General features: G+C 37.5%; 22 protein-coding genes and 2 long non-coding RNA genes across 38 annotated transcripts; 10 read left to right on the forward strand and 14 right to left on the reverse strand.

Annotated features, from left to right (window-relative positions):
• Window positions 1-4,885: 4,885 nt before the first annotated feature.
• Window positions 4,886-12,714, forward strand: LOC139117455 (uncharacterized). Its single transcript, XM_070680580.1, has 8 exons — window positions 4,886-5,239; window positions 6,126-6,424; window positions 7,425-7,591; window positions 8,546-8,660; window positions 9,112-9,275; window positions 9,912-10,002; window positions 11,357-11,524; window positions 12,401-12,714. The coding sequence occupies exons 1-8, from the start codon at window positions 5,017-5,019 to the stop codon at window positions 12,512-12,514; spliced, it is 1,341 nt and encodes a 446-aa protein (XP_070536681.1). The 5' UTR covers window positions 4,886-5,016; the 3' UTR covers window positions 12,515-12,714.
• LOC139117488 (uncharacterized) lies at window positions 12,559-21,685 on the reverse strand. Of its 2 annotated transcripts, XM_070680647.1 has the most exons (7): window positions 21,632-21,685; window positions 18,073-18,409; window positions 17,006-17,062; window positions 16,509-16,607; window positions 14,644-14,769; window positions 13,659-13,785; window positions 12,559-13,241 (listed from the first exon to the last, which is right to left on the reverse strand). In XM_070680647.1, exons 2-7 carry the CDS (start codon window positions 18,301-18,303, stop codon window positions 13,099-13,101), a joined length of 783 nt encoding a protein of 260 aa, XP_070536748.1. In that variant the 5' UTR covers window positions 18,304-18,409; window positions 21,632-21,685; the 3' UTR covers window positions 12,559-13,098. The 2 variants fall into 2 exon arrangements, with proteins under 2 accessions (XP_070536748.1, XP_070536740.1); XM_070680639.1 differs by lacking the exon at window positions 21,632-21,685 and having other exon boundaries at window positions 18,073-18,622.
• A 372-nt stretch (window positions 21,686-22,057) lies between these two features.
• Window positions 22,058-339,042, reverse strand: LOC139117472 (uncharacterized). The gene is made up of 7 exons (XM_070680604.1): window positions 339,020-339,042; window positions 68,871-69,123; window positions 67,954-68,010; window positions 67,462-67,560; window positions 66,086-66,211; window positions 64,897-65,023; window positions 22,058-22,543 (listed from the first exon to the last, which is right to left on the reverse strand). Exons 2-7 carry the CDS (start codon window positions 69,114-69,116, stop codon window positions 22,389-22,391), a joined length of 810 nt encoding a protein of 269 aa, XP_070536705.1. The 5' UTR covers window positions 69,117-69,123; window positions 339,020-339,042; the 3' UTR covers window positions 22,058-22,388.
• On the reverse strand, window positions 26,701-29,415 carry LOC139117498 (indolethylamine N-methyltransferase-like). Of its 2 annotated transcripts, none has more exons than XM_070680661.1 (3): window positions 29,122-29,415; window positions 27,886-28,093; window positions 26,701-27,387 (listed from the first exon to the last, which is right to left on the reverse strand). In XM_070680661.1, the coding sequence occupies exons 1-3, from the start codon at window positions 29,264-29,266 to the stop codon at window positions 26,970-26,972; spliced, it is 771 nt and encodes a 256-aa protein (XP_070536762.1). In that variant the 5' UTR covers window positions 29,267-29,415; the 3' UTR covers window positions 26,701-26,969. The 2 variants fall into 2 exon arrangements, with proteins under 2 accessions (XP_070536762.1, XP_070536772.1); XM_070680671.1 differs by having other exon boundaries at window positions 26,701-27,384; window positions 29,122-29,410.
• On the reverse strand, window positions 43,758-48,415 carry LOC139117508 (indolethylamine N-methyltransferase-like). 2 transcript variants are annotated; one of them, XM_070680685.1, is made up of 3 exons: window positions 48,200-48,415; window positions 44,916-45,123; window positions 43,758-44,496 (listed from the first exon to the last, which is right to left on the reverse strand). In XM_070680685.1, the coding sequence occupies exons 1-3, from the start codon at window positions 48,342-48,344 to the stop codon at window positions 44,154-44,156; spliced, it is 696 nt and encodes a 231-aa protein (XP_070536786.1). In that variant the 5' UTR covers window positions 48,345-48,415; the 3' UTR covers window positions 43,758-44,153. The 2 variants fall into 2 exon arrangements, with proteins under 2 accessions (XP_070536786.1, XP_070536796.1); XM_070680695.1 differs by having other exon boundaries at window positions 43,766-44,493.
• On the reverse strand, window positions 53,252-59,836 carry LOC139117464 (uncharacterized). The gene is made up of 7 exons (XM_070680589.1): window positions 59,791-59,836; window positions 58,441-58,701; window positions 57,634-57,690; window positions 56,666-56,764; window positions 55,346-55,471; window positions 53,950-54,076; window positions 53,252-53,754 (listed from the first exon to the last, which is right to left on the reverse strand). The coding sequence occupies exons 2-7, from the start codon at window positions 58,684-58,686 to the stop codon at window positions 53,600-53,602; spliced, it is 810 nt and encodes a 269-aa protein (XP_070536690.1). The 5' UTR covers window positions 58,687-58,701; window positions 59,791-59,836; the 3' UTR covers window positions 53,252-53,599.
• LOC139149500 (uncharacterized) lies at window positions 179,681-180,388 on the forward strand. The gene has a single exon (XM_070721287.1). It carries the CDS (start codon window positions 179,681-179,683, stop codon window positions 180,386-180,388), a length of 708 nt encoding a protein of 235 aa, XP_070577388.1.
• On the forward strand, window positions 222,666-237,255 carry LOC139117419 (B-cell CLL/lymphoma 7 protein family member A-like). Its single transcript, XM_070680524.1, has 6 exons — window positions 222,666-223,911; window positions 225,005-225,082; window positions 225,377-225,448; window positions 230,571-230,639; window positions 232,367-232,438; window positions 235,844-237,255. Exons 1-6 carry the CDS (start codon window positions 223,717-223,719, stop codon window positions 235,916-235,918), a joined length of 561 nt encoding a protein of 186 aa, XP_070536625.1. The 5' UTR covers window positions 222,666-223,716; the 3' UTR covers window positions 235,919-237,255.
• LOC139123552 (uncharacterized) lies at window positions 249,218-256,787 on the reverse strand. The gene is made up of 8 exons (XM_070689727.1): window positions 256,331-256,787; window positions 255,553-255,722; window positions 254,526-254,698; window positions 253,702-253,908; window positions 252,212-252,304; window positions 250,642-251,271; window positions 249,846-250,041; window positions 249,218-249,426 (listed from the first exon to the last, which is right to left on the reverse strand). Exons 1-8 carry the CDS (start codon window positions 256,348-256,350, stop codon window positions 249,218-249,220), a joined length of 1,698 nt encoding a protein of 565 aa, XP_070545828.1. The 5' UTR covers window positions 256,351-256,787.
• On the reverse strand, window positions 324,689-338,052 carry LOC139117479 (uncharacterized). Of its 2 annotated transcripts, none has more exons than XM_070680615.1 (7): window positions 337,911-338,052; window positions 331,096-331,354; window positions 329,889-329,945; window positions 329,348-329,446; window positions 327,766-327,891; window positions 326,800-326,923; window positions 324,689-326,116 (listed from the first exon to the last, which is right to left on the reverse strand). In XM_070680615.1, exons 2-7 carry the CDS (start codon window positions 331,345-331,347, stop codon window positions 325,974-325,976), a joined length of 801 nt encoding a protein of 266 aa, XP_070536716.1. In that variant the 5' UTR covers window positions 331,348-331,354; window positions 337,911-338,052; the 3' UTR covers window positions 324,689-325,973. The 2 variants fall into 2 exon arrangements, with proteins under 2 accessions (XP_070536716.1, XP_070536726.1); XM_070680625.1 differs by lacking the exon at window positions 337,911-338,052 and adding an exon at window positions 331,464-331,560.
• A 3,509-nt stretch (window positions 339,043-342,551) lies between the features above and the next one.
• Window positions 342,552-351,182, reverse strand: LOC139117514 (membrane-spanning 4-domains subfamily A member 18-like). The gene is made up of 7 exons (XM_070680708.1): window positions 351,162-351,182; window positions 350,793-351,073; window positions 348,084-348,140; window positions 347,637-347,735; window positions 346,931-347,056; window positions 343,496-343,622; window positions 342,552-343,298 (listed from the first exon to the last, which is right to left on the reverse strand). Exons 2-7 carry the CDS (start codon window positions 351,036-351,038, stop codon window positions 343,153-343,155), a joined length of 801 nt encoding a protein of 266 aa, XP_070536809.1. The 5' UTR covers window positions 351,039-351,073; window positions 351,162-351,182; the 3' UTR covers window positions 342,552-343,152.
• A 3,631-nt stretch (window positions 351,183-354,813) lies between these two features.
• LOC139117521 (uncharacterized) lies at window positions 354,814-369,193 on the reverse strand. 2 transcript variants are annotated; one of them, XM_070680721.1, is made up of 7 exons: window positions 369,103-369,193; window positions 362,272-362,552; window positions 360,539-360,595; window positions 359,849-359,947; window positions 359,045-359,170; window positions 356,543-356,669; window positions 354,814-356,353 (listed from the first exon to the last, which is right to left on the reverse strand). In XM_070680721.1, the coding sequence occupies exons 2-7, from the start codon at window positions 362,515-362,517 to the stop codon at window positions 356,199-356,201; spliced, it is 810 nt and encodes a 269-aa protein (XP_070536822.1). In that variant the 5' UTR covers window positions 362,518-362,552; window positions 369,103-369,193; the 3' UTR covers window positions 354,814-356,198. The 2 variants fall into 2 exon arrangements, with proteins under 2 accessions (XP_070536822.1, XP_070536831.1); XM_070680730.1 differs by having other exon boundaries at window positions 362,272-362,524; window positions 369,103-369,173.
• A 4,674-nt stretch (window positions 369,194-373,867) lies between these two features.
• On the reverse strand, window positions 373,868-393,100 carry LOC139117534 (uncharacterized). Of its 8 annotated transcripts, none has more exons than XM_070680766.1 (10): window positions 392,932-393,100; window positions 382,241-382,556; window positions 381,217-381,420; window positions 379,858-379,953; window positions 379,395-379,488; window positions 378,419-378,771; window positions 377,110-377,313; window positions 376,502-376,597; window positions 376,191-376,284; window positions 373,868-374,760 (listed from the first exon to the last, which is right to left on the reverse strand). In XM_070680766.1, the coding sequence occupies exons 2-10, from the start codon at window positions 382,505-382,507 to the stop codon at window positions 374,525-374,527; spliced, it is 1,644 nt and encodes a 547-aa protein (XP_070536867.1). In that variant the 5' UTR covers window positions 382,508-382,556; window positions 392,932-393,100; the 3' UTR covers window positions 373,868-374,524. The 8 variants fall into 8 exon arrangements, with proteins under 8 accessions (XP_070536867.1, XP_070536852.1, XP_070536860.1 ...); XM_070680751.1 differs by having other exon boundaries at window positions 382,241-382,561; XM_070680759.1 differs by lacking the exon at window positions 392,932-393,100 and adding an exon at window positions 389,278-389,562.
• Window positions 393,101-405,387: 12,287 nt separating this feature from the next.
• On the forward strand, window positions 405,388-412,450 carry LOC139147575 (perlucin-like protein). The gene is made up of 6 exons (XM_070718704.1): window positions 405,388-405,427; window positions 406,653-406,722; window positions 407,424-407,445; window positions 407,993-408,392; window positions 410,742-410,821; window positions 412,225-412,450. Exons 2-6 carry the CDS (start codon window positions 406,669-406,671, stop codon window positions 412,242-412,244), a joined length of 576 nt encoding a protein of 191 aa, XP_070574805.1. The 5' UTR covers window positions 405,388-405,427; window positions 406,653-406,668; the 3' UTR covers window positions 412,245-412,450.
• A 6,005-nt stretch (window positions 412,451-418,455) lies between these two features.
• LOC139149510 (uncharacterized protein DDB_G0290301-like) lies at window positions 418,456-423,816 on the forward strand. Its single transcript, XM_070721298.1, has 2 exons — window positions 418,456-418,534; window positions 421,760-423,816. The coding sequence occupies exons 1-2, from the start codon at window positions 418,456-418,458 to the stop codon at window positions 423,814-423,816; spliced, it is 2,136 nt and encodes a 711-aa protein (XP_070577399.1).
• LOC139117574 (uncharacterized) lies at window positions 421,782-463,059 on the forward strand. 2 transcript variants are annotated; one of them, XM_070680821.1, is made up of 37 exons: window positions 421,782-424,664; window positions 428,332-428,511; window positions 429,079-429,165; window positions 429,687-429,797; window positions 430,783-430,917; window positions 431,420-431,503; window positions 431,790-431,915; window positions 432,472-432,552; window positions 433,564-433,965; window positions 434,366-434,470; window positions 435,151-435,327; window positions 436,319-436,423; window positions 437,005-437,154; window positions 438,545-438,667; window positions 440,111-440,239; window positions 440,760-440,855; window positions 441,618-441,740; window positions 442,455-442,538; window positions 443,346-443,816; window positions 444,370-444,480; window positions 444,780-444,908; window positions 445,300-445,386; window positions 446,114-446,236; window positions 446,898-446,984; window positions 447,750-448,016; window positions 449,888-450,010; window positions 450,564-450,644; window positions 452,753-452,878; window positions 453,693-453,779; window positions 454,932-455,099; window positions 455,874-455,981; window positions 456,542-456,667; window positions 457,315-457,389; window positions 458,318-458,443; window positions 458,864-458,959; window positions 459,516-461,261; window positions 461,292-463,059. In XM_070680821.1, exons 1-37 carry the CDS (start codon window positions 424,203-424,205, stop codon window positions 462,861-462,863), a joined length of 8,469 nt encoding a protein of 2,822 aa, XP_070536922.1. In that variant the 5' UTR covers window positions 421,782-424,202; the 3' UTR covers window positions 462,864-463,059. The 2 variants fall into 2 exon arrangements, with proteins under 2 accessions (XP_070536922.1, XP_070536912.1); XM_070680811.1 differs by having other exon boundaries at window positions 459,516-463,059.
• Window positions 463,060-472,113: 9,054 nt separating this feature from the next.
• LOC139117587 (filaggrin-like) lies at window positions 472,114-495,280 on the reverse strand. The gene is made up of 13 exons (XM_070680833.1): window positions 495,167-495,280; window positions 484,916-487,658; window positions 481,285-481,341; window positions 480,556-480,624; window positions 480,164-480,274; window positions 479,843-479,950; window positions 478,994-479,122; window positions 478,422-478,520; window positions 477,068-477,190; window positions 475,852-475,938; window positions 473,964-474,564; window positions 473,632-473,753; window positions 472,114-472,603 (listed from the first exon to the last, which is right to left on the reverse strand). Exons 2-13 carry the CDS (start codon window positions 487,271-487,273, stop codon window positions 472,562-472,564), a joined length of 3,906 nt encoding a protein of 1,301 aa, XP_070536934.1. The 5' UTR covers window positions 487,274-487,658; window positions 495,167-495,280; the 3' UTR covers window positions 472,114-472,561.
• Window positions 495,281-499,939: 4,659 nt separating this feature from the next.
• Window positions 499,940-512,186, reverse strand: LOC139117598 (uncharacterized). The gene is made up of 5 exons (XM_070680843.1): window positions 512,053-512,186; window positions 507,410-507,760; window positions 506,908-507,258; window positions 500,537-500,676; window positions 499,940-500,170 (listed from the first exon to the last, which is right to left on the reverse strand). Exons 1-4 carry the CDS (start codon window positions 512,105-512,107, stop codon window positions 500,567-500,569), a joined length of 867 nt encoding a protein of 288 aa, XP_070536944.1. The 5' UTR covers window positions 512,108-512,186; the 3' UTR covers window positions 499,940-500,170; window positions 500,537-500,566.
• Window positions 504,351-513,750, forward strand: LOC139117609 (uncharacterized). The gene is made up of 5 exons (XR_011548556.1): window positions 504,351-504,403; window positions 508,104-508,221; window positions 509,153-509,296; window positions 511,539-511,727; window positions 513,686-513,750. It is a non-coding gene; the product is annotated as an uncharacterized lncRNA (long non-coding RNA).
• A 2,114-nt stretch (window positions 513,751-515,864) lies between these two features.
• On the forward strand, window positions 515,865-520,189 carry LOC139149517 (fibroblast growth factor receptor 1-like). The gene is made up of 10 exons (XM_070721311.1): window positions 515,865-515,870; window positions 516,055-516,211; window positions 516,927-517,031; window positions 517,450-517,514; window positions 517,782-517,938; window positions 518,200-518,277; window positions 518,774-518,958; window positions 519,172-519,258; window positions 519,650-519,896; window positions 520,068-520,189. Exons 1-10 carry the CDS (start codon window positions 515,865-515,867, stop codon window positions 520,187-520,189), a joined length of 1,209 nt encoding a protein of 402 aa, XP_070577412.1.
• Window positions 520,190-520,817: 628 nt separating this feature from the next.
• On the forward strand, window positions 520,818-524,022 carry LOC139147583 (tyrosine-protein kinase receptor Tie-1-like). The gene is made up of 6 exons (XM_070718716.1): window positions 520,818-521,021; window positions 521,198-521,320; window positions 521,503-521,614; window positions 521,983-522,079; window positions 522,299-522,401; window positions 522,762-524,022. Exons 1-6 carry the CDS (start codon window positions 520,896-520,898, stop codon window positions 522,849-522,851), a joined length of 651 nt encoding a protein of 216 aa, XP_070574817.1. The 5' UTR covers window positions 520,818-520,895; the 3' UTR covers window positions 522,852-524,022.
• A 5,430-nt stretch (window positions 524,023-529,452) lies between these two features.
• LOC139117617 (fibroblast growth factor receptor 4-like) lies at window positions 529,453-549,143 on the forward strand. Its single transcript, XM_070680862.1, has 20 exons — window positions 529,453-529,533; window positions 529,921-530,057; window positions 531,745-531,845; window positions 534,448-534,567; window positions 541,065-541,205; window positions 541,789-541,977; window positions 543,607-543,939; window positions 544,115-544,237; window positions 544,699-544,806; window positions 545,255-545,344; window positions 545,676-545,863; window positions 546,054-546,140; window positions 546,257-546,494; window positions 546,697-546,810; window positions 547,000-547,181; window positions 547,354-547,476; window positions 547,640-547,751; window positions 548,406-548,502; window positions 548,666-548,768; window positions 548,962-549,143. Exons 4-20 carry the CDS (start codon window positions 534,480-534,482, stop codon window positions 549,043-549,045), a joined length of 2,400 nt encoding a protein of 799 aa, XP_070536963.1. The 5' UTR covers window positions 529,453-529,533; window positions 529,921-530,057; window positions 531,745-531,845; window positions 534,448-534,479; the 3' UTR covers window positions 549,046-549,143.
• An 11,237-nt stretch (window positions 549,144-560,380) lies between these two features.
• LOC139147592 (uncharacterized) lies at window positions 560,381-562,570 on the reverse strand. The gene is made up of 3 exons (XR_011555761.1): window positions 562,421-562,570; window positions 561,403-561,524; window positions 560,381-561,182 (listed from the first exon to the last, which is right to left on the reverse strand). It is a non-coding gene; the product is annotated as an uncharacterized lncRNA (long non-coding RNA).
• Window positions 562,571-571,436: 8,866 nt separating this feature from the next.
• On the reverse strand, window positions 571,437-573,532 carry LOC139147593 (tyrosine-protein kinase receptor Tie-1-like). Of its 2 annotated transcripts, none has more exons than XR_011555762.1 (6): window positions 573,353-573,532; window positions 572,773-572,895; window positions 572,409-572,520; window positions 572,102-572,230; window positions 571,895-571,997; window positions 571,437-571,588 (listed from the first exon to the last, which is right to left on the reverse strand). XR_011555762.1 is itself a non-coding variant. In XM_070718739.1 (6 exons), the coding sequence occupies exons 1-6, from the start codon at window positions 573,455-573,457 to the stop codon at window positions 571,505-571,507; spliced, it is 624 nt and encodes a 207-aa protein (XP_070574840.1). In that variant the 5' UTR covers window positions 573,458-573,532; the 3' UTR covers window positions 571,437-571,504. The 2 variants fall into 2 exon arrangements, 1 of the variants encoding a protein (XP_070574840.1); XM_070718739.1 differs by having other exon boundaries at window positions 572,102-572,198.
• Between the last annotated feature and the right edge of the window lie 3,184 nt (window positions 573,533-576,716).

Below are 576,716 nucleotides of genomic sequence, written 5' to 3' on the forward strand. Positions count from 1 at the left end.
GATGAATGTTGAGCAGCAAAGGAAGCATGCTGTCAGTAGAAGTTTTGATGTCAACGTGGTTATCAAAATAAATCAATGAAATTCACGTCAGAAAAATGATCCATGGTTATAATTGTGCGTGTAGTTAAATTCTGTAAATTGCAATTTTCCTAGAAATATGAGATTATAGTGCAGCTTTGACCATCAATTTCCAGCAAGTTTGAAAACTCTGCATTCTTTGGATGCCTGGCCTTTTGGGTTTCACCTTGTTTACTCCACTTCACTGCTATGCTAAACGGTTGTTTTACTAATTTGACCGAAATCTAAAGGTAAACTAGAATGTTTCACACTACTTCATTGCTTCACAGTCATTCACTTTATGCCTCACTGGCAGGTTGTTGCTAGTTGTCGTGCGTCCTCAATCTACAAAGGAGAGAAATCTTTTGTTTTTGTTTTCACTGCAGAACAGCGATATAATCTGTTTGTTGGTGTTATCATCTTTTTATGTGTCTTCTATGGTCGTTAATTACATACGATCTCATAGTTCAAATCCTAATGCCCTTGTCCTGACGAGATCAGCCGTTGTCATGGTGTTCATCACAGGCGCTCCTTAGCTGGGTAGTCTGCTAAGGAGATCAATTTTGGGATCGATCTATTGATCCCGTAGTCGATATGCCCGCCACTGCAACCTAAATACTCACAGTTGCAGTGCAGTTGCAGTGGCGGGCATATCGACTACGGGATCAATAGATCGATCCGAAAATCGATCTCTTTAGCAGACTACCCAGCTAAGGAGCGCCTGTGGTGTTCGCTCTGTGAAAGACAACAGATGTTTGCTGGACTCTGTCCAATAGTTTCATTTTATTACGGCGTAAGCTCATGGATGAAGGTGCTGTAGAGGATTTGATCATGTTTGCGAGGTAACTTGAAATAAGTCAGCAAGTACGGGATAAATAATAATAACAAAAAATAAATAAATAATAAAAATAAATAAATAAATAACTATCTAGATGCACCTCATCATCATAGCTGCAACATTTAAATTATATGATGTAGATTATGACAGACACGTTTTAACTTTCATCAATCACCATCGTACCTGGATACAGTGTTTACATTGGTCGTATGGTCCCATGCGACCTTTGAGCGCAGTTCCGACGACTGTATCCCTTTAATGGAAAGAGAAACGAAGTAATTTTCAATATGACATAGCAGAATATTGACAAATAACTGACAATAACTGTACCTCACTAAAAGTCGAGACAGGCAAGATGATGTGCAAATTTAAAATTATGGGTCTCAGCATACATTGTAATGCCTTTTTATGACATTTTAAGTTTGACCCATTTGCTTTGGCAAAAAAAGTGTCCGAGGGAGGGGGTCGTCTTTAAGTACTTTTCCATGTCCGAGGCCACTCCACTTCAAAACTAGCAAAACATTAACCTACTAATTAAAATGTGACTCTTTACCGGCGTCAATGTTCGACCCGACTTTGTTTTATCATTGCCATATAGACCCACAGTTTTTACTAAAAAATATTTACCATCTGTGCGAAGGCACTGGTTGATGATCAGAATTACAAAGGCAAGAAAGGATGGCAGAAAGATGGGATAGGTCAAAGTACTGTTTACTCGCACTCGCTCCTGTTAATAATCTGTGTAAATTTACGTATTTCAAATCTCACTCCAGGTTATCCTAAACTAACACGTGACATGTTTTTATCTTTCGCGCCAAAACACATCCGACACATTTTGTCGTTTGCTGACTTTCTGACCAGTCATGGCGTCAAATTCCGAGCCACTATACACCCGTGACCAACGAAGCGTCCGTTTTCAAGCGATGGCTGCCATGACTGTGGTGGGAACGTGCCTAGCGATGTCCAACCTGTTTCCAGTGCCGAGACTAAAACCGCCAAGCAGTTTGCGAGATCGTCTGGTGTTCACCGTCCGGTGGGAGGCTTTAGAATTGTTGACCTTGTTCGCTGGTGTTATCTTTGTCGCGTTCAAACGTTTCGACAGTGCACAGATAAACCCGTTGGCTACCAAAGATCGGGGACTCATCGATGTACACCTACGTTACCTGCAGAACACTCTGGAACAAGTGGTCCTAAGTTTCCTGGGAAAGATAGCTCTGGTCACATTCCTGGACGACAATGGAATGCGTTTTATTCCTGTTTTGGCTGTCCTCTTCGTTGTTTCCAGGATTGCGTTCTGGATAGGCTATTGCCGAAATCCACTGCACAGATACTTTGGGATGACCATGACCTTAATGTTGAACGCGTTTGCCGTCGTCTATCCTGTTTTCTGCCTCATAACAATTGGTTCTACATATAAAATTGACAAGAGAACCTAGTGCTGTGCCAGTTTACCAATAATCATCTGCTGAAAATCGTGAATATCCTGGAATATTGTGAACTACAATGCATTTGGTTTTATCATTGAATTGTGAAACAAGACTAGTAATCATGTATTTTGATTCAGATTTTTGACATGCGACTTTGAACATATGTTGACTACAACGCTTTGTAAAAGAGAACAAAGTAATGTAATGTTATTATCATAAATTTCATCATATCGATGTTTTTTCAATGTCAAACTTGCCTAAACACAATTCGATAAATACTTCAAGGCATGTTTTTTCGATCCCAGTGTATTATGATCTTAAACTTTATGTATACACAGTTTGTCATTGTATATCACACGTTGAAAAGATATATTAAACATACACCTTTAGGATTCACAGTGTCTTTGCTTGTTTTGCCAGATCACTGATAAAGGGTTTTAATACATACCGCATTTAGGTAATATCGTGAGCTGCTATCTTTGTGTAGTGTATACCAACCAACGTTAAAGCCCCATTAGCTTTGTCTTTTGCATTTTACGTACCGAAATGTACCATACAATCTTCGGAGAGATGTTTTGGAAAATTGACCCATAATGCCTTTAAAATATCACGGTTTAATTCCTTAATTGGTAAGGGATTTGGTCGATGGCCATATTTGAGTTGCAACTCCAACATTATTTGGCCGTTTAAATCTAAGTTTTGCGTTCGTCGCCAATATTTGGAAAACTTTCTGTGGTTACATGGTAAAGCATTTGCATCTGGTTTCAAACCATGTTATCGAAAAAGTGGAAAAAGGTACAGCTCTTTTGGTTTAAAGATTCCCGTGACGTCACCAGCATTTTCACAAAGAGGCACTTGTTCGCTCAGTTGTAGGCTGAAAGATCCGTCGCTCGAGGGCGCTCTCCACCCCATCCCCACTCCCACCCCCAATAGGAGGGGAGCGAGGAGAGCGTCCTCGATCCCGGGCCTCGATCTTCGGATCTTTCATTCTTAGTTGTTGACTGATCAAAGAGATATTGCCTCGAGGTTCATACACATTGATGTATATTAAACGAATACGGATGTATATTAAACGAATGCGGACTTTGTGCAATCTTAAATTTGAAATTTCCTTGAGTTAATTGCATGAATGAATGAACGAATGAATGAATGGATGGATGGATGGATGGATGGATGGATGAATATTTCAAATTGTGAAGTTGAGGGGAATCAGAGTGGTTTGATTCTTAGACTCTGAAGGAGGGTCTATGCTGGAAGAGGTGAAGTCGCCATGTTCAGTTATTATTTCTGTCATATTGAAATGTAAAGCACTCTCTCTCTCTCTCTCTCTCTCTCTCTCTCTCTCTCTCTCTCTCTCTCTCTCTCTCTCTCTCTCTCTCTCTCTCTCTCTCTCTCTCTCTCTCTCTCTCTCTCTCTCTCTAAACTTGAGTTGTACAGATAGCTCCCAGTGTTGTTCGTAGCGTGGTTTGGTAGTAGCGGATGAATAAATTTGCACATGTCGCATGTAAATAACCATTTAACCCCATCTGCGCCACACATAAACGGTAAGAATTGTCATACCCTATATCTTTTGTAACTTTCTAATTTACTCAGCCTATAAAGTACGTTCAGCATACGGCAGTACCACTTCTCCTATACTTTGGAAAGTATAGGAGTAGTGGTACTGCCGTCGCATGTTGAATATGCATGTTTTAATACATGAGTTACCGGTAGGCCTAATCAGAGAGTGAAAAAAAAATTGAACAGTGGATCAGGTACGAAAAAAATGCAACCTCTTCAATCTTCCAGACCCCCGGGATATCAAATGGTCCACCCCTAACAGGTACCCATCACTCTTTGGTTGGCTACCTTAAAATTAGCTGTGATAATGCAGCGGTACTTGTGGGTATATCGAATGCGCGCGGGTCATTGGGGTCATCGCCACAATTCCTGGCGATGACCCCAATGACCCGAGCGCGTTCGATATACGCCACAAGTACCGCTGCGACATCACAGCTGCCTTGAGGTAATATGCACCTCGAAAGTGAAAGACTTAAACGTTTGCTCAAACTTTCCTCAGTGAAACTTTCAACCATTCTCTTACCAAAGCAAGAATAAAAATCAGGGGTCATCATGCAAACTTTGGTACTAGAGAGACAAATAACTTGCGATTTCTCGATATTTGAAATCCAAAATGGCCGCCATCCCTGTGTTAACTCTATTATATGGGAAAAAATAAAATTTTCGATTTCCGAAAAACTAAGACCATGAAAACTGTTCTTTGGCCGAGAGCTTTAAAATGAGCCCCCACAAGTGGTAGGTCAGAAGAAAATTGATAAAATTTGAAAGCTCGAATTTCTGTCCCCGAGGTGCGTTCTACCTTAGGCCTACTATAGGAGATGTGCGGTTTCTAAATCATAGACTTTTAGTCAGGAAAGTTCATCATTTAATTTAGGAGAAGCAATGGTGAATAAAGCAATGGTGAATAAAGTGCTTTGCTCAAGGCATCGTCCGCTCGCACGGGTCCGTTACTTCCCACTAACTAGCAACCGTAACCGAGAGGAGGTCATACACAATGTAGGCCTAAACCAGGTCAAGAGTTATAAAATGGCGTAGGCCTAGTCCTTCTCGGAACAATTAATCATCACTGAATATGACGTTTGCTGTTTCTACTGTTGCACCACGGGTCTCACTTGCGTGTCTCACTTGTGAAAAATGGACACTCAACGTCCTCCGACAAGAGACTCAGACCAGTTTCGCTGCAAGGAGGATGGGTTTCTGTACTGTGAAGAGTTGAAAGTGAAGGCCATCTGCGAGGAATTAGCCAAAACAACAGACTACTCAAGCCCATTTTACTTGTACAGCAAAGCGCAGATCGAGCACAACGTCAGGTCGTACACGGACGCCCTCCGACGCCATGGCATACCGTACCTGTTAGGTAGGTTACAATACACAGAATACATTTCACATATGCACGTCAATAATTTCCTTGTTCCTTCGACAACTAAGTTCAAGGACAGATATCTGTACAACGATAATCTGAGACTATGCACCATACTTCCTGGATTGAGAACATTTCACATTTAAGTTCCTGCTGCATGAAGCCTGCAGACTGAGTAGATTTAAGCTGCGAACTAACCTCCGTGAACGGGTGGTGTTTAACAAGAAAGAGGTCATTTAAAGGCCATACAGTATTCGAAACTAGGAAACGAAAACATGGGACGTTTTGCTCGTCCTTTACTCAAGGAAAGGAATAATCACAGATACTAAATCAGTGGTCACCATGCCAATTATTGGATATGAGAAATAAATATAAACAGCTATACGTATACTGATATTTGATATTACAAAGTGCCGCTATCTTATGTGTATATTCCATGGAGTTGAAATACATTTTCGATTTTCACAAAAACAAGACAATGAATAATTCATGTTCTCTACAGGCTCCAGAATGGGTTAACACACTTTGCCGAGTAACAAGTATCGATAAACTTCGGATCAATAATGAAAGTTACTTTCAATTTAGGCCAGATAAACAAGTTTGTTTCTCGAATTTTTGTGGCAGAGCAACATAAATGGCGAGCGATTTTTGATAAGGAATCACATTCCAATAACAGCTGCTGGTGAAGTGTTTCATTCAAAGAGATAAGGATATGTAAATTTTGAAGTTTTATATCATAATTTCATGTTTTAACCTGGTCACAGGCACTCGAAACACTGTACGCTCGGTGATAGTAAGAGTTTTTTAGTATTACCGAGCTAGCTTTATCATTAGGTTTTAAAACCCTGCTTTTACAAAAAATACATATCATTGTTTTCCACAGGATTTTCCATGAAGGCAAACAACAACCTAGAAATCCTACGACTTCTCAAAAGTCACGGCTGCACAGCAGTACTTGTCAGTGGTAACGAACTGAAGTGCGCCCTCAAGGTGGGCTTTACCGCTGACAAACTCATCTACAACGGAAACGGTAAAGACAGGTGGGAAATCGAACTTGCTGTGGAGCATGACGTCATGATTAATGCGGACTCACTATTCGACCTCAACCATATCAATGAAGTCTGTGAGAAGCTGAGAAAGAGAGCAAGAATTCTTCTGAGGATAAACCCAGACATTGATCCGGTCAGTAAGGGAACCGACTCCCAAAATAATTCTATAGGCCGAAAAACTATTCACTTAAAGGGAAACAGTCGTCGGAACTGCGCCTGTGCGAGTTCCTTATTTACAAACAATGAACATCGTACACGATATCTTGAAGCACCTCCTCATCATAGCTGCAACATTTAAATTATACGATGCAGATTATGACAGACATATTTTAACTTTCATCAATCACCATCTTACCTTGGATACAGTGTTTACATTGGTCGTATGGGTCCCATACGACCTTTTAGTGCAGTTCTGACGACTGTATCATTTTAAGGTAGTTCAAAAGTGAAAGACTAAAACTTTTGCTTGAATGTTCCTCAATGAAATTTTTGATGATTTCTGTACCAAATCAATAATAAGTTCAGAGGTCATCGTGCATACTTTGGTACCAGTGCAACAAATTACCCGATATTTACAGATATTTTTAGTGAATGAATTTTTTTGTCTTCAGGCCATTTACATAAATTTGACACATGGGCGCCATCCCTGTGTTATCTCCAGGCCCAATAGAAGTTTTGATTTTCAGAAAACTAACAGGGTAAAGATTTTTCTTACTCTAAGAGCTTTAAAATTGGCAAGGAAAAGTAGTAGATCAGAAAAGAATTGTAAAAAAATTTTGGGGTCCGAATATGTCCCGAGGCACATTCGACCTTTAGCCAGTTCCTTAGACAAGTAAAACGTTACAAGGTATGGAAATGGTCGTAACAATAAAAATATCACTTCTTATTCCCAGCAATTACAAAAACTCACTGAGACAGCTGTTTTTTAAGTCTTCTCGTACTATATTCACCTGTTCAACGAACGTACATCTATATTTGTTCCTTCATTACATATCAATGATGGCAGGGTACCTTTACTGTCAGACGAGTTTGCTTTGCAAGGAAGAAACAAACAAACAAACAAACAAACAAACACATTCAAATCAAAATAACAAAAAATCTGGAGGTTCACAAACTTTTCTCCTTCCTTCCAGGACGTACATCCATATATTTCGACGGGGCTTGCAGAGACGAAATTTGGTATTCAAATGAAAGATTTCGATAAAGCCTTGGATGTTGTCAAACTACACGCCACATGGCTCGATCTGATTGGTCTACATTGCCACTTGGGTTCAACCATCAGCAAGATTGACGTATTTCAGTAAGTTTTAATTTCAGAGTGAACCTTAACAGAATTCAGTGCCTGTTTCTATGCTAGCCAATCACTGCCATTTCGAAGCCACGTACAAGCAAGTGCGCCCCACTGGTATAGCGCCAGACGTTCTTATGCAGATTTCACGCCTCGTTCACCATTTATGGATAAATGCAAATTTGTTACGACCCAGTTACCCCGACTCTTTATGGCTCAGATCATCGTGGTAACTTTTCGTAAAAAACAGCCCTGATGAGACAAAAGTAGAAGAGAGTTATCATGTATCACATAGTAAATTATGTGTAGCTTTTTTATGTTGTCACTTAATGGGAAACAGTCGTCGGAACTGCGCCTGTGCGAGTTTCTAGTTTTAATAAAAACAATGTATTTCGTGCACGATATTTAGATGTATCTCCTCATCATCATAGCTACAAAATTTAAATTATACGATGCAGATTATGACAGACATGTTTTAACTTTCATCAATCACCATCGTACCTTGGATACAGTGTTGCCATTGGTCGTATGGGTCCCATACGATCTTTGAGAGCATTTTCGACGACTGTATCCTATAGATCATAATCATTTTCGGTTATTCGCAGTGTGTCGATAAACTTTGTTCATGTAAGCAAATATGAGATTTATTTTCAACGTCGAGCATTCATAAAGCGCTCATAGTGTACTCGATATTACAAACTTTTGCAACTTGTGCCAAACATCTCAGAACTGTGGGTATAGGTACGATTAATTTCTGCAAATTTTCAGCGCAGCCGTTTGAAGCTAAAAGCCTAACATTCCGAGTCTTTGTAATGTTTGATTATCGACAATGAAATAGCAACTGGCAACGATTCACACATATGACTAAGAAATTCGAAATTCGAGCAGTTACAGGGTGTGAGAGAAATTATGAATATTTGTGACTAATAATATTAACTTGTGATTTTGTGTTTTACTTTTTTACAGGTCCTTGGTTGATATTATGCTCAGTTTGATAAACAGAGTGAAAGAGTGGGGTTTTGACCCGAAGTATCTAAACATAGGAGGCGGTCTCGGGATTAACTATGAAAAATATGTACAGGTGATGCTCACTCTGCATATGCTATAATTCATAGAAATTGTACGCATGTCAAATGTACTGTGCTCCTGACATCATAGTAGGTACACATATCCACCGATATTGTTACAGTACCAATAGAATGTAAACAGAAAAAATAACATTAATGACGTTAAAGGTATACTGTCACGTGTTCCAATTTTGCCACAGTTACCATGGAAAGAAAATCTAACCAATCACAGATTTTAAGCGGGTGGCCGCTTTTTAAAAACAGCGCCCTCACATGGGCGTTTTGAATACCAAGGAACGCCCCTTTGACCATATATGGGCATATTTAGGTTACAGGTGAGTATATACGTTTAAAAACGTAACATGTACACAATCTCTGTCTGTCTGTCTGTCTGTCTGTCTCTCTCTCTCTCTCTATCTCTCTCTCTCTCTCTCTCTCTCTCTCTCTCTCTCTCTCTCTCTCCAGAAAGAGGACAAAATGCCGAGTACATCAGATTTCATAGAATCAATCGCTGAAAAACTGAAGGGATGCAATCTATGTACAGTCCTGGAACCTGGAAGATCCATCGTCGGGAATGCCGCCATCTTGGTTACCAAGGTGATCGGTTTAAAAAACAACGAAAAGAAAAGGTACCCGAACCATTGATCACTCGAACTTTTGTATTAAGCACAGTCTAAATTGTTGCTGTGGAATAGTTTGGAAGTACGTTTGAGCAAAATCACATTTATCACAGAAAAAAAAAGAATATAACGTAAGGAGGAAAGTGTATTAGGACCTGAGAATTGAGGTTTCTCTAAAGCTCAATAATTGTAAAATGATTCACATATTAATTATTTTAACTTCTTTTCACAAATTTTGAATTTGATGTACTCATTTACTGAAAGATTCATATTGAAATTGCGAAACACCCTTCCTTAAACATGATGGTATTGTATTAATATAATTTGCGTACCACCATATTTCTGAAATCTCAGATCACCTTGAGCCCCAAAATAGCGTCCTTCTTTGACCTCTGGTCCGAGAACGGGGAAAATAAAAAACAAGATCAAAATGGTACAAGTCGAAAACTTTTTAATAGGCCTATATAGTAGTAATAACAAGCTTTAGAATTGTACTTATCCGAGTCTGTGCACTTTGTTAGAAATAATGAACAACGGGTCTGCATTTCTTATGCGGGTTGGCGATCTAAATTATTAAGATGAGAATTCACGTGATTGCTTCCTATAAAGGGTCGATATAACTCATTCAGAAAAATTTCAATTTAGTTTTATAGTCGTGGACGCATCGATGACTGAAGTATTGAGACCGAGTATATATGGAGCCTATCATCATATACAACTCATAGAACCAACCCAGGTGGGTTATTCCGAAGGGTATTACATCATTGTCAGAGAATTGTATATCGTGAAAGAGCGGACTAAACTTTTCACTGATTCCAAAGGCAAGGGAGAGACAGTGAACACAAATGTAATATCTGTATTTTTCATTCAGCGCGGATTCATCCCGCATGGCGTCAAGTAGAAAGGGCATGCTTATCCTGAAGATTCAGTTACGTAGATCTGCCGACCTAACAGAACAAAAAAAAAACAACAACAACTACAAAACACAAAAACAACGAAAACGAAACAAAAAAAACCAAAACAAACCACCAAACCACTCAACGACATGTAAAGTTGGTATGCTCAAGTACACAAAGTTTAACGTATAAAAAGCCCTCAGGTATGTTAATGCACGGGCAAAGGCTTACTTACATGTAAAATGAGTTTGAACATACTTTTTAATCAGACCTGGTCAGAAAATTGTGAAAATTGCCAAAAATATGTTTCGCATTTGATTAAGTTGAAATTTATCATAATAAATTACCTAAGTCAGGTCACGTGACCAAAATCTGTTATTTTCCCGCCAAAATTGTATATTGCAAATACTGAACATTCCAACAGCTAAACATCAAAATATTTAAAATATTATTACCAATTATGTAAAATGGGATAGAAACTTGTGTTAAAACTACTGGCAGATGCAAAATTATTGAATTTTGAATAACATTTCTTCACAAAAAGCAACAAATACAATATTTTTGACGTTTTACATGAATGTTTTGAATGTCAGAAAGAAGCATAGATAAGAGTTTCATGAGTGCCATGTATTTTTGAAAGAATATGATAGATGTTGTTTCAAAAGTGCAGAGAAAATCAAGGAATTTAACGGGTTACGGTTGGAATATTAAAATTAATAAAGACGTAAATTTTGGCGGGAAAATATCAGATTTGGTCACGTGACACAACTCGTCAAGATTTAGGCAGACATTTTTTTAAAGGATTTAATAATTTCAATAATTAGGCCAAATATCAAATCTGGTGGTTTTTAAAGATAATTGATCATTTTCTTACTTTTTGGCTTGATGGGTACAAACACCCATGCATTAACTTACTTGAGCCATAGAATGTTGTGCGACAGTGTAGTAGCAACGGGCTGGCACTATCGAGCCAACACGACAGAAGCCAGCGAAGGACCAAAGGGCTACAATTGCTTTTGAAATTGCGAACGTCCTTTCTGTTGTGGGCATTATGGACAATACGCCGTACTATTATTAGCGGCATTTAGTTCGTATTTGAGATTCATCGTCACCGAAGGCATAGACGCGTCGAATAAAATTCAATCCAAACAATTATCCAACGATGAATTTTATCATTTTGCGATTCTCTTCCAGAGCGGCGCAGCCGCAGATCAGGTATTTGATGTGGTTGGACCAGTTTGCGAAAGTGCAGATTTTATCGGTAAAGAGCGCCATCTACGCCCGCCACACGAAGGTTGCGGTATTGCTGTCAGAGATGTTGGTGCATATTGCTATTCACTCTCTTCAAATTACAATATGAGGGTATGTATGTAATACATGTACAAAATAAACCAATATTATATAGTTAATACAAACTCTAACAGAAGTGAAATTAACTTTTAACAACAATAAAGTCGATTTCCTGTGAATTCGATACAATTATTGTTTGCTTTGGAGGCTATGGTATCACCATTTATATTTTTTTTATGATAATAATGCATGCAGAAATAAAACAAATCTGTGTATTGCATTGATTGTAATTCTATTAAGCGTAAGGGACAACGATCGCCGATGAAAAAAAATCAGCTAAATTAAGTCCGTCAACTCTCGTCGTTACAGCATGTACAGTAGTAAAATTTTTATCATCTTTTTATGAAAATCGAAATTTTAACTTTATCCCATGTAATTAACTCGGCCAAAGCGGCCATTTTGAATACGAATATTGGTACAAAATTTCAGTAATGTTTTCCTCGAATCTCAAACATTTCACGGTAATCCCTGATGCTTACTCTTTATCATAAAGGATAATATTCTTTTTAAAGCATAAGCGGAAGTGTAAAACTTTCAGTTTTAAAGTGCCTTAAAGGGAGGGGGTCGTCGTATGCGCGAGTGCAACTTCCTCGTTTACAAACAATGTATTTCAGACAGATCTAGATGCATCAAGTCAACATAGCTGCAACATTTAACTTCTACGATATTCATTGTGAACAAACATGTTTTAACTTTCATCAATCGCCAAACGTACCCTAGATACACTGTTTACATCGGTCGTAGGGTCCCTGGCAGACTGTAGCCGAGTTCCGACGACCCCCCTTTCCGAACTCCCTTTAATAATATAACGGTGATAGTATTTGCAGTTTGCAATGTAAAACCATGCACTTTATTTATTGGAACCATTTTGTCTGTCTTCTTTGGCAGTTGAGACCCGCAGAAATAATGGTGGATGGCAAGCGGTGGCGCGTGATTCGCCGAGCAGAGACGATAGATGACGTCATGAGGACTTGTCTTGAAGTTCCAAATGACGGAGAATGACTGATAAGGGTACCACATGTCCATGCAAGGAAAATTGTCAATAATGAGCTTTGGTATGATTTATTATCGATGACCTGAGGAAAAGTTTGTTCAACTTTATTGATTAAACTTGTCCTCGCTTTACTCACATGTAAATGACTTGTTACTGTCATTTTTGCTTTTGATTAATCTAATAAATGTCGTATTACATAAAAATATAACATGAATTTATACAGAAAGTATCTTTTATTGTCCAATAAAAAGTTTGATCAAAATTTAGCCATGAAACTTGCGATTGTAAATGACGTCAATAATCACGCAATATCTGATTCTGTGCTTCTGATTTCCATGAATATCATAATGAGTCCATGGTTGTTCTGTAAATGATCATGACATCATCAAGTCCTAGTTTTCAATTAAAAACGGAACTACATTATTCATTTTATAATTTCGCCACTTGATGTATCACTTTGTTTTACTTAAACGGTTTGATAAATGTTTGAAAACCTAGAATATCGATGATAATGTTCATACATCTCTAAACGTTGCTATATTCGTAACTTTGTATCCTTCGAAGCGTTGGTTGCACCTTGACTCCACGCCCGTTAAGTCTTTACTGTTTGACCGTATGGTGGCGCTGCAGGGTAAGACGGGACCGCTTGGACAGTCTGCTCCATAGTGAAGCCACCTTTCATTTGATAGGCTGGAGGGCTTTGTGCTGTTAGAAGTTGTTGAGAGGTCGGGAAGCCTGTGAACATATTTTATAAAGTAGTAAAATTTTACTACTGCAGCTAAATTAAATTCGTACAGAAAAACCTTATTCTATTACACAATCCAAATTCGGTAGCTTTACTCCTGATGTTAATGTTTATAGAATTTACAACTATGTTTGTAGTGTGGGTCAAATGGTGGTAAATATAATTTGATTGAGCTGCAGTGTGGTTTGTTGTCAACGTCGATAGATAATCAACATACATTAGGCCCAGTCGCGATTTTAAACGTTTCAACGTGAACTCTCACTTGGGAAAGATACGAGTTAACGTACCCACTGCACTGGTCATTTGTTGGTCATAACCGTTTAAGGGCCATGTGGCTACAGGTGATGGGATGGACAATGTGATATTTAGACGCTAAAACGGCTTCAGTCTGGTGGATATATACTCACTGTTTGTATACATATTCTGTGCCGTAGCTGGAGTCCTGTATACTGTTCCCGAAGGTTGAACTCCTTGTACTGAGTAAATCATATTCGTGGCTCCCATTGCTCCTTCTTGTGTAGTGACGTATATTATCTGTGTGCAATGAACGATGTAATTGTGTCAACATTATTGGTTAACCATAGAAGAAACGTAACTCGCTTGAGATATACCTTGATATGTGAATGGAATGGTCCTCTTTCAAAATAACCACGCTCGTTCAGGCTTGCGAGCTACCTGTCTCCCTCTCACTCATGAGTAACATTAGATAAAATACGCCAATCAATTATCATATTGAAACCGCTTAAACATATGAAAGTCGATGACGTTCTTAAACAATTACAAAAAAATTAATCTAAATTACATGTTCCCTCGACACATATCGAGGGTGTAGTGTTGCAGCTTTGGATGTCAGACCACACAAAATTTCCATCCGTATACTTGTACGTATCTTATTGCTGGTAGCGAGACTCATACCGTTATTTATCTGTTGATTATATTGGGTGTCATTGACCCTATCGTGTCACTCATGTACTTCCGCGCTTTACCCTTTAAGCAAAATAGTTCATTTAACCTGTGCCTTAACTAGGAGCCGATTTAATTGGATAAGTGAATCGCTTACATGACTATTATTTTTTTTAGGTCTATCACCATCCTCACTAGCACTGCATTACTCTGTACTCATTGCATTTATCGAACGAATGATTCCTCAAGCTATCTGATGAGAGTGTGAACAGAAATTTTGGTGGAATTTTGGTTCAAATAATGAAGCGTTCATCGATAAACTTGAATCAAGTTAACGTCTTGGAATGCGTACTGTGTTGATAAATTTAATTCTACGATATAGGTAGCAAAGGCATTCCACACATTGCCTTTTTATTGTTTCGGAGAAGGAGGATACAATAAATAGAGCAAGTGGTTGTAAATGAAGACAAAGTAAAGTGGCATTCTAACCTGTGGGGCCGCTCTTCTCATACCACAGCACCCAATACAGCAGAAAACTGCATTGATGATGGCCAACGTAGCTGAGAGAAAAGCTGCGATCACCATAATTAACACTACTGCGTTGCATGGCTCACCCTGTGAATCATGAAATAAAATGAAATCAAGCAATATATTTTCAGTAGATCAAATTGAATTAAATCGTACATTTCTGACGGTGTTACATGGTGTGTCAAAGGTCATTGAACCGTAACTTTCGACTTTCTTCTCGTATTATAGTTTCATTAACCGTCATCGTTTTCCTTTAATTTTGCTCCTCTTTTAGCTGCGTCCATAGCTGTGGTGTTTTCAGACGGGATTCCTGCCTTTTATGGGCTGGTTTTGACTTTTACGATTTTAACCCTGCCACCACAGCTAAGGGATATTTCATAGACTAACGTCCAAATCCGCCGCAAGCACCCTTTGCGCAAGTTTGTTCGACGATATTTCGAAAAAGTTTCCATCCAAATTACAAATTGCCAACACTCGTCGACAACTTTGTTATTAGGGACTCACCACGACCAGAAATCCGCTCAAAATTCACTGAAATATCACCTTTTTTCTAGCCTTACCCGACATGACTACCCGGAGACCGCCATTTTGCTAGCGTAAAACTGTTGGTCGAGGCTCCATGCAGCACGTCACTACAGTCACAGTTACGGGTGTTCAGATACATAGCGGCCGCCGCGTAATATGCATAGAATAATTATTCTATGCATATTACGCGGCGGCCGCTATGTATCTAACCACAGGCGCTCCTTAGCTGGGTAGTCTGCTAAGTAGATCGATTTTCGGATCGATCTATAGATCCCGTAGTGGATATGCCCGCGGTCATATCCACTATGGATCAATAGATCGATCCGAAAATAGATCTCAGCTAAGGAGCGCCTGTGGTGACTAGCTGTGATATCGCAGCGGTACTTTTGGCGTATATCGAACGCGCTCGGGTCATTGGGTCATCGCCTGATTCCCTGTGGCGATGACCCCAATGACCCGAGCGCGTTCGATATACGCCACAAGTACCGCTGCGATATCACAGCTATGTAGTCACTAGCTGTGGAAACGCAGCTATCTGTTGGCGGGGTAGCGTGCGTCGCTATGCGGGTCAAAGGTCAACCCCGCCATGGTAGCTGCGGGCCAACTGCGAGCGAAAGTGGGTCTATTACGACGACATTGGTAGTATGGGTCCCATACGACCTTTGAGCGCAGTTCCAACAATCCATCCATATAATTCAATATTCAACGTACCGACAAATTATTCAACGCACCAAACGGGTCAGTCGTGGTGACCTGATTCGCGAAACTGGTGACTAAAATGTTTGCTAACATTACCCAAACAATGGTTTTATTATACGATAACTTAAAATTCGAAGGAAACTTTAAAAACAAACTATATTATTTATGGAAGGCTATCGTTGAAATCACTTTTACTCAGTCGTCAAGCTATTGCGAGACAAAGTAATACCTAACGTACAGTTCATTTGCCTGTACGGGGCTTTAAAGGTATACTGTCACCTGTTCCAATTTTGCCACAGTTACCATGGAAAGAGAAAATCTAACCAATCACAGATTTTAAGCGGGTGGCCGCTTTTTAAAAACAGCGCCCTCACATTGACATTTTGAATACCAATGAACGCCCCTTTGACCATATATGGGCATATTTAGATTACAGGTGACTGTATACCTTTAATATCAATAAGTACACAAACAAGCCAACAAACAAATGCAAATGAGTTTAACTCGCAACTAAGGATATGTACACACAAACAAACAAACAAACAAACAAACATACATGGATAGATACGTATACACACAATGGTACATAGATAAATACATACATCGTAATAGTAGATTGTTATAGCTAGAACATTTAAAGACAGCATTATTGGGCAGAACACAGAAGCGTTGATAATCGACATGACCATTGATGCTACAATCTGAGAAAAGAAGAAGAAGAAGAAGAATACAGTGGTTATAAAGCTGATGTAAAGTTTACACTACAAATGCATAACACATGTTACAATCCGCCTATGACTCTGTACAAGGTTGTCTTGTGTACGCAAAAGATGAAGGATTAACGTTAAATAATTAAAGTGCAATCTGGTGGCAATTGGTTAAAAAAATCACACACTTATTCGTCATCCAATAAACAGGGACTATAATATCAGTCTTGCTTGAGGGTATTTCACAAAGAATCATGCCTTCGCGGCGTCGACCATGAGTTCCGTCGGCATCTAAACCATGATACCTCCTTGTGAAATAAGAAGATCGACACCAGGATAATCACATATTTCAAGATACACATGACATGATCACACATAGATTTAGTACTTACCGGTCCGATGCTCTTCTTCCGTGCAGATAAACATCCCAAGGCGCCTGTCACTATGGTCTGAAAAAGGACAGAAATTAAAAACAAACGCGATCGCTTTGTTCAGGTTGCCATTCAAACCATATTCTTAAGCTTCTTTCTAGTTTTAGGCTGGCAACGCTGTTACATGATACACGTTATTGTGAGCTGATGACAATGCAACCCAAACTGACAGGCGTACGCACGTCATAGTACACTGTCCTTGTACCAGGATAAATTACTTTAGATCTACTAATAAATAATGCCTGCCCAATGGCTCAAGACACAAAACCGCATAATAGAATGGCCACCTAATGGGCCATGTTGGATCATATCACAAAATAATTTGATGTGCATATATATATATATATATATATATATATATATATATATATATATATATATTATATATATATATATATATATATATATATATATATATATATGTAATCATAAAAATATTTTGTTTTGTATGAAATCAGTTTTAATTGCGTCCATATAATGCATGTACGTCAGCGAGGAATCGCTTAAAACATAGCACAAACAGTGACGGAATGATTGTAGTGACGTAATTTTAAAACATCGTCAAAGCCTCATGATTATCGTATCAAAGTTTTAATGAAATGGGGATCAGATTTGTCCGATTAGTGGATCTTGGCATTAAATGTTGCATTGAAACGTCTATACAGTGGCCGTATAACATCGTATCAATGCAGAAATTGATATGTATACGTATGTATACAAAAATGTTCCTCACATCAAAATCGTGAAGAAATCACCGTCAGTGGGCCATATTGGATCGTATCACCGAAACAAATTGACATGCATATGTACTTATCATAAGTACATATGCATGTACTTATCATAAGTACATTATGTACTTATCATAAGTCAATTAATGATAATATCATTAATTGTTCGAGCGAATCAGCCAATGCATGTGTGCGTAATTGTGAGGAAAGCAAGGTGTGGTATTAAAATTGCTATCAGATGTTGAGATACAAGCCATCAAAACTTAACATGCAAGACTTATACTGACAGTGGCTACTTACAAAAAGTCCACACCAGATCCCAGTGCCGGCCACGTTCATTGCACACTCCTCACAGACGGCGACTGTGCCGGCTACTATCGAGGCTACACCGAGGATTATTTGGGTAATGCCGATACCAGCGGCTGCCTTGTGAGAAAAACGGGATCCTTGTTCTTGTCTTGGGGTTTGTAGAAGTGGCTGTTGGTACTGTCCTACTTGGTATGTAGGTACTGCTGGCTGTGACTGCTGCATGTCTACACTGAATTGATGATGCTGGGATGAGAATGTGCAATTGAACTTTCGGACAATTAGTTGCAAAAATCCGAGTCCAAATATTTGTCCCAGAGGCGCGGATTACCTGAAACAGACGTCGTTTGTGATGATGGGACACAATTTATGTATTTTCTATGTAAGTTCAAAAAGTATTCCCCATTCAAATCGCAATTTTGTGTCATAGGGTGTACAAACTATCACGTGAGAATGTATTGTTAGGTTACTGTAACCATGATAAGCACGATAAGACGGCGCCTCACTGTGTCAGGGAGCGTTCAGTTATTATTCCCGGCAAATTTTTCTTATATCTAATATATATATATATATATATATATATATATATATATATATATATATATATATATATATATATATATATATATATATATATATACATATATACATATACATATATATATATATTATATATATATATAGGTGTATAGTAATAGCTCAGTGAGTGACGTATTGGACTCGCCTTCGGCTCGTCCAATACGTCACTCACTGAGCCCTCGTCCATACAGGGCCGTATTTTGTGAATAACCCTATAATATATATATATATATATATATATATATATATAATATATATATATATATTCTATATATATATATATATATATATATATATATAATATATAATGCCCCTCTAAACGACCTAAACGACCACAATTTATGGAAAGATAAGCCTTTTATGCGCTTGCCATGGCAATATATACAGATATTTGCATTGAGATTGCAGTGAAAGGACTTGAGAATTATTTTTGTTACCAAGAATGTATTTGTACGTTGAAATGTCTTTTGACAAGGTGGACACTTATGAGAGTCGAATGACTCCCCGTGCTGTTTGAAAACCAACCGAAACATTATTTCTTTGCAGTTTTCGAAATTAGATGACCCCTGGCCATAGTGACTGAGCGCTCCCTTGAAATCGACAGCTCGATTGAACGTGCATACTATAGCGTGACGTTGTGCAAACATATATGCCACTGTTAGCGTCGTATGATATATTGCACGTCGTATAGGACTTGAGATAAAAGACTAAACAGATATTCTAGGCGTAGCTATCAATCGTACCAAACATGACATGTAGTTGACTCAGCTAAAATTGCTTGCGACGGACTTTTTGTTTTTCTAACTGGAGTATCAGTTTTACTGATGAAAATAACGTAACGGAGAAAGACTGACCAGGTGACCATACTTATGTTTTCGGTGTTCACAAATAGGTAAATATAAACAAATGACATCGATACAGTATATCATTCGACAAATGCTATGCTAAATTGTCAATTTCGGAAACAAAAGTAGAGAATGATGTTCCTTCACAATGTAAAGCGCAATTTTTTGATATATAAGGTGCCCATAGTAATGCTATGTAATAGCACAAATTAAAACCATCAACAAAAGCCAGGTTTTTACTTGACTTATTTAACTTGCACCTACAGCAACCAACGGTTCCCAGAAGTTGTTCATTTGTGCACTAAACGACCACAATTTATGGAAAAATAAGCCTTTTATACGCTTGCCGTGTAAGTATGTTTATATGACAGATAATACAGATATTTGTATTGAGATTGCAGTGAAAGGACTTGCGAGAATGAGAATTATTTTCGGTTCCCAGAATATTATATATTTGTACGTTGAAATGGCTTTTGACAGGGTGGATACTTATAGAGTCGAGAGACCCCTTGTGGTGTTTGAAAAAAAACCAACATTATTCCTTTGCGGTTTTCAAAGTTAAGATGACCTCTTGCCATAAGCGCTCCTTGAAATCGACAGCTTGATTAAACGTGCAGGCTAAAGCCTGACGTTGTGCAAATATATATGCCACTGTTTGCGTCATATTATATATTGCACGTCGTAAAGGACTCGAGATAAAAAGATTTATAGCAAATAAAGCAACTAAACCTCAGCTAAAGTTGCTTGCGGCGGACATTTTGTTTTTCTAACTGAACTGTCAGTTTTACTGATGAAAATAACGTACCGGAGATGGACTGATCAGGTGACCATACTTATGTTTTCGGTGTTCACAAATAGGTAAATATAAACAAATGACATCGATACAGTATATCATTCGACAAATGCTATGCTAAATTGTCAATTTCGGAAACAAAAGTAAAGAATGATGTTCCTTCGCAATGTAAAGCGCAACTTTTGATACATAAGGTGCCCACAGTAATGCCATGTAATAGCACAAATTGAAACCCTCAACAAAAGCCAGGTTTTTATTTGACTTATTTAACTTGCACCTACAGCAACCAAAGGCTCCCAGAAGTTGTTCTTTTGTGCACTAAACGGTCATAATTTATGGAAAGATAAGCCTTTTAAACGCTTGCCACGGCAAAATGTCTATATGACAGATAATACATATATTTGCATTCAGATTGCAGTGAAAGGACTCACGAGAATGAGTATTATTTTTGTTTCCCAGAATATTATATATTTGTACGTTGAAATGGCTTTTGACAGGGTGGATACTTATAGAGTCGAATAACCCCCTGTGCTGTTTGAAAAAAAAACCCAAAACATTATTCCTTTGCGGTTTTCAAGTTAAGATGACCTCTGGCCATAAGGGCTCCTTGAAATCGACAGCTTGATTAAACGTGCAGGCTAAAACCTGACGTTGTGCAAATATATATGCCACTGTTTGCGTCATATTGTATATTGCACGTCATAAAGGACTCGAGATAAAAAGATTTATAGAAAATAAAGCAACTAAACTAAGCTAAAATTGCTTGCGGCGGACATTTTGTTTTTCTTACTGAAGTACCAGTATTACTAATGAAATAACGTAACGAAGATAGACTGATCAGGTGACCATACTTATGTTTTCGGTGTTCACAAATAGGTAAATATAAACAAATGACATCGATACAGTATATCATTCGACAAATGCTATGCTAAATTGTCAATTTCGGAAACAAAAGTTAAGAATGATGTTCCCTCACAATTTATGGCGCAATTTTTTGATATACATTCATGTATATGTTCTGTTTGTAGACAACGAACAATTACTTTTCCTATTCCAACCGTCCTGTTCAAATACAATACGAAATATTCAAACCCTTTGAACGCGCTGTGTAACTGCACTATATCATAAACCCTCGGCTTTTCTTGAGGGTCAGTGACTATATCAAACAGAGTGTTGACGACTAGCCCGTACCAGAATTCATTTGACACTAGAACAGTGCATGTCAACCATATGCCTTGATCCACAACGAGTTCTTGAAAACGAAAACGGCGCCAAAAGATATGTCTCCAGTCAGAGAGGTTCACAAATTCGATAAAAAATCACTTGAACAACCTACCTGTTCAGCTGGAAATGGCTTTGTTATAGCGTCGTCTTACTGTGTCAATATTGTTATCACTGCAAGACCCGATAAATGGGCGTCAACGTGTTAACGCGCAGGCGCTGTGGCTAAGTGCATTGTCTGACTGTATTGTCCGAGTAAATAATATAGAGATAAATAGATAGATAGATAGATAGATAGATAGATAGATAGATAGATAGATAGATAGATAGATAGATAGATAGATAGATAGATAGATATGATAGATTACATACATACATACATACATACATACATACATACATACATACATACATACATTCACCAGAACAAATAGAGAATAATATATATATATATATATAATATATATATATATATATATATATATTTGTTATCTGAGAAAAATTCAAGTTTTATAAATGAAACTCGCTCTTGTAAATGTCGATATTATTTACACTTGAATACTTGATTGCCGCTTTTCAGTTTCGATCATTTGAAGTTATATCATGCTGTAGCAATGGATGCTCTGTAAATGTTCATGACAACCACACTTCTCAGTAACGTTTAGTAGGAAGTAGAGTAACTTCATGATTTCACCGCTTTATGAATCACTTTGTTGTACTTTAGAATTTCAAAATTTTCACAGATTTGAAAAAAAATATTGAAATTCTAGAATATTGATGGTACTTGTTGACACAATGCTCCAAACGCTGCTATTTCGCAATTTTGTATTGTAAGAAGCGTCGGTTGAACTTTGATTGAATGTCTGATATCGTTAATTTTTCACTGGTTGTCCTTGTGGTGGCGCTGCCGGGAGAGATTGGACCGCTGGGACTGTCCCTGGGATGGTGTGCGCCGTACCGTACCCGCTATGCGTCTGATAGGGCGGTGGGCCTCCTTCTGTCGGAACTTGTCGAGAGGTCGGAAGGTCTGTGGACAGAAAATATCACAAAAGTAGTTGAATTTAACAAATGTAGCTATAAATATAATCAGTTCAGAAAGACAGTACGATCCTATTGCACAATATAACTTTGATAACTACTGATGTTGCTTTCGCGTAATCGTCGATCATTTCTATAATATTAGGCTGTGAAGACAACGCTTCTATCTCCGTGCGCGAACACTCACTGTTCGGATACGTATTCTGTTTGCTAGCTGGAATCATGAACACTGTTCCCGAAGGCTGAACTCCTTGTACTGCGTACATCATATTCGTGGCTCCCATTGCTCCTTCTTGTGTAGTAACGTATACAACCTGTGTGCAATTAACAATGTAATTGTATATGTTAAAATTTCTTGTTGATCATAGACGAAATTAACGTAACTTGTTAGAGACACATTGATCAGGCTGGAATGGTTACTTGGAAAGATTACCATGTTTACACATCAATCAACAGCCCTAAATCTGCATTAGTCTAGTCAATCAATTTTTGGACACAAAGTGGTCAATTTACAACTGCAAAATGTTCATAAGCGTCCAATAACACCAGGTAAAATAAATTAGAACGAACTATATAAAATAATATATAAATATAAAATGTGAATATAAAGCAATAAAATGAAAATGCAAAAAATATCATATCCAGCATTGGACAATCAAAAAAGTTGTTAATTTGCTATAAAAGAAAAGTTTTTAATTTGGATTTGATGTTCAAAGTCACTTCGGCACATTTCAATTGATTGACGATGTGAGTCTATGTAGTTCAACGCCTTTGGACCACACACTACCCGAAAGTTCGAGCCGCATACGTATTTACGATCCTTTTGTTGGTAGAAAGATTCATACTGCAACTTATCTGTTGATTTTTCTTGTCGTTGACCCTGCCGTGTCACACATGTGCTTCTGCGTCACACCTTTTAACCAAATACGTGAATTTGACCCTTACCTTAACTGAAAGTCACTTTAATTGGCTCAGTGTATATTGTAACCGTATTATATATATCCTATGTATGTGTAATAGCGAACATATCCTGTGTATGTGTAATAGTGAACATAGCCTATGTATGTGTAATAGTGAACATATCCTATGTATGTGAAATAGTGAACATATCCTATGTATGTGTAATAGTGAACATATCCTGTGTATGTGTAATAGTGAACATATCCTATGTATGTGTAATAGTGAACATATCCTATGTGTGTGTTATAGTGAACATAGCCTGAGTGTGTAATAGTGAACATAGCCTGTGTATGTGTAATAGTGAACATATCCTATGTATGTTTAATAGTGAACTTACCCTATGTATGTGTAGGCCTAATAGTGAACGTATCCTATGTATGTGTAATAGTGAACATAGCCTGTGTGCGTCTAATAGTGAACATAGCCTATGTATGTGTAATAGTGAACATATCCTATGTATGTGTAATAGTGAACATATCCTATGTATGTGTAATAATCATATCCTATGTATGTGTAATAGTGAACATATCCTATGTATGTGTAATAGTGAACTTAGCCTGTGTGCGTCTCATAGTGAACATAGCCTATGTGTGTGTAATAGTGAACATATCCTATGTATGTGTAATAGTGAACATATCCTATGTATGTGTAATAGTAAACACAGCCTGTATGTGTCTAATAGTGAACATAGCCTATGTATGTGTTGTAGTGAACATATCCTATGTATATGTAATAGTGAACATAGCGTGTGTATGTCTAGTAGTGAACATAGTCTTGTATGTGAAATAACGAAGATAGCCTGTGTATGTGTGATTGTATTACTGTTGTTACGAAATCTGGAACTTAAACGCAAAATCACGACAATAAAATAATAGCTACTTTACCGGTTTATTTACTTGTATGAGACATTAAGGGCCAGTACTTCTAACTTTTTAAGATTTTTCATTGTTTTTATTTTGTATGTCAATTGCAAGTTCTTACTGTACTCCGAAAAGAACGTTCAAACGCCCATTTAGCTTGTCAACATAGCATATATATATGTAAAATGCACTGTTATCGTTGGCATTTGAATTCTAGTCTTGACATACATACATCGTCATAAACGACTCCCAGAGCGATAGAACTCAAAATGAGCAGCGTTGGACAGAACACAGTCGCGTTGATTATCGACAAGACCATTGATGCTACAATCTGAAAGAAGGAGAATGTGAGAAAGAAGATGATGCAAAGCATAACACCAATAGTGACAGTGTAGTTTATCCCGTTACGTGACTGAACATTGTCACTGAGCGGCCATACTATTGTTCAATAAGACTAAAATTACATGTTATTTTTAGATCAGTAGGACTAAACGATTTTGCCACTTTTTTGGATAGCACTAATGAAAATATATATGATTTGCTACTAAAAGTCTAGTACCGCCACTGACCTCCAGTGAAGAAGTAGGTCGTTTGTCGGCCATTAACAAATATAGAAACGAGGCAAAACAAGGGATTAACACCGTGCGAATTGTCAATGTCAACAAGAACTGAAGGAATAACCAGGGATGGAGAAATGCGGCTTTGAGATTTCAAATGATTCAAAAGGTAACACATTTGTAATATCGCAATCACGTCGACGACATTTGAAAATTGGACGTTTGAATTAAAGGCATGCGTTGGCACCAGATTGTCTCATCAGAAAATTTACCCACCTGATTACAATTTCAATGGAAAACAAAAGGCTATCACACCTCTAAATCCTCTTACAGACTAGAACAAAGGCGATTCAGGGATCGCGAGCAGTGCCTTTAACATTTAAATTTTAGGGTATCACTCTGAAGCAGAAATGTATTACTCCGCCTATGACCCTACACAAGGTAATCTTCTGTACGGAAAAAGTGAAGGATTAACGTAAGATACTTACAATTAAATCTGATGGTAATTTGTTGAAAAAAAAATTAAGCTTATTAAACATGAGCCCTATAAAGTATAATAATAAAATGTCTTGTGTAAGGATACGACACAACGAATCATGCCTGGTCTCTAACTCAATGTCGCATCGATCATGAGTCCCGTTGACATCTGATCCGTGATATCTCAACAATTGGGTGACATAAAAATGGTATCTACTTTTCATTGATTTACCTACAAAAACTTGGAATAGAAAAATGTAAAACGTAAAACGGAACCAAAATTTTTAAGTCCCCCCTAAGGCAGAGCAAAATTTTCAATTCCCCCCTCTACTACCCCAAAAATGTTCGAATCCTCCTGAACTCCTCCAGCCCCCAACCATTTTGTGATGAACGCAGCCTAAATTTATACTTATATTTGCTGAATGTCTGTTTAAACATGTCAGAACGAAATACGTTGGCCTTGCGTACGGCTTCGAGATCGGAGAATACCCAAGAGGTATGTCGTGATTTCAAAGTCTGTATTACAAGCATTTTCCTGTATACCGTCACCATACCTTTGGGTTGTACAGACACGTAGGGTATTTTGTCTAGTCAATTCATTAGGGGACAGGACGTGCACAGGTCAGTTGGCGCCTTGGAAAACACCAAAAATCAGGCCCAGTCGAGAATAGCCGAGCATTGTGTTATGTAGGTCATTTCCCCCCAAAAAACTCATGACCTGAATTCAATTAATCTAGAAAATTCTCAAGGCCACTGTTCTTTGCGACCTTACGACCTTGAATTCAATTAGTTATGTTTGGAACCTTCTAGATATTCAATTAGTCGTGTAAGTTGAGATATTTTAGGGCAGTAATTAGCATATCGATAGAAGTTCTAGATTGTTCTTATATTCTCTTATATAACCACATGAGTAGAAATAGGGGACGGCACACATTTCAAGTCAGACATTTGGGATATTGCCTTTGACATGTTACTTACACTTCAAGACTTTTCAAGACCTTCACAGCAACGCTGGATTTATTCTGTGGACTTTGTGCAACCTCAAGCCTGCAAGCAAGCCAAAAGACTGTTCACTTTGTCTTGGTGTCTGATTCTGGAGCTTTGAACCAATCTTTTTGAGATAGGGGAATTGGCCGAGCGGTTTTGTCTGTGGCTTCTCCGCTTGGTGACTGGGTACCGTACGTTGTGAGTTCGAACCCGATTGAAACCACAGTACTTTGCCGTCCCAGCTGAGATGATTAGCATGTACCGTTGTAGGAGTCCATTATTTCAAATCTACCAACACTCGAAACGACAGTCTGTTAATTTTATTGTTAAAATTAAAATGTTTGTTTTTATAAATAATTTGAAAGTGGCTAAAGGCATAATTGCCCTTCTTTGTTACAGCAGCACGCAAATTACGAATGTACTCCGTTATAAACAGTTTTCCCCTGTATTATCAAATTTGTTGTTTCGGGCAAATTCAGTTATTAAATGCATAAGTATGCTTTATATAAGGTAATTGTACGACTAGAATGACAAGTGAATTTTTTTTCATGTTCCACTGAGTTGTATGATTTGTTCACTGTTTTATGGCAGACAGAAATGATAGGGTACTAGCATCTGAATACACTGTGTCTATGCTTTGAACTTCTGCTGACACGATATGAAAACCCCCCTCGATGATGGCTGTTTTCACTAACGTTTGGTCGACGTTCAGAGTGTAGAACTGTCTTTCTCCTACAAGGTAAGCGGTCTCATTAAATACAGTGAACATGAAGAGGTTGCCACCAGGCTTTAGAAGGTTAGTGATGTTCTTTATGGCTTCTTTGAATGAATCCTTGTCGGGACTGGCAGTTTCCACACAATATGACGTCATGATGGCATCAAATGGCTCATACACTTTTGGTTCCAGTGGATTTGATTTATGGATATCGCAGTGTACGATCTCTTTGATGGATTGGCGTACCATGGCCTGTCTGTCCTCCCATTTATTTCTGCTGGTCAATAACGCAAAAGGTTGTATTATCTACTGCCTCAGGGTAGCAAACACATGGTTTTGGGAGCGGTGTGAATGAGCTATGTGAAATCATACGCTAACCATCTAGGCTAAATATTCATGAAAGTATAATCACAAGTAAATTATGGTGTAAATTATTTTATGAAAATTGCCATATTAATCTTCTAATTTGTTAACATTAACAACGGCACCTTTTTTAGCTAAAATATCAAGGCTAAATATTCATGCTATTATAATCACAAGTAAATTATGGTATTTTATGAAAATTGCCATATTCATCTTCTAATTTGTGCAACAATCGAGCCAAGGGTCAAGATTTGTGCACCATGATCGAAGTACTATAAAACCCCTACGCACCATGAATTTATTTTATAATGTGCCAGATTCAATACTATCATGCTAAAGGAACACGCCAAACTCTAACCGATACATCTCCCAATAGTATTGCTAGCGATTTACTGTTTCTTTGGAAACTTACCCGTTGCCTTCCTTTTCACACACGGACTTGATGAAATGACTCCAGTCACATGCGTCTGGGGTATTTTTGACCCATTTCTCAACAGCTTGTCTGCAGTTTTCAGAATAATCGGAGAAAATGATTTCTGGAAATCTTGTGCAGGCGTGTATAACGTTGGTGATGTTGGGACCTCCACCAATTTCTAACAAACGAGGTCCTGTGAAGTCGCCTGTGAAATAAACAAATAAGTAAAATCAGGTAAACTGGAACGAACGGCAATAGCAGAGTATTACATACTTTTTACAAAGGAAACAAAATTCAAACAAAACAGCAAAAACACCCTTGAAAAGAGGAATTTAGAGATATATGCACACGCAAACACAGAAAGACACCTTGATAAATGGACAGGTAGAGATAGGTAGACGGGCAGATAGCCATGTATCTGCCTTCCTACCTACCTACGCAACTACTAAATAGCATTTGCATACTTGCTTGCATTACATTACTTAATAATACCAACCGACCGACCCAACGCCCGAAATACAGACAGACAGACCGATCAAAAGACAAGATTACATACACATACATGCACACACACACACACATACATACATACATACATACATACATACATACATACATACATACATACATACATACATACATACATACATACATACATACATACATACATACATACATACATACATACATACATACATACATACATACATACATACATACATACTACACACATACACACATACACACATACACACATACATACATACATACATACATACATACATACATACATACATACATACATACATACATACATACATACATACATACATACATACATACATACATACATACATACATACATACGTTACCCTTCAATTTCACAGGCCACAATTCATTTAAAAACGCTATAAAATGTCTGGAAAATGGTCGGATATCGAGCCCTGAAACAGTTGTTAACAGTCAGCCAGTCTGAAAAGATTATCGCCATTCCCTGGCATGCAATTCTGTGGTAATGGTGTTTATCACGTTTGTTTGTTGTTATCTTGTCAAGGCCGTGTCATATTGTGATTTTACGCCATTGAACTCAAAAAACTATAAAATTGACGTGATCACATCACAATAACTAGAGATCAAAATCACTGATAGCCAGGAAACTATATGCAAAGATAGAAGTACGTCTTTCCAAAACATAGACCAGACATTACTTAGGTCATGTAAGTGTATACTTACCTTTGCTTAATGTCTCTTTAAACATGTCGGAACGAAATGCATTAGCTTTGTGTACGCCTTCGAGATCGGAGAGTACGAAAGTTTTGACGTATGTCGTGCTATCAAAGTCTGTATTATAAGCATCTCCTCTGTATACCGTCGCCATACCTTTGGGTTGTACCGCCACGTAGGGTTTAGTTTGTCTAGTCAATTCGTTAGGTGATGGGACGTGCACGGCTCAGCTGGCGCCTTGGCAAACTCCTAAACTCAGGCCCAGTCGAGCATAGCCGAGCATAGCCGAACCGTTTAGGTCAGCAATAAAAACAAACACATTATCGCTCTCACGTGCCGTTCCTGTCATGAAAACCTCTGCTCCTTATGACAATGGGCAAAAACGGACGCATATAATAGTTTTGATAGTTGCACTCTGATTGCCACAGGCTTACTCTTTGACGTCACTGATCCAATAGAAGAATTAGTGTTCAGGTTAAAGGTTTCGACATCTAATATTTCTAACTGAAAAAAGTGTCAGAATATCGCGTTTTGCTTCACTGCTTAAAGTTGTTTTCCCTGGCTTTAACATTTGTGAAATGGGTTCATCTACAAAGAGGTAGTATTTGTGTCTTGGACTTTTGAACCGACGTACTACGAAACAAAAATTAAAGCTATATAGCTCGTACGGACGTTTTCGATCGCTAACCCAGAGGGTAGGCTAACCGAGGTCCGGCCAGGCTCGACTGGGCCTGGGTTTTGGAGTTTGCACCGACGACTGTTATCTCAAGGTGGCATCAAGGGGAGGTTGTAAACGCAGTAACTCGGCATAGCAACCAGTAATAACGAGCAATAACGAGCTAGAACTAGAACTGATGTTACTAGTAAAGGGGGTGGTCGTCGGAACTGAGTATGTGCGACTTTCTTGCTTATAAACAATGTATTTCAAGCATGATATCTATATGCATCACTTCAACATAGCTGCAACATAGAAAGTTTACGATATTTATTGTTAACAAGCTTATTTCATCTTTCATCAATCGCCAACGTACCCTAGATACAGTATTTACATCGGTCGTAGGGATCCCTGGCAACCTTTGAGCAGAGTTCCGACGACCCCCCTTTAAATTTAAATAGGAGAATAGCTTTATCTTTTCTTTTGTGTCTTGGTGTAAACATTATTAAAAATGAAAATAAATGACAGTGTGGCGATGCGTCATTTTCATCCATAACCGAACAAAGTCAAGTATATTACTAATAGTCTATCTTTAGCCTGTAAATTAATATCAACTGAATAACCCTCTCGTAATGTCAAATAGGTACGCGCCTTTGCAGATCTTTCTAGAATTGTTACTCAATTCTTTTTAATGGTTATGTCTGTTAGAAATTTCTGGAAAGGGCATTTTGGCTATGAATACAACAGGGCAAAGCATGATAGTTTGAATTGGAAATTTCGACGAGGTCCTGTGAAGTTGCCTGTGATATAAACAAACAAGTAAAATCATTACTTTTTGCATGGGAAACAAAATTCAAACAAAACAGCAAAAATACCCTTGAAAAGAGGAATTAAGAGATATATGCAAAAGCAAAAACACAGAAAGATACCTTGATAAATGGACAAGTAGAGATAGGTAGACGGGCAGATAGCCATGTATATGCCTTCCTACCTACCAACCTACTAAATAGCATGTGCATACTTGCCTGCATTACATTACATTACAATACCAACCGGCCGACCCACCGACCGACATACAGGCAGACCGACCGATCAACAGACAGGATTACATACATACATACATACATACATACATACATACATACATACATACATACATACATACATACATACATACATACATACATGCATGCATGCATGCATGCATGCATGCATGCATGCATGCATGCATGCATGCATGCATGCATGCATACATACATACATACATACATACATACATACATACATACATACATACATACATACATACATACATACATACTACATACATACATACATACATACATACATACATACATACATACATACATACATACATACATACATACATACACCAGAATAAACTGAGAGAATAGCTTTGTTATCTGAGAAAAATTCAAACTTTATCAATAAAATTTGCTCTTGTAAATGTTGTTATTATTCACACTTGAATACGTGATTGTCGCTTTTCAGTTTCTGACAATCGATGCTTTGTAAATGTTAATGATATCTACACGTCTTAGTACATTTTAGTACGAAACAGAACTACAGTAAGTTCATTATTTCGCCACTTTCGTATCACTGTGTTGTACTTTAGAACTGAAAAGTATCACAGATTTGAAAAAAAAATATTGAAATTCTCGAATACTATGGTACTTGTTGATACAATGCTCCAACCGCTGCTATAATCGTAACTGTATTATAAGAAGCATTGGTTGAACTTTGATTGAATGTCTGATATCGTTAATTTTTCACTGGTTGTCCTTGTGGTGGCGCTGCCGGGAGAGATTGGACCGCTGGGACTGTCCCTGGGACGGTCTGCGCCGTGGCGTACCCGCTATGCATCTGATAGGGCGGTGGGCTTCCTTCTGTCGGCAGTTGTTGAGAGGTAGGGAAGTCTGTGGACAGAAAATATCACAAAATTAGTATAATTTAACAGCTGTAGCTATAAATATAATCAGTTCAGAAAGACAGTACGATCCCATTGCACAATATTACTTTAATAACTACTGATGTTGCTGTCGCGTAATTATCGAGCATTTTCATATTATGCTCTCAAAGTGTAGCTTCTATCTCCTTGCGCGAACACTTACTGTTCGGATACATATTCTGTGTCGTAGCTGGAATCATGTATACTGTTCCCGAAGGCTGAGCTCCTTGTACTGAGTACATCATATTCGTGGCTCCCATTGCTCCTTCTCGTGTAGTCACGTATATTACCTGTGTGCAATTATCAATGTAATTGTATATGTTAAAATTTCTGGCTAATCATAGACGAAGTTAAGGTAACTTTTTCGAGACACATTGATCAGGCTGTGGAATGGTTATTTCGAAAGATTACCACGTTAACACAATCAACAGCCCTAAATCTGCATTAGCTTAGTCATTCACTTTTTGGACACAAAGTGGTCAATTTACAACTGCAAAATGTTCAAAAGCGTCCAATAACACCAGGTAAAATAAATTAGAACGAAATATAAAAAAATATGAATAACAAGCAATAAAAAGCAAACACCAAAAATATCATATTGAGCGTGGGACAATCAAAGAAGTTGTTAAATTGCTATAAAAGAAAAGTTGTTAATTTGAATTGATGTCCAAAGTCACTTCGGTACATTTCAATTGATTGACGATGTGAGTCTATGTAGTTCAACGCCTTTGGACCACACACTACCCGAAAGTTCGAGCCGCATACGTATTTACGATCCTTTTGTTGGTAGAAAGATTCATACTGCAACTTATCTGTTGATTTTTCTTGTCGTTGACCCTGCCGTGTCACACATGTGCTTCTGCGTCACACCTTTTAACCAAATACGTGAATTTGACCCTTACCTTAACTGAAAGTCACTTTAATTGGCTCAGTGTATATTGTAACCGTATTATATATATCCTATGTATGTGTAATAGTGAACATATCCTATGTATGTGTAATAGTGAACATATCCTATGTATGTGATTTTTAGAGGTATTACCCAATATCGCCTGTTCCTGTGTCGTATCAGCATGAGTGTCATTTGTGCTACGTCAGACACGAGACGAAGTTTCGAGGACGCCATTTTGTTAGTTTACCTTTAGAGTTGCCATGTCAACAGTCGTCGCGCGCGCGACATTGCTGTCACGCCACGCGCTCACTACCTGTTCGGTGGAGACCGTGCACAGTGCCGGCGCCGTGCAAACGACAGAATGTTTGCTAGAACTTGACCCAAAAAATACCATGGGAAAACATTTCAAGACTCAACGTGATATTTCCGTATTTTGCAACCAGAAATACCCGTGTTCCTCGAAGCCCTTCAAGTTTTTACGTCGGCGACATTGCTTCGCAGGCGGGGAGCGGCAGCCATTTGTTGTTTACGTTGTTTACCAACAAACTGCTAATGTAGTTCGGGAAAACTCTAAAACTGATGACGTTCATCGTGCATATCTCGACGTTTACCGTGAAATATCACGGCTGATATTTTACGGTGAACGTCACTAGGATGTAGCAATATGGGCATGGGTATATGATAAAGTGAACATATCCTATGTATGTGTAAAAGTGAACATATCCTATGTATGTGTAATAGTAACGTATCCTATGTAGGTTTAATAGTGAACATATCCTACGTATGTGATTTAGTGAACATATCCTATGTATGTGATTTAGTGAACATATCCTATGTATGTGTAATAGTGAACATATCCTATGTATGTGTAATAGTGAACATATCCTATGTATGTGTAATAGTGAACATATCCTATGTATGTGTAATAGTGAACATATCCTATGTATGTGTAATAGTGAACATATCCTATGTATGTGTAATAGTGAACATATCCTATGTATGTGTAATAGTGAACATATCCTATGTATGTGTAATAGTGAACATATCCTATGTATGTGTAATAGTGAACATATCCTATGTATGTGTAATAGTGAACATATCCTATGTATGTGTAATAGTGAACATATCCTATGTATGTGTAATAGTTAACATATCCTATGTATGTGTAATAGTTAAAATATCCTATGTATCTACAGGCAGAGCAAAATTTTCAATTCCCCCTCTACTACCCCAAAATTTTCGAATCCCCCTGAATTCCTCCAGCCCCCAACCATTTGTTGATGAATGCAGCCTAAGTTTATACTTAGGTCGTGTCAGTGTATACTTACATTTGCTGAATGTCTGTTTAAACATGTCGGAACGAAAGCGTTAGCTTTGTGTACGGCTTCGAGATCGGAGAATACCCAAGTTTTGATGTATGTCGTGATTTCAAAGTCTGTATTATAAGCATCTTCTCTGTATACCGTCATTATACCTTTGGGTCTACCGACACGTAGGGTATTTTGTCTAGTCAATTCATTAGGGGATGGGACGTGCACAGGTGAGTGGCGCCTTGGCAAACTCCAAAACCCAGGCCAGTCGAGCATAGCCGAGCATAGTGTTATGTAGGTCATTTTCCCCCACGCTCATGACCTGAGTTCAATTAATCTCTAAATTCTCAAGGTCACTGTCCTTTACGACCTCATGACCTGAATTCAATTAATTATGTGTGAAAACGTATAGAAACGCAATTAGTCGTGTAAGTGGACATATTTTTAGAACGGCAATTAGCATATTAATAGTTCTAGATTGTTTTAACTTTCTCTTATATAACCACATGAGTATACATTTCCAGTCGACATTTGGGATCGTGTCTCTGGCGTGTCACTTCAAGACTTAGGAAACTCAAGCAGTATTAATTTCAAGACTTTTCAAGACCTTCACAGCAATGCTGAATTTATTCTGTGGACTTTGTGCAACCTCAAGCCTGCAAGCAAGCCAAAGGACTGTTCACTTGGTCTCGGTGTCTGATTCTTGAGCTTTGCCGTCCTAGCTGAGATAAGTAGCCTGTACATTTTAACATTTTGTGTTCTATCTCTTGACTTAGCGATTAGTCGTTTTTCCTAATACATTTCGTGTTTAAAGAAAACTGCTGAGTTCACCTTTTGTTCGTTTTCTTTCACGTAACAAAATTGGGGGCTCGTCTTGGATCAAACACTTTGACAACATCTTGCCAGCCTTTTCCAAACTTCTGTATATTGTGAACTCAGCGAAATTTAATCATGGCGGAATTCAAACCAGACGAATTTATGGAGGACCTTGATCAGGACACATTTGATTCCCTCAGAAAAGACAACCTAATTGCACTGGCCAATTTCCTTAAAGTTGAAGTTAAAAGATCTATGCGCAAGAAGGAAATTCAGTACAATATTGTCAAACATTTAGTTAGTGTCGGCAAATTTGAGGAATCAGCATTGCATGATTATATGCCTGAATCCACCATACAGTCCACCATAGAACTCAAAAAATTAGAAATGCAGACAGATTTGGAGCTTAAGAAATTGGGAATTGGCATTAGAAAAAGAAAAATTACAAGTGGAATTAGAAATGGAAGAAAGACAGAAAAGCTAGGCAGGGAAAATTAGGAATGGAAGACAGACAGAGAGAAAGAGTTACAAATGAAAGAAAAGGAATTACAAATGAAAGAGAGACAAAGAGAGAAAGAGAGAAGAAAAAGAAAGGTAAAGACAATTAGAAGAACATCGACTACATTAAGAAATGAAACGTTTAGAGCTTGGACATACCGGAAATCCCCCCTTCCGACTATTTTGACATCACTAAGCATTTCAGGTGAGTTCCCCCTTTCAAGAAAAGGATGTTGACAAATATTTTCTCCATTTTTAGGAAATGCTCAGAGTCTGAATTGGCCTAAGAAGTCTGGTCTATGCTTTTGCAGAGTGCTTTGGTAGGTAAAGCTAGAGAAATTAACATTCAGTTGTCAGTATAGCAGGCTTCAGATTATGATTGTGTGAAGGAATTAATACTTAAGGGCTATGAGTTGATGCCTGAAGCTTACCGTCAGAAATTTGGGACCTTGAAAACGTGAAAGATCAAACTTATGTGAAGTTGCTAGAATAAAGAAAAAACTGTTTGATCGTTGGTGTTCCTCTAGAAAGATTTGTCAAAATCACGAAAAGCTGAGGTAGCTTATTTTGATTGAGGAAGACATTTATCAATGAACAAAAACAGACACATTGGAGCTCGAGGTTGCTGCACAACTGGCCGATGACTATTCATTAAACCATAAAACTTCATTTATCAGCAAAACAATCCCAGTCCTTTTCATGCCGAAACATGCAGGCAAATTTACTCCTCCTTTTCATCAAAGAATTTCTCAAAGGAGGGTAGAAAATCAAATGATAACAGTTCACAGAGTTCAAGTAACACTACTACGTCATCAGATCCCAAGTCTCATTCTCCTTCTTTCAATAACTTTGGTAAACTCTCTTGTAATTATTGTAAGAAAGACGGTCATTTAATGTCAGATTGTTTAAAATTAAAAAGAAAACGTGAAGGTCAGAGTGGTCAAAGTGGATCTAAGCCCACCGGCTTTATTTCTTCATCATAACAATTAGAGCCCAAAAATATGTGCAACAAATTTTCTGAGGTTAACCCCTCTTTCCCAATCAATGAGGTGAAGGTCAATTCTTCTCAAGATAGCATTGTGGGTATTTTCGAACCATTTATTCACGATGGTTTCATATCACTTTCTAGTGGTTTGTCTTCCACTACCCCTGTCAAAATTTTAAGAGATACTGGGGCTTCCCAGTCTCTTTTGTTTGCAGATACCCTGCAGTTTTCTGAAAAGTCATTTTCAGGTTCTAAAATCCGTATTACGGGGGTAGATTGTAGTGACTACATTACTGTTCCTCTCCATAATGTCTATTTGTCTCCGAGCTTTATTTTTGGACCTGTGACTTTAGGTAGTAGACCTTTTTGCCTTTTGAAGGGATTCACCTTCTCCTTGGAAACGACCTTGCTGGGGACAAGGTCATTACAAATCCACTTGTGACCAATAAACCTAGTTTAGATCAAGATCCAGAGCCAATTGAACAGGAAATTCCTGATTGTATCCTGCATGTGCTGTTACTCGAGCCATGTCAAAGAAAACTTCTGAGAATCAAATATTCTCAAAAATGATGTCACAAATGTTGACTTAAATGACACCTTTCTCTGTCAGGTGTTTGATACGGATCATTCCATTATCCCTAGTTAATTCGAAACTTCCAGTAAAACTTCTGCTGACCAAGATCAGACATTTCTAGATCAACTCTTATTGAAGAACAACACAAGGACCCAGATATTTTGTGTTTGTTTGACAGGGTTAATAATGAAGGTGAAACTTTAGTCCTGTTTGTTATTATACCACGTCTTCTAATCTCATGCGTAAATGGAGACCTCCAGATGTCTTGGTTGATGGCGATTGGGCTATAAAACATCCAACTGTGGTTCCAAAGTTCTATCGTGCTATGCCTGGCCCATTAAATCCCCAGGTCTGGTCATTTAGGAGTCAGGAAGACGTATCATAATCTTCTCAGTCATTTTATTGGCCTAATCTCAGGCAGGGTGTAGCACATTTCTGTAAAACTTGCCACCCATGTCAAATGGTAGGAAAACTAAATCAGCTCATTCCCAAGGCCCCTTTGCAGCAAATTCATGCATTTCAAGAACCATTTAGTAGGATACTTATAGAAAGGTTGGGCCCTACCAAAAACAAGATCAGGAAATGAGTACATGTTGAAAATAATATGTACATCTACTAGATTCCCAGAAGTCATACCACTGAGAAATATAAAGGCGAAGACTATAGTAAGAGCTTAAGTCAAATTTTCAATTCATTTAGCCTCCCTAAATGTGTGCAGTCTGATCAAGGCTCCAACTTTATGTCTTGGAATTTTCAACAGGTCATGGATCAGTTAGGCATTACACAGTATAGGTAATCTGCCTACTACCCAGAAAGTCAGGGTGCTCTCAAGCGATTGCATCAAACTTTAAAAAATATGATTAGGACCTACTGTTTTGACACAGAGAAGCAGCGGGATGAAGGAATTCATTTCTGCTCTTTGCTATTAGAAACCATTCAAGAGTCTCTTAGTTTTAGCCCATTTGAGCTTGTATTCGGACATACAGTCCGTGGCCCAAATTAAGCTCTTTAAAGAGAAATTCTTATGAGACGACGATGATTGTCTGAATATTTCACAATATGTATCAGAATTTCGTACAAAACTTACAAAGGCATGTGTATTAGCCAGGGAAAACCTTGAGTCATCTCAGCAGTTCATGAAAATCAAATACGATAAAAACACTTCAAAAGGGAAGTTTGAACTGGTATCAGAATTTCGTACAAAACTTACAAAGGCATGTGAATTAGCAAGAGAAAACCTTGAATCATCTCAGCAGTCCATGAAAGTAAAATATGATAAAAACACCTCAAAACGGAAGTTTGAACCTGGTCAAAAAGTTCTTGTTCTTCTTCTGGTTCCTGGCAAACCACTCCATGCTCGTTACTTTAGGCCATATCTAATTGATAAGAAATTAAGCGATTTAAATACATCATAATAACACCTGACAGGCGAAAACAAAAACAGTTATGCCACATAAATATGCTTAAGCCATATTTAGATAGGATAATCCTACTGTAACACAATCTGTCACTGCAGTCAGTTCAAACCATTATCAAGGTAGCGATAGTGAAACTGACTTGAGTGAAAATACTCTAAATTCAAAGCTGGGCTCGGTCAAACTCCAGAATTCAGAAATCCTGGAGAATCTTGAGTCTACAAAGTTGGCACACCTCCAGCCTTCACAACAACAACAGGTGAAAGAACTGATCCACGAATATAAACACCTGTTCCAAGATGTTCTAACAAAGACAAACATCATTTATCACGATGTTGATGTCGGCGACAGTAAGCCTGTGAAACAACATCCATACAGACTGAATCAAACGAAAGCGAAATATCTCCAGGAAGAAGTCAAATACATGCTGGATAATGACTTAAGGGGGAGCCCACATTCGCAGACACTTTTCTTTAACCTGATTTTTCACCATTAAAATGAATCTTTAACCCGACATGTAGTATATGTTTGGGTAGCTCGACAGTTGAAGATTATAAAAAGTGTAAGAATATTTCAAAACCTGTTTGCGTGTGTTTGTTTTGCTCAAAAATGTGTGTTTTGAGTTTTTTCACTTAAAAAAGTGTAAGTACGAGAGGGTGATGGCCATTGGTAAGTCGTTAACTGCAATCGATAGCAGGGTAAGGTGTGTGAAAAACCGTGTCTCGGATTTTTGATACTCCGCTTTGTTTTTGCACAATTAGCCTTGAAAGTGAGAAGTCGTGGATTCTGAATAATTTAACGGCTTTTGTCCACGTTTGTCACGATATCTTTTGTTTTTGGAACATTATCAGAATTCTGAGACATGGTTTTGTAGAAACAGTCACTAACTACAACCTGTGCAAAGATAAGGCTAATCCGTCAACGCGGCGCCAAGTTACACTCTCCAGAAGTTGCGATACATTGCCAAAAACGGAACGGAGTAAATCGCAGAAATGTGTATGCGACCCTTGGAGTCGCACAAAGTCAGCTAAAATTCCGGTTCGCTCACATTTTCGGTGGAAATTCCAGCCCATAATGAAGTACAGGACTTTTTACACAATTGTATGAATTTGTGGTATGAATGAAATGATACATGACGTGAAAATTGGAAGAAAATGAACACTGAAACGGCCAGTTCGCGGCGTAAGCGTTATGCTTTATTTACACAACTGTCATTCCGAGCTAAATCGGGGGATAATCTTCTTGCTAAATACAAACTAGCGTATTAACTGTGCACTGTAGTGTACCAGTTAAAATTTGATTATCAAGCGAAGAAATGGCTGGCTGCATATATACTTCGTAAAATTATATGAGTTTGCATGCCAAGTCCGATGACATTGTGTTTTCCTGAGCTCTCTTTTGGTTGCGCAATCGTCACCGCGTTTTCAGCTTCCTGCCCGGAGAGAGACACGTGACAATGAATTTACAATGTGGTACATACCGACAAAGACAAAGTTCATTCAGACGCCGTGTTGCGTACGTTAGCTCATGGTTAGCTTTTACGTTCCGTACTGCATGTTGAAGTAAGACCACAGTCCGCCTTGAAAATGGCATGGAGCTAAAAACGGACAGCTACATGAACGCGGTTTCCGACCTCAGAAGCACCAGTGCCGGGCTAACTTTGTGTTGTGCCAGGTTAGAACCCATCGTTGGGCTAAACTAAATATAACACCTGACGATATCTGGTATCTAAAACGATTTCCTAATAGAAAGATAAAAACTGAAATAATCGATTCTGACACGAAACTTGAACAATTCTAAAGCGACTTGTTTTGGCTTCGCGAGTACCATGGAGGCGAGTACCTAAAACAGATGTGAATCTGTGACCATGCTGATATAAACTGGATGCGTCATTCTAAAATCGCGACGGTCGAATTTGTACAAGTAATGAAATGCGTGAAATTCAGTCAAACCGTTGAAAATTGCGTTGGCTGATATGTGGAAACGAGCATTCGTCGTTCTTCGGTGGTGACTGTCCGTTGAACTACTAATCTATAATAACGACGATAGACAGACCAGCAGCACGCTGTTTTTCAGCGTGATTGAGTTTATCCACAGGAAAAAGTAGTTGCTGATTCGAAAAAAGCACGTTCATGGTTGTTTAATTTTTTTCAAGTTCATGGAAATTATTCTATCATTTTCAATTTTGGTTTCTTTAAATTTATTGCATAAGTTTATAATTACCTAATAACAATTCAATCGCAATGATTTTAAAGCTATACTGACATGAATTTGTGCTGTGAAATATCGCATACTTTTCAATCGAGATTGATTTCGACCCTGGACTTCGACTCACTTCATGAGCAGTCCGCCAATAAAAGTTCAGTTGATCGAGACAAATTATATATGCTCTATGATTAGCTCCGGTACAGATTGAAAAACAAATGCTAGGTCAACATTGTGTTTACATTGTAAATCACGGCATCATTCTAATGTAATATAGCAAAACTGTACGTGCGTTACCCGCATCACGTTCCCTCTGTGTCCGCATAGAATTTACAAAACAATAAGCTCACAGTAACCGGGCAGAGCAGACACCGGCGCGATTTTCTCGTTATAAAATTTCGAACTATTGGCATATTTCTAATTTCTACTGAGAGGAATGTTGCTCGCCCAACTGTCGAAACAAAAAGACGTCGCAACCATTTTCACAAAAAAAGATAGAAAACTGTGGTGACGTACAGGAACGTAATCTTCATTGCATGCTTTACGTGTAAACCGTAACTATGCGGTAACAGTTTGGTTGCCGGACTTCACTGGGCATTTGCAGACGTTAAAAAATCATCTGACATTTATATCATCAGTCGCAATTAGTTTGGAGCGGGATTAATTTGAATGTCGGACTTATAAGGTGCAGACAAACATGTAAACTGTTATCAGAAAAAGACGTAATTTTTGCATTTTCAGAGTAGCCTAGTTTGATTGGGCGGGGTCAGTTTTGAATGTCAGACTATACTTTTCATTGAGTCCACGTCATTTGTTAGCGGACACAAATGTACGTTTTGGTTTTCAGCGGCGATTAATTTGAATGCTGGACTTTATTTAGCATGTAGGCCTAAAGACAAAGAACTACTATTTGGATTTTCGGCCATTATTTGTTTTGTACGGGAACAGTTTTATTAAATACGTGTTATAGGAAAACGAGGTAAAAATAACGTAAACTACAATGAGCAGCCTCTCTGTTGTGCGCAAGATGTATCACCAGTTTTGTTCGAAGCTCAGTTTAGTGTTAATGAGAAAGCGTTCTGCGTTACATTCCTCGCTTGCGACCATTTCCAGTTTACACCTTTTCAACGCATCGGAAACTGGAGTTTTAAGCCTGACTGTAACTCTGACAATTTTAACTGTTCTCTCATTCCCGGCCATATGCTTGATATTTCGCTTTTGTGGACCATGCTTTTGCAATCGACGGCTACCTTCAGCATGTTCAGTAGCCACGACATACTTCCTGCCGGCAGCTGGGAAGAAGACTTACGCATGCGCACTCCTCCGGACGGAATTAACGTAATCTACTTACGCTCTTGAGATAGCCTTGATTAATCTGGACACGGCACGCGAACTGGTCTACAATGTTCATTTTTGTTAAAATCTAACTCATTTCCGAGTATGTTATGGTTTCAAACTTATCGTCCACTCAAAGGCCATATTAGACAGATTCAAAATTTACCATAAAACAAAAATGACCAAAATCACTCAAGGAAGGTGGGTCTACCTCTTAATTGAACCCAGTAAAGGTAACTGAAGTTCGCCGTGCATACTTGTGCCAAAAAAGATCAAAGTTACTGTATGTGCACCGACTACAGGAAAGTGAAAACGCTAACAAAGACAGACATTTTCCCAAACCAAGGATTGATGATTTGCATCGATCGAGTGGGAAAAGCCAAGTGTGTGACCAAATTTGATCTTCTAAAGGGATTGTAGCAAGTCCCTCTGACGGATCGTGCTCGTGAAAATCCGCCTTTGTTACACCAGACGAATTGTTCGAGTACAAGGTGATGAAGAACTCTCCGGCCGCATTCCTACGGATGATTAACTACGTCATGTCCGGACTAGAAGGATGCGAAGATAACGTCAACGATGTTGTCCTGTACAGTGACACCTGGGAGTAACACATTAAACTCATGCGGAAGTTCTTTGAGAGACTGAGCAAAGCAATGTTGACTGTAAACCTCGCCAAATCTGAGTTTGGTTGGGCAAAGGTGACTTACCTTGGACATACTGAAGGACAGGGTGAGGTAGAACCTGTTAATGCCAAAATCAGTGCCATTTCAAGTTTTCCCATACCAAATTGTAAGAGACAACTGATGTGTTTTCTCGGTATGGCTGGTTACTACAGAAAATTCTGTCCACAATTTATCTACAATTACTTAGCCTTTGACCAACTTACTTAAACAAAAAGTAAAGTTTTCTTGGTCAGAACAATGCCAACAGGCATTTGATACACTTAAAGCCATACTGCAAATCGTTCCAGTCTTGTCTGCACCAGATTTCAGTTTGCCATTCAAGTTAGCTGTAAATCCTAGTGATATGGCTGCTGGTGCTGTTTTATTGCAAGAGGATACTCATGGAATAGATCATCCTGTCTGCTACTTTTCAGGCAAATTAACAAATCCCAAAGAAACTATTCTACTATTGAAAAAGAGTTTATATTTGATATTAGCTTTACAGCATCTCGAAGTTTTTGTTACTTCTTCAAATCAGCAAATAGTGGTTATATTGATCACAACCCTCTTGTTTTTCTAGAAAAATTGAAAGGAAAAAATTAGAGATTGTAAGGATGGAGTTAAATGTTATAGGAGTTTAACATTTACATATCAGGGGCAGAGACATTTCAATTGCAAACTGTCTCTCTCTTACTTAGAGTTATTGTTGTATTCATTTCTAATATCACATTTGTAAAGGAAAGATTTTTCTTTGAAAAATTTTCTTTTTTGAAGAGGGATGTGTAATAGAGGTCATTTTCCCCCACACTTATGACTTGAGTTCAATTAATCTAGAAAGTTCTCAAGGTCACTGTCCTTCACGACCTCACGACCCTGAATTCAATTAGTCATATTTGGAACATTCTAGAAATTAATTTAGTCGTGTAAGTGAAGATATTTTAGAGCAGTAATTAGCATATCAATAGAAGTTCTACAATGTTCTTATGTTCTCTTATATAACCACATGGGTATAAATAGGGGACAGCACACATTTCCAGTCAGACATTTGGGATATCGTCTTTGACGTGTTACTTTACACTTCAAGATTTTTCAAGACCTTCACAGCAACGCTGGATTTATTCTGTGGACTTTGTGCAACCTCAAGCCTGCAAGGAAGCCAAAGGACTGTTCACGTTTCTTAGTGTCTGATTCTGGAACTTTGAACCAATGTTTTTGAGATTGGGGAATTGGCCGAGCAGTTTTGTCTGTGGCCTCTCCGTTTTGTGACTGGGTACCGTACGTTGTGAGTTCGAACCCTGTTGAAACCACAGTACTTTGCCGCCCCAGCTGAGATAAGAAACCTGTAACATTGTAGTCCATTATCTCAAATCTACCAACAGTCGAAACAACAGTCTATTAATTTTAGGGTTAAAATTAAAATATTTATTTTTATAAACAATTTGAAAGTGGCTAAAAGCATAATTGCCCTTCATTGTTACAGCAGCGGCAAGTTACGAATGTACACCGTTATAAACAGTTTCCCCTGTATTATCTAATTTTTTGTTTCAGGCAAATTCAGTTATTAAATGTATAAGTATACTTTATATCAGGCGATTGTATGACGTGAATGACAAGAGATTTTTTTCATGTTCACCTTAGTTGTATGAGTTGTTCACTGTTTTATGGCAGACATAAATGATAAGCCACTAGCATCTGACAAAGCTGTGTCTATGCTTTGAACCTCTGCTAACACGATATGACACCCGCCTCGATGATGGCTGTTTTCACGAACGTTTGGTCGACCTTCAGTGTGTAGAACTGTCTTTCTCCTACAAGGTAAGAGGTCTCATTCAATACAGTGAACATGAAGAGGTTGCCACCAGGCTTTAGAAGGTTAGTGATGTTCTTTATGGCTTCTTTGAATGAGTCCTTGTCGGGACTGGCAGTTTCCACACAATATGACGTCATGATGGCATCAAATGGCTCGTACACTTTTGGTTCCAGTGGATTTGATTTATGGATATCGCAGTGTACGATCTCTTTGATGGATTGGCGTACCATGGCCTGTCTGTCCTCCCATTTATTTCTGCTGGTCAATAACGCAAAAGGTTGTATTATCTACTGCCTCAGGGTAGCAAACAAATGGTTTTGGGAGCGGGTGAATGAAATTTTGAAATTATATGCAGTCTGTTAACATTAACAACGGCACCTGTTTTAGCTAAACCATCGAGGCTAAATATTCATGCTATTATAATCACAAGTAAATTATGGTGTAAATTATTTTATGAAAATTGCGATATTCATCTTCTAATTTGCGCAACAATCGAGCCAAGGGTCAAGATTTGTGCACCATGATCGAAGTACTATAAAACCCCTACGCACCATGAATTTCTTTTATAATGTGCCAGATTCAATACTATCATGCTAAAGGAACACGCCAAACTCGAATCGATACATCTTTTCTCCCAATAGTATTGCTAGCGATTTATTGTTTCTTTGGAAACTTACCCGTTGCCTTCCTTTTCACACACGGACTTGATGAAATGACTCCAGTCACATGCGTCTGGGGTATTTTTGACCCATTTCTCGACAGCTTGTCTGCAGTTTTCAGAATAATCGGAGAAAATGATTTCTGGAAATCTTGTGCAGGCGTGTATAACGTTGGTGATGTTGGGACCTCCACCAATTTCTAACAAACGAGGTCCTGTGAAGTCGCCTGTGAAACAAATAAACAAGTAAAATCAGGTAAATTGGAATGAACGGCAATAGCAGAGTATTACATAAATAAAAGACTTACTGTATTTTTAGATAATAATAACGGGCAGAATGGATTTCGTAAAAATAGGTCTTGTCAAGATCATGTTTTTGTTCTTACATCCATCATTAGAAACAGAATGAACAACAATCTTCCTACTTTTGTAACCTTTATTGATTTACAGAAAGCATTTGATTTTGTAGATAGAAATATCCTTTTGTATAAAGTTTTACTTAATAACATTGATGGAAAAATGTACAATATATTATTGCCTGAATACATGGGTTTAGGTGCCCGAGAGCAGGTGACACTTTGCCCGACGCCAGGAGGGCAAATTGTCTCCTGCTGCGAGGGCACATAAACCCATGTATTCAGGCAATAATATTTTTATTACATGCCTCTTCACAGTTAATGCGATATGACATTTAGTTACATGCAGGGAATTTTCAAACAATTTTACCATTATCGACCAGCATCAAACAGATTTTAACGAAAGTCAAAATAGCAGTGCGCGCATGGATATTTTACATCTAGCGTTAAGCGTCTACTTTGACGTCGAAAATATCGAAAGGCTTCACTGGCCCGGGTAACCATGGAAACCGGTCAGTACATCGTTCACCGGCCCGCTAACATCCCGGATGATTTGCATTCACCTTGAGGCATGTAATAAAATTCAATAGCATCATTATATTCAAATACGTCAGCTTGTGTCAAAGTAAATGACAATTACACTGACTGGTTCAATACATTTCATGGTGTAAGGCAGGGTGATAATCTTTCACCAACTTTATTTTCTGTATTTATCAATGACTTGGTTGTAGATTTAAAAGAATTAATTGTGGCATTCAAATAGGCGATGATAATGTATCAGCTCTGTTATATGCAGACGATATTGCTGTAATTTCGCACAACGAAGAGAACATACAAAAGGTGTTAGACTACATTACTTCATGGTGTAGAAAATGGCGTCTTTTGATAAATAAAAGTAAATCACATATTGTTCATTTCAGACGTAGAGGTATAGAGAGAAGTAACTTCACGTTTCGATTAGCAGGTGCTGAATTAGAGTATGTTACAAAATGTAAATACCTTGTTAGAAGAATCTTTAAATTTCAAATATATGTCTGAGATGCTTGCAGAATCTGCAAGCAGAGCTCTTGGTAAAATTTGTTCAAAGTTTAAAACTATTAAAAATATGGGTTTTGTACATTTACAAAATTGTATGACAACTGTGTAGTACCTATTATGGACTATTGTTCTGCTATCTGGGGATTTGCATCTCATGTAAAGTGTGACAATATCCAAAATAGAGCTCTTAGATTTTTTTCTAGGAGTTTACAAATTTGCTCCTACTTCAGCCATTGAAGGTGATACTTGTTGGATTTCATCAAAACTAGACACTGGACCAACATGGTCAGATACTGGAATAGACTGGTGAATATGGATCATAACAGATTGTGTAAACGAATTTCTTACGGGATAACTCTTTATGTATTAATAATTTTAGTTATGAATTGCATGAAATTTTTGACTATTTAGATATTGATGTTTTGGAAAATGGAGGTTGTTGTGATCTGGTAAAAGTTAAAGAAAAAGTTGAGCAGACAAAGTAATTCAATGGTCTGACAAAGTAAACAACCAACCCAAACTACGTACCTATAAGATTTTTAAAAGGGCCTATCAAAGGGAAAACTATTTATTATATAATTTAGAGAGAAGTACCCGCTCACTTTTGCTCAGTTTAGATTTGGTATATTACCACTTTGTGTAGAAACCGGCAGATATAGAGGAGAAATTATACAAGATAGCAAATGTATTTATTGTAACGACAACGCCCTTGGGGATGAAATGCATTTTTTATTACATTGTTCTTTGTACAATGATTACCGGACAACTTTATTGGTGCTGTTTATAATATTTGTAGAAACTTTGAAGATTACTCAGATGTTCAGAAATTCGATTTTTTATTAATAACGCCAGTGGGCGTACAATCAAATTTATTTGTAAAGCTTACAAAGACGACAATCGCTAACATATACAACACGTTAATTTTCAGCCGTTGATCTTGGTTTTCAAATGACTTGCCTGATTTGTACTGTGAAACTGTAACTGTTTGTTTTTGGATGTTCTAGGAGCAGCTTTCCTCACATGTATTTAACTTTATCTTAAAATGACTAATAAGACCGTTGTGGCTTGGTGTTTATCACTAGTCACTATAATAAATACTACTATACTACTACTACTACTACTACTACTACTACTACTACTACTACTACTACTACTACTACTACTACTACTACTACTACTCTTACATACTTTTTACATAGGAAAAAATATGTGAAGAGTATTACATACTTTTTACGTAAGAAACAAAAATCAAACAAAACAGCGATATACCCTTGAAAAGAGGAATTAAGAGATATATGCACACGCATATATGCCACTTGGGCTCGCTGCTCGCGGCACGTAGCACGCGGCATGTGAATTAGGCTTACCCACCGTCAACAGGCAAGATTACATACATACATACATACATACATACATACATACATACATACATACATACATACATACATACATACATACATACATACATACATACATACATACATACATACATACACACACACACACACACACACGCACCACCACATACACACATACACACATACATACATTACCCTTCAATTTCACAGGCCAAAATTCATTTAAATGCTGTAAAATTAAATGGTCGGATATCGATACCTGAAGCAGGCACCGTGTTAACAGTCAGCCAGTCTGAAACGATTATCGGCAGTTCCTGGCATGCAATTCTGTGGTAATGGTGTCTATCACGTCTGTTTGTCGTTATCTTGTCAAGGCCGTGCCATATTTTGATTTTACGCCATTGAACTCAAACAACTATAAAATTGACGAGAATATATCACAATGACTAGAGATCAAATCACTGATAGACAGGAACTACATGCAAAGATAGAAGAATGTCTTTTGAAAACATAGACCAGACATTACTTAGGTCATTTAAGTGTATACTTACATTTGCTTAATGTCTCTTTAAACATGTCGGAACGAAATGCATTAGCTGTCTGTATGGCTTCGAGATCTGAGAATACCAAAGTTTTGAGGTATGTCGTGATTTCAAAGTCTGTATTACAAGCATCTCCTCTGTATACCGTCGCCATACCTTTAGGCTGTACCGCCACGTAGGGTAGTTTGTCTAGTCAATTCGTTAGGTCCTGTGACCTGCACGCGTCAGCTGGCGCCTTGGCCTTGGCCCAGTCGAGCGTAGCCGAGCATAGCCGAACCGCTTAGGTCAGCAATCAAAAACAAACACATTTCCTCTCTCACGCACCGTTCCTGCCATAAAAACATCTGATCCTTATCACAATGGGCAAAAACGGACGCATATACTAGTTTTGATAGTTGCACTCTGATTGCCACAGGCTTGCTGTTTGACGTCACTGCCCAAATAGAAGAGTTAGTGTTCAGGTTAAAGGTTTCGACATCTAATTCTTCTACCTGAGAAAGTGTCAGAATATCGCGTTTTGCTTCGCTGCTGCAAGTTGTTTTTGATTTGATTTGAGTTGATTTATTTAGCACTTAAAGAAATAACCGTACAATACAAACAAGAAATGACAAAGACAGAAGTGCTGGAATAACACAGAAAAGTTAAAAACTTATTTCCACTGTGGTCCCACGAAAAATAAAATTACAAGCAAATCGGCACGACGACAATTAATAAAATCATTTTGCTCACGTTGATTCATTGCTTCATAAAAATACTCCTTTAACTTTCTTTTAAACAGAGACTTTGAAGTAATACTGTGTATATTTCTTGGAACTTTGTTCCATTCAACACTGGCTGTATATGCAAAACTATTCTGATAAAACCGAGCCCAACCTTGAATAAAAACAGAATAGGGTCCGGATCTCGTTCTATGGACATGACTGTTAAAACAAAATTATCAGACAAATATTTCGGCGCTAATGTAACTCTATGAACATGGTTGAGTTTTATATATGCGACTCTGTGGCTAACAGGTAGCCATAACATTTGTTTGAAGTGAACCGATTCAAGGTGTGCTCTTGCTGACATACCAAGGACAAACCGTATAACTTTATTTTGGGAAGGTTGAAGTTTTTGTTTGTTTTTTAGAGTCAAGAAGCTAATCACAATTCAGTAAGAGCTTGCATAATCAAAATGGCATTGTATCACTAATATGTTAGTTTATTCGGTCAGGAAAAATAAACAGAGACAAACTTGGGCTTACACATAGACTTGTTTGACAACAAAACAACATATTTCTGGAAAGGTATATTTAAAGTGAATTCTCTCTTCGTCTGAAACTGTAAAAAATATACTTTGATAGTTCCAAAATTGTACGATGATACGGAGAATTCATCAACTTTATAAATTTCCTACGAGTTGTTATTTCATAATAATATGGTGACAGAAAACGTTTTCTCAAATCAGAGTAAACAGGACACACCAAACAGAAGTGAAACTCATTTGCAGTCTGATGCATATCACATAATTGGCATAGCCTGTCTTCCCTTAGCATATTCTCGAATCGACCACTTTCAATGCAAAGATTATGGTTTGAAACTCTAAGTTTACAAAGTGCCCTTCTAAAATTAAAATCTATCAATATTCACAACACTTAAATATTTCTCGAAAACAAGGTTACTTTTATACAATCGATAAGTATCCAGCTTGGAGACAGTATCAAGATTTATTTTATATTGCTGGGAACCATTATCAGAGTTTCTTTGTTTGAATTCAGAAAGAAAAGTAACCTCATTTTCTACGGTTTGCATTACCCATACAATACCTAAACCAAAGCTGAATAAAAGGTCTTTAACAGTTTAAGCCCAGCAACAGTACCCCTTTCCTGCCATATCAAATTGATAATTATAACATTGTTTAATATATGTATCATTGCCACTACGTAACAATTTCAGCCAGTATTTAATAATACGAAGCAATCTCACTGATTGTAATGGCAATCGACCAAGTTCTCCCAAAACAGCAGAGTTACATGTTCTTGTACTAACGTTAAGGACAGACTCACAGAATAAATCATGAACTTTTTCAATAGCAAAACCTTTATGAAATCCCCACACTTCACATCCATGCATGAGAATTGGCATTCAGAAAATGGCATTGTATCAAACAGTTAGCCAACAGTTTTCTCGTATGAAAATCTAAAAACTTCTTATTCCGATATAAAAATTTGAGACGAGAGCATGTCTTTTTAATAACCTTAGATGATACTGTTTCACCAGACAAGGATTGATCCAAGTCAGTACCAAGATATTGCACACACTGTTTGCAGCGATGTTGACATCCCTACACAGAACATGCATTTCCGAACAGTTTTAATTTCGACTTGAACCAAACAGAATAGATTCTGTTTTACCGACATGAAGAGACAATTTATTATCAATTAGCCATTCATTGAGATAACCCAATTCCTTACTAAGTTTTGCTGGAATATGTTCAACATATCTGCCAGACACAAGAAGAGCTGAACCATCGGCATATAAGAGCAGTTTGCATGACACTGCTGATTGCATATCGTTTACATATATTAGAAAAAGTAAAGGCCCCAGTATAGAGCTTTGCGGTACTCCACAATCAATTGAGTAATTATCGGAAAGAGTACCTTTCATGTTCACGGCCTGAGTTCTACCAGACAGATATGACTTGAACCACCGTACTGACTCTTTATTCATGCCACATGCATCAAGCTTTTCCAAGAGTACTGCATGGTCAACCGTATCAAAGGCTTTTGGAAGACCTATCACAACCATGCCTGTTAGCTCCCCTTTCTCCATATTTGACCTAATATAGTTAGTAAGGTGGATCAGCCATGTATCCGTAGAAAAACCCAGGCCGAAAACCAGATTTAAAATTCATACAAAATGTCAAACTTCTGAAGATATTGTTCAAATATATTTTAAACTACTCTTCCTTAAACTTTGGAGACCACGCTCAACATTGAGACTGGACTATAATTTCCTTCAAAGGTCTTACCTCCTTTTTTGTAAAGAGGTATCACTCTAGCACGTTTAAGTTCAGATGGCACTTCTCCATGATGAATAGACAAGTTTATAATGTTTGTAAGTGGAGCACTGATTTGTTGAGCTCCATCGATTACAAATCTAGCGGGATGGCCGTCTAAACCAGCTGCTTTATCTGACCAATTTTACCGATAATATCAATTATAACAGTCTCATCAACTACAGATAACCCAAAAGAATTCTGAGAAACATTTTGTTTAGAGTAAAAATCTTGAACATGTTTGCGACCAAAACGGCCTTTGCTTACAGGTAATTTATGAAGTAATGAAGATGCAACTGATGTAAAGAAGTCATTAAACTTTTGTGTCACCTTTGAACTATCAAAACTGATGTCATCCCCAAAGGCCAAACCAATATCGGAATTCGATGTACCTGTCTTTTTTGATGGAGTACCTAAGCTTCGTAGAGTTTTCCAGAGTTGTTTAGGGGAGTTAATGTATTTTTTTATCCTAGATTTATAAAAGTCTGATTTAGCTCTAGTTGTCATTTCACATATCATTTCCCCTGGCTTTAACATTTGTGAATGGGTTCATCTACAAAGAGGTAGTATTTGTGTCTTGGACTTTTGAACCGACGTACTACGAAACAAAAATTAAAGCTATATAGCTCGTACGGACGTTTTCGATCGCTAACCCAGAGGGTAGGCTAACCGAGGTCCGGCCAGGCTCGACTGGGCCTGGGTTTTGGAGTTTGCACCGACGACTGTTATCTCAAGGTGGCATCAAGGGGAGGTTGTAAACGCAGTAACTCGGCATAGCAACCAGTAATAACGAGCAATAACGAGCTAGAACTAGATAGAACTGATGTTAAAGGGGGTGGTCGTCGGAACTGCGTGTGTGCGACTTTCTTGTTTATAAACAATGTATTTCAAGCATGATATCTATATGCATCACTTCAACATAGCTGCAACATATCAAGTTTACGATATTTATTGTTAACAAGCTTATTTCAACTTTCATCAATCGCCAACGTACCCTAGATACAGTATTTACATCGGTCGTAGGGATCCCTGGCAACCTTTGAGCAGAGTTCCGACGACCGCCCCCTTTAAATTTAAATAGGAGAATAGCTTTATCTTTTCTTTTGTGTCTTGGTGTAAACATTATTAAAAATGAAAATAAATGACAGTCTGGCGATGCGTCATTTTCATCCATAACCGACCAAAGTCAAGTATATGAGTAATAGTCTATCTTTAGCCTGTAAATTAAATATCAACTGAATAACCCTCTCGTAATGTCAAATAGGTACACGCCTATGCAGATCTTTCTAGAATTGTTACTCAATTCTTTTTAATGGTTATGTCTGTTAGAAATTTCTGGAAAGGGCATTTTGGCTATGAATACAACAGGGCAAAGCATGATAGTTTGAATTGGAAATTTCGACGAGGTCCTGTGAAGTTGCCTGTGATATAAACAAACAAGTAAAATCATTACTTTTTGCATGGGAAACAAAATTCAAACAAAACAGCAAAAATACCCTTGAAAAGAGGAATTAAGAGATATATGCAAAAGCAAAAACACAGAAAGATACCTTGATAAATGGACAAGTAGAGATAGGTAGACGGGCAGATAGCCATGTATATGCCTTCCTACCTACCAACCTACTAAATAGCATGTGCATACTTGCCTGCATTACATTACATTACAATACCAACCGGCCGACCCACCGACCGACATACAAGCAGACCGACCGATCAACAGACAGGATTACATAGATCAACAGACAGGATTACATAAATACATACATGCATGCATGCATGCATGCATGCATGCATGCATACATACATACATACATACATACATACATACATACATACATACATACATACATACATACATACATACTACATACATACATACATACATACATACATACATACATACATACATACATACATACATACATACATACATACATACATACATACATACATACATACATACATACATACATACATACATACATACACCAGAATAAACTGAGAGAATAGCTTGTTATCTGAGAATAATTCAAACTTTATCAATAAAATTTGCTCTTGTAAATGTTGTTATTATTCACACTTGAGTACGTGATTGTCTCTTTTCAGTTTCTGACAATCGATGTTTTGTAAATGTTAATGATATCTACACGTCTTAGTACATTTTAGTACGAAACAGAACTACAGTAAGTTCATTATTTCGCCACTTTCGTATCACTTTGTTGTACTTTAGAACTGAAAAGTATCACAGATTTGAAAAAAAAATGAAATTCTCGAATACTATGGTACTTGTTGATACAATGCTCCAACCGCTGCTATAATCGTAACTGTATTATAAGAAGCATTGGTTGAACTTTGATTGAATGTCTGATATCGTTAATTTTTCACTGGTTGTCCTTGTGGTGGCGCTGCCGGGAGAGATTGGACCGCTGGGACTGTCCCTGGGACGGTCTGCGCCGTAGCGTACCCGCTGTGCATCTGATAGGGTGGTGGGCTTCCTTCTGTTGGAAGTTGTTGAGAGGTAGGGAAGTCTGTGGACAGAAAATATCACAAAATTAGTATAATTTAACAGCTGTAGCTATAAATATAATCAGTTCAGAAAGACAGTACGATCCCATTGCACAATATTACTTTAATAACTACTGATGTTGCTGTCGCGTAATTATCGAGCATTTTCATATTATGCTCTCAAAGTGTAGCTTCTATCTCCTTGCGCGAACACTTACTGTTCGGATACATATTCTGTGCCGTAGCCGGAATCATGAACACTGTTCCCGAAGGCTGAACTCCTTGTACTGCGTACATCATATTCGTGGCTCCCATTGCTCCTTCTTGTGTAGTGACGTATATTACCTGTGTGCAATTATCAATGTAATTGTATATGTTAAAATTTCTGGCTAATCATAGACGAAGTTAAGGTAACTTTTTCGAGACACATTGATCAGGCTGTGGAATGGTTATTTCGAAAGATTACCACGTTTACACAATCAACAGCCCTAAATCTGCATTAGTTTAGTCATTCACTTTTTGGACACAAAGTGGTCAATTTACAACTGCAAAATGTTCAAAAGCGTCCAATAACACCAGGTAAAATAAATTAGAACGAAATATAAAAAATATGAATAACAAGCAATAAAAAGCAAACACCAAAAATATCATATTGAGCGTGGGACAATCAAAGAAGTTGTTAAATTGCTATAAAAGAAAAGTTTTTAATTTGGATTTGATGTCCAAAGTCACTTCGGCACATTTCAATTGATTGAGGATGTGAGTCTATGTAGTTCAACGGCTTTGGACCACAGACTACCCGAAAGTTCCACCCGCATACGTATTTACGATCCTATTGTTGGTAGTAAGATTCATACTGAAACTTATCTGTTGATTATCTTTCGTGTCGTTGACCCTGCCGTGTCACACATGTGCTTCCGCGTCACACCTTTTAACCAAAAATGTGAATTTGACCCTTGCCTTTAGTTATCTGAAAGCCAGTTTAATTGGCTCAGTGTACATTGCGACCGTATTATTGCTTCAGACCAATCACCATGGTCCCTCACTGCATCAATTTTATTTACCAATCGAATGATTGATTCCTCAGTTTACAGCCTGAGGGCGTGGACGTAAATTTTACTGGAATTTTGTTCAAAAAATGAAGAATTCATCGGTGATTACACGGTTTAAGACGAGCTTTATTGCATATAACCCGATTGGAACTAATTTGAGAGAATTGGATCTTTATATTTTTTCAATTTCTCAAAGTGTTGGGTGCCCTATAGCTGAATGTTGCAATACTAGAAATTACTCATAAAAACAATTGCATTGCTTAAAGAAAAGCAGATGAGCCTACATTTGCAGGTTAAACCGACATTCATTCACTATTCAATTATCCCAAATTAGTTCCAATCGTGTTATATATGATAGGTATGGTGTTCACCACTAAAGCAGAACTAACAATACTCAAGAGATTACGTTCTGTACAGATTAAGTTGATGCTACGAGATAAAGATTATGGTACTACAAAACTGGCCTGTGTAGAATTGTCTCGGAGAAGTAAAATCAGAGAAAAAGATCAAGTACATTGATGGATGGCTGCAAATTAAAATAGAATTGATCTTGCAATCTTACCTGTTGTGTTTCTCTATTCCTACAACAGCACCCTATACAGCAGTAAACGGAATTGATGATGGACAATATCGCTGAAAGAACTGCCACGATTATCATGATTGACCCTGCTGCGATACATGCATCACTCTGTGAGTCATAAAATCAAAAAATCAACAATATATTCAATAAAATCAAACTGAATCAAATCATACATTTCTGACAGTATTGTTGTGTCGCGTGGTGCGTCCAAGGTCAAATAACTGTCACTTTCCACTTTCCTGCGTTACAATCAGCCAGTTTCCTTTTCCATTTTCTATACCGTGCATATTTAATATAAGAATATAGCCTGTGTATATGTGAACATACCTCTGTACGAATAATAGTGAACATAACCTGTGTATGTGTAATGGTGAACATAGCCTGTGTATGTATAATGGTGAACATAGCTTGTTTATGTGTGATGGTGAACATAGCCTGTGTATGTGTAACGGAGAACATAGCCTGTGTATGTCTAATAGCGAACATAGCCTTATATGTGTAATGGTGAACATAGCCTGTGTATGTGTAATGGCGAACATAGCCTGTGTATGTGTAATATTGAACATAGCCTGTGTATGTGTAATGGTGAACATAGCCTGTGTATATGTAATGGTGAACATAGCCTGTGTATGTGTAATAGTGAACATAGCCTGTGTATGTATAATGGTGAACATAGCCTGTGTATGTGTAATAGTTAACATAGCCTGTGTATGTGTAATGTGAACATAGCCTGTGTATATGTAATGGTGAACATAGCCTGTGTATGTGTAATAGTGAATATAGACTGTTTATGTGTAATAGTGAACATAGCCTGTGTCTGTGTAATGGTGAACATAGCCTGTGTATGTATAATGGTGAACATAGCCTGTGTATGTATAATGATGAACATAGCCTGTGTATGTGTAATATTGAACATAGCCTGTTTAACATAGCCTGTGTATGTGTAATATTGAACATAGTCTTGTATGTGAAATAACGAAGAAGCCTGTGTATGTGTAATTGTCATTATTACTGCCGACAAACTAATTGTAATTTAGGACGAAATTTGGACTTGAACGCAAATTCACAAGAATAAAATAATAGCTACTGTACCGGTTTATTTACTTGTATGAGACATTAAGGGCCAGTACTGCTAACTTTTTAGGGTTTTTTATTGTTTTTATTTTGTATGTCAATTACAAGTTCTTACTCTATTCCGAAAAGAACGTTCAAACGCCCATTTAGCTTGTCAACATAGCATATATATATATGTAAAATGCACTGTTATTGTTGGCATTTGAATTCTAGTCCTGACATACATACATCGTCATAAACGACTCCCAGAGCGATAGAACTCAAAATGAGCAGCGTTGGACAGAACACAGTCGCGTTGATTATCGACAAGACCATTGATGCTACAATCTGAAAGAAGAAGAATGTGAGAACGAAGTTGATGCAAAGCATAACACCAATAGTGACAGTGTAGTTTATTTCATTAGGCGACTGAACATTGTCACTGGGAGGCCATCCGATTGTCCAATAAGACTTGACATGTCATTTCAGTTAAAATTACATGGTATTTTTAGGTCAGTAGCACTAAACAATTTCGCCACTTTTTTTGAATGCCCTAATGAAAATATGTATGACTTGCTTCTAAATGTCTAGTACACGCCACTGACCTCCAGTGAAGAAGTAGGTTGTTTGTCGGCCATTAACAAATATAGAAGCGAGGCAAATGGATTGCCGTGGAAATTGTCAATGTCAACAAGAACTGAAGGATAACTAGGGAAAGGGAAATGCGGCTTTGATATTTCAAATAACTCAAACGGTAACACCTCTGTAATATCGTAATCACGTCGACAACATTTGAAGCAGGCTTTACAAATATAATAGGTGCGACATTGAACGTTTGAATTAGCATTGAAATTTTAGCCTTATCACTCTGAAACAAAAATGTATTACTCCGCCTATGACTCTACACACGGTAATCTTCTGTACGGAAAAGGTGAAGGATTAACGTAAGATACTTAAAAAATTAATCTGGTAATTTGTTGAAAATAGAATTATTAATCATATTAACATTCAATAAACAGGAGCCTGATAAACTATAATTATAAATGTCTTGTTTAAGGATACGACACAACGAATCACCCTGGTTTCTAACTCAATGTCGCATCGATCACGAGTCCCGTTGACATCTGAACCGTGATATCTCCTTGTGAAATATAACGATCGACACCAGGATTATCACACGTTTCAAGATGTACATAACGTAGAGATTCAGTACTCACGGGTCCGGTGCTCTTTTTCGATGCGGATAAACATCCCAAGGCCCCTGTCACTAGGATCTTCAAAATGGAAGAAATGTAATATATGGATCAACACACAAGATCAATATTGTTAACGTTACAATTCAGACTAGGCTATCATCAAATAAAACAGTTATTTCATAGCTGTAGGCCTATAAGGCTGTAACATTACTTGTATCGTGAATTGATCATTTTGCAGTTAGACTGACACGCACATGCACGTCGTGGTAGATTGTCCTCGTACCAGGATTGAGTTAAATAGACCTGCAGTGAAATATATGCCGAATGGACTGCACATGCAAAAAATTATAAAAGAACGGCGGCCTTAAGGGCCACGTTGGATCATATCACGTCATAGGTTGACATACATATCAACATTTTAGTACATTGTCCTTGTATAGAGTTTCAATGACAATGACTTGCGTCCAAGTAATGGCACAGAACATAGGGTAAATTGTGACGGAATGGTCGTCCTGCGGCCATATAAGGTCGATGTTTACATAGATTGCAAATAAGTGACCCCGGTAACTGACCTGCCTTGTAAAAATCGATATTACAATGTCCATGTGTAAAATTTGAATCCTTGTATGCTCCTACTCAGCAGTTGAAAGGTATTAGGCGAATGAAATAGGTCCAAGATTACGCAGAATTGGAACAGTCTGAAGATTGCAAAATTAGTATTGCGTACTAGCGGTAATGCCATATCATAAGAGATAAGAGATATTTGTCAATAGGTGTCCAGAATATACAGGTAAAGTTGTAAGGCATTTAATGAGAGCGGATACTTACAAAAACTCCACACCATATCCCTACGCCACCCTCATGGAACAAACAGTACCCGGCGATGGCGACTATGCCAGCTGCTATTGAGGCAAGACCGAAGATTATTTGGATGATGCCAATACAAGCGACTGTCTTGTGAGGAAAACCGGATCTCTCTCCTTGGTTTTGTTGATTCGAGGTTTGAAGAATTATTGGTGAATGTTGGTACTGTCCTACTGGGTATGTAGGTACTGCTGGCTGTGGCTGCTGCATGTCTACACTGGGTTGATGCAACAATGAAATAGGATCTGTGTCATGAATCAGACAATTTGAAAAAAACAGAATTGCTTTAGACAGTCGGATAAAAAATGATGCATCCAATAAATTAATCCATAACTTCCACGTCAGATGAACACATCTCTTTTTTTTGTACAACGCACGTCATTGTTTTTACTGAACTTTCAGTACTTCTTCAAAATGACTTACTGAAGTCACATGTCACGAACCCGGATGCTGTGCCTATCTGTACTCCACCCTGTTAAGTTCTGCGGAACGGACGCGCCTACTTACCCATAGCATAATAAATGGACAAACCCTAATGTATGAGGTTAGGCTGGGTAAAATCATAATGTCTGTCGACGTTCTGATATAAATAAACATGACGTCAACATTTTACTGTACCATCGATTTTTAATGAAATCGCACAATAGCAAAAAGTAGCTTGTAACCGTAATTTGAACCGGACAATCTACTTAATATCTGATTTTTTCAAAGGTTGTAATACTGTCCAGCGTAACTACGTAAAGTAGAAATGTTGACAATGTGTAAACATGACACAAATGATACAATGTTTGCTTTGCATGATATATGAAACATCGCTTCTACCTCTAGATAAAGATTTGTGGCAAATATCCTGGGTCTGGCCTTGAAATCGTGCCAAACATACCATACAGTCGAGTAAGCTAAACGTATTGCAAATGTGTTGATTTATAAACTGAAATCTCTGGTTTATCGGGAGAAAATAACGTAAAATGGGAAGACTAAGGTGACCTCGATAATTTTGTCAGTGTTAGAAGCCTGTATCATATACGGAGATATAACCAAACGACACCGCGTCGCATATCGGTCAACGATCTTGTGTGTAGCTGTCAGGCTAGAGTTGTTCCCACTGATTATTAGCTATAAATTATGACGTCGTTTGCCGTATAAATGCGATGTTGGCAAATTACAGTTTCTTGTTCTATCCCTATCTTCACACCGAAATACGAAGAGTTCAAACCTGTCAACTCAGCATGTTGTGTAAATGTCCAGTGTTATTACGACAACTGAAAAAACCTTAAGCTTGGAAATTCGAAAAATGATCGGTCGCGAACTTACCTGTTCAGGTGGAAATAGCTTTGTCTTGGTTTGCAGGTCGAAGGTCAGTGCGCAAGCGCTATATATCAGTAGCACTGACTGGATAGTCGGAGCAAATAATATTGCTTATTGCCCTTTTAAAGCTCTAAAGTGCTATCACACAATGGTGTAAAATATACGGATGTGTAAAAGCCCAGTTTACCAGAACGTATCATCTCAGACGAGAAACAGAACAAGTCTTTAGATTTTTTCCAATTATAAGGGCTATCAATTGCCGCAGGAAGGCTCCGTAAGATCGCACATAAAAGTCACCTGAGATACATACAAATTTTGTTTCTCAAACCCTAACTACAATTTATTTTCAATACGTAAACAACGTTAACTTAGAATATAATTCCGGTTTCAGCAGTGTTCCGCAGATACTTGAGTGAATAAAAAAGTGTCCCTATGCCCTGCCTCTACTCATGGCCTGGAGAAGACGAACATTCTTTTGCACTTTTAACAACTATACTCTAATCAAGTATATTGATGTCAATTGTCCAACATTGTAAATGCACAAATGTTACCAGTTTTATATTGGAAAAAAAATGTTTATAATTTTCTCATAGACTTCCATGTATAGTGGATCAACCGTGTGTGAACTTTGGTGAAATTCCAAAATTAAATTTCTTTTACACTTGTAACCACCCTATTCTAATCAATTACATTCATGCCAATTATCCACCGTTTAGACATTAGGGATTTCAAAACTTTCAATTTTTTTATAATGGGATCCCAACGTTCCAATCTAAACTATTCGCATTGCGTGTCATACAGTATACAGAACTATTGAGTGAGAACGCGTTGTTGGGTTATTATGTCTCGCTCCCCTTTTATTGACATCGACTGCCCGATTTAAAGGACAAGCAATAACTTGGCATTGAACAAACACAACACGAACGGTACACTGTGTGCATTGCATGATATATCATGCATCGTGTACGACTTGAGATAAAGAAACTTGACCGATATCCTTGCTCTGGCTCTGAAATCGTTGCAAATATGCAACAAAGCTAGATATTGCTTGTCGACTTTGTGTGTGGTTTTGCAGACGACAATACGCAGTGAAGGTGAACCAAAGCCCCATTATATTACTGATCGGTCGCGAACTTACCTGTTCAGGTGGAAATAGCTTTGTCTTGGTTTGCAGGTCGAAAGTCAGTGCGCAAGCGCTATATATCAGTAGCACTGACTGGATAGTCGGAGCAAATAATATTGCTTATTGCCCTTTTAAAGCTCTAAAGTGCTATCACACAATGGTGTAAAATATACGGATGTGTAAAAGCCCAGTTTACCAGAACGTATCATCTCAGACGAGAAACAGAACAAGTCTTTAGATTTTTTCCAATTATAAGGGCTATCAATTGCCGCAGGAAGGCTCCGTAAGATCGCACATAAAAGTCACCTGAGATACATACAAATTTTGTTTCTCAAACCCTAACTACAATTTATTTTCAATACGTAAACAACGTTAACTTAGAATATAATTCCGGTTTCAGCAGTAATCCGCAGATACCTGAGTGAATAAAAAAGTGTCCCTATGCCCTGCCTCTACTCATGGCCTGGAGAAGACGAACATTCTTTTGCACTTTTAACAACTATACTCTAATCAAGTATATTGATGTCAATTGTCCAACATTGTAAATGCACAAATGTTACCAGTTTTATATTGGAAAAAAATTGTTCATAATTTTCTCATAGTCTTCCATATATAGTGGATCAACCGTGTATGACTTTTGGTGAAATTCCATTACTTTTACACTTGTAACCACCCTATTCTAATCAATTACATTCATGCCAATTATCCATCGTTTATGCATTATGGATTTCAAAACTTTCAATTTTTATAATGGGATCCCAACGTTCCAATCTAAACTATTCGCATTGCGTGTCATACAGTATACAAAACTATTGAGTGAGAATGCGTTGTTGTGTTATTATGTCTCGCTGCCCTTTTATTGAAATCGACTGCCCGATTTAAAGGACAGCGATAATTTGACATTGAGTAAACATAACACGAACGACACACTGTGTGCATTGCATGATATATCATACATCGTGTACGACATGAGATAAACATAGATTTTTCCAAAATAAAAGTCATATAAAATGCTATAAAATCACTCCAGGTTATCTTTTTTCCGGAAGTCCATACGTTTTTCTTCTATAGATTTGACTTTGTTGTGTGTACCAGTAAATGTTTGTTGTCTATCTGTGACGTGTTTTTTGTGTTTGTCATATTGAGTTTGTCATTATCGAACTTATGATAATGATGTAGATTATGGTTACGAAATATTGTTCAGATTGTTTATTTACATTAACAGTACAGCCATTGAATGACATGAAATGTCTTTTTCATTCATTTTTTTATTGAATTACTTACTGTGGATTTAAAAATGTTGAAAATTGGAGAACCAAGATATTTTCAAAGCCCTGTTTTTTAAAATCTCATATTTCCAAAATGTATTACATAAAAATATAACAGGAATTTATACAGAAAGTATCTATTATTATTATCAGAGAAAAACAGTTTGACCAAAATTTCGCATTAAAGTTGCATTTGTAAATGACAGCATTACTCAGATTGTACGCCTCTGATTTCCATGAATATCAAACCTGCCAACTCAGCATCTTGTGCAAATGTCCAGTGTTATTACGACAACTGAAGCAACCTTGGAAATTCGAAAAGTGATCGGTCGAGAACTTACCTGTTCAGGTGGAAATAGCTTTGTCTTGGTTTGCAGGTCGAAGGTCAGTGCGCAAGCGCTATATATCAGTAGCACTGACTGGATAGTCGGAGCAAATAATATTGCTTATTGCCCTTTTAAAGCTCTAAAGTGATATCACACAATGGTGTAAAATATACGGATGTGTAAAAGCCCTGTGTAGTTTACCATGTACCAGAACGTATCATCTACGAGCGAGAAACAGAACAAGTCTTTAGATTTTTTCCAATATAAGGGCTATCAATTACCACAGGAAGGCTCCGTAAGATCGCACATAAGGTCACCTGAGATACATTCAAATTTTGTTTCTCAAACCCTAACTACAATTTATTTTCAATACGTAAACAACGTTAACTTAGAATATAGTTCCGGTTTCAGCAGTGTCCCGCAGATACTTTAGTGACTAAAAAAGTGTCCCTATGCCATGCCTCTACTCATGGCCTGGAGAAGACGAACATTCTTTTGCACTTTTAACAACTATACTCTAATCAAGTATATTGATGTCAATTGTCCAACATTGTAAATGCACAGATGTTACCAGTTTTATATTGGAAAAAAATTGTTCATAATTTTCTCATAGTCTTACATATATAGTGGATCAACCGTGTATGACTTTTGGTGAAATTCCAAAATTAAATTTCTTTTACACTTGTAACCACCCTATTCTAATCAATTACATTCATGCCAATTATCCATCGTTTATGCATTATGGATTTCAAAACTTTCAATTCTTATAATGGGATCCCAACGTTCCAATCTAAGCTATTCGCATTGCGTGTCATACAGTTTACAAAACTATTGAGTGAGAATGCGTTGTTGTGTTATTATGTCTCGCTGCCTTTTCATTGAAATCGACTGCCTGATTTAAAGGACAGTGATAATTGGACATTGAATAAACATAACACGAACGACACACTGTGAGCATTGCATGATATATCATACATCGTGTAAGACATGAGATAAACATAGATTTTTCCAAAATAAAAGTCATAAAATGCTATAAAATTACTTCAGGTTATCTTTTTTCCAGAGGTCCATACGTTTTTCTTCTATAGATTTGACTTTGTTGTGTGTACCAGTAAATGTTTGTTGTCTATCTGTGACGTGTTTTTTTGTGTTTGTCACATTGAGTTTGTCATTATGGAACTTATGACAATTATGTAGATTATGGCAAGGAAATATTGTTCTGATTGTTTATTTACATTAACAGTACAGCCATTGCATGACATGAAATGTCTTATTCATTCATTTTTTTATTGAATCACTTACTGTGAAATTTAAAAATGTTAAAAATTGGAGAACCAAAATATTTTCAAATCCCAGTTTTTTAAAATCCCATATTTTCAAAAATGTATTACATAAACATATAACATGAATTTATACAGAAAGTATCTATTATTATTATCAGAGAAAAACAGTTTGACCAAAATTTCGCATCAAAGTTGCACTTGTAAATGACAGCATTACTCAGATTCTACGCCTCTGATTTCCATGAATATCATAATGAGTTAATGGTTGTTCTGCAAATGATCATGACACAATCAAGTCTCCGTTTTCAACAGAAAACGGAACTACATTATTCATTCATTATTTCGCAACTTCATGCATCATTTTGTTGTACTTAACGGTTTGATAAATTTTTGAAAACTTTACAATATCGATGATAAATGTTCATAATCTCTGAACGTCGCTATATTCGTAACTGTGTACCCTTCGAAGCGTTGGTTGCAGTTCGACACAATGCCTGATCTGGTTAAGTCTTTACTGGTTGACCGTATGGAGGCGCTGCAGGGTAAGACGGGACCCCTGGGATAGTCTGCTCCATGGTGTAGCCGCTTTGCATCGGATAGGCTGGAGAGCTTTGTGCTGTTGGAAGTTGTTGAGAGGTCGGGAAGTCTGTGAACAGGATATTTCATACAGTGACAAATTTAACTACTGAAGCCAAATTCAAAAACTTTATTATATTACACAAGCAAACTGTGGTAACTATACTACTGATGTTAATGTTTATAAAATTAGCAAATATGTTTGTAGTGTGGGTTTATGATCATCTTCAGTTTAATCGGGTAAATATAATTTAACGGAACTGCAGTGAAGTTTGTTGTCAACGATGATGGATATGCAATACAATTTAGGTCCAGTCTCGATTTTTTTCACTGAAACGCTTCGATGCGTCTCCATGTGATCTCTCACTTGGGAAAACCGTACAAAGCCGTACATTTTCGAAAAGGTATGGGTAAACATACCCACTTGTCATTTGTTAGATGTAACCGTTTATGGCTTACGTGACCACATGTGAGGGGATTGATAGTGTGATATTTAGACGCTAAAAACAGCTTCAGTCTGATGGATGTATACTCACTGTTTGTATACATATTCTGTGAGGTAGCTGGAGTCATGAAAACTGTTCCCGAAGGCTGAACTCCTTGTACTGAGTACATCATGTTCCTGGCTCCCATTGGTCCTTCTTGTGTAGTAAAATATATTACCTGTATGCAATGAACGATGTAATTGTGTCAAAATTTATGGTTAGCCATAGAAGAAACGTGTCTCGTTCGAGATATCTTGATATAATTGTCCTTTTGCAAAATAATCACGAATTGTAGCACACTTATGCCCTTCCGGTCTTCCTCTCACTCATGAATAACATTAGATAAAAAACGCTAAACAATTATCACATTACACCGCTTAAACATGTGAAAGTCGATGAGGTTGGTAAACTTTGTAGTAAAGGTGTTAATTTAAATTTCACGTTTCCTTGATAAATTTTAAAGTAATTCAAGATCGAGTTTCACAGCTTGGACGACAGATCTGTATACTTGCTTAACGATCTTATTGCTGGTAGCTAGAGTCATATTTTAACGTATCTGTTGATTATGTTGAGTATCATGGCCCCTACCATGTCACCCATGTACTTCCACGCTTTACCTTCTACGCAAAATAGTTAACTTGACCTTTGCATTATCTGGGAGCTGATGGAATTGGATCAGTGAATCGCTCACAAAATTGTATTTTTTGTTCAGAGATATCGCCATCCTCACCGCATTACTCTGTACACATTGTATTTATCAAACGAAGCTATCAAGCTATCTGATGAGAGCGTGAACAGAGATTTTTCTGGAATTTGGTTCAAAAAATAATTGGTCTGTGTTCATTGATAAACTTGAATCAAGATAACTCCTTGAAATACGTCCGCACTGTGTTTATAAATTTAATTCTAGGAGATAGGGAGCAAAGAACACGATTGGAACTAATTTGGGATACTTGGATGGTGAAGTAATACCGATTTAATGTACAATGTAATCTCATCTTTATTTTGTTTTGCATTACACACTTATTTTTATGAGTAATTTGTATTATTGCAACATTCAACTATTTTACACCTAACACTTTCGAGAAATTTAAAAAATATAAAAATTCAATTATCCCAAATTAGTTCCAATTGTGTTGAAGGTACTCCAAAACTTGCTGTCTTAGGATTGTCTACTAACTAGAAGTAGACTATTGCTTAAAATGTCGCATATGAAGACACAATAAAGTTGCATTCTAACCTGTTGTGTTTTTTTATTCTTACAACAGCACCCCATACAGCAGAAAACAGAATTGATGATGGCCAATATCGCTGAGACAAAAGCCACGATCGCCATGATTGACCCTGCTGCGATGCAAGCATCACCCTGTGAATCATAAAATGAAATGAAATCAAGCGATATATTAAGCACATTAAATGAATTAAATCATACATTTCTGACGGTGTTACATTGTGTGTCAAAGGTCGTTGAACAGTAAGTTTCAGTTTACTACCAGTATTTTCATTTCATTAATCGTCATCATTTTCCTTTTTCTTCTCTCTATGCTAAAATAATTTACTTTTCAATATAGCTGCGTATAAATTTGCAATGGCGATGGTGTAAATAGCAAGTGTATATGCCATTTCTTCTGTCGACAAACGAATTTTTAGGCAAAACTAGCCCGGACTTGAATTCAAATTCACAACAATGACAAAGTCAGCTGTGCATAAAAATGTCTGTGCTACGAAGAAAAGAAAAAGTGACCACATAACTGAAAGTTAAAGCTTTGGAAATATGTGACTTGAGTACCGACAGGCACATTTTCTCAGTCTCGTTTTCAAAAATTTAACATTTGTTTTTTAGGCTTTGAATGACCTGCAATGCCAAAGTACAAGGTATTCTTCTGAAATTCCGCAATGAGAATGATTTATTTCAATAAAGTGGTACGGCTTCCAAATCATTTGAAGCAATTTCTGCCTCTGCCAATCACGTTCAATACTGATATCTAGACATGAATCAAGTCAACATAGCTGTAGCTCTACGTGGCAGGGCTGTGTGTTACCGGCGTTACACAGCCCTGCCACGCAAACCTAACATAGCTTCAACTTTTAAATTTTACTATGTACATTATGACCAACATGATTGAACTTCTATCATCGCCAAGTACCCTAGATACAGTGTTCGCATTGGTCGTACGGGTCCCATACGACACCTGAGAGCACTTCCAAGAAAACCTCCATTTAATGACCTTTAAATTTTATATTGCATGCATCAAAGGGGTCAGTCGTAATGACCTGATTCGCGCAATTGGTGACTAAAATATTTGCCAACGTTACCCAAACAATCATGGTTTTGTTATACGATAACCGAAAATTCGAAGAAAACTTGTGCTATCGTTCAAATCACTTTTGCCCAGTCATTAATCTATTGCGAGACAAAGTAATGCCGAACGTAACGGTTCATTTGCGTGTGTGGGGCATTAAATTCAATAAGTAGACCAACAAATCAACAAACAAATGCATGGATTCAGTAATTTTCTACCTGAGTTTAACTTGCAACTAAGTGAATATGTACATACAAACAAACACATACACAGATACATACGTATACACATACGTACATAGATAAATACATACATCTTGATAGTAGACTGCTGCAGCTATAATACTGAAAGATAGCATCGTTGAGCAGAACGCAGATGCGTTGATGATCGACATGACCATCGATGCGACAATCTGAAAGAAGAAGAAGAAGACAATTAAAATAAAGCCGATGTGAAGCTTACACAGTGACTGCAAATGCATAACACATGTTATCAACCCCCATTTGACTCTGTGTTGTCTTGTGTAAGGTAAGATAATTAAAGCTCAATCTGGTGGCAATTTGTTGACAAATTATACACCTTATCCGTCATCCAATAGACAGGAGCCTTGTAAATTTAATATTTGTCTTGTTTAGGGATACGACACAACGAGTCTAGCGTGGTCTCGAACCCAATGTCGCATCGATCATAGCTCCCGTTGTCATCTGAACCATGATACCCCCATGCGGAATAAGACGATCGACACCAGGATAATCACATGTTTCAAGATGCACATGACATGATCACAGATATATTTAGTACTTACCGGTCCAGTGCTCTTCTTCCATGCAGATACACATCCCAAGGCACCTGTTACTATGATCTGGACAACGACAGAAATTCAAATCAAACAGGATATTTTAGTTCAGTTGCCTTTTAGACTAGCCAATTTAAAGTTTCTTCCTAGGTTTAGTCTGGCAACACTGTTACATAACACATGTCATCATAAATTGATCACGTTGCAACCCTAATTGACAAACACATGCACGTCATAGTCACGTAATAGTGCACTGTCCTCGTACCAAGATAAGATCTACCATATGTCTTCAGACATAGAAAAATCATAATTAGAACGGCCACCAAACGGGCGATGTTGGATCATATGACAAAATAAGTTGATTTGTAGATAATCATTACAATGTTACATTGTCTTTGCATAACTTTCAAGTTTTAATTGCGTCGAATGACGCATGATCTGTAGCGAGCAATCGCTTGAAACGGAACAAATTGTGCCGAAATGGTCGTCTTGCATAATTTAAAAAAATATTCAAAAACCTCTTATCACGATGTCTTTGTGCAAAGTTTTGATCGAATGGAGATAAGACTTGTGCGGTAAACGGATCTAGACATGAAACGTTGCAACAAAACGGCCATCCAGTGGCCACATTACATTGTATCCCAGCAGAAATCGATATGTATGCGTCATGATATATGATAAGTTGTGAGCTCTGTTGACATCAAAAATCGTGAAGAAATGATCACCCTTGGGCCACATTGGGTCGTACCAACAAAACAAATTTACATCCATATGTACATTATCATTCGTTGTTCGTGGCAAGATTCAATGAAATCAACAAGTGCACAATTACGCTATGACGCAGAAAGCAAGGCGTAATACTAAAAGTTGCTATCCGATATTGGGATACAAACAATGCAAGACTTATACTGACAGTAGATACTTACAAAAACTCCACACCAAATTCCAGTGCCGAGCTCACTCACTGTACACTCCTCACAGATGGCGACTATGCCGGCTGCTATCGAGGCTACACCGAGGATTATTTGGGTAATGCCAATACCAGCGGCTGCCTTGTGAGAAAAACTGGATCCCTCTTCCTGGTTTTGTTGATTCGGGGTTTGTAGAATTACTGATGGCTGTTGATACTGTCCTTCACTGTATATAGGTACTGCTGGCTGTGACTGCTCCATGTCTACACTGGGTTAACGTAACGATAAAGTAGGATCTGTGTCACGAATCTTGCAATTTGAGAAAAACAATAGCTTTTAGACAGTCGAATAAAAAAATGATGCATCCAATAGAATTGATAAATACCTTCCACGTCAGAAAAATCTTTTTGTACAAAACACGTCGTTGTTTTTACTTAAATTGTCAGTAATTCTTGGAAAATGACCCACTAAAGTGACATGTCACGGAGCCGGATGTCCTTTTACCTGTATACTGAGTGAGACAATCCCGTTGACTGGTAATTTTTCCAATTTTTCCAAGGAATGAATGGAGGGATTGGCATTGTTTGGACGTGCTACCCTCTATCATGCCATTTAAAGAGGCCATTGATGGTGACAATGAAGATCCATGACTGGTACCAAGGCCCAATAACACATCTGTTTGGAGTTCTGGGTACAGTGGCTGCTGTAAAGAATTCATTGTCTTAGGAGTTTACCCTTTTGATGAAAGCAAATCAATTACGCTAATATCAATTGGAAAATAAATGACTTTGTCGTCCACATACCCTCGTGACTGAGGTGTTTTGTAGTTCTGTACAGATTTGCTCATTTGTTGGTGTGTTTTTTTTGCAATTTCATTTGTTGCCTTTTGCGTGCTAATATATTTAGTAATGTAAACAGTTAGGTTTGTCACACACACACACACACACACACACACACACTATCCCAATCAATATTTGAGTGCATGACACAAAACACTTAAGTGACTCTAAATAAATGCATTTATTGATTCCATAGGTAAACTCTTCAAACGTCCAACCCCCCCCCCCTCATTATGCTCATTCAAAGGTGACATAATTGTACCACTCATAGGGTTAAAATCCTGATATTGGCCTCATGGGTATATTTGCCCCTTCTCGATCATTGTCAACATCAAGGAAAGGTTTCTTCTCATATTCGTCCCGAGCGTAAAAATGGTTGTCTTGAATATTTTTCACATTGACTTCTCGGGTGAGTTTCTTGTGGTGGTACAAATGTGTGGCAAGGTGTACAAAAGCAAATACAGCAACGAGGATCAATCCGCCTTTTACGACTTCGACATTGAATGTTTTGCAAAATCCAGTGTCTCTGTAATGCGTTGTCAAAAAGCACATAGGTATACTCTGAACAGTAAGAACCACAATTGTAATGACAAAGACTGGAAACGCATGTATTGCTATTCTCTCTCTCATTCTTGGTTCTTTAAGAACTTCAAGAACCTGTTCCTCTCCCCTGAAAGTTTTATACACTAGGTAGGCCACATTTAACGTTACTATTGCAGCGTCAACATATGCAGGATATACGAAGAATCTGAGGATTCCATACAGATCTGTAATTTTGCACGGATCTCCATCTGCCTTGTCGCCTTGCACAACCAACATGATTGCTGCGATGGTAAAAAACATGGCATATACAAACTTTTGTAAGTGGAGCAAGAGATGGTCATGGAAAGCTCTCAACCCTTTCTTACGGTAAACATCCCCAATACCATCGTCTATTCGTCTGAATTCGTTTAAAGTGGCCTCAAAGGCCTTCTTTGCGGGATCATAGGCGGCCTCTAATCTGTCATGAAAAGAATGGGAGGACTTGCCCAACCGGCTCGGAATTTTACTTCCATGACCCCTGGAGCCGTATCGATTGCTTCTCTTCCCCGAAGACATTTGCCTGACACAATGTGTGTTTAGGTTAACGTTAATAACAATGATCAGAATGTCGACAATGTCTCGCACAATACAGTTTAATTGTACCTCAACTATCAGAAGGTTTCGGTTAGCTGGTCTGCGTGACAAACATGAAGTGCCAATCCGTCAGACATCACATAGGTACACTTTCACCGATCCGACCACGAAAAAAACCTGCGTCCTCTCAAGTCTGACAAAGCAGATTAACAAGTTTCATTACGTAAATACTGTTCTCAGACCATATTCTCGGAAGCGTTATGTCTCTCGTAGGTGTCCAAAGGAGGCTAGGAGATTAGGACAACAAATTGATAAAGGTGTAAAGTGTATTTTAGCAAGGAAAGAACCACCCTACTTACCAGCAGTAGTTCGTTCTATAATGCATTTATTGAAACAATCAGGCTATGTACCACTCGTAGCCCAACTTCCGGTCACCAATGTTCGGCCCGGTCATGGCAGTGGCCGAGGTAGCATTGCAATAGTCGACATTGTAGCATATGGTGTGGCGAGTCACAGATACGCTGTTGTTGAACTGAAAACGACCTCCAAACGATACTGTGACATTTCAGACGAACATGCTGGAGCCACTGTAAATCGTGCAACTGGATACAAGAGATCTTTCTATAGCCGAGCAAAGTTACAGGCGCAACTAGGTGCACTAATGCTAGCCAACACATATGGGTTGTCGGCGGTTGAGGGTGTACTGATTGTGCATTCCTTTGCAGATAGAAGCACTAATATCCACCGAGTTGGAGTGTTTCAAAACAGGACACTTGGGGTTGGCAATGCTTTTTCTTGGATTGAAGGTTATTGAATGAAGGAATAAAAAATGCTTACTCTATTCTTAATGGATGACTTGTAACGTTTTATTAATTACTGTAAAATCCCTAATAATTCATCACCTTTATTAATTCATCCACACTATTCATCCACCCCATTCTTATGCAAAAAAAATGTATTTGTATTCCCCCCCTTTTAACGTCAACCATATGAGGAACTGGTTGGTGTCTTTGTTTCAATTCGATTGATCACTTTATCATTAGGGTTTCAAGATTACTGCCGTGAAACCCTCTTGAAATCGCTTTGCTTTTTAATAGAGCTTCAAGATTACTGCCTCGAAACCCTCTTGTAATCGCTTTGTTTTTTAAGATAATTTTCTATTATTCTTCTCTCCCCTAAATGTGCGTGCCAAACGCACCCCCCATCCAATCAAGGGTAATTGTTGATAATTTAACTATTTCAATTTTTTTTTTGTTCTGGTCGAGTTAACAAGATTTTTTTTATGGTAATATCCGTACCAAGAGAATACACAAATGCAATGAACATGTACTTCAAATGTAATGTTTATTACGATGATTACCATATTTTTTTTTCTCTTTCTGCCTACTATCTCATCCCCTCCCTGAGAATAATGTCCAATTTCATATATAGCTATATAAAACTCTGTGAGGGGGACCCCTCTCTACTCTACCCCTTTTAGTCCTCCCCTTTATCCTCGACGATCCCTTTCGGGTATGCCGAAGCATCTGCATCTTTTCTCTCGTGATTACTAAACAGGTATATTTTGCGTGGATTTGTAGAATCATCCGGTTTAAACTTCTTGCGGATGCCTGTCTCAACATAGTATTGATCAGTTCTTTTGTTGGTCAATTGACATGTGTCTGGATCCATGATTAACAGGCCTTCATCATCCCGGGCTCTGGATATGTTGAGGGCATGTTGAAAATGGTTGCTACTGTTTTCATTCATACCATAGAAACCCTTGTTGAGTGTTTTGAATGCGTATGAACACTTGACGTTGCTATGGTATTGGCGACCCTGTATGGCTATATTTGTTTCTTTTTGCATGCCATTTGAGTCAATTGGTCTGTAAAACTCATCGATGCCAATTTGGAATTGCGGTGACGGTGTTTTGGCTTGTAGAAAAGACCTGTAGGCACCGTGCACAAGAGGTTCGTGAGTCCACAGCGGATGTCGCATGTTTCCGTGTATGATCTGTGCTTCTGACAGACCCAGCGTTGCCCAAGGATTATTTGTGTAAACGTCTTGGACTACATCGATGTCAGTTGCTTGTTGATTACAATTCCCATCCGCAAATGACACCCGACCATTGATGGGTTGTATGTGACTCCAGTGTTTGACATCAATTATGGGACACATTGGCACAACAACAAAATCTCCGTTGTCACCACTGTTCTCACTCTTAAATGGGTCGTGAATTCTACTTCCCATGCCATTAACATAACCTAGACCAGCTACATGATGACACACCCTGGAATTGTTAATCGGATCCTTGTCAACCACATTTGTTTCAAATCGACAGTTTGTCGTATAGTGCGTTGCACTGCTGTGATAGCTATTTGTTGTAGCATTGCCACAAAACAGGTATCTGTTTTTTCGACCAGACCGTGCCATGACAATGCCGCATGTCTTTTGGGTGACTCTCCTGAACAAGAAGAATGCCGTGTTTAAGTAAATGCCTTCTTTTGCCAGCGCCCGTGTAGTTGATGGATTCTGTAGCATACTGATGAAGATCATTGTGTAGCATTTCACTCGAATGTCATACGGTGAGCTGCATATCCAGGCCACACGATGTGAATAATTGTGGTTAAGGAAATGGCCAGGATCATCAGGTGCTGCTGCTGGTTCACAATTGTATGAATACAACGGACAGAGGTCTGATATGAGGAACTTGTTTTCGGGTCGTATGAATGAATTGTCAGCTATGGTGTTAAATGTATATCGGGCGGAGTAAGATGAGAAAATTACAGTTGTAATGGTAGACTTCTTCGTTGAGATTTATGTCATTATCACATGAACTGGCCCGAATTCCCACCTGTGTGACGTAGAACAGGACGGATAAGAAATCCGAATTACCCCTGTTGTACGTCATCAACCGAACTTTTTTCTTTCATGGTACCGTTGTCATACGTCGCGATACGACAGATTTGTTGTGATCGATGCCGTGCTAGCTCGCACGTTATTTTACAAAAAGGTGACCCGATAAATCCAGACATGGAAACATAGAAGGCATATTTGTCCAACGAAATTTCAAGTCGCTAAAACAATAGCTTTTCCCGAGAATCGAATGGAGATACCGACGATCGTTATTTTAATAGGTCAGTATTATAACGTCTCGGCTCCAGTCGAGTCGTGTGGACGTCGTACCTGGCGATCCCGGTTGGCGATAAAACCGAAACCTACACCTCAAACTGAATAAATGAGTATAGTATAATCTACGGGAAAGCGACATAGGAGGCACAAGCCTAAAGTCATTCGACTAACAACGATCAATTTCCTTAATCACACAAAACTCCGTAAAGTCTCGCTCGAATCAAACTTGCAGCGCGGTATAATGCTGTGACGACATAAGCTGTCGAGCTGTGTGCAGCGCTGTGAATCCCATGTACTTCCTGTACTTCGAAAGTTGACTCAGACAACACTCAAACAGAGTTTCCGTCAACAAAATTAGGATGTATCCATGGACGAGATATGTGTCAATGCAAACATCAAAGTTCGTAAGACGAAAACATTGATGACCGAGATAGGGATTGACGAGTTGACACCGGCACGGCAGAGACCGGTGACGGCAACGCTGTGGGCACCTACATGCAATGAGTGTGTCATCGAACGGAATCTTTCGCGCTCGCAAAGGTCGTAAACTTGTGTGATATTTTGAAAGCCACGGCATCTCTGGAATGAGAATTTACTGTTTCGATCGTGTCGTCTCATTTACTTCATAAATATAATTGTAAATATAAGTAACTCTGAATACTATGGTTATCCGTCGCTAGCACGGCACGGTGAAAGCTATGTCCGCCGCTGGCCAACTTGTCTTGGCATCGATACAGCGCGAGACAATGATTGACACGTTCACGTGACCGAATCCGTACGTCTGGTTGGTGGAGATAACCTGTAATGTAGCAAATTTCAGCTTGATGGGATTTATGAATGAAAGTATCTCCTGGGTGACGGGCCGCTTTACTCTTTAAATGAAAGTAATCCGCGTAAGTAAAACACAAATCGCGACGAAATTCATGCAATTTGTTACGATAATTTTGATCCATCTACGTCAAAAGAAAAATAAGAAGACTGTTCATGTGATAAATATATAATCCCATGGTATTTTTCTCTGTTTGACGTCATCGTATACTCGTGTTTTTCGCGGAGCCGCACAACTTCTCGCCTTCGGCTCGAAGTTGTACGGCTCCGCGAAAAAACACTCGTATACGATGACGTCAAACAGAGAAAAATACCATGGGATTATATATAAGTATGCACCACTCTTCTAACTTTCTCTGAATCTAATGCTTCATCTAAAGATTTACAATTGGCAACATACACTCTTGGGGAGAATGCCCGAAGGAAAAGGTTGTGATAGAGGGATGCTCGATTGTACAACATTGGCATGTCAAGCCATCGGTGGCATCAGTTTGGTCTCTCATTTCTCTGAGGAAAACATGTTGCAGGGTATTGTGGCCCAATTGTGTAAACAACCAACTGTGAGTCATGTCTGGTCTGGTTTTAGTCACTGTTTTGTAACAATTCCATAGTTGGTCAATCAGGTCGACCACGATTGAAATGTTGAGTATGGCACTATTGAGAGGATCCAATTTGAAATATTCACCCGCTTCATCTTCACCGCGTCTTGCTTGTTGGGCACTCTTTTCTTGTTGGCATATGTGGCGAACTATTAACAGTTGATCATAGTTCGTGAAATGAGTTGCCCCTTTGTTAGCTTTCACGTCTTTGATAACACGCTCGCCCAATGGTGATTCATCCAATGCATACCTGTCTTTCATTAAACGTTGAAATGGGATCTCATTGAAAAGGGAAAGGGTTTCAAAATCATCAGCATTCCACTCCAAAGACAGACAGTCCCTCATGTAATTGCACAATAGTTGCAAGTCCTCCATATCTTCTTGCCCATTGAACATTGTCTTTGCCATGAGTGTCATCCCCGCAACGATGTCGCCCCTGTTGACAGGGCATGTACTGACATTGCTGTGACCATAAGTAAATGCTGGTAGGAACTCCTTCAACTCTGGTTGGTAGTAAACCTTTCGACTGGGATCCAACAGACAGTGTTGTTCTTTGCCTGTAAATGGCATCATGCACATCTGATAGTATTCGTTGGGAGTTATGTCAGTCAGCGATAAGAAATCTGCGCTCCTCAGTAAGTTATTGTACGACGTCGGGTTGTATGTGTCAGACAGAAAGTAACCACCCTGCTCCATCACCTCATCGAGAGTTACTCTAGAGTCATTTCTTTTTTCGAAATCGGTCACATAAATTACGTTCCAATTCACAGAGTTAATCTTTTGGTAGTCAATCAGACCGCCTTCCTCGTCTGGCAGTGGGCAGTACCCGATGACATTGAAAGAGTTGAAGTTGGCTTCGAGTTCGCTTAAGTTGTATTTGACGTCCTTTACGCGGACATTCGGGCATGGAATGATGTATTTCACTTTGGAATTCACCAGGGTACGAAGCGGTGGAGGGGACTCTTTGTATGATACATGTGGTTCCTCTTTAATGCTGCTGTCATGTACGACATAGCTATCCGATGTTACAGTTAAATATACTTCACGCACATCCTCTGGCTCATATGCATTTGATATAAAATCTGTAATTGCACTGGCTGCAACTGGGTGGCAAATTATTGTGTCTGCGTCCCCATCGTTGTTTGAATGGTAGTTTAGACTGTTGTCAAGATCTACGAGCACTGCTTTTTTGTGGGTGCGATGAAGATTCCACAACATAAAATTATCAATTCTTTTCTGGTAGGTGCCATAAAAAAGAGATCTCCTTGACAAATCCCCCTCGATTTCCATTCCTCTGTATTCCATGTAGTCTAGCGTTGGCGCTCGAAACAGATTACTGTAAACTATCATTTGTAATGTCATCGCGATGCTGTTAATGACCTGCTTGACTTTAAATTTGTATGCATTCATGATTTGGTCCTGAGTTGCTCTCTGGATTAATTCTGGTGCTAGGGTTATACCCACACCCATCTGTTCAAGGGTGTATTCTCTTGACTGCTTTTCGGCCCCAAGTGTTGGTAGGGCAGACGATGCAGTACATCTGTCTATGACAGAAGGTGGGGCGATGACTTCTTGAATTGAAAATTTATTGATGCCATTTATAATTACAACTGGACAGAACCATCCCAGCTTATCACGGTTCATACCAATAACGCCATAATCGGGCGAGATGGCCTCAAAGAGAATTCTCTGACTCAGTAAAACATCCCTCGGGGAAACCCAGTCTTTGTCTGTGGCCGTGTGACCCTGATTTCGGTAGCCAAAATAATCAGGTTCTGTAGCAAAGGATCCACCCATCACCTCTTTTGATCGCATTTTTGAACCGTCATCACCGAAGATGTTATCGAAATCGATAACTTCTGAAAAATTCATGGGTTTGCTCATATTGTAAGGAGCACGCAGGAAATTAGATATCATTGTAAATAAAGTTAAAGTTCCTTGACTGACCAAGTACATTTCACACGACACATTATTAATAAAAGACATGCTTATGGAATTGACAGACAAATCTTCCATCGTGGTAATGTCACATCGAATTGACTTTATTTCGTTGTCTCGCAGCACATTGCATTACCTTTCATGCTTGTGTCTGCCTTGCACTGTCTGTCTTGTTTTGTATAGTAATGTGCCAAGGGTTAATTTTCCATAACATGAAATGTTCTTTTTTTTTCTTCTTTTCTTTGACTGACACAGAAATCATTTATTATTAACGGATGAAAATAACGCTGATATAAATTTAGAGGTCGTCACAAGACTGCTAAAAATATAATATACATTTATAACATCATCATGAATTTCTCTCCGGTATCATTTGGTCTTCTCCTTATTCTTGCTACATATGTATATTCATACGGTTGTTCAGATCCGTACAACTATTGCATCCGCTTTAATGAAAAGCAATCAAAATGTCCGACTGAATTCAGCCTTGCTTTATCATCTGCCTTATACAGAGCGTCTCCGGATGTGGTATTCGAACACAATTGTTCTTCACCAAACCCTATTACAATTCATATGAGAAACACAAAATATGATATTTCAGATGGAAAAGTCAAAGGAAATTTTCAACCAGGGAAATCGCACATGCATGGGTGAGAGAGCGAGCCATAGTTCTTAACAGGAAGTTTAAGTTTGGGGTATCTTCTCAACTCGAAGTCGTAGAAGACATACCACTGAATGCAACAACTCTAACACTTCAGCCTCGGCAAAGTGACTGGTGTTTTGCTGAATACTCGGAGTCATTAACGATACCTGTCGGAAATGTATTTATCGACTGGGATTTGATAGGGCTCTGTGTCATTTGAAATCCTTGAGTATTGCTGATGTAATGACGCAGCAGATTGGTTTCATCTTACAATTCAATCAGACTGAAGGACTAGCCGGCCAGGATACTTCAACAGAGAAACCATACATTTCAAGTACAGACACATTAATGATGATGCCAGTGAGGTTGTAATACACCCACTGTAATGCGTGTATGTGTGTGTGATATTATGTCTGTCTCATTATTATTTTCACAATAAAAAGCAGTTGCATCTAAGGCAATTCCTGTGAAGTCTGTAGATCATATATAGAGCTGTTTAATTCTGGAGTGAATTTTGGTTTTGTGTTGTTCAGTATGACGAGCGACTCGACTTGACGCTAGTCGTATTGTTATTGACTTGTATTACATTACATTACATTACATTACATTACATTACATTACATTACATTACATTACATTACATTACATTACATATTTATCTTCAATGTAAGTGCATATGTGCGTGTAAAAATGACATGACAGACAGATGGTAGTTCATGTTCAAATTTGTTTGGCATTTATTGACAACCTGTTGTATCGACACTGGCTTATTTTCCTTCCACATGTTGTAACTTACAAGGTCCAAAAATGTCCCAATCTCACCAGAGCTGAACGTGTTTTCATACAAGGGATACGATGCTAGCAAGATAAGGATGATAATGCCATCCACAAGTGACAAACTTTACCTTCTCGCATGGATATTTCTGATCGGGAAAAAAAATGAAATGCATGCCGGGTCATTAAATATCTCTCGCCAAATCACCATCGGTACAAAAGGTGCATTTCTAGACAAAACATTGACAATTAATTCTTTTTGTTGTGTTCCTGTTTTCCAACAGTCTTGCAATATGATTGGCAAAAGTTCAGCCGTACATTTTTCAATATATAAATCCAACGAAGATGTAATCTCGCAGTTATGAATGTAGGAGCAGGAAGGTTCTGTAGCGGTGGCCAATTGGTGCAATTCCTAAATTATAAAAGAAATGGACGGCAAAGTTATAAAATACACATGTTGGCTGCCCCTTTCAAGATCAACCTCTACCCTTTGCATCTTTGCAACCTCTACCCTTTGCGTCTTTGGTGGCACTTTCAGTCTAGTGTGCGTAGGTCCTCCACCATACACCAATGCCTTCATTTTTTTCTTTGGTAGCATTTTAGATGCGCACACATTCAAGTGTCCAATCTGCTTAGGTCGACATCCTGCCTTTGTCAGTGGTGGTGGAAACTCGTTTTCATATTCCTCTGCAGTCATTTCGTTGATATGGGGTGTGCTTGATGCCCACATTTTTGATTGTCTGGTCTGCTGAGGTCGACATCCTGCCTTCGCTAGTGGTGGGAACTCCTCGTCGTATTCATCTGCGGTCATTTCTTTCATGCAGGGCATGTTTGATGCACACACTTTCAATTGTCCAATCTTCTTTGGTCGACATTGTGCCCTTACCTGCAAAGAAAACTTATTTTCGTGTTCCATTCCTTTCTTGACTTGCAACTTAGATTGGAGGTCTTGCTGTGCAGTCACCACTGGAACAATTATGAAGTGGAGAACGTTCAATCTTGCTTATAAACGAACCAAAGTTAATGTCGCACACCATATGCATTGCAACACACAAGCTACATGACTTCACGATTGACATTTGTTTGTTTATTTTAATATTTTTAAAGGCAAAAGCACTCGTACAAGTGAGCATCAAGTGAATCATAGTATAGCAAAACAAAACCACAACAATTCTTCACTTCTATCTATCTATCTATCTATCTATCTATCTATCAAACAAACATTTCAATCCTGCCATATTGAAATGGCTTTACGTCCTGTCGGGCTAGCCCCAAAATTATGTTCTCGTCCCTCATCTTCAGGGTCTCTGACAGCATTATAACATTATTGAGGAAATGTTCCAAGGCTATTCGTTGTGTATCGTCGGTGAACAAGGGAAGTGGATTGTTGATCACATAGCCGGTCTGTTTCCACACTTCAAACTCAGTGGATTGTCTGATGTCTGGGACGAGATGTTTCTGAACAGCTTGTCCACAGAAAGCCAGTATATTAGTAACGGCCTTGAGAGCTTGCTGTTTTCCTTGGCTATTTGCTGCCAAAGCTACATTTCTACTCATTTGGAGATACGTAATAAAATCATAGATCTTGGAATATGTGTCTGCATCATTTCGAGGATAAGTGACGAATTTTATAGAGCCGTAACGATTGATGTGCTGTTGTACCTCTTCTTGGCTTGGAAGTCTAATGCACACTATGTCACCGTCTTTAATCCAATGGCTTCCCGTGTTCAGGAATCCTGAATCGGGTGATTTGGATACAACAGACATTAAACTGTACTTTTCCCAATTAGTGGATTCTGTGGACGCAATACCCAATACCTTATAAACTCCCGGTTTGGGTTTCCACTCTTTCCGTCTTTCCTGGATCTCGACATTGCTCAAATTAAACTTGTCTATTGTAAGACCGGCCGGTGAGGGTACAACACCCCACCTGCCGCTCGACACATCCCTGTGACCTAATAGAACCTGACCAGGGACAATTTTTGTATTGTCATCCCTGGGATAAAGTACATCTCGAGTTTCTGTTAATTTTTTTTGGTCGTAATTTTGAACCATAAATGTGCGGTCAACCTCGAGTGCCACAACTGGGCCTTCCACTGGAGGGGCTTTCACTTGAAAATGAGATGACATCCTTTTTTTTTCCCCTGTGTCTGTATGTGCGTATATACTATCAGTAGGCAAACTGAGTGATGGATACAGTGTTGAATGACTGATTTAGGATGGTACGCTAATGCTTAAGTCTGTCCACAGCTGGTAAGCCTTCATCGAAAAAACCTTCAGGTAATTCATGAGTTGTGGTCATTGGCTTTCTAGATGCCCAGAAATTGTCACACTTTGTATTCTGGGGTTGCTCAAGGCCACTGCTAAAACTTGCGTCGATCCTACTCGATGTCCCAGAAAAATTGGTATTTGCTGACACGGCAGGTGGCGTTTGCTCAGTGCTTTGGTGGTTATGATGTAATGAATAGGGTTCACGTTCTTCATGGCATGGTTGTTGATGATGCTGATGTTTGTGTACCTTGCCGTTTCCTTGCATTTCATTACATGTATCTTTGTGTTTTGTCGGTTGGTTCTGAACCTGTCCTGGCATCATTTCATCAGCTTGTGCACACGTTTGTTCCTGCTCTCCTTGCTGCCGCAGGGATCTGGTTGTTTCACCTCCCCGTCTGCGAGTTTGTTGGTGGTTGTGTTTCAATGGAGGGGCCCTGTATGGTTGACGACTTGAATGATGCGAATAGGCAGTAACACACTCATCACATTCACACTGGCCCATTGCTATCTGTGTTGTTGACTCTGGACATGTGGATGGTACGACATGTCATGTTGGCCTGATGTGTGATAGCCGTACATGGGGTCTGGATAGGGTTTGTGATAGTGATTCCATTGTCTTGAGTCTCTTGGGAGGTAAGTTTGATGGTGGATTGGATGCCATGGTCTTGTTGGTGGAGATGCAATTCTCGTTTGATTCAACGAATTGTCTGCTATTTTTTCCAAAAACTCTATATACTCGTTCATTGCCGGCCCCTCTGATATGTGCTGTTTGATTTTGTCCATACGTTCACGTTGACTGGCATTCAATGCAGCACTCATAGCTTCTTTGTTAGCAGTGTCTGTCTTCGATTGCTTTCTCATAATATTCGTCACACGTTTATAATAGTCATCCAGTTTTTTACTTACAGTTTCATCTATTTGTGGTTTCCGACTTCCAAAGCCGTTGGCAGACATGTCACGATATGTTTCACCAAGTTTAGAAAATGAGGCATTGATGTAATCGAAATTCAAAGGCTGACAGCTCAATTTGTGTTTTAACTCGAGACAATCTTCCCGACGTTTCTTGGCTTCTGCTGTCTCCTGTTTGTCCAGGACATCACTGATTATTTGTAAGACATTCTGCAACTGTAATGTCATTGTTTCAACTGTTTTGTTAGTTGCATTAATTCGTGTGTCGCTCTTCTCACACAATTCGATTAATTTCACAGCATCCTCTTTGGGTAGGGTTTGAGCAAGTTTGCTCACTAGACTCAGTTCCTGTACCATCAAATCATCATCACCAGATTCACCATCAATGCTGTTGCCTCCACCGACACCATCATCGACACTATCACCACATCTTTGGGCCATGTCCTCATGATTCACAGCTTTACCGTCTTCTCTGCCCATCATAATATTAATACAATTGTTTTGACAACTATCGCTACGTTTATACCATGATCCATAGCCAAAACTTTTACACCCTACTCGTTGGGCATCTTTGATGTCATCAAACAAAATGGCCCGGGTACCCTTTCTGGCACCAGTTCTCACCATGGACACGTCAAAACACTTCCCGCGGTTGTTTGCATCCTGACTCAACGAAACACTATTGTACAGGCATGAAAGTGGACTGCGTAGGTAGTCAGGAGCATTCAATTCCAATAAGACTGCAACGGCAAATGGTGAGTCTGGATAAGTAAAATCAATCCACCAGTTCTTTACGGTGCCAATGCCTTCTTTTGACAGTATACTCGGACGGTCGTGTGCAGAATATTGGTCACAACTCAACATGTGCTCCCACCTAACTGGGAGACCAGTCAACCACCACTGCTTAACGTGAGATGGTAGCACATCGTAAACGGGGTCTGGAATTTCAGATGGGTCATTTTTTATATCAGTTACTATACGAGCCAAACAAAAACGTTTACAACATTGCTTTTTCATTCTGAAGCACTAGCATACTTTGTACATTGACACAAAAAACGTTAGTACACATCGTGTATTTATCTTTTAGCATTTATTATTTTTACCAGAAGGGAGTGACAAGTATTGTCGTCTGTGTAGTCGTTTTCTGCACCTCCCTTTTGTAATGACGGATTCCCGTACCAGCCGACTGATTTTTGCCAGGAGTTCAGAATCTTCGTGCAAATTGTCAAATTTCAACTTTGAATTTAGGGCTGAGCCTTTTAAGACAGTCAAAGTTTTCTTACGGATGTTGCAGATTCCCCTGATTTCTGGTGTGTTGGTCAACAATGAGATGACATCTGGTCCCACGTGAATAAAGTCCTTGAAAACAAACCTGTTTTCCTGAATATCAACACTTTTAGAAAAGAATGACATCAAATGGGCTATCATGCGGATTGTTGGATGTTCTGTGATGCGTTTGTCTGTGAAAGATGTATCTTTACTCGGCAGTTTCAACTCGGATACGATGCAAGGGCAACCGAACTCAGAATATATAATTTTACCAACAATGTCCACACAGTTAATGCAACAGGTGACTTGAGGATGTGTTTGATCCATCACCATGGCAATGTCCAATGTTGATACATTGTCCCACACATTAGCATATTCACTGGAGCATATCAGGGAGCTTGAACTGCCCTCCATTTTGCAAATGTTTATATTGCAGGTTTAAGCATGCACAAGAGTGCTTCAGGCAATGTCCTTAACTTGATGAATGCAGTCGATAACCACCTTATCCTCTCGTCCACTCTTTCAAATGTTTTCTTTCCGGTGGAGTAGATCAAAGTGCAATCGTTCCAATGATACGGCCAACTGTTTCCTGGCACGTGCACGTTTATGGTAGTGTTCAAAAGGGCTACCTTGCGGTCGTAGATGCCATGACCTTTACGTATCTGTAGGATAAGATTGTCCTCTCCGATGCTTTTCAAAGAGATGGGTGCCAGCATAGATCTCACCACCATATTTTGTTGTTTATACGACCCACACACATACTGCAGCTTCTTGGCAAAGGCGTAGACATTGTTACGCATAACAGCGTTGTCTAAACAGTCCAATACGGAAAAAAAAATGCAATGCATACTTGGATAATGATCAATAAACAACTGGGTTAAAAGTTGCTTCTCCAAGTTGGAGTTGGAAGTTGCCGATTTTGACCAGCATGCACTGACAACTGATGCTCTACACGAAGGGTCTTCAATCCGATGTGCAATTACTGTACTTATTATCTTGTAAGGTTCGTAACCACATGCAACATCATTTGTCAAAGTCGTGTGTAGTGTTGCTATATCGGATGATGTGACGAAATTTATTCTTTCCCATTCTAAAAGTACGACATTGCCCACCTTTGCTGCTCTGGGTGGTTGCAGGAATATGTCAAAAGCCAGGAACGCATACGCCTTTTGACACTGGACGTACGTCTCACATTCTGTATAATAGGTGTGAAATTCCCGTTCGAGGAGCTCGTAATTAATAGAACAGAGGCTCAAACTCAGAGCCTCGTATTCTGCCAAAGATCGGGATGCAAAGTTCATGCCCTACCCAGTGTTACAAATGAGTGCGGTCCTCCTCGTCCTCAGCTCTTATTTTAGCTGTGAACAGCAATGTTGCTCCGCATCCAGCAAAGATCAGTTCACCTCTGTAACCCAGATCAACCCCCTTTGTCAATATTATTTCATGTACTTGCGTCAACAACTTATTGCAAACAAGGAATTACCATTATGGACCTGGTAGAACTTGATGATTACATACAGTTGAGAGATGCTTATCTGCACGACCCTTCATTTCAGTCTGCTTGCAACAAAGGTGAAATCAGTGATGCCAATGTGGTGAGGTACCTGAGGGTTAAAGATGCTTTCGACCGTGCATGGGCACTGCAAGCACAAGATGTTCAAATGAGATGGTTTTCCAATGCATTATTGCATCATGATTTACTTGAGTTGATGGAGACACACATTTTTGTGCCTGCAAACACTAACGGTGCATTGTCAGGGCCACCAACCAAGCGAAAGAGGTCGGCATCTTGTTATTGGGATGACAATGTTTGCATGTGGTCAGGTCGGCCAACAAATGACCTCCTATGTTTGTGGGCCTATTCAGACATGGTTGCTGTATGACAAGTTGGTAGAAGAGAAAGTACAAAACTGTCTACCGTGTCAAGCAGCGACGCACAGTACAAGTCGTGAACCATTACGGATGACAGAAACACTGGACAATCCCTGGGAAGAATTAAGCATTGACTTCTATTGACCATTTCCATCAGGTGACTATTTACTCGTTATTAATAGACCAATACTCCAGATATCCAGTGGTAGAAATTATACAATCAACATCAGCAAGAGCAGTAATACCAAAGCTCGACAAGATATTTTCCGAATATGGCATACCGAAAAGGCTAACATCCGACAACGGACCTCCATTCAACAGTCAAGAATTCAAGCAAAATTGCAAATTATATAGGATTTAAACACTGCAAGATCACACCATATTGGCCAGAAGCAAATTGAGAAGTTGAACGCTTCATGCGAACAGTTGAGAAGGCAATACGTACAGCACAAGCAGAAAATAAATCATGGAAACAAGAATTGTACACATTTCTACGAAATTACCGATCAACACCACACAGTACAACAGGTTTACCACCAGCGACAGAAATATTCCAGCGACAACTCAATATCAAAATTTCAACCTTCATCAGACGAAAACCTCAAAGGAAATTACAACAACAAGACAAGAAAAGCAAGGACAAAATAAAGAAATATGCTGATAAACGCCGAAACACACAAACCATGTGACATCAAACAAGGCGACACTGTTCTCATTAAAAACAGCGAGAAAGGAAAACTTGAAACTCCGTACAAAATACACCCGTACGAAGTCATTCAGAAGAAAGGAAGTATGGTTACAGCTAACAGAGGCTAACACACCATCACTAGCAACTCATCACAAGTAAAGAAAATCCCCAAGAGAAACATCAAACAAGAAAATGCTGACAATGAAGAGGAAGAGGAAAGAGAAATAAATATGACACCGCTGAACGAGGACGAGCTAACTGAAGAAACACATGTGCCAACATCAGAACTGGCACCGACCCAGGACAAAGGAAAGAGATATCCGGAACGGGAAAGACGTGCAGCAAAATACCTCGAGGATTACGTGACTAAGTGAGAAAAGATTTAGTCAGCCAGAACATACACTATAGTCTGGTGCCGAAACCCTGATTTTTGGTCGAACCAAAAATTTCGGCCCCACAATGGTTCTCGGTGGTTTCTGTATCTTCAAAGCCTACTGAATCAGGATCTGCATGATGCCACCCTGGCACCCTTGGCATTTTAATATATTCAAGATGGCCGCCAAGATGGCCGCCAAATATGTAAATTGTGATATCTCAGCTCTGTGAAATGTTATCAAAGTGATTTTAGTATCATATGCCAGGTAATCAGGGCCAAGGAATTCATTTCTTTCATTGCCAAACATGTGCAACCCTTAATTTGCATAATGGCTGCCAAAATGACCTCGAAAACAGGTAAAATGCCATGTCTCAGCTCCATGAGAAGCTGTTGGAGTCACTGTGGTCTCCTTTGCCAGGCAATTGGGCTAAGGAACTCATATCTTTCATTGCCTGATATGTACAACCCTTAATTGCATAAAAATAATCCAAGATGGCTGCCAAGACGACCTCAAAAACAGTTAAAATGTCATATCTGAGCTCAATAACTAGCTGTTGGAGTCATTTTGCTCTCCTTTGCAAGGTATATTGGATCAAGCAATTCATATATTTCATTAGCTGACATGTGCAACCCTTAATTTGCATAAAAATCCAACATGTCAGTATGTAACAAGTCATATCTCAATACACTATGCCACTGATTTTGGTGTCTTTCGGCATGTTTTACGGTCAAAGAATTTGTATCTTTTGTTATATTTGCTGTAAATCAAACATGAAAATCTGAAATAGATAATTACAATCCAAAATGGCTGCAAAGCTGCTTTCCACAACAAATATCAAGGTAGATCTTAGCCGAAATTGCATCCTGGAGACTAATACATTAAGGTTCAAGGCAGAAGGATAAGTTTCTTTCGTTATATAAAATGTAAAATATTTCATTGAAAGCCAAAATGACCACCCAATATCAACTATGGCCACAAAGATGGATGCCACAAAAACATTGAGTCGCATCTTAACCCAAGTATTCTTTGAGACCTATTTCGTTTTGTTCCACAACAAATATCAAGGTATATCCTAGCTGAAACTGCATCCTAGAGACTAATACATTTCAATATTGGTCGCAGAGTTTTCATTTCTTGTTTTCATGTTATCCCTCTAAAGTTGTACCCTTAGCTTTGCAATCATCATGCTGCAAACAATTTTATAGTTTCTGCCATAGGGGCATCAAGAATATGAATGTTTTGCGCTTGACACCCATCCATGGCACTTTTAACAGTTTAATTGCAGTCAAATTATCCAATCTTTAATTGAATTGTTGTTGTTTTTATAATTAACATATAGACACCTCGCTCCTCCGAAAGCAATCTTCATCACTAGTTCAAATCCCCTACCTGACATATAAAGGTCTATACTGATAAATAAGCATGTGCAATTTTCCTGTGTCTCGGAATGAAACCGAAAGTACATAACAGTGCTGACGTGTTTCTTATCACATCACTTCTCCAATAGATTGATTGCAGACTAACCTGCACTATTTTGATGGCTTGTGCCAGCTTTATTGGACTGATATGATAAGAAACATACCAACGACCAAAATGTATGCATACAACGAGCCACAACTGCTAGGTGCCCATGCTTTGTCTTGTTATGGTGCAGTGGCCTACATGCTAGCCATGGGAGCCGCAACACACTAAAACTGCAAAAATGACGGGCATAACAACTTGCACACTCATAAATATAAACGTAGACTAGAAAAAATGAAAAAAGTAAAATATTGATGAACATGTTATATCCGCATAATATATATATTCATATTTATCTCTTATCTAATACTCTTTTGCTATTGATTTTGCAAAATCTTTATTCTACTTTGTGATCAAGATCCAAATTGGTATACCCTTCATATTCCACAGGAGTTACAGATGCTCTTTAACTCAACTGGCTGTGACATCTGTATTTTCTACGAGTATAGGATAAAAAGCAACTGTCAATAATAATGGCCCTGCTAACAAAAGCGATGAAGGATGATTTTGTGCAAGAATCATACCGAATTTTACAGTTCTGGTCGAAAAATTGTAATAAGTATTTGGGTACATTGTTACAGATAAGTATTATAAACGTGCCACCAAATGCCACCAAAATCAATTTCATTAAATACTCAGTCAGCTGAAGTATTACATATTATTTGATATGGCAGCTATTCCGGAGATCATATTTTCATTGAATTGATAAATGGTAGGTAAACAGTTCATGTAATGGAAAAGTGAGTTCCTCGATACCTAGCATGCCGCCAAATATTAAGAATCAATCTCAAAGATGAGCAATGATAATATACGCTAAGGCTATATGCCTGTTTTGCAACTCTTTTTAGGGCATCGATGATGTTTTGACTTCACTTTTGATATGTAAGTTGCATTGAACAGTATTATATACAATTGGCCCTTAAAATGTATCCAAAGACGCAAAACTTGGTCTCGCAAGCTACTTAGTAAATAGAGACATGATGTATATTTTTGACACCATTATAAGCATTAAAAGATAAACTACCTGTTTGCAATGTTCTTGAAAGTGTTTTTCAGGTCAGATAACAAGAGATTTAAATTCTGCGACTAATAAAACATGATCATACTCATCAAAATAGGTCTTAAAGAATGTTTGATTGGCAAAAATGCAACTCACACCTCACTAAATCTAACATTGGTGTTTGTAATGCAATTAAACCGCTCAAAGTGCTCTGAATTGGTGCCAATGCAAGAGGTTGGTATTCCTGCTGCCTATGAATGACACTTTAGCAGAAACTAGACACTTGTTTGCAGCATGACAGTTGCAAAGCTTAGGGTACAACTTCTGATGGATGACATGAAACCTGGTCGTCATTGTCAAATCAGAAAACCATACCAGCAATGATAAAGGTATTCATAGAATGACTCTGCCACACCCACTTGCGGTCATATATTTAAAGGGCAGCAATATTAAAGATCCTGCTGAAATTGACCTGAGTGACTAAATTGGTGCAAAGATGAACAAGAAAGATTAGTCAGGATGGCTCAAAGATGACCAAACAAGTCACTTCTCTGCAAGTGCACAAGCATGCTCAGCAAATTCGCCTCGATAACTGAAGCTCATTTATTATGGTCGATTGACAAATGATAAATGACCCTTCACGTTGTATGCACAGGTACAGTTCATTATAATTTAATTTAAATGGATGGTTTGACAATTTATATGAATGAAAATGTGAATTCAATGACCTCTCAAACGGATCCAAACACCGAAGTGTCGAAGATGCTAGATAAATCTTGTTGTAATGTTTTATGAAACCATTATAGCGGCAATAAGGGATAAATCCTTCCATTAGAAGTAAGATTTTTCCAGCTCAGAAAACAAGTAATGAAAAACCTGCGACCAATAAAACCTGACTAAACACAACAAAATAGGTCTCAAGATTGCTTGGTTGGTTAAGATATGACTCAATGTTTTTGTGGCATCCATTTGTGTGCCCATAATTGATACTGGGTGGTCATTTTTGCTTTTCATTTGTGCATTTTTGCTGAAATATTTTACATTTTATATAACGAAAGAAACTTATCCTTCTGCCTTGAACCCTAAATGTATTAGTCTCTAGGAGCTCAGATATAAATTGATATTTGTTGTGGAAACCAGCTGGGAAGCCATCTTGGATTGCAAATATCAATTTTAGATTATCATGTTTGATTTTACAGCAAAGATAACAAAAGATACCAATTCTTTGACCCGTAAACATGCCGAAAGACACCAAAATCATTTGCATAGTGTATTGAGATATGACTTGTTACACACTTAAACAAATATTTGGATTTTTATGCAAATTTTATGCAAATTAAGGGTTGCACATGTCAGCTAATGAAAGATATGAATTGCTTGACCAATATACCTTGCAAAGGAGAGCAAAATGACTCCAACAGCTAGTCATTGAGCTCAGATATGACATTTTAACTGTTTTTGAGGTCGTCTTGGCAGCCATCTTGGATTATTTTTATGCAATTAAGGGTTGTACATATCAGGCAATGAAAGATATGAGTTCCTTGGCCCCATTTGCCTGGCAAAGGAGACCACAGTGACTCCAACAGCTTCTCATGGAGCTGAGATATGGCATTTTACCTGTTTTCGAGGTCATTTTGGCAGCCATCTTGCATTTTTATGCAAATTAAGGGTTGCACATGTTTGGCAATGAAAGAAATGAATTCCTTGGCCCTGTTTACCTGGCATACGACACTAAAATCACTTTGATAACATTTCACAGAGCTGAGATATCACAATTTACATATTTGGTGGCCATCTTGGCGGCCATCTTGAATATATTAAAATGCCCAAGGGTGCCAGGGTGGCATCGTGCAGATCCTGATTCAGTAGGCTTTGAAAATACAGAAACCACCGAGAACCATTGTGGGGCCAAAATTTTTGGGTTTTGTGCTTCGGCACCAGACTACTAGTCATGTTGGGGAGCAGAATAATCTCCTGAATAGATGTATACAGAGACCGGATAGTCCACCCCGATCTCTTAGCTAAATTAGAAAGAGAATTAGAACGCATGCAATAGAATAGCAATATATTTCCTTTCATTTATTACTTTTAGAATTTCAATTAGAAACTTTGACTCATTTATCAACGGACAATATGAACTCTATTATGAACTCTATCAAACAGTCAATACATCAACATCCAATCATTCAACATTTTGGAACTATCACAAATAATCCAATTTTAATTAAAGGAGGGATGTAGTGTTTCAACACTATCTTACATCTGCTCACTTCCATCAAGTAAACATCCTTAAGTCAATATACTGACTTGACAATCACATTCACAGATTAAGCATCCATGAGTGATATGTTACAGTCTTTACTCTAAAACAATAAAGTAATCAGTTCTAGTTAAGACATCAAGCCTACAACAGTGTCTGTCCCTGTATTCACACACACACACACCTGCACAAACAGACATATCACACCTATGGTCCACGACTCAATGTTTTAGGTATTTGGCAAATCACAAACTTTAAGCAGACATGAACTTAGTAACTAGTTGTACAATTATGCAAAGAACAAAATTGCCATTCAGCCAACGATAGAGTACATCAGGTCACTCAATGACTATGTGCACACTTGCAGATGCACTGGTACATGACATACTGAATGCATTGGGGTTTTGTGTGCTCATTTAAAATATTATCACATCACTGAATGTCAAACTTACTACAAACATTCGTGCACATGTTTTAATCAGTTTATGCCATTGAGTTTAGGTAAATCAGTACGGGCTACGAGCCATATCAATACAAGCATTCAACTACCGGTATTAGCAATTTAGAGTCACTTTACATTGGTTCTTAAATTATTCATCTTCAAAGTCTGAATTCAAACTTTCATTCAAATCAATTAAACAAGGACTAGAAACAAGTAATTAATTTGAACAAGGTCAAATCCTGATGTGTATGTTGTTACCTTCACGGAGTTCTTGGACACTCTGTCATAAATTCTTGTTTGCCTTCAGCTCGATACGTTTTTTGGCACACCGGTCTGGCTCTTCATCCGTCTCTTTCCTTCTTGATTATTTAGATAGGAAGCATGTGACACACAATACTTCCATGGAGACATGCCAATCCGTTCGTTTACCTATGGCAAAAACAATGACAAATTTATAGTGACATCAGTATAAATTTTTGAAATATTTTTTGTTGTGTTGTTAACTGAAGTGAGCTGACTCAATTCCAGTTTGAAATTATTTATGATCATAAGATACAGTTTCTCTGACAGAATAGAAGTAATTATACTTAATGTCTAGGGAAATTGTGAGAATACAACTCCAAAAGCTAACACTGCAGGGTGTATTTGTGATGAGCAGAACCACATAAATAGCTTCCTAAACAGATCAAAATTGATGATACTATGAAAGGAGATAGCATAGTGCCTGAAAAATTTTTCAGCACAAAATCCGTTCGCTTTGAGGTAAACGCGAGACTTGACATCGCGCGCGTGCATGAAACAAAAAAAAAAACGTACTTGCCGATTATTTGGTCCGTGTCTCAGGCCAAAGGAATAACGTTGACAAAATTACAAATGGGGTTGCAACACGTACCTGACAAGCAGCCAGCCAACCAGGCCATGTCGAGTCTCGCCGATAGTATACTAGTGTCGGTCATCTGTAATGGCATGCTGCATTGCTTGCAGCCAGATAAACCATCTGCAAGGCTACAAGATCAACAATTCACCTACCATCTCTCCAGGTGGCACTGTAGGTTGTTGGCCGCAAGGGATCGTAGTATTCATCATATTCGCATATGACTATTTCATTGCTGGGTTCCGGAACCGCCGGTCGAGTGGTACGAGCCAACATACGATGGTCGTCAGGCGTTGTGATGCTGATGGCCACAGCCGACTCGACAAGAGTATTAGATTTACACTTTCATGACTGCAGGATTGCCATTTCAATGTGTTTTGATATTTTGCACCACAACAATCCATTGTAACAAGTTTACTGGGCGATGTTTCCACGGCGGTTTCAGTTGTACGTGGTAGTGCCATTTTCTTTCAAAAAATATTCTAAGCATACCTGGCGACATCCTAAGTTGCACTTTAATCTTTTCCGTCGATGAGCTGTTCAAGTTCCTACGTTGTTGGAATGTTGGAAAATGTTGGAAAATCTGTTTTAGAGAATGTGTCGTCACGTATCCCGGACGCACATCACGTTCCAGTCACCCGCCATTGTTGCAAAGCTGCAGACGACACTACGGTCACGTGACCAGCCACTTTTCCAAATTTGGTCAGGACGCTTTTCAAAAAATACCCTCTGACGTCACTTTTGTCGATCCGATGGGGACTAGACGTATCTATTTTCTCGTCACGTGACGTATTCTAGCGAATCGCGACAGGGAATGAGCACGTGGCGTGTTATAAAGAGCGCTACACTTCTTGCTGCTGAATTTTTAGTTACAACCTGTTCATGCATGTGATGACGCACAGCATATCCACTCTTCGTCAATTTGACTCAAAAAAAAAAATTCTACACATTGCAACATTGATAAAATTTGTCCGCATTTCAATCTGCGTGTCCGAAGTCGCGCGCGTACAGCTGATATTTAGTAACAAACCTGTAACCGTAAACATCGCTATTGCGGTATGATACGCAGTGTTCAACCCATTTACGGTATCTTCTTGAATCGATCACATGAAAATTTACAATACTTTATCGTCACATAATTTTTTTATCATTCATAATAAACTATCATCAATTTAATATGTTTACCTTGGTTTATTTGTGGCACAAACTTAATTTAAGATGTCGCAAATAATCTCATTTTGCGCTATTTAGCTCACTCCGTTACGATAGAAATTTTGTGCAAGTCCTGCGCAGACGTCGATTTTCGTACGTAGTCCCCGTCCTTAATTGGATAGTGTTCGATCGTGCAGTAAAGTACATGACACCTGACAAGGTCAATTTAAATTTCGAATGCATAAAATTAACAATTTTACATTTGACCTCCAAGTACATGTAGTAGTAGTGACAAGCAACAGCTGTAACTAAGAAAGCAAGTCAGCAACCAAACTGCCAAATAATTGTTACGTCAAGATGGTGACCCTTTTTCTTCTGGAACAAGTCGATTTTGATGCACTGTTCAATTATATCGTCACAATTGAAAACAGCCTCCCAGTGAAAACATCACTGAAATTGTTTCTTTTGTTTGTTTCATACGATATTTCTTCATGGCCACGCCAAAGACATTGCAGAAAGCAAAATTAGTAGGTGAAGAACTATTGGATATGACCGTTATTGTATCTCAAGCAGGGGTATTAAAGAATCCTCGACAGTGGACCGGCAGCAGATTATTACCACTTGTTAGTTGCAATGACCAGTATATTGTTGGTACTTCAAGTGGTTGCGGCCATTCTTTTTTTGATTGGGGTAGGTTCACAGAGACAATTTGTTCATTTCTCGGACTAGGGTAATTTTTCACGAGACCCTCGATAATGCCCCTCTTATTAACACGATATTAGCATATGGGACGGTAACACTGACGAAACAGCGTGGTTACACTTGCTCAGCAAAAGTGACAGTGACAGTGCGAGCAACGGAGAGATAGTGCAAAATCTGCATCAGTATGTCTGTTAACTTACATTTGTCTTCGTAAAGCTAGGACACAGCCTGACTGCCACTTTTGAATTTCGCACCCTAATGTCCACTTTAAACTTTGTAAATACAAAAAGAATATGGGAAACAAGAGTTCATAAAAAAGTACAGTTTTCCGTAGCTGTATGCGAGCACGTGTGTCAAGGTCCGGGGTCAAGGTATGATGGTAGAAATGAATACAGGCATTGTGTGCACATAAAAAACATTGACGCTGTTACAGGTCTGTATTCACATTGCTGTGTATAGTCCTGTAAATACAGTGATAGGACAGGTAGAAATTTCAGGCCCTGTCATATCACTGTGTCATAGCACTGTATATTGCCATGTCATCAGAGCATTGGCCCCAGACCTGTTTAGCAGCCTATACCACAGGACATCTTTGCTGACACAGATCTGTACCACGTGTTGTGTCGACATGTCAGGGTCTGTACAGGATCTATCACAGGGTTAAATGTGTTTTTGCTGTGTATGATAGAGATTCTTAAGAAGCCACCACATAATGAAATTAATGCATACTGATTCTAAGTATGGTACCTTTAAGCCAAAGACGATTTAAAAGAATTTTTTGTTTTTAAACTTTCATTTCGATTTTCAGACATGTCCTACTTAATTGTATTCTTTTAATTTGTGTGAACTAGATCAAACTCCGTCACTAATCAAAGAAGTAATAGATTTGTAGTTTTAGTTGCAGTAAATCAATTTTTGTTCTTTCAGGGCTACTATCATTATAAATATGACGATAAAAACGAAGAAAAGTATGATAACAGAGCTGGGATATGTGACATCAGTGCCACAGTGTTTACCTTTGTTGGGATTATTGTCTCTGTCATCATCGTGTCTTTCTCTTGAGAAGGCTTTTAATGATATTTGAAGCCAATAACCATGTACATCGACACAGCGTTATGACAATATCCCTAGAGCTGTACCACTGATAGATGCTGATTTTTTACGCCTGTCGATTATTTATTGTTCTTGTTAATGATTTATTTAGGATGATTGATCACACAAATGTCTTAATCCAATGAGATCATCATGTCTGACAGCTTAAATTTTACAGAAGACAAGCTACGAATAACATTAATCTATATTCGCATTCTTTAAGAACACTTTTGTGGTCTGCAGATGATATATAACATTATTATCTTCTCGATTTTGATGTTTTAACCTCATAAATTATTTCGCTTTGTACGCAATGAAAGGTTTGTCACTCAGATTTAGTTGTTGGCTTTAAATTGTTTTTCGGACAGCCCGGGCCGTAGCCAAATCGTTGTTCAATGTCGCCAACATTTCCGTATGTATACATTCGTGAGTAAATCCGTCCTTCCGTGCATGAACTCTCTTCCAGTCGTTACTCAAAGGTATACTGTCACCTGTTCCAATTTTGTCACAGATACCATAGAAAGAGAAAATCCAACAAATCACAGATTTTAAGCGGGTGGCCGCTTTTTAAAAACAACGCCCTCAATGGGCATTTTGAATACCAGGGAACGACCCTTTGACCATATATGGGCATATTTAGATTACAGGTGACTGTATACCTTTAAAAAGGGTGGTCAAAGTGTCTTATGATTAGGTTCATAATACAATCATTAGATGATCTAGATCATTCTTATTATATTTTGGTGTGTTCGGCCTACACAATTGACGGAATTTGTATTATAAAGGGGTTGCTGTAATGAACTGTATCCGAAGAATTACGGAGTTTTTTAACTTTGCTCAAACTGTGGTATGGTCTTATTTATGCAAAAAAGTTTGATTGCCGTGGCTTACAGATAACAAGCTCATGATGAGAGTGACATATCATAATTAGCTTATTTGGATGTTCATTGAAATGACGTAATTAGGTTCAAAATAGAAGCCGAAGCTGAATTGGGACTGGTATAGCCGTCATAAAATGACATGTGTTCGTCACAAAAATGATGAAGTATGAGCATAAAAAGAACTATCAAATTTGAGTAGGGTATATGAACATCTGTATTTCGGTTATCTGTGCTTCTACAATACGTTTATGATATATTATCTATTGTAGATGGTGTCCTTATCTTTCTAGATTGGTTTAATTTTGGCTATTTGATTTACTTTGAGGTTAACCTCTGTTACGTTTTCTTTTCTTTTTTTTGAATAAAAATGGTCGATAACGTTAAGAACTGTCTTCAAGTGATATCTTCATATAATTTTCTTTCTGTCTTTGATGATCTCTTAATTACTAGTATGATTCTTACATTTCAGTTTTCTACCTGTCCAGGCAATATAGTTAACATGACATTGTCAGACATGGCATATCCTCCTCTGATGCGAACCTGGCCGTGTTTCCACCAACCATGAATCGATCGATATTTCAGTGTCGATCTACTTAAACCAATCTTTTCAAAAAGTTCACAATACAAGTGAATTCATGTCGGTCCACTTGAACAGACTGTGTAATGTCTTAAAATATGCCGTTATAGGTAGGCTTAGATGGGTACTTTCTGCAGCGGTTAAAAAAGAGTACAGTCCGAATTCGCGTACATTTTAAGTCCTATTTGAATGTGTATTACCCACTCGGTTAATATCAATCAGACATAGTCAAACCCGCCCTCTATATCTCCGGGAAGAATATAATTCAATTCACTTTAAAGAGCCTTGGTAAAGTGCCGCATAAATTCGAAGTCAATTTTGCTTAAGCATGCGATATAATTTTGCCATCCTATTTTATCGAATAAACTCATCATCTAAATGAAACGACGCGGTTTAATATTATTAAAACGCATTATTTTGTGCGATTTTGAATTTGGTTGCCATTCTCGGCCCGTTTCGGAATTCGCGGCCTTGCCACAGGAAATGACGTACAACTAATTGAACATACGAGTGAGCGTGTCTATATAGCCATAGGGAAGCTGACCATACCGCTGTATCTTCACTATGGTGAGAAGTTGCTGAAGTAATGGCAGCGATTGCCGTTTTAACATATATTTCAGCATGCTGTTTTAGCATTTGTAAAGAGGGCAAGAAAAGGTCGAAAGGGGCATTCAGACTTCTGCGATGCCCATTTTCGTGTGCCTCTCCTGCCTTGGTCTGGTGACTCCAGTCAAGAACATAATAGAAAGCCAGGTGTACGGGTATGGCTGGATTTAGTTCCTGGAGCTATCCATCGATTCCATGATCAAAATGCCGTTGTAGTGCGACCAATGTAAAAGGAGGCGTTCGCCTGTACCACCATCAACTGTCGACAAAAGCAAGAAGAGCGGCAAGGCCGCGACATGACTAAACACGGACACCGCCGCTTTATAAAGTAACTGTTAATAAAAATAAAAAAAAATACAAGTACTACATCTATGTATTGTGACTCTACTATTACTAACGTCAAGAGATGTAGAACTTATTCCTAAATAGTTAACGATTTGATTTCGGCTGGCTTTCTGCAAGACTGAACGATAGGTCTCTGCTGGATATGTTGCTGGGTATGATGACAGTGATAGTGACACAACGTGTAGCAAAGAACCTTTCATACTGTCGACAAAGCAATGGTGCTATGCCATCGGTTCCCATTCCGTCCGACTAACCCTCTCCCCATCAAATGTTTTAACTAGCTTGAGAATTTCGTAGTTAACAGTTCAATCAAGAAAACCTTTGCGGAAGCGAAGCTGCATTGCATTGATCACTTCGGTACTGAGCCGCTTAGCCGGTGGCCCGGATAGATGCAGTCATCGTCCGCACACACGGGTCCGTAACCTCGACTATAGTCTCTCAATGTGTAGTTAACCGTTTCAAAGAAAGTCAAAGGCAATTTGTCTGTGGTTCTATTCGACTTGAAATGCAGCGGTCATCCTCTAAAGTCATGAGCAGTCACGATAAGGAGATCACCTGCTTACCAGGCTGCTAATAATTTGAGGCTGTCTACTCCAAAGGCGCGTGAAGTACACGCTGTAGAGGAACGTAAAAGAAAGAAAAGCGTGGCTCGATTTTGGTATTCGGAACCATATAGGCAATAGAAATTGATGTATATCGGGGCATTTGGTGAGCAAACTACAACTCATCGATAGAAAAAAACAAACTTTATATACGTTTTCAAGTTTGATTCATATCAATCACAATCTTGCTCCACTTTTGGCTAAACTTTGAAATACCCCTGCTGCACCTTTTGAGTACGTCAGATATTTTTAGAGGACAAATTACCCAGACTTTAGCGCGAACTGATGAACTTTTGACGATCTCAGTTTCTAGAGATCACACTGTCACTCAATGTAAACATTCATTGATGAAGAATGTTTTACCAACTAACAATGATCATGATAAACTTACAAGTAGACTGGTGTTGTTTATAAAGCGTGGTTAGACGTAATACATCCATCCCATTTGAGGGCTGATTTTAAATTTAGCGATTGCCCAGCCTTTAAAAGGAAAGATTTCTAGTATTCCGGATCTTAGGGCAATTTATAAATTTCCATCACTATTTTCCAGTTTTCTGTAGTTGGGTGACTGTTTCCAAACCAAGCCCCCAAGATTTGAAAAACATTGTCTGAAAAATCGGTTTTTAAGGCTCCGTGCTCATGACCTTTAGATTTCTTCTTGCTCTGTTTTGCATCTGTTCCTTTATCATATGTGTTGAACATTTTCAAAGACTGTGTAATGCTTTCTACATTTATCAAGTATAAAGTTGTATCATCCGCATAAATCTTAATTGTTTTTCTTTTTGTTTGTCTGGTAGAATGAAACCTGCTTTGCTGTTATCTATACGAATATTTTCGTCTAGCACTTCTGCTACCATAATAATAGTGATAAATGCAACCCTGTCTCGCACGCTTATGAAGTTCAATGCTGCGAGAATAAAGCCATTACACTTTATTTTACATGACGTACTGTTATACAGAACTTTTTATCCACTTGAAGTCACGGCCAAAGTTCAATTTGTCAAGGACTTGAAAAAATGAAAATCTCTGTTAACCCCTTCAAAGCGTCCGTTTGTCCCCTCGCTATGTCCTATCGGTTTCACATGTTGATATCGTTTGTTTTTACCCTAATTGAAAACAATATATATATCGAATGGAACTCTCTAACCACGGATGGATTAATTCAATAAGCACCCCAGTAACATATTTCGCTTAGCATTTGAAGATATTTTGCTGGCGTCATCATTTTTTAAAGTAGCCACAATAACTCAAGTAAATTTATACATCCCAATGATGGCAAATCTTACACTGTTAAGTTAAGTCTTAAAGGATAGAACACCAATTAAACGCCTTTTTGTAACACTTTTTGAACGCGTCTAGAAGTTCAGAAATTTAACACTACGTGTTCAACCAACGTTCGATTTTTGAACACACGTGTGCAGATTTTGAACGCTACGTTTTCATCAGACATTATATTGAACACCATGGTGTTCCATATCAGAACACTCGTTGCACATGAAATTTATTCAAAAATTGAACGCATTTACGCGTTCAAAGGGCTGTAACACTTTTTGAACGCATTGACGCCGTTCAACGATTAGTGTGTTAAAGGCTAGAACACATGATGCGCGCTTGTTGAACACCTTTAATTTTGGTCGTTCAGGGGGTGTTTAGGCCTTGAAATAACATTGCAGACCACTGATATTCAGTAAAATTATTTTATTTTAAAAATGCACAAAACATTTATACGGTAAAATACAATAATTTACTGTAAAATGGCAAATAAACATTGCTACTTTGTATGTAAAGTTAGTCAGAGGAAACTACGAACGGTGTTAACACCCTCCTGTCAAAACATAAGCAATAAAAATCCCCTTAAACACTGTAGATCGTTTTAAAAAATATGAACAAAGTAATGACAAAACTGTTTTACTTAAATATTGTGGATTACGTTTTATGTTCATATACATACTTGTTTAAAACGTACAAAACTCATCTGAAAAAGCTCACAATTTGGTTTACTTATTGTGTTGAAAACACGTATATGTATGAAATGCATACTCCATTTTTGTAACATGGCTTCTTAAAGACATTTCCTCTTGTATGGACAATTGTACATTTTGAAGAAAAAAAAGTTAGTCGAGCTTCTCTAGTGCACATGGTATACAGTTGTCCACACTAAAGCAGGGTTTTACATCACTTTTTATTTTTCAGAGTCCCTGGGACTCCTAGCTGGTGTTAGAAAATGGGAGTCCTACATCAAAATATGGGGTCCCAATTTATTTCACAAGAATATTGAATTGTTTATCCATGCCATGGTCTTCACTGTGTTCAATTAGTATTAAAACACACGGCAAATGGTTGCACATTTCTTAAAATAATTCTTACATGAATATTCTAGTTCATGCTGAAGACCCTTATTGATCAATTTAAAGAACACTATTCATGATTGAAATTATCTCATAAGTTTAATGACAAGTTCACAACGTTGTGAAATTTGAACAAGTATTCAAATTTGTCAAATTGACAAGAAGGTAAGTAATTTCATACTCTGAAATGGCATTCACCTAGCAAGTCCAGTAGGTTTGAGTTCACACTCTGCCAACAGCTCCTTCAGCAAATAACCTAGCAGTGTTCATGAAGTCAAAATCATCTATGATGGGGCCAACCAGTTTGATGAACATTAGTCTATTAAGCCTTTGAGGATTGAGTCTACGGTATTTTTTGCCCTCTGTTTGATGGCATTTTGTACTGAAAAGCCCCTCTCACATGGGGCAGAGGACACTGGTATGACAAGAGCAATTTTAGCAAGAATGGCAAAATCAGGATACTCCTCTGTAAAATCAGTTGGCGACAGCTTGATATACATATCAAAATTCAGTGCATCCCTATTAGATCTTGTGAAGTGTTTGTAAAACAGAAAGTGTGCCCTAGCTCTATCAGCATCAATACCTGGTGTATTGTATAATGATTCAACAGTTGATCAAGCTGGTTGACCCCATAGTCAGGTAGGTTGGCCAAATTTTCAGGATATCTGTGTGGGTTGAGAATCACATCAAAACATTCCAGAATATTCATCTCATCATTTTGAAATCTGCTATCTAAATACTGCAGCAGTTTGTTGATATAATTTCTCTCACAGTACAGGACCTCTGTCTGAGTGGCTGATTGTAAGTGATTTGAATGTTTTTGTATGTGTTTTTCTGACCATTGCCAGGAACATCACCCAAATCATTAAAGACTTCTCTGACAGTGTGTGAATCATTAGTCATTGTATTCAATGTGCCCTTAGTAGACTGAACACTTTATGGGATAGGTTGACAGAATCTTTGTGAAATGTAAAAGGCTCAAAATTCCAATCACAGTAAGGACATCAATCAATAAGGCGGTGAATAGCAGAAACAATGAATTGGAGACAAATTTCAACAGCCGATCAGCCTTTCCCCCTTTTTTGTCACTTTCAAGTGCCAAGGCAATTGGCTCAAAACTGATGAAAATCATCTTGACAGCTGATTCAACCGACAACCAGTGAACAGATGTAGGCTGAGTAATTTGTTTTGCCTTCCCATTCAACAGAGTTTGAATTTCTCTAAGTTTGTCATATCTCACACTAGAGTCATTAAAGTATTTATACAATGAATGGATTATATTATGATATTCTTTGCAATATTCAATATCTCTGCCTGCTTGAGAAGCAGCAAGATTCAATCGATGTGCAACACAATGCACTTGAACAAGGTTGGGATTTCTGGCTTTTAATTTTGCACCCAACCCGTACCCGTTCAAAAACGGCCGCCCGGTCTGTTCCTAGTCCATATATTTTTGTCTACGGCCGCGTCACAGATTTCTTTCCAAGTCAAAAATTCAATCAAGGCGTTTTCGATCCCTGCAGTAGTGGCATCTGTAATTTACTGGTTACCGAGGAAAGAAACATTCGCCTCGCATTCTGAATATATCGAACATATATGGCAAGTTTCTTATGAACGGTTATGTTCACAGTCTCATCCAACATTATAGGCCGATGAAATCACTAAGACTTGCATGTATGCTATCAATCAGGGACTTCGATCACACGTTGAATACACTCTTCAAACTCCATAACTATCGGAGGACGTTTATAATATTCAATGTCTAAGCCGTTCAGATTCTGTAGATGCATGATGTCAGTGAATACATTGCATGGAAGGTCACGTTTAGCGATCGATCAGATAAACAGTACGTAATTGTGCAGCGTACGCCTCGAGATTTGCGAGCAGTAGTAAATTGTGACCTCACGCTTAGGATTTTAACACTTGTGAGATGACTTTTCGAGTCCTGATGACGAGTGAGAGTTGAATGTTGAAATTAGAATAACCTTCCGTGAACGGGCATGTAACATTCGCTTTCAAACATACATCGCATTCCATGACGTTTCGCTCTTCAGAATATCGAAGCCATTTAAATCTATCGAGCCAACTTCTGTTGAATGTTCGTAATTTTGCTGACTTGGCCGGGGGACCTGATGTATCAGTATCGCATGCCGTAGCTGCTGTTTCGCCTCGACCCAACCTGGCATCGTGCTTGTTGCCGCAGCCGCCGAAAACTTTCGCAGATCGGCTTGTTTTGGGTGTTTGACACGACCCGCATGATGCATAAAAGTGTATTGATCGCCGCAAACAAGAAATCGACCTATTAAGAGTCATTTTACATTCTGAAAGTCACTTTTTACGGTAGTAAAATTTGTTTCCGCGGGTACCATTGGTCATCAAACAGTGGAGGCTAATGCACTACGGAGCATTCCATTAAAGTATGGGGTCGGTAAGGTTTACTGGGATGTGTTTTGCGTGTTCAGCAGCTCACAAAATATACACCAGCAACAGATATTTCTGCGTCCGAAGGGACGCGTAGTTCAGTTTTTGAGGGGTCCTGCGTCCGGTTTTATGCGTAAAGGACGCAGAAATGCGCGTCATGTAAAACCCTGCTAAAGTAAACAAACATGTCAAGTTGTCGAAGTGTCACAGTAAGGCACAACATGCAGAAAGTGGGGAAAGTGGGTCCTTGGCAGGATAAAAACTATTTCCTTGTCCAACGAAGTCCTTCATAAACAAAAAGGTTTGTTTCTTTGTAATATCTTTAAATAAACCCTGAAATAAATCGGTGACATTTCAAAAATCTACTTCTCAGAAATTAAAAACATATTCGTAAAGACCTTTCAAATTCTGGTGTACCCTGCTATTAATTTTTATACAATTTTTTTTACAAAAATGGAAAAATCGCCCTTAAAATAAAAGAAAACGTAGATTTCATCAGAACTTGAATATATCACATTCTGGTAATCCCTAATATCTTAAAAATGTCTGAAATGTCTTTAATGTCTTAAAAATACAAAGTTGCAAATTTCTCCATAATTTGAACAAAGTGGAAAAGGCTATCAGTAGAGATCTATGTCCTAAATATCAAAGCTGTTAAATTAGCAGTTTGAAGAAGATTTTTTAAAGATTTTGACCAAAAATGACAAAAATTGCCATGAAATATAAAAATTTGAATATTTCATCACAATTAGCACAAATTTGACTAAGGTCATTATTAGGGACATGTTTACCAAATATTGAAGACGTCAGTAAAAGAGAAGAAGATTTTTACCAAAAAAATAGCAAAATCAGCCTCAAAAACATAAATTTGCATATTTCATCATAATTTAAACATATCTGATTAGGGTAATCCCTGGGAACCTGTAATCCAAATATTAAAGGATTCGTACAGAAGAAAAACCTTGTTATGTACAAATTTGAGTACAATGCTTGGATTAACATATGAATAGCAAGTGTCTGCATGTACTGCGGGCTGCTGAGTCGATTTTTGATATTTTCCGTTTATATGGAAGAGTATCTTTGCAGTGAAGAGATATGCCTGGAGGTAAAACCCAATCTAATAAGTCTGGTGAAGCTGGTGTCTCAACTCGGTCAGGAAAAGGTTCAGTGAGTAACCCAAATGTTGACGAGGCCGACAACCTTGATATCATGGCTGCCATTGGCAGACTCAATGGCAGGCTTGACCGCATTGATAGTACCCAAGAAAAATTGTTGGCAGAGATAAAACACTCCAGTAAAGAAATTCGGGAAGAATTAATGTTGGAAATTGCCGGTCTCCGTGCTCGAATTGATCATGTGGAACGTCGACTGTCTGGTGTTTCTGATGACATGTCAGTATTTGATTGTGACCGGTCTATAATCGTCAGTAATTTTCCAGCAGACGACCATGCTTTATCGGTGAAAGTGTCTGAGCTGATTAGCAGCGGTCTAGAGGTACAAGATGTTCAGGTAACCAAGTCCTGCCGGATGAAGAGTCGAGATGACCGCCCCGGTCTTATCAAAGTACAGCTCGATAGCGTGGACTCAAAAGTCAAGGTATTGCGAGCTAAAACTGCTTTGAGATCTAAGAGTCCTTACTCTCGAGTGTACATTCGCTCTTTGAAATCTCACGCTGAACGTTTAATCGAGTTAAACTTTAAAGCTATACTAAAAGATATTCCAGGAGGTGATCAGTATAGATTTACCGGTAGTGGGTGTTTACTTAAAAAGAAGAACCCGAACAACGACGCGAGCGCGAAACCAACGGCGACCAAGACGGATGAGGAGTGAACCAGCCCCCGGGGTCACTGATTTCAATTTCTCAGTGGAACATTAATGGTTGGACTGTAAAGAATAAAGAACTACTGGAAAACATTATTTTATGCCAGAAATCGGATATCTTTTGTCTGAACGAGACTCACTTGAAAAGAGATGAAACCATTGAAATCGATGGGCACACCTGGTTTGGTTTCAATAGACCAGCTGTGCATAAGAATGCCATTCGCGCATCTGGTGGTGTCGGTATCCTTGTAAAGAACTCGTTGTTCAATTCATTTTCTGTGTCCATCATTGACAAAGGTCGTGATGGTATACTCGGTCTCAAATTTGTCAACAAGTTTACAGATTATAGTTTTTTGGTGTTTACTTGTTATTTGTCACCCGAGAATTCTACTTGGGGTAGAGATTCAACTTCTTTCTTTAGTCATTTAATTTGTCAGCTCTATATAAATTCCGATGTTGATAATGTTATTATTTGTGGTGATCTAAATGGCAGAGTTGGTTCATTGCTAGATTATGTACCAGATATTGATAATATAGGTGAAAGATGTTGTATAGACCATACTATCAACAAACATGGAGAAAGCCTTATTGAGTTTTGAAAGACATCAAAATGTGTATTGTGAATGGTAGGATTACTCCTGCCAATGATAATTTTACTTCAATTTCTCATAGAGGTAAAGCGGTAGTTGACTATTTTATTCTACCGCACAACAATATTGAGTATTGTAAGGAATTCAAAGTGTTACCAGTATCTCAGTTGATTGATTGTTTTAATTTGCATGGACTTTTAAGTGATCGTGCTGCTCCAGATCATTCTATTCTTTCTATTGTGTTTCCAACATGCGAGGCTTGCATGTATAAAGCGTCTTCAAATATGTCTGATTCCACTAGTGAAGCAACACAAAGAAAGTACAATATTTCAAGTATCCCACCTAATTTCCTTGATTCTGATATGTGTAGGCATGCCATAATTCAAATCGTAGATACTATACAAGCTAGCCAACAAAATCAATATGTCATTGATAATTTGTATGATTCTCTCTGTCAGTGTATTTTTCATGAAATGGACTCGAAACTTGATTATCGAGATTTTCCTACTTGTTCTAGAAAACGTAAAACATCCTAAACCATTCTGGTCGAGTGAACTTTCCAGTGTTGGAAAGATTTAGGGAAAAAGAACGTAAATTTCTGAATAGTCATTGTTCTAAAAGAGTTGGTTTAATTTTGAAACACGAGTTTTGACAGCACGAAAAAAGTTTGATAAAACTTTTCGAACTGCCAAGAGAGAATATCATCGTAAGTTGATGTCTAATATAGAATATTTAAATGCGTCAAATCCAACAGAATTTTGAACCAAATAATAAGTTAGAACCTAAATGTAAGAAGGACATTCCTTCTGAAGTTTATGGTGACAATGGTATGATAATTAATGATATTAATTTTGTTTTACATAAATGGAAAGTGATTTTGAGGGATTGTATAATTTATCTGATATCGAGAATGAATCGACTTTCGATGATTCTTTTTATACAAAAATCATCGGTGCTAAAGCTCAGTGTGAACAAATGTATCTAGCAAACAATGCAAGTCTTAATGTGTATCTGAATAGTGATATTTCTTTACAAGAAGTTGTCTATGTTGTTAATCGCTCTAAATGCAACAAGGCAGTTGGTCCAGATAAAATCCCATACGAGATCTTAAACAATGATCATGCGATTAAGATTCTTCATAACCTTTTCCAACTTTGTTTTACTTCTGGTAGAGTGCCCTCACAGTGGGGAAAGGCAGTAATCAAACCCATCCCAAAAAGTTCTGTCTGACCCACGTGTCCCGTTAAATTACAGGGGGATTAGTTTATTGTCTAATATTAGTAAGCTTTACTCTGGTATTTTAAATAATAGATTAACGAAATACCTGGATTTAGAAAAAATAAAAGTTGACGAACAGAATGGTTTCAGAAAAACAGGAACTTGTCTTGACCACATTTATGTACTTGCATTTATTATACGAAATAGAAAAGCTCAAAATTTACCAACTTTTTCTGTTTTTGTTGACATGAAAAAGGCTTTCGATTGGGTTGACAGGGACTTACTGTTCTACAAATTGTTGCAAAATAATATTAATGGGAGGTTCTATGAGTCTATTAAAAGTATGTATTGTAACTCTTTATCATGTATTAATGTAAACGGAAACCTTACGTCTTGGTTTGCAACAACTTATGGAGTCAGACAAGGTGATGTACTTTCCCCAACACTTTTTTCTATTTTTATCAATGATTTAGCAATTGAGATTAATGATTTAGCTTTAGGTATCCCAGTTGGTAACTCATTAATTAATATTATGTTGTATGCCGATGATATTGTTTTGCTTGCTGAAAATGAGACAAATTTACAAAAGATGATTGACCATCTACAAGATTGGTGCAAAAGGTGGCGTATGATGATGAACAAGTCCAAAACACAAATTGTTCATTTTCGAAATATGGGACAAATGAAAACAGACTTTATTTTCAATTGGTGTACAAATCTTGACGTAGTTTCTCAGTATACATATTTGGGTTTAGTTTTGGATCAGTTCTTAAATTTGAAGTGACTGCTGAAACCCTAGCAAGTGCTGCAGGTAGAGCTTTGAGATCAGTTATTTCTAAGATACACATGTTTAAGGATTTTAGATATAACACTTTTAAAACTCTATTTCATTCTTGTATTACTCCAATTTTAGACTACTGTTCTGCAATTTGGGGCTTCCGTTTCTCTTCAAAATGTGAGTCAATTCAAAACAGAGCGATTAGATATTTCTTGACGTCCACAAATTTGCCCCTATACTTGCTATAAATGGAGATATGGGTTGGGATCCTTGTCTATTGAGGAATAAATTGAACATGGTAAGACTCTGGAATAGATTAGCAGTTTGCCTGATAACAGAATGATTAAGCAAGTTTTTACTTGGGATATCAGTTTAAAATATAAAAACTGGGCTAAAGATATGTTTGATTTATTTTCAGAAATTGGTTTGCAGGAGAAATTTGGTAATTTAGAGGTTTGTAGTATTCCTGTCATGAAATATGCATTAAAAACGTTGTATATTAGTAACTGGACATCCCAACTGAGTGAAAAGCCCAAATTGCGTACATATTTGATGTTTAAGACGGAATATGGAATGGAGAAATATTTACAATTTCCCATTTCTAGATTAAAAAGATCACTTTTAGCACAATTGAGAGTTGGTATCTTACCTCTGAAAATGAAACTGGGCGTTACACGAATGTGCCTAAAGAGGAAAGACTATGTGATTTTTGTCCAAATGTAGTAGAAGATGAGCTCCATTTTATTTTTGATTGTATTTGATTTATTTGATGTACAACAGAAACTCAAATTTCTAATGAGCGACATGCCATCCCAATTGGCATCCTATGTCTATCATGCATTTTCAATGAGACAAGAAGCTTCTTATACTTAAATTACATTTCGAGCTATTCATATCTATGTACTTTATTTACTGTTTTAGTGTCTTGTAAGCCCTTGGGGCTGGGTGTGGCAACCAAGCTGTTTAAGACCACACATGACACTTTAATAAATAAATAAATATAACATAACATAGCTACACATCCACTCATTTAGCTGACAGCAAAGCTAAAAACCAGTTGCTAAGAACAAGAAACGCGTTGAGCTACAATACAAAATAATCTTAGGTTTGATAGCAGGCTACGATCAACTAAATGTTACAGGGGCATAAGCTTTCAAAAACGTGAAGTCTCCTTCATCAGATGCAAGGGGAATGAAAATTGAAGCAGAAAGTGACAGAAAATTCAGAGTGAAAATTTCAGAAAATTCAGTAATTCAGAGTGGACATTTTTACTCTGAATTTTCTGTCGCTTTCAGCTTTAATTTTTCATTCCACCCTTGCATCTGATGAGGGAGACTACACGTCTGTGAAAGCTTATTCTCCGGCAACATATAGTTGATCATAGCATGCTACCAAAGCTTAGATTAATTAAGAACACAAATACAGAAACTTATCAAAATTCAGTTACTGACCCTTGAAAGTTTAAATCTACATTAGAGATGAATTGGGGTTCTCAAGCTTGGTTCCAGACAGCTACCTCTTCTGTAACAACTCTTCGATTTTCAGTTAAGTCCATTTTTTTACATCCTGAAAATAATGCAACAATAGGTAATATGGCGAGATGAGACTTTCTATGAAAGACAAGGGCTGATTAGGTTAAGGTAAAGGGGAGCCTCTTTTCAATACTGTTACAAAATATTTGCTTATTCTTGTCATCAACTGATTAAAATAAAAAAGCCAAACTCTCATATGCTGAAACAATACATTGTATACTCTACGATGTTTAATTGATGTTTTACATGCGATTGTGTCTACTAAAAGACATGTGTTAGCTGTGATTACGCAGCGGTACTATGCAAGGCGTATCGATCGCGCTCGGGTCAAGGGTTATCGCTACAGTTGTGTTGCGATGACCCTTGACCCGAGTGAGATCGATCGATAGGCCATGGCCAAAAGTACCACTGCGTATTCACAGCTAGTTGTTGGTATATCAGCCACTGAAAGAAAAAAGGTTTCTTCACGTAGTTAAGCTATTTCAAAGTACAATACAATTAATTTCAAAGGATAATAATACAGATGCTTCAAAATCTAATACCTTTTACTATTTTGGAGAGAAAACTTACCCTTTCTGGTCTTGTTTCCGCACAATCACGACTTCAGCGTGCGCCTACAAGAAAATGTCGCAACTTCCGTTTTGATGCATCATGGGATAAGAAAAGGCACCAAAATTGAACACCAAGTGTATAGAAGTAGAACGCCTCTTGCACGCCGATGTTAAAATTAAAACGTTCATGGTGGTTTTCTGATTGTCTTTTCAAATTTCAAAATTTCAACCCGTAATAAACGTGTAAAATTATATTTTATACTTCCTTTTTTAGAAAAAAATTGCTTTCATCAATTGAAAAGCGGAAATATTTTTCACTTTGTGTGAAATTTGTCACACCAAAATCCATGTACGTATGCCGGACAGCGAGACAGTAGTAAAGTTAATATAGCCATTGTAAAGTAAAAAACACAAAAGATTGTTAACTGTTTCAGAGTATTGTAAAATTTCTGTGATGCTGAGTTTTTGAACACTTGAAGGAGATGGTTGTTAACACATCGTGTTCAGGCTTAGAACATCATCGTTAATAATATAAACACTTGTGTTAACAATGTGAACACTAGCCGTTTAAATTTGAACACCGACATGTACATTTTTAACGCGTAAAGACGCGTTTAGCGTCCGCTATTTTACAGTGTACATGTTATAATTGTCCGAATGTACCTGTCAGTGTTCGCTAGTCAAATGCCCGATATATAGTTCACTTCATCCATACTGTCTTTAAAAACTAATCATGCCATCACGTAATTGCAGTGATTCAAAGATCTCTTCTGTCTTTGGTAATTAGTGTCCCTATTTTATGTCAGTGTGAGAATATTTTGAATCCTTTTTGACAAATTACGATGCTGCATTCAAATTATTCGCTCTCGGCTAGTACCGATTTTCGTTAAACAGATGAAGGACGTGCTGGCGGTTTAGGAGGGGATACAGGCAGGTTATGTCCAGACTCATAGCAAGCTACTGATACAGGGCCTAGGTGAACTGTTCAGCGCGAAAGTTGTGTTCGGAAATTAAAGTATGAAACGATTTAGGCCGCCACAGCCGTTCTATACACAAATACTAAGTAATATCACTTTAGGTGTTGTACAAAATAATATTTAGTCTCATGTTTTTGTCAACTAAATGCAATTTATGGTAAAGATAACACTGCAATTTATAACAACGTTTTACGTGAGAAAGAGACTGAAAATTGGTTGTCATGGGCACTAATCGACTTCAGCCTTATACTCAGAATTACATCAATCTTCACTCTGTACTTGAAACGGCGACTATTCCATGAAAAAAACTTGAATTACAAAAAATTATGGAGTAGGAAGACAAGGCACCAAAGAACAAGAACACGCCAACAAAAGTACGAAATATATTATAATGACAACTAACACTGAAAGTTATGTTTAGAAATGACAAAATTACAAACAGACAATTTTCAATTCTTGTTTAAATCTATATCGTGGAAATATTTTGATATCTTCTGGAATATCGCAGTCAATGTACGAGTGACTGATCGTCAAGATACCATTCAGTTGTACCAATCAGATCTTTGCACCCTAGTCACCTTCAGTACAAGTTTTTATGATATAGCAGATGACTTTTTCCTTATTCTTCAATTTCCATATCCTACATGGCACGGTTAAGCTGTCTCGCTTTTAGATGCATCGTATTAATAATCAAGTCGATCTCTCCAGGACGATTGACTATCTATTAAATCACTCGACTTTTCGTCGATGACGAACTTATTGCTCTTCATCAATGCATCCATTGATGGGTTTCATTCTCTTCATCAATGTATTCATTGATGGGTTCCATTCACCAATGCATCCATTGATGGGTTTCATTCATTTAATAAAAATACGTAAAGATACAGTGAAATAAAGGAAACGATAGCGGTGAAATAAATTAATCTAAAAGGTACCAAACCATTTCAAACGAATAAAGGTATCACCAACAAAATGAAATAAAAATGAATCTTATTTTAAAAATGGCTGGGTGTTTATAAATACAAATGTTTCAAACCACTATTTTACAGGATTGGCTGTGACTGTGTTATCTGATTAATGGAGGTTTCTTTGTAACGAGATCAGTGATGATAAATAGAGCGGTACTTCATACTAATGCGATAGTTGATGTTGATGGTGTGCAGTGTCGCTCTATTTGCAATACTGCAAACGATAATACTTGTATACTTATGCTCTTCGTAGGAAAGCTTATCCATTCTTGGTGATAAATCTCACCCATTGAATGACAAGTTTCAATATCTGCCTTCGGGACGCCGTCTACTTGTGCCCAGGGCTAGGAAGAATCTTTTTAAGAAGTCATTTATACCGTCAGCAGTTGCTGTTTTAAATATGAATATGTCTGATTCCATCCGGAGAACCAGAGCAAACACCATTTTAAGTAGGAACTTTTAATATAGTGTTGTGTTTGTCTGTAACTATTGTATTGTTTTGTATGGTGTTGTCCGTATTTGGTGTTTTTATAGCGGTCCTGTTGTTTAAAGACAACTTTCCATGTTTTTATGGACAATAAAGTATATCTATCTATCTATCTATCTATCTATCTGTCCTTCAAGAGTTCAAGCAGAGGTGGTATTCTTTGCAAGGAGAAGGGTCTTCAGTAAAATTCGGCTGTTTATTTTTAAGTATAAGTTTGTTGTGACCGGGTAAATAATAGTGCAGCAGACATCACTAAGGTGAACGCCAACCTTTATTCGGTGAACATGACGTTACAAAAAAAACCCTGAAAATACAATTGAAATAAATAAATCTCTCGTACATAGAACAAATATTTACCACTATCGGAAAGCTTACAAAAAGAAAATACAGTTTCTTGAAAAGTTTCTTGAAAGTACGAACAATGTATTGCAAATATAATTTGGGGCTGTGAACAAATACGGACGCCACAATGTCAAAATACGGACGCCACGATGTCAAGTCCAAGTGACACGTCACCTTCGTCTTCACAAATTTACCGACCGTGGAAAATTATACAGGTGGAAATATTTCATGACAAAATTAGCGTCTTACCCCAACTAATAATTCATGCTGTACACCATGACAGTGTCGACAACAGTAGAGTAATAGACGTATTCCAGTCTGTCATACCAACTCAACAAATCCAGGCCCGCAAAGACCAGGGATAGGTGATGCGACTCCACGACGGCAGCAAAGGTGTACTGCCGTAACGCTGACGTGGCAAGGTATTTATAGTGAAAGCTGTTGCATTGTGGGCGGAGCATCAAACGAGACATAACACGTGAAAAGACGTGATGATATCAAAAATAACAAGGCAGTATTGCTGAAGGCAATGAGTACTTGGGCCGTGATAGAGTAATTTTGAGGACAATATATACTACTATTCAAATATGGTCTCGAATTTCCTCCTGTCAATTAGGCATTTGATTAACTGGTTATTAAACGAAGCAATGGCATGACAACGGCAAAATATGTCTAGCAACTTTTGTGGAGTTTGAGGCAGGGGTTCTTTATTTATAGTGGAAATTGCTTTAACTCCTTAAATATTCAAATTACAGCAGATTTATTTTGTTCTCGATGGTAGATGTCTAATATTTAGATGGGCATATTTAGATTTCTACCCTATAGTTATCCCTATATACCAAAAATCGGACATCCAGCTCTATTGGCTTGCTCAGAATTAGATATGCGCATAATTAATGAGGTACAATATATGGTGTCATAAGTGTCCCATCATACCAAATATGAAGGGTGTAGCACTTGTGGTTACTGAGTTGTGGACAAATATATATATTTGAGGTCAAAGGTCATTGAGGTCACGTGACATTTTGTCAAAATAATTGTATTGCTAAGTTATTCCTATATACCAAAAATCAGACCTCTAGCTCTATTGGCTCGCTCAAAATAAGATATGTGCATAATTAATGAGGTACAATATATGGTGTCATAAGGTGTCCTATCATACCAAGTATGAAGGGTGTAGCACTTGTGGTTACTGAGTTGTGGACAAATATGTATATTTGAGGTCAAAGGTCATGTGACGTTTTGTTTAACAAATTATATTGTTAACTTATCCATATATACCAAAAATCAGACCTCTAGCTCTATTGGCCCGCTCAAAATTAGATATGCGTATAATTAATGGATTACAATATGTGGCGTTATAAGGTGTCCCATCATACCAAATATGAAAGGTTTAGCACTTGTGGTTACTGAGTTATGGACAATAATGTATATTTGAGGTCAAAGGTCACCAAGGTCACATGATATTTTGTCAAAATGTCTGAGATATCTGCGTGAACTGATGGACTCACGGACGGATATGACCCAATCTATAAGCCCCTGGACTTTATCCGTGGGGACAAAAAACTGTGTCACTGCATCCTTGAGGCAATATGAATACGATGAGAAACTAAATTTTTATTTTTCTTGGCCTTATACATGGGAGTCTATGGAGAACTGCCTTGGAGGTGTAAACTAAAAAGTCCTCTAACACGGCCAAATTCGATCGCATTGTGAAACAAATCGACGTGCATCTGTATCGGGTTGGGTACTATTCTTGTGCAAAGTTTGAAAGAATTGACCAGGGCATGTCTGAGATATCTGCGTGAACGGACGGACGGACGGACTGACATGACCAAACCTATAACTCCCTCAGGACTTCGTCCGTGGGCACTAAAAACAACGCAACAGTTATTACAGCTACACCGGCGGTAGCCCTGCGTACAGGTCTGTGTGTTCCCGGCGTTATATGTGGTGGAGGCCGTTTTAACGCCGGGAACACACAGACCTGTACGCAGGGCTACACCGGCGGTAGGTTCATATCCAGAGCCACGTACGGTCGACTGCCGCCGTCGCTTGAAAACAATCTCATAAACCTGGCCATATGGGCAACTGTGTATGGGCAGCTGGATGCGTGACTTCCCGGAGAAGGAAGGCGAGCTGTCAAGTTCAAGCTCAGGATTATTTGTCGATCAAATTTCAGTAAATTTACCTTACCTGGATGAAATTTTGTCTATAGGCTGAAATTTCGCCGAAGTTTGACAAAATTGCATCGATTTTTCAGGTTCATATCCGACATTTTTGAGTTTTGAGTGCAGACAGAAATAAGTTTTGAGGCAACATGGCATGGCTGGCTGCGACCCCATGTGTGACCCCTAGCCCCGCGTACATCGTACGCAGGGCTAGCGATAGAGTTGCCGACATCGACGGTTATTTACGAGAAGTGAATAAAAGACTGTCATTTTTGGAAGCGATCGAGTAGCTGAGGTGGGCTGGGATACGACTTGGGCCCAAGAACGCTGAATTTCGGCAGTAATTTGGCTTTTTACGTCAAGTCCCAAAATGGATTTGAAGTCACCGACCCTACGTACGGGTCTTTGCAGGGCTGTGGTGAGCGGGGCGATTAGCTGTAGCGGAACACACAGCATCGTACGCAGGGCTAGTTGACCCCAAGACATCCTCCAAATTATCCAACCATTCGCGTTAGAGTTCAGCTCGCTTAGAGTATCATAACATTCTTCGGCCTTCGTTTAGATCGACCCTAATCTCTCCCATTTAGGAAATAAATACACAAGCTACCTTGACAAAACTTCGTGCACCATCCAGGACCAAACGCACTACAAATCTGTCTTGACGTCATCATCTCCTTGTAAACATGGTAATCGGCATACCGTATTTTTAGCAAAGGAGACACAGAATACGTCGGAGTATTCAGTTTCAAAACGTATTACATTGTGTGATGTTGTCAAAAAAGGTAATGTTACTGCTGTGGTATAAATTACAAAACACAAAAGTTCAAATCAGTTTATTTTGGACTGGCTTTACCCAACATTTCATATTGTTTCTTGTGCCAGATTTGACCACGTGCTTACTGGCGACCCCTTTACATGCAAATTTTGTGTCAAATGGTGTGTTCTCCTGGAAAAACAAACGTACGATTTCTATATGAAGGAGGCGAAATTTGCCCTCAAAACTCGAAACCACCCCTTTATGGGGTGTACCTAGCTATTTTGAGCGAGTTTCTCGAATCTGCAGCTCTATTTCGAAATGATGGTCTGGTTTTCTCAGCTCAAGGATAAGTGTTCTCCATCGCTGTGGGCATTACTATTCTCAACTGGGGGTACAGTTTCCAGTCGTAATGGTTTTCATTGTGTCCGGGATATAAAACATTTCCTTTTCACAATTTTACTTTGATTAACACTAGTCCACATCTTGTCAGCGATTAAACATGTTTCAAGTTTAAATGTTAAATTCTGGTCTCGAGCCCTCTTGTTCGACCAAACTGAAATTACCCCTCCCACTTTGGCTCGTCCAGTGGGTGTAGCAAGGGTCGTGCCATCGACTAGGAAACGGAGGGTGCATTAATTGTTGCATTTCGATGCACATTTGATTATATTCAGAAGATTTTGTGGCAAAAACTCAGATAGAGAAGCATTAATATTCACATCTCACTTATTCAAGACTGGCTGAGAGCAGCACTTCCATTCAGTTAACATCATTACGCCATTTATTATGCCAAGAAAGATGAAGCCAAGACATTTGCCCTCCCTGGTCTCAGCCAGGAATGGTTATACCTTACAGAGTTTTTCCCACGGAATGAAAACAAATGTACTTGGGCTGAGGCCCAAGTACAATAACAATATCAGAAAGTTACAACTAGAAGTTATCTAAGTAATTTCTCTGGAATTATAATGGTATTTTTGAGCATTAAATTAATGTGTAATAGCATTTTGCAATCACGACACGTTTCACCAAAAGAGCGCCCTCCAGAGGTAAGTATAGGGCATGAAAGTTTTTTTTTCTCACATTGTAGCAAATTATTACATGTAAAATACGGCCAAGCTGTCTGAACGACAAGCTGCCAAAGTCACTGTGAAATAGTATTAATACACACAACAATAACATCGGAATTACCTTACAAGTTGATGCTGCTATTTCGTTAGCGAAAGATTTTGGATTTATGGTTGGAACTTCGAGATTTTTCGGTAATGCAGATGGATTATATGACATAAATGTTTGGGATTGATGTAGAAACGCTTACAATAAGATTGCCATGGCCTTTCCTTCAGACACACACTACCATTATTGTAAACGCAACATCACATCCTGATAGCACTGACTCTGCTAGGGGTATGTTACCCTAAAGTAGCTGTGCTACCTATATACAGCAAGTCTACTGTCTATAGTATATATAGTTATGCTATTGTCTATAATATATACGGTAACGCTACTTTCTATTGTATATACAGTAATAATAGAGTCTAAGTATATAGAGTAAATCTACTGTCTATAGTATACAATTATTCTACTGTATACAATGTACAGTAGCTGCACTGTCTATAGTATATATAGTAACTCTACTGTCTATAGTATATAGGATATATCTACTGTCTGTAGAGTATACAGTAACTCTTCAGTCTTCAGTATATACAGTGATTTTAATGTCTATGGTATATACAATAGCTCTACCGTCTATAAAATATACATTAATGCTACTGTCTCTGATATAGATACAGATTGATATATGGCGGGTGCCACATGTGGGGCAGGATGCGCTTACTATTTTCGAAACACCTGACATCACTTCTTGGTCTTTGGCCAGAGGTCCATATATCTTTCTTTCATGAATTTGACTTTGTTTGTACCGTCTATTTACTGTCTGTTCTGTGCTGTTTTGTGTCTATGTTTACAACTATTGTCTTACAAATTTTGACCTAGTGTTATTGGATTATGGATTGGTATGATTGCGATTATTTTATTATACACTTTAACTCTACTGTCTTTAAAATGTAAAGTAACTCTACTATTTTAGTATATACAGCAATTCTACTTTCTATTGAATATGCAGTAACTCTACTTTCTACAGTATATATAGTAACTCAACTGTCTATAATATATACAGTTACTCTACAGTCCATAGGGGAAAAAACCTTTGAAAAGAAGCACGCTGACACTGGTTATGTAGTCTAGACTTAGAAATATGTCTTGCGTATTTACATATAGATATACAGTAATGCCAATGTCTATAGTACATGCAGTAATGGTACTGTCTATTATATTATAGTAACTCTACTGTCTGTATTTTATACAGCAGCTCTACTGTCTAGAGTATATACAGTAACTCTACAGTCTATAGTATATACACTAATGCTTTTTTATCTTGTATATACAGTAGCTCTACTGTCTATAGTGTCTAGAGGATATTTATTGTCTATAGTATATAAAGTAACTACTCTCTTTAGTGCATGCATTAGCAATACCGTGTATTGTATATGCAGTAGCTTTACTATCTATTTATATACAGTAATGCTACTGTCTGTATTATATACAGTAACTCTATGGTCTATAGTACATAGAGTACATCTACTGTCTGTAGTGTATACATACAGTAACTCTACCGTCTATAGTATACAAAGTAACTGTATTGTCTGTGGTATATATAGCAAGTATACTATCTGTATTTGCTCGCTTGCTGAGAGGTCCGTAATCCTACAATTTCTTCTGTTTTGTTGTGTTACCTCCTCAAGACAACATAATTTTGGGGATACGGATGGAAGCAAGTTTCCAATGGGATGCTTTGAGTCTGAAAGCGTGTTATATGATGCAGTAATGATCAAATTGCTCTACGTTTAAGTTTGTGTGAAACGAGTGTCATGTACAGCATTGCGCCTTAGATGTTCTTTCTCCGTCAAAATCTTGTTTGCTGTACTTGGCCATGGATTCATGATATCCTGTCATTAACCCTTCTAGTCCGGCAGCCAAATCCACTTTTTGTCCTAAACCTTGTTTTAGGGTCTGTACTGCGTCATTTTGTAATATGACGCATTTGTAACAACTTACGCAAAATTTATTAAGGGTATCAGCGTTTTGTAATAAAATGCGTTTTGTAACATTAGTTAACGCATTTTGTAATAATTATAAACATCCGCTGATATTGTAGGTATTTCAAAATGCTTTGTGGTTTCTGAATACGTAAAAATGTAATAGCATACAATGATGTCGAGATTATATCTCACTACCAGTGCTAGGTTATCATAATAACGCCATATAAGGGGGTCTGAGTTGACAGTCAAAATGCAATTGAAGACAGAATGAGATTTATTGTATGCGATTTATAATTGAGAAAACAAACTGAGAAAGTTTTAGTAGGTTTTACATACAGTACTGTACTTTGAAAAGACAATATACTGCAGACCTTTCTGCATTTTTTTCTCTTCAATGTTACTGTTGGTGGATGGAAAGAGGAAGGCTTGGAGATGACATGCAGAGCTCAGAATATGATAAAAGACAGCGACATCATCAACATTGACAGTGTAGTGTTCTAAGACCTAATTTTATTAGCTCACGTGTTCACACGTGGGCTAATGTCATAGCGATGTCTGTCTGTCTCTCCGTGTGTGTGTGTGTGTGTGTGTGTGTGTGTCTGTCTGTCTGTCTGTTTACACGATAACTCAAAAACGCCTGAACAGATTCAAGTCAGATTTGGTACACAGGTACCATATGCTACTTGCAAGAACTGATTAGATTTTGGTTAGTGTGGCTTGCATATTAATGAAGTTATGCAATATCATTTTTTTCCGTACAGTGGTTTCCCTATGGAGACGGTAATGACAATGTAGACATATATCAAGAAATACTGCACAAAATTCCATGAAACTTTTCACAGATGACAATCTCAGAACATTATAATGATACTGTGAGTGTCATGTCAATTATCTGCTCATTTGCATATTTAATGAACTTTTGTTATTAGTGACATAACTCTGAAATTCCTGCACCAAACTTGCTGATACGTGCAACAAATATTGATCTGATATATATCTAATTATACTAAGAAGCATTTGGCAGTGTCAAGTTAATAAATAGCTCATTTGCATATTTTATGAAGTTTTATAATTAGTCATATAACTCTGATATAACTGCACCAAATTTGATGAATTCTGCTGCAGATACTGATCTGACTGATATTTAACTATGGTGTAAAGCACTTAGTAGTGTCAACTGAATGAAGGGTTCATTTGCATATTCAATGAACTTTGTAATTAGGTATATAACTCTGAAATTACGGCACCAAAGTCAGTGAAATCTGGTACAGATATTGATCTGATATATATCTAATTGTACTGACAAGCATTTGGCAGTGTCAAGTTAACAAGTAGCTCATTTGAATATTTTATGAAGTTTTGTAATTAGTCATACAATTCCGAAATAACTGCACCAAATGTGATGAAATCTGCTGCAGATACTGATCTGACAGATATCTAATTGTGGTGTAAAGCATTTAGTTATGTGGAGTTAATTAAGGGTTTATTAGCATATTTAATGAACTTTGAAATTGGTGATATTACTCAAAATTTACAGCATTACATTTGATGAAACTTGCCACAGATATTGATCTGATAAATATTTAATTGTACTGAGAAGCATTGGGCGTGTCAAGTTAATTACTAGCTCATTTACATATTCAATAAAGTTTTGTAATTAGTGATTTAACTCTGAGAGTATTGTGCGAAAGTTGATGAAACCTGCTACATATAATGTTATAACAGATATCTGATTTCTCTTATTACCGCCTTACACGAATGTCGATTTTATTGGTATGAATTTGGTTTATTGACAGGAATATTGAAAATCATAATACAATAAATCCTCGTCAGAGATGCTTACTCTGGCAGTAGACCGTATACACGTCTAGTCTTATCAGAAGTCTGTCTTCTACTACGCGTCGTGTGCTCAATTGAACTGCTATCAGAATGTCTGTCTTTGCTGTGTCTTATCAGAAGTCTGTCTTCTACTCCGCGTCGTGCTCAATTGAACTGCTATCAGAATGTCTGTCTTTATTTTTGTGTTTTGGTTAGTAATTATCCTGAGGTGTGCAAATGTTGCTGTGACGTAGTGTCATGTGATTATTATTCATGAGCTGTCATTACTATTCATGAGGGCATGTATATCTCTCTTGGCCCACGTGTACTCAAGCCAGTCTTCAGCTTACCATCACTCTATGTACGTAGCTTAGAGCTTAGTGTAATAAAGTAGCATCTTAGATTATATAGTACTCGCTGTTTCCAGTCGTCTTTACATCCCTTCATCATTGGAATACCAGCCTTGCCGGCCCCGACACGCTACCACATAACCGACAATACCAACGTAACCTCGGTTATATCACAGTTGCGTAACATCTCCTTGCTCGTTGTTTGTCAGTCACTTTAACATGAGACAGGTCAAAGGTACAATTGTTTTACACAACTTCATAACACTCAAAAGGTATGCAGTAATTCATGTCATACTGTATTATTTCATGCGTCCAGTAGTGTCTGATAAATGTCAGTACATGTCCAGTCATCAGCAGTCAATTTCAATGCTTGATAACTAAGTTTGTAATTTTGTCAAACTCAAAGTCATTTCTTCCATTCAGGGGTCACATTAGTAGGTCAAGTTGTTCTGTTGAGTACTGTTGAGTCTGTTTACTGGATATCCAACATTCTGTGAAGCGAACTACTATTAATGAACCTGTTGTAAAACACGTGAGCACCTTCAGTTCATATCTGGTTATACTAATGATGTACATGCCACAAAACCCACCTTATCCAGAAATGGTTCCCTTGTGACATTTTGAGGGTTTTGGTCTGATTTTTAGGGCGTTGCTACATTATTTTTACTTTTTTTACTAAAGAAAAACAATAAATATTGTTTTCGGTTACAATAAAATTGTGTATTCTTATGTTTTTGCATGTATATTGGATGAAGTTTGCAAAACTCCAATGATCAAATTCTGAGTTTTGCAAAATGATTGTAATGTTAGTGTACACTGTGATTTGAACGAAGCTTTTATTGGGTTCATAAAAATGATGTTACAAACATTTTCCTGGAACCATCAGTTGTAGACAACAGAATCTAATATACATTTAGACATAATTGAGAAATGGGAAGTGATAAATTCTTTAGAATGTCGTCAGAAAGAGAAGCAATATGTGAAAATCATTGTAAATTTAGAATACTGGTGGCCATTTTGAATATTTAATGAGGTCATGTGACCAGTATTTGCATATTTTTGGGGCAATTGAAATACTACAATTCCAAAAATATCTTGTAATTGTGGACAAAGTTTGATAAATTCAATAGTCAGATGTTATAAAATAGGATACCTTGACCTGTCTGACCCCTATTCAATGGCGCTGTGTGTAATTCTTCACTTATGAGTGAAGACAAGAAAATCTGTGTAAGTTTTATCAAATCTACGTAAGGTTTATCATAATATATAAAGTTTACATCAAGGTCCATAATCATGGGACTATAAAATTTGATTTACCATTTAGATATGATACAATATCGATTATCTTATACTGGAAAATTGGAAAACATGTAAAAATAATGATAAATTTATATTGTTGGCGGCCATTTTGAATACCTAATCGGGTCACATGACCAGATTAGCATAATTTTTTGACAAGTGTGTCATTGTCATTCAAAACGTACATACTTACTGCGGGAAATATTTCATAATATTAGGTGCTGGATGTTATGTTACATTATGCTTTGACCGACCTAACACTTATACAGAGCCTTTGTTTACATTACACTTAGCAGGTTTTTTGTATCTCCTGTTACACCAAGTGATGTTGAAATGTTATCTCACATATTAATGTTCGTAAACTTTAATGCACGAGGGCAAGGCTGAAATTTCACTCCCACTTGCACATTTAATTAATTTGTCTTTTTCAACAGGTCAGTTTCCAGATAACCTAAAATTGCGAGAGTAATGCCCATTTATAAAAAGGTAGTATAGAAGAATTAAGTAATTACAGACCAATTTCGATTCTCCCTGTCATCAGTAAAATTTTTGAAAAAATCATGAATAGTTTTTTATTGCGCTTTCTTGAAAAACATATTTTATACGAGCACCAGTATGGATTTAGAGAAAAACACAGCTGTAAACTTTCTATTGTCAGTTTGGCACAGTCTTTACTGGACGCAATGGACAAGGGAAACTCAATACTTGGCTTGTTCATAGATTTTTAAAGGCGTTTGACACTGTCAATCATGATATTTTACTTGCTAAACTGGAACATTATGGAATCAGGGGCCTGCCTCTTAAATGGTTCAGTAGTTATTTACATCACAGACAGCAGTTGTCAGGATCAAGGATACAGACTCACATCTTGTGGTGTTCCATAAGGTTCCATTCTAGGACCAATATGATTTTGTTGTACATTAATTATATTCCCAAGTCTTCCAGTTATTTCAATTTCAGACTCTATGCAGACGACTCGAATCTGTTTCGTACAATTCAGTCAAACCAAGGAAATGTTTCCCTCCGTCAAGCGAATATAGAGTTTGAAAATGTGACTGAATGGTGTTATGTTAACAAGCTGACGATCCATATTGACAAAACAAATTACATGGTGATCAGCAGTAGACACAATCGTAAAATGGTCCAAGATCATATTAGTGTGAATAACCTCCCCTGATAGCAGTCTTTTATGGAAGCAACACATTCTTAAAATCAGAAAAAAGATATGTCAATGTTGGAATTTTGTGCAGGTTACATGCTATTTTACAATGTTCAATACTTATCATGCTATATAATACTTTAGTCATACCTCATATCTCATATGGGCTTGACGTTTGGGATAGTGCGTACAGAACTTACTTAGTGGATATCTTCTTGGTGCAAAAAAAAATTGTTCGTGCCATGACAGGTAGTAAGTTTGATGCGCACACCGCACCACAGTTCAAGAAATTAGGCATCCTTGATATCTTCAAAAGTACGATTATCAATTTGGCATTTTTGCACATGACACACTTTGTAACAGCCTACCATCTCATTTCAGGAACTATTTCACTTATGTAAATCACGGCTATCAAACAAGATGTAAAACTAAAGGAGATCTTCATGTACCGAAATATGATATAGCATTTGTCAGTCTTCAATCATGTTTGCTGGGGCGAAACTTTGGAATAATTTACCCAACACTTTACGTGATATTCAGGGAGAAATGAATTTAAAAAAGAATACAGAAAATTCCTTTTACAGAAAGACTCTAACCTGTAAGACGAATATATTATTATTTATTCTTGTAGCTTTTGTTTTAGTTAGACACGGACTGACTCGTTTAGACTTTCCTGAGTTGTGGCCTTACTTGAGAACGGCTTTTGTTATGCAAATATTTGAATTTTCTCTTCACACTTCATTGGATGTATTTGTTTATTGTTAACCGCAGCTGTCAAATTCTTCTATGTTATTAAACTAGTGTTCTGATTGGCTAGACTAGATTAGTCCGTTTTGGACTATTTTCTAGCCTTTCACCTAGTTATGAAAACACTGTTTATTGTATACAATGAACACACACATTTTTTAGATTTGTGATCATACCTTTTCTAGGTGAAATAAATGATATTAAATCATATAAAAATGATACAAAATATCAGGTTTTTTCAAAATTTTTGTCACAATTTCGTTTCAGCCCATGCTGACGTGATAGAAAACAGGTTTGGTGATGAAAAATGATGAATTAATGAGTAATACCTATGAAAAGAAATATGTTGAAAAAAATACAATATTTTATATATTGGTGGCCATTCTGAATACTTAATGAGATCACGGACCATAATTTGCATAGTTTCGGACAAGCATTTTATTGTGATTCCAAAAAGATAATGGTATGGGGACAGTCTTTGTTAATTTAAGAAGTCAGACGTCATGCTAGATGGTACTTCCAAATGTCAACTACACCCAAGGGCCTCGGGATGCAAAGGGCTAAAGTGGAAAATAAACGTACGAAAGGTTGCAGTATTCTAAGCAACTTCTATACGTATGATATGTGTTTCTCCTAAGTTGATTGTCGATAATTTACGGTAATAAGATGGGAGGGGCACGTTAATATATTATCAAAATATACTGAAATAAACACTGACGTGAAGCAGTCAATTAAAATACTGAATGATAATTTATTTTAATCATCCCATAGACAAGGACAAAATAAAGCTCTATGGGCAGACAAGCCACTTTTCCTTGTATGTAAAAGGTGAAAATTCATATCTACTGAGCCATGGCTTTGTTTTCTCAGATCTATTTCTTTCCCGTTGTGTTCCTCCTTTGAATCTACGCTATCGCCCAATGGTAAAATTTGTCTAGCCAACGAGCTAGGATAAGCTGCCCTGCAATACTATGATTAAGCTAAATTTGATTCGCTATCCTACTGGTTATACCTGCCAAATATCTGCCATTATCATTAAATGATAACAGCCATAGAAAGATAGATAGACAGACAGACAGACAGACAGACAGATAGATAGATAGATAGATAGATAGATAGATAGATAGATAGACAGGCATACTCAGACACTCTTTCCTCCCTCCCTCCCTTCCTTCCTCCCTCCCTACCCACATAGATGCATACATACATACATACATACATACATACATACATACATACATACATACATACATACATACATACATACATACATACATACATACATACATACATACATACATACATACATACATACATACATACATACATACTCAACAGGTCAGATATACTTCCGCTTTAGTAGCTAAACAAGTCAAATCACTAAAACATCAGATTATTCCGACTATGTTAGTTTAGTTTAGTTTAGTTTTGTTTACTTTAGTTTACTTCAGTATAGTTAAGGTTATTACGAAAATAACGCAAAGAATGTAAGCTTATAAAGACACATACATGTACATGTAGTCATTAGCGCGCGTTTAGCGCGTCGGGCGATGCGTTGCACTAATGTCTAAGTGCTTACTTTGCGGTATTTTCGTAATAATTATTATCATACATCTCCTTTTTTATCAAGAATATATGCACTCGTCGTTTCCGATGCATTATTCCATACACTTTAGAGGCATATTCTGCATCGCTTTCTTAACTGCGAGCAGGTTAAGGGTAAGCGCCATCTTTGTTTACATCGCGCGCTCATCCAACATTCGATGTACGAGCCGAGCAGCAATGTCGTGCCATATTTGTTCAGTGCCGTCTTGGTAACTATCGTTATTAGCTCATAATATTTTTCACCTTCAAACAGTCGTAATACATTTACTTCTGTTAGTTTTATCAGAAGTTATTTTCAAAGTACAGTATGGAGTTTCAGTATGGAGCCATTCAATGACGCAATGTTTATCATCAAATATGAAAGTAAAGGGGTTATTGCATGCCCGTTACGTGCCCGTTTTTACGGAAGCTCGATTCTATTGTTTGCGAAGGCAGATGTATAATAATTTATTTTATGTTATTATATTTTATTTTATCTGAGTATCTACCTGTTGATTGCTGGTTGTCTGCAATACATCAGAAAGAATGTCGCTATCCTCTATTTAATGAATCAACTGACTGTGTATACCAATGATTCTCTCAAATATATGATAATAAACTAGTCAAAATCTAGTAGTTACCTGCCTCAGATGATCAGTTGGTAAAAATACTGATTGACAGCTATCGAAAATTAAGTCTTTCTAATTTGAAATTGAAGTCAGGGAGCGATCAATTTTTGTACTTACTTAACGAGTAAACACACACTTTGTAATACCATTGCAAAGTCAATAAAATATCTGTTAATGCTTTAAAACTGGGAAAAGTTTTTAAAATTATTACAAAATGCGTTAACATTATTACAAAGTGCTAATTATTACAAAATGCTGATACCCTTGTTACATTTTGCGTAGACAATTTTTTATTACAAAATGCTGATACCCTTGTTACAAAACGCGTAGACAGGATTATTACTAAATACTGCAGACGTTATTACAAAATGCGTCAGTTATTACAAAATGCTGATACCCCTTATTACATTTTGCGTAAGTTATTACAAAACACGTCAGTTTTCCAAAAATGCCGCAACACAGGGTCTTAAGTTTTTTCAAAACCGGATTTTGCTAGTCAAAATAACTAAAGTGAAAAAAAATAGTTACTGGATCTCTGCCAGTATAATGCAATTTTATATAATTAGCATTAACAAAATGGCCGCCAAATCATCACAAATTACCAATGGAAGCAGTAGAAGTAGGTTTTATATTGTTAAAATCTGCTAGTAAAAGCTTCAACTAGAAAAAGGTTAGTAATCTTAGATGAATAAATTTAAATACTATTTGCATAAATTAACACATAAACCATATTTTGTAGGAAAGATTGAACTGTACCAATGTAGATTATAAACAATTCTACAATGAATGCTAAATGAGTTGGTGCGGCAGTAAAAAGGGGAAAGCAGCTCCACACACATACTATTTTGCGGATATTCAGTGCTTTCCTGCAATAATTCTGCAACATAACACGGTTGAATTAACAGAAACTTCTACCAACAGATTGTTGCTGTAGCATGGTTCACCAGTTTCGCCGGAAATCGCTGATATATCATTCTAAAACCTTGAAACCGAGGTTATTAAACTACACAGAAGCAGACTTCCTTTTGGAAACGATTCAGAGATGGTGTTTTCATGATCTATACGGAACAGAAACTGAGCTGAATGTGAGGCTAACATCAATAAGTGACACTGAACTTTCAAATTTACGAACGAGTATTCTCCTCAAAGCATAATTAATGATTTACAAAGGTCAACGATACAATAAAAGGACATCTTGACACAAAACTCACACCAAAACAACGGACCATTTCAATATCAAGCCAGACACTCGTGCAACCCGAAAAAGTATTTTTACTGGTTTAATTAAAGGTAAATTGCTGAGATACGGCCGTGTAACAACATATAATTATAACCAAAACTTTGACAAGAAAGTTGAATTTGTAACACAAAAATACAAAGCAAGGTTATAAGACCACAGAAATTGCAAAATCAGAGAAAGGAAGTTGGACACACAAAGCGCGAAGCGTACCTCAAACTAGAGAAAATCAATAATAACAAAAACTAATAAACATATACAACCAAATACAGTCCACAAATTAGAACAAACAATATAAAAGGAGCGCTAACAATGAAATGGAAAATAATTGAAAGCAATCAACGTCTTCACTTCTTGTTCCCTGAAAAACAATAATTAGCATACAAGAGAAACAAAACTTAAAAGATGAATTACTCGTAGTAAGAGCCAAAATCAATGCAAAACATCAATGAAAAAGAGAAAAAACAAACAAATAAACACATAAGTAAAGAACAAAAGAGTTCAACAACATCCAAAGGAAAACAGGCCATACACAGACAATACAAATAAATATACAATCTCAAACTGGATTGGATTCAGATCCAAATATATCATTACTAGTTTCGTTACTAAATGAACAAATGTAATTCTAGAGGTCATACACGAACAAAATTAGGATAACAATATTAAGAGACTGATTAAGAACTCACATTGAAGAGTTTCGATATGTACGTTAAAATGGATCACAAATGATTTTTGACACTAAAGACCGAACAATGAATCGTCGTAGTACATCCAAAATAAATTAATCCCCCAAAAATACAATATTAAGAGTAACATATGAATAAAGTGAACATCCTCTAAAATAGTATGGTGTGCGGAGCCGCCTTCGCCTTTTTACCTTAAGAGAACCTGAGTAACTTTGGAAATATCTTCTATAAATCATTGCACTTGAAACCCATAGTCTTTTTCTGATACACAAAGTGTGACAAATCGTTGATTAAATGTGACTTCAGCAGATTCCATATCAACCTCGAAAGTAATTTGTGAATCACAACGTTTTTGTTCATGAAATGCATTGATAGTCGAGGGAAAAAGCTCCCATCTTACTTAACCATTGTTTTTGTTAGAAAATCACAACTAAGGTTGGTTTTAGCAAAGGCATATAGATCATTGACTTACTTAGAAACATATTAGAGGCTCTGGTCTTGGCAGAGTGAAACACAATTACCAGACCACTTTCGGCATCAGTTTTTACATAGACCCTTTCTCGAGGGTCTATGGTTTATATCATTTTACAAGTAAACTGACAAGTACTCGACAATTGGCGAAGGCCAAAACTGGTCGGCTGCTTACATGTCAACATTAAGTTTTTGTATGTGCGACTATGCAAACAGTGATGTAAAATCTACAGTCAATGATAATAATGTAGAGTTACGTTTAAACAAAGAAATGTTTACAGTTTGCTGCCATCTTGGAATTATACAAATAAGCATGTCATTCAAATAATATATGCCAACATTTATGTTCCAGTTTGCCGTTAGCAACAGCTTGGTGATTAAACGAGAAAAACAAAGTTACAGTATGTATAAAGCCATTTGAGTCTTCTCTCTCATACAAATTGCAATAAGTTTGCCATTTTGATTAAGCTAATTTTCTCAAATTGCTCAATGCTGACAGAGGGCCAGTAGTTATATTTCTTTTTGTGGTGGTCTTGACAAACGAAATCCACCAAGAAAAAAACTTAAGTTAAAAAAGCATCGATTATGTCACAGGCTGTCGGACAATTGGTCTTCCAGCAATAATAAAGCAGTAATATAACAATGACGACGACACCCGCGGTCCCACCAACACCCCTACGGTGATCTCATTGTTAAGGAGTGATGTGTTGGAGTTGCTCTCTGAAATACAAAAGAAAATGGTGTTACAGAAAGGGTACAAAAGAGAGGCGTCCACGCAGCTTGTTTTCACAGAAGGTCAACGTAATGATGCTTGACAAGTACTTCACTCATCGTTTTTTGTACATGTAGATTTCTGAGGATAAGTTCGATTCTTCGCAATCCCGAAGACACGCTACCAAAATAATGTGACCAGCACAGTAGGCACTTTGTGCTAAATTTAAGGTAGTGTTCGCCTAAAAACTAAAACTTAAAATTTTCCTCAAACTGTCCTGAAGAAAACTTTCAACCATTCTCTTACTAAATCCAGATTAAAATCAGTGGTTTAAATTTTGATACTAGAGCAACAAAATATCAAATATTTACGTACCGAATATTGGAAATCTAAACTGATCGTCATCTATGTATTACCTCTATTGGCAAAAGCTACTTAAAATTTGGATTTTCAAAAAAGTTTGCTTGTACAGGAGCTTTAAAATGAGTCCCTACGATGACTAGACAAGAAAAGTATTGGGAAATATTTGGAGTCAGGATTTCTGTCTCTTGAGTCGCATTCTTCCCTTAGGTAGTATGTGCCACGAAAGTTAAAGACTTAAACTTTTCATCAATCTGAAACTTTCCTAAAGCAAACTTTCAACCATTCTCTTTCAAAGATTTATCAATATTTGAAATTCAAAATGGCCGCCATCCCTACGTTATATGTATTGGAAAAAATGAAATGTTCGATTTTCGGAAAACTACAATCATAAAATATTTTCTCACACCAAGAGCTTTAAGGTAGTATGATCCTCAAAAGTGACAGAGTTAAACTTATGCTCAATTTTCCTCAATTCATCTCTTATTACGTTCTCTTTCAAAATCAAGAATAAAATTGGGGATCACTGTGCAAATTTTGGTAGGCCTACTAGAGGAACAAATACCCCAGATTTACCAATATTTGAAATTCAAATGGCCATCCCTGTGTTAATCTATGGAGAAAAATAACATTTCGATTTTATAAAACTAAGATGGTGAAAGTTTCTCTATACAAAGGGCTTCAAAATGAGCCCCTACAAGGGTTAAATCAGAAAAGAATTATAATGTTTGAGAGTCAAAATATCTCTCCACGAGGGTAATTCGACCTTAACTTGGTATAAGAAGAATTCTATTTATTCTATTGAATCATGTAACTTACTGCTATCATGCCCACTCGTGCAGTTAGTATTGCATGATTTTCTTTCAGTTTTGTAGAAATCACAAGTTCCACCACATGTTTCAGACAGCACGACGTGTCTATTGCGATTGTGTTGCCCATCACATGACTTTGAACATTCTGTCCAAGATGACCATTGGGAAAGTCTGCAGTCAATTGGAAAACACGGTGTTGGTGGTTGACTTCGTCGTCTGAGCTGCAACCAACAGTTGACATTGCAAAATGTTGCCAGGAACACATCAAAAAAGCAATTGTCACCATAGATTCTTTACCTTCATGCCTGAGAAAGGAATTGAAGTGGCAATATTATAAAAAACAGATGTCGGGAAAAGTCAGTACGTCCCTCTGATATGGACGTCAGAAATTTAAATATGAGAGAAAAAATAAGTATAAAGTCCTTATGGACCTTTTCAAGAATGCTGCCACAGAAGTACTAATGGACTGTACCATTATTTTTAGGGATGGCCGAGGTCAATGAGTTTTTTCGGTAGCTGAAAAATGAAACTGGAGAGAGATTATCAACAACTTTTTCGGTAGCCGACAGACGCCACGATTTCCCTGCACCTCCTGTCTCATGGCAACAAGTTAAACTACATATTAGTTCAATAAATCCTATATTTTGTCTCTCAACTTTCTCAACTAAGTTCAACTACATACTAGTTCAGTAAATCCTACATGGGAACGGGTAATTTTCAGTCGTTGGAACGTTCTTGTGTCTATGCACGTTGTACAGACGCATTCGCCTAAGTTTAAGAACGTACAAGCTCAACTTTCTCAACTTGGTTCAGCTACACCATAGACAGTTTGTTGCTGTAATAGAATGTGCGAATAGAGGTGCCAAAACGAATAGATATATTCCTGGCAAAAAGGGTCTGCTCGACTGAAAAGGTTGTTGAATGTGTGAAGTGGGGGGGGGGGGGTGGGGTGCAAAACTGCATATTTGTCACAGTATCTGTAATATGCCGACAGTTTTTTATAAATATTCTCAATAAAGATGAGACGACAAACTTTGCATTGCACTAATATGTCTTTTACCATGGAACCCCGTGAGGAGATGTTTGAAAGCAAAAAAAAAAATCATCTTGTGCGCACGAGAAACTATCTCGTGATCACAAGATCCTTTCTTGTGCGCACGAGATCTTTTCTTGTGATTACGAGATAGTTTCTCGTGCTCACAGAGATCTTTTCTCGTGCGCACGAGATCTCGTGAGCACAAGATATTTTCTCGTGATCACGAGAAACTTATCTTGTGAGCACAAGATATTTCTTGTGAGCACAAGATAATTTATCGTGCTTTTGTGGTTGGCAAGGGAGTAAAATTCCAGGCCTTGCATTGTGCGGCCATACAGTTTAAAATTTATGTATCTAAAGCACAGAGGCAGTATATGTCACTACAATTTCAAATCTCATGCCAATTATATAATAAACGGAATCAGGGATGTTTTAATGATCTGATTTATACTCTCACTTGTCCAAAATTGGGTTTGAATGGCTTCTAAATTCAACTGCCGAGATCAATAATAATGGTTTTCAATCACACAGTCAAGTACATTTATTGTTATTAGTTGACAGTACTCTACTCAGTAATATAATGTGCTACCAGTAATTGTATATTCTTTAACTTCGATCAATGTCAACTTTAAATGGTATAAGTTCATTTTACACAATGTTACCTAATCTTATCGTATAGTGAACATTGAAAGTGTGATCAAATTTAGCATTTATTTGTAATCCATAACTTTCAACCAATTAATTATTCAATATTCAATTGTATAAGTGTCAAAATTTTCATAGCCTAAGTTTTAACTTTATCCCTTATCCATCAACTGTATGAGTAATTTTGAGGGTAGGAACACACGCGACGACTTTAGTTTTCAGAATTTGTTTAAAAATGAACAATATTAAGTCTGTAACACCCAATAGTGTGCGTCGATATCTTCCATATTTTCGAGAGTTTTTTTACGACACAGGGAACATAGGTAGACAGACACAAAGCAAACAATCTCCGTGGTTTCAAATGCAGAATGTGGCGATATAAATTAGATTTTTTTCGTTCCATTCTCCCGCGTAGAGCAGTTCATTTAGGTGCGTTCAGATTATGTGTGTCGCCACTGTGCTATGTTGAGAGACCACGAAATTATCTCGTGCGCACAAGAAAAGATCTTGTGATCACGAGAAACTATTCCGTGAGCACAAGATATTTTCTTGTACGCACGAGAAACTATCTCGTGAGCAAAAGATCTTTTCTTGTGTTCACAAGATCTTTTCTTGTGCGCACGAGATAGTATCTCGTGATCACAAGATCTTTTCTTGTGCTCTCAAGATCTTTTCTGGTGCGCACGAGATAGTATCTCGTGAGCACGAGATCTTTTCTCATGTTCTCAAGATATTTTCTTGTGCTGTCAAGATCTTTTCTTGTGCGCACAAGATAGTATCTCGTGATAACAAGATCTATTCTCGTGCTCTCAAGATCTTTCCTTGTGCTCACGAGAATTTATTTTGTGAGCACAAGATCTTTTCTTGTGCTCTAAAATTTGTCATTTTACACAAAAATGATTTACTTGTGACAGTGTTTGCTAGTCTTGTTTGCTTATTTGTTATGCTATCCAAAGAAGTTTGTTCGATAACTCCAACAATGAATCCAATAATGTCTCTTTGTTTACCTTCGATTGTACCAGATTTACAATATTCAATGACAATGTTCTGGTTGTTGGACTTTGCGATATGATGTTATTGTCCTTAGTACAACATTTGAGTATTGTTGCACTTTTCAAAAAACAAGAAATTAACGCATTTGCTAGAGTGAACTTTTTTACTGTTTCATATCTTACCAATGTGAACAATGTCCAGTGGTTCCCCATGTGATAGGTTCCAACTTTGACAATGTAATATTACGTTCAACACGTGTTTCTTTAAAATAAAGAACGAGTTTTATGTGTTTACGTAATGGCACAGAACTAATTCAAATGCAATAATTATTTAGAGGATACAGTCTATCAATTGATCGGAAAGAAACCCATGCATTTATTTTTGGTTTGCTATAATTTGAGGCGACCATAGTAGAAACCTTGGTAGTGAAATTATTATTATTGTCACGGTATGCTGTAGATTAAAATGGCGGAAGACTTGAACTAGAAATCTTGGAAAGTTTGGTGATTATTGTAAATGCACGAAAACGAAAATTAAACTGACATCTGCAACAAAACCGGAACTCTAACTTTGTACACGTTTCGTATGTTCGTTTGTCAGTACAGTGCAACGCAAGGTGTGAAACAAAGCAATAACTGACCAAAATCCCAACAGACATCGCACACTGGAAGCTGTCACTTCTTTTGGTGTTTGCCGCAGTGCTCCGGCCCTCTTGCTCCACTCAATGGCATAATCAACTCAGTCTTATTTTCTCGTGAGCACAAGAAAAGATCTCGTGAGCACAAGAAAAGATCTTGTGATCACGAGAAAAGATCTTGTAATCATAAGATAAGATCTCGTGCGCACAAGAAAAGATCTTGAGAGCACAAGAAATGATCTTGTGATCACAAGATACTATCTCGTGAGCACATGAAAAGTTCTTGAGAGCACAAGAACAGATCTTGAGAGCACAAGAAAAGATATTGTGCGCACAAGAAAAGATCTTGTGATCACAAGAAAAGATCTCGTGCGCACAAGAAAAGATCTTGAGAGCACAAGAAAAGATCTTGAGAGCACAAGAAAAGATCTTGTGATCACAAGAAAAGATCTCGTGAGCACAGGATAATTTTTTTATTTTTTGCTTTCAAACATGCTCCTTATGGGCTTTCATACTTTTACATCTTCAGAAATCAGTATTGCATAGTTTTCAATAGGTCGTCACTGGTCTCCTGACTTACCGCGATAGCGGTATCCTTGTAATAATAGAAAGAAAACAAGGGTCAAATGACAATTTTTAAATCCTCCAAAACCTGATATATTGTTAAAGCAACATGTTTAATAGTGTCATCCAATCACAGCCGTGCATAGAATACCTGACCCTTTTCGTTAGCACAGCGCAGCCAGCGGTAGAAAGGGGGCAGGGAACCTGATTAAGGCGACATAGCCCTGTCGATTGCGTTAGTATTATCCTCTCACGTACACTGATATAGCCCGCTACTACGTTCAGGAATATAGCGTGCCGTTACTGCGCGTACCACATGATCACGTACTTTTGCTTGGTATTTATTCGGAGCAATGGCTTTTGAAAGGGTGCAAGAAGTTAGCTCGACTTGAATTAGAAGACATTTCTACTCATTATTTACGATAAAAGCTTTAACAACACTTTCTTCGTTAACTTTTAGACGTTAACTTGATTCGACCTTCAAATTCATCTAGCATTGCGATCGAGTGACAAATGGAACGTTTCAATGTGGCAAGTCTCGACAATCGACTGCAGTCTACGTGGTTTTGGAAACAAAAATGTTATTGTTTCGGTGCAATAAATTAAGATTACGATTTGTTGCCCTCCCTCAGGCTTATGCCTATGACGGTAATATTGATGATATCCTAGCCTTCGGCTCAGGCATCATCAATAATTAATTAAAAGTATCACACTATCTCCTATCTCCTTCTCGTACGATCCTGAAGCAACCTTCACACTTCTTGGCCACGTGAGTGACGTTTCGAGATAAAAATTGCTACAAGGAAGGGCGTTACAGTAGTTTACTATGAGTTGATTTGAAATATACGATCCAGATCAGATGTGTTTTTGAGGTAAAAACTTGTAATTTGAACAAATTACAATTACCATGGGTCGGGCAATCGAATATTTTGAGTGATTGGTATCCTTCTAATATTTCCTATCAATTTGAGCATTGAAATAGAAGGGAACTTTTTAAAAGCCTTTTTTTAACCTTTTAGTTGTCGTCTGGAATTATTAGTATATTGTTAAAATCTCTGAATGTTTCCATATTTGGACAGATGAAAGTCATCGTTTGCTGTCAAAAACCAACATGATATGAAACAACACACAATAATAAAGATGGCGCCCATGTATCTTCTTTTTGACGTGTGTTTTTACGATGCATTTAGTGTATGAAATTAATGAAGTTATATTGAACACACCCCTTTCTCGATCTTTCCCTGGAAAGGGAATAAACTGTAAGTTTGCTGTGTGTTTTGTTTATGTAGCATTGCAATGTCTTGTCAGTGTTTAGTTCAACAAAATATCATTTAATACACTTTAAATCACACGTTTCCGAACGAATGAGGATCTATTTGCAGAGATTTTCAGACCACCAATGCTTGTTCTCTATTTTCATTTTACGCTAAGCCAGCGTGAGTTTCTTGTTAGTAAGATTTACGAACATCTTTATTTATTATAATGCTGACGGCAAACCAAGAGATGGTCACAAGAAGACGCTCAAAGTCCGCCATCCGAATGCCTACACGCTAATTACTATTATTCTTCGAGGCCAACAAGCCCAATTGTTACCCGCCAAAGACGCGAGGATTATTTTTAAGGTTAATAGCGATCATGCATTTTATGATTTTAAATCACACGTGTTTTAGACTTTCTTTTAAAGCAATGTACTTTGTTATATCCTCAACATAGAGGGAACGGACGTATTAGTTTGAAAATGAGGTCATATACTTTTTCAAAATTGGCCCATGTCATAATCTCCCAAATTTGCGCACAGAATATGAATATCCCTCGCTCACAATACATTAGCGTCCTTGGACGCGAGTGATCAAACTGACGTTTCTTTGTTTGGACTCTAAAAATGCTGGCGCCACAAAATACCAAGCACAGTATCGGCAACCTGATCTCGCTCATTTTCAAATTGTAAAGAATTACCCCAGTAACTTATTATTCTCATGTAGGTATTCTGCGTACTACCTCCATGTTCTCTTGTGTTTCAACCAATCGTAATATTGAGCCGTTGTTATCATTTTAATTTATTCATGGCGTAGGTATGGCGCGTAATCCATGCCAAAATTAACACCTTACATTTTGAGCCAAACTTCATTCGGCTCTCGCCCAATGCGACCCAACTCTGGCCGACTTCATTCGGCTCTCGCTTAATGCGACCCAACTCTGGCCGACTTCATTCGGCTCTCGCCCAATGCGACCCAACTCTGGCCGACTTCATTCGGCTCTCGCCCAATGCGACCCAACTCTGGCCGACTTCATTCGGCTCTCGCTTAATGCGACTCAACTCTTGCCGACTTCATTCGGCTCTGGCCAATGCGACCCAACTCTGGCCGACTTCATTCAGCTCTCGCCAAATTCCATCCAATATTGTCGCCAACCTATCCAACTTTCATGAAACTCAATGCGACTCGTGAAATGCATTCGCTTTGCGCCGCGACTCGTTTGAATCATGCTCCCTAGATTACCTTTGAAGTTCAACTCATTTGATGACTCTGCATTCGTCTTGCTTTTTGAGCTGAACGCATTCGTGTCGGGGGATATTCCGTGTTTTGGGGGGCTTGGTTGGGGCGAACCATTTTTGAAATGGGCCCACAGCATGCAGCATCCAATTCAAATGAAGACACTTTTGAGTTGAAACATACCTGACGTGATTTAGAGTCCATTGCATTTACTTTACTTATGTGAAGCTGATTCTATGTTATGTTATCGACTCTGATTTTACTTCCAATTGACCGTGCCAGAATGTGGTTCATGGCAGCCAAACCATCATTAAGTGACCAACTTTGCCATACAACACGAGACGTCACAGCGCGTCATAGCGACGTCACATGACGTCATTAATATATTCAGGTGTTTTCTGTCATTGTCCTGGGGGATCCAAAAATTTAACCCGAAAGTCTGTTGCGGAAGTCCAGATTTACAATTCCAACAATTTCTCTCTACCTCCATGGTTGTTGTCACAGTTAAATGCATTTTGTTTGTGTGATGAACACGTCACTCAACTTGTCATGTAATGAGAAAAGGATATCCGCGACACCTACGTCGCTAATCAAAGTCACAAACAAGTGCTAAAGTGAAGTATCAAACCTCAAAACAAGGACACAATTGTTTGGTGTTGGAACATGTCAATCGGGAACGGTCTATTGTTCCTGGCGATACAATTCCACTTGGATTTCGCTACGTAAATGAACATTAAAAGAGTTGGATTTTTGAGCGTCTCGATTGTAGTACATTGTAGTCTTTTCGTTACTGTCATTTTGCTAACGTCAAAATATGCAGATTTTTGAACATCTTGATCAAGTACGAATCGAATATTTCGATGCCATTTGGCTACCATAACATGAACATTACGATAGTCGGGTTTTTGAACGTGTCGATCAAGTACGATTCGCTCATTTCAAAATCGTTCCTTTCCACGGGTATCGCGAATGCGCTCGACGGAACTGAAGACAACATGATTTCCGAGGAGATTCCGGTACTCGATGACGACTTATCAAATGAAGCCCTGGGACTCGTGTTGATGACGAGGGGGAAGATGACGATATAGACTTCGATGGAGAGGGCAATTGTATCGACAAACGCGACATCCGAAGTTTCTTCCGCGCATGAACTGAAAATACTTTGAATTTCTTTCTTTATGTTTTATCAATTTTGTACATTTTTTCTCATGTTATAAATGTATTTATTGTTTGAACGGCATGTCTTGCTTGAGTGTGTCCTTTTCCTGAACTAGTCCCGGCAATGAGTGGGCGATAGTGTCACAAATTTTCAAGATTAGCATGCTTTCGAAATTCTTGCGAGGGAAAAATACCCAACTTCAAAAACGTGCATGTTCGTACCATTCCGAACAGATGATCATAGATGACTTAATTCCACATCAAGAGACATTTCGTTCATCGATACAAATAAAAAAAACTTCAAAGTTTTATTGCCAAAAATTCAATTCATCAAATTGTAAGCATATTGGCGTAGCAATCTTTCGTCTCGGCCAGCCCGCCGATGCTTCAACACTTTATCAGTTCGAGCCACAGTTGCGAGTGTAGTGATACGTACGCTGCGGCCGGTACGTATCACTACACTCGCAACTGTGGTGCACCACACTGTATGCATATTCTGAACAGAATTTTACTGTGACCTCATGCACTGACATCTTTGACCTATTGCGTGAATTGACCAATCACAGCCAGCGGAACTTTAGGGACTTTCCCTTTACTCCTTGTCTGACCTTTGCGGCCATGCTATGCATTGCTATGGGGAGCTAGCTACTGCAGCTGGAGCGTACTTGTTGCAACGAAGCATCGTGGTGATTATCTATACACAAATACGAAGATTTATTGCTATCGTATTTTTTAGCAAAAGAGGGTATGGCAAATACGCTAAATTCAAAACTTGTCGATCTCCATTAATTTCATACGGTACAGATTCGACTGTCAGTACGACACAGCATGGCCATGACACAGTAAGTGAGGATACCCCCGGGGGTAACTCCATGGCTAATAGTACGGGGGGGGGGGGCTCCGCACGAACATGGAAACCCAAACTGTTGTGATACCAGTTTTGAGCAAAAAAACCTACCCTTTCTGATACCTAGTTGTGGAAACGCAGCTATCTCTTGGCGGGGTAGCGTGAGTTGCTATGTGAGTGGCGGGGTTGACCTTTGACCCGCATAGCAACTCACGCCACCCCGCCAACAGATAGCTGCGTTTCCACAGCTATCTGATACGGTGGACGAAAACGACAATCGCCGCGCTGTGTTAAAAAAATGACCGCGCTGTGTTAAAAGCGCTGCGCTGTGTTAAAAAAATGTCCGCGCTGTGTAAAAATCGCCGCGCTGTGTTAGAAAAATCTCTGTAAATATATGTATTGTACTTCAGAGGTAAAAGGGGGAGGAACTTTTTCCATTCAAAAACTTCTACTGAAAGCGGCAGTCTTAAATCCCTGGTTGTTGCATTGGTGGTTGTTGACATTGTCTGATTATGTGAATGTCGTGCATTCTCCTTTGCATTCATCAATTTGCTCAGAGATAAAGTTGATAAAAAACCTGCACCTTTAACAAGTTCATATAAAACAGCAAATTTCTTGAGACGCGAGGAAACCAAAGTGCTAACTGCAAGCAATCCGAAGTGATTTTTCTGCAAATTGTTAAGGCTGAGCTATTCTCAAATCAACACACTGTGTGACATTGACCTGCATGTTGAAGCATCTACACATGAACATCTCACTTGTGAAACTCGCGCAAAATCTCCACTGGCCAAGCATGCCAGCAATTTTAAAAAATCACTGGCCCTAAACCGCTCTCAGGGGGCCTAGAACATTTTATTAAAAAAATAAAAACACACCACTTCAACATCCTAACATCAAACTTTTTGTGCCTTTTAAGTTATTGAAAGGAAAGCAAATGATGATGACTATCAAAACCAAAAGTTTGGGCAACTGATCTCAGTGCCAAAAACATATGAAATCAGTGAAAGGTTAAACACAAACACATAAACGTTTGTATTTCTTAAAACAGCTTTCACAACAAATATTTCTAACATTGAGAAAATGAGCACAAGCTCGGCTTGAATTTGAAATATGTCCCAATATGAAAAGGTAAGCGTCCAGAACTCCGATCAGGGATGGATAATGTTTGGCACTAAACACAGGATCACACGCAAATCCAGTCACAATAGTTGACTCTTTCAAAAATGATTCTGGCTTCTCTCCTCTTTGAGGAAGATGACTATCATCAAATCCAAGAAAGGGAATACAAAAAATTTGGGCAAGTGATAAAGAAAAAATTACCGAAGTGTCGAAACCCGCGTTAAAAGACGAATCACAAAAATTTAATCTTTACAGGCGACCAAGGCAAATGGCCATCAAGTTCAAATTACAATGAAGGCGCAATTTGCACATTGTTTAAATATCGGACATTTACTTTCTAGTTTCGAAGTTTAGCGGTTTAAACACTATCGATTCACCGGTGTCTCGCCATGTATTCCACACAAAATAAATGCAATGATCCTTTTATTCACCATGTCGTAATATTAAACAAACTTGGTAGAGCCGATGTGTGGAGTTGCCCTCAATTTTCCTTATATCCGACTCTTATTTCTATATTACGATACCATACTTGTCAGATTGCGGGTAAATATTAGATGTATATCTGGGATTTCACTATACCTTACAGATCTGGCCCCGCTGTCTGGCCAAGCCCGATTTCCGTAGTCCGACTCTGGGGAACTTAAATTATACGAGCCTGTACGATTGTCTAAAACTGTGGGTAAATATCCTATATTGAGATTTCACCAACTTACATATAATATATGACCAAGCAATTCTAATTTCGATATTGTGTTGTTTAGTAGCTAAATGTCCGATGTCATAAAACAGTGCAATGTTGCGGTGTCCTGAAATCCATTTTACCTCGACATACGCTAAACAACTCTTTTATGGCCACAAGGAGGTCACGAACCGAAAGCAAATGGGGAGCGTATTGAATAGCCACTACTCTCGCGAGAAAAGGTGGGGTAAGGTCTTTCGCCTGGATGCAGTACCGATCAGTCTGTTCACTTTTTATTTGCGAATTTCACGTTTTGCAAACCTCTTGAAAGAATAAATTTCGTATCGCTGAATAATTAGGACACCCTGGTCTGTTACAGCCCAAACTTTGGTAAAGAATATCTGACATACCGTTACTATGAGGAAGTGTCAATTTATTTGAGTATGAACGAATACCATCTTCATTTTAAAGAGAGGTAGAATATATCGCGTCTCAAGAAATTTGCTGTTTTATATGAACTTGTTAAAGGTGCAGATTTTTTATCAACTTTATCTCTGAGCAAATTGAAGAATGCAAAGGAGAATGCACGACATTCACATAATTAGACAATGTCAACTACCACCAATGCAACAACCATGGATTTAAAACTGCCCCTTTTAGTGGAAGTTTTAAATGGAAAAAGTCCCCCTTTTACCTCTTCCTGAAGTACAATACATATGTTTATAGAGATTTTTCTAACACAGCGCGGCGATTTTTACACAGCGCGGACATTTTTTTAACACAGCGCGGCGATTTTAACACAGCGCGGACATTTTTTTAACACAGCGCGGCGATTTTAACACAGCGCGGCGCTGATTTTTAACACAGCGCGGACATTTTTTTAACAGAGCGCGGCGCTTTTAACACAGCGCGGCGCTTTTTTAACACAGCGCGGCGATTGTCGTTTTCGTCCACCGTAATCTGATACCATACAATACCATACGTATACAGATACGACTCACTCGCCTTGCGTACCAGGGGTACCAACAGTCAAACCGACAGATCGGAAATATTGATGGTAGATCTGGGATGTAGATACATGGGTTTCCAGTGTTGACAGCATGATTTTTTAACAAATGTCAGTTTGTGTTTAAAACCGGACCCTTTCTCATACAACACCTCGTGAAAAGTATACCCTTTCTCATACCAAACAGTACAAAAAAACGACCCCTTTCGCGCGGACCCTCCCCGTATAGCCATCTATGGGAGTTACCCCCCGGGGCTACCCACTGAACTGAAGCAAATTTCTTCTGTATACAGAACAACTCGGTCCATATTTCAAAATTCTGGCAACATAGTTCTGATAATCATAATTTCTGATTTCTCATTGTGAACAATGAGAAGATCAACCCCTTTTCCGCGGAGGAGATAGCAATTTTGTAATTTTGTCGACATAGATTTTTGACAGCCATACACAATATTTCCAAGGAAACTACAGGTAATTTGCATCTGTGTTGGCAAAAGAAAGGGTATTGATTTTTTTTAATGTTCGTCACAAAGGAAATTAGCATGTCTAACAGGTGGCATCTAAGTTACTGATAACTTTATCTTGAAAAGTGTGCAATTTTTAGCACCTCCAAACATCGACTTCTCATTCAATTTACTCTTGAATTTTAAACATAATTACTAATTTTGGAACACAGTTTTAACAAATAATCCTGAACTTCAATTGTAAGTCAAAAATTGTTAAGAAACTGATAAAATTGAAAAAGCCTTTAGCAAAAAATGTTGAGTGTACAAATCAAGAGGATTGTGGGTAGCCTTACTGTGCATGAGTCGATATCACAAAGTATGAGTTGTCTGCAGCGCTCACGTGAATCAAAAACTTTGCCATAAAATTGGCATAACATTGCACAATTAGAATAAATTAAGTTTGACGTTCGATTTCGCGGTGACATCCGTTTATACAACCCCCACATGTTTTCCGTCACCTTTCGTTCTGAAAAGGGGGTTTTAGAATCGGAGGAATACGGTATAGCTAGACGACGTGATAACAAGAACTATGTTGGAACTGTAAATCTGGACTTCCGCAACAGACTTTTGGGTTGAATATTTGGATCCCCCAGGACAATGACAGAAAACACCTGAATATATTAATGACGTCATGTGACGTCGCTATGACGCGCTGTGACGTCTCGTGTTGTATGGCAAAGTTGGTCACTTTAATGATGGGTTGGCTGCCATGAACCACATTCTGGCACGGTCAATTGGAAGTAAAATCAGAGTCGATAACATAACATAGAATCAGCTTCACATAAGTAAAGTAAATGCAATGGACTCTAAATCACGCTCAGTTTGTTTCAACTCAAAGTGTCTTCATTTGAATCGGATGCTGCATGCTGTGGGCCCATTTCAAAAATGGTTCGCCCCAACCAAGCCCCCCCAAAACACGGAATATCCCCCGACACGAATGCGTTCAGCTCAAAAAGCAAGACGAATGCAGAGTCATCAAATGAGTTGAGCTTCAAAGGTAATCTAGGGAGCATGATTCAAACGAGTCGCCGCGCAAAGCGAATGCATTTCACAAGTCTCATTGAGTTTCATGAAAGTTGGATAGGTTGGCGACAATATTGGATGGTATTTGGCGAGAGCCGAATGAAGTCGGCAGAGTTGGGTCGCATTGGGCGAGAGCCGAATGAAGTCGGCCAGAGTCGAATCGCATTGAGCGAGAGCCGAATGAAGTCGGCCAGAGTTGAGTCGCATTGAGGCGAGAGCCGAATGAAGTCAGCCAGAGTTGGGTCGCATTGGGCGAGAGCCGAATGAAGTTTGGCTCAAAATGTAAGGTGTTAATTTTGGCATGGATTACGCGCCATAGCGTAGGTTTGAAACAAAAGAATTGTAGAAAGCCACGCACGGGCAAGTGATAATTTCTACTTTGTGATATTTTCTAATGTCGGTAAATCAAAGTATTGTCTTATTATATTCTTTATGGCGTCGGAATCCGACATGCGTCCGTCACGCAATAAAATAACATAGCAGCCACATAACTTAACGTTATTTTGATAATCTCCCACTTGCGTGCGACTCTTGAGAGTGCACAATATCAGTGAAAACGCTGCATTGGACAGTTGCCAAATATGGTAATGCATGACGTGTCTGATAGTTAAGAGATGGGCAGTGAGGATAGAATTACTGCCTCATAAGTAAATTTCTCTACACAAATAATGCAATACAAATGTCTCTCGAAGGCTGGAAACTTTAAATTTTTCAATGCTGAAAACTTCAACAAAGAGGACAAATGTGACAAATATTTTGGTGCTAAAAATTCCCCTGCGTTTTCATTCCAGTTTAAACGGGATGTTTTAATGACAACTGTCTTCCTCATGAAAATTACATAAAAGAATCTTTTTTGCGACTGTACACCATAAGCCTTCTTTCTCGTAAACATATTCGTCTCATCGTTATCCTTAAGCTTCTGGAATTGCAATTAATCCAAGTCAAGGAATGGCTCTGACACCTATCGGCTAGACATGCCATAGTAATCATCTGTAACATTCTGATTTCGAGATATGGGTAATTGCATGACGTGTCTGATAGTTAAGAGATGGGCAGTGAGGATAGAATTACTGCCTCATAAGTAATTTCTCTACACAAATAATGCAATACAAATGTCTCTCGAAGGCTGGAAACTTTAAATTTTTCAATGCTGAAAACTTCAACAATGAGGACAAATGTGACAAATATTTTGGTGCTAAAAATTCCCCTGCGTTTTCATTCCAGTTTAAATGGGATGTTTTAATGACAACTGTCTTCCTCATGAAAATTACACTAAATGAATCTTTTTTGCGGACTGTACACCATAAGCCTTCTTTCTCGTAAACATATTCGTCTCATCGTATCCTTAGCTTCTGGAATTGCAATTAATCCAAGTCAAGGAATGGCTCTGACACCTATCGGCTAGACATGCCATAGTAATCATCTGTATACATTCTGATTTCGCAGGAAATGGAAACTGTAATTTGGCACGCAGTAATGATCGATAGAAATTCTACCATCAAGAAGTTGAAATAAAGTTGGCCAGGCAATTGTGAAACAAACTCGTCATTCTGATTTGAATCTACACATCCCTGATTTGTGTGGTTCTCTTGGTGAAAAAGACCGACCTTTGGAGTGCCCAGGCGGTATGCACGACCTATACCAACGACACATTTAGGGTTAAAAACATTTAAGTCCTCTACAATGTGTACTTCTCTGATGAGGCTCTTTAAATAAAATTCTGAGTGCAGGTTGATTGTCAGCGAAAAGCATGAAAACAAATACAATGTTAACACATAAATATTATTTTTCCAAATAAAAAAGTGAGCAGATTTTATTAGTAATACACTTGTGTTTTTGTCTGTATTTGATTATTTTCCTTCGCTGGCTCAATACTAGTAGGTTTTTAAAAAATCCAAGGACGGCAAGCGAAGAGTTTTCTCTAAATGGCCTGACATGAATGCAACACTACCCTCGAAATTTTTGCTGTAGCTTATATTTTTCAAAGTAGATATGGCCGATCAGTATCACATCTGTCTTGACTAATCTTGTATCTTACATTAGTATACAAACGAAGGCCTGAAGCTACAGCTAAAACGTTAAGGTGTTTTCTATTTTCTATTTTTCTTGCTCGTTTTTATTACCTTTTTGGAACAGAAAATTATGGTAACATTCATTATAAAGGAATGATCGGCAAGATTTCACCTTGAACATATCTGAAAATAGGCATTGCTTCCCCACAGAAGAATAGGCGAAGTCTAAGCTTATAAATTTTTTGATTTTTCACTATCTTGTTCCACCATTACTAATTCAGTTCTGTTGCAACTACTTGACCAATCGGTCGTCATGGTCCGATGGGCTAATTCTGACCCTGGTATTGTAGTAGCTAAGGGCGTTGTATCGTTAAAGCTACACATCAAAGGCCCGTAGGAACTTTAGTAGTCTCTTTCCCAAGAGGAGGCTAACCAATAAGTCAGTTTATTGCTGTGACCGACTTCAGAAAGACTTCATTCAGTGAATAACCGTCTTCAGCAGTTCCTATGGCGACACATATGAACCTTTTTTAATTTCGTGTACTCATGTCAGTTGCTTCAAATATCGCTTTCAAATAAAAGAACTACTCCAGCATTCGTCCATATTCAAAGACTGGTTCAATTTGATCTGATTTAACATAATGCAATTAAATACAGTACGGGATCTTTTTTAACGGACAAAGTTCATTGTACTAATAATTCTTTCAGCTTCTGAAGCTAAAATACAAGCTGAAATTTTTTTTCTCGATTTGCTTTGCAAGCCTTCATTTTCTGTATTTTAGTGTTGCTTTATCATATAAGATTCTTTCTCTTTTCAGTTTATATCAATGTTTTCTCAATATTTATATCAATGTTTTTGGGTACAAATTGGGCACGCTTTCTTGCAGACTTATTTCGGTATTCATATGTAGCAGAGTTCCTACAATCTCTCTACAAAGAAGTGTCTAAAAAACTTGCAAGGCGTTTTAACAACTGGCACAGACATATTGATGATTTGATTAGTCTAGACAATCCAGACATATCAATTACTTACATCATATTTACCCTGATGAGTTGGGAATGAAAGAAAACACAGAGGGTAGGAACTCTGCTTCATATCTTGATCTGTTCCTACACGTGGGGACTAATGAGCTACACACTTAGCTGTATGACAAAAGGGATGATTTCAATTTTGAAATCATAAATTATCACCCACTTGTCATGTAATATTCCATCTGCACCTGCTTATGGTGTGTACGTGTCTCAACTTCTCAGGTATTGTAGGGGTTGTGATTCCTACGCTGATTTTCAACTGAGACACAGCTCATTGGCTACAAAATTACTGAGACAAGGATACACAACAACAAGTCATCGTTGATGACACAGTCCCCACTTGTTAATGGGTACTTTGATTACAGGTCCTCAGAGAGGATAGAGTCCTCTTCATTAAATCTGTGATAAAAATACTTTTGAAAAAATTCGCTGGATACATGTCTGAGTTTTCGTTCAGGACATAAAAAAAATCGTAATAAAATGGCCACACGGCGACCATATTGGATTGTATCACAAAACAAATTAACGTGCATATGTATGACATTAATCAATCTCCTAGCTTGTACCAACTTTAATAAATTTGCTTGATACATGTCTGAGTTATGGTTCCCGACATGAAAAAAACATCAAAATGGCCACACCGCAGCCATATTGGATCGTATCACAAAACAAATCAATGTGCATGTGTATGACATAGGTCAATGTCCTTGTACCAACTTTGAATAAAGTCGGTTGAGATATGCCAGAGTTATGGCCCTGTACATGAAAAAATCATGACAAAATGGACGCACGGCGGACATATTGGATCGTATAATAAAACAAATTGATGTGCATAGCTATGATATTGGTCAATGTCCTTGTACCAAATTTGAATAAAATCGGTTGAAACATGCCTGAGTAATGGCTCTGTACATGAAAAAATCGTAATGAAATGGCCGCTGGCGGCCATATTGGATCATATCACAAAACAAATTGATGTGCATATGTATGACATAGGTCAATGTCCTTGTACCAACTTTGAATAAAATCAGTTGAGATATGCCTGAGTTATGGCTCTGTACATGAAAAAAATCATAACAAAATGGCCGCACGGCGGCTATATTGGATTGTATCACAAAACAAATTGACGTGCATATCTATGACATTGGTCAATGTCCTTGTACCAACTTTGAATAAAATCGGTTGAAACATGCCTGAGTAATGGCTCTGTACATGAAAAAAATCGTAATAAAATGGCCGCCTGGCGGCCATATTGGATCGTATCACAAAACAAATTGCCATGCATATGTATGACATAGGTCAATGTCCTTGTACCAAGTTTGAATAAAATCAGTTGAGATATGCCTGAGTTATGGCTCTGTACATGAAAAAAATTGTAACAAAATGGCCTCACGGCAGCCATATTGGATCGTATCACAAAACAAATTGACGTGCATATCTATGACATGGGTCAATGTCCTTGTACCAACTTGAATAAAATCGGTTGAAACATGCCTGAGTTACGGCTCTGTACATGAAAAAATCATAATAAAATGGCCGCCTGGCAGCCATATTGGATCGTATCACAAAACAAATTGACGTGCATCTGTATGACATATGAAGTAATCCTTGTACCAAGTTTGAATGAAATCGCTCCAGGCATCTCTGAGATATCTGCGTGAACGGACGGACGGACGCACGCACGGACGCACACACGGACGCACGGACACACGCACGGACATGACCAAACCTATAAGTCCCCCCGGACGGTGTCCGTGGGGACTAAAAAGACTCGTTAGGACTTTCAAAAAGATCTACGGCCGATATGACAACATTGTTGCCAAATATGACACCTCGGTCACTCAAATGATTAACGACGACATTCCGGTTTTGACTTATTACAGTGATTCATATAATGTATCTTTTCATACAATATTTCGACAATTTTGGGACAAATCCTGACGGATGTAGCATGCTAGCAGGGTTCGTTTACCATTCCGGACATCTGGTACCACCACTAACTATCAGTGGTTCAGGATGGTCCTACTTAAATTTGTAAATCACAAATGTCCCATGGACCTGGTAATGAATTACCTTGAATGAAAATGATTATTGGACCAGTTTAATGTCATATTCTTCCTGTTCTTTACTACTGTTTTCGAAGTTTCTGTTACAAAACAATTATCCTGTGGTCCAATGGTTTCTTTTGACTTCAGTTATTTCAAGAGGGTTGGGAACGCTGCAAACATGTCGGTCACTACTAAGTTGTGATTACAGAGGAGACACCCTAACAACATGGTATATTGACCTTTGTCAGATAAGTTCATTCACAGCATACCTACGCCTTTGTCGTTGAGTGTATGAACAGTTTTTACCAGTTGTCATGGGTACATATGCCATTACTTTAAGATGTTTATTTTGAATGATATGTTTTATTTCTTGGCGATAAACAATCGAATTGAATTGTATTCATTGTGCGACTAATTGTAATGGTATATTGTGTACAAGGATATTAGAAACAGGGCTTTCCAAAACTTTATTGATTTGCGTTATTGCAGCACCTATAGCAACACAGTTGGACAAAATAAGATCTTATTATTACTTGCCAAAACTTTTCTTTGGCGGCCGCTCCCATCATCCCTGACTCAGAAGTTGTTTATTTTTTTATTTACTTAAATGTAACCGTCCGCTTTTGATTTCGAAAGTAACCCGCTATGATTATAAAATACATATCAGTTACAGTTATTTTCAACAATTAAGTAACCTATGATACAAAATGTGGTAAAAGAGTCTTCGTATTTAGTATTTAAATTAATTACCGATCGACAGCTGTTGACGTCTAGGTTAAGGTGGGCTGAGTGTATCAGCAGATCTAACGATAACGAGTGTGAAAGAATGCTGAATACCCATAGCTATCAGTAACTATGCAAAGACTAAAGAAAACAGAAGAGCGAGAAAATCGAAAAAAAAAATGTTGCACAGGATATTACGTCAAGGCTGTGGTCTCATCAAATCCTCAATCATTTCGCATTAAGTACGGATAAAATTGACATCATCTTCTAAATAAAAGGCCTACTCCAAAGAGATCATGTAAACCCTTGTTAAGTGGGAGGGACTTTGCAGATACCGTGATTCTATCTAGCACAGTGATGCGGTAAATTTGACATACTGTGGCTTCAAACACTAAGTAACTGAACAGATAGTTCTGTGAGAGGTAAGATGTTTCTACGTCTAGCAGCAAGACACACTTTTATTTTCTCTGTATATTAAATTGGAAGGGTAGTGTCATGCTAGTAGCTAGGGGAATTATGAGTTGAGGTACCAGTCTGGATCGTAATGCTTTCAGTAAGTGATGCTAACACACCAAGATGTAGATTGCAGCTCAACCTTAAACTTTATTCAAGATGGCAACAGTATCGTTCACCGCCTCAGGTCTGATCTGTCACTGTACATCCGCTACAAATTTATACACCTTTACTAAACGTACATAACTTCAAAATTATCACCATCATACAATGTTCATCATGTGAAAATTTAATGGTATGTCCCAAACTTAATAATATTTATTGCTTAAAAAGCGCACTACACTACGTCTCAGTGCTCTGTACATTACAATAAAATTACATATAGACATGAAATCAAATCCATTTCAGCAATAAAAAAATTACAGATAAGTAATATAACACTGCTTAAAAAGAAGAGTTGTAAGACAAAGTTTAAAAGACTCACAAGACCAACCAAGACAGTGAGCATTAAAAGAAAGCTCATTCCACAACAATGGGGCAGCAATTGCAAATGCGTGATGACCATAATTAACTGTAGTGCCCCTAGTGTCACGCCTGGTAAGAAGTATCTTGTTAGATGAACGGAGACCACGCTCAGGGATATTTATAGCTACCAATGATTGCAAATACTGTGGACATTCGCTACGAAGAATTTCAATACAAAAAGCAAAATTTGAACTTGATTCTCTCTTTCACTGGCAACCAATGAAGTTGGAATAGAACAGGTGAGATGTGTTCACATTTCTTAGTGCGTGTTACGAGACGTGCGGCCGCATTCTGAACTGACTGAAGTTTTCTAAGCTGATAGTCAGGAATCCCCTGCATCAGGCTATTACAATAGTCTAGTCGTGAGGTGACAAAAGCATGTACTAATTTCTCTGTGGTCGGCATATCTATCAAAGAACGAATTTTACCGATTTTGTACAGTGCAAAAAAGGCAGATTTATACGTGTTATTTATTTGAAGCTCCATAAGCTGTATCTTTTGGCTATTTTTCATAACTTTTGTTTTGTGGTTTCCCTACACTTTCTGCATTGAATCCCTAAACTGTAATTTAATGCCAAGACTTTACCATATCAACACAACTTCTGTGAGTATAATCTACATTAAATTGTATTCAAGTCCGGACAAGAATTCATTTGTAAACAATAAACAATGATCACTACGCACACACAAGCTCTGTTGACAAAAAGAATACTCGAAATTTCAGCATGACAAACGGATTAGGGTCAGACACGGTAGTTGAGATACAGAAGCAGAATACTGAAAAACTTGCCACAAGTTACAGCTTATGTCCCATTAAGTTGACATAGAACCATTCGAATCGTGCAGAACACTAACATCTTTAACTGTAGTGGACGGGTAACATCGAAAGTACCGATCTTGAGACTGTCAAGTTTAGTCACATCTCACTTAAAACGCGATGAAAAGTGAACTACCTCAGTTTTTTCATTATTTAGGATCAGCATGTTTGACCTCATCCATTGACGCACATTATCAATGCATAATTCAAGATCCAACTTGACATCGTCTGGACTATTACAAACAACATAAATCTGAGAATCGTCAGCGTAAAGCATGTAATCTAGGCCGTGGGAAGAAATAATATCATCAAGAGGAGTTGTGTGTAGTGTAAAAAGTAAAGGTCCTAGGACAGAACCCTGAGGGACACCAAAATGTAGAACAGCATCTTGTGATGTTGTGGAATTAATATTAACACGTTGAACACGGCCTGTTAAGTAGGAACGAAACCACTGTAAGGCTGAACCTGTTATTCCAAAACGACACTGCAATCTATTGAGAAGAATGTCATGGTCCAGAGTATCAAAAGCAGCTGATAAATCCAGCATAACCAAAATGACATCCTTTCGTGAATCTAATGCTGTCATGATATCATTATGAACCCTAAGCAATGCAGTTTCAGTACTGTGATTTGTACAATAAGCTGACTGGCATTTTGCATACAATTTATTTTCTGATAAATAGATTTTCAGTTGATCCGCGACAATACGCTCTAAACATTTGGACAAAAACATAAATTTGAAACTGGCCTATAATTTTAAGAATATTGTTATCAAGACTAGGTGTTTTTATCAAAGGCTTAATAAATGCAGTTTTAAAAACTTGCGGAACAGTACCTGATAAAAGTGAGCTGTTAAAAAGGTGAGTTAAAAAGGAGCGATTTCATAAATACAATCTTTAAAAACTTCAGTTGGTAAAATATCTAAAATGCACGATTTAGAAGATGATTTTAAAACTAACTTTAAAACATCATTTTCACTGACAAGACTAAAAGATGACAACGAACAGTTGAGAAAAGGATAAATAGCATTGTCAATAACTGGAACTAGGCCTTCTCTGTATTTCTCTACTTTCTGCTGGAAGAATTTCAAAAATGTGTCACTAAGCTCATTAGGAGGGACATTTGTCGGCTGAATCTTTGCACTGGTCTTCTTCGATCCAGTCAGCTCATCAACGATCGCGAAAAGTCCTTTAGAGTCTGCAGTGTTTATTCGATCCCGGTAGTAATCAGACTTCACTTCATCAGCTCGTCGATTATACTGTAACCGCGAGGAAACGAATATTTCACGACGAACGATGAGACGAGAACACAACCACTTTCGCTCATGTTGACGAACCTTCCTCCTCATAGTCATCAATTCTTCATTATACCATGGTGCCCTTGGCTTGTCAGTGAATTTTTTAGACGTAATCGGCACAAGATCATCGAGAATTTCAGAAATAGCCGCATTATATCCTGTACAAAGATTGTCAACATATATGTTTGATTGTTACAGTAGGTTGACAACGCCAGAGATATCTTCGACTTCAACTGTTCGCGATTAATAGATCGAAAATTTCGTCTTGACCTAGTCACTTTTACATTTGGTGGTCGAGAAACAGTCATCTTGAAATGAACCAGACTGTGGTCCGACGCAAGTATGTCCGAAACACCAACTTCGTCCAATACTGGATCAGATGAGCGTGTTATCAGCAGATCAAGAATGTGTATAGACACGGGGGTTGGTTGATTTACATGCTGCTGAAGATTTTTGAATTCAGTAGATCAATGAGTTTACCGGTGTCTGATGACTCTGGGTCATTCATATGAAAATTGAAATCTCCGGCAATCAATAAGTGTCCAGGTAATGGAACGACGATTTCCAGTAGAGTTGAAAATTCTGATAGGAAATCATTCTTTGAATTCAAGTTTTTCTTGGATTTCGGTGGACGATAGAGTATGATCAGACGTAAGCATGTACAACCAGATCGTAGACAAATATGAAGCGATTCAAAGGAATTAAAGGCATGTTTTTTTTGTCAGTTACTGTCAAGTTAGACCGTAAAAGAAGTGCAACTCCTCCGCCTCGGCGATTAGATCGTGGCTGTTGATGGACAGAAAAACCAGAAACGGAATATAAAATTTCTGCAATGACAGGGTCGTCCTTGTTCTTGAGCCATGTTTCAGTCACCATGAGAAAATCAAGTTTTTCTTCTATCAGTGTTGTAGTGATGCTACTAATCTTACCAGTCAATGGGCGTGCATTCCATAGAGCACCTGTCAATCTCAGTTTGGTTTCATTTGAAGAATTTCGGAGGATATTCACCAAATTGGAGATTTTTTCTCTGGTCGGCATGATGATTTCTGTCGATTCGATACTATAGTTTCAATGGGCCATTTTGTACGATGACGAACTCCAGCTTTGGTTCCACGGGGATGAATCGCATGTTGAATTTTTCGCGATGCTTCGGCAACCTGTTGCGTCACTGTGGTATTGTTCCATCTCATTGACAGCAAGGCACGACGTGACATCTTCAACACGCTGGAAGACTTGGTCAACACCATGATGACCGACAACGAATACTAGGTCCGGAAACACAGTCAAACAATAAATAACCAGCACCAAGCTCGAGATAGACAGCGCAGATGGAGATGTAACCGATATAGACGTAGAATAAAACAATACAGTAACCAAAACTGCTAAAAAACCCGAAAAATTGAAGAGCGGCAACAAAACACGTCTTGGCGGCCGGATCAGCGCCCTCAACTTGCCTAAACCTTCATTTGTCGAATTCTGAAAATGAAGGTTCATATCGCTGGGGCTATTTTAATTTTATTTTTTCGATATATGACAAGACATGGCAATGCTACATAAACAAAACACTCAGCAAACTTACAGTTAATGCTCTTTCCAGGAAAGATCGAGAGAGAGGTGTGGTCAATTTAACTTCATTAATTTTATAGACTAAATACATCGTATAACGCAGGTCAAATTGAAGATACATCGACGCCATCTTTAATTATTGTGTGTTGGTTTTGGACAGCAAACGAAGACTTTCGTCATTCTGACCAAATGTGGAAACATTCAGAGATTTGAACTACATGATAAATTCCAGACGACAAGTAAAAGGTTAAAATTTTTTTTAAAGTCCTCTTCCATTCTATGCTGAAATTTGTAGGAAAATTTGAAGGATAAAATCACTCAACCATTTGATGACCGACCCATGGTAATTGTAATTTGTTCAAATTACAAGTTGTTACCTCCAAAACACCTATTTTTTGGATCGTATTCTTCAAATCAACTCACAGTAAACTACTGTAACGCCCTTCGTTTTTAGCGATTTTATCTCGAAACGCCACCCTTGTGGCCAAAAGGTGTGAAGGTTGCTTCAGGATCGTACGAGAAAGAGATAGGAGATAGTGCGATACATTTAATTAATTGTTGGTTAAAAATTCAATGACAACAATCGAGAATGGGATATTTCATGGTGTGATCTTGTTCAATCATTAGAAACAATCAGAGACTTGGGCGAAAATCTTAAGACTGGAGAAAAAATTTTCACTTGATGACCTTCGTATGATGATGATAATTTTGAAGTTATTTACGTTTAGTAAAGGTATATAAATTTTTATACTGGTCAAAACATTTCAAGATCATGTTAGTTCTTACAAAACCTTACAAATCTATGTCTGATTGGTTTTGCATGCAGGTCTCTAGGGATGACTCAATTCAGATTGTTGAAAATATGTTCAAACTTGCATACCTACAATTTGGGGGAAGTTTTCTATTATGGTAATACAAAGGTTTTCTCTAGACTGTAGAGCTATATGAATGTTAGTAATCAGACAATGTGCACCACTATCAGTCACAGCCAGCACTGATGTATGTTGTTTATCACAGGTTTGACTTTCACATCCCCACAAATGATATACACCATATCCAGAAATTTGCTTGAGATATTTAAATATTTTCCATCTTCATCGGCATTCCCTAACTTGACAAACCAGAAACACTTATTGTCAGTGGAGCTATATCTAGTCCTAATGTAGTGAAATTGAAAGCAACTCCACACAGGTCACATTTATTACCCTGTCATTTCCTATATAAGGAACTCTCATTTTAAAAGCATCTTCACTTAAGGAGCTAGTGTTACTACCGTTACAGGGCATAATGTCTGTGAATTCAAAGTATAAATTGTTTTGGTCATAAAATTACCAACATGATATAAATGTGTAGTATAAAGGCAGCAGATCTTGATTAGTAAAAATTGAAAAGATAGCTTTCACAAAACCAGAGTAATTGAATTGTTGTTCTTGGAATCAGTTAATATATTTAAAGGTAAACAGTTCAAAAGTACCTGAATATTTAATTCATGCAAGTTTTTATTGTTGCTTTACTGTTTCCTCAAATATCTCAGTACATACTGAAGAATAAAGCAGAGAACTTCTTTTTCTCCATAGTTTACACCATCACTTGACATTCTGCAGGCACGCAGCAGATGTTTTCAGTACGTTATTGTATGTAGACCTAGGATTTCAATGAAATTGTAAATGGTTAAGTATTTTTAAGGATATTACAAACCTTAAAGTTTATATTACAAATGCAAAAATGTCTTTCGGCGATATGAGGAATTAATTCTTAAAATTCTCTTGGTGTCTACATCAAAGATGTTTAATAATCTTTCAAGGGAATGAGAGAATAAAAAATGGCCTACCTTAGTACATTACAGCCTTGAAACCCAAGAGAATGGCAAGATTAAGAATAAGAACATTGCCTTCACATGAAATGTAATAATATGAAAGGTCAAAACAGACATGATTATTCAACATATTGACTTTTCCTTTTTATATTTTCAGAAACTTAAACAGCTTACATCAGCTTTGTTGACGATGGATTGGCCAGCTGAAGACAAAAAGAAAGTCAGCAGTGTTTTGAAGGCAGAATACGTGTCATCAGAGGACAGTGACTTTGAAGATGGAAAACTCGTTGGCTACATTCACCGGCCCCTCTCTTGGGAGAGGAAGAAACTAAAGAAAACAAAGAAACAACTGATGACGGCTTATCTGGGAAGCCTATCTCAGAGACAGAGGCTGTTGAGGCTTCCAAGAAAGGACGGGCCTCCTTCACAACGGGAAATTCCTGAAAATCCAGAAGAATGGGCTGTCAGGCTTCCAAACAACACAACAGAAGTCGCTGGAAGTACAGTCAGCAGTCCTGGGTCATCAGGCAGTCACAAGAATTGATTATCACAAGGAATAGCGCTGGACTCTGACTACCTTTGTTAATTCAGTCAACACTGGACTCTTGCCACTTTATTCAAAAAACTTTTAGATTAACTTATTACTTCTCCTGACTACTTTTTTATTATGTCAGTCACCAACAACAACAACAACAACAACAACAACAACAACAACAACAACACACAACAACAAGTATTATTCAAACTTCTCTGTTGATAACTTGCTTTGAAAGTTTCAATGTAAGTCTCATCGGATAACCGGGTTTACAGTCACAAAAATGTGCAATCAAGCAGTTTGAATTTTTCAAAGAATAATTTAATTTTTGTAACAAAAGATTCATTATGGTACAGTTCCTTCTAAAAAACAATGCACATTCAATGCACATTCACCCCTCGAAATAGGGGTTTCAAGGGGTATGGAGCTAATAAAGTTATTTGCCATCTCGTAAGCTGTTTGCAATATGTGATTAGAGATAGCGAATTGGCGTCGTCTTGAACTTCTTTGAACATTGCACCCTAATTTTCACAGAATATGACCTATAAATATACTGCAAGCCATATGTTAGTTCAATTAATAAAAGTACGAACAAATTCCAATGTCCTGATATGATAATAATGTTGTCAAGGTTTACACGAGACTGAGATTGTGAACCTTCACTGTACAATTACCTTGGCATAAAGTAGTACAGGCCAAGCTATTTGTATCTGAAGTTGTTGACTAAGCATTATTTAATGTCTGATTATATCTGATATAACTACTTTAGATTGCATATTATTAGTGCAGAAAGAGCCCAAGAAAGTGCACTGTTTTTTAGATGCAAGCGTCCACTCATGTATTTTTCAAAACATTTTATCAGTCATTGAGAATGTTTATGCAAGTGACATTATATTTACATCAGAGAGATGCAATTTGTGATGAAATCAACAGTAGTAGGAAAAACTTCCTATCCATGATAAACATTTTACACCATTATTCGAAAATAGCTACAGGGAGGGAAAACCCCCCTCCCTGTAGCTCCTACTACATATCCATAGCAACGGCCATTGACACATAAATGGATTGCACAAGCATAACGCAGTGAGTCATAGACCACTGTTACTGTGTAAGCGGATTGTGCAAGTCCCCTTCAGAGTCTGGGTGACCTATATATGACTCAGTGGGGGAATTCCCTATCGGAACCATTACGGCAGGGGGTATTGCAACATTCACGCGAATAAGTATTGCAACAGAGACCATTGGTCCTCATTTTCCATGCTACCCTGATGGAGACACATTCTAACTCTTCTGGCTGTGATGTAAGTATACGAATTCTGGAAGAATGCTACACCCCTAAGGAACCATCCTTCTAGCCACATATAAGTATACATAATTTTTATTATTATCCTACGAGTCCCTACAGAGTGTCTTCAGAATTCTGTGGACCCTGCTGTGTCTTGTGCAATACTGCTATAGACGTAGGAGACCCTTTTAACATGGCGTTGAATATTTCCTCCATGACAACGATTCAAATTTATCATTGATAACAAGAGTTCGTTTACTCACATGAGTCGACGCACACCAGCCAATATCACATGCTCCGACTAGTAGAAATGTACAGAAGTCAAATACCTTTAGCGAACTGCACCCTTTATTCCGGAACGCTGATCCCAACACTTTAGAACTGGATGTAACATCAACACTGTAAGCTTTTACATATCTCAAAAATTTCGTGAAGTCAGTAACTCCATCAAAACTTGGTAGAGATCTATAAACTCCGTAAAAACTGATAAACTAATAAGGCTGCGACCAAAAGGTCGACGCCATGCTTCTAGCCTCAATGTCAATAAACTAGCCTCATATGGCCGATGGGGGCGCAAACTCAAACGCGAGTAAATTTGGTTGAGGCGTCCTTACACCAGCCCTTAAATTGTCCATAAAACAAATGGCAATTTTCTCCTAACGACAGTCCTTTGATGCCTCACATAAATTTGAACTCTGAAATTACAAAACAAGTTCAAAAAAACCCCACAAAAGTTCAAAAATTTCAAACTCGATCTTTGAAAATCTTCATCTCACTTCATATCAACCATGCCCAGACCTCTTCTTGGTCAAACCATGCTGCCAAGCATGGCATGCATCCCTCTGAAAACTCCATCCATCATCATGGACTGGCTTCAGGCAATCACATATACTGTCCACTAACTGAGATCTCCATATCACATAGGAAAACTCAACTCGTAAGTTCACTCATCCAGGCACTGGTAGAATATAAATAAGTGTTAACACTGTGATAGTTCCAATCTGCTTCCAATAACACGCAAAGTTTGTCACATGGTCTTTCTAAAATACTGTTCTTTGTCTTCACCATTACTCTTCTTACCAAACCTTTCCCATCTGGCATAATTTTGATGACTCTACCTAATTGCCATACATTCTTGCTGTATTCTCATCCTTGACTAAGACTACATCTCCAACTTCCAAGTTCCTCTTCACCTTGAACCACTTCTGTCTTTCCTGCAGGGAAGGTAAATATCCTTTATCCAATGCTTCCAAAACAAGTCGGACAGGTATTGTACCGTACTTGCTTCCATCTGTGAACTGCATAGATGTCATTCCTTTCAAATGGACCAGGTGAAAGTGCTGCTCCTTTCATATTTAACAAAATGCTGGGAGTCAATGCGTCTAGATCCTTACGTCATCTAAGACTTTGTGATTGGATGGCAGTTAATTGTGTGCTCGACTTCAAACAAAAAATGTTCGTAGACTCTCATCTGTTAGTTGCTTCTGTTTCACTTAAGACAGTATAAGTTGCCGTACTGTACAAATCTGCCTTTCCCACACTCCACCACAGTGTGAACAATAAGGCGGATTAGATTTGCACTCCATTTAATCTTGTAACAAGTTGTCTTGGATCTTCTGTTGATTACACTTGTCAATTTCCTCCTTTGAGTATTCGTCTTGCAGCTACTAAATTATTGCCATTGTCAGATCTTATCATCTTCACTGGCCCTCTCCTTGCGATAAATCTTCTCAGAGCATTTATGAAGGAGTCTGTACTCAGAGAATCTGCAACTTCAATGTGAACTGCCCTGACTGCAAGACATGTAAATATGACGCCATATCTCTTCACTGATGATCTCTTCATCTTCACTTCAATTGGACCAAAGTAATCAACTCCAACATTTGTAAATGGTGGTTGATGTGGCTGTACTCGGTCAGCTGGCAAATCAGCCATCTTCTGTTCGCCTAGTTTGGCCACTGGCGTCTGCAGATCACACACTTGCTCACTATACTTCTTGCCGCTGAATTAGCATTCAGAATCCAATAACGTTCACGCAGTTTGGATAAAATGTAGTGCCTTCCAAAATGCTGATTCTTCTCATGAATTTCATGCAATATCAACTCTGATACACGTGACTTCTTTGGCAAAATCACTGGATGTTTTGACTCCTCAGACAACATAGACAGAGTAAGTCGTCTACCAACACGTAACAAACTATCCTTTCCGAAAATTGGATCCAATCTGTAAATGTGGCTTCCTCTGGGAATCCCAACTTTGCTGCCGTAATTTCCTTTTGTGCCTTCAAGATCTCTATTTCTCTGGAAAATGCGCTTTGTTGGACATATCTAATGATGGCATGCTCCGCCTGTTCCAGATCTTTCACTGTCAATCCTGGTGGCTTATCTTGATCGCAGTCTGTTTCACGCTTCGAACATCTTGAAAGCTCCTTGATGAATCTTTGAATCCATGCCACTGATCTTCTCAGTCGATACCAACTGGAGTAATGTTCTATTAGACCTTGAATGAAGTCTTGTGATTCACTTGCCTCTACGGTGAGTGCCTTGGTGTTTTTCTTTAGCTCTGGATCACCTGGGTCAAGTTGACCATGGATGTTACCATCCCTTGACCACTTACTCTGTGCAGTCCATAGAAAGTCTGGACCCTGCAGCCAACGTTTGTTGCCAAGAAATGCATCAATAGTTTGACCTCGTGAACACTCATCTGCTGGGTTGTCTTTGCTGTTTATGTATGCCCAACTTGATGGTTCTGATCCTTCACGAATCACTGCTATTCGATTTGCCACGAAAGTATGAAATCTTGTGGTTTCATTATTTATATACCGCAACACTGTTTTGCTGTCGGTCCAGAAAACGATCACTGACTTCTAGATGCAACTCCTTTCTGAGTAACCTATCCATGCGCACAGCTACCGTAGCTGCCGTCAACTCTATGCGATGAATTGTTATTTGCTTCAATGGCGCCACCCTAGCCTTGGCCATCAGAAAGGCACAGTGAATGTTGTCGTTCTTGTCAATCATCCTAATGTATGACACAGCTCCGTACCCAGACTCGCTTCCATCGGAGAAGTGATGTAACTGTATGGAATCTGTATCACCATATTCCTCAGGCTTGATACACCTACGGACCATAAAGTGCTCTTCTAACAATGGTAGATATCTCATCCAATCTTCCAATCGTTTGCGTTGTTTACTGGGTATCTCATCGTCCCAGTCCAATTTTGCCTTGCAAAGCTCTTGGAGTATTATCTTGCGTGGTAAGAGGGCAGGAGCTTCCATGCCTAAAGGGTCGTAGACTGAACTCACAACTCCCAAAATACCTCGCCTGGTTACCGGTTTATCTTTGACTCTGTTCTTAAAACCAAGGACGTCTGCTTGCACGTTCCACTGCATGCCCAAGGCTTGTTCTGAGGGCAAACTGTCTCTCTGTAAATCCAAACGTTTCACTTCTTTGGCTCGCTCCTCTTCTGGTATTGTCTCCAAAACAGAACAATCATTGCTGATCCTTTTTGTCAGTCTGAATCTGCCTTTGTTGCATGTGTCTATCAGCCTTTTGGCCTAAACCTGTCCTGTCTTGTTTGGAACCGCCTTTAACATGTCATCGACATAAAAGTTGTTATCGATGGTATCCTTATGTTAGGGTCACAAGACTTGTCTGCACATTTTCTCAAGGCATAGTTGGCGCAGCTTGGTGATGACTGGGCCCCAAAAATGTGAACTTTCATCCGATATTCTGCTGGAGGTGCATTCACGTTGCCATTTGGCCACCAAAGGAAATGCTGGTAATCTTGATCTTCATTCGGCACTCTGACCTGTGAAAACGCTTTAATATCCGACATCAGTGCTATTCGATCCTGCCGAAATCTCACCAATACTCCAAACAAGGAGTTCGTCAAATCAGGACCTTGTAACAACTCTTTGTTCAGTGAAGTTCCTCTATACTCAGCACTACAATCAAAGACGACTCTTATTTTATGCTTCTGAGGGTGGTAAACTCCGTGATGAAGAAGATTATATACCACTTCTTTCCATCATGGCCCTGTAACGCAGACTGTGGCATCCTCTCAGCATAGCCCTTTTTCCACTATACCTTCAATAAATGTCCGCATACTCACAAACCGTTTCTTCAACTGGTTCAATCTGTATTCTGCAACCGTTCTGTTGTCTGGCAACATAACATTGTCCTTTCGAAATGCTAGTGGTACCTGGTAATGTCCTCATGGTACTCTGTTTCTGTATCCATCATTTTCATGAATCTTTGGTCTTCTATTGAGTCTTCAGGTTTATCATCGATAGTGAGCTCACTGAACTCGCTGTTGAAATAATCCATCAGCTGCTGGTCAACTGCTGGTCCTACCTGTATTCTGTTCACAACAGCCTGGTTTATATCATCGTCTGCCATGCCAGCCTTCGTAAAGGATCTATTTAGGGAGCCTTCAGTAATTACAAGGGGGGTGGGCCGGGGGAATTTCGCGAACACCTGTACCGTTAAATGTGACCCTCCCCCCAATCCTCCTGTCTAAAACGTGACCCTCCCCCTTGTCCGACATTCTAAAACTTGACCCTCCCCCCACCACTGCGGTATTCTCCCCCGGATATAATTAAAAAGTATCAGCTAATTTACATAACAATTGGTTCAATTGTTATGTTAGGGACAAATTACAGAGGGGAGGGCTGGTGTTTTTGGAGGGACAGTCGCAATTTATCACGCAAGAATTTTTGAAGAGATATGGTATTTCATACAGTTTAGGGAGGGTCACCATATTTTGTGCAACTATAAGAAGGCAAGATGTAGCTGATTTAGTGCTTCATCCAAAAATATCAAATCATAATACATGGAGTCTATCAGGAAAATTATTGACAATTTACCCCCACAAAACATGCTATATCTGTATTTTATATATGTTTGATAATGTATTTAAATGTACTTTGCTTGAATAGGGAAGTAAAATGTGCATTTGTGTACAAGAAATTGATTTCTGAATTTCATCTAAAAAGTTGGTTCACTATCCATGGTGTTTATGATGAAATTATGAATAGTTTTTCCAATACAAAAATAGGTAAATCTTTGCATTTGTGTACTCTTGATTATTGATATTAATTTGCTTGATTAGACTAAAGTGGTTACAAGTCCATGCTTGTGCAAGAAATTTGATTTTGGAATTTCACCAAATGTCATTCAATACACTATGCATTGGGGTATATGATGAAACTATGAATAATTTTTTTTCAGTACAAAATTAGATAAATCTGTGCATTTATGCATGCTTGATTATTTAGATTATTGTTCTTGATTAGACTACAGTGGTTACAGTCTATGGTTGTGCAAGAAATATGATTTCGGAATTTCACCAAAATGTCCATACACTATGCATTGGGGTCTATGATAAGACTATGAATATTTTTTTTTCAGTACAAAATTAGATAAATATGTGCATTTATGCATGCTTGATTATTCACATTATTGTTCTTGATAAGACTAGAGTGGTTACAAGTCCATGCTTGAGCAAGAAATTTGATTTTGGAATTTCACCAAAATGTCAATTCACTATGCATTGGGGTCTATGATGAAACTGTGAATAATTTTTTTTCAGTACAAAATTAGATAAATCTGTGCATTTATGTATGCTTGATTATTTAGATTATTGTTCTTGATTAGACTAGAGTGGTTACAAGTCTATGCTTGTGTAAGAAATTTGATTTTGGAATTTTCACCAAAATGTCAATTCACTATGCATGGCGGTCTATAAGTGTGTGCGTATTTTGTTGGTGATTTCCTATTCAGGAAATATCACATGGACAATCAAAGTTTTAGCCATAATATCAGCTTCTGTCAAAAGTGACCTTCCCCAATTAGGTTTATAAAAGTGACCCTCCCCTTGAACTGTTTTCTAAAAAGTGACCCTCCCCCCAATTCCCCGGCCCAACCCCACCTGTAATTATGAAGGCTCCCTTTACAACCCAGCCTAGGTGAGTGCGAACAGCCAATGGTCCCATGTCCTTGACTATTAATCACTTCCCATGGTTCGAAGGCATCTGGCACGTTGTTCCCTATCAACAGACCAATTTCTGCGTCAATACTTGGCAGATGTACTCTTTCTAGATATGGATAACTCTTAATGTCAGCCTGGGTTAAGATGTCATCCTTGACACAGGAATTTTGCTCTGGGTATATGCTGGCGGAAGCCTAATCAAGCTATTTTCCTCCAGGTCAGTGACCTCAAGGCCTTTGATGATATGGCTATCAACCGTTTTGTTCCCTGTAATGGTATGCAGATTTACTTTAGTCTTCTTTCCACCAACATTCAGCTGTTGTCTGACTTTGTCTGTACAAAATGCAGTGTCACTTCCAATGCCAAAAATGCATATGTCTGAACACTTAGTCCTGTAGCTTTACATCTCAATTAAACTGGTATTACCAATGGTTTATAAGTATGCTGTTTTGGCTTTAGGGTTTGGCATGTAGCATCAACCATCCTTACTGTTGTCGTTACGGCCTGCTCATTTTCAGCACTACTGTAAGGATAATGCAATACAGTGGGATGTTTCCTTCCACATGTCTCACATGTCAACTTGTTTGTGCAATCCTTAACAAGGTGTTTTGAATATCTGAGACAGCCATAGCCACACAGGCCCTTGGATCTCAACAGCTGTTTCTTGTCCTTGTAGGATTTTTCAGCAAAGATCTTGCAATTCTGTATTTTATGATCGGTATCCATGTAGCATGAACATTAACATTATCGCTGGTCTTCGGTTCTGTCAGCAGTTTTGTTTCTGTACTTACAGCCAATGTAGTACGTTTCTTGACATTCTCCTTCTTGGCAGACTTTGCAACCACCTTGTCATTTGTTGAAGTATTGGTCAGGTCACCAAATAGCTCTTGACTTGCTATCTTGGCTTCCCTGTTCACAAATCCACCAAGTCCTTGAAACATACTGCTCTGCTCTGTAGTATATCAAATGTCTTTGTACGCCATCATTACTAAAGCTTTTATGGCAACTTGTAAACCAACATCTGCAGGTTCCTGTTGTGGTCCAGCTTTCTCAGATGTGGCTCTCCTTTCATGGCATTGTCACATTTTGTCAAGAACAAAGCGTACTCCTTTAGAGCAGATTTATCTTCAGATTCACTTCAGGCCAGACTTCAGCTTGTTTAGTTTAAGCTTTTGCCATCACACATGGATTCCCATACTCATCCTCTAACAATTTTCTTGCATGTTCATAGCCTTCCTTTGGGTTTAAGTGTATACAGCTGCTTACAATCTCTTTCGGTCTGCCTTCTGTAAACTGTTCAAGATAATAGAGACGGTCATCTGGTGCCGCAGTGTTCACTTCTATAACATGTCGAAATGCACGGATAAAAGCCTTATACTTTAAAGGATCACCATTGAAAGACTCTATCTTCTGTGGTGGGAGTGCTGCGCGTTTATTGTGCTCTATCAAAAGTTTTGTTACAACATAGATGTTATGATCACTGTTGAAAGCACTTTCATAATAGTTTACTCTCGATGTTGGTTCAGGATTCTGTCCAACTGCCCCACTGTCATTAATCTGTAGATTTGCATCATTTCTGTGCATACCGGTATTTTCATTGTAGCCACTTGCCCCTTGCACGGTATTGTTGACTGGACTTGCACTGGTTTCGTCAACACCAGCCTTACTGTCACAGAAATATTATCTTCAGGTTTCAGAGTTTCTGCCAACATTTTCTCATGAAGACCATTTTCCATGAGCAATGCATTCATTTTCTGCATAAATTCATCATTAGCAGTCATACGAGGCAATAACCAGCTGTTATAATCTGTTTGACTTTCATCCTGATTGAGTACACGACAGTATTGCTGATCAACATGTCCCAAGTTTTCATATGCTGTTCTGAGCTCTTCTTATTTGGTCTGTACTAATACTCCATTTACTTTATCCTTCGATAATTCTGTTATCTGATTAATCAGACCTGTTACTCTGCCATACACACCCGATCTGGTAACCTTTAATCTATTTCGTTCGTCTTCTTTAAATCTTTCAGTCTAAACAGAGACACATTTTTCATTGACTGTGTTTGCCGCAAACAGCTGTTTACTTTCTTGTGCTATCGCTCCTTTGATTTCCGCATTAGTATTCAATGTTGTAGACATTGCCAAGCTCTCATTTGTGAACTGTGACATCAGCAAGTACCCCAGAATACAGAAATACACATCGTGTCTGCCACGCATGAGAACAAAAGCGATAATTCTCAGTAAAATCAAAAACAGAAACTGCCTTATATTCCGGTATGTTCCTCGAAGCAGCCTTCTTGTCAGCAGTGTCGCTGATTTCGTTGATTTTATCATTGGCTGACTTGATCGTGTTGTCGATTCGTTTGTTGTTTTCTGTGACGTGAGGAGACAAGCGTGAGCATCTAGCGACTGATGAAATCTGCTGATGATGTCATGAATATTTTATTATGGTGAAAGTGGCCATCGACGCGTCGCGACTTGCAGTGGCGCTGCACTTGATAATCTTAGTCGGGTGGTTACCGTATAACTGGAACAGCTGATCGTTTGCTGAGACGATCAAAAGGCGTCAAGTGCACCTCCGATTAAAGTAGTAAAGTAAACTATGCATACTAATAGACGGGGCCCACAACGTCGTTTCAGGCCCAAACGACACTCTGAGCCCCATCAAGTTCTGTGTGGGTGCAGGGCTGTCATGATATATGGCAGGATCTTTCATCGGCACAACTTTCCAATAATACAATTTTGAATAATTCTCGGCCCTTTTCTTCATACCCTTTAAAAATTCTGTAACACAGGAGAGGCCCATGATTGTTCTTTTATGGTAATTTTTTTGCTCGTTTCATAAGGGGCTGCCTAGCAGGGATGGCCATCGCTCTATCATTACATATGAAAGACAAATTGGAATGTGCAGGCCGGTGTCCTTCTCAATTACCACCTCAGTATCTGCAAACACGACGTAGGGACAAACCACCTTCTTCCGATGTCCTTCAAATTGACACACTTCCTTAGGAAAAATTGGCTGAGCGATGTCTGTCCCACAGTACACATGGTGTATTTCCAATTCTTCTGTTGATGCATAACCTCACTCACAACCTATACAAATACACTTTTGCCTGTGCTTATTCTTACGATTATTATTAGAATTAAAAAGACGATTTAATTTAGTTATTGGTAGAGAGTGGCCCCTTTGGGATGCGATGTCGCCTTCACCAACTATCGGTAAGATATTGGCTATCTGTGCTGCGTCTCCCAGTTTGGAACGGGTACTGGTCCCACCATATAACACAGTTATGCCGGACGGGTTGGGATCATTTGCGTGAATACACCATACTTGTAACTTCGTGCCCGGATTTTTCTGCTCAAAGCGCTTAAAGGGCCTAAGACATAATTTCAAACGTTTTTATTTTTTCCCTTCAAAAAGTCAGCTAGGGGACCTGTCTATGGATTGTATATTGTGTCAGTTCTGAAAGATGTGCCTGAAGGGCGAAATTTGACTCCTTTTCTTGCCTGGTGATCAGGGGGCCTCTTCACGCCCGAGCCAGGCAGCGGTATTTGCATATTGACCAACAGGTACAATTGACGTCATTTGTACCATCTACTGTCACAAAAGTGTATTTAGCGGTCCTTGCATAAATTAGACGACAAAGAAAGTCAGCTATATAAACAGTGCTCACAGACGCCCAGTAAACACTGGCAAGGAAACCCCACCGGCGGTCCAGCTGCAAGGACTTATCAAGTTGCTTCCAATGAGGACAGTGTTGACCAGAATTCAGAAAGTGATTTTGAGGGGAATTAGCTTGAAGACAAATAGGCAACCCCAGGCATCTGGGACGAGTGCTTACAAATCCGAACTCAGATTCTGACTCTGAAGAACAAAGCGCGAGTGGACAAAGCAATAGAATGCCTGGGACAGATTTGAAAGTACGATGAGGCTACGTTTAATTTCTTTGTATGAAATAAGACTGTATCAGGCTCAGTTTGATTTTTCATGGTTGAATTAATTTTATAAAAAGTGGAGCAATCCCGCCCCTGAGTGTTTCGATTCAATGCATTGCATATTGTAGCCACAGTACAGTACACTCAGTGACAGTTTTCGGACAACCTCAGTTTTTCGGACATTCAATCACTTGTTCGTCGACTCACTTCCTTCCATAATGATAGCGTTTTACAAGTTGTGTGACATCATATTACGTGAAGTGACACTGCTGTCCCGTTTTAGATAGTTTGTTTAGTAGAAGCTGTTTCGGCTATACAAATTTGGCAAAGTTAGCCAGACCATACGATAAAAGATGCCGAAAGTAACACACAGAGACAGCCCATAAGTCTGGTAGGTAAGCCCCAAACAAGTACAAAATATGGTTATGTCCTCGATTAAACATAACTATTTATCACGAATATTTACATTCAGTTTTTTAAACACATTGAAAATGAAAATTGGGGTTCTGAAGTTTAAAATTATCAACATTTAGCCCCTAATCACTTTCCAAATACGACGTCCGATTACTGCGATAGCAGTCCAATTACTACGCACTCAACACAGGTCAAACATTTTGCAACTTGACCCATAAATACCATGTCCTTCGTGTTAACAGTTTGAGGATAAACACAAAAAAGTTTCAAAAGGTAAATAAGAATTTGTAGTGCTCGTCATTTATGAAACGGCATTGGGGGAATTTCACTACCCTTTTCCGAAAACTATCACTCTGAGTGTAGCTGAATTGGACCGTCGACCTTTGACAGAACTATCATTTCCTTGGAGCACTAGACAAATGATGCAATCGACCCATGTTCCCGTGCATTTTCAGAGCAAATGAGCCCTGCAAAAATTGATGTGTTAGGCCTATTTTGTACATGTTTTGATGAAGAAAAACAAGAAAGCTTTCACCGCATTGTCAGGTCGCCATTTTGAATTGCTGTCTTCACCGTTCACTATTCTCGACCGCGGGTCATCCAGGTATTTGCAGTTTTTTACGTCATTTTTGCGTCACAGCACCGTGAAGGGGTTCGGATTTTTCAACCACCAAAACAATATTCTCAGTTTCAATATACATAAATGACATAACATTTAGTTTTGCTTTTTTCCACACAATTTCTGTACATTCGCTCTTCTGTATCGTCTGATCTCTCATTCACCTCGCTCGTATGCGTTTTACCTACTGAAGTCATTCTGCGGTCGAGAATTGTGTAGAGATGGGAAGCTTCCTGCCGCACAAATGTTTCCCGATGAATGAGAATGTGACATCGACTGTCATCCTTCTTGTAATGTTATTTCCATATTTGCACGAAAGCACAGTACACACCTAATCACATAGCCTGACAAGTCATTGTAATTTACTCGATTGGCAGGGCCATTGCCGTATGCGCATGTGCCCATTGGTGATCTCCTGAAAAGACCATGTCACTGTAGCAAACTAAACAATAAACTTACAATGTTCTCCCATGCGTTGCATGCTGGGTGTACGTTCTGAGCAAAGAACGCCCTTCCCTCACACCCTTACGGACATGAGACTGCGAAGGTGTGAAAGACTGTTTGCCATATTAAGATTAGTCGTCGGCTCACCTTCGGAAAGCCGAAAAAAGTCGAAGGAATTGGGCTAGGGTACACGCCCACCTGGAACTTTAACTTTCATTTTATCTGGACAAGGGGGCGATACACAATGCAAGACAGTGACGTAAGCTAACTTCAAGACCCAAAGAGTGATTATATGTTTTGTTATATGGAGCATGTCATACGGCCTTTAAACACGGTCTGATCGGCGGGCCTAGAAATGGTATTCCATCCCAACAGTAATCGGCACTAACAAGGTGTATGTACGCCAGTGCTTTCTTACCTGGCCACATTTCTTTTTACAAAACTCGGTGTCACCTAACTTTATACTTGCCACGACTGCGTATTGGAAGCTCTTCTACCTACCGCCAGGTAGAATCAGATCGCTCACACATTTCTTATTTTTTAACCATTCAGGCAGTTTGACCCTGCTGCCGGCCCCCAGTGGAACTTCTACTAGTTTTACTTCAAAATTAAGTATCTCCTCAAGAACGAGACCAGAACCCTCAACATTTTCAGTTTTATCAAGCATATGGTCGTAGCGTCCTATTAATTGTTGTCTCACATCTGATTCCGATCCTTCTACCTCTTTTGTGTATGTACCATCATAGTTAGCATAGTATGTACGAGTTTGTATACTTTGATCTTTTGGATTTTTTAATTTGACTTCCATTTCTGCTAAAACAGAGTACATCTTTTTTACTTCTGCCATGCCTTCGATGTCGATCGTGGTGATGTCCTCGACCCGCTTGACTTCAGGAAATTCTTTTTGTAAAACTACCCCTCGAATGCTTTTTGTAAGCGACGCCGCTTTTTATGGAAATAGGTCGTAAGTTTGCGTTCCAAAAGGACACCCTCCTCTGCATATTCTTTATTAATACATGTCTAAGATCATTGAAATCTACCCTCCGTTTTTACCAAAGGGGTTTTCTAGAGCCAATCCTTGGCCTGAAGAAATTGTTATATCTGAGTGAGTCATGGTGTATGCGTAGTTATGAGTGTCTAGGTTCCTATTTAAATCAAGGTAGCCCGCTTATCTTATATTCATTCACGACTGGTTCCAGTGTACTGCCCTATATATATCCTAGGAAAATTTTAAAAGAAAATATTCTATGATAGGTTATCAAAAATCAACTATAATATCTTTGTCGGCATTTATTTGTTTATATATCTCACCTAATTTTTCTAAGTCGACTCCTTCTTCCTCGTCCTCATGTTGAATTTCTGTTTCATAAGGTTCAACACAAAATAACCTGTCTATTGCGAAAGAAAGACTAATCATACGGGAACGCTTAAATAGGCGCGGTTTAAATGCCAACAATTCTATCTTACAACCTTTTCTAATATTACGCGGTACAATAGCAGGATTTTCTCTGGCTGGTAATCGGCTCACTGTTTTAAAGCCACAGTAGATTTCTTGAGCTATATCAATGTATGTTGCGAAAATGGAAGTGTGATTTCTCCCTCCTCTTTTAAACCGAAATTAAAAATATTTAACTGTCTGTGTGTCGCTCCCTCGCTTCTGATACACTTTAGAAGGATCGTAAAATAATTCTAGAGCATTTTTGGAGTGAGAGACCAGGCTTGCAGCAAAAGTTTTAGCGGTGCTTGCATAAATACTTTCACAGAAGCTCCGGTATACTATCAGATCAGTAAACTTTTGAAGACTCAGTCGCCAAGATACACATATTTCATTGCATGTGGTGGGAGCTTTGGAACCATATTTAGGTCCGATTGGAAAAACCACTTCTAATTCTAGATTGTGTATCAGATCTACATATTCTCCAAACCTGAATTTGCTGCCTCTATTACTAATTTCACCACTTTCCAGTATTTGTATTACATCTGAAATAGAAAGGATTGCCATTGTCTTACCGTAATTTATCTTTACAAAAATAATTTTAAAAAAATTCTATGATATTGATATCACAAAATGGCATTTATATTCATAAATGGACCAACTGGAAGTGGTAAGAGTTATGATGCAGTAAATTTGGCAGTACAATTCTATGACAGGCCGGAGGCGACTCACGTACCAGAATTCGACGCCACTTTTCTAGCACCATTGCTTACTTTTATCATGGGAAAGTGGAGAGTGCCGATTTTCTTTGGGTCAATCTTGACGGATGTGGCTAGCTGGTAGGGTACACTTACCCATTCCGGACACCTGGTACCACTACTATTTCGTGTTCAAGATGACCCCATTGCCTTTGTCATTTTCAGTATGTTCCTTGGACCTGGTAAATTTCTTAGTTACCTCGAATGATAACCATTATTGGACCTGATTTGATGTCTATCAGAACCAGTTTATAGAACATACTCTTCGTTTCAGTGTGAGGCCCTATTGGAATGAGCTGACGAAAAAATAGATTACATCATTTGTGACTCAAGCATAGTTCAACATCTGACTTTTTCATGAATCCGAGGTGATTCCATGCGGTGGCAAGAAAAAAAGATCGTTTCAAGGGCATTTGACGATTTACACAGTTTCATTATCATATTCAAAGACACATCTTGGGAATATTGCAGGTGAAGTATTCTGACTCGAGCCAGACCATATGAAATAACCGAGTCCGCCTTAAAAGAACTGGAAAACGTACATAAGCAGTTCCTACCCACTTTCTTAGAAATTTGTGATGACTACAGACTTCCATGTTTGATAATTAGTGAGCCACTTACGTCTTCCCTTCTCAAGAATATACTTAATCCAATAATTGATACAGAAACAGTCGGCCCAGTAGATTTTCCACGGGCTTTTGACTTTGGAATTGCCTGGGGCAGCTGCCATAGTGGTAGTGGCAGCCAGGGATTTTTGATAGATGATGGGTGGAAGGAGGAGGAACTTGAAAAAGCTTGCTATCCACCGGACCAAGAACAACTAGAACAACCTAAGGTGTCACTCAAGAACCTACACAAACTTCTTAATGCTTGTGAAACAGTGTGTATTTATAATGCTCCGTTTGACTTACAGGCACTTGGGATGGTGCTGACAGACCAAAACTGTGGAGTTACTTGTATATGGCTCTTGTCAGTTATCTACATTATACTTCAACCAGAACTTATCGATAACGCTGAACAAGGGGGTTCGAAAGAACGGACCATGGCAACAAGAGAAGTCCTTTGAAGATCTTGCAAACTTAATATGTGAAGGATCCGACGTACCACCTAATCCACATTCCGGCCGCATGGATGCAATAAGTGAACACTACTTACGACAATACATGATAAATATTTGGCCAGGTGGATGGGATAAAAAATAATTTTTTTTCAAGAAATTAAGACTTGCTTGGTGGTACTTATTGAATAACTTTCATAATTACTTGCGTAAGTACTAACGTAAGTACTAGTGTAAGCACTAGCGTAAGTACTTCGTAGTTCTAATAACATTTTCCTCTGGCTCCCAACTATTGAAACTTTCTGGATAACCTTTCCATTTTATCAGGTAGTATTTCTTTCCTCTCACTTTTTTCGTCTTCAGAATTCATTCTACTCTGTACAGCTTGGCTTTGCCAGCTCCGCAGTGACACTCTGCAGTTCATCAGAATAGAAAGTGCCGAGTATTTCCTCTCCATTCAGATCTTTTATCTTGTAAATTGGCGGCGTTCCCAGTCCAGCTGCGTAGACAACTTTTGTAACTATAAACACCTCCTCTGTCCAGTTTGGTAAATATCCTTTCCTGAAAGTGGTCTTGTATTTTGTAATTCGGACCCTTTCTCCGGGCTTGAACTAGGGGTAGCGCCCACGGCCTCCAACTCAGGACTGTAAAGTGTATAAAATGCCTGCCAATCATTGTCCTCTGTTACGTCGACTGGTTTCATTTTGATACTTCCATGTACAGTGTTGTTGTAGTTCTCGAGAAGTTGTGGTAGAATAGAGAGCCATTCACGTGTTTGTTTGTATGTGAAGTATTTCCACATCATAGTCTTCAATTACGATTGAATCGTTCCACAACACTAGCTTTTTATCACTAAATGTGTGAAACCAGTGAATGCCTGACTCCTCCAACCATTTCTGCATTTTCCGGTTAGTAAATTCCCGCCCCTCATCTGTCTGGAGTTTGTCAGGCTGCCTCCCACTTTTCTTAATTATGTGTTTCAGCGATTCAGCGTGTCATCGGCCATTTTCGACCGTATTGGCATGGCCCAAGCATATTTACTGAGCACATCGATTACTGTCAGCATGTATCGAATGTTGTTTGTGAATGATGCTGGCATCTCCACAAGATCCACTTCCCACTCGGAGTCTATCGATATACGAAGTGCGCTGGCCCCTTCGGAATGCCCCCGTGCTACTCCGGTTTATGTAGATTATAAGTTAGCTGAGTTTGCAACCAGTCCTGCACCTCTTTCTTGGACACTTTCAGTCCGGCAGCATGCGCTGCCTCATATAATTTTTGTACACCTCCCAAACCAGTTCTCGGGTTGTAATATAGTTTTCTTAGAGTACCTTCGTCGGAGTGTTTGGCAGAGCCTTCAGGTTTATCGATGAAGCCATGATTAGCTATATTATACTGTGACAGGGTTTTGTGGAATGTTAATTTAAGTGCATATTTGATTTGGAATAATTTCTGTTTAAAGATTTCCAGATATACTCATTTACGTAATAAATAAAAAGTGCCAAACATTCCGACGTTGGTGGCGCCACATACTCATTTACGTAATGAATAAAAAGTGCCAAACATTCCGACATTGGTGGCGCCCTATTCGTGTATATATATATAGGGTTTCCACGTGTCAACCCTTAGCCTTGCCCACCATTTTGTGTCTTGTAGGTGAGTCACTTTTGTACTCTTGTAATCCGACTTTGTCAGGTATGTAATCTTTGCCATCCGAAGATTTTGACACTGAGCATTTGTACATTGAACATTCATCTTTAGGACTATGTAGTTTTATTTCATTTTGATAAGTAATTTCTGTGTTTCTGAGTTATTTGAAAATGTGTGGCAATGTCAGCCATGTGCATGTGTATTACTTGGACAGTATACTTTCACCGTGCCACACCTCAGTTACTTTATTAGTTTGTGATAGTTAAACTTAGCCTTGCCCACCATTTTGTGTCTTGTAGTGTTTTGGTGGCCGTCTGTAATAAATATAATGTATCACAGCTGACCACCACAATTACGAACTCTGTGTGTGTTTTTCAAGACGCCCATCTCAACGCAATTCCCAGCTTGCACCCTCAACCTGAATGCTTGTTGGCGACCTTCACAAATGGTGACCTCGACGTGATTGTGGTCATGTGTTTTTTGTCCGAAGCCCTTTTGAGCCTGGAATGTGTTCCTGTTCTTATTGCATATGGTGACTGTTTCCTGAGCTGATGGGAGTGCTTCAAGGACGACTGCAGAAGCTGTCAAGACCTTACTGTTCATCGTTGATGTGTACGTGTGGGTAGAAGTTGGGCAGTGGCTGTTCAAGAACTGTGATGTAAACATTATGATTTGAACTTTGAAATTTTGATGTATTGTCTGTCCTTTTGGAGATGACTTTTGTGGATTGATTTGAACAAAATATTGAAACCTTTTCAAAGTCTTATTAATCGACCATGCTTTACAATTGTTACTTTGAATATCTGAGTAGAAATTTGCATATTAACAATGATGTCATGTGTTGACTGTAACGATGTTGTACGTTGATTATTGACATATACTTGTCATTTTTGTTTATTTGCATCAACAAAAACAAACTTTTGAGTACTTTTGCTTGTGTATAATTTTTTGTAAATATTTATTCATTTCAATTTGTACTGCTACTTTTTGAATGTTGCAGAAGTTACTGTTGCTTTAAATTTTGGTCACTGTCTGTTGGTGTAGACACGTGTATATCCCTACACCTTTAGAGTAAATACACTTGCTTGCTTTGACATGCTCTAGGTCTGGGATCCATGAATATTACCATTTAAATTGACATTTTGATAACACCATTACTTTTGTTTAATTATCAAGTTTAAATGATTAATTTTTGATTGATTGAATATTTTTGAATATATGTATTTAATATTTTCGTATTTACATTTGTTTACATATTTGATATCTGATAAGTATTGATTCAATGTTTGGATATTTTTTGTATTATTTCATATTGGCTGTATCCTGATTTTTGATTGCCTTTATTGATTTTTTGAAACCGAGTCGAGTTTTCTAGATTCTCATTGTCTAGGTTAAAACCATACTGTGTAGTTTTGAATGTATTGAGTTGTATTTATAGAATTCTTTGAAATTATTTCTTTATTTGCACATATTGATTGGGAAGTGCAGGTACTACTGAAAGCTTTGTGTATTTGCTTTCCCAGATTTTTTCCCTTTTGTGAATTTTGATCTGAAGTTATTGTTATTTATCACGTTGCAGATTATATATCCCTGATTACAAAAAAAATATGGCACTGGTGGTAGTCCTAGAACTAACATAAACCAGACCGTATATGAATCTGGGAGTATGCCAACTGCTGTGAGAGTTGAAAGTCTATCGCCATTGCCAACTGAAAGTCAGTTTACTACTATGCAACAACCACTTCAACCCACAAACAATGTCAGCCCCCTCCTGATATTAAACTACCTTCTTTAGGAGCGGTATCAAAGCATAGTAAACAACCACTACAAACTGATGCGATGAGTGGTCCCCAGTTAACCACACCACAGAAACCAGCATCAGTTTTTTTTCTGAAAGCAATGTCCCTGTTGGTATACATAGCACCCAGACCACAATGATCAGCAATATTAAAGGTGGTACACCTCCAGTAGGGAGTCAACCACAAAGCCGTAATTATCCCAAAGGTTCTGTCCAGCAACCTAGTATGCAACAACCAATGGCAAGAACTCTGGTGGCTCACCGACCAACTACTTTATCAGGTGCTGTTCCTCAACCACAGGTTGCTCAATTTGCTACTGTACCTCAAGCCAGCATGACTTCATCACATCAGATTCGAAATGTGCCTTTATTCACTGAGGTCCAGAGTGTAAAATTGTGATTGAAGACTGGATAAGGGACATGCAATATTTACTGAATGCTGGAGCTACACCTGTACATTTACAATTTATGACTGTTGTACGAAATTTGGGAGGAGAGGCTAGGAAACTGATTCTGAACTTGCCAGTCAGTGAACAAACCCCAAAACAGGCTTTTGAAGAATTACGTGCCGAATATGGGGATGTCCAGTCACTAGATCCCATGGCAGATTTTTATTCACGGTTTCAACAACCAAAGGAGTCTCCCTGTTCATATGCAATTTTACTTGAAGCTATACTGCGTTGCATTGACGAAAAGCAGAATGGAGGATACCCATTTCCTGATCGAGACTACTGTCTTACCCAGCAATTCATGAGAAGTCTACAGGATGATATGGTGTATAATCGCCTCTACCCTATGCAGCCATGGCGCCTAGTTTTAGTGAATTGCGAAGACAGCTTCGATGTCTGCAGGTGAAAGCAAAGCCACTCAATCTGTGAAGCCCAAGAAAGCACATAGTCAACCTTTGCTCATCTCAGATAGTAATAAGGACGCAGTGAAGGACAAATGGAGACAAGATGACATGCATACAACCCAGTTTAATGAACTGACTACATTACTGAAAGAACAAGGGAAGAAAATGCTTGATCTTGAACAGAGGTTGGAAGCCATGACAGCTAGGTTGAATGAAAGCTCATCATCTCAAGTCAGAAATGGCCAACCTTCTTATGGAAATCACCCCAGCCGTCAACAAAATAAAGGCCCCATTATCTGCTTTAGATGTGGAAAGGAAGGTCACATCAGTAGAAAGTGTCGTGCTGTCATTGGACAAGAATAATCAAAAACTTCATAAACGAATAGAGCCTGTGACATAGGGGCAGGCCACAGGCGAGAAAAGGAATACTAGCCCTACCACAATCAGTTATGTAACAGCCATTGACCAGACTCAAAAGCCACGCCTGTGCAGCCAAGAACAACTGCCTCCTGCAGCTAATATTTCTTATGACACTCATCAATAGTTGATTGGTCCCGCGAATGAAGATCATGTGGTTGTAAATTGTTTGTCCTGTAGAGCTCTTATTGATACTGGCTCACAAATTACTTCAGAACTGTAACAAAGACGTTTGTTCAGCAGCATCCAGTGTTGTGTAATAAACCTATAAGATCGAGTAATATAATCATCGAGGGAGCTTCAGCCCAAGTGATGCCCTATGAAGGTGTGATTACCCTGGACTTAGAATTTCTTGGTCAGTATTACAGTGGTGTTCCAGCTTTTGTGGTAATAGATACTGAATATAGAATGGAGGTGCCGCTGCTTGTTGGTACAAACGTGATTCGGGTAAGTCACAAACACATGAGAGATACGTTTGGAAATGCTACCTTACAAGAGTGAAGAAAACGTCTTCTGTTTGGTTCAAGGTATATAAAGCTACAGAAGGGCAGAGGTTGGTGGTCAAGATGGACAAATTGGTTCTGCCAAGTACACTGGTCGTCGACCCTACACTATCCCTCCTAGAAGTGAAGCATATGTAAACTGCCGTGCACCAAGAACTCCAGGGGGACAGCCGTACACTGCATTGGCTGAAGGACCAAGAAAAAGTGGAAAACCTTGATAACATTGTGACTGAAGAAGACTAGGGTACAGTAGAACATGGGCGAGTTGTTGTGAGAGTATGCAACTTATCGGCAAAGCCAGTAAAGATATACCGCAATACACCACTTGCTGATTGTATGTTGATACCCAAGTCAAGTCTGTTTTATCAAGTGGTGCTGATGACAAGATGGAGAGGTCAGAAGACGTCCATGACAACCAAAGGAGAGAGCACGGGAACGAGCTGGATACAGCAATGGAAGACACAGTCCAAAGGACAAGCTTGAAAGAAGACGGCACAGGTCCATGTCCCCTCATCGACACATTTCTGCTCAAAACACTATTAAGTCAGTGTCGAAGGACATAGACTTGAGGAAATGCGCAGTCAAGGAACAAGAACAACTGAGACAGTTACAAGAATTACTTGACTGCAACGCTGATATATTCTCCCAGCATCCTTTGGACTATGGTTGTACATCAACTATTGAGCACAAAATACCCCTTATCGATGATAAGCCATTCCGGATACCACATCGAAGAATACCTCAAGCCCAGTATAAAGATGTACTGAAACATCTCAAAGATATGGAAGCTTCAGATGTTATACGTCTAAGTAAATCCCCTTATGCATCACCTATAGTAGTTGTTCGTAAGATGGATGATACACTACGCATATGTATTGACTATCGGCACCTAAATGCCCGCTCTGTGCATTATGCCTATCCATTACCCAGAATGGATGAAGCTTTAGATGCACTGGGAAAAGCTAATTTTTTCTCATCTCTGGACCTGACATCAGGTATTGGCAAGTCAAAGTGGCAGAGAAAGACAAGCATAAGACTGCTTTTACTACTCCCATGGGTTTGTATGAAACTAACAGTATGCCGTTTGGTCTACAGAATGCACCTGCAACTTTTTCTCGTTTGATGATGTGCTGTATGGGAGATCAGAATTTTGCAACTGTTCTCATATACCTAGATGTCATAATCATGTGAAGCGAGAAATATTTGATGAGCATCGCAGTAGACTACAGATGGTGTTTGACAGATTGAGTCAACATGGATTGAAGTTGAAACCATCTATGTGCTCCTTTCTGCATAAAGAAGTCAAGTACATGGGACACATTGTGACAGCTGATGGTATTAGCACAGACCCTGAAAAGATAGACAAAGTGAGGATGTGGAGGAGACCAACAACAAGAAAGGAAGTGCTCCAGTTTCTTGGTTTTGCTGGTATTATTGTCGATTCGTGAAACGGTTATCAAAAATAGCTGCCCCATTGAATTGTTTGGTGCCTGGTGACGCTAGAAAGAAGAAAGTTGGAAATCAGCAAGCAAAGCTTCCACCATTTCAGTGGACCAGTTACTGCGAATCAGCTTTCGTCTTTCTGAAAGAGAGACTTACTGCTGCACCAGTCCTAGGCTGTCCAGACTTCTCCAAGCCTTTCATCCTGCAAGTAGATGCCTGTATCAGTGGACTTGGTGCAGTTCTGGCTCAAAAGCAGGATGGAATGGAAAGAGTAATCGCATATGCAAGTCGTGGACTCACTCCATCAGAAACCAGGTATCTCACAGACAAACTCAGAGACTCTCTATGGTAACAAATTTACAGTATTGACAGACAACAACCTGTAGGTGTATGTAACCACAACAGCTAAACTAGATGCTACCAGTCAGCGATGGATTTCACAGCTAGCCATGTTCGACTTTGATATCAAGTATCGTCCAAGTAAAAGCAATTCCAATGCTGATGGTTTATCTTGGATGCCAAGAGAGGATGTTGCAAGTACTCTGAAGGTGGTGAGCTCAGCACTCAGAAAGGAAGATCAGAAGCCAAGGGAGGAATGCAAGGAGAAAAGCGGAGGTCCAAAGTCCTGATAATGCAAGATGTGAAGAAAATCAGATAGAACATGATGCGAAGTATTTGGTTGGTACGCACACCCTGTCAAGTAAATCAAATGAAGAAATTAGTCAACTCCAGAGAGATGATCTTGTCATTGGAAGAGTGATGACGTATAGAAAAGACAGACCAGACCCAGTAGACATGAAAGGGGAAAGGAGCCTGGAGAGACTCTTTTACTTTTGAAACAGTGGGAGAGGTTATGTGTTCGACATAGTATGTTGTATAGATCTATCCAGGATCAAGATTGAAATACATATTGGCAGTTGGTCTTGCCTGCAGCCTTGAGAGAACAAGTACTGAGTGGTCTTCATGATAATAATGGACATTTTGGCTTTGAGAGAACCATGGATCTTGTGAGGAGATGGTATTATGGCCAAAGATGCAATCATTTGTGAAAGAGTGGTGTAACACTTGTAGACGATGTGCGCTGAGGAAGCTGCCCCCTGTAACAACTCGTGTACCACTGGTAAATATCCGAACAGCTGAAAACCGATGGAGTTAGTCTCTATTGACTTTCTGTCACTAGAAAAATCTAAAGGTGGAGAAGAGAATGTGTTGGTGGTGATTGACCATTTTAGCAAGTATGCCCAAGCGTATGCAACAAAGGATCAGAAAGCAAAAACTGTAGCAAGAGTGTTTATGGAAACAGTTTTTCTGCCACTATGGATTTCCTAAGAGAATTCATGCTGATCAGGGAAGAAATTTCGAAAGCTTATTGGTCCAGGAGTTGTGTAGGATCACCGGTATACAGAAAAGCAGGACTACCCGTATCATTGACAGTGAAACGGTATGAATGAACGCTTTAATCATACCCTACTGAATATGTTGGGAACGTTGGACCCTTCTCAGGAGCTGGATTGGAATGAATATCTGGAGAGTCTGACACATGCGTACAACTGTACCCTGCATGACTCAACAGGGCATTCTCCTTTCTTCCTGATGTTCATGAGACATCCACGCCTATTGATTGATTTGGCTTTTGATGTGTCAGAAGAAAACACTAAGGAAGCTGACTATTCAGAGTATGTTGCAGACTTGCGTTCCAGACTACAGTGGTCATGCCAAGAAGCTGTTCGTCGAAGTGATACAGCAAGAGAAAGACAGAAGAGAAATTATGACAAGAGTGTCAACAATGAGTCTGTACTCCAGCCTGGAGATAGAGTGCTTGTGGCAGATAAAACTCCCGTCATAGGAAAACACAAGCTACGTGACAAATGGGAATCTATGCCGTATGTTGTGATTTCAAAGCGACCTGGTGTTCCAGTGTATGTCATACAGTCTGAAGATGGGGTAACACAGCGCACTCTTCACAGAAATATGCTCAAACTTTGTATGTTCCTGACACCAACTGTAAAGGACCCTTCAAGTGAACACCTTGGTGACCTTCAATGTAACGAGGTTCATGGTGACAGTGAGACTGACAGTGTTGTTAGCAGTGAAGACATGTTAGAAACCCCAATGATGATAAACTATGTTGTGAATGATCAAGGCGCAATTGACAATTCATCTACAAATCTACTTTCAGGATAAGAGATGGAGCCACCGCAGACTGAATCACATGAACGAGTTGGTACAGAACACATGAAGACTACATATTCAAATTTCCCTAAGTACGGACCAGTGAGGAGATTCATTACATACTCCGTGTTGCCAGAATATGTCGGCCCAGTTAAAATCATGTTGAATGGTGGGGTTATGTACATTTGATCTATATACTGTACATAAATGTAATGAATATGGCTAAAGATAAACCAATTTTGCAGAATTCATGAATAGGTCAGCGCTGGCATTGTTTGCAATAGGAGTGACCACATCTGCCATCTTCTGTTCCGATAGGGGAACCATGTCGGCGTGAGGCAGCTCGTCCTGCCACTTCACAGCATCCTCGTCCCCATCCATCTCATGTTTAGCACTTTGTTGGATTTTTTTTACATCTACGTTTACCCGGAAGACCATAGTTTCTGTTGCGTATTGCAATTCATTATTATACCCCGCAATTGCCGGGCCCGAAAGAATAACCATTTTAGACAGTAAGAGAAGTAAATGTGGCGAAACGGCCATATCAAGTTTTACACCTGTTTTCATTATTGTGTCATTGTATCGCCGATAACTAATTACTTTGTTGGTATTGCGAATTTCATCTTCGAGGAGAACAGCAAATTCTTTTCAAACTTGCTCTGCACTGTCAGTATCACCCACTATGGTACTATATTCGCTTGTGCACCAAGGATGCAACATATGTAGGCTTCAAGGCTTTCACTGAGGCGGGAAGACCAGCCTTTGTTAAACCCTATTCTCCCTTCAGAGGGATGAAACTATTGTATTGTCCCTCAGATCCATCATTTCGGAAGAAATAATAGTGTGGCCGATCTTTGTCGTATGTATATAGTAAACATTATTCGAGGAGAGGAAAAAGTCATGACCATTGTATACAGCGGCAGGCTGACGTATGGGACCACGAATAGTGTAATATTCATAACCATAGCCTAGACCTGAGTTTTGAGACTTGCTATCAAAAGTTGGACTTCGTGGGGCTTATATTTCCAAATTTGGTCCAGAGAAGTTCATATTTAACAAGATTGTATAGATTGTCGCTAGCTTTGAAGACCTCTACCCTGTATCGTCCGGGAGTGCAACCTCCATTTCATGAAGGATGCGGCGTACTGTAAAATATACATGAAAACGACAGAATGAACGTATTTGTGGTGGGAATTTGTTGTCCAAAGATGAGCGAATGAAATACCAGTGGTGCTGCAACATACGGCGAAATTTAATTGCTGGTCCCAGTATTTCATGTGCGGGCCGCCCAACCAGACAGTACTTTCTTTTGCTGATCGATGAGTGATAACATTATATTTGAACACATCTCTTATATGGAAAATAAACTTATCTGATGGCATTACATATATTTATAAGTCCATAAGAAGGGGTTTTATGTCGTTCGGTTGAGGAGGAATATCAGCATGCTGTACTGTCGGTATATGTTTTTTATTCAGCTGAAAGGAAACTGGGAATGCGTTAGTGTCTGTACTCTTGAATACAATATGTGTCTCTATATACAGATAGATTTTAATGGAGGAAAATTTTCATATTAATAGTTTACTACTATATTTTACCTTCGTTCTCACATTCCAGACTGTGCTGATACTGTATTTCGGATACAGGTTTAAACGTATTTTTTATTTTTACTTAGAATAGATAACATAATGCAAACAATGGAGAATTTAATAAAGTCATCGGCAGCGGCAAATAGACAGCGACATTCCAAGGCGCACCAGCAGCGTCGACGCTCGATCCATAATAGAGACGAAACTGTGGAAAAATACTCTGTGTCATTGCAAGTGGTCAAAGTTATTTTTTGGTAGGGAGATTTCAGTTGGAGACATGAAAAGGTGGAATGATGATTCCATAACATGAGCCTTTAAAGTTTATGAAGCGAAATACAGTTCTCTTATAAGTGATACAATCACTCAAAGTTTCATAGATCTCGGAGCGCATGCAATAAGTCAGGTAGTTCCAATCAATGACCGAGAAAACTATGCCACTGATCTTAAAAGGATTGTATTCTAAACAGTGAAATAAAGCGAATATCAGGGTAAACATGTAGATTTTTAAAAAATCGGTCTTAATATAATACCCGAAATAAATGGATTCAACTTCTCAAGTACAGACTCAGCAAACTGAAACAGCTCCGCCGGCTCCGATGACTTTGCCGCAGCGCAACATAGAGAGAATTACATTACAGACGAAACATCCAGGGAGAGTTGCTGCAGGGAGGAGATTAGCAGAATGGAACAGACAGAACAAAAGGAGAATCACCAAGCGCATTCCAAAGGGATCATGATGACTAATTACAGTATGACTGAGGCAGACTGTGTCATCCTGCCGAAACAGTGTGACAGATGGTATAATAAAAGTTATCACATTTTAGGTATTATAGAAGGTTCATTGACTGCATTAGGACTATATAGGGGGCGTGCTCGGTATATTTGTCTGCCTACGTGTACCGTGCGTCCCTCTGTGACGCTATCGTGTGAGCCCCTTCGGAAATCAATGCCTATGACTCCTATAGAGCCTCTATCGGAACGGAGCGTCCAACCAGGCCCCTCTACATTGTATTTGATGGAATAATACATAAAACGACTCCGTAGGCTTTTTGGAACAAAATTATTTTTATTTTATTTTCTATTATATACGTGGCAGTAATCATGGATACTAAATCAGTTGTAAATACAATGTGTGATGGTATTGTAATCGCTGGACTTATGAGGGGATATCTAATGATTTCCAGCAAATTTCTGAGAAAGGATATGTGTGATCCAAGCCGACCAAATTTCACTCGGTGGCAGTAATCATGGATACTAAATCAGTTGTAAATACAATGTATGATGGTATTGTAATCGCTGGACTTATGATCGGATATGTAATGATCTCCAGCAAATTTCTGAGAAAGGATATGTGTGATCCAAGCTGACCAAATTTCACTCGGTGCCTAAAATTAGGGGGAGCGACTGCTGCTGCGGTTGCGACGAAAGATATACCTGAACAAAAAAATATTATTCCTGCAGAACCTTATACTTTGTAATGTATAGAGAGACAATTGATCGACAACCATGGCTGCAGCAATAGGAATGACAGTTCTTGGTGCTGTATTAAATGCAACGGCATTCACTGGAGAAAATATTATGGGTCAAACGCCTAGTTGGAATGGTGGGGCACTTATTGAAGAAAACATTAGACATGATAAAGCATTAGAAAAATTTGAACATGACCGTGCCTTCTGGTCAGAAAAAAAGATGACTCCAAGCTGATTGGAAAGACAAAATCAGGACAAAGATAGACATGCTGCGGCCGAATTAAGAGATACAGATGGAAAAATCCTGGAAGAAGCAGCTGTGCAAGCCAACTCTGCGTCGGGGCCCTTTCAGAACGGTTCCAAAATTGAAGCAGTTCAATTCTCTATTACCAGCCCAGTCCAGAACAAAAATTATGAAATGATCTATATTGCTGGGGGATTGGTTCTAGGATGGTTAGTGCTACGCCTATAGGTACAGTAATTCGATACAAAGCTAGTTGGCCCGTTACTGAAGTCAACTTTCTTTCCATTCTGATCTGTTATCCAAATACTCATTCAGCTCATCCATCCCGAGCCCTTTCTCAATGGCATGGTGATAGTAAAGTCACCACTTTAAAGTCATAGATACGCAAGTAGGTTAAGGCATGGGCGTCAAACGTTATCATGAATATGCATTAGGGCTCATGAATATTAATAAAACAACACTGCCCACACATGAGATAACAACAGAAAATCTCTAAAATCATACCACAAACAAAGTTCCTAACTGGAACATCATCGAGCCAACGAAGTGACAAAGGACACACTAGTGTTCACAACAAAAGATAGCCCATAAGCACTGTGTGGAACTTCGAACACATAGAATAGGTCGATCATCGCGTACAAACGAAATCCATACATCAGCCATCCTGAGGCCAAAGTCCACGGCATGAGGAACGAGGTGACAAGGGTTAATGAACAGAGTCAGACACAAAACGATCCAAACATTAGTATTCTTGCTTCCCTGCAAGAAGAATGCAGAGATCAACAACATAGATACAATATAAAATTAAGGAAGAGATGTGCTTATGTCATGGAGATACATTTGGTACCTCCATGTTTATATAAGCCACTAAGGAACGAACTGGTAGGAAACGTGGGGGTCAAAAGGTCATGGTGGTCTGAGACATACTTCCACGTCTCACCATGGCTATAACAACCAATTTGTTAATTTTCTCACTAACAACCTTACCCGATACAGACAGAAAACACATTAAAGCACAAACAAGACAAGAGGGATGATGTGTGCAGCCACTTTCAACTTAAAATTACAAATCGTTTCCGTAACAGGTGATGGGGTCATGACCTTTTGGATTGCTTGCGAGATGGCCCAATCGTGCACAAGCGACCAGATTTCTTTCGAAAATTCCAACTTGTAGATCGCAATTTTTTCCTGAACTTTTGCTCTCCCAAAACTAAGGCTTAAAATATCTTTACAACAATACCTTAAACATGTATGATTTGGTAGCGTTTCTTTAAAAAATCACCAAAACTCAACCAAGAATTGACTTTTCCTACAAATCGTACGTATTTGGCGCAAATTTGAGGCAATTAACTCAGGAATTTGTCTTTGTAAAGGATGTTGATAGATTGTACTGAACCCATTCTCTTATCATATGCCGAAAAACATAGTTTAAATGTGGTTTACAAGTTGGAATATGCCGATAAATAATATACGCGATTTTGGCGCGAAAATGTCAATATAAAAATCACGTGACACCTTTTATGCAAATTTAGGTCACATAAACCGAAATAGCTATCAAAACTACGTAGGTGTACCAAATTTCATGAAAATATGACAAGTAGTTTTTGAGAAATGAAATTCAGCTTGAAATTCGGTCTGGACCCTGCTGGACCCCTGCCTTAACTCACTTGCGTAACCTTTTCACTTGTTTCTTTTGTATCCTGGATAGGAAGTAGGAATGACTGTTAAGAAATCCGCTCGTTTTGGACTTATGATACTTTAAAAAGGATGGTACATTTAATCAGTCTTTAAGATGTGCATAAAGTGATTAATGATGTCATGCCAATAAGGCCATTTATAGAACGCATAAAGAAGAATAAAGGGTCCCAGCCTCCCTGTACCTTTATTCACCTTGAGGCTATGCATAAAGATGGTTATTTCTGGAGTGCCATTCAACCTATTTATGCAAGTGCATAAAGATGCATACAGTTCTACCTTTATGCTGCATAAAGCTGTAAAAAGAATATCTTTATGCACATTTATGTTAGCTTTATGCTGTGCATAAATCTGGCAGTTCATCTTGTGATATTATATTTCGAATCAGATAGGACACAACCCTTCTGATGGTGGCAGGATGTTACAGTCCAGTAGGTACAATTTAGTCCCCAGACAGTTTAGCGCACCCGTCGTTTGAATGTGTAGTTCCATTAGCATGCTAAATTGGGCATTTTGAAAGATTCACTGCTCCGAAGAAGTGCGTATGTCTCACTTATAACATGCCTCCGTTATGCTCATTAAGATTAGTTGATAGAAATAATTGCTCCATGGAGAATGTTCTATTTAAGCAATGCATGGCTCTTAACAATATATATCTGTGGAATGGAACCACTTTCATATTTTGATTTTCAGATTGGTTATGGCAGTCTGTCAATATTGATCCAAGGGTCGTCAGGATTCTCAACAAGACAAATCAATGAAATGCTACCAAAGATTCAGGTTCTGATTGCCATTTGCTACTGACATCAACTCACCAGCTGTTGCTGAATTTTAAGCCAAACAACTGCCCAACGTTTTAATGACAGGTTTTGCGTGTCATATATCCTTGTTTCATTGACAAATACTCTTTCAATTAATCTGCCTCAGCCTGCATTCCCACCACTTATGGCGAGTGCAGTTGTCTCCACTGTCATTTTAAGAGTTTACTGACAATAAACCACAACCTCTATGGTGAAATAGTTCCATAAGCAGGACCTCTATGGTGGCATTTTCCAATAACTTTTCACTCTCAGGCAAAAATCCTTGTAAATTGCACAACCCCCTTCCTCTACAATTACTGCTTAAACACAATCTTTTGATGGTCAATGACAGCCTCCATATGCTTCAATTTGGTTGTACCGGGCAAAAATCCGTTGAGTTTACTTTCAAGCAAAACCTGCTGCAGTATTGAGCCCAGAATTCAGACAATGATTGTGTTTATGCTAGATTTGTACTCGTTGAACAGGCAAGTGTCAAAGTAAATTTACCATTTAAAGCCTTGGGGCAACTCTAAAATGAGCGCAATTACTAAATCTCCCTAAAGATAGAATTTTGTTGAAGAGAAGCATTACCAAGGTACCTATACACAATCACCAAACACGAAGGCGGAATGAGATTTGACAACAACTTTCAACTTTTCAAGTTACCAAGCAAAAAAACTAAATGTTGATGCAGCATAATTTAACAAACAATTATATTACATCTATTTATAGATTTAATGATATTTCAATGCTTTAAAATGTCAGGAAATTGACACCTAGACTGTTATTAGTTTTAGATAATGTTACACAGATCTACGTCAATCAGTCATACTTAACCTTAACACAAATGAACGAACATTTTACATAGCTGCCTTGCAAAGGGGAATCTATGAACGGAAAATATCTGTGTTTCTGACTGAAAAAAATCAATGTATTCTCTCTTGTAAATCGAATGCTTATGTCGAAATAAATTAGATTAGTACTGTTCTCTACGTAGGATTTTAATATTATTAGGTTGGTATATTTTCATCTTGAGGTTATCAAGTAGACCATTTCTCTTTCTAAAAGCAGTAACAAGTGCTCGCCTTGAGCTTACGCGTTAGGGCATCCCATTTAAAAAAAGCCGCAAGAGTGCAAAAACTTAAAAAAAATATTGGGCAAAATTTCCGATTTTCACAGGCTCTGCCTCTGTCTGTCTGTCTGTCTGTCTGTCTGTCTGTCTGTCTTTCTGTCTGTCTGTCTGTCTGTCTGTCTGTCTGTCTGTCTCTCCTCTCTCATTCTCCCCTCTCTCTCTCTTATACATATACTATCCCTTATACACTTTTCAGAGACATTGATAATGATTTGTTCTACTGGAAACATTTTTCATTATATTATTTACACTCAGCTTTTTCGACAAGTATTTGCACAATCGAAGTGTGCTGATAAACCAATTTCTCTTCGCATAATTTGATGGAGAGTTACAACCATATCTGAACGATATATTTTCCGGAATATTCTTTTCTAGTGTCTGTGTGTTCCACGTCGTGAATTAATTCACGATATAGCTCTGGTGGTCTCTTTAAGTTTACGTTTATAATACTATCTTACTAAATATAGCTGATGTATATTAGTATTTGCCAAGAGTTCTTTCCTTAAAGGGTAAGGAATGTGGGCATCGTCGGGTGTGTCGCAGATGACTAAAATCTTTACCTTAAATGGTAAGGAAATGTGGGAATCATCGGACTACATTCAGATGCTTGTGTGCCCTTATTGTCAACATTGTGTTCTCACCCTGGCGAATGCAACAGCCTGCCGGTGGGTAAACATCGTCAGCACAGTTGAAGAGGTTGAACAGGTTCACCAATACTAACGCTAAAGTGTTTTATACCGAGAAAGGACATTATCAGTATGCTTGATTTCCCCATTGACAACATATTTGTTGAATTTGGAGGACACATTTTCCAACAGTGTATAGGAATTCCCATGGGCACAAACTGTGCTCCCTTACTTGCTGACTTTTTTTCTGTTCTCATACGAGGTGAATTTATCCAGAACCTTTATCAAGCAGAAAAAGGTCTCTGTAGCTCGTACTTTCAACCTTACATTTAGATACATAGACGATGTTATTTCATTGAATAACTCTGAATTCAGTAACTATCTCGCTATGATTTATCCTCCAGAATCGGAGATTAAAGAAACTACAGAAACGGCCTCTTCTGCTTCATATCTGGACATTTTACTTGAATTTGACTCTAATGGTCACCTTTCTACTAGGCTATATGACAAGAGAGATGATTTCAACTTTAGTATAATCAATTTTCCACACCTCATCAGTAATATTCCACTCTCACCTGCTTATGGGGTATATATTTCCCAGCTTATTCGATATGCAAGAGCATGCAGTTCATATGATGATTTTGTAGAGAGACATGGCCATCTCTCTTACAAACTGTTAAATCAAGGTTACACCAGAGCAAGACTTGTCTCTACATTCAAATGCTTTTTTGGCAGGTATCGCAAGCTGGTAGATAAATACAATATCTCTCTTCGACAAATGATCACTGATGGCATCGGTGACATGGGGCCTTAGTTAGTGACCACTACCTATCTGACTTACAGATTGATATATGGCGGGTGCCACATATGGGGCAGGATGCGCTTACTATTTTCGAAACACCTGAAATCACTTCTTGGTCTTTTGGCCAGAGGGCCATATATCTTTCTTTCATGAATTTGACTTTGTTTTTATACCGTCTATTTACTGTCTGTTTTGTGCTGTTTTGTGTTTATGTTTACAACTATTTTCTTATTAATTTTGACCTAGTGTTATTGGATTATGGATTGGTATGATTGCGATTATTTAGTAGATTATCCTAAACTTTACACATGTTCAAATTAGAAGAGACCTACTGTTCACACTCTACATTCGACACACTTTTTCAACATTCAACTATTCAGACTGGCGAGGTAGTGTTCTTAGTCTAGAAAACAATAAAGTGGCTCTGTAGAATATGGAATGTAAGGAGTGAATATCAGAGATAATCGAAAGATACGCAATGCACATTAGTCATTTGCAGACAAAGCCCATATAAACGAACGATATTATTCATTATGAAAAGAATACATCGGTGTTGGTGAGTGAAAAATAACCTTATGCAAAAATCAGATGGAAGAACTTAGACCCTGTGCTGGTAAAGAGACTCGATTTGTCACACGCCCAGATAGACAACTGAGCACGTCAATAAATAACATAAACTTACAGTACCGCTCATATATCAAACTAAATACAACTGAATTATCAAGGCTCTTACGTTAGATATGTACCCCCTCTTATCTTTGAGCTGACTAAACTTAAAGTCACTGTTAGGCTACTTATTTAAAAATGGAATTTCCTTTGCCTAGCAAAATAATTTGCATCATGAGCCCTCGTTAAGAGCTACAAAGCATACAGCTTGTCAGCAAACGTTATGACGATCAAGTTTAGCGCTTATGAAACTGAGAGCAATGGTGCAGTGAGAAATCCGAACTTCGCTCTTTTTATTCACCCTTTAACTATCATTGTGATTTTTCCTCCCTGCAGTGCGACTAGAAACTGACGTAAGTAAGCGCAAGCATCAATTTTTCTTGCGTTACTAATGGCCAGTGGTACCACTACACCTAAACTTGGTAAAAGGAAATAAGGGCACGCGGCTCCACATTCATATTAAACATTTTCATGCTGCACACTGTATTACGTGTCGGCTATTTGTGTTAGAATTTTGCCATCGCGAGATCAAGCAAGATCGGTTTTGTCAGAGGGACACAGAACTAAATTATAGGCAACAGGATGTCTAACATTGACACCTGGTCAGTACTTAGGCCTAGAGATCATTACAAATAGGGAGAACAACCATTTTATCCGATCACATACGCGTTTCATGAAAGGTGTCAAAACATTTGTTGCTAAACTTAGAGGACAGTAGTATTTGTGACCAACCGACCAGTTTCTGTGTGGGGGAATGTAAGAATGGACGGGGATGTTACAGTCTGGTAGGCACAACGTCATCCCCTAGGCAGTTTAGTACAATTGTAGATGGAATGCGTCCCTTAGTGACCTGAATTGGCCTTTTTGGAAAGCAAGCTGCTTCAAACCTTTCACCTCCTCATTCATCACAAGCCATGCTATATTTCTTCAATGTTTACTTGATGGTAACAAAAGCTTTGAAAACACGTTCTATGTAAATGTGAACAGCCAGTACATTTAAGTGTGTGTTTGTCATCTTGGTGTATGATGTTTGCGGACATTTTGTTACATCTCATAAAATATTCAGAAATAGCTAAAAAATACACAATTGAATTGCCTGTCCAAATCGATTGAAGTCGACGTTGCTTGCTCCTCGATGCATTCTTAAACACTTGGTTGTTAAGGTGTGATGACTATCGATTCACTATTGATATTTTAAGCAGTTTTGCATTTCCACTTCATAAAAGAATGCTACAGATAAACGTAATATGGTATGTAATAATTATAATGAAATCTGCAATTTTATATTTTGCGGACAACTTCTGCCAATTTGGTCGGTTTTTTCTGAAAAACTATTCGTCTGATAGCTTTGCTAATTGATTTTAGGTTCCAAGGGACAATTTAAATTTGATATATTCAAATTTGGTGAAATCTGGATTTTTTGGCGAATTATTGCCGAGTTTGATCATAAAATTTGACTTCTCAAAAAACTACTCGACTGATAGTTTTGGTTGACATTGTGTGGTTTTTTAGCTATTTTTGCACGCCATCCTTAAATGCGCTATCAAAGATTTCCACATCCTTCATCAACACATGTGTCAAAATATTTATTCTCCACAAAACACAGCAGGGGTATATTGGCCACTAAGTCGCTTGTTTTAAATTATGCCGGGTTCTACATTCAAAATATAATAAAGAAATTGTAGCTCCTTCGGTACCGAAAGAGCTACATTTTTTTATTTCACGTGTTAAAATGCTATTGGTATATTCGTTCTACCATGTGAACACACTGACATGCATGCCTTGCTGTAAGTAGTTGTGGTCACTGTACATATATGATTCATATGTTGACATGTTCAAATACGGATCGACATCAGTACTCTCAAACACAGGTACAGCATAGATGATTACTACTATAAGGATTATTGCGGGAATTCAATTTTGTTAAACTGAAGATAAATCAGCAATGTATTTTCATTTCGTTGACAAAAACAGCTATCTATAGTCACCCTCAACCATTCGCAAAGGCAACAGTAAAAGCGCAGAAATTTCGGGTCTCAATATTATAGAACGCATAAAGAAGAATAAAGGGTCCCAGCCTCCCTGTACCTTTATTCATCTTGAAGGCTATGCATAAAGATGGTTATTTCTGGAGTGCCATTCAACCTATTTATGCAAGTGCATAAAGATGCATACAGTTCTACCTTTATGCTGCATAAAGCTGTACAAAGAATATCTTTATGCACATTTATGTTAGCTCTATGCTGTGCATAAATCTGGCAGTTCATCTTGTGATATTATATTTCGAATCAGATAGGACACAACCCTTCTGATGGTGGCAGGATGTTACAGTCTAGTAGGTACAATTTAGTCCCCAGACAGTTTAGCGCACCCGTCGTTTGAATGTGTAGTTCCATTAGCATGCTAAATTGGGCATTTTGAAAGATTCACTGCTCCGAAGAAAGTGCGTATGTCTCACTTAAACATGCCTCCGTTGTGCTCATTAGGATTAGTTGATATGAATAATTGCTCCATGGAGAATGTTCTATTCAAGCAATGCATGGCTCTTAACAATATATATTTGTGGAATGGAACCACTTTCATATTTTGATTTTCAGATTGGTTTATGGCAGCCTGTCATATATTGATCCAAGGGTCGTCAGGATTCTCAACAAGACAAATCAATGAAATGCTACCAAAGATTCAGGTTCTGATTGCCATTTGCTACTGAGGTCAACTCAACAGCTGCTGCTGAATTTCAAGTCAAACAACTGCCCGACGTTTTAATGACACGCTTTGTCGTGTCATATATCCTTGTTTCATTGACAAATATTTTTTTTTTTCAATTAATCTGCATCTGCCTGCATTCCCATCACATATGGAGAGTACAATTGTCTCCACTGTCATTTTAAGAGTTACTGAGACTAAACAACAACCTTTATGGTGAAATAGTTCAATAAGCAGGACATCTATGGTGGCATTTTTCAATAAGTTTTCACTCTCAGGCAAAAATCCTTGTAAATTGCACAACCCCCTTCCTCTACAATTACTGCTTAAACACAATCTTTTGATGGTCAATGAAAGCCTCCATATGCTTCAATTTGGTTGTACCTGGCAAAATCCGTTGTTTACTTTCAATCAAACCTGCTGTAGTATTGAGCCCAGAATTCAGACAGTGCTTGTGTTTATGCTCGATTTGTCCTCATTGGACAGTGAGTGTCAAAAGTAGATTTACCATTTAAAGCCGTGGGGACCGATACACATCATCAAAACCGAAGGTTAAATTAGATATGACAACAACTTTCAACTTTATAAGTTACTAAGCAAAAAAGCTAAATGCTGATGAGGCATATTTTCACAAACAACTGTATTACATGTATTTATAGATGGAATGATATTTCAATGCATCAAAATGTCAAGAAATTTACACCTAGACTGTTATTTGTTTTAGAAAATGTTACACAGATCTGCGTCAATCAGTCATACTTAACCGTAACACAAATGAACGAACATTTTACATAGCTGCCTTGCAAAGGGGAATCTATGAACGGAAAATATCTGTGTTTCTGACTGAAAAAAATCAATGTATTCTCTCTTGTAAATCGAATGCTTATGTCGAAATAAATTAGATTAGTACTGTTCTCTACGTAGAATTTTAATATTATTAGGTTGGTATATTTTCATCTTGAAGTTATCAAGTAGACCATTTCTCTTTCTAAAAGCAGTTACGAGTGCTGGCCTTGAGCTTACGCGTTAGGGCATCCCATTTAAAAATGCCGCAAGAGTGCAAAAACTTTAAAAAATATTGGCCAAAATTTCTGATTTTCACTGGCTCTGCCTTTATATATCTGTCTGTCTGTCTGTCTGTCTGTCTCTCCCTCTCTCATTCTCCCCTCTCTCTCTCTTATACATATACTATCCCTTATGCACTTTTCAGAGACATTGATAATGATTTGTTCCACTGGAAACACTTTTCATTATATTATTTAAACTCAGCTTTTTCGACAAGTATTTGCACAATCGAAGTGTGTTGATAAACCAATTTCTCTTCACATAATTTGATGGAGAGTTACAACCATATCTGAACGATATATTTTCCGGAATATTCTTTTTCTAGTGTCAGTGTGTTCCACGTCGTGAATTAATTCGCGATATAGCTCTGGTGGTCTCTTTAACTTTACGTTTAAAATACTATCTTACTAAATATAGCTGATGTATATTAGTATTTGCCAAGAGGGTAAGGAATGTGGGCATCGTCGAACTCAATACAAAAGGGTGTGTCGCAGATGACTAAAATCTTTACCTTAAATGGTAAGGAAATGTGGGAATCATCGGACTACATTCAGATGCTTGTGTGCCCTTATTGTCAACATTGTGTTCTCACCCTGGCGAATGCAACAGCCTGCCGGTGGGTAAACATCGTCAGCACAGTTGAAGAGGTTGAACAGGTTCACCAATACTAACGCTAAAGTGTTTTATACCGAGAAGGACATTATCAGTATGCTTGATTTCCCCATTGACAACATATTTGTTGAATTTGGAGTACACATTTTCCAACATTGTATAGGAATTCCCATGGGCACAAACTGTGCTCCCTTACTTGCCGCCTTTTTTCTGTTCTCATACGAGGCAGAATTTATCCAGAACCTTATCAAGCAGAAAAAGGTCTCTGTAGCTCGAACTTTCAACCTTACATTTAGATACATAGACGATGTTATTTCATTGAATAACTCTGAATTCAGTAAATATCTCGCTATGATTTATCCTCCAGAATCGGAGATTAAAGAAACTACAGAAACGGCCTCTTCTGCTTCATATCTGGTCATTTTACTTGAATTTGACTCTAATGGTCACCTACTTTCTACTAGGGTATATGACAAGAGAGATGATTTCAACTTTAGTATAATCAATTTTCCACACTCATCAGTAATATTCCACTCTCACCTGCTTATGGGGTATATATTTCCCAGCTTATTCGATATGCAAGAGCATGCAGTTCATATGATGATTTTGTAGAGAGACATGACCATCTCTCTTACAAACTGTTAAATCAAGGTTACACCAGAGCAAGACTTGTCTCTACATTCAAACGCTTTTTTGGCAGGTATCGCAAGCTGGTAGATAAATACAATATCTCTCTTCGACAAATGATCACTGATGGCATCGGTGACATGGGGCCTTAGTTAGTGACCACTACCTATCTGACTTACAGATTGATATATGGCGGGTGCCACATATGGGGCAGGATGCGCTTACTATTTTCGAAACACCTGAAATCACTTCTTGGTCTTTTGGCCGAGGTCAATATATCTTTCTTTCATAAATTTGACTTTGTTTGTGTACCGTCTATTTACTGTCTGCTGTGTGCTGTTTTGTGTCTATGTTTACAACTATTGTCTTATAAATTTTGACCTAGTGTTATTGGATTATGAATTGGTATGATTGCGACTATTTAGTAGATTATCCTAAACTTTACACCTGTTCAAATTAGAAGAGACCTACTGTTCACACTCTACATTCGACACACTTTTTCAACATTCAACTATTCAGACTGGCGAGGTAGTGTTCTTAGTCTAGAAAACAATAAAGTGGCTCTGTAGAATATGGAATGTAAGGAGTGAATATCAGAGATAATCGAAAGATACGCAATGCACATTAGTCATTTGCAGACAAAGCCCATATAAACGAACGATATATTCATTATGAAAAGAATACATCGGTGTTGGTGAGTGAAAATAACCTTATGCAAAAATCAGATGGAAGAACTTAGACCCTGTGCTGGTAAAGAGACTCGATTTGTCACACGCCCAGATAGACAACTGAGCACGTCAATAAATAAACATAAACTTACAGTACCGCTCATATATCAAACTAAATACAACTGAATTATCAAGGCTCTTACGTTAGATATGTACCCCCTCTTATCTTTGAGCTGACTAAACTTAAAGTCACTGTTAGGCTAATTATTTAAAAATGGGATTTCCTTTGCCTAGCAAAATAATTTGCATCATGAGCCCTCGTTAAGAGCTACAAAGCATACAGCTTGTCAGCAAAGTTATGACGATCAAGTTTATCGCTAATGAAACTGAGAGCAATGGTGCAGTGAGAAATCCGAACTTAGCTCTTGTCATTCACCCTTTAACGAGTATTTTGATTTTTCCTCCCTGCAGTGCGACTAGAAACTGACGTAAGTAAGCGCAAGCATCATTTTTCTTGCGTTACTAATGGCTAGTGGTACCACTACACCTAAACTTGGTAAATAAAATAAGGGCACGCGGCTCCACATTCATATTAAGGATAATGATGCTGTACACTGTATTACGTGTCGACTGTTGGTGTTAGAACTTTGCCATCGCAAGATCAAGCTGGATCGGTTTTATCAGAGGGACACAAAACTCATTTATAGGCAACAGGATCTGTAACATTGACACTTGATCAGTACTTAGGCCTAGAGATCATTACAAATAGGGAGAACAGCCATTTTATCCGATCACATACGCGTTTTTTGAAAGGTGACAAAACATTTGTTGCTAAACTTAGAGGACTGCAGTATTTGTGACCAACCGACCAGTTTCTGTGTGGGGGAATGTAAGAATGGACGGGGATGTTACAGTCTGGTGGGCACAACGTCATCCCCTAGGCAGTTTAGTACAATTGTAGATGGAATGCGTCCCTTAGTGACCTGAATTGGCCTTTTTGAAAAGCAAGCTGCTTCAAATCTTTCACCTCCTCATTCATCACAAGCCATGCTATATTCTTCAATGTTTACTTGATGGTAACAATAGCTTTGAAAACGTTCTATGTAAATGTGAACAGCCAATACATATTTAGTGTGTGTTGGTCATCTTGGTGTATGTTTGCGAATCTTCTGTTACATCTCATAAAATATTCAGAAATAGCTAAAAATACACAATTGAATTGCCTGTCCAAATCGATTGAAGTCGACGTTGCTTGCTTCTCGATGCATTCTTAAACACTTGGTTGTTAAGGTGTGATGACTATCGATTCACTATTGATATTTTAAGCATTTGTACATTTCCACTTCATAAAAGAATGCTACAGATAAACGTAATATGATATGTAATAATTATAATGAAATCTGCAATTTTATATTTTGCGGACAACTTCTGCGAATTTGGTCGGTTTTTCTGAAAAACTACTCGTCTGATAGCTTTGCTAATTGATTTTAGGTTCCAAGGGACAATTTAAATTTGATATATTCAAATTTCGGTGAAATCTGGATTTTTTGGCAAATTTTTGCCCAGTTTGATCATAAAATTTGACTTCTCAAAACCTACCCGACTGATAGTTTTGGTTGACATTGTGTGGTTTTTAGCTATTTTTGCACGCCATCCTTAAATGCGCTATCAAAGATTTCCACATCCTTCATCAACACATGTGTCAAAAATTTTATTCTCCACAAATCACAGCAGGGGTATATTGGCCACTAAGTCGCTTGTTTTAAATTATGCCGGGTTCTACATTCAAAAATATAATAAAGATATTGTAGCTCCTTCGGTACCGAAAGAGCTACATTTTTTTTATTTCACGTGTTAAAATGCTATTTGTATATTCGTTCTACCATGTGAACACACTGACATGCATGCCTTGCTGTAAGTAGTTGTGGTCACTGTTCATATATGATTCATATGTTGACATGTTCAAATACGGATCGACATCAGTACTCTCAAACACAGGTACAGCATAGATGATTACTACTATAAGGATTATTGCGGGAATTCAATTTTGTTAAACTGAAGATAAATCAGCAATGTATTTTCTTTTCGTTGACAAAAACAGCTATCTATAGTCTCCCTCAACCAATTCGCAAAAGCAATGGTAAAAGCGCAGAAATTTCGGGTCTCAATTTAACGCTTTGAAATTTCCAGATTTGGATTCTAGAAATTACGCCTACTAAAACAAACACTGCTATATGTCCTAGTTTTAATGTGGTAAATATGGTATTTGAGAAAAACATTCGCGTCTGAGACCCAGTGCGATACTTTGCCTCAGATAGTCATGGATGTGTTTTTTATCGTTTTACTGATTAAAATTTCTTTAGATGTAAAGGTCCTTTTACCACATTCGATGACAGTAAAAGGCAATTTTAAATTTGAAAATAACTAATATTAGTTCCTTTACAAACAAAATTCGGATTATTTGTGCTCTGACAATTACAAACGTGAGGGACTTTTGTTAATGGTGTATATTTACAAACACAAATCTTTAAACATTTAGGTATAAAAGGATGCCTGAGTGAGAAGTATTCAGTGAAGTATGTTTCGTACCTGATAGCACTTTCACCCGGTCGCTATATTGACCACAGTGAACATTGTATCAATTTATTTTCAATAGGATATCGATCAAAATCTGTATGCGTGCCGCTCGTGTGTTCAGGTCATGTAATGAATATTTCCACTATGACACTTAATATATATAAATTATATATATATATATATATATATATATATATATATATATATATATATATATATATACCATTATATTAACGTTTCCTTTGGTTTCTTGTACTGAAATGAAGTCGACTACACTATTTGCAGTTTTGGTGAAACTTTAATGTTTCAAAATGCTTTGGTGCGCTTTGATAAAGTTTGGCGCAATTGTGAGCTGGGAACGATGTGCGAGTAAGCAATACAGCAATGTATTAATTTCTGATAACAAAATATCGATCAATAACGTTCACTACACGACTACAGTGAAGACTCTGCACCCGTTTGCCTCCGTTTTGTGTTTATTTTTCAATTTACCGCAATTTTCGTATTTTATATTCACCAAACTTTCCTATAAATTACAACGACCTAACAGGTATTTTGTCTGTAGAACTTAAGAGATGCTTACTGATTAAAATGCATCAATTTAAGACCCAGTTCTGCACATGTGAACAGAGTCAATCACCATTTTATTTTCAGTGATCGGAATAAATACAATGCAAATCAACTAAGTTTTGTCAAAAAATTCAAAAATATAAAACCGTAGGAATGTTGTATATCAATCAAAGGATCACCGTGCAAATTTTCACCGAATTGTGTTCAGAATTGAGAAATTTGAACATGCGACAAGTATGCAATCTGTTCTGTACATAGACGCAATTGTTTTCTATGTGAACTCGAGCTTACTCGCAACATCATGAACTGAATTATGCATCTGATTGGGTAAACTTTTTCATTTTTTTTCTCAATATTTGAGATGGCACATGTCAGGAAGGCTAACTAAACTCTACAGTTTTTTTTCTAAGTTTCCCTCTTATTTTTATGAAATGACAAGTTAATTTTCGTTTGTCCTGTTAGCATTGTTTTCACCTATTCTCGCATACGACTAATATCGCCTAGAAATTTTTACAAAGTCCTTTGTGAAATGCTTGCCAAAATATCATAATGAAAGGGAAAAATATAAGGGAAATGATATCTGCGACGCTTTTTTCAGTATTTAGCTGTACAGCGAGGAATTCAGCGAAATTTTCAACATTACGTGGAAAGAGGATTTGACTCTCTGTACTCGTACTCCACTTATGTGTGGCGAAAAGTAAGGACGCTATTATTGCCCGAAATGGGAGCCTTTGGACCGCAGTGAATCAAATAAGTGTTATTTGTTTTCTTCCATACAATGTTCTTCTGCGTGGAGAGGGCACTGATAAGTTTAAACTCCAGTTAGTGGTCCGAGACATCAGTGTCCTGGCCTCACTTTATCAGCATTTTTCACACACAGTTATTAGTCCTGTATTTAAACCACGCTATTTCATCTCGGAAGGTTGAAAACGCCCAGGTAGTCAACCTATCTTTGACGTAATATGGCCGTTTTTTTTCTATTTATGACGAGATCTACCTTGGCATGATATATTGCCATTCATCGTTTTGAATAGAGAAAAGCATCAGCTTGTACAGAATTGGAGGTACATAAAATAAAATGAGTAATAAGCTTCTTTTTTTACTCATTTGTAACGTCAGTAAAGATTCAAATAGTCAAATCATCCTACTGAAAACGTGCAATCTTAATTAAATAGGAGGTCTATTATTGTTCACATTCTCTTGAAGACACCAACAAAGTGATAAATGAAATCAAACTGCAAACGGAAATTTGACTTATCCGGGTTTCCAACTAAGGAAACAGGGTAAATTCTCAAGGACTACAATCTCACGGTACGCTCTCTGTCAAGATGTAGCGTTTGTCAGTTCAGTGACCATAAATGCAGTTCATTAACCTATGTAAGACCTTATAGAAGAAAGATTTACAATGATCTCCCTTAGCTTTGTAAGGAATAGAAACTCTCTACATAAAAGAAAGGACAACCATGAAAATGGGATGGTTTCAAGATCGGGGAAATAACTAAATCCAGGAGAAAATATCACTTGGTATAATGAATACAAACAATTGCCGCGGCTTTTTCTTAGTGGGACTTCTCCACTTGTCTAAATATTGGAATCCGAAGACTTATGCACGTTGTTTCGATTCGGACATGACAGCTTTCCTCTATACAAATCTAGACATGACAAGATGTCGTTATCGCAGCCAAGAGAGACAAAGGGCAACTTCTATTAATATTCATAAACTCACAGAAACTTTGAGCTTTCAACCTAGGTGCACCAGAAAAATCACAATTTTGCTCTTACGTTAGATAGGTAACCCCCTCCCCTACGTTCACTTTCTTCTAAAGACGACTTGCGAAGTGATATAGACTATCAAGTTTTAACTTACCGGGGTTTTCAGCCAAAGAAACATGGTCAGTTCTCGTGGATTACAATTTCATGGGAACACTCTCTGTCAAGATGTGGCGTTTGTCTGACAGAGAATGTCGTTCTTTAGTGTATGTATGGCGCAAGTAGAATCACAGTTTGGCTTTTACGTTAGATAAGTAACCCCAATATCTTTTAGCTGACGATATTTTTTGAATAAAATTATAATAATAGTTTTTTTTACCCTTTTTTCAAGTAAATGTAAATCTACAGAATATATTTTTCATATTCATAAGTTAGAGGAAAAATAAGAAATGTAAAAAAAGCAAAACTGTTAGTCAAAATCCATTTCCTCAATGAATAAATTGTAATTCATCTAATAAACATATATTTGAGGGCGATAGTACATCAATTCTTGTGCAACAGAAAATAATACTCCGTCATGTCTATGGATGCATCTTTTTATGTGTATGTAAACATTATTTTGAGGTATTGTCGGAGAGAGCTGAGAGACGATTTTGATCTAATATCATGTGGTAAGGTATTCCATAAAATGCTTCCTGTGTAGGATATTGCATGTTTGTCTATAGTTGTGTTGATAGTTGGAACAAAAAGGTTTCCTATCTCTTTATGTCGAGTACTATAGCATTATGATGGAATGGAATAGCAATTTGAAAAATGATGAGGCAAGGTATCACTAATTAACTCATACTTAAAAGAACAAACTTGTAATTTATACATTTTGAAAATATCAAGAATGTGTAACTGTCGAAATAAATCGGATAAACGTGCTGTGAAATAATTAAAGGTCATTGCTTTAACAGCAATTTTCTGTGCTAGGTGAATACACGTCAAATGAGAAAGATATGTGGTTCCCAGACCTCTAGTTCATATATTATATGTGGTTGAATGAAAGCTTTGTAAATAAATACACAAATATCAAATGTGTTTGGAAAGGTACTTTCCTAGTTTGAAAATAATGCTAACTTTTTCCTGACTGTAGATTAAACCTGTTCAATATGTTTTGACCATGTCAGATGCCTGTCAATAACAACACCTACAAATGATGTGGCTTCCACATGAAACTTTTCACAGATGACAATCTCAGAACATTATGGTGATACTGTGAGTAGCAGGTCATTTATCTGCTCATTTGCATATTTAATTAACTTTTGTCATTAGTGACAGAACTCTAAATGCCTGCACCAAACTTGATGATACGTGCAACAAATATGATCTGATGTATATCTAATTATACTGAGAAGCATTTGGCAGTGTCAAGTTCATAAATAGGTCATTTGCATATTTTTTGATGTTTTGCAATAAGTAATATAACTCCGATACAACTGCACCAAATATGATGAAATCTCCAGCAGATACTAATCTGACTGATATCTAACTGCAGTGTAAAACATTTAATAGTTTGAAGTTAATTAGGGTCAATTTGCATATTTAAAGAACTTTGTAAATATTTGTATAATTCTGAAATTACGGCAACGCGTGCAGTGAGGTACAGATATTGACCTGTTAAACATCTAACTGTACTGAAAAGCATTTGGCAGTGTCAAGTTAATAAATAGCTCATTCGAAAATTTTATGCAGTTGTGTAATTAGTCATTGACTAATAACTGCACCAAATGTGATGAAATCTACTTCAGATACTTATCCGACTGATATCTAATTGTGGTGTAAAGATGTAGTTGTGTGGAGTCAATTAAGGGTTCATTTGCATAATAAATGAACTTCATAATTAGTGATATTACTCCAAAATTACAGCATTAAATTTGATGAAGCTTGCTACAGATGTTTATCTAATAAATATTTCATTTTGCTATGAAACATTGAACAGTGTCAAGTTAATTAATGGTTTATTTGCACATAAATGAACTTTGTAATTATTGATATAACTCTAAAATTACAGCATTCAATTAAATGAAAGGTGATACAAATGTTGATCTTAGGGAAATATAATTATCCCATAAAGAATTGAGCGGTGTCAAATTAATGAACAGCTTATTTGCATATTAAATAAAGTTTTGTAATTAGTAATACAACTCTGAGAGTACTCTGCGAAGTTTATAAAATCTGCTATATATAGCGATGTAACAGATTTTTGATTGTTCTGTGAAGCGTACTACTATTAATGAACGTATTGTAAAACAGGTGAGGACATTCATTTCACATCTGTTTCAATGTTAAAATTTCTTTTAGGATAATAGTCTTTATACCACAATGGATGATATAAAGAGGCAATTTCAATTTAGGTCATCACACCACTAAAAAGATCTAGTCAAATTATGATTTATGTTAAATGTAATAGTTTCTTTAAGGAACAATTTGAATTATTTCTGTTCTGAAAATTGCAATAGTGTGATACTTAGTTAATGGTGTAAATTTACAAAAAATATTTCATTTTAGAATGTAAATCACTTTTCTCCGACAGAACATGCTTCCATCTGGAGAGGAGACTGATGATTGTTAACTTGAGTTTATGGTCAGAGACATCAGTTTCCTGGCCTCAACACATTTCCAGCCTCATTTTATGAGCATTTGTCGAACACAGTTTTAGACAAATTGAAAATATTTCGAACACACAAGTTTGTGTTGGTCGCTTGCATGCAAATGTGATCATCGTATCTTTGACATAGTCAATGACATTTTTTCGTTCAATGTTGAAATCGACCTGTAATATCCCCTCCCTTTCAGACGAGAAATCTCAGCGATTGTGCTGTTCCTATTATGTAGGAGATAATTGTTATCTTTGTTACGTTCAATGGTGAAATCGACCTGTACTGCCTTCAGCGTTTGGCAAGTCTTCTTTAGAACGGTGTAAAGCTATATACTCATCCTGTAGATTTTAGATTTGAAGCTAACAGTAAGCCAATCTGACTCTCTTAATTTAGACTGATCGTTACAAATCAGTAAATATGCTTGATTTTGGTGTACCTCAAATTTTGTACCACCTGATGTTTTCCTTAATTCAAAAAGATGAAGGCAGTACAGGTCGATTTCACCATCTTGATCTAAACATAAGCGTTATGATGAGGAAAACGCCGTAGATGTTATCTCCCGAAGTGGAAAGCACAGTGGCCTTCATATGTGGCCTTGAAATATGACGGTTCCAAAATGTTTTGTTCATCGTGTCTCAAATACCCCATCATTGCCAAACCACTGGGAAAGCGAAATGCTTTTCTTGACGGATGCGGCATGTTTCGCGTTGAATCGATAAGGTCTCACGCGTAATAGTCAACCGCATTTGGACTGTTTGGTGCATCACAGATGAGATCGTGACGGGGACAATGATTGTGGAAATTTTGTGGGTCCCGCTGACCCTGATACGGTTTCACTTGCCAACACCCTGATCGCATGCACTCGCAATGCGTGAACCGAATGACGACGACCAGCGACAGAAACTGACCAATCTTTTTACGACGGCATTTATGCTTGCCAAACACGGGAAGCCGATGTATGATATGCCCGGATGTATGTACCTTCATTGATGTTTGACCTGCGTACAGCCTACAGGTCTGTGTGTTCCCGGCGTTATACAGCCTCTTGTGATTGGGGGGGGGGGGGGCGTATAACGCCGGGAACACACAGACCGTACGCAGGGCTACTTCAATGTGAACTTTTGAGAAATATCCGCGTCAACATCGGCGAAAATTACTAAATAAGAAAGCCCTGAAAGCGGCTACGGAATTCGCTGCAAGTATTTTGGTCCTGATTATTACAAATGGAGGACAAGTAAAATTTTTTGTGAGGACAAGTGAAATTGAAAATCCACTTGTCCGACGGACGAGTGAAGTGGAAAAAAATTAAGGTGTGATGAGGCTAGCAGATAGACAGTATTGCAAACAAAAAGGTTGAAGCCTTGTTATGAGTTTCTCAATAACTTTTGTACCGCTAATAGAGAGTCCAAGGAGGATGTTTTATTTTTTTATTGCGATCATCATTGTATGATTCTGGAGACAGAGAACGTTCCAATATGGTGGATGATCTTTGGGCAAAATCATATGGCAAAATGACTGCAGAACAGTGTTTGGCATTAAGGGTAGATAATCTTCAAACCAAAAATCGTTACAAAGCCCAGTACGACATATTTAAAGAAAAGTCTGTGAATGTTCTGGTCCCGCCAAGTCAGTTAGATGAACTAGAGAAACATTACATGCCTGGTACAGCAAGATATGTAATTGTTGGTGAAGAATATCATGAGCATATATATCAAACTCCAGTAAAATTGAATAGAAAAGATCATTCTGTATCTACCACTTCAGATTCTGTTGAGCCACTACCATTACTGAGTGAATTTTCCAACCATAGCAAAGAAATTCCGGGTCCAAATTTGGCAGGAGTAAGGTTTAGATACCCTGATGCAGTCGCCAAGACACTGCAGGAAATTGAACCGGAAATACTAAGTGAATTGGAAAGCATAGGTGTGACCAGTAAAAGCACAGACTTTGTGTTACGTACATTTATAAAAGATGGTTCTGATGGCATGGGGGATATTGAAATTCACCGAGGTAAGGGAGAGCGGACACTTCCTGCTAATGCATTTTCGAGCTGCGTTTGCAGTAGTGAAGTCAGAGATACAGTTAGGCGACGATGTGCACACAGTTTTCAACCAAAAGAACCCAAATTCTGTACGGTGTAACAGACCACTAATTGAAGCAGTTGCTGAGGAAAATAATTCTTCCACAGTTTCTTACTGCTTGGAAACAATGGAAGCAGAAAAGTAATTATGAATAGTAAAATCATGAAAGTTGACTGTGGCGGCTATTGGAGATGCCACTACCTTGTATTTTTATCTTCCATGGTTGATGAGAAATTAGATAGAAGTGCGGGGGGCTTGCAGGCTGCTGGATCAAATTATCCATGCACTTTGTGTGACTGCACCCGTGACGAAGCAGTTTCTAAATTGGGATCTTTCTATATAAATAGAAGTAGAGATAAAATGATTGAGTTGGCAGAGATTCGGAAGCAAAATATAGACATGGTTTCAAACAATGACATGAATTTAATATGTAAAGGGGTGAAAAAGACACCACTTTTACGTTCTGACCCGATTGAAAGGGGGATAGATTCAACCCATGCCAACATAAACCTTGTTTCTTTCTTTAAGAAATTGCTAGTAAGGGAAACTGCAGAGGTCTCCCAGTGGGAGAAACTGCAGAATTGAAGTCCACTCTTGATACAGCTGAAAAAAATCTAGATGACTATTTGAAGGCTAAGATAGGAATTAATCCTAGTCTTATGTTGCCTGGAAATTATGCCAGAGTGTTTCTTTGATGAGAATAATGAAGATGCAATCCTTGGCCTAATACCAAAACCCGAAAGGCGTGTTGCCTTTGCTGCTGTGCTTACCAAGTTTCGTACTGTCAGAAAGGTCTATTGTGCCAAATTGCCACTTGTTGATCACAAAGAGGATGTTCAAAATGTAAAAAGGGTTGGAATTGAAATGGGTCAGCTACTTATTGATAACTTTGGATATGCAAAGTGGCCAAATTATCTGCACAAAGTCATAGAACACACAGGAGCTTATTGAAAGGGAAGATGGTCCAGGCACAATAGGAGGGGTCTCTGGGGAAGGTAATGAAGCTGGGAATAAATTATTTCGTCAGTTCCGCAAACTTCATTCCAGGAAGGGCTCTGTATTGGAAGGTCTGCGTGACACTATATGGCTGCATTGGTTATATAGTAGTCCAACAATACAGCGCAATGCTGAGGTAGTACATAGAAAAAACAGGTGTTCTGTTTGTGGACTCCTGGGGCATAATTGTTTAACCTGTCCCACCAAGTCTTGAGAATGCTTCAGCAACTTTCCCATACCCAATGTAATATACCATCACAGCAGGTCCAATAATTAGTATCATTCAAGGTAATGATTTATTTTGGTGAGTCAAACATTGTCTCAGCTACCAAATATACACAGGCACAATAATAGTCTGAGTTTTGCAAAATCCGTGTTTTATTGTCTTTGGCAAATGATGTAAGTTAGTAAAATAAGTAAATAAGTTATAAAATACACAATAAAGTTTCAAAGATATTTTTGTTAAATACTATTAATAAAACAGTTATAAAAATGACTGCTTCGTGGAAAAATGAAGTTTGGGCTTTGTTGCTCTGTGTTGCCAGTCTCTGTCTAAGTCTGTCACAGTTAACTTTGTCATATCTCTGTCTGTGTCTTGTCTTTGTCAAAGTCTATCTTTATGTCTTTCGTTTTCGCTTTCTAGAAGCAGCCCCCTTGCATGAAGTACACACATTTTCCTTTGGGAATAACATCAATTTTGACGCAAAATTGGTGCAGCCACCTTTTACACTTCCCCTCGCATTGGATCCAAGCTATTGGGCTGATTTCTGGGGTTTCCTCTATAGAACAGCTATCACCCAAATCACAAGGAGCAGGGCACATCGCTTTCTTTGTAAAAACAAATATATTTTTCTTTGTTCCCCCCAACCCCATAATTGCATCGTCCAAGCAAACTAGGGATAAACCTGCAGTGGCAAATGCTGGTGGTGCGTCATGTTGAGCAATTGAACGTGCTTCAACATTCAACATGAATGAGGACGAACTGGGCTGGGGTGGTGTATCATTGAAATCAACTAACTGCTCACGTTGAGCGTATCCCCCCAAAACAAAAACATTATTGTGAATCTCTAGGGCCCCGTGCATAGAGACATAGTGCGGAATCAAGTTGGTCAAAGAAACTGACTGTAATGTACACATATTGTTTTCGCCAATATTCAGTAATGTGACGTCATTAATGTGATGTCTCTTGAACGGGCGCCCTTCCTTGAATGTAAGTCCCCCTACATAACAAATAGTTGATGAACTGTTAATATAACTTGCTGAGTGGAATGCCCTTGGCTCTATTTGGGGAACATCTAGTTTTTTCCATTTCAATGTCACTGTATCCACCATATAAAAATGTCCATCACGCGTCTCTTGCTTGTAACTTGGTAACCGTGCGAATCTGTCCGGCATTTCTGCGCCACCAAACAAAATAGCAGAATGTTCCTTAATTGTGTAAGTGTGAAACCACAGCGTCCTGAAGGGATGTCTCCATATTGCACAGCCTCTCCGGAAGGTGATAACTTGAGTCCTGTGGGTCTTTGAAGATCTTACAGGTGGCTGTGTTTCCTTGTATAGCTATCTTGAAAGCCTCACTGCTACAGGAAAGGTTATCCAAATTATAGCCGCCCAATATCAGTAGTTTTTTACTGTCTTCAGCGACATTAATCATTGCTCCAGCATGTAGAGGTGTCATTTGTGCTCCTTTCATGGTCATTTTTTTGATGGATATTAAATCAATGTCTGTATCATCCACAGAGAATACTAAACAGAACATTTGATTTGACAATGACCAAGTAGATTCCTCTTTCCATCGGCCACCTCCTATTAAATATGATCATACTGTACCATCATCTGAAAATAACGTGAGTAAAGAGTTAAAGTAAAAACAAATAACAAACATGATAAAATTATGAACAGTAAATAGTAAAACTTTAAAACAGTTATAACATTTAAACACAAACTTTAAAACAGAAATGAACAGTAAATAGTAAAACTTTAAAACAGTGATAACATGTTAACACAAACTTTAAAAACAGATAAACTTATTGAACTTCCATCGTCTTTGCTCGTCGTCATGTGGTGATTATTTTCCATGCTGCCGGGTCGCTCCCGGTGCTGAGAGCCGGCCCTCCCGACATCCATAGCTTCCCAGATTCAAGGACTACAAACCGCACAATTCGAAATCGCCATTAAATCACTTAATTGCTCCAAAATTGACAGATTTTAGCAAGAAACCCGACACTCCTCTGCACAGTAAATAGTAAAACTTTAAAACAGTGTAACAGGAAAACATGAAAGCAACCGATATATTAGTCTACGTCGATCTACTTGACGCGTTGTTGCTGTTGAACTTATTCACAATGCCAGAGAGGGCTATTCTGCCATAACATTTGTATTGTTAACAAAAGATTGCCATTTCAAGTTCGTTTGTTGTTGCAAAAATATTAGCGTGTACTCACCATTGTTGACGTGCACATGCATGTGTCCCTCAGCAGGATAATACTCGCGCTCGCCCAGCTCAAAGAAACATTTTCTTGTTATTTTTCGTCGATCGCCTGTGCCTTCAAGAAGGGGAATGAAACGAAAAGACGAAAGATCCATTGTTGCTGTAGTAGCGTAGACGCGTAGCGTACGTACAAGCAAGCATGTCGTGACCTTTAAAAATGTACACATTGGTGACGCAATGACGATGACGTCAAATACACGCAAGATCGCCCATGGGATTGTGCGACCCTTACAAAAATGTCCTTTAGGATTCCTAAAGGACATTTTTGTAAGGGATCCTTTAGGACTATCAATAGGATCCTAAAGACAGTTCTTTTAAGATTTTGGCACCTTTCCAAAAGGAATCCTTTAGGAAATTCAATAGGATCTCTTGAAGTACTCTTTAGGATCTGCATATTATTCTTATAAATTAATTCAATATGGTCCTAAAAGAACTCAATAGGAACCATCATTCAATTTGGAAGTAAAATTCCAATAGGAGAACTTAAATATATTAACAATCGGTACAATTAATGGTGCGGTGTATTAAATGATGATATACAGACTAAGATGATTGCCAATAGAATTCACTCACTGCATATGACTATGAAGTTGGAATACCAGTGCTACCTACAGGAATTATTGGTAAAATAAGCAATACTACAGCTTTTTGGTGATACAGTTAACTTTATTACTATTAAACCTGGTCTGAACAAACATCAACAGTATTAAATTGACAAAAACATTAACAAATCGATTAGATTAGATTGACAACTGCATTAACAATTCAACAACTTGGCAAATTTTTAACTTCAAACAGTAACGGTGACACTGTGTCTTTTCCTCAGTTTTTCTTCGTCATTTAATTTGCTTTGAATGACTCTTTTCACTTCTTTTCCTTCCGTTTTAAACGTGTAGTTACATGACCTAAAAAAAAGGTAATGAAAATTTTAACAGTGATATTAATGATAATTTGTGTCTAATTAGAAATATTGGTAAACTGGATTATAAAGATTGAACACACTATAGCAATATATGGAAACACTTTAAAGCCCCAGTGCTGCAAACTTTTGATGGTTTTTCATAATTTTATTTTATAAATCAATTGCAAAAATCTTATTCTACTCCCCAAAGAATGTTGAAACACCCACTATTTAGCTTATCAACTTAGCGTCTATACGTGTAAAATGCACGGTTATTGTTTACATTGAATTCTAGTCCGGACCAGAAGTCAGTTTTCAACAATAACAATGCAGTTTACAACCATAGGGGCTGAGTTGACAAGCTGGATACTGTGTATATCAACATACTTTGTGGAGAAGAACAAGGAATTATATGTTTCACATTCAAAATATAAATGGTGAAATTATCATCAAAAGTTAGCAGCACTCATGGGGCTTTAAGTGAAAGAGAGGGTGCCAATTGCGACAATGCCTTCATTAGAAAGTACACAGTGTTTTAATGTTACCTTCATCATTATACACATTATCCATTGTACATTTATTGAAGTTTTTTATTTCATCTCATGCAAGCTAGTCCATACAACTTTATATTTAGCTGAAATACTATCATGCTTACATGTAATCCATTCCTGAATAATTTATTACACTTTTATCTCTCTCCCAATAAATGCCCGATTCATATTCAATTTGGTGCTTTTAACATGCTACACTAGGTCTTTATGGGATTGGATAAAATGTTAAGTTTGGACAGATTTCTAAGTTAGACAGTTTGTATTTGACCTACCAATGATCGCCTCTACTTTTTCTTCAGGCAGTTTTTGCTTTGCCGTCTTTCCCATGTGAGCATTAGATTTTTTTCCGGTCAGTGACGATGAGGCCATTGTATCCCTGTTGAAAACAACAGACATAAGGTCTCTGGTGTAACTCTTCATGTTTGCCGTGTTGCATTTGCGTAATTTTGCTGCATCGATTTCCAGGTTTTCGCCAAGCTTTACCTTGAAGATTAATTAAAAATAGCACATGATGTTAAACTGGTCCTATAATCATCAATGTAATATATTACCATGTCCATTGGATGTTTGTGATTTACAACCTTTGGTAAATTGCTTAGAAATCAATGATAACATGGACTAAATGGTAATCATGCAGGGCTATTCTGAATGGTGACATATTCTTCGTTTGAACATGTGCTTACACTGTGTGACGATATCAATTTCTGTAATTAGCAAGCAAACAAAGCCTATGGGTCACAGAAGTCTTGTTGTTGATGTTGTTCCTATTGTTTTTTATTTTTACATCAGTCGTGTTGTTGTTGTTGATCAATTTAATTTAAGGAACATAGCTATTTTGTTATTGATGTTGATTGCAAACGTGTGTATTTATAAACACATAACTTCCCTCTGAAGGGAAGAGTAGCGTTACAAAAACAAATGAGGAAGTTACTCAAACGAAACCAAAACAGTGTTTCGAAGTAATAATACGAAAAAAAAGAAAGAAATAAATTCATACAAAAAACCGAATCAAATTATGATTACATTTCTGATAGGCGTTCCATTCTCAATTTCATACATGTACCGGTAGATATATACTTTGCTAGAGGAATTGATATGCTAGTATTTTTCATTATGAATTCAGATTTGTTAAGTACATCATAAAATGCGGTGTTATATTTTGCAGCTGCAGCAAACAAGGGATTTCTTTGACTGGTGTAAAATTTGCAAGAAATGATGAAATGTTGTTCATCTTTTTTATCGCAAAGTTCGCAGATTCTTTCATGTACCGGAATTTTATTGTGGCGTCCTGTTTCAATTTCTAATGAATGGTTACTTAATCTAAATTTGACAGGAGTGTCTCGCAGATCAATATTATTAATAGTAGTGATGTAATTTTAAAGCTCGATACTTTGTTTAAATGTTCTGTATGTTCTCAATTTATTTTTTTGCATCTTTATTCGTTCTTTTATCATCTTGGATTTCTCTTTCCCACAGTTCATCGTATGTGCCTCTAAGTTTGCCATGAATTTTGGTCGATTCAGACCTAGTGATAATTTGATCGGAATTAACAAGTTGCATTTCCCCGATATTAGTACAGATTGACTCAATCTTACAATACCACTTGCTTTTAAGAGTTTTGTTATTAAACTAGGAATGCTTCCTTTAACAGACAGTTTTCACTATTATTAAGTCTATTAAAGTATTTGATCATCTGTTTTTGAATGAAAATTTCGATGGATAATGACCGAGTTCGCTGTATATTGTTGCAAGTTTTGATGTGTTTCTTGAAATTCCCAATATGAACCGGCAAAAGCTGAGGTGAACGTCTTCTATAGCTGATTTGGAGGTACACTTGTGTCGCCATACCTCATAACCATACACAAGAATGGGTCTGATAAGTTTATCAAATAATGATTACAACGCTAATGGGACATTTATTATACCAATGTGATTTATGTAGATGTAATAAGGACAAGAACAATATCATTGTTTGACCCCATGCAACTCTCTCTCAACATATGTATAGGTAGACAGCAACAACAACAACAGTAACAATAAATATACTCCAAAGATTCCTGTGAGCAAAATGCTTCCTATCAAAGATTACACTTACAAAATTCCACACCAATTGTACAAAGGTTAAAGAGAAGAAGACTTTTTGACCAAAAACGCTAAAAATTGTCCGCAAAAGTAAGATATGCACATTTCATCATGAATTCAAAAGATCTTATTAAGTCATACAATTACCAGCATTCTTTATTTTAAAGCAACTTGATACATGGTTTCTGATGATAAAATTGTTTGAGCAAAATAGAAAAATATTCCTAATAAATAGAAAAATCCACATGTCCATTCAAAAAAAAAAAAAACAATATAACCTGTACCTAAATTTCATGTATATCAATTTCCAATGCAATCTGATCAGTAGTCACTGACTTTTATAATTTTTGATCATTTTACATTTTCCAGTTAATTTGCATATTTCTGGTAATGACAACTTCATTTATATAAAATTCCATCTACACTAAAACATGCATCTACCGGGGGTATACCAATGTGATATATGTACCAGTTTGATTCACATACATAGACACATAAAAAATTAATGTATTAATTGCATCCATGCCACATGTTACACTATGAGGTGATTTTTTGCATGTCTCAAATTTAATAATTGCGTTCAAGGTCACAGGACAGAGTGTAATTCTGAGGTCACAATTTGTCGTATACCCCTGAACAAAATGTCAATTTCAAGTAGCTAAAAATATGAAGAGCTTTGAGTTTAACATCAATAAATAGATGTATAGAAGAAGTAAATAAAATTCAGCCAATATAGTAAACAATATTATACCTTTGGTGGTCTGTCATCCCTCTCTTGTGGTCTTACACTGTGTCGATTTGCTTTATCATGATAGACGGCAACACTTCTTTGTTCAGTTTCCTGGCATTGTCCTTTGCATGTAAAAATTTTCTATTTTGTGAGTCACAGCCGGAAGATCTGTGAGACAAATATTTAATTTAATTAAAAGCCAGGGTTCAAAGTGGAGTTTAAAAATGTCACATATCGTCCAACAATGAAGATCATCTTTGTAAGGTGAAACTTCAGACCATGTTGTATTAAAGGCAGTAAGGATTGAAATATTCAGTTTTCAAACGGCCTTAAATTGGCGTGTTTTTGCTGTGTATTTACTTGTATTTTTGTTAACTCCTATAAGTATATTGAAATGCCCAGTACATAGCTAAATATGAATATAGAGTGTATGTGTACAGAGTGCATGTATTACTGCTTATGTTTAAATTTTGGTTCCTGACTAAAATTTATTTGTCAACAAGAGTATTATTTACAAGTTTGCTTGCTGTATTGCTCAATATTGCATACATGATAAAAGCACTAAAATGGGGGATATTTTTCATGTTTTTTTAGGGACATAACCATTTGTCAGTTATTAATCAATTTTTTATTGTTTGTGTAACAATAAATTTCATAAAATTCAAGCTACTTGACCCAGGTTTGCTATGCTTACGTCTTAGGCAATTATTTGTAACAGGCACTTTATCTGCTGCCAATCAGAGCACCAGAGTGCAAGCAAGTTGCAATATCAAGTGCAGCTGTTTTTATTATTTCTAATCACTACTCCAATTTATGTAAATATAAAGCCTCTAAATAATCATAAAAAACAAATACCACTGTCAGTGTTAGTTATTAGTCCCCGCGGACGAAGTCCGGCGGGGACTTATAGATTGGGTCCCGTCTGTGCGTCCGTCCGTCCGTCCGTCCGTCCGTCATCAACAGTTTCTCAGACACTGCTAAACCAATTTCGTTCAAACTTGGCACAAAGGCATAGCACTATGACCTACAGATGCACGTCGATTTATTTTGTGATACGATCCAATATGGCCGCGAGGCGGCCATTTTGTTGCGATTTTTCATGTCTTTGGACCATAACTCAGACATCCTTGAACAGATTCTGTTCAAACTTGGCACAAAGGCATAACACTATGGCCTACATGTGCATGTCAAATTATTTTGCGATACGATCCAATACGGGCGCGAGGCGGCCATTTTGTTGCGATTTTTCATGTCTTTGGACCATAACTCAGACATCCTTGAACAGATTCTGTTCAAACTTGGCACAAAGGCATAACACTATGGCCTACATGTGCATGTCAAATTATTTTGCGATACGATCCAACATGGCCGCGAGGCGGCCATTTTGTTTGCGATTTTTTCATGTCTTTGAACCATAACTCAAACATCCTTGAACCGATTCTGTTCAAACTTGGCACAAAGGCATAACACTATGGCCTACATATGCATGTCAAATTATATTGTTCAAACTTGGCACAAAGGCAAAGCACTATGGCATACATATGCATGTATCAATTAACCTTGTTATAGGATCCAATATGGCTGCAGAACTGCCATTTTGTTGGAATTTTGCATGTCTTTGAAGCTTATTCAAAGGTCATTAACCCATTTTGTCCAAACTTGGCACAAAGATCAAGCACTATGGCATACATATACATGTCAATTTACTTCGTGACATGTTCCAATATTGCTGCCAGATTGTCATTTTTTTCCAATATCGCTGCCAGATGGTCATTTTTGGATTTTTCATGTCTTTGAGGCGTAATCATATGCAAATATTCCTTAACCAATGTTGTTGAGACTTGGTACAAAGATAAAGTACTATGGCATACATATGCATGTCTACTAATTTTATGCTATGATCCATATGGTCAATAGACAGCCATTTGATTTCAATTTCGGTGTGATTTTTTATGTTTTTAAAACATAAACATAGGTCACTGTCCCTCGATGGACTGATTTTGTTCAAACGTGATACAAAGATAAAATACTATGGCTGCATTCTTGTGCACATTAATTTGTTTCATTCTATGATCCGAAATGGCTGATTACAACAACATACCCGATCCCATACCATTTCGAAAATTCCACCAAACCATGTGTATAGTATGTGCCATCATGACACTAGAGGCAGTGAGGGCATCGTCATGTGTGATGTAATCAAAAGTTCCTTCAGTTGTCATAACCGGCAGAGATGAGTCATTTATTGAACGTTCCTCAGATTACTTTATTATGCAAGTCACAGGCCTGATGCACCTGTTGCATCAATGTCATTCCACAGCTACCTAGACCACAGCTACCTAGACACCAAAGATTATAACAAAATGGACAAGCGGGGACTGTGTCATCAACGATGACTTGTTATTACATATGTACCATAGTTTACTTGCATCGAAGCGCGCGCGTACTACCGGTATTTGCACTGCAGTGCAAATACCAAAAACATTATGCCATACCTGCATGCAAATGAATAGAACAGCACGTGATCCTTGTCTTTCAATGTGTTCGCTTGTGTTTTTAGTTCCTTTTTTTCTCGATAAAATAAACAGGGGGAAACATATGTAATAATAAACAGAACCCCATGGCGAGCGAGCAAGCTTGCCGTACCTGGGGTATTTGCACTCGTGTTTGCGTTGAATCCGGCTGTCCTTTCACTCGCTGCGCTCGTGAAAGCACGACCGCCTGATCCCCCGCAAACACTCGTGCAAATACCGCTGGTACGGCGCGCTTGCACTCTCTCGCCATGGGGTTCTGTCATATTATTTGCAGACTTCATGCACCTGACACAGTTGACTCATGAGTAATAACCTGCAGGGTAATGCCGGTATCCTAGCCAGAATCCTTGACAAACAGGTTCCGTTTTGGGAATATTGTCGCAAGGGCACTTCGTCATGGCTGCAACACTGATGTATATATAATCATATGAATTTTGTTTGATTAAAATAAAACATCTCGAGGAGTCAGATTACTTACAATCAAGTGTTGTTATGACCTTCCTCAATGCCTTGTTTTCCATTTCTAACTCTTTAATCTTTTTCTTCAATGAAATTCTGTCATCACTTCTATCATTAGCATCATCATTATCACCATCACTATCACCAACTCCATCCTGTTCATCTTCATCAATTAGCATAGGCTGAAAAAAAATCAATCAATCAATCTTTTATTACTGATCAACACACACTAACAGAGAGACACTGTGGTATGATACATTTGAGAAGAAATAAGAGCATGTTCAAAACTGAACACCAAATGGATATTAAAATCCAAGTAAATTGAATTGAAGTACACATATAAATCTGACTGTAAACAGCTGACTTTTCACCAGAATTCCTTATAAGTATAGCAATTAAGGCTCAGAAAATTCTGTTCCATAATTTTTTTCATGTTTTCTACTTTTTATTCAACACACAAATCTATTCCGCTTTTCTTGCACAAAATTGATCTATCAGAAATATGAGACTTGCATGTGAATAAAAAGTGAAACTCATCATCCATTATATTACTATCACATCTCAAGCAAATTCTTTCATTTAAAGGTAAATGAGTTTTATATTTTCTTCCAATTTCAACACGCAAATTATAATCACTCATAATTTTATAGCAGTGATCAAAATTATGTATAATGGTTTATGCAGGGGACTTTGACCCAGGGACAGCACACTCCTGTTTGCATGTATATAAATGCAAGAAAACATCTTTGACATTTTGTCACTTTCTTGAAACTTTCATAAAAGACTTGATCTGAAAAGTCGTTTTGAAAATTACATTCAAAATATGGTGTCACCGCACTACATTTCAAGATAACATGCCATGAGTCTAAACCGCGTCTCACCAGAGAGGTTGCTAGGGGTCACTATTTCGAATAACCTAGACTGGTGTGAACACATTTCAACCATTGAAAGCAAAATCATTTCCAAATTGTTTCTTTTGGCACGAATCAAAAATTTCTTCCTCTCTCACTCACGTAAGTTATTATATTACTGTTTCATCTCACCACACATCAATTACTGTTCTAATGTTTGGAGCTTTACTTCCAGTAGTAATAAATATGCATTGGAGCGTCTACAGAGACGTGCAATGAGACTTATTCTTGATATTGATCCGCCTCTTTCCACTTTTCAAATGTATACTCAGCTTCATTGGCTGCCGATTAACTTGAAACTCCGTTGTAACCGTATGGCCCAAATTTACAGAGCAACTCACAATCTAACCCCTGACTACATAACCAGTATGTTCAATAATTACATCCCTTCCAGATCACTTCGATCTTCCAATCAAAACCTCCTAAAGTTCCCAAAGCACGTACACTTCTTTATCAGAACACTTTGTCAGTTGCGGGTGTGGATGAATATAACTCCCCAAATCAATGAGGGACTCTGAGTCACTGACTAGTTTTAAGAAATCTGTGTAACAACTTTTTGTATAATACTTACTTGTCAGATGCCTTTCTTTTGTTTTTTTATATTTGTATTTCTGTGTATTTTGTGTTTTCATGTTTGTGCTGCAAAGTGTATTATGACTTTCTTTGTCTATTCGACCTCCACCAAAAGAGGTGTTTCACCTATGGAGTTATCGAGTTTAAATAAAGATTAATAATAATAATAATAATAATAAACCCGTGGTACAACAGAAACTGGTAACATGCTGACTCAGCAGTTTTTCTCAGTACTGAGACAAATGATATCATAGTGTGACTTCATGAAATTGTCAGCATCACTAATTCTCTTCATCAATCTAAGTATCATTTGCATAAGATTTTTTTTGAGCCATACATAATATGAAATAGCCACATTTTAGTCTTAATCATCTCTGTACATGTTAATAGTTGAATTTTGACATAAATCAGTCAAAACTGCATGAATTCAAAGGGTATGGCAAATAACACTAGACTTTATTCACAATTATTTCTTGTCGATACAATAATAATCTTGGAGTTATGGTATTTTCAACTCGTTCAAATGAAAAAACAAAATGCAGATTTAAACTTCTGCAATTTAAAAACCTCACAAAATTTCATCTGTCTTGAAACGTGTTTGAGGTCATAGTTCAGGTCACGATTTGCCCCGGAAGTTTTTACCATGTATTTTATTATGATAACGTTTGGCTATGGTTCAGAATAGACTTCTCCTCTCCTCTCAGAAGGTACGTACCGGTCGTTGACATTTCACTTTTTTGTGAATGATAAGAAAGCAAGAGAGCAATTGACTTAGGTTGAAATGGAGATCAAAGCCCGTAGTATTATCCATGCATGCCAAACACATTTTTTCTCCTCATCACTTACTATATGGGGAGAACCATTTGGTTTATGGGAAAGGTGGGTATGGAGGATTTTGAAAAAAAAAATTGTCACCAGGTGAGATAGAAGAAAAAATTGATCCTCTAATTTACTGCCTGAGAAAAAAAAATGTCATTAACAAACAGAAGTGAAAAAAGGTTGTCACAATGCACCTGAAATGAGCAAATTTGGAAACCTTATTCTCATGTAATTCTTTACCGGCGCGCCGCCATAGGCAACGTAAACATTTTTACCGCAGGGAATTCTTATGTTTTTTTCCCAGCACTTATGATATAAGCATAAGCAAACTACATAGGTCTACTTTACACCTCATTGTCATGCACTCAATGTTTTCCTTCCCTTTTCTGACCCAGGAATTATATTCAGGACTTCTGTTGCAATATCTCAATGGCATACATATAGGCACTATCTAAAGGGGATTTACCGGTTTGTCGCCATGTATTCGGAGGAATGTGAGGGGTGGTCACTCAAAAAATTGAAAACTTCAGGAAGGCATACTCAAAATGTGTAGAGAAAGAAGGGGGGCTTGGGTTACTCAATTTTTTTATGCGAAATAAATTGAAACACCTCTCATATTGCACCATTGCACACATCCATTTCTCAAAATTTTCAGTGCAAGAGAGGGGCACCCCCTCCTTGGGTGCTCTCCCCGCTTTGGGTGTTCTAACAGTTTTACTGGTAAAAGACAAATTGAAAATACCTCTCAGATTGCACTAGACTGCATCATTGCACTTTTTCTCAAAATTTCCCCAGGATCTAGGACAAACTTAACTGTTGTGAATTCATCCTTTATTATCACAGAAACATATGTTTCAAATACCATTTTGACAGTTAAACATATCATATTCAGGTGCTGGAGAAATAACACAAGAAGGTCACAGATTTTCCATTCCTGTATATTCATTTTTCTTTTGTCTCTGGCAAATAGAACTGTTTTTCACCAAATGTATAGTCATTGTTTGGTTGTTGAATATTGTGACTCAAACACTGATCATGCAAAAAATGTAAAAAAAATATCACTGTTAAATGTCATTTTCAAACAGTTTTACCCAGTGCAAAATAAACTGAATCTCTCTTAGATTGCACCATTAAACACATCAATTTCTCAAAATTTCCAATACTAGAGGGGGAACCCCCTCTCGCGCTCTCCTCTTGGGGTGTTCTAACAGTTTCACTTTGTAAAAAGCATTAAAAACACCTCAGATTGCACCAGACTGCACCATTGCACACATCAATATCTTAAAAATTCCATGCACGATAGGGAAAAGCCCCTGTAACACTTTCACCTAAGCCTCTCGCATGTTCTCCCCCCCTACTTGCAAATTCTGACCAGTCAGATATCCTAGTGAAAATCCTGTCATAATACCCATCCAAATTAAACAATATGGTTAGATACTGATTATACCTTGAGTTTTTATATCTTTATTTTGTTGTGACATTGAGTTTCATTTTGATGGGTTCACCTTTTTTGATCCATCATGAGATAACTGATGATAGTCTAGCAGAGTACATCAGGATTTGAAGGTCTTTACTGTTGCTGTAGTTTGTAAATTTTACAATTACATGTATTGGTATGTAACTTTTCTAAAGGAGGGGGGTAGTCAAAATTTCAGAGTTAGGGAGATTACTCGAATTCATCATGGTTGGCGAGGGGGGGTCAATTGGAAATTTTGGAGTTTCCGATGAAATTATTTTGACTCCCCAGGCCATAAATAATGATGGCTCCCTTATATACAATGCATTACAACCTTGATAACCAATTAAAAAAACATTGCACTGCTACTCTATTTGAAAAAAACATCAGTGGAGGTCTGCAGTAGAAAAAAAATTGCTGTCACTCTGACAGGAAAAAAATTTGCTCCCATACCACTTCTCCATACCCCTCCCCATAAATCAAATGGTTCACCCCTATTTACGCTAGACATAACATGATCTATGCGTACTCCCTTCCGTCGTTCATTGCTATCTAATCTACTTGTGTCATACCCTCTAAGTGACACAGTCTCTCACAATGATTAGCAGCTCCACGCCGTGCTCCCACTCATTCAAGCTTCCACCACGATCAAGTGCACATCCTTAAACTTCTACTCACCCTCCACCACAAAATAAGGAAAGATAGAAAGAAAAAACCTTTTAACTAACAAACGCATCATCGCTGCAAGGTAGCAGCTTATAAATAAAGTGAATTCTAACTTTTTACATGTTTTGACAGCTTAAACCCAATAAAGTTCCATGGGGGTAATGTTATAGGCTCAAGAGAGTGTCATGTACCACATTGCCCGATGTGAGGTTGGATCCTGTGAGGAATACCGCCTTCCAGGCCGCTATGACACCTAGACTCCAATGCCATGGCAGCATGTGCATTCCCTAGTACATGACCTCAGGGGACAGGTAGTGGGGGACTACCCTGTGGCAACATGCTGTTACAATATAACACAGGTTGAAATTTGTTATAAACTCGATAAAATGTATACAATTGAGGGTCAAGCATATTTTTGTTATCAAAAACTCAAAATAAATTTCATGGGGACATCCCCTTCTCTATTCACCTTTCTATTTATTGTCTATAAGTCCTCTCAATAAAACAAAAATGTTGAAGATTATCTGAAAATGTGCCTTCATGTGGTTATTGTTTTAAATGTAAACAAGTTTACTATACTAAACTTACTTCATCAGCAGTAGGGATGTTTCCGACAGACTTCAACACATTGTGCCCATTCTGTGTAAAATAGATCATTATAATGAGAAAAAAACTGATACATCATATTAAATGGCAAGTTATTTCAACAAAATAGTCTGTAGCATAATGTATGTCTACATTCTGGAATTAGCACATACCCGGATAGAATTAATTTGTAAATGTTAAAGCCCCACCAGATGTATCTCTTGAAATTTGTTAACGTCAAATTAAAACTCCTATTCTATCTCTGTTTTCTCTGAAGTCTGCCCTCTTGAGGATATGGGCTTTGACTGCATTAGGAAACCATTCCCTTATGAAACATTTGACAAGTGAATTCAAATTTCAACGGTCATTTTGATCAACGGTCCTGCAATTTTAAAAAAATTGTATTGTTATTAAAGAAACATACCATATGTCACATACCATATTTACAGTAAGATGAAGCCAAGCCATAAGAGAACCGTTTTACACATTTTGAAATTGAATGTATATTCCACATGAAAATGTTAGAATTTATTTACTAACCTTTTTTTTGGCTTCTTTGCATTTCTTTCACAAATATTTTGCAAAACCTTTAGGTTTACTTTTGCTTCTGAGGCAGAACGAGCACGCTTTTTAACCTTAAGTAAGATTTATAAAGAAAGATATTTAAGCAATAAAGCACACCCAGCGATGGTATACCACAAGATTTTGACAAATTCACGACCTATATGAACGAGCGATAGCGAATGCATATGTGAAGTGTCAACTGGTCAAAATCGAGTGGTATAACCGTCGCCGTGTGTGATTAATTGCTATTATATCATAACAGTATATTGAAATTCTGGCGTGGAACGTCAAAAAACAGACTTTTACTCAAGCTGAGAGCTCGCCCGCATGCCTGCCATGGTATATCGCCAATATACCTGGTTGTTATTGTGTCTCAACCAATCAGATTGCAGCATTTCCGACATCAATATACTGGTACGATATAATTGCTATTATATCATACCAGTATATTGATGGTGCAAATACACATATCTGATTGGTCAAAATGCGAAAAGAACCGTGGTATATTGGCGATATACCACAGCTGGCATATGGGCAAGCTCTCAGCTTGAGCAAAAAATCAGTTTTTGACGTTCCACACCAGAATTTCAATATACTGTTATAAAAGCAATAAATCACACACACACAGTGACGGTATACCACTTGACTTTGACCAGTTCACTTCATATATGCTCTGTCACTATCGCTTGTGCTATATGTCATGAACTCGACAAAATCTTGTGGTATGCCATCGCTGAGTGTGCTTTATTGCTTTTAAAACTCTGTAACCTTATGGTGTATTGTGGTTATTACAAATAACAGCTCAGAAATGTATCATGAAAGCATATAACACAGGTGAATAATTAGAAAACAATTTCATGAGTATATCTTTGTGGTTCTTGTGTTCATTTTCACAATACCAATCAAAACAAAGATTCCGTGGCAAAACAAGTACAAACACAGGGTGGCATGAATGCTAATATCCTTACCTTTTGCACCAGAATATGCAATATCATGTACTATGTGTCATGCAGTATTATGCTGACAGTGAGATCCTATGTTGGCTTTAATAGATCTAACTAAGATTATCCCAGAATAATAGGATGATGACCAAAGTCCTAGCCAGGTTTAAAACCGACCTTGATATGTTCTGTATGTACCCGGTATGTCAGCTTCAACTATCATTCATCTCCACCTATAATTTTTCAGATGTTGTCAGCTTACCTGAATTCTTGAGATGATGCATCATTTTCATCATCATCACTCGAAATATACATCCTGTTCAGGATCCGCCCACGCTTTCCCTTTCCAGAACTGGGGTTTCTGGTGGATCATGGTCCCCTGTTCTTAAAAAGTGTTCGAGATGCCTTTGCAACTTCAGTTTATCATCTAAAAAAGTTGGTACCAAATAGCATAGCATATCCATTTAATGATCACACTTTTATGTGAGAAATTAGTGTTTCAATAATAGCTACTAGCCTGCAAAAGCAACAAGCAACTTCCTCAAGCCACACATGAAACCTCAGACTGAGATGGTTTTTGCTTTCACATCACAAATATTCAAATGATTGATTTGCAATAACATGTTTGTTGTATTGTACAACATTACTGTGAACAGACAAAGAAGATAGTATTTAAAATAGAACATTGCAGGGCCTTGAGAGCATTGCACTGTATTTAAGTATAGGCCTCTTTAATTGTCGTGAAAATTATGCATGAATACAAGAAGACAAATATGGTGATTCATACTTTAATAAAACGCAACAGAAAAAATTACCAAAGTTATACCTAATATTTAAGATCTATCGTTTGGTATTGGGAAGTCCAGCATTTAAAAGATGATAAATAAAGAGAATATGCTAGACCCCAGCTGTAAAAAATAGATGTTGTCTTGGTTGCTTTAGGAACAAGAATGAAAAAAACTATACATAAAGACCTGTGTTATCCGCTTCACCTGTATACGCAACTAAGTGATGATCTGTGAAAACAACTGAAATATTTTTGCTTTAAGGATGTTCAATATAGAAAAAGTATTTTTAATTAAAATACAACCGTATACTGTTTACAAAGTTGAAAGTATTGCACAAGAAAAAAAAATAACTCACCTCCCACTTCTATAACTCTCGCAACACATCTTGAAAAAAAACCTCGGCTGGGCCATTGAACAATAACTTCAGGCCTGGTCTTATAAAATTTAATGGTATGTTTCTCATTGCCCTCGATCCACTTCACTTCGCCGATGTCAGCGGTTTCTTCCTCAGTAAAATCAAAAATTGCGTATTTCATTGCATAAATTCTTATCTTTACATAAAAGAAAAGTGACCCATGGAAATCTTCAGTACTACGCACAGTGCTCGCTCGAGATATTCAGAATTTGAGCTGGTGCGCGCGACATTAATTTTGTCGTCTGCCGGTTTACTGTAATTAGGATTAAACCATTTGAGACTCTAACATAGGGAATGGTTCAGAAATAAGTAACGGTTGTATTATTTTACCGTTCTATGCCCAAAGAAGCAAGTCACGATTTTTAACATTAACGGAGAAGTGTATCCCCCCCAAAAAATTAAACTCCATAATAAGCAGATACACAGATGTTTGCTTATGAGTGTATTACCAAACAACCCCATGTACAGAATAAACCAATCCGAATTACGTCATCAATCCACTCAAACGCCATAGCCAGATAGCTCGTGCAGTGCGTACTTTGTTTTCCCACGGAGGGAGCGTGGTTTTCCGTAGCTCGGCAAAGTTGAGTCAGAATGGCCTTCAATGGTAGATATAAAAAGTATCTGTTGGACTCTGCATTACCTTTACCAAAGAGAACGAAGATACGTCGAAGCAAGACACAAGCCGATGGTGATGGAGAGGAGTTCGACAGCGAATTTCCCCACAACCACGTCAACCAGTTGACGTTAAACCAAGATGACAGCTCCGTCGCACTGCCAGTGCCACCGGTACGTATTAAAAATGAAGACTAACATTTTTTTTGTAAAGGTTATAATACTCTTTTGATTTTGGACCTTTCGTTAGACACTGATCTACCAAGGCAATATTGTTCGTTTACATTGGCGTGTTATTCGCAATGTTTCCTGTAAACTTCCGCTGGTTCTCCTGTCTCATCATCGTCTGTCCAATCCGTCGTTTTTGCTATGCGAGATTGCGCCTTATCGTTCGTACCCGAACATTATGTAAGCCATCAGAATAACACCTATTTATTTTTATAAACGGTTGAATAATCAGAGTCATTTTGTATCAGAAAGAAAACCGTAGTCGCGAGCTTGTTGCTGTACTCAGTAGGGAATCCCCGACATCATTTTGACCCATGAAATTTACATTTGAATAGGGTGTGTTTTGATCGTGTTGGCATATCTCATGAACTGATTGGGCATCACCTACATTGGAATGAGATGCCACTATATATGCTAATAACTTCCTAATATGGTCTGTAGTCAGGCGCATATCAATTAAGGCTGTATGCGCCTCGATGGCGAAAGACTTAAACTTTTCATCAAACTTTCCACATCGAAACTTTCAACCATTCTCTTACCAAATCAACAATAAAAATCAGGGGTCACTGTGCAAATTTTTGAACTAGCGAAACAAATTACCCAACATTTTGCAATTTTTGAAATTCAAAATGGCCGCCATCCCAATGTTAACTCTATATAGGAGAAAATTAAAATTTGGATTTTCGTAAATCTAAGACGGTGAAAATTTTTCGTTCTCCAAGAGCTTTAAAATGAACCTCCACAAGTGGTAGATCAGAAAAGAATTGTAAAAGTTTTAGAGTCCGAATATCTGTTCCCGAGGCGCGATCTACCTTAAGCTTAAAATAAATTAAAAACATGGTCACTGCTGCAGGTGTTTAATTACATTGGGATCAAACTGAAAGTAACCCATCAGTAAAGAGAGCAAATATAAGTCTTAAAGTTTGAAACCAATTTACATATTGTTTTCACAAATGTAGGCTGTAAAATAATGCAATATGGATTTATATACATGATTTTAAATTATGGCTAGTTTATTTTTTTATTTGTTGTCTTGTAGTCTCAAGAAACTAGTTCAAGTCATGCATCTGAAGTAGATATGGACACAGAAACAGATGATAGTGGAGAAGAGAGAGAGGTGAGGAAAAGATCTCAAACTTGTAATACTGTCTGCCTTAACGTATGTATGTATGTATATATGTATGTATGTATGCGTATTTATGGCTGAGTGTCTATGTTACACAAAGTTGTTATATTTACCATACATACTAAGATTTTACTAGTTTTTTTGAGTGTATTTTTCATGCACGTGTCCTTGTCTCAATTATTGCTAAAAAAAGAAGTATGAAAGCATTGATATTTACTTACATAAATTTAAGGACATTTAACATACGGTGTTCAAATTATAATACACTCGCTTTTTCATTTATAGTCGTCAGAAATCCATGGAGGTTATATGCACACAAGGAACACTAATTCAGAAACTGATGGATACAATAGAGAGGTGAGGTTAACCAAGTGAATTTATGTTCAACATTTATGTTTCTGCAATTATCTTTGTATGCGCATTTAGAGACATACAAATGTAGATCTGTATGTTTCTGTGTGTACTGAATGCAGGCAAGACTGTGAGACTGCTGACTGACTGCATTGTTTTTCGCTATTCATCAATTGCAAATAACTCATACCTGCCAAGCCGTCCAATGCAGAAATACAATCTACCACTACAAGTTAACTCACTCTTTACAATAAGTTAAAGAAAGTGTTTTATATAATTCAATTAGGCTGCACAAATTTGAAACATACAATCAAGACCCAAGGTTCAATTAACCATTTGTGTGAAATTTATGCTTAGAGTTTGAGGATTAGGGCTTCATGAGCATGGATATTTGTTTTCAAGTTTGTATTTTAGTTGATTTTCATATTTTAGAATATATATACTTTGTTTTGTAACCCAACCCAACCCCCCAACCCCCCTTGTAGGTTTTGGTGACCTAGGTGACGTCAAACATAATTCCAAATTTGTGCAGCCTTATCAAATATTGCAATTACATGCGAGATAGTCAAAATTCATGAACTAAAACGCTTTGTTTTGGTTGTTCTCATATTCTGTATAGTAATTAGTGCCTTAGCTTCTTAAATTTGAGCCAACATTCCTATCTTTCTTATAGTGGCGCGGCATAAGCAAAATTTTCATAACAATTGTGCATTTTATGATAAAAGCCTGAAATTTGGTATGAATGTACATTATCATAATATCAATCAATTTGGATACCGAGCCACCACAGATTAAGCCTCGTTCTGGTGTGGCGGCCATTTTTAAATATGGCGACCATCAGTCACTATAAAATCCCCTACTTGCTGCTCTACGGATGATTCTGTGGGGAATAGTGGATGTATTTCCATCATAAGTGCCCATTTAGATTACTATTTGCATATTTTTATAAGCATAGAGCCTCGTTCTGGTGTGGCGGCCATTTTGAAACATAGCAATCTTCAATTACTGTAAAATCCCATAGGTGCTGTTCTACGGATGATTCTGTGGTGAATAGTGGACGTATTGTCGTAAAAAATGTATATTAAGATTACCATTTTCATTGTTTAATGTTTGATTATTTCATTTTCTATGAAAAGCGAGTTCTCTTAATAAAATTATTGACAATATGGCTGCCACAAGGCCAAAGTGGAAGATTCAAAATTGCCAAATTTAATGTTTTTTACGATGAGCAGCTGTTAGCTGTCCTGTGTAAGTAGACTTTCAGAAGGTACCGTTTGGAGTTTTTCATTTCCTTTTTATTTGTAATCGTTGATGCACATGTTTCAACCATTTTTAGGGTTGTAGCTGGTATGTGTGCATCACACGTACGGCACACTCACCAGATTTTGCAAACTATTGGCCTACATCGGCCCACGGGTATGAAGAGTTTGAGTGTAAGAACAGCGTGTCCCATGTTCTGCCAATGGATGGGGGTTCTTGAGTAGAAACGTTGAATATGAGCAATATTTTGACATTCTAATTATCGTTTCTAAACTTTATAATTAGCCATTGACGAGTTTTGCAGGGCGTTCTTGCTCAAAAGGCCTAACATGGAAAATTGTGCGGGGAATTTAACCCAATCCTTCACTCTTGTTCATCTACATTCATACATAGGTCTACATACAAAAAACATAATGATATTTACTGTATAACAATTTTTTTAAGTTTGAACGCTGAAAGCAATAACATTTTGGGGGAAAATCTCTTATATGTCCCCATAATTGTCCTCTTAGAGATTTATCATGTAAACTACAATTAGTGGCGCCATTTAGAATTTGACAGTCGCAGTTTAGATTCTTTTCTTAGTTTACTATTTGTTCTGTGTCGTCACTGTCTACATAGTTGTGTATAAAGCTGAGTGTTGCGTAATTGCCTTTCGTATTCGCGTACGTAATCTTTTGTAACATTTTAATGACGATGCCCCGACCTTAAAGTGTCTGGGTTTTATGGTAATGTGTCTATTGCTTTCAAGCTTGTTTATCGATTCTTTGGGTACGAGAAATGTTTTGTTTCCTTGTTTGAAATGATATCTCTAGAAGTGTAAGTTAAGTAGCTTCCGGTTAACCTTCAAGTTTTATGTTCTCTGTTATTCAGGGAGTCTAGTTTTATTTTTCTTTGAATGGGTGTTGTTGCGATTGTTTGTGTCTCATGATGTAGCGTAGTCTCATTTTACGACTATATTTACTGAAATCCTGAAGTAGTTTTATTATGTTTGGTTTTGTTGGTGTCGGAATGAATTTTAGGCCTTTGCCTACTGCTATTATTTCGGTGTTTGTTAGTTTGAGCGGTTAGTTTGATGAATTTCATGTTGTTTGTGGCTGAGACTTTGTTACTGGCAAAAGAAAGTTTAACACTTCAAAAGTAGGGCCATACAAAATTATTGGAAGAGCCCTTTAGACCAACCAGGTACAAGTTTCCCGAAAAGTGCCAAGTACATCGAACTAACCCAATATTTGAGGAAAAACATTGGGAACAATAAAACTAGTCCATGGGCCATAATCCCAAACTGGTCAATTTTTGTGTGGGCGCGGTGCTGGAATGATCATATTTCGAACATCGTGTATTCTGGTCCTAATCTTGATAGTACACAATTTTTTATTCACATGCAAAAACATGGTACCATAGTCATTAAATTGTATTACTCAATTTTCTTTCATTTTAACAAACATGAAGGATAGGGAAAGCAAAGCTCAAACACAATCCTGCACTTTTGTCAGTGATATCCGTGCTTGGCACTCCCCGGACCTGTGCTTGCTCTTGCATGGCTAGTCAACCGGCGAATATTTTATTCCTCTCCATGGTGTTTACATAGGCTGAGACAACAAGTTTAAACGACAATCCTAGACAATTGCCAATCATGTTTTGGTTATCCACTTGACACGTACACCCAAGACCTGAGGAAGGTAGTGTTGGGTGGCCAATTATCTGATCAAATGTGATGTATTCCTTCTTATATAAATAGTAACACTCTAGTCAAGATTGAAACATAAACCTCAGAGATTTGGCTCAGCAGAAGACTGGTTTAACAAGAGTCTAAAATCATGATTTTACAATACCCTTCAAAACATGACTCTAACAGCTATTGCATTCTAATATGTTTTCTGTTAAAAGTCTATCTCATATCTATGACGCGTCCCGGTAGTAAATAAAAGAGATTTCATACAAGGCAGTGCCTATTATTATATGTCTAGGTAAAAGGGTTGTAGAATTTGAGATAAGCAGTGACATTACTTTTCAATAAAGTTTGGAGTATGGCTAAGTTTTGGTCATATTTATAAAAGCAGTGGAAGATATTGCATATTACAATTTGTCATCTGACGAAGAATAAAATTACTTTCCAATGTTACCCCATAAACCATGTTATGTTAAAATATAAGCTAAGCAGATGACTTACAAGGAGACAAGCCATTGCATCCCAATAGTTTTGCTGTTGAAAGTCTTTCAATTTTTGACGTATGCCTGTAGCAAATAAAACATATTTCATGCAAAGCATTGCCCTTTGTAATATGTCTAGGTACAAATTGGTAGAATTTGAGATAAGCATTGCCAGTAATTTGCAATGTAAAGTTTGGGTATGGGGTAAGTTTTGGACATATTTTATAAAAACTGTGGAAGATATTGCAAATTACAATATGTCATCTGAAAGAAGAATACAATTACTTTCCAATGTTACCCTATAAGCCATGTTATGTTACAAATCGAGCTCAGCAGATGACCTACAAGAAGACAGGTTTAACAATACTATGATTTTGCGGTACTCTTCAAAATATGACCAGTAGAGCTATAACATCCCAATCTTTTTTTCTGTCAAAAGTCTATTTCACATGATAAACATCTCCCTGTAGCAAATAAAACAGATATCATACAAAGCATTGCGTTTTGTATTATGCCGAGGTAAAACATTGGTATAATTAAACATTAGCTATAATTTGCATGGCAAACTTCGGGTATCGGGTAAGTTCTGGTTCTATTTCATAAAAAAATCTATGGAACATTTGCATATTACGTATGTCATTTTAAAGACGAATAAATTTCCATTCTAATGATACCCAAAAAGTCAGGCTATGTTGAAAAAAGCTTAGCAGATGACTGACATGTAGTAGTACAACAAGACAATGCACGTGGGTATGCGCAAATAGTGATTTTGCTGTACTCTTCAAATCACAACCATAAAAATTATTGCATCCCTTTTATCTGTTAAAATTTTATTCTACAGATCCCAAGGCTTCTATAAATACAGTTTGATATCCTAGAGGTGCATGTACCCCTCTAGCCCATGGCCTAATATTTCTTGACTGCTGTAGTGTCGTCCCTTTGATAGGATTTAATATTGTACATTTCATGCATAAGAATTGTGTTTTTGTCTGTATTTACCCGTTTAACAAGTCAGACGATTAAGAAAAGTTGAAAAAAAATTGTAAATTACTCTTCCCATATTTTCTAATTGAAAATATTCAACCCAAAATACTCAACGCGTTGTGCATTTGACATTACTAGGTGAGAAATACCTTGTCTGGCGGCCAATTTGAAAAAATGGCTGCCATGGCAACGCTTCAACAGATTTTCAGTGGCTCGGTATCTGAATTTGTTCAACACATAATAAGACACATCTGAGCCAAATTTGGTGCTTTTATCAAAAAATGCACAATGGATTTGCCATGCCGCACCACTATTATTCCAATGTTTCTCGAATGATGAGTTACAACGGCATACCAAATTTGACTCACAAAAGTAATTTGGTGAATTCACCAAATAAAAATGGATTTGTCGCTTTGGGTCAATCTTGACGGGTGCAGCTAGCTGGCAGGGTACGCTTACCCATTCTGGACACCTGGTACCACCATTATTTCATGGTATAAGATGACCACATTGCCTTTGCCATTTTCGAAATATTTCTTGGACCAGGTAAATTTCTTAGTTACCTTGAATGATAATGATTATTGGACTTAATTTGATGCCTATTAATATATGAGGAGTTTGCAGGCTGCTTGTATCATACAGGTCCATTACAGACCAATTGGCTAATGCCAAGTACAGTTTAATATAGATTTAGAGTAACACATTTTTCACTATCTAAATGTATTTTTAGTCGCCGGGAACCAATGGAGGTCATGCATCAGAAGCCGAAACACATGGAGATGATGAAGTAACAAGAGAGGTGGGTAAATCATGGTAGACTGAGACTCTACAGCTTTACAATTTCTGTTAATTTTAATATGTCTACCATCTCCTAGCCATAAATGATTATAACATTCAGTTTTAACTGATATATCATAACTATGAAGATATTAGCCTCTTTATCTCTGTAATTCCACTTTAATAACCTGATTACATTAAAGATTTTATTTCTGGAAATATCAGTTTTTTCTTCATTCCTTAGCATCTTATTTCACAGTTTTTCACACACACAACTAACATCTATATGTATTAGATTACCATATCAGTGTTCTGCCAAGGCTGTGGCCTTGCGCCATTGCCGCTACCAATATGTAAAAAGTACTTTAAAACCGTTTTGACGAATTCTTCTCAAAATAGTTGTAACACTTTCCTTTCTAAAAATGGACTTGCCAGTAATCCGAAATAACTTATAATCCGAAAACATTACCCTATACCTGCATGCAGTGTCTATGAACCGGACGTTGTGCAGTCGATCGGGTCCAGCTTCATTCCGTCCCTGACTCATTAACACCTCTTAATTATTCAAAGTAGAATCTCAAGCTGCTAATCCCATAGACCCTTTGTTTTCTATCGTTCAGTGTGCAGCATTTTATATTCAGAGAGATACTTACAAACAGAGAATAGTTTCCCTTGAACACCCTGTTCATTTCAATTTGTATATCAATCTCATTTGCATATGGCCTGATAAAAATGCAAGTTTATCACGCATGATTTTAATGCAACATATTACAATTTTGATCGCTTCTGAAGCAAATAATGCAATGATTTGGTATCAAAAGTATCCCTTTAATGTTATCTGCGTGTAATGGGGGATACAAATGGCAGAGATTACCTGTAAGTAAGTAAAGACCCATGTCTTGCATATTGCATATTAGCATCAGTGTGCGAAATTAACCTTGGTCCGACGGTCCGAGACCGAGAGATTTCTTGCCAGGCCGAAAGTTTTTAACAACATGTCGGTTCTTATGACCGACTGAAATTTGGAATAAATGATGAAATTTCTCCATGAAGACCTGTAACATATGCAGATGATGACTGACTTTGAATCATGTGATTCAGACTTGAATGCAATGCACCTATCAATGTTTTCCACCGTGGGAGTGCGGGGCAACAGGGGATATTGATCGCACTTCGTGTCCTGGTAGTGGGAATTTGATCTCTATGGTACGCCAGACGGGGAGAGGGGTGGGGGTTGACAATGTTGCAACATGGTAATTTTTGTCTCACGACTTTTTGTATTTACGAAGAGTCTAATCCCTTTGATCGAGGCGCATAGCATGGTGCAGCTGATTATATACATTCAGATCAGTATGAATTATGTCCTTGCATGCAGATTCTAGCAATGGAATGGATTGATTTTGGTGCAACAATGCGATAAAATATTATGATAAAATATTATAATAATACTCTTACTCAAAAGCATAGTATTAGTGGAGAAGTTGACTTTGATGGTCGTTAACAACTACATTTATTGAGGACTGGCAGTTTTCTGTAAGGACCTGAAGCTTTGGCTTGGTGCAGGCCCTTCCATGACCTGAAGCTATTTTCTCTTAATTTCGCACACTGATTAGCATATTGCATATTTGCATATTAGCTTGTAACGATGTGGATCTTTCTTTTTCACTAGAAACATGAAATACGACAATACAGATGTAATAATAAACTATTTTCAAAGGCATTTGTAACTGTGTATTGATGACATTGTAGGATTGGTCTTACAACAGTGGCTCAGAAGGAAACAATGAACAAGATGATACAGACAGTGACAGAGAAATTAATGTAAGTCGATGATATCTCCATTAGCTGAAACTAGTCTTCTTTTCTGGTATTTTTTTGGGGATATCAAATGTAATTCCGGATCGAAAACCTGGAGCAAATATCCTTGATAAATTGTCAAGGAGTGGACGCAAAATCTGGTCTAAGCATCATAGTCTGGCAAGTTCAGATCATATGTACCTACAGATGGTCTGTAATCCAACATATTTAGACACTAAGTAGAGTTTCATTGTGAGGAAGGGGGAAGCTATTCCCCAAGCAGGTATGTAGGAGTATCTCAAACCATACACTCCGAGTTCCAACACCGAGTCGACTTGCATACTCCAAGAAATACTGCTTATTAGGACTTGTACTCCGAGTACATGACCTACTCGGAATTGAATACGCCGAGTAATACGTGTTCCTATAAATGCATATTTTGCCATGCCGGACAAGAAACGATCTGTCGAAAAAAGGTATTTTATTACTCACAGAGTTCACAGCTGGCGCGGATCGATATGTCGAAAGTCTGCTCTTTTGAAAAAAAATTCATTTTCACGATGCCTTATAATCTGTTGCGCAATGTATATTTAACCATGGTCCCTCCACAAGGAGCGACCGTGATTTCACCCTCAGAAGAAAGCTGCTGCCAAGGCCAGCAGCGAAGTTTTTTGAAAGATGACTTAGACGTATAAGTTAAAGTAAAACAAATAAACTTCAGGCAAGTCCAACCAGTTACTCAGTTCAATATCAGAAATAGTTCCATTAGCAAAATAAGTGCATGACATCACATGTCAAGTCAGGTCATTATTTTCGACTAAGTGGTCACTCGCACTCGGTTCATACCATACCGTCCACAAGTACACTGTGCTCATTTATTTTGAAAAATTATTAGTTTAATTATTTTATCAAGACATAAATATGCCTAAAATGCTTTGGCAAGTCTATCGCCACGCTAGCAAACCAAGGCCAATACGTCACAGGTTGACAGGTCATTGGATAATGGCGTCCTTGTTCTAATTACATTAATTTCATTTTATGTGAAAGAAATGTGAAAGAATGTTAAATCCTAGACTTTGCTTAAAACTTTTTGACACATTGATTGTTCAAATTCTTTCATATGCTTCTGAAATTTGGGCAACAGAAATCACTAGTACTGATAATTGTCTTGAAAGTCTTTGTATGTCGTTTTACAGATTTATTCTAGGAGTCAGTAAACGTACTCCTTTGGAAGTCATAAAAGCTGAGTTGGGTAGACTACCATTGAAGATCTCACTTTATATGTCTGTTATAAGATATTGGTGTAGACTGAACAGTTTGCCTTCAAATCACATTCTTAAAAAGGCACTCACAGAAAACAGAAAAATTCAATCTCCTTGGGTGAAATTTATTAATCGCAATTTGGGGGATTGTAATCATATGCATGTTTTCATTTTATTGGGAGTGATATCATATTGTCAACTAAAGAAGAAAATAAAAGAAAATCTTACAAGTGAATGTTTGGGTTCATGAAGGAGAAATCTGTTTGATGATGTAAGAAAAATGGAAATGGTAACAAATTACGTACATATAGAATTTTCAAAACTCAAGTTTGTCTTCAAAAATTACTTAGAATACTTGTCTGACTTTACACTCCGTAAAAATTTGTCCAAATGCAGATTGAGTGACCATAATGGGTATTGAAATGGGAAGGAAAAGTAAACCTAGATTACCTTTGAGTGAAATAATCTGTCAGAGATGTGATCATAATGAAATTGATGATGAGTTTCATTTATTACTTTCTTGTAAAAATCATACTTCAGAAAGAATTTTATTGGGACATAGTAGTGGTACAGATTTTTGTACATGTTATAGTCTCTTAGAAAAAGAAGAAGTTGTTAAAAAGTTAATGGAACAAAATGTTCTTGATCTAGCTGTATTTCTAAAGAATACAAATGTATGCTGAACCCTCCAGCAGCTCCGGTCTGAAAAATGTCCTGGTAACTTTTGTCATTTGTTGTTCAGACTTTTACTGTTTTCTTAAAGAGCACATGTTTATACTGAGCTCAAGCAGCTCCAATGAATGTAATTATTGCATGTTTTCGTATTACAGAGATGAATGGTTGTTTTTCTTTCTCTGTATTGTTCACTTACATTTGTAACACATCTTGATGTACCATACCATACTCTCTGTTAGTATGTGTCTAGTAAATAAAGATTGATTGATTGATTAATTACTCGCCATGATGCATCATGGTGATCATGAAACGTTGTTGTGCCCAACTCAAGTCATGTATCAAATCAGGATCTGATTCGGTAATGAAACAAAAAGACAAGACAAACTCATAATTTGCGTGACAGTAGCTACACTCGACAACAACAATGACTTGAGCGTGTTGTACAAGATACACAGATCAAAGATCAGACACATCGCGTTAACAACTCTTTTCTCTGAGCGAATGGGAGTACATGTACTGTATATGCTGTTTACAAATTTTTATCACGAAATTGAATATTTCCTGAGTTTTTTTCAGCATTTTTTTTCTATAAGTAAGTGTAACTCGGCTTATTCAACTCCAAGTAGGTCATGAACTCGAAGTATACAAGTCCGAGTAAGCAGTTTTACTTGGATTATGCAAGTCCCAGTACTCGGACTTGTAAGTCCGACATGGTTTTGGAACTCGGAGTATGCTGTTGAAGGCACTCTGACATACCTCCCCCCAAGTGTATATTATGGGAACCTCCACCAAGAATCTGATCCAGGATGTAGCCATGTCCATGTCATGTTAAAATGTATAAAATGTTGTCGTGGAAATGCGGCCGAGGTGCCGAGATTTTTAGGTAATTTTGATAAGTTTCTCATCAACTTGAATTTTCATGTTGCCATTTGATGTTAAGGTTGAATGCGCCTTAGGAACAGATATTGGGACTGTCAAACTTTGATAGTATTAAACTGATGTACCACTTGTCGGGGCTCATTTTTAGCTCATATTTGGTTGCCCAATGTGAGATTAATGTATAAGCTGGAGTAGGTGGCATCTGTATGTATGTGTGTATGTGTATGTATGTATGTAGGTATGTATGTACATGTAGTATGCCCCCCAACATCAAAAACTCACGAACCATTGCACTTTGTGAGAATGAATCCTGGCTATAGATTGAATTTTGTTCAAATGAAGTTTGCATTGCCAAAAAATCATGCAAATGAACTTAAAAAATGTGAAATTGGTCAAAAATTTGATTACTCAAGAACCACTGTTTTGATTGCTCTGAAAACTGACATGCATGTACCTTAGGTGGACCTCATACAGCTATATGTATGTGTATGATTTATTGAATATCATCCAGCTTTCATTGACAGTTAAATAACAGTTAAATAATTTATGTACCAGATGATAGTCAAGAAAAAATTCTAAATAGTAATTTCTTATGTGTTACATATTTCAATAGGAAGAAGATCATTACATGAATGAAGAGATGTTGGAGGATCAAGAGGTGGGCTATCCGAAGAGCAAATACTATTAATTCTTCAAGCATTTGTTTTAAGACACCACTTGACAAAAGAAGCTTTACAAGATTTACTTTCAATAATGCATTTAGTAGCACCAGCCATGATACCAAATTCTGCATAATCTATTTCAGAAACATTTCAAAGACACACTTCTCACATTTGATAGGCATTTTTATTGTGAAATGTGTAACACATACATTGGTAAAAATGATGGAGATTTGCCTAGAGAGTGTCCTGATTGTAATACACCATTTGTCAAAGAAAGGTCTCTCAAAAATGGCAACTTTTTTATGGTATTTCCTATTACAACTCAATTGCAAGACTTATTTGAGAACCATAAAATCTATGAATGTGTAAAAGAACCACCAATCGTCAATGGTTTGCAGTATAGAAAATTATTGAGAGAAGGTAGTATTGAAAGAGAGGATATTACATTGTTGTGGAACTGTGATGGCATCCCAACCTTTCGATCATCAACCTTTGCAATATGGCCCCTACAATGTACCATCAATGAATTGCCACCAAAGCAATCTAAACAACATGTCATACTTTCTGCTTTATGGTTTGGCACAGAAAAACCAAGAATGGATTGCTTTTTGAAACCATTTATTGATGAATGTAGGGAACTGAGTGATGTTGGGTTTGAATGGAAGTTTAACGATAGGGAAATTAAGATAACTAAAGCCCATATGCTAACATGTTCCTCAGATGCAGTTGCTCGCCCAATGCTTCGTAATACAAAGCAGTTTAATGGTAGGTTTGGATGTGACTGGTGTATAAACCCAGGGGAGCGAATTCCAAAAGGCAATGGATTTATAAGGTCATATACTATACAAAATGGTATAGTTCATAGAGAGCGAACACATGCAGAATTTCAAAGATGTGCACAAGAGGCAGTTGAAAACGAAACAACTGTTCTTGGTGTGAAAGGCCCAAGTGTAACACTTTTAATTCCAAATTTTAACATCATATCTGGTTTTGTCCCAGACTACATGCATTGTGTTTTATTAGGTGTGGTTAGACAATTTGTCAATTTATGGGTGGATACAGAAAACCACAGAATGCCATGGTACTTGTCAAATACAAAAAAAAAGAGACTAAATCTTAGAATAGGGAATCTAACCCCACCCTGTGAAGTAAGTCGGCTTCCAAGAAGTATCTCACATAAACGATACTGGAAAGCTTCAGAATGGAGAACATTTCTCTTGTATTATTCATTAATCGTACTTAAAGGGCTGTTACCAACCTTATACCTTAAACATTGGTTTTTACTTGTGTATGGGGTGTATACACTGCTAGCAGATTCAGTAAGTAATGCAAATTTGAACAAAGCACATACAGCTTTGCGGCAGTTTGTGGTTCAAACTCAACAGCTGTATGGTGTTGAAGAGTTATCATTCAATGTACACCAACCATTACATTTATCAAGTTGTGTAAGAAACTGGGGCCCTCTCTGGTCATTTTCAAGTTTTACCTTATATCTTAAGTCTTTATTCAAAGGAACACAATATGTACCCCTTCAAATATGTGAGTCATTTGCTCAGATCAGGGACATTCAAAGGAGGAGCATGAGGGTGTTTGTGCATGATTCTCGAGGGAAAAGGTTGTTCGGGAAAAGAACAAATGGAGTTACTGAGCATACGAGAGCTGTTCGCTACACTGCACATTTTACTACATTAGATGTCGGTGTAACTAAGCAGATGTCTATGCATGAATGACTTGCAATAGAGCACTTGATAGGAGATAGGGTTAGAAATACTAATATGAAAGTTCACAACAGGTTTGTTATTGCTGGGGTATTATACACTTCTGAAAATTACACTGTAAGTAGTAAGAGAGTCAATCATTGTATTCAATGTGCAGATGGCAACATGTATACTATCAGAGCAGCTACAGTGATCAAAAGCCAGTGTGTATGTGCAGCGGCATGTGATTGTTTAGAGATGCCAATTCTTCTTATAAGGCCTCTTCAAAAGATAACAAATAGTTTGTTTTCTCTTCGTGAATTGAACATTTCATCGTATTTCATTTCAGAGCACAGAATGTCACATTTAACTCAGGCATGTCAACCATCATTTATTGTGAAGAAATGCTTTTATTTGAATACTGATGGAAATGTATTTACTGTACCACTAGCTAACTCAGCAGAACATGAGTAGCAGGGTTCGAAATTTATTTATTTTTTTGGTGGTCAAGTTTGACCACCAAATCAAATTTTGGTGGTCAAAAAAATCAGTCATTATCAGAGTGTAATTGTAGTTTTTGTCATGTCCGTGCGTGCGTGTGTGTGTGCGTCCGTTCATGCAGATTTCTGAGAGACGCCTGGAGCGATTTCGTTCAGAATTGGTACACAGATTACTCCTTATTTCAGGCATATGCACATCAAATTGTTTGCAATCCGACCAGATATGGCTGTAAGACGGTCATTTTATTGAAAAAGTGGAGACTATCAAATAGGTTGATTTTCCTCCGTTGTCCTCGTCGTCCGTCCTTGTCGTCCGTCGTGCGTCAACAATTGCATTCTCCTCTGAAACTGCAAGTCTGATTGCTTTGAAATTTTATATGCAGTTCACTTGGGGTGACCTCACTTAAGTTTGTTCAAATCGTGGTGAAATTTGCGTATTTGTATTTTTGGGGCATTTTTTGGTTTTTTTTTGGTAAAAAAATCTTCTCTGAAACCGCTTGTCCAATTTCTTTAAAATTTCATGTGCAGTTTACGTAGGGTGACTTCAGTCAGATTTGTTCAAATCGTGGTGAAATTTGAATATTTGTATTTTAAAGGCAATTTTTGTCATTTTTGATAAAAAAATCTTTAAAAATCTTTTTTTTCAAAACTACCAGTCAGATAGCTTTGATATTTGGTACATAAGTCCCTAGGGGACCAAGAACCTAGGGTTCAAAGTGTGTAGAAATATGCAAAATTGCATTTTTAAGGCAATTTTTGCCATTTTTGGTCAAAAATGTGTTTCTCAAAAAGTACTGGTCTGATAGTTTTGACATTTGGAATACAGGTTTGTATAGATTGACTAAGTAATATATATTGAATTTCTGATGAAATCTGTAATTTTGTATTTTTGGGGCAAGTTTTGCCATTTTTGGTCAAAAAATGTGTATTTGCAAAACTACTTGTCTCATAGCTTTGAAATTTGGTATATGGGCTCCTACAGATGAACTAAATGATATTTATTGAAATTATGATGAAATCTGCAATTTTGTATTTTTAAGGCAATTTTTGCCATTTTGGTCAAAAAATGTGTATTTCCAAAACTACTCATCTTCATACCTAGACGTATTGTTTGAAATTAGACAAAATACACTATATACTAAGCTATATGACAAAAGAGACGATTTCAATTTTGAAATCATAAACTTTCCTCTTTGTCGAGCAATATACCATAATCTCCAGCTTATGGCGTGTATATTTCACAACTCCTTAGATACAGTAGAGCATGCAATTCATATGAAGACTTACGAGTTAGACACAGCCTTTTAGCTCAAAAGTTAATGAGGCAAGGATTCTCAGAAAGTAGATTAGTGAAATCATTTAAGAAGTTCTATGGTAGATACGGAGATGTTGTATCAAAATATGACCTGTCTGTTACTCAAATGATGAGTGACAGCATACCAAATTTTGACTTACAAAAGTAATTTGGTGAATTAAACAAATAACAATGGATTTGTCGCTTTTGGTCAATCTTGACGGGTGCGGCTAGCTGGCAGGGTATGCTAATACCCATTCCGGACACCTGGTACCACCACTATTTTGTGGTTCAAGATGACCCCATTGCCTTTGTCATTTTCAATATGTTCCTTGGACATGGTATATTTATTAGTTACCTTGAATGATAACGATTATTGGACCTGATTTGATGTCTATTGCATATGGAATAATTTTCGTAATTAGGTTGATATGGCGAGAAATGTTCTGTCAACATTCATGACACGTTATACAGATGTTGAGCTCACATTGCTTCAACCTTGAATAAAGACATTATATAGTGTTATGTTAATTAATATTTAATTTACATATGTAATGAATTTTCCTAATTAGAATGATATGTCCAGAAACACTTTATCAAATTGATGAAATTGTAAAGATGTTGATCTCACAGTGATGTAATACAATTCATTGACACTTGGCGGTATAGTTTATGAAATGTGGTACACGTGATAATCAGTCAGTGTTATGATAGGATGCAAAAATGTTTAGCAACATCCTGTTGATTAATTACTAATTGACTTATTTAATGACCCTATGCACTTAGTATGGCAGTCCACATTGGTTTTACGTTTTCACTTCTATGGAACACATCTTTAATCACAGTTCTAATTAATGAACATGACTCTATCCTCTCCAAGGACTTGTAATCAAAGAACCCATTAACATGTGGGACTATATGTCATCAACAATGACTTGTTCTTGTGTAAGTCAGGATCCAAAGGTGAATCAGTGGGCTGCATCTTGTTCTGGAACCATTCCAACATTCTGCTACACATGTTAAGTTGGTTTACATATGACATCATGCCGAGTAAATGCACTAGAAAATTTTCAGTATTTTCACAACAGCTAGATCAACTTGTGCACTGCATGAGTGACTGACAGACTGGTTTTATGTAATGTCTTGTTTTACAGATTTTATCACGAAAGGACAATTACTGCCGATAACATGACAATTATTGCATTTTTGGAGTGTTGTGAAGTTTTATAAGAGTTGTGTATCTTGATCTTTGTCACTTTAATTAATAATTAGACATAATTTTCAAGATTTTATGCACTGTTTGCAGACTTTAATCGAAATAATCATAATAATAAACAGTAAAATAAAGAGAGACATTTGTCTATCCAAAGGAACACCTCACTTGAGTAGAGTGGGGTTGAAGGACTGACATTGAACTAGAGTGCAGGGACAGTGATTGAACAGACGAGACGTGTACCTAGATAACTGCTAAAATATCTATCTCCGAGGACAATATATTGTTTCTGGATACTCCTAACAATAAACTGAGATAGGCATGTAAGGTTTACAACTCTGCAATGTACTTGTTAGTGTGACCTCCGAAAACTTTGTGGTCAAGATTGACCACACAAAATAGAATCTGGTGGTCCGAATGAGATAATTGGTGGTCTTTTGACGCACGACCACCCGGTATTTTGAAAATGAGTAGAGTATGCATATTAGCCTGCATGGATGATAGTTAACTACTGTAAAAAATAAAAATGATTTTACTTAATGGCTTTTGGTATGTCGTCATTTAGTTTAAGTTGTAATGAGTGTAACGGAACATGAAAACAACCAAAAACAATGTCCAACTCAGATACTACACCCTGCTTTTAGATCTCAACAAAACATGCACATAAAACCAATTTATGCACACTGAGCAAAAAGAAATCAAGAAATACATATGATGTGCAAACTAATGAGTTAACAAACCACATTCAAAATATTGTGAATTGCATCAGGATGATTTTTTGACAATGATGCTCAAGATATGTTAACTACAAACAAAAATACACCAATTAAAATAATTTTGTCATCAATTTTATTGTTTCATGGGGAAGTCTGCTAAGAACACAAGGTAGTTTGAAGATTCCATGAGATAGTCCAATTAAACGTTGAAATGGTCTTTTAGGATTGTATAGGACAAACCAATAGGCATCAGTAGTCACATATAATTCCTTTAGGATATCTCTTAAGGAATTGAAGTTCCTATAGGATACCTAAAAGGATTCCAACATGTCAAAAAGGAATCGTAAATTTCCTAAAGGATTCTTAAAGGTCCTTTAGGAATCCCTTTGTGTCCTATAGGATATTTCTGTAAGGGGAGATGCGTGACTGCGCATGTGTGGAGCGGCCATATTGGATTTTTGTGATTCGCCAGCCGGTATACGGAATTGATCGAAGTGGCACGGTCGGCAAGTGAATCTTAGAAGAACGTCACAAATGTATCTAAAAAAGTCAGTGATTGACATTTAGTTTGTGTGAATTACGACAACGCAGATTGGGTGACACGTGCACAAACCGCAACTTAGGTTCGCGTTGATTGCGCCAGAAGTTGTGTCCATGGCAATGGAACAACACACGATGTCGTTTAGGTCATCAAAAATGTTTTAAAACGGCAAGACGATAATAGGCCTAATATACTTTTCACGACAGAAACATCTAAAAGAACTTGAATCTGAACTTTAAATGACTAGTTCTGCGGAAGAAACGATCGGAAATAGCGGCGTGAACGACGTCTACGCGAGAACGCGCTATGGCTTGGGTGGCATACTTGCAGTCACAGGGGCTCGAGCTGGGTAGTCTGCTCGCTTTTCGACTCGATCTATCGATCCCGTAGTCGACATGCCGGCACTGCAATCTAAATGAGTTTTTAATAGGTGGGCATATCGACTCCGGGATCGATAGATCGAGCTGAAAATCGATCTATAGCAGACTACCCAGCTAAAGAGTGCCTGTGCATGCGGCTCTGCACTGCGGTCGCCCCATCTAATTACATGGCTGTGCGTACCTAACATGTTGACATCGCAAACGTTTACCGATTCACACCTGTATCGCGTCCTTTTTTGATTGACAGCTTGCAGACCTTTGTTGTGGCCGCTTGCCACGCAAGTTGAAGACAAAGAGAAATACATTCATCGACCAAAATCGGTTATTTATGCTCAAATGAAAAAAATATATATATATATTCAATCACTAGACATTCATAGTTAGGTACAGGTGCATGGACGCCTAAGTTTCTTCGCCTGTGACCGTTTTGGCATGGTTTTTTACGGAGCGATCGAGCGTGACGCCACCCAAGCCACGCTTTGCATAAACTAACTCCAACAGGGGGAGGTTGCTATTTATACCCAGCCCTGGCCTTTAAGAGAAAGTCAAACCTCCAACAGAAATTTAACTTACCCGGGCTTCTAACTGAGAAAACGGGGTTAATTCGCAAGGACTACAATCTCAAGGGGAACACTCTCTGTCCAGATGTACAGTTTCACGGTCTAGTGACAAAGAATGTGATTCTTTTGTGTCTGTAAGATCAAATAGGAGGAAGAGTTTCTATACTCTTACGCAAGTTTGTACGGCATAAAAGAAACGACCATTATGAAAACGGGGATGACTTAAAGAGGAGAATATCCAGAAAATCAGGAGAAAAAATATCAAATCATAACAGGAACAGCAACAATCGCTGAGATTACTCTTCTGAAAGGGAGGGGATGTTACAGTCTACAGGGTACAATTTGGTCCCAGGTACTTTAATGCTGCTGTCGATGGAATGTGTCGGACAGACAGCACGCTTAATTGGGCTTATTGAACGACTCACTGCTTCCAATAATTGGCCTCTCTTTGATTTGTTATAAGCTATGACTGTACAGGTCAAGGTTAGATGATATGAACAATTGCTCCATAGACAACTTTCTCTGCAAGTAATGCAAGAAATGAAATCGCGCTCTACATAGAAATATATCTTTGTGACAATCAACTCTGGTATTTTGATTTTCCGATTATTTATGGCAGCCTGCCAACATTGATCAAGTGACGTCACGATTCCTTCCGAGACCATTCGGTCCAAACAGATTTTTAGTTCTGATAACCGTTTACCCATGACGTCAGCTTAACAGCTGCTGCTTAATTTTCAACTCAACAACACCTCGACTATTTGTATGACACCCTTAACCGTGTCATATACGCGGTTTTGATTGGCAACAATTCTATGGATTGCTTTGCCTCTGCCTACATTCAGACTACATAAAACGAATACATTTGTGTCCACTGTCTCCCAAAGAGTCACTGGTACTGAAGCGTGACCTCTACATTGAAATGAGTCAGTAAACTCTCACCCATTGCTACGTAAGCACCACCTTTTCATCGTTTTCTAATATCAGTTGCACATTTGTTAAGATTAGTGTACTGTCATGCGTAGTACTTTGATTACACACAGAGACAGTCAATAAAGAAAGAAGTACCTGAGTTTAAGTTTTCCGACATGAAGACATTTTTGTGTCACTCGAGATAAAGATGTGAAAGATACCAGTTAAATTCGTTTTATACTCGTACGAATGTGTAAAGTCAGAGAAATTAGTTTCAGAAAAAAACGTTTTCTCTCTAACACGATTGGAACTAATTTGGGATAATTGGATTTGCAACAAAATACAAAAAAATGCTCTAATCGGATCAAAATGACATGCTAAATGTCTAAAAAATTTGACTTTTCCTTTAAAAATGCAAATTTTCATTATCATTACTAGTGAAGATGTAACAATGACTGCATATTTTAACTTTTGTCAGTAGACTACGGATTACCTGATATCTTTCATCAAAATATGTTAAATTGTTTGACTTTCTTTCATGCTTCAAAATGTTGCTATAATGTCAGTTTGTAATTTCGCTCCCCACAAAATCTAAAAATTCCACGATTCACATTCACACTGTCACTGAAGAATAATTGACAAGGTAATTCTTGCAGAATTGCTAACAATCTTTATTTTTCCTACACACAAAATTTCATCACACATGACATTTTTCCAATATGGTACAACACATTACATTACTGACAGTAAAAAATGTAAATTTTACAGTGTAAATTAAAACTGAATATTGACCAGGTGTAAAAATAGAAGAATATCCACGCATAACCATGAATGACTAAATTCTGTCAGGAAAAGGAACTTACAACAGCATATTTTTCACAGAAGTACATCAAAATGAGTCAAACTCTATTAATTACTGTGAAAACTCAATTCTTCAAAGTTATTTCACACAATCAAGTAAACAATCAGTAATTTTTGCTAACTGAAACAATCTAAGTACAATTCTAAAGTCAGGGCATATTTCAAATGATCCTCACTGGTAGAAACTTTTAACTACAATGTAGGACATTGGTCAGACATCTGTATCTGCAGTCAGGGCATATCAAACATGACCTTCACTGGTGAAACACTAAACTTTGACATTGGTACAATTGCAATTCTGAAGTCAGGGCATATTGAAAATGACCCTCACTTGTAAAAACTTCAAACTACACTATTGGTCAGACGCCTATACCTGGAGTCAGGGCATCTTGAAAATAACCTCCACTTGTAGACACGCCAAACTAGGACATTGTTTTAATTGTTATTTTAAAATCAAGGCAAATTTAGAATGTCCTTTACTGGCTGGCTTTGAAATTCTTATTCTGAAGGCAGGGCATATTTAAAATGACCATCACTGGAAGACAATCTAGACTAGGACATTGGTCAGACATCTGTATCTGAAGTCAGGGTCAATTTAAAATGACCTTCACTGGTTGAAACAATAAACTTTGACATTGGTCCAATTGCAATTCTAAAGTCAGGGCATATTTAAAATGACCATCACTGGAAGACAATCTAGACTAGGACATTGGTCAGACATCTGTATCTGAAGTCAGGGTCAATTTAAAATGACCTTCACTGGTTGAAACAATAAACTTTGACATTGGTCCAATTGCAATTCTAAAGTCAGGGCATATTTGAAATGGCCATCACTGGAAGACAATCTAAACTACAACATTGGTCAGACATTTGTATCTGAAGTCAGGGTCAATTTAAAATGACCTTCACTGGTTGACACAATAAACTTTGACACAAGTAAAATTGTAATTCTAAAGTCAGGGCATATTTAAAATGACCGTCACTGGAAGACAATCTAAACTAGGACATTGGTCAGACATCTGTATCTGAAGTCAGGGTCAATTTAAAATGACCTTCACTGGTTGACACAATAAACTTTGACACAAGTAAAATCGTAATTCTAAGTCAGGGCATATTTAAAATGACCGTCACTGGAAGACAATCTAAACTAGGACATTGGTCAGACATCTGTATCTGAAGTCAGGGTCAATTTAAAATGACCTTCACTGGTTGACACAATAAACTTTGACATTGGTCCAATTGCAATTCTAAAGTCAGGGCATATTTAAAATGACCATCACTGGAAGACAATCTAAAGTAGGACATATTGGTCAGACATCTGTATCTGAAGTCAGGGTCAATTTAAAATGACCTTCACTGGTTGACACAATAAACTTTGACATTGGTCCAATTGCAATTCTAAAGTCAGGGCATATTTAAAATGACCATCACTGGAAGACAATCTACACTAGGACATTGGTCAGACATCTGTATCTGAAGTCAGGGCATCTTGAAAATGACCATCACTGGTTGAAAGAATAAACCTTGACACAAGTAAAATTGCAATTCTAAAGTCAGGGCATATTTAAAATGACCATCACTGGAAGACAATCTAAACTATGACATTGGTCAGACATCTGTATCTGAAGTCAGGGTCAATTTTAAATGACCTTCACTGGTTGACACAATAAACTTTGACACAAGTAAAATTGCAATTCTAAAGTCAGGGCATATTTAAAATGACCATCACTGGAAGACAATCTAAACTATGACATTGGTCAGACATCTGTATCTGAAGTCAGGGTCAATTTAAAATGACCTTCACTGGTTGACACAATAAACTTTGACGCAAGTAAAATTGCAATTCTAAAGTCAGGGCATATTTAAAATGACCGTCACTGGAAGACAATCTAAACTAGGACATTGGTCAGACATCTGTATCTGAAGTCAGGGTCAATTTAAAATGACCTTCACTGGTTGACACAATTAACTTTGACATTGGTACAATTGCAATTCTGAAGTCAGGGCATATTGAAAATGACCCTCACCGTAAAAACTTCAAACTACTGTTAGAAGCAAGCTAAGGCCAAACAATGTGTTACTACACTATTGGTCAGACGCCTATACCTGGAGTCAGGGCATCTTGAAAATGACCTCCACTTGTAGACACTCCAAACTAGGACATTGTTTTAATTGTTATTTTAAAATCAAGGCAAATTTAGAACGTCTGTATCTGGAGTCAGTGCATTTTGAAAAATGTCTTCAGCTGGTTGAAACAGGTAACTTTGACACTGGTACAATTGCAATTCTAAAGTCAGGGCATATTTAAAATGACATTTACTGGTAGACACACTAAACTTTGAAATTGGTCCAATTGTAATCATGAAGTCGGGGAAAATAAAAAATGTCCTTCACTGGTTGACATGCTAAATTGACATTGGTCTTTTGACATTGGTCCAATTGCAATTGTAAAGTCAGGGCATATTTAAAATGACCTTTACTTGTAGACACTCCTAGCTGGGATATTGGTGTACAGTAATTGTAATTTTAAAGTCAGGGTATCTTTAAAACAACCTCCATTGGCTGGCTTTGACATTGGTCCAATTAAGTCAGGGCACATTTCAAATGACCCTCACTGGTTGACAAACTGATCTGTGACATTGGTTAAAAGTCTACCTGAATTCAGGGCATCTTATAAATGACCTCCACTGGCTGGTTATGGCATTGGTCCAATTGCAAATCTAAAGTCGGGGCATATTTCAAATGTCCTTTACTGTTGACACATCAAATTTTGACATTTGCCCAATTGCAATGCTTAAGTCAGGGCACATTTAACATGACCTCCACTGGTAGAAACTTTTAACTAACATTGGTCAGAAGTCTATACTTGAAGTCTAGGCATCTTGAAAATGACCTCCACTGGTAGACACTCCAAACAAGGACATTGTTCATTGTAATTTTAAAGTCAGGGCAAATTTAGAATGTCCTTCACAGTCTAGCTTTGGCCAAATTCTAATTCTAAAGTCAGGGCATATCAAACATGACCTTCACCGATTGACACAATTAACTTTGACATTGGTATAATTGCAATTCTGAAGTCAGGGCATCTTGAAAATGACCTCCACTTGTAGACACTCCAAACTAGGACATTAGTCTGGTTGTTGTTTTAAAGTCAGGGCAAATTTAAAATGACCTTTCTTTGGCTGGCTTTGACATTGGCCCAATTCTAATTCAGAAGTCAGGGCATATTTCATTTGTCCTTCACTGGTTGACACACTAATCTATGGCATTGGTCCAATTCTAATTCACTTGTTGAAAGCTTATTGGTACAATTGTCAGTAATCGATTTGAATTCTTTAGTCAGGGCATATGTAAAATGACCATCACCCTATGACACTAGTGGCTCCTTTGTAAAAGTCAAACTCTGTTATGCTGTTTTGAGGAATTTTCATTTTTTCAATCTTTGTGTACATTTTTTTGTTGTATTTGTCCTTTTAGTGCTGAATGTATCTTTTGGTGCCGAGGAATTGACTCTTTTAATAATTTACTCATTTTAAAAGGCCAAATTAAAAATTAAACATAAATTAATTTGCCTTAAATTGAAAATTTGGATAAATCAAATGAAGTAGTGTACAGTGTCAGCCAATGAAAGCCATTCAAACATTCCCTGACTCATTGGTTAAGATGGTACACAAGTGGGCAGTAAAAACAAAGCTACATGGATTGTCTGCCTTTAAAAGTCCCTTATCAATAATACTATACCCAGAGATTGCCTTGCTTCACAAAGATTCTCATAGCTCTTCAGAACCAACAAACTGTGAGACATTGTCACAGAGGATAGCTAATTGGTCCGATGAATGATCAGCGACGATGCAGTGTCTGCCATTCTTCAAGGATGATATCATTCCATTACCTGTGAATGAAACAAATTTTTATTAGTCCATTAAATTTGAAGAAAATTAAAGGATAAGTGTTGTGGAAAGATGAGTGAATTCATATTGTCTTATCAACAAATTCATTAAAAGTCCTATAAGCTGCAACTTTTCACAATATTTTCATAATGTTGCATGCAAGGTACAATTAGTGCATGTAAATAGACATACTGTTGGGTATCCATACACATACCGATATTATCAACCTCTGCTCATGACAGAATGTCGAAACGTGAGCAAAATAATTTTTACGTGGGTGCTGCACTCCATTAATCAGCCCCCATGGCAAGAGTTGCACTTGTTTAAAATTGAATTTGTTCACAATTATAATAAGTGTTAAGGCATGAACAGAGGTCGAAATATTTATGTGCACACTCATTAGCAATAATGTCAAAAGTTGCAGCTTTTGGTGCTTTGATGTAATGTTGGATTGTTGGGTAATAATACTATATTGTATTTCAGTAATATGAAGGAATAAATCTTACATCAAGTAATTTTGACCAAATTAAAAACATACATTTCCTAAATTATCAATGTACGCAAAACTATATTTTTTTCTTGGAAGAAAGATTAGTTGAATTATTGCAGCACTTGAAGCATTGCAAAAGAGACCTTTCTCAGCACATGCAGATGCAGTAAGGAAAATAAAATTGTGTGTGATTCTTGTAGTCTGCCTTGTCCTACAATTGCATTGGCATCTGCTTCTTTTTTGAAAGCACGAAAATGGAACTAAAAGTAATTTATTTATGAGATCCACTGAATATGTGAAGTATCCATCCCCCTCTGTGGCTGAAAGTTTGAATCACATGGTCATACATTCTTTGTGGAGTGTCACAGGACCACATATTGTGTCGTTCTTTGGTTGGATGTTGAATTGGATTCTTGTCTTGTGAGCAGTACATAGCCTCCACCATACACTGTACGGCCTCTATCAGTCCAAATCTGCGGGCTGAAATGTAGAAATAATAATATCTATTATTTTACAATCCTAGATCTAACTTCAGCTTTTTTACACTTTATGTTTGTAAATATCGATTACAAAGAGTGCCAAGAATACATTACCCTTTTCCTGCCAAGTTCATATTTCCCCATCAGGTCTAGATCGTTAAAACTAGTGAAGCACAATATGTAACATTTGGTGCATTTTAACAACAAAATTGAACTTTTGAAGACCTTGAAATCACAGATACTGAAAACATTATTTGTATGGACTAAAGCTGTTGGAACAGACCAAGCCAAATTGGTGGAAATACGTATTGTTGTGGCTCAACATCGCTTTTCCTTACACTACATCATGTGGTCTATTTTATGTGTACGAGAGGGAGGGGGAAGAAAGAACAATAGGGTAAAAACAGTGATTGCACTTACTTGAGCTACAAGTTTGTACATGACAGAACACAGGTTGCACAGAGACAAAGTTTTTGTCTCTTTTAAATGCCTGCATAATCTCTCCCATCTCTGAAGCTCTGCAGATGACAGCTATGTTAAATGCACTTTGTTGGCAGTCGACATTTATTGCCTTGATGGTAATCATCAGTCTTTGGATATCACTTGCTGACCATTCCTTGAAAATAAAATTGGAGACAGCTTTAATTCACTATTTGACATCCTGGTAGATTTAAGCATAGACAGTATGATTTAAGTCATGAACATAATTGAAACACATGACTAAACAGTCCCAGTGTATGTTTATGAGTATAAGATATAAAGTGACATGCTAGGTGGCGTAAGGATTCCAACAAGCAATGAACCATGAACAATAACAATTTTATAACCATGACATTGAATGAAACAACTTATCATAAAATTCAGATAGCCGTTGAGAGTCATGGCTGAGACAGTAAAAAACTGAGATCTCAACTTAACACTTTTCAGTGTAGCCAGTAAGTAAAAGTAAATTAATTTGAATTTTCTGAAGAAAAAATCACTTCTGAATGACTCCATATGATGTAAAAGTCATGGCAAAGAGTTTCCCAGCCTATACAACAGATGATTATACCATGTGTATTTGTGGAATTTGGAAGCGAAAAACTATGTCAGGGGGGAAATACTATTGGTAAGCAAGGACCTCCATACTTATTGATTTCCGTGGCTATGACCAAAACACATTAAAAGAAGCAGCTTTGGTTGGTCATGTTAGTAACAATGATAAGAGTACACTTACTGAAGGCATATCAACCAATGTTAGGTCAATTCCTCGGAATCCTGGACACTGCTGTTTTAGTGAAGAGGCATTCAGATCGAGCACATCTGCATTGTGGATTGTGAATCCATAGGCGCCATCAGTTGCAAATACGGCAGTTTTACTCGCATCTTCCTTGTTTTTTTCTAGAATTACTGCTCTTTGGCAAAATGATTCAAACTGTGCAGGTACACCACGACTGTACGATAGGTTTACAAACTGTTCTAGTTTTTCTCTTGTTGTTTCGTTTGGAAATCTTTGCCTTGCCTCTTCCCAGCCCCCTTCAACACAGCCAGTAATCATGACGAAAAATCTCTGTACCAGGTCTAATTTCCTCAGTACTGCCGATTCCTTTACTAGCTCTGTAACAGAAATTTCTGTTGAAATTATTTCTTCTAACAGCCATTTCTGATCGTTATTGTTAAGCCGAAGAAAGTCACCTAATTTTCTGAACGGAATTTCTGGCCTCTTCAATCCTCTCAGTTCAGCAGGCTTGAGATTCTGAGATCTTGTTCGACCTTCTTCATACATTTCGAACACTTGCATCATCAATGAAAAATGTCTCATTTTCGCAACAGCACAGCATATCTTCATGAAGAGGGAGTCGGCTTTCTGTGTCAAGAAAATAATTAGTAATTAACATATCACAATTTCATGAGCATGACACTTAACATCATCGATAATTGCGCCAGCGGCTTACTGACAATATGTATGCAGGTTCACAATATATGCGATTAACCGGAAGTGTACACAATTAAATTCATGGGTGCTGCCATGCTTTTTGAGTACTTGTGAATAAACAAATATGAAGTGTGCAAAGTATAACTTTATAACATGCCATTAATAAAATATATCTCTATTATTAGCCAGTTAGTATCATAATCCATCTTGTCAATGATATAAAATATTGTTACTATCATGCCTAAAGAAAAACAGAAAAAGAGAGAAAACTGCTGTACCTATGAACATAAGTAAAGAATGTTGGGATTGAATTTTAGAGAGCATCCTCTGTGTAAATAACTTGATGCAAAAATTGCCAGTTTTCAGCCACAATGTCAGTTTTTGGCTTGCAAGTGGAAGTTTGGCAGTGCAGTTACTCAATGGTAATGATGGCACAGTACTACATCCCTTGTTAAACACAATAGGTAGGTATGATGGTAAAATTGCCAATTTATGTCCAACATTTTTACTCATTAAACACAAAATCTATACCTGCAGGGAGTCTGATATTGTGTATGTGTTTGAACTGTTGTCATCGGTAGGTAGATTGGCATTTAAAGCAAGTAATGATTAATTCTATTTTATCCTTTACTATTACTAATGATGAATCAATAAATACAAATTAAATTAAAATTTTAACCCCTGGCGCGACACCAAGGGCTGAGTCCTATATGATATTACAAAAGCTGGAGATTATCATGTGATGTTCTGGTAATACACAGCTTGTCCATGTAAAACTGAAAACCTACACAGTGTAGGTTTTTAGTCTTACATTTTTAATATATAACATCAATGTTTATGTATCAACTGATACAGTCATTAGTAAACTTACCTCCTTAAGTATCATTGCACACGATTTCTCCCACTGTTCTTCTTTTGCTTCTACGTCTGGCATTTCTTCGTATCTATCCCGGCACATTTGAACCTAATGACCATAAACAAGAGGGCATATTACATCTTATCCAACAAAATACATACTAGATACATATTTTACAAAAATCATTGAGCACAATCAATTACCTGAATTACTCATTAAGTTTTGTTCAGTCTATCAGACAAAAGTGTCCTACAAATAAAACTGTCAAATTTCTTACCAAAAGACAACTAGTATTTGTTTGACGACCTTGTTTTTACTTGCAATAATAAACTTAAAATGTTGTACAACTGTTGGAAACTCAAAACTCTCCTTTAATGTCTCCAGTTTTACTTAAAAATTATATGAGTTCAACAGGAGATGTATTATGTAAATTGTACTGTCATCAATGCTGTTGTATAATTAGATGGTACCTTTAAGGCTTCAATGCACATTTCAACTTACAATAATCTCCAAAATGTCTGACGTTCTAACTAAAGATATTTTGTTCTATCAGTATCAACAATTTTTTTCTTGTTTAGATATTGCATACTCTTTACACCCAACACTCTGCTTCTTGCAAGTAATTTCAAATCCAATTTGTTGACAATCAAAAGTAAGGCACTTCAGCCTTATGGGAATGTATATGTATTGAGGAACGAAGGCTATTTTTTATAACTTACACGGCTTATGATGAACAAATTTGTACAATTTTCAAAGCATGGTTACAGTTGAATACTGTCTTGTCCAAGTATAATCCCTGCTCGTGTATAAGCCCCTGCACTAATTTTGTGTGGAAGGTTTAAAATGAAGTAGATCTTGGCATAAGCCCCTACTTTTGCTGCACACATACATAAATCAACTGGTAAAATTTCTTTTCAGACCAAAGAAACTGGTGTGAAAAAATGTGAAATTAAAGTTCCCATGAAGGTAACATAATGGAACATCTGCGCTATTTATGGTCCCTTATTATCATTTTGTGAAACTCTGTTGTCCCTTTGTGCAATGGAACAGACATACCGGTACTCTTAGGTCACAATGCATTTTTCATTTCTATTCTTATTCACAATGTTGCATTTCATCCTCTAAACATTTTTTTGTTTCCAACAATTACTTTTTTTCATCTTTATAGATTTTAACAATCACTATACAAGAATTTCCCATCTATGTTGTTGTTTTCTGAGATCTGGTTACATGAGTCAGTGTTCTCCACAGCTTAGAAAAACAGATGGATGGCCAATTTACATAACAGTGCATAATTTGCATATTCTTTTGTTGTGAAAATGTATTCTTATGTGCAGTTATTAACATAAGAATAAATTGCTCCAAAAACGGAGGGGTGGCCCACCCATAAAAATCCCCTTGTGGAGAACCCTGTGAGTAAAATATATTTAAAAAGCAGTTTTGTGTCTCTGAGGTTATACTTGGAACAGTGCAGTACATCAGATGTGTAAGATAACTCATCCTACCTTCTCTTTGAAAGTCATCGAATGATGGAATTCAACAGTTGCATTATGTCTATGGGCCAACCACTTCCTCTGTTCATCGCTCAGTCCTGCATAGACAACAGCGAGTCTACTTTTCAGTTCTTTCCGATTTCCATATTTTTCACTCAGGCGTTTAACAGCAAGGAAAGAATGCTGCCCTCCAATAACCTCATATGTGTAGCCGTTAACCTAGAATAATAATGAGAACAGGTTTTTGAAACAGGACAAGTTAAACATTGCAATAACTGTTCACTTTACATACATCAAAAAGCTCTACTTTGTGAATGCCATCATTACACACATTTTCTCTTTCATATCAGAAGTCACCATGAAATTGTTACGCTAACTAAAGAAGTAGTCTCCCCTATCTAGAAATGTTGTGATTATTGCTATTCAAACAGTACAGGGAAATCAACCAAAAGTCTGTGGTATATTTAATAAATTTTAACATCATTGATGCATGTTTTGATATTCAAACACTAGGTGAAGGATAAGGCACAGAATAAATGTGAATGTGTTTGCTAGTAGAGGCCGTATGTCAAAAGATAAAATATTGTAAATACAGCTAAATGTGTATAGCACATTTTGCATGCATTCATTTCACAGGCATTGAGTTGCATGACACTGCTTCTGTCTCACATGCAAGTCATGTACATTTCACAGGGAGAAGTTGAAATGTATTTTCATTACATTACCCTTCCATATATTGACCCAGATGTTGTTTAGATACATTCTCAGCCTGGAAAGTGTTAGGACACAATGCATGCCAAGCAAACATAGGTAAAGTTCAGTTCCAAGATACTCACATTGGACTCCCTAAAGTTCTCCTTTGATTCATTTTTCAACACAACAATTAATGGTTGATATGCCTCATCAAGGTAATCCTCCATAGCTGCTTCCAATTTGTCAACCCATTTGTCATCAGGAGCCCTTGCTTGCTTCCCTAGTTCCAGTGCGCTGATATCAATTAAAAACGGTCCTTGAGAAAAGACAAACATAACATTGTCATTGGGAAGACAGCAGGATAATATACAAATAAGATTTTCTAATAATTTTTTTATGTACCAAAGATGTGCACAGAAAGACTTCAGTTATCATCTGCTAGTACATGGCACTTGTCTTTGATAGAACATCACAGTTTGATATATCACTAATATTTGGTTCATGTTTTGATGGTGAAAGTGTGTCAACTATGGGTGGACTGTTAACCCACAGAATTCTTATTAAACCAACTGTTCCTACCATCAATCATGCCACTTGAGAAACAACTTAGGATTGGCAAGTACACATAACTTTATGTGAATATCCTTGGGTTGTGTAAATGCTTTTTGTGCAGACAATAATATACATGTATGATAGACTTGTCAAAAAGCTCAGGATTAGTCACCTACTGAAATCCCCTTATGATGAGCACTAAAGCTTAAATTAATAACCAATTCAAGTTTATTTCTTTGTCAAAAATCAGCAAGAATTACTCAATTAAACCAATCCTTAGAATTAAAATAATCAACAGTAAACACTTTCAAACCATACGCTTTTTATAAGGTTAACCAGGAGCTTCATACTGACACTAGTGATGTTTGTCAGCTGCACACGACATATATAATTTAGACATTTTGTTCTTCATACCGCATTGAAGAATGAGCGAGTCTTTCATGAGCTTCTCTTTTCTTGTACTTAACCAAAAGGTCAGTGTTGTTTAGTATTTATCTGCACTTTATTTCAAATACCTCAATTATTCCTCTTTGCACTAATTGATAATGACTAGATTTCCTCAAAGAGTGTTGTCTTTCCGACAGATAAGGGAAACATAGAGATCTTTGTCAAGCTTACCAGTTCCAATGTGGCAGTCCCTGATGCTTTCTTTCATCGATAGCTCCTCCTCACTCATTTCTTTGTTCAGTTTTTCTGCCTTCTTTTCTTTGAAAGTGTCGGTAGCACTAATTGTTTTGCAGCATCTGTCAATTTTCTCTTCTTTGCTTCTTGATAAGGGAGTATTTGACCTGTGTAATTCACCAAATAAAAAGAAATGTTGTATTCAACTCAAAGTAACATATTGGTTTCAATGTCAGCAATAGGTCTCCAGAGATTTGGACCATTACCCTTCACATTAATGCTTTATGTTATTACAAATCTTTGGACAGACTACCCGTATTACATGCACTGCAGTCTTATATGACTTTGAGCATTATATGTACTCTAGCTTTTGCTGTATTTTGTTGGTTGCAACTTGTATTCTCTTTGCTGCTTCATATGTACCAAAGTAGCTTGGTGAATCTCATTGTGTTAGATCTCTTTGTAGACTTGGTTACAAAGGACTGGAATGTTTGCATTCATACATGTGCGGTTTCTCTAATTTGGTACCTGAGAAAACTTGTGATTTCATAGTTCTGTGAAATGTGAACCATGTTTCATTTGATTCCACTGCAAAGGGAGTGTAACAGAAGGTCACTAGTTCAAGGGTAGAATGACCATGAATCAAATTACACAAATTTAGAAGTTCAAATGGTTAAACTCATGATATGTATGGTCCAAAGAATTCATCAATGAATTGTCATGGGTTTTGTTTTCATCAATTGTGTTTTAGTCTCTCAGATGTCGATGTACTTACATACTAGCTGCGGGACTCATCACATCATCATCATCATCATCATCTGGTGTAGACTCTATGCCATTACTGGAACTATGACTAATATTTTCTCTTGTTTCTGATTCACCCTCTGGCTCTGAGTCATCTTCACTGGAATCGTTGGTCAGGTTACTCACACTTGATGCAGGTGAAGATGTGTCTTCCTTACCAGGGCCTGAAAATTTCCCTTTTTTCCCACTGGTCCCAGGACCAGTGACCCGGTTTTTTTCACTGGTCCCACGATAAAATCCACTGGTCCTCAAAAATTTGCATAACAATACGAGAATGATTCATTTCTCGTACTCATGTTATATATGCATTTCTATCAGATTTGCTTGGGATTTACATACAGCAAAAACTGTCAATCTTTGTAATATAGACACTCTGCATAAACATTTACTTGGTAGACTTCTCAAGTTCTGGTACACACACTTAACATTTTTTTTACTTAGCTATAAAGTTCATTTTACAATTGCCCAGCGATTGATTCTTTTCCATTTAAAATGCAAAAAAAAGGTTGAAAACACCAAATATCTGAGAAGAACTTTTTCCTTTGATATCAATAGCAAATTGCCATAAAGCTGTTTTGACAAGCTAGGCGGTTCTTGTTAAGGTCAGCTACAATCGAGCTAGGGGGTCTTGACTATATAAGGAAGTCAGCATGGTGACCTTCTAAACTCTGAAGCTTGCTTGCTACGGACGATCGGAGACTTATAATGAGACTCCTTCCAGAGAAATTTACTGTAAAATACTACTTTGATAGACAGAGATATAATATTTTCACACAATTTTGGGGTTGCTGATATTTTTAGGTGAGACTACGGTCTGGTTTTTGCCACGTTACATTTTACATGTAAGATGAGTTCATGGCCCAGGGCCCAGTGCAGTGGCTAGTGGCCAGGGACGCACATCGCCTTGCTCATATCATGAATCGCTACAGAGTAACTGTTTTTGTAGCTAGAAGACGTAGTCTCACAATGGACTCTTGGTTTCAGTGAAATTCTAGGCCTGATTTTAGTGCGTCCCAGTTACTCCCGTATTTTGGGGACGTACCGGTAGTTTCCAATTTTGCGTCAAAAGACACAAGAACACAATCTTGGAAAAACACTGGAAACTCCCTTGCGTAAATTGACTCCCGTTTCTACTGGTCCGCGGACTTTTAAGGGGTAATTTTATACTGGTCCAGGATAAAAAATCACTGGTCCAGGACCTCGGACCAGCGTAATTTTCTGGCCCTGCTTACCGGACAATACTGAATTAAAATGATCACAGAACTCCTGTGGACTTCTAAGATCTCTGAATTGGCGACACATGTCATTCTTGTTCCAGACAAAGGAAGAACGTAGGACCTTGTATGGATGATCATTTTTGTCAGTAAAGTAAACCTGAAAAAAACAAATATTATCATCATGGTTGATGTATTTGGCAAATGCAGAATACTTATATACTGATTTATCAATCAATGCTAACAAACCATGGTCCAACCATCATGAATATTCTCACTATTCAGACCTCATCACTTTACTCAAAGTGAGTAGTTTGCATTATTGATGAAATACTTTGCTGCAAGAGTGAAATACTTAACAAGTTGCTTCATTTTTCGGCAATGTCCAGCTCCACTGTCAGAGAAAACTTTGCCTAAATCATAAACTGTATCATTGAAACAATAAGGTGTGAAAAGCCAGTCTAACCCTATTCCTGCCAAGTCCATATTTCACCATCACCTCAAGATGGTTGAAATTAATGAAACACAACATATTCCATATATTGTGTATTTTAAAAAAATACTGTACATTTGAAGGTGGTTGAAAACATAAATACTGTAAACTTGATTTTTTGGGACTAAAGATGCTATATAGACCAAGCCAACCAGGTGAAAATACGTCATGATTTGGCTCAATACCGCTTTAACTGACTTGGCTGATGCACAGTAAGTGAGGCTACCCACAATTCTCCATGATCTGTACACACCGAGATCACTCACTGAAGCAAATTTCTTCCGTACACAGAAGAACTCTGTCCAAATTTCAAAATTCCCGCAACATAGTTCTCATAATCATAATTTTCTGATTTCTCACTGTGAATAATGAGACAAATAACCCCTTTTCTGCGGAGGAGATAGCAATTTTGTAATTTTGTCGACATAGATTTTTGACAGCCATACACCATATTTTCAAGGAAACTAAGGGAATAAGTTGCATCTGTGTTGGCAAAAGAAAACGTATTGACTGATTTTTAATGTAGTAATGGCGTGTACACGTCAGACCAACAGACTAGCTGCAAAATTGTAGCGCTACGGTGAGGCGGTCGGTGATTTTTGGTTTTTGCGACCTCGCTCACCAGTAGCGCTACAAGGCCGATGGCCCTGGGGAGTATCATATAAGCGCGTCGTACTCGACCAGGCGTTTTGATGTGGGATGCAACATATTTACTGCATTTGGTCGTACCGATTTATCACTACTGAAGACTAAACAGTATACTGCACTAACTTTGTCATTTATGGGGTTTGGAATTTGTTCAAACACGACGATCGCATTCTGAAAACATTGAGCGTGGGGCGTCGGTGTTTGTGGGAGCCGCCATTACCGGAAGTTGGTAATGACGGCTCCCAGAAATGTTTCGGAACGCGATCGTCGTGTTTGAACAAATTTCAAACCCCATAAATGACAAAGTTAGTGCAGTATACTGTTTAGTCTTCAGTAGTGATAAATCGGTACGACCAAATGCAGTAAATATGTTGCATCCCACATCAAAACGCCTGGTCGAGTACGACGCGCTTATATGATACTCCCCAGGGCCATCGGCCTTGTAGCGCTACTGGTGAGCGAGGTCGCAAAAACCAAAAATCACCGACCGCCTCACCGTAGCGCTACAATTTTGCAGCTAACCAACAGACGTGTATCTACACACATCCATGCACGGGCCGCGAAGCTACCGCAGAACGGACTTGCAGCCAACTAGTACTATTATTTCAAGTAACTGTGGTATAGACCTTCCAGAAAAACTCGAGGGTCTTTGACAATGATTGTGGGTCGAACAACGGTCATGCCATAGCACTGCTGCGAAAACAGCCCTGCCACTCCTTGACATGTTCTTTTGGGAGTGGGGTAGCCACTCCAATGACCAAGCTACAACCGAGTGGCAAAGGCTACGGATTCGCAGTAAGGGGAGAACCATTTGATTTCTGGGGGGGATATGGAGGATTTTTAGAAAAAAAAATTTGTCACCAGGTGAGAGAGAAGAAAAAAAAAATTGATCCTGTCATGGCCTGAGAAAAAAAAATTGTCATAACAGACAGAAGAGAAAAAAAAATTGTCACAATGCACCAGAAATAAGCAAAATTTGGAAACCTATTCTCATGTATTCTTTGCCGGCGCGCCGCCATAGGCGGCGCAAATGTGTTACCACAAGCAATTCTTATGTTTCTTTTCCCTGCACTTATGATATAAGCATGCACTACATAGGTCTACTTTACACCTCAGTACACTCAATGTTTTCCTTCCCTTTTCTGACCCAAGAAATCATATTTCAGGATTTCTGTTGCAATATCTCAATGGCATAGGCACTATCTAAAGGGGACTATTTGACTTCTGTAAATTGTGAAAATTTAAAACACAAGACAGGAGTCAATAAACTAGTGTTAAAACCAATAATTATTTTCTCAATATAAATTTGTTAGAAAGATGTACCTTGACAATGAAAATTGAGGAACAACAAATATAATGAAATACAATGTGTGAGCCTTGTTTTTCTGACCACAAACACCGGATCGCAAACATACCATATTCAGGCTTTTCATTAGAAGCTGGCAGCTGGAGAAATGACACAAGAAGGTCAGAGATTTTCCGTTCCTGTATATTCATTTGTCTTCAGTCTCTGGCAAACAGAACTTTTTTCACAAAATGTATTATCAATGTAAATGTAAAAAATATCAGTGTTCAATGTCATTTTCAAACAGTTTTACCGAGTGCAAAATAAACTGAAACTCCTCTCAGATTGCACCATTAAACACATCAATTTCTCAAAATTTCCAATACGAGAGGGGGAACCCCCCTCTCGTGCTCTCCCCCTTGGGGTATTCTAACAGTTTCACTTAGTAAAAAAATAAAAAAACACCTCTCAGATTGCACCAGACTGCACCATTGCACACATCAATATCTTAAAAATTTCCATGCAAGATAGGGGAAAGCCCCTGTGACACTTTCCCCCTAAGCCTCTCTCATGTTCCTCCCCTGTTCACCTTTTTTGAACCATCATGAGGTAACTGATGATAGTCTAGCAGGGTACATCAGGATTTGAAAGGTCTTTACTGTTGCTGTATTTTGTAAATTTTACAATAACATGCATTGGTATTTAACTTTTCTAAGTGGGGGATCAGTCAAAATTTCAGAGTTAGAGAGGGAGGTTACTCAAATTCATCATGGTTGGCGAAGTGGGGGGGGGGGGTCACTCGAAATTTCGGAGTTTCAGGCCGTAAATAATGACGGTTCCCTTATATACAACGAATTACAAACTTGATGACCAAGAAAAAAAAATTGCACTGCTACTCCATTTGAAAAAACAAATTTGATGCAGGTCTGACAGTAGAAAAAAAAATTGCTGTCACTCGAACAGGAAAAAAAAATTTGCTCCCATACCCTCTTCCTCCATACCCCCCCCCCCCCCAGAAATCAAATGGTTCTCCCCTAACCCATAGCACAGCGTCGTCACCGCCAGGGTTCGGTTAAGAGGATATTTCGTGTCTGAACGAATGTGTTTAAATCAGTCGAAACGACTGGAAGGTTGACATAGTGGATTGAATTCCGAGTGCTTTTCTATGATAAAAAAATCTTACCAATTACTTTTGAAGCATCTTCAACACAGCTGGTTGAATGAACACCCTGCGACCAGGCCATGCCTTGCGAGACGATGCTTTGGGCAACGGCAAATGCTCACGGGAGTGACCTATAAAATGACCTTCAATATATACCGTAAACCGGTATGTGGCCAGTTGTCGCAAACCAATCTAGGCTATTGTGTAACAGTGATCCTTGGCCCCGGGTGTTTTCTTTTACTTTTTTCCCTCACGGTATATCATGTATGAATAGTTGACAACAATTCGATGCTGTTATTCCGGATAATTCAGACGCCTTTAGCCTAGCCTGTCCGCAATTCGCACGGTTGCCGCCGATAGATCACAGTCACCTGTGATGTATTCCGCTCTGCGTCCATTATGCTCTCCGTATAGACGTTAGACGTGTGTACATATGCCTGAGAAAAAGATTTCTCAGACATATGTACACATGTCTATGGGGCGCATAGTCCCAGAGCTGAATAGATCACATGTGACTGTGGATAGATACCTGGATCGGGCCCTGGGTCTCCTGCGCATTATTATTTTTTGCCTCCAGTCTTCTCCTGGGGAAGACATCTCCAAAGATTCTTCCTTTGGATCAGCGACGGCGCCGTTGAAATACTTTACTTTAATTTATTTTAAAACACAGCGCACTTCGAAAACTGCAGATATCATGAAGGGAATAATCCAACAAGACATCACAGTGCATTGCCAAACGAAAGCCTGATAAAACATGAAACAAATAACAAACACAAGTACTAAACTTACCTTGATTGCGTCATCGCCGATACCAGAGTATGCCTTGAATTTCGCTACACTGCTGTATACAGCGCTCGAGCCTCCTTTCTTTCGGAGCCTTGACGGGTTTTCTCGATAATCGAATATGATGAAGATTGAGTCGTCTGACTTCTCGAACCACCAACCACGAGCACGAGTCATCTTGTTCGGCCTTAGTCTAAGCTTAGAGCACGCAGAAAGAACGGCAGGAACCTGACACGCAAAGCACTTGTTGAAGGACCGTGGTCCAGATTGTGCTCATAGTCAAAATATTCCGCTTTTATAGCAACTGTTGATCAGTGCCGCATGCAAATTTAGGGAGGTACAGGCGTCATGCAGTCTGATACCTCTACCTGGAGTCGACGCTACATATGCAAGAACGATTAACACCTCGTTAACGAAAATTCATCGTCTTGTAATCGTTGAGCAAGACTAATTGCTGGATATCTTGTTGTCCGTGTAAGTGTCTGTTACCGGCTACCAAAAACTATGAAAAATAGTCAAGAATGAGCTACAAAAATCACTATGAGTTTTAAGTTGCAGGCAGAATAAGTCTGTGCCTTTGTATAAAATACTATAAAAATAGTAGAAAGTGAACAACCAGCTGAAAGTTAGTTGAGGAGACCTTAACCGCATATCATTTGCATCTCATTGTCGGCTACATGGACTGTGTGCCCGTGTGTGACAGTGACCAACCAATCTGCTTGCATACTGGCGCATTTTCCCGATAGCATATATCAATGATTACTGTGGTTTGCAGGTGGATGTCGAAGATACAGCCATAAACCTCTCTTAATCGCCATTTTACAAACAGGAATGTGTAATATGAAATTACAATAAAATATCATGTTGTTTTAAATATTTCGGTAAAAGTATTTCTTTGTTCCTATGTAGACAATTTGAAATTCATTTCAAGTATAAATAAGACAAATCAACGCCATACACACGTACGGTCGATGTTAGACCCGGCCCTGGCTGTGCGAGCGTGTCGATCGCGTGTCAGATCTACACAATGCGCTAGATCACATGACCGGAGTTTGGTATAGGTTTTAAGTAAGTTTTTTGTCAACGCAAGAACGTATCATTTTGTTCCCTTGAATAGAAGCCCGGAATAGAACATATCAGAAAATTTGTACCGAATTTATTTACAGGGTTTGTAATTGTCTCACTTTTTCGAAAATCATGACATTCACGGTATAAGCCTTGCCTGATGTCAGGATTTGAAATCCCAAGGTATGTCATTCGAATCGACAGCTCTCTGGGAATTGTCACATGACTACTGTATATGGAAGGCTAGTAATAAAAATATAAAAAAACATGGAAATCAGGAAATAGATAGAATCTGTATATTTGTTGAAATGAATATCGACCTGCAATAAAATCTGAAGTAGGCCATGAAGGTACTGGTACCTCAACAATACGATATGGTTGTCTCGTCTTGTCAACATTAATGATAATTAGAAACCAGCATTGCCAACACTGTTTCCGGTAAACGTACTTGTACTTCCTAGAATGATGTAAAACAAACCTGGCCTATGTGGCGCAAAGCCCGTACCACCAGAAATACCTGCAGCAAGAAAACCATGTACGGGTGCAAGAAAAACGAATAAATGTATTCAAATTCAACCTTTCCTCTCGGTAGTTTGACATCACACTACTCTTGTCAAGTAAAAAATTCCAACGATTAAGTCTAATTCAAAGAGGGGAAAAGACCACAAACTCAATATGTGACACTAAGACGCTGTGGGCTAGGCAAAGTCAGTTTATTTTGACCGATTGATGACGGAGACCACGAACCCTGTCTAGGCCCAGGTACAGGATTACATTACAGGCCACAAGCGAGAAGAGTTGATATTACATGATGTTGGATATATACCATGAGACATATATCTCAATGAATATATAGCAGTATAGCGTCCAGTACCATCTAAGTTTTCAGAGCAAACGCTATACCATCATACTATCGACAGGCTAGTTTGATATACTGTAATTTTCCAAGCTAGATCGCATTTTTTGCAAGTTTAGTTGGTTCCCGAGCTTTTCGAGCTGAAAGATATTTTGTGGTCGCACGCAGAGATATATCTAATTATCGAAATTTTCGAAATCTCTTAGTCTTTCAAGCTAGATGATATTTCATTACAATGTCACTGCTTCCAGACAATGGCTGGTATAAAAAGTCCGATACCGTCGAATAGTATCAACTGTAACGCCTAGGTTTCGAAGTTAGGCGATAAATTATCACAACTTTGACTAGCTCAGTAATATCACGATTCAAAGGTGCTTTCAGAATCGATGGAAATTTTCATGTTTGGTAAAGGTTATAGAAATCGCCATGCACAGGCCAAACATCAACCGATTGACAATGAACTTTGACATTTAAAACTCTGCCAGGGTACGCATGCTGCTATAATCTCTCGCTCTCATTTACACCTGTATGGATTTACGCCCTATTGTTTCTTCTCTGATGCCAATCATGTCTTGTAACTTCCTGTCTGATTGCCCGTGAGAATGTAAACATGGATTCTGTCACATAAAACGAATAAGCATCTATGACATACATTTAATTTACTGGTCTCCAGCAAGAGGAAAGATTCGACGAACTCAGAAAGATATATATAAATATATCATGACGCGCATGTTGGGGCAAACGCTTAATATGATACACTGGTTCGATCGTTGTGATGAATGCGGGGATACTAATTTGGTCTCCTGGAAATCAGACGTCGCTCGAAAATCATTTTTGACGAGCGACACTGCCGTAATAAAATATCGTCAAACACGGTCCCTCCACAAAAGAGGGACCGTGCGTCAAACTTAAAAACTATACGTCACTAAATCATTTGTGCAACATTTTAGGTAATCTCTTTCGTGAAGTCTTCACGTCAACAATGGTATACGATGGTCTTGGATATTATGACAGTTCATTTTTGAGATATTTGACATCATGTCACCGGCTGAATTTAGTGTAACTTTGCCATGAGCAATGCTACTATCGATCTTTCATATTTTTATACCATATGATTGTGTCGTTATTTTTGCTATCGACACTAAACCATACATTTCTCGCTTTGCGAATGTCTCGTGTTCATGATAAATGCAATGCGTAATTAGTTTCACACTTTGAACAAGTAAGGAAAAAGATGGAATTAACTAAATTCTATTGCTTTTTGGCTGCGTGACAGGTACCACAATTATTTCATCTAATTTTTGTGAATGTCACTCACTATTTTGTCGAATGTCAAAACTAGCACAAGTAATTATTTAAAATTGTCAATATATAACACTATACTATAGACAGTACAGTGTGGTAACTTCTACGTCAAGCCTGACGATACTTTATTACAAGTTTGGCTGGTTGAAATTAGCTGATATTATAGGGAGCACCGTCAATTCTTTTCAAACTACACAGTATTTTGGTTCATTGTGGTAGTTTCCCACCGAAAAATACTCCAGTACTATCAATAACATCGTCCAGTATTGTTTTGGTTTACGAAAGTGGATGCTTTGGCTGACTCTCAACAAGGTGACACTTGTACCATACTTCAGATCTCTTCTTACCTCCATTGTCAGATGTTATCGATAGCCACAGTGGATAGAGGGACTGTGTGATAGCAGAGCTAATGTTGTCTAGCTATTCAAGCTAAAATACATTTTTATAACTTTTGGCTCACTCGGTGATTTTATGATTCAAGGGTGCTTTCAGAATCATAGCTAGAAATTTTTAAGCTTCGGAAAATATTCGTCAAGAAGAGGCCAAACAACGGCCAATTGCAAGTGAACTTTGACATTTTAAAAACCTGCCAGGGTACGCGGTTTTCTACAGCGGCTATAATCTCTCACTGTCATTTACACCTGTATGGATCTAATCCCCATTGTTTCTTCTCCGACACCGATCATGTCTCGTAACTGCCTGTTCCGTGAGAATGTAAACATGGATTTTGTCACATCACGATTAGGAAACTCACAGGATTGCTTTTAGAGGAGAATAATTATGATAACATAAAAAGAAAAGGCATCCATGATATTTAATTTTACTCGTCCCATACAAGCTAAAAGCTGCAACGAACACCGACAACTATGATGTTGGGTCTCTCGGAAATAAGACGTCGCTCGAAAGTTATTATTTGTCGAGTGACATTGTCGGCAAAAGCTAATGTTGTCATAAAATACACAGCTAGACGTATCGTCACACATTTCTTTCTTTTTGTCTTTGGTATCATATACATTCAACAGCATTGGATAGTTTGGATGACATTGTCAGAAATCTCGGCGAGTCAGATTGTGAACTCAACCTGACAAAAACGATATTATCAATAGTCTCTGATATTTTTCCTGTTCATATTCGAGATAAAGGACGTCGCCATGGCACCGGGTGAATTTCATGTAACTTTTGCATAGGTGTCGCTACTAGTCAACCGTAGTAGTTTTGACTACACGATAGTGTCATTAATTTCTATTTTCGATTCTAGACGATGTATATCTTGCATTGCATGTTTGGGTGTTGAGCTTTCATGATAACAACTATGGGTTTAATAAGAGGCGACATAAAAAGTTCAAAGTCTGATCAAAAACTGAAATCTTTAAGTTTATCGCGCAACCTCCCCCCACCTTCCACCCAAACCCCATGAAACTTAATTGTTGAATGTTGATCACAGCTTCCTAATATTTCCTTACAGTGATACTCAGGACTGGTGATATTGCAACATTATTCAAATGAAAACACCATTTAAGTTCGAAAATTTCCCGGTCTGTCACTGTACATATAACATCAATATCAAAGTATCAAAGGGTCTCTATTGACTTTACCGCGAAAGGAGCGAAAAGGTGTAATTAGGCCAAAAAAAAAAAATAGTTTGTTTCTCATCCTAGGCATCTTGCAAAAATGATGCGGTGACGCGGGGTTTTTTTTTGCTGCTACTTTTTTTTTTATTCAACCAACAACAACGCGCTTACAACATGAGAACATAGGAATGCATGCAGAGATAAATGCACAGCAAATTTTTAGCATATCAACAGTGCTGCTTTTTGACTATTAGTGCAGAATGCAGTTTTGATAGCTTTCAATGACATAGTGTACAGTTCTGAATGGAATGTTACAGCACTGTGTGATGTTCAATGTTCTGTCTAGTTCAGTTTTGTATATCATAAAATATTTGTGTTGCTTTGGTATGATCTGAACGGTTTAATTTGTTCTTAGTTTGTTTGTTTTTTTCATTTTTTTTCGTTCCCTCTTGAGATGCAAAAAAAAGGTTGGCGCGGCGGGTCTACATTGACGCGCGCGGGGATGAGAAACAAACTATTTATTTTTTTTTTGGCCTTACTCAGGGTTTTCACAAGCTGTAGAATATCTCTCAGGGGATAGTGTCAAAGTACAGGGGGAGATATTTGGGGGAAAATGTTCAAAAGTTTTTAGGGGAGAGCAAGAGATGTCCCCTCTCCCATAGAAAATTTTGAAAAATCGCTGTCTGCACTAGTACAAACTGAGAGAAGTTTTGTTTTGCATTAAGACCGTTTGAAAATGACATTCGACAATGATATTTTTTAATGACAATGATAATTTTATTTGATTTTTTTAAATTTTTGCATGATCAGTGGCTGAGGAACAATTATTCAACAATGCAACAATTTACAATACATCTAGACGCATTAGGTGCGAAATTGTGTTTCTACCGTTTTTAGAAAGTTTAGCTAGAAGTTTAGAAAGCTAAATTAGAATTGTCAAAATCTAAATCTAAACTTAGAAAGTTTAGCAAGAAACGATAATTATCGCTTTCTAAATAGCGTTCTAAGTTTAGAAATTAGCTGAAGTTTAGAAAGTCGGGCCTCGAGTGAAAAAATGTTTTCGAGGATATATCGGATAAAAACGATAATTATTGCTTTCTAAATAGCATTCTAAATTTAGAAAAAAGCTGAAGTTTAGAAAGTCGGGCCTCGAGTGGAAACATTTTTCCAAAGATAATCGGATAAAAATGATAATTATCGCTTTCTAAATAGCGTTCTAAGTTTAGACAGACAAGACGTGGTTCAGATTTGTTACACGATGATCGCGTCCATTGTAGTGCAAATTAATGCTAACAGCCTTATCAATGCCTCATTAGCATTAACTTGAATCACTACTTTATTATCAGCACAAATTGACGCGATCGTTATGGAACACACCTTGGTCATTAGCTGAAGCAGTATGGTTCCTTTTTTGTCTATTGGACAAGTCACATTTGAGCTTTGGATGTTAAAACTTACTTCCGGGGGGAAATAGTATTTTCCAGGCTCTACAAGAAAGCTCCTACATGCTCACACTTTTTAATTTAAAACACTCGGGAATTTACAGATGACCACAGAAACTGTGAATCAACCTTTTTTCCGACATAATCTTGAAAGTGTTTGCGGGACTTCACCTCAAGCACTGCACATTTCACTGTGAGCACGCAGCTGGGAGATGGCAGCCTGGCCGGCAACACTTTTGATGAGGCCAATGCATTAATTTGCATCACTTATGGGAAGTACTATCTCGTCGGTCTATTGGACAAGTCACATTTAAGCTTTTGCTTTTAAGATTTACTTCTTGGGAAAACTGATGCTCCTACAAACTCACACTTTTTCCCTTGAAACACTTGGGAATATACAGATGACAATAGAAATGGTGTACCAACGTTCTATCCGATATATCCATGGAAAACTTTTTCTACTCAAACTCCGACTTTCCAAACTTCAGCTAATTTCTAAACTTAGAACGCTATTTAAAAAGCGATAATTTTCGTTTTTATCCGATATATCCTTGGAAAAAAAATTTCAACCTAAGGCCCGACTTTCTAAACTATACAGCTATTTTCTAAATTTAGAACGCTATTTAGAAAGCGATAATTATCGTTTTTATCCAATATATCCTTGGAAAACCTTTTCCGCTCCAGGCCCGACTTTCTAATCTATAGCTAATTTCTAAACTTAAAACGCTATTTAAAATGCGATAATTATCGTTTTTATCCGATATATCCATCCTTGGAAAAAAATTTCAACCTCAGGACCGATTTTCTAAACTACAGCTAATTTCTAAACTTAGAACGCTATTTAGAAAGCGATAATTATCGTTTTTATCCGATATATCCTTGGAAAAAGTTTTTCATCAGAGGCCCGACTTTCTAAACTACAGCTAATTTCTAAACTTAGAACGCTATTCAGAAAGCGATAATTATCGGGGTTTTGTGTATATCGTTTTTAGCTAGTTTAGCCCCCATAGGGAATACACGTAGTTTAGAAATGGCGTTGAGGAAAAGACACAATTCCGTACCTAACTCTCTATACGGCTGGTAAAAGAATTAGCTCTCGGATATACCAAAGATTGTGACCATTAATTCATTAATTCTCCCGTTGGTTTCATATCTCGTGTCTAAAACTGGTATCGAATATATGCATGGTCACCCATTCATTCAGTATCTTTCAACATATCAAACAATATATATCGTATCTCGTATCAAACAAAATTCATGAAAAAATGGGCGACTTTGTCCCTTGATTGCTTTCTTTCCCCCCGATTTCCTTCTCATGCCAATATCGAACAATTAAAGATAGCTGGCTCATGGCTCATACAGTGCGACCGATTACTGAAAGTATGCGAACTCTACGAAAGGTCAAACCATTTTCAATGACGCAAAAAATGCTGTATATGAAACTTTAAATATTGCGATTTTTGGGTACGAGAGTCTCATTGGCAAGAGAGTATCCGACCTATACACATCATAACACAAACCAGTATATGCATGATCACTTTCTAGCAGGCTGTGCGTGTATGTCCAGCGTAACGGACTTGGGTCATTTGTAAAATCTTATATTACCCTAAACTAAAAGACTAACAGTCAGAGTCAACTTTTTTCCCTTTCAATCATTATTTGTTTGCAACTTTGAAATTTTACAGCCAGAGAAACGACTTCGCCAGCTTTGCAATTTCACTGGCCAACACCTGATTATATAGCAATTTATTATTATAGGACACTTACTTTTGACCAAACCAAAGTAGGATATCTTGATATTGTTTCTGTCGGATAGAAAGTTTTTTTTGTTGGGTTACCCCTAAAACAAAACAAAAAAACAAAACAAAAAAAAAAAAATTAAAGCATCCGACATCGAGCTTTTGACGTTGTTTCCTAGTTCCACACTTTGAATTTTGCTTTGGTGGATGTAAAACTTTACTGTACTGCAATAATTGAAAGTATATTGATGGTATCATTCGTGTTTATGTGTTTAAGTATGGCTTTCCGATAGGCACCTTTTGTGTTCAAAAGTCTAAATAGAAGCTTACAGTTTGTGTAATATAAATAATGAATACACGACTATACAATATAACAATGTCATACAGTATCAAATAGTGTCCAATATTTTTATAGGCGACATAGACATACCATGTCATAGGTGACATGAGTCTGTAATGACACACCGGTAAACTTATCGATACTATATATCGTACCCCTATCGACATTATCGGTAGCATCGTATGTTTCACAGGCGTTATTGATCTTTAGTCCAATACAGCAGACGATACCAGATAGTATCAGATATGCCTACTATCGAATTTTATTTTTTTCATATGTCAGAAGGGACATGTGTATCTAGCGAAATCAAATTGATATGTTATAAGTGTTATCGATGGTGTCGATATTTTCTTAATTTAGCACTTCTAGGATATATGTATATCCGATGCTATTCGTTTGTGCACAGACAAAGTAATGTCGTGCCTATATGCTGGAGCTTGAATGACCAGTGACCTTATTCAGAGAGCATGTTGGGATCCATAAGCTTTCGAGATGGCTTCGAGGGCTCAGGGCCATATTAAAAGTAACACTGTACTATCATAGAATTATAGAATTACGGCTTCGTCAACAGTTGAGCTCTCAAACTCGCTCAATGTTTGGAAAACAATCGATGATTAGTTTGCAGGATATTCTCGAATTCAGATTATTATTTATTCAAAGTGTTATAAACGCGATTGGAACTAATTTTTGGATAATTGGATGGTGAAGAAGTGTCGATTTAATCTGCAAATGTAATCTCATCTGCTTTCCTTTTTAAGTTACACATTTATTTTTATAGTAATGTGTAAAATTGCAACATTGAGCTATAGAGCTTAACAATTTTGATAAATTTGAAAGATATGAAGATCCAATTATCATGAATTAGTTCCAATCTTGCTTATAACATTTATAAAGTGAACATGGCATGAAACTTACTTCTGCAGGTCAGCTTGATAATTTTATTTTGTGAAAGCAAGGGCTATTTCTGCTTGTTGCCATCTGTTCAGGCAGAATAAAGCCATGTTTGCATTGTTTTTTCATTCTTTTTAGTCAATTCTCTTGTGTTCTTGCCACAACTCTAGGCCTATAGAAACTTTTGTAGAAATTGACGCGCCTCCTTCAATAATTGAATGTAAAGTCACCTCCCCCCCCATTTCCACTGACCCTCACTGTAAAAAACAATGTTCCCTTCATATATGCTATACAGTTTCTCATCCAAGAGCTCGCACCTGTTATACCTTGAATACTAAATTCAGCTTGACCCCGACATAGCCGGCACTGGGTATCGGGTGTGTACGTTGTTGTTCTTCACAATGATGTGCCAGGCTTATCACGACTTCTCAACAAAAGTATATTTTACATGAAAGAGGTTCAGGAAATCGCCCCAATAATGAATGTTTACTCTTTTCCAGTTTCTATCATTGTTGGACAAGGATGCCAGAGTTTGCCATAAAATTGACCACGGCCACTTCTTATGTACGTCGTGATGACAACCATAATTTATTATCCATTTTGTCTGTCAAAGCATGCATACACCTGGTAACAGAGCTACATTCCAAAATGAGCCTCAATCTGAACAAATGTATCACATAAACTTTTGAAATATATACTACGGAAATTCGGTAGCATATACATAGACAGACGCCGCATTTTGCTTTTAATTTGCCTTTCTTTAAACCTTTGTGGGGTGACTTGCCTCTGTTGACAATGTACAAGTAGTAGCTGCGTACAGGAAATCATTTCAGTCTTAACACAATTCGGGTCCGTTAAAAAAACTAGACTGTATAAGAGCACTCAAAATGGCTACCAAATAACCTAACTTTATTCATAATTTCCTGTGTCAGCACCCTGTACTATACCTGGAACAAACGTTATCACTAAAATTGGTAGTGGTTCTTTAAAGATTGAGACCTCGATGATTTCTCGTCTGCACATCTGTGATTTGCTGTACCGTGTAAAAAGATGCTTCTTTTTTCTTTCAAACTTTCCAGCATTCTGGAGCAGATGCTGTTATCCTGTACTTCAATATAAATTTGGTGCAGCATTAAATTTCTCTATTCGTTTTGTCATGGCATATAAAGAAAAGCATTGTGACAGAAAGAACAGGAAATATTGGCATTTCAGCATGCGCATGAGGGCGAAAAAATCTTCTGAGAAAGGAAATGAAAAAGAGATGCGGTTGACAGAAATAAATCAAGATGACGCAGCCAGGAAGATGCTTCAGAGTAAATCTTCTAACCACCCCCCCCCCCCCCCCCCCCACCCCCCCCGCATATCACATCGTTCACTGTGTTACTGGGTTATCCGGACAAAGAAAGATTGTCTACCGCAGGCGAAGTGATGAATTTGGCGAAATTGTTTCTGTTCAAAGTTGGCACCGACCACAGGCTTCCGATCAGAAGGCGAACCGCCAAACCGTCACTGATGCAATATATCAGTGATGGTTTGGCGGCTCGCTTGCATTTATTCGAAAGCCAGTGGCACCGACCATCGATAAATTTTCATGTTAAGGTGTGTCTATAGTGCGATCTTTTCTTTTTCCGCCGAGACGCGATCAATGTTGCGCTGCCCTTTCACGGTCCCTCCGGGGCCGTACTACTAGTTCTCATCCCATGCCACATCGAGCGGGGACTGCTGTTTACATACATGACATTATGGTAATTTTATGCAAATTTCATCCAATATCAAATACAAATACACCTATACCTTCACGCTGGTATACGCGTACGTATGCTACAGATCCAAACGGGGATCAAAACCAGCCAAAAATAAATCGCGGCTGACTAGCTCCTGTATATAGACACGCGTGAAGAAACCAGGAAGGTACCACCATACCAACAATTTCCTAACCGATAGCCAAAGAAGAACCAATCGCAATATGTTACACATATGCAGAACTGGGTATCCATTCAGCGACACGCTTTCAAGCGGCGAGGCACCTTTCGGCAGAGGTCATCTTGTTGATGACACATCGATACTTTCCTCTCATCAACCAACAGAATCCAGCGATTCATCATCACTGTCTACTCACCAAGAAACGGAAACAAGCCACACTAATGAACTATCTACACATTGTGACAGTGAGAACGCCAGTGAGTATGCATCAAGTTCAAATTCATGTGACGATAGTATGAGAGTACGGCAAACAAAGAGACGCCGTCTATCACAGCCACTCAGAAACTATTCCATTTTGTACCACTGGTACTACCAGGTCACATGTTGCAAAAACGTATGCATACAAGATTTTTCTCCCGCTGAATTAAAAGATGTAGAACTCACATTCAAGGACATTGGCAATGAAGTGAAACAGAAACAATATATCCTCGACAACATTAGACAACATTCCGTTCTCAGTATGAAAGGGAAACGAAAGCACACGGAGACTGATTTCCGCATTCTCGGCAAGCCTGTTTGCGTAAAGGCATGGCGTGAAATGCACAACATCAGTCAGAAGCGGTACGAAAATTGTGTACGCATGTACAAGGATGGTGTTATCAACGTAGTACACGGTAATGCCGATCAGATAAAAATGAAGAGCAAAACGACAATGGCGTTGACGTGGATGCGCTTCCTGTTCGAGCGAATTGGTGATTGGATGCCGCACAAAACTGAAGTTCACCTGCCGAAAACATCATCAAAGAAAATGTTCTATCAGAGAATGTGCAAAGAGTTTGAAGAGGACTATAACATAAAACCAGAGGACAACATAAGCTATGAATATTTCACTACAATTTGGGCCGAGCATTTACCCGAATTTAAGATTCCTAAGGTGAGCCACGGTCTTACAACATACATGTATTGCTAAATTATTGCTGATGGCAGTCAGTGTGTGAAATTAACTTGAAATGCAAGCTGGTCCGAAGGACCAATAGCAAAGAGAATCTGCTGGTCCTTCTTGATGTATGTTGGTCCAACAGAAAACTAACAAAAAGCCCTTCAAAAATGTACTTTCAATTGAAAATAGCTGATAATATAGTACATTATCAGTCTCAAGAAAGCAGAGTCGAGTACTCGACCGTGTGCAGGCATTCTTGTTCACACTGACCAAAGGAAATGAATTCTGAGCGCACAAAGTTGCGAATTGGGCCGATTGTTTCCAATTATTCTATTGAAATTTAAATAAATCAACTTGTTTTGCAGATTTAGCTTATATTCAAGCATACAATGGACCTTTTCTTAACATTCTTTCTAGAAGACATTCAGCTACGGATGTGTAAAGTGGGGTGAGGAGTTACCGTCTAAGAAGTCCCTCTCTGAAAGCAAAGTCAAGGACTTGATCGTGTACGGACGCCCTAGGGCAAAACAACTAAAGATATACCGCCGGGCACAAAATGCTGGAAAATTTCTAATTTTTTCCCGGTTTTCTTCGTGAAATTCTATTTAGCCTATATTCAAGCATATAATTGACTTTTTCTGACAATGTGATATTGCGGTACCCTTCAAAATATGACTGTTACAGCTGTAGAGTCAAAATATTTTTTCTGTTAAAAGTTTATTTCATATTTCTGACATGTCGTTGTACTAAATAAAACACAATTAATAGCAAAAATGGGCAGATTTTTTGTGTCTAGCTAAAAAATTGGTAGAATTTGATTTTAGCTATGACTGCAATTTTCAATGTAAACTTTGGGGTATGGGGTAAGTTTTGGTCATATTTCATGAATACTATACAAGATAGTGCATGTTACAATATGTCATTTTAAAGACTAGTAAATTATCTTTCTAATGATACCTAACAAGTGTGGTTATGTTCAAAAACAAGCTCAGCAGATGACTTATAGGAAGACAGCTTTAACAAAAATGCATGCAAATCTGCAACACTGTGATATTGCGGTACCCTTCAAAATATGACTGTTACAGCTGTAAAGTCCCAATATTTTTTCTGTTAAAAGTCTATTTCATATTTCTGACATATCCCTGTACCAAATAAAACAGATTTAATAGCAAAAATGGGCAGAAGACATGATTGTGCATCACAGTGAAGTTTCTGAATTAATTGATGATCATAAAACAGGTGCTTCTGGTATTGATGGATTTAACACCTGAAACACCTGAAGTATGCATCTTCAAAGATTTGCATCTTATTGGTACTTTGCTTCTCTGCCATGTTTATTCATGGTTTCGTTCCGAAACATCTCATGACCACTAGTTTGGTTCCGATTCCTAATTAAGACAGGGGAGGTGACATTTGTATAGTTAATCGCACGAGACGGTGCGGCCGAGTGATGTTTACAGGTTCCTGACCGTGTGTGGTGATTACAACTGTAACAGTTCACTACGACGTGCGATTAACGACTTATACCACGAAAAACAGGCCAATCTTCTCTAAATTTTCAAAATTACTGTCATTAAATCGTCTACTTTTGATTTGAATACCGAAAATGGAATGGGGTGACCCATTGTACGTCGAAAGGTTCACAGAGGTTATAATGCATCTGGCATGCGAGTTTGGGAGAATGATCGAATCCTACCAATTTTTTAGCTAAACACAAAAAATCTGCCCATTTTTGCTATAATTAAATCTGTATAGTATTCATGAAATATGACCAAAACTTACCCCATACCCCAAAGTTTACATTGACAATTGCAGTCATAGCTAAAATCGAATTCTACCAATTTTTTAGCTAGACACAAAAAATCTGCCCATTTTTGCTATTAAATCTGTTTTATTTGGTACAGGGACATGTCAGAAATATGAAATAGACTTTTAACAGAAAAAATATTGGGACTTTACAGCTGTAACAGTCATATTTTGAAGGGTACTGCAATATCACAGTGTTGCAGATTTGCATGCATTTTTGTTAAAGCTGTCTTCCTATAAGTCATCTGCTGAGCTTGTTTTTGAACATAACCACACTTGTTAGGTATCATTAGAAAGATAATTTACTAGTCTTTAAAATGACATATTGTAACATGCACTATCTTGTATAGTATTCATGAAATATGACCAAAACTTACCCCATACCCCAAAGTTTACATTGAAAATTGCAGTCATAGCTAAAATCAAATTCTACCAATTTTTAGTTAGACACAAAAATCTGCCCATTTATGCTATTAAACATGTTTTATTTGAAACAGGAATATGTCAGAAATATGAAATAGACTTTGAACAGGAAAAATATTGGAATTCTGTAGTTGTAACAGTCAGATTTTGAAAACTACGGCAAAATCTTCGTATTCCTGACTTGCATGCATTTTTGTTGAAACTCTCTTCTTATAAGTCATCTGCTGAGGTTTTTATTGAGTATAATGTAAGTTGTTAGGTACCATTGAAAAGATAATTTACTAGTCTTTAAAATGGTGTATTGTAACATGCAATATATTGTATAGTTTGTATGAAATATGACCGAAACTCACCCCATACCCAATGTTTACATCTAAAATTGCAGTCATAGCTAAAATCAAATTCTACCAATTTTTTTTTACGCAGACATAAAAATTGGGCAACGTTTTGTATTAAATATGTTTTATTTGGTACGGGGAAATGTTAAGAATATGAAATAGACTTTTAACAGAAAAATATTGGATTCTATAGCTGTAGCAGTCATATTTTTAAGGTTACAGCAAAATCTCAGTATTACTGACCCGCATGCGTTTTTGTTAAATCTGTCTTCCTATAAGTCGTCTGCTGAGCTTGTTATTGATTATAACTTGGCTTGATTGGTATCATTAGAAAGGTAATTACGTAATGCTTTTAATAATATATTGTAATAGGCAATATCTTGTATAGTTTTTTTATGAAATATGACAAAAACTTTCCCCATACCCCAAAGTGTATACCCGAAGATACTGTCATAGCTAACGTCAAATTCTACTGAGTTTTTACCTACACACAATAAAAACAGCAATGTTTTGTATTAAGGTAGAACGCACCTCGGGGACAGAAATTCAGGCCTTCAAATTTTAGCAATTTTCTTCTGACCTACCACTTGTGGGGTTCATTTTGAAGCTCTTGGCGAAAGAAAAGTTTTCACCGTCTTAGTTTTTCGAAATCGAAAATTTTATTTTTTCTCATAGAGTTAACACAGGGATGGCGGCCATTTTGGATTTCAAATATCGAGAAATCACAAGTTATTTCTCTCTCTAGTACCAAAGTTTGCACGGTGACCCCTGATTTTTATTCTTGCTTTGGTAAGAGAATGGTTGAAAGTTTCAATGAGGAAAGTTTAAGCAAAAGGTTAAGTCTTTCACTTTCGAGGTGCATATTACCTTAAATCTGTTTTACTTGGTACTGAAACACGTTAGAAATAATATGTAACAGGTCTGACCTGAGAGCGAGCGCAGCGTATCATATCGTCATTGATGTTTTCAGGCAATAGCATGCTAATTTCTGTGTTTGATGCATGATGCATAACTTAGCCATTGACTCGTTGAGGTTGAATTGTTGTCAATTGTTTTCTAGAATAACATTTATAGCAATTTAACTCGGAAATGCCAAGTTCACTAACGAAAATTATTTAAAACTGGTAAATTATATGATTCCGATCAGTTTATTATATTAAAAGGGGGCGGGAACAGAGGCAGTCTAATGTAAAACACGTACTTGATATTCCCGTCGGTAGCTAGCTCTCAGCACACTATTTTGAATTCTCGCGTGAGTTGACTGTTCGTTCTCGCGAGATTAGGCTTGTTTCAAATGGCGGCGCCTAGTGATGACAGATCCGGGCCTACAAAAGTGATCGAAAATAGTCATTTTGAAACAATTTCACACTTTCTTTGGAACAGAGAGATTCTTTTGTCGGCAATACACATTGTCAAGTAGTTTTTGTGGTAGATGATATCTTTAATTTCACGCAATCCGTGTAAGAGTATTCAAAATGGCCGCCTCAATGGAACTGTTCTCTCTTTTCAAACTCGTAGGTATATAGAGATTCCATTCTAAATTTCTTGTACACGCGTTAGTCTTAATGCTCGCTTGCGAGCGGCCTTCGGCCGCTCTCGCTGCGCTCGCTATAAAATAATATTTTAAAATGAAAAAAATATTGGGATGTTATGGCTGTAACGGTCATTTTTTGAAGTATACTACAAAATAACAATATAGTTGACTCGCATGAGTTTTAGTTCAACCTGTGTTCTTGTAGGTTGTCTGCTGAGCTTGTTTTTGATTACAACATGGTATGTTAGGTATCATTAAAAAGGTAATTTACTCGTCTTTAAAATGAAATATAGTAACATGCAATATCCTGTATAATTTTCATGACATATGACCAAAACTTACCCCATACCCCATGGTTTATATAGAAAGTACTGTCATAGCTAACGTGACCAAATTCCGCAAATTTTTAGCTAGACATGGTAAAAAGGGCACTGCTTTAGTATTAAATCTGTTGTATTTGGTACTTGGTTGTGTCAAAAATGTGAAATAGACTTTTAACAAAAAAAATATTTGGATTGTATAGTTGTAACAGCCATATTTTGAAGGGTAACGCAAAATTGCAGTACCGCAGACTGGCACCTTTTTTGTTAAATTATTCTTCTTGTAAGTCATCTGCCGAGCTTATTTTGTAACATAACCTGGCTTGTGGGTTATCATAGTAGGGCAATTTATTCGTCTTCAAGATGACATATTGTAATTTGCAATGGCCTTCACAGTTTTCCTGAAATATGGTCAAACTTTACCCCATACCCCAAAAGTTCAAATCGCAAATTATCTTAAATTCTACCATTTTTTGCTACACATAATACAAAAGGCAATTCTTGTATGAAATCTGATTTGTTTGTTACAAAAGTATGTCACAAGTATGAAATTTTTAACGGGAAGAGGATACTATTTAGTAGCCATTTGGATCATTTTTGGAGGGGGAAACCCATATATAGGAAATGTATGTGTTTCGGCAAATTTGCCATGATACCTGGGTACCCTTCCAAATATGATCCAAAAGGCTACAAAATCATATTATATTCCTGTTTAAAGTTAATTTCATATTTGTGACATACTTTTTTAACAAAATCACAGATTTCATAGGTTGCATACAGGCATTGCCCTTTGTATACAAAGTTCATAAATTGTAAACAAATGGTAGAGTTTCAGATTCGCTGTTATTTGCTTTGTAATTTTCAACGTAAACTTTGGAGTATGGGGTAAGTTTTGGTCATATTTCATGAATACTGTACAAGATATTGCATGTTGCAATATGTCAACGTAAAGAAAATAAATTACCCTTTCAATGGTACTTAACACGTCAGATTATATTCAAAAACAAGCTCAGCAGATGTCTTAAAGAAGACAGGTTTAACAAAAATGCATGCAAATCTGCAACACTGTGATATTGCGGTACCCTTCAAAATATGACTGTTACAGTTGTAGAGACCCAATATTTTTTCTGTTAAAAGTCTATTTCATATTTCTGACATGTCCCTGTATCAAATAAAACAGATTTAATGGCAAAAATGGGCAGATTTTTTGTGTCTAGCTAAAAAATTGGTAGAATTTGATTTTAGCTATGACTGCAATTGTCAATGTAAACTTTGGGGTATGGGGTAAGTTTTGGTCATATTTCATGAATACTATACAATATATTGCATGTTGCAATATGTTATCGTAAAGAAAAATAAATTACCTTTTCAATGGTACCTAACAAGTTAGATTATATTCAAAAACAAGCTCAGCAGATGTCTTAAAAGAAGACAGGTTTAACAAAAATGCATGCAAATCTGCAACACTGTGATATTGCGGTACCCTTCAAAATATGACTGTTACAGCTGTAGAGTCAAAATATTTTTTCTGTTAAAAGTTAATTTCATATTTCTGACATGTCGTTGTACTAAATAAAATACAATTAATAGCAAAAATGGGCAGATTTTTTGTGTCTAGCTAAAAAATTGGTAGAATTTGATTTTAGCTATGACTGCAATTTTCAATGTAAACTTTGGGGTATGGGGTAAGTTTTGGTCATATTTCATGAATACTATACAAGATATTGCATGTTACAATATACCTCATTTTAAAGATTAGTAAATTATCTTTCTAATGATACCTAACAAGTGTGGTTATATTCAAAAACAAGCTCAGCAGATGACTTATAGGAAGACAGGTTTAACAAAAATGCATGCAAATCTGCAACACTGTGATATTGCAGTACCCTTCAAAATATGACTGTTACAGCTGTAAAGTCCCAATATTTTTTCTGTTAAAAGTCTATTTCATATTTCTGATATATCCTTGTACCAAATAAAACAGATTTAATAGCAAAATGGGCAGAAGACATGATTGTGCATCACAGTGAAGTTTCTGAATTAATTGATGATCATAAAACAGGTGCTTCCTCTGGTATTGATGGATTTAAAGCGGAACACCTGAAGTATGCATCTTCAAAGATTTGCATCTTATTGGTACTTTGCTTCTCTGCCATGTTTATTCATGGTTTCGTTCCGAAACATCTCATGACCACTAGTTTGGTTCCGATTCCTAATTAAGACAGGGGAGGACATTTGTGATAAGTATAGTTAATCGCACGAGACGGTGCGGCCGAGTGATGTTTACAGGTTCCTGACCGTGTGTGGTGATTACAACTGTAACAGTTCACTACGACGTGCGATTAACGACTTATACCACGAAAAACAGGCCAATCTTCTCTAAATTTTCAAAATTACTGTCATTAAATCGTCTACTTTTGATTTGAATACCGAAAATGGAATGGGGTGACCCATTGTACGTCGAAAGGTTCACAGAGGTTATTATGCATCTGGCATGCGAGTTTGGGAGAATGATCGAATCCTACCAATTTTTTAGCTAAACACAAAAAATCTGCCCATTTTTGCTATTAAATCTGTTTTATTTGGTACAGGGACATGTCAGAAATATGAAATAGACTTTTAACAGAAAAAATATTGGGACTTTACAGCTGTAACAGTCATATTTTGAAGGGTACCGCAATATCACAGTGTTGCAGATTTGCATGCATTTTTGTTAAAACTGTCTTCCTATAAGTCATCTGCTGAGCTTGTTTTTGAACATAACCACACTTGTTAGGTATCATTAGAAAGATAATTTACTAGTCTTTAAAATGACATATTGTAACATGCACTATCTTGTATAGTATTCATGAAATATGACCAAAACTTACCCCATACCCCAAAGTTTACATTGAAAATTGCAGTCATAGCTAAAATCAAATTCTACAATTTTTTAGTTAGACACAAAAATCTGCCCATTTATGCTATTAAACATGTTTTATTTGAAACGGAATATGTCAGAAATATGAAATAGACTTTGAACAGGAAAAATATTGGAATTCTGTAGTTGTAACAGTCAGATTTTGAAAACTACGGCAAAATCTTCGTATTCCTGACTTGCATGCATTTTTGTTGAAACTCTCTTCTTATAAGTCATCTGCTGAGGTTTTTATTGAGTATAATGTAAGTTGTTAGGTACCATTGAAAAGATAATTTACTAGTCTTTAAATGGTGTATTGTAACATGCAATATATTGTATAGTTTGTATGAAATATGACCGAAACTCACCCCATACCCCAATGTTTACATCTAAAATTGCAGTCATAGCTAAAATCAAATTCTACCAATTTTTTTTTACGCAGACATAAAAAATTGGGCAACGTTTTGTATTAAATATGTTTTATTTGGTACGGGGAAATGTTAAGAATATGAAATAGACTTTTAACAGAAAAAATATTGGGATTCTATAGCTGTAGCAGTCATATTTTTAAGGTTACAGCAAAATCTCAGTATTACTGACCCGCATGCGTTTTTGTTAAATCTGTCTTCCTATAAGTCGTCTGCTGAGCTTGTTATTGATTATAACTTGGCTTGATTGGTATCATTAGAAAGGTAATTACGTAATGCTTTTAATAATATATTGTAATAGGCAATATCTTGTATAGTTTTTTTATGAAATATGACAAAAACTTTCCCCATACCCAAAGTGTATACCCGAAGATACTGTCATAGCTAACGTCAAATTCTACTGAGTTTTTACCTACACACAATAAAAACAGCAATGTTTTGTATTAAGGTAGAACGCACCTCGGGGACAGAAATTCAGGCCTTCAAATTTTATCAATTTTCTTCTGACCTACCACTTGTGGGGGTTCATTTTGAAGCTCTTGGCGAAAGAAAAGTTTTCACCGTCTTAGTTTTTCGAAAATCGAAAATTTTATTTTTTCTCGTAGAGTTAACACATGGATGGCGGCCATTTTGGATTTCAATATCGAGAAATCACAAGTTATTTGTCTCTCTAGTACCAAAGTTTGCACGGTGACCCCTGATTTTTATTCTTGCTTTGGTAAGAGAATGGTTGAAAGTTTCAATGAGGAAAGTTTAAGCAAAAGGTTAAGTCTTTCACTTTCGAGGTGCATATTACCTTAATCTGTTTTACTTGGTACTGAAACACGTTAGAAATAATATGTAACAGGTCTGACCTGAGAGCGAGCGCAGCGTATCATATCGTCATTGATGTTTTCAGGCAATAGCATGCTAATTTCTGTGTTTGATGCATGATGCATAACTTAGCCATTGACTCGTTGAGGTTGAATTGTTGTCAATTGTTTTCTAGAATAACATTTATAGCAATTTAACTCGGAAATGCCAAGTTCACTAACGAAAATTATTTAAAACTGGTAAATTATATGATTCCGATCAGTTTATTATATTAAAAGGGGGCGGGAACAGAGGCAGTCTAATGTAAAACACGTACTTGATATTCCCGTCGGTAGCTAGCTCTCAGCACACTATTTTGAATTCTCGCGTGAGTTGACTGTTCGTTCTCGCGAGATTAGGCTTGTTTCAAATGGCGGCGCCTAGTGATGACAGATCCGGGCCTACAAAAGTGATCGAAAATAGTCATTTTGAAACAAATTTCACACTTTCTTTGGAACAGAGAGATTCTTTTGTCGGCAATACACATTGTCAAGTAGTTTTTGTGGTAGATGATATCTTTAATTTCACGCAATCCGTGTAAGAGTATTCAAAATGGCCGCCTCCATGGAACTGTTCTCTCTTTTCAAACTCGTAGGTATATAGAGATTCCATTCTAAATTTCTTGTACACGCGTTAGTCTTAATGCTCGCTTTGCGAGCGGCCTTCGGCCGCTCTCGCTGCGCTCGCTATAAAATAATATTTTAAATGAAAAAAATATTGGGATGTTATGGCTGTAACGGTCATTTTTTGAAGTATACTACAAAATAACAATATAGTTGACTCGCATGAGTTTTAGTTCAACCTGTGTTCTTGTAGGTTGTCTGCTGAGCTTGTTTTTGATTACAACATGGTATGTTAGGTATCATTAAAAAGGTAATTTACTCGTCTTTAAAATGAAATATAGTAACATGCAATATCCTGTATAATTTTCATGACATATGACCAAAACTTACCCCATACCCCATGGTTTATATAGAAAGTACTGTCATAGCTAACGTGACCAAATTCCGCAAATTTTTAGCTAGACATGGTAAAAAGGGCACTGCTTTAGTATTAAATCTGTTGTATTTGGTACTTGGTTGTGTCAAAAATGTGAAATAGACTTTTAACAAAAAAAATATTTGGATTGTATAGTTGTAACAGCCATATTTTGAAGGGTAACGCAAAATTGCAGTACCGCAGACTGGCACCTTTTTTGTTAAATTATTCTTCTTGTAAGTCATCTGCCGAGCTTATTTTGTAACATAACCTGGCTTGTGGGTTATCATAGTAGGGCAATTTATTCGTCTTCAAGATGACATATTGTAATTTGCAATGGCCTTCACAGTTTTCCTGAAATATGGTCAAACTTTACCCCATACCCCAAAAGTTCAAATCGCAAATTATCTTAAATTCTACCATTGTTTGCTACACATAATACAAAAGGCAATTCTTGTATGAAATCTGATTTGTTTGTTACAAAAGTATGTCACAAGTATGAAATTTTTAACGGGAAGAGGATACTATTTAGTAGCCATTTGGATCATTTTTGGAGGGGAAACCCATATATAGGAAATGTATGTGTTTCGGCAAATTTGCCATGATACCTGGGCACCCTTCCAAATATGATCCAAAAGGCTACAAAATCATATTATATTCCTGTTTAAAGTTAATTTCATATTTGTGACATACTTTTTAACAAAATCACAGATTTCATAGGTTGCATACAGGCATTGCCCTTTGTATACAAAGTTCATAAATTGTAAACAAATGGTAGAGTTTCAGATTCGCTGTTATTTGCTTTGTAATTTTCAACGTAAACTTTGGAGTATGGGGTAAGTTTTGGTCATATTTCATGAATACTGTACAAGATATTGCATGTTGCAATATGTCAACGTAAAGAAAAATAAATTACCCTTTCAATGGTACTTAACACGTCAGATTATATTCAAAAACAAGCTCAGCAGATGTCTTAAAAGAAGACAGCTTTAACAAAAATGCATGCAAATCTGCAACACTGTGATATTGCGGTACCCTTCAAAATATGACTGTTACAGTTGTAGAGACCCAATATTTTTTTCTGTTAAAAGTCTATTTCATATTTCTGACATGTCCCTGTATCAAATAAAACAGATTTAATGGCAAAAATGGGCAGATTTTTTGTGTCTAGCTAAATAATTGGTAGAATTCGATTTAGCTATGACTGCAATTGTCAATGTAAACTTTGGGGTATGGGGTAAGTTTTGGTCATATTTCATGAATACTATACAATATAGTGCATATTACAATATGTTATCGTAAAGAAAAATAAATTACCCTTTCAATAGTACCTAACAAGTTAGATTATATTCAAAAACAAGCTCAGCAGATGTCTTAAAAGAAGACAGGTTTAACAAAAATGCATGCAAATCTGCAACACTGTTATATTGCGGTACCCTTCAAAATATGACTGTTACAGCTGTAGAGTCAAAATATTTTTTCTGTTAAAAGTTTATGTCATATTTCTGACATGTCGTTGTACAAAATAAAACACAATTAATAGCAAAAATGGCCAGATTTTTTGTGTCTAGCTAAAAATTTGTTCGTATTTGATTTTAGCTATGACTGCAATTTTCAATGTAAACTTTGGGGTATTGGGTAAGTTTTGGTCATATTTCATGAATACTATACAAGATAGTGCATGTTACAATATGTCATTTTAAAGACTAGTAATTTATCTTTCTAATGATACCTAACAAGTGTGGTTATGTTAAAAAACAAGCTCAGCAGATGACTTATAAGAAGACAGCTTTAACAAAAATGCATGCAAATCTGCAACACCGTGATATTGCGGTACCCTCCAAAATATGACTGTTGCAGCTGTAAAGTCCCAATATTTTTTCTGTTAAAAGTCTATTTCATATATCTGATATATCCTTGTACCAAATAAAACAGATTTAATAGCAAAAATGGGCAGAAGACATGATTGTGCATCACAGTGAAGTTTCTGAATTAATTGATGATCATAAAACAGGTGCTTCCTCTGGTATTGATGGATTTAAAGCGGAACACCTGAAGTATGCATCTTCAAAGATTTGCATCTTATTGGTACTTTGCTTCTCTGCCATGTTTATTCATGGTTTCGTTCCGAAACATCTCATGACCACTAGTTTGGTTCCGATTCCTAATTAAGACAGGGGAGGTGACATTTGTGATAAGTATAGTTAATCGCACGAGACGGTGCGGCCGAGTGATGTTTACAGGTTCCTGACCGTGTGTGGTGATTACAACTGTAACAGTTCACTACGACGTGCGATTAACGACTTATACCACGAAAAACAGGCCAATCTTCTCTAAATTTTCAAAATTACTGTCATTAAATCGTCTACTTTTGATTTGAATACCGAAAATGGAATGGGGTGACCCATTGTACGTCGAAAGGTTCACAGAGGTTATTATGCATCTGGCATGCGAGTTTGGGAGAATGATCGAATCCTACCAATTTTTTAGCTAAACACAAAAAATCTGCCCATTTTTGCTATAATTAAATCTGTTTTATTTGGTACAGGGACATGTCAGAAATATGAAATAGACTTTTAACAGAAAAAATATTGGGACTTTACAGCTGTAACAGTCATATTTTGAAGGGTACCGCAATATCACAGTGTTGCAGATTTGCATGCATTTTTGTTAAACCTGTCTTCCTATAAGTCATCTGCTGAGCTTGTTTTTGAACATAACCACACTTGTTAGGTATCATTAGAAAGATAATTTACTAGTCTTTAAAATGACATATTGTAACATGCAATATCTTGTATAGTATTCATGAAATATGACCAAAACTTACCCCATACCCCAAAGTTTACATTGAAAATTGCAGTCATAGCTAAAATCAAATTCTACCAATTTTTTAGCTAGACACAAAAATCTGCCCATTTATGCTATTAAACATGTTTTATTGAAACGGGAATATGTCAGAAATATGAAATAGACTTTGAACAGGAAAAATATTGGAATTCTGTAGTTGTAACAGTCAGATTTTGAAAACTACGGCAAAATCTTCGTATTCCTGACTTGCATGCATTTTTGTTGAAACTCTCTTCTTATAAGTCATCTGCTGAGGTTTTTATTGAGTATAATGTAAGTTGTTAGGTACCATTGAAAAGATAATTTACTAGTCTTAAAATGGTGTATTGTAACATGCAATATATTGTATAGTTTGTATGAAATATGACCGAAACTCACCCCATACCCCAATGTTTACATCTAAAATTGCAGTCATAGCTAAAATCAAATTCTACCAATTTTTTTTTACGCAGACATAAAAAATTGGGCAACGTTTTGTATTAATATGTTTTATTTGGTACGGGAAATGTTAAGAATATGAAATAGACTTTTAACAGAAAAAATATTGGGATTCTATAGCTGTAGCAGTCATATTTTTAAGGTTACAGCAAAATCTCAGTATTACTGACCCGCATGCGTTTTTGTTAAATCTGTCTTCCTATAAGTCGTCTGCTGAGCTTGTTATTGATTATAACTTGGCTTGATTGGTATCATTAGAAGGTAATTACGTAATGCTTTTAATAATATATTGTAATAGGCAATATCTTGTATAGTTTTTTTATGAAATATGACAAAAACTTTCCCCATACCCCAAAGTGTATACCCGAAGATACTGTCATAGCTAACGTCAAATTCTACTGAGTTTTTACCTACACACAATAAAAACAGCAATGTTTTGTATTAAGGTAGAACGCACCTCGGGGACAGAAATTCAGGCCTTCAAATTTTAGCAATTTTCTTCTGACCTACCACTTGTGGGGTTCATTTTGAAGCTCTTGGCGAAAGAAAAGTTTTCACCGTCTTAGTTTTTCGAAAATCGAAAATTTTATTTTTTCTCATAGAGTTAACACAGGGATGGCGGCCATTTTGGATTTCAAATATCGAGAAATCACAAGTTATTTGTCTCTCTAGTACCAAAGTTTGCACGGTGACCCCTGATTTTTATTCTTGCTTTGGTAAGAGAATGGTTGAAAGTTTCAATGAGGAAAGTTTGAGCAAAAGTTTAAGTCTTTCACTTTCGAGGTGCATATTACCTTAAATCTGTTTTACTTGGTACTGAAACACGTTAGAAATAATATGTAACAGGTCTGACCTGAGAGCGAGCGCAGCGTATCATATCGTCATTGATGTTTTCAGGCAATAGCATGCTAATTTCTGTGTTTGATGCATGATGCATAACTTAGCCATTGACTCGTTGAGGTTGAATTGTTGTCAATTGTTTTCTAGAATAACATTTATAGCAATTTAACTCGGAAATGCCAAGTTCACTAACGAAAATTATTTAAAACTGGTAAATTATATGATTCCGATCAGTTTATTATATTAAAAGGGGGCGGGAACAGAGGCAGTCTAATGTAAAACACGTACTTGATATTCCCGTCGGTAGCTAGCTCTCAGCACACTATTTTGAATTCTCGCGTGAGTTGACTGTTCGTTCTCGCGAGATTAGGCTTGTTTCAAAATGGCGGCGCCTAGTGATGACAGATCCGGGCCTACAAAAGTGATCGAAAATATCATTTTGAAACAAATTTCACACTTTCTTTGGAACAGAGAGATTCTTTTGTCGGCAATACACATTGTCAAGTAGTTTTTGTGGTAGATGATATCTTTAATTTCACGCAATCCGTGTAAGAGTATTCAAAATGGCCGCCTCCATGGAACTGTTCTCTCTTTTCAAACTCGTAGGTATATAGAGATTCCATTCTAAATTTCTTGTACACGCGTTAGTCTTAATGCTCGCTTTGCGAGCGGCCTTCGGCCGCTCTCGCTGCGCTCGCTATAAAATAATATTTTAAATGAAAAAAATATTGGGATGTTATGGCTGTAACGGTCATTTTTTGAAGTATACTACAAAATAACAATATAGTTGACTCGCATGAGTTTTAGTTCAACCTGTGTTCTTGTAGGTTGTCTGCTGAGCTTGTTTTTGATTACAACATGGTATGTTAGGTATCATTAAAAAGGTAATTTACTCGTCTTTAAAATGAAATATAGTAACATGCAATATCCTGTATAATTTTCATGACATATGACCAAAACTTACCCCATACCCCATGGTTTATATAGAAAGTACTGTCATAGCTAACGTGACCAAATTCCGCAAATTTTTAGCTAGACATGGTAAAAAGGGCACTGCTTTAGTATTAAATCTGTTGTATTTGGTACTTGGTTGTGTCAAAAATGTGAAATAGACTTTTAACAAAAAAAATATTTGGATTGTATAGTTGTAACAGCCATATTTTGAAGGGTAACGCAAAATTGCAGTACCGCAGACTGGCACCTTTTTTGTTAAATTATTCTTCTTGTAAGTCATCTGCCGAGCTTATTTTGTAACATAACCTGGCTTGTGGGTTATCATAGTAGGGCAATTTATTCGTCTTCAAGATGACATATTGTAATTTGCAATGGCCTTCACAGTTTTCCTGAAATATGGTCAAACTTTACCCCATACCCCAAAAGTTCAAATCGCAAATTATCTTAAATTCTACCATTTTTTGCTACACATAATACAAAAGGCAATTCTTGTATGAAATCTGATTTGTTTGTTACAAAAGTATGTCACAAGTATGAAATTTTTAACGGGAAGAGGATACTATTTAGTAGCCATTTGGATCATTTTTGGAGGGGGAAACCCATATATAGGAAATGTATGTGTTTCGGCAAATTTGCCATGATACCTGGGTACCCTTCCAAATATGATCCAAAAGGCTACAAAATCATATTATATTCCTGTTTAAAGTTAATTTCATATTTGTGACATACTTTTTTAACAAAATCACAGATTTCATAGGTTGCATACAGGCATTGCCCTTTGTATACAAAGTTCATAAATTGTAAACAAATGGTAGAGTTTCAGATTCGCTGTAATTTGCTTTGTAATTTTCAACGTAAACTTTGGAGTATGGGGTAAGTTTTGGTCATATTTCATGAATACTGTACAAGATATTGCATGTCGTAATATGTCAACGTAAAGAAAAATAAATTACCCTTTCAATGGTACTTAACACGTCAGATTATATTCAAAACAAGCTCAGCAGATGTCTTAAAAGAAGACAGGTTTAACAAAAATGCATGCAAATCTGCAACACTGTGATATTGCGGTACCCTTCAAAATATGACTGTTACAGTTGTAGAGACCCAATATTTTTTTCTGTTAAAAGTCTATTTCATATTCTGACATGTCCCTGTATCAAATAAAACAGATTTAATGGCAAAAATGGGCAGATTTTTTGTGTCTAGCTAAATAATTGGTAGAATTCGATTTTAGCTATGACTGCAATTTTCAATGTAAACTTTGGGGTATGGGGTAAGTTTTGGTCATATTTCATGAATACTATACAAGATAGTGCATATTACAATATGTTATCGTAAAGAAAAATAAATTACCATTTCAATGGTACCTAACAAGTTAGATTATATTCAAAAACAAGCTCAGCAGATGTCTTAAAAGAAGACAGGTTTAACAAAAATGCATGCAAATCTGCAACACTGTGATATTGCGGTACCCTTCAAAATATGACTGTTACAGCTGTAGAGTCAAAATATTTTTTCTGTTAAAAGTTTATTTCATATTTCTGACATGTCGTTGTACTAAATAAAACACAATTAATAGCAAAAATGGGCAGATTTTTTGTGTCTAGCTAAAAAATTGGTAGAATTTGATTTTAGCTATGACTGCAATTTTCAATGTAAACTTTGGGGTATGGGGTAAGTTTTGGTCATATTTCATGAATACTATACAAGATAGTGCATGTTACAATATGTCATTTTAAAGACTAGTAAATTATCTTTTTAATGATACCTAACAAGTGAGGTTATGTTCAAAAACAAGCTCAGCAGATGACTTATAGGAAGACAGCTTTAACAAAAATGCATGCAAATCTGCAACACTGTGATATTGCGGTACCCTTCAAAATATGACTGTTGCAGCTGTAGAGTCCCAATATTTTTTCTGTTAAAGTCTATTTCATATATCTGATATATCCTTGTACCAAATAAAACAGATTTAATAGCAAAAATGGGCAGAAGACATGATTGTGCATCACAGTGAAGTTTCTGAATTAATTGATGATCATAAAACAGGTGCTTCCTCTGGTATTGATGGATTTAAAGCGGAACACCTGAAGTATGCATCTTCAAAGATTTGCATCTTATTGGTACTTTGCTTCTCTGCCATGTTTATTCATGGTTTCGTTCCGAAACATCTCATGACCACTAGTTTGGTTCCGATTCCTAATTAAGACAGGGGAGGTGACATTTGTGATAAGTATAGTTAATCGCACGAGACGGTGCGGCCGAGTGATGTTTACAGGTTCCTGACCGTGTGTGGTGATTACAACTGTAACAGTTCACTACGACGTGCGATTAACGACTTATACCACGAAAAACAGGCCAATCTTCTCTAAATTTTCAAAATTACTGTCATTAAATCGTCTACTTTTGATTTGAATACCGAAAATGGAATGGGGTGACCCATTGTACGTCGAAAGGTTCACAGAGGTTATAATGCATCTGGCATGCGAGTTTGGGAGAATGATCGAATCCTACCAATTTTTTAGCTAAACACAAAAAATCTGCCCATTTTTGCTATAATTAAATCTGTTTTATTTGGTACAGGGACATGTCAGAAATATGAAATAGACTTTTAACAGAAAAAATATTGGGACTTTACAGCTGTAACAGTCATATTTTGAAGGGTACTGCAATATCACAGTGTTGCAGATTTGCATGCATTTTTGTTAAAGCTGTCTTCCTATAAGTCATCTGCTGAGCTTGTTTTTGAACATAACCACACTTGTTAGGTATCATTAGAAAGATAATTTACTAGTCTTTAAAATGACATATTGTAACATGCACTATCTTGTATAGTATTCATGAAATATGACCAAAACTTACCCCATACCCCAAAGTTTACATTGAAAATTGCAGTCATAGCTAAAATCAAATTCTACCAATTTTTTAGCTAGACACAAAAATCTGCCCATTTATGCTATTAAATCTGTTTTATTTGAAACGGGAATATGTCAGAAATATGAAATAGACTTTTAACAGGAAAAATATTGGAATTCTGTAGTTGTAACAGTCAGATTTTGAAACTACGGCAAAATCTTCGTATTCCTGACTTGCATGCATTTTTGTTGAAACTCTCTTCTTATAAGTCATCTGCTGAGGTTTTTATTGAGTATAATGTAAGTTGTTAGGTACCATTGAAAAGATAATTTACTAGTCTTTAAAATGGTGTATTGTAACATGCAATATATTGTATAGTTTGTATGAAATATGACCGAAACTCACCCCATACCCCAATGTTTACATCTAAAATTGCAGTCATAGCTAAAATCAAATTCTACCAATTTTTTTTTACGCAGACATAAAAAATTGGGCAACGTTTTGTATTAAATATGTTTTATTTGGTACGGGGAAATGTTAAGAATATGAAATAGACTTTTAACAGAAAAATATTGGGATTCTATAGCTGTAGCAGTCATATTTTTAAGGTTACAGCAAAATCTCAGTATTACTGACCCGCATGCGTTTTTGTTAAATCTGTCTTCCTATAAGTAGTCTGCTGAGCTTGTTATTGATTATAACTTGGCTTGATTGGTATCATTAGAAAGGTAATTACGTAATGCTTTTAATAATATATTGTAATAGGCAATATCTTGTATAGTTTTTTTATGAAATATGACAAAAACTTTCCCCATACCCCAAAGTGTATACCCGAAGATACTGTCATAGCTAACGTCAAATTCTACTGAGTTTTTACCTACACACAATAAAACAGCAATGTTTTGTATTAAGGTAGAACGCACCTCGGGGACAGAAATTCAGGCCTTCAAATTTTATCAATTTTCTTCTGACCTACCACTTGTGGGGGTTCATTTTGAAGCTCTTGGCGAAAGAAAAGTTTTTCACCGTCTTAGTTTTTCGAAAATCGAAAATTTTATTTTTTCTCATAGAGTTAACACAGGGATGGCGGCCATTTTGGATTTCAAATATCGAGAAATCACAAGTTATTTCTCTCTCTAGTACCAAAGTTTGCACGGTGACCCCTGATTTTTATTCTTGCTTTGGTAAGAGAATGGTTGAAAGTTTCAATGAGGAAAGTTTAAGCAAAAGGTTAAGTCTTTCACTTTCGAGGTGCATATTACCTTAAATCTGTTTTACTTGGTACTGAAACACGTTAGAAATAATATGTAACAGGTCTGACCTGAGAGCGAGCGCAGCGTATCATATCGTCATTGATGTTTTCAGGCAATAGCATGCTAATTTCTGTGTTTGATGCATGATGCATAACTTAGCCATTGACTCGTTGAGGTTGAATTGTTGTCAATTGTTTCTAGAATAACATTTATAGCAATTTAACTCGGAAATGCCAAGTTCACTAACGAAAATTATTTAAAACTGGTAAATTATATGATTCCGATCAGTTTATTATATTAAAAGGGGGCGGGAACAGATGCAGTCTAATGTAAAACACGTACTTGATATTCCCGTCGGTAGCTAGCTCTCAGCACACTATTTTGAATTCTCGCGTGAGTTGACTGTTCGTTCTCGCGAGATTAGGCTTGTTTCAAAATGGCGGCGCCTAGTGATGACAGATCCGGGCCTACAAAAGTGATCGAAAATAGTCATTTTGAAACAAATTTCACACTTTCTTTGGAACAGAGAGATTCTTTTGTCGGCAATACACATTGTCGAGTAGTTTTTGTGGTAGATGATATCTGTAATTTCACGCAATCCGTGTAAGAGTATTCAAAATGGCCGCCTCCATGGAACTGTTCTCTCTTTTCAAACTCGTAGGTATATAGAGATTCCATTCTAAATTTCTTGTACACGCGTTAGTCTTAATGCTCGCTTGCGAGCGGCCTTCGGCCGCTCTCGCTGCGCTCGCTATAAAATAATATTTTAAATGAAAAAAATATTGGGATGTTATGGCTGTAACGGTCATTTTTTGAAGTATACTACAAAATAACAATATAGTTGACTCGCATGAGTTTTAGTTCAACCTGTGTTCTTGTAGGTTGTCTGCTGAGCTTGTTTTTGATTACAACATGGTATGTTAGGTATCATTAAAAAGGTAATTTACTCGTCTTTAAAATGAAATATAGTAACATGCAATATCCTGTATAATTTTCATGACATATGACCAAAACTTACCCCATACCCCATGGTTTATATAGAAAGTACTGTCATAGCTAACGTGACCAAATTCCGCAAATTTTTAGCTAGACATGGTAAAAAGGGCACTGCTTTAGTATTAAATCTGTTGTATTTGGTACTTGGTTGTGTCAAAAATGTGAAATAGACTTTTAACAAAAAAAATATTTGGATTGTATAGTTGTAACAGCCATATTTTGAAGGGTAACGCAAAATTGCAGTACCGCAGACTGGCACCTTTTTTGTTAAATTATTCTTCTTGTAAGTCATCTGCCGAGCTTATTTTGTAACATAACCTGGCTTGTGGGTTATCATAGTAGGGCAATTTATTCGTCTTCAAGATGACATATTGTAATTTGCAATGGCCTTCACAGTTTTCCTGAAATATGGTCAAACTTTACCCCATACCCCAAAAGTTCAAATCGCAAATTATCTTAAATTCTACCATTGTTTGCTACACATAATACAAAAGGCAATTCTTGTATGAAATCTGATTTGTTTGTTACAAAAGTATGTCACAAGTATGAAATTTTTAACGGGAAGAGGATACTATTTAGTAGCCATTTGGATCATTTTTGGAGGGGGAAACCCATATATAGCAAACGTATGTGTTTCGGCAAATTTGCCATGATACCTGGGCACCCTTCCAAATATGATCCAAAAGGCTACAAAATCATATTATATTCCTGTTTAAAGTTAATTTCATATTTGTGACATACTTTTTAACAAAATCACAGATTTCATAGGTTGCATACAGGCATTGCCCTTTGTATACAAAGTTCATAAATTGTAAACAAATGGTAGAGTTTCAGATTCGCTGTAATTTGCTTTGTAATTTTCAACGTAAACTTTGGAGTATGGGGTAAGTTTTGGTCATATTTCATGAATACTGTACAAGATATTGCATGTTGCAATATGTCAACGTAAAGAAAAATAAATTACCCTTTCAATGGTACTTAACATGTCAGATTATATTCAAAAACAAGCTCAGCAGATGTCTTAAAAGAAGACAGGTTTAACAAAAATGCATGCAAATCTGCAACACTGTGATATTGCGGTACCCTTCAAAATATGACTGTTACAGTTGTAGAGACCCAATATTTTTTCTGTTAAAAGTCTATTTCATATTTCTGACATGTCCCTGTATCAAATAAAACAGATTTAATGGCAAAAATGGGCAGATTTTTTGTGTCTAGCTAAAAAATTGGTAGAATTTGATTTTAGCTATGACTGCAATTGTCAATGTAAACTTTGGGGTATGGGGTAAGTTTTGGTCATATTTCATGAATACTATACAAGATAGTGCATGTTGCAATATGTTATCGTAAAGAAGAATAAATTACCCTTTCAATGGTACCTAACAAGTTAGATTATATTCAAAAACAAGCTCAGCAGATGTCTTAAAAGAAGACAGGTTTAACAAAAATGCATGCAAATCTGCAACACTGTGATATTGCGGTACCCTTCAAAATATGACTGTTACAGCTGTAGAGTCAAAATATTTTTTCTGTTAAAAGTTTATTTCATATTTCTGACATGTCGTTGTACTAAATTAATCACAATTAATAGCAAAAATGGGCAGATTTTTTGTGTCTAGCTAAAAAATGGTAGAATTTGATTTTAGCTATGACTGCAATTTTCAATGTAAACTTTTGGGTATGGGGTAAGTTTTGGTCATATTTCATGAAAACTATACAAGATATTGCATGTTACAATACACCATTTTAAAGACTAGTAAATTATCTTTCTAATGATACCTAACAAGTGTGGTTATGTTCAAAAACAAGCTCAGCAGATGACTTATAGGAAGACAGCTTTAACAAAAATGCATGCAAATCTGCAACACTGTGATATTGCGGTACCCTTCAAAATATGACTGTTGCAGCTGTAAAGTCCCAATATTTTTTCTGTTAAAAGTCTATTTCATATTTCTGACATATCCTTGTACCAAATAAAACAGATTTAATAGCAAAAATGGCCAGATTTTTTGTGTCTAGCTAAAAAATTGGTAGAAAACGAGTTTTGCTATGACTGCAATTGTCAATATAAACTTTGGGGTATTGGGTAAGTTTTGGTCATATTTCATGAATACTATACAAGATAGTGCATGTTACAATATGTCATTTTAAAGACTAGTAAATTATCTTTCTAATGATACCTAACAAGTTAGATTATATTCAAAAACAAGCTCAGCAGGTGACTGATATGAAGACAGCTTTAACAAAAATACATGCAAATCTGCAACACTGTAATATTGCAGTACCCTTCAAAATATGACTGTTACAGCTGTAGAGACCCAAATTTTTCCTGTAAAAAAGTCTTTTTCATATATCTGACATGTCCCTGTACCAAATAAAACCAATTTCATACAAAGAATTGCATTTTTTATTCTGCCTAGCTAAAAAATTGGTAGAATTTGAGATTTACTGTAATTTGCAATGTTAAACTTTGGGGTATGGGGTACGTTTTGGTCATATAAAATATATTGCATGTTGCAATATGTCATCTTAAAAAGGAGTGAATTGCCTTTCTAATGATACCAAACAAGTGAGGTTATGTTAAAAAATAAGCTCAGCAGATGACTTACAAGAAGACAGATTTGACGAAAATGCAATTGGGTTGCAAAATGGTGATTTTGCGGTACCCTTCAAAACATGACCATAACAGCTATTCCATCCCTATATTTTTTCTGTTAAAATTCCATTTCGTATTCAAGGGATCCCAAGGCTTCTGAAAAATACAGGTTTGTTTATCCTGTAGGGGGGGGTGCACGTAGACCCCCTCTAGCCACGGACTATAATTAGTTAACTGCCATGCGCGGTTCTTGTATTACACACAAAGACAGTCCTTAAGGAGGTTAAAGAGGATTTTAAGTTTTCTGACATGCAGAAAATCTTGTTGCACTTAAGAATAAGATGTGAAAGATAAGAGATAAAAGTATTTTGACAGTCCTATGGATGTTTTAAGTGGGATAAGAAAAATTAGCGTCAGAAAAAGTTGTCCTTTTCCGACAGCAGAGACGAAGACTCGGTTATGTTTGGCCGCTCTTAGGTGGTCAAACCAAAACCAATGCCACTGGAGTGCACAAAGTTGGAAAATTTGCCGAAGGGTATTTGTTTAAAGAGGTTTTGATGTAGAAGCAATTCAAGCATAATGATCCCTCTTATTCTGTTATACAGCCGCAAGTCAAAAATATATATCTTGCAGTCAGTCAGAGTTCATTATGACATCATTGCATCTGACCATTTCCCTGTTCTATTTTCGCTCAAGATTGCCATGTTAACACAATTAAATAACACGAAACAAACACGTAGTCGAAAAACATGTTGAAGCAAAGCATCCAGTACTCAGGTACAAATTGTGAGGTACTTTGTGATAATCTTTATCCCGTATCGATATTCCGATAACGGCCTTAACATGTAAAGATCCATACTGTTGTATTCATAATGACCTCATTGACACTTTCTATAATGACATCACATGTACACTTCTAGAAGCTGCTGACAAGACAATTCCCAAAGATTTCGGAGCAACCAAACACGTTGTTCCAGGGTGGAATGATTTAGTTAAACAGCATTATGAAAAAGCTCGTACAGATTTTATTTTATGAAAGGATAATGGATCCCCCAAATATGGTCCCGTTTTCGACTTGATTCGCAAATCAAGAGCACATTTTAAACGGCAGCTGGCATATTGCAAACGGATGGAGAATGAGCTTCGTGCAAATGCTTTGGCTCAAAGTATAGACAATAACTCTAGAGCCTACTGGAAAGAAATAGCCAAACGTAAAGGTAAACCACGTGCACCATCATCTATGGATAGTTGTCATGGTGATGATGAGGTTGTAAACATGTGGAAGCACAACTACGAGACATTCTGACAAATACTGGTACAGATTGTACACCTGCTTTCCCCAATATTCAGTTCTCTGAAGACATGATTGTGCATCACAGTGAAGTTTCTGAATTAATTAATGATCATAAAACAGGTGCTTCCTCTGGTATTGATGGATTTAAAGCGGAATACCTGCAGTATGCATCTTCACAGATTTGCATCTTATTGGTACTTTGCTTCTCTGCCATGCTTATTCATGGTTTCGTTCCGAAACATCTCATGACCACTGTTTTGGTTCCGATTACCTAATTAAGACAGGGAGGTGACATTTGTGATAAGTATAGTTAATCGCACGAGACGGTGCGGCCGAGTGATGTTTACAGGTTCCTGACCGTGTGTGGTGATTACAACTGTAGCAGCTCACTACGAGGTGCGATTAACGACTTATACCACGAAAAACAGGCCAATCTTCTCTAAATTTTGAAAATTACTGTCAATAAATCGTCTAATTTTGATTTGAATACCCAAAAATGAATGGGGTGACCCATTGTACGTCGAAAGGTTCACAGAGGTTATTATGTATCTGGCATGCGAGTTTGGGAGAATGACCTATCCCAGACAAGTAGTACAAGGGCTCTGGTCAACTGCAAATCTGCATTTGAATAAGGGTTACAGAGTGGTATAATGCACCTGTGTAGAAGGAAACTGTTTTAGTCTGATTGGTCAAATAAAATTGCTTGCCTTACTCTATCTTATTGGCTATTGGCTAATGAGAAGGAATTCAATCTGTAGATGCATGTGATTGCCTCAAGGATGCATCAGGCTTTCAATGCCATTTTCGTGTTTCGACTGGTCAAGATGGACCTTGTCAACTTGTCTGATCTGACGACCCTATGGACTTCCTAGAGTTCCATGGACGGTCATGTAAAAACAAGCAAAGAGGATTTTACATGGGCCACTGCCCTATAAGAGCAGCCGCTACTACGGAGCGCATAAAATCCACGTTTGTATTTCAACTTATAAAAAAGTACTTGGCAATGATACACCCGACGGGATTGTACTATCGATACCCTTGCCAAGGGATAATCAAGTTCTCCTGCTACTTTATTATTTTGTTCATTAGCTCACGTGTTCAAACGTGGGCTAATGTCATAGCGATGTCTGTCTGTCTGTCTGTCTGTCTGTCTGTCTGTCTTTCTACACTATAATTCAAAATCGCCTGAACATATTCGAGTTAGAGTTGGTACAAAGGTACCATATACTATTTTCAAGGACTGATTAGATTTTGAGTATTGTGGCTTGTATATTAATGAAGAAATGCAATATCATTTTTTCTTTACCGTGGTTTCCCTATTGTGACCCCAAAGAAGCCGAATGTTTCTTCGCAAAATTTCATGAAACTGCTATAATTACATTATAGCAGTTGGGCACTTATTATTAACAATCAATAACAACTCAATTCAATCATGTTCTAAAAAATACTTCATTTGCTTTTTAAATGAAATTCTAGAACTCATAACACGTATATTTTCAGGAAGATTGTTCCAGAGCTTTACTCCAGCATATGTTAAAGAATGCTTGCCCGCATTTGTATTGTATTTTGGAATAAGAAGGCTACCCTTTTCTTTCGATCTGGTACGATAAGAATGCTGCAATGAAGAGAAAAACTGTGAAGTTCCAGATGGTAACTTGCCATTTAAAGCATCATGTACAAACAAAAGAGTTGCAAATCACGTTGTTTATAGAGATTCAAAATATGCAGTTTTCTAAACAGTGGTGAGGTATGTGGCAGACGGTCTGATCCGGCCAGTATACGTACAATCCTTTTTTGCATAAGTAATATTGGTGTCAAAAAAGATGAATAAGTATTCCCCCAAGTTTCTATTGCATAGGAAATATGGGGGTGGATAAAACACTTGTACAAAAGTACAAGGATACAGGGTGGAACAATATCTCTTAACTTATAAAGAATACCAGTCTTTGAACTTATCACTTTGTTTACTTTTCTAATTTGGTGTTTCCATTCTAATCTATTGTCTATTTCTACGCCATGTACCTAGTTGCTTGCACTTCATTTATTGTTACTCCTTTAACATCAATTGTACCTGTTGATTCCACTGACATATTTCTGCCTCGAAAAATAAGGTATTCAGTTTTTGCTGAATTAACAGTTAATTTATTGGCATCACACCAATCTATGACGTTCTTCAAGTTGGAATTTACTTCTAAAAGATCTATTTTCTTTTGCAAGTTAAACGTATGAAATAGACTTGTGTCATCTGCAAATAGACGGGTGTCAAAGTACTTTGTTGCATGTGCTATATCATTTACATATAGGAGAAAAAGTGTTGGACCCAGCACAGAACCTTGTGGAACTCCACATGTTATTTTTAACTCATCTGATTTCATCCCATTGATATTAACATATTGTCTCCTGTTTGTTAAAGGCAAGGGGAGCCTATAAATACCTCCTATCTCCCTGGGCATTCATAATCCAATATGAGCGGCGTACGGTAACAGTGTCAACGAATGCTCCCGAAAATCTGGAGCTTTCAACAACCATGGTGTAAATTAAAGCACTGTTCTAATATATTACGTTTTGTGAATACTTGTTGCATCATCTATTTGGTGGAATTCTCTCATTTTTTCCATTTTAAGTTGATTTTTGATGCCAAAACTGCTTCGATGTTGTGTTCAAAGCGTCCACAGAACAATAGATGAAAGCATTCAAACAGCTGCCAATCACGAGGGGACGCGAAAAGGTGCAAACGATCAAACATTTGATGTGTACATCGGATCGATTACGATGTCAACAATGAATAAACGATTCTTACCACTGAGCAAAATACTTGACCAACGGTTACAGAACACGAGTCTCAGATGAGTTCAGACACAAACGGACTGCTTCATGGTTTCAAGCAGATTGCCTCTCCCTGTTTGTTTGTTGATCTGTGTACCTGTAGGCCTATATGAATGGGTGACGTGTATGTTGACCTGCAGTACGATATTTTATGATAGACCTCTTTTGGAAGTATATAGTGGCCTAGCCCTGCGTACGATGCCGTGTGTTCCCGGCGTTATATGGCCTCCCACCACGGCTCTGCTGATTGCCATGGACAAAACCGGCAACATGCGGATCCAATTTGGACGGAGCACGAGCAACTACTTTTCTGACTGTTTTCGGCCGAAATCAACTCGAGTCCGATCCAAATCCAATGGCCTACCCAAATCACTCAACCGCTCACAGAGTGCGAAAAGAATGCTCTCGTGACGTCTAAAAGTTAAAACCGTTGTTTGCTGGCGATGCATGGTCAATGGCCGAGGCAGTTGGACGCCCATTGGATACGTTCGTGCCACGATTATGCAGGTGCCATGAGCTGCATTATTTCCTGTCGGGTCGGGGCGATGAAACTAAATCGCGATTGACTCATCTCTGTCGGATTTGACAAAAAGAGACACTTGAAATAGATTATAGCATCAAATGTTGATATTCAGACTGAAACATGATGAAAGGTCTGAAGATCGCCGTGATGTCGTTTTTCTCTACACGTTTTTCTGAGCTTGTTTTTTACTAAATTGCTCTAATATTATCTGACGTTTTTTTGATCAATTTTTCTTTCCCAACCAGGGCACAACATTACCTTTTTACTTTCATAGTAACCTAGGATTCATTTAATTCGCAGATTACATGTAATAGACTCTTATGTTCTTCCTCGATTGTCTGTGACTGATTTTGCTTTCCCGATATCGATATTGCGTTCGCACTCACATGTCTTGAACCTTACGTCATTCACTGAAATAGTTTTCGGACAAACTCAAGTCGTCAAAATTTACAGAGACTAGCAATAATAATTAGGGTCATTTTACCATCTTTAGCTAAGCGGATTCGCTTGGCAGAAGCAGTATCTAACGATCTGAGTTCCCAGTTTTACCCTACCGTGTGAGTGTAGTCAGCTGTGTAGTATTCGAACGAGTGAGATCATAATCTTACGATGTTCCGAGTGGCCTGGAGATTTTTTATAATTTACAATAAATTGACCCTATCGAAATTACTCTGTTTTACATTGCTTGGATATTGATTTTTTTCTACACTTTTTGACTTTTGATTTTTTGATTCTCCATAAGCGGCAGCACATGTACGGTTACAACCGTCATGTGATGACCGGAGTGCGATTGTAAAGTTGTCGGGAGCAGTCGTTGTTCAGAAGAAAAATCATTTTGTATTTAGAGGCTGCAGTTCGAGATTGTTCATGATAAACAACCAATTATACATTTCCTACATCTTTGGAACGGGGATTACGGTAATCTTTCATGTGATGAAAATTTTTTGAACGTGTTTGCAATGTGTTCCCACGATAAGTATGAACTGATTCTTTGTCAGTAAAAATCGTCAGAAATGGTCCATTAACCATGATGGTAAAATAGACACAGATGAAAAAATCATTGCGAGGAAGATAGTAAGAAATTCACATTGCAATATTTGCTGTCGTATTTCTCAGCAGGAATAACCCATTTTTTACACGTTGTGAAAAAGAACAGAAAGCAGGTGTTCGGCGGTCAATTGCTTCTATCATGATGATATTGATCGCAGCTATTTGGCGAGAAGACAGCGGGTACTTATAATCTCGCAAAATTATTGACATCATGTCTTTGTATTGACAATTTTCGATCGGAGGCAGTTCAAATCAACAGTCGTGTTTATCACTGGACACCGAAATCCCTGTTATCAACAGTACGTTATGTACCATCGGCGGAAACACATTGGTCGTAATCTTGTATAATTCTGCCCCGCCTTTTGCACCGTCCTGAAAAAGCTAGAATATTTTTACCCTGACATATAATACAGCGACCTTGCACACTAATGATCATTCCAATGTTTCTGTTGGGGTTTGTTGGCTTTTTAATTTGCTCCGTGGCCCCGGTAAGATTTTTTTCAATACGATACACAGTTTGAATTTTTTTCAACGTAAATTTAGTATATTGCCAGTTTGTTGGGTAAAGTTGTCTGGAATGAAAGTTTGAGTTGACGCTGACAGAGTAGACGTCGAGCCCGGTACAGTTGACTGAGATCCGGTCGGTTTGGGGTCGTTTAGTCCGGAAACCTGCAGAGTTCTGTATGATCATCGTTCGGAATTTAGGTGAATTTTTTGGTCAAAGTAATTCAGTAACAATGTATGCCAGATTCCTTGTGTTGTTTTTGTCACCGTCATACGCGTATACGGACGGTTTTCGATTAAAAACGGTAAAAATATCCAGTGCTCGTAAATGCGTGCACAGTTTATTCAGTGACTGTTTACGCAGCAGTCGTCGATTCGACTAGGATTTGCCACCACGTAACAACTGTAAACACCGCGTCAACAGTCAATACGAAAATTTTGTGCTGAATCGAGTAAGATAATAATTGGCTTGCAGTGGGAAAGGTCAGTCCATCATCCGACAAAGTTGTTGAGCCTAAAAATCTCCACTGTGCACCAACTACATGAGTGGCTGTTATAGTTGTACACGTAGGTCCATGGGCTTTCCTCTGTCCTTGTTACGAGCTATGTTCAAAGTGCGTCAAGCTACGAATATCGGTGAAGTACCGGGTACATTGATTTTGTTCAAAGCCACTGCCTGTTTGTTCCCCGTGTTGTTTTTTGTGTCCCTAACGTTGGCTGGCTCTATATGCGTACAAACATAGCAGTCGGGATTAAGATTTCCTGGATAAATAGATACACTCATAGTTTATTCCGCCTCTGACGCAAAGATACACACTGTTTTACATGTGCCACTCCTAGGCCCTGGGATCGATTTCCATACCTTTAAAGGCGTAGCTTTTGATAAGATTTCCGGAAGGGCCCCTTATACCATAGTTACCAATTTGCCCATCAAAATATCATGGTCAACCGTGTCAAATGCTTTTTTTAAGTCAAGAAAGATCCCAAAGACCCTGTTCCCCTTATCAATGTTTTCCAGAATTGTCTGTGCTAGTTCCGCAATTGCCAAATTAGTGCTATAATTCTCCCTAAAATCATATTGATAACAATAAACAGATCAATTTTTTTGAAAAAACCAATCACTTGTTTGTTAATTACTTTTTCAAATATTTTGCTAATTTGTGGCAGTACTGACACTGGTCAGTAACTCTCACCCAGTGCTACGTAAGCACCATCTTTTCATCGTTTTCTAATATCAGTTGAACATTTGTTGAGATTAGTTTACTGTCATGCGTAGTACTTTGATTACACACAAAGACAGTCAATAAAGAAAGTAGTACCTGAGTTTAAGTTTTCCGACATGAAGACATTTTTTTGTCACTCGAGATAAAGATGTGAAAGATACCAGTTAAATTCGTTTATACTCGTACGATTGTATAAAGTGTGAGAAGTTAGTTTCAGAAAAAAACGTTGTCGCTCTCAAGAAAGCAGATTCGAGTACTCGACCGTGTGCAGGCATTCTTGTTCACACTGACCAAAGGAAATGCCTTCTGAGCGCACAAAGTTGACAATTTGGCCGAATTTTTCCAATTTTTCTATTGAAATTTAAATAAATCAACTTGTTTTGCAGATTTAGCTTATATTCAAGCATACAATGGACCGTTTCTTAACATTCTTTCTAGAAGACATTCAGCTACGGATGTGTAAAGTGGGGTGAGGAGTTACCGTCTAAGAAGTTGTCCCTCTCTGAAAGCAAAGTCAAGGACTTGATTGTGTACGGACGCCCTAGGGCAAAACAGCTTATGATATACCGCCGGGCACAAAATGCTGGAAAATTTCTAATTTTTTCCCGGTTTTCTTCGTGAAATTCAATTTGCCTATATTCAAGCATATAATTGACTTTTTCTTAACGTACGGTCGCCTAAGTGGTCAAATTTTTGAGGAAAAGCCTTCATGTATGGCAACTTTAGTTCATTAAAAAATTAAGCATATATATTACATTCTTCCTGAAAGACATTCAGCTACGGAAGGATCGGGCATGGGCTTATTATATCCCCTAAATTAATTTTGACCGAAAACTGCAACAAATGCCGTGCATAAAAGTAATTCTTACTTCAATGAATATTTAAGGTCGACCACCTTAGCGACCCCATGTCAATCTGAATTGCAGACGATTGTTTCTTTTCTTTACAAACAAAGAGAAATTGTCTGAGTTTTCTTCTTTTGTCCTTGTGCCCTGTCTACGCTTTTTCCACTATCAGTTGAACCATTATGTAAATTAGTTTACTGCCATGCGCGGTTCTTGTATTACACACAAAGACAGTCCTTAAGGAGGTTAAAGAGGATTTTAAGTTTTCTGACATGCAGAAAATCTTGTTGCACTTGAGAATAAGATGTGAAAGATAAGAGATAAAAGTATTTTTACAGTCCTACGAATGTGTTAAGTGGGATGAGAAAAATTAGCGTCAGAAAAAGTTGTCCTTTTCCGACAGCAGAGATGAAGACTCGGTTGTGTTGGCCGCTCTTGGGTGGTCAAACCAAAACCAATGCTGCCGGAGTGCACAAAGTTGGAAAATTTGCCGAAGGGTATTTGTTTAAAGAGGTTTTGATGTAGAAGCAATTCAAGCATAATGATCCCTCTTATTCTGTTATACAGCCGCAAGTCAGAAAATATATATCTTGCAGTCAGTCAGAGTTCATTATGACATCATTGCATCTGACCATTTCCCTGTTCTATTTTCGCTCAAATTGCCATGTTAACACACTTAAATAACACGAAACAAACACGTAGTCGAAAAACATGTTTAAGCAAAGCATCCAGTACTCAGGTAACAAATTGTGAGGTACTTTGTGATAATCTTTATCCCGTATCGATATTCTGATAACGGCCTTAACATGTAAAGATCCATACTGTTGTATTAATAATGACCTCATTGACATTTTCTATAATGACATCACATGTACACTTTTAGAAGCTGCTGACAAGACAATTCCCAAAGATTTCGGAGCAACCAAACACGTTGTTCCAGGGTTGAATGATTTAGTTAAACAGCATTATGAAAAAGCTCGTACAGATTTTATTTTATGGAAGGATAATGGATCCCCCAAATATGGTCCCGTTTTCGACTTGATTCGCAAATCAAGAGCACATTTTAAACGGCAGCTGGCATATTGCAAACGGATGGAGAATGAGCTTCGTGCAAATGCTTTGGCTCAAAGTTTAGACATAACTCTACAGCCTACTGGAAAGAAATAGCCAAACGTAAAGGTAAACCACGTGCATCATCAGCCGTTGATGGTTGTCATGGTGATGATGAGGTTGTAAACATGAGGAAGCACAACTACGAGACAATTCTGACAAATACTGGTACAGATTGTACACCTGCTTTCCCCAATACTCAGTTCTCTGAAGACGTGATTGTGCATCACAGTGAAATTTCTGAATTAATTAGTGATCTTAAAACAGGTGCTTCCTCTGGTATTGATGGATTTAAAGCGGAACACCTGAAGTATGCATCTTCAAAGATTTGCATCTTATTGGTACTTTGCTTCTCTGCCATGTTTATTCATGGTTTCGTTCCGAAACATCTCATGACCACTGTTTTGGTTCCGATTCCAAATTAAGACAGGGGAGGTGACTTTTGTGATAAGTATAGTTAATCGCACGAGTCGGTGCGGCCGAGTGATGTTCCTGACCTTGTGTGGTGATTACAACTGTAACAGCTCACTACGAGGTGCGATTAACGACTTATACCACGAAAAACAGGCCAATCTTCTCTAAAATTTGAAAATTACTGTCATTAAATCGTCTACTTTTGATTTGAATACCGAAAATGGAATGGGGTGACCCATTGTACGTCGAAAGGTTCACAGAGGTTATTATGCATCTGGCATGCGAATTTGGGAGAATGACCTATCCCAGACAAGTAGGACAAGGGCTCTGGTCAACTGCAAATCTGCATTTTGAATAAGGGCTACAGAGTAATATAATGCACCTGCGTAAAGGAAACTGTTTTAGTCTGATTGGTTAAATACAATTGCTTGCCTTACTCTATCTTATTGGCTATTGGCTAGCGAGAAGGAATTCAATCTGTAGATGCATGTGATTGCCTAATGGATGCATCAGGCTTTCAATGCCATTTTCGTGTTTCAACTGGTCAAGATGGACCTTGTCAACTTGTCTGATCTGACGACCCTATGGACTTCCTATACTTCCATGGACGGCCATGTAAAAACAACCAAAGAGGATTTTACACGGGCAAACTGCCCTATAAGAGCAGTCGCTACTACGGAGCGCATAAAATCCACGATGTGTACTTCAACTTATAAAAAAGTACTTGGCAATGATACCACCGGACAGGATTGTACTATCGATAACCCTTGCCAAGGGATAATTAAGTTGTCCTGCTATAAAATATACCTCTTTATACAAAGCAAATATGCAAGATGGCTTGGAGAGAAGGCCAGCACACTGGACATTTTGGCAAGGTAATTATTCTTTTACTAAAATATTTATACTCAAAACGAATTCTGTAAAGTTATAAAATTAAATTGATTGACCAAAATAATTTGTTGTGTGTGCGGTAGTATCACAGAATTTCTTTCGACTATTCCATAAACGTTACAAAAAGGCTTACTTATTTCCATGATATTTGTCACATATGTCTTGTGTTTGATAATTTCAGGTGAATGCGTCAACATCTCTGTACCATCAGGGATTTGATGAGCAGCTTATCAAAGGACAAACAGGTCACAGATCAGATGACGGTTTACGTGCCTCAAATGTATGACTGCAAAAGCATGTGTCGAATATATTACTACCACCTCCATCTAGTGCTAAATCAGATAAATCTGTAAGTAAACCAGTCTCAAGTTGCGACAAAACAATGTAACAAAACAGACAGGATTGGTCCAACCCAAGAAGACGCCGAATCTAAAGATGGACAGTCTTCATCAACAAATCATGTTGCTTACATTGAGCATGGTCCAAAGAAAGTTAAAATTGAATTATAAAATGTGATGCTATCATATCAGTTGAACAAATTGTCTTCATTGTGTTATTGAATGTGTGTGAATCCTTAGACATCTCGACATGACCTATTGTTCTCATGCAAATTAATCAGTCACACGTTTTTCATATTTAGATGAGTAATCACCACACTTTTATTGATATGATAATGATTTCTTAATTTTGAATAAGAACAATAGGTGTCAGTCGTGTTTTCAGGGATAAATGGATGGCAAGAACAATACATCTCCTGACCTGGAGTGGTAAAAGTCAAATTATCGACCCATTGCTGTTGCGACAACTTTATCTAAAATTCTTGAAAGAGTTTGGCTGCACCGCTGTACGGATTCTCTCGTAACCACCGACAATCAGTTCGGTTTCAAGCCTAACCATAGTAGAGACTTGTCAAGTTTTATCTTGAAATAGACTCTCAACTTTTACAAAAAAAAACATAATACCACTGTGTTTGTTACTTTCATGGACGCCTCTAAAGCCTTTGATTACGTTAGACATGATAATTTATTTGAAAAACTATCAGCTGGAGGCGTACACCAATATCTGATTATATTACTGTCATACCTTTATAGACATCAGGACTTTGTTACCAGATGGAATGGGTGCCTTTCTGAACCATTCCATTCAATAAACGGGGTTAAACAGGGAGGCATTACATCGCCGATACTCTTCATTGTTTATTTAGATATCTTAGCAAATCACTTGCTTCTCTACCGTATGGTTGTCTCATTGGTGACTTTAAGATCAATCATCTGATATACGCAGATGGCCTTGTTATTTTTCCACCAATTCTTACGGGCAGCAAATGTTAGTAAACGCTTGTGGTCATTATGGCAATGAATGCTCAATACGAATGTAAGGAAGCTGCGACAAGCTCCGATATATTTGAATAATAGAATGCTTAACTATGTTTACGTGTATAAGTACCTTGGACACGTTATAACCTCTGACCTAAAATATGACGATGACATTTAAGGTCAGACTCGCCTGTTTTATGTACGTGCGTGCGTGCGTGCGTGCGTGCGTGCGTGCGTGCGTGCGTGCGTCCGTTCACAGATATCTCAGACATGCCCTGGTCAATTTCTTTCAAACTTTGCACAAGGTTAGTACCCTACCCCATACAGATGCACGTCGATTTGTTTCACAATGCGATCAAATTTGGCCGTGTTAGAGGACATTTTAGTTTACACCTCCATAGACTCCCATGTATAGGCAGTTATACATAGACTCCCATGTATAAGAAAAATAAAAAGTTAGTTTCTCATCGTATTCATATTGCAAAAAGGATGCAGTGACACAGTTTTTTGTCCTGGCGGATGAAGTCCAGGGGGCTTATAGATTGGGTCATGTCCGTTCGTCCATCCGTTCGTCCATCAGTTCACGCAGATATCTCAGATATTTTGACAAAATGTCACGTGACCTCAGTGACCTTTGACCTCAAATATACATATTTGTCTATAACTCAGTAACCACAAGAGCTACATCCTTCATGCATGGTATGATGGGACACCTTATGAAGCCACATATTATACCTCATTAATTATGCGCATTTTTTATTTTAAGCGAGCCAATAGAGCTAGAGGTCTGATTTTTGGCATATAGGGATAACTTAGCAATTCCATTTTTTTTGACAAAATGTCACGTGACCTCAAGGACCTTTGACCTGAAATATACATAATTGTCCATAACTCAGTAACCACAAGTGGTGCACCCTACATATTTTATATGATGGGAGACCTTATGACGCAACATACTGTACCTCATTAATTATGAGCATATCTAATGCTGAGCAAGCCAAAAGAGCTGGATATCTGATTCTTGGTATATAAGGATAACTATAGTATAGAAGTTTATTTGACAAAATGTCATGTGACCTCGATGATCTTTTACCTAAAATATACGTTTATGTCAATAAATAAGTAACCACAAGTGCTATGTCCTTTATATTTAGTGGGATGGGAGACCTTATGACAACACACGCTTTACCTCATTAATTATGCACATATCTAATTTTGAGCGAGCTAATGGAGCTATAGGTCTGATTTTTGGCATATAGGGATAAAGCAGCAATACAATTTTCTTTTTCAAAATGTCATGTGACCTCGATGACCTTTGACCTTGATTATACATATATATGCATAACTCAGTAACCACAAGTTCTATACCCTCCAATTTTGATAGGATATTAGACCTTAAGATGTCACATCTTGTACCTCATTTATTATGCGCATATGTATTTCATGGCGGGCAATACAGCTAGAGATCTGATCTTTTTCCGATTTAGAACCATAACTTAGACAAGCCTCATGTGTTTCAAATTGGGAACAACGACATAGACCTATGTGCCAATAGATCTCAACATATACACTCCAGTGATACTTCTTAATGACCACATTTCCCTGCCCCATCAAGACTAATACCCCTATTACAAGTTGGGACTATGTCATCGTTAATGACTTGTTGTACGTATCTTTGGTCTATTTTTTCTGTGAATGTTTTTAAGACAATGAGAAAAGCTTTTTATCAGGTTTATCGTCATTTGACAAGTCTCACATACAATCATGAGCAAAGTAACAGCCTTTTGTTTATTAACTTATCGATTTTAACATTCGACGAACTGTTCGAAAAAAAGCAGTGGGTTTTCTCAGTAGAATGCATATCTCTGATAACCCCCTTATTTCAGCAGTTCTGAATTTTTCCATTTTCACATATAATAAATTATGGAAAAACTGGTGTAATTGGATTTTTTAACATCTTTTCTGTCATTTACATTTTATTTATCTGTTTTTGTATATGGATAATTTTATCTGAAATAGACAATAATAATAATAAAATTTCAGTCACTGTTTGGAAATATTTTCTTCTGATATAACAAGATCCGTACAAGTTCATTATTAGGTTAATCAAGTAGACTATTTGACAAAGCATTTTCTTTCACAACGATTTTTTTCGAAAGTTTCAGCACTGTAAAGAATTCGCACAAAGCAATCTGGTTGTACTGATCTGTCAAATACCATCTCTGGAAGTCTGTGTGCAAGTTTGTTCCCACCGAGGAAAGCTATCTTGGCATGATAAAACACAAACAGCTGATCAATCAAGCAGAATGTACCATCATGCAATAGTTTATTCAACACTTCGACGTCAGCACCTTCTATGTTCATCTTCAGAACGAAAAAATCACTGTCAATGACGTGGTTTTGTAGCCATCGACTGAAGTTGATACTGGTCACGCATATCGGTTTATCACTTCTAACACCATTTTTCACTTGCGAGACTGAAGACCCGACAAATCCTGTTTTAGAATGTCTGTCCGGGTACAGGGTAATCCCTCCATCATTCACCCAAAGTGCTGTTTCTGCATGAAGTTCAAACTTCAACTGACTCTGTAGTTTCTTCAGTGTTTCAATTTGTATTGGATCTGCCTCAAAAGCAACAACTTTCCAGTCGTTTGGATTATAATCGTATGGTAGTCTTACATTCTTGTTATTTGTGTCGTGAAGGATGTGTCCCGGATGTAGTGGACAAGTAATCGCTCAGTTGTTCGTCGAAAACAAGTAAACAAAAACGAGGTCAGTATGAAGATTGGTACCATATTAGTTGCTGCTGGTTCATAATCTGAAACCGTTAGGATGATTTGTTCCATGTCGTTAGATCCATTATCTTCAAGTTGTTTGGTAATGTATATGATATATTGGTGTACGATGGCAAGCGTGTATGTATTTGTTTAAATGTATTTCGAGTACATATATGTGTGTCTATGCGTCTGTTTCAACGTAAGTGTATCAATGCCATGTAAATAAGACCGGGTTGATAATTTTCAAGATGCTGACACGCTCTTGATTGCCATTGAGGAAATAGCCGTTCTTTGAAATATATGCGTGAATTGAGACCCTTTTGATGTTTTTAAAGATCAAACGTCTTTTATGTGCACACCAATTTCTGTGCAAATTGAGGCAATATTGCATCTGCCTCGTTTACAATACTTCACACCATGTGAACACATCCATTGCCTATCTATCTTTTTCATGACGTTATAGCTTTGATAACTATGGCCCCAACAATCAATAATGAAGTTCAAAGCTGTGTCATAAACAATGGATTTTCCACTGAGTTAGACAAGGATGCTCCTTGTCCACGGCCTTATTTATAATTTCATTCGAATTATTAGCAAAAGGTGCAAGAAAGTCAACTGACATTACAGGCTTATCTCTTCCAAATAACTATGAGAAAAAGATTTCTGGTTTCGCCGAAGATACTACTCTACTGCTAGGAAATCTACGATCCATCCAGAATAGTATAAGTTTAATAAATGCATTCACACAAATTTCCGGCTTAGACATAAATTTGAATAAAACAGAACTGCTATTTCTTGGCTCTTCCAACGGCTCTGGAAATTCTCAGGTGACCTACCACCTCCCTTCAAAGAAACCAAACTCCAATTAAATTTTTAGGAATTTATATAGGAAGAAATAAAAGTGAATGTGATAAATTAAATTTTTGGAATAATTTACGAAACCTTAAGGATAAACTTGATATATGGAAATCAAGAAATTTGACCATAAGAGGGCGAGTCACTTTAACAAAATGTTTTGGTATTTCCAAGTTTATTCACATTATGAAATCCATTTCAGTCCCTAAGTGTGTGGTTCAAGAACTGAGTGCAATCCTTTTTAACTTTTTATGGAACAAAAAGAGACATCACATTCGAAATAGTACATTAATTGGAGAACTTGATATGGGAGGCCAGAAAATGATAGATGCAACCTTAATGAACAAAGCCCTCAAGTTGTCACCCCTACAGCAACTGCTACAAAGTAAATCCTCATGGACCCTCATACCGGCCTTTTATTTCAAAAAGGCTGGAGGTTTAGAATTTCTTTTAAAACGTAATTTGATGTAAAGAAACTCCATGTACAACTTCCACCCTTTTACTGTAATATGCTACAATATTTCAATGAATTCCGTTCAAGTCCAGAAACTCCCGAAGAAGTTGCGTCAGAAATAATTTGGAACAATCGAAATATATTGAGTAATAGAAATCCTTGTATAATGAAAAGTGGCTCAAAACACGTGAAATATGTAGGTGATTTTCTTAACGTAAAAAAACTACTTTCTTGGCAAAACTTTACAGAAAAATATAATGTTGGGCAAGATTTTTTTATTGTACTATAGAATTCTATCTGAAATACCCTCCACTGCATAAAAACCCTATAATACTTACTGTATTAACATGGATTATTGCCTGTATTTTAGCTGAAGAGTGCATATACAGATGAATACAGTCAATAATCCATTTTTTGTATTCAGCAAGCCTGTATTCATGTGGATTCATGTGAATTCAAGTGTATTATACTATAATACAGGCAACTCATTAATGTGAATTCATCTGAATTATTGGGTTTTCATGCAGTGCTCGAAGTGGAAAATTTATTGAAAAGCGAAGGAAACGTAAAGACAATAGAGGAAAACTCACATAGACATGTACAACATATGCTTCAAGGAAAACAGACGATGCGACAATTTTATAATTTTTTCAGAGATCAAGTTGCCCAACCCCCGAGATCACATATATATTTTTCAAATCAAGATTATGCACACAACATTGATATGAAACCCTATCGGAATTTTATTTATAAAACGACAGTAGAAGAGAAGCTAAGAACATTCCAGTTAAAATACTTCACAGAATCTTGGCAACAAACGTTTTCCTAAAACAACTCCGTGTAAAAACTGATTCATCATGTTAACACTGCGGAGTAGAGGAAACCATGGAGCATATGTTCTGGGAGTGTAAGAGGTAAAGACTTGCTGGCTTGTTTTCCAAAAGTATCTGAAAGATAAAATATCGAAGTGAAAAATTGTTCATGCAAACATATCATCTTGGGCTTTTTACCAAAAGGAAGCAACATAGTTTTAAATCATATAGTGTTGATAGCAAAATACCACATTTATACAGTAAGATTCTCCAATTTGAAGCCATCCATTCATGTCTTCCAGGAGTGTATTAAAAAGACAATGTTATTCGAAAAAATTATCGCTACAAGGCTTCACCGTATAGAATCATTTGAACTAAAATGAAAACATTTTCTGACAGATTGAAGTTCACCAAGTGTATTAATGCTTCTTTAATTCTTTCATTTTCCACCGATTACCTCCAACTTTTGTTGACGTTAGTTATTGTGCCTCGCTGTTGTCTCCCTTCTGTGTGCTTTTTTGTTTTCTATGTTAATGTAGATTTACAATCATATTGTAATGAAATAATATTGTAAAGGAAGGCTGTGTTTGGCCTTTTAATTTGGTAATAAAATCTACATTAATAAATAAATAAAAAAAATAAAAAAATAAAAAAGATCAAACGTCCATTTCATTGCATACCAATTTCTGTGCAAATTGAGGCAATATTGCATCTGCCTCGTTTACAATACTTCACACCATGTGAACACATCCATTGCCTATCTATCTTTTTCATGACGTTATAGCTTTGATAACTATGGCCTCAACAATCAAAAACGATTACAACATATACCCGTATGACTCCGTATGTACAATTGGTAAAGATGGAAATACGAAGTATTTGATTCGCTTTCTTACAGCATATGAAATGAATGGGCTGTTCTTTAGTTTCAAGAGAATACAGTGTGTAACAGTATAGTTTTATGCAATTCTTATTAAGATGTGACCGGAGGAATTATTTTTTTTTACTAAACTGTCTTCAATAAATAAATAAATAAATAAGTTGATAAATAAATAAATTAATGAATGTTTTATACATACATATGTGTTTCCCTGTGTGTGACTTAATGTGTTTAAAATACAACTACACTGTATCGCAATTACAGCTTGAAAGCCGTATAGCGTGAGATGCTGCAAAAGCAGTACAAAGTAGAATGTTATGTTGATTTGCAAAGTATAAAATGGACTGTAAATTTAGAAAATAATCAGAAATTTGTTGTACAGAAAGAAAATATAATACAAAGGAAACAAATTTCAAGGGAGGCAGGTGGCAGATGTTAATAGGCAATAAGAAACGGGAGTCGTCAATTTGACTTTTCACCCTTTATTTCATTAAGTGACGTCAGTTCATGTTAACTTGTGCTGAACTACCTGATGGTTCAGTTTGACTAATCTTCAACGGTAGCTGATTACATCACTTGAGACACTGTCATTGACGGTCCGGGAAGAAAGAATTTGAAAAGATGAGTCTTGACCTGGAGGAGTCGATGGCTGAGAAACACTTTAAATTTTCGGATGCAAGCAATGTTGCCATGGGTACATTTCTTCTCGTAGCGGGTAAGTTGCTTTATGTCACAGAAGTATGGTTCATTTTACAAATGTTTTCATTAGTCTTATCAATCGAAAAATGGTCGGTGCTGCCTTGATAAATTTCAGAGAGAGAGAGAGAGAGAGAGAGAGAGAGAGAGAGAGAGAGAGAGAGAGAGAGAGAGAGAGAGAGAGAGAGAGAGAGAGAGAGAGAGAAAACTAGAGAGAAAGAGAGAGAGAATTACTTTTTGATCGACTATTTTTAAACGGGCGAAGAGGAAGGCTGATCCCAACCGTGGGGTTTTTGTTATTTCACCCAACGGCATGCAATTATTGTAAACTTTTCAGGATGTCCGTTTGAATTCCGAAAATTCCGAAATGATAAAACCAGAACTAGTTGTCGTCGGCGTGGCAAATATATCGTGTACTTTCGTACATGTATTTTAATCGAAATGCTATTCCACAGTAGCTATTTAAATACAGAATATCGCAATGGTTTCAAATACCTTGTTTTCTGTTCTGTTCTGCTCTTTGCATAAGATATTTTTGATAAATTCGTGGCAACCGTGAAATCGGACAGGAAAGCTTGCTTTAGTCACACCCATGCGTGGAAAGGATGTATTTTTCAGAGCCCTTTCGCTATCATTTGTACTTACATTTGGACGCAGGTATTCAACGCGTTTTGCAATACGTCGCTCGTAATGTTTGTAAGAGTTTAATGCTTTTCATCAACACACTCTGAAAAATGGAATTTTATCGTGATGTGCAACGGCAGTCATGTGATATGATAACGAAATCATTGCCCCTTATTTTTGGTTGTCATACACATACGTTTGTAACCTCCACAAATGTAATAATCTCCACAAATGTAATATCAACCACAATTGTAATAAAACAACCAGAAATGTAATAAACAAATTAACCATAAATGTAATAAAACACAACCATAACTGTAATAAACTTGAATTTGCATATGTGATCAGTTGTTTATCAACGCCCTGAGTAAATTATAACTTTAATAAGACTAGTGTAATGTTATTGCATACTTTCCTGAAACTAGGTTTCCTTTCCGAAACACAGAATAGAATACTTTGAGAACACTATCAGACCAGATATGAACTGAATATGCTCACGTGTTTTACAACAGGTTCATTAATAGTAGTACGCTTCACAGAACAATAAGATATATGTTGTCACTAAATGAAGCAGGTTTTTTTCAACATCGCACAGTACTCTCAGATTTTAATCACTAATTACAAAACTTTATTTAATATGCAAATGAGCTGTTAATTAACTTGACACTGCTCAATGCTTCATGGGACAATTAGATATCCATCAGATCAACATTTGTAGCACATTTTATTTAATTTAATGCAGTAATTTTAGAGTAGTGTCACTAATTACAAAGTTCATTAAATATGCAAATAATCCCTATATTAACTTGACACTGTTCAATGATTCATAGCAAAATTAAATATTTATCTAATCAATATCTGTAGCACGTTTTACAAAATTTGGTGCCGTAATTTCAGAGCTATATACCTAATTACAAGGTTTATTAAATATGCAAATGAACCCTTCATTAACTTTACACTACTAATGCTTTACAACACAGTTAGATATCTGTCAGATCAGTATATGCAGCAGTTTTCATCACATTTGATGCAGTTATTTCGGAGTTATATGACTAATTATAAAACTTCATGGAATATGCAAATGAGCTAATTATTAACTTGACACTGTTCAGTGCTTCTCAGTACAATTGGATATTTATCAGATCAACATCTGTAGCAAGTTTCATCAAATTTAACGTTGTAATTTTGGAGTAATATCACTAATTACAAAGTTCATTAAATATGCAAATAAACCCTTAATTAACTTCACACAAGTAAATGCTCTATACCACTATTAGATATCTGTCGGATCAGTATCTGCAGCAGATTTCATCACATTTGGTGAAGTTATATCGGAGTTATATGACTAATTACAAAACTTCATAAAATATGCAAATGACCTATTTATTAACTTGACACTGCCCAATGCTTCTAAGTATAATTAGATATATATCAGATCAATATTTGTTGCAAGTATCATCAAGTTTGGTGCAGTAATTTCAGAGTTATCTCACTAATAACAAAAGTTCATTAAATATGCAAATGAGAAGGTAATTGACATGACACTCACAGCATCATCATAATGTTCTGAGATTGTCATCTGTGAAAAGTTTCATGAAATTTTGTGCAGTATTTCTTGATATATGTCTACATTGTCTATACCGTCTCCATAGGGAAACCATTGTACGGAAAAAAACAATATTGCATAACTTCATTAATATGCAAGCCACACTAACCAAAATCTAATCAGTTCTTGCAAGTAGCATATTGTACCTCTCTACCAAATCTGATATGAATCCATTCAGGCGTTTTTGAGTTATCGTGTAAACAGACAGACAGACACACACACACACACACACACACACTAACACACACACACACGGACAGACAGACAGACATTGCTATGACAATAGCCCACGTGTTTACACACGTGAGCTAAAAATGGCAAGGTACCGATCAAAGCATTAGATAATTGAAGTGGAACAGCAGTTCTAGACACTGATAATTACATACTAAGAAAGTGTCATAATAACTCGTCAACCAGTGATACCACACAAGGTTTTTGACATAAGACTCAGAAAAAATAACGGAGAAAAATACAACCGTATCACAGAAACTTACGATACAAAACATGTTGACGAGAACATGTATCCATATGTAAATCTAGTAAAAACAATACGTACCCTATTAAGTTCAATGGAAATGACGCGCCTATTTTACCGTGGCATAATACATAGACATACCTTATTGACATGAAGTTGGACTAGGTAAAATCATAATGTCTGTTGACGTTCTAATGTAAATAAACATGTCGTCAACATTTTAATGTATCGTCGATTTTTATCGAGCGGATTTGCACAATAACACAAAATAGCTTGTTACCGTAATTTGAACCGGACAATGTACTTATCTGTTTTTTTTCAAAGGTTGTAATAATGTCGAGCGTGTAACAACGTAAAGTAGAAATGTTGACGATGTGTAAACATAACACAAATGATACAACGTTTGCTTTGAATGATATATAAAACATCGCTTCTGCCTCTAGATAAACATTTGTGGCCAATATCTTGGTTTTGGCCTTGAAATTGTGCCAAACATACCATACAGCTTAGTACGCTAAACGTATTGCTAACATGTTGTTTTATAAACTGAAGTCTCTGGTTTATCGGAAGAAAATAACGTAAAATGGGAAGAGTAAGGTGAACTCCATATATTATTGTCAGTGTTATAATCCTGTCTCATATACGGAGATATTACTAAACGACACCGCGATGTATAGCGGTTTACAATGTTGCATGTAACTGTCGAGCTAGAGTATATGCCATTGTTCCCATTGATTATTGACCATAAATTATGACGTCTTTTGCAGTATAAATGTCATGTTGTCAAAATACAGTTTCTTGTTCTATCCCTGTCATAACGCCGAAATGCGAAGAGTTCAAACCTGTCAACTAAGCATGTTGTGTAAATGTCCAGTGTTATTACGACAACTGAAGAAAGCTTAAGCTTGGAAATTCTAAAAATGATCTGTAAAGAACTTACCTGTTCAGGTGGAAATTAAATAGCTTTGTCTTGGTCTGCAGGTCGAAGGTCAGAGCGCAGGTGCTATATGTCAGTAGCATTGACTGGATAGTCGGAGCAAATAATATTGCATTGCCATTTTAAAGCTCTAAAGTGATATCACACAATGGTGTAAAATATACGGAAGTGTAAAAGCCCAGTGTAGTTTACCAGAACGTATCATCGCAGCCGAGAAACAGAACAAGTCTTTAGACTTTTCCCGATAACAAGGGCTATCGATTACCACAGGAAACCTCCGTAAGATCACACATAAAACTCACCTAAGGTATATCCAAATTTCGTTTCCGAAACCCTAACTACAATTTGTTTTCCATACGTAAACAACGTCCACATAGAATATAATTCCGATTTCAGCAGTGTTCCACAGATATTTGAGTGAGTAAAAAGTGTCCCTTGAGAAGACGTACATTCTTTTGTACTTGTAACTACCATGCTCTAATCAAGTACATCTATGTCAATTATCTAACATTGTGAATACACAAATGTTACAAGTTTTACATTGGAAAAAAAATGTTCATAATTATCTCATAGACTCCCATGTATAGTGAATAAACCGTGTAAGACTTTTGGTGAAATTCCCAAATTAAATTTCCTTTACACTTGTAACCACCCTATTCTAATCAATTACATTCATGTGAGTTATCTATCAACACGATTGGAACTAATTTGGGATAATCGGATGGTGAAGTTATGTCGATTTAACCTACAAATGTAATCTCATCTGCTTTTCTCTTTGAGTTACACACTTGTTTTACAAGTCATTTGCAATATTGCAACATTCAGCTATAGGGCACCTAACACTTTTGAGAATTTGAAAAATATGAAAATCCAATTATATATCCCAAATTAGTTCCAATCGTGTTCATCGTTAATGCATTTTGGATTTCGAAACTTTCAATTTTTTATAATGGGATCCCCAACGTTCCAATCTAAACTATTCGCATTGCGTGTCATACAGTGTACAAAACTATTGAGTGAGAATGCGTTGTTGTGTTAATATGTCTCGCTGCCCTTTTATTGAAATCGACTGCCTGATTTAAAGGACAGCGATAATTTGACATTGAGTAAACATAACACGAACGACACACTGTGTGCATTGCATGATATATCATACATCGTGTACGACTTGAAATAAAGAAACTTGACCGATATCCTGGCTCTGGCCCTGAAATCGTTGCAAATATGCAACAAAGCTATATATTGCTTGTTGATTTTGTGTGTGGTTTTGCAGACGACAATACGTAGTGAAGGTCAACCAAAGTGACCTTAAAGGTCTGGTGAAATGCCCATGTTGCAAAATCACAAAAATACAGTTGATGGTCTATAAAACAGTCACATTCATTTCTTTTTTCGTTTAGCGCGCGTGATTATGAAATATGGCAAAAGAAAAATGCAATGTGGGCGTGTCCCCGAGCCTCTCCAGTCGACTTTTTTCGGCTTTCCGAAGTTTGCCCGACGCCGTATCTCATAACGGGAAGTAAAGTATTTCACACCTCCGTAAGCTCCCCGCGTGGGGTAACTTCTAGGATTTCCGCTTACATGATCAGGACAGTGTCCTCCTTCACTATGGGAAGACGTTGTTCTTTTGGTGGCTGTGACAGCGGCAAGAACGTGAACGGCTCAACTGTAAACTTTTTCAAGTTCCCGTCAAGTGTTGAGTGTTTGAACCGTAATGTGCTTGTCTCTTCTTACGATCGGCTGAGCCTGCCTCGCTACTCGCTACACAGAAGGTTGGGACCGCGATGCAAACCAACTGCATAAACACCAACACTGAATGTTGAGACTACCATTAAAACGATAAACAATACGGAACGTAGAGATCGCGATACAAATCATGGAGGTTGAGTCCTCCAATCGACAGCAACACGGAACGCGTCGTTGGGACGGCGATAAAAATGAAGAACAACGGGGAATACCGGACCACGAGGACCGCCATGCAAATCGACCGCAACATGGAAGCATCTACACCGCAATGCAAATCAACTGCAACACCGAACCTTGTGGCCTTGATTTAAATGCGTATGTCTGCTATGTATAGCAAAAGTTTCAATTCTCGCAATCGAGCGTTCCCATGCCTGCTGTACACTAGACAAAATGACGTCAAATTTATCGCGAGGACTCGATTGCGTGTGCCTAAGTTTCAATTCTCGCGAGAGCCATTTATGCATGCTGTACACTAGACTAAATGACGTCAAGTCTCTCGCGAGACTTGGCTTCATTGCAAATACGTACGACGGAAAGAACGCAATAATACGGAAGTAGATACAGTTTTTGCGAATCGCCGAGAGAGAAGCGCAGATCAACAAAAGACTAAAAAAAGTCACGTTTTTTCTTTATTTTGCCATATTTTTTAAACAAAAATCACTTTCGCCTCTGTGGCGAATTAGGATCGATTTTTTTCGCCACTTCGGATTTCGATTCGCATTGGCGAACGTGGCGAATGGGCAGCGCGAACACTGCTCAGGCTGTTTTGTTAGCGGATACCGGGTAGAGATAAGGCGGCGTTGGACCGCTATTCGATGTAAATGAACACACCTGTGACGTCACAGATGGCCAACCATGATCCCAGCTGAGGGCGTGACCTGAGTGTCGCAAAATGACCTGATGAAAGCCGTGCACAGAAATATCAAAAAAATTAACACTCGCGCGTACTTTTAGGTTGCAATTCTGTTGCGAGTGTAATAGTATTGCCCCCCTGGAAGATATTCAGTCACACGAACGGGACCATTTCACCAGACCTTTAAAGCCCCATTATATTACCATGCCCTGTCCATTGCGTTTTAATTGGTCGAGCTGAACCACGTGACTGCCCACAAATACACAGTAATGGTTTGTTTTCATGCCCGTGAATATGAATAATATCGTAAACATAGTAACTTTACGGCTAAAACGAAAATTGTTATTTGTACAAAGATCATAATCAAACACAAAATAAAATGGAGCATTTGTGGGCCAAGTTTAGACGCTTTTTTCCAAAAAAATCTCCGGATTTGCAAAATTTTTGCAGCGCGCGCACTACTCACTGACAGGTTCTGGGGCCCCGTTGTCGTTCGCATGGGAAATTTTCGTAAAGTTTGACGGTTTTTCGGGGTTCGTTGATAATATAATTGAAATAACAGACTCCGCGCTGACCATTAACGTTTATTTATGGGCGCGGGCGAGAGGAAAGCCAAATTAACGGGCGAGGCTCGCCCTTGCCCATATATAAACGTTAATGGTCAGCGCGTCGTCCGTTATTTCTATTATAGCTGGAAATATTATGCATTATTTTCATGATTTTATTTTCAAACCAAAGTTGGTTCGTGTAAATGTTCTGACTGAAGGACATGTATAGAAGTATCACTGCTCGCTGATTCGGACCATGCGTACAGGTTTTAACATGCTGAACAATAAACGGGTGCCGCACTCATAAAATGGCGCCGTTACGGACGAGTACAAAAAACAGTATTTCCTGCACGTACACACGGTGCTGCAACCAGAAACAAGCATGAAGCCATTTATTTGAATGCACAATACACGATGGCTAACATTTTGCTGTTGTAATCTTTATTTTCTCTGTCATATGACTAGTTTTTGAAAATGGCGAGAAATCTAAAATGATGTTAAATATTTGAATTTACATGTAATTTTCGGCACTTATGATAGTATTGTACACTTTTTCAGTCTTTAATGGGTCTTATTCAAAGAAAACTCTTGGAAAACTCGGGATATTTTGAGATCCTTTCATTACTGATTTACAGCTATTCGGGCTTTAATAACTTTTGTTTTGGGTATTGACAAATATGGTACTGGAAGCAAATAACGCCAGCATAGAATATCGCTCTACAAATATGTGTAGCTGTCAAACCAGTGTACAAACAATTATTTTCATTGAAAGGTAGCTGTAACTGTTGATATATTACCAAATATCAATGATCTGTTGGCAAATGAAATACAGTAACTGTTTCGTGCTGTACTCCTCCCATCAGTTCATTGTGATGTGTTCAAACTTATTAAGGTTGCATTGTTGGGTATGCGTGCGTTGTGGGGTGGGGGCGCTAGAGGAATCACAAGGAAACTTTGTTCGTTTTAGATCTCCGTAAGTACTCTCAAAAGATCTCAAACCTCATCCCTCTTTATGATAAAAAATGTTCAGATTCCCCCAATATTATATGGTCAAACATGTATATATGAAGTCTACATTATTAAACGAAAATATTGATGTTTTTTTTCAGTATTTTTGCTCTGTGTAGAAACTGTAATCTCTGATTTAAACCCTTTTACAGATCTTTCATTAATTATTTTATTGACAGGCTAAACAAATAAAAACTGCTGGTGATGCTGCGACCAATGGTTGTTGCAATGGATGACCGAAGGTCATCATCCGGGGTCCTTGGGAATACTAGCTGTCCTTGAGATTTCATAGGTATTTAAATATTATTTTGAGCTCTTCTGTACACTTTTCGAAACAATGTTATGGATTTCTAGTGGTATTTTTGGTAAGTTTTAAGATAATTTAAGGCTTTCTGATAACTGATTTCAAATGGAAGTTTTTGTACAATTATTGTGCAATGCAATTCGTATAATTGACAGTATCATTTTGAAATATTCAGCATTCAGCTTTCAATCACAGCCTGTGTATGTGTACTATGCATGTGTATCATTGGCAAAATGAATTTCAGTAGTGACTCTATTTCAGTCATCGACAATACTAAAACATGTACAGACTATGTTGACAAGTTGAATATTGTGTGTTTTCACATTCTGTAGATTGATAACAAGAAACTGTAGTTGGTACATTGAATAGAAATAGCGACTAAAAGTTTAAACAGTTACGGCTTCTGTCCCCTGTTTTGGCCCTGTCACACCTCGACGATTTAGCCAGCGTATACCAGCGTATGAAAAAAATTGGCAAATACGCCGGGCGTACTTCTTACAAGGTATGGGTAAGTTTTGTACAATATACTAACAACAGCACGCTGAAGCACGCTGGTATACGTCGTAGTACGGAGAGGTCGTCGAAAGCGTTTGTATATGCACAAAACTTTTCGACGTATGGCTCATACGTCCCGTGGGCCATAAGTTGTAGGTAGTTTATGCGCTAGTTGACACTCGTTTACACACGTTACTTGTAAGTTACTCATAAGTCGAAATGCGTCAAGATAATTGTCTAGCGTACCCAAAAAGTATTTTTAACCTATGAGTACGTTATGTATACGCTATGTACACGCCCAAATCAGCAAAGTCAGCATACATTGGCCAAATCGTCAAGGTGTGACAGGTATCTTACAAGGTCTGCTTGTTGTTACGAATTCAATGGCATTCATACGATTTAGATTTTTACAAAATAAAAAGTCATGAAATGCAATAAAATGAATAAATGTTTTAAAATTATTATTAAAGGTGAAGTTCACCAAGGATGATTTTTACATATGTTGTAGCTCTGTGATCATTTACCCAGGAAAAACTATTTTCACCATTTATAACTCGCAAGAGTTTTTACAAAACCGATAGAAATAGTACAGGAAGTTGCCCATGTCATTTGAATCATGGGAAAAAAGCTCCAAACATGGAACTTGCATAATGTGATATGGATGGGACCATCTACGGACGGGTATGGCCCCCATATTGTCCACTCACAGTAACATAGTAGTAAACAGCAACACAAAATCTGACAGTGGACAGTTTATTATGAGTGAATCATCGTTTATGCAAGGATACTCAGTATAAACAAAAGTTAAGTAAATACGCACAGCCTGGTTTAAGCATGGGTGAGTGGACAATGCCATACCTATGAGAAAATGGTCCCTTCCATATCACATTATGCAAGCTCCAAGCTTGACGCTTTTTTCCCATGATTCAAATTACATGGGCAACTTCCTGTACTATTTCTATAGGTTTTTGTAAAAAATCGCGCGAGTTATAAATGGTGAAAATAGCTTTTCCGGGGTAAGTGACCACAGAGCTAGCACATATGTAAAAATCATCCTTGGTGAACTTCCCCTTTAACATTAGATAGGATGGTGTAAAATTTGCCATCTATTCATGTTTTTTATTTAATTACTTACAAAAATATGGAATTTCATAATGTAAAACATAGGTTACAAGATTATTTTTCAGATCCTATCCCCATACCCCGTGGAAAGCGTATTACATAAAAAAAAACATATCATCATGTGACTTTATACAGAAGGTATCTTTTATTATACGAGAAAAACAGTTTGAACAAAATTTAGCGATCAAACTTGCACTTGTAAATGACGTCATTAATCACGCAATATCTTATTTTGTGCTTCTGATTTCCATGGACATCATTATGAGTCCATGATTGTTCTGTAAATGATCATGACATTATAAAGTCTCTGTTTTTAAAGAGGCACTCCCACTTTGTAACATTTTTAAAACACATTTTTTTAATGCCAACGGTCGATATTTGACTTGGCGACTGCGCGCGGATCGCGAGATATCGATAAAAACATGTCATTTCCCGAGCGTATTTTTCACATCCCGAAGTTTTACGATCGTTCTAATTTAGACTCGAAATCCCCCGAAGGTTTGTTGTTGTGCTGATTGACGATATTCTAGGGAGTCTACAATAAGTTCGAACGACGCAATTAATTTACTTCCCACTGCAAAGACTTTATATACAGCATTATGCCTTTACCTCAGGTAAGTTTTTAAAAAACTTCTCCTTAGTTTTTGTTGTTTTCATTATTCTAAGTCGGTTGTATTATATTTTTAACCAATATCACATAAACATCAGTTTTTACATGTCAAATATTAGCCGCCTCCGATGACTACATTTTGTCGTCTGCCACAGGGTACGCCGCGCGCGTGGTATGCGCGCGTGGCATGTGTCTATGCATATCACGCGGCGGCCGCTATGTATCAACCGCACGTAACTGTGCTAGTCACCTTTGCCAATTCTGGTGGAATCAGCAAAAATTGTTTTTCGTTTTTTCGCCAAGTCAGTAAGACTCAGCTTTCTCCCATGGGGCATGACCGATCACCGACGCCAGTGGTACTGTGGCGTACAGCAGCGTCAGCGTAGACTCGTACTCCCCAGCTTGGTTGACAATGACCCCAGTGCCGAACGTTCGATGTTCGGAAGCTGAATTCAGGTGGGCCACCGGAATTCAAACTTTTACTTTTTTGAAGACATGTTTTTATCGATATCTCGCGATCCCCGCGCAGTCGCCTTGTCAAATATCTACCGTTGGCATTAAAAATATGTGCTTTAAAAATGTTACCAAGTGTGAGTGCCACTTTAATACAAAACGAAACTACATTATTCATTCATTATTTCGCCACTTCATGCATCACTTTGTTGTACCTAAATGGTTTGTTAAATGTTTGAAAACCTAGAATATCGATAATTTATTTATATACATCTACAAACTTGGCTGTGTTCGTAACGTTATATCCTTCGAAGCGTTTGTTGCAGTTTGACACTGTGCCTGATCTGGTCAAGTCTTTACTGGTTGAACGTATGGTGGCGCTGCAGGGTAAGACGGGGCCGCTGGGATGGTCTGCTCTATGGTCTGACCAGTATGCATAGAATAGGCTGGAGGGCTTTGTGCTGTTGAAAGTTGTTGAGAGGTTGGGAAGCCTGTGGACAGGATATTTCATAAAGTTGTAAAATTTTACCACTGAAGCTAAATTCAATTAGTATAGAAAAAAAATATTCTCCGACACAATCCAAATTGGGTAGCTTATATACTACTGATGTTAATGTTTATAGAATTTACAAATATGTTTGTAGTGTGGGTCAATGGTTGTCTTTAATAAATGTAGTAAATATAATTGATATAGCTGCAGTGTAGTTCTTTGTCAACGTTGATGGGCAGTCAATATACATTAGGTCCAGTCTCGATTCTGAAACGCTTCAATGAGTTTTCACGTGAAGTCTCACTTGGAAAAGATACGAGTTAAAGGTATACTGTCACCTGTTCCAATTTGCCACAGTTACCATGGAAAGAGAAAATCTAACCAATCACAGATTTCAAGCGGGTGGCCGCTTTTTAAATACAGCGCCCTCACATGGGTATTTTGAATACCAAGGAACGCCCCTTTGACCATATATGGCTATATTTAGATTACAGGTGACTGTATACCTTTAACGTAACCACTGGTCATTTGTTGCTTTTAGGGTTTACCCTTTTAGTGTTTACCTTTTTAGGGTTTACCCTTTTAGGGGTTACCCTTTTAGGGTTTACTTTGCTGCAGGTGAGGGGACTGACAATGTGATATTTATACGCTAAAACGGCTTTAGTCTGGTGGATGTGTACTCACTGTTCGGATACATATTCTGTGTCGTAGCTGGAGACATGTAAACTGTTCCTGAAGGTTGAACTCCGTGTGTGTACATCATATTTGTGGCTCCCATTGCTCCTTCTTGTGTGGTAACGTATATGACCTGTATGCAATGAACGATGTAATTGTACATGTCAAAATTTATGGTTAACCGTAGAAGAAACTTGACTCTTTCAAGACATCTGAATATGACTGTCGAAAATAACCACGCCTTATTGCACGCTTATGCGGTTCGAGTCTTCCTCTCACTCATGAACAACATTAGATAAAACACGCGAAACAATTATCGTTACAACATGTGAAAGTCGATGAAGTTATTCAACTGTTGCAAAAAAGGTTTTTCATTTGAATTTCATGTTCCCTCGACAAATTGCAATTAACTCAGGGTGTAGTTTTATAGCATTGGACGACAGATCACGCAAAATTTTGACCTGTATATTTATTTAATAAACTTATTGCTGGAAGCTAGACTCATATTGTAACTTATCTGTTGATAATGTTTTATCTCGTTAACCCTTCCGTGTCACTCATGTACTTCCGCGCTCTACCTTTTAAGCAAAACAGTGAACTTAAGCTTTGCCTTAATTGGGAGCCTATGTAATTGGATCAGTGATCGCTCACACAATTGTATTATTCCTTTAGCTCTGTCAACATCCTCACTACATTAATGTGTACACATTATTTATACCAAGCGAATGATTCCTCAGACTCTCTGATGAGAGCGTGAACAGAGATTTTGCTAGCATTTTGGTTCAAATAATGAAGAATTCATCTGTGTTCATTGATAAAGTTGAATCAAGATAACTTCTTGGAGTACGCACTGTGTTGATATTAGGAGATGAGGAGCAAAGGTACTCCATAACTTGCCGTATTTTGATTGTCTACTAGAAGTAGACTATTGCTTAAAATGTTGCAAATGAAGACACAATAAAGTTGCATTCTAACCTGTTGTGTCACTCTATTCTTACAACAGCTCCCCATACAGCAGTAAACGGAATTGATGATGGACAATATCGCTGAGACAAAAGCCACGATCGTCATGATTGACCCTGCTGCGACGCATGCAGCACCCTGTGAATCATAAAATGAAATCAAATCAAGCGATAATTTACATTGAATCAAATCATACATATCTGGCGTTTTTTCATGGTGAGTCGAAGGTCATTGATTTGTAACTTTCAGCTTTCTTCCAGTATTTTCGTGCCATTAATCGGCATCATTTTCCTTTTTCTTCTAAAAATAATTTACTTTCAATTGTAATGATGATGGTGTACATGGCAAGTGTATATGCCATGTCTTCTGTCGACAAACGAATTTTAGGCAAAACTAGGCCGGACTTGAATTCAAATTCACATCAATAACAAAGTCAGCTGTGGAAAAACTGTCTGTGCTACAAAGGAAAGAAAAAGTGACCAGATAACTGAAAGTTAAATCTTCAGAAAGATGTGGCAAATGTACCGACAGGTACATTTTCCCAGAAACGCTTTCAAAAATTTGACATTTAAACGATTGGAACTAATTTGGGATAATTGGATCCGCGTATTTTTCAAATTTCTCAAAAGTATTAGATGTCCTATAGCTGATTGTTGCAATATTCACAATTACTCATAAAAGCAAGTGTACATTTTTAAGAGAAAGGCAAACCTACATTTGAAGTAGAAACCGACATTACTTCATCATCCAATTATCCCAAATTAGTTCCGATCGTATTATTTGTTTTTAGGCTTTGAATGACCTACATTAACAAAGTACAGAAAGAAATAATCCTCGCTCACTCTTCTGAAATTCCGTTGTGAGAATGATTTCATTCAATAAAGCGTACGGCTACCAAATCATTTAAAGCAATTTCTACCTCTGCCCATCACGTTAAATGTTGAATGCTCTCGTCCAAAATTTCATCATCGATCGTACAAAGGCAGGGGTCGGAACTGCGACTTTCTTATTTACAACAATGTATTTCATGCACAATATCTAGATAAATCACGTCGACATAGCTGCAACATTTAAAGTTTACGATGTACATTATGACAAACATGATTGAACTTTCATTCTCGCCAACGTACCCCAGATACAGCGTTCGCACTGGTCGTACGGGTCCCTTAACAATCCATCCTTTTAATGAATTTTAACTTTAATATTGCATGCATCAAATGGGTCAGTCGTAGTGACTTGATTCGCGAAATTGGTGACTAAAAATGTTTGCCAATGTTACCCAAACGATCATGGTTTTGTTAAACGATAACCGAAAATTCTAAGAAAACTTTTAATAACCAACTATATTTTTCGAAGAAAGCTATCGTTAAAGTCACTTTTACTCAGTCATCACCCTATTGCGAGACAAAGTAATACCTAATGTAACACTTCATTTTCCTGTATGCGGTATTAAATTCAATTAGTACTCAAACGAATCAACAAACAAATGCGTGGATTCAGTAATATCATATTCTACCTGAGTGAATATGTACATACAAACAAACACATTCACAGATACATACGTAGTCCCATACGAACATAAATAAATACATACATCGTGATAGTTGACTGTTACAGCTATAAGACTGAAAGACAGCATCGTTGAGCAGAACAAAGATGCGTTGATGATCGACATGACCATCGATGCTACAATCTGAGAAAAGAAGAAGAAGAAGAGAAAAGAAGAAGAAGAAGACGAAAATTATAATAAAGCTGATGTGAAACTTATACGATGATTGTAAATGCATAACACATGTTATCAATCCCCTATTACTCTGTACAAGGTTGTCTTGTGTACACAAAAGATGAAGGATTAACGTAAAATAATTAAAGTGCAATCTGGTGGCAATTTGTTGAAAAATTACACACCTCATTCGACATCCAATAGACAACAGCCTTATAAAGCATAATATTAGTTTTGTTTAAGTATACGACACAATGAATCTTGCCTTGTCTTGATCTCAATGTCGCATCGATCATGACTTCCATTGGCATCTGAACCATGACACCTCTTTGCGGAATAAGACGATCGACACCAGGATAATCACATGTTTCAAGATGCACATGGCATGATCATAGACAGATTTAGTACTTACCGCCCCAGTGCTCTTCTTCCATGCTGATAAACATCCCAAGGCACCTGTTACTATGATCTGAAAATGGACAGAAATTCAAATCAAACACAGGATATTTTAGTTCAGTTGCCATTTAGACAAGCCAATTTAAAGGGGAAGTTCACCAAGAATGGTTTTTACATAATTGTGTGCTAGCTTTGTGGTCACTTACCCCGGAAAAGCTATTTTCGCCATTTATAACTCGCGCGACTTTTTACAAAAACCGATAAAAATAGTACTGGTAGTCGCCCATGTAATTTGAATCATGGGAAAAAAGCTCCAAGCTTGGAGCTTGCATCATCAATTCGCGCGAGTTTTAAATGGCGAAAATAGCTTTTCGGGGTAAGTGACCACAAAGCTAGCACATATGTAAAAACCATCCTTGGTGAACTTCCCCTTTAAAGTTTCTCCGTAGGTTTAGGCTGGCAACGCTGTTACATAACACATATGTTATAATGAATCGATCACGTCGCAACCCAAATTGACAGGCACACGTACGTCTAGTAACGTAATGGTGCACTGTCCTCGTACTAGGATAAGATCTACCAATTAAATAACTATCTGCCATATGCCTCCAGACACAGAAAAATAATAGTAGAACGGACACCCAACGGGCCTTGTCGGATCATATCACAAAATAAGTTGATCTGTAGATAATCATTGCGATACATTGTCTTTGTATAATTTGAAGTTTTAATTGCTTTGATTGATGCATGTCCTGTAGCGAGGAATCGCTGAAACGGAAAAAATTGTGCCGGAATGATCGTCTTGACATAAATTTAAAAAATCTTCAAAACCTCTTAATTGGCTTATCACTATGTCTTTGTACAAAGTTTTAATCGAATGCAACAAAGCGGCTATCCAGTGGCCATATAAGATCGTATAAATGCAGAAATTGATGTGTATGCGTATGTCATGATAAGTTGTGAGCTCTGTTAAGGTACTTTGCGAAAATGTTTTACATCAAAAATCCAGAAGAAATGATCGCCCTTGGGCCCCATTGGATCGTACCACCAAAATAAATTTACATGCATATGTACATTATCATTCGTTGTTCGTGGCAAGATTCAATGAAATCAACGAGTGCATAATTACGCTATGACGCAGAAAGCAAGGCGTAGTACTAAAAATTGTTATCATATGTTGAGATACAAGCAACGCAAGACTTATACTGACAGTAAATACTTACAAAAAGTCCACCCCAAATCCCAGTGCAGAGCTCACTCCCTGTACACTCCTCAAAGATTGCGACTATGCCGGCTACTATCGAGACTACGCCGAGGATTATTTGGGTAATGCCAATACCAGCGGCTGCCCTGTGAGAAAAACGGGATCCCTCTTTCCGGTTTTGTTGATTCGAGGTTTGTAGAGTTATTGGTGACTCTTGGTACAGTAACTGCTCTTCATTGTATGTAGGTACTGCTGGCTGTGACTGCTCCATGTCTACTCTGGGTTAATGCAAAGATAAAATAGGACCTGTGTCATGAATCAGGTAATTTGAGAAAGAGAATAGCATTAGACAGCCTGATTGATGCATCCGATATAATTGATAAATACCTTCCACGTCAGAAAACACATCTCTTTTTTGTACAAAACACTTCATTGTTTTTACTGAATTTATCAGTAATTCTTGGAAAATGACCTACTGAACTCACATGTCACGAACCCGGATGTCCTATTTACCTGTATACTCCACCCTACTAAGTACAACGGAAAGGACGCGCCTATCTTAACCGTGGCACAATAATAGACATACCCTATCGATATGAAGTTGGACTGGGTTAAAATCATGTCTGTTGACGTTCTAGTATAAATAAACATGACGTCAACATTTTAATGTATCATCGATTTTTATCGAGCGGATTTACACAATAACACAAAATAGCTTGTTACTGTAATTTGAACAGGACAATGTACTTATCTGTTTTTTTCAAAGGTTTTAATACTGTCGAGCGTAACCACGTAAAGTAGAAATGTTGACGATATGTGAACACGACACAAATGATACAATGTTTGCTTTAAATGACATTTGAAACATCCAGAGGTAGCGCTAGGATTTCAAAGTTGTTAGCCAAAGATTCCCTGCGTGGCGAATTGGTCATACATCTCGTTAGCCACACACAACTTTCTTTAGCCACACAAAACTTTTGAACAATAAAATCAAAACAAAAACCTTTTAAGGTCTCATCTTGTTTGAAGAACCATAGACTTCACATGCAATCCCCCCTACTCCCCCTCTTCTCAGACAAGGACTTTTTGAACGCAACTGCTTGTTACACTTCTTTAAAAAGACTGATGCAGTTCATTTTTTGTGATGTGATAAGGAATCCTAGCAACCCATATGATTTAATTAGTACAACCATTGGAGGTAAACTATTGTGCAACACATACACACAATTACAAGGCTTCCTTTCCCAATCATTTGAACTGCAAGTATAGCTGAAGACAAAAACAGTCAACTAATTTTTTTATTGATTAAATTTGGTGTTTTGACCGACATTAGTTTGATTCACGTACTCACAACATATGCTTTCGATAACTTGCCTTGATTTAATCGTGTCTCGTAGTCATACTGTGTTAGTCAATCTGTTTTCAAAGTTGGATCACGTATTTTGACAAGTATAAGCTTACCAAAAGCGGTCTTTAAATAGAAAGAAACCACAAAGTATTGAGATAAAAGTTTCATGCCCGGTTCATTCATGTTAAAAAATACAGTGTTTTTAATTATCTTCGAACTCACAAAATACCGTTTCCAGTCACCTTGTGGAGATGCAACAGACACATGTCAGACGCGACGCGACGTAGGAAATATATCACGATGTCAACAGTAAGAAAACATAAATTTGTATTAACAGTAACAAAACATAAATTTGTAAATGAACTAGGTCGACCGTCATGGTTCTCTCGCTACAGGCTGGATAAGGCCACGATATGAACAGTTTGCATGAGCTTATCGATTGTAAGTCGCTTGAAAATCAACAAAATACACTTCAGTTTAACTAAAATCTTACAAATTTCTTCATCATGCACATTGAAAGAAAACCTCACCACGGGACCATCTGGAGCGTTTAGGCCAAAGTAAGTAAATTCTTTGTTTTGCGTCCGCGCGCGCCTAGGTTTTTGGAGATTTTTCGAAAAAACCCACAAACTTTCCTTTCAAAATTTTGCCGTTTGTGGCGCTATTTTGTCGCAAAAAAGTAGTGGCTTTTAACTTACGGCAGTCAGATTTCACTAATGGACCATGCGGTGACGTAAAACAGTACTCTGTACATATTTACCCTTGTCGATACTCTCAGCCTCACGTAGGGGCCTCACGTTCTCGCTGTCTGTTGTGGCTTTGCCTGTTGTGGTTTTGTCGTCACGATAAAAAATGGAAGTTAAAAAACAGGAAATCTTTGCACGGCAACTTGAAGGCATGGTCACTGCGAGCAATCGGGACTTGAACAGAGAGAGCCTGAGATTCAGCTTGCCGATTGGACTTGGGTACCACGACTCAGAGAGTATGGCAGACGGAAAAATCGGAAAGTGTTGAGGCCTATCCTAGTTAATTGGTCTTTTAGGTTTGCCAAAAATTTGGTTAATTCGTCCATTTTAACCTGAAACAAACAATAAACCAGTGATCAGTCCTGTAAACGAAAGGCCTTTACGTACTTTTTTGTTCAGTTTGGGTGTGGGAAAGTATATTAGAATCCCTCTGTGAAAGTTCAAACTTGTAGTAGGCGGTCGTAGCTGCTCTTGAAGGAGGTCACACTTTCTGCATTAATGACATCGGCTGGTAATTTATTCAAGGTGTCCACAACTCTTGCTGAAAAAAGTACTTTCTTGTGTTAAGTCAAACGGTTAGTTTATGAAGTTTGGGAAAGTGTGCTCAATTTCTCAAGTCGGCCGCTAACTCAAGTGAAAGGTTACAGTGGTCATGGCCTTTGATGACTAATTCTAGAGTTGAATCATATCGCCGCGAATTCTTCTCTGTTCAAGTGTTATTAAACCAAGCTGTTTAAGTCTATTTTGATAATTGTAGTGTTGGTGTTTAGGTATTACTTGCCGTGCTAAGATTTTTATGTCCTTTTGTAGCCATGGTGACCAAGCTTGTACTGCATGTTTGAGCTGTGGTCTCACAAGTTGCTTGTAAAGACGAAGAATGACATTTTTTTATTTGATCGACAATGATCATTTGATGAGATCAACATTCTGTTTGCTTTTTTGCAAACTTATCACATTTGCTTGAAGGTTTAAGGTAGAATGAAGTAGATCGCCCAAGTCATTTTCTTCAGTTGTTCGTCGCACTGAAATATTGTTCATTGAGTATTTATTGAAGGGGTTGTTGTAGCCAATATGCGTCCGCCAGTGTTCACTCATTTTTTGTAGCTTGTCCAAATCAGCTTGTAGAATTTCAGGATCACTACAATTTCGCAAGGGATGATTTGTCTTGGTATTGTCAGTAAATTTTTGAGTTCAGAACTAATTTCACCGCCAGTATGATTGATGTAGATTAGAAAGAGTACTGGTCCAAGAACTGAACCCTTTGGGACACCACTTGTGACGTATTCTCCATTCAGATGATGCTCCATCTATCACTACTCGCTGTTTTGTATTTGTCAATCAAGCTTTTACCCACTGTAGATTATTTCCATTTATGCCATGATACTTCATCTTTTCAATCAATCTGGGGCGTGGTACTTTGAAAGTGCAAGGAATATATTTGGGTCTGATGAGTCTGTGTGAGGAGACTGACAATTGCGAAATGCTTTCTTTATTCGATGGAAAGGAAAGGTGCTGGTTTTACAGATGGTCCCGAGGAAGCTACAGGGAATACTTTTGTCAAGTATATCACCAATTTCTTCTTCTCTCTGATGCCCCATCTTTCTAAAATTAAATGCAGAGGCTACAAGTTACCATTTCTGTTTGGTGTTTTCTTTCAAAACAGACACCTTTCAGCAAAACTATGACATTCCATCAGAGCATAGACATTACAAGAACTTGAGGACAAAAGACCGCTACTGTATACTGTTATAGTGTACCAATTCCTCAAACTGTCCAGATTTAAGTAATTTGATGAGGCTGTCAAGTTGCTGTGCAATGGTATTGACATGTGGACACTTTGAATGCACAAGAAAGAAATCTTAAACTAATAAGAGACAAGTCATTGTCAATGACATAGTCCCCACTTGTATAGGAGTATTAGTCTTAATGGGGCAGGGGAATGAGGTCATTAAGAAGTATCACTGGAGTGTATATGTTCAGATCTATGGACACATAGGTCTATGTCATTGTTCCCAATTTGAAACAAGAGGCATATATAAGTTATGGTTCTTAATCAGGAAAAAAGATCAGACCTCTAGCTGTATTGGCCAGCCAAGAAATACATATGTGCATAATAAATGAGGTACAAGATGTGACATCTTAAGGTCTATTAGCCTATCAAAATCGAAGCGTAAAGAACTTGTGGTTACTGAGTTATGCATATATATGCATATTCAAGGTCAAAAGGTCATCAAGGTCACGTGACATTTTGAAAAAAACCCCCATTGTATTGCTAATTAATCCATATATGCCAAAATTCAGACCTCCAGCTCAATTGGCTTGCCCACAATTATATATGGGCATAATTAACGAGGTAAAACATGTGTTGTCATAAGGTCTCCCATCCTACTAAATATAAAGGACATAGCACTTGTGGTTACTTATTTATTGACATTATCGTGTATTGTAGGTAAAAGGTTATCGAGGTCACATGACATTTTGTCAAAAAATTTCTACCCTATAGTCTATCCCTATATACTAAAATCATACATTTACCTCTATTGGCTTGCTCAAAATTAGATATGCACATAATTAATGAGGTACAATATGTGGCGTCATAAGGTGTCCCATCATACCAAATACGAAGGGTATAGCATTAATGGTTCCTGAGTTATGGACAAATATGTATATTTGAGGTCAATGGTCACCGAGGTCACATGACATTTTGTAAAAAAAATTGTACTGCTAAGTTATCCCTACATACCAAAAATCAGACCTCTAGCTCTATTGGCTCGCTCAAAATTAGATATGTGCATAATTAATGAGGAACAATATGTGGCGTCATAAGGTGTGAGTAACCTTGTGTCCCATCATACCAGATATGAAGGGTGTAGCACTTGTGGTTACTGAGTTTTGCACAAATATGTATATTTGAGGTCAAAGGTCACCAAGGTCACGTGACTTTTGTCAAAAAAATTGTATTGCTAAGTTATCCCTACAAATCAAAAATCAGACCTCTGGCTCTATTGGCTCGCTCAAAATTAATATGCACATAATTAATGAGGAACAATATGTGGCGTCATAAGGTGTCCCATCATACCAAATATGAAGGGTGTAGCATTAGTGATTACTGAGTTATGGACAAATATGTATATTTGAGGTGAAAGGTCACCAAGGTCACGTGACATTTTTTCAAAAAAATTGTATTGCTAAGTTATATATCATATATACCAAAATCAGGAGTCTATGGAGGTGAAAACTAAAAGTCCTCTAACACGGCCAAATTTGATCGCATTGTGAAACAAATCGACGTGCATCTGTATGAGGTAGGGCACTATATTTGTACCAAGTTTGAACGAAATCGCTCCAGGCGTCTCTGAGATATCTGCGTGAACGGACGGACGCACGGACGCACGGACATGACCAAACCTATAGTCCCCCGGACGGTGTCCGTGGGGACTAAAAAGCAAACATCAAAGAATGAGGGCCGACTCGCAGCGATTTCAAAGCTGTTATACAATTGGTTGGCAGAATCGTACCGTTATAATGAAATAATACAAATAAACTCCCTAAGTTGCTGTGAATAGTGACAATCGACCAATCAGATATAACCTTGCAAACACGCTGCAAGTCAGCCGAAGAATGACTGTTTATTTTGATCCATTTGTTATTCGAAAATGCATACAGTGATCATACAGTGTGACACACTGTGACAGTATTCATGTGGTTTGAGAAAAATTGTCCAATAAAGGCAAACAGATTTTGTGTTAAATTTTCTGTGTGTGTTTTTTAGCCGCTTACCCGCACAGGCGCTTGGCACATTGCTGGGATAATAATGGTATTTAATATGTAGAATGTCTATATTGAACTTGATTATTAAATAAAAGAATCACCGTACGCAATATTAGTGTAGGCCTATAGGCCTACATGTTGCCTGGCGAATGGCTATGGCCTAATAAGCTGCATGTGTATGCGCGCCTGCATAGAACCCTTGACAGATGACGTCATTGCTCTTCTCTCATTGGACGCGTACATTGCATGTAGCTTATTCAAAATGGCCGACGCTGGGTTGGTGTGCCCAGCCGATTTCAGGACGATTTCTCGCCAGTAGCATAGGGTAAGGTATGATTTTAGGCAAAAGAGCCAGTCGATCGATTGTTTTATGCAACCATCTGACCGTTGACCAGTTTTTATCACCGGAAACGCTCAGAGTTCGTGAATTTCGCTGATTTATGAAATCAGGCGGTGAAAAGCTTCTACACCTTCCCTTTCTCTCTGTGCAGCAGTGGACAACGGCCACAGCCGGGCCCAAGCCCTGCAGAGCTCTACACCCGCTCGGTTAAGCTAGCCGACATGTACAGTAATATCACGTACCGTTATTCTTTATTAATAATTAAGTCATGTAGACATTCTACACATTGATGATTATGCAGTGCGTTCGCTGGGCCCGAGCCAGGCAGCCATAGGTACAATGCCAGTCAATATGTAGGCCTATAGGCCTACACTAATATCGCGTACGGTGATTCTTTTATTGAATAATCAAGTCGTATATAGACATTCTACATATTAAACACGATTATTATCCCAGCAATGTGCCAAGCGCCTGTGCTTACCCGCGTACCTTTTAGGATTTTGAGTGGACGCAAAACAAAGAATTTACTTACTTTGGCCTTATAGTTCAGCATTCAATCGCAATCAACTTGGCTAGCCAATCGCTCCATTTTTCCACAGAATATTATCAAAAAAAGTGGTAAAATCTACCGTTTGTATCACTCAGAGAGCAATAGCTGTACATGATATAATCGTCTTCTGTGTCTGAGTTGCGGAAAAGCTATCGTAAGGTCTCTCGACTCTCGTTGAGTGCACGGCAGTAGGGCACCGACCTGATTAAATGTTCACGTAAACCACTGACCCCTTCTCGGAAAGTTCGTATAAATTACTGGAACTCTATTGTTAGCGTGGATGATGTCATTATTTTAGTCCTTATATGATACTAAACCGGGTTCAAAGGCTAAACAAAAAGCTTTATGACTTGCCGAGTTCGGCAATGCGTACCTAAGCAACCACTGCCTGGTATCGTAAACTGACGTTGTGCTGAGAGCGAGAGTATAGTCACATGGATTTCATCACCTGATAGTATCGCATCGTTCACCGTGAATTTGACCGGGGTCTTTGAGTTTGAGGCCAGTTCGCAACACTTTCATGAGCGTGGCGAACCAAGAAGACATTTTATTCGCCACCAAGCACTTTCTGTCGCATTTTGCGAATGTGGCGAGCGCTAGTGCGACCCCTGAGTCATCGCTTCTGCCTTTAGATAAAGATTTGTGGTCAATAACCTGGGTGTGTCCTTGAAATGGTGCCAAACATACCATACAGCACAGTCCCTAGTGGATAGAGGGACAGTGCATACAATTAGTCGAGTAAGCTAAACGTATTGCTATCATGTTGTTTTATAAACTGAAATCTCTGGTTTGTCCCGCAAATAGCGTAAAATGGGAAAGGTGAACTCACGGTCCCTCCACGGAGGGACCGTGGTGAACTCGATAATTTTTGTCAGTGTTATAAGCCTGTCTCATATACGGAGATATAACCAAACGACACCGCGGTGTATAGCGGTTTACAGTGTTGTATGTAGCTGTCGAGCTAGAGTATATGCTATTGTTCCCATTTATTATCGGCTATAAATCATGACGTCTCTTGCACTATAACTGTCATGTTGTCAAAGTACAGTTTCTTGTTCTATCCCTGTCATCACGCCGAAATGCGAAGATTTCAAACCTGTCAACTCAGCATCTTGTGTAAATGTCCGGTGATATTACGACAACTGAAGAAACCTTGGAAAGTTTAAAAATGATCTGTCAAGAACTTACCTGTTCAGGTTGAAATAGCTTTGTCTTGGTCTGCAGATGGAAGGTCAGTGCGCAAGCGCTATATATCAGTAGCATTGATTGGATAGTCAGAGCAAATAATATTGCTTCTTGCTCTTTTAAAGCTCTAAAGTGATATCACACAATGGTGAAAAATATACGGAAGTGTAAAAGCCCAGTGTAGTTTACCAGAACGTATCATCTCAGACGAGAAACAGAACAAATCTTTAGATTTTTTCCAATTATAAGGGCTATCAATTACCGCAGGAAGGCTCCGCAAGATCGCACATGAAACTGACCCGAGGTACATCCAAATTTTGGTTCCCAAACCCGAATTAACAATATATTTTCAATACGTAAACAACGTCAACTTAGAATATAATTCCGGTTTCAGCAGTGTTCCGCAGATACTTGAGTGAATAAAAAAGTGTCCCTCTGCCCTGCCTCTACTCATGGCCTGGAGAAGACGAACATTGTTTTGCATTTTGAACAACCATTCTCGAATCAGGTATATTGATATCAATTGCCCAACATTGTAAATGCACAAATGTTACCAGTTTTATATTGGAAAAAAAATGTTCATAATTTTCTCATAGACTTTCATGTATAGTGGATCAACCGTGTATGACTTTTGGTGAAATTCCAAAATCAAATTTCTTTCACACTTGTAACCACTCTATTCTAATCAATTACATTTATGCCATCGTTTATCAACCGATTTTTGAAAGGTTGTGCAAATTACCTTTCATGTGATAGTTATGTAAACAATGGTGACACTGTGGCTATCAAAATGTTCCCCTATGTCTAGGCTTTCAGAAAGGTTCTGAGCTTATTAACCATCAGAGAATGGTTAGATTAAAAAGGTCAATTACTTGTCTTGGGACAAAAGCATGGTAACCCATTCATTCAGTATCTTTCGACGTGTCAAACAATGTAAGTAGTATCTTTTATCAAACAAAATTCATGAAAAATGGCCGACTTTGTCCCTTTAAAAGAACATGATTGGAACTAATGTTCGAGAATACGATCTTTCAATTATAGTTGAAATGTACTAGTATCAAAAGTGTTAGGTTCCTATACCTGAAAGACGCGATATCACAAATTACCCACAAAAACAAGTGAACTGCAAAAAAAACAACCAAAAAAAACAAAAAACAAAACAAAAAAAACAAAACAAAGAAAAAAGCCAAAAAACCCCCCAAAAACCAAGTAGATGAGCTTAATTTTGCCGATAAAGGTGGAGCTGCATATTGCCAACACAGTTTTTACGAAGCTATATTTCTCATCAAAGATGACAAGGAAAACCCCTCATTCTATGTATATATTTTCAAAATGCTGAGAATATTAAAGTTAGTATTGTAGCAATAGTCGACTCGGAAAAAGGGGATGTGTATTTGGGGTAAAAAACTTAACTTTGGTATAAATGTTAAAAATAAATTTAAGTAAAAAACTTGACACTATTTTCTGAAATGTAATATTTGACTTTGCAAGAAGAGTAAATGTAAAAAAATCTACTATTTTGTTTTGCATTAGTTGAAAGTTGAAATCATGATAAGCAAAATTAAAATGCCTCTTATTCTAAATGTAAGATTCCTATTGCCAAACAAATGCGTCATTTTGCTATATAGCACTTAAAGAACATAATTTGAAAATTTCAGAAAATTTGACCCAGTCAGAGTTGTGTGAAATTCTTTGGAAATATTGAAATTGGGAGTAGAGAGAAGCCATAAAATAAGGTGATTTGCATACATTTACAAATAAGCACTTCCTTATCACGCAAAATACGACTGCTTGACAAGCTAAAAGGTGAACCAAACCAATATATTTTAATCTTTGGTTAACAAATTAATTAAAGTTTAATGAATATTTGCAAAAAATGTTCTTGAGTAAAATACGCTGTGTTGGGTGCAGCACCCCGCTGGACCTCACTCTCAAAGGAAACTGAACACTTTCAAGTAAATGCATTTTTCTTAGCAGAAGGATGCATTTGGAATACTATCATGTCATGGTGACTGAAAATGCCAGGATATAATGTAACAAATGGGACAGCTAAACGGCCAATCCAAATACTTAAATATTCTTCGCTCATCAATAATCGTACTAAAAAGTCAGTGATACCTTTCTTTTATATCAATACATATTTGTTTGCCAAGAATATCTTTTGCACTGATACTAACAGTAATGGATGCAATGCATTAGCAGAAATTGAAACCCTCAACAAAAGCCAGGTTTTTGTTAAACGTATATAACTTGCACCTACCTCAGCTAAAGGCTGCCAGGAGGTGTTCATTTTGCACTAAACGAGCACGATTTATGGAAAGATAAGAAAATACAGATATTTGAATTCAGATTGCAGGGAAAGCCCTTGCCAGAATGAAAATTCTCTTTATTTCCTAGACTATTTTTGTACGCTGGAATGACTTTTGACGGGGTGGATACTTATGAGAGTCAAATGACCCTACGTGCTGTTTGAAAAAATTAAGATGACCCCGGCCATAATGACTGATGAACACTTCCTTATAGAAAACGACTTCCTGAATAAACGTGGAGGCCATAGCCTGACGTTGTGAAAACATAACACAAATTGCACTGTTTGTTTCGTATAAATAGCAGAGATATCAAAGATCGAACCTTGAAATCGTGCCAAACATGCCATGCAGTTGAGTGAGCTCAACTTTTTTTGCGAAAATTTCGTTTTTTCAACTGACTGAGGTGTCCGTTTCACCGATGAAAATACAAACGTAACGAAGTTGGACTGACTAGGTGACCTCGTTCATTTTTGTTTTCGGTGTCCACAAATAGGGCAATATAACCAAATGACATCGACACAGAATGTCACTATACAAATGGTACGTTGAGTTGTCAAACAAAAGAACAGATCAATGTTCCCTCAGAATGTAAGATACAACTTTTATTCTATACTCATCTATGTGTTCTGCTGGTAAAGAACGAACAAGTTTTTTTCCTATTCCAATCGTCCTATCCAAATACGGAATGTCCATACCTATGAACGCGCAGTGTAACTAGTTATATCAACCAGAGTGTTGACGACTCGCCCGTACCAGAAGTCATTTGGCAACCAGAACAGTGCATGAACGATATGCCTTTGATCCATAAAAAGAAACGAAGGCTCTAGTTTCTAACAATGGCAAAAAGTACAAAAAGATACAGCTATTTACCCATTAAGAGAAGTTAAGAAATTTGATAAGAAAGGTCATTTAAACAACCTACCTGTTCAGGTGAAAATGTCTTTGTTATAGCTTTGTCGACAATGACTCATAAAAAGACTCATAAAAAATCACCCTCCTTACTATATAAACAGTGAACTTTGAGTACACACATACATACATACATACATACATACATACATACATACATACATACATACATACATACATACATACATACATACATACATACATACATACATACATACATACATACATACATACATACATACATACATACATACATACATACATACATACATACAGACAGACAGACAGACAGAAAGACAGACAGACAGACACCAGAATAGAGAGAATATCATTCTTTTATCTGAGAAAAGTTCAAATCTATCAATGAAACTCGCTCTTGTAAATATGGTTAATGTTTGGAATACTTGATTGTCGCTTTTCAGTTTCGATCATTTCAATTTATATCATGTTGTGACATCGTGGCTCTGTAAATTTTCATGACATCCGCTCGTCTAGGTAAGTTTTCAGTAGAAAATGGCGACTACATTAAATTCAGTTATTTCGCCACTTTATGCATCACTTTGTTGTCCTTTATAACTTAAAATTTTACACATTTGAAAAGTAATATTGATCGCCCAGTTAAAGCGATGAAATTCGTTTCTTCGCTTCGATAAAGTGTGTATGTGCGATGTATGATAGTGAGCATGCGTGCGTGAGTGCTTCACGAACTCTACAACGTGTTGAGCGGTCTCAGTCAGAAAAATGTAACAACTTAACCGGCTATTGAACCACTCTTTTTTTGGGAGTGGAGATTTAGCCGAGTGGTTTTGTCTGTGGCCTCTCAGCTAGGCGACTGATGGCGTATGTTGTGGGTTCGAATCCGATTGAAAACTATCCGTATTGAAAGCCTGGAGTATCGAATATCTGATATCGTTATCTTTAATGGTTGTCCCCCTCGGGCTCTGCAGGGAAAGATTGGACCGCTGGGACTGTCCCTGGGATGGTCTGCGCCGTAGCGTAACCGCTTTGCATCTGATAGGCCGGTGGGCTTCCTTCTGTCAAAACTTGTTGAGAGGTCGGAAAGTCTGTGGACAGGATATCTCACAAAATTAGTAGAATTGAACAACAGTAGCTATAAATGTACATAATCAGTTCAGAAAGACAGCACGATCCTATCGCAAAATGCAACTTTGATAACTACTGATGTTAGTGTACAGCATAATTGTCAATCATTTTATATTTAGGCTGTGAAGACAACGCTTCTATCTACGTGCACACTTACTGTTTGTATACATATTCTGTGCAGTAGCTGGAATCATGAACACTGTTCCCGAAGGCTGAGCTCCTTGTACTGAGTACATCATATTCGTGGCTCCCATTGCTCCTTCTCCTGTAGTAACGTATATTATCTGTGTGCGATTAGCAATGTAATTGTATATGTTAAACTTTAAGGTTAACTATAGAAGGAAAGAGACTCTTTCGAGACATAGTGATCAGACTGTGGAATGGTTATTTCTAAAGATTACCACGTAAATACGGGGCTAAACAGCCCTAAAACTACGTTTGTCTAGTCATTCAATTATTGGACACACAATGTTCAATTTCAGGACTTTTCTATAGTTCATGCTCAACTGCAAAATCAGGGCTCGAAATAAACTTTCCCCCCTGGTAGTCCATTTGGGCTACCATTTTCTGAAGTTGGTAGTCCAGTGACAAGGTTTGGTAGCCCATGCATATTTTAGTTTAGGGATATTGTTTTTCATTAACCAGACAAGAAAAAACAATTTTTCAAGATTCTGCCCGTGAAGTGAATTTTCTAGTCATTTGATGTGAAGAAAACTTACACACCAAGTACTAAAAGGAAACAGGTTTAACCCCCCCCCCCCAAAAAAAAAAAATGTTTCTGGTCCTTGACATTTAGCAAAAGTGATGCGGCGATGCGGTTTTCTTTTTTTCCCCTTTTTATTCTTAACAATGCTGGTTTGACACAATTGATGCAACAGTTATAGTCTTTTATCACTGGCTGCATAATGCTTCCGTTTTCTTTTTAACAATTTTGGACATGCAAACAGGGATATCAAGGATAGCTGTACTGATCAGTATGTAATCCAAAAAAATGCCATGACGCGCAGGTTCTGAAATGACACACGCGGTGACCAGAAACGATCTTTTTTTGGCCTAATGGACAACAGTGATACTCAAAAGTTTGATGATCTACTAACGACTTGTTTCATTCTCAGAGTTGTATGAAAATTTTGATAGTCGTCATGATAACGACCACGATCTTCTCAGCACGTCGAGACTAGACATACTGTAGCAGTGCTAAAACTAGACCATGGGCTTTCTGTAGGATGGAGGGATATTGCCCGTGATTGATACACTATGATCAAAATGCAATGAAAATGCGTTTTCATTGACCATCACTTCCAGTGCCTTTCATTCAAGTACGTCAGTTCAGATATTGAACATTGCACGCCAAGTACTGACTGAATTTTATGTCCCGGTCTTTGGTAGTCCATGTGGGCTACCATTTCATGGATTTTGGTAGCCCAGGGAAAAGTTGGTAGTCTGTGGACGCGGGACTACCGCTACTTTCGAGCCCTGAAAATGTTCAAAAGCGTTTAACTCTAGGTAAAATAAATTCGAGATAAATATAAAACAATATGAATAACATGCGATAAAAAGCAAACACCAAGCAAATTATCATATTAAACATAGGATAATCAATGACGTTGTTAAATTGCCATAAAAGAAAGTATTTTATTTGTATTTGATGCTTCAAAGTCACCACGGCACATTTCAATTTATTGGGGATGGCGTTCCACGGCTTTGGACCAAAAACTACGCAAAAGTTTGACCTGTATACTCATTTAACGATTTTACTGCTGGCAGCTAGATTCATATTGCAATGTTTATCTTAATTTTGTTGATGTCGTTGAGCATACCACAGACAAATATAGAAACAGACTAGCAACGGGTATTGTTCAAGGCGTGAAGCTGTTACGTAACCCATCCATGTTCGCCTCGCCTCAGGTAGCTCTCGCCTCTCTTTTCCGAAGAATGCCGACCATGCATTCTTCGGTAATTTTCGGATTTTCGCCAATTGTTAAGAGAAAGTATGTTCGGCAAAGTTTGTGTTGTTGTTGTCGTGTGGTGCTGAGCAGAATTGGCGTGCTGGCGAAAACGGGAGTGTTTTGAGCTTCAGGGAAGTGAGTTTTACCATTTGAAAAATTCCTCTTATATTTTTATGAATATATAATGAGTGTTTTTAAACCAAATTTGAATGCCTTTTATCGATACTGTCTGGTTTTACTCAATTTTTTTACGGTCAGTCATACCGTCTTTATCGTGACTGATTGACTCTTTATATTCGCTATGCAATATGTGCATTGGAAATGCATGTCGAGCTTGATGCAAAACACGGATTCTGGAGCGGACCAATCACAGTTGAGTAAAATGGACCAATCAGGTTACATTACGTGGTCACTTTAGGACCAATCAGAGTGAAGCTGTGATCTTTGTATCAATTTTCTCATGTTGTTTTGGCTACAATTTTCCCGCCTAACGAACACTGTAGTTTTAGAGATTCAAGTAACTTTGGGGAGTTCAGAGTATCAGTTCTGTTTGTCGTTTATCTTTGCAATAAAACCTCAAGTGTTTTATATGCTTTACTTCTACAACTGGTGTCGGAGACTCGTCACTGCCATCAAAGAACCTGCTTCAACACTCCCCCCAGTCTTTTACACGTTCGTCAAGGAAGGACATGTTTATGAAACTGCTGGCGTGTTATGTTTTGATTGATGTGAAGCAGTGTTTCTGCCATGAGAGCTCACAAAGTAACTTTGCTTGCTACGCGACTGGCAGCACGATGCCATCTCGTCGTATTTTTTGCATAATCTCGTGCAATTATCAACCACTAACAAAGTTTCCAAAAAGTTTAACACCTTTGAAGTTCATTTTAATATGAAAAGGCCATAGTCTACTGAGACGACCATGGAACAGAAGGCATGCCGCGTTGCTAGTCTGTTTCTATTTGTCTGTGACCATACCTTGTCACACATGTACTATGGTTCTATACTTTAACCCCAAAACGTGAATTTTACCCTTGCCTTAAAGGAAGGTAGTAGTCAGAACTGCGCGTGTGCCACTTTCTTGTTTACAAACAATGTATTTCATGCATGATATCTATATTTATCAATTCAACATAGCAGAAATATTTAAATTTTACGATATTCATTGCTAACAAAACATGTTTTAACTTTCGTCAATCGCTAATACTATTTACATCGGTCGTTGCGGTCCCTGGCAGCCTTCGAGCAGAGTTCCGACGACTGCCTCCCTTTAACCAAAAGCCAATTTTATCGGATCATTGTATATTGGGACTATATTATTGCTTCAAAGAATCACCCTGCACCCTCACTGCATTACTCTGTACACATTGTATTTACCAAACGAACGATTCCTCAGGTTATACGTGAGAGCATGAGTATAAGTTTTGAATAAGACTTTAGAGATTTTTGGCGTATATGTTGGCATGGTGTTCACCGCTAAAGCTGAACTAAGAACACTCAAAAGATAACGTTCTATACAGATTAAGTTAATGCTATATGATAGGGAGTAAGGTACTCCATAATTGGCTTTCTTGGGATCGTCTGGGAGAAGTACAATCGGAGAAAAAGATCAAGTAATTAAAATGAAATGAAATTTGCAGTCTTACCTGTTGTGTCTCTCTATTCTTACAACAGCAGCCCATACAGCTGTAAACAGAGTTGATGATGGACAATATCGCCGAAAGAACCGCCACGATTATCATGATTGAACCTGCTGCGATGCAAGCATCACTCTGTGAATCATAAAATTAAATCAAATCAAACTACATATGCAGTAAAATCAAACTGAATTAAATCATACATTTCTGACAGCATTGATGTGTCGTATGGTGCGTCTCAGGTCCCTCTCAACTCCCTTCAGGTATTTCTAGATCTGTTTCACGATCAATTAGATTCCATTCCATTATCATGCATATTTTATAAGTGTATGTAATGGTGAACATAGCCTACGTATATGTGATGATGAACATGGCCCTTGTATGTGTGATGGCCATTGTTCTTGTTGACAAAGTAATTCCGGACGAAGTCCGGAATTCAACTCAAATTCATAACAATAAAGCAATAGCCAATGTATCCGTTCATTTGCTTGTATTATGCATTAATATCAATAAATAGACAAAAAGCAAAATACATAGATACGTATATCAAGGTAAATACATTCATTCATACATTTGTACATACGTACGCACATACATACGTACGCACATGCATACATACATACATACATACATACATACATACATACATACATACATACATACATACACACATACATACATACATACACACACATACACATATACATATACATACATCGTCATAAGCGACTCCAACAGCGATAGAACTCAAAATGAGCAGCGTTGGACAGAACACTGTCGCGTTGATGATCGACAAGACCATTGATGCTACAATCTAAAAGAAGAAAACAATGGAAACTGATGCAAAGCAAAACAACAATGGTGACAGGGTGGTTTATCCCGTTATGTGATTGAGCGTTGTCACTGAAAGGCCATCCAATTGTCCAATAATACATTGACGTGTCATTTAGCTTAAAATCACTTGCCACTTTAGGTTTATATGAAGTGTAAAACAGATCTAGACACAACGAATCATGCTTGGTCTCAAACTCGATGTCGCGCTAATCATGAGTCCCTTTGACATCTGAACCGTGATACTTCCGTAAGGAACTTATGTAAAAAGATCAACACCAGGATTATCATACATTCTAAGATGCCCATAACATAGAGACCCAGTACTTACCGGTCCTATGCTCTGCTTCGATGCAGATAAACATCCCAAGGCGCCTGTCACTAAGATCTGAAAAATGGAAGAAAGTTAATACATAGGATCAATATAAACGACCATTGTTATAAACGTTTATATTCAGACCAGGTATCATCAAATTTAACAGTTGTCTCGTAGCTGTAGGTCTATAAGGCTGTAACATGACTTGTGTCGTGGATTGATCATTGTGCAACATGTACGTCGTAGTGTTTTGCCCTCGTATCAGGATGAGGTTAAATAGATCACGCTATAAAGAAATATCTGCCGAATGGCAGGGAAATGCTAAAATCATCATAAACGCGCCACCTAAAGGGCCATGTTGAATCACATAACGTCATAAGTTGACGTACGTATATACATTTTCGTAGATTGTAATTGTATAAAGTTTGAATGATCTCAATTCACGCGCGTCCGAGTACAGTCTAACTCAGGATAGACCCTTTACTCTCAGTCCATCGTGCGTGGGCTCAAAACATAAAGCAGATATATTAGATCAAATTTGCCGTAAATTGAAAACAATTGACCAGCCCTGTAAACACGCTATCACAACGTCCATGTATAAAGTATGAATACAATTGGTTCACACCGATCCGAGTAATGGCTTCGGACACGGACCAGATGTGAACTGAATGTGCTCACATGGTTTACAACAGGTTTATTACATCAGATATCTGTCGATCATTATATGTAGGTTTCATCAACTTCCGCACAGTATTTTCGGAGTTAAATCACTAATCACAAAACCTCATTTAATATGCAAATGAGCTATTTATTAACTTGACACAGCCCAATGCCTTCTTGAGGCAATTAGATATCTAACAGATCAACATCTGTAGCACGTTTCATCAAATTTAATGCTATAATGTCGGAGTTATATCATTAATTACAAAGTTCATTAAATATGCAAATGAACCATTAATTAATTACACACAACTAATTACTTCACAACGCTGTCATACATCTGTCAGATCAGTATCTGCAGCAGATTTCATCAAATTTGGTGCATTTATTTCGACTAATTACAAAACTTTATTAAATATGCAAATGAGCTATTTATTAACATAGCACTGCTCAATGCTTCTCAGGACAATTAGATGTCTATCAGATCAATATTTGTAGCAGATATCAAATTTGGTGTAGGAATTTAGGAGTTATATCAGTGATTACGAAAGTTCATTAAATATGCAAATGAGCAGATAATTGAAATGACACTCACAGTATCATCATAATATTCTGAGATTGTCATCAGTGGAAATTACATGATATTATGTGCAGTATTTCTTTATATATGTCGACATTGTCCTTACTGTCTCCATTGGAAACCATTATATGAAAAAAAAAGATATTTCATAACTTCATTAATATGCAAGCCACACTAACCAAAATCTAATCAGTTCTTGCATTTAGCATATGGTACATGTATACTAAATCTGACTAGAATCCCTTCAGGCGTTCTTGAGTTATCGTGTTAAGAATCAGACAGACAGACAGACACACTCAGACAGACAGACAGACAGACAGGTAGACACACGTGAGCTATAACTGCAACAAAACTCTGCCTCCGAGAAGAAAATCGCTCATTTGATTTCGCCGCATTATAAACATTTTCCTTGATTGATGGAAAACAGAAACCAGAGGCCATATTCCATCGTATCGCAAAAGAAACTGATACGTTTGTGTAGGCCATGATATACTCTTCCTTTATCAGGTTCAAATGAGATCTGTTCAGACATTTCTGTATAAACGTTTTGATATGAAAGCGTCGTACTTAAATGACTGATTAGGGGCTAGGTTGGACCGTATCGCAAAATTGACTTACATATGTACGTTTATAGTCCATTGTTCGTGTGTCGTGTGGCGAGATGGAAGAAAATCAGTCAGTGCATGTTTGCTTAACGGCTCTTTACCCCAAAGCCCGTAAAAAGCACGACAAAGTGGCCACTACATGGCCATCTATGGTCGTTTTACAAAACAAACTAAATTAATGGTCCTTGGTTAACCAATGAAACCTATCAAGGTGTATCTGAGTGATTCGCTGTGGCAGTGGTAAAAGATTTCCACGCGTATCGCAATGACGTAAATATATGCACGTCATAGCGCATTATCTTTGAGCCAAGTTTGAATGAATTAAGGTCAGACATGTCAGAGAATTAGCCCTGGACGCACGGACAGACGCAGTCCAATCTGTGAGACTCAGTCCCCAAGACTACGTCCGCGGGGACTAATGGCACACCGTGGTCACCACACCGTGCCTGATTCCGTCGATGTCATGGGTGGTCAGATCAACTCATAGAGACGTGTCAAATCTTACCAGTTTTATCATTTATTTACCTAAGCAGGGCAAAATAAACTTTTAGTAATTAGGTGAAAGGTAACAGGCGAATGATTTGTTGGGTCCGAGATTACGCAGAATTAGAGCAGTCTGAAGATTGCAAAGTTGGTATTGCGTAAAATATATATATATATATATATATATATATATATATATATATATATATATATATATATATATATATATATATATATATATGTATATATATATATATATATAATGATACCGTGTCATAATACATTAGACATATGCTACAGCAAGGTGAGATATTAAATATTCGCCAACAGATGTCCAGGAATAAGTAATAGAAACTTAGAGATGTAAGACATTTAATGAGCGCGGCGGATACTTACAAAAACTCCGCACCATATCCCTACGCCGCTCTCATGCAATGTACAATACCCGAAAATGACGACTATGCCGGCTACTATCGAGACTACACCGAGGATTATTTGGGTAATGCCAATACCAGCGACTGTCTTGTGAGGAAAACCGAATCCTTGTCCTTGATTTTGTTGATTCGAGGTTTGTAGAATTATTGGTGACTGTTGGTATTGTCCTTCATTGTATGTAGGTCCTGCTGGCTTTGACTGCTCCATGTCTACTCTGGGTTGATGCAACGATAAAATAGGATCTGTGTCATAAATCAGACAATTTGAGAAAAGGAATAGCTTTAGACAGTCGGATAAAAAATTGATGCATCTAATAGAATTAATCCATACCTTCCACGTCTGAAAAACACACCTCTCCTGTTGTACAATGTTGGTTTTCACTGAAGTTAAAAACACATTCTTGTAAAATAACCCAATGACGTCACGTGTCGCGAACCCGGATGTTCTCTTCGCCTCCGATGTAATTTGATGTGGACAATGTACTTATCTCATTTTCAAGTGATGTAATGCTACCAAACGTAACCGCGTACAGTAGAAATGTTGACGATATGTAAACGTGACACGAATGATACCATGTTTGCTTTGAGTGATGTATAAAACATCGCTTCTGCCTCTATATGATTATCTGTGGCTAAAATCCTGGGTCTGGCCTTGAAATAGTGCCAAACATACCATACAGTCGAGTAAGCTAAATGTTTGCAAACATATTGTTTTATAAACTGAACTTTCCGCTTTATAGGAAAGAAATAGCGTAAAATGGGAAGACTAAGGTGATATTGATAATTTTTGTCAATGTTACAAGTCCGTGGCTAATACGAAGATATAACCAAACGACACCGCAGCGCATGTCGGCCTACAAAAGTCGTGTGTAGTTGTCAAGCTAGAGTGCACAACATCTAAAAATTATTACGTCTTTTGCAGTATTAATGTGATGTTGGTGAAATACAGTTTCTTGTTCTATCCCTATGTCAACGTCGAAATACGAAGAGTTCAAACATGTCAACATGTATGTCAGCAAGTCAACATGTATGTCAGCATGTAATTGTGTAAATGATCATTGTTATTACGATGACTGAAGCAAATTTGGAAATCCGAAAAATGACCAGTCAACAACTTACCTGTTCAGGTGGAAATAACTTTATCTTGTCCCTGTCGATAATCTATTGAAACATATACGTCATCCTCGCTGTGCAAACATGTTATCACTGTGCGTGAAGGCACGGCACCGTGTCATTGCGCACGCGCTACATGTATATGTACCTCGTACCGGATAGTCGGAGCATATGCCCCTCTATAGCTCTGTGTGATATCACACAATTGTGTAAAGTTCACAAAGTTGTGAAAGCCAATATTAGTTTTCCAGAACATTTCGTCGTAACCGATAAATGGAATAAAGATTATGAGGGCTATTAATTATCGTAGGAAAACTCCGTAAGCTCCAAGGCTACTTGACTCTGTTCAAGTCGGTGAATTTTTAAAAAATAAAACCATTTATAATAGTTTCTCTTGTGTCTCTCCTATTTCGTACAAACCTATTCGGAATTTGGTAGCCCAGGCCAGGTTTTCCCAGCGATTGAATGCGTTACCTTTGAGTCTGCGCAGTGTAGGGAGTTAGTTTCTGCATGAAACTCCCCTGTATAGCGTTCACCCGACTCATCGCGTCCACTCCACTCACGCGCGCGTTTCACATGAAAGCAAAATACATATCATTGCGTTCACTCCACTCAAACATTAACAAATCACAGACTTGAACCAAGTCTACACGGCTACATAAAACTCGCTATACTATGTTAAAATTTGTACGAGAACCGCAATAACACTGTGTCAACACAGTCCACACAGAATATAATTCCGACTTCCGCAGTTTTCCGCGCTTATTTGAACGAATAAAAAGTCTGTGACTTGTCCCTCTGCCTCTACTCATGGCCTACAGAGTTTGGTAGCAGACGACAATCTGGTATGGAATTGCGAGCGCTGAATGCATGTAGAAATCAAAGTTATCATTCACTTCGCGACCGCGAAGTGTGCAATGAAGAAGCGTAGGCAAATACGTTAACATATAGTACACTTCTTGAAACGGGACAAATTGCTTCGAAACGGCCGGGACAAAATATGAAGACAATCAGATTGACAGGTTACAAATTTCAATCCGTCATTAAGTTCAGGGTCCTGTTCATACCCCAAATATTTGAAATTCAAAATGGCCGCTGCCGCTGATGTAAACACTATGGGGAAGATTGAATTTTGGTTTACGCAAAACCAAGATGTTGAGAACTATACCTACTCTACAGTCATCAAAACGAGTCTAAAGAGCAACAGAGTAGCAAAGAATGGAAAAATTGACAATTTTTCCCCGAGGCTTACTCTACCTACCTAGAGTTTCTCCAAGTTCGTTACTAAAATGGATATTGTAGCTTCAGTTTTGTCGTTCAGCCTACAGGTGCTTGATACATTACAAAACTGAAGACAATGCCTGATTAGGTTTGGATACTTCGCATTGGTGATGCATTTATTCAATTGACTTGCTTGTAGAAATGCTTGAAAATGACATTGCATTGTTTTGGAATTTTCATGAACGAGCCACCGAAGTAATCGTTCTGAAACTTGAAGACTTACGTCCCTACAATTGAAAAGATAGACTGCAATATGTCTCTCCTGGTGGAGCCACCACTTGTTGGTGTGAAAAAGTGGCTCTCCGGCTGGTAAATTTTTTTTATCATAAACAACATGAAATATTAGAGATAATCGATAATATACCGTTGGGGAAATTTTTGGAACTCCTTCGGCGGCGGATCTAGTTTATTGTTGTGTGTGTGACGATCAAGTTATGAACCAACACTCTGCTACTGCGCATTTTTTAAATAATCACTAGCCTTATATTTGGCAAGCAAAATTGAGAGCTCGAATACAAAGAATATAGCATTAGAGTTTTCTGTGACGGGAGGAGGCACAGAGTTTCTTCAGAAGAGAAATATGAAAAGAGATAGCCGACAGGTGAAAGTCCCAGCGGAAGGCAGCTGAAATCAACTTGAATTTGGGTTTTCATTTTACTTTATTATTCATTATACTTTGGAAAAAATTTTACTCACAAAAAAGATGTTGATCACATTTTCAATAATTTGCCTTATATGATGCCAGTTTGATGCTCGATTACTAGTCAATTACGGAAACGAAAAATGTTCTGATATTTCCGGTTTTACCAGACTAAGCAAATATTTGAAAATCAAACAAAAATTGGGGAAGTCATTTCAAATTAAATGTTCATTGAGCCATGCAACCCGGAACTAAAATAACCCCAAGATAGGACAAATATACACTTTTGCATGCATAAATGATGTAAACATTCAAAATGTGTGTGTTTGTCTGCACAGCGAATACCTGCGTCATTAACGGCACCCCAAAATAACAAAACAAACAAATAAGTAAATGAAATAAAAAAGTTACAAAATAAACCACAAAAATAGAATTGGAGATTCAATTGGTTACATTTAGATCATACTTTTCTTGTTGTACAGTTTGCTGATATAAAGCAAAAGTTTCTAAAAATGAAAACAGTATGAAAAGATGCAGCTATTTCCCCTTTCAGAGGAGTTCACAAATGCGATAAGAAAGACCTGTTCAAGTGGAAATGCATCTTCGCTTGCCAAGGCCTGCTATTCGGACAGCCGGATTCTTCCCGAAATCAGGCCTTGGCCGATCGAGCCCATAGATCGTGGTTTTTAAAGCGCGGCCACACGACTGTATGAGACCTGTAATTAGCCAATCAGATAATCAGTAACTGCGAGGACTTCATTCCAAGATGGCGACGTCTGGTAACGCTTGTTTGTGATTGGTCCGCCTGATTTTCAAGTTCTATCAGATTTAGTCTGGTTCCCTGACCAATTTCCCCGGTAGAGGGCGTGGGGAAATATAGGGTCAGGTACCGGGTAGCCATCTTGAACAGAATTTTGTTCAAGATCAGAATTTTGTTCAAGATGGCGGAGGTTAGTCACCTGATAGAACATGCTACAACAAATATGGCTGCTACCATGAAAACGCCGGTCAAAATTCGACTGGATCAGAATTATGTTTGAACACTGGTATCCGAACCAAAAACATTGGCACACGAGACGGATAACGTAAACTGAAAGGATTAATCCAGAAGTACGGGGAAATAGAGGTGACTGAAGGCTGGCTGTGATATCGCAGCAGTACTTGTTGCGTGTATCGAACGCGCTAGGGTCATTGAGGTCATCGCTGACTGTGGCATGACCCAAATAACCCGAGCACGTTCGATACACGCCACAAGTACTGCTGCGATATCACAGCTAATTGAAAGCAAACTTTGTTGGAACTGTGAACGACGATTGATGTCGATGGATAGAATGGTGTCCGAATTTCGTGAAAAATGCCAGGCATCATGTCGACGTGTGCTAAATCACAGTGGCTAAATCTTTCTTTCTACCTCCACGGCTTTGTGGTACAAACAAGAAGTTGGTGTCAAGTGAGCCTGAAAGTGCGAAACCCAAGAAACATGAGAAAAAGTTACAAGTGTTACTTTCATCCAATCACAGCTTGTTTTATTTTAACCCAATAGCGTCCATGTTTACATTAGCCGGTACCTGACCCTATATTTCCCCACGCCCTCTACCAGGGAAATGGGTCAGGGAACCAGACTCTATCAGATTTCCTTCTCACAGTTTATCAGCGTGATCACGCAAAGCGCAGTTAGTGGAAGACTCCTGTCTGGCTAACGACCCGTGCTGGCGGACGATGGTGGAAATGTCTGTGTATAGCTTCGTACATAATGACTCAAAAAAATCCTCCTTACTATGTAAACATTGATATCACTGCGACACATGTGAATGTACGCGACATCTTGTTAACGCGCAGGCGCTGTGGCTGAAAGCATTTTCTGACTGTATTGTCGGAGTAAATAATTATCTGAAATACTTCGAACTTGGAGCACAAACACACAAACACACATACATACATACATACGTACGTACATACATACATACATACATACATACATACATACATACATACATACATATATACATACATACATAATTGATTGTCGCTTTTTAGTTTCGATTCTTTCAAGTTATATCATGTTATGGCAAGTGATGCTCTGTAAATATACATGGCATTAACTCGTCTCAGTAAGTTCTCAGTAGAAAACGGAACTACAGTAAGTTCATTATTTCGCCACTTAATATGTATCACTTTGTTTATACTCAAAACTTAAAAATTTCACAGATTTGAAAAAATCGAAATCCTAGAATATTGACGATACTTGTTGATACAATGCTTCATACGCTGCTATAATCGTAATTTTGTATTATAAGAAGCGTCGGTTGAACTTTGATTGAACTTCTGATTTTGTTAATTTTTTACTGGTTGTCCTTGTGGGGGCACTGCAGGGAAAGATTGGCCCGCTGGGACTGTCCCTGGGACGGTCTGCGCCGTAGCGTAACCGCTATGCATCTGATAGGCCGGTTGGCTTCCTTCTATCGGAACTTGTTGAGAGGTAGGAAAGTCTGTGGACAGGATATATCAAAAAATAAGTAAGCATAGAATTTAACAGCTGTAGCTTTTAATATAATCAAGCAGAAAGACAGCACGATCCTATTGCAAAATTTATAACTTCTGGTGTTGCTTCCGCGTAATTGTCGATCATTTGATATTTAGGCTCCGAAAACGTCACTTCTATCAACATGCACACTTACTGTTCGGATACATATTCTGTGCCGTAGCTGGAATCATGTAAACTGTTCCCGAAGGTTGAACTCCTTGTACTGCGTACATCATATTCGTGGCTCCCATTGCTCCTTCTTGTGTAGTGACGTATACTACCTGTGTGCAATAAACAATGTAATTGTATATGTTAAACTTTATGGTGAACTATAGAAGGAAAGAGACTCTTTCGAGACACATTGATCAGACTGTGGAATGGTTATTTCGAAAGATTACCACGTTTATACGCTAAACAGCCCTAAAACTACGTTAGTCATTCAATTATTGGACACACAGTGTTCAATTTCAGGAGTTTTCTATGGTTCATGATCAACTGCAAGAAGTTCAAAAGCACTTTACTCCAGGTTAAAAAGAGAGATAAATAAAAAACAATATGCGATAAAAAGCAAATGCCACACAAATTATCATAATAAACATAGGATAATCAATAACGTTGTTAAATTGCTGTAAAAGAGAGTTTTTTATTTGTATTTGATGCTCCCCCAAGTCACCTCGTCACCCTTTATTTGGGATGGAGGTCGACGGCTTTTAACCACAGACTACGCAAAAGTTTGACCCGTATTCATATTGTAACGTATCTCTTAATTTTGTTGAGTGTTGTTTACCTTATCGTGTCACACATGTGCTATGGTTCTCTGCCTTTTAACCGGAAAACGTGAATCTGGCCCTTACCTTAAAGGGAGGCAGTCGTCGGAACTGCGCGTGTGCCACTTTCTTGTTTACAAACAATGTATTCCATGCATGATATCTACATGCATCAACTCATCATAGCAGCAGCATTTGAATTTTACGATATTCATTGCTATCAAAACATGTTTTAACTTTTCAGTCAATCGCTAATAGTGTCTACATAGGTCGTAGCGGTCCCTGGCAACCTTCGAGCAGAGTTCCGACGATGCCTTCCTTTAACCGGAAGCCAACTCATTATTATTTAGTATCAGTGTATATTTGGACTGTATTATTGCTTTAAACCAATCACCATGCACTCCTCACTGCATTACTCTGTACATATGATATTTACCAAACAACGATTCCTAAGGTTTATAGCGTGAGAGCGTGAACATAAGTTTAGAAAGGGACTAGATTTTTTGGCGTATATATTGGCATGGTGTTCATCGCTAAAGCTGAATTAAGAACACTCAAAGATAACGTTCTGTACAGATTAAGTTAATGCTAGAAGATAGGGAGTAAGGTACTCCATAATTGGCTTTCTTGAGATCGTCTCGGAGAAGTACAATCGGAGAAAAAGATTAAGGGAGCCTTCAGTAATTACAGAGGGGGGGGTGGGCCGGGGGAATTTCGCAAAAACCTGTACCGTAAAATGTGACCCTCCCCTATCCTCCTGTCTAAAATGTGACCCTCCCCCTTGTCCGACATTCTAAAACTTGACCCTCCCCCTAAACAACTGCGGTATTCTCCCCATAAGTGAAACAGTATCAGCTAATTTACATAACAATTGGCTCAATTGTTATGTTAAGGGCAAATTATAGAGGGGAGGGCTGGTGTTTTTGGAGGGACAGTCGCAATTTATCATGCAAGAATTTTTGAAGAGATATGGTATTTCATACATTTGAGGGAGGGTCACCATATTTTGTGCAACTATATGAAGGCAAGATGTAGCTGATTTAGTGCTTCATCCAAAAATATCAAATCATAATACATGGAGTCTATCAGGCAAATTATTGACAATTTACCCCCACAAAACATGCTATATCTGTATTTTATATATGTTTGATAATGTATTTAAATGTACTTTGCTTGAATAGGGAAGTAAAATGAACATTTGTGTACAAGAAATTGATTTCTGAATTTCATCTAAAAAGTTGGTTCACTATCCATGGTGTTTATGATGAAGTTATGAATAGTTTTTTCCAATACAAAATAGGTAAATCTTTGCATTTGTGTACTCTTGATTATTGATATTAATTTTCTTGATTAGACTAGAGTGGTTACAAGTCTATAGTTTGTGTAAGAAATTTGATTTTGGAATTTCACCAAATGTCATTCAATACACTATGCATTGGGGTCTATGATGAAACTATGAATAATTTTTTTCAGTACAAAATTAGATAAATCTGTGCATTTATGCATGCTTGATTATTTAGATTATTGTTCTTGATAAGACTAGAGTGGTTACAAGTCTATGGTTGTATAAGAAATTTGATTTTGGAATTTCACCAAAATGTCAATTCACTATGCATGGCGATCTGTAAGTGTGTACGTATTTTGTTGGTGATTTCCTATTCAGGAAATATCACAGGGACAATCAAAGTTTTAGCCATAAAATCAGCTTCTGTCAAAAGTGACCCTCCCCCCAAGATAGGTTTATAAAAAGTGACCCTCCCCCTTGAACTGTTTTTCTAAAAAGTGACCCTCCCCCAATTCCCCCGCCCACCCCCAGTAATTACTGAAGGCTCCCTAAGTACATTGATGGATGGCTGCAAATGAAGACAAAATAAAATTAACATTCTAACCTGTTGTGTCGCTCTTTTCCTACAACAGCACCCAATACAGCAGAAAACAGAGTTGATAATAGCCAATATCGCTGAAAGAACTGCCACGCCCACCATAACAGACCCTGTTACGAGACATTCATCAGTCTGTGAATCATAAAATCAAACGATATCAAATTAAATATGCAGTCAAATCAAACTGAATCAAATCATACATTTTTGATAGCGTTGTTGTGCCGAGTGGTCACTTTCAACTTTCTTCAAGTATATTTAGATCTGTTTTGCAATCAATTAGTTTCAATTCCTGCACTCCACATTATGCATATCTTATAAGTATATATAATGGTGTACATAGCCTGTGTATGGTCATTGTTGTTGTTGACAAACTAATTCCGGACTTCAACTCAAATGCATAATAATAAAGTAATAGCTGCGCGTTCATTTGCTTGCATGGGGCATTAATATCATTAAATAGACAACCAAATCAACAAACAAATGTATGGATTCACTATTTGTCTACCTTATTTGAACTCACACGTACGGCACCTACTTATTTAAAAAGGAGTCGGTGATAGTATACATGATTGGATAAAAGTATAGACCCACAAACAAACAAACAAACAACCAAACAAACAAGCAAATACACACATACATACATATATAAGTATGTCTAGATACATACATTCATACGTATGTATATACATACATACATACATACATACATACATACATACATACATACATACATACATACATACATACATACATACATAGGACATACATACATACATACATACATACATACATACATACATACATACATACATAGTACGTGTAAAAAGCTGCAGATATAGAACTCAAAATGAGCAGCGTTGGACAGAACACTGTCGCGTTGATTATCGACAAGACCATTGATGCTACAATCTGAAAGAAGAAGAAGAAGAAGTTGACAATAAAGCTGATGACAAGCATGACACAGGTAGTGACATGGTAGTTTATCCTATCGTCCATTTAAAGCACATTCTTTGTTTGCAGTCCATACATAGGTTTTTGAAAAACCTACCAGCTAGCCAGGGAAAAAGCAAACGCAGACAAAAAAACACATGTGTATGAACATAAGATCATTTTTTATTTGGTTTTTTATTTGGAAAAATACTATTTTGTTTGTAGTAGTATTAATATTGTGTTTGTTTTCATAATTTTCTCTGAAAACCTACTGGCATGCGGACGGCAAACATAGAATTTTATAGAGCGTTTTCATCGAGGGGCCATCCAATTGTCCGATGATACGAAGAACATATCATTCACATGTCATTTTGTTAGGTATCTATGAATTGTAAAACAGACAAAACAAATCATGCCTAAAACAAGGTCTCGAACTAAATGTCGCATCGATCATCAGTCCCGGAAAACTTCTGAACCGTGAAACTCCTTGTGGAATAAGAAGATCGACACCAGGATAATCATATGTTGCAAGATACACATGACGTGATTACTTATAGATTTAGTACTTACCGGTCCAGTGCTCTTTTTGCATGCGGGTAAACATCCCAAGGCGCCTGTCACTATGATCTGAAAATGGAAGAAATTTAATATATACGATCAACTTATGCGATCATTGTTGTTATAAACGTTAATATTCGGACCAGGCTATCATCAAATTTAACAGCGGCTTCGTATCTATAGATCGATAAGGCTGTCACATGATTTATAGTGCAACAAAGGCTGACATATATATCGTAGTATATTGCCATCGTATCAGGATGAAGTTAAATAGGTCATGCTATAAAGAGATATCTGCCGAATGGCCTGGACATGCTAAAATCATATAGAAGCGCCACCCAAAGGACCATGTTGAATCATATTACGTCATAAGTTGAGTACAAATAAACATTTTCGTATATTGTAATTGTATAAAGTTTGAATGATCTCAGTTCACACGCGTCCGAGTATAGACCCTTTTTTCTACAGCTTTTGGTCCGAGTAAGGGCTCAAAACACAATGCAGCCATATTAGATCAATTTTGACATAAACTGAAAACAATTGACCAGCCTTGTAAACGCCATATCACAACGTCCATGTATAGTGTTTGAATCCAATTGGTTCACATCTATCCAAGTATTGGCTCCGGACATGGAAATTTTACACAAAACTGCGCCTCTGAGAATAAAATTGCTTAGTGATTTTGGCTCATTATAAGCATTTTTATTGATTGATGGGAAAGAGAAACCTGCGGCCATATTCCATCGTTTCGCAAAAGAAATTGATACGTTTGTGTAGGCCATGATATGCTCTTCCTATATCAGGTTCAAATGAGATCTGGTCAGACATTTCTGTATAAACGTTTTGATATGAAAGCCTCGTACTTAAATGACCGATTAGGGGCTAGGTTGGACCGTATCGCAAAATTGACTTACATATGTACGTTATCTATAATCTATTGCTCGTGTGTCGTGTGGCGAGATTGAAGGAAATCAGTTAGTGCATGTTTGCGTAAACCGCTCTTGACCTAAAAGCACTATATGGCCATCTATGGTTGTTTTAGAAAATAGATTAAAGTGCATATGTACCTTGCAGTAATTTTCCTTGTTGAAGCAATAAAGACCTATCAAGCCTTCAAGGTGTCTGATGATTCTCTGTGGAAATGGTAAAACTATTTCCTCTCGTATCAGAATGACTTAAATATATATACGCCATAGCGCATTTTGATTTCGCCGCAACATTGATTGATGGAAACAGAAACCAGCCGCCATGTTCCATATCTTTGAGCCAGGTTTGAATTAATTAAGATCTGACATGTTAGAGAATTGGCCCTGGACGCACGGACAGACGCAGTCCAATTTGCGAGACTCAGTCTTCAAGACAACGTCCGCGGGGACTAATGGCACACAGTGGTCACCACACCGTGCTTGATTTCCGTCGATGTCATGAGTGGTCAGATCTACTCATACAGACATGTCAAATCGATATCAGTTTTATTATTTATTTACCTAAAGCAGGGCAAAATATACTTTTAGTCATTGGGTGAAGGGCAACAGGTGAATGAATAGTTGGGTCCTAAACTCAGATTACGCAGAATTGGAACAGTCTGAAGATTGCAAAGTTGATATTGCGTATAAGCTATGATACTATACGACATCAGAGATATGCTACAGTAAGGCACGATATGAAATATTTGCCAACAGATGTCCAAGAATAAGTGATATAAACTTAAAGATTTTAGACATTTAATGAGAACAGATACTTACAAAAACTCCACACCATATCCCTACGCCGCCCTCATGGTACAAACAGTAGTTGGGGATGGCGACTATGCCAGCTGATATCGAGGCAAGACCAAGGATTATTTGGGTGATGCCAATACCAGCGACTGTCTTGTGAGCAAAGCCGGATCGCTCTCCTTGGTTTTGTTGATTTGAGGTTTGTAGAATTACTGATGGCTGTTGGTACTGTCCTTCATCGTATGTAGGTACTGCTGGCTGTGAGTGCTGCATGTCTAGACTGGGTTGATGCAACGATGAAATAGGATCTGTGTCATGAATTAGACAATTTGAAAAAAGAAAAGCTTTTGACATTTGATATGAAAAGTTTGATGCATATATTAGAATTTAAAATCCATACCTTCTACGTCAGAAAACACACCTCTCCTCTTGTACAACGTTGTTTTTTACTGAATTTTCAAAAAATATTGAAAGATAACCTACTGACGTCGTCCGGAGTCCTTTTTGCCGCCCAGATGTAATTTGATCAGCACAATGTACTTATCTCTTTTTCAACTGTTGTAATGCTACCAAAAGTAACCACGTAAAGTAGAAATGTTGACATTAATACATGTAAACATGACATAAATGATACCAAGTTTTCTTTGCTTGATGTATCAAACATCGCTTCTGCCTCTCGATAAAGATTTATGGCCAATATTCTTGGTCTGGTCGTGAAATCGTGCCAAACATACAATACAGTCGAGAAGGATAAACGTATTGCTAACATGTTGTTTTATAAATTGAAGTGTCTGATTTATCGGATGCAAATAACGTAAAATGAGAGAACTAAGGTGATCTTACAACCAGAAATAGTATTTCCTCACTCTGGAATCATATTCATTTTGCTGTAATTCCTGTAACTCCGAGCGAATTGCTTACAGTAGAATATTTCGACTGAATCACAGCGTTCATCAGCTATTGTGTCAATATGAATGATACGATGACGTAAGGGAGCATTCGTTTTTTACAGGGGGGGGGGGTCGGTGGAAATCAGGGGATTGACTTTTTACAAAACCGCTTTTTAGGGGGGGGGTCAAATTTTACAATCAATGATTGAAGGGGGGGGTCAAATTTTACAAAGGTTTGTATTGAGTTATGGAAACAAAATTGACTTTGGAATTTCACCGAAATGTTGCTTGTGTAACCGATGTTTCGAGACGGCAGAATAATAACCGACCGAAGCTCAGCCAAATTTATTTCTCTAGCAGGGCCAACAAGTCCGAGACTGGCGTTAACCTCTCTAGAGCAGCAACAGAGCATGTAGCCCTGAGTACAGGTCTGTGTATTCCTGGCGTTATACGGCCTCCACCACAGCCATGCAACGGTCTGTGGAGATAACTGGGGTCTCTGCAGTGAGATTCAAAATGGGGATCTCCATGGGTAAACAACTTGTCGAGTATGTTATGTTTCAGAAAATGAGCGATTTTGGACGTTAGGAGAAGTTAATCGCATCAATTCTGGGATTGGTTAGGAGGTAGCCTATAGGTAGGCAGGGAAAGGATTTTGCCCCAATAGAGCAGAATTTCGGCCAAAAAGACCGTTCCTTCATTGCAGTCCAGATCCAGGCCGTAGACGCCTCAGTTCTCTCATAGACCGTTGCAGGGCTGTGGTAGAGGCCATATAATGCTGGGAATTAACACACGTGCACACATGTACGCAGGGCTACAGAACATGGGGCATGAAATGAGGAACTAACACACAGTCATATAATGTAACAAACAACTTCTGTATATTACTATATTGTGTCAAATATCGGGGTCTACATATAAAATAGTAAAACCGTACTTCAAAACTATAAATATTACTCCATGGTAACAATAACCGTACTAATCGACCTCCCGACGGCAGGAGTCGAACACACTTTCAGAACAAAAACTCTGTTCAAACCCTTTCTAATTGCTTAACGTTACCGCAGAGCTGCAGAGGTACCTCAGACTTGACCACACGGCTCGGAAACACAAATAGTTCACACGCGACTTTAACAAATGTTCGATGATGAGCACAATTGTAAGTCCGACTTTCGTGTCCGCACATGAAAGTCGGCGACAACACATGCAATTCACTGCTAAGCAGCGTCCACTTCAGCCACCACAGGCGCAGCCATGTTAGATCTTTGTTTACTTCCGGTCGGCTCCGGGGACATGCCGAACTAATCTGAAGTCTTCCTCTGCTAACTCCGCCCATCAACAACATTTCAGTGGAACAATCATAAATAATGTTCTCATAATAATCTCAGACATCTGACTGAACTCATAGACGGAATAAAGTTCGCAGTTAGGGACTGGACATAAATTACAGGGGGGGGTGGGCCGGTGTTTTTCGAAAAACCGCTGCGTAAAAAATAGTGACCCTTCAAAAGTTCATGCACAAAAATTAGTGACCCTCCCCCTTATCCGTGCATAAAAATAAGTGACCCTCCCCTGTTACTCAATACCCCCCAAAAAAAACCCGCAATGTGTTAAAGACCCCCTTCTGAGTTGCTATATTTTTTAAGTCGCCCTCCCGAAAGGAAGGCAAAATGTGGCCGATATAACGCGTTGTCCAAAAAATATTAAATCATATGTGTGTGATAATTCATGTAAATGTACTTTGCTTGAAGTGGCAGGTAAAAAGTGCATGCCTGTACAAAAAATGTAATTTTTAGATTTTATCGATAATGTTGATTCACTATACATGTAGTCGACTATAAGAAAACTACGAACGTCATGTATTTTCCAGTATAAAACTAGCTATATCTGTTCATATACAGATGTTTAGTAACTGATATAGATATACTTGATTAGCATGGGTTGTTTACAAGTGCACATGTGAACAAGATATTTGATTTTGGAATTTCTCTCAAAATGTTGATCCACTATACATGGGAGTCTATGACAAAACTATACATGGGAGTCTATGACAAAACTGTCAAAAAATTTTCAGAATTAAAAATTTGCACTATTTGTGCATATATGGACCCTGAATAATTGACATAATTGTGCTTGATTAGAAGAGGGTGGTACAATGTGCATCTGTGTACAATAACTTTGTTTTTGGAATTTCGCATAAAATGTTGATCTACTATACATGGGAGTCTATGACAAAACTGTAAAAAAAAATTTCCAGAATTAAAAATATGCACTATTTGTGTATATATGACCCTGAATAATTGACATAATTGTGCTTGATTAGAAGAGGGTGGTAACACGTGCATCTGTGTACAATAACTTTGTTTTTGGAATTTCGCATGAAATGTGGATCCATTATACATTGTAGTCTATGAAGAAACTATGAATAATTTTTTTTAAATACAAAACTTGGCAAATCTGTGTAATTATGTATGCTTGATTATTGACATTTATGTTCTTGATTAGACTAGAGTGGTTACAAGTCCATGTGTGTGCAAGAAATTTGATTTTGGAATTTCACCGAAATGTTGATTCACTATACATGGCAGTCTATGGTGAAACCCTATGAATAATTTTTTTCCAATACAAAAATAGGAAAATCTGTGCATTTATGTACACTCAATTATTGGTACTAATGTTCATGATTAGACTAGAGTAGTTTCAAGTCAATGGTTGTGCAAGAAATTTGATTTTGGCATATCACTTAAATGTCGATTCACTATACATGGCAGTCTATGATGAAACTATGAATAATTTTTTTCCAATACAAAAATAGGAAAATCTGTGCATTTATGTACACTTGATTATTGGTATTAATGTTAATGATTAGACTAGAGTAGTTTCAAGTCAATGGGTGTGCAAGAAATTTGATTTTGGAATTTCACTGAAATGTCCATTCACTATACATGGCAGTCTATGATGAAACTATGAATAATTTTTTTCCAATACAAAAATAGGAAAATCTGTGCATTTATGTACACTTGATTATTGGTATTAATGTTCATGATTAGACTAGAGTAGTTTCAAGTCAATGGGTGTGCAAGAAATTTGATTTTGGAATTTCACTGAAATGTCCATTCACTATACATGGCAGTCTATGATGAAACTATGAATAATTTTTTTCCAATACAAAACTTAGTAAACCTGTGCATTTATGTACACCTAATTATAGTAATAATATTCATGATTAGACTAGAGTGGTTTCAAGTCAATGGTTGTGCAAGAAATTTGATTTTGGAATTTCACCAAAATGTTGATTCACTATACATTGTAGGCTATGAGGAAACTACAAATAACTCATAGGTTATCTGATCCTAAATTGTTATTCAAAAGTTGTTCGACCTGAAGCTTCCAGTTGTTATTGATGACACTATGCACTATTCTGAACAGTTTGTATTCTGTCAATGTCCTCAAAAATAAAAAAACGTACATACAGCGACATGAACGTTTGACACCGACCTATACCCAATGTATTGTCAATGGGAGAATGATGTCAAATAAGTAATCTCCAAAATTGTTATTGAAAGAGTCATTATAGGGGACAGTTATGCACAATAGTGTTGAATAAGTAGAAATCATGACAACTTAAATCAATGTGGCAGCTTGGATCATCAATACATTGTTTATTATACGTGAAATTTGCGCCCGAAGGGCGCGCCGAAAATGGTAATGGCAGAAAATAAAAGTGCCAGGAGGTATTTTTTCTTTTTTTTCAGTATTCCATAACGTGCACATGCAATTTCAGCTTTGATGCATGAAAAAAGGTGACCCTCCCCCATAGGCTTGCACAAAATTTTATGACCCTTCAAAAATGCTTGCGCGAAAAATGGCGACCACCCCCAAAAACACCGCCCACCCCCCCTGTAATTTGTGTCCAGTCCCTTACACACAATTTGCTGCAGAAAGATCAGCTTTCAACTTGTGGTGATACCATCTCAGCGTGCAGTGCGCATATTGCATATATACGGCATGGCTTTCAAAGTTTCACTTGTGTGAGCAATGTTCGTTCGATCGACTAAAGTAGAGGATGGCGTAGGAATTAAATAAACAGTCCAATCCGCATGAAGTTCGATCTCTGCCACTCACCGGTATCTGCTGACTTGAGTAAAACTCAAAATAGAGAAATATCTGACTTAAAAAGCACACGCTGACACTCAAACCTTCCAGTGCAGCATGCAACGGAAAACACTCTCTGGAAAGTTCCCGTCTTGGACTCCCTAGGTATACAGTGATAACACACAAGAACTCCCAGGCAAAATAGAAAATACACAGGTCCTCCATACATAATCTATGAGAAGCTATGCATTATTTCTTTTAAATACAAAACTAGCTAAATCTGTGTATTTATAGACTCTTGATTATTGATATAAATGTACTTGATAGGACTAGGGTAGTTACCAGTGCATGTGTGAGCAAGAAATTTGATTTTGGAATGTCACCGAATTGTTAATTCACTATCTTGTCAGAGGAAACTATGAATAATTTTTTTCCAATACAAAAGTAGTTAAATCTGTGTATTTATGTACGCTTGATTATTGATATTAATGTACTTGATTAGACTAGGGTGGTTACAAGTGGATGTTTGTGCAAGAAATTTGATTTTGGAATTTCACCGAAATGTTGATTCACTATCTTGTCTATGAGGAAACTATGAATAAGTTTTTTTTCCAATATAAAACTAGGTAAATCTGTGCATTTACGTACTCTTGATTACTGATATTAGTGTACTTGATTAGACTAGAGCGATTACAAGTTCATGTGTGTGCAAAAAATTTGATTTTAGAATTTCACCAAAAATGTTGATTCTCTAGTATGTGAGGAAACTTTTTCAGCCCGGGGCCACAGGGTGCGAAGGGTTAATGAATCAAATCTGATGAATTTTTTTTTTCATTGGGGGGGGGGGGGTCACATTTTACAATTGATGAATTGAGGGGGGGGGGTTAAATTTTAGAAATTTGGTTTGGAGGGGGGGGGGGTCGCTTTTTACATTTCATTTGTCGCTCAAATTCCACCGACCCCCCCCCCCTCCCCGTAAAAAAACGAATGCTCCCTAACCGGTCCACCTACCTTTTATATCTCATGTCATCAATATGATTCGGAAAAATACTCACCCACGTTAAAGAATTAAAGATAGAACTGAAAAGCTAAAAAAATGTGGTGTAATTTATCGTGTCAAATGTGAAGCCTGTAGACTGTATCGGGGAGACTGCTAGACAACTGGGAAAGAGACTGACAGAACACCAGAGTCGAGAAACGTCTGCAATTTATGAACACTTTGATAAGACAGGACATTCAATCAATTCTGACAAAGTTAAGATCATCTCATGTAAAGATCATTGCATCAAACGCAGAGTGAAAGAGGCCATTGAAATCAAAGCACACCGGCCAGCCCTCAATAGGGACCAGGGGATGTAAATTCCAGCAGTTTGCAACGCCCTCCTGCGGTCAGTGGACCGGTTACGTCATCGTACCATTCAAAATGACACAATAGCTGATGAAGGATGAGCGATTCCGTCTAAATATTCTACCGTAAACATTTCGCTTTCAGTTACAGGAATTACAGCAAAAAGAATAAGGTAACCTTCATAATCTATGTCAGTGTTAGTCAAGCCTTAACATATACGGATATATATCAAACTGACACTGCAGCCCATATTGTCTACAAATGATATGTGTAACTGCCAAGCTAGAGTACATAAGCGTACCATTGTTCCCACTGAGTATTAGCTATAACTTATGACATCAATATTAATGTTATGTTGGTAAAATACACTCTCTTGATCCACTGTGCTTGATCTATACCTGTCATCAAGTCCAAATGCGAAGAGGTCGAACCTGTCTCTACAGCCTGTACTTGCGTAAATGACCAAGTTATTATAACGACTGAAACAAGATTGGAAATTCGAAAAATGATCTGTCAACAACTTACCTGTTCAGGTGGAAATAGTTTTATCATATCTCGGTCGATAATGTATTGAAATACATTCGTCATCTTCGCTGTGCAAAGACGTTATCACCGCGCGTGCGTGAAGGCACTGCACCGTGTCTTTGCGCAGGCGCTATATGTATGTCTACCTCTGGTTTGCCAGTCGGAGCAAATGATATCACACAAAGTTGTCAAAACCAATTGCAAAAATAGTTTTCATGAACATAAACATGGAATTTATGAACATAAAAATAGTTGTCATGAATTTTGCAACACTTGGCTTGCCATAAGAAACAGAAAAAGATTATGAGGGTTATTAATTATCGTAGGATGACTCCGTAAGCTCTAAATAAAACTCGCTTTACTATGTTAAAATTTGTACGAGAACCGCAATGACACTTTAATTTCCATATGTAAATACAGTCCACACAGAATATAATTCCGACGAAAATAATTTTCCGCGCATATTTGAGCGAATAAGAAGTATATCCTTTGTCCCTCTGCCTCTACTCATTGCCTACAGAGTTTGGTAGCAGACGACAGTCTGGTATGGTATTGCGAGTGCCGAATGCATGTAGAAATCAAATTTATCATTCACATCGAGACAGTGAAGTGCGCAATGAAGAAGCATAGGCAAGTACGTACACATTATATAATACACCTCTTGAAACGAGATTTATTGCTTCGAAACGGTAGGGACAAAATATTCTGACAATCAGATTGACAGATTACAAACTTTAACCCGTCAAGGTCCTGTTCATACCCCACATGATTGAAATTCAAAATGGCCGCTGCCAACGATGTAAACACAACGGGGAAAATTGACTTTGGTTTTCGCAAAACTAGGATATTGAAATCTCTACTTATTCACAGTCAACAAAACGAGTCTAAAAAGTACCAGAGCAACAAAGTATGTAAAAATTGAAAATCTGTCCCCGAGGCGTGCTCTAGCTACATAAAGTTTCTCCAAGTTCGTTACTAAGATGGATATTGTAGCTTCGGCTTCGTCGTTAAGCCTACAGATACTTGATACATTACAAAACTGAAGACAATGCCTGATTAGGTTTGGATACTTCGCATTGGTGATGCATTTATTAAATCAACTTACCTGTAGAAATGCTTGAAAATAACATTTCATTATTTTGAAACTTTCTTGAACGACCCACCGAAGTAATCGTTCTGAAAATTGGAGAGTTAAGTCCCTACGATTGAAAAGATAGACGACAATATGTCTCCCCTGGTGGAGCTAACATCTTGTTCAAGTTTTCAAGCCTTGTAAGACTTGAAGGAGAAGAAGTTCTATAATTTACTATTTGCTTCATTAATAATTTGCTTAGGTGTGTGATCAAAGGATGCCAGGTACCATAATTTTCTAAAGCCAGCATATTAGCTACTATTGCCCTGCCTTTAAGGGACATATTTTTAGTATTCCAGATCGTAGATTTTTCCATCACTGTTTTCCAGCTTCCCCTAGATGTGTTACTGTTTCCAAACCCAACTTCCAAGATCTATAAAACCTTGTTTGAAAAATGGATCCCTTCCACTGAATCAGTGCGGGTTTTTAAAACTCCCAACCCTTAAACCTTTGGATTTCTTCTTGCTCAGCTTTGCACCTGTTTCTTTTTCATATTTGTTAAACATTTTCAACGACTGTGTCATGCTTTCTACATCTCTCAAGTATAGAGTCGTATCATCTGTACAACTCTTATTTTTTTCCTCTTGTTTGTCTAGCAGTATGAATGCCGCTATATGCTGTCATCTTTACGAATATGTTCGGTTAGACTTCTGCTGCCATAGTACACAGTAATGGTGATAAGGGACACCCTTGTCTCACACCCGTATGACAAGCCACTGTCTCGGACTCGCGTCGGCGGAAGAGCGCCTTCGCGGGTCAATACGTTTACGTGTGATTACAGCACGTCTCAGTATGTTTTCATAGTGACGATAACGTAATAGATAAGATATCTAGGGAGATATAACAATCTTTTTCTTCTGACAGGTAAGTTGACCGCTCCTTCTTCACAAATCTAACCCTTCGCTTAACGCTTAATGTAAAGTGTCCATTCAACGTTTTCTACACAGTGAGACCAATCGCCTGTACTCTCCATTGACAGCTTTGTATAATATCTTAAAAGCGATGATCTTATGCCAGTTTCGAATGTTCAAAGCCCAAAATATGAATCTTCAAAGTCACCTTAGCTATTCTTCTGTCTGTTGTTTAAAGATCAGACACAAGATACGCAAGTTCAAAAAAATAATGATTGTCTTATCCGAATTGAAGTATGCTGAATCATCAGGTGCAGCCAACGGAGCTATTCATCGAAAAAGCTATTTCAGGAGCAATTTTTGAGGGCAGGGGAAATTTTAATTTTGCTAGGGCAGGGGACATGTTTTTAGGTGGTAGGGGAGCAAATTTTAGTTTTTTTGTAGGGCAGGGCGGATATCGGTTGATTGTCCTGGGACAGGGCTTGGCGAAAAACTTTTTGAGGGGAATTGTTTCCAGGGCAGGGGAAATTGGCAAGTTTTTTTTTCGCCACAGGGCGAGGGAGCTTCAAAAATTCACAGTGGGGAGGGGAAACAGGCAAAAAATAAGTGGGGAGTGGGTAAAAATGAAGTTTGAGTGTGGGAGGGTAAGTCGAAAAATTTTCTGTGGGAGGGCAAATTATGAACAGCTAATTAATTACCCTCTTGACTTAAAACAAGTCAGTTCACATTATTTGTCATGCACAATATATCTTATCGTAGTAAGGACCTTTTTAAAAGTGCATTGTTCGTTGGCTGCACCTGAATCATCTGCTGTACAAGATGAAGGGACCAAAACCAAGTACATATACTGTAAACATTTATTCCATGTTAAATGTGGAATTTGGTATTTGTCATACAATGTAAACATCGTGTGCTGTTTGCCTAACTGTAGATGATCAAGTGTCCGATGAAAACACTGCCTTCAAGAAACCTCACAACATGTTTACATAACAGTTGTATACCCAGGAGGCGTTTAAAGATTCTCTGAAAGATTGAATCGACCCCTTATAACGAAAATGACTCACCCTGGGAATGCGCAAATGATACGTCAAACAAGTGCAATGTGGACAAAATATTATCTGCCACAATCATTCCTCAAATGAACACTTCTTATGTAACGTCACACAACTATCCTGAGAGTTCAAGGTTTTAAAGAAGAAAATTCGTATATTGAGGATAACAAGAGCAGAGCTATAATAAGACGTTTTTAATAATACATTTATAACTTCCTCGCACACTGACGTGAAGTTGCACCAGAGACGTCCATTTTTATCCCTCTGTAAGTTGTTTATCCTGAATATCTGGTGAGTTATCCTTTCTTTGTTCGCCTAAGAGCGATATTGTTTTGTAGGTTTTGCGACTTAAAGTCCCATTCTTCATCTACTAAGTGAGTAATACACATGCATTTTCTATATATATATATATATATATATATATATATATATATATATATATATATATATATATATATATATCCATTGAGATCTATCTTTCCTTTATTTGTAACTTCAGTGATTTCTTTATGTAACACTGTCAACAGATTTCCCGCCCGACCTCTCAACAACTCTCAACGGTACAAAGCCCTCCAGCCCATCCAATGCAAAGCGGCTACACCATCGCAACTGTCCAGTCCTTCCCAGGGTCCCCTTCGCAGAGACAGCCGGAACAGCCTCGGCCCGATCAGGCGTTGGGTCGAAATGTAACCAACGTTTCAAATGATACGAAGTTACCCTTGTAAGAACGTAGGGACCGATAATTAGTAATGCGATTTTCATATCGCTGCAATTCTAATTGTCATGCACAAAGCGAAATTAGCGACTAACTATTCAGATTGATAATCAGCTTTGATTTGCCGCTGTTTTGTTTTGAGAATGAAGACCATTATGTACATACGCTTTTTACTCGATAACAACGATAATCGATTAATAACATCTGATCAGATGATCAGAAATACTCAACGGGTCACATGACATTTACACTCAAATGATGCAACATTTACTGGTTAAAGTTTAACAAAAATTGAATAAACCATATATAGCTACTAGTTATGAATTATGGTTCACTGTATCGCTTCATTATTTTCTATGTATGTATGTATGTATGTATGTATGTATGTATGTATGTATGTATGTAGGTATGTATGTATGTGTGTGTGTATGTGTGTATGTATGTATTTATGTATATATGTATTATGTATGTATGTATGTATGTATGTATGTATGTATGTATGTATGTATGTATGTATGTATGTATGTATGTATTTGTGTGTGTATGTATGTATGTATGTATGTATGTATGTATGTATGTATGTATGTATGTATGTATGTATGTGTGTGTGTATGTATGTATGTATGTATGTATGTATGTATGTATGTATGTATGTATGTATGTATGTATGTATGTATGTATGTGTGTATGTATGTATGTATGTATGTTCACACGAGGGCGACTCATCGCCCAGACTACAAAAAGTACATATTCTGTTCACTCTTACTGTTCGAGTTTCCTTCCTGGATATAGTACACATATATTGTTTTGATATATCATGCCTTCAGCGACTCCATGATGCAATTTTACAATTACAGTTGGTGATAAAACACTTTCTGATACATTGTACACATGTAGCTAGTTTAGAATTGTTACAAGTGTTCAGAGTTTACTCATAGACTGCTATATATACGGTAAATCAAAACATTTTGCGACATTCAAAAATCAAATTTCTTGTATACATTTTATCACCATATTCTCGTCAATATATATTTATATCAATTCTCAAACATCTGTTAATGCACATATTGCTAGTTTTACATTGGAAAAGTCTCTGAATTTTCGAACAGAGTGCGATGTATAGGGAATCAAAACTCTGCATGAAATCACAAAATCAAATTGCTTGTAAAAAGATACACTTTGTATGGCAAGCGTTGGTGTCCCTCTTCAGAAGACCGTCTCTTACTTGTAAACTAGTTACAAGCTAATATCTATCAAACAAAAGCAAAACCATTAGATGTTATCACCGTCAAATGGATAACGTCTGTTATTAAGGAAGCAGATATGTTAAGACTAGCGTAAAAACAAATTGCCAAATCACATGTCGATTTGTCAAAATATCTTCAAAGTTCAGGTTGTAGGACAACAAGTCAACTGATGAAGTCCCGCTATTAATCTCACAAGAGACACAGGATGGGTATCGTTCCTTGCATTTTCTTTGAGAGATCACTGGGATGGTGAGCAAAGTCTTTACGATCAAGGATATATCTCAAACCTTGATTTTCATATTTGCGTGGCAGATTATGTTTCTCAATTTCCCCCATAGTCATAAAATCAAATGCAACAGCTGTTATTATACATGATATGTTTTATTGTAATTGCTCAAGACGAAGTTTCAATTTCTATTCATAAACTAGCGAGCCAGTTTGACAAACATGATTGCGGTGCCGATTGATAGGAGCAGGGACCCGTCAAATGTTGGGTGACATGCGCTGCCAACGACATCGCAGGGGTCATAGAGATCGGGGTTCCATCCGGTGGCGAAAATCCGTGCGGGGGCGCCACTTCCTCCGTAGATTTTCATCGGCAGGGCGAAAACAGTCGCACCTTTCGTCGGTAGTTTGTCGAGATTAGCCACATTTTCCAGAGCTGAAACAAAATGGAATATAGAAAGCTGCTGGTGAGAGTATTTATTCATTGAGAGAGAGAGAGAGAGAGAGAGAGAGAGAGAGAGAGGAGAGAGAGAGAGAGAGAGAGAGAGAGCGGCGCACAGGAAGTGCAAAGGATGTGTATTGCTCGGGCTTCACACTTAAAATCACATGAGTGCTTAAATTTAAGAAATGATGCAGTAATTTTAAATGGAAAATTGTGGTCTTTAATAATCTTTACGGCCCTGATACGGCTTTTGCGACCCGAGATCGTACGGCGGAAGGGCCCGAGCGTGCGAGGCCGTACGCTCTACCACCAAGGCCGCAAAAGACGTATCAGGGCCATAAAGGTTTTATCATATACCTTATGGAATGATAAATATGTAGTATACATAATATTCAACAGTGTCTCGGAGATAAAAATACGTGCGATATCAAAAATTCATCGCCGGTTGCGTCAGTTTTTGCATATAAACAAAAAATAGAAATAAAAGGCGATGTCACCGGCGCGGCTCCACTGTCGCCACGCGCAACTACGATCTGAGCGAGCAGACGTTTTCCTAATCTCGCGCTGGCTTTGTGTACGAATTAAACGTTTGCGGTTAGCAACGGGCGTAGCAACCAGAATCGAGGTAGTTCAGAAATGCACGCGTTCGCCCATATTTGGGCACAGGGCCGGGGCGTGATTTAAATAATAACACACGCCAGCAAGGGCAAGATCACGATTTGTTGCCCGCCCAAGGGATGGTGCTCATGGCGGTAATATTGATGATGCCCGAGCCGAAGGCGAGGGTATCATCATATTTCCGTCTCGTGCTAGCGTGTGTTATTAATTTTATTACACCGAACAGACACTTGTTTTCGAAACTTTGCTCAGAATGCAGTCAAGTGTCGATCGAGACTCGCCACAGTGAAACGTTCGATTTGTTCCTCGATCGCAATGCTACATGAAGTTGAATTAACGTCTAAAAACGAAGACAGTGTTGTTCAAGCTTTTCTCGTTTAATGTACTAAACGTCGTGTACTTCAGGTCGAGCTAATTTCTTGTACCTTTTCAAAAGCCATTGCTTCACAGAAAATACCAAGCAAATGTACGCGATGATGTGGTACGCGCAGAAAGGACGCGCGGTATTCCAGAACGTGGTAGCGGGCTATATCACTGCACGCGACAGGGCTATATCAGCGCACGCGACAGGGCTATATCACCTGTGCCATGTTCTATCACTTTTTGTTCTATATCACGTGAGTGAGGCTCAGCCAATCACAGTCCCTGAATAATACGTGAGGTGTAATAAACGTAAATAAAATGCATGGTAGTGAGGGCGCTTTCTCCCGTAGCTTTACACAGGCACGTGAATGTAGGTATATGATAAAATAAATTGGGGTTGCCTTGAACAGTAAAGTGATTTGGTGAATATCAAGTGAACTTACCTGGGATGTTCTTTTCAAACAATATAACATGAGTATCGTACGTTGTCGATTGTCCGTTATCTACAGACGGTGTGTCGATTCCAACACATTTTATCTGGAATGTGACAAATCCATGTCATAATGTATTACCAGCAAACATATCACATGTACACTGCATGCTTAAAAGTTGGTTATTCTCTTTTGGCCTTTGACTTTCCAGGTGAAAATAAATGAGTTGCATAGCTATCAGAGATTCTTTACAGCGACTCTATTTTGTATTAATATCATTGCCCACGACCCTTTTCGAAACCAGTCGATGAAGCGCCACCTACCTTTCTGTTGTTGGCTATCCACCTCGCCGCGTCAGGATGAATGCCGGGAAACTGGAGTAAGGAAGCATTGTTTGTTTCCGTTCCGAGGTAGGCTGCCTGAAAGTAAAAACGTATACACGATTTCTGCAGAAATATATCAAGATGACCATTGATAACATATACATACGTAAGTATAGAATTATTTCTATTGAAACTGTATGCCACGTTCTCAACAGAACAATTCTTGACATCAGACGTTCATGTTCAATTGTTTCATGTTGGTACTAGCCTGTTGTGAGCTCAAAAAATCTACATAAACCTCCCCACCCCAAAAAAGGAACAAAAAGTCAAAATCCTGGTCGCTTCATCATTTTTAAACACTTTGAACGATAAACAGATATTATATTTGTTTGGAGAAATTATGCGATGGGACAGGTCAATGTGTTCGACTGGGTTGCACTATACTCTTGCAACTATCATTCTCATAAATGAAAGCTGCGCTGACAAAAGCAATAACTCCACGTTAGATGCAGTATTTTCCCCGGAGACCTTTATCCACTTCCTCTTAGCTGTTTCCGTAATCAAAATCAAGCAAAATAATAGCCGAAAACTCAACATAGACCACTAACCCTGTCCGGCCATCGGGCTCCCCAGCCAGAGTACACCATAAGGATGACGTCATCTGGAATACGCCCATTAACCTCTTCCCAGGCCTCTAAATCAGCAACTTCTACCATCGCTAATGAGTCCTCGTCCGCTTTTGCCTTTATGTCCACCTTTATTGCAGGTCCTATAAGGGTGTCGAGGCGAACGTCGTGGACCTGATGTCTTCCCTGTGTTCATCGCGGCAAGGAAAAAAAGAATATCACAGTAAATATATTGATGTGCTGTTTGATGATTGACATCATTTTATTTTTTTACAGATTTTCGCTTTTCATGGAAATAAAGCAAATAATTATCATTTGAAAATTAACACGAAAGTAGGACAGACAATTATGTAAAAGAGGAATGTAATAAAGACATTATAACCCAAAAAGGGATTATTTACCCTCGAGGCAGGAGATTATTTGCGCTCCTGATGTCTTTCAAATGGTCGTCTGCCCTTGGGCACACGGTCCCTCCCTTTTTGGGATATACTATACAAGGGATGTACCATTTGATATTCCGGGGGATGGGCTTGGAAGATTGACTCTGGAAATTTTTTCTCCCTACTTCACCTAAAATTTGTTTTCAACTCAGTGAATGAATTCTGGCCTTTTTCTCACTTCCCGTCTCAGAGTATATTTTTCCCGCGCGCATTCACGCTCTGAAATGCCAATTTAAACTTCCTTTGCTAAAGATATGTTTCTACACAAGACATGACAAAACTGAATAAGGAAAGAAATGTTAAGCAGCACAAAGTTTAGATGGAATATCGGCGAACAGCATCTGCTTCAGAATGCAGGAAAGATGGAAAGAAAATAGAAACATACTTAATAATTTACTGCAGCAAAATTCACCGATAGAGACAAATCGGTGTTACTGCAAATTACATGCCTCTGTAAGATACTTTTCAGTCAAAATTTTTTGCGTTAATTTACGAATGACAGTCGTATACTTTATTTCCGTGATAGAAGAAATCCGCTAGTCAGAAATTTGGAAATGTTAAAAGCCGCGTCAGGGAATCGCCAAGAGAAGGAATTAAGATATAAGTAGCTGTTTATACAATACATTTTACTTCATAACTCCTGGCATTTTTTCATTTTTTTTCTGCCATCCCGGGCATTTTTCAACGGTAACCTCTCGGAGTCTAATTTTTAAAAAAAAAACTTTCCAAGCCCACGCCCCCTCCATATCAAAAATGATCCATACCTAATATTTATTGATCGTTGATTGGTTAACGTACAGACCAACGATGAAGCAAGTTATAAAAGTGGTGCATTTCAATATTTCTCTTACTTGGGCAAAATGAGAAGGTGCATCCATATGAGTTCCGCCATGCTCAGAAGCACAATAATTGTTGCCCTCGTAGTAGAAATTGTTGTCTGTCACTCCACGGAAGCCGATTTCAAATTCAAACGGCCTCGCCACTGACATATAGATTGTTTCGTTTTCCTTAAAACGGTAACTCAAATCCAAGAACGGAGACGGGCCGCTCGCTTCCATATTGCAAGGTTCCGGTACATCACTGCGCCACCCAGTGGCAAAGATGCGCGTAGGAGCCCCACTGCCGTCGTGGATTCCAATTGGTACAGCGTAAATAGTAGCACCTGTCGTTGGTAGTTTGTCGAGGTTGGCAACGTTCTCAAGACCTTCAGAGGTTTTGGGAGAAGTTTCAATAAAAAAAAGTTGATAAACGAAAAAGAGTGACGATACAGCACTACATTTTTACACGTATTGCCACAGGGTTCTTGCAGGCATTATTCGTCAAGAAGTTATGAATACGATCGTGACAAGCATGGTGATCAGTTCCTTGTGTTGGTATGAACTTTTAAAACGTGTAGGTACACTTAAATGTTCTAATTTCAAAGATCAACTTACTCTGAGAGTCCATCATTGAAATGCGTTCTTTTCCTAAATTTAGCGTAGGATGATAATTTTTGCATAATCTTATTCAAGCCAGTCAAATTCAAAATATTTTAAGACATAAATTGAGCAGTATAAGCATTTATGAATAAAACTGTAAGTTCGAGTATTTCACATGCGAAATGCAAAACTTGTCATCACATACCAGACTAGTAAATCGAACTTGTTTAATACTTATCACAATCCATAGTTTTAAACAATTGTTTTAAAATACCTAATTATTTATAAAGAAATCAGGTAAACCGAAGCGTTAGAATTTCAATACATCAGTTAATTTCAGTTACATATAGAAAATTCTTCTATTTGAAGACTTGTCGACAAGTTCAGAACTCTGAGTATTATAACCTACCTGGTATATTATCTTCGAACAGAATACGATGAGCTTCAAAGAGTACTGATTGTCCATAGTCGATGGAAGGCGTGTCGATACCAATGGCCTTGATCTTAAAAACGGCAAAGTGATCAAAGAGAGACTATGTTACAGTTGCCTTGTCCCCTACTCTAATTCCAAGGCGGGCTGCGCTGCTCACCTACTTTCGTGAGCAGCCGCGCAGCCAGCGGTTGAAATGGGGCAGGGACCAGACTAGATGTTGGAGATTAACTTGTCTGGCATGTGGTGCTTATCCTGACGAGATGACCAGAGTCACACACGATCTAAAAGTACTCTGTTCTTTTTTTCATAACCTTTATTTGTTTGTAAATGCTCCAGCACATTTCCGTTCATTTTTGTTTGAAATTCTCACTTTGTCCACGTCAGCTTATAATCTGTGTCTACATATACCAGTTATAGTAAAGGGAACTTTTAAACTCACCTTTCTGTTGTCGACGAGCCATTGAGCTGTATCAGGACGGATACCGGGAAAATGAAGCAGTGATGTGTCGTTGGTCTCAGTTCCAAGAAACAGCGTCTACTCGAGTAAAATATTAGTAAAATATATATGCAGAGAATATTTCAGATATCAATTATCACAATCCAAAGGGCGACGAATTAAATACCAAAGGCCAAAATAAGGTTGAAATTCTCGCATAGACACATATTAAAAATTGTCCAAAGGATTTTAAGGTAGCTATATACCTTTTAGACACTTACAGATTTTTATTTTTTTCTCAATTGAACACGTCCAAAACCCAAATAAAGTATACATTTTCTGAAAGCCCTGATATAGAGCTATCCGACCAAGCACAGTACACGGTCATTATTTGCATAAGAGTCACGTGACAAGCGTTTTGCTGAACCTTCCAAAAACCGGTTTTTCCCGCCTAATGCGAACGCGCTGCAAGATTTCCAGTTGGAATTTCTTCATCAACAAGCCTTGACAATATCCTTCAAAACCATGTCTGCGATTTTTTCCCGGAGGCTCCATTCAAATTATATAGCCCGATAATTAAAATTCCTTGAAAAGCACCTTCATCTAACACCTTTAAGAGCGCATTAAAAAAAAACAAAGGCATATAAAGAAAATCCCAGACACCTTAATTTCTTTTTGTTATACTTATATTCGAGATAAACTACTAACCCCCCCCCCAACGATTGAGGTGTTCTCGTTTTTGAGTTTGCTTTGGAAACGGACTTTTTAGTGCAATCTGTAGAACGTTGGTTCCATCGTACGGAGTGGCCTATTAAGCCTTTTACTAAAGTAGATAGTGAGTATTATATGAAGTGGATATATGTCAGTGCAAGGAAATTGGCTCCCGTATTATAGGGAAGATTGGTTCTATGTAGGTTTCTTTGTTTCTACATCAATTATTGGCTATTGGTTCACCTAAAAGGTCAATATTACTGTAGAATGAATTGGGAACAGATCTTAGGACTCTTAAACTTTTAAAATACTTTTTCTGATCTACCACTAATGGTGGCTCAGTTTAAAGCTCTTGGAATTAGAAAATGTTTCCCTGTTTTCACTTTTTCGAAAAAAGAAAATTTTCGTTTTCTCAGGTCGTTAACACAGACATACCAACAATTTTGAATGTCAAACATCGACTCGATAAGTGTCAGGTGATTCGCTACTCTAGTTTCAAATCCTGCACAGTTACCCTTGATTTTTATCTTGATTTTACAACTTTGAAGAGCGTGGTGGAACGTTTCATTTACTAAAGTTTGAGCAAAAGGCTATTAAGTCTTTCACTTTCGAAGCGCACACTACCCTAAAAGCAGTATAAATGCCATTTACCCTATTGGGCCATCGACTTCCCCAGCCAGTGTCGACCAACAAGATGACGTCATCTGGTATCCGTCCGTTTGTCTGTTCCCAGGCTTGTAAATCAGAGATGGTCAATTCTGCATCACTGTTGGTATCTGCCTTATCCTTTATGTCTATTTTGATTGCTGGCCCGATCAGAGTATCCAGAGATATGTCATGTACCCTGTAGCGTCCCTGTGTTGGTAACAGAAGACATGCAAGTATAAGTGTCGACCGTATACCGAAAGATCTGGAGTCTGGTTCCCTAATCCATCGCTGGAGGGCGCTCCCTACGTGGGGGCTGGAGTGACTTTACAGATTCCACTTCCCTTGATGATAATATCTATCTGTTGCTGTCGTGTTTGTCGTCATCTTTAGGCCGGAGTCTATCTGTTTTTCTCCCCTATCTTTGGTTTTTCTCTCTCTCTATTAATGATTTAATGTCGGTCTTCATAATCTGTGCTACAAGGGCGCGACACTTTTACCCAAAACCTCTTCGGCAGTCAAACACTAGCTCCGCGCAAAGCCGCCGTCTCAGAGATATTTCAAGGGGCCCAAACCTACTGACCAATTTCAAAACCCAACTTAGTTTTCTACATTGTTAAATTACACATGACTAAAGCTTGCGTATTTCACTATCGATATGAGAGAGAGAGAGAGAGAGAGAGAGAGAGAGAGAGAGAGAGAGAGAGAAGAGAGAGAGAGAGAGAGAGAGAGAGAGAGAGAGAGAGAGAGATGTTGATTTCAAGGTGAGCGATTACTTTTTTTGCACTTGCTCAAACTTACCGGAATACAGTGGCAGGATATAGAACAGGCCAATTTATACTGTTTTCTAATACGACTTTTTTCCTAATATCAACACCATTGACGCCTAACGAGACAACCGTGCAGTAATCCTCAGCCCGCATCGTGTCACCACATACTATGTAAATGGCGTCATCATGAAACATTATGGATAGAACAAGAGTGATCGACATTATTTGTATGGTATCTAATCAATTTATTTCCTTCCTACCTCGGAGAAATGCGCGGGAGCGTCCACGTGGGTCCCTCCATGTTCGGCAGCACAGAAGTTGTTCATCTCCAGATATATTCCGTCTTCTGTCTCTCCAGAGTGCACGACCTCCAGCTCGAAGGGTCTTGCAGTCGGCCAGTAGATAGTCTCGCCTGTCTTGAAAGGATAGCTCATATCTAGGAACGGAGAGACGTCTGCTAACGCCGATACAACCGACATGGTGGTGATGAAGACACTACACGCATGAAAGCCGCCGTGTTTCTCCATTCTACAAAAGTGTCATGTGCTGGACTTCAACTTTTTCCGGTATATGTATCTGTTCTACAGATAAAAAAAAGTGTTGTCGTTAGTCACGCGTTTGTTACGGAAGTACGCGTCTCAACCGACCAGTATATCCTAATTATACTGTCATCGGTTACTAAATGTATTATCTTATTGAATATATTGAACACGAAACTGAATTCTTCTCCTCCGTCAAAAAGAATGTCAACTGCCACAAATTTCGCCATTTTGTCGCTTTAAAGAAAGATGAAGCTTAAAAGGTCGTCCGTCAAAATTGATAGACTTGAACTTTTGCTCTGACTTTCCTGAAGAAACTTTCAACCATAATCTTTCAAAATCAAGAACAGAAATCAGGGGTCAGCGTGCAAATTTGGTACTGGAGAAACAAAGTACCAAATCCATCATTTGAAATTCAAAATGGCGGCCATCACTGTGTTGTCTCTATGGGGAAAATTAAATCATTGATTTTCGCAAAAAAAGCTGATGAAAGCATTAGTTATTCCACAAGCTTCAAAATGAGCTTCCATAAGTGGTAGACTGAGCAAACATTTGTAAGTTTGAGAGACGGAATGTCTGTCCCCCGAGTTGCATTCTACCTAAATAGATCGTATCTTCGGTGTCATATTGTGCCCATTACCACTGGTTTACCGGCAAGTCCTTGAGGACCGAGGTTATGTTGACTGTATTGTCAGTATGGTAGATTCTACGGGTAAATAGTTCCCTATCTCCACTTGTTACGGATATATTTTATCTCAGACAAAAGTTACTGAACCCAGCGGTCATTGATACCAGCAAAATTATCAATTAAAACAACAAGATCTCAATTATTAGTCGATTTCCGTACAAACCATATTTGAGACAAACGCACAATAATGCTAATTACGTTTTACGAGGGTGTTTACGGAAGTCTGGAATATATTTGAATTACATTAAGAATTTGCATATTAATGGTAACATGTCGATGTAAGATCAAGACCTGGGTTGATGTTTATGATTGGATGTATCATTTTATCTTTAATTCATGTCTATCGTATGATCAAAGCCACGCCTTAAAGATAACGTTTAAAATCCCATTCTAAACAATACAACGATAGAGAGTTGCTCGAAGAGATAGTTACAACGAAAAGATAGTTGCTTGAGAGAGAGAGGAACACAGCGGACCCAAGACATTTAGACTATGGGAGAAGCGTATCTTGGGCGATGGCAACTGTCAAACTTGTCTACAAAGAAATAAAGTCTATGTAGTACCAACGAACTCTGAACGTCTCGTGTTGTCAATACACTGAAGATCCCCAGGTACCTCTCGGCAGGCCAAGGCGAGTCTACGAGAAGAAACAAACTCCCCTTTGAAAAAACGAATAGTAACACACTGCAGAGTGATGTTCCGTCGAGTATAGTTGTGGAGAGGTCGCGAGGGCACGTAGGACGGGGCCTCGTATACTGTGCAATTACTCACGGTACCAGCTGGTCCCTGTCAGTCCCTGTGCCGGATGGGTGGGTGGGGGTGCTGCACTTATCCCCCGTGCGATGGGAAACCCGGGTCATGGAGTTTCCCCTTTTATATGCATCTCATGAATATTAATATTTACTCAACCAATCAAAGCACAGTGGAGACAGTTCCCTATCTTATTTATTTTTATTTTATTTTATTTGACTAGGAACAACGAGCTTGCGCCCAATTACAGTTCCAGCAAAATATAAATAAACAAATAAAAATACTGAACAAACATAAGCTTACAACCAGGAAACAAGTAAATAACAAACAAGTGACAAACAAGAGGAACAAAAGTTACAAGATTAAGACGAATAAATCGAGTTAAATAAAAAACTGCGGAATTTACCATAGCTACAATTAAAAATATCAAAAGTCTGATTCGGTAAAATTGTATTTAAAAATTTCATTGAACGTTGTAGGAAAGCAAACGAGTGCACATTATTCTTAGAAACTGTTGGTTTAAAAAGCTGTACAGAGCGTAATGAACGGGAAGGTACATTAAAACAAATATTCTCTAAAATTTCAGGACAATCATATGAAGAAAACATACACTTGTAAAAGAAATCATATCTAAAAAAAGTCTACGCTCCTGTAAGAGCGGAAGTTTAAAAAATGTACAAAGTGACTTGTAGTTATTTGATGAGTATACTATTCCTACTCTGCCACACAAGTATTTTACAAATTTACACTGAACCCTTTCAAGTCGATTGATAAGGTAATGTTGGTGTGGAGACCAAACCTGGCTGGCGTACTCAAGTTGGCTCCTTACAAGCGTTATGTATAAAGTCTTAAGGGTGTTAACATTGTGAAACTTGCTAGAAGTACGTTTAATAAAACCAAATAATTTAAAAGCTTTGAGCGTGATCGCATTTATGTGAGGGGAGAAATTGAGATTGTGAGTGAGATATACACCAAGATCTTTAACTGATGTCACTCTATCTACATTCTCATCATTAAGTGTGTAGTCATAAGAAATAGGTACTTTTTTGTTGGTAAAAGAAATCATGCACTTTTTACAATTAAGTTTCAATTTCCATACCGCACACACCTCTCTATGTGTTTGAGATCTTGTTGTAATGACCTACAATCCTCAGTATCAAAAACTTGCCTGTAAAGTTTTGAATCATCTGCATACAGTAAAATGCAGTTGGCAACAGAAAAGTTGATGTCATTTATGTACAATATAAATAAAAGAGGTCCTAATTGGGATCCTTGGGGACACCAGAGGTAACGTTACACCAAGGCGAGAAATGACCATTAATTGTAACCCGCTGAACTCTGTTTGAAAGATACGAAAGAAACCAGTTGAAAATATTGCCATTGAAACCATAATGTGAGAGTTTATAAAGTAGGAGCCTGTGGTTAACTGAGTCGAATGCTTTGGTGAAGTTGAGATATATTGAGTCAACTTGACCCCAATTATTGATAACAGTAGATAAATAGTGAGTGTATGAAACAAGATTAGTAACAGTGGAGCGGCATTTTACAAAACCATGTTGATTGATATCCAGTGAATTCTGTACGTGATTGTAAATGTGAGGAAAAATTGCTTTCTCAAAAACTTTACTGAAGACTGGAAGTAGTGATATTGGACGGTAATTGCTGGCCTCATTCCGAGATCCAGATTTAAAAATAGGAACAACGTTGCCCCTTTTAAACAAAGACGGGAAAACACCAGTTTGAAGTGACTTGTTAAATAGCAGAGTTAGGGGCAACGCAAGTTGTTCGGAGCACGCGCGAACAACTCGGATGGGAATCCCATCTGAACCAGAAGCCTTATTAGGATTTAAATCATTTAAAATATCTGTCACTTCTTCAATTGTAAGGATGACATTACTTAAACAATCATTAGTAAAATGTTTGCATTCAGGAAAATCATCTCCAGTATCTTCACTAAAAACTGACTTAAAATATGTGTTAAAAAGCTCGGCCATATCTCAGCTGAGTTTACAGCACTACTGCCATTGTAAGTAAGAGACGTTGGCAGAGATCGGTTTTTACGTCTACTATTTACAAAAGACCAAAAACGTTTACCATTAATTACAATTTGGTCTTGAATGTCACAAAGGTACTCATTGTACTCGCGTTTCTTGGCTTGCTTGAATTCTTTGCGCTGTTCCTGGAACACTGCGTACATTCTTGTGACTGGGATTTCTTGTATCTCCACTGCGCAGTGATGTTTCGTCGGATATAGTTGCGGAGTGGTCGAGAGGACACATTTCCTTCCATCCTACGTATAGGTTAAGCTTATTCCACTGTCTTCCTCTCCGAATCTCATCAAACAAACCCACCAACACACACAAATAAACCAGGAATCAGTTTCTTATGAATAATTTTATTTGACTTGCTTCTCTATTCCATAGTGCTATCAAGAACTAGATGAATATTTTAGTCCTGAAGACATATTTTCAGTACGAAACCGACAAGCAAGGTGATAATTTTACCACCATGTGCAGCCAATTACTATTTTGTTGGATGACTTGCATTAGTTCACTAAACTCACAAGGCTGCACTATTTTACATATAGACATGTAAATAAATATTAATATCGAAAGTTGTCGCATTCATCCCACCAACCTCTGATCAGCCATCTTTGAATTAGTAAAATACAAGAAATGCAAAAACAGTTTCCTTAATTATCATTGCTGCATATTTACTGTATTCAATGCCGTACTGTCAGTTTAATCCGAATCAGTCCGTGAAAGTAGTTATTCGTCCCTCTATAACAATTGTGGGCATCAAATGCTCTCCCTGTCCCTCTCTTTGAATATGGAAAACTATAGAACTCTCTCTGTCAAAATGACTGGTCAAGCTGCAATTCCAACAACGCATTGAAAGACGTTTCGGTTGAGTTTGGCAGCGTGATCGGGTGCCACTGACGGAAACTTCCATACTGCTTTTTTTAATTTTGCTACCTCTTTCGATGATATCTGCCTGACTTTTGTTACTAACTAGAGCCAACGGCATGGTTGGCAAGACCACAGCATTGTTTCCGTAAAGTTCGTAACATTATTAAATATCGTTCATATATCTGAATGATTGGCCTTCATAGCTGTGTCTACCATAAGCTGCAATCTCGTCAAGGCTTCTTCTGCCTGAAAGATCACCAGCTCCGGTTCCGCATGTGATTTTCAACTCTGCTAACGCCCGCTGAAATCGTACAGTCGCCTCCCTTTGTCTGGTCACCATCTGGGAAGCCGTAAGAACATCTTGCTGCACCACCTGTTCAAAAAACAAACATATCATTGACAGGTTCTGCGTTTCTAAAACCACAAAGGGACACCACATATCGTTGTCACCGTGTCAAACCATCAAATGGAACACCTATACCCAGTACAGCGTGTCAGATCGCCCCGTGGGAAACCGACCAAATACATCTAATGTACCGTGTCGAACAACCTCCGGGACACCTATCCGCTACACGTGTCAAAACCCCATTCGGGCAACATCGGCGGTATTTATTCTTTGTAGTATTGTCAGCCAAAATGTACATGTAATAGGCTTACATTCAAGTAAATTCCATGACAGCAAAATGTGTAGAGTTGCTATATGGTGACACTTGTCAAGTATGTCGGTACATACCACGCAGCAATAAATACTGGTATTCAAATTTCGAAACGTGAAAAATTGCCATGGCACTTTTCGTCTTGACAAGTTGTCATTCCAAACACGGCTTACGTCCGTCGTATCCCTGTTGTACTGCCAGTGCACGTTGATATATTGTAATTGTAATAGCGGAAAATGAGCATTTGTTAACTATCAGTAAGAGATGCCACAGTGTGTGTTCAACAAGTAGGCCTAGTTACATTTCAACATGCATGCCATGGCTCTGATCCGTGATCGTACAAATGTACGCAAAGAAAATACCCCATCAAACCATACTGGCATACTCACCCTAGTCTGTTAAGATGTAGTTGGTGAAGCCCCAGCTACCACTGACAGATACAGAAGCCCTCGGGGTCGGAATAGCAGTTTGCTGTGCGCTAGTCGGTAGTTGGGTCTGTCAATCGGAGCAGACGTTGTGGTAGGCGGAGTCGGCGGTCGTTCATCGCTATCAGCGGGTGGCGGGCGAGGTCTCCGTGGCTGACTCACGGTACCGTGAGGAGCAGTAGGCGAACTGTGGTGCTGCACTTGATCCGCCGTGTGATGGGACACCTGGGTCATTGAGTTTCCCCGTTTTATACGCATCTCATGATTATTAATATTTACTCAATCAATCACAACACAGTAGACATACATGTGATTATAGAAGCCAGAGTAAAGTTTTAGGTTATACAGGGATTTGACACCAGAAGTGCCTGAAATGTCGAAAGATTCAATAACCCGTTGAGTGCTGTAATTTTTCCCACCAAAATTCTAGTGCATATTTTATCAATTTTTATGAAGTTTTCTGTAATTATTTTGATAATTTTGAACCAAATAGTCATCACATTTTATCGGCTTCAGTTTCTTATCAAAATTTTGGCAAAAATTTATAAAAAATTGACTGGGATATATTTTTTAAAGGTAACAAAAATTGACTGGCGCTCAAAGGGTTAAACCGAATACATTGGCGTTAAAAGTATCCATTAGATCACGTACACTTGCTGTGGTGAGAAGTCGATTTTTACCCACAATGCATTTCTATATTCTATAGTTTGACCCCTTAGCGAAAACGAAAGTTATTTGCAGTACTGAGCGAAAATTACTCTTTGGAAGTAAGTTTTTTTGGTCAACAGAAAAGTCAGGTTTGAGTTATGTATAATGAGGGGCTGATTCCTTTGACATTTTACCAAAAGGACAATTTTGAGGTGGTACGAATATATGAGACTGTAATGACTTACTTTCACTGGAAGTAAACACAAAAGAAAAACAAACAAAATTATCGCAGGGCGGGGATCGATGAAGTGACCTTCGTACCATAAAACTTCTGGTGGCTAAATGATTGCTGACGCCATAATAATTTCCAGCGTTTGTTGTATTTTCAACATGAATCGTCAAAAACATACAAACTTCAAAGCGCTCTAAAGATGATCCCAAACTTTTCACAGACCGATATTTGTCATGTTCAACTGAAATGCATCCAACACTTACAGTTTAGATCCCTACCTTCCACTGCAACTCTGCCTCGCTGTCTGTTGTGTACGTTAGTTTTCAGAAACATGCAAGAAACGGTACGGCAACATGAACTAACGCAAGTTCCGTCACAGGGGCCTTATGACGTTGCAGCTTGTGGCCGTGTCACTTCCAGCACATTGCTCAGTTTTCATGCTAAACTTACCTGGAATCCGATAGCAGAATGTTTTGTTCAGGAACAGAGCTCGGTAGGTTTTACAAAAAGTGTCAATTCGCTTCGATTGGAAAATACTTAGGGGTAAGTTTGCCGCGCTGAGGTAATTTTTCTTAAATTTGACAAAAGCGATCGAGTGGTTGTAAATTTCGAAACAACGTATTTTTACAAGCTGAAGCCAACCGTACCAGCACAGTACGCCTTTTTGTATATTGGATGACTGTGGAATGCTCTGCACCAATGACACTGATGTTCACTGTAGGTTCAATTTACCAGAATGTTGACCTGCTGTTTTTATTGTTTGGTGTTGTTTTGTCAAGAACTCGAAAAAGGCGTGGTATGCAAATGTAACTACTACTATGTTGTGAAGTGGGTGCCATCAACAGGTGACGACCTCAACGTTCAGCAAACCCATTAGCAGCGAACATGATCTCAGAATGAGTGTCCGCAAATATTTATTCTTTCCTTCCAAATATTTTAAAAGTGTGCCAAATAACTTTGCATAGGGATAATCAAAGATGTATGTATACAGTGTATACACCAAGTGTGTTTGTGGCTGGTCTCGTCCAAACTGGGCTGCGTGAAATGCGAGATCTCGTCTGACGATTCTTGACTGGTCGATCGGCCGCAATAATAAGATCGATGTTTCTCCAGAAGTAGACATTCCATAGAGACGCACCGGAAGTGAGTATCTGAACTTGAACTTAGGAAAGCGACTAGATTCTATCCCATATTTGGAACTGTAGGGTGATACTTTTAGCTAGAGTGCGCAAAATATTGTCTCACCTTTTCGACTGAGCATTCGCCGGCTCCTAACATGCGTAGACAGTTATTCGTATAGCGTGACGTCACGCTAGACTCATGACTAAGATGAACGTATAGTTCATTTGGGCACTGCTTTCAAGATGGACCAAAAAAACCAACATTCAGTCTTTTTTTTGCAATGTGTAAATCAAAACAACCACAGCACACCGTATATAGGTCAATATTCATTTTGCCAACGACCAAGGGAAGGATTGGTCACTTTAAACAATCCGTTCACTTAAGCACATAGTCTGAGAGCCAGAGATATTGCCTTTACGGGTATGTGTGGCGGAGTTCAGTTACTTTTGTATATCCGTTAAGTGCCAACCACTCTAAGAAATAACCACCCTCTCAGTTGCTTTAGTTTAGGATAGGTTTATTCAAGAAGCGGTGAAAACGGGGCAAATAAAGAGATTACAATACAAGGTCATTAACTGTCTATGCCGGAGAGTCGATGTAAATCCAGTCCAAAGTAAGCGGCAGGAAGGAACTAAATTCTAATAAAATATCTAAAGAGCTACATTCAAAATGGTCCTCTAAATATTGGGAAAAAGATGAAAGGAAATCAACTTAGACCGTTGCGCCTACAGTCCTACTTTTGGCTGGAGTGTTTGTCAGATCCACGTGGCATGTCTACTTGCTTTTAAGACAGTGGAAGAAATTGTGTCTGTATAAGCGTAATTTAATCTGTAACCAAGTTTGATTGCTTTACCAACAAGTTTCTTGACCTTTTGTGTCTGAGGGCGATTTCTGAATATGTAATTAGGGTCATGAAGGGTCAATCCAACACAGCACGCAACACCTGACACGCGATATGATTCAGGGCAAAAGGTTGTAGGGTTGTGACCTGAAATTGAACGGCAAGGGGGAAGAAATTTCGAGGCGCCGACTGACTTTGACATTCAACCGTTTGGTGGAGAAAAAAGAAAGAACGATAGTCAAGAATCAGTCTTTTAACTCAAGAAGGTAGCACACATACCTCCATGTCTGCTCCACGTAGTGGCAAAACACAAAGCTATTTGCCTCTATAGCCTCTAACAGAACTATAAAATTTTGTTTGGGCAATATAGTTCTAAAAAACTTATAACTAATAGTGTGGCTGTCTCGCTCGTCGATACCTGGTCATTTAATGATGAGGTTACTGGAATGTAACAGGCTCATGCACAGACTAGGAGCCGGGACTAGCAGCATGTTCAACAGCAAACTTCAGTTACTAGAGGCGAAAATACTCGCATGGCTCTCCACCCACCTATTCGTCAAAAGCGTGGCTTCAATATCACAATGGTTATGATATGAAAAGTTAAAAATGCTGTAACGCTTGAGAATATTTTCATTCCATGAAAACGAGTGCATTTAATTAATTTTCTTCCTAAAGCATGTTAAATAAACACAATATTAGCCGTGCAAAAGCAACACTTTCATACTGGAATATAACATTATTGTTGACAAAGTTTTCCGGTCCATCGGACGTTACATATATACAGGTTGTATGGACAAACTGAACTACATGAACGTTTTACTTTATTTTATCATTAGTATAGAATTGCTCCAAATCTGGGCTTATAAATATAAAAACAATATAAATTTTAGCAGTCTTTCGGGTTAATGGTAGGTTGCGTAGATCGTGGGGTAGACGCTACGGCCAGCCAGTAACTGCAGCCGAGAAAAGCCAAGCGACTGGGGGTCAGTCTATCTTTAAGGTAGTATGCACCTCGAAAGTGAAAGACTTAAACTTTTGCTCTAACTTTCCTCAAGGAATCTTTCAATCATTCTCTTTCAAAATCAAGAATAAAAATAGGGGGTCACCGTGCAAATTTTGGTACTAGAGAAACAAATTACTCAAGATTTACCGATGTTAGAAAATTCAAAATGGCCGCTATCCCTGTGTTAACTCTATGGAGAAAAATAAAAATTTTCGAATTTCGAAAAACTAAGCCGGTGAAAAGTTTTCTTTCACCGAGAGCTTTAAAATGAACCCCCACATGTGGTATATCAGAAGAGAATTGTAAAAGTTTAAGAGTCCGAATGTTTGTCACGGAGTTGCGTTCTACCTTAATGCTGAAAATCGTATTTTACAAACTGAACAAGACTCACATGAAAAGTGCGAAAGTTGCAACCTATCTAAACGTTTGTCAAACGATGAACGCCCGCACAGCGGAGCATTTAGATAGTACACAGCCAACAACTCTTGACACCAGCACTCTGATAATGTTATGAACGTCAAACGAGGGAAGATCGTATCGTAATTATAAAGTTTAACTCGAACATAGTATACGCAAGAATGTATTCAGGTCATAGTACGACATAAGGGTATCATGAAATCAGGAGTCTTGTTTACAATCTGCACTTAAACAGACGATCTCGCACAAGTCAAAATACCGTCTTACAGCGAGCTACTAGACTTAACCACAGTTACGTGTGGTTAGATACTCAGCGGCCGCCGTGGTATGCTTCTGCAATGCATACCGGGCGGGGGGGGGGGGGGTCGCCGTGTATCGAACCACACACATAACCGTGGACTTAACCACTGGCCATGACCAGTTCAGCTTCTATTTAGCAACCACAGGGCAAGTTTTCGTTAAAGACACAAGTGAGTCGTCGGATGTTTAACAACTGGACACAGATGTTATTTCAAATGTTGCACTTCTCCTCTTCCACGACAGTTTGTGTGAAGAAATCAAAAGTTTACATTCGCCGAAAATACCTGCGAAATTCCTGTGCAAGTGTTACGGGTATACGACTACCTGCCAAAGATATTTTTGAAGTGCAGCAGCGCGAAAACCGATCGATATCGTATTTGTATTTACAAAAGTTCAAAAGAAAATGTACGCATGTTCTTACGTGATCGTTTCCGGAGTTGAGACGTCCACTGGCGGTGATTTCCGTCAAGTTTAACAAATGTGTTTTCAATCCGGGCGGTCAGCAAGACTGCGAACTGGAGTACAGTCTCCTACAGCTCCTGGATGACCACTGCGGGTTCGGGAACTTTGGTATGCCATATCAGGTGTCTGTTTGTAAAGTGTTGGTCTTTGGTGTCGTAGAAAACAGTGAGCCTATTCATGTTTGTGATTGATAGTTTACGACATGATTGTCCTAAAGCTACTGTAGTTTTTCATCCATTCATGAATGAAACACAATATGAACTGGAATCTTGTATCAGATAAGTTATCGAGTACGCACAACCTATTCTTATGCGTGTGCATGAGTTATCAGAACACCAAATTAAGTAATTACCCAACAACTTAGCTGGGCACTTTGCTATTTGACCTGGCGTTTACCCAAACAAGAGTCTGCTTCATGGTCTGAAGACTGATAAGAAATCCACCAAACTCAGCAGGTCAAATAGCAAAGAACTCAGCCAAGTTGCTGTGTAATTACCTACTTTGCTGTTCCAATAAATTCCTGCGCCAAACGTAACACTTTTCAACCATGACTCGTTATACAAGAGTTTAGTCAGCCTCAGGGACCGGACTGTGCAACAGTCAAGGTGGTAGAATGCACCTCGGGAACAGATATTCGTACGCGCAAAATTCTTTTCTGATCTACATTTTTAAAGGCATACAGTCACCTGTAATCTAGATGTGCCCATACATAGTCAAAGGGGCGTTCCTTGGTATTCAAAATGCCCATGTGAGGGCGCTGTTTTTAAAACGCGGCCACCCGCTGAAAATGTGATTGGTTTGATTTCTCTTTTCATAGTAAATGCGGCAAAATTGGAACAGGTGACAGTATACCTTTAAAGCTCTTGGAGTAAGAAACACTTCCACTGTCTTGGTTTTATTTGAAAACAAAAAAATATTTTTCTTCGTAGAGTGAACACAGGGAAGGTGGCCATCATGAATTTAATATATCGGTAAACGTTATTTTTCTGGCGCCCAACTTTGCATGGTGACCCCTGATTTTTGTTGTTAATTTTGGTGAGAGAATGTTTGATGGTTTCGTTGTGGAAACTTATGGCAAACGTTTAACTCTCTCACTTTCGAGGTGCAGACCTTAAGAGACAAAGGTGCATTCATGAGTTCATGTTCCATACATCACTGTTGTTGAAACATTTGTGTCACAGCAGCTCTGACAAACCAACCTACAAAACGCACAGCTTCAGGCGTACTGTGGGCGACATGGGATGACATGAGTGAATTTTAGTCTGTTTTTCAAATTTCAGCTGGCGACGACGAGAAAAGAAAAATTCGAGGACAAGGTACACTTCAGTCACGTAAAGGCGTCGACACAAAGTCTCGAACTCACCAGTCCCCGACAGTGAGACCGTTGGCTAAACATTGCCCCATGGTGCCCCAATGTGACACTTATATTTCAGTTTGAAATATTCATATTGCATAAACAGAACAAAACTGAAAGGAAATGATGCTAACCTGTGATTGTGTTTTTTTGCGAAGGAATGTTGTCCCTTCAACAAATTAGCCTTCTAATATTGGGCGCTTTGAATATAATTCTTTGTTTGCCGTCCGATTGCTGGTAGGTTTTCAGAGACAGTTCAGAAAACAAACACAATGTTAACACTATTTCAAATAAAAATATCATTTTTACAAAAGAAACCAAATAAAATGAGCTTATGTCAATACACTCGTGTGTTTTGTCTGTGTATGTTCTTTTTTTTTAATAGCTTGCTGGTAGGGTTTTCAAAAATCCAAGGACGGCAAACAAAGAATTTTCTTTAAATGGCCTTGTGCTGGTGTAGCACAAGCTTAAAATTTTCAGTAGAATGACAACAATATCTACGATTTTGAAATGTCCGAGTCACAATAAAGATTACAGGACAAATGAAATTGACTCGCGTCTTAAGGAGAGTTGTTTGAAAATTTACGTAGCCGTCTGTACACTTTTTGACAAAATCTACCAGTTCCCAGTTACGACCTGAAAGGGCAAAACAGCCGGACACCACAACGATGGCCAGGGGTTTCATCGGACTTAACTTCCGATCCGATCACACATTCAGTTTGCTTCATTTGTCCCAGTAATCGTACGTATTTTTGCATTCAGTCAGAGGTTTTCTTACCATTCAGAAACCCAGTCAGAAGACGCATCTCCATCCATTTGCATCGATTTCTATGTTATCAAAAATATGACAAAATTCTGCAGTTCAGTGGTGATTTTGAAAGAAAAGTCCCATTACAAGAAAACTCTTTTTGTGAGCATTTGTTTACTCGAATTAAAAAATCTGTTCCACGATTTACCGTACAACATTGACATGTTACGAATTCTTCACAAACCTCGTCCTGTATTTTAGCAATAAACAAAACAAAGAGACGGGTACGTGAGATTTTGACCAGTCCATGGCATACATGCACGAGCCATAGCGAGTGCATACAGGGAGTGGACTAATCAAAACCGAGTTGCATACCCCTTGCTGAGTTTGTGCATTGCTATTACGTCATGACAGTATATTGAAATTCTACAGTGAAGGTTGAATTGGATTTCAAAGTTTGTCTCAGTGAAAACTCGCTTGTGTTCCAGTTGTGCTCCATCAAATTATTGTCATGTCTCGACCAACAAAATTGCTGTATTTGTACCATAAATACAATGTATGTGACAGACAACCAGTTATTACATGAATCGTTTGAAGCTGTAAACCCCCCCCCCCCCCGAAATATCTCAGTGCACCATTCAGAATGGCGTCAAAATTACTGTTCATGTTTCCCCAAACTGTAATCGAGTATTGGGGAACATACGTGTCACATACATTTACAATTAACTGTAGGACATCCACTTGGTAACATCTTTAAAACACATTTTTTAAAATGCCAACGGTCGATATTTGACGTGGCGACTGCGCGCGGATCGCGAGATATCGATAAAAACATGTCATTTCCCGAGCGTATTTTTCACATCCCGAAGTTTTACGATCGTTTCTGATTTGACCCGAAATCCTCCGAAAGTTTTGTTGTTGTGCTAATTGACGATATTCTAGGGAGTCTACAATAAGTTCGAACGACGCAATTAATTTACTTCCGTTGCAAAGAATTTATATACAGCATTATGCCATTACCTCAGGTAAGTTTTGTAAAACTTCTCCTTAGTTTTTGTCGTTTTCATTATTCTAAATCAGTTGTACTATATTTTTAACCAATACCACATAAACATCAGTTTTAACGTGTCAAATATTAGCCGCCTCCGATGACTACATTTTGTCGTCTGCCACACAGTACGCCGCGCGCGTGGTATGCGTCTATGTATACCACTCGGCGGCCGCTATGTATCAACCGCACGTAACTGTGCTAGTCACCTATGCGAATTCTGGTGGAATCAAACTTTTTTTTCCGTTTTTCTCAGAGTCAGTAAGACTCGACTTTCCCCCAGGGGGCATGACCGATCACCGACGCGAGTGGTACTGTGGCATACAGCAGCGTAAGCGTAGACTCGTACTCCATAGCTTAGTTGACAATGGCCCCAGTGCCTAATGCTCGGAAGCTGAATTTAGGTTGGCCACCGGAATTCAAACTTTTACTTTTTTGTAGACATGTTTTTATCGATATCTCACGATCCGCGCGCAGTCGCCACGTCAAATATCGACCGTTGGCATTAAAAAAATGTGCTTTAAAAATGTTACCAAGTGGGAGTGCCACTTTAATCTCTGAACTCAAAACACAATGGACTCTATTCGCAGCCCACGACAAAGTTTCGACTAGTAATTGAAATCATGAAAATTGTTTGGAACCATGGGACTTTCCTTGTGTGTCATACAACACGCTATAGATTGGTCAATAATCGCCAGTACTGCGTAACTGTGCACCAATCTTGACTCAGCCTTTCAAAACTAGCGTGTCAGTATATCAGAAATCATGTTCTGGGAATGTTACTACTCAAATCAGAAGACCATATTGCAGAAACTTGTCTCTATACTGACTTTATCATACAGCAACCCGACAGTATGATTTGTATGACCGGTTGATGCACTCTAGTCGCTCTCTTGTCGTTACTCCAATATTGACCCTCCTTGTCCATTGCATTCAAATCAGATCCGAATGTTTTCAATGGATGACTGTTTTCTTTATGTCCATACAGAAATTTTCACGTCACCTCGGTAATTTACATTAAAGGATCACACCACTACGGCCCAAAAGTATGCCTCAGTGTACGGTATTCCGCGAAGCATAATTTATATCGAACAGCGCTCTCAGCCGGTCGCTATTGACAACGGCGAACATTGTATCAATATATTTTCAATAGATTATCGATCGAAAATCTGTTTGGGCGCCGCTTGTGCCGGGCGCTCGTGTGTTGAGGTCACGTCATAAACATTTCCACAATAACCCATGATTGACTTATACACTTTAACATCAAGGTATCCGTTGGTTTGCAGTACTGACAGTAAATCGACGACACTTTTTTCAGTTTTGGTGATACTTTTATGTACGTTTCATCACATTTTGGCGCACCTTGGCATAGTTTGGCGCCATTGTGAACGGGGGACTACACGCGAGTGAGCGAGACAACAATGTATCAATTTTGGACAAAAGGATATCGATCGATAACGTTCACTGCACGATTACAGTGGAGACTCTACACCCGTTTGCCTCTGTTCTGTGTTATTTTTGCAGTTTACTGGAATTTTCATAGTTGATATTCGCCAAAATTTGGTATAAATTACAACAACCTGACTGGTATTTGGTCTGTACAATTTAAGAGACGCTAACCGATTAAAATGGGTCAATATTAGACCCTGATTCTGCATATGCAAACGCCGTAAGATCGCCATTTTATTGAGGCCAAGAGCAAAAATTCAGCGATCGGAAAAATAAAATGCAACTAAAACAAGTTTCGTTGAGAAATTCAAAAAACTAAAACGACAGCAATTTTGTATATATATCAAGGAAACACCGTGCCACTTTTCACTATAATCGGTTCAGAATTGAGAAATTTGAACGAGCGAGAGTTGTACGGTCTGTTCAGTACATTAAACGCCATTGTTTTCTATGGGAAATCGAGTAGATTAGACACATCGTAAAATGAAAAATACATCTGAAAAAACGGTTGGTTTAACTTTTTCATTTCGCTGTTATTTTTTATAATATTTGGTATGACACATGTCATGAAGGGTAACTAAAACTCTATGGTTTTATTTTTTTGAGTTTCCCTCTTATTTTTATGAAATGACGAGTTGAAGATCGTTTTGCTGTTGACTGTGTTTTTACTTGATTTTGCATATGTCTGTTATCGCTTATGTATTTTTGGAATTCCCTTGTGAAATTCTTACTAAAATATTATAATTGTAAGGGCAGCATATACGGGAAATATGACCTGTTGCTCTTTCATTAATATTTAGATGTGCAGCAAGGAAATACGGCGGAATTTTTAACATGACGCGGGAGGTGAAATTGACTCTCTGAACGCGCACTCCGCGTATGTGTGTGGCGAAAATTCGGGACGCTATTACCGTACAAAATGGGGCGCCTTTGGGCCGTAGTGCTGACATTTTGAAGATCCGGACCGATCATTTTGAAAAGACCCCGTATAATTTATCGCCACACCTGTCATGATGATCGGGTGTCCCCTCGGGCAACTTAGTCTTGTGCCGTGATGTGTAACTGCTGGTGCGAGAAAAACACAGATGTAACTGTTTGCCAATAGTAAGCCTCCAGGTGCGACGATACCGTATCGACTAGATGATTTTCTTTTCATCTTTACTGCTTTGTTTAAGTTCCTATTATCTTTTAAGTCCCAGTCGCTAATGACAGCTTTCTTGTCCTGAAAGAGTCATCGACATACTATCGGTAAGGGACTGGCAAAAATTACCGGTGGGGGGGGGGGGGGGTCGTGCTTTTTAATAAATGTTTGCCATTTTTCGTGCAAGTATCATGAACTTGAGCGTGCATTTTTGGGAATGTGAACAGTTTTTGCGCACAGACAACACTACAAGATATGGCAAATGTGTTCCAAACGATGGCTTTCAGGTAGATGCTTTGAAGTCTCTCTCTCTCTCTCTCTCTCTCTCTCTCTCTCTCTCTCTCTCTTATAAATGTGAGAAATGTCTTCACGGCGAATAAGTAAGGGTCAATGCACATTTAGCAGATCAATCTAACATGTAATTAGAGCGAGAACAGATCACATCTCAGCGCAACTCTGAGTTTCTCGGATTTCTCCGATCTCGTGGTTCCATTGTGAGTGGGTAGGTGAGGGGGAGTTGGTAAGCGGTTATCATTGATTGTTTGTTGTGTGTTCGAATACACAATACATGTTTTCCGGTCAGCTGTTAATGACTTTGGCGTTATTCCTGTTGTTATTACTGTATTACGTTTGTCCTCACCGATTTGGAAATGAAACCAAATTATGCTGCGCTTTCTGGTGTTCTTATTCCGGCTACGTTCATCTTCCATACCAACATACTTAAATGCTGCGCTGTCATCACTAGCTTTTAGTGCTTCGTTGTTTAGTGGCACCGCTTCATTGAACGCTCCTTCGTCACCAGAAATCCCGGGGGATACGCTGCCTTGCATCGCTGAACGAAGACCACTCTGTCGTATTATCAATCGCTGTCGGTCATCAGACCGTGTTAGGGAGCATTCTTTTCTAGGTGGCCGATTGGTGGAAAGAAGGGAGGGTTGACTTCTACAAATCATTTTTGGGGGGGGGGTAGATTTTACAAAAGATTTGTACAGGTCTGAACAGGTGATAACGAGTAGAAAGGACACTTTTGTTTTACAAAAATAAAGTTTTCAAGTTGACCAAGAGAAATAAGTGTCATGGCAATGTTCACGATATAGGTTAACTGGGTTTTATACACAGTACTTTGAAAACATGTCATGCATGCATGTCATTTGTACCTTAAGTTCCAGCGACCCCCTTTCCGTAGAAAATCAATGCTCCCTTAGTGGTAGTCACTTTTTTCTGTCCGAAAAGTTGGCGGCGCTGTTTTTTAATAAGCTTTTCCCAATGCCTCTCTCTGAGATGCAGAATGGACTTATGTATCAAAAATACAAGACTGCAAACGAAAACATCTTGAAGACAGTTTACTATGTGCTGGCTAATCAACATAGGCCATTCCGACTGTTCTCAAGAAACCCAGATTGCCAATGAATGACGCTTCTCTCCGATATCATGTGATTATTGTTGTAGACTTGTAAGATTCTCATTTCGATGATTACACTGTTCCTGTCATTGACCTCAGCTATTGGGCACCTTTGCAAAATAATTAGTTCACAAATTAACTTAAATACATTTTTATGGATCTACAGTCAAATAACAAGGATTCGATATGCGTTTAAGGGGGAGACAAACCTTCTTTAGGTGATTTCGGTCATTTTTTGTTTGATGATAAATTTTGAATCGGTGTAAAATGGTCTTTATCTTACTCGAAAATGTGTTAGATTTTAACAAAAATGAACATTGTAGGCCAGTTCGCGTGCCATAGTTTTTCCTTATGTCTTAACGGTTTCCGGATAAGTCAGAGTATCTCAAGAGCGTAAGTAGATTTCGTTAGTTCCATTCTGAGGAATGCCGAGTTGCCAGCCGAAGTATGTCGGTGGCTACCGAAGCCGTCGACAGCGAAAGCATGGTCAACAAAAGCGAAAAATCAAGCATATGGCCAGGAATAAGAGAAAAGTTGAAATTGTAATTAAGTATTAAATTGTAAAATAAGTATCATTTATTGACAACACTCGTGAACAAACAAACAAACAAATAAATAAATAAACACCATTCTTTATTGACAGACATGAACAAAAATACTATGCTATATGTTATTCTGTTCTTTATTTTGTATAGAAATAATCATACATAACAAATAAAGAAACAGGCTAAACAAACAAACAAACAAACAAACAAACAAACAAGGAGTCAGATTTCCCTGTCCTAAGACCAGGGCACCCAAGGTTGGTGGTGTGAATCTTAAGGTCTATCCATAGACTTCCTGGGTCATTAAAATTCAATGTCATCTCCGTATTGTTACCATATTGCTTATTTCTTTCACCAGCTATTTAGTTCTTTCAAAAATGTATATATCAACTCCTGTATATATTCTGCCATATTATTATCATCATTGTTATAGAACCATGGTATCAACAAATTACCGCAATAAAAAGCGAAACGTCTGCAAATTATTTGATGGCTGAGGGCGCCAGGAGTTGAATTTAAACCGTATTGTGCATCCCTGCATGAAGGCCATGATGAGAATGATAAACTGGAAACCAGATTCCAACGATTTGCGCACAAAGCTTTGACTGACGCGACAGCAAGATCAGACAAATAATTACTTTCCTGGTGGCATGTTTTCTGTTTGATTTAGTTTCAATAGATCACTGTAATGAATATCTATATGCGAATCACACAAATGCTGGTTGAATCAAATTTGGGCGCCATGGCGTCACTAAATCATTGAGTTCTCCCCATATATTTTATAGTAATATGTCAGACTCATCTGGTTATGTCTCTCGTAATTATGCATGTCTGCCGCTCATTTAACAAAGGTTAAGTTTTTGAACTTCTATTCACATTTTTCTCTCTCTACTATATTGCTCTCCTTTGCTTTCTGCTAATATGTCTCAATGTGCCTCTTTCTGCCTGCCTGATTCACAGTTCCTCTCTTCGGCCTTTCAGTGTCTGCGTCTCTCTTTCTACCACTCTATCTGTCTATCTGTCTCTCTGTCTGTCTGTCTTTGTCTTTCTATCTCTCTTTGTCTATCTGCCTATCTGTCTGTCCTTGTCAGTCTGTCTCTGTCTTTTTGTCTGTCTGTCTTTCACTTTATCTATTTGCCTTTGTTTCTATCCAGTCTGTCTATGCTGTCTATCTCTGTACATCTGCCTGTCTGTCTGTCTGTCTGTCTGTCTGTCTCTCTATATGTCTGTCTGTATATCTATATTTCTATCTATCTCCACCTGTTGCTTGATATTTCTGTCTCACCCTGTCTGTCTGTCTGTCTGTCTGTCTGTCTGTCTGTCTGTCTGTCTGTCTGTCTGTCTGTCTCTATCTGATTGTCTGTCTGTGTTTCTATCCTGTCCGTTTGCCTTTTTTGTGTTTCTTGTTTGTCTGTCTGTCTGTCTGTCTGTCTGTGTCTTTCGATCCCTCTTTAACTATCTGCCTCTCTGTCTGTCCGTCGTTCCGTCTGTGTCTCTGTCTATCATGTCATGCCTTTCTATATATCTCTATCTCTCTCGGGGTCTCTAGATCTGTCTGTTTATCTTTGTCCGTTTGTCTCTGTCTGTTTGTTTATCTGTCTTTCACTCTATCTATCTGCTTTTGTTTCTATCCTGTCTGTCTATCTTATCTCCGTCAGTCAGTCTACCTGTTTATCTGTCTGCCTCTGTCTGTCTCTTTATATGTCTGTCTGTCTGTATATCTCTATTTCTATCTTTCTCCATCTTTCTCTTGATCTTTCTGTCTGTCCCTATCTGTCTGTCTGATTGTCTGTCTGTCTGTGTTTCTGTCCTGTCCGTTTGCCTGTTTGTTTGTTTGTTTGTCTGTCTGTCTGTCAGTCTGTCTGTCAGTCTGTCTGTCGATTTCTGTGTCTTTCTTTCCCTGTCTCTTTTTCTGTTGTTCTGTCTATCTGTCTGTCTGTCTATTTCACAATTCTGTATACAATACAATACAACACTGACATACCAATGCCAGCAGGAATGTAAGTAATGTACATATTGTTGACTTGTATCACAACTACATTTAATATGAAATCTTCGACCATCGACAGCTTTATGTAGCCAGGATACAAAATGTCTCTCTTGTGTCTACTGTTGAATGCACAGTTTAATTGTCCTACACCTTTCGTGCATATTTTTAGCTGGTGCTTCTAGAATTTCATTTTCCTCCAAAATTATAGGATCGCAATTTTCTTGTCTGAACAAATACAGTAAAAATTCATGGACGATCATCGGCTATTGTCCAAGGTTGAATAGCAACTGGCAGTTCAGAAGATCGTGCGGTTCATTTGGCTCGTAACGAGGCCAGGGGAGCGTTACTCATATGCTACGAAATGACGAGTAATATCGTCTGGAACGATACGGAAAAGCCAAGTCAGATGGTTGACGTATTCTGTTGAAATGTTGAAACATTAAAAAAAAACACGTTGGATCCCTTCAAATTAAGGCCTGGGTATATGACTCAAAAATATTTGTGTCAAGTGACACTTAAAGAACCTATTCAAAATTGCTTCTGGCTCATTTAGTTAAAATTACTTGATTTATTACTTATTTATTTTTTATTCATTAATTTAAAATACACATTGAAGCTTCCGGAAATCGGTGAGGGGTGGAAAATTCCATTTTCAAAGATTTAGATTGAGGAAGTAAATAAAGGCGGTAACAGTTGGCAAAATTTCTCACGTGCTGGACAATCTTTAGAGAGATTGCGATCAATATGTGTGAAGCACTCCGCCCCGATATAATTACCCATTACGGACATCCCTGATTATTGTGATAGTGGGCTAAGATAAAAGAAATTTGTGGTGCACAACTTCAAATTGTCAATATTTTTCTTCTTCTTCTCTTAATTTTTGAGTCAGATACTTTTGAAACAAGCATCATTACAAAGTTTTTATGAGGCCAATATACACCCCCCCCCCACACACACACACACACATATATATATATATATATATATATATATATATATATATATATATATATATATATATATATAGTATTGTTTTATTATATTATCTTCAATGTACACAGCAAGTTTTGTCCACTTAGATCGAGTCAATCCAGATACATCTGCCTAACTTTACAAATTTGTCATGACATGACCTTAGAATGCTAAATGACTTGTTCATAACGTTAACTCATAGAGTCTTCAATATAATTATCAGGTTCCGTCAACTTTGATTGAGTCAAAAGACATATATGCCTAATAAGGAAAGTTCGTCAAATATGCAAATTAGCAATACACTTTCATGACACTTCTTTATTTTTCACGACTGATATATCATGTAGTAGTATGATTAATATTTGTAGCAAATCTCATCAAATTCTATGCAGCCGTTTACAGTGTTGATGTGTTTATTCTAAAATCAATAAGATGAGCATAAAAGATGGACACCACGCCGACCAAAACAATTAGTTCTTGTCATTCCGAAAGAGAATCTATGTACCAGATCGGATTTTTATCTGATAAGCCGTTCCTTGGATATCGTGACCACAGACAGACAGACAAAGACATCAGTGCGACACTGGCTTACGTGTGTGAACACGTAACTGAGGTAATTGTCCACATTTGAATTCTGGTGCCGATCAGAATTCATTTGAAGTTTACACATATGCAGTTCTCAAGGTGACTACAGTGTATGTCAACATTCTTTTAGGAGTAGAACAAATTCAATCTGTGGTTGACATTAAACAAAAATAACGAATAAAACACCAAAAGGTTCAGCTAGTGATCCCTGAAATTACGAGTATATATGCTAATAAAGTACTAAAATAAGATTTGCATTTTATGATGTGTCGTTGGAAAAATAATATTTCTTCGAACGTTACTGGAATTTCTGTAAGACCAGCAAAACAGATCACAATATATGAGTCGGATAATTGTCTTGATTTTAATCATTCATGATCGTGTAGGAATCTGCAATTGCTTGAAAACATTAGAATATTAACAAGAGGACCCAGCATCCATTTGAAAACGTGAATAATTAGATAATTGATGACCTTAATGGCTTAGCTAAACCAGCTTATTTTCAGATACGACTTTAACCCTTTGAGCGCCAAAGTCTATTTTTGTCCCCTAAACCCCTGTCAATTTTTCTCAGACTTTTGCCAAAATTTTGAGAAAAAACTGTAGCCAATAAAATGTGCTGTCCATTTGGTCCAAAATTATCAACAAATTACAGAACAATTCATAAAAAATGGTAAAATTTTGCAAAATTTTGGCGGGAGAAAATTACAGCGTTGAAAGGGTTAAATTGGATTGAAATAAAAGCAACTTTCTGGGGCAACTACCTTGTTGATGACAACAAATACATCTGATAGTGTTCCCATAATATTTTCATGTACAAAAATTTTGTTGCAAGTATTAAAAAATAGTTAAACTGGCTGTGGGAAAAACACGATGCTAAAAATAAAATCAGATGGTTTTGATGAATGCGTTCATAGAAATATTAAAGAAAACATTACAATGTATTGTTTAACCTGCTTTCAGGGCACTTGAACTAGTTATCGATAGCAATTTTATGAATCAGCGTATTGTTCAATATGCCATCCCGTGAATGGTGTTCAGGAGTTGCCTCTTAAAATGTAATAACGTTTGTATTGTCATACGCATTTGAGATTAATCACACTTAAGTTTCAAACTGTGTAAGTGACATCCCTAGAACGTTGGGCATCTATAAATACGGCCAGTTTCAGCCACTGATCATTGCGTTTCTCCCGTTTGAAGAAGTCCTGACAAGCAAGCTTGGTAAGTAAAATCACTAGTTCCACAAAAATGTGCTCGCTTTAAAAAAATAGAATTGCTTTTTTTGAACGTTTTGTTCGCTTTTTGCTTTTATTGAGATGGGGATAAATATGAGATCATGTGTCTCCAACTCTCTGCTGCTTCAGATTTTCCGCCTTTCAGATTTTTAAACTTGGTATGCAATTGTTTTCCACCATCTTGATTGTTTTTGTAAAAGGTGAGTTTACATTTGTACCGTAGACCAAGGTCCCTGGACTGTGCGTAGAGTAACAGCAGCAATGTTAAATGTTGACAGACTCACTGTGTGTGGGACTGTCGTTGTTCCACATTGTGTTGGTATTAAGGTGAAGGGCGACGAATTCGGACGCGCACACGCTTTAGAACGTTTCTGCGCAGATTGACTCCAGCCTGCCGCAATGGGTTATTTTGTAGCGCATGTATTTAACATCACCTGTCATTGTTGAAATTGCGCTGTTACCTAATGTTTTTACCCAGTGTCTTAGAAATGCATGTGACCTATAACTTGTCATATTTTGACCCCCTAGGAAGCTGGTTTTTATTCAATATGAGAGAAAAATTAACATTTCTCTCCCATTTATATGGCGCAAATTACCCATTCACCTGGAGATATTGTAAAAAGTAGCGTGGTGACACCCTTTTATTAAAAGTGTAAACTAAATGGTATTATGTCAGGAGTTTATTCGCCAAGTTTGGTCAAAATGACACCGTTCAAGCGACAGGAAGAAAGTTCGAAAATTATATAATGAAATAATTTCGATATCGTCATTTTGTAATCGATACTTATGTTAAAATTTCTTTACAAACATCATGAAACTATACATTCAATAAATATGGATCTTAAGATTGGTATTTATTAAATTAACTCATTTGCTAAGCGTTTTATAATTGCTTTCTTTAGTTTAAGTGAATTATATCATTTTTATTTATTTCTAACGACGCCATTTTAACGTCCGTTTCCATGGAAACAAGCGTGGTGACCCCCATTTTTTATTTCATTTTTGCACTTGCACAACTTCCAAGAATATCTGTGCAAAGTTTCAAAAAATGACACCACAACTTAATTTTGACGTAATTCGTAGTACTTCACCTTAAAAGCTTGATTCATGCCTATATCTGCGTATTTAGTGTTCCTTCTTCTAGCGTGGGAAAATATTGTTTAGTCTGTTTGTGGACTAGCGTACTACTCTCATGACGTCATATCTTTCAGCTATCGAAGACTAGAAATGGAGCTGAAATTGATTTTACTCCTGGGATGTATGGTGTATGTAACCAACGCGGTAAGAATTGAACAACGATATTTTCATTTCTTTAAGGAACTGCATTTTTAAAGTTTGTTCTTTTCTGCAACACAGGACATTTTTGAAAACGTAAGAGTATACATTATTTTTATAGCATCACTGTCAGTAAAACATGACGTACTAGTAGAATCTATGATTGTATATAACGCTTTTGAATTTGGAATTTAGGTACGAAAGCTTTGCATCAAGCTTCGCGAGTAAGTCATCAAAACACTTTGTTTGAGACTTATTAACAAGACCTTGACGACGTGATTGACGTCCTACTTTTCTGTTTCTAAGGTAGTTTGCTCAAACTTTCCTGAATGAAACTTTCAACCATTCTCCTATCAAATCAACAATAAAAAGCGCGGGTCACTGCGCAAAGTTTGAAACTTGTGAAACAAATTACCCAACATTTTGCGATATCTGAAATTCAAAATGGCCGCCATTCCTGGGTAAACTCTATTAAGGAAAATTGAATTTTGTATTTTTGAAAAAAACTAAGTCGCAGAAAGTTTTTCTTTCTTTAAGAGCTTTAAAATGAGCCTCACAAGCGGTAGATCAGAAACGATTTGTAGTAATTTGAGGGTCCGACTATCTGTCCCCGAGGTGCGTTCTGCCTTATTCATCTATATATCGAGCATTACTGTTCAGGACTCTTTGTTGTTTCTTACTTACTTTCTTTTTTCAATGTTTTGAAGGCAACGAAGTACATGATGGGAGGTGAGAAATCTTACTTATGTTCATATATGATCATTTATTTTTATTAATTTCGGACTGATTTAAAAAAAACTCGTCCATAATTAATGAATGATATACAAAGACAGCCGCTAGAACAGAAAGAAGATAGGCAAGGTTAGAAATTGAAAACACATTGACTCAAAATTACTTAACTGTATAGCAGAGATCGCCAGTTGTGTTGTAACTCAGAAAAATACATTCCAAACGCATATAACAACTTGTTTTTCACAGTGCTTCGTTTTTGCTTCATAATTATACGTTGGGCCATTTCTGCAAATGAGGCCTTGAGGAAAGTTGGCGGACGAAACTGGGGTATAGTTACACACAGAGAACAGATCGCTAGGGTCCTAAGAAATTTTCTTATTGAAAGGTTTACGTCAAGTAATATTTACGCATTCATCGGAAATTTACACCTTACTGCAGATCATGACACCAGTTTCAAATATCATACAATCAGCAAAAAATGTCATGAAAATATCGACACATATTTACATGGAATATTGATTCTTTTTAAAATTGTATTCTGTAGCTTCTTTTACGGAAAATATTAATGGTGGCTGTGACTGCATGAAGTATGAAGTCTACTGCCAGCAACCCAGCAATGACCACCATTACTATATGAGGGCCATCCAACATTGCCGATCGCGCTCTATCCTTCCGCTCGGTCCAAAAGGTCGACTGGCTGTCCTCAAGGACCCTCTGATCGCAAGTAAAGTGGTCCAATTCATCAGAGCCAAAGAGCTACATAAACCACCATGCATAAACAAATATGGCTTTTGGATCGGGCTGTCTGACCGTGCGAAAGAGGGTAAATTTGTCTGGAGTGATGGCAAGGCCCTCTGTTCTGACGATGACGCTAACTGGGCCCCAGGTCAGCCCGACAACACCCAAACCAAGAAGACCAGTGGCCAAGATTGTGTTCAGCTATGGTAAGTGACTTTACTTGTTACATGTTCGTATCCTTATTGTCGTCGTCAGAACAACAGGCCGTGAGACGCTATTAGTGATAGTAAGAGTGTGCAAAATAAATAAATTTATGATTTATGAATACTGTTGATAAAAAATTAATATTTCTGGCATTATTGTTAAACCTAAAAAGTGCCCTGCTGCACTCAAATCCTGAATGATGATCAAAATTTATACCAAATTCACGCAGTTGTTGCACAGGCCCTGTTATTAATAAACTTATGATTATGAATATTGTTGATAAAATTCGATATTTCTCTCATTCTTGCATGATCCATCATAAATTTATTAATGTTTTTTTTTTACATTTTTGCTATGTATCAAACCTCCTAATGACCCTGTGGCCCGCACGGCAAGAACAGTTTCCCCAAACAGCCCGTGCTTAAACGCTCACCATCATTTCTGAAGCATCTTGATCCAAGCTTTGAATCGTGCGGACTAATCACAGCCACTGCTAATTCTTTTCGGGATTACATAATGCAGCCAAACGAAGGCAATGGTTTTTGGTTTTATGTTTCTTTAGTGATGTGAGACACATGTTGGTCGTTTAGCGTCATGGTTACGTCATCTTTTGATACATGGCAATGCACTGCTGGATCGAACAGAGATTTGACTTTGGCCGTAAATTGTTTTAAATCAGATTCATGTGCGACTGCAGTCAGCAGTTGCCGTAGGTTTATTTTGACTGCAAATTCTCGCCAGATTAGTGCAAGTGAATTGATCAATTGCCTTTCTCACCGGTAGCATCACAGTTTTGTGTTGACAATGATTGTCAGTTATGACACTTCGTCATTCGCTGCAAAGTTGAAGACTCAGAGCACAATTTGTACGCATCACTGTGTGATAGGAGGAACTGTCTGTCGATACTGCACCGTGGTTTGTGGAGGGGCGGTAAAGCCAAATTGCTTGATAGCAAGTTTAAAGCCCCACTCCCTTTATCTTTTGGCATTATTTTTATGATTTCACGTTCAAACTAAAATACGTTTGTTAGAATGTACTAAATTAGGTTTGTGTATTCACTTATCATTAACTAGCCTCTTGGAATGTATATGCAATTTTGAACAAGATAAAGATTACACTGCGATCAAATGTCTGCCCAAACACTAAATTACTGCCCCATGCTTAAGAGCAAAAACCGTCGATACTGTGCATATCTGCAATGAAATCTTCACATAAACAACAGGGTACCCAGAGATCTGGTTGCTGTTGTTGTTGCTGTTGTTGTTGTTATTGTTGTTCTTATGTTGTTTATGTTTATTAGTCTTGTTGTTGTTGACCATAAAATTCAACGAACAAACTGTTATGTTGTTGATGTTGTTGTTTCAAACACAGTGTAGATGTCCTTTGACCCGATGCAACTCTCTGCCAACGTAACTCTCTTCATATGACCTCTGGGTGCCCTGTGCATAAACTGCACAGAGTAGTCCAATATAATGCATAAAGTTGTACGTTTTCAACTGTGACATTTTACATTTCTGTTTCCTTTGTAATATTTTTATATTACCAATTTTTGTAAATGGAGGGAAATCAAAATGACCGTTAAAATCTGAATTTATTCATAAAATGTTTCACAAAGTGAAGGTTTCCTAATACAGTGAAAGCCCAAATCCCTTCAGAGGGTAGAATTCATAGAAAGCTAGGAGAGAATAGGAAGATATTTTGAAGTCAACAAATTTCAAGAGTTACAGCTAGTGGGGCTTTAATTTAACACCACAAGTTATGCATGTTACACTGACATCGTTCTCCTTTAAATGTAAAATAGAGTTTGCCCCTTTCTTTGATTGCTGGTCAAATTATTGATGTAAATCCGCGAGAAATATGTATTCCTCTAGTTCACTTGAAGGTGTACATCGACCAAGTTTAGAATTTATCGTTTGTAACCACAGTAGAGATTGGAGTTACGGTAAACGGCTTGAGATAAGGTAGTCAATAGTGTCTGTCAGAAAACACATTCAGTTCACCGTCAAAGGTCTCGGCGCCATAATAATCACTCGCCCCCTTCATTGCAGAGATGTACATCTGATCAAGCCTTCTGCTATTAAACGTGTCTTTCCACAAAAACCGTAGAATTGTTGAAAGAAGTGGGACGGTTTCCATATGCCCCTCTCCGTATACACCAATAGCCATTTCTGGGCGTTTTCTAGATACTATTACCGAAAAAAAATGCTAAGTTACGCCATCTTTCTTCGATATATCTTACCGAGCATGAATGTACTTTTGTGATAGAGCCACGAAAAGTTGCATTTCAAACTATAAGATGATCACGAGGATAATACGTAACAACGGAAGGTCATTATTATGTGAACTTGCAGGTTCCGTAATGGTTACGAAGGTCAGTTGGACGACGAATACTGTGATTTCCGACCAAAGGGCTTCATCTGTGAAATTCCGGGTGAGTGTTACATTACAGCATGCGGCATACGATCTGAAGTAGAGCTTTTGCCGTCCTATGTTTCCCAATTGCAAGTCTTTGTTGAGCAGACGAGACATCCGCCTTTCAATACACAAGAGTAATTCAATTAAAGGTATTCGGTCATCTGTTTTTTAATAGCCAATCACATATTTTACGCCGGTGGCCGCATTTTAAAAAAGGCGCCCCCACACGACCAGCTATGGCACACTTAGCAGCGTCATCTGCATGTCCTTTGACGTATCAAATATGGAGGACCGACAGCAACAGGTATTGCGGGGTAGTACGCTAAGCCCCGCCCTTTACCATATATGGAATATGCAAATTTACGGTGACCGTGTAGCTTTAAAGGTTATCACCCAATCAGTGTCACTGGTTGTGTCATTCGTGCTGCACCGGACACAAGGCGAGGCAGCAGCACAAATGACGCGAATGCTGATACGGCACGAGGTACATACGACATTGGGTTATAATCAATTTTTTTTGTAGCCATGTCCAAAAAATTGCAACTGATAACAAAATTTTAAATTTCAGGATTTACTTTTAATGCCCACGCCCATAAATTTGCAAATATTTATGTAAATCGTCCAGCTTCATTCATAAACTATAAGCTTAAGACGTCTTCCCACATAAATCAATGCAAGTCGTGACAATTCTTCTACATCTCGATGAACACAATCAGAAAGGATAAGGGGACTTATAAAGGTCGTACGGGAAGAACAGCTCATAGCTCAATGTGTTAATTATTACAATCGTTACTGATCTAAACTCTCTTTCGGTTAAAACTCTTCCGATTTCGATTGCACCAGATCGTCGTACGGAACGGAGAAAGGCAGTCACTCTGTTTGTTTTCCTTATCTTTTTCATGTTACAAAGTGTTTCGAAAAGGGCTTTTAATACAACGTAAGCATTTTGCATTTCATCAATGACGAAGCTTACTTGTTCACAGCATTAAGGTAGAATGCACCTGCGGGACAGATATTCGGACTCTCAAACTTTTACAATTTTCTTCTGATCTATCACTTGTGGGGGTTCATTTTAAAGCTCTAGGTGTAAGAAAACTTTTCACCGATTTAGTTCTTCGGAAATCGAAAATGTCATTTTTCTCCATAGAGTTAACACAGGGATGACGGCCATTTTGAATTTTAAATATCGGTAAATCTTGAGTTATTTGTTTCTCTAGTAACAAAATTTGCACGGTGATCCCCGATTTTTATTCTTAATTTAGTAAGAGAATGGCTAAAAAATTCACTAAGGAAAGATTGAGCAAAAGTTTAAGTCTTTCACTTTCGAGGTGCATACTACCTTAAAAAAGAACACTTGAAGACGCTCAAACAACGCAAGTTTCATACCTCTAATTGATATAAGCTTAATGTTATTTACAGATCCCCATTGTCTGTCTTAAGATTTGGAGAATTGTGAACTTCATCCCGGAAGAAGACGAAAACGCCATGAGACCAACACATTTAAATCACTAACAACGTTCCAATTATTAGTAACTCACCCAGCATTTCCTGCATGTTAATTATAAATGAACATAATAGTTGAATAAAATGAGAGTGTATAACATTCTCCAATCATGACAATAAATCGTTATCTGTTCTATTCGTGTAAATCTTTTCGTATGAGTGCCAGATGTAAATTAGGCCAGAGAAAATATATTGTTCCTTCGATTTTTTTAGTAAAGATACAGAGGCGACGATTATTTCTTAATTTTTATAGAAACTAGCAAAATCTTTTACAAGTTACATTGTAACTGATAAGTTTAAAGCTGTCCACATACGGTCAACGTTGACAGAATCTGGGCCTTTCCACGTGCTCAGAGAAGAAAACAGAAAACTATAAAAAAATGTACATAACAAATGATTGAAATGTGGCTATACATTGACGAGTTGGGATTTTTAGAGCTGTATTTAAGACTTAAACTCAACAACACTATGAAACTTTTTCTTTAATGATTTCCAAGAAAACACTTGGCTTCAGCAGACAGTGATGATTTCATATGTACGTGTGTTAAGTTTACTCTGAAACTTGAGTCTTACATGAAAGCGTGGGATGTGGAAGAGACAAATGTTCATATGCGCAAACTGATACAAAATGGTGCTTTAATCTAGACCATGGATGTACATCCATGTCTGGACCAATCTTTGACCAAAATCGGATTGGTGAATTGTGAGTGGTTGTTCTGCTCGATATCGAAAACGATCATTTCGCTAATAAATTGCCAGCTGCCTTTGTTAATAAAACTTCTTGTTTGCACTCTTTACCGTGTTCGGTAATATTGTAAGAAATCAAGAACCTTAAAAACTACGATCATCGAGTCTTTCATAGATTCACCGCAGAGGTAAAGACTTCGAAGGCTGGCCTTTTCGATGCTGTGTATTCTGGATACAGGTAAAAACACATTGGCAACGTCTGTCGTGCACATTATACTGTCGACGTGGCATAGTTTTTGGTCGCATCTGGATGTCGCAGGAATAGGTATTATTACTGCTCACCGTCTTCCTTCGGGAAACAGCTGGCGAGAGGAGTGGGGATACAGAAACTGAGTAGAGGCTCAAAGTCTTCAGAGATAAGACCGTTTATTTCTTAAGTATGGATGTTACATATTGGCACATGTTGTCCCTTCTTCTTCGCTATTCGCCAACATACCTCTTTAATATAGGCCTACAGCAGTGATTTTCATTGGAGTAAGATATAAACCCGTGGTATCATCCTCTGCACATGCGCATATCATGAGTGATCAGACCCTCTCACACTGCTACTCGACATGTTATGCAAAGTTTTGCATTCTTGTTCTGTTGGAGGAAGGCAAGGGTGAAATCAGAATAGTAACAGTAAAGTGAGATTTGTAAGTAATCCTCTACTTCTAATGTGAAAGATAAATGCCACATTTTACCCTAGCAACACAAAACACCATGCACAAAGTGAGAAAATATTTACCAGGAGACGTTGTTGAAGAAGTAGCTATATAGACGTTGTTGAAAATCCACACTTCCAAATGTAATGAATAGCATGAGTGAGAACATAACTATTTTACATAGTTGTAACTTTCTACATGATGCATTCAAGCTCTGACAATCGCTTTTAAGAACGTGGTGGAAAAAATCATAGTTTTGTATTGAAGTTATGAAGTTGTCTTTGAACCTTAAAGGTACCTTTACTGCCTTCACTTGGGTATTTTATTTCGAAAACACGAAAATCGGGTGTCTCCCTGAAAATTTCTTGAACATGCGTCTTTAGTGTAAAGAAACTCTAGGTTCGTGAGTTCTTAAAATCATCTTCAGTTTTGTCATGAAAATTGGCAAGGGGAACAAATACACGTCTCAGATTAGCAACCACCGTCCACTCTTGATTCACATTGGTTTAATCATACCGGAAGTGTCAGCGTCGTCATCACGCGCGCTTCGATGACATCCGCTGCGACACTCGCATAATGCACCGTTGATTGTTCAATGCGTGTTTCAAGCATCATTAGGCCGAAAGAAAGTAGCAAAACGTCTCATAAGAAACTTCACATGGACTTCCATTTCATGTACAGACGCCGGTAATGAAGTATCTACCGAAAATATAGTCGTACTGAAACACGGAACCAACTTTTCTTTCGCTCCACTGTCTGTGTTTAAAGACACTTTTAGCGATCCCTGGTTCTCCTCACTGGAAATGATGAAGATTTCAAATGACCATTCCCCTTTCTGATGGCAGACACTTATCTCCCAACATTGGCAACAAATCTTGTCAGTCCAGGTCTATTCAGATGAACAGTATCGTAATAAGGTGAAGTAGTGGAATGTGGAACGTAGTGACTTAAAACATGACTTATTAATTTTCAGATTTAGGTTTTAGACGACTTCAGAGCTGATATAGATATGCTTCAAAACAGATCTAGATTTTGTGCAATGTGTGGGTGCTAGATGTTGTGTTATTAATAAATTTTGAAATCGTAAATGTTATTATCTTGTTACGTTTTAACATGATGTCAAATTGTCCCCTGCTACTTTGACAACAGTCCCTGGACTTTTACCTATGCACCCTGAGTCCGCACTTACAATAGTACACGCCTCAAAATTGAAAGTCTAAAACTTTTGCTCAGATTTTTCTTAAAAATCTCTTTAAATCATTCCCTTTTGAAAAGTAGAATGCCAAGACGTTGGCAATGACATAGTCTCTCCTGTAATTAGGAATTTGTCCGTGACAGTAGCTAAATTGAAGTCACCATGATGCACATGAAAAAAAGAAATGAGGGTACTGAAAACCTGTCTGTGACTGAAGCCCCTATTTGACTGAATTGTAAACAAGTAGACATAAGGTGTGAATGACATAAGGTTATGTCGTTTTACCAAGTTGGACTGAATATGGTATGCCATATACTGGCTCTTATAATGCCAAAATTCAACTTATCTGCAAGAAACTGTTCCAGGAATGTCTGAATACTGGCTCCTGACATGAAAAATCAGAATATCAGATATGAACAAAAATGCCTCTGTTTTCATTACAGAAGAGACTTACTACAATTAGCTATTGATACTGCTAAATGCTTTTCTTGAGTGTGAAATATTTGTATGATCAACATATGCGGCAAGAGTCTTTGGTGCAGTCATTCAGGATGTAGATCATTAGAAACATGCTTTCCCAGTGTAGAGGTCCAACTTTACTGGGTTGGCCCACATCATGGTGGTGAAAACGTAAAGTCAATCTGGGCTGCCACTCTAATTACAAAAGATCATTAATATGTCAATTAGTAATTAATTAATATGATGTTACTAAATATTTTTCCATGCTATTATAACTCTGTAAGACAATCTGTACCAAATTTCAATGCAGTTTATGCAGTGTTCCTGGATATTAACCCTCAATACAAAAATTCACTAAATATACAATTAAGCAATCAATTGAAATTATACCACTAATTGTCATTGCGTTCTATCACAGCATTGTAAAATCAAAATCTGTACTAATTTTCAACAAAACTTCTGCAGTATTTCTGGAAATATTACCCTAATGATGAAAGTTTACTAAATATGCAAATTAGCAATTAACTGACATGATACTGCTAAATGTCTTTGCATGCTATTACAGCACTCAAAGATCAACGTGTGAACAACGTGTAATCAATTTTGACACACTCGTTCTGGACATATCACACCAATTAGGAGGTTCATTAAATATTCAAATTAACAATTAAATGACATGATGATGCTAACTGTCTTTGCACACTATTACAGCACTGAAAGATCAACATATGAACTACGTGTCATCAATTTTGATATGCTAGTTCTGGACATATCAATAAAAATAGGAAAGTTCATTGCATATGCAAATTCAAAAATATTTGATACGATATTGATAAACATCTTTGTACTCTGTGACAGCAATGTGGGCTCAACATCTGAACCAAGTTTCATGAAATTTGATGCAGTATTTCTTGATATATTATCTCCCTTATTATGAAAATTCATTAAATATGCAAATTAGCAATTAAGTGACATAATAGTGCTAAATGTCTTGCCACACTATCACAGTACTGAGAGATCAACATCTGAAGCATTGTCATCAAATTTGATGCAGTATAACCTGGCCATATCACACTAATTAGGAGAGTTCATTAAATATGCAAATTAGCAATTAATTGATACTGCTCTATGTCTTTGTATACTATTACAGCACTGAAAGATCAACATTTGCATCAAGTGTCAACAAATTTGATCTATCATATCTAGACCTTTCACGCTAATTAGGAAAGTTATTAAATATGCACATTAGAAATTGATTTAAACCGATACTGATAGATGTCATTGTTAAAGCGTTGTGAACTCAACATCATCAGTACAAAGATTCAACAAAATAGATTTAGTATTTCTTGCTGTATATCTTGAAATGTCACCCGAGTTATGAACATTTTTTAAATATGCAAATTATCAATTAATTGATACAGTTTTGCCATACATCTTTAAGCGCAATTAGACCTCTGTGTTGCCAACATTTGTACAATGTTTCATCAAATTTGGCACAGTCTCTCTGGAAACAGAACTCTTTTTCAAAACCACTAATTATGCAAATAAGCACTAATTATGCACGCCAAACCCGAAACAATAGACAAGCATATGTATGCCAAAGTGTATTATCCTTGTAACAAGTTTGAAAGGAATTGGCAAATGCATGCGCATTTCTTAAATATCTGCGTGAACGGACGGACGGACGGACGCACAGACAGACTGGACGAAGTCCAATTCATACATCCCCGGACTGCGTCCGCGGCCACTAAAAAGTAGGGTTTCTGTGCAAAGTTTAGTTCTGAAAATACTGATCACCTTATACTTACTTCCACTCGAAATTCAACATGTCTCCCATCCTTTGCTAATTCCATTGGGAAAACACAAATTATAATTTTTGTGCGGATGCAAAACAATTCACTTACTTTGGCTTTTCTGTCTAATGCACACAAGCAATCACGGTCAAATTGAATAAAATAAGTTATTTGTCACATATAATATTCTTTTACAGTTCTGAGATTATATTATGGTGTTATCTTTTTACAGACACAGTTTTCAACTTCAGCAAAAGAGCCGTTTTTTGCAATCACCGTATCAGAGTCGGCAGCTCTAGAGGTTGATTCCATTCTGTGCTGCATTTTCTCCGAGTCAGTCGCCATCCAGGACTTCCTTTGCAATCATTTCATGAGAGTCACTGGTACTCATGCTGACAGTAGACGCTGCTATGACGTTCACTTCAGTTTGGCTGCACATCTTTCTTGACTTTGCTTTGCCAAAATATATTGAGGTAGTATGCGCCTCGAAAGTGAAAGACTTAAACTTTTGCTCAAACTTTCCTTAAGAATCTTTCAACCATTCTCTTTCAAAATCAAGAATAAAAATTTGTGGTCACCGTGCAAATTTTGGTACTAGAGAAACAAATTACTCGAGATTTACCGGTATTTAAAATGGCCACCATACCAGTGTTAACTCATAGACCTCTAGTTATGTTCGAGAGTGTATGATTAGCTCTATGGAAAAATAAAATTTTCGATTTTCGAAAAACTAAGCCAGTAAAAATTTTTCTTATACCAAGAGCTTAAAATGAATCCCCAAAAGTGGTATATCAGAAAAGAATGTTAAATTTTGAGAGTCTGAATATCTGTCCCCGAGGCGCGTTCTACCTTAAAGAAAAATATTTATCAGTAAAGAAAGTGACATTGGACCACTGTTGTTGCAAGAAGAAAAAAAGATTCTTCACCTACTAAAGAGTATAGTCCCCAGAATAATCTTCGTTTGAAAGGTCATCCTTAGCGAAGTACGGAAGGAGTTAAAATCCCCCCCCCCCCGCATCTTCAGCCCTCTATGGGAAGGGATAAGTAAGGTTGGGATACGTTTAATGGTCCGCTCCTTAGCAGCGCAGAGACTCAGTGTTTCGGTTTCTGCATGCCCATTCTAAAAGTTTTTCTCTTCAGAAATGCATAATTTTTTCTTATCATTATATATTACGGTATGTGCTTTGTTAATTACATATGTTATAAAAAGGGGAAATAAGATCGGAAATCCCAATTGCACCAGTGCGGGCGCGCTTACAGTCAAACCTCAGCATTGGAGGCAACAAACAACGAACATTGTGGGAGCAATATGGCGTCAAGGAGAAGCTCAAGTATGGCATATCCCGGGTTTTCACTCGGATTCGGAGACATGGGACACCATTCTAGAGGTAATATTGATAAAGCAAATGTATTAAAGTGGTTTCTACAAGACATAGACTTGGAAACAAATGGTTTTCGTGACTATATACCGCGATCGCAGTACCATTTCCGTCGGGAGGTCGTATCGATAATCGAGCTATCTGAATATTGATTGCAACTTGATATCAAACAAAATCACGTGCATGTGATTGAAGCATGGGGGTAGAAACTACGTCTATGATTGAAAGAATTCAGGTTTTCTTAAGTAAGCCCAAAGTCATGGAATTATGCCTTCCGAGTGAAATATTTCATCTAGATGTGGGCCTAACCGTGATGTCTCGCAGTTGCATATCACGCTGGGCATGCATGTGACGGTAAACTGTAAACAACGTTTTAAAATCGAAGCCAAGTTTGGCAGCATGTCATCGCTAATAGCACGCTCTGTTTTTACCTCCATAATCAAGGTTACTGACAGAGCAGTAAATATTCTGAAAAAATACACTTTAAAGGAACAAAGCAATTTACGAAAATCCACAACTGCCAACAAGTACTTTTCTCGAAGACCATCCACATATTTAATAGTATGACTATACATGCAGGGCCAGTAGCAGAACTTTTGGTGATTGTTTCACTAAGTTTCTTTCTTTTGTCAACTACAGATTCTTTATCTACGTCCAAAAGCATGTTGAGATACACAATGTTGAGCTTGTCAACTTGGCTGGTATATTCGTTAATCGCTCTGCATGGCAGGGCTGTGTGTTACCAGCGTTATAGGGCCTCCCTGTGGTGGGAGGCCATATAAGGCCTAACACATTTCACACAGCCCTGCCATGCAGAGCTAATTCGTTAACTGCATTCTTATTGTTTAATTGTAAATTCTGGTTCTTACTGCAAATAATGTCAATAATAACTGTGCACTTTGAAGGTAGGCATGCTGTGATGACAGTGGAAAATATAGCCCCGTCTACCATATATGAATAGATGTAGTGCTTTGAAGAATAGAACAAGAACTTCCTGTTGACATGCAAAACAAAATGTGTAAAGAAATCATTAAAAGCTACCAGCTACTTTACCAGATTCATAACTGTTCTTTAGCAGGAATAAAGTCCTTGTTCATGATCCTTGGTAGATACATGCATATCTGTTTGATGTTTGCGTGATAACAGTGAGTTTCAAACCAGTAAAATGACAGCGCTACACATGTACCAGACTTTTGATGTTTTACCAAACACTTCCGCTCTTCCCCAAACAAAGGACATTGCCGTTTATTGTTTATGACTAGTTGAAGAACGCAAAGTAGATGAATTACATTTATTTCATCTCAGTTGCTTGTGAGACATAGAACCACTAAGAAAATGCACAAATGTGTTCAGAGCAATTACCATTTGTAAAACTCCAGTCAGTGTTAATCAGCCACAGGAAGGCAGTGGGCAAACGCTGAAAAAGAAGTGGTTTGGCAACTTGTTACAATGTTATAGAACATTGTAATTTGATTTAAATTTCAGGTTTGGTTTATTTTGTTTTGTACTTATAGTGCTTAAATAAATCAAGTTGTTGTTGTTAGGCTGGCATTTAGACTGAAAGATATGTCATTCAAGGGCACTCACTACACAGGGGAGTGCTGTGAGCCTCCTCGAGCCATGGATTTTTCAGTCTAGCTTGCATTCTACCGGCAATAACATAGACATGATATATATATATATATTATATATATTATATATATATATATATATATATATATATATATGTGTGTGTGTGTGTGTGTGTGTGTGTGTGTGTGTGTGTGTGTGTGTGTGTGTGTGTATGTGTGTGCATATATATATATATATATATATATATATATATATATATATATATATATATATATATATATATATACAAGTGGCTGTATTGATAGTTGATATGGAAAAAACATGTATTTTATGTGGGTGACGTTTTATTACATTTATTAAAACGTGTAGATTCATGTAGATCCACACTCTGGTAGCTTCTGAAAATTTAACAAGGATGTCTCAGACTTGTAAATTGTGTGAAATTTATTGAAGAGTAGATGCACTGCACATAAACTTGAAAAAAATATCCATTAAATCACATCTTGATTATTGAGCAGCCACATTTTTACAAATGTAAAATGCAAAAGTGTTCTCCTATATTTCCAAGATTTGGAGCAATGTTAAAATACAAATACATGATGTACAGAATCATATTACAGAAAGTAATGGCAAGATAGAAATTCCCAACCCAAAATGGTCACTACTGAAAGATGCGTGAATGTTTTTTCTCGAGGTACCTATACTTTTGCTTTTGTCACCATTTTGTTCATCTTGTTGTGTCTCTGCTAAGACCGTATTGTGTTTTCAAAATAGAAAAACAATAAAATAAATGCTGAAAAAATGAGAGAATAACCAGACTGCATGTATGGATCTCATACCGTCCAAAATGTGCATGAAGTATAATCAGAGAAGGTGTCTACAGGGTTCAGCCGTTTTTTTATGACTTCAGCTATTTTAAGGTCTTTGTCATAGCTACATGTATTGTATATGGTCCTCTTGACTAGTAATAGTATAGTACAGGGTTAAGGTTAGATATCCTCATTGTCAGTGTATTGTATAAGTAAAATATCTATGTTATGTGTTGACTTGCTCCTTGAATATTTGTATATTTATTCAGTATAGGATAGACAAGCACACTATGGTGTATGGTTGGGTGTTGGATGTTGCATGATTACTAATGATACTGCCAAAGTGGATGAACAGACGTAGCCAGTGTGGGATTTTTCATCCATGTTTTCCCTTTTCTCATACCAGTTCTAGTTCCGTACAAAGTCCGAGTTGATTAAACCTTTCAATTCAAACAGATCTTGGCAAAAACAAATCTATGTGCAGAAACACAGAACTATGTGCACACATTTATCTGTATTGTCCCATATTTACACAGTCTTTCTGCACCAGTTTTTCATAAAACCCTGGTGAGTGCCACATTTTATTCTTTGGCCATGCCCATAGCCACGTCTTTCTGTTCTTGGCTGTGTACATGTATATGTACATGTATGTTACAGTATGTGCAGATGATTTGCTAAAAGCTCATGGAATTTTTTTCATCTTTCATACTTGTGTACTACAATTTGTAGAACTTAGAAGATAGTCTTGTCAGATTTTAGTCTCACAGAATTTTATATTTCCCCTAGTAGCAAATGTACAACCCAGTCTTTTTAGAATTAAAGATTAACTCACTTCTTTCTTTTATTATTCCAGATAATGAGAATGTTGGGTATAGCATAAGTCATTCTCAAAGTAGATCTTCACAGGATAGTCATGTTGTTGATGATGTTGCAAAAGAAATGGCCTATCAGGTTGGCCACCCTCAGCCAATGAGTGTCCAGACTGAAAGTCAAGGGGGTCTGGGTGTTAATTTGAAAAACGTTTTTGAGCTTGTGAAGCAGCAGTATAGCGCCCTCAGTGGACAACCAGAGATGCGCATGCAGTCTGGTGAGAGTGGTCTGTACAGTAGTGGTAGCGGGTTGTCGATGTCGCAGTCAGCGTCATGGACTCAGGCAAACCTTACTGTGTCAGGACAGAGTGGAGAGTTTTTAAACCAGCAAGGCAGCCTGTCAGGCTATGCAGATAGTGTGCCGAAAAGTGACGCCCTCAAATACCAGCAAGCAACCGAAATTCACTCTCAGGCACTGTCTCAGCAAGATTATGGTGCACAAGGAGACAGCTTTCAGTATGGAGAACTGAAGAATCCACAACAACGTCAACAGCAAGGTTTATCCAGCAGGCAAGAGGCTGCCAGAGCAGCAGAGGATGAAACTATGAAACAGCTATCAGCGCTAACTGAGATGGAAGCGACCGGTGCTAGTGGAGTGTCACAAGCTGATGTTATTCAACAGCAGAAAGCGCTGATTGAGAAACAGTTGATTACTGGAAATGTGGACCCGAACACCATGATCCAGCTGGGTGAAATGCACCGGAAGTTGTGCCAAATGCAGCGGAAGCTACAACAGGAGGAGAAGCCGACGTTTGCTCTGCATTCAACGATGACCAAGAGGAACGTCATGCAGGGTAAGAGTGCAGGGGTCAAAGGTGGGCAGGTCAAGTCTGCGGCTGCGTCACAGCCTAGTGGTGCGTACAGGAAACAAAGTCAGCCATCTCAGTATCAACTCACTCAGTGGCAGCAAAATCAGCAAGCTGACTACAGACAGAAACAGACTGCAGTACCTGTATACAGTAAGGAACAGTTTGACTACCAACAACACGAACAGTACTCCGACACCACACCTCAAACGGCATACCAGTGGCCTGACTCGGAACAAAGCCAAAGAGGCCGATCCAGTGATGAGACAAACAGATCTCACAGAAAGCGACCGCCTTCTCCGTATGGTGCAGGAAAGCAGCAGCAGCTTCCTCATGACATGAGAGAGGAAATGATAACAGAAAAAGTGAAGAGGAGACGAATGTCTCCAGACTTCGTAACCTCCAGTCATCATAAATATTTAGATTCGCCAGATGAGGAACCGTACTTTGATGATCGCGATAGAGCTGTTCACTCTCCTCTGCGTGATACAGCCAGACCAAGAAAACAATCATATGGAAGTGGGAGAGACAGTGAAAGAGCTAGGCCTCGTGAAAAAAAGGCTCATGAAAAGGACACTAAAATCTTTGACCAGTTGAAAGAAATGCGAGCAAGGACCTCATCCCATGAGCAGGAAAATCGCGTTGTTCGTATTGTCACCTACAAGGATAAAGTTGACCATTCTGATAGATATAACAGAGACAGGCAACAGGAAGACAAAGCACGGCCCACTCGGTCGGTTGACATACATGAGGACAGTGACTTTGAAATTGAGGAAGCTTTAAGAATGAAAGAGGAGCTTAAAATTAAGATAACGAGTGGGAGACTAGATCGTGAAATGGAACAAAGTTACAAGGACATGTATTTTGAGTTGTTAGATCAAATTGACAATCTAGAAGCCAAACGTCGACAAAAGAACATTGTAGTTAGGGTTGAAAGGTCAAGGTCACCTGATGAGTACTTCTACGAATACAAGGACGAAAAGAAGCATGATAGAGACTCATACAAATCAAACCAAAAAACAGGGATGATGATCAACGGAGATCAAGGCACTCTGCCGATCGTCATGCTGAAAACCGCCGCAAAAGGAGTCCCTCACCATCACATACAAAACACAGGAGCTCTAGGGATAGCAGGTCGCCAGAGAGACTTTCAAGGCGCAGCGATGAACGAAAGTCGGAAAGAAAAGATAAACGACACAGATCGATATCGCCGGTGTCGCGCAAATCCAGCATAAAAGAGGACTCTGGTCATCGTCATAGCAAAAGGAGAGCAGAGATACATGATGAGTTCAGTCATGAGAAAAGTTTCACTTCAACCTCGGGCAGTAGTAAAGATTATCTGGCAGCTACATTCAGCAGTGGTAGATATACAGCAAAAGTATCGCGTTCAGGCAGTGGGCCCTCCTACACCGCTTCACCATGGGAGAGAACAACAGAGATCCGCAATGAGTCACGTCATGAGAAAAGTTATACTTCAACCTCAGAAAGTGGTAAGCATTATGTGGTAGCTACGTCCAGCAGCGGTAGACATACAGCGAAAGTATCGCCTTCAGGCATTGGGCCTTCCTACACTGCTTCACCATGGGAGAGGCACAAACACAGCGCAGGAAATCTCACTGAAATGGTTTCAAGTTATTTTAAACCTCCACAGCCAACACCTCCAAAGGTGCCAACCCCCGTCACCGGGTATAGTCCAGTGCAGGTCCAACCCAGTGGACAAAGCCCCATGCAGACCCCTGCCGTTATCCACAATCCAATGCATGGCCCAATGCCAGTCAACGTAAGTTACCAGACAATGGTTTCAGTGAATTACCAGTACCCACCCGGTGCACCACCAACTGGTTACCGGTACCAGTATCCACCAACTGCACACCAGCAAAGGGTAGCCCATACTATGCCGGTAAGTCCAGCACCGGGGCCTGGCAATGTTCTGTGGCCTCCAGGAACAGAACCAGACCACTATGTTAGAGGAGCAAGTCAAATGGCTGTTTTACCCGGTCAACCTGTTGCCAAATCTCAGATTCTGTCTTTACCGACAACACCTGATCGTGATAATGAAGCCAAACGCAGGAGGATAGAAGCGGTATGGTTACTTTTACTTCTTTCTTATTGATTGTGTTTCATCTGTTGCGATATCTTGCTTTTATTGTTTCTAAATAGTCTTAATGCAGAGGAAATTGAAACAACTGAAGTGTACTTGTAGATAAATTAACGTTGTGCATACATTGTATAGTTAATCACTTTGTAGTGAATTTAAAACCATGTAATAAAGGATCATTGTTCATTAATTTCTTGGGCATTGAATACTGAAAGCTCTTTGAAGTCGTAGGAATTTATGAACATTTTTGTTGTTTCACCGACACCTTAAATTATGTTCACTAGCTTTAGTAGCAAGAATGTCTGACCACAATTAGGCAAGTCTTTCTTCAAAGATATGGTTAGTAGAAATTGCAGTCTTCAGTGTGTGTACAAAGGCCAGGTATAAAGCAAGTTGCTTATATGCAGAAGGTCATCATTTCCAAGATACTGGGACTTGTCATGAAAATGTGATCCCTTCATTAGCAAAACTGTGTGTTTAGGACTTGGTAATATAACTGGTGTTATTCTGTCATGATTGTCAGACAATGTATGTTTAATTTCATTCTGGAATGTTATTTATTATTACTACTTATGTTTTCAAATAGGATCTTTTAAAACAACCCATTCTTGATGAAGGTAATTATGGAATTGAAAGTGAATTTTTACAACTTGTTGTCAGATGAACTTTATTTCGAGGTGAATGGCGTACTGTAGTTCAACTGAAATTTTGTAGAAAATTTCTAAACTACCGATATGAACAGTTATTGTGCTAGTCGAGGATGCGAAAGCACATTAAGGATCCACAACAATGAAAATGCTCTGTTAAATGAAAACTTTAATTTATAGTTTTGGGTTAGAATGTGTGAGTTGTGACTCAGGTTATTTTCACCAATCAAAACAGGCAGATTTTTCAGTCATGTCAGAATTCATAGGAATAAAACTGATGAAAATTGACAATTATATACAGAATATAAACAGATTACAAGAGAAAGTTGAGGGAAAACTTCAGGAATTAAGATTTGATTTCTAATTGGTTTGTAAAGTGGTGTTGGACTCTGTGTGTAAAGATGTATTCAATCCATGTTAGGATTGATGGTAAGTTTTTCTAGAGGCATTCATGAATGGTTGATATTTGTATGTTAGTATTTTTTTTTGGGGGGGGGGGGTTTCAGTGAAGGACAGAAATTCATGTCTGATTTTAAAGTTAGTAGAGAATTGCTGTTTAAGTTTTCCTCTGATGTACCTGTTAAAATCTCCTTGATTTTCATTGGCTGTATCCTTTTAAATCTCTTCAATTTTCAATTTACGTAGCCATTCACTCTTCTTGCGTACTTTCAGTAATGTATAATATGTCGGCATAAACTTGTATATTTGTCATTTGTAAACAGCTCATTGTATGAAAACTTACGGTATTTCACAAACTAACAGTTGTAAAAAAACTTTCTCTAATTAAGTCTGAGTCATTCATTTCAAATATTTGATCTTGTAAAATATGCTAAGGGTGAAGGATAATGAAAACATTTGCACGGCAAACAACGTCATTGCCCTTGACCTCAAATCCTCAAAAAGTTTTGAAGTGTAAATTTTCGTCTGTGAAATTATCATTTATGTGCCTGCAAAACAATTTAAGTTTCTGAAATAGGTCATTTTGTTTGACATTGCTGAGTAAGTTGTATACAACAAATGTTTTAGAGCAAAACATGATCAGTGATTAATCATTGTGCGTATGGTTTTCATGGCATGACTATGATGTCAAATTTATGCATCATTAATTAATACATCGTGATCAAGATAGAGCTAAACCCATTCCCCTTACAGGCAATGAGATATGTTTGTCATGGACATGTTTTACTGTTATTATTCACAGCTTCTAAAGTACCCTTGTTAATAATGGTGCATGTACCTTTGATTTGTAACCATGATCCAAGCAATAGAATATCATTGTAGGTGATTTTTAGCTCACATTTGGTATATGTATATATAACAAAGAGAGCATATGGTAAGTTGGCGGCGTCTGTATGTCTGTCTGTCTGTATAAAAATGTAGATGTATGTCCGTCCTCATCAAAAACTTCAAAACCGCAGCACCTACCATCTTAGTATTTGGTGTACAGGTGCATCCAGGGGTGGAGATGTGAATTTCTTCAAATGAACATATCAGTGTCAAAAATATACAAATGAGGTAAAAAAGGGGAAATGCTGCAAATTGCTAAAACTTTGTAACTACAAACCAGATTTGGTTGAAACTTGGGATGCAGGTTCTTTAAGGTGACTTCACTTAGATTTGTTCAAATTATGGCGAAATTTATATAGTTGTATTTTTGGGCAATTTTTCCCATTTTTGATCAAAACTTCCCTGAAAAAATTGCTTGAAATCTGGTATGCATAATCCTAGGTTAGCCTCTGTCAGATTTGTTCAAATTATGGTGAAATTTTCATATTTGTATTTTTGGGCAATTTTTCCCATTTTTGGTCAAAAAATCATTTTCTCTGAAATCTCTGAAATCAAACCAAATGTGAGCCGAGTGTCATTGACGCTACTATTGGATGCAAAATAGGCTTGAACTATTGAAAACAGAATAAGACTGATAATGAAAAGAAGGAAAAGAAAGTGAAGCAATAAAACTAACATTCATATCATGATCATAGCATAATACAATGGCCTTGTGGAAATGTTTCATCACAAATCTAATATTTGCAGTGTCATGTTACTCAATGGTACGTGAACCAGTTTACCTTTTCGCCTTCAATAACCAAACATGTACCAAATTACATTCCTGTAGGCAGTTTTACTCTTAAAATGAATGTGTATTCTTGTAAACATTCAATGTAATATTTCATGTTCAGATTCACATTGTCTTTTTTGTAATAAGTCATTTTGAATGTAGAGTCCATATTTTTGTAGTAAAAGTACATCCTCAGGAATACCATTTATTAGATCTGTAAGGTAATACCGTTAATTCATATTCTATTTATTAAAAGTCATTTAATTTCTGTAGGTATATATTATTGATCGCATCGAGTTTGGTTGTAATTTTACATTTTCAAGATCTGTAAATTCATTTTTGAACTTTACAAAACATAGTCACTGTTTGGACAAATAACAAGATGACTTGAAAGAAATTGCTAATTTCATAGCAGTAATAAAAATATATTGCAGGGCCTTGTGTACATTCAGTATGAGTTTCTGTGCTTCTAGTTAATATCTTATAGCAAATCTCTAGACATAATTCAACTCTAAAATTGTGTGTAAGAAAACTGGACAAGTTCTTCTGTCAAGATTTTGGAGAAGTGGTTTATGTGCTGTGATGGCATAAAGTGACCAGTGACGGAATAGATGTTTGTCACATTCTCATCATAGCCACTTCCGATGACGCTGATGAAATTCAGGAATCAACCCACTGGTGATGAAATCTCTCCATACCTAACTGGTGTCTGGATTGCAACATGTGATGCACTGACAACACCCAAGATGATTGCGGAGTAGCTGCTGTCATAATGGGAGTGACATGCCAAGTCCAAACCAGCATTTATAGTTTCTCCTTTATCACTATGCCATCATTTACTTCTGTAGATTGAGTCAATTGATGTAGGGTACAGTTGACAGTCAAGTCATACATTTTATTTGCTAAAAGAAAGATATTTGATGTTTGGACATTTTTTCCCAAACAGGAAGCACATCAGAAACAGCAGCAGATATCTCCAATAAACAGGAAGAACTTACGGATTCTACAGCAGACAAAACCCAAACACCCTGTGAAGCCAGCTATTGCTACCAACAGCAAATCTGTTCTGATAGATGTCTTGAGTGCTGGCGGGGAGAAAGCCAAAGATGGACAGAAAGCTACCGGTGTAAGTATGCCACAACCATTATTACTCCAAGATAGTATGATACATGTATGAATGTATGCACTGCTATGCTATGCACACATACATGTAGATTCTATGTAAAGCATATGGTCTTATTTTACTCTGTAAATACCATCTGGCAAACACATCTGATTTCTGTTTTAATTCTGGTATTTTTAACAATAGCGTATGGCACATAATGTATATGTGTAAAGTTATAATTATTCATATCATTTGAGGCTGCAAAAGCATACAAGATGCCAGTGTCTTGCAGTGCAGCATACAGTGCAGTAGTCACCAAGCACAGTTACTGTGTATAGTCTAAACAGATATTGCTCTTTAATTTTGTCTTGCCATGGTTATTTTGAAATGTATTCAGGTAATGTTCTTTTCTCACGGAAAATGTAGTCATAACAGGAACATTACATTTACTGGCAAATGCTCAAGTTATTACACGTTTAATGTGTGTTTCTTCAGCAACTAAAGCAAATGAAGTCATGTGTCTACCTCTCCAGCAACAATTCGTTATACAATGTGTGTAATGTTCTTGTGTGTATTGTTCTCACACAGAGCAATGAAGGTCAAGGACAGAGGAAAACAAATGAAAAGAGGAAGACATTGCTGTCCTCTAAAGCTGGCAATATGACAGATGAAATGGTAAGTTGCCATGGTTACAGGTGTTTTGAATAGTGAGGTATAATCATGATGGGTTTCTATGGTTACTACTGTATTCATGAGTGATATACCAGTATTATCATCCTGTCTTTGTATAGTAAATATACATCATCATGGCATGTACGTGTACTTGTATAGATGCATGCGTGTGGTGATGTGTGCATGTGAGGGGTGGTACATACATGTATACAGAGGTACTTGACAGTATATCTGCCATTCCATGCATTTGTATTGCATGTTTATCTCAGGCATGTAGTTTGTGTGGACAGTGACAAATCAAACGATATTTGTACTTCTATGAAGTTGTTTATCTGCCTGAATTTTAAATCAGTTTTCTCAATGCATGTCTAGTCGTTCAAATGTCTGGCCTCCCCTCACTTATGTACGGTTCAACATATCCATCACCTTTGGTAGGGTTCGACCGATACATCAAAAAAGAGGTAGATTTGGTGCATGCCAGACAAAGAATGATTATAGTAGCTGTTCATTCCTTCTACCTCCAGATAATACTTGCACCAAATGTTGAAGTCAGACTGAAGAAAGTATTCAGCTATAACCATCTGTACAAGAGATTCTGTCTGCTTTGCTGTGAGAAAGTACCAGAAAATGTTAATGTAAGTATATATATATATATTGCAAATTTGAATTCTTTCAAGAGATAATACAATTGTCTTGTTACCAAACTCTCTCCTTTGTGATAATATATATTGAGTACCTTCTAAATGTTCATGGATGAAACATGCAATATTTTAGCTCAGAAAGGAAAACTTGTTCCAAACAAGGATAAAGTCGATCTTAGTCCACAGTGCTACTTTTTCAGTCATTCATGAACTTAACAAAGAGAATGACATTGATGTCACAGACTTAAACTGTCATTTCTGCTCCTCCAATCTGCTGTTACTGCCACAGATGTGACAGTGGCCTTCTTTACAGAATCCACAGCGTTGTCGTTGAGGGCGCTCTTTGTGATATCTGGAAAATTGGCCTCGCCCACAAAGATATGTACATGTATCAGTTTAACTCTCAGCGCTAGTGTTGTTTATTTTCAATAAATATGACCTTCTTTCCTAACCCTTTCTCAGTCCAAACGTATGGTACATGTATGCTTTGTTTGTACCTCTTACATTAAAGGGCCTGTGAAATTGTCTTACATGTCAATGTTATGATCCCTTGAAATAGTTTTGAAATAGTGAAGCGAAATAGTTTTGAAATAGTGAAGTGAAATAGTTTTGAAATAGTGAAGTGAAATAGTTTGAAATAGTGAAGTGAAATAGTTTTGAAATAGTGAAGTGAAATAGTTTTGAAATAGTGAAGTGAAATAGTTTTGAAATAGTGAAGAGACTGTATCATTGGCCCTGTAAATGAAAGGTGCAGGGTTTTGAAAAGTGAGTAAATAGACGTAGACATGTAGTTGCAAAGTTTTTGCCCTCAGGAAAGCAATGGTGTTTTTGTTTTGTCTTCCAAAGACACTTGTGACAGAATCACAATGCATTTAAAAGACAATATATATCATCATAGTGTACACCATCTTTGTAATTTCTGTCAGTTTTGATCGTAATTCATTTTCACTCTACAACCTGCCATTTTTTGTCTCCATAGCAACCGGCACACTTGGAGCTGCCTAAACACAAAGACATGCAGACTGTCTTTGAACAGATTGCCAGACTGTGGCAAGTCATTAAGGACTTTGGCAAGAGAGAGAAAGAATCCAGAGACAATGTCTTGATGAAAGCTGTGAGTATAACAATATACCGGAATGATCAAATTTCACTTCCAGTTGAGCAGCTAGTGCAGTGATACCAGCCTCTTTGGTACCAATGATTTGCCTCAGGATAGAAGTGTTTGTTAAAAGTATACTGTCACCCGTTCCATTCCAATTTTGCAACAGTTACCATGGAAAGAGAAAATCTAACCAATCACAAATTTTAAGCGGGTGGCTGCTTTTTAAAAACAGTGCCCTCACATGGGCATTTTGAATACCAAGAACGCCCCTTTGACCATATATGGGCATATTTAGATTACAGGTGACTGTATACCTTTAATGTTTCACGCCAAACAGAACCATATTACATTATGATGCAGGCAAAATGTCTATCACTTTTTTAAGCAGGTCTTGTTCTTAGCTCTGATGACAACACCATCACTACTGTGTACTTTGAATAGTAGCTTGATAAAATGCATACAAAATAGTGGGAATTGTGTCAACAAACTGTTCATGTTTTTAATTTGTTTACAGCAAGCTATTGAAGAGAAGATGAAGAACACCAAAGCAGGAATCAGTCGTTGCAATATTTGTGAGATAGACATCCCAGAAACAAAGGTATCAAACCAAGACTTTCTTCATCGCCTTCCGAGTATAGACACCTAGTAATGTACAGGTTTAACCCCTTTACCACTATGGTTGCACCCGAACCTATTGTTTTCCATGGAGAAAGCGGACCTTTTTACTTGAAAATAGGAGTGTGAAGGTTAAACAACCACTTGATTTTGAGCAAAGCTGAGGGTGTATTCACACTTACATGTAGTCTGTGTAGAATGTGTGTACAAGGCATAGAGATGTCAACTTTAAAGATGCCATATAATGCTTTGTCTGTGTTTTCCTGTAGGAGGGATATGAGAACCATGTGAATGCTCTGAATCATCAAATTCTACATCACATGTTTGAGATTGTTGCCAAGGTGAAAACAGCCGTGTTGAACAAAGACATGGATACTATTGAGAATCTTTTGCAGGTCAGTCCAAAAAATGGTTTCTTAAATCTTTTCATTACGCACAAGTAAGAAATCTACAGAATTCAATGATATGATACAAAATATTTTACTTTTTTAGTTCCCATTAGCCTATGTACAACAAAACACTGAAGGAATCAGTTTGATCAGTAAAGATCTGCTTTCTGTTTACAGCTATATGAATGTCTGTACAGCTTGATGCCTGCCTTGAAATATATTGTAAACTTTCGTTCTCTAATCACGCTACAATTTCTACTTTGCAGAGTGGTTACCAATACAATATCCAATTAAATTACAGATCAGAAATTCCAGATGCACTTCATATAAAGTCCAGCAAATGCTTTTTATTAGTTTTAACCATCAGTGTCTACAAAGTTGAATTTTGAGTCTTTTCAATGAAAATTGCGAAGATTTTTAATTTAGAGCTTGCCTGATTCAGGTGGAGTACTGCGAAATAGGATCAGTTGTGTTTCAGTTGAAAGCATTAAACCTTTAAAAGTTGTAGAAAGTTTTTGACCAAGACGAATTAAATAAGCTATATATTTATTTTGATTCACAGAAATTAAAAGAAAAGATCTCAGAAAAGAAAAATGGAGACACATTTTGTAATTTGTGTGAGCTTAACTCAGGCAATGAAGAGGTGAGTAATGGAGCAGCTACATATAGCATTGCCCTGAGATACTTCACGTACATGCTATGATGTATGCTCAGTGATGTATGCACAGATCTGCAACACAAGTTGTATACTAGTAATCTAGTTGGTTCTCACAGTGCTGGCAAAGGTTCTAGCTTTGTGTCCATTTCTGTGTTCGGTGCTTTTTGAATGCCATACATGTGTTTTTGATATCATTCCTGCTAGTTTGGACTGTGTAGACATGCCCAGATTTCTGTACAATGCAGAGCAATGCAACCACTCATTGAATTCTGCACAGTCTTGGCTATCTAGTACCACAAGGCACTATCACTCTGTGGTGTTGGAGTTTTATTCTATGAATTTAGGCAATATGAGGCAGCCTAGTCTACCATTTTGAAATAATTGAATGATATATCGTACAGTGGGTATCCCAGCATTGCCATGCAAATATTTACTGGACAAAGTAGGCAAGATGACTTTAAAAATAACTTGTGGTGGCAAAAGCGGATTCAGTTTTAATAGCTATAAGCCAAGAAGGATTTTAGGCGGTTTTGTTTTTCTTTACACTGGGGGACATCTTTGTGAGCCTTTCGACCCATCATCATCAGATTTTTGTGCAAGCCTAGAAAAGGGTGACATAGTGTAAGGTGAACAGTGAACTCTGAATTTGGCAAAGCACATTTAGATGCCATCTTGGAAATCTTATGTGAGAACTACCAGCAGTGGTCAGTTGATTTAAGATGGCCGCTTATTTGTAAATCTTTCAGCATCAACATCAGAACCCACCCCAGTCAGTTTTTTTTCATATTTTTGCCAGAATTTGATTCAAAACTGTAGCCAATGAAATGTGATGTCCATCAGGTGCAATATTACAAAAAAAGAACTGGAAAATTAATAAAAAATTGTAAAATGTTGTATAAAATTTAGGCTGGTTAAACTGTAGCGGTACACTGGAATATGACTCTCATGAGATCTAAAATATAAAAAATCTTGAAATCTTGAAAATTTCCACTCCAGGATTCTGCAAGTCATGTGGAGTCACCATCTCATCTGATCAGAGTGGTCTGCAAATCAATCATAGAGGACGCTCTACAACATCTGATCAAATCAACACTGGTCATCAACTTGAAAAGAATACCAGCCTCTGAGCAGCAGAGAAAGAGCAATGCTGAGACTGAAGAGACATGTACACCAGTGCTGGAAAAGAACAAGAACGGCCAGAAAGCCACAGAAGAGAAAACAGAAAGGACAAGTTCAGAAAAGGAGCTGACATCTCAGAAGAAAGATGATGATGCAGAGATGTCTGAAACTGAGGGACAGGATTTAGAGGAGACACAAGAGACCGCAAAGGAAACTAACAAACCGGAGGATTTTTCAGCACAGCAGTCTGCATTGTTTGAACATATGATTCCCACTGAGGTGAGTACTTTGTGGAAAATGTTTGTGCAAAGTTTGGAAAACTGATAAGTAAGTGTGCAGTGTCCAGGTAACTTCTCACAATGATTTGGTCAAAAGTATGTATATAGCTCACCAGTCTTGTATGTAAAGATAATGAGGAGATAATGTGTTCTTCACACTCGTGTAACCTCAGTCAGTGTGAGTTTAATCAGCATTTTGATGTCAGCTGGCCATCCAAAGGTACATTGCACTTTTTAAAAATGCTGTCAAGAATTCCTTCAGATCTTAAATGATGTCCAAAGTATCAGACAGTGCCCCATTCAAAGCTTGTTCTTGGTATTATATCACATCAAATTTTAATTGAAACTGTTTAAAAGTTTACTATGGCCTTCATACATGTTCAGCATTATTTTATTTCCAGTTTTTAACAATGTCAGTGAAAGAAAGGTTACGGAAGACTTTCGCCTATCACCTTGGAGATAGATACTGTCTTGTCTGTAGTCAAAAAATACCTGAACGCATAAGAGTAAGTTTATGGCATTCTTTTCCCCATTATAGTATTTGATAATCCATGTAAACAGGCAAAATCCTTGCCAGTCAGATTCTCTGGAATAGCTACAAAAGCTTTAACGACTCAAAATTTCGTTTTACATGCCTTCCATGTTTCCATGTCTGGATTTATCGCAATACCTTTTCATAAAAATGTCATGAGAGTACGGCATCGATCGCGGCAGATCGGTCTGTGCACAAACGCCTCAAGATGAAGTGCAGGAAAAAAGTTCCGGTTGGTGACGTAGAACAGGGGTAATTCGGATTTCTTATCCGTCCTGTTCTACGTCACACAGGTGGCAGTTCGGGCCAGTTCATGCATAGCCCTCCTACGGTTCATTTGATAAATGGTATTATCAGTACCTCTGTATTCATATTTCAAAATGATTGAACTTACTCATGGTTTAATGTACATTGTCTCATGCCATATTGTTCAAAACCCTATGATTTTCATCACTTCATGGATAAATAGTTTTAAGTTTCAATCAAACTATGATTAGAAGTCCATGCCAAGAGAAACAGCTTTAGTTTTATCACATGTACCAAGTTACAAAATCTGCTTATTCTCAAAATTCTTGTTTTGATAATGTCAGACTTGTTCATTGTTCCTTTATCCGTATATTTATTTCTCACATTTTCACCTTCTTTATTGTTCAGCCAAAGGTGCATGTAAATTCAAATGCCCACAAAAGACGGCTCAAATTACTGGAAGAAATAGAGAGTGGCGGGGCAGAATCTGAACAAGATAGAAACCAGAGGGAACCCAAAAGAGAAAGAAGCGGGAGGGGAATCCCGTCTTCTTCAGAAAAGGAAACAGATGCTGCAGGAGAAGAGGTTAGTTTTTAACCCTTTGAACACCAAGTCAATTTTTGTCACCTTTAGAAAATATACTCCTGTCAATTTTTTCAGATTTTTGTCAAAATTTTGATAACAAACTGTACCCAATGAAATGTGATGTCCATTTGGTCTAAAATTATCAAAAAATTACAGAAAAATTCATAAAAATTGGTAAAAATGTTGCACTAAAATTTTGGTGGGAAAAATTACAGCACTCAAAGGGTTCCAATTGCAGATACATTATGTTATTGCAGCTATAGATGCCTTATTATAGCATTTGTACTTTGCAAGCCTTAATTTAGCTTCAGAGACAAGGCAGATATGTTAAACCTGTATCACATCAGCGATTGCATACCGAAGATGATTTCCCTCAGCTACATACTTAATTTGATGTTGTCAGTTCTTTAAACGTAGTCTGCACCTAAACTTTTGCTCAAAATTACCTGAATGTAACTTTTAATCATTCTCTTATCAAATCAACAATAAAAATCGGGGCTCACCATGCAAAGTTTAGATACAGAGAAACCAACATCCCAAAGTTTTGTGATATTTGAAATTCAAAATGTCCGCCATCCAAGTGTTAACTCTCTTGGAAAAAGTTAAATCTAGAATTTAAAAAAAAAAGGACAGTGAAAGATTTTCTTTTTCCAAGAGCTTTAACCCTTTCACCACCATGGTTTGTCCCAAATCCATTGTTTTCTATGGTAAAGTTGGACCTGTATACAGGGAACTGGGGGTGAAAGGGTTAAAATGAGCCCCACAAGTGATGGATTTGGTGAAAGTTGTAAAAATATGAGAGTCTGAATGTCTGTCCCCAAGGGCGTTCTACCTTAAGGCATCCAAGAATTCCTTTAGACCTTTAGAAAAGTGTACAACAGCCAACAGTGTTGTATTTTCAGTCTATCCTTGGTGTGACTTAGCTGCAAATTAAGCGTTTCCAAAAGTTCACTACAGTCTTCATACATAGCTAGCATTATTTTCTTTTTAGTTTTTAAATATGCCAGTGAGAGAGAGGATACAGAAGACGTTTGGGTATCATCTAGGAGAAAGATACTGTCTTGTCTGTCGTCAAAAAATACCGGAAAACATAGCTGTAAGTCCATGTACTAATAAATACCCATAATCCATTGCTGTCTTGCTTTCTGCATTGTTCACGTATACATGATGACATTGCTGTGATTTTGTACCCTGTCAAAAACAGGGATTGACTTTCTTCAGTGAATAATCTCAGCTTTCTTTGTGTTTTCTTCAAACTTTTAAAAGAATGAATGTTTAATTTTCAGAATTGACATCCTGGCTATATTTAATGACTAATGTCCTTGTTAACAAATGACAACATTTCTGTGTTGTAGTTGAAATGACTGTTTGTGTGTTTGACACGAGGTATTAGCGTTCAGATTCTGAAATGAGTGAATTCAGTTTCATGTGTTCACTTTTTCCTCAGCATATTGTACAAAAACTTGTGATATTTGTCACACTTTGCAAAAATTCTGTTTTTTAGTTTCAATCAAACGATGATTAGAAGTCCATTCCAAGAAAAACAGCTGTAGATTTGTCACAAGTGCTATGAAACCAAGTCTGCTGAGTGTCAAAGTTGTTGTTTTGACAATGCCAGACTTGTTCATTAGTCGTTTATCCTTACATCTTTTGCTTTCACCTTTCTCTTCTGCGTAGCCACAGCTGCATGTCACATCAGCTGCGCATAAGAAGCAGCTTGAATTACTTGAAGAACAAGACGAAAACCAGAAAGAACCCAAAGAGGACAGAAGCCAAAATGAACTCCAGGCTTCTACAGAAATGAAAGCAGATCCTGTTGTAGAAGAGGTTAGTTGATAAACTACTCAATAGACATATATGTTTTTATAACCTTTGTTTTTCACAAGCTCAGAAATTTGACTTCTGTCATTACTTTGTGTAAAAGACCCCACACACGTTACATTTCAGTGTTATAACAAAGCAAGATTGATTTTGTAATGTCTTCTGTCACTTCGACAAGGTAGGGAGAGTTATTTTGTGGACTTTATCAAATTTATGAAAGAGTGTGCCATGTATGGTCTGTGAAAGTGGCTTTCCCTAACAAACTTAACATCTGATACTGTTAACTTTTGCAAGCATCCTCTTAATCCTTTGAGTGCCTAAAGTTTTTCCCACCAAAATTTTAGCGCAAAATTGCCAATTTTCATTAATTTTTCCTGTAATTTTTTTAATATTTTGGACAAAAAGACATCACATTTTATTGACTTCAGTCTTTTATCAAATTTTGGCGAAAAAATCTCAAAAAGATTGACTTGAGTATATTTTATAAAGGTGACAAAAATTGACTTTGGCATTCAACAAGTTAACATGAATCAAGTAGTTAGTGAACTTCAGTTTCAATATCTGTAGTATTTTATAATATTTTCATTATTTTTGTGCTATGAAAACCAGTCCTTTTTTTAATATTCATAAATTATGTTTATATGCAAAGGGTCAGCCCTAAATACACAAGACTGGGTATGTTTTGTTGACAAAATATCGTCTTAACATCAAGTTCAGTTACAAATAAGAATTTTCTGACATGACAAAGGTACCTTAAGTGTTGACAATTTGAACAGTATTGCAACATGACTTCGAGAGTACTGTAAAACACTTTGAATGAGCTGTATCTTTGTAGCAAAATGAATTGTAGATATTTATCAGTGGGTTCTTAAAGCCCCCAGTAATGCTAACTTTTGATGATAATTAGACTGTTTTTATTTTGAATGTGAACCATAATTCCTTGTTCTTCTCCCCAAAGAATGTTGATATACACAGTATCCAGCTTGTCAACTCAGCCCCTATGGTTGTAAACTGCATTGTTATTGTTGAAAACTGACTTCTGGTCCGGAAAACTGACTTCTTGTCAAATGTAAACAATAACCATGCATTTTACACATATAGACGCTAAGTTGACAAGCTAAATAGTGGGTGTTTCAACATTCTTTGGGGAGTAGGATAAGAAGTTGCAATTGATTTATAAAATAAAAATAATGAAAAAAATCATTGAAAGTTAGTATTACTTGGGCTTTAATTTAGCCAAGAAGACACTTTGATCATTGTTTTTGTAGAAAATGCTTGAATTTGCTGCATCCCAAATTAAGGAACTCTAGCTATTAAAATGAGCTAAAATGAGGATAAGACAGGCATACTTTACACCAGAAATTTGGCAACAACTTAATATATACATTTCTTGCAGCCTTCACCTATACCAACCATGTCAATAGAAGAAAGATTAAAGAAAACATTCATATACCAACATGGAGATCGATACTGCCTGATATGCTGTGAAAAATGTAAAACAAATCCAAAAGAAGACACTGTAAGTACTCAGTACCATCCAACCCTTGCAGAGAGTTTTCAAAATAATTGAGTGGTAGTTTAAATGTTTCAGTTGGTCAGATGCAAAAAGTCCTGCTGATGTGCAGCGTGTTCGAAAGATTATATCTGATTCGTAGATTGTCACTTTTCACAGCAACTTAGGGAGTCTGCACTATTCAATCATAACGGTAAGATTCAGCCAACCAATTGGATAACAGCTTCTTAGACGCTGCACATTAGTCCAAAAAATCTACTGGTACTGCTACTAGTATTTTACAAGATATCAAACCATGAATTTTTCCCTGGTAATGAGTAATTCTAGGTTGATCTGCAAACCCAATGCTTGTGAATATACTTATATGAATACAGTCAAACAATAGATTTGTACAATCAGCCGTGAACCTGAAATTTGGGAGAACAGAAGCCCGATTTGCAGAACAATCATACATATTTAACACCTATTGCCTGGTCATGAGGGCTATAGCGCCCGTCTATTACCCCGAGGAGCCGTGTGTTACCAGAAACACATCGCTATTCCCCGAGGCCGTAGGCCGAGGGGTATAGCGATGTGTTTCTGGTAACACACGGCCACGAGGGGTAATAGACGAGCGCTATAGCCCGAATAAAGACCAGGCTATAGGTGTTTTATAACACACCACATGCTCATGTTGTATTGTTATATAGTTTTTAATGTGTTTTGATGTTTTGCACCGCAACAATCCATTGTGACAAGTTTACTGGGCGATGTACAGCGGTTTCAGTTGTACGTGGTACCACTTTCTTTCAAAAAATATTCTAAGCATACCTAGCGACATCCTTAGTTGCACTTTAATCTTTTCCGTCGATGAGCTGTTCAAGTTCCTACGCTGTTGGAATGTTGGAAAATGTGGAAAATCTATTTTATAGAATGTGTCGTCACCTATCCCGGACGCACATCACGTTCTAGTCACCCGCCATTGTTGCAAAGCTGCAGACGACACTGCGGTCACGTGACCGGGCACTTTTCCAAATTTGGTCCGAACTATGTCCCTAGGGAAATACCTTTTCAAAAAATGCCCTCTCACGTCACTTTTTTCGATCCGGTGGGGACTAGACGTATCTATTTTCTTGTCACGTGACGTTTTCTGGCGAATCGCAACACAGAATGAGCATGTGGCGTGTTATAAAGTCATATATATATATATATATAACACACTAAACTGAGTCTGTACATGCACTACACTGCTGCTTTTCAGTGTACAGACATGAGTGTTATGGCAGCTGTAAGTTGTCAGTGCTACCAGTCTCACGCTAGTTTTCTTTCTAAATTGTGATCTAATTTCAACTTACATATTGCAGCAAATCATAACCTAATTAAATAATACCACATACTTCCCTAAGCTGTCTATGTCATGTTCATCTGCCAGGTGCTCAGTGCCAAGCTCTCTGTATGTTTTTTTTACAGCCGGAGAAGCATGTGATGTCCATTCGACATCGATGCGTACAGAAATCCATGAAATTAATATCTGAATTTGGGAAAGTTATTGAAGATTTATCCAAAGGCACGGACAGGGAAAAGGCATTAACAAAAGTTGTAAGATCACTTTACTTGTTCTGCATTTTATTTTTAGGTAGTACGTACCTTGAAAGTGAAAGACTCAAGCTTTCGCTCAAACCTTCCTAAGTGAAACTTTCAACTATACTCTTACTAAATCAAGAATAAAAATCAGAGGTCACTTGGCAAAGTTTGGTACCAGAGGAACAAATTATCTGACTTTTACTGATATTTGAAATTCAGAATGGCCACCATCCCTGTGTTAACTCTATGGGAAAAACATAAAATTTTCGAAAAACTAAGTGAAATTTTTTCTGACTCCAAGAGCTATTCGAGCCCCCACAAGTGGTAACTCAGAAAGAACTGTAAAAATTTGAGAGTCTGAATATCTTTGCTTTCTAATTATCCAGACTTACGGTTTATTTGTTCATAGTTGTCATCCATGGTGACATGCTAGCTGTCTTCACCTGTGTGATCTCTCAAGATGCCACCATCAAAACTTTTCTCTTTGTCAACCTGTCTCCCACTTAAAATGTTTTCACTACAATTCATGTTTCAGGAGATTGCTGAAAAGAAATTAAAGAAGTCACAAAGTAATATTACAGAGAAGAGTACAAATTGTTTTCTGTGTAATATTGGTTGTCGAAGACAACAGGTAATTTCCTGAAAGTGTTATGTCAATTCTCTTTGTATCTAGGTTGTCATATCCAACATGTTATGCTTTTCAGTATGTTTCACTGCTGTATGCTCTCAATCAAACAGACTGTGACAGACAAAAGTCTCTGAATTTGATTTGATCCAAGGTTTCCTAAACTGAGCCTACTTGTTCTACGGAGAGTCAACATGAATGTGTCATGTGTCTTGTAAAGGAGATGTTATCAGGTTTCAATTGATTCAACGCATTTTAAGGCTTTTCACAAATTACTTGTATTTATCTCTTAGTTGATTGTCTAGGTGGAAGTGTTGTCTGAGGTGTACAGCATCAAGTACAATGCTGAATGACCTTGTCAATATTGGTGTGTTTACAAACAAAGTTAAAATATATTTTCAGAATGCCATTTTGAAACATGAACACATGCTGACTGGGCACTCATGCTCTTTGCAAAGTCCATGCAGTGAAGAAATTGTAATTCAGCAGAAAATATCTAACGTCAAAGATCAAAGTTCACATCCAATGACACATAAGGTCATTAGGCTGTAGGCTAGTGTTACTCAGGGTTCTCCTCATGGGGGTTTTGAGGGGTGGGCCACCCATTGTTTTTGGAACATTGTATTCATATGTTAATAACAATACAACAAAATGTATTTTCGCAACAAAAGATTATGCAAATTGCATTTTGTTATGTAAATTGACGCCCATCTGTATTTCAAAGTTTCAGAGAAGACTGATACTGAGATGAACATGGTTTTGTTGCAGGGTTATGACTATCACTTGAAGACTGTTGGCCATATTGAAGTGAAAGAAGCTTATGAAGTGGTGATAATTGTGAAGACTGCTATGGAAACTGGAAACATGTCACCAGTTGAACAGTTGGTGCAGGTAACCATTTCTGAACCTTGTTAATACAAATGTGGGTTTTTAAATCTGATGCTGACTCTGAAACAGAGGCTTCCGTAAGTTACAGGTGGAAAACAGTCTGGCATGCCAGCAAAGTATTGAAAAGTTAATAGTCTGGATGTCTTTCCACCAGGTGCATTCTGCCTCTCACCTATTCACAACAATGGTTTTGTCCAAACTCCCTGTTATCAAGGGTGATTGAGAACCCGTTCACAGGGAATTGGGGGTGATAGAACACCAATGTTACATACATACAGCTTTGTTTATGCTGTATTCCTAGCATGTGTAAAAACCAGTTACAGTAGAAAACCATCATTATACACACACAGAATACTGTCAGCACAGATAGAGATTGAAATGACTTTATTATCCTTTGCACAGTCCCTCACCAGGAATGGATTATGATATTTATAATTATTCTAAAAATACAAAGTTGCTTTGCACAATATAAAACTTAGAAACTGAAGTATAGCTGTCTGAGTAGAATGGTTTTTGAAATGTCTTTGTACAGAGTTTCTGATTTCCAGTGAAATCGTCTTTTATCAAATATCATTATTTCATCGAAGTCCAATACATTATCAATGGTTTTTGAAATATCTTTGTACAGAGTTTCCGATTTCCAGTGAAATCGTCTTTTATCAAATATCATTATTTCATCGAAGTCCAATACATTATCTGTTGGTTTGTTCCTTTCAGACATATGAAGAACTGTTGAATGCGAGTGGAAAACAGGGAACATGGTTTTGTTCGTTATGCAAGTTTGAATGCAATGAAAAAGTTGTAAGTTCTTGTACTGTTTATAAACCTACAGTAGATTTCTTGCTTTACTTATTGAAAGTATTCAATTTCTCAGGAGTAGAATTGTTGATTGTCAAAGGCGCAGGCAAATCTAGCAGATATCATTTATTTATTTAATTTGTCGATGGTACAATTTGTCAGAAGGCTGAGGATTTATGTAGTGTTGTCAACCAAGATCGTACAGGTTATTGCTTGACACAAACAAATGGCAACCTGAGAAACTTTCTACACAACACACATGGCTAGACCGATCTTAAGAGAGTTAAATCTTTCGCCACTATGGTTTGACCTAAACCCATTGTTATCAATAATAATTGTGGACCTGTTTACTGGCAATTGGGGGTGAAAAGATTAAAATTACTGCAAATGTTTACATATCTGTAAATGATGAAGGCAAGTCAACAGTCTTCAAGTGTGGAATATTATTAGTGCAACAGACTTTTGACAATACTTTTCGTTTTTATGCACCCCAAAAACAAAGCAATGATTTGTCTTTACAAGTTGAGGTGACGGATTATCATTCAAGGCCTGTGTTGGCCACTAGATTACAATTTCAATGGGAAACAAAAGGATATCACACCTCCATAATCCTCTTACAGACTAGAACAAAGGCAATCCCAGGGGTCGGGAGCAATGCCTTTAACATTCAACAAATATTCCTATCAATGTAAGAACCAGAAAATACAATAAAACGGAGTGCAGAATTTAAGAGTGGATGAGAAAAATTAGTGCTTTTCGTGTAAAAATTATCATTACTGTATCTCACTAACATCATGTCATCTATTTCAGGCATACGAGCAACATGTAACCATGTCCAAACATCATCTCTTAAAGAAAATTTGCAGAGAGACTATTTTGAAGTCTTTGCGTCAATACTGCAGTGACGCAAGCCCTCCATCCAATGAAACAAAGACAGACGCGGATGGTTCAGAGGCGGAGACAGAGTCAAAAGTCTCAGATGAAAAGACTGAACCTGTCAAAACTGAAGAGGAGACGTTATCACAGGGGAGATCAGATGGACAGACGAAGCATCCACAGGCAAAACAAGTGCAGTCAGAGACTCAAGTCACAGGGAGTTCTGACCAGCCTGCCACAGGAAACGCTGGTCAGCCAGTCAAAGGTCAAACTGACCAGCCTCCCACAGGAAACGCTGGTCAGTCAGTCAAAGACAAAAGTGACCAACCTGTCATAGAGTCCAACACAGAACCATCTGGTGTAGCCAAAGAAGAAACTGCAGAGCCTGAGAAAGCAGTAGTACCAGTAAGATTTGCTGAAGTACAGGATGTGATAAAATGCTTGTGTGCCTGTCCAGACATACTTTTCAGTGCCTTTGACTGGTAGTTTTGAAAACTTGTCGATGTAGATTGAATTTTCAGTCTATTGTCAGTGTTACTTGATCTCTGTCCAACAATTAATGTGCAATTCATTTAACATTTGAAATTCAAAAAAATTTTCATGAAAAATGTCAGTTTCTTCAATGGTATTCACTTAGTACTTCACCATTGCAAAGTACAAGGTTACTCAAAATATCTCCAGATCTGAGCAAGCACTCAGAGATATTTACTGCTGGGGAAGCTTTTGTCCTTTGATTTGGAAAATCATTCGATAATCAGTTTTCAAGACTTTTGCCATCTTGATTGAGCAAAATGATATTTTGACCTGTCCAATTTACAAGCAGGGAAAAATATTTTAGATTCATGCATTGTCTTGATGATCGTTTAGACATAAAGGTGAGATAAGTGTACTTCTATTCAATGTTACATAAACATTGATTAATAACATTCATTTCACATTTTGGTTTCTCCTTTTCTAGGAGTCGTTACCTCCACTGTCACTCAAAAATCGCTTGAAAAAGACCTTCACTTACAATCTAGGAGAACGATACTGCCTGATATGTTGTGAAAAACTCTCAGAAAAGATAAAAGTAAGTAAGGGATTGGTCTCAGATATGGACCAGTTTGACATTGTTGAAGAAGGAAAAAGCACACAAATGTGAATGTTTGACAACACATCAGTGTAGAGAGTAGATCTCTGCTCTCAGATGAGCCAAATTGACAATGCCAAATTTCATAATACTGTTGTTATGAGAGAGAGAGAGAGAGAGAGAGAGAGAGAGAGAGAGAGAGAGAGAGAGAGAGAGAGAGAGGGAGGGAGGGAGATTACTCATTGCCTCATATATAAATTTTATGTCATTAATCAATTGTGTCTTCTATTCATCACCAGCCTGTGAAGCATGTGAAGTTCTTTAAACACAAGCAGATGCATCACTTGCTGGAATGTGTTTCCAATATGGCAGAAATTATCTTGTCTTTGTCTGATGCATCCAAGAAAGAAACTGCAATAGCTGAAGCAGTAAGTTCATACCCTCTTCCACTTTTACTAGTCAATGATAACAAACTAACTGAACTAAATGCTATGTAACTGGTCACACATTTTAGAGTTGAAAAAGAAACACAAATAATGAAAAAACTATCAACGGTTTCAGGTACAAGACCTTCAAACAGCTTTATGATGTATTGTCAATGGGTGAAACCCATAATTGGAACGGACCATGGCACTCCCATGCATAGAAATACGTATATGTACATATATGTCTGTAAACCTGGGTTTGTGCGTACATTTGTCACGTAATGTCGTGGACGCACTGAGCCTTCAGAACACCACGCATCCTTTTAAATCAGAGTAGAACCATTACATTCTGAGAGAAAACAGAACACAAAGGAATTTTCTGATTGTTTTACAGACAGAATTGGAGGAAAAGCTTCGCATTGGTGAAAGCAGAACAGATTACCATTGTGCTGCGTGTAATGAAACAAGTTCAGGAAAACAGGTATTGACTTGATATACTGTCACCCCTATCGCCCATATGTAACAGTCCAAGCTGTGTATTGAAATTAATGGGGTCAAACCAATATACTTTTGAAGAGGTTGATCCTTTCATAGCCAAATTTTTTCATCTGACTTTCATTTGATTGAAGAGTTACTCTTCTAATAATCCTTCTGAGGTGTTTTAGGTGATCATCTGGCATGCAAAGTTTTCATAATTTTAAGTACTTAAAGTAAACCTGTGTCCTATAGAACACTGACTTTTTAAGATTGACTGAACAGGGCTGTCAGCTTGCTCAAAGATACTGAATTTAAAGGGACAAAGTCGGCCATTTTTCATGAAATTTGTTTGATGCGAGATACTGCTTATGTTTTTTGACATGTCGAAAGATACTGAATGAATGGGTGGCCATGCATATATTTGACCCCAGTTTTAGACACGATAAACATAACCATCGTGAAAATGAATTAATGGTCATGACCATTAATTTATTTTCGCGATGGTTTCAGTTAATTTGTCCAAAACCAGGGTCGAATATATGCATGGTTACCCATTCATTCAGTATCTTTCAACATGTCAAAAAATATACATAGTATCTTGCGTCAAACAAAATTCATGAAAAATTGCTGACGTCCCTTTAATGGGAAAAATTATGAAACACAATCTGTAACAACATTTAAGCATGTGTATTACTGGACCATATAAATCTCAATGGTGTTTTCAACTCTAGACATACCAAGTGCACTTGAAGAGCATCAGCCATGAACAAATCCAAGAGGCAACCAATGCTGTCATCAAAATGAAAAATGCCTATCAGCAGAATGATGTGGCAGCTGTGATATCCCTGCGACAGGTATCTTATTCTTCTGTTCCTAAACTGAAGTCAAGCCCTGCTCACTATCACATACTTTCATCTGGCAATGTGTAGCAACTCAAAAGCTTGTTGCTTGTTGGTTGGCTGAATGCATTGACATTACTGAATCATTTAACCCTTTCACTCCTGTTTCTCCCTCTAGAAGTCCAACTTTGCTATAGAAGACAGTTGCATGGTTCAAACCATGGTCATGATGAAAGGGTAAAAAAAACCAGCCAATCAGCTACACAGAGACTCCTTAAGTTGCCATGATTAATTACAAACCAGCCAATCAGCTTCACAGAGACTCCTTAGGTTGCTATGAATAATTACTAGTAAAATCTACCAATTAGCTTTCTATGCTGTGTGCACTGGCCCCTGTATATGTTATGGTGTCTATCATGATGCTGTTATGCCTGCATGTTCCCAATGGCTGGAACTTTTTATGCATATATGAGGATGTTTGACATAAATACAGATATTGATTTCAACTTTGCAACATCATGTACTCATTGGAAAGAAGTTAGTTAAAAAGTTACATATCTTGCCATAACGAATAAACTCAAAATGTAAAAAATTGAAATGCTACAGAATCATTTTGAAGAAGAGCTAACAGAAACAGAACCTCAAAAACTTCGGTATTTGTGTTCTTTGCCTACAGAAATATGATGAAAGAATGAGTTTAAGAGTTGATAAAAAGAGACCATGGTACTGTTCAGTATGTGATATAGACAATAAGGATAAGATGGTGAGAAGTTTATTATTTGTTGAAATATTTTCTGTATTTTGCATTTGTATTGGATAAGTGTATCTTTGATGTGGTTTTGTGCCTTACTGATAACTTTTAACTCACCTCAAAATATATCTATCATTTAACACAGGGTCTGTATGTTCCTGGAAAGTCCTTGAAATTTTAAAGCCACTTTGAAAGTCTTGGAAAAGTTCTTGAAAACATTATTGAGTTTTCGAAAGTCCTCTAAAGTTGATAATCACCTGTAAGTTTTATAAAATACAATAATAGTCAGCTGTACTATTGCAAAAGTGATATGAAAAATGACATACTGTATTGTAACTCTGATATCTTGAAAATGGTATTTCAGACTCCAAAAAGTCCTTGAAAATTTCTGAAATGTCTTTGGAAGTTGAGTCTTATATGCATTGCTCAGGTAGTTTATTGCCGAAATATTATAACAGTAATTAAAATTCTGGTGTGAAGGAACTATTTTCCAGCTGAGAGCTCGTGCATGTTCCCACTGTGCGATATAGCGAATGTCACACGGTAATTTTCATGCCTTGACCAATTGGATTGCTGTATTTTCACCATCAATATACTGGTATGGTAGAAAAAATGTCAGTACACTCTGACACCATTTTTAAGTGCTTTTTGTGATCTTATTTTGAAATAATAAATAAAATTCGAAATTTCCTAGTGTTTGCCTGTATATGGATATTTGACAAAGTTATTGTTTATTTGAAGAATATTTCAGTTTATCTTGCATTTTATGTTTCACAGACATATGAAATGCACAAGTCTTTTCCCCATCATCATGTGATACGGACAATCTGCAAGGAGAGTATTTTGCAGGCTATAACCCAGTACTGCAAGGTGTACAGCCTGGATTTCAAACCAGAGACTAAGAAGAAACAGAGAGAGGTTGTGAAACCGAACACACCGTCTTCCAGAAATGTCAGGCAACCAGTCAAGCCACCTGAACAACATGAAATGGAATCCTCTGAGATGGTCAAAAAGAAATATGAGGATAAAGTTGTTGCCATATTTGTAAGTTGCTTTTCTTTTTGCAAGACTGAATAAGACTTGGTTCATGCTGAGCGACAGCGCAATAGTTCTTTTACCGATTCCATGATGCAGTGCGCGCCAGGGTATACAAAGCGTACGTTACGCATAGAACTTTTTAACCGTAGGGTACACGCAGGGTACGTTACTCATAGAACTCTATGGTAGATTACACCCTGACCTATATGTTCGTCGCTGATGGTTAGAAAATACACGGGGCATTATTTGGTATTGCAAATTTGTGTCATTCTTCTATAACAATCCGTTGTACAAAACAAATCAGCATGTTTTCGCTGTTTTGAGCTTATATACGGTGTTTGATAAAGTCACTGCAATGCATTGTGGGATAACCGGGAAAAGGTCTATTAACCCTTTGAACCCGTCTTGGACGAAAATGTCTTCATGATATCATAGGTCACCAGGGGGTCAGGGTGCAATGGGTTAAACACTCTCGTAGTGGGGGTATGCTTGTTTTATTTATTTATTTATTTATTTATTTATTTATTTATTGTGACTGGAATTTTTGGATGAGAACTGATTAATACCATAAGTCCGGGGTTCCTCAGCTGTTCCAATGTCACTCTTTGCAAATGATGGAACTGTTCTCTCATGAATATGCAAAAACAAATATTTGTCTGCAAATTTTGATACCACTCTGCTAAATTGGCACCATTAAAAATAGTGGTTCAACAACCAAGCTAAGTTGTTACATTAATATGCAAAGATAAATATTTGTCCGCGAATTTTGATACCGCTCTGCTAAATTGCCACGATTAAAAAAGTTAAGTTCAATAACCCAGCTAAGTTGTTGCAATTTTTCTGACCGAGACCCCTCCAGAAGCCATGCTATAGAGTTCATGAAGCACTCACACATACATACTCACTACTATACATCATACATGACTGTTAAGCTGTAGAGATGTGGAAGGTTTACCTGTATGCTGTCTTCTAATCATGAAATTTTAATAAATTTGTGTGTAGTTCTGATGAGTCTTCTGAAGTTATATGTTCCAAAGTGACAGAAATGTCACTGTGGCTAGCAAGGCCATGATTAGAATGTACAAAATAGTGTGATCCAACTGCCTACTAAAGCAATGAAAATAGGCAAAAAAGATAAAAAAATATATCATAAGGTTTGTTTTAAGGGCCAGTGTCATGAACCCCAGTGCAATATAACCCTTTTCCTGCCAAGTCCATATTTCACCACCAGGTCAAGATGGTTAAAATTAATGAAACACAACATAATACTGTACATTTGAAGGTTGTTGAAAACATAATACTGTAAAGTTGATTTTTTTTGGACAAAAGATGCTATAACATACCAAGCCAAGTGGGTGAAAATATGTCACTTTTTGACTCAATACCACTTTTTACTGACTTGGCTGATGGGGAAGTCATACAGTTATTACTGTCTGGCAGGAAAAGGGTTAAAGGGACAAAATCGGCCATTTTTCATGAATATTGTTTGATACGAGATACTTCTTATATTGTTTGACATGTTGAAAGATAATGAATGAATGGGTGACCATGCATATATTTGACCCCGGTTTTTAATGGTCATGACCATTAATTCATTTTCGAGCTAGTTTCATTTAATTTGTCTAAAACCGGGGTCGAATATGTGCATGGTCACCCATTTACTCTGTATCTTTCAACATGTCAAACAATATAAGAAGTATCTCATAATAAACAAAATTCATGAAAAATGGGCGACTTTGTCCTTTTAAGTAACAGACTACAGTTGCGATAAACACAGTGTTACTTGGTCTTTAATGTTCATTGTGAGCAAAACAGCTATATCTAATATTTTTACAATAGTGAAGAGATTGCTCTAAAATGGTTGATTTGTCTTTCAGAAAAACACTATGCCAAAGCTGAAACAGTCTAGGAGGAGAACATTTGACAAAATCCTTGAGCTTTTGGACATCATTGCACGTCTTGCACAGCCAGATTTGAGACAGGGAGGGTACACCAGAGCGGTAAGTACCTGTAGTTGACCTTAACCTTTGAACTTTGTTCAGGGTTGAGCTTTTGGGGTCACAGGGGTCAAAGTTATCAGGGTTAAAGAATGTTATCTGAAGCTATGGAATGACAAATGTGCCTTGTCAGAATTCTTGTTTATAAAAGTTGAGGAACAGCGAGCAGAAATGCTTGTATCATTCACCAACATTGTATGCTTTGTATAGGGCAGAGTCTATTACTGTCCTTCACATAATGATAAATGTCATTTTAAGTTAGAAGGTGCCTCAGCCTGAGAGACAGATATTCTGACTCAGAATTTTACCAAAGTTTGATGATCTACTGCTTGTGTGGATTCATTTGAATTTTGTTAAGTAGAACTTTTCATTACCTTGCTTTTGTGAAAATCATCAAAGGTGTAGTGGCCATTTTAAATTTCAACTGTCAGCAACCTCTTTACTTGTACGTATATTTGCATGGTGACCCCAAAATTTTAGTCCGTAGGGCCCTGCCTGGCACAGAGGTTGCAGTACAAAATGAACTTGAGCTTGGAATATTTTGTTGTACTTACAGGCTTATGTAGAAAGCAACTTGAAAAAAGGAGTGCTTAATGGAAAATGTCACTTATGTAATGTACCGCATATGAAGAAACAGGTATGTTAAGTTTATAAATACTGGATACCATCTGTCAATAACCCTCTGACTCCCAAAGTCAATTTTTGTTGCCTTCGTAAAAATATTCCAGACTTTTTTCAACTTGCTAGTTTGCAATCTACATTAACTTGCCAAAATTGCAATCTATATCCACTGGTGAATTTGCAGTCTAAATTAATTTGCTAATTTGTCATCTAAATTAACTTGCTAATTTGCAGGCTACATTACCTTGCTAATTTGCAATCTACATTGACTTGCTAATTAGTAGGCTACATTAACTTGCTAATTTCTTATAAAACACCCTGTGACCTATTGCTATCCTGTGACTACATGTCAGTCACAATATACCCATGATTAAAATTTTTTAGCTCACATTTGGTTTTACCAATGTGAGTTTATCGTATAGGCTGAAGTCGATGGCGTCTGTATGTATGTGTGTATGTATGGATGTATGTATGTATGTACGTACAGTATGTCCGTCAACATCAAAAACATGCAAACCGCTGCACGTTTCAGCGTGGTATTTGGTGTGTGGATGCATCCTGGGCTATAGATGGGATTTTGTTCAAATGAAGTCTGCATTGCCAAAATTATGCAAATGAGCTTACAAAATGTGAAAATGGTTAAGAATTAATAACTCAAGAACCGCTTTTTTGATTGCTTTGAAAATTTGTGTGCAAGTACCTTAGGTGAACCTTATACAGTTTTATGAATATTGTGCAGATATCCTTAATTTTGTATTTTTGCTGAATTTTTTTGTGATTTTTCTCATTTTCAGTAAAAATTCTTCTACTCTGAAAGCGCCAGCCCAATCGCTCTCAAATTTGGGTTGTCTCTTTGCAAGGGTGTTACTCTTCTAATTTCTTGAAATTATGACAAAATTGGGAAAATTACTATTTTTGTGCAATTTTGTCATTTTTGGTCAAAAAATCTTAGACAGCATTTCCTTTTTAAAACCACTGGACAGACAGCTTTCATATCTGGTACACAGACGTACAGAGATGACAATAGTTAGATATGTGGAAATTGTCCTGAAATATAAAAAATTGTATTTTTAAGACAATATTGTCATTTTTGGTCAAAAACTTTATCTCAAAATTACTTGTTTGATAGCTTTGTAATTTGGTATAAAGTCCCTTGTTTGATAGCTTTGTAATTTGGTATAAAGTCCCGAAAGATGTTATTAGATAAATTTTCTGCTCAAAGTGTTGGGAAACCCCAAAATTTGTATATTTTAGGTACTTTTCTCAGTTTGTGACCTTAAATGACCTACACCAACCCAGGATATGTTGTGAGACAATTTGAAGGCTGTGAACATAATTTTGTCATATTTGGTACCAATTTGTAGGAAAATTGGATCCAGAAAACAAAGCTGAGGTGATTTTTTTCATTTTGGCCCAATTTTTGCAACTTTTCTATGTAAGACATACAAGAACTGATGAGAAATTTGGATCCAGGATAATTCCAGATGTTGTAATCACCGCCCACAGTGGAAGGCATTTCACTATCTGTAACTAACTTAAGTGCTGTTTACATTAGAATGATAACACTCATGGCATTAATTAAAAATCTCCAAGGTTGTAAATGTACTTCCTGTCATTTGGTCTTATGTAATACCAAGGGGTGGAACATTTGATATTCAGGAGGGGGTAGGGTCTAGAAGATCGATGATGCAGCATTACTTTTTTTATAAGATCCCTTGTGCATTTTTGCCCACTCCCACCTTTTCTTTTTTATCAAGCCTTCTCTGTTTTTTTGTGGTTGACATTTGCTTATGTATTTAGGATCTGCTTCTCCCATTGCTATAGAAGTTGATATGCATGTTCCTAAAGATGACCTCCAGTACCTAAGTTGGAGACCTTATTTGCTTTTGTCATTCTTGTTTTTCTGGTTTAAATATTTCTTGAATGGACCAATTCAAGCCGAATGTGAGCACATAGTGTCCTTGACGGTATTTTTAGAATTTTTTGTATGAATTGTATAACTAGTCAGGTGAAGATGTGATGACATAGTAAACTTCAAAACTTCTTTTTAAATATTAATATGTATATTCGTGTTTTGCTATTCTCACCTCGGTCAATCAATTTGCTTTTGTCTTGAAATGTCAGCGAGTAATTCAGCAACATTTAAAAGACAGAGAGCATGTGCTTAGAAGACAGATGTCCGATATCATCGTGTCCGTGAAAAATGCTGTGAAACAAAGAGATGTTGAGAAGATATCACTGTTATTGAAGGTACAGTATAACGTCTATAGATTGTTTTGCGGTGTAGATAAAATGTAATGTTCACAGTTATAGATCATTATGTTGGTGAAAGTACAGTGTAATGTCCACAGTTATAGATCATTATGTTGGTGTAGATAAATGTCCACAATTATAGATCATTATGTTGGTGAAAGTACAGTGTAATGTTCACAGTTATAGATCATTATGTTGGTGTAGATAAATGTCCACAATTATAGATCATTATGTTGGTGAAAGTACAGTGTAATGTCCACAGTTATAGATCATTATGTTGGTGTAGATAAATGTCCACAATTATAGATCATTATGTTGGTGAAAGTACAGTGTAATGTTCACAGTTATAGATCATCATTTTGGTGAAGGTACAGTGTAATTTTTATAGTTGTAGATTGTTATGCTGGTGAAGGTACATATGTAACATTTATAGTCAGTTGTAGATCGTTATATTTTCAATTTAAGTGTGACGGAAATGAGTTCACCAACATGTATATTATCTGTGCTACCATATAAGTGATTTTCATCAAGGGCAATACCTAGGTAAATTTTACACAGCTATGTTAATTGGTTCCTCTATGTTATATCAATTTATCTTCCTTGGATTATAGTCTCACTGAGGAAAGGTTTAGTAAAAATTTTAAATCTTTCACTTTCGAGGTGCATTCTACCTTAATATGGTTTGTTAAAGTGAAAATGTGTCCTTAGATGTGATTTTGCTGAATATGTCAATGGACCCTAGCCATCAAATTTCAATGTGGTTCCATTTTTCCATGGCAACCTCTCTCTTTTATATCACCTTTGTAAACAGAAATATGAGGACAAGCTGAAGTTGAAGGCCAATGCAGAGGTGTATTGGTTATGTGCAGTATGCGAAGTATTCTGTGATAGTGCCCAGGTAGGTGTCAAGTTGCCTGTTCCCCGATTCATCAATATATTATCAAAATACAGGTCTCTTAGCTTGGCTATGAACAATTCCATGTTCATCTCACATGTTTTCTTCTAAAGTACACACAGAATGTGTTGATAAGCCAGACATTAAAGTTGCAGACTCATTTAATCATTGGTTAGAAAAACAAAAGTCTCAAACATGAAAGTCTCTCTGGTCTTAGGAAAGACAGCATTCAATTGCCTTTCTTCTGTTCACTTGAAAGAAGTCATAAAATGGCACCCTGTGTTGTGGCAATAGTGATCCGTCTCTGCCGAGACTATAACCCCTTGGTATGTTTTTCCTACAAATTAGGAATATGGCTTTCTATATAATTTTATGTAATTTTGTAATTTAATTTTGGATGCTCTTAATAGATGTGTATTAGATATACACTAATTGCATCCTGAGATTTTGTCTAACCATGTAAGATTGTGTGATGTAAATGGACACATTTTATACCCATCATTGGACCCTTTGTAGATGTGACATAAATCATACATTTTTGCCTTTTTTGCGAAAGCCCTGAGCCCCGTGTGATTCTTGCCGGATTTCTTTGTCAATGCAAATAGCATTACCGTAAATGATATGTGCAGTACTTATTGCCATACTTACGAACATTCATATTGGCTGAGGCTGTGCAGAAATATGCTGCCACTTGTGTCAAGCAAGGCAGTGTAATGCTCTATGAATTCTATCAAGGCACATCTTGGCTTTGCTATTTAGTCAGTTTTACACGACAAAGAAACCGTAAAAACTCCTACAGATCATGTAACATAAATATTCATAAACTCACTATCATTGAATACATAATATATTTTCTACTAATCATATTACTGCTTCTGACACAAAACCTGCTCAGTATTCAACTATGCCAATTATGCTCAGTGGGTATCATCGTCATAAATATTTTGAAATAATGGCAAAACAAATTCCTATTTGCTCCAAACAATCTCGTATTGTTATCAGGTAGTAGGCATGAATTACGCTAATGCAAGTAATAATTAAACTTCAGGGTTGAAGTTATGCGCTGAGATTTCGGATGATTTTTCAGATCGGGTGAAAGTGACTGAAATGTCAAATATCCCAATCACAATGATATTCATACATGCCCATTTACAGAATTACCACAATCATCTGCAAGACAAGGCCCACATTTTGCGTGTAGGTTCAATGCAGGTATTGGTTGCGTCATTGAAGTATCTAGAGACTATGTTAAAGAGAAATGCCAGGAAGTTACCATCACCTCCAAAGACAGCCACTCCATCATCTACTTCAGGCCAAGTTCAGGTACTTGTTTAAAGATTATCTGGTTTATGTATTGTGTGTTTCTACAAACCAGTTATAGATTACCTTTCTGTCAGTATAGTTTCCTAGTAGTATGGGCTGATACCAATTTTATGAAATTCAATTTCTAGAGGCTAGTATGTTTGCCTTTAAATTAAAGAAAAATCATACTTTTCTTTGTTTGAGTATTATTGCAAAATAATTTTGTTCAGTGAATTATGAAGCCATAAAGTAGCAATTGGGTAAATTAGTTTCAGGCCAACTTAAGGTAATATGCGCCTCAAAAGTGAAAAACTTAAACTTTTGCTCAAATATTCCTCAATGCAACTGTTAGCTATTCTCTTACAAATCAAGAATAAAAGCAAGGGGTCACTGTGCAAAGTTTGGTACTACCTAACATAATGGCATTTGAAATTCAAAATGGCTACCATTCCTGTGTTAACTCTATGGGGAAAATAAAATTTTTGAATTTTGAAAACTCGATGGGAGAATTTTTCTCTTTTTAAGGAAGTTTACAATTGGCCTCCACAAATTGTAGATCAGAAAAGAATGATCCAAGTTTGAGAATCTGAATATCTTTCCCTGAATCGCATTCTACCTTAATAGGCAGACTTATGTCTGTAACCTTGCATTTAGCATTTCCAATGAATCATGCAATTGCAAATATAATCATGATTTTCTTAAAAGTATATGAAAAATGTAAGTGTATACATCTGTTGGCAACCAAACTTCTCTTGTACCGTACTGTAAGGTTTACATAGTGCTTTCTTTCTGCAGGAGTTGCCATATTTAACGCTGAAAGCAAGAATACAGAAAACATTCATGTATAACTTTGGTGAAAGATACTGCCTTGTTTGCTGTGAAAGAGTGCCAGGGAAAAAATTTGTAAGTAAAGAAACGGTGACATTCCTAAGATTTAGCATGCCAGTAAACTTTCTGTTATCCAGCACCCAAAGGATTGACTGAAAAGATAGAAAAAGTCAGTGTGTGTTTCATTTTTACAACTATGCACAATTTGCTATTTCAAGAGACTTGATTTCGTTGCAGACCAAATAACATCCCAACATGCTGTCACACTTTCCACAAAAAGTTTTAGGTTATATTCAACTCTTCTGACACAACATTTCCTTTGGCCTTTCCTATCTGTAAACCAAACAAAGGGAATTATTCTTAAAAGGGCAGGGTTTTTCTGTGCTTTATCCTAAACAAATTGAAGAACTGGACACAATTTTCAAAAGAGAACAAAACAGAGTCAGTGGTTAAGGACTGCTGTCTTAATGCTGTTCTTCCTATTCACATGATGAAGGAAAAGAACATTTTTAATGCATCTCAAGTTGATATGGTAAAACGACTGCTGTATGTTAAACATGGAGAAAAATTCATGCAAGTGTGTTTGCCTTTGGTCCGTCTTTCCTTCTGCAATGTCCATCAATTCTATTCTGCAGGAAGGACACACGTCTCTCAACATTCATAAGGAAATGCTGCACACATTTTCAAGGTTGGTTGAAATGTGCGACGTCATCGAAGGATTTTCCCAATCATCCACAAGGACCAGATCACAAAAAGCTGCTGTAAGTACTCCTTTCTTCATCAGTTCAATTCTTGTCACCATCATGTGATCTATGCTGGCATTGAACACATGATGTAAACCCTCCTGTGCATAAATTCACAATATGTCACAAATGGAGATTATGTTTAACCCTTTCACCCCCAGTTCCGTGTATACAAGTCCAACTTTACCATAGAAAACAATGGATTTGGGACAAACCATGGTGGTGAAAGGGTTAAGAGGTCTTTAAAAGGCTCCATGATGGGATCTTTTGAACTCTTCATTAACTCTAAAATAATGGCCGCTTTGCTGTCTGCCTGGTCTCTCTCTCTCTCTCTCTCTCTCTCTCTCTCTCTCTCTCTCTACCCCCCTCTCTCCCTCTCTCTCTCTCTCTCTCTCTCTCTCCATTGATTTCAGAATATCATTCACCCCTGCTTCGTCTGAAGTAATGTGAAAACTTGACATGTCATTTTCTAAGTGACATTTCCTTTACCCTGTCAACATTGCTTTGTATCGATCTGACCAGGGGAGTGGTCATATGGTGAAGACAAGTGTCATTGATATGATGTCAAATTGCGATATCTTTGTTTCTGAAATATATTGTGTTTGTTCACCAGTTCATTACATGTGCTGTATGTAACCGTTATTCATTGAAATTGCTTTCAACAGGATGATATTGCAACCACTTTGTGCAACAAGAAGACTGAAAAAGAAAGTTGTGCCATTTGTCAAGCAGAAGATGAGGTATGTTTAGATAATCAGTTGCATGTATCCCCATTGTAGTATCATATAAGGGTGCTATGTTCTATTGCTATACACCTGATACAACAGATTAAAAGCTACCAAATTAGATCAGTGTGTATAATTCCATTCAAGTCTGTGGCTAATTGGAATCACAGCTTTATCTTTAAACCCTATGAGTGCTCTGATTTTTTCCCATCAAAATTTTAGTACAACATTTTACCTATTTTTATTAATGTTTCTGTAATTTTTTTACTTAAAGTACATCATATTTCATTAGTTACCGTTTTTTTTTCAAAATTTTTGGCAAAAGTCAGAAAAAATGGCCAGAGTATATTTTACAACAGCGACCAAAATTTACTTTGGCACTGAAACGGTTAATATTGTACTACTTGTATCATAAACAGACATTTTGGTATTTTTTCAATCTTTGTACTACCTTGCATGCTGGAGTTGATCAAATTCCATGAAATTTTTTGGCAGTCAGTACAGTCAGTATTTATTCTAACACTGTAACATGAAACACTGTGAAGAAGCTTCTCAAATACTGGAATTAAGGCCATGGCCAAGCGTATTTGCTAATGCAAATGAGGTTATGACTGCAAAATTACACAAATTTTTATCTGGTGGTCTTGGGTATATTGACAGATAGACAGACAGACAGATACACATACAAACACAGAGAGTAAAAATCAGAATATGAGAAGCTTATCATATATTGTTTGATCTTCCATAGGAAATTAGTGTGTTGCTCTTGAAATAATACCATAAAAGGTGCTGTAGTTTATCAAATTTGTAGTTACAAAAGTTGAAGAAGGGAGCTTATGCATTCAAAAATACTCAAAATTTCAAAACTGGTCACAGTTGCAGTTTTCTGATATTACACTTGCACTTTTCTGCGAATTCATAGACATTTATGATTTGGTTTCAGAAATGCGACAAAGGTCATCTTTCCAGTGTCATGCACCACAGAATTCAATATGGCTGCCAAACTGTTGTCATGGTGATGGAGGCTGTCAGATATGGAGACATGAAGAGAGTCAGTGATTGGTTACAGGTGAATATTTGTCAATACAATTTTACGATAATGTACGTCCTCCCAGTCCATAATGAGCTAAAACAAATTTTGCATGAGATAATGCATGAGGCCTATATGTGCCTGGAGGGGGTACATAGTTGCTTTATTTTATAGTTTTGGCTATGCCAGTGATTTTGTAGAGGTAGAGAACATCTGGGGCCACAATACCGGATAATTGGAAATATTATTAGTATAATCTTGGGAGATGACGTCACAAAATTCATCAGTATTATGATTCCTTATGTCTCTGAAAAGGGATTTCTCTGTCATTAGAATATTGCAGCGAAGCAGTTCTTCATAAACATTGTGTAATACTTAGTCAAGGATAACAGCCAGTGATGTTACAGCTTTTAACTGTTCATCTTACAGACTTGTTTATATATTTATTTGTTCTCTCAGAAACAAAGGGAATGTATGAAGGAGATCACATCAGATGCACAAGACGTGAAGGAATGGATATGCAAGATTTGTAATACAGATCTCAACTCAAAGAAGGTAAGTATCCAAAGTCCATAAGATCTGCTCTGTAAAACAATAAAACAAGAAGCTATCAATGCAAGAGACTCAGATAGTTTCCGTAATGTTTCAATTAAGTGATGTGTAATTTAAATACATTACTGTGAATTGGATAGTGTAGTGGCATTTTGATCTTGTATTGCACATAACATTCAAAGTAAGAGTTGAGAAAAGATGAAATGAAAATCGTTGAAAATATTTATTTGATATCGTTCAGGACATTATGTAAACTCTGAAAACTAACTTTCTCCCTGTGCCTGGTGGCCATATCTTTAATCCTTTCTTGTGATTCTCATTTATCTCAGTTTATTGTGTGAATCTCAATTTGTGATGCCAAATATTGCATTAACTTTAGCTGCAAAGCATGGGGTCAAAGGTCACCAACCGATAAGGGTTCAACAGTTAAAAATCATTTCTGCCTCACAGTTGCAATGTTAAATTCCTGCATACTGTATCAATAAGTCACAGAACTGATCAAGTCCTGCATATAAGATACAGGCTTGCTTCATATGATTATGATTTGTCTTCTTTCCAGGCATATGAAGATCATGTGATCACTCCATCCCATGTTTCCAGCATGGTCTGCATGAACGCCATTATTAAGTCTGTTGACAGTTTCTACAAATCAGAGGATGCTCAGAGATGGAAATCAGAACAAGAAAGTGATGCAGTCATTGGTAGTGAGGCCAAAGCGAAGGATTTCACTCCACGACCCAAAAATTCAACACCAGGTAACAATAAAGACAAGAGAAGGACTGCAGAACACAGTGGAGACAGCAATGTCCCTCCTGTTAGTGGAAACAAAGATGAGGAAATCAGTGTAACCAAGGAAACAGATGCAGTTGCCGTAGAAGTGATGGATCGTGAGGCACACTCTGATGTTGGTGATATGCATGAGAAACATTGCACAGATGACAGTGAAAATGATGATGATGATAAAGGTGATGTTGAAGATGATGGTTATGATGTTGTTGATGAAGACTTTTCAGAGGAAGAAGGTGATAATGAGACTCAGGAGGATGTTGAGGAGAGCAATCTTGAGAATGATGATAAAGATGAAGATAATGATGAGGATGCAAAATCAGAAATCCAAAGAAGTGAAGAAGATGGTGAAGAACGAGAACAAAGTGAAAATATTGATGCGACAGTTGAATCTGCAGGAGAAAACAGTGCTTCAGATGTTGAGGATGGTGAGAAAGATGGAGACGAAGTCACTGGAGAGGACATGGAAATGGGAAGTGATGTAGATGAAGAAGCCATGTTACTGGACAGTGATGGAGATAATCAGGAGGCCGAATTGGAAGAAGGAGGAGAAGAAAATGAGGAACAAGGACGTGACTTACAGGAAGAAGTTGTTTCCATGGAGGACAATGAGGATGTTGAGGAGGAAGTCGATGATGAGGCAGAGGAGGTGGAAGATGGAGGTGATGAGGAAGAACAGAGCGAGGAAGAGGTTGATTTAAACGATAATGCTGATGTTGATGTTGATAATGAGGATGATGACCGGGAGATAGTAACTCAGGAAAATGAAGAAACTGAAACTGAGGCACAAGAAATGGAGTCTGATGCTGAAGAAGGGGAGGAGGAGGAGGAAGAGGAGGAGGAGGAGGAGGCAGGGGAACAGGAAGAGGATGACAGGGAAGAGGTAGAAGATGGTGATGATGATGACGGGTTTGAGGTAGAAGATTACAGTGATTGTGATGATGAAGATGTTGATAACATAGATGATAACCAGGATGAGGATCAGAATGAAGAAGTTACAGATGATGTTGAGGGTGAGAGTGAGCATGCTGAATTAGTTGATGATGAGGTTGAACTTGAGGGAGATAACGAAGAGGAGGAGGAAGAAGAGGAAATAGAGGAGGGGGAACAGGAGGAAGAAGAGGAAGTAGAAGCTGAGGAAGAGGACCAGGAAGTAGAGAAGCTAGAGGATGAGGAGGAAGAAGAGGTAGAGGAAGAAGGGGAACAGTATGTAGAGGTAGAGGAGGAAGAGGATGAGGAGGCAGAAGAAGAGGAGGAAGAAGAAGAAGAGGTAGAAGAAGAGGAGGAAGTAGAAGCTGAGGAAGGGGAACAGGAAGTAGAGGAAGAAGAGGAGGAGGAAGAAGAGGTAGAGGAAGATGGGGAACAATATATAGTGGTTGAGGAGGAAGACGATGAAGAGGCAGCAGAAGAAGAGGAGGTAGAGGAAGAAGAGGAAGCAGAGGATGAGGAGCAAGGGGAATTAGAGGACCTGGAGGATGGAAAAGGGGTAGAGGAGGAACATGATATAGAGGAAAAAGAGGTGGAAGAAGAGGGTGTAGAGGAAGAAAAGGAGGAAGAAGAGGGTGTAGAGGAAGAAAAGGAGGAGCAGGAGGAGGTAAAAGAAGAGGAGGGGGAACAGGAGATAGAGGACGAAGAGGGGGAACAGGAGGCAGAGGAAGAAGCGGTAGAAGAAGACGAGCAAGAGGAGGAGATAGAGGAAGAGGAGGGGGAACAGGAGGCAGAGGATGAAGAGGGGGAACAGGAGGCAGAGGAAGAAGAGGTAGTAGAAGAGCAGCAGCAGGAGGAGATTGAGGAAGAGGACGGGGAACAGGAGGTAGAGGATGAGGAGGGGGAACAGGAGGCAGAGGAAGAAGAGGTAGCAGAAGAGGACCAGGAGGAGGAGATAGAGGAAGAGGACGGGGAACAGGAGGTAGAGGATGAGGAGGGGGAACAGGAGGCAGAGGAAGAAGAGGTAGCAGAAGAGGACCAGGAGGAGGAGATAGAGGAAGAGGAGGGGGAACAGGAGGTAGAGGAAGAGGAGGTAGCTGAAGAAGAGGAAGTAGAAGCAGAGATGGAAGAAGAGGAGGAAGAGATACAAAGTGTGGGGAGTGAACAACATCCTGTTGACAATATCTCAATGGAGGATATTGGTTGCGAAAATTCAGAGGATGTTGAAAGAGATGAGAGTGTTTTATCAGAAGGTGAAGACAGAAGTCATGCAGAACATTTTCAGACTGAGAAAGAAGGTAAAGTTTATGTAAGAGATGCACAGGTACCAGCAGCAGTTGAAGAAACCAAAATACAGTCTGATGGCAATGAGTGTAAAAGTGATGAGACAGGCAGTGATGATCAAAAGGACAATGTCAAAAGAGAGGACAGTGTGAACAAGATTCTAGAATCATCAGAAAGTTGTGCATCAGGCAATGAGGATGAATCCTTAGTAGCAAAGGAGCCTCTTTGTACATCTGATGAAGTTAAACTGAGGGACAGTAGTGAAATCCAAGGAACTGAAACAGCAAGCAAAGGAACTGTAGAAAATATCATGAAGCAGACAAGGAAATCTGGTAAGGATGATGAGGTAGCGAGGGAAAGCCATGATACTGTTACACATGTTAGAGATGCTGATGAGACATTAATGACGGACAGCAATGATGATGGTACCAACAGAGACATAGATACTGATGAAGGAGATGTTGTCATGGTAGCAGATAGAGCATCTCAGGAAATTGAAGACGACTTAAAGATAGAAAGTAGTGATGGAGGCAAGAGGAGTGGCATATCTGATGCAGAACAATCAGATAAAAGGACCCCTGTAGAAAAAGACGTAGCTTCAGAATCTGACTGTGAGCAGCAAGTGGATGTTTCTATGACAACAAATTCAGATGAGGTTGCTGAGACTGATCCCATGCCTGATGATCATGAACCTGAGGATATTGTAAATGTAGATTTCGAGACTGCAGAAGAGTATCTAGGAGAGCTTCCATTTGATGAGAGCATGCTGGTAACATTAGATGAAATTGGTGATGATGATCTTCATGATGATGATGATGAAGCCAACATGAGTGATGATGAAGAGAGAACAGCTTTTGATGCAATGATGGAAAGCTTCATAGTGACCGATGAAGTTGGAGATGATAATTAAGAGGAAGACTGCGATTTGAAAATGTTTTTTCTTAGAGAATTAAGGACTAAGTAAGCAATGGCGTTAAAATTACAAACTCTTTTCTGACATTTATCCTTGAAGCCTATTGTGTGAGTAAATAAGAAACTTGCAGCAATGGATGTACATAATAATGGTCCATTATCTAGCCAAGCTTGCAGGCTCCATGTGCCCAAAATACCATCTGGCATCAAGCTCTTGGTTTGAAATTTGAGTAGAAACTGTAAATATTTTATGACTCCAAACACGATGCTCTTTTTTACACATCGGGTCATAGCAGTTCAGTGTCTGGTTGTAAATTAACCTTTGCTTAATTTTGAGTAATCAATACTAGAATTACTTTAGATGAATTTACAATCTACTGCTAGTTTTGATTTGCTTTGAAATTCATCTGTGAGTGTATTTACCATTTTCACCCAAATTTTAAATATCTGTCAGTGTGTTGGCTCGCATTGCCTAATATGACCAGCTAGACTCCAGACAAACATGAAATATTGTGAAACATCTCTAAAACCAATTACTAGCCATTTGCTGTTTTTGTTAGTACTGTATTTTTCTGTATGAAAAAAACAAATTTTACATGACTGCCAAAAATCTCAAAATTTTTATCAGAAAATACATATTACATCTATATCTAAGACATACAATTTTGTATATACAACAGTGCACATATCATGTTAGTACAAACATGTTGTACACATGCACACATTAACCCTTTGAGTGCTGAAGTCAATTTCTGCTACCTTTATATAACATATTGCAATATTTTTTTTAAGATTTTGCCAAAATTGAGATGTAAAACTGCTGCCAATGAAATGTGATGTCCACTTGGTCCAAATTATCAAAGCAAATTACAGAAAAACTCATGAAAATTTGTAAATTGTTGCACAGAAATTTTGATAGGAAAAATTGTAGCACTCAAGGGTTAATACCACTACATGAGTACCTGGTACATACCTACATATGTACCATACATGCATATATAAATACATACATCCATGTATTACAGACACTGAGATGAACACATGTTAAAAAGTGATGTTCTACAGGCTCTCAATTAAAAAAACAACAAATTTTGAGATGTGTATCTTCAGATAGCTGTAATGTGGTTGTCATAGTAATTTGCGAAATCCTAGATTTCAACTATTGCTGTTTGTAGCCACTCTCAAAGTACTGTGGTATTTTGTAGTGAGGTACCAAGACGAATCTGAAGTACTGATTTTGTTCTCTGTTTTCAGGAAACTCATAAGAGACATTTTTGTGTTTTAGTGTTTGAATTTAGAATGAAATATTCAGAGCTTTATAATTGCTCCATCAACTCTGACCCTACCGACAACAGAAAGCAGTATGGAATGTTGATTCTCCAACAAAATCTTGTCTGTACCAATCATAATTCTGTAGGGTTTTTAGTCCCCACGGACACCGTCCGGGGGGACTTATAGGTTTGGTCGTGTCCGTGCGTGTGTGCGTGCGTGCGTGCGTGCGTGCGTCCGTGCGTGCGTGCGTCCGTCCGTCCGTTCACGCAGATATCTCAGAGATGCCCGAAGCGATTTCATTCAAACTTGGTACAAGGATTACTTCATATGTCATACAGATGCATGTCGATTTGTTTTGTGATACGATCCAATATGGCTGCCAGGCGGCCATTTTATTACGATTTTTTTCATGTACAGAGCCATAATTCAGGCATGTTTCAAATGATTTTATTCAAAGTTGGTACAAGGACATTGACCAATGTCATAGATATGCACGTCAATTCTTTTTGTGATACGATCCAATATGGCCGCCGTGCGGCCATTTTGTTACGATTTTTTCATGTACAGAGCCATAACTCAGGCATATCTCAACCGATTATATTCAAACTTGGTACAAGGACATTGACCTATGTCATACATATGCACATCAATTTGTTTTGTGATACGATCTCATATGGCCGCCAGGCGGCCATTTTATTACGATTTTTCATGTACAGAGCCATAACTCAGGCATGTTTCTACAGATTTTATTCAAAGTTGGTACAAGGACATTGACCAATGTCATAGCTATGCACATCAATTTTTTTGTGATACGATCCAATATGGCCGCCGTGCGGCCATTTTGTTACAATTTTTTCATGTACAGAGCCATAACTCAGGCATATCTCAACCAATTTTATTCAAAGTTGGTACAAGGACATCAACCTATGTCATACACATGCACATTGACTTGTTTTGTGATACGATCCAATATGGCCGCCGTGTGGCCATTTTATTACGTTTTTTCATGTCCAGAACCATAACTCAGACATGTATCAAGCAAATTTATTCAAAGTTGGTACAAGGAGATTGCCCAATGTCATACATATGCATGTTAATTTGTTTTGTGATACGATCCAATATGGCTGCTGTGCGGCCATTTTGTTATGATTTTTTCATGTACAAAGCCATAACTCAGGCATATTTCAACCAATTTTAATCAAAGTTGGTACAAGGACATTGACCTACCGTATATCATACATATGCACATTGATTTGTTTTGTGATTCGATCCATTATGGCCACCATGTGGCCATTTTATTACAATTTTTTCATGTCCTGAACTACAACTCAGACATGTATCAAGCGAATTTATTCAAAAGTATTTTATCACAGACCTAATGAAGAGGACTCTATCCTCTCTGAGGACCTGTCATCAAAGCACCCATTAACAAGTGGGGACTGTGTCATCAACGATGACTTGTTGACTATATGCTGGAATAATAAGACCAGTTGACTCACATAGCTCATCATGGTTCATATAAGCCTACGTTGTCGTGTTAGGTCGTAGACCTATACACTACTGTATCATTTAATGAGAAATGAGTGATTAAATAGAAAAATAGAGGATTGACTTCTTTCAGCTGTTTACCAATAAAAAGATGTAGCTGTGTTGAGATTTGATCAATGTTTTCATTGTCATCTGTTTACCGTCTATCAATTCAGAAATGTCAACCGTAGATTGGAGAATCACGTCAGATACAACTTGATTGTCAATTGTTGAATTTAAAATTAGTTTTATTTCCAGTGTATTCAGAACTTTATGTCAACCTGTAATAAAATCTATTTTTTTCGAAGACATCCTGGTAGTGAGAGCCTGTATGATTTTGTCAGCTGCTCATTGCAGTCAGCAAGAAGTTTACAAAACTTATGTATAATTTGTATGAATTTCCCGAGATAAAAATACCATCATATCATGTATGTCAACAGAAGTTTCTCAACATGTGCTTGATGAAAAAATTAATTCAAACAAGTGGTTGGTAATCAAACCAAAACTGAAAGGATGAGTTATTGGCAGAAGCATGTGCCGCTGGGAATGATATCTGAACTCTAAAACAACAATTTGTAGATGTCAGAATGAACCTAAACCATGCAATGTTGTATGATACACTAGTTAATGACCCCTTTATCCTGTCACTTTTATCAATCCTCCCTCTCCAATGCGATTTCAATGCAGCCTGTGGAAGAGTTGCCCAAGTTTATGAATTTTTACATTGGCTGTTAGACTTGCGCCAAGTCTGTGAGCACATAAATATAAAAAATAGCGTCAATGACACTGTAGCTCCCATCCTGGACTATTTAGTGTTTGTTCTCTGGTCAGATATTTGAACATGTGTGAATGGGATAAAGTGCATGAAGTGAAAATACTTAAATGTAATGTACTGGAGACATTGAAATATGTTTAATGTATTTATTCAGAATATAAAATGGAAAAAATACAGAATTAGATATATCGAATACTGTGATACAACCATTAACTCAACAAGTCATTTACAATGACATAGTCCCCACTTGTAATAGGAGTATTAGTCTTGATGGGGCAGGAAAATGTGGTCATTAAGAAGTATCACTGGAGTGTATATGTTGAGATCTATGGGCACATAGGTCTATGTCGTTGTTCCCAATTTGAAACACATGAGGCATGTCTAAGTTAGGGTTCAAAATCAGGAAAAAAGATCAGACCTCTAGCAGTATTGGCCAGCCAAGAAATACATATGCGCATAATAAATGAGGTACAAGATGTGACATCTTAAGGTCTAATATCCTATCAAAATTGGAGGGTATAGAACTTGTGGTTAATGAGATATGCATATATATGTATAATCAAGGTCAAAGGTCATTGAGGTCACATGACATTTTGAAAAAAAATTATATTGCTAATTAATCCCTATATGCCAAAAAATCAGATCTCTAGCTCTATTCGCTTGCCCAGAATTAGATGTGTACATAATTAATGAGGTAAAGTGTGTGTTGTCATAAGGTCTCCCATCCTACTAAATACAAAGGACATAGCACTTGTGGTTACTTATTTATTGACATAAGGTCAAAGGTCACCGAGGTCACGTGACATTTTGTCAAAAAAATTGTATTGCTAAGTTATCCCTATATACCAAAAATCAGACCTCTAGCTCTATTGGCTTGCTCAAAATTAGATATGCGCATAATAAATGAAGAACAATATGTGGCGTCATAAGGTGTCCCATCATACCATACATGAAGGGTGTAGCACTTGTGGTTACTGAGTTATGGACAAATATGTATATTTGAGGTCAAAGGTCACCGAGGTCACGTGACATTTTGTCAAAAAAATTGTATTGCTAAGTTATCCCTATATACCAAAAATCAGACCTCTAGCTCTCTTGGCTCGCTGAAAATTAGATATGTGCATAATTAATGAGGTACAGGATGTGATGTCGTAAGGTGTCCCATCATACCATACATGAAGGCTGTAGCACTTGTGGTTACTGAGTTATGGACAAATATGTATATTTGAGGTCAAAGGTCACCGAGGTCACGTGACATTTTGTCAAAAAAATTGTTTTGCTAAGTTATCCCTATATACCAAAAATCAGACCTCTAGCTCTCTTGGCTCGCTGAAAATTAGATATGTGCATAATTAATGAGGTACAATATGTAGCGTCATAAGGTGTCCCTTACTTGGTTACTGAGTTATGGACAAATATGTATATTTGAGGTCAAAGGTCATTGAGGTCACATGACATTTTGTCAAAATATCTGAGATATCTGCGTGAACGGATGGACTCACGGATGGACGAACAGACGGACATGACCCAATCTATAAGTCCACTGGACTTCATCCGTGGGGACTAAAAATTGTGTCACTGCATCCTTTTTGCAATATGAATACGATGAGAAACTAAATTTTTATTTTTCGTGGCCTTATACATGGGAGTCTATGGAGATCTGCCTTATACATGGGAGTCTATGGACGTGTAAACTAAAAATATGCAAATTTCACCACGATTTGCCCAAATTTGGGAAAGGTCACTCCTATGCACTTCCATACCAAGTTTCAAATCAATCGGACTTGTGGTTTCAGAGAAGAAGATTTTTTGACCAAAAATGGTAGAAAATTACAAAAAAATTCATGAAAAATAGCAAGTCCAAGATACTGACCCAAGATGTGCACAATCATTTCATGTCAGCCCAAAGTACTTACATGCTAATTTTTCATGTAATCTGCTCAGTGGTTATTGAGTTTTTTCAATTTTGACTGTTTTTACATTTTTTCACTTAATTTGCATATTTTTGGCAATGACAACTTCATTTGAACAAAATGTCATCTACAGCCCATCATCCATGTACACACCAAATATCAAGATGAAATGTGCAGCGGTTTTGGAGTTTTTGATGTTGACGGACAGACATACAGACATACAGACATACATACATACAGATTTTCCCCAGCCCATAAGAATAGCTTCCATTGCCATATATACATATGGCTATGGAGCTAAAAATACCGCAATTATACAGTGTCGCTCAAATTGATAAGAATTGGTATATACCAGTATGGGTTACCAATGATCAACAATAAATGTGGTTTCTATCTGTTCAGTGGAGGAAAATTCGAGGTTGATGTTCTGACAATGATTTCTGCACAGTACAACCAGAAAAACAAGAAATATTAAACCAGAAAAACAAGAATGATAAAAGTAATTAAGGTCTGAAACTTAAAGTACTGGAGGTCAACTTTAGCAACATGCATAGCAGAAACAGTTTGTCCCTCTTAGTTGGACCATAGACAGTCTTCCCCCCTCTACTGTCTATGGTTTGAGCAGGTCTGTTAATATGTAACAGTTCATAAACAATGACAGGAAATGACTCAAGGTCAGTGGAGTTGCCTGTTTCTTACTGGCATGCCATCACTCCTGCACATTTGCAGGATTTCCCTTTTTCTTGCCTCATTTGCACATTTTTGAACAAATTCGCATCTCAACCCCTGCATCTACCTGTACACCAAATACTGAGATGGTAGCTTTGGCGGTATGTGAGCCTTTATGTGTGACAGACATACATCCGCACCTACATACCCACAAATATACAGACATACAGACGCCAATGACTCATCATATAAGCTCTCTTTGGTATTTATATACAAAACCAATATGAGCTAAAAAACAATAACTTAAGGTAGTATGCACCTCGAAAGTGAAAGACTTAAACTTTTTCTCTAACTTTCCTTAATGAATCTTTCAATCATTCTCTTTCAAAATCAAGAATAAAAATAGGGGGTCACCGTGCAAATTTTGGTACTAGAGAAACAAATTACCCAAGATTTACCCATATTAGAAATTCAAAATGGCCGCCATCCCTGTGTTAACTCTATGGAGAAAAATAAAAATTTTAGAATTTCGAAAAACTAAGCCGGTGAAAAGTTTTCTTTCACCAAGAGCTTTAAAATGAACCCCCACATGTGGTATATCAGAAGAGAATTGTAAAAGTTTGAGAGTCCGAATGCTTGTCCCCGAGGTGCGTTCTACCTTAAAGGAGTAAAATTTAGCACACTGTCACGTTTGTGTTAGATTGTTGCTTAGATTGTGGGGTGAACACGATGGCCCAGCCAGCAACTGGGGTGAGGATAGGGGTCTTCAGTCTAATTAGTTATATAAATCAATGAAGTATTGTCAATAGCGTAACCTGCCCAGCATATGAAATAGGGAGTTTATCGAATCAGTTTGACCCCCACTGTCTGTTGCATTGCGGTGCAAATATTTGAAGTTGTGTATTCAACAAGTTGAAATGATTCCCAATGCCATAGTTTAGTCGTGGACAATCATTGTACTGGGAAGAAATTACCTTCAATATTTGACACACTCTCTCAGACACACACTGCATTGTAAATGCCAATAGCCATGGTTATGTTGAAGTGACAAGTGTGTTTATTACCTGTTTACATACATAAATGCATACAGTACAGTCAAGATGACCAGATAGAAGTTGCCATAGAAAGTATAACAAAAAAAAAAAAAAAAAAAAAAATCAATCCTATCCCAAGAACACCATATTGTACATCCAGAGACAGAGAAAGAATTGAGATATTTTAAAATGTTGGCAGTGTTGGTTGAACTTATGGATGGTTGATAAAGACTTGACATGAAGAGCTTGGTATGCACGTGGCAACTTCTACTACAAAACTGATATTTGATGTAGACTGTGCCTGACGATAGATATTCTGACTGCATTTTTGGTCCGTCACTTGTGGGGGCTCATTTTGAAGCACACAGAGTAAATCAAGTTGTCACTGGCTTAGTTTTGTGAAAATCAGTTTTTTTTTCCTCCCTCATACAGTTAACACAGAAATGGTGGCCATTTTGAATTTCAAGCGTCAGTAAATATTGTGCAATTTGCTTCTCTTTTACTCAATTTTGCACGGTGACCCTTGATTTTTATTACTGATTTTGAAAGTGAATGGCTGAAAATTTCAAGGTGCATACTACCTTAAAGTAATGTGTAGTATAAACTCAATCATGCAGTGTTTTCTCTGCATGCTCACTAAAGGGGGCAATTTCTGTCCCATTCATCAAAATTAGGGGGCAGACTTGACATTTTAGGGGAGACAGAAACAACAAACTCACAAGTCACTACTTTATTCGCTTTGGTCACCTTCCTATGGGCGTATTTGCTTGCTGTATTTTGTGCGTGATTTTCGCACTGTCAGTAACTTTTAAAGGACAGAAAATGACTCAAAATGCACAATTTGCGCAATCACACAGTTGAGAGAAAACCCTGAATCATGGTATGGTAAATGATGGATTTGCTCCAAATCTGTGGACATACAAATATCAAAACAGAATAAATTGAAGGTCATGAACTTCATCAGAATATCGTGTCAGTGGTATTGGCCAGCCAGTAAATGCAGCCGAGAAATGCCAAGTGACTAGTCCTGGGGGGTCAGTCTAGGTGAGTCAGAGCAATGAAACTGTAGTGTTGAGTTGCCTGAAACATACAAGTGTACGCCACACTGTAATGTGCAATATGCTAAAAACTAGACTAGCTCCAAGTTGCTTGGCATTTCTCAGCAGCATTTACTGGCTGGCCAATACCAATAACACGACAGTCTGCTGCAGTCTATTCCTTCAGTGTATTCTGTTTTGATCTTTATATGCCACAGACTTGGAGCAAGTCAAAACTGAAAACCAGTATACCGGTAGTGTCATGATGTTCACCTGATTGGTGATACTGACTTCATCTTCTGTCATGAATTCTGAGATGTAAAATAACAGATCAAAAATTATATCTCGTGAAATCTTGATATTATATCCGTGTTGGCATGCTTGACTTCATGGATTCTGAAAGCTGCTTTTATTTCTGAGTTTGTCCTAACACAGAGAGCTGACATCCTACATGTACCTTACTACACAAGTAAATTAAAACTAGACTGCCACATATATGATAGCACTCCTTCAAATTTGTTACAACTGTACTGTGACTGGTTTCTATGGAAACTGAAGTCTACAGATATCCAAGGTCAATAACTGAAGGTCAGGTTAAACTTCTGGTATTTCTCTTTTAACTATATAAGTTAACCATTTGTCATCAGACTGCGTACCACGTATATGCTTAAAGAGACTTGATAACAAAATAAAGAACTTGTATGCATACAAAATGTATGCAAAAAGTTGACTTAAAAGTATTCCTAGTTGTAAAATGAAATAAAACACCTTTTCCATGTATTCTTATTTCACAATATTTTTAGGTATGATGGGACTATGTTTACCATTTAAGATTGATACTTCAGACCCTTGGGAAAAAATTGAACAAAAGTGAGTTTCAAACTGAAATGGCTGTAACAGTCTACACATCAAAACTTTGGTGCTCTGCAGCCTAATTTGGAAAATGGTTTGTCTCATTATCCATCAACTTTCAACAAATGAATGTAATATCTAGTTTTTTTATACTGTCAATACATGTCTTCGAGACACAAAATTTTTATGGTAACTAAATGATTCTGCCTTGGTTTATGCAATATTTACTTCAAACACTGATAATCTGTTACCAGAAAGATCTGATGACAGTTTTTGTTCTCTATACCAAATAAATGTGACAGCCTTGAAAGTGACTACTTGACACTGTAACGTGAGCAAAACTAAATACCGTGTATTCTGTGTAATAGATTAAGTAGAGTCAGGCTTGCCAATGAATAAATTTCTGTTTGTTGCATTGTTGTGTCCTTTACAGTTCAAACTGATCAGTGCATACAATTTAAAGTGATATCCTTATCCCAGTGTTGGCCATTCATTGACAAACAGGTTTTCTTTACCACTCAGAAGACTACGGTATTCTACTTTTCTGTTATTAAAAGTTTAACCTGTGCCGGGTGTTTAAAAGTTTCAGTTTTCCTGTCATGTCATGAACAGTCCCATTATCTTGGCCTTTGTCTTTGGTGGGCTTTATTTTCTTCATGCTAAAGCAGAATAAAAAAAAAAAAAGATAAATATCAGAAAATGCACTAAAAGTTGGCTACAGGAATGACTATTTGTACCATATATGAAAACCTGTGCAGGGAGTTGTCCCAGTACACATCGAGGAATGCACACCTGGTTCAGAAAAGAGACATAACATCGCTGCATATACAATTTTATTTGGGTGTTTCAATTTTTAACCCTTTGACAACCACAATATAGAATTATTTTATCAAACATACTGTGAAAACTGCACATTACACAAGCTTGCAAAAATTTTCAGGAACTCAAGGTAATAATTCATCATGGCACTTGAAATTTCAAGGAAGTTCAAGTCAAGTCAAGGTTCACGGCAACAATGTATATAGGATCTTGCCAGAATTATCAGGGACTTGAGGCACAACTATGTAAGGTATTGAAGGGTTCACAGTAAAATATGTACACTAATTGTTTCTCTGGTACCTAACTTTGCATGGTGACTGCAGACTTTTATTCTTGATTTGGAAACTGTGTGGTTGAATGTTTCACAGAGGAACGTTTGAGCAAAGGTTCACGTATTTGCTTTCAAAGCGCACACTGCCATAACTAGTCTGCAGAACTGTAGGATGGGTAGGGCACATTCTTGCATTAAATTCTCTTTTCCTGTCAAGTTCATATTTCACCATCATGTTAAGTTGGTTAAAACTAGTGAGCAATACACGTCCCATATTGTGAACTTTAATGACGATTTGAAGATTTGAAAGTCTCTGAAGACAGATATACTGTAAACATGATTTTTACAAACAGAAGCTGCTATAACATACCCAGCCAAGAGGGTGCAAATACATACTGTCTGGCAGGTAAAGGGTTAAAAAGTGTATTCTCCAACCCAAGAAGAACCTGGATTAACTTAACCCTGATGAATAAACACATACAGATCACAGCTGAATTGCTTTGTGAACTGGCGGTCTACTTTTCCCATAGCTCGTTTTTCCACACCCAGAGCAATATACATCAAGTTGTGTGAGCAAACTAAAGTTTTGATACTCACCAAAAATCTAACACGTCTACAATGAGCTCTTGTTGTACAGTGTTTATTGAATGCTACCTCTACATCACCGTAGTATTGGTTACACAGTGAACAATAAAACCCTGGCTTCACAAACGACTTCCCTATAGAGAAGAAAAAGAAAGTATTATTTTTATTATCACTGTAATAAAAATAGGAAGAAATAACATCAAAGCCTACACATCCAAGTTTCCAAAGGGAAAACAATCAATTTGAAGGTAAACAATCTCTGTCACTACAATCTAGTCATGTTTCCAACACACACAAAAACACAGATATGGACTCTCTGAATCAGCAAATTCGTTTGCACTCACCAACAATTTCTCCTGTGTAACCTTTACTAAAGTCCTCCTCTCTGTATGTCTTGGTTCGACTTCTACTACGTCTCTCTCCTCTCTTCTCCTTTCTTCTATCATCACGTTGTCTCCGATCACTTCGATCATCATGTTGTCTCCGATCGCTCCGGTCATCACGTTGTCTCCGATCACTCCGGTCACGTGAGGGCGCCCTCTCCTCCTGTCTCACTGCACCAGCTTGGTAGCTGTCATGTTTCTGATACAGATTCGGATCTTCTTCGTACTCATAGAGCTCAGTTCCAATTTCATCGTAAGCAAGTAGCATGCTCTCATCATAATCTAACTCTTCCTCTGTGAATTCCCTTTCCATATCACTGATTCCTTCATACACGTACCCTCCTTGCTGATGGCCAACTTCCGGTTCCATTTGTCCATGCGAACTTTGACCCTCGTCAGCTGATGACCTGTGACCTCTACTTGACCTATGAGAGCCCTCCTGCTTGATTGGTAGCATGGTTCTGGCATTGAGGACCATCTTTAGAGACTGGAGGATAGTTGTGATGCAGATTTTCTTGGTGATGTGGTGTGATGTCTCAAAGTGTGCTTGGTCGCACTGTAGCTAAGGAAATAAAATGTTCATAATTTTGATGTTTTGAAGCCACATTCTTCAAGAAATTTGATCCCCTTATCCAATGTGCATGTTTGTATATATGGATAAAGATGTGTATCAGCCATGTGTACCTTGGGAACGTCTGAAGTACCACATAATACAGGTGTTGGATCACTTTTATATGCTTCTACCACAACCACAAACCGCTGAGGGAAATCTAACATCTGGCTATCACAAATCAATTTATTTCCTTTTATAGCTAGGGAAAATGACATACAGAAACTATGGCAGTCACCAAGTTCAGTCTTTGTGAAGTAACATCTTTCAAATACCACAGGAAATTTACCAAATCTGCCTCTACGGTTGGCTTTCCTTGGTATTTTGCATGATTCCTACCAGTGTATGAAATGCTATACTTAACTGCTTTACCAAGTATTTTCCAAATGTTGCTGGCAGATATTTTTTGTAATCCTGTAATCAAAGCCATGGCTGAATTAAGCTGCGCCTCGAAAATGAAATGCTTAAACTTTTGGTCAAACTATCCCCAAGGAATCTTTCAACTATTCTCTTTCAAAGTCAACAATAAAAATCAGGTGTTACCATGCAAATTTTAGTGCTAACGAAACATAATACCAAAGATTTACTGATATTTGAATTCAAAATGGCTGCCATCCCTGTGTTAACTCTATGGGATACATACAATTTTCGATTTTCAAAAAAACTAAGACTGTGAAAGTTTTTCTTTCTCCGAGGGCTTCAAAATGAGCCCCAACATGTGGTAGATCAGAAAAGAATTAGAAAAGTTTGAGTCAAAATATCTGTCTCAGAGTTGCATTCTACGGAATAGACATTCTCACTCTCTAACTTGTACAATATGTTCAGTCTGCAACTTGTGGGGGCTCATTTTGAAACTCATGGAGCAACTAAACTTTTCATTGGCTTCCTCTTGTGAAAACCAGAAAATTAATTTTACCCGACAGAGTTAGTAGCGGCTGTTTTGAATTTCGAGCATCAGAAAATATTGGGTAATTTCTTTCTCCAGTACCAAATTGTGCATGGTGACACCTGATCATTATTCTAGATTTTCAAACTGAAAGAGAACGATTGAAAATTTCCTTTGGGTAAGTTTGAGCAAAAGTTTGCCTTTCAATTTTGAGGCAGCTTGATAGTCCTTTCTGCCCCTGCCAAGTTTTCATGTAAATTGCCAGTCTATGATAATATCAAATTTCAGCTCCACAAGGACACAGAAAAAAGACCTCATCGTTTGTGTTTTATCCTAATTGTTCTGTTCCTTACCGGTGGGCTTGTGTTTAGAATGTCACAGATCAAACACAACCATTTTTTCCGATCACTGGGTCTATATCTCAGCATACGTTCATAATCCTGAAAATCAAAATACACTAAATAAGTTATCCTTTTATATTATCTAATTGAGGATTTTTGCTTTCATTTCTTAAATACTGCATACTTTATAGAATCTGAGTATTTTTGGCCTTTATTCAGTAATCTTTAATTATGAACTAAGTAAGGAAGAAACTATGTCATTAAATCCAGTAAAGTCTGGATTGGGTTGAACTCACAAAGTGTGGCACCTAGTCACCTTGTGAAGATATCACAAATTCAAAATCCTCATCCGTAAAAAGGGTGGTTCAATAACCACACTAAGTTGTTGAAATTTTCTGACTGTAACCCCTCCACATGCTATAGAGTTAATGGAGCAATCGCACATGCATACTCGCGTTTGTACTCCGCACACAAGCTTAACTGAAGCAGAATCAGATCTCTGAAATACTGCAACATAGTCGAGATAGCGGAGTAGACAGATAATTGTACATTATCATATCTGCTTGGAAACAGAACTCTGAGTGTTTTAGTGTTTTCTGTAGTCTGACTGGGGTGAATTTGGTACATTGGTCATATCATTTCTTAATTTACATTTTACATTTCTGTTTATGCAATCAGAGACAGGCTTGATGTATATTTTAAACTGGGCACTTTTCAAATGGTATATGCACAGTAAACATAATAGACACAAATATTCATATAAAGTACCACAGTGCAGAAATTGGAGTGTCCTCACACTTGTAGCCTTTCCAATGCCATATCCTTTGACTCATTTCAGGAGTTTGTTGAGATTTCTGAACTCTCTGTGTCAATTTAAGAAGCATCTTTTGAAATTTCTCAATTCTTTTAGTCAATTTTGACAACTCAGGAGTTTCTCAAAGTTCTTGGACTTCTTTGTGAGATTTCAGGAGAATTTTAGGAAATTTCTGAAAGTCAACATGTGTACTTGATATGTTCAAAGTTTGGACAATCAAAAAGTCCTTCTTGAGTAAATTTCACATCAATTTGGGTTTGAAGATACACGGTAGAAATAAATAGTCACTTACAACTGGCAAAGTGGCAATATCCTCACTATACATTTACACAACCTCAATACAATACACAATGAGTTGGCTCATTTGCAATCAGTATCATAACTATTTTCACAGCAAAGACAGAATGTCACTACCTCAACTTGCATGTCAATTTTCTTCTGGCTATTATTCTCAATAGCTGTCTTGACCATGACAATGACCTCACACATCTGTTTGACTCTCTCATGACGAACACCTGTCAAGTGCGGCTCCAGACTCTATCATGAAGTAGAAATATCAAATTATGTTTGTGCAATATTCTGAACTATGATTAGTAAAGGGAGAACACATGAGACTCCACTTTGTCATTAATTCCAAAAATTGGAAAGGAGTATCTCCTACTAAAACTTGTCATTAAACAACACTGGTATTCTAATTGCACTAAACTAAACACACAAAGTAGCTTTAATCATTTCAAAAATTTTTATCAATATATTCTATTATTACACCTCACGTATTATCCAGGTACTGTGATTGGCTGAGCCTCACTCATGTGATATAGAACAAAATGTGCTAGAACATGGCTTAGGTGATATAGCCCTGTCGCGTGCAGTGATATAGCCCTCTACCACGTTCTGGAATACCGCGTCTTTACTGCGAGTACCACATCATCGCGTATATTTGCTTCGTATTTTCTGTAAAGCAACGGCTTTTGAAAAGGTAATAGAAATTAGCTTGACCTGAAGTACACGACGATGTTTAGTACAATAAACGAGAAAAGCGTTAACAACACTGTGTTGTGTTTTTAGACGATAATACAACTTCATGTAGCATTGGGATCGAGCAACAAATCGAACGTTTCACTGTGGCGAGTCTTGATCGACACTTGACTGCATTCTGAGCAAATTTTTGAAAACAAGTGTTTGGTCGGTGTAATAAAATTAATAACACATGCTAGCATGGGCATCATCACGATTTGTTGCCTGCCCTCGGGCTGTTGCTCATGACGGTAATATTGATGATACCCTCGCCTTCGGCTCGGGCATCATCAATATTACCGTCATGAGCACCATCCCTTGGGCAGGCAACAAATCGTGATCTTGCCCTTGCTGGCGTGTGTTATTATTTAATTATAAAGTAATTTTTGTTCTTTGGCAATACGATTATATTACATTGTAGAATAGAATACATCATTGAAATCAGTCAGCAGTATAAGAACACAATCATTACTGCACCAAATGTGAGTATGACAAACTTAATCACAGGTAATAATGTATGTAAATATGTTTATGGGGTACCAAACACAAAAAGGAAATTATTTTCCTCAGTTATGAATATTAGTACTGATATTCATGAAATAAATGAATACCTTCCTGATGAATTACCTCACAATGTGTGGGGTATGATGTGTCCAACAGGCTTGGTAAGAGCATTCCATTTTGGGCCGGGGAGAGGTGGGCATGTATATTGGACAATATACTAAAATTAACATAGTCTTTGTGCACTTACCTGAGACTCAACATGTTTAACATGAACACTACATATTGGACAGAATGCATTGGACTCTGGCATAGTCTTTGCCTGATTGAGTTTGTCCTCGATTTTCTCCTGTTGAAGATTGGAAAACACATTTGGAAGATTATTGGGATACAAGTTCAGTCAAGGCTGATGTGATGTACCAAGAAATAAGATACTGAGTCAACATTAAGATTTTGTGCACATTAACAAATTTTTACAAAATATTTGTCTGGAATGTTAATGTCTCATATGTGTACTGTAAATGTTAACAAAGTTATTACTATTTAAAATTCTGCAATGCACTATTAACCCTTTGAACCCGGCTCGGACATAAATGTCTGCATGATGTCATAGGGTACCAGGGGGTCAGGGTGCAAAGGGTTAACAGAAAAAGTGACAAATTTGAGAAATGATGAGAATGATTATGGAAATTTATGAAAAACATTTTTCATTTACTAAATACATGTTCAAGATTCTTCATTTTAACCATACTGAAGTCAAGACTGTTATGAGTTGACGAAACTACCTCAATTAGCATTTTTTTAAAATGTTCATATACTTACAGCTCTTCTCAAAGCATCTTGGATCTTGTCTGCATTAGCAAAATCCTCTATGATGTAATTCAGCTGAGCAATCTCATCCAATAATGCTTGCATTATCTGATGTCTTTGACGACCACAGTGCACTGTTAGCTGTAAAGAACACCATAATTTAAACCGTTTCATGCTACTCCCATCATCTGCCATTCTTTAGAGTTTTGTAATTAGCAGTATCAAGCTAAAGACATTTGCAATTAGTTTCCAGGGCTTATGTGCAGTGTCTTGGAAGCTGTTAGCCCATTGGTTGGCGGAAACCCTTACTTCCTATTGAATTGGTATTTCCAAATAGCCAATCAGGTAGACAATAGCCTTACTTAGTTGCTGTAAATAATGGCAATCATACTGTATCTACCAATCAGATTCATCTTTATGAGACACTGCACATTGCCAGACTCCCCATGACACATGACTGTAATGTACCAGAAGCTTTGTACTACATGTAAGCCCGTAACTTAGCATACAGTTGTACATTAGAGTCTTCTAAAGGTCTAAACGTGGCAAGTATCGTGGGACTATGTTGGCTATAATACACAGGATTTCCTGGATTTCATTGATTTGGCATAATGGACCCTGATACCAGTTTATTAACACTCTAAAAATTAATGTAATTTCCACTGACTCTAGGAAGAGACTGAATACACACACACTCAGATAAATGTGATTTCTTGAAACTAACATTTAAAACACTTTATGCATCTATTTAAAATATACTTCTTTGCAATGTCAGCAGTTTCAATTCTGGGTTTAGTCTACACTTGGACTGTCATAAATGATGACAGACTCATAGATACTGAACTTGAATAAATCACTTACTGTCACATTCTTGGAAACCAGTTGATTGCAAATGAGACAAAATCTATCATCATCTTGAAAGTTAAAGATAGATCTCAGTCGTTCTTCAATGGTCAGGAATGGCAAAACCTGCCAAAAACAAACAAACAATAATGTATACATAATTTGCATTGTGTTCATAGACAAAAAATTGTACTTTGAATATATGAAAATACAGGAAAATACAAAGAAATTGTATTTTGAAAATATAAAATACTGGAAATCACATTAAATGTTACATGCAACTTATGAAAATTTATCCTTGGGAAGTTTGTTTGTTAAGAACTGAAATTACCAACATACCAGTTCATCAGAGAGTTGACCGCTACCAGTTTCTGTACTTGGCTTGTCAGAGACATGAGTTGCTGTCGCAGCATCTGTGGTTTCCCTAGAAGCTGTACCTTCTTCAGATTTCTGAAACGAGATAAGGATCAAGTCTATAAGAATTATTTACTCTTTGGTAGAGCGCCCTCCCAAGGTAGACTGGCACTGTGAACCACCGATGTACAAGTATAAACTCTTCAATTACAGCTGCAAAGTTGAGAAAACTGATAGATCAAAAATCAAATAAAGAAATTCACAGATTTGAAAGAATTCTATGCCAAAAGCTACAACTTTCTATGTGAGTCTCCCTGATCAGAAAGCAGCATTGTTCTGAAAAGTAAAAATTTCAATACAAGACTTTACTATCTCACCTTCTTTGGTGATTTTGAACGATTCAGTTTCCTCTTGTGTTCACTTCCTTGTAGATGCTCTACGTAAGTCTGAGAAATAAGAAAGACTTGTGTTACACAAACACTGTATTATATTCATGAAACACAGAAAAGTTCCACTATACAGATATGGTAAAATTTAAATGAGTGTCACATAATGTATGTGTCTGCCAAGAAAATGTATGTTTCAACTTTCAGACGACAAGCCTGAAACTGATATCTGTTAATGCCTCTGTGTACACAGAATCATATATTATGAATATGAGGGTCGTACAAATCGTAGCACGGTGGAAGCAGTGCTTCAATATTAGCTCTTGCAGTAAAAGGCCAACAGCTATAACTTTTGAACTTTTGATGATTTGTTATTTTTCAATGTCAACTACGAAACGTTTCTTGTTCTGTTCCCTGTGCATCCTGAAATACCTACTATTTAGCTTGTCACCATAGCATCTGTACCGGTATGTGTAAAATGCACTGTTGTTGTTGTTGTTGACATTTTAATTCTACGGGTAGTCTGGACCAGACTTCACTTGTCAACAATATCAATGCAGTCTGCACATGTACAGGCTGAGTTGACAAGCTGAATACTTTGTATCTCAACATGTCTTGGGGTAGAGAACAAAAAACTGTAGGTAACACAAAATCCTTCAACAGTCATCAAAGTTATACGTTAAATGTTTATAAGTAAACAATCGTATTCTTCATACTTACAGAGACACTATCAAAGTTCACATCACACACATAACACAGGACTCCCTGCTGCTCACTCTGTTAAAAAAGTTAAAAAAAAGAATTTGTTATTTGCAATTAGACGCAAACTATGCTCTTCCAATGACAAAGCAAAAATAAATGTCTCAATGTTCAATCACAGTAACTGTAATTCAATACACCATGTTGACTGAACAAGTTAAAACTGGATTTTGTATGGACCATGGTACAAACAAAACCATGTGAACAAACATGCACAGAAATAATTGCATTTCCGTACAAGTTGCACACATGGGTTTGTTTCGCTGCCATTACACCACGTCTGCAGAACATCTCTTTATTCCAGAGTAGAATCACGGAACAAAATCTAAAAGTCTCCATTTTCTTTTTGAAGAGCTGCAACCACTTGTTCTATCTGGATGCTTGATTGTAATGATGAGTGACGTACGAACTGGCAATACTGGCATTGAGAAAAGTATCCAGTGGTAACTTTTGGCTATATCTATCTTGTCATCAGACTCGGCAACACTTTTGCTGATAATGTCTTCTATCTGAACTGCGGGGCCGCCATAAACTGACAGTATGCATCAATCATTCTTTCCAATCCAGGACAGCTGGATGGAGTGGAATGCCAGACATCTTGTAACAACATGGTTTCCATGGTGTGAATAGCACACTTCAAGTTTGAAACAGTCCTTGGTTGTTGATTGTGTAAGACATTTACCAGGATGGAAATTTTTGGCACAATCAGTTGCTTGACCTGTCAAGGATGAAGCCGGCTGAACATCAAATGGACATTTCCTTTTGCTGCTCACTAAATGCATGTAACGGAATATTCATTCCACATGGGATCGCATACAGGAGTCTTGTCAACACAGACCACACAAAATATAATGCAAGTAAAAATCACAACAGAACTTCAGTGAACCATCAACTGCTGCTAATGATTTCCAGGCATTTCATATTTGTAGGAATGCACACTCTGAGGACAAAATTTTAACGAAAACCTGACCTGTTGTAAGTTCATATAAAAAAGCGGCTGGCCTTGGTGTTGGTACGGTCTTGACATGAGTTCTATACCTGACAAGCTGACCCACACCAACATATTGCATTTTTGGGACCAATAGTTATTCTGAACTGTGGTCCCTAACATATACATGTAAGTTGTACCTTCTTTCTCATTCCTTGATAGCTGTGGGAACCGAAGTAACTTCCGGCATCGAAAAAGAATGATGCCGACTTGGGCAACTGTGTTCCTGAGTTGATATTAAATATTGTCCACACCAATCAACAAATACATGGTAGGTTCAATTCAAGAATCTCCATGTATCTCACATTACTATGTGGTCACAGCAGATCTGAGGCACATTTAGGTAGACCATCCAAGCTATGTGAACTCCAGTGACAAGTTACAGGAATCTGCTACTTAATTTTTCACTCTTCAGAACTAGACCTACCAAGTTGTGAAACTGTTTGTTCCTACATGCATACCCATGACACTGATAAAACAGCTTCATATTGAACAGTCACACATGGATATATTCGATAGCTCAGCTTGTTTTTGAGCACAGCAACTCCTACACTTCAGGACTGCAGATATTGCATGTACCAGTACCAGATCTGAGCTTCTGATTCGGATTTGAAGGTGATGTTTAACTTCAGGGTCACATTTCAGGAAGAATACCCCTCATATGCACAGTACAAGATAATGAACATCTGTGGAGGCTCTGTGAAAAATATCTATGTTCACCTATTTTGTTTCCAATGTCAAATTTACTTTTCGGTTGAAGTAAGTCTTTTGACAGAATGTTTAAACACATTAATTCACCCTGACATAGTGTTTTTTCTTTTGTTATTTCAAAGATGCATCAAGCAAAATTACTGACAATAGTCCTTGGCAAAATTATCAACGGTTGTACTATCACATATGTAGGAAAAATATTGATACAGGGAATATAGATCACCAATGGCAGACTATATTGCTCCATATTAAAGTCAAAATGCTTTTGGCCAGATGCATGTATAGACACCAGCTAGATGTTTTCAAGGAATGTCCTTATGATAATCTGAACACAGAATATATTGTGCCGACTGTAAGTGCTGCTTCATTTGCCTCAAAAACGACACTTCTGGATGAACACATGAAGGATCATGGATGATAGTTTTCATGAAGTTCAAGAGTGAAGTAAAATTGACAACATGGATACATGTTATATCATGAAAATTCACTCCAGGCAATTAATAGAGTCCCAGTTCACAAATCATGAGTATCAAAACCAGCAGTTGAAGCAGTCCGTCATTCCTATGAAAACTGATATACTACCGGTACATGTAGCTAGGGAGATTCTGTAAACTGAACAAACATAAAAATTCAATTTTTGAACATCTACATGTATTCAAACTGAACAAATTGTTGAAATACATCCATAAAAGTCAGTTAAAGCACCATCGTATGCAGACATCCATTTACTGCCACTTTGTTAGACTGGTGAAGAACACATCTATAGAAGTGCCTTCATTGGTGTAAAAGGTCAAATTTGAGATGTTGACAGATCTTCATCATCAGCACTGCAAGCACAGGGTAATGCACTCAAGTTGACTTGTTTCGGGGAAGGCAACAGAACATAAATTTGATCTTGGATTTCATCCTGAAGCATCATTACACTGCACTTCATCTCTTTTGCTGTGGATCTTTTCACAAACAAAACCAGTTACGTCAACCATTTCCTTTGAAGTAAGCCCTCCTTGGTACATGTATGGGGCCATTCCATTTCCAATACAGTACGAATTGTAGCGTGATTGATGCAAAATCCGAACTAATTAATTGTCCTGTAGGCCATACCCTGCTTCACACCATGTCGTTACATTGCAAATATTCAAGGTGTATGTACACACATACTGGTATGTAAGTAACTTACTTTTGACAAAAATGACACCATTTCGACAGAAAAACTCATGTAGCATCTTAGAAACTGTAAACATCATTGTTGCATATTTCACAAGCATCACTGGTGTCACAATTTAATTAACAATTATCATTTGTCATTCAAATCATGGCTGCAATCATGCACAGCTGACAGAACAAGCGCTGTATTTGATAAATCTGATTTGACAACACAAATGATAATGATATTTTTCACCATATTACTATGTCACAGTGTACTACCAGTGTAGGTACTAGCAGTTTCACATTAACTCTTGGGAAGGAAGTTTTTTAATACATGGATACTAGCACAGTACATACAGGCATTCATAATTGAAAAGTTTGCAAGCTGATTGCTGTAGTCAGTGACCCCAAATCAATCATGGCAATTTATGTCACCTTCATTTTTCAAATTTCTTGGTTTTGAAATTCCAGACCTAAGAAACTGCTTATTCTGGAACAAACTCTTCAAATGAATTATCATCGCAAACGTTCTTTAGGAATTTGATGTACCGTACGTACCAGCATATGCTGTATACCAGTACAACTACGTCTTGGTATTCCACACTTCTTCACACATACTATTGAACCTCTCCACAAATGCTATAGATACCTGACATTTTTGGCACATTCACGCCCATAAAATACTTAGAATTAGTCAATCTGTCACATCTGGTGTTCTGATAAGGAAAATGATAAAAGTAACCATACCGTTGAATTTTGTGTCCTCTCTCTTCTCTTTCTCCTTTTCCAAGCGGACGATTTTTTCCCTTCTTTGGTAGGACTACCAGCTGCTTGTCTTGATTCTGAATGTGTGCTGTCCTTGCCCCTTGTGCCAGACTTACTGCTGGAAGCTTGGCCTGTTGAATGCCTGCTCCCAGATGCCTTGACGGTATTGTCAGAAACACTTGGTGGAAAACTGGCAGTGTAGTCACGTGGTCTGGAGGAATCTTCTGGATGTAATTGTGATTTATGTTTATCCTGTCTGCCATATGAATCACTGTGACCTTTGTCCTGTCTACTAAATGAACCATCATGACCCTTGTCCTGTCTGCTGAATGAATCATCATGACCTTGGCCATGTCTGCCAAATGAGTCACCACGACCCTTGTCCTCTCTGCCAAATGAATCATTATGACCTTGGCCATGTCTGCCAAATGAGTCTCCACGAACTTTGTCTTGTCTTCCAAATGAATCACCATGACCTTTGTCCTGTCTGCCAATCGAGTCACCACGACCTTTGTCTTGTCTTCCAAATGAATCATCATGACCTTGGCCATGTCTTCCAAATGAATCCCCACGACCTTGGTCCTGCCTGCCAAATGAGTCACCATGGTCATAATCTACTGCCTTTGTAGAAGTCTGCATTCTTTTCGGTGGAGACCGATCACCATATCTATTCTGAGATTCCATTTGATCTATTTGCTGTGACAAACCTTTATACATCTCCCTGTACTTGACTGTCAAGGTTTGATCAATATTCTCAGACATTCTGTCTTCAATGATCTTCCTCATACTCAATGCTGCTTCGAGTTCACGGCCAGGTTCACTGAGAGGAACCGTGTCAATCTCGGAATACTGCTGATGGTCAACTTGTCTCATGCTTTGATAGGCAGCACCTTCATCCAATCTCCTTGGGTCAGCGCCTACATGATCAGGGCCTCTTCGTAAATAACCACCTACAGCTTGTGAGCTTTGGGAACCAACTTGAGCTTGTATAGTTGACAGCATGTCTTTTATCGTTGACAGCTGGGAAGCTGCAGCCATGCCAGTGTATTCTGCTGAGAGGCTCTTCTGGATGTTGTCTATTTGTCTCTTAATTATTTCAACTTGTGAAAATGGTGGTTCCGTGCATTGGGCTTGAAGAGGATCTGATATGGGAAAGTCTCCTCTTTGCTGCAATCTGTCATCTAATCTCTTCTCTTCTTGCATCTGATACTGTGGTACCTCATCTATACGTGGCCGTTTATGGGGTACATCAGGCATTTCATAATGCCCACCAGGTTTTCCTAACCTACTCGATTCTTCAGACTGATCAGGAACTCTCCCGAAGCTACCGGTAGACCCCTGCTGTTTGTGTGGTTTGCTCTCATCAAAATAGTTTAATCTTGATGACTCATTCCTGTGTCTGAATGACTCTTCATACACACCGCCATCTGCACCGTAAGATTGCTTGTATCCAGCTTGACGTCCAGGCTCCTCATACATGCCTGCACTATCTCTTTCGTATGACCGTTTTTTCCCACTTTGACGTCCTGGCTCCTCATGTGTACTTGGCTTGCCTTTCTCATACAACTCCACTCGCCTGGAAGACTGCATAGGCTCGACAAACCTAGATCCTTCACCACCCTCAACGTACAAGTCATCATACCTTGACGACTCTTCACGAGCATCACCGGATTTGGCATACCTTGAAGACTTCTCTGTTGATCTAGAGTGACCACCCTCCTCTGCCCTTGGGTTGTACAATTCAACAATTCTCTTGTTAGCAAACAGATCCTGTTTACCTTCAGAAGGCTTATCATGATGTCTGAAGGAGTCTGGCATTCCGGACGATTTCCCGTAATTTGAAAGCTGCTTTCTATTTTCTTCTTCAATGCATCTGGTTGAGTCCTGGTGTGTACTTTGGGTTTGGTTTGGCGATCTATCACGAGCATGCTGAGAATCTCTCCCTTTCCTCGATGACCGATTTCCATGCTGCGACATCTCATCTCGGCCTCCATACTTCTTTGAAGAATCTTTCCCTCTATCATGATATCTTTCATCTTTAGGAGCCTGGTATGCAGTACCTTGAAGCCTGTCAAATACACTGGATGGGGCATTTCTACTCTGCATATCATCTTCTCCTACATGTACATGTAGTACAACCTGCCTTCCTTGGTGTTCTCCATATCCAAATGACTCCCTTCCAAGATCTTGTTCCATGCTGTATTGGGGAAACTTCACATCAAGTCTTTCTGATCCATAGTCAGGCCTCTGTCTATCATGAAAGCTTCCTGTCTGTTGATACTGTGGCTGAGCTGCTTGCTGTTGGTAGTTCTGCGGTTGAGATTGTTGGTGATACTGCATCTGAGTAGTGTCCTGTGGTGATACTGCATCTGAGTAGTGTCCTGATGGTGCTGCATCATTGGCTGCATTTGGTGTTGTTGCTGCTGATACTGCAACTGTGGATTTGGCTGCTGAAACTGATATTGGTTGACCTGTTGCTGGACGATCTGCTGGTGTGCCTGTTCCTGCATAGCTTGATTTGGGTACTGTGACGCAGGGTACTGCATTGCAGAACTATTATCTGCTGCCTGGTTTTGGCCAAAGCCAACACTGTCCATTGGCCCACCACCACCACCGCCATACTGTTGTGGTTGAAATTGCTGACCATAAGTATTACCGATGCCTTGATGCCCAGCTGGGCCCTGGTTGGGCCATGGAGATTCTTGTCTAAAGGAAGTCTGATGACCTACAGTGTGAGGGAAAAGATGATGAAATGGAATATACATGCAAAAGCATATCATTCAAGTGAAACGACATATGAGAACCGAGAAGCACGAACTTACATACCGGTACAGTACATTTACCACTTTGCAGCAGATACCTGAATACGACTGATGTGGTATACTGAACACTATATGCTGGAAAATGAGTCTGAGTATGTGATTTGATTATCATGGACACTTCTTTTGTTTTACCAACACTCTAATCTTCAGCACTTTGTCAATTTAGCACACAAAATCACTGATGAGGAAACTTAGTGGTGACTGGGAAATCATCTACATGCTACCATTGCTTGTCTTTGCAGAAATTAGAGGGGATATCAGTTATACAATGTAACATAGGTTATAGAATTTCAAAATGTTACGTTTGTCAGCTGCTTCCTGGTGGTCTGGCAAAATTCCAAAAAGGTATGATGATGGATATGTTCAATCTGTCAAATACAAACATACTGCACTTACATCAATAGCATCAATAGATCAATACCTACCTTTATTATTAAGCAGCATAATGAGATTGAGTGGGTGTGTTGGCAATATTTATGCTGTATAACATGAGACTCACAGATACATGTAAATGTATGTATGAGAATTTGTATAGCCTGCAGTCACCTCAATAGTAAATTACTTTTTAAACAACAATAATTCTTTTGGTTAGCAGTACAATGCTACCGTCTTTTTTCAGTGCGCAACTTTTCAAAATGTCAGTTTTAAACGTTGCTGTAACTGTCAAACTTGAATTTACATATTTGGTGACTTGACTTGATCAGATTCAGAATGTTGTAACATTCAATGTATTTACTAAAAGGTTGACCTTCGCTTCTAACACACCTGTATAAATACTGCTTTTCTGTATACTAACAGATAGTTTTGCAACTTCTAAGGACTTGTTGTCACATAGACAGTAGAGAAACATCTCTACTGTCTATGGTTGTCACAACATCAATATCGACGAAAAAACTTGCCTGTAATTTGTTAGAAAGTTGTTCTGAAAGCTCTTGCACAGATTATACCTATTACTGTATGGTACACACTCCCTAAACCCTGTGACCACAATGATTTGGCCCTTTTGTAAAATTTTCTATGACAAAGTTGGACCTCTACATGGGGAAATGGGTTGAAAGGTTAACATCAATATAGACAATAACTCGGAGTCTCTGATGATGTGTCTATCTGTTGATGTCTCTGCCAACATGACAACACAGATGACGGTAGTTTACAATTGTCATTAAAATTACATCTTGAATCCATTCTTGCACTGCAGATCACCATCATCCTCACTTGTACTTCAATCTATGGTGCATACATGGTGTACGAGATAATGTTGTACGTGTTAATGTACTTTCTCCACATCTCCAGCAAGAGCTTTGAACACCGCAAAAATAGAGGAGTCATGGGACAACACTTTAGCTTTTTGGATACAGCTTCTACACTTCAATGTTAGATCCACTCAGGTAGAATGAGGTGTTTGTCAAATGTAACATTTTCCATGACAATTCTCTTCTTTGATCATACATTGTAAACTCCATACAGTACGCAACATGTAAGATGCTATTGATGACTGCAACTTTCGGTCAAACGAGATTTGAACAGAATTAGATACACATATATGGTATATCACTGGTATAGGCACGTACGAGTAGAAATAGTACATGGATAATTAGGGCCAGTGTTCTCATTCATATGTGTTCACCTCCATTTGAAGTATTAAGTAACAGTTGCGCAATACACTGTCCATCTTCTGTGTATGCTGTGTCTTGGTGTGTGTACTTGCAGCGATCAAAATACATAGAGTTTTCATTTCAACTCTATTAGCAACAGTTCATGGTCCTGGATTGCAAACTTGTGAACTCTTTTATACCATATTGTGAATTCTTCTTCCGAACTGGAGAAAGAAATGGCAGAAATATTCATACTATTTTCTCCCACTGCTGTAATGTAAATAAAACTTCTAACTTCGTTCTTTCAGTCTTCAACTTTGACGCTTTGTTTCTCCTGACATCAATGAATACCGTAGTGATAAACCTGTGTTGTTGTATATTGTAACACTGTCACTCTGTACCAGTGCATTAATATCCCTTGTACCACAGATGTCACAGCCAAGGCAGAAAGTGAATGACCTTGCAAACTTCATGTACTACCAGTGCATAGTTTTCATGGTAGAAATTGAGATTGAAAAGCTCATTGTTTACTTAAGGCATGGAGATTAATAAAAGTGACTGGTTGGCAAAATTTGCAAATTTTCATTTGTTATTTCAATGCCCCATGTACTTGTAACAGGTACTGTACATGACATGTACATGTACAGTACCTGTTAATTTTGAAATAAACAGTACTTGTACAATTATCAAGGAAACATTTGCAGTCTGACAAATCAGCATTTCAAAAACTTTAGTAGTTGGCGCTTGCATTTTGTGTATATGAAAATAAGTAAAATGTCAAGATGTGGCCCTTTTAAATAGTAATACATGTAGTTTGACAGCAATTTTATTTTGTTTTAGTGTTTTCATTTCAAAAGTATGTGACATGAAGAAGCAAGTCTTCCAGGGCATACAGTACTATAAAATGAATGGAAAAATGATGCAACAGAAAGGAAAGGTGTTCATTCAGCTGTACATGATCTGGATAAATCATGCTGATACATGTATCTTGGTTGCATTTATCTTCATGGCCTACTAGCACAGTGACTTTACTGCTAAACTGTAAAATTACAATACCAATACCATCTTCTTTCTTCTACTGATCATGTACTTGTACACCAGGATTTGCTGGCACTGGTAGTTAATTTTCCTGGTAATTAAGGGTAAAAATTTTCATCAACTTCACATTATATATTCAGCTCAATGTGATCGATATTCTGAGTCTTGATTTTGGTTCAAGTCAAGTGATTTAAATCTGCCAGCCACAGCACGACATCGTAGGAAATTTTATCCACTCAAATCTTCTTTTACAAGTCCATAGCGATGTATGGTTCTCATTTCAAAGGTGGTGCATCATAGACTTTGGTTCAAAGCAATCGTGGGGTCCTTGTGCTCTTCATGTGACTTTACTGTTAGTAGTTGCTGAACTATCATCATCTTCAAAATGACCTCTTCAGATCAGCACCAACTGTTCCACTTTGCTGTGTTGTTACAATTCTGTCTTCGTCTGTTAGGCAATCATATAAGAGTAACTACTACTAGTCACAGAGTTTGTGACCAATTAACATCATACAACATCAACAACAGTTTTTGTAACTTTTTTCCATACCGGTACATTTGTGTACATCCAACAAAAGTATAAACCTGAAGACATGTGTAACTTTGATTGTTCATGGAACTGTTACAGACATCCCCTGTGCCACTATCCACCATACTATGTATGTTGTTGTCTTCATTGAACTGCAAACAAATAGCATATGTCACCGTCATTGTTGAACTGAAAGCTTCACTTTTGCGGTTCCACCAGTCAAGCACTGCATCAGGACACTGTACTGTGCTGTGTCTTCACTGAAGGTTGTGTTATCAGGATTCAATTTGGACTCTTCGAGTTATACCGGTAGGTATTATGTTGACAATGCACACAGATACATGGCAATTTCAGCAACTCTTACAAATGTATAGATGTTGTAGCTGGTTCTTAAGAAGCAGACCACTACCTCCTTTTAATGAACCTTTCAGCAGACCTCTTTATTTTTTCAATAATCTACACAGGATGCATCATAAACTCATTAATTACACCATTCACTGTCTCTTCTTTTACAGGTTTTTCAGGTTGACCATTTACACTTACATGTTCACCACACACCTCTTTTCTAATTTACGAACAGAACATGTTGATAAGCCAGACATTAAAGTTGCCGACTCATTTTATTATTTGTTCTATATTCGTGTGTGATTGGTCAATGTTGTCTTTATCAGCAGTCAATTGCCTTTCTGTTCACTTAAAATAGGTCACCTGTATTCTGGCAACTACTGATCCGTTTCTGCCAAGACCATACCCCTGGTATGTTTTTCTTGCAAATTAGAGATACATCTTTCCTAAGACCTGAGAGACTATCATGTTTTTCTTCCAAGTGATTAAATGAGTCGGCAACTTGAATGTCTGGCTTATCAACACATTCTGTGTGTACTTTCAAAGAAAACATGTGTGATGAACATGCAAGTGTAAACAGTCACCCTGAAAGACCTGTAAGTCTATGCAAATCTTTATATGAAAACTATAAGATCATTCAACAACTTACATTATTTTGAACTTTTTTGAATGACCAACTGTCCTTGCTGAGCTAAATGTACAGAATTTAGACAGTTCTTCCCACATACATGATACATTATACAAAACAAATTTATGAAATTTTCAAGAAAGTCTTGATGAATAATCAAACAACATGTACAAATGTACATGTATAATTTTACACTGTACCTTCATGTTATGAATAAATGTGAATATTCACATATTACAAAACTTTAGTAATAACCATTCAAGATGATGCCTGAAGTTCACTGACAATAAATCATTTCTGCACTAGCAATGTCTGTTGATCATTCAAAAAAGTTGGGAATGAGCTTTTGATGTCATTATAAATCAAACAGGCATTCTACAAAATAGCCATCAGAAGTGATAGAGACTTTTACAGCAGTGCCAAATTACTTATTGTCAAATAGAAATAAGCAACATCAAGACATTGTCCATAAGCTAATGATTTGACATGTACATAGGGTATGAATAGAGTTCAGTGCAGACAGTAACAAAAAACATGTGAAAGAATGCCAAAATGTCTAAGTGATGGTCATTTTGTACTCCATTGAACACTTACGCATGGTCAGCATGCTTATAATCAGCGCTTCAAAATTCATTTTTGACAAAGAATCATCTAAATGAAGTAATCAGGTTTATGAGATTTTGCAGTTAAAATGGTAGAACGCACCTCGGGGACAGACATTCGGACTCTCAAACTTTTACAGTTCTTTTCTGATATACCACATGTGGGGGTTCATTTTAAAGCTCTTGGTGAAAGAAAACTTTTCACCGGCTTAGTTTTTTGAAATTCGAAAATTTTTATTTTTCGCCATAGAGTTAACACAGGGATGGCGGCCATTTTGAATTTCTAATATCGGTAAATCTTGGGTTATTTGTTTCTCTACAGTGTTCGCGGTGACTTTTTTCTCCTCGCGTACGGCATACGCATTACTCTGCTAAAATTGCGTAATGGCTGGATTTGAGTGCGTAATTTCACTTCCGCACTCGATTGATGAAAAAACTGACTGCAAAATACAATGCCGTTGAATAAACCTACACTACATATTCGGATTGTACGATGTAGCATTATTTTAATGAAAACAGTTTAACGAACAACTTGAACAATGTTGAAACGTAACAGCGAAGGGTATACATGCGACCGTCAAAACACATCGGGCAACCCAAAAGTTAGAGTTAAGGCAGCTTATCGAGACACTTCTGCAGTGTTCAAAATTTATCAGGATTCCGACGAGCTCTACCGATGAATCATTTTTTGACGGACTCAGATTTGTCTGCTTCGATGCCATGCTGCATGTGTGCTTGATCAAAATTTGGGAACAGCGAGACGCGATGATCGTGCAGGGTTGGCATTTATATAATTTGTCGCAACATTTCTGTCAATCACTCACTTTGTGTCATAAGTTTCAGAAACTATCGCTCGCCTGAAAATTAGCAACGTAATTCATAGGCACAGCTGACATAATAACGTGCCTGTGAACTACGATGCCGATTTTTCAGACAACGCCCAGAGAATCCGAAACTTTCCACACAAAATGAGTGATTGACAGAAATGTGTTGCAACAAATTTCGTCTGGTTGTCGCTTAGGTCAGTCGTGGGGAGTGCTTTCGGAAACATTTTACTGTTTAATCCTTTGCGTACAGAAAACGCATAACAATGAAAAAAATGCGTAGAGAGTCAATTTCAATGCGTAAATACGCACGATTTTTGCGTAAACGCGAACTCTGCTCTAGTACCAAAATTTGCACGGTGACCCCCTATTTTTATTCTTGATTTTGGAAGAGAATGATTGAAAGATTCCTTGAGGAAAGTTAGAGAAAAAGTTTAAGTCTTTCACTTCGAGGTGCATATTACCTTAAAATGGTAAAGTATGTTGTAAACTTCATAGAGAAATGTTGGAACAGCTCTGTTACCTGCTCCAAAGTTGTTGCATTTCAACAGGAAAAACTGACATTGCCTCAACATTCTCTAATAACCTGCCAAATCTGCGTGTATGTAGCATAGTAACTTACCCATGCCTTAATTGTCATGAGCGGATCATTCTACAACATGAACAAGGGCAAGGTATATCCAAGTCGTGCATTTTGGCAGAGCAGTGCTAACCAAATCTACCGGTACATGTATCATGTGGGGGAAAGGGATCTCAAAAGGCAATAAAGGGATTATAACAGTTTAAACAATAGAATTTGATGGGGATTAAGTCAGCTGTGACTCCTTCTTGCTTTTAAAATCTATCTTCATGGTGTAACCATATACCCTAACACCTTGAATTTCTGATGCTCCCTATACAGACAGTCATAATTTGAAAGAGGCAGCTGAGGTCATCAGCAAATCTAAAAGTAAATTGACCAACTTGATAAATATTTCAATGGAAAACAAAGGGCTGACACCATGTAAATTATACCACATGTCAACAAGGACTGATGCAAAAACAAGGGATCGAGGAATGCCCCTTTATAATTCACATTAAATGAATGGTGGCTATTGGAGAAATTCACCATAATTAGGGATATAATGGCTTGAAAATTAAAATAAGATAATTTTATACTGTATTCTGATGTGGATGCTAGAACATCAAAAAGGTCTCTACATCAATAATAAGCCCTGCAAAGCAGCAGCATGGAGGTCTTTTCTCACTTGCATAGCAGCAGTAAAGATTCATGCGATGGGAACTTTAATAAAAGCCACTGCCCCGTCTAGTTCTCAGATTCAAAACAACCCTTCCTTTATAAAAAATATGATACGTTCATTAGCCCTCGTTCTACAGGACATGGCAGGAGTTCAGTCAACTGTAGTCTGTAAATGTACGCACTGATGATTGGGGTACATTGCTGCATGCGAGATTCTGTAAATATTCAGGGTCCAAGTTATACGGTACAGGTATATACAGTGAGTGTAGCGCGCGTGCATTAGCAGGTGTTTTCTTCCGGCATTCATGTTTCGACAGAGAGCAGAATTCGTGCAAACAAAAATCAGCGATCTTAAACGTATCGGTGCACATGAGCTATATTGCTGCGATAATAGCCCCACTACCCCTTCAGTTGCCCAAATACCTACTCACCAGCAGAAAGGGGTAAGTGGGCGGGCGGCATCTGCCATGTCACTGTCAGGACAGTTGTTTGTTGTGATAGGGCTGGATCTCAGCAATTACACCTCAAAATGGGCATTCATTAAGCTAGCTTTGTTTAATACGCTTCTAACATTCATAATAATTTGGTACTGTATTGCTGTTTAATTTACCTCCTGGATATCTCTCTCTGCTTTGGTAATTGGGCACAAATTCAACGCTGCCACGAGCCTTTCCTTCTGATCGCTGACGCCGAGACGCCATCTTGAAGATACAGCAATCAAAGTTGTGTTTGGTTGTTCAATTTCTCCAATGATAAGGCAGGGATCCGGTGGCGGCGCTCTCACCACATCAGCGGTTGGCATTGTTACTGAACGCGTTACGACATTATAGAGTTTCTTCAATATTATGCAGTGCAACCGTCGCCTATGACCTTTAGGTATAGTATGACAGTATAAATCGCCCGTTCCCCATGTCATAGACCCACAACTGTGCGATGTATACCTAATCACAAGCGTACGAGCATTGTGTAAAGTTTCCAGGGCAAAGGAAACGAAACTGTGCATTCAGGATGAAAAGTGTGAAGATGCAGCTCATGATCCGTTTTATTATTATTCTTTTATTTCAGGTCATCGAATACCCATAGTTAACATAAAAACTGAAAAAATTTGAACACCAGGAAATATACCTGTACATGATACAGTTAGTTCGAAAGGAAGTACGAACCAGTTGATGCAACAAGGAATTAAAGTTCTACCAAATAGACGTTCGCCAAAGTTAAAAAGCCACTTGCGCTGGAGTGATGCGAATTTTGAAATATTCTTTTGTACAGAAGTATTGCTAATACTGCAGACACCTTCTGGGGTGAAAGACAGTAGGCCTATACGCATCGAATTATTGTAAGCCACTTTCATAATATTTATCTGCTTTGCACTGTAATCACTACAACCGTGATTACAGTGCGATACATGTCATACGAGAAGCATCTAACAAGAACGTTTTGACTGCATGACAACATCAGAGGATCTCAAGAAATACACATGCATCGCCTTGCTCTTGGCATTCCCAATACATCATCAGTTCAATTTGCTTTTAACTACTTAACACAGAAAGCACAGGAAACCCGGATCTCGTTTCAGCTTTCCTATAAATTTATTCTGTGAAAGACTCAAAAGCATTATTCGCGTTTGACAAAAATAGTTTGTTCGAAGCTTTTTAAAATATTCTACAAGATTTTGTCTTTCACAATTTTGAATTACAAGTCCACGCAAAAGGAAACATTTTGAGACATATTACGTTGGGATCGTAATGCTTCGAGCAAGTGAAGCTGAGACGCCAAGTTGTCGTTCGCAAGTACCATTTTAGATTTTCATTGCTAATCGGAGACGATGAGGACTCATCTCCCAAATCTCCACAGCACTCTCAGCTCTGCTCTACTCTACTCTTGTAGAATGATGCAAAAAAAACAAAGAAAGCGGAAAGTTTCAATCTACTTTAAAGTGGGAACAATCGTTAAAAACAAGGCAGCGTACGAATTAAAATACGCTTAAAATACATACTATGCATGCGGCGTTATCATCTTCTTACTCAAAGCATTTTTCCCGCTTTTAAACATATTCAATATGTAAAATAACAGTTACACGTCCAGTAATATACTTTCATAAAGCAACTAAAAATACAAAGTAAAATATTGCCTTATCATGTCTTCGAAAATATGTAAAATTTGTATAATAAACTTCGACAAATATACGTTAGTCTAAGCCAATCAAACATATCTCAAATGATTATAAATTACTATTCATTACACACCACAAAATACGGTAAGTGTATGTTGAGAATTGAAAGATGGATGATTTCTACAGAAGGGTTACGTAATCGTGACCACAGAAAGTATAGGCATATCAAAGGGTCGCCATTACATCGACCACTAGGCATCGCTACACCGCAGGAGTATAGCAACTCATGTGCCAAAAATGCGATGCTCTTTCTCCAAAAATCTCCATGAAAACGAAACAACAACAGCAACACATCAACATATAAATATCATTAAACACGAAAGTTAAATAAACATAAAAAATAAAAGGCCTTAAATCGCTACATTTTCAAAGTCCAAGTAGTTCCCAGCCCGTTCGGACAAACGGGGACCATTGGTTGTGTTACACACGGATCACGAACGCTGACATCAATAACCAACTGAGGAGAGAAACAGTAACAACAATAAGTTGTGCACGCGTACCTCATCATGTAACAACAAAAATACAACAACACTTCATCAAAATACAACACTTCAAAGACAGAGAAGCTTCGTTTGCATACAAGTCCAGAGTTAAGGTAAGAATTTTATCGACGCCATATTAACAAGAATTCACGCTTACCTAATAATTAGATATCGACATTTGACAATTTCCTCTATTCCGAAACACTTTCATCGTAAGTTCATTCACTATCAGTTCGTCAATTGGAAAGCTGATTGGGAGGTGAACCAACAACGCACTGCTCCATCAGCCCTGAAAAGACCGCCAGCATCGCTGACGTTGACTGGTCGTACTTTTTTCTAGGCCGGCGTACATTTAAAATTCCTTTAGCCATTCCTGTGGACAATCACCCTCCCGTCGGGTGTATCAAGACTCATAATCAGTCCGGGCTATGTCTCGATGGAGCATAGTACGATTGACCAATCATCGAACCTTAGTCGCCATCGTGTAAATCTAGGCTTATAGATTGCAATGAGTTGGGAACTTTTCGGCTAGATTTCACCCTTTAGCACCCGGTAGTTTTAGATGTAAACGTTGCGCACATGATTCGGTACGGTAGAGATGACAACCGACACAGGCGGTTAGTAGGCCTACATCAAAAATTACTTCTTTTGATGGTTTTTCGTGGCCAGGTACAGATTCTAGAAATCAGGATTTGACCCTTGTAAATTTACAGTAACTTATTTGTCACCAAATATTGCCCATTTTTGGCCGAATTTTAATTTAATTTGCCATCTGTAGTATTGAGAATTTTATAAGCTTTGGAACGATGGGTCAACCGTTCTTGTCGGTCATCGGAGCACGATTGAGCACGATTTTTTCGATCATCATGCATTTCCTGTTACCATGGACCCTTCTCAGACTCTTCGCTAAAAAAACTCGCGCCTGATTAAATCGCTGAAAAATTAACGAAAAGCAGGAAAAAAGAACTAAAAACGTCAAATTACGCATTGTCTAACATAATCAAGAGGAAAGAAAACGCCGAAAACTTTATCCATGAAGAAATCCTTCCGAATTGTAAACGCGGGAGAACGTCGCAAATCGAGTCGGGCTTAGGCATTTCCTGGTAGCCAACATTCACGCTCGATCGTAGCTGTGAAAACGTAGCTATCTGTTGGCAGGGTAGCGTGCGTCGCTATGCGGGTCATTAAAAGATCAACCCCGTCACGGATATCCGTGACGGGGTTGATCTTTTGATCATCAAAAGATCAACCCATGTCAAAGATCAACCCCGTCACGGATATCCGTGACGGGGTTGATCTTTGATGACCCGCATAGCGACGCTCGCTACTACCCCGCCAACAGATAGCTGCATTTCCACAGTCAGCTCGATCGGGGTATCTGTCTGATCGTGATCACAATCTCAGCGTAAGTACAACAGTTAACTTTAACCCTAATTACATAATATTGTGCAGTATGTGATTGGTTTTGCCTTAACCTTCATTACATAAGCTTATACGGCACGCCATTGACTCCCCTACTATGCTCTGTTGAGACAAAACCAGATGATGACGATGTCTGATGATTTTGGCACCAACATTTATGATGCCATACTGCCTGAAAAGAGTGCCCATGTCGGCGACCCGTTCTCTTGTCTCTCTGTCTTGAATGCCCTCTCTCTATCATATTCGATGTACCGCTACATGTCACCATAGATTTGATCGTTCTCCTGTTTCAGTGGTACTTCTGCTAGTTCTGCTATCCCTTGTTCTTGACACTGATTGATTGTACCAGATCTTAGGATCGTATAGTCTTGATATGTCAGTTCACACGGACTATCCACCAATTCGTTACGCTTCTTCCTATGCGGTCTATGCGTTGATGTACCGATCTGGGTTGATATCGTTATGTTTTGAGTAACTGAAGCTGACACACAAATTTGTTGTTTGTAAGAACCACTTTATATCTTTATTACTAAACTGCAACGGTGAAAATTCAACTTCAAAATCTTCATCCCACTCTCAGCTCTACTCGACTCTACTCTGCTTCTGTAAAGGTAAATAGTTTCTAAATCTCTATATTACACTGTATGAATGAATGGATGGATGACGTAGCACACTGTTTAATGAAATACAGATACGTCTGAAAATATTAAAGAGTGAAATATCGTCAAAACGGGACGGAATGATCTTTCAACTTGGAGTTTCAGTCAACATCAACGTCAGTCTGGTCATTTCTAATAACGTCATAGCATGTTTCAACAATAGATAACTAAACGCAAGATTTGAAGTGTAAACAGGCTTAGTGAATCATAAGTATAGCTACGTCTGATGGCAAGCTGGTCACTTTGATTACTATGGGTACTAGGTAACATATGAAATCATCAGGAGGGGGTTGGGAAGGCGTTGCACGAGTAAATATAAAAAGACATGCAAAGCAGTGATAAGTTAAGGTGGTAAACGATATGTAGTGCTCAGAGTCTTTAACTTTTTTCACTAAAGCAATTTTTGTGAAGAGCTCTTCGAGTCGCTTCTATGATGTCACCGTACAAGTATATCGTCTTCCCATATATAGAAAAGTTTAGGATGGCGGCGAACCGCCTTGACTTCCTGGACTGAAAAACAGACCGAGATCGTTCGTAAACAACATGAAGATTATTTTTGTTTAAACCTTTCACCCCCAGTTCCCTGTATACAGGTCCAACTTTACCATAGAAAACAATGGATTTGGGACAAACCATGGTGGTGAAAGGTTTAAATGTTAATAAATCTGCAAAGAGAGAAAAAAATTCAATATCATGTATCCTTGCTTATGGTAAAAAAGTACAATCCATTTAAGGTTATAATGCATTCGTTCCCTCGCCGCAAACTTGTATCATACACTGTTGGCTTTTTGTAAATATTTGTGGACGATCTGAGCCCTAACTCGGTAAATATTCATCTTCAGTCATGGATACGCTCCGCTCGCTGTGCTCGATGTTTTCTGGAATAAGAATGCAAAATACAACCGCCATAAGTACATGTTAACCAAGTGAAGTTAACACTTTTTTAAAAATGAACTTCTTTTTGTAATCGAAAATTGTGATACCATTACCGAAAATACGTGAAGATGAATTAATGAATGAATGTATAACATTAATGATGTGCATAAAGAGAAAAAATGCACTAAACATTCATATCAACATTCGAGTGTCACTGTACCTGCCTTACGCTTTTTATGTTGACTGTTTGAAATTACTAATCCATTTAAAAATATGCATTCAGAAAATGCCAAAGTTAATACACCGTCCGGAAGATTTCCTATCCACCGATGTACACATTACCATAGCATTAACAAATATTTACTTACTATATATAAAGACACTTTCCATCGTAGATGTTAGATCAAGGTCAAACCTACAGCAACCATGACCGCTATGGCATCAAGCATTAACTTTGCAAGATTTCTGCCAACAATGGATGGTGATATCGAAGAATATACGACTGCATCTGGAATTAAGGGGAGTATTGTTAAGGCGTCAAATGTCAAGTTAAGGTAGAACAGCCTCGGGAACATATGTCCAAACTAAAGGAATCATTTTGACGCTTACGAAGCTAGTAAAAGTTTTGCGAAAATCGGGAATTTCACTTTTCTCATACAGATAATGCATTGGCGGTGGCCAATAATTCAAATTACCAGCATCTACTGATTTTTTTCTAGTACCAAAATTTAGGTTGTGACTCCTAATTTTTGTTCTTGATTTCGAAAGAGATAGGTTTAAAGTTTGATTAAATAAAGCTTGAGCAAAAGTTCAAATCTTTTAAGGTATTCTTTTGAGTTTATTGCTTTGTTGTTCAACACCAGCAGGATTGTGTTGGCCGACCTCTTGTAAAGGAAAGCACATATTTTGGTAATTTCCGGTTGCTTGTGTTTTTAGTACTTTGTACAATTTTTATACTTGTCGATCGGAGAATGGACAAAGTTATGTGCCTTCATATGCAGTTTTGCTGGACAATAGTTTAGTCGCAGCAAAGTTAATCTGAATAACGCTATAATTCCTATTTGTGCTGAATTTGAGTTTCGGGAGAGTTTATACATCGTAAAAGTCTGAGCGGTTCAATTATGTACAGAAATTGTATGTTAAACAGTTTTTTAACAATTGACATTTAAAGTGCCATGGGATGGGGTGTTGATAGCTTTGAACCGGTAGAAACATACTGGTATTTTACAAATATGGATACTAAACGATTAACGAGAGACTCTGAGTCATTTTTAGACCTTCCATCGTATCCATGATTTGCGGGAATACACAGTGTGAATATAGGTGTTATCCATTTCCGTATGCGTTGTCATAACCGGATGACGTTTGTTTGATATGGTAACGTTGTTTATGAAATATTACCAGTTCCGTCATTACACCTCATCTGTAAATTACAAACGTTTAGTTATGTGTTCTCAGATGTTTGATAGATAATAAAGGAAGCGTTTTCGCGTGATGGTTGTGGCTATTCATGTCTTTTACAGAAATGTTTGTATCGTGTGGCTCAATTTGTGCCTGTGCTTGAGCGGTGTGCCAGTAGCTAGGAAACAGAAGCATTTCAGACATTGCTATGCTCAATTCATATACAACAGACTCGGTTCAGGTATTTAATTTGTGAATGTGTGAGTGTGTGGTGTGAACATGATAAGTGGGGCGAACGCTATACATCGAGGGGAGCGTCAACCGGAGTAGACCTGGTCTTCTTGCACGATCTGCACTGCTATCAATTATTGATAAGTTGCCGTTTGTATCTACTAATATATTATTCAGTCGACAAAAAACTGACTGTACTGCGCAGACTCAAAGGTAACGCGTTCGATCGCGAGGAAAAACCTGACCTTGGCTGCCAAACTTCAAAAAGGTTTTCCATGAAAAAGAAGAGACACAAGAGAAACTGTTGCAAATCATTACTTTTTTCAAAATTCATCGACTTGAACCAAGTCTTCATACACAACTGAAAACAATAATACAGTGACTGCTGTAGAGTTATATTGTTCAGGGTAACTTACCTGTGGCTGGCACCTACACAATTCTTCCTTGTTGATATCTCAAAGTTTAGTTCCTCAAACAGCACCTCGATGGTGACAACTACAAATCACAGTTTCATGAACTACCCTTCGACTATCAATTAGCAACTGATCTAATCACTAATATTCGAGGTCAGTAGCAAGAAACCGATACTTTACCTAGCTTTCAAGGGAAGGCTACATTTAAATAGATTAACAAAAAACAAACAAGCAAAGAAAAAAAAGCAAATAGATTTGTTTGTTTTGTTTGTTTGTTTGTTTGTTTGTTTGTTTGTTTGTATTTCATTTTTGAAGAAAATTCTTCTTGCATTACATGATAACACGATATTTTCATTTCAAAAATCGTTGTTACGGTAAAATCTGAGCTGACTTTTGCGTTCAAACTCAAAACGTAAGTCAACACTGCATGCAAATTAAGTGATTCGTCATTTTGTAGGCTGGTCGCAATGTCTTTGCCGATCTATTATGGAATTTAGAGGCTAACATAATTGAAGCCTGAAGGGTCATCACTGAGACGATGTGCACCGAGTTGAATTGGAAGGTTGTGTCTGATTGGCAATTCGCCATTATTTACAACTCAAATCGTCATTATTTACAACTCGATGAGTCTTAGTAGAGGGCTGTTGAGTAGCCGATTGGTTGTCTGGAAAAATGATGAGTCGGAGTAGCGGCAAACAATTTGCGAAAAGTTTCTTAAACGCTGCGCATAAGCCGAACGTGTTGGGTGAAAAGATGAATAATAATTCTCTCGTCATATGGATTCATTAACAGGTATGTACTCATCATTTAGTTTAGGCCTATGTTCAGACTTTTGACAACTTTGTCAAATAGTGCATTCCTTACCTTTGAACAGTTCATTAAGTGACCGGCATTTGCCAAGGAAGGAACCAAAAGTTGAAAATATAATAGGCATGTCTGATTTTTGATAAATAACCTGCGGTGCTAACAATTTCGCAAGTCACGTTAAGCTCAAACGATTTGTATTCATATTGTAATCGTGTCTCTCTATCAGATGTCTCCTTTTGGCTTAATATTTAGCAAAAAGTAATGACATTATACATTTTTCTGTTAATGTATGTTTTTCCGTTATAAGCGCAATAAATTCAAAGTTTTTTTCACTCAAACGCCAAATTTGCTAACAAGAAGGAACTCGAATCAATAATTACCATTTTTATGATGCTCACCTATTACGCCAGGTAAATATTAGCTTTAGGATGCAGAAATTCTGTGAAAGCTGTGAAGACGTTTTTCCTGGGTCTCTTTAAATGTGCTTCTTTGAGCAGATGCATCGCAGTTTAACATGCGTGTCTTGATCACTCATGAACTTTTTGAGGTCAAACGCTTCTCTGTGTGAATTGTTAATGTTTGTTACTCACTTTGTGACTCTGCACATTAATGTTGGTTTCGCCGAAAAATCAGACATTTTCTGCTGAACGATTGCATGTTTTATGAATTGTTTGAATGAATTTATATTTCAGTTAGATTTAAGTTCCAGGCCAGCACCCGATGATACAATATATAAACTTAAACTTTCATGAAAATGTTTTCGTGTAGACCAAAGTACTCATTATGACACGAAAAGTTTCCATGAACGTTTTTCTCAAAGAATTGAAAACTAATAGATCGAGTAATTTTATGGAGAAAAATAATGCTTATGTTTTTATAATGTTTAATGGTGGTTAAACATGTTTTGTTTCATCGTACATAATGGTAAAATTATAAATTGATTTCTGTAATTGCTACTACAGTGACTTTTGAATGGACCGTCGTAGCCGTTTTCAATCTTACAATGTAAATAGGTATCCTTGATGTTATTGGCTGCATCCCAAACCTTTGTTGTCATAGTTTTCTTTACAAGTGATTATTAATGAAGCAGACAAACAGCGATCAACATAAAAACCTTCCACATAATAAGAATCAAACGCCTAAGAGGTGAATAGAAATCAAGGGTCGACTAAACATAATGACAAAGCTAAGTTACTAATAAGGAAGTAAAATCTCGAACATTCTACCTGCCTCGCCTGTGACGTAAATGAAGGAACTAAATGATCAAATCGGCTTGTCTCGGATAGTATTTTATCAAAAGCCGGTACAAGTTCGTATCATTATGTTGTTGCCTGAGCGATTGGCATGGTCATTACGTGTAGGAGTATTATTTGCTTCAAGAAGGTAAGTATTCAACTTGCAGCTTTATCTCGCAGCCAGGTGTCCCTATGACATGATTTTACTCGAGTGGCGCTACATTGTTGATTTTTCTGTAGCTAGGCGACACAGCATTTCTTCATCCGTGTCCAAATTACCGAATAAAAGAGTTAATTACTCGTAGGAATCGAACTTGTAATATGTGAATTGAAATACTGATATGTCAAGATCACTACAGCGTGCGTCATGAGATGAAATAACACTTTACTGAAATTGCTGGTGCAGTGAAGTGGACCCGACTTTAAGAGTATTTTCTGGTCAAACTAACATTGAAGTAGGCATTAAATGCAAATAGCTGTTTTCCAGCTTCACTTTTAGCTGTTGATTGGCCTTAATCAAGATAAAAAGTGATTATGTTAGCAAACATTCTTAGTGATTATAAGGCAAAGTAAAATTGAAGAGTCAATAGAACGACCAAGTTGAGTGACCGTAGAAATTACCTCACTACACGGATTTCATACAATGCTATGCACGTTCGGGTGTTTACACAAATGCAGCCTTTGACCCTTCAAAGTATGACGGAAATCATAAGTTGATAAGGAACTAAAATGTTTAAAACAGACCTTCTGTTCTCTTGGTATCCTATAAAATTCGTATCACCACTGGTGTTAAAAGTACTATTTTTCAGGGGTTACTAAAAGTATTTATATGGTAACCTTATTTCGTACCCAGATTTTCACTCCTTCAAGAAAACAGAAGTAGATTTTCTGTAGGCTACAGCAGAAATTTTCATGCGCACCCAATTAATAAACCAAAAGATTAAAATGTCAGAACGGAGCGGCGTCAAAATCCATCGGAATGTTATGTTCTGAGGAACTGAACAGGAAAATTTATAAAAATAGGAAAGGTCTGTTGAAGAGATATGATATCTACAAGTCCAATTATAAAATGTTCAAAGCACGCGACTGGCAAAATTCGAACGGAATATAGGTAACAGAACATGAGAAATTGAGCGTTCTCAATTGCAGGTTATACAATGGCACATAGAGAATGTTATTTATGCTAATTCAGTGGGATGAAGGTCTTAATAAGTACACTGGAGGATCCGTATAATTCAGTGCCTTTTATGCTATTACTAGAATTCTTTATTATATCCTGTATTGCACAGCCAATGAAGTTTCTTATGTGTGACGATGATGTAGTCGCATTTCCTTATGCGTGATACAATGGAGGTAAAAAAGGAGGAGTAACGACGCCTATCGTTTTCATCGGTCACTACGATAGTTGGCGGAGCTTGAGTGTTTGCTTAGCAAACACCAAGCCCTCTCCGTTGGCTGACACCTAATTAGCCGATAGGGAGTGTAGGAGGATCCGGTAGACATGAGGAAATACTTGCAGGACTTTATGTATGCTTATGTTTTTATATCGTCAAACGGAAGGGCGTTGCAGTATAGTCACTTTGGATGAGATGAAGCGTGTACGACTTTCTACTTGGATTCTTTTGTGAAATGTCAGAAATTAGGTTGCAACTGGATTAAAGGAACTCATTTTTTGACGGCGAAGCAGTGATACACGTGCCAATTTTTTCCTTGTCACGCGACTGAAAACAGAAAGCGAGGAAGAAGTGACATTTTCCAAGGGGCCAAAATTCACCGGTGTATCTACAGCATCAAGGCCTGAACGTGCGCTCTTTATTTTGGTTACGAAGCAATGACTAAATTGTTCCACAAGCTCACTTACCGAGATGTGGGCTGGTAATTGACTGTTATCTGGTGAGTAACAAGTTAGTGCATAGAAAATTTGAAGCAGAGCGTTGCTGTCATCACAGCCTTCCAGTCCATGGTTATAATACTGGGAACTCTTCGCTTTGTGGGTTTGTAGACTGACATTGTTGCATTCCTCACCAAGTGTTTGTCAGTGATATTTCATATTGCGTCAAGTAATAAATTTTGGTGCTCTACGTTTAAATGTGATTAATTCAACACAAATGAAGAGGCGAAATGACATTTTGGGTATTGACGTGTCATTGCTGTTTCAGTACAGCCTTCTCGACAAATTCATCATTAAATGGACAGTCGGTTCAAATGGCTATATCGCAGCTTCTGCTGTAATTGCTCGTGATTTGCCGTTGATGGAGGTAAAAAGAGACCATGCCGCAATGTACATAAATGCAGTGGTCGTTTAAGCCTTCATAACACTTAGGACAGAACCTGTTGCCGGGGAATTTATCTTTTTCAAGAAAGTATTCGTGTGGTAATCTTTTCTCGCAAGAAGCTGCCCCCCCCCCCCCGATTAATGAGATTTTACCAAAGAAGTTGTTCTATTGGTATTTAAAAATTGACAAATAATTCCTCTATGTCCAAACAGAGTGTGAACGGCTGGTCAGTTCTAATTGGCTGATTACTGTCATTATCATATGCTCACATCTAATAAAAATATATCAGGGCTGAATGTATCAGCTAATATGTGTATAACCTTTCAACAAATAGTAATAAGTAGTATAAAGGCACGTTTATGAAGTATTTTCTTACCTTTGGCCATCGTAATCTTCAAACTGAAAGACAGTTGCTGAAGACTTTGTTGTGAGTTTCCATACGAAGCCTTGCAGCTGTACACACCCTCGTTATGGAAGCCGACGTCTTTGATCATGAGTTCAGTAATAACAGTTTGTTCGTTGTCACGGCTTAATGTAAAAGCGTTTTCATTGCTGCGTATGGTGTTGTTGACTTCAATCCAATTAAGTTTAATCGGGGAATTTTGACGCACCGTGTTGCACCTGACCCGGAGATCGTCACCTATGGTCCTATTGATGACAGAATTTGTCTCTGCCACTTCTTCCCAATCATTCCCTCTTTGAATGTGAATGCTAAGTACGAAAAGTTCTGAAGGGAAAGAAAGAAACAGGATAACTAACATACATACATACATACATACATACATACATACATACATACATACATACATACAGACATACATACTTCATCAATTTGTTAGTTCATCTATTTATTCATTCATCTTATGCATATTACTTACCATAAACCATAAAATGTACGTATCCCACAAATACATGTAGCTCAGACACCGTTGATCTAATCCGACAGACGTAGAGCTCCGTATCAGATAATTCCGTGTTAGAAATCACTAGAGTCAGTGGATTATTGTAATCCAACGAGTAGCGTTCGTTTATGCAGAAGGAAGATCCATCTTCATATCTTTGTCCAACAAACTTTCTTATAGAACCCTTAGTCCAACGAATCGATTCTATCTTGTTCTCCCGTACACTTTCAGTCTCAACAGGGCATATAACAATCCCTGTGTCTCCTACTGCTACGTGAAGTTCTCTCTCGTTTCGATTAATGGCGCTGAGAACATTACCAATTAACCCTATAAAATTAGAAATACCAAAATATTTACATCGCATTAATGTATTATGTTATTATTCGTCTACATGCATACCGTTTGTAAAATTTGATAACTTTGTCGAATTATTTGAAGAAGAGCCCTTCAGACGAAAACAAGTTGTAACAGATGAAGAACTAGATTATGGAATTTAGAAAGTAATAGGAAATATTAAAACTTTTTATGTTCACAAAAGGGGCAAGTAGTATGTTTCTTTAACCTTTCATCACTTAATTCTCCTTGGAAGTGCAAACCTCAAATGTATTCCATACTTTTTTCAAATAGCGAATATTTATTCACAAGTCTACAACTGTTTGTTTTGCAACAGCTAACTGAAATGAAGTAATTCGTCAGTATGGAGATTCATGTTCCTTTTGTCACGCTTTTAGCGGCCATCTTTAGTTTCATCCCGATGTCGATTGAAAGAAGATGTCCCGATGATAAAGGTAAGTCAACTTGCATCCTCAAACGCATCTCTTTGTTTGTATGCGTGTCTGATTTCTCGTGTGTATATATATATATATATATATATATATATATATATATATATATATATATATATATATATATATATATATATATATATAATTCAAAGTTATTTCCAATCAAATCGCATAATAAGGGGTTAATAACCGGAAGCCAGCGCAAAGGTCGACTAGCTGTTCGTAATTCCAAGGACAAGTCTACATGCCTGTTTAAAGAAAGTTGTCAAATAAAAGGTGTCGTTTTCAAAGCCAAGGTATCAACGCGAGTCAACAAGGAGGTTTACATCGGCCTCACTGATAACACCTTTACGAGGCGCTTCGCTAATCACATTCAATCGTTTCCATAACAAAAAGTTTGAAAATATTACGGACATGTCAAAGTTTATGTGGTTTCTTTGGAAATTGGACGGGGCCTTTACGTCTCGTGGTTAATTATGGACAAAGCATCAATTTACTCTAACATGAACAAGCGATGATATTTACACTTTTAAACAAACGACCTGACTTAGCCTCAAAGTATCGTCATCAAAACAAATGTTTATAAAATTTTAACACAACCTAGAAATAGAATGGTCCGTCCAAACCATACAAACGAGAGTGTAGAGCTAAGAATACTTACAGTTCTGTCTGAAGTTCGCAGGATTCATGAAACTTAAATAACAGATATTATTACTTTACACTTTAAGTAATTTGTATTATTGTTATTCATAACGCCCTGCTTGTAATTTCACATGAGGATATCTTTAAACGCAGACACAGAGACAGAGACAGAGACAGAGACACACACATATATAATATATATATATATATATATATATATATATATATATATATATATATATATATATATATATATGATATTTGCAGAAACTTTGCAAACTTTATATTACAGGTCCGCGTATTATTAATGATACTATAATTATAATAGACGCGGACGAAGACATTGTGGCACCGGCTAATACGACTGTATTGTTAAACAGTAATGTTAAGTCGAAGGAAAGCCGAAATATTTGCATCAATAAAACTATGGAAAGCGGTAAGTAGATCTTGGCAATCGTGATGGATCGATATATTAACAGCAATTTTCCCACATTTGAAATATTCAAACGTAACGGTTGAATATAACTTTATAGATGCAAATTACGTTAAATAACCAATAACAAAGGATATGGCGGATGTATATAAGGAATCCATGTTTTCGCGAGAGATCGTTTTGTAAGGAAGAATGTATACGTGAATTTCACTCATAGCTCAATAACTTCATGTTGTGGAAAATACTTCTGATCTTTTAATTTACTTTTGGAAATCGATTCCTGCTTAGGCGATGTGCGTCCATAATTTTTTTATTTTAAGGCACGATAGAAATACTGATCAAGCTGACATGTATTTTAAGTCAATCAGATGTCTGTTTCGAGATGAGAGTACGGTCTGTGTGGAATGAAACAAGAAACCAGGACCCACTTTGTGTTACGTCGCCAGCATGTATTTGCTGTTTTACACCTACATCTACAGAATAGCGCCACCTCTCCACAGCAGACGACGCGTACGTTTTATTAACACAATTCAGTTTCGATACCATAAGGGAGCGTTCAGTTATTGCGGCCGGGGGTGGGACGGCAAAATCCAGAGGCTCACCTTAAATTTGAAAACTGCAAGGGGGGGGGGTCATGTATTTTTCAAACAGCTCAGAAGGGGGGGGGGGGTCACTTAATTTTCATAAGTATCCGCCCCGTCAAAAAGCAGTTTCAGTGTTCAGAAATATTCTGGGAGATAAAAATGATTCGCTGCATGATTTCATTCTCTGAAGTCATTTAACTGTAAATCTGAACAAAAGTATAATTATCTGTCACATGAACATCTTGACTTGGCAACTCCGAGGCTTGTCTTATTGTAAATCGAGCTCACTGAGGGCAATAAACAATTCCTATTACATACATATTAGAGATATAGCAAGTTTTGTCAGGGAAATTATTTAACAGTTACCTGTAGACTACACCATGAAAAGAGAAATTATACTTTTAGGTGAAATTCTAATATCATAATTGTTGTCAACATCTGAACTTTCAAATACCCTATTTGAATCAAGTACATTTGTATCAATTTTCAAACGCCTATAAAAGCACAAATTAGTTTAGCATTGTAAAAAAATTATTCATAGTTTTCTCATAGATTCCAATGTATAGTGAATCAACATTTCTGTGAAATTCCAAAATCCAATTTCTTGCACACATATCAACCTTTAACCATCCTAGTCTGAGTACTCTAAAATGAATTATCAAACGTCCACAAATACACAGATTTGGATAGTTTTGTATTTGAAAAAATTATTCATAGTTTCCTCATAGACTACCATATATACTGAATCAACATTTCGGTGAAATTTAAAATCCAATTCTTGCACACATATCCAGTTTTAACCACCCTAGTCTAATAAAATACATTAATATAATAATTAGAGTACATAAATACAAGGTTTATCTATTTTTGTATTGGAAAAAAAATTATTCATAGTTTCCTAATAGACTCCCATGTATAGTGGATGAACATTTTTGGTGAAATTCCAAAGTCAAATTTTTTGTCCACATACCAGTTGTAACAACCCTATTCCAATTAAGTACATTTATGTCAATTATCAAATATCTATAAATGCATAGATATAGTTTTGTATTGAAAGAGTATTACATAGTTTTCTCATAGACTACCATGTATAGTGAATCAACATTATCAACAGCTGATTATCAATTAAATCCAAATATCAAAATTTTGTAAACACACGCTTGCGCAAAAATATTGCGATCCACCTGTAATTTCTGTCCAATCCCTTTGAGGGGTAATTTCAAAATTATAGCAAGTCAGAAGGGGAAATTTGAACATTAACACCTTGTGAGTTTGTAAGGAGGGTCATTTGAAAAAAACTGAGAATCTTTTTTTTTTATTCTATCGCCCCTACTCCAGAGGTGTTTGTGTGTGCAGCTTTACTCAAGCAATGTTTTGTTGTTTTTTTTTTTTTGGGGGGGGGGGGTCATGGAATTTTTTGTCTTCTTAAAAGGGGGGGGGGAGTCACCAAGTTTTGGTGCAATGGGTAGGGGGTTCACTTATTTTGACTTATGTGCAGGAAGAATTTGCCGGCCAACCCCGGCCAAATTAACTGAACGCTCCCTAAATCTGTAAAGTTATAATACATATACCAAATGTGAGGGGACATTGAAATCTGTAAAGGCATTCATGGTCCGCAGGCTGAAAAGTATTTCTATCATATGGTTTACTTGTTCGTTTAGGCTCTCCGGAATTAATGGGGTGTTCTGGTAATATGGTCGACAAAATAAATCAGCTCATGTTGCTGCAAGAATTCGACGATTATTGGGTGGTTAAGGTCGAAGACCTAAAGGTCAGTGGGCAAAAGGTGGTATTTTCATGGTGGACAACCGAAACAGGCAGTTTTGCTGAAACCATGGTAACCGTAATTGGTAAGTCAGTAGCGTAACATTTACAATGTGTCAAGTGGCTTACTTGCAAATCTAGATTTCATAATTTTGAAATAATTCGATTAAATGAGTTAAATCTTGGTATTTCTATGCATACTAATCTTTCTAAGAACTTTGACCTGTTAAACGTTACTGAATTAAATACAATCAAAAACGTCGTCAATCCTTTTACAAGAGCACCAGGGGAACACTGTACTATTACATGACTAACTACCATACTGACAGTTTGAAAGGGTTTATACGATACATTTTATAAAGTCTTGGAGAAACTTACTTTGCCAAAAACAGCAGAGAGAATTGAGCTTACCTCGCCCTAAAAATAGATACAATGCAGCTGTACAAATACATCTGGGCGTTTTCATCTTGCTTGGTCAGACGTCAAGCAGTATTACTTCCTTGTTGAATACTCGCTTGAAATAACATGGAATCAAATGCTCTGTTCGCGAATTCAAAGTATCTTTATCTCTCACCGAAGACAAATGATCAGTTCTTCGACATGAAGGGAAACAAACTTGACTTGATGAACGGATCAGTTTTAACAGCAGAGCGTGTCACAAAAACCTGACCCCTCCCACATATGCATGCATATAGGTGTGAGTCATAACTTCGCGTCTGAAAGGTCAACATGTAAGCAGTGTGACAAAACTCTTTGAGTAGTATTGGTTTCGACACTGAAAGACTAACCTTAGACTCCAACGTTTCATAAATAAAAATTTCAACCTGCCATTCTCTTTCAATATCAAGACTAAAGATCAGGGGTAAACGGGTATATTTGGTACTAGAAAAACACTTAACATAATATTTACGATATTTTAAATTCAACTGGCTGTTAAATCTGTGTTAGCTCCATAGAATGAATTAAGGTGGCGTTTCATTTAACCAACATATGTTATTCAAAGATGACATGAAACCTACTTATACTATATATTTTCAAAAAGCAAAGAATCTAAAGTTTACTATTGTAGTAATAGTTTACTTGAAGGATGAGGGGTACATATTTTTGGGTAGAATAGCTCCATAAATAGGTGAAAAGGTCAATCTTGGTATTAATGATAAAAATGAATTCAAGTCAAAACCTTCAGTACTGACATTCAACAAACGTTATTAAAATAATGATAAACAATTTTGAAATGGCAATTAATCAAAATATAATAATGTTATTTTTGAAATTTTGAAATGTGAGCACAAAATATGCCAGAAACTGGGCGATTTTGCATGGAGTTCCATAAATTAACACTTCTGTGTCACACAGCTTAAGAGTACTTGCCATACTAAAGGTGAAAGCAACAAATATTTTAATCTCGAGTAAACAAATTCATGAAAATTGAAATAAACGATTGCACAAATTGATTTTGAGCAAAATGAGCTGTGTTATCTGCAACGTCACTGTAAGCTCACTAATGTCACACAAATACCTTGAAACTTCGCCTTTTCCATATGCTTTAAATAGTACTAAAAGTAACATACCAGCAAAGTGTTGTTAAAGTTTTAGTGTGTAAATATTATATTTTGAATATTCAACAGCAGGGCACTCTAGTCTCACTATCATTTCTGCTTCTCTGCCTATCTAAAGGGAATTTAGGTCATTTAAAATCATTTCCATGGGTATCGTTTATAATTTTGACCTCATTATTTCCAATTATGTCTCTGACAAAGTCACCACGCTGGTCTTGTTTATTTCGGCTTCATTTCGTCGCAAACTAAATAACATATGGCAATTTCATGACATATTTTTGGCGAACCTTCGCGAACATCAAGGCAACACAGTGGCAAGTGTACCCTTACGGAATTACAGTGCTACGGTGACATATGGATCCAACGACCTTCCATACATATATTTATTAAAGCCTTTTCCAAATACAATTCTTTTTGAACAGTGCACAATGATTCTCCCCATTGTCTATAATGGATTCGATCTCCTTGCTTTTCATATCATTCAGATGAAGGAAGCAAATACGGAGAAAACTTGCAAACTCGTATTTCTGGACGGAAAGATAGAACCATGAATGTAGTATTCGATTTTGGTTCTCAACCAGTCGCGGATGTTGCTCTGACTATAATACAGACATCGATATTTACAGCTACCAATTCCAAACACCAGAGTCGGAACAATACTTACAATGTTTTTCGCACGCCAGAAATATTTTCCCTTCTCATTCTGGACAATTTTATATGACACGTTTGAAGGTATCGACTGCAGTATGGCTGAGGACTACAGCTTAACTGTGACCAGCTTTGAATCGGGCGAGGCTTTCCAGAAAACCATAGCGTTACAGGTCCAAGGTAATGTAAATCACTTGACAAAGTTTACAATCGGCAAAATGTTTCAACCAATCTAGATTTGTTAAACCCATTAATATCGTCGCCACATGCGATAGATATTACTGAGTCTGATCTTGTAAAGTCACTTTCTTTATAATGTTTTGTTCCAACATTAGTTCTACTTATCTTAAAATTTAGTTTTTTGATAAGGGGACAAACAAGGAAATTTGATTTCTCAGATATTTGACAAAGCTTACGGTAACCTAGCCTTCCTTTGATATACCAACCGAAAGTAGAAGTGCTACCGTACCCGATGTCACATAGCTTTATGTGAATACCAATTGACTATAAGTATAAGGTTGGCCCAGTAATTTAATACCAAAATAAAACAAACAATGAATGTTAATCGTAAACACTGTATGATTCAAAATGTATTTCTGCGTTTCGCGTAGAATTCAGACACGTGCATGTTTTGAGCGAACCACTTGTCTATCTTCCATGTCCCCACGTAATCAGATTGCAAGTTCCGATAGTAGAGGTATAAAACAAATCTAAATGTGTGAAAAGATGACAAGTTAGCTCCTCTTTTTGAACTATGCCATCAAAGAAAGTGTCAAGTAAGAGTGTTGAGTAATTCGCTCTCTCTCATCACATGAACATTGATGTGCATTTGATTTGATTTGATACCAGCATAAACTCTGCGGTTTCAATCCACTCACTGCATGCTCAACAATGTAAGAAAACTTGTAATCCAAAATTATACTCGGCTAACTGGGCATCCAAACATATGACCATAGGTACTCACGAATTTATCGACTACCTTCTTAAAATTCCAAAAATAACGGGATAGTTCACTTTCTAGTAAGTGGCTAATGTCCTTGACATCTCTTCCATGTCTTGTTGACGACAAAGCCGCAAATTGTCCGTTAATGATAAAGCTCAATTGTCATTCACAGAGAGTATAGATGTTGACATATCCATATCACATCCACCGAAGGCGTATGGCGATGACGTCGAACTGTTATGCAGAGCTTCGCATGACATGTCATCAGTTGATTGGCTATTCGAGGGGAATGTCTTTCACAGTGCCACAAACATCAAGGACAACGAATCTGTACTAAAATTATTTGGCATTCAACGGGAAAATCTTGGAAAGTATTCATGCAATATCCACACCAAATGCAATGTATTCCACAGCTCGGACCTCGTAGTCAATATAATGGGTATGTACAATTTAACTTCATGACCAAGTTGGACTCTAGAAATGTTTTGAATGCCATTTGCATTGAAGTAACCGTCTTTATTCATCATCAAATTATTATGAAAGTCAATCACCTTTAACCTAAGCCTTTCTGCATACTAACAGATTTTATAACGATAGACATCAAAGTCAAGACCTTTCCGGTGCATTTTGGTTATCCTGTACACGTTATCTGCAATACTACTGGGTATTCATCTCTGCTCTGGAAATTCAAAGGATTGACATTAAAGGTAAGCTGAACTGTTGATCACGCCTTCTGCATACGTCGAGCATGGTTTCGTTCAAGTTCGACAAGCCCTTTTCCCTTTCTATTGGATTGGTTTGGTTGCTGAGACATTGACCAGAGTTTCCAGAGCAAGCCTGAACTCTGTATTTTATTTTAGTTTTGCCAAACCCAGTAAAGTTTGTGACGTCATAGATTACTACTAATAATGTGTCCGATTCCACCATTGTGGCCCCTAATGTTTTCTACATCTACAAGTTCATTGTCATTGCAAATGATAGTAAATATGTACCCACTCCCTGCCGCATAATGGACTCGAGAAAACTGTGCACTCCATAATGTACTCAGCTGTGCCTAGTACACCAGAGGCATAATGGAGGTATATTACTGAGTACTTAAGTATTGAATACAATAAGCTATTAAAAACAGAACTTTAATCTAATGCCATATAAAGGCCATGTCACTAAATTTTGAAAAACGTTAACACAGAGGTTCTTTTGACTTATGAGGCTTCATGGCTTTTTTCAACATAAATAAATATTTTCCAATCATTTTTACCACAGAATGGCAGGAAATACGCTATAAATTACATTGACAAGACAACATCTGAGCTGGTGATACTAAAGCTGGAACCAGAGGATAATGGTTCATACGTTTGTCAGTTCACGACCACCAGTGATAAAACTACCGTTACTTCTCAAGTCAACGTCCTTGGCATAGGTAGAATACAGAGACACTCCATGAATGCTTGAAAAGAATAAATGTCCGTCCGATCGGTAATGATACCACAGTCCTTAAAGAAGGCACATGATGAGAAAATGGTTGAACTAGGTTCTATTTTGGTCTATGAAAAGCAATTATGACAACCGTTGTCACTGTGGTTTGCGTTGATCCGTTGGCATTAGCAACGAAACACATTAGCTAAATCGATTTGTTGTCAACACTGTTAAACTTAATTATCAGCTAAGCGGTAACATGAGTCGATCGTAGAGGAATCAACTCTGCAAAAGTGGAAACATGTCTAGTAGGAGGTCAGACGTTGTCAAAACACCACCACCACATATGTCCACGGACTGTCCAAGTCATGTCGCTTGCTTTCAGATGTAGTTGTTTTGACTACATCTGACCTGCTGCAAGAAATGTTTCAAGGTAGGCAGAGTTGATTTCACTGTGATTGACTGGAATTACTGCTCAGCTGATAATTATACCTGACAGTGTTGGCAACACCTCAATTTAGACAATATTTGTGGTTCGCGTAATGCCAATGCGTCAAAGCAACCCAGTGTAATATTTAAAATATGATGTATTTTACAAGTACACCTTTATAACCTCATTTACACAACTTCTTCATCTTCCTTTGAAGGACATGCTACTGACGCTATTGTTAATATCCTAAATGTCATGAAAGATTGTTTTTGTATTCGGTATTTCTCAGAAGATCCACAACTAAACATCGGTGAAACTAGAACTCCCATTAATAGACAGAGAAACACATCTACACTTAGATACCATACCATTGCTGCCGGTTACGGTATCGAAGGTGAGTGCAAATCATATGTTCGACAATGCGAGGATGAAAACACTGATCGATTTAAACAGTTTTGCAATGTTGTCGAAAGCAAATTCAATAATGTTTACTGAAATCACTTGCCAATAGCATATATCCACCTAAAACGACCTCATTCTCGTTTGCCAGAAATGTAATGTAGCAGTACACTTATAGATTGTAACCATGCTGTAACTTATCATGTAACATGGAATGATCAAACTGTGCACTTTTCTTATAACTTTCAGCACGATTAATTTATTGTTTTTCACAAATTTACCAAAATTTAATCATCCCCTAATTCTTACATATTAGCAGAAATGCAAATGAAGGAATTCAACCTTATTTGAAGTCACTCGGAATTATGACACTAATTTGACACTTGTTTCTTTCTTTGATAACTTATCTCCAGAGGACATCGGAATTGTAGTCACGCTGTCGAATCAGGAATTACGCTATGGTGATACTGCTGAATTGGTATGTAGCGTCACGAGACGTTTGCCGTTCAGTTGGATGTTCAAAGGAACAATTTTAAAGGTATGCCACATTCAAACGATGCTTCGTTCTATAGGAAGGGCTAGTAGAGAAAAATTGATAAACATCATGTCGATACTTTAGAATTCTCTACCTTATCATATTTTGCAAGGGTAATTTGAATTCCAGATTAAATTCAGAAACAACATCCACTACCTGTTTCATATACTGCTGCTACTATGTACTATTCTCTCTACCGTTCATTTTCAGAGAGACAGCGAAAGCATCATTAGAAGAGATCTTGATAACATGACATCCATACTGAAAATACTGGATATCCGGTTCGAAGACAGTGGTTTATATTCTTGTCTGGTCCATTCTAATAATGGAGTAATAGTTCGTTCAGATATTGAAATTACTGTCAATGGTGAGAACTTGTGTCAGCTTCTGTTTTAAAATAAAATCCTTGAAATATGCAACTGGAAGCCACGAATAAAGCAAGGCAGTACACACAATTGGAAACATTGAAATCGCTATAAATATGAATATATGAGAATACAATTTTGGTTGTACTCCTTATACAATGCATGTCAGTCAATGTCACATAACATGAAGTCATTCCAATTTACAAATTTAGAACCTGACATCATGACTTATTATGAAACACGATCTCCTATTCTTATCACAGATGTGAAGACCACTAAGACCGTTAGGCATCAGTTAATGACACCCCCTTCATCAACAGAAATGATCAGGACATTACAAGGTATATCCCTCTCCAATGCAATACCACCAAGCACAATGCAAACACAAGTAAAAAACTAAATGAAAATTTTAGAATTCATATTGTATACACATACATCTATCGGCATTGGTCGGCAAATATTATTGGATTTCAACATGGAGCACGTTCCATTTCCAAAAATTGCAAAATAGTGTGAGACAGGGAAAGTAATGTGAAAGAACATCACAGAACGAAGAGGAAGGAGGTTGTACTTGGGCAAATGCACTTGACTTCACTTTTTCTTCAATAAATGTTATTCAAAATCAGTGGAGGGGTTCGTTCCGTAGTCAGAGAATTCAGAATGTAGGGTAAATACAGAAGATACATGCATGTGTACAAAGAATAGTGATAGCAAGATAAAAGAACACCTTAAGCGTTATTTCTAACGGGCCACCGCCCATTGCAATATTACAATGATGATATAACGTATTATACGCGATGATTTAGATACATTGAAATTTTATCATGCAACCCGCAGGTACCTTGTTCAAAGAACCATTATTACCAAGCGATAAAGGGATTCATGTAAAGTATATCGTTATTGTCCTGAGTGGAATGTTGGTCGTTGGGATAGCAAGTGTCGCATTATATGCGGTCATTATTCGTAAAAGAAGACACATAGAGTGTTATGATGCTGCAAATGACACAGAAAGAACGAATGAGGTAATAGAGATCTTATTTAAGTCATTCTTATAATGTATAACAGTTATGAGTGTGTGTGTGTGTGTGTGTGTGAGAGTGGGGTGTGTGTGTGAGGAGAGAGAGAGAGAGAGAGAGTATATGTCTGTGTCTGTGTCTGTGCGTGAGTGAGTGAGTGAGAGTGTATTACAACCGTGTGGTTTCCTGTAAGATCACGTTCTAAAATTATTCTCTCAGATTTCACCAGAATCAATTGAATATGCCTGTTCTACATTAAGGGAAGACAATTTCAGGGAATCGGAAGACCAAGCTACTACAGATGATGTAAGTCACAGTAAAAACTATGTACTTGATCATAACTTTGTCAAAGACTGTTGATCGTAAGTCAGTATTTTTTTTCAAGAAGTGAGAAAATAAAATACTTCTTTACCAAAACAACAAAAGAATGATGAATAAATTTTATGCACAAATACCGATATAGGAAAGACTTAGTGCATGTATTAACTGCTTATTCGAGAGAGTAGGTAAAAGTTTCTCCAACTTCAACAACTATGATATGTCAACGGCGCAAATTTGCTGATTTGCATGGATATAAAGGCATTGTTTTCCTCGAGAGTTGATTGTTATTTACATCGTAACTATGTTTAAAGTAATAATTGTTATTATTGAAATACCACACAAATTTTGTCAACACACTTTGGTACTTTTATTCCAGTCAAAGGAAACTTGTATCGACGAAGAAAGACCAACAGAGATCCAAGAAACTAAAGAACCCTTGCTCCAAAGCAAGGATCACCATCAAGAACCGTTCGATGTTGGGTCTGAATTCAATTACAATCGACTTCAATTCCCAAAAGACAACATTCTTGGCCGTGGAGAGTTTGGCGTCGTTCGGAAAGCTTTTGTGTCGAACGCATACCATCCGTCTGGACGTATTGCAGTTGCAGTGAAGTGTCTGAAAGGTGAGAAATGTATTGTTAGCACAAAATATAGCATTGAAGTTGTATCTAGAGTAATTATTGATGGCTGAACTTTGCACGAAATTTATTTTCGTTTATTATAGTAAAACTAACATTTTTGTTCTTGAATTTGACCTCGGTACTAATGTAACAAATTACTGTTTGTACGTACAGGGAACGCGTCTGTCGGCGATCGAGAAGATTTTCTTCGGGAACTAAACATAATGAAATTATTGCAATCAGGCCACCCTAACGTCGTAAAACTACTCGGTTGCTGTACTGCAGATGGTAAGTAAGTTCCCAATAAATTCCAACCCCTCTGTGTACATTCTGCATCAACGAAGTTGAAAGCTATGAACATTTATTTTATGCATGCTCATTTTCAGTGTCCCTTTGGAGGAATCTATTACTTTATTGGGAGACGCTATAGAGTTGAGCTCACCACCAGCAACTCTGCTTGGTTATTTCAGATCCAAATGAATCTCTGTTGGTTAACTTTATTAGTTACTTGTGAGAAAACACACCTATTACTGTAAAATGAACGGTGTTAAGCCAAGTTTTGCAGAATTGGTGTCTTTCACACGACGGATATATCAGATAGAGAACTTCATTGCCAAAAGAATAAAAGGATGACAGCGCACTTGGAAAAGTGGTCTCCTATATTATTATTTGTGCGATAATTGATGTATTTACAGAGAAAAACTAGTACATTAGCATAAAGAATTGTAACATTTTAAGGAAAATACCCAATAAAATTCTTTATAAAAAAGTTCTGTTTGGCATTACAATGTATGATGGAAGAAATATGAAAATAAAGTAATTCTAAATGACCGAGGAAAATCTGAAATAGCTCCCTGAATTAAACCAAAAGAGCTTTTGTTCATACAACAGATGTTAAATTTATGGACTGTAACTAAATAACCATTTGTCTTTTGCTTTAAAGCTCATCCGCTTTGCATAATATTGGAATTGGCACCGTATGGAAGCCTTTCAGATTACCTCATGAAGAACAGAGCCAAGGAGTCATATGAAAACATCATCCCAAACAGTCGAGATATAACATCATATGTTTTACTTCAGTTTGCTTGGCAAATCGCTAAAGGGATGAGTTTCATTGCTTCTAAAAAGGTATTTAACAGCTACAATCATATCACTGACACGTCTACTTATGAATATTAAAATCACTTATTTAAGCTGACTAGACATTAAACTGCACCTGATATTTTACACATTCAACGTATACAGACATTACTCATTACTAGGGCTTACGGTTATTAACTTTTGTCTTATCACTATTAAAACAGTGTATCCACAAGGACTTGGCGACAAGAAATATTCTTCTTGGACGGAATAAGTGCTGTAAGATATCAGACTTTGGTTTGGCAAGACACGTCAATGATAATTTCATAGAACGGCGCACAGCTGAGGTGAGAAACAAAAATTTAAGATTAGTTTGTAACTTGAAAATTCTCATTTTGTACACTGCTATGTCGAATATATTGTCTTTAAATTGTGTGGTATGGCACTAATGAAAGTAGAAGATCACAATGGAAACGTTATAACTAATGTGCAGGGGAATTTATTCAATAACATCTTATGATAATTACAGATGCGTTTGCCGATAAGATGGATGGCTTTAGAGTCTCTGGTATTCTCAGTGTACACAACAGAAAGTGACGTTTGGTCATACGGTGTCGTTCTGTGGGAGATAGTTACACTTGGTGAGTCCACTATTATTCTAATAGCTTTTCCTTCCTTCTAATCACTCAAAATCACCAAACCTTATTTCATGTATAAATATATGTCAAAATATAGATGAAATACATGGGGACGCAGAAACGATCAAAGATTTACTAAGAAACAGTATTGATGCCCTACAAGACATTGCCTATCTACGAAGCATTCTACAAGAAGTGTTCTTGCCATTTTGTAAATTAAGGCTTACCTTACCGTCAATGGCTGCAAAAATGTATAAAGTTTATGATTTTATCAAAGGATGTTTTTTGCGGAGAGTTTATTTCCATATGTAATGATACAGTTTAATATGAAAAAGAAGCCCAATAGTGTTTTAATGTCCTTCATTTGTTAGGATCAACGCCATACGGGAGGTTATCACCGTCGGAGATTGTTCGTAAAGTAAAAGATGGCCACAGGCTACCAAAGCCCATTCATTGCAGTGATGAATTGTGAGTAAAAATGTGTTATAATACCTTGTTTTCAGTTGGCGAAAATAATTATCTTAAATTGCTCCATCTGATACCAAGTTCCACTGTGTGACACCGACTTATTTACAGCTGAAAAATTGTACGAATTCAAACAATAGAGGTGTTACTTGTAGTGTTTACTTCAGTCACTGTGTATATAGATATGATATTATTTGAACACTTGATTTTTTGTTAATGTAGTTACCAGGTCATGCAAGCGTGTTGGAAAGAGCAACGGGAGGAAAGACCCACCTTTTCTGATATATGCTTGACGGTTGGGCAATTAGCCAATGACGGCGCACAGGTATGGCAACAGCTGCGTTTGTTGGTTGATGGTTGCAGTGTTTTTTCTTTAATGAATGTAACAACTTGTAACTGTATCGTCAATAAATCTCACTAACATTAGCTCTCTGAATCAACTGTCAGGTACATTGCTCTTACTCTTATATGACTTTGTTTTCTTCTTTTTATGTGGCGAAACAATTCATAAAGTTGGTCTTAATGATCATGCACTTTTATTTATTATTTGGCATTCTTATTCATACATCCATTTTCTCGTTACGTTCAAAGTACCAGTGTTATCAATAGTTATCGTTTCATTTCAACTTCTCCAAAGTCCCACCGATGTATATGTGATGATAATTTCATGTGTTTTCGTTAATAGGATCATCTGACCATGGAAGATTTTGACGATCGTGACTATGTAAATATACATGTCTTACCAGGTAACTGGTCTCAAGATGAAAGAATATGATATAACGACACGTCGTTTAGTGCACTGCCAAAATCAAAGATACAGTGTCTTAGAGATGTATTGCCAACTCTACCGTATGTTTTTGTTCTATGATTTTGTTTTCAACGTCACAAACAATTCTGTTTTCCATGAGAGACGTTTTATCAATATGGCTAGGGGCTCGAAAGGACTTCTATTTTCTTACCCGCTGTGACTTACCTTCTGAAAAATTGTGAATTACATCTTTATATTTAAAAAGGTTAAATAAAATATAGATTTAGAAAAAATTGTGGTGATGGCGAAATACACATTTGAGTATTTCACAGTCACTGATTTGTATTTTCGTTGACAAAAACGCTTCATAATGGCTTTAATACAAAGAACATTTTGGTTATGTTTTGAAAACCTCAAAGTCATGAACTTCTTCTTCACTGCCCAAAACGTTCAGTGCCACAATGTTAATTATATGTGCATGTTTTGAATAGAAGTAATATTTAATTTCTCTAAAGTGATTTAGTGTATTTATAGCCACTCAAAATGGCATCTTTTTGCAATTTTGTTGTGATAAACTTGCGTGATCATTTAATGTTAGAAGGTAACGCTTTGGTTCGCTTTGTCATCTCCACTGGAGATGTGAAAGAAGTGAAAAAGTTCATAAGCAAAATAAAACACTTCACGGTATATTATAGTAAGAGCATTTATGTCAGAGTCAAAGTTGCTGATATATTCAAGAAATATATTTTTGAAACTACCCTTGTTGCAAACATTGTATGATAAATAGCGTTCGAATAATTTTGAGACAAGATATTTTGTCGAAATATGTGTAAGTATACAAGTATACGAGTAGTAGTGGAAGAGTATTAGCTATATTTGATCATTCTTATTTTTGGTCTGACCATTTCCATTTTTCTATTTTAACACTGTTTGCACATATGATGCAAGTAAGTGTATTCATTCAAAGAGAATGAATATCAAGACCATTATATTATGCAAATCTATATTTTTAGCAGTATACATAATTGTGAAATAATTTTTCAAGAAAAAAGTAATATTTGAATTTTATTTCTTTGTTTGGGAGAAGCGTTGCACAAAGAAACTTCGTCAGAGTTAGTTTGTTGTATATTTTTTATGTTAAGATCCTCCTTTTGATCCATCGTTCCTGAATAAACATATTTATTAATATACGATATATAAATTACGAAAGCAACAGTCCTCCTTTAGAGACACAGCAAGGTGATAAGACTAATGATTAAAGAAATGTATGCATGAACAAATAGACAGATGAAAGAACGAACAAACAATCGACCAAGTTAGTGCTGGTTTAACGTACGAATGAATGTACAATGATTGAAAGAAAGTAATGATGGAAGGGATAGACGAAAAATAAGTTATAGATTCAGCCTCAGGTCGTGTTTAATTCTGTTGATCTCTGATATACCTACCAAATAGTCTCGTCCATAAATATGAGTTTATTTATCTCTCTTATTTTATTCCTAAATTAACATGCCTATGTAAAGGGAAGACGACAAGCGCCCTCACACGCCTCACATTTTGATGTCCAAATGATTAATGACTAAGCCTCGAAAAACATGGCCAAACCTCTTGCAAAGGTGGCGGTTTGGTGGCCAAAATCTGGTCCTTTGTACCATGCTATAATTCATCACCCTTGTGAATGAAATCTGGTTGAGCATTGCCAGTAACGAGGGAAGTCGCAACATCCTTTAGCGCTCAGTTATTGTTCTCAGGGACGAGATAAAATAAGTAATGAAGATAAAATATACTGAGGGTAGAAGCACTGAGAGAGAAAAGTCTGATAGATAGACCTTTAGACAGAAAGAAAATAATGAAAGCACACGTGTGACGGAGTGAACATTTCGCAAAAAAAAGCTTCGATTCGTGTAGAAAGCTAGCGTTTGGACTTTAAACACCCACTGTAATAATATTTGATGGTAGTAAACCCTTTCAAAGATTTAGTTTGCACAATCTGAATACTGTTGACATAAATCCGGTTGGGACGTTTTTGTCTCGTAATGAGATCAAAAGTCTTGACACGGTTGATCTTTGTTCGGTTCGTCGAAATAATTTTAACAGGCTTGCCTGAGGTCAAGTGTTAAACAAACGAAAAGAATGTTGGCTAATATATTTTCCTCATTGGCCATTAAAGTTACGCACAAAGCGATTCAGCTTATAATAACCACAAGTAGTCAACCCCTTGAGCATAAATTTATGATATCATCATTTATTTGAATTGAACCGCATTATCTACATGAAGCAAGAACTTTTTGTGAAAAAGTTGAGCAGTTTCCTATCCGCATGGACAAAAGAAGGAGTTTGGAATAGTCGTCGCTCTGTAAATCTTCACTGTTGGAAATCACGACCACAAACCGGGGCATTCATTGCGAGCTAAATTCGTTTAATTGTTTTCATATGCTCAATCATATGCTCAATTAGCCAAAAGCGAAAGCTCATGTATAGGATGAGGCACTTATATTTGTATTTCAGCATTGCGTTGCCTTGTATATGGTGGAATGTGTTGATGCCAGACAGGTGGGGCACAGGTGACGTCATGACCTGAAAGTTTCGGTGCGTTAGCAAATCATTCTGATACAACAGTTTAACATTTAACTTTCAAAACCTTCTTAACAAACCGCCTAGTTTGACATAACAAACATCTGTCTGCTCGATTGTGAATGTGGTTTCTGCGCAAAATGCAGCTGAATTGTCTAATATAAATATACTCCTGGCTGAATCAAGCATTTACTCTTGACTGACGTTAAGAGGTTGTGAGGTGTCGTACATGCTTGCGCTTAACAAGTTATTTGCATTTGAAGTTTTGGAATGCGCCAAGTAGTTTCAACCTCTACAGGCTGTTAGCTTTATAGTCTATGTTTAACTGAATGTAATGCTGGCAGCTTTTTCATTCGGCGCATGCGTCCATGACACAATTTGCCGAAGTCAGAGCTGTCCATCGATATGTAGAATCACGATTCCACAGAAGTGTTAACGTTGCTCAGACAGCAAATGAAAAGGACAAATGAAGTGGCAATATATACGGGCGTGGAGTTACTATGATAAAAGTACGGACTTAGCAGCAGACAGAAACTATAATAGGCATCTTCCTACGGTCATGCGTTATCCTGGCGTAACAGAAGTAGTGCTAGTATTAATTCAATAGTAACAAAATTAAGTGGACATCGGTTCAAATAAGCACTTCCAGTAAGGCCACTGTCATAATTATTAAGCGTTTTTGCACAAAGAATCATGCAATAAAAATCGGTGCCATCTCTTCATCGCCATCTTTCGAGACGAAAATTTAGTTATGTCAAATACTTCAGCCACAATATTAAACCACAAAGTCTTGCTTTTTTGACTTACACTATATGAAAAATCTTACTGATAGCATTACAGATCGAGAACCATTGTTTCGTCAAAGCGTAGTTGGGTGTGTTTTTTAATTCATGCGGATACAACAAAATTGGTCGATAAAGGCATTAGCTTATAAACTAAGGTGACAAAGATTCTAGACAGCAGGTGTACGACGTCGACGATTGATACTTTTTGTTCTCTTGGTATAGTGCTGACAAGATTCATGTGAAAAGTAACTTACAGAAACAACTTGAAACCATTTCATTGCACTTCTACAATTTGTACATTTTCAGGTTTGTCGGTCATAGAGCTAGCAGTGAACAAGAACAGTCTCATGGAGTGATTCAACTGTCGAATTCCTTCGATTCACAGATTTCGGTGAAGGAGTAATTGTTTAGAGCGTGTAGCCAGAGAAGAGTCACTGTATGGAAGATGTGTCGTACATGTGTTTACACAGGACAACTAACGTATCCATCGTCAAGAGAACAGTTTGAACTTGGTCAGACATTTTATTTCAACACGAGTCTATTACAAAAAATAAGCTTTAGGCCAACTTGTCTTGTTGTACCTGCCGAGAGCGCGCAGGGAATTATCTTTGATAATCTCGTGTTTGGCCCAAATAGTTCGTATTGCCTTAAACAATAACACCAAAGAGTTTCTCCCTGATTGTGTGTCTCTGTGCTTTTGTCTGACTCCCTCTCTCCAAGTTATGCAGACAATAACATGGAACCAAACATTAAAAAAACTTGTAATAATGTCTTTAATGTATATGAGACGTTACTGTATATGAAACGTAAAGAGGACATCCATCCAACATTTAGCGCAGAAGATTTGATAATAAATGTAGCCATTGAACCCGGATAGAATAACTATAATCATAAATTATTATCACTATATTATTATACAAATCGACGTTTTAGCTGCGAAGGCAGTCTTATACAGGCGATGTAATTGGGCCATTAAATCGTACATTTGTGAAGAGGACGCGGGGTGTGTGTGTGTGTGTGTGTGTGTGTGTGTGTGTGTGTGTGTGTGTGTGTGTGTGTGTGTGGTGTGTAGGTGTGTGTGTAGGTGTGTGTGTGTGTTTGTATGTAGGTGTGTGTGTATGTGTGTGCTTCTTGGCACCTCAAAGCCTTAAAAGGTCTATAATTATTATTTCTTTTACAGTCATTTAGAATTTAACAGTAGAAATGATTCGACAATATAAAATATACTTGATATCTTTAATTTTATTACCTAATAACAACGTTAACAACAACAATGACATTAAATATCCATATAATTGTATTCCCTGAGAGTGAACGCCCTCACTCGGGTAAAAGGCCTTAACATATATCATGTGGTCCTTCGGCCGTGAGGTCATATTCTGGAAAACAACACATTCTACCCTCCCCAGGATCAGGAGAGCACGTATTCTGAAGGAATACTTATGACACATTTAAAAATTGATTTAAGACTGACTTCCATTATTAAGTTGAAATCTTTACCGAAATTTGAGCAAAGAGATCATGTGATTTTATTGTAGCCTCGTAATCGGTGTTATGTCGAGTTATTATATTGTCTGACTTTGATCGAAACTTCTATTTAAGATGTTAGAAGACATAACTATACCAGAAGTGATGCGATTTTGATCAGTGATTGTTCGTATCTCAGACCTCAGTTGAACTTCTTTAGTTTGTCACTTTGCTTTAAGGTTGACTGCCATTTCAACTTGTTTGCTTATTGCTATTATGTGTCATTTTATAAATTTGCCTTCTATAACTTATCAGTATCGTTCATGAAGCCACCCAGGACAGAGTGAATCATTTATCACAGTAACATAGTGGGTATAGTCAAGTTGAACGTCTTTTGATTCAATTACCTTGTGTTCCACAGCCATGTATTGGTAATTGTAAACTTATGATCGCCAATCCTGTTATATGAAAGATCTGATTAGCATTTGCATGTAACGTGATAGATGGCCTCATGGAGTGTTAAGGACCAGATATTGTCTGCTATTATTTTGAATACAATAGACTTCGTGGTTCGAAGGTCACCATATCTTCAGGTATCCTGATAAGCGACAGGGTGATATAACAATGAGCTTCTGGGATTGTTTTTTTCGCGATGAAGGACAGAGTTATCCCTTGAAGAGAAATTTGGCTAGACTTAAATGCGTCTGTTGAGATGATAATATGAATTCTATGAATACTATGAATTATTGTGAGTTTCAAGAGAATTTTGAAATTGTTTAAAAGGGAATATGTCAGAATATGCTGGTGTGATGTAACAGAAAGCCAAGCATTTAGTTTTTGACGTAACATTCAAACCTTATGTACACAGAGAACAATATAAGTACGTCTGTCGTGTTACTAGGTATTTGAACAATCAGCAATTTCGAAAGATTTATTAAATAAAAGCTGGGTGTGTAGACGTTAGATGAGTACGGATAGAGAACAAAGGTTGTATCAAGACGCGAAATAAAACGCAAGATGTTTCGATGTTGTTCTTATAATCTGGTATGTGAAAAGGTATATGCAGCAAATTTTTCAATTGTTATGCTATTGAATTGCCAACACCTTGTTGGCGTATGAGAAAGACTGTAGCTATGTGCAGCAAAAGAAGCCTGATTTGTAATTCGAATCATTTTATATGTTAATGTTAAACGTTATGTATTCATGCGTTTATTTGTTTTTCAACTTCAGTACTACAGTAATCGAACATGTCTCCATCCAAACATCTGGATTTTTTTCCAAGCCGTTGACGAGATAAAGACAACTGGCAGATTGCTTGCCAGTCCTTAGAAGAATCGATGTGCTCATAAGAATCAACAGTAACTAGTTGAAATCAATTTTTTTGGTAATTACATTTTTTCGAACATGAATAGAGGTTAGTATTTATATCTTATCAATTACACTTTAACTTTTGTGTATTTTCAACGCGGAAAGATAAAAAGCCCCTTTAGCCAAACAAATAAAATCTGTTGTTTCTCATCAACGCGCGCGTGGATCTAGACTGGTGCGTCAGTCTGTTGTTCGCTTTGTAACCTACAAAAATTTGCATTAATTGTTTTGGTTTTTTGTTGTTGATAGGTATGTCTTATGAACTTGAACTACATGTATACAATTGTGCATAATTGCATCAATTTGTAAGAAATCTAGGATGAGAAACATACTCTTTTTGGGTTCTGGCCAAACCTTTGTTCCCTTCATAAGGTGACAGGAACCAGCCAATGGAGGAACAAGGAAGTTTGTCATATGTCCGCCTATTCTTATTGACAGTCTTTGCAAGTTTGTTCTACCATGCAGTTGTCTTGGGGAGCTGCCCTAATGCTGGAAATATCATTTGTTCCATGGAGGTTAGTATTTATATCTTACCAATATCTCACTGTCATTTGCTTTCCTCAGATTAAACCCCAGGGATCCCTTGCGGAGATTTTTTTGTTTTCTGCATAAGAAAGTGCCATATTCTATATATCCAAAATACTTAACGCATGAAATGGGTGGAAATATGACAAAAGCTGACCTAAGATAAACAACCTTGTCAAGATGTTAAACAACGAAAACAATTCAGAGATTCAAATAAATTAATAATGGCAAGTCATTTTGCACCATTGGGAGGGCTTACTTTAAATACCATCAAAACTAAACATCTGGACAATAGAACATTTGTGTATTGTCAGCATGACTTTGTCAATGTAACTCAATTAAAGCATGTTTAATGAGATGTTTTTCACACTTTACAGGATCCTGGCTTTGGAGCGAAACGGATAAATGTTGAACGCTTACGAAGACTGTCATGTGTACACTGCCTTGTCCTGCACACATACCTTTGATTACAAGATCCTTGTTTATGTGGTGATCGCCGTCAAGGTGTCTCAAGGTGAACCCATCGCTACGCTAAGTTTTATTAAACTTTGTTTAGAATGTTTGATTGGACATATTCGACGGATAGCAGTGCACGTGATCCTGAGATTTCTTTATCTGTTGCTGTTTTTGACGGAAGTCACTCCTTCGATCTGCCTGTCTGTCTGTCCGTTTGTCTGACATATCTATCTATCAATCAAGCAATCAATCAATCTATCTGTCTGTCTATGTATCACTCTATCTATCACGCTATCTATCTATCCAAATATCTATCTATCGATCGATCGATCGATCGATCTATCGATCTATAGATCTATCTGTGTGAGTCTTCATGTTTGGCGTTTCGAGACTAATCAGTAACTGGATATTAGATAGGTTGTAGAAATTTATAAATACGTCACCAGGTAAAATACTTGATATACATTATTGTATATTTACGCATATTAACGTATATGGCACATCACAGTGGTATACGTAGCATTTGTTAATAATGTCGTTAATACCTTTCATGCGTCTTTGCATGAGTCAGTGTTTTTCTGTAATCTATAGACTATCTATCGTCTAAACACAGGTGCAATCTCGTAACTTTATCCGATAAATCTCCGTATGGTCCTCTTTGTTATTTTGTCATTTTGAATGTTTTCGGTCTCTACGTTTACGCACAACTGTGTCCCCTTCTTTAATATGTAGTTTAATGACGCTGCCAATAAACCGCGTGCGATCAGAAAAAAATAAACGATCAGAGTATATGGCAACTTCAGTTACCTTTTTGAAAAATAAATGTAGTAAAGTATATTTCAACTTCAGAAATATCTTTGAAAATATACTATCACCAAAACTATTCGTTTGAACATAATCCAATTTGTCAATTGAGGTACATTAACAAATCAAAGACTAAATTTAGAACAGTCTATAGCACAATTTGCACGGTTTCACACATATACTTAGAGTTGATGCTAGCTCATGATAGTGTCAATCTGATTTGTACATAACCTTTTCATACAATGGTAAAAAAAAATAATAGTTTTCTACAGTAATGCTTATCATTATTTTCAAAATCTTTGTAATTGTTCCTGAATATTTTCAAAACACACTATAATTATTATTTTCAAAAGGTCCCAATATATCATTTTAAATATTACATCAGAATATTATGAATCACATACATTTTAAAGATTAGTCCACATAGCAAATGCATTTATTGTGTTCTTTTAAAAGACCCCGTATTGAATTTGAGATAAGCCAAAAAACATCAAAGAACCCAATGTTAGTGGAGCTGCATGTTGCCAACACAGATTTTTTCAAAGCAATATTTCTTATCAAATATGACAAGGAAACCCTCTCATACTATATATTTTTAAAAAGCAGAGACTCTAAAGTTTAGTATGGTAGAAGTAGTTTACTCGATAGATGAAGTGGGTGTGTATTTGGGGTAAAAAACCTCAATTATGGTATTAATGGTGAAAATGTATTTAAGTCAAAATCTTGATGATATTTTCTGAAACGCAATATTTGATTTGAAAGAAGGGTATATGTAGAAAAAACGACTATTTTATTTTGCATTATCTATCCTCATAAAATGGCTTGGTTGAAGACTGACACTCCAGAAAAGTAATTAAAATCATGATTATCAAAATTAAAATGCCTCTTATTCAAAATGTAAGAACTTTATTGCCAAACAAAATAGTCGTTTTGTTATACAGTATTTAAAGAACATACTGTGAAAATTTCGGAAAAACTGACCCAGCTACAGTGGAGTTAAATTCTTTGGAAATCTTGAAATTGGGAGAAAAAAAGAAGCCAGGTAATCGTGTTATTTGCATACATTTGCATAAATTAACACTTTTTTATCACGCAACTTACGACTGCTTGACAAGCTAAAAGGAAAACCCAACGAATATTTTAATTTTGGGTTAAGAAATTCATTAAAATTAAATGAATATTTGCAAAAAAGTGATTTTTGAGTAAAATACGTTGTCTTGGGTGCAGCGTCCTCTTAATAGATTAATTTTCTGAAAAGCTTGTAGTATTTCTACTGTTATGTCCATCTCCCCTTTATGATTATATCTTATATTAAATCAATATTGTTTCAATGGGTACATTAATATTTTCGAGCAAAAAGATTGTCAATGCTCCATCTTACTATAATTATAATCGCATGGTATTTTTCTCTGTTTGACGTCATCGTATATGAGTGTTTTTTTTCGCGGAGCCGCACAACTTCGTACGATGACGTCAAACAGAGAAAAATTCCATGGGATTATATTTATCACATGAACAGTCTTCTTATTTTTCTTTGATGTGGCTGGATCAAAGTAATTGTAAAAAAAGCATGGTTTTTATCGCGATTTTGTGTTTTTCCTTACGCTGATTACTTTCATTTATTGAGTAAGCGGCTCGTCACCCAGGAGATGTGCGAATGTTTACAGGTACACTTTCATTCATAAATCCGATTAAGCTGAACTTTTGATACATGGAATGGTATCTCCACCAATCAGCCATACGGATTCAGTCACGTGCGCGTGTCAATCATTGTCTCGCGCTCGATCGATGCCAAGGCAAGTCTGCCGCGCCATCGGCGGACATCGCTTTCACCGCGCTAGCGACGAATAACCATAGTATTTTGAGTTATTTAAAATATTTACAATTGTATTTATGAAACTAATGCAACGACACGATCGAAACAGTAGTTATTATTCTTAGAGATGCTGTGGATTTTAAAATAACACAAGTTTACGACCTTTGCGAGCCTGAAAGATTCAGATCGATGACGCACAGAGTGTACGCTTGTAGTGGGCACTGCCGTCACTAGTCTTCGCCGGTGGCCATCTCGGTCGTCAATTTTTCGTCTTACGGACTTTGATGTTTGCTGTGACACATTTTGTTACTTGACGGGAACTCTGTTCTGTTGTGAGTGTTGTCCGAGTCAACTTTCGAAATACATCGGATTCTACGGCGCTGCACTGTAGGTCGACAGCTTATGTTTTCACTATTAGCCTTACGCTGCAGGTTTGATTCCGATCGAGAAACGACGGAATAATTTGTGTGATGAAGGAAATTTATCGTTGTACGTAAAATGACTTTATGCTTGTGCCTTCTATGTCGCTTTCCCGAAGATTATACGGTACTCATTTATTAAGTTGAACTTTCGTTGAGGTGTATATTTCGGGTTTATCGCCAACCTCGATCGCCATGCAGGTACGACGTCGCTTGGCGATTGCCAGGTACGACGACGTCCACTTTGAGCCTTACGACTGGAGCCGTGACGTTACTGAGCCATTATAACGATCGTTCGATTCTTTGGAATAGCTAAAGCTTTAGCGACTCGAAATGTCGTTGGCATGCCTTCTATATTTCCATATCTGATTTATCGGGTCACCTTTTTGTCAAAATGCCATGAGAGCCAGCATCGATCACGACAAATCGGTCTGTGTGGCAACGTGCATGTACGAACGGTACCATTGCAGGAAAAAAAGTTCCGGTTGATGACGTACAACAGCAGTAATATGGATTTCTTATCTGTGGTGGTGTACGTCACACAGGTGGAGATACGGGCCAGTTCATGTGATAATAATTAATATCTTACATATTTTCGTATATGTCTGTGATGCTTTACACTGTTTGAAATGATATTAGATGACTCTCTGTCTCTCAGTTTCTCTCTCCCTCTCTGTAACAATGATTTTCCGTTTATTCTAGCATCTTTATGCAATAGAACATTTTAATAAAAAACTTATTCAGCGCATGTCTTTCATCCAAACTCCTGGCCACAGTACATGGCACAAGACCACTAATTAATTTCCCATAGGCCACCACAGTAGCGTTGAGCTCGATTTTCCTATTTTAAAACATTCAGCGGCACGAATCCTCTTAACAGGTGTTAGGTCAATGTCAGCTTGACTACTGATGAATTTTTCGTGTGGGCAAGTCCACGGAAATTTTGAGATAGCGATGAAATAGCGCCCTCAGTGGTGTTTTTGACAAAATTCAGGCTTATTGTTATGATTTCTATGGGCCTTAGAACTCCTCATATTACCACAAAATGCTTCAGCCATTATTCACAACAGTCTGCATTTTGATTCAGGCAGAAAAATATCTTTACAAAAATTCTTGACGTTAAAGTTCAAACTAAACAAGCATCCATGCAGATATCAAACCTTCAAGGTCTGCACTATTTTCTTCCGAACTATCTTCGAACCCGGAAGTGAATTAGTGATCTTGGTCCACATCTCATAATCATTATCTCTTCCTTTCTAACGTGGCTTTAGATTTTTTCTGAAAAGAATTTTTTTTCTGAAAAGGCGAAAGTAGTTTGTTTATTACATGTTTCCATGATCGAGGTATGTTTTGATCGATTGTACTTTAAAATTAATTATACCTTAAACTTTTTCTGCCGTTGTACTCAGATTAAAAGCCCCATGGAATCGAATTCGTCGGTATGAATATTACTTCATCCATTATAGTGCTTCTAGTCACCCTCTTCAATTTTGGTAAATTATCAGATGAAGGATGTCCTACCGATAGAGGTAAGTATTCTCATTTATTACATGCCTCGTATATGAATCGTCGCGCGCTCCATAGGATTCAATGGTAACTCGTCCATGACGTCGCGGGCCGCATAGTCATCATTGGACTGAAATTGAACCGGAACTATTTTCAACTTGACAACTTTTTGATGTAAAAATGTTGAAATTTCATGTTTTGCATAGGAAATCCGGTTTTTGGAAAATTTTGGAGCAAGAAATTGATAAACCGCATAACAGTAGTTTAAATATATCATTGCGCCATTCGATGTTGAAAATCGTTCGATTTTTAACGGATTTTAAGATCGAAATAAAGCTTTGTTCATCATTTCCAATAAACCTTGTTACGGCAGAGGGAAAACGAACAAAAGGGTGAACTCAGCAGTTACCGTTTAAACAAAATTTATTACGAAAATAAAACTAATGCTAAGTCAGGGATAGAGTACAAGCTTTAAAAGTGTACAGACTACTTATCTCAGCTGGGACGGCAAAGCTCCAGTCTCAGAGTTGTAACAGTCAGTTGGATGAATGAACAGTCCTTGGCTTGCAGGCTTGAAGCTGCACAAAGTCCACAGTATAAATCCAGCGTTGGCAGTGAAGGTCTTGAAAAGTCTGAGAATGACTACTGCTGGAGTTTAGTAACACACAAGAGACACGATCCCAAAAGTCTGACTGGAAGCTGAGCACGTCCCTTTTATAAAGGCATATAAGAACAATCTAGAACTTTTATTGACATGCTAATTACTGTTCTAAAATTATCTCCCTTACACAACTAATCAACTTTCCAGAACATTCCAAACATGACTAATTGAATTCAAGGTTGTGAGGTCATCAAGGGCAGTGACCTTGAGAATGTTCTAGACTAATTGAACTCAGGTCATGATGAGTGTGGGGGAAATGACCTACATAACACACCCCCTCTTCAAAAAAAGAAAATTTTTCAAAGAAAAATCTTTCTTTTGCAAATGTAATCTTGAAAAAGATTTAAGTACTCAATTTTTTTTTTTTTACTCTAAAGTAAAACTTCTTGAAAGTGAACAACAATAAACTCTAAATACGAGAGAGACAGTCTGCAATTAAATTGTCTCTGCCTTTGATATGTCTAATATCAAGATTAAACTCCTGTAACATTAAACTCCATCTTAGCAATCTCTGATTTTTGCCTTTAAATTTCTGCAGAAAAACAAGAGGGTTGTGATCAATATAAACCACTATTGGCTGATTTGAAGAAGTAACCAAAGAACTTCAAAATGCTGTAAAGCTAATATCAAAGATAAACACTCTTTTTCAATTGTAGAGTAGTTTCTCTGGGATTTGTTAAATTTGTGTGAAAAGTAGCAAACAGGATGTCCCATGACTATCTTCTTGCAATTTGTTGTTGGAAAACTTGAAATGGCACTGAATTTGGCATAAAGTATGCACGGCAAAGTCCGGTTATTTTTACTGAGTTCGATAAAGTCATTGTTCGGCAAATACTTGGCTTCCTCCTGGAGATATTCCGCTTTCGCAGGATTCAGTCCGTCTGGATGTTGTTCCACTGGATTACTGTCGCAGACATCTTCGTTGTGGTAGATGATGTTTGTCCTCGTTGGAACATCTTGGACAAATGTTCATGGATTGGTTCTTTCAGCTGTTGTTGTTGTTCTGGCTGGAGGTGTGCCAACTTTGTAGACTCCAGCTTCTCCAGGATTTCTGAGTTCTGAAGCTTGACCGAGCCCAGCTTTGAGTTTAGAGTATTTTCACTCAAGTCAGTTTCAGTATCACTATCTTCATAATGGTTTGAACTGACTGCACTGACAGGCTGAGTTATAGTAGGATTATCCCTATCCAAATATGGCTTAAGCATATTTATGTGACATAGCTGTTTTTGTTTTCGCCTGTCAGGTGTTATTATGATGTAATTTAAATCACTCAATTTCTTATCAATTAGGTATGGCCCAAAGTAACGAGCATGGAGTGGTTTGCCAGGAATTGGAAGTAGAACAAGAACTTTTTGACCTGGTTTCAAACTTCCGTTTTGAGGGTGTTTTTATCATATTGGTTTCATTGACTGCTGAGATGACTCAAGATTTTCTCTGGCTAATTCACATGCTTTAGAGAGTTTCGTACGAAAATCTGACACATATTGCAAAATATTCAGACAATCATCATCGTCTGATAGGAATTTCTCTTTAACGAGCTTAAGTGGGCCACGGACTGTATGTCCAAATACAAGCTCAAATGGGCTAAAACCAAGAGACTCCTGAATTGACTCTCTAACAGCAAAGAGCAAAAAATGAATTCCTTCATCCCACTGCTTCTCTGTGTCAAAACAGTAGGTCCTAATCATGTTTTTCAAAGTTTGATGAAATCGCTCAAGAGCACCCTGACTTTCTGGATGATAGGCGGATGACCTATACTGTTTAATGCCTAGCTGATCCATTACTTGTTGAAAAATACCAGACATAAAGTTGGAGCCTTGATCGGACTGGACACATTTAGGGAGGCCAAATAAAGTGAAAAATTTGACTAAAGCTCTCACTATAGTCTTTGTCTTTATATTTCTCAGTGGTATGGCTTCTGGGAACCGAGTTGATGTACACATAATTGTCAACATGTACTCATTTCCTGATCTTGTTTTTGGTAAGGGCCCAACACAGTCTATTAGAATCCTACTAAATGGTTCTTGAAATGCAGGAATTGGCTGTAAAGGGGCCTTTGGAATGGTCTGATTCGGCTTTCCTACCATTTGACATGTGTGACAAGTTTTACAGAAATGTGTTACATCCTGCCTGAGATTAGGCCAATAAAAGTGACTGAGAATTTATGATAAGTTTTCCTTACTCCCAAATGACCAGCCCAGGGCGTTTCATGGGCCAGGCGCAATATTTCAGCATGGTAGGGCTTTGGAACCACAATTTGATGTTTTATAGCCCAGTCGTCATCAACCAAGACATCTGGAGGTCTCCATTTACGCATGAGAATACCAGATTTTGTATAATAGGAAACAGAGCTATCTGAAGTTTTATCTTCATCATCTACCCTGTCAAACAAAGACAAAATATCTGGGTCTTTGTGTTGTTCTGCAATGAGATTTGATCTAGAAAATGTCTGACTTTGGTCAGCAGAAGTTTTACTGGAAGTTTCAAATCCACGAGGGATAACGGAATGCTCCGTGTCAAACACCTGACTGAGAAAGGTGTCATTTAAGTCAACATCTGTGACATTATTTTTGAGAGTATTTTGATTCTCAGAAGTTTTCTTTGACATGGCTCGAGTAATGGCACATGATGGGAAAAGGCCGGGAATGTCTTCCTCTATTGGCTCTGGATTTTGATCTAAACTAGGATTATCAGTCACAAGTGGATTAGTAATGACCTTGTCCCCAGCAAGGTCGTTTCCAAGAAGAAGGTGAATCCCTTCAAAAGGCAAAAAAGGCCTAATACCTAAAGTCACAGGTCCAGAAACAAAGTCCGAAGACAAATAGACATTATGGAGAGGAACAGGAATGTAGTCATTACAATCTACCCCCTTAATAAGAACTTTAGAACCTGAAAATGACTTTTCAGAAAACGGCAGGGTATCTGCCAACAAAAGAGACTGGGAAGCCCCGGTATCTCTTAAAATTTTGACAGGGGTAGCGGAAGAGAAATCACTAGAAAGTGATATAAAACCATCATGAATAAATGGTTCGAAAATACCCATAATGCTATCTTGAGAAGAATTGACCTTGACCTCATTAATTGGGGATAAGAGGGGTTTAACCTCAGAAAATGTGTTGCACACATTATTAGACTCTAATTGAGTTGATGAAGAAATAAAGCCGGTTGGCTTAGATCCACTTTGACCACTTTGACCTTCACGTTTTCTTTTCAATTTGAAACACTCTGACATTAAATGGCCGTCTTTCTTACAATAATTACAAGAAAGTGTACCGAACTGTTTGTCAGAAGGAGATTGAGACTTGGGATCTGATGATGTGGGAGTGTTACTTGAATTTTGTGAACTGTTGTCATTTGATTTTCTACTGTCCTTTGAGAAATTCTTGGATGAAAAGGAGGAGTTAAATTTACCTGCATTGTTTCTGTATGAAAAGGACTGGGATGGTTTGCTGAGAAGAAGAAGATTTGTGGGTCAATGAATAATCATCGGCCAAACGTGCAGCAACCTCTAATGTATCTGCCTTTTGTTCATTGATAAACGTCTTGATGTCACTCCGGATGCACCTTTTAAATTCCTCAATCAAAACAAGTTGTCGTAATTTGTCATAATTCTGACTGACCTTTTCCGAAGAGCACCAACGGTCAAACAGTTGTTCTTTTGTTCGAGCAAATTCAACGTAAGTTTGACCTTTCACCTTCTCACAATCCCTAAATTTCTGACGGTAAGCTTCAGGCACCAACTCATAGCCCTTGAGAATTAATTCCTTCACAGAATCATAATCTGAAGCCTGCTCTACTGACAAACTGAATGTAAATTTCTCTGGCTTTACCCACCAAAGCACTCTGCAAAAGCATAGACCAGGACTCCTTAGGCCAATTCAGACTCTGAGCAATTTTCTCAAAATGGAGAAAATATTTATCAACATCCTTTTCTTGGAAAGGGGGAACTAACCTGAAATGCTTAGTGATGTCAAAATTGTCTGAAGGGAAGAATTTCCTGACTTTCCAAGCTCTAAACGTCTCATTTCTAACTGCAGTCGGTGTTCAGCTAATTCTCTTTCCTTTTCTTTTTCCTCTCTTTCTTTCTCCCTTTGTCTTTCTTCCATTTGCAATTCTTTTCTTTCATTTCCAATTCCCTCTCTTTCTGTCTTTCTTCCATTTCTAATCTTTCCTGCCTTTCTTTTTCTTTCTGTCTTTCCTCCATTTGCAATTCTTTTTCTTTCATTTGTAATTGCATTTGTATTTTTTCTTTTTCTAATGCCAATTTTTTAAGCTCCAAATCTGCCTGAATTTCTAATTCTAATTTTTTGAGTTCGAAGGAAGACTCAGGCTCATAATCTTTTAAGGCAGACTCTTCAAAATGGCCAGAATTAACTAAATGTTTTGCAATCTTGAATTGAATTTCTCGCTTGCGCATAGATCTTTTGACATCTACTTTAAGGAAATTTGCCAGTGCTATGAGGTTGTCTTTTCTGAGGGAATTAAATGTGTCCTGATCAAGGTCATCCATAAATTCGTCTGGCTTGAATTCCGCCATGATTGAATTTCGCTGAGTTCACAGTATACAGTAGTTTTGAAAAGGCAGGCAAAATGTTGTCAAACGGCTCAAAATATTCGTCTCCCGGACGAGCCCCCAATTTTGTTACGTGCAGAGAAAACGAACAAAAGGGTGAACTCAGCAGTTACCGTTTAAACAAAATTTATTACGAAAATAAAACTAATGCTATTGCAAGTCAGGGATAGAGTACAAGCTTTAAAAGTGTACAGACTACTTATCTCAGCTGGGACGGCAAAGCTCCAGTCTCAGAGTTGTAACAGTCAGTTGGATGAATGAACAGTCCTTTGGCTTGCAGGCTTGAAGCTACACAAAGTCCACAGTATAAATCCAGCGTTGGCAGTGAAGGTCTTGAAAAGTCTTGAGAATGACTACTGCTGGAGTTTAGTAACACACAAGAGACACGATCCCAAAAGTCTGACTGGAAGCTGAGCACGTCCCTTTTATAAAGGCATATAAGAACAATCTAGAACTTTTATTGACATGCTAATTACTGTTCTAAAATTATCTCCTTACAACAACTAATCAACTTTCCAGAACATTCCAAACATGACTAATTGAATTCAAGGTTGTGAGGTCATCAAGGGCAGTGACCTTGAGAATGTTCTAGACTAATTGAACTCAGGTCATGATGAGTGTGGGGGAAATGACCTACATAACAACCTAAATATTTTGAGTGAAAATTGTGTAAGCGAGGCATGTAATAAAAACATTATAGCCCAAACATGGGACTATGTACCCTCGGGGCAGGAGACCATTTGCCCTCCTGACGTCGGGCAAATGGTCACCTACCCTGGGGCACATAGTCCCATGTTTGGGCTATAATATATAATATCAAATATACGAGCATTAAGGTTAAAGATTATGTTCTTTCTGTTTCTGTTTTTAGCATCTATGTGTTTCTTCCTCTCTCTTTTGTCTTTATTTTGTTACTGGTGTTACCTTTGGCGCTTAAACAATTGTATGTGACGGGTAATGCCATCAAATATCTAAACCAAATCGGAAATAGAAAGTAACATTATTTATTGTGCAAAGCTAGACAAAAACCTGGGGCAAAGCCCTTTGGTCGCCACCGTCAACTTGTAAAACACCATTCCGTGTTTTAATTCTTAAAATTCGACTTCTTACATAGATAACATGAATTTAAAATATGGTTATATATTTTGTAACAGACCAAGTTCAATGCTGTGGATAAAAGTAATTTCATATACCTATATGGAAGTTTATCGAATGATCGCAATTTGTGGATGTTTGAACACCGTATCTAAGATATTTGTAACATTTCTGCAAATTTATTGGAATAGGCCCTCAAGTAAATGATGGAACGATTATACTAGCTGTCAATGAAGACATTGCAGCACCAGCAGGGACAGCTGTCATACTTAACAGCGGTGTTAAGTTGGGCGAAACCAAAAATATTTGCATCGAGTTTACCCCTCAAAACGGTAAGTCTTTTACGACGAAAGCGTAGGCAAATAATTGGTGAATCAGAAGCGAGTTTCAAACACTTGTAATCTTAAAATCAGTGACTAGATATCCTAAGCATAAGAAAAACGAATAATGATGAAAGGGACCCCCCAAAAAGAAATAACTGACATTCCTCGGATACACAGTGTAGTATAATATTCACAAATAACCAACAATTTTGATCTTATGTTTTATCATATTTACACCTACTCGTGCTAAATCACGTTTGGAACAGCGTAGATGATACTTCTTATTAGCTACATTTACTTGCATCAATCTTATAATGTCAAAGTATATACGTCATTGAATTCAAATATGTTTGATAAACTGTTCCTCTTTATAATTAAGATATTATTTTTGTTTAATTTTACGCAAGCATGTGAGAAACTGTAAAATCTTCTTATATGAATAACAAACGTTACATCAGGTACTCTAATTTACATATCCGAAATTTGTGAAAATTATAACAGCTTCAAATGTATCACATGTAATGAGACACTCAAACTTAAAAGTAACATATCCTCAACAATACTAGTATTGTATTTTGTGACATTCATCTAGGTGTTCCTGAATCGATAGACTGTTCGGGTAATTCTGGTGACAATAAATACTCACAGCTATCATTGCTTAGTATTGACGATTTCTGGGTGCTAATGATCGAAGAACTAAGAACAATGGAAGACAAAGCAGTGTTAACATGGTGGTCAGCTGATAAGGGTAGATTTGCTGAGACCATGGTAACAGTGCTAAGTAAGTAAAGTGTGACGAAGCCCGTCATGTGACCGTAACGCACGTACGAAGCAGGCCATTCCGCCTCAGCAAGTTAATGATCCATTCATAATGAAATCTTATCATTCGAACGACTCTTAAGTAATGTCTTGTGCATAGGTTTGACATATTTACAAATGTTAACTCAACGTCTTCATGACAATACGTTGTAAGATTTCTACACCTTCTGTGATTAAATATAGTCCATTAAGCATTGACAGAGATAGACACAGAATATTTAAACGATTAGCAGAATATGAAATAAAAATTGAAAAAGGGCCAAACTCACCTCTACCGAGAGGTAGAAAGCATGCCGCATGAATAAATCAAATTGTTGGAATAGGTGCCGAAATTCGTTCTCACTTTGAACTACATACTCAAAGTAGTAGAAACACTATGGTCGATCTCTTGTCGATCAGTGATTTCACACCAACGTCAGACGCAAACTAATTCTTTACAAGACTGAGATGGCAAAGGTTATAATCCAATCGTTAAGTGTTTACTGTTCACCTTTTCTATACAGACTATAAAGAGCGCTTAAGCTTTGTTTTTATCGCAACTCATGCACTGATCACATGTTCAGTGGCAGCGTAATGATCACGCATCTGAAAGGTGACACCAGTCACAAGGCAGTATTCGGAAATTGCACTTTGGAACATTCCTATATTATAGACTGTGAGGCTTATCACAGACTTCAAAGCTATTGAGGCAATGTATAGTGTTTACTCAGTTCAGCAAGCCATGTGAGGTCGTGTTAAAGACCACTAAGGTTATTGTTTATTACAAATATTTGAATTATTTACGCTATTTCCATCGGCCGCCATAAGCTTACAGCATATAACTAGAACACGATCGTTTTCTTTCGTTTGATAATTTTGAGCACGCGTATCTTCTTTTTTTTTTCAAAAATCACCGGCAACACTAGTTAGCCCTTATCTTTTGTCATGTACTTTAATAACTCGATATTCACTGCTCTATCAGTTTAAAATGGATCGGGAAAACGTTCATGTACACTGATTTGTTATGTCGTTGCTATGAAGTATCAACGTGAACCAATGACATACATTAACAAAGATTGACGATTTTCATGTGTTTGACAATTACCAAGTGGCCATATTTAGTTTTTTTTTGTTTGCATCCGTAAATACATCACGACCAACTTTTGCCTTGAAACTTTGTCTTAAAATACATTTTATGACAAAATAAAAAGGACAATGGCAGAACGTAATATTATTTTGCCCACGCTAGCAAAGCGAAACACCACTGCAATACTGTATTTGGTGTTAAATCTTGGAAGTGTATGCTTCATTCTAACGATTGTTCACTGAAAAAATACCGTACACTTATAACAAATAGAAATTAAAGCAGACCATTAGTTAATAGTGGATACATTTGCTAAACCATCGTTTATGAAATGGTTAAGTTCATTGATAGCAGACGTAAAAAAGGCATGTCAGGTAATTAATGGATATTGCAGCTCTATTTGTATGTCCGTACATGGAAGCAAAGAATTTCATCATGTCATTTCTTGCTAGAACCGCGTTTCTGTCATTTTTCCCTTACAAGAATAAGTAACTCCGGAATTTTCTCTGGTTGTTTTATATTACTCAGATGAAGGAAGCAAACACGATGAAAACAATCATATCTATGTGAACGGACGGAAGGGTAGAACTATGCAACTTGTCTTCGATTTCAGCCCACAGCCAGTTGATGTTAGTCTCGTTGGATCGAACGACGACGATGTTTATAACTATCAATTCCAGACGTCATCAGAATCACGATGTTGGTCTAAAGGAGGAAACATTTCCCCTTCGTTTGCCGGACAATTTTACATGACAACGTTTAAAGATATCGACTTTACTATGCGTGATGAGTATACTTTCGCCGTGACTATACCCGACTATACAGAAGCTGTCAAGAAAAGAATCGTATTTGAGGTCCAAGGTAATTCAACTCTTATGCAATATAAACAACCCGATTAATTCGATGGAGATTGTTTAGTATTCTAACAAAGTAATGTATTTCAAAGATGCTTTCTTTCCATTATTTTCAACCTCAGTTTCTCTTCAAAAGGTGCATGATAATTTCGAAACCAAACTGAGTTATTTTTGTTTTTTAGATATTAAAACCACCCCATCCTATACTTCTGACACAAGTGCTTTTGAAAAAACTGTTACTGAGACGACCCCATCTTATACTACTGGTACAAGGGGTAGTAGGACTAGAACACAGTACGATACCGGTAAGTTGTGCTTGCATGGTAACAAAGTGCGTACTTTTAGAAGCCAATTGGTGCTCTTGTCCTTCAGAAATTTATAGGTATTATGTCAAGAAATATCTCTGTTGCACAATGATATGATTTGTGACTTCTTGGAAAAAAGACATATTTTGGCCCTCCATTTATGGAATGTTAAATAGAAAACGAGATATTCAGTCGATTATCCATGAAATTCCCCCTTCTTTATTTTCTAAGGTTTGTGTAGATATTTTATGGCAGCAGAATCGGATAAATAATGAGCTTTTGGGAAGCCACATCAAAAGATCTCGATAATTTATTTCAACCTCAGAAACATAGAAGACGTACACCTTTACTATAATGTCATGGTGATATTGATTCAAATATGCAAATTAACATTCACCAAGATTTGTTGGATCTGATAACTCTGAATAAAAACCAGATTTATACGTGTTTTTACATTAAAGGAGTCTCACAACCAAAGTCTACTGTCGCTACATCGACAATCGGTCCACAGAGAAATATATCGACAGTTGAACACAGCCATACAAATATTATCGACCAGAATTTTCACGGTAGGCGAAATCACCTATCTCACAATGCAAACAAGAAACATTGGCAAATGAATCTATTTCATGATATGTATTCTGATTTTACCTCAACTATCTGTCGGACATTGTTCCGAAACAGTATCCTTCATTTATATGTAGGGATTCTTATACCAACTTCCAGCTTGCTACATATTGTAAGTTAAGTTTCAAAACACTTATTCAGCATTAATTTTTCGCCAATATAAAATGATTTTACGTACATTCTTCGTAAAGAAATATAATAGACGTATGACAAGTTCTAAGACTCACTGAATATCAGAGGTAAGGGGCAGCTTCATTAAGATAATCAAACGATCATGTCGATGATTAGAGAATGAACTTTTCAAGGTTTGAACCCTTGCAAAGAATGTAGCCTTGTCAAATTTTATCATTGCAACTAAGAACATGACACATTCTTCTCTGCGCATTATAGATATACAAACTATAACAACTGTTAGTTCTATTGTCAATACTCAACAAATGACTTCCGATGGACCACAAGGAAAGATAGGTATACTGCAAGGTAAGCTCTGAAATAATGGAAAATCATCCAAGTTTATCTTGAATATGAGTCATATCCTATGAATAACCTATTTGAAGAAGTTTAAGACACGTGCACGTAATTTTCTATTTACGCTTGAAATGAAAATTTGACAGAGGAGATACCTGTAATTTCATGTAATATGTGATTATTTCGAAAGAACAACATACACTGCGATAACTATGATAAGGGACCCTTTGTAATCACGTTATGTCCCTCTATGTTGGTAATTAATGGAATGTAAATGACGTTGTACAAATATTAATCGCATTGCATATTCAAATTTCAATTGCTGCTTTCTTATTTTGATTAGTTACAGGCATATTGCCACCTAAGTCAGTAATACCAGACGATGACAGAAGCTCTCTGCTTTATGTACTTTTATTTGTAAGCGGTATGTTAGTTGTATTAGCAGCTAATGGAATAATTTATGTCATCATTCGAAAAAGAAGAGGTACACATTCCGATGATATGTCCGAAGATGTCGAAGAAAGAGATGAGGTAATATTTCATTCCATCAATTATATAATTTCTTGCAAATTGAGAGAGAGAGAGAGAGAGAGAGAGAGAGAGAGAGAGAGAGAGAGAGAGAGAGAGACCGGAGCGAGAGGAGAGAGAGAGAGAGAGAGAGAGAGAGAGAGAGAGAGCAAACTGTCTCTTTTGACTACTTGAATTCTAACATTTTTCACAGGTTTCACAAGAATCGACTGATGTTTCTTATTCCTCATCAACGGAGGAGGATTTCGGTGTGCCAGAACAATTTTTTAATTCAGGAAACGTAAGTAAAAGTATAAATTGGATTTTAGCTTATATCATCGTAGATTCTGAAAATTTAAATGCTACGATTAAAACGTCCGCCATCTCTTTACTGGTTTTGTATTCTTTTGACTGGAGGGAACTCTTGGCTGCCCAGATTCGACAGATATGCCAGACACTGTAGAGCCTTTAATGACATACTATACGCAGTATTCAGAACCGTTCAGCAAGGCGAATGAATTCCAGTACAGTCAGCTTCAGTTCCCCAGTGATGACATCCTTGGACGTGGAGAATTTGGCCTCGTTAGGAAAGCATATGTAACAAATGTGTATGACATGTCTGGAGAAAGTGAGGTAGCTGTGAAGAGTCTCAAAGGTAAGAAATCGATTGTTTGGATAATATGTCTTTTATAATGTATTTTCTTGAGTAAGTCTCAATTTGTGAAGGGTCACATATTGTAGTAAATATTAGTATCCTAAATATAGACAGTTGGAGACCTATGATATGTTCTGATACGCTGTAACTCATCAATAATAAGGACTTTAACCTTCTCATTGCATTTGCGTTGGTCTTGCAGAGAAGGCGTCTATAGGTGATCGAGAAAATTTTCTTCTGGAATTAAATGCCATGAAAACATTACAATCAGGTCACCCTAATGTCGTAAAACTAATTGGTTTCTGTACTGCACAGGGTAAGTCAATTTCGCGATCTTATTATGTTGATTCATGATGAAACAAGTAAAAATACTGTAACATAGGATGAAAAAGTCAGATGTGTCATAATTATAATCTTGCGCGAAATTAACCACTTTTTGAGACTTAAAGCCTTCTAGTGTTTGAGAATAAGTAAATGAACTAATATTTGTTGTTAAATTATGCAGATCCCATCTGCATCATCGTCGAGTTTGCACCGTATGGAAGTCTTCACGATTATCTCATGAAAAACAGAGCCACAGAATCCTACGAAAACATAATTCCTAACAGTCGAGACTTGACATCTCGTGACCTTCTGCAGTTTGCTTGGCAAATCGCTCGAGGAATGAGTTTCATCGCGTCTAGAAAGGTAAATAGTTTATAACCGTTTACATTGAACAATGAAACATTCAGAATTGTGTACAAATTCCATAATTACCGAAGCTTAATGGATCTTCAATAAATTTCATTTTTCTCTCAGAGTGCTGAAATCAAACTGTTATGTCCTACTGTATCAATGTGTTTCCCTTTATAATAAACAGTGTATCCACAGAGATTTGGCAGCAAGAAATATTCTTCTAGGAAAAGACAGATGCTGTAAGATTTCAGACTTCGGTTTTGCAAGACAAGGCAATGACAGTTTTGTACAGCGACCTGCAGCGCAGGTAAGAAACAAAAGGCAAGGTCACAATATGTTAAGAAACCAAAAATTGTCAATTTTGAACGACGTGTTTCACAAGTTTGCACTGTCTAACACAAACAGAAGATCAAAATGTAAACGTTTAAAGTATTAGAAATGCATAAAATAGCATGCGCTTATCATTTCAGACGCGTTTACCGATAAGATGGATGGCTTTAGAGTCATTGGTATTCTCAATATACACTACAGAGAGTGATGTTTGGTCGTACGGTGTCGTTCTGTGGGAAATAGTTACACTTGGTAAGTTCTTGGTAATTTCTATTCTTATATAATGATAGTATGTATCGATAGTCATACAGAAGCAAGCAAACAAAGCAAGACGTTGAAGTGCAAATTCTCCCATGTGATTTTGCTTTATACGTGTGATTGTGGTTTATACTGAGATATATTTTTTTCTAAAATGCGACAATCAGTGGTTATTGACCATGTGTCATCTTTTACAATAAGTGATACTCAGGGGTTATTACCTATTATTAAACAATATTATCTGTCGTACAGGACAAAATCGAGTGTCTGACGCAGCACAAATAACACTCACCAGCCTGATACGACACAGGAACAGGCGCAATAACTTATTTATCATATAACACGATTGGAATTAATTTGGGATAATTGGATTTTCAAATTTGTCAAATTTTCTCAAAAATGTTAGGTGCCGTATAGCTGAATGTTGCGATATTACAAATTACTCATAAAAACAAGTGTGAAACTTTTAAAAAAAGCAGATGAGCTTACATTTGCAGATCAAATAGACATAACTTCATCATCCAATTATCCCAAATTAGTTCCAATCGTGTTATAATTCAAAATCAAGAATTTTACAAATAAAAGGAAAAACTTTAAATTTGGTAGACCGTAGAAAACACCGTAATTTAAACTCCCTTTATTTGTCAGCCTCAACACCTTATGGGAAATGGCAAGCATCAGAGGTGGTTCGTAAAATTAAAGATGGTTACCGGTTACCAAAGCCGAATCACTGCAGCAATACATTGTGAGTAAATACGTTACCATGTAGATGATCAAAGTTTGAACTGTGTATTTCGTGCTTTCAGTTTAATATTAATTCATAGTCCTTTAATTCACGAGAATCATCATATGATATACAATGTAAGTTAATCCTTTGCTACTCTTTTATTTGTATGCATCATTTGTAGTTACCAAGTCATGAAAAATTGTTGGCAACAGAAACCCAAGGAAAGACCAACGTTCTCTGACATCTGTTCGACGGTGGGAAATATCGCCGATGATGATTCGCAGGTATATGAAATGCTTAACTTGGGTTTCGATCTTGTTCAGCAGAAACATTATTTGATTTTATGCAAAAGTTATATATCCAGAGATGGCTTTCGTGTTCTTTAGTCTCTCCTATTGTCATATATACACATAGATTACATCAACAACAATTTTGCTATGTAAAATCCTGCTGACCCCGAGTCATTCTCTTTAACAGGATTACTTGAGCATGGAGGAGTTTGATGATCGCCTTTATGAGAACATAAGTCCTGAGGAGTGGCCTTCGGATGAGAGACTCTAAAATATCGAACATTTATTTTTATAATTTTTCTTGCCGAGTCATTCTCTTTCTTGAGCTTGGAGGAGTTTGATGATCGCCTTTATGATAACATCTAAAATGTTGAACATTTATTTTTATAATATTTCTTGCCGAAATTAAATTTCTATTTTAAATGCACACTTAACACTGCCACGCCATGTATTTTACAGATTAATTCTAATCTGCGTAGGATGTTTTATTTTTGTATGATTCAGATGTTTTCTTGTACATAAATAGCTGATCTGTCTTTCTTTGTGAATCTTTCCTTTCTTCGAAGTGGCTAAAACTGTAATCTCTTGTAAATACAAACTGAATATTGTACTTGTTTAGCGATTTGGATCAGTTCATGGGTTAAGCATAGTATCATACATACACAGCTGGCATGGGTTTAGAAAACTCATACAACATCAATTGGACCGGCACTACAGTAAGTCCTACGGTTTTGCTGTTAAATTTGCCAGTCGCCTATTTACTATTTTTCGTGGAAGTGTGTTAATACTCGTTGTTCCACAAGTCTGTACGAATTTTATGCTAAGTAGTACGGATTAAAAATTTGAAAAACCGAAATGCAATACCATTCATTGTATTTTATAAGTTTTCATATATTTACATCTAACGAACATTTTATGCGGTTTCAAGAACAAAACAAAGCAAGACTGGAATAATGACTGTTCCAAAAAAACAGACTTCTTATTTGTTGCTGTGTGAATTGTGTTTGTTGCCAATAACTTAAACGGAGATAATTTTCTAGAGCTGTAACTTTTGCTTTTTGAAAATGTTCATGTGGATTGAGATGGGATTTGGTCGAGCGGTTCTGTCTGTGGAGTCTCCGCTAGATTTCTGGTTGCCATATGTTATGATTTGGAACCAGATTGAATACTTACCGTAATTTGTGCTAAAATGCCCGTGATTAGACTGAGAAACGTAATAAAGTTATATTAAAAACAAAGTCTATTATTGTGACTTAGAAATATTAGTGTTTAAAGAATCATTCGAGTCATCAATTATTGTTGTTTTACATTAAATCATCAGGCTTTTTGTAATAGTATCATAAATCATCAAATTTTGTTATACACCTAATTAATACTATAAGAAGTTTAATATTTACATTTTTAAGTAAGTTCAGGTTTTTCTGGTTTCATTTAAATGTATTCATTAGAACAAAGTAAGGCTTTACAATAATAAGCAATGTTATGATCGTCCTGGAGAATGCAAATTTATAGAATAAAAACAAGTTTTATCTGCTAGAATTGTATCTGATCTTATTACAGAATTAATTGTTGTGTCTACTAAAAGCCTTCTCAATGAATGAATGAATACTCAGTATTCCAGAACTCAGTTGTTGCTTTGTTCCGGGATGATAGATATGTCGGTTGTGTTCAGTTTCAGTGACATATAATGTGATGTTAGTTGAGTGACAAAAAAGAACCACCTTGGATGAAGAAACACTGCATACATACGGATGATTATCCAACAGTAGGTGATCAGATGAATGAATGCATGTGAACAAAGACTAAGTAATCAAGTAATCATTTAAGTGATTAATCAGTAGACCATTGACACGCTAAATGAATGAATGAATGAATGAATGAATGAATGAATGAATGAATGAATGAATGAATGAATGAATGAATGGACGAAGGTACAATTAATCAATAAATGAATGAATGAACGAAGAAAGAAGGAAAGAAGGGAAGGAAGGAAGGAAGCATTAATGAAGGCACGAATCTCATAATGATATACTTACTGACTCAATCAATCAATCAATCAATCAATCAATTAAAAGATACAATAAACAACCATCATGAACACAATGAAATATAAGATATGAATATTTGACTGAGTGTTTGAGTAACTGACAGACAGACTTATGAAATGGATGAATCTATTGATAAATTTATCTTACAGTAATTGACTGAACAACTAAAGACTAAATTCATATCTGTATTTCTAAATTGACAAAATGGTGACTGGTTGGTTGACTGACTGATTGACTGACTGACTGACAGTGAAATGAAGAAATGAAACAATGACATGAATAGAAAATTGCTGAAAGAAGATATGGAAGAATAACTTACTGGATGTCACACTAGAGACATAAATGTAAAATTGCCCGATAATAAAAGGTCCTTATTCTAAATTAATTCTATCAAAACTCTAGTCTGAAATGCATAGGGATGAAGATGTAAAGGCAGGTTGGTTGGGTCATTTATAACTTTTCAATGCCAAATGTATAGATGTTACGTTTGGGGGAGTTTGAAAAAAGTGATGAGCAAACATCAATACAGCGGGTTGAATCATCGTTCATCTGCCTTTAAGGTTGGTGTTATTTAATATTTTAGATGCATTTATGCAGTCAAACCGGTGTGAAATCAAAATAAAATACCACACACGGCATTAAAATGTTCTCTCTTTGCATATCATGATTAATCACTGTCAAGGTTATTCATCGTTAATTTTGGTGCATGCGTCAATATGTAATAAAACAATCGATTGTTTTCTCACACTTATTGATGAAAGACATCTTCTAAAATATGTTGAATTTTTTCATATTATACACAAACGTATTTCATATATAAAAGGCAAGTTACCGACGCAATATAAGTTACATTTATTAGGGTAATTCACGTTTCTAGATTCAAGATGCAACAGTAAAATACTGACATTTGTTATTAGTAGACGTAAGGGAAGATTTTATTTTTTCTAGCCATAATGAGGTGTTTTTTCTGGGTAAAGTTTAATCCAGGTGGCGGTATTCAGAGAATATATAGATCTGTTAATGTAAAATGATATCAATATTTCACAAACTCTAGGACCTTGGGGTAAGATTTTGACATGCTTGAGGGCGCAGCTCGGAGGAAGGGGCTTAAAAGCATCTACCGAATTTAGTCTGCATATTAGTTTGCAATACGTCAGGGTAAAGGAATTTTGAAGTTTACATCACGTCATTTAATAACACAGAGCGTAAATCAAAAACTGTGAAGGTCTAGCTACCTTACATACTTACCTCTAAAGGTCAAGCAGCTGCGTCTTCTAATCGTGGAATGTTTATTCATTGTTCGCATATTTCAGTTGGCTAAGATTATTTCTACCGAAGCTTATTTATTTAATGACAGACCATCTTCTGTGAGCATATCAGAAGCGTACACAGTTACAATTGCATCAAAACAAATCATAAGGGAACTTTCGTAAAATACCAAATATGGTTCCCCAAGTAAGTATTACTGTCAGGTCGAAAGCAGAACAGAACTTGTAATATACATAATAAACAAAGCGGCACTTTGCACAATTGACAGCACATGCATATTATGATTGTGAAAACATAATGTAAGATCCTTTTTCGAAAACAGCTGACATTTGTCTCATTAAGTGGTGATGTCATTTCGGCGCATGTCCAACTCTGCCAAAGGTAAAATGTCAATGTGGCTGGTGGTAGAAACCGAGTAAACGTTGAATATATGTTTCCAAAAGTCCATTTTACACCTTTACCAACACAGAGAGTCAACATCTTAGGTGAAAATGTAACCTGTGCATAAAAAAACTGCAATTGCGTAAATTCAGTTTTAATGCCAAGGAGCAAACAGATATGCGTGACCACGTATAAAACTTGCTTTAGAATATTTAGTGTTTGATTGTACCAACATTAGAGTAATCGATTGCCGATGACTTGCGCAATGTGAAACTTTTAGAGCTACATTCAGGCAGATTAAGTTACCATAGCTGGTGGGCAATGTTGCGCTTTCGAAATACAGCAAACAATTTTGCTATTGTCTCAAAGGTATTTAATCGGTCCTTTTATCCTTATACAGTGGGAGGTATTGTTGGACACGCATTTACATCCACTGGGAGATGTTCAGGACATTTCAGTATTTTGTGAATAACCTTGTAATCATGCAAATTCTCTGTCGAATTAAATTTCAAAAATAAGCAGTGAAGGCAAACACATAACAAAAACATGTTACTTTGCTGAAAACATAATAACAGATTTGAAGGGCAGCTGTTCAGACGTCTACAAATAAATCAGTATTGGATTGGCATGCACTATGTTAAATGTGAAGAGGTCAACAGGATAGCCTAGGTTATCATTTTGGAGTACATCCAACAGTTTCGATGGCGTAAACAGCAGTCTGAGATCAAGGACAAGCAAACACAAATAAATTTTGCCAATAATGTAGGTCTGTGTACTCTGGAAGCCACCGGACTAATGATTATAAATACAAAGTTTGGGCTTGCGGTGAGTTAACAAACTTTCTTGCCCAGTAACTATGGCCAACAGTAGCATATGATACGATTCTGCTCATGCTGAGACTGAGACAGACAATTAAGAAAGATGTTTTGAGACAGTGAGAAGCACAAATTACATAGTGATGCGTAAAAAAACTGATTGACCTGTAGACGATAACAAACCACTTTTCTTACTGAATGTTAATTTTCCGTTTGTGAAAGGGTCAAGATGATTATTTAGGATTAAACAAGTTCCCTCGTGTTGGTGCGTCTTAAAAAGACAGACCCGCTGATGAAACTGACCTGAAACAATGTTATAGCGAGGCAAGGATTAGTTGTGCAAAAGCTACTGGACGCAACCTAAAATTACGGACCATCTTCTATAGGCATGTTCAAGCGCATGGACTTCGTACAACTGAGTGTTGAATATTGCACTGAATACCCAAACACAATACCAAGAAACTAGCATAAACATATCAACAATCAATAGTCCAAGTAGCCCTGTTTGATCCACCAATAATGTAAAAACCTCTCTTACACACGATTGATTTAATGTTTTTAGCCAGATCTCACAAATAAAGTTAAATGCATATTGATTGGAAACAATTTAAAACTAGTGAATAAAGGGACTTTGTATTTTTAAGATGTACTAATACGAGGGAACTTATTTAATCCTAAATAGTGATCTTGACTCTTTCACAAAATGGATAATCAACATTAAATAGGACAAACGGATTGTTATCGCCTATAAGTCAATCAGTAAAAAAGCTACTGTAAGAATAAACGCGCATACTATTTGGGAAGTGTTTATTGAATCACTGGATCTTGAATTTACACGACTAAGATAAGTGGTACTGAAACTATTGGCTGTTATCCAAACAGATACCAATCTGCTTTTGGCTTCATGTCAAGCGTTCGTCAGAATTTGTTTTGGTGAGTGGAGTATATTTGGCGCTCTGCGATCCCTATGTCAACAAATGCAAAACTCGTGACAATACCGTCAAAACAATTCGGCGATGCCCATATAACTGTCAAATACCCAAAAGGTTGCAATAGTCAGCAACCCCAGGAGAACGAATGTATTGTCATCTATGTGACTCTGTAGTTTCATAGAACACTCCGACATTGTTCGTCTTTTAGCTCCATTGTTTATTTAAGTGTACCAAATGGGCCTGATAAAATTGGCAAACTGCGTTATCACTTATCCATGGTACAAGCGTTAAGCGAGCAATGGTTGTAGAGAAAGAGCGAATACAATTCTTCAAACTTTTAGCCATGAATTTCCAAGAATGTGCGAGGGGAACTATTCTAGTCTGTGATCGAAAGTTTACATGGATTCTCCAATCCCGTTATAGACACTTTTACTAACCTACAAAACAACCAGAGTCCTGCCTTCCTTACATGGGATCATCAACTTATTTAACGAACGTTGGTTTGTTTCATGTAGTTGTGACGTTAAATCTTCGCACTTATCGCAGTCTCTCTAGCATACCAACAATAATGCGTTGAAAAGCGAAGACATAGACATGCAGAGTTAAAAGGAGAGAAAGTTAAATGAAACATCACTGTGTACGGAGGACTGTGGACAAATAAACGAATTAGCCTGGATAGGTACTGTAATGAACTCTACTCGTATTTATGTTTTGAGTTAACTGCGCAATTAGAAACTGTAGAGGTCAAACCAGGTAGCCGAGGTTATCGTATTAGGTGGGTATGGCTTATCAATTTGGATAAGATCGAACATTGTCAACGTTGTTGTATATTACCTACAGTGAGAGATCAAAGGTCGATTTGACACACTTTAGCTAAAGTCTGATTATCATCAATACTTGAAGTCAAAGGTATGTTTTACTCTGCCAACCAGCGAGTGTTAGTTAACTGTAGTGAGTCTAGTCAAAATTATCGTATTGATGATAAAAAATGAAGAATATATTGCGTAAATCAGAACAAGTAGTCAGGGAAAGCAATGCGTCGTTACTGACAAGTTTGATAATTGAGACATTTGGCCGATTGCCTTGTATTGGCAAAGTTTTAACATTGGCAAATATTATTAAACTGTTCGAGCTGCTGACTTCGGATTTCATTAGTCAGCAAGGATGATAACAATGTCATATTTACTGCAGTAACTGTGTCAAAGAACACAGGACAGGACATCAATGAAGACGAATCACAATTTAGGTTTGAGTTAAATACGCATGAGAAACTGCAAAGGTCAAACCACGTAGCCGAGGTTATCGCACCTTATGGGTAGGCTTATCAGTTTGGCGAAGGTGCAGCATTGGTAATGTTGTTGTGCACTGCAAACAGCGAGAGACGGCTGCAAGCCGACCAGCGTTAGATGAATGTAATGCAACCAGTCAAAGATGGCGCATTTTCCATAAATAATGATTGCGTAATATAAGTGTAATCAGAAAAAAGTCCTATGTTCGTAGTTGAAAAAGAAAGCCATGTGTAACCACAGATAAGGTTATCATTAAGATGTGAGGGCTCAACTGTCTTGTAGAGGCAAGTTTTTAGGATGGACATATCATATCAAAGTATTCAGGTTGCTGTCCTTTGATGTCAGAAGTGAGCAAGGTGTTGTAGAGATTCGAACACCTACTACAAAGAGAACGTTGACCTGTTTTGCAATACATCAATGGCGAGACAATGCCAGGTTTAATATCTAGTAAACATTAGGAGTATCGTGCCTTGGTCTGGACGAAATGTTTTGCCAGCAGACAATTTGGTAAAAGAAGTCCTTAGTTGGACAGAGCATGCTGAAATTTAGGAAATGGAAAATTTTTAAAATCTTTTTTACAAACAAACCCTCACACATACATACACAGAAGCCATTTTAGAAGCTTATGAGGACAATACAGCTGATAAAAAATACAATACAACGGTAAACATAATTAATAAACGCACAAAAATAAAATTACATTGTGGTTAGCGGCTGGTAACGTCTAGCCCAGCAACTATTGCTGAGTGACACTAACGAAGTGCGAGATCGAAAGTTAAAAACCATAAGAGGACCACGTCCGACGTTCAGACAAAGCAGGGCAGAAAATCAAGCGGAAGAAACATGGGTGGGGGAGGTTGTGAATCGGCCAATGATTGCAATAAAGACTTGTTAAGCTTTAGCAAGTCTAAAACAATATGAGGAATAAAAAGCGAACATCGAATGACGATTAAGGAATGAAGCTAATGTCGTAAGCTTATAGTGATATATAAAGAGTGGAAATTAGAGTGATAACAACTTGAAGTCCCCAAGAATAGCCACTGTGTATAAGTTTTATAATTCCATTGTGTAAGAAACTGAGCACAAAAGTTGCCGTAACTTTGCGCACTATCTGACCATGTAAAATCATCCTCTTACATTACATATCTAACTAAGAGTAGGGTACAAGACAAATTTAAGTTCATTGACGTTTTTCAACTACATTCATACGCACACTAATGAATTCGACTGCATTTTGGCCATTTACTGAGAAGGCAGAAAGGTATGCATTTTCGAACCGGACGCAATTTATTTTAAGGTATAATTCTATGAACAGAGATCACGAACGATAGCTAGGAAATTCCTAAGGTGCGAGAATTTACAGCCAACACATGTCAGTTCAATGGAACCGAAACAAATGAGACCATCGAATTGTTATCGAAAAAAATAAGTATTGAATAGGACCAGCTCAACTTTATATTTGAAGATCAGTCAGGTAGGCAGCTGCCGTCTTAGACAAAAGGACATACCATTTGTGGAGTGTTTTCTTTGTGTATGAATGAAGTCATAATCTTAGCGAGTGACATTAAGTATGTTGGAACAATGGGACAAATTCAAAACTAATAAAACCGCTGGACTGGTTAATCTCGCACATTTGAAAACTTGGTGGAAGCCGAATCTATTGAGCTGAGAACAAGACATAGCAAGAAACGAAGAAAGACGGATTAAAAATAGTTTCAAGGCAAACAGGTGATGCTAATACCTAACCCTTCTGCTTTGTTATTAAATACTGGTTGGTTGATGCCATATCGTGAATAAAGAAGTTGGTTTCGGTTTATGCCTTCTCACAAGTAGACCATTCACAATAAACAGAGATACCCCTTATCTAGACAATGCAAAACAGATTCGTTAGTTAGTACAAAGAAGAATCCCGCCGTTCTTGCGTCTTCAGTATAATGATAAGTCCGTGTTTTTACTCGGGTTCAAACGCACAATGCACTGCACTCGGTCACCTAGCGGAGAAACCAAAGGCAAAGCCGCTCGGCCAAATCCCCAATCTCGAAAACTAGTGGTTCGTTCAAATTCTCTGCAATTTACATAAACATGATATTTATACTAGTATACGCCGAGATCATTCCTGGGTTAGTTTTGATGTTTTGAGGACCGATGACCGTCTCCTTCAGATGACTTTATGGTTTTATTCGGTCTATATTGGAGAAGCATCAGCTCTCACGGTAAGCGGGTCGATAAATGGCTCACTTGAAGGAATAAATGACGAATGAATGAATGAGTGAATGAATGAATGAATGAACGAATGGATGGATGAATGGATAAATAAAACTTGAATAACTAACTAACTAACTAATAAATATGACATTAAACTAGTCCAATAATCATTTCCATTCAAGGTAATATATTGCCAGGTCCATGGGACAATTGTGATTTACAAATTTAAGTAGGACCACCCTGAACCACTGATAGTTAGTGGAGGTACCAGGTGTCCGGAATGGGTAAGCATACCCTGCTAGCATGCTACACCCGTCAGGATTGGTCCCAAATTGTCTAAATATTGTATGAAAAGATACATTACATTACAACAACGTGTCAGTGTTACGAAAAAAGATGACAGATTTGATTGTATGGATTAGCATGCACTATTTGAAATGTGAGGAGGTCTTACAAGTTATACACATAGCCAAGAATATAGTTTTGGAGTGCATCCAACAGTTTCGATGGCGCAAACAGAAATATGAGATCAGAGGTTGAGGTAACATGTAGAAAGTCTGTCAATAACATAAGCCTGTGTACTCTGGAAGCAAGGGTGTAATTGAATACGATGGTAGTGTCGGAGTCAAGGAATCGTAACGATCAGAAAAGAGCTATATTCCGAGTTATAGCACAAATTTACATAAGTCGACATTACTATGACCTATAATATGAAGCTATCGTTCCATGTTTGAGATGTATTGTAAAATTTAGCCTATACATCGCATGGAGCTTTAACTATTGCTGATTTCTGATGAAATAATTCGGCAATGAGACTACAACAATCGTATTTCTTGTAGTAAATATGCTAAAAGTACCTCTTCCACCGATCACCGGTCCACCGATCACCCCGACTCAAATGGGAAGCTGGGCTACTGAGAAAAACGCAGTAGCCCTGCCTCCCGTAATATGGAATGCTGTGAATATTTTACCACTGTCGTTTGTTTTATATTGTTTTGATGTTAAATCTTGGCTCTTATCACGGGCTTTGAGCACACCCAAACTATCGATCGAAAAGCGAAGACAGACTGAGTGAAAGAAAGAAAGAAATAAGAAAGAAAAGACAAACCGAAAAAAATAAATAAATAAGTATAAACAATAAATGAAACATAAATGAAAAAGCCTGATTAGCCACCCTAATGACGTATGTCCCTATTTAGGTTTAGAGTTTACTGCGCAATGAGAAACTGGAGAGGTCAAAACAGGTAGCCGAGGTTATCGTATTGTGTGGTTAGGCTTATCAATTTGGAAAAGGTCCAACAATTAGAATGGTGTTCTGCACTGCGAACAGTGAGAGATCAAAGGTTGATGTAACATACTAAAGCTAAAGTATGATGGTCATCAATAATTGAAATCAAAGCCTTCGGGTGTTTGTAGTGAATGGGGTCAAAATTAACGTATTCTTGATATAAAAATGAAGAATATATGTGAAAATAAGAGAATGTCACATGTTCTTAGTTGTAGCGGAAACCTATGCTTAACCACTGATAAGTTTAATAATTCAGATGTTTGGCCGATTCTCTGGCATGGGCAAGGATTTACGATTGACAGAATAAGCCAGATTAGGCACTGTAATGACGTTAGGCTTAGCGTTTACCGCGCCATGAGAAATTGTTAAGGTCAGAGCAGGAAGTCGTATCATGTGGTTAGGTTTATCAAGTTGGAGAAGGTCCAACAGTTAAAATGTTGTTGTGCACTGAGAACAGTGAGAGATCAAAGGTTGATATAACCATACTGAAGCTAAAGTATGATGTCATGAATACGTCTAACCTCCAGAGGACGTGTGAACAGAGCCAAAATTAACGTTTTGTTGATATAAAAATGAAGTATGTATAAATCCGAAAAAGCCATATGTCCTTAGTTGTACCGGAAAGCTATGCCTTACCACTGCTAAGTTTAATAATTCAGATGTTCTGGTATTGGCAAAGATTTAAGATTGACAGATTGACAAATTCTATCCAACTCTTCAGACCGTTGAATTTGGAAATCATAATTTAGCAAGGATGATATCGTATCAGTGTGAGTAACTATGAGAAGAAAGTTGGTGAATAGGGCAATGAATGCAGTGTAAAAAACAACTTGTTTTTTTCTTTTTTTCACCAACCCGACGCAAATTTATTGGTGAGTTACGATTCTACGAAAGAGATCACAAACAATTAAAGAGAATTCCTTTGATACGAGAATTTATGGCCAACAACATGTCAGTTCAATGGAACCGAAACAGTTTAAATGAGATCATTCCATTGCTCTCGTACACAGAAAAAATAAGCATTCAATAGGACCAGCTGACTGTTTATATATTTACAGATCAGTTACTTAGGCAGCTGTCGTATAAGGTAGTTGAGATGCCATTCGTGGAGTGTTTGCTTTGTTGATGAATCAGGGCATAACAAGCGTAGGAACAATAACATGCATTAAAATTCATAAAACCGCCGGACTGGTTAATCTCGCACCTTTGAAAACGTCGTTGAAGTCAAATCTGTTGGATTGAGATTATGACTTAGCAAGGTGTGAAGAAAGGCGGGTTAAAATAGTATCAAAACAAACAGTTTACACTAATGTCTAAGTGACTGTACACCATTTTAAGCGTTCTTATTGACACAGAAAATCAAACTGTTAAACTCGATGTACTTTTGATTTATTGTTTTAATTACCAACATCGAAATGGTGCTGCTCAACAACATGCAACGTTCATGCCTTAAATAAATACTGTAACACAGTTACTTTTAAGTAATAATAAAGACAACAACAATGTTTTGTCCTTTTGTTTCGTAAATTCAAGCAATAGGTAACGAATATGCTGTATGGTGCATGTCTTTTAAGTTTGTTATTATGATAAACCTTCAAAAATAATTACAATTTTGCAAACTTTCTGGTAGTATGTAACTGTAATTGAGTACTTGGCATTTTCTCATGGCTATGTGCCAAAAAACACCGGGACCTGCCCTTCTGTTATGGATACTTGCTGGTTGACGTCATTAGGCCTAAAATAATTTGGTTTCGGTCGATGCATTCTCATACGTACAGCATATTTTACAATTTACTCAAAGACGCTCCCTATTTAGACAATACAAAACATGTTAGTACAAGGACCAATCCAATCGATCTTGCGTCGGCAGTACCAATGGTAACAATTTAGCCCTATAACATTCAGGTTTTGCTAATTTTTAAAGAATGCGCCCTGCATAATTTTGAACTTTAAAGTTAGTTATCAACTATATGTTGACAACGGTACCATGAAATAACTCATGCCATTTGTCAGTGTTCAATTAGAATTTGAATATGGGGAACGAAACATATACAAAATTTAGAAAATTTGTTTTGGTAAGAGGTCAATAGGAAACATCTCTGCCTCTGTGCGTTTGATTTATTCCCTTCACAAGTCTAGCATTGGGTTGTCTTCACAGCGATAATTTTTCTTTCTGCTTTTCTGCAACATGAAACAATGATAGTAAAAGGTGAGAACCGCAGTTAAAACAACATTAGGGTATGTTGTTGTTTTTATACCTACTGCTGGCACTATTTTCAAAGTTAATAAAACTCATACTAGGGTAAGATGAAGAAAAAACGCTTGGTAGTTCTAATACTCTATGATCTGTCATCATAATTGTCCCTCACATACATATCAGTGCGCATGTCAACTTCCTTACCTTCTTATTCCTGCATTTTACAGCGGCAAAGATTATCATCACAATTGTGCAAATAACAGCCATAGCGGCAATGAATTGAAGACCTATTGGTGTTTCAGCGGATTCGAAATTCATCGTTTGGCCTGCAATCACAAAACATACGTCACTCTTTGCACGTATTTATCAGATAAAGATACACATATCAGCAAGGGCAAGAACGCCACAAATCAATAAATATAGTTAGAGACGCACACACAGTAAAAAGGAAGAAAAACAATAAGACTTTAAGATCAGAGTTCGAATGAGAGTTAGAGTGAGAGTGAGGAATAAGTTAGAAAAGTTCAAGAAGACAAAATTAGAAGGTTCATACTGAACAATACACCTTTCCCTCGGAAACGTTCGGTTGTTGAGGATCAACTGACCTAAAAACAACTTTTCTTAATATTATATCGGACCAAAATTTTCTAGGCCAAACCTGCATCAAACCCAAATGCCATTTTTTCCAATTTCAATATTAAATCTTTGTAATGGAATTATTAGGCATTGAATTTAGATAGCCAAAAGTCACCTAACTCGCTAACCAAACCTATTATTTACTTTTTGTCCCTTTTATATTGTTTGAATGTACGCCTGATGACATACGTGTGCTTGATTAGATAATGACAACGAACAAAATTGTTAAAGGTAATGTTCAATTTTACGACATTGCCACTACTTGGTCTTTTATCGACTTGTTTGTTATAAGCAATGCGTTATAGAGCCGGTCACAGGCTAATTTACTTTAAGATGGTTTGTCTTTGCGAGCGCTGCTTCTAGTCCGAGATGATGTGAACTGGATTTATGTTTAGCTTACATGTCTCGATGCGAGTTCAGTTATATATATTGTCGAGGTCAAAAGATCATAGATTTGATGATCATGCATATAATGACATTGCTCACGACCAGAAATACATTAGAATAGAATCGATCATCATGTATATTAGTTTATTCAAGGAACATCAGTAATTTTTTATGTCGTGACATTTGTGTAAGTGCTTACCTTTTAAGGTAACGTACACATCTGAAGTTATCGTGATGTTCTCTGTTGTTCTAACACGACATTCGTAGAGCCCTGCATCGCCATATAGAAAATGTAACACCCTGAGAGTAGAGGTGCCATTGTCCGTGTCGTTGATCATATATTTTCTATCAGTCTGAATGAATCGAGAAAAGGAGAATTAACACAATACCTCGTAAGTTGTAAAAGAAGTGATTAGTTACAAATTTGTCGTGATCAAAGAGAAAGCGTAGATTCTAAAAAGATATACGTGTTTCTGCTACTATAGCAAGAGAACTTTAAAACAAATTGACGATAATGAATTAAGTTATTTACATTGACCAGTTGATATGTAATTTGTTTGATAAATACTCTCTTTTGCAAAATCTATAAAAACTTTCAAGTAAAATATAGTCATGTTCAGACGACTTCAGTTGTTTACCTTTAGCTCATGTCCCCGTAGAAACCAATGGGTTGATAGCAGCGAACCAGTTGCACTGCATAATAATTTGGCGGAGTTGACATACACAGTTGGTTGTTGCAATAATGACACTTGTACTCCATTTGTTTCTGAAACCGTTTTAAAATGGCATAAATCTCTCTTCGAGAATATTTAAATCTCAAACCTTGGTATTAACTTTAATTATGGTAAAGTATTAGGTATACTTTACTTTTACTATCAGACCTGCCGATGGATATCAACACTCCTCTTACTGTGAATATTTACCATACAGTACCCTTTAATGGTGTATCGAGAACTTTCAAATCGCACAATTAAATTATAATTTTTTTGATGAAATAAACTCGGAGAATTATCATTTCTGCGTGCATTGTTTCAGGCAAAAATATTAGTTCCGCTAAAACACCATTGAATCAATTTGGTCATTTATTTTCAAAAGTACCACAATTGAATTTTTTTTATTTTCCTGAAATATTGGCAGTATGTGCACTCGTAGGAGGGACTTCTCTGACGTTGAACAATAAGAAAAGCTATCCGCTGTTTACAACATTATGGACTCCTGAATATACAAACTTACCTTTAATTGTTACATTGACCTCATAACTTTCAAATTCACTGCAATTTACGTAAACGTGGCACTTATATTCACCGAGATCATCTTGCGCAAAATCTGATATTTTGAGGACTGATGACTTTTCTCCGTCAATGAACTTTGTGGTTGTTATCGATCTATATTGCAAAAAAAAACAAACAAACCAGTAGTGATCACGGTCAACAGATGGATGCAATGTTCGAGTTCATGAATGGATAAATGAAATAGATGGATGATATGAACGAACGAAACGGATGAATGGATAAATGAAGGAAAGAACGAACGAACAGACGAATGAATGAATGAATGAATGAATGAATGAATGAATGAATGAATGAATGAATGAATGAATGAATGAATGAATGAATGGGTGAATTGATGTATGAACTAACGAACGATCGATCGATCGAACAAACGAACAATTTAATGAACAAATGAATGAATGAATGAATGAATGAATGAATGAATGAATGAATGATGAATGAATGAATGAATGAATGAATGAGCAAAGAGACAGAAGTTATTATTCAACCGGAATGGTTATCAATGATCCCCTTTATCTTTAATGTTTTATCACCATCCTCATGTTACTAACATCTACATACTGCCCTTAAATTGATCGAACTCAAAATGGCGAGAAAGTTAATTCAAAGAATGCATTCAAAAATCTCATCATACCTGTAGTGCGTTTCCTTGGAATAGCCAATTAAATGATGAAACATCATTGGAAGCATTGCATTGCAATTCTGTAAAATCTCCGAGTACAGACGGTTGATGGGAAATAGCTAAAGTCACACTTATATCCTCTGAAATATTGATAATAATGAGAGTGTAAGTCAGGTGAACTAGAAAGATCATAACTAATTACCCGATGTAATTGCTCAATTTTATCAAGTTTAGCATGTTTTATCAAACTGTATCAAAAACTGACGTACATTTTCAATGTATCGTGTCGCATTTTGATGCAGAACGTTATACATTTTAAAGCAACTATTTCTAATTTCGAAGGTAGAGTTTTCAGACAGTACCTTGCAATTGGAGTTTCACAATCGCCTTTGTAACCGCGCTGGACTCATCTTCAAAAGTGGTAATTGCAAAAGTATACCAGTCGACTTCAGTGCAATCTAAGATCTCGAACGTCGTGATGTAGTATGGACCACCATATGTTGGATAGATGAACGGGTGGAAAGAAGAACACCTTGTCTGCTTTCCTGATATAAATTGGTAGTTGTACACGTCGACAGAATTTCCTTTAGTGAAGCTAACATCTTTATGAAGAGTTGTATCATGAGAAAACTTCAATATAATTGATAATGAACGACCTCTCCTCCCAGCAACAGGTATCTCTAATGAAGTCTCTAAATTGTAAAAAAGTGATCGATATGATAAAGGTCATTTTCAGCACTTACTGAAGTGTATATATGTATCAATGAAATAGAAGCATTAGGGTGGTTTTGTGTAGTAAAAAGGAAATGATAAATAAACTTATATAAAAATATTGGGATCATGAAGAAGAAACACAGTGACTTTTTTCCGTTTTTCACAAGAAGGGTTCCATACTAAAATGTTGTTATGTTCTTATGTAGTACTGGTACGGATACGAGTAGTCTGACGTATCGTGACCTCCTTGCTCGGACTTGTTTGTCTGAGTATGAGTGTGGTAGGACTTTTTTTGTCAATTATTTATCAACGGAATTAGATGAGTGCACTATCAACAGGTATTAAGCTTTTTGTCTTTGTTCTGGGACTGGATACTGACCGTTCAGGGAAAATTCTGGTATTTGTAAATGAACTCTAAAGAAAATTGATACACGAGTCTATATGTATGATTTATTTCTTGTAGAACGCTTTCAATCAGTCCATCCTAATGTTACGGATATGCTGATTAAGCTCAAAGTTTGATTGAAATTGATGTACCTTGCAGTGATACTAATGTGTCCCCCAGCCAGCCAGTGTCTAATGACCACCATGTAAACAGAATCCTGTGGTCGCTTTCTTTTATTCCTTCAATATACAGCATTAAGTAGGCATCAACGTCTTGTAATGACAACCGAGAGGAGCTAGCGTCAATAGAATCTGGATGGAACACCTCTGACAAACAGTATAATATATAGGAATTGCCTGCAGAACATGGAAAATAACAGAATGTTATTTAATACTTATAAGAACATATTTAAAAAATCTAGAACATAATTTTCCACATTTACTACGTGACTATAGGGCGTTTGATTGACAAAGCTTCAACTGAAACATGCACTTCACGTGCATCAACTTTAGACTTTCCTTGAAAGCTTCTACTGTGAACAAAAGAATGGGTGTATCCAAGCCTTTTTAACAGAAGATTGGAAACCATATCAAAGGCGATTACTTGTGAACGATCGATTGAATCTTACACTATGTTATATATCATCACGTCACCTCTCCAACAGACTTATCAATGCATCTCGTGAATATTTTTATTTAAAGCTTACATAATTAATTGAGTAACTGCAGTGCTATTATAAAATTGCCTATTCTCGTTTTAAATATGCTTTTAACACATTAGCATTTCATCGTTTTATATACCATGGAGGCACAGACATATGTCTAAGTTTATGTAATTAAGAAGATGATTTTAAATGACTTCGTTTTACCTTTTCTCGTTTCGTTGACGCATATATTTTGACTATCCCTAATTTTCACATTGCTGTTTAACAGGAGACTTGTGGTTTCCGGTACCACGACATCCTCGTTGAAGGGTATGATTATGGTAAATTTATCATCCAGAAAATGTGGCCCTGAAATAGAAAATGATAACGCTTTACATTCGTTAGAGTTATATGTTTTTCGTGATTGACGCAATGCTATTTATTGTCAACAGCTAAATTGACGTATTTTCGTCTTACCTTTTTGACGTTGGCATGGCTCTTCACAAGATGTTGGCACATTGCTAAAGATCGTGATTAACGCCAGTAAAAGGAATTCGCATCCTTTCGCCATTCTTTGAAATCAACGGATAGAATAAACGAAAAAATAAAAAATATTAGTTACAATGAAATGGCTTGGATAAAGTCGCCAGTGTTAAGGGGCTTTCAGGGTACTGAAATTTGAGCCCTTGATGATATAACACTGAATAAAAACACATTCAAAGAGTTCTGTTTATATAAATGGAAGTTCCACATATTAGTTTCCTGCCATGCATTAACTACACTTCTTATTCTACTTGGTGCAAAAGCTGAAATACCCAGAATTTAATTTGTCAACGCAGTGTATCAGTCTGTAACATGTTATATGGATATTGCTGATTGTACACCACAGCATTAATCAGCCACAAAATGACAAAAGAGTGTTAGATAAATTTTCTCAATCACTTGTGAATATCATCAAACCTTCAGTGATCAATGATCCCCTGGCTTTTTCATTGTTGACAAATGAATTGTTGTCCGGACTTGAATTCAATTTTCAACAATAACAATGCTGGCTGTACACATATAGGATATGATAATAAGCAAAGGGACTGGACAAAAATTACAAAATTACAGGGGGAAAGCCGGTGTTTTCTGGGTGGGTCGCAATTTTTTCGCGCAAGCATTTTGGAAGGGACATGAAATTCACGCATGCCTTTCGGGGAGGGTTGTCAATTTTTGGGCAACTATAACAAGCCCAGATGGTGCTGATATAGTGCTTCTTCCATACATATCAAATAATAATACATGGGAGTCTATTGGGCAAACTAATAACAATTTTCCCCTACAAAGCGTAGCTATATCTGTACTTTTATATATATGTTTGATAGTTTATGTTAATGTACTTTGCTCGAAGTGGGGGAGGGGGTTTAAAAGTGCATACGTGTGCAAAAAATTAATATTTGGATTTCATCGAAAATTGATTCACTATATATGGCAGTCTACGAGAAAACGATGATATTTTTCCCAATATAAACTAGCAATATTTGTTAATTTATAGACGTTTGATAATCTACATAAAAGTACTTGATAAGAATACGATGGTTAAAGTGCATATGTGTACAAGAGACTTGATTTTAAATTTCGACTGAAAATCAACACGGTTGATCAACCATACATGGGAAAGCATGAAAACACTTTAATTTCTTTCTGATACAAAACTAGAATCTTTGTGCATTATAGACATTGGATAATTGACATAAATGTACATAATTACAATACGGTGGTTTAAAGTATATATAAGTACAAGAAATTTAATTTCGGAATTTAAAAAAGATGTTGATTTACTGTACATGGCAGTACTTTTGTGATTTTCTTGAAACAACTCAAACAGACTTTGTATCCATCATAATCATAGCAAAGTGAAATGTTATCCTTCCACGGGCTGAGTTTGTAAATCATGACCACCTAAGGCAAATTTAACACGATTGGAACTACATTGGGATAATTGGATTGGAAACATTTCTCAAGAATTTTAGAAAATTGTCGAATATTACACCATATTTGCTTACCATCTTTAAGATTTTATTCAAAATTTACGATGCTGTTGAAATGTTATGAGTAAGAATCAGTGCATGATGGTATCTAATGCAATATTGCTCAAAACATATGACAATATTCAAATTTGAATGAAAATATGAGAGTTTGATTGTAGTTTCTTCATTCCTGAAACAATAGTAATAATCTCAGTTTGTCACTTTTCCTCGACAAAATGAAGCTTTTCGATTGATTTACAGTTAAGTCAGTCAGGTCATTTAAATATGCCCTGACTCAATTTAATGTTTATGAAGCCTTAAATTCAGGAAAAAGTCAGGGGCATTTCAAAAGTGCCCTGACTCAAAAGTCGTCAAGTAGTGAAATTTTAAGCATTTTGTCTAATTTCTTTAGTACATTTACACAAAAATGAACTTTTTTCATGAAAATGAGTCCGATGAAAGAGTTATGCAATAATCGTTGTGTTTTCGTTGTTTTGTTCGATGAGAACAATATTTCAAATTTTACACTATTCAATGATTTTGTAAAATTTCAGCTGTAAAAATTTCGATTTCGTTACATTTCCTTAATAATTACTCTCATCCAATTTTCCCAAATTAGTTCCAATCGTGTTATTTGTAAAATGTATCCCCGAATTCCTCCGGCCCACCCCCTCATAATAACTGAAGGCCCCTTAATGCGCAACAACTGGCTGCTGTAATGTATAGAGTTCAGCAGTTTCCAGAATAATTGAACTCACGACCGAAGTTAATATATAACCAGTCACTATGAAGAGATATCAAAGGTTTCCACTGAGTTCTTGACAAAGCCAAATCTTGTACCTCCTGTTAAATATAAACACAATCGGCTTCAGAAAATGTCACTCAACGTTACTTACATGTACAGTTTATATCAAAACGTCTGCGGCATACTTAGCGAAACTGTAGGAACCCATTTGAAATGCAGAAACGAAGACTGTCACGCACGGTGGCAATATAGCACTCCAAAGAAGTGTTGAACATGGGATGTTGTTCAAAACAGGCCACATCTGGGTAAGCCAATAGGTGTTCGCATACAGAGTCTGCGCACATTCTTCCTATTGTCGTTCGCAGATTATTACAGACAAAAAACAAACAGCAAACAGCAGGTAACAGCAAACAGCAACCAGTCTGTCCGTCCGCCCGTCCGCCCGTCTGTCTGTCCGGCTGTCTATCTGTATGTCTCGTCACTCAGAATCTTCTCAACCTCTCTCTTCTCTCTTTCAACCCCTTTCTCTTAAGCTCGTAATGTTGAATGCCCCGGGGATAGATTTTTGGACTGAAAAATTGTAGTTCTTGGATAAAAAAACGCCGTCTTATCCTTTCGAAAATCGAACATTTCATTTTTCCATAAGGTTCACACAGCAGCCATATTAAAGTTAAAATACAGGTAAATGTTAGGTAATTTGTTTCTCCAGTACCAACTAACACGGTGACCCTTTGATTTAATTCTTGATTTGATTAGAGATGGTTGAAAGTTTCATTCAGGAAAGCATGAGCAAATGCTCAAGACTTTCACTTGTGAGGTGCTACTTGTTTCATCTCTCTCAATCTTCTCAAATACGAACAAAAAATCTCTCCGACGCAGTTAAACAACTTTATTAAGTTTTTAATATATAATTTATTTTTCAATTTGAAAAAAAGAAATCCCTCACAATAAACGATCCACGGATTTATTTCTTAGTGTATCAGCAGTATCCCGTAGAAAGCTTGAATAAAACACTATAGCATCGGCAATAAAACGTGCCTCTACAATATTGACACACAAGTATTACAAGAGAATAGGTAAAAGTATACCACACAAGGAGGAAAACATTACCTTTCAGCGAAGACTTGTGATCATAATATTGATAACATTAAGAAACTATAGGAATGATAACATTGAATTTACAAATAATTTCTGGAAATGTCATATAAAAATGAACACATTTGTTAGGAAATTGGAAAATTTTGCGTCAAGCATAAAATGATGTGTGATTTTGATAACAACGGCCAGTAAAGTAGTTGTCATGAGGTAAACGTAATACGTTTTGAGTTTCTCGATGAAATTAATTACGTATATCGAAAGAGAACGAACAGTAATTATCAATACTTCTTTCACAATATATATAGATATTTATCAAAGAGGTTGCGATACTTAAGTGAAAATATGTTATAAAAACTATGGTGTGTTTTACAACCGGGTTTATTGATTGTGAAAAACTTGTTACAATTAGTTTCTTCTTCTATGCTGCTTATAAAGCGTGTTGTTATTGATAATGTTATGCTCAAAGGAAACATCACAGTCATGGAAGAACATATTAAGCTGAAAGGTTGTACGTATAGTCTACTGAAAAACTCTCATTCGGCCTTGCAAAACATTGATTCATCAAGATGCAGAACAAGGATTTACTGTACAAATTATTTGGACTCGAGAGAATAACATGTTTTTGACAGTTTGTTTCACAATATATAAATATCAACTACATTTGATGACGTTTGTGAATCGTAGTGACTCTGTTTTCCTGAATTCAGTAGCCGTGGCATAAGCTGACATCTATCAAAAGTGTAAGTGCTTGCGTCGTTGAATTTTATTATAAAATGTTAATAATGTTTTAAAGCTATGGGAATACATTCAGCACGTACTCAACTACTAAACTTACTGAAAAATAAGTCTGCTGAGTGGCAAATAACTACAAATAGGAACTATATCTCTTCACGATGCCACAATACAACTCTATGATGCATGCATCACATGTCAAGTTAAAACAAAACGATGAATACATTTGTCGATTTCGGCCTTCTAGCCCTATTACTAGTTAAACACAAAGGGCTAAACTACATGAAAATTGTATGTAATGAAAGACTTGATATGATTAATGACACATGTGTCTAATATAATCCCTTTACGTACCGAAGTTTTTTTAAGTTAATTATTTCCTCTACCGCCACTTCATGTAACATGCCCAGAATTCGTCTATTTTCAATGTTTCATAGTATCACAGCAATACAAAAATAACCATGAAGTATTAAAGAAAGTGTTTGAAATCGTTCACACATGACGAGAAGACAAATGATAATCCATACTAAGGAAATACAATTTAGTATACCAGGATACAAGTACAAATGTCACTAAATCTTGGATGTGAAAGCACCAAGCACAGTAAACCGCTATATCTTATCATAGTTACAAATAAAATATTTGAAACTTACGTAAACTCGTAACACAGTCGCAATGCACTAAAAGAAACCTTTATAAAAGAAAGAAATTTTGGCTTTTAGCTGGTAATTGTTTAAATGATTGAAGAGGTTTAAATTATATGCCGATGCACTGACAAAAATACCCATTTAATCATTCGGTAATATAATTAAAATACCTGATCTTTTCCTAGTCAAATATTGTAAGCGATATTTGGCATAAATTGACTTGAAGTTTACGTCATAATGAGGTACAATTTTAAGCACAATATTTTTTGTCATTTTTGACTCGTCCATACAGGCACTAATTCAACACATTAAACTTTAACCTGTTTGGCAGTGTTCCGTTCACGTACTGAATAAGTTAGACAATTATTCTATGTTCTTGAAAGTACGGTCGTCCTATAATTTTTCATCTGAGTGAGTATCTTCTTCGGATAAGTTAACATATAGACGACCGTCAAATTCCTGCAATATCAGATATTCCTGTTTAAAAAGACAACAAGAATATTCAAATATTATCTTGCAGGAAGCAAATCGGTACCTCGATGATGACCACATAGCGTTGTGTACCTATAAACATAGTACTTCGAAATTAATCATAAATAATATGATCACTGACATGTTAAGGGAAAACGTTTGTCAATTTAAAATATACACATATATATACATTAGAATTGTTTATTAGTTTTTGAAATTATATAAAACAAAATTAGCAGTATGTATCCTGCTACACTAGCGCACTTCAGGCAATGTATTAACAATGTATTAAGTAAAAAGGGTATACATCACCTTTGTTGCGTCCTTGGTCATTTCCCCAACCGTCACGCAGATATCGGAAAACGATGGTCTGCTCTCAGGGTACAGATTCCAACATTCCCGCATGACTTGAAATCTGCAATAACAAAACCAATTTGCATTATATTATGAAAGAATTATGTAAAGATAAATTGAATTTGTGAATTCAGAAGATGGAAACATCATAAGAATTGAACTTACAGTTCATCACTACAATGACGTGGTTTTTGTAGCCTGTAGCCCTTGCGTACTTTCTTCACCACTTCCGTAGAGGTAAAGTCAGAATATGGTGTGGCTCCTGCACAAAGCAAGAATGAGATCCTACGGTGACTGAAAAAGTAAATCCAAGGTCGTTTGTTCGCAAAATACTTTTGGAATGAGCAATGATCTGAATAAAAGTCTCGCTGGGCAATAGATAAGCAACATGAAAAAATGGCAATGCAAAATTTAGAAGAGTTATTTTCAAATATGAAAGAGAATATATATGTATAAATGATGCTTTAATTACCCAAGGTAGCTATTTCCCACAGAACAACACCGTATGACCAAACATCGCTTTCTGTTGTGTACATTGAGCGCAACAAGGACTCAAGGGCCATCCACCTGATAGGCAAGGGACCCTGAAATAACATAAATGAAAAATGATCATATGCATGTGAGTTGTACGTAAATATAACTTAAACTTCAGTCCTGAGCTTTGCCTTATTGTGCATAGAAGGAATACATTTGGGGACGTCGATTCTAATGATTATTTACTGACACAACAGTAATTGAAATGTAAAAACAGAAGTGCAGTTTCAAACATTCAGGTGATGACCGAGAAGAAATTATTAATGTACTCTAACGACAACTGAAATCCTGTTTTGTTTTACCATTGACTTCGGCTCATACATGTCCGTTCCGCTGATGTCTCGAGCAAACCCAAAGTCAGATATTTTGCAACATCGGTCTTCTCCTAGAAGAACGTTTCGTAAAGCCAGATCCCTGTGAACAAACTACAATTAGCCGGGGATATAGTTAAGATGATATTGCAATATAAAACGATAAAGTAATTGTTTCGGCACAGGTATCATATTTTCCTGTACTATGATTCTATACTAAAAACCAGCTTCACAAAAAGATCTTACAACGACGAGAGATATACGATATGTTTCTCATGTCTCTGATTACTCTCGATTTTCCGATAGCTAGCTTCTGCGTACATGTTCGCCTACTTGCTCTCTCTCTCTCTCTCTCTCTCTCTCTCTCTCTCTCTCTCTCTCTCTCTCTCTCTCTCTCTGCAATGTTGGTTAGGGAAACCAAAACATACCGAGGATGGGATCAAAGGGAACTACCCCAGGCGATATAACTCGAGTTGTCTGCTCATCTAGTCGGTTTCTGTTTGCCAGTGTGCTTGCACGTATATGTGTCTTTGGTCAGTGGAGGGGGACAAAGGGTAAAATGGTTAATTACCTTCCTTGAAGCAATGTAACTCATGCCTTTTGCTATTTGCCAGGCAAACTGTAGAAGATCAAACGATGTCACGTTTTGACTACGTGGATGAATGTTTTGATACATCACTCGTGACCTGTTTTTGACAAGGTAGCTATGTAGATTTCCATAGGGTGCCAGCTCAACAATAATACAAATCGGATCTGAATGTATCACAGAATATTGGTCAGTTTTTTCTCAATAGATAGAGTCATTACAAGGAGAATGATATATAGCAAATCAACAGTTACTGATGATGATGATGATGATGATGAAAACGAGGAATGCTGATGCAGATGATAGTGGAGATGATGATGGTGAAGGTGATGATGCGGTGCAGGTGATAAAACTGAATATTTTTTTCCAAGCAATACTGACGTTCATATAACGGTGTATTTCATGGTGTTCCAGTGGATGTTCGACCAAGGTTATCGTTATTGGTCATGAATGAGATTATGTCAACACACAAAAATTGCATGATTTACATTCTTTAAAACGAGTTTCATGAGAAAGTATACAGCAATTCATGTCCTTTAATACGGTGAACACTGCTAACATTCTACCAAAGAACTCACTTACATAGTTTGTAAATGAATTGTAAAAGAAAGGCAATAATTTCATAATACAAAAAAGGTCAACTGTAATTTTGAGAGTACAACATTGTATGTGTCTCAACAGTCATTTCATTTTTGACGTTCTATATTGTTTTGGCTACCATTCTTTTCTCAATAAGATAAGAGTTTAACTCGCTCTAGAAGGAGATTAGGAACAGAACAAGAACAGATACGTCATCACTTCCGTGAAATGGCAACTTTTCAGTTACGTCTTTTTCGAGTGCATCCAGTTAAATATTGACCTGGCATTATATACTGAAATCCTTCCCTGTTTTATTGTTGTTTGTTTGTATCGATTTTCCGCTGAGTTTTAGATATTTTAGGCAACAACAAGGACACAAAGTTGCAATGAAAATAGAGAAAAGGGTTCCACAGTCCACCGTCTCCTTCTTCTTTTTTAGTTTTTGCTGTACTTTTTAGTGTCCAATTTTGCTTAGTTTGTTTTAAGTAATTGATTATCAGTCAGTTGTAATTACATTTTTGTATGATTTCAATTTTGCTTTCCGTTTCTAAAATTGAAATGATTTGATATGTACAGGATCAAATCTCCTTCTTCATCTTTGTGTTTATTTTTGGATTTGTGTTGGACGGCATCTACATTTGCCGTGGCAAAACCTCGAGCTACAGTACTGCTGCTAAGGCCATCTGGCATTAGCTCCGTACACAGATGCAAGCGACGTCTTCCTCGCGCACGCGACCGACGGCTAATGATTGACAGCTCGTCCATGGCGAATATTATTCCAAAAGTAGTTCAAAAGTTTAAACGCGGAATAGTTGTGAAAAAACTCACTTTATTTTGAAAAAAGGCTGAATTCTTGGCTTGTACATGTCATAATTAGTTCGACGAGTGGTGACACGGTCAATACGTCACTCGTTTTTTTCTCACTGAACGAAGAAAATTATCTATCTTAGCTATCTTAGCTAGATATTAGCTATATTACCTTTTGCAAGTAGCATCCGAATAAGTTAGTTCGTATCCTGTAAACACCAAAATGTTGCTTTATCAAGGGAAAGATGTCATTGAACAAGGGATTGCCGGTGTTATTACAGTGTCTGTAGGCATTGCTCCATCGTCTTCTCGGGTGAGGGTGATTCGGAAACCTTTGCGCTAATTCTTTTTCGACTAGTATTCAGGCAACATTATATCGAAGTGTCAGTGATAAGACTTACATATTTTGCAATTTCTAGTGTGGCTCTGTGACTCAATAATCACAATCAACATGTACCTTCTAAATATCAGTTAAAACGATCCCGGATCCTTGTCCAACTGACGACATCTTTAGGCCAGTTGTTGATTAGGTCTGGACGTAAATCTGTATTTTTTATTTAATATATACACTTAATTAATATTATTTAATAACTAAGCTGTTAATATGCTCGGGGCTTAAAATCCACCAGCAGCCATTTTTACCTTGGTATCGCAATATGTTGTCAAACGAACTGAAATAATCGATATGATTTTTCAAAGAGAATGAATAAATAAATTACTAACATTTCGTTTTTTACGTTCATGTAACTTCTGAAATCAAGGTGATAAGAACTTTGCATGCTAATTTGTGTTATTGTAATTGTAAAAAGAACCTACGCGACTTCAATGTACAGTTCAACAATAATAAAGAAGGGAATCGGCTCGATATCGTAACAAATCCCCTAAATGTTAAAATGCAATAGCGTCTAACAAGTGTTAGAGAATCCATGTAATGGAGACGGCCATTGGGGACAACTGGCAAGCAATGAACATAGGTAAAAAATTTTGGTACTTTCAGTATGTTACTTTGAACACGCATTAATTATGCTTGTTAGCGCAACTACTTCGAATATCTTGCCGGTTTGCAAATTGAAACATCCGGACTAAGACAGCATCATTTCATTAGCTACAATGGGCAATTACGGCATGTGGAAGATAAGACACCTGCATGCTCTCATCTGAAGGGAAGAATCATTGTGTTGGAGCATTTCAAAGTCTTAAATGATAAGAAAGGTTTTTAATTAATGCCAGGATGTCCTAACGGATGAAATATGTCGGTTTCTTTGTCCGTTTATCATTAATGAATTCTCACTTCTGTTAACAATGGTATTACGCCAAAACTGATGACGTTTTAAAAATCGATTGGTGACAAAGAAAATCGCATACACATGTGTATGTTGTTCACCAAAAGGGTATTCACGCATGCGCAGCAAAGCAGTTTTGAAAGTTCACGTCGTGGTGAAATAGTCTTGCGTAGAGGACATGAATTACTGTAATCTTCTCATAAAATGCATTTTTCCGCAATGAGAGACTTTTGTAGCAACTAATGCTGATATTAACGAAATCATCTGAAATACATATATATGTGATAGAATAGTGATCAGTCTTGTTATAAAAACTTATTGGAAGGTAATGTCATATCAGCTATAAAAGTGGTCAATATACCTGACTGTGTGCAGTACCCAAGAAGTGTAACGACATTTGGATGGTTTTCTTGTAAAAGTTTCATAATTTCTAACTCGCGAAGAAAGTTTCTCCTGTCTTCATAAGAGGCGTTATCTGTGTGCACCAAAAATGAAATATTAACCATCTCTTGAAGCGAAATCTTCGAAGGACACACGACAAATTTAATCTTTGGAATAACTGAACATTTATTTAAGCCTTCCTTCGATATTATGCAGAAATCATCTACTGCTATACGTTGAATGTTCTGGTTACTACATGATAGTTTTAATATTACACTCTTCAATCCAATATATATTAT

The sequence above is a fragment of the Ptychodera flava genome, chromosome 2 (genome assembly GCF_041260155.1).
Source record: "Ptychodera flava strain L36383 chromosome 2, AS_Pfla_20210202, whole genome shotgun sequence".
Lineage (NCBI taxonomy): Eukaryota > Metazoa > Hemichordata > Enteropneusta > Ptychoderidae > Ptychodera > Ptychodera flava.

What these genes read in the sequence shown, in the direction of transcription:
- LOC139117498 (XM_070680661.1), bottom strand. Translation starts at nt 29,266, where the DNA reads ATGGCGACGGTATACAGAGGAGATGCTTATAATACAGACTTTGATAGC. An exon ending in TAAAGAGACATTAAGCAAAG is followed by an intron (nt 28,094 to 29,121) that starts GTAAGTATACAC and finishes TTTATTTCACAG; the next exon opens with GCGACTTCACAGGACCTCGT. An exon ending in TGTGAAAAGGAAGGCAACGG is followed by an intron (nt 27,388 to 27,885) that starts GTAAGTTTCCAA and finishes GTTATTGACCAG; the next exon opens with CAGAAATAAATGGGAGGACA.
- LOC139117521 (XM_070680721.1), bottom strand. Translation starts at nt 362,517, where the DNA reads ATGCAGCACTCACAGCCAGCAGTACCTACATACGATGAAGGACAGTAC. An exon ending in GCAAAAAGAGCACTGGACCG is followed by an intron (nt 359,948 to 360,538) that starts GTAAGTACTAAA and finishes TTCTTCTTTCAG; the next exon opens with ATTGTAGCATCAATGGTCTT. An exon ending in ACAGAATATGTATCCGAACA is followed by an intron (nt 356,354 to 356,542) that starts GTAAGTGTGCAT and finishes TCCTGTCCACAG; the next exon opens with ACTTTCCTACCTCTCAACAA.
- LOC139117479 (XM_070680615.1), bottom strand. Translation starts at nt 331,347, where the DNA reads ATGGAGCAGTCACAGCCAGCAGTACCTACATACAATGAAGAGCAGTTA. An exon ending in GGAAGAAGAGCACTGGGGCG is followed by an intron (nt 329,447 to 329,888) that starts GTAAGTACTAAA and finishes TTCTTTTCTCAG; the next exon opens with ATTGTAGCATCGATGGTCAT. An exon ending in ACAGAATATGTATCCGAACA is followed by an intron (nt 326,117 to 326,799) that starts GTGAGTACACAT and finishes TCCTGTCCACAG; the next exon opens with GCTTCCCAACCTCTCAACAA.
- LOC139117464 (XM_070680589.1), bottom strand. Translation starts at nt 58,686, where the DNA reads ATGCAGCAGCCACAGCCAGCAGTACCTACATACCCAGTAGGACAGTAC. An exon ending in GGATATGGTGTGGAGTTTTT is followed by an intron (nt 57,691 to 58,440) that starts GTAAGTATCCGC and finishes TCCATTTTGAAG; the next exon opens with ATCCTAGTGACAGGGGCCTT. An exon ending in GGAATAGAGAAACACAACAG is followed by an intron (nt 54,077 to 55,345) that starts GTAAGATTGCAA and finishes AATTGCACACAG; the next exon opens with GTAATATACGTCACTACACA.
- LOC139117488 (XM_070680647.1), bottom strand. Translation starts at nt 18,303, where the DNA reads ATGCAGCAGTCACAGCCAGCAGTACCTACATACCAAGTAGGACAGTAC. An exon ending in GGATCTGGTGTGGACTTTTT is followed by an intron (nt 17,063 to 18,072) that starts GTAAGTAGCCAC and finishes GTCCTTTTTCAG; the next exon opens with ACCATAGTGACAGGCGCCTT. An exon ending in TAACAATCTACTATTACGAT is followed by an intron (nt 14,770 to 16,508) that starts GTATGTATTTAT and finishes CATGATTCACAG; the next exon opens with GGTGAGCCATGCAACGCAGT.
- LOC139149510 (XM_070721298.1), top strand. Translation starts at nt 418,456, where the DNA reads ATGGCGTCAAGGAGAAGCTCAAGTATGGCATATCCCGGGTTTTCACTC. An exon ending in CATGGGACACCATTCTAGAG is followed by an intron (nt 418,535 to 421,759) that starts GTAATATTGATA and finishes TTATTATTCCAG; the next exon opens with ATAATGAGAATGTTGGGTAT.
- LOC139117617 (XM_070680862.1), top strand. Translation starts at nt 534,480, where the DNA reads ATGAATATTACTTCATCCATTATAGTGCTTCTAGTCACCCTCTTCAAT. An exon ending in CGAGTTTACCCCTCAAAACG is followed by an intron (nt 541,206 to 541,788) that starts GTAAGTCTTTTA and finishes ACATTCATCTAG; the next exon opens with GTGTTCCTGAATCGATAGAC. An exon ending in GTTTCATCGCGTCTAGAAAG is followed by an intron (nt 547,182 to 547,353) that starts GTAAATAGTTTA and finishes TATAATAAACAG; the next exon opens with TGTATCCACAGAGATTTGGC.
- LOC139147583 (XM_070718716.1), top strand. Translation starts at nt 520,896, where the DNA reads ATGAAGAACAGAGCCAAGGAGTCATATGAAAACATCATCCCAAACAGT. An exon ending in ATTCATTGCAGTGATGAATT is followed by an intron (nt 522,080 to 522,298) that starts GTGAGTAAAAAT and finishes TTGTTAATGTAG; the next exon opens with TTACCAGGTCATGCAAGCGT. An exon ending in TAGCCAATGACGGCGCACAG is followed by an intron (nt 522,402 to 522,761) that starts GTATGGCAACAG and finishes TTTCGTTAATAG; the next exon opens with GATCATCTGACCATGGAAGA.
- LOC139117587 (XM_070680833.1), bottom strand. Translation starts at nt 487,273, where the DNA reads ATGCAGTATCACCAACAATCTCAACCGCAGAACTACCAACAGCAAGCA. An exon ending in TGAACTTTGATAGTGTCTCT is followed by an intron (nt 480,625 to 481,284) that starts GTAAGTATGAAG and finishes CTTATTTCTCAG; the next exon opens with ACTTACGTAGAGCATCTACA. An exon ending in GTTCAAAATCACCAAAGAAG is followed by an intron (nt 480,275 to 480,555) that starts GTGAGATAGTAA and finishes ATCTCGTTTCAG; the next exon opens with AAATCTGAAGAAGGTACAGC.
- LOC139149500 (XM_070721287.1), top strand. Translation starts at nt 179,681, where the DNA reads ATGTTGGGAACGTTGGACCCTTCTCAGGAGCTGGATTGGAATGAATAT.
- LOC139117455 (XM_070680580.1), top strand. Translation starts at nt 5,017, where the DNA reads ATGGACACTCAACGTCCTCCGACAAGAGACTCAGACCAGTTTCGCTGC. An exon ending in AGCAAGATTGACGTATTTCA is followed by an intron (nt 7,592 to 8,545) that starts GTAAGTTTTAAT and finishes ACTTTTTTACAG; the next exon opens with GTCCTTGGTTGATATTATGC. An exon ending in AAAAACAACGAAAAGAAAAG is followed by an intron (nt 9,276 to 9,911) that starts GTACCCGAACCA and finishes ATTTCAATTTAG; the next exon opens with TTTTATAGTCGTGGACGCAT.
- LOC139117514 (XM_070680708.1), bottom strand. Translation starts at nt 351,038, where the DNA reads ATGGAGCAGTCAAAGCCAGCAGGACCTACATACAATGAAGGACAATAC. An exon ending in GGATATGGTGCGGAGTTTTT is followed by an intron (nt 348,141 to 350,792) that starts GTAAGTATCCGC and finishes TCCATTTTTCAG; the next exon opens with ATCTTAGTGACAGGCGCCTT. An exon ending in TTGGAGTCGCTTATGACGAT is followed by an intron (nt 347,057 to 347,636) that starts GTATGTATATGT and finishes TATGATTCACAG; the next exon opens with AGTGATGCTTGCATCGCAGC.
- LOC139117472 (XM_070680604.1), bottom strand. Translation starts at nt 69,116, where the DNA reads ATGGAGCAGTCACAGCCAGCAGTACCTATATACAGTGAAGGACAGTAT. An exon ending in GGAAGAAGAGCACTGGACCG is followed by an intron (nt 67,561 to 67,953) that starts GTAAGTACTAAA and finishes TTCTTCTTTCAG; the next exon opens with ATTGTCGCATCGATGGTCAT. An exon ending in CAGCAGTCTACTATCAAGAT is followed by an intron (nt 66,212 to 67,461) that starts GTATGTATTTAT and finishes TATGATTCACAG; the next exon opens with GGTGATGCTTGCATCGCAGC.
- LOC139117574 (XM_070680811.1), top strand. Translation starts at nt 424,203, where the DNA reads ATGGTTTCAAGTTATTTTAAACCTCCACAGCCAACACCTCCAAAGGTG. An exon ending in AAAAGGCATTAACAAAAGTT is followed by an intron (nt 440,240 to 440,759) that starts GTAAGATCACTT and finishes TTCATGTTTCAG; the next exon opens with GAGATTGCTGAAAAGAAATT. An exon ending in AAACAAGTTCAGGAAAACAG is followed by an intron (nt 445,387 to 446,113) that starts GTATTGACTTGA and finishes TTTCAACTCTAG; the next exon opens with ACATACCAAGTGCACTTGAA.
- LOC139147593 (XM_070718739.1), bottom strand. Translation starts at nt 573,457, where the DNA reads ATGTATCAAAACATTCATCCACGTAGTCAAAACGTGACATCGTTTGAT. An exon ending in GTTACATTGCTTCAAGGAAG is followed by an intron (nt 572,896 to 573,352) that starts GTAATTAACCAT and finishes GGCTAATTGTAG; the next exon opens with TTTGTTCACAGGGATCTGGC. An exon ending in GTGGGAAATAGCTACCTTGG is followed by an intron (nt 572,199 to 572,408) that starts GTAATTAAAGCA and finishes TGCTTTGTGCAG; the next exon opens with GAGCCACACCATATTCTGAC.
- LOC139117534 (XM_070680766.1), bottom strand. Translation starts at nt 382,507, where the DNA reads ATGGAGAAACACGGCGGCTTTCATGCGTGTAGTGTCTTCATCACCACC. An exon ending in GTTCGAAGATAATATACCAG is followed by an intron (nt 378,772 to 379,394) that starts GTAGGTTATAAT and finishes AAACCTCTGAAG; the next exon opens with GTCTTGAGAACGTTGCCAAC. An exon ending in GAGCCCGATGGCCGGACAGG is followed by an intron (nt 376,598 to 377,109) that starts GTTAGTGGTCTA and finishes TTTTACTTTCAG; the next exon opens with GCAGCCTACCTCGGAACGGA.
- LOC139117508 (XM_070680685.1), bottom strand. Translation starts at nt 48,344, where the DNA reads ATGGCGACGGTATACAGAGGAGATGCTTGTAATACAGACTTTGAAATC. An exon ending in TAAAGAGACATTAAGCAAAT is followed by an intron (nt 45,124 to 48,199) that starts GTAAGTATACAC and finishes TTTGTTTCACAG; the next exon opens with GCGACTTCACAGGACCTCGT. An exon ending in TGTGAAAAGGAAGGCAACGG is followed by an intron (nt 44,497 to 44,915) that starts GTAAGTTTCCAA and finishes GTTATTGACCAG; the next exon opens with CAGAAATAAATGGGAGGACA.
- LOC139147575 (XM_070718704.1), top strand. Translation starts at nt 406,669, where the DNA reads ATGGAGCTGAAATTGATTTTACTCCTGGGATGTATGGTGTATGTAACC. An exon ending in TGGTGTATGTAACCAACGCG is followed by an intron (nt 406,723 to 407,423) that starts GTAAGAATTGAA and finishes AATGTTTTGAAG; the next exon opens with GCAACGAAGTACATGATGGG. An exon ending in CAAGATTGTGTTCAGCTATG is followed by an intron (nt 408,393 to 410,741) that starts GTAAGTGACTTT and finishes GTGAACTTGCAG; the next exon opens with GTTCCGTAATGGTTACGAAG.
- LOC139117598 (XM_070680843.1), bottom strand. Translation starts at nt 512,107, where the DNA reads ATGAAAACGCCCAGATGTATTTGTACAGCTGCATTGTATCTATTTTTA. An exon ending in CGTACATTTTATGGTTTATG is followed by an intron (nt 507,259 to 507,409) that starts GTAAGTAATATG and finishes CTTTCCCTTCAG; the next exon opens with AACTTTTCGTACTTAGCATT. An exon ending in GAAGATTACGATGGCCAAAG is followed by an intron (nt 500,677 to 506,907) that starts GTAAGAAAATAC and finishes CCTTAATTCCAG; the next exon opens with ATGCAGTCGTATATTCTTCG.
- LOC139117419 (XM_070680524.1), top strand. Translation starts at nt 223,717, where the DNA reads ATGGCCTTCAATGGTAGATATAAAAAGTATCTGTTGGACTCTGCATTA. An exon ending in TCGCACTGCCAGTGCCACCG is followed by an intron (nt 223,912 to 225,004) that starts GTACGTATTAAA and finishes GTTGTCTTGTAG; the next exon opens with TCTCAAGAAACTAGTTCAAG. An exon ending in CTGATGGATACAATAGAGAG is followed by an intron (nt 225,449 to 230,570) that starts GTGAGGTTAACC and finishes ATGTATTTTTAG; the next exon opens with TCGCCGGGAACCAATGGAGG.
- LOC139149517 (XM_070721311.1), top strand. An exon ending in TGCCGGTTACGGTATCGAAG is followed by an intron (nt 517,032 to 517,449) that starts GTGAGTGCAAAT and finishes ACTTATCTCCAG; the next exon opens with AGGACATCGGAATTGTAGTC. An exon ending in TATTGAAATTACTGTCAATG is followed by an intron (nt 517,939 to 518,199) that starts GTGAGAACTTGT and finishes TTCTTATCACAG; the next exon opens with ATGTGAAGACCACTAAGACC.
- LOC139123552 (XM_070689727.1), bottom strand. Translation starts at nt 256,350, where the DNA reads ATGAGTCCCGCAGCTAGTAT. An exon ending in ATGAGTCCCGCAGCTAGTAT is followed by an intron (nt 255,723 to 256,330) that starts GTAAGTACATCG and finishes TGAATTACACAG; the next exon opens with GTCAAATACTCCCTTATCAA. An exon ending in GGACTGCCACATTGGAACTG is followed by an intron (nt 254,699 to 255,552) that starts GTAAGCTTGACA and finishes TCTTTTCTCAAG; the next exon opens with GACCGTTTTTAATTGATATC.